Genomic DNA, 532,375 nt, shown 5'->3' with positions numbered 1-532,375 from the left:
CAACGTAACTAAGGTAGGCATGTTAGTGGACAGCTGGCTCTTGAGGGGGGCTACATGAAGAAGTGATGAGTTGAAGTGAAGAGGATCTTACCCATTGATACAGTCACCAAGAGAAGTGGATGCCCACGAGTCCGCCTCAGCATAAGGGTACAGGGCCTTGGGGTCAATGTCGATGGTCCATGACTCTCCAAGGAGATCTGACAGCTTCTTCTCCCACTCCTCCTTCTTGTTCTCCCAGCCATCCCGGACTAGAAGACTGTTAGCCTGGCACTTTATCAAAGTGAACTCAAGGGGACGTACTGTTCTTGCGGACAGCAAGAGGGAGCTTCTCTGCAGGGGGAAGACGAGCCATGTTGTAAGATATGTAGTTAAAGGTTTAGAGGAGATCTGGAGGAATGAGGTTGAAAGGATGATGGGATTCTGGAAAAGTCGGTGACAGCTGCGACATAGAGGCTTTTATGGACCAAACTGATAGCTTGATGAACCCCTGAGCTCGACGAGCTTCAACAGCTGCCCTAGGCAACATGCCAACATCTGCCTAGCCAAGGGACGGGTCGTTCGGCAACTTCTGACTCGGGTCTAGAATGAAAATTGTAAACGCCGGACAACGCCTCTGGCCCTCCTGCATTCGGTGTGACACCATCACCAACCTCCACGTGCGGGCAAACATTTGACTTTGGGCTGACAGCTAGCTGAGGTGCAATTTCCACGCCTGCCAAGCCCCAAGAGCCGCGTCTGGAGGCAGCTGCACCGAAGGGCAATGGTCAATCTGCCTTGTGCCTGTCCCAAGGACGCCACAACGCCCAGCTGAAAGTTAGCGCCGAATGGAGAAGGGCTGGCTTTGGAGCGGCGTGAAAGCCCACAACGCGGGGCAGCGCTATGGGCAGACTGGGGTGTTTTCAGGGGTCCAGGTAGATTAGGCGGCGTGATTGATAATGTCGCGTTGAAGTTGTTTTGTTGGGGGAGGGTCCTTGTTGTTCTCGACTATCAATGTTCAGAAGCTGAAGTGAATTGAACTATCTTTAAACATGTCTCTGTGAGTTGGCCTTCTCCTCACGTGTGTCCATCTACTGACCCATCTAGACCGTTGAAAGCCAAGGTCTCTGTCAGAGACAACTGGACAAACTCCGATAGCCCTGCGCAAAAGGCCATCAAGGCCCTTAAGGAAGTGCTCGGCCTCGAGGTTCACTGTGAGCCCGAATGGCCGATTCTCGTCTCCGAGCTGGACAATGTCTGGGAGGACAAGAACCAGCTCATCGCCTCGGTGGCATCTTTTCTGCAGACCTGGTTCCAGGTTCTGACCGAGTTGCTTGATGACGAGAGTCAAGAAGAGTGGGCGGATAAGCTGTTGACCAAGATCAATGAGCTTTGCTCTAGGTTGAACCTGATTGTCGAGGTAAGCACCATGAAAGTCTTGGAATAGATTTCAAACAAGGCGTGGTGGCTCTTGAGCTTCAATAGTAAAACGGCTAACATGTCAACATAGATTTCTGAGAGTGTGCATGCCTCTACACAATGGTCCGATGGACGCCTAGGCTTTGTGCTTTCTCTACCCAACACTCAGGTCTACCAGCCAGCACAATTTGCCGGCGTCTTCAAAGAGCAGCTCCTCGACTGCTTCGAAGCCAAGAAGCCCTCCAAGCCACTACCCATTCACTCCACTACCGGAGATGAGTGGGCTGACGTCGGCGTCGAGGAAGCCGTAGAGCAGCCTGCGAAGCAGCCACAGACAAAGAGCCAGCCATCGACTGTGGATTATCTGCCTGATCCCAACACCATGCCCAAGCCTGGCACTCTTCTTCAAAAGACTCCTTACCATCTCTTTGTCTATGCGGCTGGAAAGAACAAGATCGAGATTGAGTCTAGTCACAGCCAGACTCTCGAGGTTCTGTCCGAGTACCTCAAGAGATGGTGCAGAATCAACCCAAATCTGACGACCAAGGTAAGCAACTGTCCATTCCAGGGTGACGTGCTCTCTAACATGACCAAGCCCCCTGCGGTAGAGATCGAGCTGAACCATGGAACTTCTGGCTTCGGAGTGTCCTATGACAGACTCACTTTGTTTTGCGAGAATCGGTATGGAAGCGTCTTTACCATCTCGGCTACCATGATCTTGAATTTGGTCGAGGGCGTTTTTGGTTACCAGCAGGTTTATAGCGATGCATGCACTTGGCACTATCGCAGGGACACACCATTCAAGAAGGTGTAGGACATAACCTCTTGTGAATTTATTCGTACTGTAGTAGATGTGTAAATGACGGTTGTTTCTCTTTGATAATCAAAATACGTTCTTCGATACTGGGGCGGGAGGTGAAAGTAAGGTATCTTATCAAATGAGTATTTCAAACCTTGTCTCCTGGGTGTACTGGGGACCTGCAGACTCTTCGAGTCTGGACCATCATTCGTGATATTCTCGTCAGCTATTTAGTAAGCTTTGGACACTGACAACTAACTATGTGCGCATTCCCTTCTCCTTGACCTCGCCAAAGAACTTGAGCTCCTCCGCCATGGCGCGCGTGCCTTGATCCAGCGGGCCTACAGTTGGATACAACGCCTCGAGACCGATCTCGCGCACATTGACCGTCTGCTCCTCCTTTGTTCCGATCATCATGATCTCTACAATGTTTCCGTCTCCGTACTGGGGCTCCTGGAGAACACGCATAATCAACTCGGCACAGTCCTCTGGCTTCAAGGCAACGTCTCCCGGTCGAAGTCTGTCACGGCAGTATTCCTGCTCAAAGATGGGCGTCTGTCACCGTTAGCATCTGTAGCGGGGTAACGTGGCATGGAAGACGTACAAAGCATGGCCCTGGGCAGACAGCAGAGTTTCGAATGTTGAGGGCCCTCCTCAGACCGGACAGAGACTTGACCATGCTAACGAGAGCTGCCTTGCTCGCAAAGTAAAGGGGAGCCTGCATGGAATGCATATAGCCGCCCATGCTGGCAACCCAAAGGAGGTTTCCCTCTACCTCTGGGTTCTGTTGCCAATAGTCAATGGCGATCTGGGACAGCCTGATGGGGCCAATGGTGTTGATGGCGAAGCTCTTATACTGGCCCACCTTGGCATCTTCAGGGTCCTCGGAGAGGGGAGAGATGCCTGGGGGCTTCCAGAAGGAGCTTGAGGGGGGCTCATAGACTCCGGCGCTGTTGACGACAATATCAATTCGCCCAAACGTCTCGAGGGCTGTCTTCCACAGCGCAGTGATCTGGGTCCAGTCGGATATATCAGTCTCACAGAAGACGAGGGATGCCTTGCTGGGTTCTTTCGCAGGATGAGGGTACTCGGCGATCAAGGGTTCGGCCTCGGGCCGGAGGCGCAGGTCGGCGATTATGACGGAGCATCCAGCTGCGAGGAGCAATCGGACAGTGGCAAGGCCGATACCTGAGATGAGGATGAGTCTACACGAGCAAATATCACATGCAGAGACAACCAACCGGAGCCGCCTCCAGTGACTACGGCAAATCGATCCTTTACAGTGTAGGCGGACATGGTTGCTGGGGAGAGAAACGGGGGTTCACAGGGGGAAGCTGATCAAACAGAGAGGCTTCGACAGTGCGGATATCTTTCTCTTTATAAGGGATCATCGGGGTCATGGGCTTTGAAGCTGGCCGTTACAGGAACTCGGCCGCTCAGGGTCGTAGCGGTGAAGCCCCTGCATCTTGTTTCGACATGGGAGATGGCTCGCCTACGTTCCCCAAGGTAGCAGTGCAGTAGCTCTCGTCGCTTTGCCAATACGAATATTGGAAGCGTACGGGTAGCCCCGTCGTTGGCCCTTGCTAGCGGGGGGATCAACAAGGTTGTCGAACCATGCCAAGGAGACAGTTCTGGGGTTGCTGTGTCCCTGGGAAGGTTTTCTCGGACGAGCAGAGGAGAGGACTTGAAAGGTACGAAACGAAAGAGGTACAACTCACAGAGAAGGTGATCTTTTATCTGATTGATGATCAATTTCTGTCGTATGTAGGACAATTTCGAAGTAGCTAGCTGGTCATAAGTGGTCTGATTAACCTCCAAAGCCGATGCCACAGACGGGACGGAAACAATGCCTAGCATCCCCGCGCAATCTTGGCCCGAGGGATCATCCTGAGACGAGCCTAGCGTCCCATGCTCGACATGTAACGGCCAACAGCAAGTCACATCGCGGACAAGGTAGGAAACTCTGACCCTCGAGGAGGTACGAGGGTCCTGGTTGAAGAAAAAGCAAGGGGCCAAGATTCTTGCATGATTAAATTTGAGCCCAACAGCGAGGATTTGTGTTAATCTATCTCAGGGAACTGACGAGTATGAACTCCATTCTGGCAACTTTTGTTCAACACCGGCTGTCTGGTTTATCGACAGATATCTGCCATGGCTGAGGATACGGGCTGGGAACCCGTTGAGCCCGAGGGCCTGGCTCTCGGGACGTACGCCACGACGGTTATCCTCTCGGTTCTCTGCACGATTGTTGTGCTTATGCGGACCTTTGTCCGAGCGAGGAACCGGTGCCTCGGTACCGACGACCACCTGATGGTCGCGGGATGGGTAAGCAACGACCAACACTGATCCTTTTCTTGGCTGACTTCAAGTAGGCATCCTACATAGTACACAACGTCATCGTGATAGTCGGATGCCATCGTGGTATAGGTACGGTGCGGAGGAAGCTTACCGATGCTCAAGTTCGGGAGGGTATGAAGGTTCGTCGCGTCGATTGGGCCGAGATAGACACACCATCCTAACGAGATCCGACAACAACAGTATGTCTTCCTATGGCAGATCTTTTACGCCGCCACCCTCGTATGCGTTAAATCGAGCATCTGCGTCACGGTCCTACGAATAGCGACGGGAAAGGTGTACGTCTGGCTACTGCGAGGCCTCATTGGCCTGTCCATCCTGATGAGCTCGGTTGGATTCATCGTCATCATGGCCCAGTGCCAACCGGTCGAGGCGTTCTGGGATCCGTCCAGGGGGAAGTGCATGAACAAGATCCTTCCCATGATCCTGACATACGCGGCGTCGGCTGCCAATGTCATCACTGACTTTGCGGTCGCGACGATTCCGATGGTTCTTGTACGAAAGCTTCAGATGAGGTCCAAGTTGAAGTTGTACGCGCAGCTGATTATGGGTCTGGGAGTGTTGTGAGTTCAATCCCGAGTTCCTTTCTACTGTCCATGGCTGACGAGGCAAATACAGAGCGTCGATCGCGAGCATCATCCGAGTCCCATATTCGAACGCGTATCTTCAACCTGCCAACTTTGTGTGTACGTACTGTACCGACTCCCCCGAACTTCGCAGACAGCTAACTGGCATCGACCGACAGACTCGGTGGCGAACATTATTCTCTGGACTGTGGTAGAGTACGGAGTAGGCATCATCGCCGGCTCTCTCCCATCCCTAAGAGCATTCTTCAAGAGCCTCGCAAAGGACAAGAGCACCCAAGAGTACAGCGGATCACACCACACCGACCTCTTGACCATCGGACGTGTGCGAGACAGGCAAACGAGGTCATGCCGCTCCCATGGGATAGAGCTAGGGCCTGCTGCCACTGCCACTGTTGACTATGGCGATACCAACCAGGAGCGAGATGACGATAGTACTCGCCATATCATCAAGGCGACGAGGGAGTTTGGGATGGAGCGGAGTGGGAGTGACGAGGAGGAGCTGTACCAGGAAAGAGAGACAAGGGATCCAAGATTACAAAAGGGAATGATGGTGTAGAAAGGAATAGACTACCTATAGAGAATATGATAAATTGCTGGCTCCTGTTACCTAAATGCCTTATTGAAGTCTTGAAAAGATGAGATAAATATTGAATAGACATTGTCTTATTTTAGGATATATCTCTTTATTCTTGGATTACTGTTTTATCACAAGATGAAGAGATACTGATGAGGATTTGCCAAGGGTAGGAAGTCATCCTCGGTGGTGTGCTAGATATCCGCTTCCAAACGCAATCGAAGGGGGATCTGTCGCTTCCGCTCAGCTCTTGAAACTGCATACACACAGACATCTGATGAGTCCGGCTTATTCTTGGCCCGTCCCCCATTTCTTTTTCGTATATGTTCGATTACCTGGTGATGGTATGCTCCTTCGCATCGACATTCCACTCCTCATCCCTCCTTTGGCCATGGCCATAGTCCGCCCATAGGCATATCGTCGTAGATGAAGTTAGCGCTACGCTCTGGCTCATCCACGTCATAGCAGTACACGGCATGTTCTTCTTCATCCTCGACTCTGGCCAGACAAACCTTGTTTGCTGTGAGGTGGTGAAGTCGAAAGTTGGCGACGGGGCGGATGTCCCACGAGTAAACTTGGAGGTAGCCTGACCATCGCGAATCGACAATAGTGTAGCAACGAGTGTAGCTCCACCTTTTATCTTCGGGCCAGTAGACGTGCCTGGCGTGTCCCTCTTCTTCCTGGACATTGTCCTGTGTCAGGAAAAGGCCATCCCTCATGACACCGGCGATATCCCAGGTTTCCAGTTCCAGGTCTGCAGACCAGTCTAGCAGCGGGTGAAACGATCCTCTTTTCTTGAATTCCTGATGGTCTGACATAAACTCGAATCTTATTTGCCATATTTTTCTGGACGACTCAACATGGTCTTCATAGGGAGGAGGAGGGTCAGTTGTGTCCGGTCCTGGCGTCTCGTATGTTGTTGGATAAGGAGCCATTTCTTCTTCATTTGTGATAATGCCCAGACCCCGGCAGACCGAGTCGAGCAGCGAGGAGTCGAAGCGCCAGGATGCCATCGTGGTAGCTGAGAGTGGTCAATGATTTCAATGAGTGACGGGTTGTTGCTGTTGTTGTTGTTGGTGGTGTTACTGAGATGCTGCCAGATGGAAGGAGTTGGGTGCTTGAGGATATTTGTATAGAATGGCCGTGGTCAAGGTTTGACCACAAAGTTTCCAGTTACACCTGAAATTTGTTGGGCTTCTGAGCAATGCGTCACCTGAACAATGTTGATGCACGCGGGATGACTCCAACAAAGGTTGTTAAACGAGGCTAATCAATTGGTAACACTCACTTCAGTGACGTGCCGTGTTCGGGTCCAGGGAAACTTTATTGCGTGTTGTTCAACACTCTAGTCTTGCCCGAACCCGCCAGATTGCCATCATGATGATAATATTCAAAACATACCTGAGCCGCCCGTAGCTATTCGTACACTTCATGTGATATGTTTGCCTGGAAATTTTGGGGCATGATGGTAACGAAGTCGTACCTATAACTCATGAGCAATCGTTGCACCACGGAGGATCACGACATGACACAATCACCTAGGCATGGGGCCGCTACGAATGAAGATTGGATGTTGGTAGACATCTTGGAATATGGCTCTTTGAATAGAAACAGACGTTACTATGCTTGGCTTTCGTCACCAAGTAATGGAAATACCTGGTCAGCGCTAAGCCCTAATGTAGTCGCACGCCGCGATCCGTCCTTGAACGTTGTCCAACGACAGGATAAAAAGGCTGCATGCCAAGGAAGATGCCCTTCTTAGACAGGCAGAGTCCATTTATCCATATATACGCGCGTCCTTCGAGACCTGGCAGTTGGTGTTTCCAACTTTCTCACCAACACTACATCATCATCCAACATCATGACTTCTCCTGACTACATCATCGTTGGCGGCGGCACTTCCGGCCTTGTCGTTGCAAACCGCCTCTCTGAAGTTCCCAATGTTCAAGTCCTGGTCCTCGAAGCTGGTGATGACCTCACTGCTGACCCCCGCGTCAACATCCCCGCCTTCTGGACCGCCCTTCTTGGATCTGATGCAGACTGGCAGTACCATTCGACTCCCCAGCCAGGTCTGAAGAATCGCTCTGTCAAAATTCCCCTGGGAAAGGCCATCGGTGGTTCATCTTCTCTTAATGGCCAGGCTTTTATTGCTCCCGCTCAAGCCGATATTGACGCTTGGGAGAAGCTGGGCAATGCTGGTTGGGATTGGGCCAGCTTGGTGCCATACTATAAGAAGTCATATACCCTTCTGCCGCCCAAGGATCAGGCGACGCTTGATCAACTGGGAATCGACTGGATTAACGACGAGTATAAAGGCACTTCTGGCCCCGTCAAAGTGTCCTTTCCCGGTGTTCTTGAGAACCCTCTCTGCAAAGCGTGGATTGATGCATTCCGAGACTTGAATAAGATCACAACTGGCGGTATATAAACAGTCCATTCGTCTTCCGCTTGTTCTAACATACTTAGACCCATTCTCTGGAAACTCAATTGGAGGATATAGCCATGCAGGAACTATCGACCCAGAGACCAAGACTCGGAGCTACGCTGGCTCTGCTTACGCCTTGCCTGCCCTCGAGAGGCCCAATTTTAAGATTATCACGGGTGCCAAAGCCCACAAGATCCTGTTCCAAGAGAGCTCTGACGGCGTCGTGGCAACCGGAGTGCAAGCCGAAGTCAATGGCGAAACTAAGACGTTTAATGCTGCTAAGGAGATTATCGTCGCATCAGGCACTTTCAACACTCCCAAGCTGCTTGAGCTTTCGGGTATTGGAGGAAAGGAAGTACTTGAGAAGCATGGAATACCAGTCACTATCAATCTCCCTGCCGTAGGAGAGAACCTGCAGGACCATGTCATGACGGGAGTTAGCTACGAAGTGGTTGACGGCGTCATCACCGGAGATGCCCTCCTGCGTCAGGAACCAGAAGCTCTCGCCCTCGCCCAAGAGCTGTACGAGAAGCATCGAGCTGGTCCCTTTACCGTCGGTGGCACGCAGTCTCATGCCTTCATGCCCACTCCTGATTCTACTAAGGAGCTGCTCGATAAGTACCCGCCAACGCCCGAGAACCAAGATTACTACAACGCTGTCCGTTCGATTCTCGAGAAACCCGACGCAACCTCTGCTGCGTGCTTCCTGTTTCAAGTACAGGCAAACCTTCACGAGGGCGGAAAAAGCTTTGCCGGGTCGTCGCTAATGCCCGAGAACTTTGCCTCTCTCGGCTGCTTCCAATCTCATCCTCTTTCTCGTGGGGCAGCTCATATATCATCAGCTGACGTCAATGCTGTGCCTGACATCGACCCCCGTTACTTCTCTCACCCGGCTGATCTCGAGATTCTGGCTCGTCATGCCCAAGCCCTCCAGGATCTCCGCCAGACCAAAGCATTGGGGGCCTTCCTTAAGCCTGATGGGAAGCGTAACCACCCTGATTCATTCCACATTGGAACTCTGGAAGGGGCCAAGAAGTATGTTCTCGACACGGCTTCTACCGCGTTCCATGCGTGTGGTACGGCAGCCATGTTGCCCAAGGAGAAAGGGGGTGTCGTGGATACCAATCTGGTTGTCTACGGCACAAAGAATCTCCGTGTCGTTGATGCTAGCATCTTTCCGCTTATCCCTCGTGGAAACATCATGTCTTCAGTGTATGCCGTGGCTGAGAAGGCGGCAGATGTTATCAAGGGCGTTTGAAATGAAATATGCTCAAAGTAGAAAGCTTGTGCATCTCAAACAGCCAACTAGACGATTATATATTCAATAGAAACACGTCTTTAGAAAAGAATAAAGAGATGAATGCAAACCTTGATGAATTTTCGACTGGATATATCTCCTGTACCCAGATTCCAAAGACCGGAATCAGCAAACAAGTGGAATGAGTCTTCTTCAAGGGTGAAGCGAGCCGCATGGTGATTGCGTTGACGGAATGAGACCATTTCTTCCGCCAATGATCAAATAGTCTCTGTCAGCATGCGAGATGTTAGAGTTAGTCAATGCGAGAATGGAACCCGAGTGGAAAGAGGAAAAACTGGCCTTGTAATGTAAGTATTATGCAAGAGAAGAAAAAGAAGAGGAACCAAACCAACCGAACGTCCCCGTTTTGGTATCAACTACAGTAAATGGAGGTGGGGATAGCTTCAAAATGCTAAGCGAACCCTGCGAATACGAGTACGACGGAACCCGGGCCCGTATTCGGACTCCAGCTTGGTGAGACTGGATCTATCGTCTCTTACTGCACTTGACAAGCATAGGATCATTACCAGCACACCGACACTAGACGCTTACGCCGAGAGACACTCATTGGCCAATGCTTCGGTTATCCCGTAGAAAATGGAGTCTCAGAGGCGCTGAGGGATGCTTCAACACTGACCCGCGGTCGTCCTTGGCTTTAGAAGCAGGGGGCTGGTCAGAGTGTTGGAGGATGAAGGGGGAAACGAGAGAGAAAGAGGCACTTCTGGCTTTATCACAGCTTCTTTGTTGCTTTAAAAACCCTCCGTGTTCCTCGTCTCTAATGATTCTTTATCCTGCTAGCAACTTCTCTTCGAAGTCCCTTGTTTCTAGCCCAGATGCTTATTCTTGTCTCGTACCCAGTCTGGGCCATTGGAGCCTTTCTGGGAATCATTCTCCTCCATGCCTTGCGACAAAAACTCTTTCGAAAGGCGGGAGAGCCACCGCTCGTCTTCCACTGGCTTCCCTTTATCGGCAATGCTGTGTCGTATGGACTGGATCCGTGTAACTTCTTCATGAAGTGCCGGGAGAAGGTGGAGTATTAAGGCTGACCTGCTGGAAGCCTTCACTGACTGTTGTGTCTCTTCTCTAGCACGGCGATGTCTTCACCTTTGTCCTCTTTGGCCGCAAGATTGTCTGCTGCCTCGGAGTCGAAGGCAACGACTTTGTCCTCAACAGCCGACTCCAAGACGCCAACGCCGAAGAGATCTACGGTCCCCTTACAATTCCCGTCTTCGGTAGCGATGTCGTATACGATTGCCCCAACTCCAAGTTTATGGAGCAGAAAAAGTTTGTCAAGTTTGGCCTTACGCAAAAGGCCCTCGAGTCCCACGTCCAGCTTATCGAGCACGAGGTCCTCGACTACATACATGCTGTGCCGGCCTTCTCTGGGAGCTCGGGTACTGCCGACATCTCCAACGCCATGGCTGAGATTACAATCCTTACCGCTGCCCGATCGCTACAAGGAGAAGAAGTCAGGAGGAAGCTCACGGCAGAGTTTGCTGCCTTGTATCATGACCTTGATCTTGGCTTCAAGCCGGTCAACTTTCTCTTCCCCTGGGCTCCTCTACCTCACAACCGAAAACGAGACGCTGCTCATGCCAAGATGAGGGATATCTACATGGACATTATCAATAAGCGAAGAGCGGAAGGGGGTGATCTGGAAGAGTACTCTGACATGATTGCCAACCTGATGGGTTGCACCTACAAGAACGGACAACCGGTTCCTGACAAGGAAATTGCTCACATGATGATTACTCTCCTGATGGCAGGTCAACACTCTTCCTCTTCGGCTAGCTCCTGGATCATGTTCCATCTTGCCTCACGCCCTGATATTACCGAAGAGCTGTACCAAGAGCAACTCACCCACCTGAGTGTCGACGGCTATCTTCCACCTCTTCAACATTCAGACCTCGACAAGCTCTCCCTTCTCCAAAATGTAGTCAAAGAGACCCTTCGAGTTCACTCCTCTATCCATTCTATCCTCCGCAAGGTCAAGACTCCCATGCAGGCGCCTGGCACCCAGTACACCATCACCACAGACAAGGTCATCCTAGCTTCGCCTACCGTGACAGCTCTTAGTGAAGAGTACTTCCTTAACGCTAGAACATGGGACCCTCACCGATGGGATAACAAAGTCAAGGAGGAAGTTGCTGGAGATGATGTGGTGGATTATGGCTACGGAAAGGTATCCAAGGGAACAAAGAGCCCATATCTGCCCTTTGGAGCTGGCCGACATCGCTGTATTGGAGAAAAGTTTGCCTATGTCAATCTTGGAGTTATTGTTGCCACCATGGTGCGCAACTTTAAGTTGTCTACCATGGATGGCAAATCAAGAGTTCCGGCAACTGACTACAACTCTCTCTTCTCCAGGCCGGTACAGCCTGCCTATATCCGATGGGAGCGACGCAAGGTGTGAGGTGGGATAGTTGTTATTGATGTAGTGGCGACTTATCAGAGACGGAGAGCTAGGCAGGGAGCAGAGAATATTAGCAAATCTACTATTGGCATTCTAGATTTCATGGAAACTTTTATAGCGCTTAAACATCCATATGTGACACCCAAATTAGCACACCAAAGTCGAATCCCCCCTTTGACGCCACACGAGTTGCGCAGGCGTAACAGGGTCCTCCACCTCTTCTCACAACAGCATTCCTCCCTTTTTCTGCGCACCAAGCTCTTGCCATGATCTCGCCCCCGTTGCAAGCAGCGTTGATGACTATCAAGCGTCCATCCTTGTTGTTGCCATCAAAATCCTTCATCTGGTGGACGGGTATCACAACGGCCTGGTTCTTCTGGACTTCTCGGGCATGCACTTCGTGTCCACCGCTCTTCCCCCCGTGACAAGGTGGTAGGGATACAAAGATTGGGTTTGTGAAGAGGGTATACGTGACGACCTTGGTCAACGGCACTAGCTTTCTGATGACGAAGCTAAAGTCGATGCTGGCCCTGTATTCGACGTTTCTCTCGTTGGCAGGGAGGTGAGGGTGGATCTGTTTGAGTCTGATAGCCTTGACGGCAACTGGTCTCAAGTCTTGGATGCGAGGATGAGGTATTGTCACCCATTGCTTGTCGTTGGTCATGTCATCAGAATAGGTCCATAGATCCTCATCAGGGCTGGGTCGCCAGCGTGCCAAGTGGTAGTTAGGATCCCTTGAAGCGATGCCAGAAGATTCGAGGCGATCAACGGGCTTAGCATCAACCATCATACAGGCCGATGACTTCTTCTTTGACATGGGGTGATCCACGACAACAGGTGGACATGGTCCAACCCAGCCACAGAGAGATGCCACCCCTGACCAAGCCCCAAGCACTCGACCAAGCACACTCCTCGATCTCCAATAGGAACATTGAGGAAGAGACAACCCGTGCTGATAAGACTCTGTGAGGCGTATTTTTGAGATGGAGGGTGACATTTCGATAAGGCATGACATGAGTTTCAATGCCACCCACTTCCCAGGTAGTGTGAGGCCGAGCAACCAGTCCTGCATCAGACACGAGACTATAGCGCCGGTCGTCGTCTTTTTCCAGGCATCATTTGCGTTAGCACGCAGCTCGTCCAGATATGGCCACTTGATGTGTTGAGCAAAGCAAATCAAGCCCTCCACTTGCGCTTCATGACAGTGAGACTGAAGCCGAGTTGGATGAAGAAAGGTGTCCCACTGCTGATCGCCCAAAGCTTTGAGAGCCTTGTCCCTAGAGACCTGATCCTGTTCAGGCTGCGGGCTACTCAGCTCTTCAATTCTTGCTTTCGTCTCAGTAAGGTCCCGTTTCATCTGATCGGTGGCCTTGGAACCAACAAGTTTAACGGCATGTTCATAAGCTGCGAGTGCCCTCACGTCGTTTCCACCTTTCTTCCAGGCGGCGGCCAGCATATTCCACGCGTGAACATTTTTGGGATCCAGCTTCGCAGCAACAAGAGCGTCTTGGGCTGCATTTGCCCAGTTGCCAAGCTGCAGGTCCGCAACAGGTCGAGCAGCACGGTATGTGGCCGAACTCAAGTCCAGCTCGATGGCCTTTGTGTAGAACTCCTTGGCAATCTTCCATTGCTTCTCTTCAACCGCCCTGTCGCCTTGACTCTTGTGGTCCTCTGCCCGAGCCTTCACCTCCCCGGTGGCAGCTAGTTTCCTCAACCCTGAAAGGTTAAGAGGCATCTCTTCCATCACGACTTCAACGTTCTGGAGCCATTGATCTTGGATGATGAGAGCGGCAAGCACGGAAGGGGATAACTCAGAAGTTGGAAATTCAGGGGGGTTTTCCAGGTCGAGTGCGAGTTCTCTGGCAAGGATGATTTGCCATAGCAGATGCCATTTGCCATGGTCTGCGTTCTTGAGACTTGCCCACTCAGACGAAATAGAGGACTTGGTTGTAAAGTCGGTGAATATGTCGGTACGGTTGAGTAAGTTGCAAAGAGAACCTGGAGATGGGGTTGCTTCTTGATTCTCCTCAGGTTTTGATTTGCACCTGAATGGTCAGTGACCCCTCATAGAGTTTGAACAAAGACGGACTTACGCAGCAGCCGTAAACTCTTCCAAGTCTGTTTTTCTCTTCTCTTCGCTTCTTTCATGAAGCCGTGTCCCTCTCCTCATCTCGTCGATCCGTCTCAGGATCTTCTTCTCCTCGATGCATTTGAATTTTGTCTTGTCAGCTTTCCGAGGTTCCTCGATTTTCCTGTTGGAAAGATACTCGGCCTCCCAGCATTCGACTCCAAAGCCTTTGGCTGTCACTGTCCCCGGAATAGCGCCGGTATATCCTGGTTCTGATTCGGCATCAAGCAAGATGCCGTCTTGGCCAATGCCATTGCCGTATGTCTTGCGACGGTACAGACCTAGCTCTATTAGATTTGTAATACTCAACGTCCAAATAGGGGGTCGACAAACTGAGTGACTCGTGAGGAAGTCGGCGTGCCTCAGGTGTGGTATCATTGTCTTCTCCTTCCAAAAAGACATCTGCCTCCACCTTGGGTGATGAACCCGTACTTGCGGAAAAGTCAACACGTAGACTTCCCTTCGTTTTACCTTTGACAACTTTGGCAACCTCTTGAAGTCGATTCTTCAGACGGATAGCATCCTCTGAAGCTGTCTGTTGGTTTTTGCAGCTCGAATCAACAAGCTCTTCGTAGATGGCCCACAGTCGTTCAACCTGGGCCATTTTGAAAAGTTGAAAGCCCAGCAGGGGGTAGACGGTTTCGAAATGATGGAATGAATCATCTAGACGGGAATAGGAGGAGGAAAGAGCATCATCCACGAGGGGATATCGGGCTCTGGATGTAAGAACGTCGCCAAGTCTGCCAAGCTCAGCGTGATGCCGTTTTCCTGCTTCCTTGTTAACATAGCCACACTCAACCGAGATGTCGGTGCATGGACGAGAGGGTAGGCAAGACACGATCTAGCCAGTAAACAGCTGATGCCATCCCCGTTTTAAAGAGGAGAAGATTGTGGCAGTGTAAAAAACACATGCAACGCCATGTCTTGGCATTCGAAAGTGATGGCAGCGGTGCCTGATTTTGCTGGATGCAGTGATCACCAAGGTTTTCAAAGTCGGTGGATAATTATGACGTAAGTGGAATTGGTTGATAAGGTGTAGCAGATTCACCGGTTGAACAATCTCGTATAGGGTGATTTGCTTGACCATGGAGAGGAGAGAAATCCTAGACTTCAACCAACAAACAAAGAATTATAGTCTTGAGATAGGAATGCAACTGACTCAAGTCCTCAGCCAAGATCAGGTGAGCCCGTGTCATGCAAGATTACCTAATACACTCGGCCAACCTCCACGTCCGCCAAGGCTGCGATACAACCTCCCTACCCACCTCTGTAGCATCCATGGCATCTATGGCCTCTCCGTGACTATTCCCTATTCGAGCTTCTCTGTATCTATGCCCGAGACATGCCACGTCTGTATCACACCAAATCTAAAACAGGCTGCGCGAGATGCAGGTCACGGCGCGTCAAGGTGAGATCCATGTTGAGCTCCAGGCCGACAACCGAGTCACTAACACTATGCAGTGTGATGAAGCCAGGCCGGTTTGTGTAAGTGTCGCTACACAATCCCAAGGTATCTTGTGAATTGACGGTACTGTGCCACCCAGGGCGGCTGTCTTCGACACGGAGTCCACTGCCACTACGATCGTGCTCCCCAGCCAAAGACAGGGACACCCTCAACCGTCCCGGTAACTCCAGTAGACAATGCCAGTCCTGCTCCGCCAACTGAAACCCGCGAGCGCCGGTATCTCGAGCTTCGCCTCTTGCATACTTTTGTCGCTGACATCTGTCCACACACCGCGGGAACGCACCTCCCCGTGCTCCAAAACACATGGGTAAACGAGGTGCCACGAATGGCTCTGGAACATGAACCACTGCTCAACGCCATCATGTCGATATCTTGTCTTTACCTGCTCACCCAAGGCGGAGACACCGACCCGGAGCTGGAACTTCATCGAGCCAACTACCTCGAAGCGACGGTGCAGCAACATCGCGAGACTCTCGCAAACATGACGAAAGAAAATTCAGACGCAGCATGCTTTGTTTCAGTACTTCTCACCATGGATGCTTTTGCGAACTTGAGGTTCCGCCAGCTGGAACCATACGAACCCCCTCTTCACTGGCTTCAGATGTCTCGAGGCCTCGGCGGTGTATTCCAGCAGGCCATAGAGCTCCTCAAGGACGAGCCAGGTGCCAAAATGAGGTCTCTAGTAGACACTGCTGGATCTTATGTGAAAGCATACGTTGTGTTTTGCAAGTCTAACCGGGAAGGTCTTGAGCATCTCCTCGAGTTCCGGGAGGGTGAGATACACGACGAGAGCGATGTCACGGCGTACGAGAGCGTTGTCAGCTACATCGGCTCCGTCATGCGGGGGTTGAGATCTAGTGAAGATCCCAAGATGATCAGCAGGAGGTTGACGTCCTTTTCTGTATTGGTTTCTGCACGTTTCATCGAGCTGCTACGCTTCCAGAAACCGCGTGCTTTGGTTTTGCTAGCGCACTTTTTTGCTTTGGCTAGTTGTATTCGCTACACATGGTGGGTTGGTCCATCACCTGGAAGGGAAATCAGGGCTATACAAGCTCAACTTGGAGAAGAGTGGCAGGCTTTGATGTCCTGGCCGATAGAGCAACTAGAAAAAGAGCCATATGCTCCAGATGAGAAGGACAGAGCCCCTTGGCCAGAGGCAACAACGATGATACCAAGTGCTTGACAGTATGGGCTGGAGTTTGTTTTAAAGGTTTTAAAATATTCAACCATGGCTATGCAAACATTCTTTCACTATATACAAGAAACCGCTTCCCATATTCCCAATCTACTAATCACCAAAGCTCACATGTAGGCTTCTTCTGAGGACAATCAAACGCTTTGAGGAACCCAGCCGAGTTCTGCAGCGTCAACATGATCCTCGCGTCATTGGGACTGTGCACATCCTCAGACAACAACCTGACCTGGTCCTCTGCTGGGATATTCTTGCAAAACGTCTGTCCCCACTTGACAAAGAACAGCTGCGCGCCCGTAAAGTCATCCAGACCAGGAAGTCTCTTGGCAGGCCCCTTCTCCTTCTCCCACTTCTGCCACGCGAGGAAGCTTGACACGACACCGCCGGCATCAGCAATGTTCTCGCCTAGTGTCAGCTCGCCGTCGACGTGGAGCTGGGTGCCGTTGGGTGCAGTGATTGTGAACTTGTTGTACTGCTCGATAAAGCACTCGGTCTTGTTCTCAAACGCCGCGATCGACTCCTTGTCCCACCACGTCGTCATGTTACCCGTAGCATCAAAGAGACGACCCGTGTTGTCAAAGCCATGTGTGATCTCATGACCCACGACGCTGCCCATACCTCCATACAGGAGATACGAGGGAAAGTCGACATCGTACACGGGGAACTGCTGGAAACCAGCGAGGAGAACGATGGCGTTGAGTTGGAAGTCCTGGTAAGCGTTGGCAGCCAGCGTGCTCATCTCGAACTGGCCGCGGTCAAAGGGCTTCCCGAGGGATTCCCAGTTCTTGGCGATGTTGACTTTGGCAACGCTCAGAGCGTTTGCAACGTACGACGGCGTGACTTCAGCACCGTCGTAGTACTTGTTGATAGCAACGGGATCGACCGCATTCGGGTCTGTAGGCAAGCCAATCTTGTTCGTCATAGCGTGCAACTTCTCAGCAGAGGCCTTCTTGGTCTCGTCAGTAGGCCAGTCTCTCGTCTCGAGACGCTCTAGGAATGCCAACTCCAGAGAGTCGACGAGCTGAGAAGTCAGGTTGTGGGCCTCGGGGGGGTAGTACTTGTCGACGAAGAAGCGGGAGAGGATCCAGGTCAAGCCGGTAGGACCAACCAGACTCTCGGCCACCGGGTCGATGGTGATCCATTCAACACCCGAGTCGAGGAAGTCGATGCACCGTTGCCAGCGAGGTGCAGGGCTCTCAGGATCGTTTCCAAGCTGTTGCTGGAAGAAGGCGTTCCAGGCGTTTGTCAGCTCTGTCTCAACGTAAGGAGACAAAGCCGTGATGGCTTTCCAGACGAAGAAGGTTTGAATGACCTCGGCAGGGGTCTCAGAGATGACCTCTGATAGGGTTTTGTAATAGCCCTGAGTTGAAAAGGCCACCTTGTCCGCCCTGTAGCCCTTGGGTGCGAGCTCCTTAACCACGTACTCGTAGTTCAGCTGGGGAGCGAGCTTCTGGATGTCCTCGATGCGAAATAGCGGGCTCAACTCATCGGGGTTGTCATCCTCACTTGCACGAGAGAGCACCCTCAGCATCTTGATCTGTAACTTGACCACCGAACTCATGAGAGCATAAGCCTCTTTGACGGTAGGCTTGGCCGGATGCACAGCGGCAAGGAGGGTGGCAGCGAGGTCAAGATACTCGAGAATCCCCTCCTCTGTGTCGGGGATATCCACGGTGCTTGGAGGATTAATGACAAGGAGAACCTCGTCTGGGTCGATCTCATTTTGCTTGTGCACGAACCTCTGAGTCGTCTCGATACCAAGACTCTCAAACAAGGCAAAAGTCTCACCCAACTCCTTGGAGTAATCATGAGTCTCGTTCTTGCCAGATTCTTCAGCAGCAGGAAACACATCCACAACAGTCTCGACAAAGGCAGACAAGACGCTGAGGCCCTCCTCCTCGATGGCAGTGTAGTTCATGCAGACATTATAAGCGTCCTGGATCTTGGCAAAGTTCTCTTTGTCGGCCCGGGACTGCTCCTTGGTCAGGTTGACCGTGATCCAGCCGGCGTCTTTGCCCGTGGGGTATGGACTCTCGAGAATTCGTTTCACGGCGCTGAGGACAAAGTCGCGGGTGACAGAGATGCCATTTGTTCGTGTCTGGCCTGCAGGAATTTCATTTCGGGCGGCCCAGTTACCACAGACGTCTATATCGACCAGGTTAGAGTTGCAAGGTATAGGGAATCGATTGGAGGTAGCTTACACTGGTCGAAATCTGTGCAGGGATCAATTTCGGTGTAGTTGAGGGCGAGACTCCCTAGAATTTCTGATGCAATGTGAATACATGCTGGAGTTGTGCAAAGACTGCTCTCGCCGTAGCTGTCTGCCATGCTGATGTCTTGAGCGGCCACCAAACCGCGAAAACACAACGGGAGAAGGATACGAAAAGACCCAAGAAAGAGGGGAGCAGGATCAGCTTAAAACACCACTCAGAAAAAGCCAACTGAAAAATAAACATCAATTCATAGGCCATGGCATTCTCCGGGCTTTCAGCAGGCTTGGTCAATGTGCATAGCCGGGGGGTCATCGCTGGCAGTGCATCAGCACCAGCCCGCTGCCTGCTGTGCAACGAGACCGGTGTGGCCAGTCGTTGGTTACATGGGGGAGCCTAGGCGCCGCAGATCAGGCTGTGCAACATGTGTAGTCTTCCAGGCACGCCAGGCTAATTGGGTTATCCTTGGCGACAATCCCAAACTGGGCTGTGGACATCACGAGATGAACCATTTCAAGCCCTACCTGCTTCTGGGCATATGTCAGCGATTGGCGCTGGCTTCTTGGCTATGCCACAAGAGGCATCGTGACATCTCCGAGCTGAGATTCTAACCTCAGCCCCCGAACTCCGTCTGACGATGGAGGCCAAAGTCAATTGATAATAATAAAACGAGCTGCCTCTTAAAATAATCACATGTCATCCCAAGTCAGCAGTAAAGATGCGAGCTTGTCGCCACTTTTGCTCTAGAATGTGTTGTGATGACAGCTAGCCACAGATTTCAACGAGGCGTTTTATGTGTCAAAGATGGAGCTAGAACCAAAAGTCCAAATTCGATCCCGGAGTCTCTCTTCCGGGGGCATATATAACTCTAGTCTGCCTAACCATCTCGAAGGTCTCGGCTTTCTTTTGCTTCGGAGCCATCGCAGCTTTATACCGCTTTGAGACGGAGATGCTTGGAGTGGCTTAGAGACGAAGCCACGTCAGACGAAACAAGTCAGATGCCAAAAGATCTTGAATTTTGTTTCTCGTCCTAGAATCTCTTCAGCAAGCTCATCCAAATCCATTTTTGTCTGGAACCTCGGCCTTGATGCCAATTCAGGTCTCGATTTTGAGGTCAATATTCAACCTAACTCGTCACTCATAAGCGTCCTCACAAAATTATTACTTGGATGACTGATTAGCTGGGCAGAACTAATGATACTTGAAAAATCCAAATCTCTGATAGATCTATAACCAGGTATGTTGTATACGAAAAATAGAGCTCACAGAGACAGCTTGGTGATTGTAGTTGGAGTTAGGTTTGCAAGTTGCAACGGCCCGTTGGAAGTGAAATCTTGTTCCATGACACTAACAGGCAAGAAACCTTCAGCATTCCTCAAGATATTATATTCAACGGTTTACGCCAATCGAATCTTTGATCCGTATGTTTCGTGCCGTGCTCGGCCTGGCTTGTATGCATGAAAAAGGGTCAAGCAAATCCTTGTTTAAACATGGCATTCATAGCTCCTATAGTTTTATAAATCTTCAAAAGCCAGACTATACACTATTCACGTTGATTCGTAGGAGGAGGTGTTAACAGCGATGTATTATCGAAAGCAAGTATTGGTCTTGGCCAAGTCCAGTGTTAACATGCACGAGCCATTCTCATGTGTCTATGCATCAAGAACATTTTCGCAATTATACGTATTGGAATGGACCATCAATTATTACACTCGAAAACCTGAAAGAGCTGTCGTGCATGTTCCCTCTCTGAGAAGTCATGGCAGGGGGCAGCATCTGCACTCAAGATAATGCCTAAAAGGTCCAAGACGTTCATTGGAACTTTGGTGATAGGCTGCGCAGAAACCAATACCCGGCCACAAGCAAAATCTGCACAATAATCAACTCACCAACCGGGCAGCAGCCTTCTGACGTAGTAGGGGTCCAGTTGACGTCTGATCTGACCCCTGCATGAAACTCGGCCATGTCGATGCGGGCGGGGCTACCGGGGGTGATATGATCAGATCAGACTCGATGTTTCCATGAATAGATGAAACTAGTAGGGGGTGTGATCTGCTGCAGAGTCCATGTTCCCCAATGCGCAAATTTACGGGGGGCTACTGTCCATCGCACAGTAGTAGCTGTCACTCTTCGTCCGTTGACACTCTTAGTTGCTCTGTTATATTAATACTCTTCTACTATTGACAAATAGTCTGTCTCTGACAACTCCAGAGACAAAGCTTCTGCAGCGTTACGTCAGGAGCCCGCACAACAGGCTTCTGGCATGAGTAGTAGTGCTCCGGGCTCCCACCATGAACAGGATGATCGTTGGCTCTGTGAGTGGCTTCGAGGCTCTCCCAACCCCTTGCACTTGAGTCATAACTGTGTGAGTCTAATTACGTTCCTGCAGATTGTGAAAGGTCAATTCTGCTGGTTTAACCCAACCATAGACTACTATGCGCAGCCTGCTTGAACACTGCACAAATGTGAATGACAACGAAACCGCCAATCTGCAACTCGTTCTGGCCTCAATCGGTTGCTTATTTCAGTAGCCAATAGTTGACTGATTCCTTGCGCAGTGGCGTAGAATGGTGGCGGTTATCCTCCGTGGCTCGCATATACGTGCCCTCGGCGACCATCGAGTTGAACTGCTGCCACGCACCACTATCATACCGTCCAATCGCGTCCGCCCGCCTAGGAGAGCCTACAGCGAAGAGTGTGTTCTCGTGTATGCGGTCACGGCGCGCGAGTCTTTTGATGCTCTCATCAACGTTGGCGCCGAGTTTGTCAAGCTAGCCCTCCTACCTCGGGCAATGAGAAGCCTCCTAAAGGACTAATGGCAGTCTTGCAAACGCGACGCCAAAATACTGTGCTAGAGATGATTCGAAGAGTGCGTCAAGCATGGCATTTCTCAGAAATAGAGCGACGTCAAGCGGAAACGTGTAGCCAATCCCGGAAGCCTCCTGTGAGTCCTCTGCATAGGCCTGGGAGACCATCGCCTGAGTCAATCGACTCTTCCACTAGCCAACCTTCTCCGATGCAGAAGTAGGCATTACCCGATTCGATATTGGCCTATGTGCCTAAAGGAAGCGGCGATGAAACCACCTGGGAGATTTCGCGCAAAGAAGGCGAGGTTTAAGAATCTCTCCCACTTCGAGATCTTTAAAAACTCCAACGGTATCTGGAAGTGGGACACGGGAGAACACTCATGTCGCATCTTTCCCCATCAGGCACATGGGTCTTGGAAGGACTTTGGTCTTGTAAGCAGCACGTAAGTTGCAAATTGTCATAAAGATATACAATTGCCAGAGTTTTTGTCATTGAAGAGAGGGGCAAGACCATATATCACAACGCCCTCAGCCATAAAGAATGTTCGCTTCAACAGTCCCTGATTTGATACACACACGTATGATCGTTTGTTCGCTGATTATACCCTTTGTTCACCCAATCCAAGAAAACCCCATACATATACCATATACCCAGACCGTAAACCGCGTGCCAAAATACGCAGAACCATCAACCCCTAAGTAGTTATCCCAACAAGAACACCTTATCCCCATTCAGATCAAACGTGAATAGCCGCCATGGGTGACGGCATCATAAATGGTCCCAACGCCGAAGAAAGAATACTGGCAATGTTGCGAGCCATGTCCGACTTTTTGCCCAGGCACCACAGCGCCTTGGTGCAGTCTTCGCACCTCCTCACCAAGTTCATGAGCCCAGCAGCCTCGAGGGCTCCAGGGTCGTGTCTCACATTCTCTTCCACCTCGGTGAGAAGCAGAATAGCTGCCTTTGTAAATGCCCGTATGAGTATCATGGTCCAGGGCTCTGTCAGGATTGAACCCTCAACCACCGCAAAGTGAAGATCCGACACACCGGTACCAGGAACATCTCCAGCCCGGGGGCATGTCGAAACTCGGGCGAGATCCGACAGGATCGACGCGCTGTCTCTTCGCAGCGATGTCACAACATTGGTGGACTGACGAACCTGTGTCGAGTAGTCCAAGCCTAGCTTATTCTCGTCAACAAGCTCAATCAGGTCCGCCATCAACAGAGCGGCGCAGTGGAAGTGAGCAACCACACACACAAACCAGCTCTGGATGTGTGTCGGGACAGTGTCGTATTGTTCGACAAGGTCCCGGAAGAAGGCGCCGTACGTAACATTCCAATGCTTGTATACGGCCATAGCATTCGAGATGACCTTCTCAACCGGCTCACCACGATATCTGCTCCTAACAGTGTTCTGCAGATACGAGACATGGCGGAATAGTATCACCTTGATGGGGGCCGCCGTGACAACGCCCTTGGCCGCTGCATCATATGTGCAAGGCCAGCGAAGGACTCCCTCCTTGTTATCACGAACAAAAAGCTCCGCCCACCACCTGGCGTCCTGTGGTCGGTACTCGATATTGTAGGACTCATGCTCTGGGTGGTCCGGATAGGTCGGGTCATGGTGGCACTCCTCATCCGATACAACCACGGGCCGGCCGTTCATCGACGAAGAGACAGTGTCAAACATGACAGTCATCCAGTAGACCAGACCAATGGTGCCTCTGTCTTCCTCACTCAACGATTCAGCCGAGGTAGCCTTTTCCAGGCCAAGCGAGCTCTTGGACGCGTCAAGCACCCCCGTCTCCCGAGCCTCATACTGAAACTTGAGCGCATGCATCTTCCGGGCCGCTCGCTCCATGAATACTGGCGGACCTTCCTGAGCAATAATCTCGCTAAGTTGGGAAGCAATTGACCCTTCGCCCGAGGCAATAGGGCTTTCACCACCAAAGTTGCTCATGCTGTAAGACTTGTCGTTAAGATCCTCATCTTCCATTGGCTTCTGAGCCAGTCCCATTATCAAATCCGCACAAACCACGCGGAAACACTCCATATCAGAGCAGTCCTGAAGAGCGCGCTTGGCCTGTGCCCAGAAAGTGCGTTGGAGCGTCCGGTCGAAATCCTCGTTAATCTCATCAAACTCAGATCTCATACTGTCCAGCTGGCTCAGACTTTGTGGGAACCTGTCTCGCTCGCGCTGGCTGCCTTGAGCCCACTGTGTGGCGAACGCCATGATGGCTAAGTGCAGGGCCTTGGATGCTGCACGATCCTCAGATTTGGAGAGTCGAATCAGCTTCGTCGCTTGTGCTTGCTTGTCGAGTTGAATAACACGGCGGTAGATTCTGTTGTCTTGCTGCTTTGGTTGACCGACACTAAGACCCTCAAAGTGAGAGGCTAACCAGCTAACGCCATTACTCGACGGCCTTGCGATAGCATTAGGTTTGTAAGGGCAAGTCTCTTCAGATAGCCAGCAGGACAATGCATGCTCCAAAACGTCGTGGTATATCCGCATTAGATTGTCCGAGATCAGGTTGTTATTCGTCTTGGTCATCATGTTGTGGGTTACTGAGAAGGGCGAGATCGAAGTGCCGTAACTCCTTGCAATGCTTTCTGGGTAGTGGCGCACGCTGAGGGAGCGAGAGGAGACATCGCTTTCGTATGAGTTGGAAACCGACGGAGACGGCTGGAAAGGAACATCGCTGCCCACAGACTGAGTCTGGAACAGAGGCCACCCATTCTCGCCATTCTCCTCCTCGTTTGTACCACGTTGCCTGGCGTGAAGGGCTTGACTCGTAAGCTCGGTGGATGGCGTAAGGTCCATCGGAGGTGGGTGTGCCGGGGTCGAGTGAGTCTCGAGACTGTTAAGGACTGTGTTGTGTAGGCTCGCGTCGAAGGCAGTCGGGTCGAAGACGTTATTCACGGGCATAGTATCGAATGTGGTGTTGGGAAATGCTGGAAAGTTGGCAAAGTTGGGGTCCATAGGTCCCCAACATGTCAGATCGTGAGTCGTCGGCGGCGCCTGTAACATGTCTAGCAAGGCAGTGGCATTAACGTCGAGGCCCTGCGTAGGCAGAGGGGCCTGTGTAGGAGAAGGTCCCGTCTGCTGTTGCTGAGTGCGCGGCCGTTGACGCTTGGCCTTGGTGCGCGATTGATCGGGGACGCGACGGGCATTGGCTCCATTCTGGGCAGCGACATCGCCATTGGCGTTGGCAGGACCGGTCTGTAGTTGCGCGCGAACCCAGTGGAATGTGCATTGTTTTCGTGTGCGAAGGCAGTAAGAACATCGTAGGGCTCGTGAATCAATCTCATCTGCGAGGTTTTATGGACCCTCGGTTAGCGTCGTTGAGTCGGGAAAAGACGCGGAGAGGGAGAGGGGGAGGGATGCGAAGAAGAATGCGATGAAATGAAAACTCACCGAGATGCTCCTCGGCGAGAGAGACGCCGTTGGCACCGTCGGCGCCATTGCGAAGTCTCTCTGAATTTCGCTGGATATCCCAAAGCGAGGGCGCGTCGCATGCCCGCTTGGCCTTTCGGCACTGGTCACAGGAGCGGTTCTGGCGTCTCATTGTTGGGAGCGACGAGGGCGGGCGAGAGGCAAGTTCTGTATTTTCTGTATGGCAGCGCAGCGTCGCGTCGAGGGCTCAGCGACGGCGATATGCCCTGAAAGAGATCGAGGGCGTTCGAATCGGGCGGAGACGGCGGGTTATCAAGCGAAAGTGGGCGACGCAGGTTTGAAGGTGGATGGATGTTGGGAATCTGCGGGAGATGGATGGAGACTGGAGGAAGAGATGGACACCGGGAAGGGGAGATGAGATTTGCCGCGCACTGGACCTAGTAGCGCAGCCCCGCGAGGGTGAGTGCTGAGTGGGCAAGGACGCAGCGGCCAATTTTGGGTCTATAGTGGGCACAGCACATGGTCAGCACAGTCTGGAGCGCAGGGCTTTCCTCCGTGGGCGCGGGCGCCAGTTGCTGGGCTGGGTTCACTGGGGTTAAGATTCTCCGCTTTTCCGAAGGCGGTTTCACCTCCCCCGCACCCCGCTAATCTACTCGGGTACTAGACCTGCTGAGAGCGAGCGCCCGATCCAGGATCCCCTCGAATTGGAAAATGACACGGCACCTGATCACAAGAGGCGATCGGGCCTCTCAGAGACTCGAGGTCCAAGGTTTCCTGGGGAAAATCAGGTCAAGGATGGGTGGGAGAGGCACGCCATTTGCTGCCCGCCCCCAAGACACTGTTTGACTCGTTCAAGCTTGTCTCTGCGGAGGCCGTCTTTTTTTCCTTGGCCACCAAGGATTCTACTGTAATGCAGAGGGGCTGGCACACTGCTGCTAACCAACCTCGACTGCGCTGCACTGCGGTGGACAACGACCTACCGGTACGCCCGGGTGAGAATCCGTCCTCCGAACTCAACAGCCCCGAACTCGTTCAAGGCCCCCCCGATACAACCTGGAAGGTTCCGGCTGGAGGATCTTCGCGTCGATTTATGCCTCTTTGGGCTCTAGCAGCTGTTCCGCCTCCCAGTAGCCAAGCCTGTTTGGTGCTACTGGGTGCAACCGGAACAGATAGAACAAAAAAGGGGAGGGGGGCGAGACTCGAGACGGATTACGTATGACAAATGGGAAGACGTTCCAGTCCACAGGGAAATGAGGGCTTGGGGAATGAAGAAAAAAGGGCAGGCTTCGAGAAAAAAACGAGGCGAGGGGGAGGGTTGCACTGACGATGGGTGTCAGAACCCATTCTGACGGCACATCATGTCCAGTCACATCCAAGGTTGACAACCCATCGCAACGCTGAAAAGACAGAAAAAAAAAGAATGAAAAAAAGTTCCCAGGTTCCCTGGCATAAATCATCCGCCAGGGGACTCGCTCATAGGGGCCCATCCTGCAGTGCGTCGCGTGCGCGGGCCCCGGCCAATCGCATGTGCGCTTACCAACCCTTGGCCTGACCAAAACATTCGATGAGCCCCTCAACCAGACAGGGATTCCGTGTCATGCCAGCTCGATCCCAGCAACCCGGCCATTGTCACCTCGTCCTGTGTATTGCAGCACACAGCAGCAGCAGCAGCAGCATGCAGTCCAAATTGAATAGTCCAAGTCTAGTCCTGGGCCCCTGCATCTTGACACCAGAACTGCTTCATCAAAGAGGCTCCGTAGTCAGTCTAAAAGCACTCTGGCAGCGCAATATGACCCACAGGTTCGTCGAGATGCTGGGATACCGCCCTGTTCACGACAGCCCTACTCTTGCTCTGCCGTCGAGGGACACGGCGCAGAATCTCGCCTATCTTGAAGCTAGATACACTATAGATCTCGACCATACCAGAGTCAGATATTCGACCGAGAAAACACCATTGTTTCAACGCTATCTAATCCGTTGCTTTCCGTTGAGATTGGGACTTTGCTTTCATAATTAAGCGGGACTTTGTGCATAGATTGAGGTTGCAGCTCCACCACGATATTTCAGCTCCGATGCTGCCCCTCCATGATTAACTGATTGGCGATGTGGAACTCGAACAAGCTTATTCTCAAGCTCGGCCAGCAATTCGAATATTATGCGAAAAAGAATTGATGAAAAAAAGGTATCTCTTCTTTGTCTTTTCTTCCTTCCTACTTATCTCGTAAATGGGTTTAATAAAGTCAAGTAGGCTCGGTAGGTCTGAAAAGATGCGGATGAGCTTGGGGTTAGGTAGGTAGGTAGGTAGGTAGGTAAGCTGCGAGTGGAGGCCGAGGCATACGCCACAACTCGTTCCAGTTTCTACAAGATTCTGGTTTCGGGACCAGGCAGTTAAAGGATCAAGAAGATTTAAATATATTTTAGACTCATTCTAGATATTGGTTGTAGTCCGACTCGACAGGCTGCGAGCTGCAATAGACAGTTCTCAACTCTACACCTCTCGAACCGAGCTCAAGACACGATGGACCTAGACAGAAAGCTCACCAAGCTACAGGACCAGGGAGCATGTTGCCTCGGTTAGTGGATCTGCCGAGCCTGTTGAATGCCAGACTCGCTTCCATCACTGTCGCTTCAGCTCAAATGACCAGCGTGCCTTTCGCCACAATTTCATTGCTTCTTTCAACCTTGGCACTCTGACGCTGTACCCACCTGCAGCCAACTCTTATCACCGTGAACCTCAATCTCGATCACTCGGCACCAACCACAAAAAAACAACCCGAGATGAATGCATCGCGAGTCATACAAGCTTGCTTTTCCTGGGTGCTTTGACCTCCCCCGCAATTCGAGCAAGGACGCCAGGCCAGCAGGACACAAGCCCGGGCTGAAGCTCTACTCAGTGCACGCTGGGCTGGCCAGCGGCGGGATCCACTCCCCACACCGCAGATGCGGGGGAGAAAATCCGGGGTGCAGATGCTGTGTTCCTGAAATCCCAGGCACGTCTTTTTTTCGATCTGCGAAGCGATTATTGCCCTTGCCTGTCAGTGTCATGTGTCACGGGGCTTGACAAGTCTGCTTGCTTTTGTTCCATGGTTTGGTATGCATGAGGGTTATGCGAACGGGCGTTCTGGAGCTTTGTGCTGGCAGATGCACCGTCAGCCATCTACCGAACCCACCACTGACTGACCAACACAGCGTTGATCCTGTCCAAAAGGAACCGACATGGGATTCGGCATGTCTAGAAACTCGGACGATGATGACTTGACATTCGTAAGCCTTTTTCCCAAGTCTGAGCCTCAATGCAGACCACCACAATTCATTGTTGTTATCCAATCATCCTCGGTGAAGCTAGTAGCCCACCATCGGTAAGAAACAGCCAGGGTCTAGATTCGCGACCCTCACGATGGATGGAATTGAGGGGGAAAATACACTTCCCACATGCGTTCTAGAATGAGGCTCCCTCTTGTCTCTCCTGATCGTGACTATGACTCGCTTTCTTCTAGACTACCCGCCCTTTGCGATGAGAAGAGACCCAATCGCATCGACCTTGAATGAGGCCCTCCAGATCCATCGAAATCGGTCCTCATTACCCCGAGTCAGGGGACCTGCAAGTCGGTGAATACTGTACAGCTTTACTAGGCTGGACTTTGAGCTTATCGTGTACCGAAATGCAACCTCTGCAGCACGGCGGCAAAACACGGGATGGAGAAATGCATGGCAGCGCCTAGCTATTGGGTCAAGAGCGAAAGGTGCTTGTGAATTGCAACCCCAGATTGAGACTACCGTGCTCCATCGCCTATGTAGATCGTTGCTGTGATAGTGCTTGCGCAGTTCAGTCCTTGACCGCATTCATTCGCCAGCTACACGCAACCCCTCGAATCACGGTCAAGGCGTCCAAGTTCCAATTCCACCCCAACCTCGACACTCGGCAACTCGGACAGGATACGGCATCTCCTCCATCCGTTCGTGCCGTCTAGGCACATTGCCACGTAGAAGCAGCTGTCCTCCAAGGACCAGGCACTCGTCCTCGGCATGTTCGGCGCCATTCTTCCTACGTCCAACATACGAACTCCCAAGCCTTTCGTGTCTGCAAGGGGTCAAAGGCAGCCATTCCTTCACCTCGGGCTTCCGCGATATGCGACCCCGTCCCTCCATGAAACCTCGCTGCAGCCACAGCTGGGCCTTGAACACCTCCCATTGGGCGTCAGGGCCAACACACCTCACGGCGCGGGGAAGCCCTGGGCACAAGCCCACCCCCGCGAGAGCCAAGGAAAACTTATGATGGCCAAGGATTGTTGCATGACAATCTCACAACTGTTATCTCTTTCCTCTCGAGATGTCGATCCCGGGATGCCTGCGCTTTCTTATTCTCTATCGTGTTGTGAACCAAGAAGTAAAAAAAAATGTCTCACAGCGGCTCGGCCTGGACAGAAGAAAGCAAGCAACCCCGTGGGGGTGGGAAGGGCAACCGAGATCTCGAGCTCCCAACCCCCTACGTACCTTGTCTTGAATGAGACGACTTTTTGTGTAATTTGGGGGGAAGCTTACCATCCATTCATCGAGGAATGTGGCTGCTATAGCAGAGGTTTATGCTGTAACTGGCAAGCGACCTGGCGCTTGGCTGAGCGAGCGAGCGGCCGCGAAGTTGCGCACAACGGAGGATGAGCGCAGCTGTGAGCTGGAGATGCGTAAGCTAAACAGCCAGAACCCGACTTTGCGCGAGTTTCAACCATTTCGTTGCTTTTTGGCTCTTTCTTACCGCTTGTTCAGTGACATATTAATCCTGTGCTAATGCCGAGCCAGCCTCTTTGTCTCTGATTAGATCTTGATCTTGGAGAGTGAACACAGCGTGAATGCCATTCCTCCCCGCCAGGTGAGAACCGCCCATCAGCCGCAGAGTCCCTTTCCGTTGCCCAGCCTGGGGCATCATGTTCATTCATCTGCGGGCGCGGCTTTGATCCCCCGTCGTGGCTGTCGGGAAGGGCTGTCGCCGAGTGTCTGGGATGCTGCTACGAAAGCGGAATACCCAGACTAGGTAACCCTTCGTTAAGGGCTCCTAACCGAGGATATTGGTTACCTTGCTTGCTCCGTAGGCTAGGGTTACAACCTCTCCATCACTGCAATGGATTAATCATGCCATCATGGTCAGAATGTGCACCACATCAGTAGGTCACCGTAAGGCTCGGTACACTGAGACAACGCAGGTCATGACACCAGCAGGAGACGTCAAACTTCGAGTGTTACGAAAGCAAACTCACTGCGGGCGCTCTCAAGGCAAACGTGGGTTTATTCGTGCACGAGTATCTCTTGCGCGGAGATGCGAAGCTGTGGCCCGAGTCAAGTCTTTCGTTCTCCGCGTCCCCTAGCTATTGCGGCATGACGAACCTCGTACTCGCAAGTTGTCTTTCCGTGTCATGACAGGTGCCTCATTGGCCATCATATTTTGGCCAGGCGGCTTGGTATAATTTTCCCCTCCAGCAGACTGCAGTTCACATGTTGGTTCCACACGCCCGTAACTCGATACCCTATCCATCAACCAGCCAAGCTTTGGATTAATGACACGTTATCTCCCTTCAACAGAATCTGGCCTAGAGAATAAGTTAGCGAATATCATCCCTGTATCAAGTACTGATCGTACCCAGAGGTCTCCGGGTCTCCTTGTCGTTGGTCTTGGTGATCTGCTTAACCTCGACGGCGTCGTCGATAACCAGGTTCATGAACTCGTCAAAGCCCTAGATACACAGGGTTAGAAAGAGTTGCCATAGAGACGGTGCTGGTTACTAACCCGAATCTTGCCCTCGATGCGAATGGAGAGCTGCTCATAAAGCCAGACGCTGACGGTAGCATGCTGCAACCAGTTAGTACTACGTCGAATTCAGACTAAAGTTCCCAATGCGCAGCTGGGCTTCGAGGACACGACCAAGCTATCCCAAGCATAAGTGTAACGGGCCATATGTCACACCGCGTCCATCCCAAACATCCAACTCGGCTTAACAACCATTCCAGGAGAACGGTGTACCGCCCAACAGATGTATAGCATAGCGGTGAGAATAAACTCAACACATGTGACCATCGACTCAGGATACGCCGCCTGACCACAAGCCATAGCCCAGCTCTAGGCACCCGCATGTTCAAATATCGTCGGTGTGATCGTGCCTCTCGAAGCCAGCCGGCGGTCAAGCGCTCGGGGTAGCGCGAGCGCGCGCAATAGTGATTGGAGTAAAACTCACTGATTGAAGAAGCTTGAAGATGAAGTTACTGCAGCTTGTTAGCATACTGCCTTGCAGGCGACGAAGACGACCTTCGCGTCGCGATGTCGCATGTGGGAAGCTTGAGCCTTACATGGGCAAGAGGAGAACGCGGCGACCGCCGCCACCACCGCGACCAGTCATTGTGAATCGGGGAGCGCAAGAGTTCTTGAATACAGCAGGAGCGTCGCTCGGACCGTAGACTGGGATGAGAGGGCGAGATTTCAAGGTCGTTTTCGATCACCGCGAGTCTGGCGTCGCAAGATCAAAGCGGGAGCTTGAACGCCAGCCCAAAATCTGGGCGGGTCCGGAGAAACTTTCCGCCGACCAGGCTTCAACGGCCCAAAACTCCAGCAGCTTTCGTTACTTTCCATGTTCATTGAGAACTGATGTGAATTGTATTATCTCGCGCCGCAAACTGATTATGTAATTGAATCATTTCTGTCATTTGAGTGCGGAGTGCGGAGCGTGGTGCACTGGCTATTGAGCTCATTGACTTGAACTATCCGCCTCTTCCCAAACAGGATTACGTATAATACAGATCGCTTCAAAAACAGAAACGGTTATGCTACGATAGTACTGTATCAACTTAAAACACGTTCCATTTTGGCATGGAAGAGCCGTGTATTGGCCAGGTGCGACAGGTCAGGGCACATCCTCCAACCCTGCGTTGTCTCCTAGCACCCATCCATTGTTTCATACTTCAAAGAATGAATGTTAGAGAATAGGAGACGAGTGTCCCTCATCTGTTTTATGGACAGGATACTAAATACCTATTAAGGATGAGCGATAGCCATACATGTTTGATGATCCGATGCACACGCCCATCTGTCAAGTTGAAACACTCTCCGTTCTCACACAAACTTGCAGGATTATGTAGAACAAACACTCTCGATGCTTTCCACTACATATAATTATAAAATCCAGCACTATATTTAAAACTTTAAATGATACGTCAGTATGACAGGAGCTTGGGCAAACATTGACGTAGGGTAGGGATTATATCCCTAGTAGAAACGCTCTTTGTCTTGGGATAAAGACAGGTCAAATAATCTAGAACTAGGACTGCGAATAATAAAACATCTTTATCTATTATGAAACTTGGTTTTGACTTCTAGGTGATATGTCAATATGATATAACACTGATTAAACAAAGACATAAGGAACTGCTGAACGTTCAGTCACTAAACCTGTTCATAACAGCTCGCCTTGTAAGTATATAAACATTGGCCGTGACTACTTAAAGGCCTTTATTCTCCTGGCTCTGTGTTTTAATCATGCTCCGTCTTGCAGTATAATAAGCTACCGAAACCACTTATAACCATCTGTCATGGACTCTCTAGGATGCTTCGCTTCTTCTATCTAACCCCCAGAAATCCGCATCGAGATTATCAGAACATATATTGAACCATCTCCCGAGGAATTTCATATCGTCGAACCTGGCGAGTTGCTAGAAAACCACCAATTCCTGCCAAACTATAACAGTCGTAACATACTTGCTCTGTTGCTGACGTCCAGGCAGATGTCCCAGGAGGCAGAGCCTCTTGCTTCAAGCCATATCTTCTCTCGTGCAGATAATTACGGAGTTGGTCTGTTTGTACACGGAAACTTGCATTGGGATCGCCTTGAACACTTGACAGTAATGTCGTTTGAGGGTGACCTTCTAGACTCTGACACGCCATGCTCATGGAGCACGCGTGGCAACGAACAAGACAAGAAGAGATCAAATATGAAGGATCACGATATAAAATGCAACATAAGTCCCACTATAGAAGTTGGGCGCGAAGCATGGCACCCCTGGAAAGCCTGTATCACTTCTATATTAGAAGCACTGTCCGAGGGCTAAAACATCCGGACTATCAGGTTTAAAGGCTTGCGACCACACCAGTGGGCTGAATACCTCTGGTGCCTCTTTAAAGATCATTCATGGACTTATCCTGGAGCGTTCGGCAGACTACACAGGTGGCTGGAGCCCCCTTCTTCCCCTGAGCATCGCGAGCCAGATGCCGCCGATATTTCAGGGTTGTCGGCCGCATTTATCAAAGGCCGAGAAAGAAAATTTGGCTCTCAAGCAGTTTTTCGACATTGTTTTGTGGAATAATGCGGCGCAGGCGACGTAGTAGAAGAGTGTATCCAGGTATTGAAGCCGGAACTGAGCAGGAGAAGCGACATCTTTAGAGACACGTCATATAGGATTAGAACCTAAGTATCCGCAATGAATTTGAATGTACTCAGCCAAGTATAATGTTGCTAAGACCTATAATCAGTTACCGTTGCCATGAAAATGTGTAAAGAGCTGAACAGTTGACCAACCCGCTAATGATCACTGACTACCCTTTTTCTTCACTCCCTTTCCTAATCAGACAATCGTCTTTGTGCCCAATGAGCAGGATGTAAGTGTGACTGCGCCCAGTGTAGAATATTGTATTCAAGGCATCTGTCTCAAGGGCTAACACCCAGCCCCATACTCATAGGCAACCCAACCTAACCCCTGGACAGCAGTGGAGCGGGCATAAATGTGAATGAAGACAAATACTACTTAAGAAGCGAATCATTACTCGACATATCTCAGCATTTTGTCCTTAAACACATCGGTATCACTCCCACGACCGCAACACCTACGCAAACACTCGACACTATGCATCCCCAGACGGACTGCTGCTTCTTCTCCCTCCCCTCCGAGATACGCATCGTCATCCAACGCGAATATCTTAAGCAACACCCCAAAATCAAGGCCACTTATCAGGTCCTTCCGCCTGCTGAGAGGGGCGAGATCCAGTCGTACAGGGGCATTTCGATCGCACCCTCCCTGATGCTCACCTGCGTCAAAATGTACAAGGAGATGCGCCCTATGGCCTTTCAGGATATGATGATCCTATTCCAACCCTCCAAAAAACCGCAGCTCCCCCTCAAGGTGGTTTTACCGCCTCCTCGTCAGTACCTGCAGAGCCTGACGCTCATTGCGGAGGTCTCACAGCGAGAGATGATGGAGCATCAAGAACTCGCTCTTCATTTGCTGGGGAGCCCATCCATGCAGAAGTTCACGATAGAGGGACACAATGGCTTGCAATGGCTCAATGGTCACGACCAGTGCTTCCTCGCCGGACTCCGAAGGCCTCTTGAGCGGCATCTGGGCCAGAGAGTGGTTCGACTCCCTCATAGGGTACGCCCCATGAATCGAGCACGAGGCCCCCCTAGAACCAGCTTTACTTTCGAATGAGGGGACTTTTCGATGTGTATTTTACTCCTATTCTTCTTGATGGACTTGATTAAGTATCCCTTGGGGAGAAGGAGGTGGAGTTTAGGTGCACTTTGAGGCGAGTGAGCCTGGTCCTTTTTGAGCAATCAAGAAGAGCCTCGGTAAGATCTGGGATATTTGGGTACAGGAACCTTCACGTTGTATCAAGCTCTCACAGCGCCCGGAGACAGGCAGACAGAGGGAGAGATGAATCAGGAATCCTGCCAGGGCATGTGAGCTCAATACAAAGCACCTAGAGACCAGCAATGAGACCCAGAAGTGTATAGAGCATAATATCATGTATCCATAAGTATCGTCAATCTACTGAATATACAAAGAGACTGTAGTAGTATATGCCAACTCATGTCCCGCATGAGTCCCGACTTCCCACGCTTCCACATATGTCCAAACCGAGATACCCCCTCACACCCAAGCCACAAGATATCCAACAACGATTACCAAGGCCAATCCAACACCGGGCCTAGGTCTCACAGCACTATTTCCCTCCTGCTTATAAACCTGATCCGTAAACTGCCCGATGACATTCCCCCTCGGCCAGTATTCACAAACAAGATACCAACCCCTCTCACCACACAGCTTCCTCCCACAGCCAACGTCAGTCGTATCCCTCCAGACGAGCTGCGTAAAGTGACCCGTCTTCTTGCTAAACTCTCCCTTGTCAAAGTCGTAATCGTCACGCTCATCACCCCACGCCTCGACGCTCGCCGTCACGTTGAGGTACCCGATGGAGAGGTTCTCGCCGTAGGGACCATCCGAGTGCTCAAACTTGCAGTCGTCGTTGTCGTCGAGGTAGTCGGTCGCAAACTCCTCGAGTGTGCGGTTCCAGGTCAGTGAGCTGGCGTTATGCTGGCCCCTGTAGAAGTTCGTGCTGTTGAGAATGGCTGATGTGAAGGTCTTGTCTGTCTTCCACTCGGGCTCGTTGGAGGGGATGGCGGCCGGGGCAGTGATTGTAACGACCTCGTCTGCGGCGAGGGTGACGCCCAAGAGGGATACGAGGGGTAAGAGAAGTCTCATGATGGCCGGGTGATACAATTGAAGCCGTGCTGGTAGATCTACGACTGGCGATGGTACAACAGGCGTACAAGCAACAAAATCTCAATTCAATCTTCTCACGATTGTCTTTAGCGAAATGCCTTATGCAGGCCAAACAGAGCAGACAGCTCCAACAAGTACACTGCCTCTTTGTTCTGCAGCCTGGTTTTCTGCCATCTTGCCTTGGAATGGGCCAATGACGTATGCCCATCTCGCGCCAATGGGTGGCCTGCACATGGCCGTCCTCGTGAGCTCATGATGAGGGGCAAGGCTGGGCAGAGTCTTGTCTATCAATCTTGATCTCGTTACTGGAAGCTCAATTCAGTCCTCCAAGCAGCAGATACAGACTCGAGGTTGTGGGAGCAGAATATCGATGGACGGTTAATAATAGACGTCAGACAGAGCACAGTCGAACTGGCGGGGTGGTGGGCTTCCTCAATCCCCACCATAGCTCTGGACAGTAGCAGTAGCAGTAGCAATTGGCGCTTAATGCGAGGACTGAGCCGGCCATCGACAGACCAAGTCCATCTACCAATTGCCATTGTTAATCGGGACTTCAGAGACGGATGGTGAGAGTGCTCGCTCGGAGCTAAGGCGACGACCCCCACGAGAGTTGGCGCCCAAGGCCACCCCAACCGTTGTCGCATCTCCAGCCTCATGTGAGAAGACCCCATCGCATATCAGGTCCGATCATGGGTAAGAGGGTATGAGTCACCGGCTGAATTCTCCATTCTAGAAGCCCCGTTGACTTCCTGCTCCACCGGTGCGCGCAAAAACAACGCCTCACTAACGCAGTGCAGCGGATTCGGGTGGTCCTCTCATCACAGCCGAGTTCTAGATCTCGTCTGAATGGCCTTTGCCTGTCGGGTTTGAAACGCGGCAGCTCTGGTATCGGCATGTGTGTGGACGCCGTCATCGGGGACTGAGCGATTATTATCCATTCTCAAGGCAAGGCTCTTGACGCTCATTCAGCGACCGCCGCCCATGTGGATTGCAAATGTCGTGAACCAACTCATCTGGAGGGTCTGTTTCGTCCTGGGTCCAGTGTAAGCGTAAACACGAGGGCTCTGCATCCGCCCGTTTTCTTCGCGCAGCTGCGAATCCCAACAAAGACGCCTCTCGTACGTCAGTCGCATCGCAGATCTTGCCATTCGTCGCCGGTGAGATCAACAGAGACGCCAATTCAGCTCCAAACCTCAGCGGCACTTGTCGCGAGGCGTCGGCTTGCCGTACGATGATTCCCACCGCATTGCGTCTGTTGGTGAACTGTCATGCCACAGCGCCCCATCGTCGCCCCCAATGTTCGTTCGCCAGGAAAAAGAAACGCAACGCACCCACAGGAAGCCCACGCGCGTTGCTGATGATTTGCCGAAACTCGTCAGGACCCTGCTGATCACCTCAGCGTAGATCTCCTGGGCATGACGGCACAGTGTCGCATCTGCCAGTCCTCGCACACTGGACTTTGCCCGAGTCGGACTCTTGAAACCAGGTTTTCGAGGCCCTTTCGCGAGTGCCACTTTGCCACTAACACTCCCGACAATTCAAGAATGATGCTCGAGTTGAGGTTTTTCCAGTGGAGCCTTATCCGCTCAAGAGGAACGAAGGCCCGAAACTCCCTGGTCTAGCTGACTTGACATCCAATGCGCAGGCGCCTGTGAGAGTATGAGCGAATTGGCACTCAGATACACCGCCTCCGACGATTAACCGTTGAATTCACGACAGACAGTTCCATCTCGTGGGCGTTTTTCCCTCGCCACGGTTGGCACACCAAGAGAAGAGACTGCGACCGCCGATTCTACCCATTACGGAACCTTTTCCGCACCCCGGAACGCCTTCAGCTCGAGTTGGTTAGTTGCGCTCTCGTCGTCTTCATCTCACAAAGCCATCGACTTGGCTTGATTGTCGAGGCCTCGACACCCTCATCAACTGACACAATCGTCCTTGTGGCGCAAACGCGTCCGAGTGGTCAGTCTGTAAATAACTCACAGGGACCGTGGTCACAACAGACATTCCTGGTGCGGCTTAAACGGAGCGCCACAGGGCCCGCCGTTCATGGCCAAAGCCAAATGTGCGTGCGTGTGTGAGAGTGTGTGTGCTAGCCCCTGCAGCCTCCCAGACGCGTTGCTTGTCCAAGAAACATCGCATGTTCTCTCTCATGACTTGGTTGTTTCCCATGGCGCACCTGCTTTGAATCAGTCGATGCCCGGGCTCATGCAGGTCCAAGGAGTAGTTGCCTCTTGCGTCCTCGCTCTGGGGCAGCATCAAGCAAAAAGCAAACAACCATCTGTGAAAGGCGTTTAGCTTACCGATACCGCGGCACTCCACGTTAGGGCGCCTAGCGGACGCCCGTTCTAACCTTCCAAGGGTAATTCGAGACACACTCCGATATGATACGGGGAACGAGTCCTGGTGTGGCATTCTGGCCTCCGTTGCGCAGCCATTTATGCCAGTCAAAGGCCTGGGCACAGCGGCAGAGCCCTCGTCTATCCCAAGAGGAACGGCTCGCAGCATCTCGCATGAGATGCTCCAAACTGGCCAATGCTTCAAGGCCGCAACAACTTGCCGGCATTTCCAACCGGCCCTGATTTGAAGTTAGCCAGAAAGGGGGCATCCCAAAAGTGCGACTAACACTAGCTTGGTAGGATCATCACTTGATTACCCGGAGATGGGGGTTTTAGGAGCCTCATCCTCGGCAATAACTAGACTTGGGTAGAATTCTCTCCGTGAGGTCTGGCTGACGCTCCATCAAAAATTTCTTCGGCTGCTGCTGGCACACGCCCAGGCCCGTGATGGAACCGGGACGTCACCACCCCGAGACTCAGACGACGCCGCCAATGAGAAGTTTGCCTGGGCATGCAGCCTGAAGCTTACCATTCATGGCAGTCAAGTTTGTCCGGAATTTCAGGGACGTAAAGTCATCCTCTCGGGGCTCAAGAAGACCGCGGCATCCGAGAGGGCGTAGAGGTGAGCGCTGACCGAGGCGTCGCGCTGGAAGGAGTTAGCTAGTCCTGTGAGAGTCAGCTCCAAAGTCTCCTTGATTCAGAAAGATCAGCCACGGCGTGTCGAGGTCTCATCCCCAGTTCCTGTCAACGGGGCGCCGCAATCAGCAAAATCTGGGGAAGTCAGGGATGGTTGCTGAATGGTGTGTGCGCCGTCAACCCAAGGGCCAGGGGGCCTGCAAAACCAACGACCTTCCCCAGACCGGGGCGGGCCCCGGATTCTGTGCTTTGGTGGGCGAGCGAGTCTGGGGGATGGACTCAGGCCAGGCTCCGCTAGACGGATTTGGGGTAGCCAAAAAAGCACGGTGACTGGGGGGAGTGCGAGTGCCCTCAAGGCCGCCAACAGCAGGCAAGCTCGTACTGTGTGAAGTCGACAGCTGGATGCCAGACCAATGGGCGAGGTCGTGGCTTGTTCCATGGCCAAATGTCCCGACTGGAGTCAAGTCGACAACTGGTGGCGTGCAGGGGTTAGACCAAGCAAAGAGCGCAAGGGAGGGAGGAAAACGTGGAAGAGCAGCGTGCGCAGCCCATTCTGGCTTGTGGATTCACTGGCCAGCCCAGATGTTGGTCTCACACGCATACGCAGTAGGCGCGAGGTGTGGCAGACCCTTTTCGTCCCCAAGATTCGACGAATTCCTAGCATGAGTGCGCAATGCGAGATGGGTTCCGAACAAGAGACATGGCTCAACCGTTGCGACGCGCGGTTACCGACACAAAGCGTTGGAAGAAACCGTCTGTTATGTCAGCAATGCTTGGCTCTCTTGACGCTCGTCATGGTGATTCAATGCTGTTTAAGGACAACCGTGATAACCGAGCGACATCGCTCATTTGGCCTCCTTGGCCCCGAGCGAATGGCATATCCCCAAACCGACAAGCATACCCGACGTGGCTGCATGAGCTTCCAGCTGTGGGCCAAAGTTGCACCTGACCTCTTTTAATCCTAGACTCCCATGGAGATATGCCTCTTTCTGGAGCTGGGATTCTGGGGTTCCATGATTCCGCAGGCAACGGAGGCCTGTGCCTGTCTTCTCTTTCGTTTGAGCTACTGGGACCCAAGACGCGGCCAGCTTGATCTCCAACATGCAATTCGGGGTCAATGCTTGCCATACTAAGGCTGACGGCGAGGCCAATGTACGAACAAGGGAACTTCCGGTAGCAGCGGATTGGAGAACTTTTGGAGAAATTGCTCGGGGAGCTTAACCCCTAGTCCGATGCCGGGCATCCTTGAATCAGCCTCAGCAGGTCAGAAGAGAGCAAGGGCGGCATGCTGGTGTCGAGCTTCCTTTTCTCGAGCTCCGTCTCCCTGATCGTCCCCAGATGCACAGACGCACCGCTTCCCTGTCATGAATGCATGGGGGATTGCCTGCTCCCCGTTCGTCAGATATGGACTCTTGGCTCATCTGTAGGATGGTGGAGAATAACCCACTGGCAGCTACCTGATGTCGCCTCGAAGATGTTGCCCCGTATCCAGCGGGAGGCATCAAGTTGAGACTCCCTCGAAGAGAGGCATTGGCTCTGGAACGCCAGCCATGATTTGTCGCAGCGCATGTGGGACGGGAAACTCTGTGGTATCCACTGTGACGAGGGCATCGAAGCATCAGGCTGCATTCGTGCAGATTGGGGATCCAGGATCATGTCCCACCGGTGATGCTTGGCACATCTCGGGGGCTGTGCAGCGGATAGCCAGGGCCCAGGGGCAAGGATCACTCTGCTAGCCGTGATTACGAGGATGCGAGTTGGAGAAGCTAGGAGTATCGATAGCGTGGATGACGTCTAATTCTCTTATCATGAAGAGTTCGGGAAGCTCCCTTGAACGCGGCGACATCGTGCTCAAGTGCTTACGGCGCCGAGCCGCAGGTTGACAGGCCTGCTGCGTCTGATTCAGTATGCAAAGGTAGGCATAGGCAGGGCAGCAGTTTCAAGATGCCGCCTCCTTGTCCGGATATCAAAGTCTTGACACAAGGAAATTCGAGACTTTGTACGGCTCACTGCATATGTAGCTGTAGGTTCCAATGATAGCTGCTTATCTCGAACATGGGCGCGGACATACATGTCCCCGAAGCCGCATCTCGAGGCAGGACGCACGTCCAAGTTGGCCGTGTTCCTGGATCCTCGGTGAAGCAGCCGGTCAATTGGAGCAGAGCATCAAATGAGCGCCATGCAGGCGGGCATGCGATTCATCTAGCGCCTGGGGACGAGGTGCCATATCGTTGGACGCAGCGGCCGCACATTCCTTGTGGTCGGCGTGGCGAGGAGGTCCTGTGACTGCAGCAGCGACATGGCTCGTGGTGTGTTGGACAGGGATCAGGGCCTCTGCCGTTGAAACCCCATTCGTGCTCGCATGAAAGCCATGTTGGCCGAGCCGTCTCAGGGCACTTGACGGAGCGCCGGTGTCTCTCGGCCGCGGCGGGCTTCGGTGCTCATCATTTCGCCCATCTGCCAGCCAATCTAGCGGTGAGCGTCGCTTACAGACAATACTTGCGATAGTCTGAGACCGAGTCGAGCGTCCGTCGACGGCAAGCGGGTGGGCGATTGAAAGTGATCGCGGCGCTCGGAGCAGGCGCTAAGAAGTAAGATCGAATCAAGCGTGTAGCCTCATCCCCCAGGATGGTCGACGGTCGGTCGCAACGACGTGGGACCTAGAAGCGTCGACGCTTGAAGGTTGGTTGCCACCCTAGCAAGCAATCCCCCGGGCACAAGGCGTTGCGATTCGTCGCTGGCGTGTCGAGCCAAGACCTGGGTCCCTTTGGCTTGCGTGCAGGTGGATCGCGGCGGTTTACCCGTCGCAGCATCTGGTCTGGTCGGCGGTGCATTTCCTCGACATTCGATGGCGGGATGACATGGGATGGGATGGGATGGGATGGATGGTCCCCCGGCAGTTTTCAAGAGGAAACAAGTGTGCGTCGTAGCCTCGATTCGCTGCAGAGCCATGGCTGAGACCCGGCGGGACTCTGTGAGCCTGTGTGACACAACAACGTGCGGCCTCACGCTCGCCCGGGCTAACGAGACATCACGGAGACGGAGGACAGTGGGGACCCAAGGGCCGGCGCACGGTCCCTGTCTAAAATCCGACCATGGACCACTCCATTCATGGAGTCCGGTCACTAAATCTGGGGCCACTGACAAGTCTGGAACCGCGTGGCTCGTGGTATTATTAATACTTTAGAGTGTAGGGGACGTCAAGGGCGATCCTGCGACTTTGAGGCCTTTGAAACGCATCAGACGGTGGGTTTCGGGGGTTGGTGTTATGCAGCTGTACAGCGTCACTTTGCCCTCGCTGGTCAAGCTCCCATCACCTTGAAGCCAAGCTCAAGGCTGGGTGGCATATGTCATTTGACTGATGAGCCGGTTCAGCCTCAATTCTTGAGTCCATCCAGAACATTTGCCACCTCTTAGCGAATTTCTCAACAGGCTTCCATGGGTTCCATGGAAGATGGAAGGGAATAATTTTGGGCGTCTCACCCGGAGATAGGGCTTGCTAGCACGCGCGTACTGTGAACCCTCGCTCTGAGTCTGAGCTTACAGCAAACTATCGACGAGGGTATATTTCCCTCGCCCCAGAAAGAGCTCTTTCACGAGGCTGTTGGTTTGATCCATGTTTGCACGAGAATGCCTCGTCTAAGCCGACTAGAACCAACAATCTCGTCACAGACAATGGTCGTCGTCCTCGGCCGTGTTGGGTTGGCTGGGCCGTGAGCAATGATAGGCCTCGCACAGTGACAAGCCCAAGACGAGGACTCACGCTAACGTGAAGAGTAGGGGACCCGCTCAGTACGACGACAGTTTGGGCAATCAGCTGGCGGCCTACGAGCAGCCTCCCCTGCAAAGCATCAATCGGCCGCAACAAAGGCATTGATCGACTGATCGCGGCCAAATACCTGATGCTATTTTGTCGTAAATCAGTCCAGGGCATCGTTCGGGTGAGCAAGATCAAACAGGATCGGGTATCAAGTAGAAAAAGGCGCATGGTCATGGTCATGGGTTAAGCCGCCATAGTCTGGACTGACTGCCTTACTCGGGAAGCTCTAGGGTTCAAGCAGCCAAGAACCAAATGAGCAGAGCCTCTGACCATTCATTCCGTCGTCTCAGCATCGAGAAAACAGACTATTGCTCTGGCAAGCGTCACGAACTGGAGCCTCTCAAAGACGCCATGCCATCATCCTCAGACACACAAAAGTGCATGTGGAATAATTGCCGCAAAAAGCCCCAGACAGCCAGGGCAAGTCAGCCCAGGGCATCACTCGCTACAACTACGGGGTCGAATCCACGACCTGTCCTGTCCACTGTCTCAACAAACAAAACGGCGGGCGCTTGGGCATGGAGAAACAGGCAGCTGCACGTCATTCTGTCGCGTCTCGTCATTGAGTTACAGGAAATGAATAATAATAACACCAGCAAAGCTCCATATCTGAGGCTTGTTGCGTGTCCTTGACACAGGCTTGTGGGCACCGACGGGCATCTATGTCCTAGAAGCTGGCCATCCAGAGTTCCCAATCGGGAGCTCTGCAGGCCGACCAGCGACTAGCTGTCGGGCCAATCCTACGTTGGTGTTTCCAAGCCCAGTCCATCTTGTTCCAGCGAGATTAAGCGCCAGGATACGACAGCTGCGTGAGCCTGAGAGAAAAGAGCAAGAAAGCGTCCGGAAACGGTCTTGGAGTTGTTTCGCGGTATCGTATCTCTGGCATCTGGGCCGTGCCCGAACCAGGGCGTGACGAGTGAGCGTCCGCTAACAGCGACGGATCAAAGCCCGAGCTACCGGCGCTGAACCTCGGCCTCTCGTATCATTAACTTTAGATGAAGCTCAAGTTGTCGGGCACGAGGGGGGAGCCATTGTTAGCCTCTGCCAGAAACATTCAAAGTTGCATAGATGGCCTCTTATGCATCCGGCACTCTTCCATCGTCATTCATCATTCGAACATCTGTCGTCTTGAACGCCGAGTTTTGGGTTAATTTTTTTTCGGTGGCCGTCTGCGGCGTACAGTGCACATTCAAACAGTCCAGTCCGGCGCAGCCATCCCGAGCTCGACGGCCTACCTATTCTCGGTGCAGAGCGCCAAATGCCGTGGCAAAAGAGGTTGCGCGGCGAAGCAACGGCGGGTGTGAACATCCAATGGGCTTACAGACAAGATGCATACGACGCAAGCACAAGCAGAGCTTGAGTCTATGGAATAGTGACATTGTGTTACGGCACTTGGTTTTGCTTTCAACTCTGAATATGATCCGTGATAGCCTTTGAGAGGACCCTGCAATCTGACATCCAATTCATCCATGGCTAAACCCCCCTGTAAATCACCCAGCCGGGGTCAGTTGGACCATGGCCGTGCCTCGGGAAGTACCAGATGCGCGCCCGCCGCGCTAAGTACCCTGAGCGGACTTGTGCTGCCTGCCGTACCCTGTTCTTGCCCTGGCTGGCCCTGGAGGTACTTGAGATAGGACCTCCGAAACAAGTACCTGGGAAGGGCCGGATCAGAAGCAGGGCAGAACAGGCTCGCCACGGTTTAGAGAATGGATACTCGAAGATAGCTGATCACGATCACTCTCACGGCAAAATCATGCCAAGAAATGGAAAAGATGGGGAAAAGATAAAAAATCTATATGGTGAAAGACCATGTGTTTAATAAAGGTTTTCAAATATGATCAAGCGGTATATTGGGTCGCATTCGGAGCCAGAGGAAAATAGCGGCCGGCTGGGTGAATTCTTTCAGTCCATCCATGGCTTGCTAGTCCATCCCACCACCATGAAGCCTGACGCACGAAGGGTCAAGCAGCAAGTAACGTTGTACCTCTAGCCACTCAAAATCCGTACCTTCTCTGAGCCTCAATGAGCAAAAATGCCTGACAGGGTGCAAGCAAGCAAACCGATGACGACACTGAGAAGTGACAGAGTTGAGGACAACAACCGCAGCCTTCCTCATCGACGGCCTTGCAGCACCAACTAGCAACCCAATCCAGGGCCTGGGCTGCAAGTGCAAGCAAGCCCAAGCAAGAGCAGGGAACCTAACCTAGCCTACCTAGCCAGCCCGGGGGTAGATGGATGCTCTACGGGTGCTGCGCTGCTGGCGGGCGAGGGTACCAAACTCGGAGCGAACCACGGGAACTTGATGCGCCCCAGCCCAGGGAAAGGAAAGGAAACGGCAGCTGGGGCCACGCCCCCCAACGCTGGTTGGAAGTCCTCTGGTGCCCCACAGTGTCTCGCACAGTGCCCCTGCTTCCTTCCCTGGACCCTTTTCGGCGCCAACCTTCCCCTTCCCACTGCCACTGCCTCACTCTCGCTCACCCTCTCTCTCTTCTTTCCTCCTTCCCCAAGCAGCTCCTGCTTCGCTGGCGTGTTCTCGACGACGACTTGAATTGCTTCACTTCACTCTGCTACTTGTGTGTGCGCATACTGAAGAGCATGCTCTTGTCGGCCACAGAACACGCCTCTATCCCATTCATGTTTTGATTATCGACATCTTCCCTCTTATCTCTACCTCCCCCGCCAAAACAATCGACCCGCGCCCGCCGCCCGCCAGACCTCCCCGCCATCCTATCGCGCTCCTCGGTCGCTCAATCTCCCGCCCCACGACGAAACTGCCTGTCTGCCACCCAACAGCAGCACAGCAGAGCGCTTTTCAACCTCGACGCTTCGTCCTCGACCTTGAACTCGACGGCTTGCCATGGTAATCAACGATTCTGGCGTTAGAGTCTCGCGTCCTACCCTCACCATGTCCAATTCCGCCGCCCCGTCCGCCGCCGCCGCGGGCACTGCGCCCTCCACCACCGACGACTCTGGTGAGCAATCCCGCCTTTGCTGGCACTGCCCCTCATGTTCCTGAGCATCGACCCGCACGCACCGCCCGCCGATACTGCCCCGATTCTGCATGCTGACCCTGCCAGCGTCGACCATCACAGTCAACACAAAGGCGCCTGCCAATTTCCCTCCTCCAAAGACGGACAAGCCTCGTCCGCACGTCTGCGGAACCTGCCAGCGCTCGTTTGCCAGATTGGAACATCTGAAGCGACACGAGCGCTCCCACACAAAGGAGAAGCCCTTCGAGTGCCCCGAGTGCGCTCGATGCTTTGCCCGCCGTGACCTGCTGCTGCGTCACCAGCAGAAGCTGCACCAGACCTCGACCCCGTCCTCCCGTCCTCGCAATCGCCGCGAGTCCACCACCGGCGTCGCTCCTGGCCAGAGCCGCGCCCGCAAGAACAGCGTCGCAGGCCCCAATCCCACCGCCCCCAATGCCGCGGCCAACTCGATGCGGCCTCGTGCCAACACCATCAGCCATGTCGATGGAACTGCCATGCAGATGATGGCAGCCGCCAATGCCTCGGTCGCCCGCGGCGTTCCTCTCACCCACACGCACAGCAGACATCCCAGTCTCGCGGGCTTGCCAATTCACAACATGGACCACCTCTTTGGTGGCATGTCGGCAGCCATGGGCCAGCGCACCATGCAGCCGGGCATTCCCAAGCTTGAGACGGGAGCCCTCGGTAACCTCGATTTTGTTAACGGTCTCAGGACGGCGCCCCCGATGTCCGCCTACAGCGCCGAATTCGACTTTGACCGCCTGCTCTTTGGTGGCACGGGCACCACAATAAACCCGAACGCTCTGCACTACAGCGAGTCGCCGCAGTCGATGGTCTTGGAACAGGCCTCGCCTTTCGGGCAGCCCATGGGCGAGATGCCCACGAGTCAAACTCTGGACGATAATTTTGACTGGTTGACTGGTTTCGAACATCAGATGTCTTTTAACACAAACGAGAACGTGGTTGACGGATCTAGTCCGTCCGCGATCAGCACGACGAGTCAGAGCGGGATTAGCGATGTGATGTTGGATGGGTCGAATCACCCGGCGCCGGCTGGGACAAGTACCATGTGGCAACCCTCCGTGATGGGACCTCCACAGATGCCGAACCCTTTTGCGATGGATCTTAATGGGTCAGTCTTCCCGGATCTCCTGAATGGGGCCCCGTTATCACCTCAGCCAGCTACTCAAAAGATCAATGACCCTTACTTCTCTACGCCTCCACCCTCGCTGAGCTCGTTGAGCCCATCTGTCGTATCGGGGCTCAACACGCAGAACATTAACCAGACCTTTGGCTTCAACGCGGGCCCGGAGACGCCTTCATCTCTTCATGGTGGCAACAACGGTGCCTCGCCAGTGACCACCATCACAGATGCCACCCGGAATGCCATCGTGAACATCCTGTCCCAGTGCCTGCCCTTTGGTGGTCGTAAATATTCCTTTACTTCTCAGGGCTCACCTCAGTCGCCACTCTCCCAGTCTGCCGGTACTGCCGCCACCCCTCAAGCAGCCAGTTTGCCCAGTACCCAGGACCTCCAGCGATACGTTGGTGCTTATCTTGCCTATTTCCACCCCCATCTGCCTTTTCTGCACGTTCCAACCTTGTCCTTCGACATGCCCGTTTCCACAAATAGTCGCCCCGGTGTAGGTGGTAGTGGTTGTTTGATCCTGTCTATGGCGGCCATCGGTGCACTGTACGAGATGGAGCCTGCCCAGTCCAAAGACCTGTTTGAGATGGCCAAGAAGATGATCTTCTATTATCTGGAGGAGCGTCGAAAGGCCGACGTGCGAAAAGCAGATATCCGACGCAGCACGGCAGCTAACCAGGGCAACGACGGTGCAGTTCACACGCCGGTGTGGCTTGTTCAGGCGATGCTTCTGAACGTGGTCTATGGCCACAACTGCGGCGACAAGACTGCGAGCGACATCGCCTCGACACACTGTACGGCGCTTGTCAGTCTGGCTCAGGCCGCCAATCTCCTTCAGCCGGATCACGCGAGTGGCCCAGATAGTCAGGACGTGCAGATGGCTGAAGACGGAAGCTGGAACATGAAGGCCGAGTCGGACCAGGCCGAGTGGCTTCGTTGGAAGTCCGGCGAAGAGCGCAAGCGAACCCTGTATGCCGTGTTTATCCTCTCGAGCCTCTTGGTTTCCGCCTACAACCACACTCCGGCATTGACAAACTCGGAAATCTTCCTGGATCTCCCATGCGACGAAGAGTTCTTTGCAGCCGAGTCGAGCGCCGCGTTCATTGCCAGAGGTGGAGCAGAAGCAGCAAACCACAACCGCATGAGCTTCCACGAGGCCTTGGGTGAGCTCCTACGCACCAATGAGCGGCAGCAGGCGCAAATGCCTCTCAATGGACAGCAGCCATTTGAGTCTGCAATGGAGAGGAGAGAGCTCCCGGCGACAGATCTCAGGCCCAGCACGTTTGGCTGCCTGGTTCTCATCAACGCGCTTCACAACTACATCTGGGAAACAAGGCAGAGGCATCACAACAAGATTTGGACGAACGAAGAGACGGAAAAGATGCATCGCCACATTGAGCCCGCGCTCAAGGCATGGCAAGCAGCCTGGTCGAGCAACCCTCATAACAGTGTTGAGCGACCGAATCCATTTGGAATGGGACCGCTCTCGGCCGATGCCATTCCACTGCTTGACCTTGCCTACATTCGGCTGTTTGTCAATCTTTCACGATCAAAGGAAAAGTTTTGGCAGCGGGATTGGGACGGCATGGCTGAAGAGCTCTCTCGTGGTAATGAGATCATCCAACATGCTGAACACTCACCCATCTCAAACTCTGAATCCGCCAGCACCGAGCCGTCCGACAACTCAATGCAGGGCTCGGTATTCGCCGAAACTCCAGCGACCCGAACATCATCGATGGATCTTTCAAACAGCCAGTTTTCCTCTGTTCAGTCTGGCTCAGCTGGCATGACCAACCGTTCCACATCTCGACGTGAGAAGCACCTCCGCAAGGCAGCCTTTTATGCCGCAGATTCACTGGCCATGTCGGATAAGCTCGGTGTTACGTTCGCCGACTTTACGAGCCGTGAGCTCCCTCTCCAGTCGGCCCTGTGCGCGTTTGATTGTGCCCAGGTGCTTGCTGAATGGATTGCCACGTTGCAGGATCGTGTCGGCCGCTACCTCGGGATTCTTGGTCAGGATCAGGTGAACCTTGGGCAGGTTCCTGCAATCATGCTCCTGGAAGAGGAGGATGTCAAGCTCCTCGACAAGGTGCGAGAAGTCCTGGATTCGGCCGAGATGAAGATGCGCCTGGAGCTTGCCAACGGCGTCAATGGACAGGAAGCCAATCTGAACCTGGACGGACATAACGGGTACGCTGCCAAGCTCCTCCGCATCACTGCTCTGATGCTGGACAAGGCAGCAGTCTGGCCGGTGACACGGCTCAAGGCCCGATGCCTGGAAGCGCACGCGAACCACATGCGAGCTCGCGCCGAGAGGTCTGTGATGCCTCAGAATGAAGGGCGGGCCAACTAAAGGTGGATGTGCTGGGCGCATCACACTGTGGTTTGCTATGCGGACCTGATTTCAACGTTTGTTTCACGAAAGCCGGTTTGTCCAAGATTTATATGACATTCTTTGGTTGCGATATTACGACGTCGACACCGACTTGATGCGTTCCAAGCCGATTTGAGCGCTATATACAAAAGTCCGTGGTTCTTTGCGATTGTTTATATTCTGATGGATGTATAAGTTTGCACATTTGGCTTGTTTTTTGTGTGTTTGGCGCCGGGGTGTTGGAGGGTCAACATTTGTCGATATTATACGGTTCAAGCGCATGAAGCAGCTTGCTACTCGAAGGGTTACGTTACGTTTGAGCTATACTGTCTCACGATTTCAGGAATAAGCACCGGCGATGTGCTGTATCACTGGCAGACGTTATATGGGTTGATGCCATGGAACGACTCGGACTGCTCATGTCACCAACAGACGAAATCCTCAACTTGGATTCGATTTTCAAACAAATGAGGTGCCGTTCGAGCACGAGTCGAAGGAGCGCGGTATACGACATAAGAGTGGTTTCGAACTGGTTGTTTGAGAAAACGGGTTGGCCGTCACCACCGACTTGTTGATATTTGACATGCATGTCGGGAATGTACAAATATTCGGTCTTTCCCTTGTGTATGTATGTATGTATGTATTTAGTATCTGGCCTCGATTTGATGGCCTAGGATTTAGAACTGCAATGACTGGACGGTGTATGCGCGTTCATTACGAATCACCAACTGGTGCAAAGATTGTTGTCGTGATGGATGTTTCCTCCCTCCCATCTTCCAACGATGGCCAACATGATCAAATCACCGCTTCCCATGGTCCAACTGCCCTGAAAGTCGTCAATGCGTTTGCTTCAAATATTCCCACATGACTGGTTTCAACTTGTTTGTGTCAGTTTTGCTGCCTGGTAGGCAGAATATGAAACTGCCTTGCGTGATGGTTGGTCCATATTAGCGTGCCATCAGTCAACTACAAAATAACGCTCACTCTCACTCTGCTCTCTCACCTCAAAATCTCAACAGGCGTCACACACACAAACAATGACAGACCAAAGCCTATCAGAAAGAAGTCCTCCCGAGTTCAAATTCACCTTTGACGAGTCCGTCTCGGAGTGGAACATCAACCACCGCGAATGGCTCAAGATCAACGAAAAGACGTGGGACTCGCTCGCCACGGGCGCCCTCGTCTTTGACGCCCAGGACCGCATCCTCCTCCTCCAACGCGCCCCGAACGACAGCATGCCCAACAGGTGGGAGATCCCCGGCGGCGCCTGTGACGACGAAGACCCGACGGTGCTATACGGTTGCGCCCGGGAGCTCTGGGAAGAAGCGGGCCTCGAGCTCCGACACGTCAGCCGCGTTGTGCCCGACGGCTTCGGGGGCAAGCCCGGAGCCGTTTTCACGAACCGCACGGGCAGACGCTTCTTTTGCAAGTTTTCCTTCATTGTGGATGTTGCAGAGTACAGCGAGGTCAAGCTGGACCCGAATGAGCATCAGGATTTCGTGTGGGCGACGGAGGAGGAGGTGGAGAGGCAGGCTATTGGGGATAGGGAGATTCCTTTGACGAATTCTTTGATGACAAACTTGATATCCAAGGCATTTGACATGAGAAAGGCCGATAAGGAGGATGGTGAAAAGGCTTAGAGGGAGGTTCATTCAGGTATGGGGAACCCGGATCATCAAGAAGTGATGTGCTCATGTTTATCACTAGAGGCAATACTTTCATCATCATTAGAGGCCATTTCAGATCATTATCGATTTATTATTTCATGTTACCTACTCCATCAGATAGATTACATTGTCAGCAATTTCATGTTTCCTGTGTTTCCACCGCTATCGCCATCCGAAACGCATTATCCCTAGATAGAACCAAGACCAGGGCACCAAAGACTTTTCCTTTTTCCCAAGTTCCCCAAACAAAGTCATTCTTGTCGTCGATATTCATGGTATCCTCCGTAACTGAAACTTTTATAATCCCTGAAGAAAAAAAAAAGAAAAAAAAAAACGCCAACACGCATATTAAACATTAAAGCTTGGTTAGATCTTGGTCTTGGGCGACAGCCACTCCCCGATGAGGAGGGCTCGCGCGGCGAAATAGCAAGCTCCTCCGACGAAAACAATGGCCATAAGGAGACCTGCCAGGGCTTGGGCGCCCATGTTGTCGAGCATGCTACCGCTGGTAGGAAGGGCGATGAGGAGGGCGAAACTGATGACGCAGTTCATTGTGCCTGTTAGATGGTTAGTTGACATATATCACAAGAGGCGGCTCATACCGTAATATCTCCCATAATCTTTAGTCTCGCATGTCTTGCCCATGCAAACTACTTTCTGTTAGCTTATCCTATTTGCAAATCACCGCTGAAAACTCACCTGGAGTAATAGATAAAAAGGAGCCAGATCCAAACCCCCAAAGTGCACTAAATATATACAGCACAGGAGCCGAGGTGGTACCAAAGGGAACAAACATGACGCCCATGAACAGAATAGTAAAGGCCATCGAGATGAGTAGCACATTGAAATGCCCGATCCGGTCACCGATGAGTCCCGGGATGATACGACCAAACGTCGACGTGGAACCGATAATAGCCAAAAGAGTGTAACCATCCTCTGGTGTGAAGCCCGCCCGGGTAGAAATAGACGGCAGGAGACCAGCAATACTAAAAATGGCAAACTCGAGCATGAAGAGTCCAGCTGTTACGAAGGAAAAGGCGGGTGATTTGAAGGCTGCCAGGTTGAGGGCGGAGCTCTTGGGCCTCGGTTGACCATCGGAAGTAATCCCGTGTAGTCTGTTGAATGGGATAAAGCAGAGCATGGCGGGAATGAGAAGGCCAGCAGAGATGAAGGCCATGATACGCATCGACCACTTCCATCCGATGCCTGGGAACGTGTACCGGAAGATAATGGGGAAGATGACGGAGCCGACGGACGAGCCTGCGAGGGCAATGCCCATAGCCAGGCCTCGTCGACGGATGAATAGCTTTCCAACGATGGCTACAGCAACCACCATTGTCATGGCAGCACCAATGCTTCCAAACACACCGAGACACAGCATAAACTGCCAGTAGGTCTTGCACTCGGCCATGAAGATGAAGATGGCGACATATAGAAGCGCCCCGACTGGACCGATAATGTTTGGGCCGTGAACGTCGAATAGGGGGCCGACCTGCAGGTTGAAGACCAGGGATAGGAACAGAAACATGCCACTGATCCATCCTACTTCACCCTCGGAGTAGTCCTTGAGCTGGTTGAGACTGAGGTACGACTGAACGGTTCCAAGGGACTGCATGAAGCCTATAAAGCGTCAGTGACTGTTTCAACAGTCCGAGCATCGACACGAGGCATACCAAAAGTTGGAGTTAGACACAGGAACGATCCCAGAACACATACCCACGCACTCATCTTGGATTCAACATCCCCGCCGGACGACTGAGCCACCGATCTCGTCTCGGGATCACCATTCACGTTGGACATTGTAACGACGATGGGTTCAAGGCCGATGGCAAAGGCTCCGTCGGGGATATCCCGAGAGGGAGCCTCTTGGGCGGGATTCTCCTCATCTGGTGTTCGAACAGTCATATTGAAAAGCCTATGACGAGTCTTTACTACTCGAATTCGAAAACAGCCTCTTGACACTTTTTTGAAGACGAGCAAACAGAGTTGCGAGCCCCCTCCTCGGAGTATATAACCATCGGGAGTGGGGCCGGGGGTGGAGGCGATAAAGTCTTTTTTTTATTCAAGAATGACAAGAATCAGTAACTATTACCATTCAGGAAGGCTACATGAGAACGATATCCGGTCATGGGAGGCTCTAGCCCTTTTCTCTTCCCCGCGTGTGCACGCCCTACAGACGACATAGGGTGCGGACCGGTGTCGGGACCGGAGCCGGAGAGAGGGCTTGCATCCTTCTTTGCAACCAACTGACGTACGGTAAAGAACAACAAGGTGTGATGGACTAGAGCTGGCTGGTTAGCATAAGCGAAGGAGGGAGGGGCCCTACCGGCTCGGCACGCGCGATAGGGTCTCGGCCACCAGAAGTCAAAAGGCCGATCCAATGATTGTTGTCTGGAACTCTCGTGGCGTTGCGTGATCGGAATTTGAGTCATGGGGAGGAAAAACCTACCTTGTTGTTTATTGGCGGTCTGGGGATGGATATAGGGCTAACGACATGTCAACTGCTAGGATCGAGATCCATTGGAGGGGACCAGGGCAAGTGGTCCAAGAAAAAAATGGCATACTATAGGCAGGCAAGGAGAATTTTGCCGGGTTATAGGGACACAATTTAGAGTAAAATAAATAAATAAAAATATAAAATGAATAAATTATACTCTAAAGTCTATATATGATCTTATATTTATCATCATAAGCCTTTGATGCTATGGTTCTACGGATCAAAAAGGTAGAGTGCTTGCGAAGCGTACCTTTTTTTTCATGGACCAACCACTAGCCGGGTAAAATGATAGTGTCTCGGCTTTTGGTGAGACCGCTCAGATACGGCTTCGGCTTTGTCAAGTGACGGCACCCCCGCTGTCACACTTGACTGTTTGTGTCACGGAGGAGACATTGTACCGGTTTGGGAGGGCCGAACCTCTGAGCTGTCAAGCTTCATCTCACGTGGCATCACGACATACACTCAAGAGGTTGAAGCAGGCGTTTGTCTCATCTCGATGCCATCAAGGCAGATGATTAAGACTACCGATACCCATACAACTTTATATACACAGCTAATAAGAGTCTTGCAGAGCCAACCTTTCAGGTTCCCCCTAGTATCATGCCCTTCTACTTACCAACCCCTCCTTCATCCAGAAAACACCACTCACCACCATGACTCTACCAGTTGAACACCTCGTCCCTCGTTGCAAGCCGTGCTCTTTCCCAATCCCGCCCAAGGGTCCAACCTTGGTGCCAGTATCCAGTGAAATGGTGACACGATGGTGACACGATGAAATATTCTCCCTTGTTCGCCTTTCCCAGGTGAATGACAGCAAACTCAAGGCTCTGAATCCCATCCTCCAGGCTATGTTATATAAATTCCGATTTCCATGAGCAAACAAACACCAAAGAACATCGTAACAATGACAACTCACCAGCCCGACCACATCCACGTCCTCGTCTACAAGTGCTTTGCCGCCTTTGACAGACTCCTCGGCATGATGCGGCAGCAAGGCACCATCGAGAGGTTCCCCGAGGAGTCTCAGATCCGAGTCGAGCGGTACGAGTTTTGCAGGTGGTCCGAGAGGTTTGGCGCAAATCTCGTTTGCTCGTCGACGATATCGCTCGACTACAAGTTTCGCAACCACGACTATCCAAGAGAGACGATACTGTCGCAGCTGGGGCACTTGCTCTCAGATGTCGAAGGCCGTAAGCAGAGTTTCCTTGATACTGCAATTTCTTGAGTTGACGCGTTTAGTTGAAAAGATGTACAAGGAAAAGCATACACAGTCCGAGGCTAGACTATCCCTGGCCAGGATCGCGGGTATAATAGAGGAGCTCAACCGGTTTCTAAACACACTCCCCAAAGAAGAATGGCTTGAGTCGCCTGAAGACCCAGTCGTATGGATAGGATGATACTGATTGGGCAAAGTCGATTAACCACAAAAGTCGAATTATATGCGTAATTGAGGCAAAGGCCGGTTCCAGTCTCCAGAACCGCAAATGGGAAGATGTATAAATGTAGGAATTTGAGCCAGGGAGTCATACCACCAGTCGGCATGGCTCTGGGAACCATGATTAGTTATGTTAATTGTTAATACCTGAGGAGCTTGGGCGCTCGGACTGTGTCAAAGTGCTTGTCAAGCCATCAACAGATAAGAGTGAGTGCAACACCTGCCTGGAGCGATGAGTAGATCATTCTCTTGTCTAGGTGGAATAGACTCAGATTATAATCAAACCCCAAGTCAACACACTCCTAAGATCGGCCATGATACCTTGGTTCTCTAGAAGCTTAAGCATACCACATACTCGTCTCTTCGCGCTTCAAACGCTCGGAATGATGCGGCAGCCAGATGAAGCAGGTTTAAGTCCTCTCTAAGAACCCCTCTTTTGTTTGCTTTAGGCAGTGAATCATATTCCTTATTCTATGAAAAATCCTTGCAGTGAATAACCCGCTTCCATAGCGAGTAACCGTAACACGGTATCCCCCTTCCGCTCTCTATAAATTCCACTCACAACTCAACCTAAACATCTTCTCTCCTCCACAACCGCATCAGAGGTCGCCCTCTCCAACTCAACAACCATGGTCAGCGAACAGGTTGCAGGGCGAAAGAGCCTCGCCAGCACGGTCGAAGAAGTCACAATCACCTACAACATGATCGTCGCCCTGGCGCTCGATCGCGGCCACACAGATGGATGGCCCCGGATGTCGCAGCTGAGAGCCTACCGGCAAGAGTTCCTCGACTGGGTCGAAGCTTCGGGTGCTGCCCTGGAGTCCTCGCTCCCCGGTTCGCTGTCGTACCAGTATTACGATCGCCCGGATATATACAGCAAGTTCACGGAAGGTGCTACGGATCTATGCGAGATACTCAAGCGAAGTGAGTAGCTCTCTCGCAGACACCGTGTTTCTGGCTAACCTTTGCACCTCAAGTTGTAGAACTCTACAGAGCAGGCGTTGGGAACCCGGATAGACTCAAGGAAACGCTGGCCTTGATGGACCAGTGTTCCAAGACTGTGACGACTCTCCGCGAGCTGACGGAGCGCGGCAAATCACCACCTTGGGAGGCGTGAGAGAAGATGGGGACAATATCACTGGCTATAACCATGATCCAAAGGGGCTTTCCCAGAATCTCTTCACAAGAGCCTAGCAAGCAAGAGCCTAGCGGTGCTTGGAAGCGTTGGTGGATCGGAATTGCGAGGCAAGACAACGAAGCGCCTGCAGTATGATAAGGCCTGCTTCAAGTATAATATTCACCCTCGTTGTGCTCTCTTTTCGCTGTGACATGCTTTTAACCCTAAGCATCGTTTTTGCTGTTGGAGCTCAAGGTTAAAGGCCGCTCCAGACACTCGTCTGATCACAAAGTTGTAAGGAGACGCATCACCGCTCTTGGTCCGCTTCAAGACCTGCTCACGTTGCAACAAGATGCAAAACCCATCTACGGCATCAAACAATTGTTACGCGTCTCGTTCGCAAAGATTCAGGGCATGATAGCGATATCTCCAACGACAATTAATCCTCAAAGAGTTGTAGATATATAACCCCTACATTGTTCTGTTACCCTTCTTCCAATCTCCGTACTCCATCTACCAGCCAATTCAAGAGTCTTGATATTCTTCTACGACATTCCCGATCCCCTTGCCTAACTTACTCTACAGAAACATCCCACAGCTGCCCTCTTTAACACGACAGTCATGTCTACCCAGAACGCGGAACGCCTGGAAGGCATCCCTTTCGTCGTCAGTGAAATCAGAAAGTCATTCTCCAAGATGGTCCTCAAGACGGGTGGGATAGACTCAGAAGTCAAGAACTCGATCATCGACCAAGAATTGCGGTTCATCGCATGGATGGCCGCCAACGATGCCCACCGCGATGCTGACTCCTCCCCCAGGTCTCTGGAGCACTGGCGCAGATCCCCTCCCCAGTCGTACGGCGTGCTGTCCTATTCACTTCTGAACGTCAACAGACTTCTTGAGTGCAGTAAGTTCCAGCAACCAATGGCGATTCGTGACATTTCCTAGGCTAACCATTGTTCCTTAGTCGATCGACTTCTCGAAGAGCGTCTTGGCCCGGATCAGAAGGCTGTGTTGGATTTGTTTGCGAAACAGCTCAAGGACGCTTTGAAGACTCTCGAGGATGTTACTTCTGAACGCTGAAGGTTTCAGTTGTTTTGCATCAGAAGGTAAAAGCAGTTTGGGAATTGTCAAGGTTTGCTACATAGGTCAGAGGACGATGTAAGTAACGAACTTGAACGAACGCCATTTCATACTCCACTCCAAACTCTCTCGGCTGTGCCTTTCTCGTTTGTCCAAGGCTAAACTTCATGATCGCATCTGTAGTGATTGGTTTCGGCCACTTGTTCGGTACTCAGTGCGTATTATGCAGGAAGTTCAGCTGCTCCAAAAGAGCCATGAGGTTAATATAGACAATAACACTCGACGCAGCATTCGCCCATCACATACCGTAAGGTAGTGAGTTAATCACCGGCCAGTCGTTCGCTCGTGAGGCCTCATCACTCTCACATTCGAGCACCTAGTCATTGACCTTATCCCAAACTCCGTGAATGTCGACTCAACACAAACAGTAAATCACCAGTTTATTTACAATAGAAATGCCGTGAGAAGGAGACATGGAATGTATACATAAGGATAAGAAGTATCTACAGTACCCTCATCCATACAGCAGACATCAGACACAAGCTCTACAGCACAGCAAGCGTCACATACCAGTCTCTTCAAGACAGCAAACACCACACATCAGCCTACACAACACAACAAAGAATACACATCAGCCACAATGTCCGACATGTTCACCCCCGATTATGACACCTACAAGGGCAAGTCCATTGTCGAGATGATCGATGTCCTCAACACGGCCTTCGACACTCTCCAGCAGAACTTCCCTGAGCCCAGTGCGCACTCTCAGGTCTTGAGGAGCGACGTCGACAACCTCTGTAAGATGTTCCGCGAGTGGGCAGACGATCCGGAGCTTGTTGTCAAGGCCGGAGCTTCGAAGGACATTGCGAATCAGATGAGGAAGCTTCTGTACGCGATCGGTACCCTCCTCGACGCCGGTACGCCCTCCCACCCCCCCAGAGTAAGAAGCTTCGAGCGAGACTTGTGCTAACGAGTAGTCTTCAGTCGACAATATTCATACCCGTCGTTGTCTCGTTGACCTAAGTGTTGAGATGGCCGCAGACGGGTATCTGAATGAGGTCGATTCTCATCTGCGTAGCCTTCACGACAAGTCCGCGAATGCCCAGAAGGAGATCGAGAAGAAGAAGAAGAAGAAGGACGAGTCTAAGTGAGTCTTACTCATGCAACGGGCTCGGTTACCAAAGGTTGTACATTAGCTGCCAACGAGATCAGACAGTAATAGACGAAGCAAAGGAGCTTCCTTAAACCTAAATGCCCTAAACAATCTTGAAATGTCCAACTCTATTATTATTGTCCACAATGACGAGTTCAAAAGAGGCTATCAGCCCGACGGCGAGATACAGCTATCAGTACATGACGCCATATCGTAGAATAGCACAAGTCCACCTCTATGTATGTTTTGATCGGTCGGCATCCTTCCGGCGGATACCCCGGAAGACACGGGAGAGTGGACCGACAGGTCCGGATCCGCTGCCGATCGGCCCGGACGGTGTAGGGTAGTCAAGCACTCAACGAATTCAAGCATTGCGGCCGTAAAGAGATGATGTTGCATCGGCACTTGTGAAAGGCAGGCTAAAAAGTCTAGACCGGCAAGTGCCTGGCCGAACAGCCAGGGCCAAGAAACACGTCCGTGGGTAGACATTACGGCCTTACTCTGGTCATCGTTTAGCTAGACTGTGATCAGGCTGATATGACAGTGCTTTTGTGTTAGCTTTCCTTTGTTTTCGGTCCTTCTTGATTGGGATTATTAACGGGGAGCAAGCCACCGGTGAGAGGTGTCAATGGTGGTTTGTTAGCAGTTCAAGCGTCAAATGGTTGTCACTGAATGGGTCGAATTACCCCGAGCCGCGTCAGTCTGAACGATTCAATCTTGGGAACAGCGGTATCCAATTTGTAATCCCCTAGATTCTGTGATTGATTCAGCAACCTTGCCCTATTGGCGATTCCATCTCCGGCCTGACTATCAATGACATGCCACGAGCAAACCCCGGGCGGGAACTAGACACTGCCACACCGCTCATGAAGATCCGTTTGCCACCGACTCAGACTCTCCCCGTGGCTGCCCGTCAAGTGCTGTGCCATTGTCGTTTAAATCTCTCACGAGGGGTTACTCATCTTGGCACCTCCGAGGAGACGTCGGAGTAGCTCTTGGCATGCAACCAACGGACGCTGCGCGGGTTTAAAAGAGGAAGCTGTTGGTGATGGCCCATCTCCCCCGCAAAAAAAAAAGAGGCATTATGAAATGCGGGGGAGCTAACTTAGAGAGTGCATTGTCCTCGGTTATCAGAAAAGGGTCACGAGAAGCAGTCGCGCGGAGTCTCAACCCTTGACAAATACCGCAAGCTATACCTCTTCTTGCCCTTGGCTGAGCCCTTTTGGAATCTCGACGAGATTTCGGGTGCTACGTAGGTGATGCATCATGGGGTCGATGCTTGAATGAACCGGATGCCGGTCTAGTGGCCGACTAGGTTAGGTAAACAAGGGGCCTGTGATGGGGATGGTCAGGGTCTGCCGTCAGCTCCAAAGGGAACTCGTCCATCCAATAATGCGTAGAGGGTAGCGCTATCTCGTCAGCAGGGTCTACGAATCGCCTGATACTTACACCTTGTTGTTGATGTTGGTTCTGGGCTTGGTCAAGAGACGCCTCCAAAAGGTTCCTCCACATTGGGCGAGACTACCATTCTGGCATGCATAGATACGCACGCTTTGGGTCATTGGAGTAAACAAAGAAATGGAAATCAGCTGAGATGACTCCAACTGCGCCTGAAACACACTGAGAGACAGCAGGTCAAAGAGCCGGGGAGCTTGCATCGGCCCGTGACAGCCATTTGTGTTAGTCGCATCGAGTCTGGCATATGCAGCGGTGCAGTGCCGGTTGGGTTTGCCCAATCGCGGCGGTTCCGGGGGACGAAACTTTGAATCGGCCTCGAGCTACGGATACGCTGCTTATTAAAGACTGTGTGCAGCTTCATGAGAAGAGTACTGGCAGAGGTCAAGAATACGCACAGGTGCTCTCGAGATGACATCCTAGAATGATGCTCAATGCATTGGATGACCTGCGAATGAGTTGCCAAGGACGTAATTGAGATGCATTTCCCCGGATGTTTGATGATGCAATACGGGTTGATCGCGAGAAGCAACGGTTGCAAAGGGTCCGAGCGATTGTGTTGTTATTAAGCGCCGAATGGCTCACCATTTATGGATGCATCGAAAAGTAAAACAATAGAGGCTCGCAACAAAGCGCACAATTCATCTTGGGCTTGCACTACCGCGATCATGGCGTTTACACAAAAGCTTGAATACGCTTCACAGCGGTTAGCCAAGCATCCATTCGCAGAACCCACCTCACAGGGCTAAAGACAAACGTCAAACAAACCCCTCGATCGGGTCTGAGGGAAAGAGAGAAATGACCTCACAGGACGCTGATCCTTGACCTCACCCCTGTCCAGAGAACTACCGGGGTCCCCGGTCATGACGATCGAGGCGGCAGGCCCACGCTCAATCACGGTCATGACCGAAGGGAGAAGGGAGATTGAAACGCTCGAGATGAGGATGCTGGGAAAAGGGCGACACTAGAAGGACGGGCTGGCTTCTTCAGAGCTTCTATCGATGGACGGACGGGAAGCACTGACCTCTTTGACGATGGACTCTCTCCTCTCCCCAGCAACGTAACGCAATCAATTAACCGCCCTTCCTTTCTTTTTGTCGCCACCAGATCGATGGCTTACTGCAGGGGAGATACCTCGAGCCTCAAGCAAGATGACCGCAATCCGCTGCCTGGACGACGTAAGCCGCGCTGTTGATATTCATTACTTGTTTACTTTTTTGAGACCCTGAATGAGGCGGCGGAGAATCCATTGATGCCTTGGTCAAAAGAGACGAGGAATTAGAGTTGGAGACGGTCGACGACGATCAGCGCTGAGTTGGCAGCGCCAATCTCCCAGGGATAAGAAGAAGAAGTGGTTCACGGCGCAGATTCAAGCCTCTAGAAGGCATGCTGGCCAGACGATATGATGATCACTAAGGGATATTGGACCCAATCTCTATGGGTGATTCGAGCAGAAACCAAGTTCCTGACCTACACCAGTGCTTCACCATAGGGGGGCCCTTGGCTGCACGAGCCATGGTCCCATGGTGATATCCTTCCAACCGGGAAATTTGACACAAAACTGATGACGGCGCGCTGAAACAAGGGCGCCTGCCTGGGCTTCCCTGATCGAGGGAAGAGACTGCCGGGCCGTCGTCGTTTATTTTTCTGTCATCCTGGTTGCGGAGGGTTGGAGGCTCAGATCAGTGCTGGGTTCTGTTTCCGGCGACGTGGGATCTTCATCGGACGACTGCACCCCGAATTTGTGTGAGGTTGGGATATCCCATACTCAGACGAGCGCTGCAAGAGATGGGGAATGTAGCAGGTAGAGAGGCGAGTTCTTCAGTTGAACGGTCCTTGAAGCTCGGATCTGGCAATGAATTCATGCACCTCTAAGCTGGGAACGGCACCCAAGGTCCGCTTAGCCTTGAACGAGGCGAGCGAGACAAGATACACTCAACTCTTGATTGAGAATAGTGCACCATTTACGCCGTCGGGATTTATGGATGAAGCTCGGCATTCATTCATGAAGCCACAGAAAAAAAAAGACGCTCAGCCTCAGGACGAGACCCTTCTATGCATTATAATCGCCACTCCACTCAAAAGATGCACTTGACTGGAACCCGTGATGATCCCAGCCCTCTTCTTCACAAGATGGCCCATCCTTGTCTACAGCGGGAATCCCCCGAGAGGGAAAGGAAATTCTTCACGAGGCTCACATAACTGCACGACACACACCGCCGCATCAGAGCGAGGCGGGCGAGAGAAAAAAAAAAAAAAGCACAACGTGCAACGCTGTACCTGACGAGCATGGCCATTCCCGTCAGATGAGGCGTTCGGGAATAACCTTGGGGGGATTTTTGTATGATTCCACACACACACTTGAGTTATCGTATGCCGACTTTCCGTCATCCCCATCACCCTCCTTCGCCGTCCCCGGAGATGGATGGATCGGTCTGTTCCAGCTCATCCGGATCTTCCACATGGTCGGGGAGACTCTTTTGTACTGTATTCCTTTGTCGTCTCGGGACCGGCACGGCCGCCAACCGGAAGACCCCTTGGCAACTACTGTAAACGCTTCCCAAACCCTGTTTGAGAGCGCATCTCTTTGGTTGTCTAGTTGTCCCCCTTTGGTTGCGGCGGCAGATGGGGGATGGACCCAATTACGTAGCCCATCCCATTTTCCGGGTTTGGGGCTCCTCGTGGGGTCATTCGAGGCCCGACCCTTGTGCCGCGTCACCGAAAACGACAAGATACCTCTGCTGATGGCCGTTTTCTTTGTACAGTACAAACCACAGTCAAGAAGCTTTTTTTTTTTCTGGGGCTTGGTTGTGTTGGCTTCTGATCCCGAATGGAATTACCTCGCACGGCTTAGTCGGAATAAAGGGTAAGATATTATGCACACCAGACTGCAAGAACGTGGAATGAATATCTAGCTCGTCAATTGTCTCTCTCCTCTTCTGTTTCCTTTTTCTTCTTCTCCAAATCCATATCCAGTTTCTGGAACATTACTACATCATCGGCTTGTTTGTTTGAGCGCCGCAAAAATCCTGTCTGAGAACACTTCTCTAGCATCCCTCCCTCCCTGATAGGTCGACCACCAGATTCTTCCCTGATCACCCATCGTCTTACATTTGCGTCGTCTGCTCTCGTCTCGTATCCTTATTCTCCTTCTCCTCCCCCCTCGTCCCATGGTCTACCTCATCTAGACTTTTGCTCCGAGCTTTTTGAAGAGGATAAAAAAAAACCCAAGGTCTCACACCCCAGTCCGTCGCCGTCGCCGGTCTCAGACTTCAGCCCAGCAGCCTCAGCGAACCGTGCTTAATTGGACACGCGAATCGCTCACCTGAGCTCCTTGTCTCTCAAATCTCCTTCTGCTGTCTGGACCGTCCAGATTATATTGGATTTTTGCAACTTTCTTTTCCTGAATCCCCGCCGGCCAATCCTCCGCCTCTACCGCCGTCGTTACGCGCCCTGAAGACGTGGAGCTTGGGTACCATATCATCTAAGCTGAGCTGAGCTGAGTAGCATCAACCTCGAATAAATTCTCGAGGACGCGGGAGAGCCTCCAAATCGACCAGGATCATCACCGCCAGTCAGCGGCAGAGGCCAGAGCCCCACTAGCCTGTCCAACGAAGCCGTTTCGGATTTTCCACATTATAGTAGCGGTACGTATAGTTCATTGTTCGGCTTTCTTCCTTTCAACACCAGCCAGAGCAGGTTTGGAGTTGTTTAATGGCCATTCCTCTGTTTGGATGGTGTCTTTCTTGCATGTCACACGCCCCCCCGTTTCCTTGGTCATGCACTCCCACCGTTCAAGTGAATGAAAATGTTCATCAATCTCTTGCAAATCTCGCATACGGCACTGCACCTTGGCGATCTCTATGGCTTATGGCGGGAGAGACAAAAAAGCAAGCCAAACATGTCACGTCGTCTCAGAATCTCCCTTCCCGGCCTCATCATAACCGCCTCATGATGCAAAAGCTACTCTCCACCATCACCGCCACTCCCTCTTTCACTTTCACTCGCCCGTACAGACAAGCAACAAGCAAGCAGCATCACAACGTCTCCAACCCCTGTCCTCTTCCTAGTCCCATCCTCTGCCCTGTTCTCCACCCTTGTTTGCCCGCATCATCCCCACCCCGCCAACCGCCCGCCAACTCAAGGCGTGACCCCCCTGGCCCCCCGGCCTTGGTGTTGCTGCCCATCGCCTGGCTCTGCTTGGTGTTTGGCTTGTTCGGCGCCGGTTGTATGGATACCCTCACCTCTCAGCCCCAAGTTTGGCATGCCAGCGCATAAGAAAAGCACCGTTGCTGTCCTGTGCTTTGATGCCCACCGGCCCCATCCCATCACCGCTGCCACACTACATACACTCGCACAGCACTGACTTGCACGCACGCCGCACGCGCACACACCGTCCTCTTTTTTTTGTGTGCAGTACGTGCGTGCGTGCCTGGGCCCCTCCCCCATCCCCATCCCAGCCCTTCCCTTCCCTTGGTCTGGCTGGTCTCTATCATGGCGTCCTCCTGTTGCTATTAGACCGAGGTCCCGCTCACACATTCAACCGTCTTGACTCTTGTTGTTTGTTATAAGTCACGCCTTGCCCTCCCTCACGCGCGATATTCACACAGACGCCCCAATCTTTTACTCTCTGGCTAGAAGCCATATACATACAAGTGTTTACCCACCCGCCTGCTGCTTGCTCTAGCATCCCAGTAAACTCTGTCACTTTAGACATTCTTGCCCTGGCTCTCTCATCACTCAGCCTCTTCTTGCTTGCGTCACGTCCCAAGGCCTGCTCGCTGGCTGGGCACCATCATATCCTCTTGGCTTATTAGCCGTCGTCGTCACCCAAGCACAGCCATTGACAATGACAACAACAGCTCCCGAAACCCAGCGCCGCTCCAACTGGGTCACGTCCTACGATAACGTTTACTACCGCCCGCGCCTCAGCAAGAAACCTTCTTCGCTGTCGGTTGCACGCTTCCCGGCACCGTTGATCGGTCCCCGGCGGTCTCGTCCCCAGGCCATCCACATTATTAGCTATCCTTCGGGCTACGTGCCTCGAGAGTTGCGACCAGGGAACCGGCCTGACACTCCCCCGCCGCCTCCAACGCCTCGGCGTGCGCCATCACTACAGCCCACGCCCAGCAACTCTTTCAACGACGCCGCCCAGGTTTGTCCCAGCGGCAGCAGTATCAACACAAAAAGGAGGAGGAGCTTTAAGCCTCGTGCAGCGGTGCGTCGCAGGGATAAGCTTTTGAGTTCGCTGTCTCTAGCAGGCCCCTCCGAAGCGATTGACCCTGCTTGGTCAAATTCTTGTGCCACTTCGGGTCGTATAAGAGCCGAGCCAGCAGCATTTGCTGCTGATCGCACGACTCAGGAAAGCGCCGACGGGATCAGTGCTGTCACTGCCACTTCCACTGCCACTTCCACCGCAACTGCCAATACTGGACGCGCAATTGCCCAGTCTTGCCAGTCGGACCTGACTTACCAGTCTGCTATTGGAGCAGGTCCCGCTGGGGCAGGTGCGACCAGGGCCGCTTCCACCACACCCACAGAGTCCCCGCCAGCATATGACGACATCCGCCCCGGCTCCCCGGCACATGATTTCATCTCTACCTCCACAATCACTTCAACCCCCATCAACTCGACTGACTCAAATCCACACGGAACAATGGCTGCCGCCCGTGTCTCTAATCCGTCATTAACGGGTTCGCACAACATGAATATGAACATGGCCGTCTCTAACCCCAACCGAAGCAGCTTCATGTCTGCACGATCTTCAAAATCTGCCATCACCTCTTGCGTCGCCGAGGTCCCGAAACCCGTCGCTTCCGGCAGTGGCGTGTCATGCTCAATTCTCCTCGCCGAACAAAACATTTTCCTTTCGGGCTTCGACCATGATGGCCACGGCAATCGCGACTCCCAAGGCGGCACCGCTCTGCTTCGAGGCAGACTTCAATTGCGCGTTACGAAAAACGTCAAGATCAAGGCCGTTCAGCTTAAGCTTCTCGGTCGCGCCCGCACAGAATGGCCCGAGGGCATCCCGCCATTGAAGCAGGACGTCTATGAGGAGGAGAGTCTGCGCACTCAGGTCCTCACATTTTTCAATGCCATGAATGACGGCTGGGAATCCGACTATGGCAACCAATGCACCTACAAACTCAAGAACGCATCGCCCAACGGCAGCTCGACGAACTTGGCCCGACCCAGCCCTTCGAGCTCGCTTTCGCCGCATCGCAATAACCTGACAGCCAAGGAGATGAAGCGCCTGTCGCTGCAGAGCGTTCAATCGCGAAGCTTTAACAAGGGCGACAGCCCAATCGCATCGGCCACTCAGGTCAAGGGCTACAAGGTCTTTTACCCCGGTGTTTACGACTACTCATTTGAACTTCCCATCGATCATCACCAGTTGGAAACGACCAAGCTGCAGTATGGATCCGTCAAATGGGAACTTCAAGCCACAGTTGACCGAGCCGGCGCCTTTAAGCCTAACCTCCACGGCACCAAGGAGGTTTCGATTGTTCGAGTACCCGATCAACTCTCTCTCGAGATGTCAGAGCCCATCTCTATCAGCCGACAATGGGAAGATCAGCTTCATTACGATATTGTCATTTCAGGCAAGAGCTTTCCGATTGGAAGCAAAATCCCCATTGCCTTCAAGCTCACGCCTCTGGCCAAGGTCCAGGTGCACAAGCTCAAGGTGTATGTGACAGAGTCGATTGAGTACTGGACTAGTGATAAGCGCGTCACTCGAAAGGATCCGGGCCGCAAGATCCTTCTCCTGGAGAAGTCTGCTGGCAAGCCCCTCGAGTCGTCTTATGCTTCCTCTGAGGTCCGAACGCTTCGTGGCGGCGAGCTCTCTCCCGAGCAGAGACGACAGGCCCGCGAGGCTGCCGCCCGAAGACGAACACTGGATGCCGCTCGACGACAGACTACCGCTGCGCCACTCCCCGAACCCACGGCTAACCTCCTTGGTGATATCGATCTGGGGCTGGAGACTTTCTGGGGTTCAACTGAGATCGAGGCCAACGTCCAGATCCCGACTTGCGAGATGATGGCAAAGAACAAGGAACTGCGACTTCACCCTGACTGCAGCTGGAAGAATGTCAATGTCTTCCACTGGATCAAGGTAAGATTTATAACTGATTCTTTTCTGAAATATCTGCTGACTGTTGTAGGTTGTGATGCGCATCAGCCGCCTCGACCCTGAGGACCCTACGGGCACAAAGCGCCGGCACTTTGAGATCAGCATTGACTCGCCTTTTACGGTGCTCAACTGCCGAGCTACCCATGCCAACACGAACCTCCCAGCCTACTCAGGACCGAACTGCAATGGCGCGACGTATCAGTCCACTTGCGGGTGTCCCGACGCCTTCACCATGCCGACAGACGCTTCGCCTAACTCGTCTACAGGCACACTTCCTGGAGTCAACGCCAGCAGCGAAAACCTTCCTGCACCACCGCAAGCGGCTCATTTGGCCGGTGCGGTTGGTGGTCAGCAAGAACCTCGACCAATCCATCTCCTCCGAGTTCCAAGCTTCAACCCTCCCGCTTTCGAAGACGATGTTGCACCACCCCCCGCAGCCGAACTTGTCTCGGAGCACCCGGAACCGACCATGACGCCTCCCCCTCAGTATGATGTTGTGGTTGGAACCCCTAGCGTCGATGGTCTGGCCGATTACTTTGCCAGACTGGCTGATGCTGGTTATGACGGACCCGACGATGATTCTGAGTCGGACCCTGACGACTCGCCCCCACGGATCCTTGACCGCACCGGGCGCGTCAATGTGGCCAACCCCCGTACCCCCGGAGGTAGGAGGATGCCAAGCCGCAGCCTGGAGATTTCTAGGCCACCAATCAATCTCGATATGTCAGCTCTCCGCAACCGAGCTGGACGGGCAGTGTGAAGAGCGCTGGCCGCCTGCGTTTGGATATGATATGGAGAGCTGTGCGACGTGGCAAGAAGAGCACGCAGCCAGCCTGCGCGTGTGCCACAACTACCACGCCATAACATAGACTGACGTTTACGTTGTCTACGATATTTACGTCTCTAATTCCTTTTTTTTTTCTTTGTCAAGTATTGTGTCATCAAGCATATATGTTTGCTACATCAAGCATCGGTTGGGATGTGATGTATGGGTCAACTGGTTTGGCGGCGTTTACAAAAGACGGAAGGTTGGCAAGCAAGTCATTTACCAGAGATTCCACGGAGAGCATATACCTGAATGAATGATTGGAGGGGGAATGGAATGGAATGGAATGGAATGGGCAGGGTCATGATGCATTCAAGAGAGGCAACCCACGTATCGATACCACATCGTCTCCTATATTACACTATTATATACTGTTGTCCGATAAGGACTTTTCAATGAGTTTCCGAGCCGTTTCTGTGATACTCTGAATGTCTCGAGTAACGAGGTCTTGAGTCTAGGTCAGCGCGTTTCAACGCCAGGTGATGCATGAACGAGGCCCGGGCAGGGGCAGGCAGCGTAATACAGAATGTATTAATATCCAATCTGTTCACGGGTCATTTACGCGGTGGGACGGGACGTGTGGACCAGCAGAGGCCGTGTGGGATTGTGGGTAGCGGCAGGGATATATAGGGTCCAGGGGGATGCGGTGAGAACAAAACGGAAGATGGCCATGCTTTGGTGAGAAGAGGATTATTTTTGAGAGGTTTTAGACTTGGGTCTTTGTCTGATGTTGAGGCGAGCGAGTTGACTCGGACATTTCGATAACGAGTTATGAAGGGTTTCATAAATCTGCGGTTGCAGAGACGTAGGGCTGAGGTGGCATGGATAAATCATGTCACTGTAATTGGTCAAGAGGTCTTGGGGTATGGAGTTAGCGTCGGGGCAAAGAGCCTCATTCCATTCAACTTGACAACTTCAATTACTCTCTAACTATCGATGAGTTCTTGCTAATTCAAGCATCAACCCTGTCAAGTATATTCTAGTATCTTATCTAACCCATCAGCTCAACCTTGTTCAACATAAGCTATCACCGTCATTGAGTTGCCGAGGCATTGCCGAAAGTTCCGGAAAAGCATAAGCATCGATATCATGGCTGTAGCCGGCGAGGCGAACAAGAAGACGCCGCCGGTGAGACAGAGGAAGGCTCACCGCAAGTCTCGTCTAGGATGCAGCAACTGCAAGCTCCGTAGCGTCAAGGTATTGATCTCACTCTGACAAAACCCATGCACCGATTACTGAAAATCCTTCCAGTGCGACGAGTCAAAGCCTTCTTGCAAGCGCTGCGTATCCTCAGGCTTCATCTGCTCCTTCACACAGACCTCACCCTCAGCTAGTCTCCATCTAGCCCACTGCAGCGCCGGCCCTGTATTTTCAGTAGCTGCTGACCCGGCTGCGGATCGGATCCTCAAGGCTCCTTTGCCCCGGCTCAGGGTCCCGATTGCGCAGCCGACGAGAGGCGCTGTGGGCGAGATTGTCCTTGGAGAGGCTGAGATGGCGGCGTTGGAGAGGTTTAGGTTGAGGACTGTGTTTACGATTGGGACAGAGAAGACAAGGCATCTTTATTCTGAGAGGGCGGTTAAGCTGGCGTCCAAGGTAAGATTGGTCCATGTGAGAGAGTATCAGAGACTGACGCGAGCAGCACCCGTTCCTTATCCATGCCTTTATTGCTTTTGCCCTCCTTCATGATAGTCACATCACCCCCAAACAACCCCCTTCACACCGCACAGCCTTGGCCTTCCACTGGTACCAAGCCACGGTGCTCTTCCAACAGCGTCTCCTAGCAGCTCACTCAACCCCCGACCTCTCACTGCTACCCAGCTCAGAACGGGACGCAATATGGACGTCTTCCGTTCTTCTCGGCGCCTCAGCACTCGCTCTAGTCGATGTCCAGGATGTCGAGGGTGTCTGGCCCCTCAAAGTTCCCGACACCCTAGACCTCAACTGGTTAAAAATGAGCGAAGGTAAAAAGGTCGCTTGGGATGTTGCTGACCCGGCGAGGGCTGAGAGCATATTCCATGAACTCCTCCTTCACAAGAGCCAAATGCCCAACGGCTCAAAGCCAATTCCCCCTGACGCTCTCCCTCCCACATTCTTCACCACGTTTAACCTCTCCCCATCTTCCTCCCCGGTATCCAACCCATACCACGTCGCCGCTTCACTTCTCGCACAGCTCCTCCCACAAAAGATCAATGAAGACTCCGTGGTCCAATTCCTCGCCTTCCTAACCCAGCTAGACCCGCGGTACAAGCAGCTCCTGGAGGATAAGGACCCGAGGGCCATGGTGCTTCTTGCATGGTGGTACGCCAAGGCGGCGGTGCACAGCTCGTGGTACATGCAGAGGAGGTCGTTGGTTGAAGGGCAGGCGATTTGCATCTACCTGGAGCGGTACTGCATGGGTGTCCCGGGTATTTCGGAGCTCGTGCAGTTTCCCAAGAGAGTGTTTGGCTTCTTCTGCAAGAATGGAGGAATCATGAATTTAGGGGACGTAAGGACATTGAGAGAGGGTGGGCGGTCAAGTATGTGGATGAAGGCGTAATAGGAATTATCAAACATGTAACGAACTAATACAGTAAAGAGAGACAAGCCTTGCACCACTTCCATGGAATACAAATGCAAACCCGAGATAATAATCCTGAACCCAAAACGCCCCCTTATCCGTCTTTCATGTCATCGTCATGGCCGTGGCCCAACATCACTTCTTCCAAAATCTCCTACAGACAACCCATCATTAGGCGCCGACGCTGACTTCAGCATTGACTGGCTCACTCTTCTTCTCCTCATCGTTCTTATTCGACATCAACGGGTGCTCAGGGTCGTATCCGACCGACTTCACAATGCCCAAGCCCTTGGTACGGCCTTCACGGAACAAAAGTCTGTCGCCCGGTGCGAGGTACTCTGGACGTTGGACGAAGCGGAACGCGACGGTTGCGCGGTCACCAGTTCGGATGAGCTCGCGATCAATGTCAATGATAGCACACGTCTGGGAGACAGGGCCGACGTGAAGCATGGCCTGATACTTGGTCTTGATGGTTGTCGCGTGAGAGAGAATGAGCACTACCAACGTTAGAGGTTATAACACAGTGGAATAATTCAGATACTCACCCTCTGCAATGAATTCTCGGTGCACCTTGGGCGTAGGCTGACCCTCAATCTTGGGGAGCACAACCATTCCCTTCCTCACATCCTTGCGCTTGACCTTCTTAAGAGCGAAAGAGGCAGACTGACCTGCCGATGCAGCAGGGACTCGTATCCTCTTACGCTCAATAGAACGGATAGCAGTCGGCGTGAACTGACCCAACGAGTCGGGTCCAATGAGAACATTATCTCCCTCGTGAATCACCCCAGACTTTATAATACCCGACACCACTGTACCAGTGAAAGGCACTGAGAACGTGTCATTGACATGGAACTCAAACGGTGCCTCCGAGTTATATCGTCCGTGGTGAGGCAGGATGTTCAGGAAGGTCCTGACAAGGTCGAGATTCTCTCCCGTCACGTTGGACACGAGGAACACAGGGCATATCCGTTGGCTGACGAACTGAGTTGCCGTGTTTATGCACTCCTCGCGAGTCTTGATGAAGGTCGGGATCTTGCGCGCTCCAGGACTCTTCATGATCTTGGTGATCTGCGTTATTGTCTGCTCCAGAATGTTGGGCGGGCAAATGTCGATCTTGGTGACAACCACCATGACAGGGACATTAAGAGCCAGAGCAATTCCTAGATGCTCTTTGCTCATTCCGATGAGGCCATTATTGGCTGCAACCATAAGCAGACAATAATTAGGGCTGCTCGAAAGCAGTCCGAAAACCGTAGTTCGGAGATACCTCTCGTGGCCCGCCAAATCGGTGAAAGTGATAACTTTGGCGCTTCGCTTTCCGATCTCTTCCCACGAGAGTTTTCCTATAGATGATTGTCAGGAGACCTGCCATCGTAAATGCATCGACCATCCAACACTCACGTCCAGGGATGTCAGAGGTGACAACTTGTCCCACGGTATCGAAGCCCATGATTTCCATCCCCACTGAGCTGGTTCGACCTGTCTCAATCTCATGCTTGTGTCGGAACAGATTCACTCGAGCCTTTCCTCGACCGTCATCAAGGTCCCCCTTAACCAACACACCAAGCATAGAGCTCTTGCCCGCGTCGACTGCAATGTGTTAATACTGGTTGGTCCCTGGCAAGCCCCCCGAGTATCTTACCATTGCCCACCACTGCTATCCTCGTTTCAATTACGTCCTCTATTGTCGCCGGTACTTGTCGAACGAGAACCTTGCCGCTGCAGCTCTTGTCTTTTATGGGTTTGTCGCCGGTATTGGGGACCTCCTTTTCACCACCAACATTCTTGGTCAGGAGCAGGTCGCAGTCGGCACGGACGCGCTTCGCAGCTGCTTGGAGTGTCTCAAGCGCTTGATTCCATTCGTCGAGGGTCAGGTCCATCGAGTCGCCATTGTTCTCGTATCCAATTTCGAACACACACTCCCCGAAGCCCTCTTCTAACCGATCAGCGACTAGGTCTTCCAACTGTTTCAGAGACTCCTCGTTCGATCCAAGCAGGATATCCTTCAGGGGAACTCGAGGTGCAGAGTCGGCGAGGTCGAGATTATCAAACAGCTCGTCGAGCTCCTCGTGGTGCTCATTTCCGTCGGTGGCCCCGCCAGCTGGCCCAGTAGCGGTTCTAGCGGTCGGGTACCGGAGATTCTGCTGTTGCTCAACATACTCGGCAAAGTCGCTCAGCGCCTGATTAATCAATAAGCATGTGTCATTTCAAGCATGTAGAGGCCAGAGCGAACCGATTCGCCTTTGCGCTTCTCGTGCGCCAACGGTTTGGTTGACATGATAACGATGAGGTCATGCGATTCGTAACATCACAGGGCGAAAGGTATTCGGGTGATCATTGATTGAACTGGAACAAGGGACTTCTTGTGGTCCAGGCCGGACGGAGTATAAGTAGTCAGAAATATGGTTTGATAATGCTGCGCCTCTTCTCGCCGTCTGACTGATGAGATCCCGTGCTGGGAAGAGTCATAGATGAAGTTGAGTTGAAGTGTACGTGCGCGGGGAGTTACTCACAGAGCTAAGTAAGTTAAGTGGCCGGGGTCCCCACGCCTCCCGTGGTTGCCTTATCGATAAGGAGCAGGAGCTCTGCTCTGCTTAGCGCACAGACCCTCTGACGCAAGGTTGAGGTGGCTTTAGTGTCTCAAGCCTCATTCAAGTATCGGGGTCATTATGAGATGGGTAGGTGCATGCCTTGCAATATCCTCCCACGAAGGCTCCTGGAGAGGGAGGAAGTCAGGAGTTGGACGAGATGGACAGTAGTCACCATTCACAAGGGAATTTGTAGTCAAGGACATCAGTCATTGCTGTTCATGATTTCTTTTTGTACTCTCAAACTCACAACCCGACTGTCAAGTTGAACGGAATGAACTATCCAGAGACAATACTTCTGTGTCTGGCTCTCTCGCCTCCAGGCACAGATAGGAGCGCCGTCTGAAGGGGTTTCAGCATATTTTCTCCCCCCTGTGTCCTGATTTGAACAGCTTGCTCTCGGGCAGCCACGTTCCTGGCTCATGATTTTGGCCGTAGCATGGCGCAGCCTGGTGGCTGCAACACATCTTCAAGAGCTGTGTTTGCCTAATAAGAGGTCTGCGAGGCACAATTACATCTCTTTATGTCTCCGTCTAGAAAGGAACTCCTGGTGAAATGAGGACCACACTATCACCTAATCCACAGTCAGCATGCTACAGGCCATCGAGACCAAACTGCACTCACCTCTCACAAAGAGCATTTCAGATTTCCGGCTAATGGTCTGAATAATTCGTCAGTACCAGCCTGCGCTGTAACAGGTTTAAAATTGGGCATACCTTGACCTCGTCGTCCTCATCATCCTCGTCGACTGTGTAGATTGTCTCCTCAACCTCTCCCAGCACCAGGTTGCAGTGACTATCGTAAGCCTAGCTTACACATTAGAGCTTGTACTTTCAGTCAAGTGTCGTATGTACTCACATGCAGCTTTCCCTTGAGTTCTCGGTCTCCTCGAAGCTTCACAAAGACGACCTCGTTGAGCAGGAGCCTGACGAGGTCAAGGGGCTCCGACACATGGTGGGATTCTTCACCGACATCGGCCATGGTTGCTGTAGGATATTATCGTCTGAGTCTCGTTTGATGAGTTGATGTGGTTTCGGAGAGACAAAACGTCCAGGGTTGACAGTTGGAGAGGCGCTTGGTCGATAGACAGGGCTATGAACACCACCAAATCCAGCGGGAAAACACGACTGTGGAACTGGCTTGGTGGGAAAATCTTCGGGTCAACTGCCTGCATTATGTGCCAACCGGGGCGATGACCATGATGCATATATCCGCTGTCTCAGCATTTACTTATCCGTCACGGCACCGGTCTGAACCTTCTCAATTGGGTTACACGGCAGCCAAAACGAAACCACCCCCTCACGAGGAGATGGTAATGTCGCATCCGATCCCTTCCTGTCGAGTGCGCCTCTTTTTCTCTTCTTTCTCACACCAGTTTCCAACGCTCATGAAGCCAATTCGAGTGCCATGCTCTGGAGACATTCCCTCCGACGAGGGCCTCGTCTCGATCGCCTCTCACAAACTCCACTCACTACGCTACGGATTCATGACCCACCGGCAAGGTCCCTAGAGCCCGCACGACCCGCTGTAGTGGGCCGACGATGGCTAGCAACACATTCGACATCGACCTCGGCCTCGATGTTTACAGGGAAAGTGGGCAATTGGCTGTCTGACGAGACTGGTGTCGATAATCCGTCGTCTTTGGATCATCTCCTGAGGTCTATACAATGCTGCGATCATATTCGCATCCTCCCCAACTTTTACGAATGGGTCGACAGTCTGGTAGATGTCGATGCCAACGTTGCTACCGCTGCTCTTCAGGAGCTAGCTGAGCTTCCTGTCGCGACCTTTTCGGAGATTCTACGATGGATAGATCCTGTCGCAAACAATAGCAAGCACGATGTTGCCCATGGCCTCAATATCTCTCTCGGCCATACCCAATTCACCAATCTTGGCAAACTTGTCAACGACTTTGGCGTGCGAGACCATCATCGCGCCCTTCTCGATGCTGCGACGATCTTGTTCGATGCTTGTCAGGAAACAGGTCGCAATCTTCTCGTCACCGACTATGAAGTATTCATCCGCTGCGCCGGTGCTGCTGCGGATCCTGTAGCCGCAGCCGATTTCTTTGGTGCCATCGCAAAGAGCGGCTTGGAGAAGAAGCGCACCACGGCAACCTGGAACGAGTTTGTGAAAGCTCGGTTCATGATCGATCCCCTTTACTACCAATTCGATCGCTCAAGGGTTGCTGTTCTCGCCCGCCGCATGTTCAAAGAACGAAAAAGACGTTACCTTCCCCCAGGTAGTATGAAGAGGATGGAGAGGTTAAGGTACAGCTTGAACGCTCATCGTGCGCTACCTTTCAATCGCCTCCCGCGTCGAGTTTCCCAGGACACCCGAGCGTTGCATGGTAAAAAGCAGAGCTTCCATGGTTATCGAAGGCACTGGCTGCGCTCAAAGGAGTACGGCACCCTCGTCGACGAGGAACTCCTGTGCACAAGCATGATAGCGTTTGCAAGGGGCGGCAACCTTGCAAATCTCAGGGGAGTTGTCACTTTGAGAGGCTTCCGTCTCAAATTCACAGAGAATGAAGGCATCACGGTCGCAAGGGGAGGGAAGAATTTCCGCGAAGGCAACCCGCGAGAACCCACCGAGAGGATCCTCAGCGCCATTGTCGAGTCGTTCGGTTGCATGTCCCGCATCACCACGGCAAAGGAGCTTCTTATTCACTTCTCCAAGTGGCATAATATCAAGATTCCTCACGAAACGTGGTCCAGTCTGCTCAACTGGGCATATGTCTGCGCCTCGAAGCCGTTCCAACCTCAACGAAAACTGATGGGCGACTATGCGGCCAACGTCGTGAAACCCTTCGATATTCAGAGGATCTGGGAAACCATGACCTCTGCTCCATACAATGTCGAGCCAACCTTTGAAGATTACAGCGTCTACATCAAGACGCTCATCATTCAACGTAAATTCCGGCCTGCACTTGATCTTATGCGAGGTTACGCTATCCCTTACTACCGCCACCTCGAGCAGCAGCACGAAGACATTGTTTTCGATGAAGTCCTCCAGGAATTCTCACGGCCTAGTCACCGACGCATTCAGATAGAGACTCAGAAGGAGCACGTCTGGTACCACATTGCCACCTGGCTCAACAATCTCCTCAGCAGCGCCTCGGCGTGCAAGTGGCAGCGCAACGGGCACTTCATGCAGGTCGTCGTCCCAGAAATCGTCGAGGAATTCAGAGAATTCTTCCACGATCAGGTGCGCTACCGCACTGCGCAGGGCCACGTGTGTATCAAGCGAGACATGTCAGTCCCCCGGTTCACCTGGTCCCGCAAGGCACGAAAGTCGCTACCCCAAGATAGGGGTGGTCCGGAGGTGAAAGCCATGGCGAAACAGGGCAAGTTCAACCTAGACGATCCGAATTTCAAGTGGCCACGGGTCCCGACGATGAAAGTGGTTGAGTGGAAGCGCACGCCGGTAGCCAGAGTCCGGGCCATGGGACCGGCGCCTGAGTCAACCGATGTGAATGCCAGGGGGTGGTGGGATAAGCTAGAGAGGGAGCTTATGACGTAGATAACTAGAGGTTTGTCCTTGATACAGTATCTAGAGACAGTCGTCATTTGGTTACGCTTTGCATCACACAAGACTCGTTTATAGCTAGCCAGCGGTTCAAATTTGTGTAGATATTGATTCTTTACCAAATTCAGTACAAGACAATATTCATCAAGTTTAAACACACATGGCCAACTTCCAAATTCATCAGGCTCACAGCTGGTCCCCATCATATCAAACACAAATTCCAGCCTCCAGGTTCATCTCATCTCGGGTATCTATCTCTCGCCATGTTCATACTTCGTACACAGCCGCCAGCAATCTCGCCGGCTAGATCATCTCAGTCGTGATATACCGTACATGAAACAAATCCTATACAAACACGCATTAAAGACGAAAGGCCTTCCCAATTTTCCTTCCCTGTTCCGTGTTCTGTATTCCATATCCAGTTTCCCTTGGTACATTTTCCCACTGATGAAATACATGACACATTGATCCATAAAGAAGTCAAAACAAAAGAAAGAAAAGAGTCTACAAGCGATGGTTGTTTACAACGGAGCCAGTCCGTTATAGGGCAATCAAGATGCTGCTTCAGCGAGAACGCTCAACAGACTTACCGCCGCGCCGCCGATGCCCACGGCGCCTAGGGCTTCTCCCCACTTCTTCCTCCCCTGGGGTCGCTCATCTCTCCTTGAGCTCTTCCTGTCTCTCTCCCGGTGGTATCTCCTCCCGTTGCTGTCGTAGTAGTCGCCGTGCCTATCACTGCGGGAGTATCGATCCCCAGCATCGGAGTGTCTCCTCGAACGTCGTGATGATCGAGATGGGCTGTGACGTCGTCGCTCTCGGCGGTAGTCACGCTCGCGGTCTCGTTCGTCCCTGAGGGAACGCGGACTACGACCGTCTACCTCATGTGGCTCTGGGTCGAAGCGCACATGGTTTTCGTTCTTGTTCTTGAGGATTGGCTTGGGGAGGGTTGTGCTCGACGGAGACGTCTTGCTCCTGCTAGGAGGGTTCACGATGAAGGGGTAGCTCTTTGTACCCTTGTCAGACGCTCTATCTTCATCATCGTCCGAAATGTCGCTTTCGTCAAAGAGATCGCTGTCGCTATCGTCGTCTTCGCGGCTGCTCTTCGAGTCTCTGCGGTCCTGATGGTGGTCGTGCCTGTGACGCCGGGGATCGCGCATCGCACGGCTGGCGCGACATCGAGCACTCTCTCGGGCGAATTCAGCAATCTTTTCGCGAGGAAGGCGACCAAGGATAGCAACGTATTCAGGGCGAGCTTCATATCGCACACCTGCCCGTTCCAAGACTTCGGGGCTAACAAGGGTCCTCCTAATCTTGGTCCACTGGGCATCAGGGGGGATTTCGTTGCCCCAACGGTCAGGAGCCAGACGAGGAGCACTGCTCCTTGGGCTGCTACCATAGGTTGGGCCTCCGTTCATGTGAGGGGGCATAGGGGGCATAGATCGTGGAGATGCCCCAAAGTGGTATGAAGTTGGCGAGCTAGACAGCTCAGGAACATCTGGCAGAGAGCCAGCACTGTTGGATGGCAGATATCTCTGTCCCTGTCCAGGAGACAGGCTGTACTGCTGGCCAGACTTAACATTCAGACTGGCCATGCGAGAGTTGAGGCTATCCATGCTGATGATATCCTTAGTCGAGACGAGGGCGGTAGAAAAGTCGGATTCGTTATCAGAATCCCTGGGAGATGATGAGATATGATCTCTGGTAGTGTCGCTATTCGATCTACGCCGTCCACTAACAATAACAGGCGGATAGTCGACGTAGCTGTTGCCGTCCAGTTCCTTGGGAGAGCTCGGTTGATACTTGGCCTCTTGCTCTAGAAGACCTCTGACGGTGGGACAGTTACCGCCGTACTGGTTCTGGACAGACTCGAGCTCTCGGATGTAGGCTCGAAGGACGTCCTAGCGTGGCGTTAGTGGCCTACATTCAAGGTGACCCAGCAGACGGACACAAACCTTGTGTTTTCGGAGCACTTGAGGAGAGAACCCCTCCTTCTCGAGCTCTTCCTTGAACTCGCACCACAAATCGTCGTCGTCTTCGGTGAAGCTATTCTCACTGCGGTTCCGAAAAAGTTTGTTCGCAATCTCGTCAATCTTGTCCTTAATACCCTCGAAACCCTCCTGGCTTCCGTCAACAACCCTGGCCGGCCTATTCTCGGCATGTAGCTGCACAGCATCAAGGAACATCTCCACGCGTGTCTTGTCGCCGACGAGTTTTGACTTCATAATAGCAAGTCTATCGTCCCTCAGACGCTCCTCCTCGGGCATAGCAGCTCGTCCGTCGCCATACTTGTCGAGAAGGCTCTCGAGCTGAGCAAGGGTAAAGTCGCAGTCCTCTACAAGGGGTGAGAGCTGGCGCGCGTAGAGAGAAGACGATGACGCATGAGGGTTGTTGAGGAGGGAGTCCTGGTCACCAGCTTCGGTGCGCAGGTGCCGCAGGGCCAGGTGGAGGTTGCGAACAGCGTTAGCGACATCGCTGAAGGGCAGACCGGATTGCTTGGCGCGAAGGTAGAGGGAGCGGGCGATGGCATCGACAGTGTCGATGTGCTGGACGGTTGAGCCGCCGCTCATGGCTGGTGATTTGGGTGCGCAGATGCGCTCGATCGCTGAGAGCGGAGCTGTCTGGAAGTATATGAGAGGATGAAGCTATGTAGTCGAAGCAGTCAATATGGTATTGCCCAAGGTTGGTCGTCTATCCAAGCTTGGTGGAATCAGTGTGGTGTTTTAAGAGCGAGGTAGTCTTGGTGTAAGTAGCTGAAGAGCAGGTAGGTATTAGTGGTTGAATCCTGAAGGAGCGGATGTTTCTCTGGGGGGTTGGGATCTATGAACTGGGATGCCAAGGGGGTAGATATCCCAGGATGATAGCTGTCGAGTCGGGCAGTGAGGAATGGGGTTGGGCGGGAAGAAGGGTCAAGGATGGCACTCATCAAGCTCTTGAAGGGTGGTGGTGGTGGGGAGTCACAAAAGACGTAGGTAGGGGCGGTACGTACTTCACTGTAGGCACGAGGGAGAGGCGTAGGAGCAATAGGGATCTATCACTTGATTTGTGGGTGTGCAGGCGTGTCTCTGGTGGTTGGTGGGAGATGATTTGTCGCGGAGGTGGTGGTGGTGATGAGGGAGGGATCATGAAGGAGGGTGGGCGTGCCATGGATGATGAAAGGGATATCGGAATAACATCAAGTCAGTCCCGTCTCGTCCCGTCTCGTCGGTTTGTCGCTCGGCGCAGGTACTCGAGATGATCTCACTCAATGACTCGGTAATACCACGTCTCGACGGTGCAAAATCCAAGTGTCCATTCGTGTTGATCCAGTCCAAGACAAGACCCTGGTCAAGGTGCTAGGTATATCCGGGGGAAGGTACAGAGACAGTACCTACCGTCTTGGAGGGCCGGTGACGTAGGTAGCTGCCCCGTCTAATAAACAGCCTTACATCATGGCTTCAACAAGGCTGACCTCGTTCTGAAACCGAGGCAATTTAGCAAGAAAGCCACAGTAAACCCAGCCTCTACTAATCTTACAGCCATTTTGTCTCCTACATCGGCGTGATCTCTCTTTCCTCGTTTCCGCGGTCGGTTCTGTAGAAGGGAACCGTTTCTCTTTCTTCTCTCGTCTGTCCCTGTGGACGTGCTGCGCCACCCGCTCGGCAACGGGGCGCTGGCGTGGGGCATCTTAGCACGCTAAGCTAGCGGTCGTGCTAGGGGAGACCCAGGAGTTCTTGGTTGTCGGGACCAGGACCCAAGACCAAACAACAAGACAAGATGACGATCACTGGAAGCAAGACTCAGGATTTTCTGTCCTCTGGTCCAGGGCCATGGTCTCTCTCCCTGCTCGTCTGGCTTTTATCCGGACACAAGGGCCGAAAATAGAGCATACCTGAAGATGATCAACGGTTTCATCTCGCGCGGCTCCTGTCCATCATTTCATCACCAATTGCTGGCACCAACGTCACAGCCAGCCAGGGCAATGGCTGGATCAAAGGAACCAGGCTGTGTGTTCTCCTACTCTTGGCTTCATCGGTAGAGTCCGACTCCGACTGTCAGACACTAATTTGTCATCCACATCTTCTAGAAAACTGGTTCGCCATCTTCGGGCTCCCCATAAACTTTGCCTCTCTACTGTCCTCGTGAGTAACGTCCCCCCGGGATACCCACTCTTCTCCACCAACAAACAACCAAGGCCCGATCTGCCATATGCAGGGAATTTGGTGTTTGCTGGCTTCTGCATCCTGCAGTCTGACTCCCCCCATCCCTCCACTCGTCGTCAGCCATTCCTTGAAACACGTCCCCCGGCTTGCTGCAGACGCAGACTTCCCGAGCCTCTTGCTTCTTACGGGACGGGGAGCTCGGCTTCGCGTATTCGAATCTGTAGCTAGGGATTCCCGCAGATGGACATACCAGGCAGTGCTTGTTTAATGGGGGATAATACGGGGCTGAGGTGAGCAACATCACGTAGAATTTTTAGCAGGCAGCCATCTGAAAGTGACATCTTTTACTTTGTTTTGATGACCCTTGGCAGCTTGTGCCGCTTTCCGTGGCCATGCCTTTGCACTTTGATCGAGGCTCTGCTGCACTTGAAGCCATTGGGCTCCGATGGCAATGATAGTGACTCACCCAACTGCGGATGGATGCGAGATCCAGTACGTTACACATGCCATCCACTACAACCCAAACTCAATGACCAGACTAGCCCTGCAATGTTGCTGCACGTAAACCAGAGACACAGGGCTGACAGGTAGGCAGACGCCATCGTCATCCATCGTCCACACACGCAACGCTTCAGGGTAGCCCAACAGCTGCACAACATGTCCCGTCTCTTTTCGTGTTTCACCTCGCAACTCCCGAAAGGAGCAGTTATTAGTTCAATGCCTGAAATGTGCATTCTCTGCCTCATGCACGACTGAGCACTTTCGGTCACGGTGAGAACCAGTTTCGGTGAAATGGGTTGCACAGAGCCACTACCGTGTGACGTGAGAATCAAACATGCCGTGTCTTTTTTTTGATACGCCTCTTTCTCCCAAAATGCATCTACATGCCCCAACCTTTGAAATACTAGCTTCATCTTCAATCAACACAACACAACGCACAAAGAGAACAGCCATATTCCTGGTAGATAGCCCCAAGTCCCCTCGACATGTGATCCATTCGAATCTAGGTTCCAGTGTCAATTCCGCACCCCTCATCTGCCCTTCGCCGTGTGTAGCCGATCTCCTTTGTCTTGCCACGGCCCGCGTCCTCGCCTCCTTTTCACCACGGTCCCTGGGCGTAGTCTAGTCTCGCCTCTCCTCTTCCAATCCGCTCACCGAATGGTCTCTCCGGGATAAGCCAAGGCCGAGACTAGTCCCGTCGATGTCAAGGATGCCCGCTGCAGCTTTTCAGCCGCATGCCATGTGGCTTCCGTGGTGTCGCCGGCCGCTGTCGCTGCAACGTGCTCCCCATGGATCAAACGGTAGCCTCCGTAGTGCCATCTCCTTTGGTTGCCTTAAGAGTAAACCTTCGTTGCTCCGGGCCCAATCCCCCTTGACCACACGGCTTAGATCGTCAGCTTCTCTAGCGAGTATGCCTCCACCTTCTGGCTGATCAGGTGGCCCGTCTCTCGCATGCTGCGCTGCACCACCTCGCCGCCCGACACCACCTTGTCCTTGGTAGGGAGCTGCTTCGTCTTGAGACCCAACGGCAGCAGTCGAGACTCCCGGCCCTCCAGGTGCATCGGGATCGGCTTGTTTGCGTTCCACGTCTGTCGGGCTGCACCACTCTTCTGTGCCGCCAGCCCGAATCGGACTGCCTCGCCAACAACACCGTTCAGATACACTGCCTCCTCTAGACCCTCGAGCGCCGCAGTGACCTCAAGCTTCAGCGCCGTCAACAAGTCGCCGGTCTCGGACTTATCGGTTGAGATGGCGTCGTTCAGCAGCCATCCTCCGGCGCCGACGGCATCAAGGCATCGACCGAGGAGATCCGAGATCAATGTGATCACACCGTCCGGGGGCGGGTCGTTACCCTCGGAATCAAAGCTGGTTGGGTCGATATACAGCGATGTCCACGCCCCTCGGACAAGTTCCACCCTGAGTGTGTAGATGAGTGATAGGATCTCCTCCGTCTTGAACGTTGCCCGCAGAGCCTTCACAGTCGTGATTGCCGGGAGCCGCCAAAGCTTGGCAAAGGCTAATGTGAGTCCCCGTGAGCGACTGCTGCTGTCGTCTCCGAGGTAGTATTCCGTGATCGCAATATCCCGCTCAAGGTCGTCGAGGTCCATCTCGTAGTTCTCGGCACCATCATGTGCCTCATGCTTCAAGAGCTTAGCCCCGGCCGGCTTCTTAGGGTCGGAGATCAGATCCAGATTCAGCATGAGGGCTCGGATGGCTACGAGAAGCTCCAGCTCGCCAAGTTGTGTGGCCTGGAGATAGTTCAGGACGAGCGTCATTGACGGGTCGGCGTCGGCCAAGCTCGAAAGCACGTCATTAGCGAGGTTCTTGCTATCCAATGCCTCCGCGTCGAACTCGTCTCGGAATGCTGCCTTCAAGTTCGAGAGAGTCAGGTGTCCTGCAACGACTAGGTAGGACGTGACGTTGCTGTCAGGCAGGTTGAGGCGTAGCTTTGGCCGAGGTTCCTCGTCTGTAGTCATGGTGATAGAAAAGCATCGTCCAATCGCGTAGAGCACCCAACGACGGTCGACGGCGGCATATGACGACGGCCCTGAGAGCCATTCCCACTCGGGTACTTCCTGCGAGTCTTTGTCCTCCTGTCCGTTGACTGCCTTACCGTCGCCATTGGGAACAGATCGAACACCCATACGGAATTGTTTGCGCAATAGGGTTTCCCATCCACTAAGATCGTCCTTTGCGAGAAGTCCATCTGCTGTGTCAAGCTCAGCGTGCAGCTTGGCCAAATACTCCTCCGTCATCGTTCCAGGAACCTGCTTGGAGAACTCAAGAGCCAACTTCTCGGACTTTGCCCTCTTCGCGGTGATATCGACGGTAGTTCCTCGACCGATGGAGTCAATCAAGAGGCCCTGTTTCCGTCGCTTCCCGTGGCTCTTAGGCGGTTCGACTTGGATAGAGACAAGAACATTGTCTACCAGGGCGACAACAAGATCTTGGCTTCGTAGATAGCTGATCAACTGACATGTCTTGGGCTTTTGGCACTCAGCGGGGAGTTCGGAAAGATCAAGGGGCGCATTCGCATGAATCGAGCGGTATTGGTGGTTGTAGAGGCCAATGGATTCAAGTGAGCATGACAGAACGAAGGGCCGGGACAGGCGAGAAAAGGACACCGCGTTCTCCATGTGCACCGTAGACTTGAGCTTTGGGACGGGTGTGGCGAGGTCGTAGACTTTGAGAGAGCCTTGCTGCAATTGCAGCAGGAGGGCAGCTTGGATGTCAACTTGGTAGGTGGATGGTTCGGCACCCTGAGTCGTGGGAGCACCAATAGGGGCAATTTCAAGGGGCGCCAACTTCTGAATGTCAGATGAAGCGGAAGAAACTCCCGAAGCAGCAGCCAGGATAACCGAGTGTCGGCTCTCCTGACCTTGGCTGACAGACCTCGACACCAGCGCAATCAGCTCAGGCTCAGAGACAGGAGTTTTGGGCAGAGCACTGAAAATCTCTGGCTTGTCCTTGAAAACACCCTCACTGAACTCAGCGAGGGTTCCTGAGGTCACATGTTCCACTTCAAACCCCTCGATCTGTGTTGCGACAACGTCCTGAACAGCGGACTTGGACGAAGCTGTCCATTGAATCGCGAGAGTTTCCCCTGAAAGCGAAGCAAATTCTCCATTCTGGCAGACCGCGATAATATCCCCCACATTTGAAGTTTCTGACGCATTCGAGGAACAGGTTATGTATCGGATGGGTGAGACTTTGAGGATCTGAGAAGCGGTCGAGGTGGAGGTTGTTTTGCCGTCCTGGTGCACAACATCCTTGAAGAGAGAGATCTTCTGGCCTGTCGAATCGCGAGTAGAGATATAGGTATATCTAGAAACATCGCTGCTGCCAGCGCGCCGAATTCTAATCGAGTAAGGGGGGCAGGTGAAAGACTCTTGCGGCGGGATGGGATACGAGGTGATCAGCCTTGATGCAGGTACCTGTTTGCGATTAGGGCCATTTCTCAGTATATCTTGACCATGAGACTTACATCGTAGATGCTAGCAGTCTCTCCATCCACACCGACGACCAGTTCCGTCCTCTTCCTCTTCTTTTGGCCGTCGCGCAAGCCGTAGACCTCTCGCGCGACAATGCGGCCTTCAGTATGGTCAAGAGGCCGAGGCAGAGCCGCCAGCACATAAGGCTTGTGAATTCTGTACTCAGAAGCCATGGCGATTTCGGTACCGTGAGGAGCCAAAGATACCGCTGGCCTTGGGAATTGCAATTCTTGACAAAAGTCTGGTGCTGTCGCCTGCACTTTTCTTCGAACGGCCGACAGATGAAGCTCTCAAAAAAAAAAGTTGGGAGCGGGCCGACCCAAAGTCCGATTAGTGGGGCGCTTTCGGCCTGGGTGGTGGGGTCGTTGCAGAATCCCTGACGTAGTGGAGGTACGTACCGGGTCGTCCTCGCGGAGCGCGTCAAACTGACGCGTCGGTGCTCAACCACTTTAACGCGACCCTTGCCGTGCTCCGTTACCCAGGACACTTCCGTTTTCTTCCCCGTCTTCAACGAAACTACACCCACCTTCAAAAGACTGTGTCTCCTTCGAACGCCCTATTTGCTCCAATTTTCAAATCTTTCTTCACTATCGAATCTCACCTTCTAGTCCTCATTCGTGAAATGGTGGTTTAACGCTGACTGGGAGGTTCGTCATCTTCGGCTCTGACAGCCACTCGACATCTGCTGATGCTTCCTCGGAACAGCCTTTCACATATCAATGGGATCCGTTTTGGTCGAGGCGATGGGCCAGGAAGGCATGAGGGAACTTGGAGTCAAGAAGGTTCATCCTTTCTTCTCCAAAGAACCTGCCGTCGACCCTGCGCGCCACCCCGAACTCTCGGCCCAACCCCCTACAGCTCCGGACCACGATGATCAGCACGACAGCGCTCAATCGGGGTCAGACTCGCCGAACGACCGGCGAAAGCGTCGAAAGCCGGATAGCTCTGTTACACAAGATGCTCCTAGTTCCAAGAGACCACGCCGAAAACGCCAAGGGGAAGGGCGACAAACAACCCTCGTTCCCACGGAACAGGCTTTAGATATAACTCCCGAACCTACCACCACCGACATTCCGACTCCTCCACTAAGCGATGCGCCTATGACTTCCGTCGAAGCCCCTTCACAGTCCGCCCTCGAAGCACCACCGGTCTCTACCTCCAACCCACCCGATGCCGCAAATAAGAAGGTTCTCAAATGGAACCCGAAAACAGGGACACTCAGATCACCACCCAAATCCAAGTCGAAACCCCTTCCTTCCCACATAGTGTGCGTCAAGTACGGCCGAGATGAAGCGAGTCGGAAGGACATGGGTGATAGGATCACTCAAATCCTGGACGGCAAGACACTATTTCCTCCAACCTCGAAGAGCCGAGCCAAGAAGCCAAAAGAGAGTGTTGTTAAGAAAGGACCTGGTCTGACCAAAGCTACACATCCTTTCTTCACCGGAAAAGCGAAACAGACACCGCCCGCCACAAGCGAGAACCATAAAACAGCTGAGAACCGGCCCTCTCGACAGACAGTCTTTACGTCTACGCCATTGTCCCCGAAGAAGACACGAAACCCTTTCACCTCTGACCATCAGGTCCCGCGGTTTGGTATCAGAACTGGTACAACAAAGATTCCCGGGGCCGTATATCCCCTTTGGCCTGCAAAGGGAATGGCCCACGTTCGTGGACTTGAAGGTTCAGTCTGTTCTCAGGTTGCCTCTCAGGACAACGTCGCCAAGAAGTCAAAGGGTTATACAGTGACGGTTTCTTCAGATGAATCTGTTCTGGGGGGCTTTTGCACCAGCATGGATCTCACTGCTCTCCGCAACTCGCTTCCCACAAATGATGACAACTTCGAACCAGCACCAACTGAATTACGAATCCCGACGAGACATTTTGAAAGTGGCCGAAAGGCTCAGAAGCGCATCCGGTCAGAACTTCAAACATTGCGGCCCACCCCTACCGAGGACGACGACGACATAATAGGACATAGGGCCCCCAGTGCTCAGCCGAAAAGAACACACCCAGCCATTCTTAGATTATATGAAGAACTCGAAACGAACCTTTCCGCATATGACAAGTCTGCATGCGAAAGTCTGTCCTGGACACACAAGTACGCCCCAAGCACAGCAGCCGAGGTTCTCCAAGCTGGCAGGGAGGCTATTCTGCTCAAAGAATGGTTGCAAACACTCAAGGTTCAGTCTGTCGGTACTGGCAATGCTGACGCAGGAGGGGCCAAGGGAAAGGCTAAATCGGCTGCTGCTCCCAAGAAGAAGAGAAAGAAGGATAAGCTGGATGGCTTCATTATCGACAGCGAGGAGGAAGCGAATGAAATGGACGAGGTATCCGAGGATGACGATGACTGGGCGCCTGCTGGCTCAGGACTCACGAAAAAGACGGTTATCCGAAGCGGAGATGCAGCTGCTAAGGGAGGGAAAGATCAAGGACGTCTCACGAATGCGGTGGTGATTAGCGGACCCCATGGCAGCGGCAAAACAGCCGCCGTCTACGCTGTAGCCAAGGAGCTAGGTTTTGAGATTTTCGAGATCAACCCAGGGAGCAGACGAAGCGGCAAGGATATTCTGGAGAAAGTTGGAGATATGACGCGCAACCATCTCGTTCAACAGCACCGCGCTGATCCTACGACAGAGGCAGAAGAGGATGAAGTGAGCAGAGACTTGAAGTCAGGGAAACAGGGCATGATGACGGCATTTTTTCAGCCCAAAGCAGCGGCCGCCTCGAAGAAGCCAACCAAGAAGTCTACCGAAGCGAAGCCAAACGAAACAACCAAGGGAAGCCAGAGCCAGAAGCAGTCACTTATCCTTTTAGAGGAGGTGGATGTTCTATACGAAGAGGATAAGCAATTCTGGGCGGCTTTGATGGGCATGATGGTACAATCAAAACGGCCATTCATCATGACCTGCAATGACGAGAACATGGTGCCCCTGCAAACCCTCAACTTGCACGGCATCTTCCGATTCTCTCATCCACCAACCGACCTGGCTATCGATCATTGCCTACTTGTTGCAGCAAATGAGGGCCATCTACTAAAGCGCTCGGCCGTCGAGGCCCTGTACAAGTCTCGCAACAACGACTTGAGGGCTGTCCTGGTAGAACTCAATTACTGGTGTCAGATTAGCGTTGGAGATCGCAAAGGTGGTTTCGATTGGTTCTATCTCCGATGGCCCAAGGGCTCTGACCGAGATGAGAATGGGGATGTGGTTCGAGTCTTGAGCGAAGACACTTACCGCAAGGGTATGGGATGGATTGGGCGTGATCTCACTGCCACATGCCTAGACCCATTAGAGTCGGAGGAAGAGGTGATGAAGCAGTGCTGGAACTCATGGACACTTGACATGGGTGACTGGAACAACAGCTTGCATCTCCAATCCTGGGCCGACGATATAACCAGGAGCGCATCGGAGCCCAGCCAGAGGCTTGACGCTTTGACTGCATTCGATGAGTTTTGCACTTCAATGAGCGACGCGGATCTTATCTCAAGTGGCTCACTGGGAACTAGATTCCAGGAAGCGCTCGATCCAGAATTGCCAGAGATTCCGACCAAAACGAGAGATGATTTCATTGTGGGCCGTCGCCTCCTGGAGGCTGATCCCAAGTCAACACCATCTACGCCCAGCATTGGCCTCTCGATCTCTCTCAAATCCCTGACGAGACAGAGACTTTTCAAACTATCTCCGACAACCGACGTCACATCCCCATCCACCCCCCAGCCACTGACAGAGGATCGCGCAGTCTCTGTTCTGGACTACTCTTTCGAGCATTGCACGGCACCTATGACTCGGATGGATCTGGCGCTGGCGTTCGACCCGATTGCAGTCAATGAAAAGGCAGCGGCATCCAGCCATCTGGATCCATCAGTGTTTGACCGCACCATGAAGCTTATCGTGTTGGACATTGCTCCATGGGTGCGAGGCATCGTGGAGTTTGACAACAAGCTCATGCAGGAGAGACTCAAGCTGAGCAGCCTCCTGAGTGAGGGTGGAAAGAGAAAGAGAATGCGTACCACTCGCAGCGCATACTCAGCTCTGGAAGGAGGTGAGAGGAGGACAACTCGACGGGAAAGATACTTCGGCGATTGTCTCAACACAGCATTTGTGAGACGTACCGCTGGTGACACTTGGCAGGAGGCCGTGGAGGCGATGAGACCAAGGGAGAGTGTGGAGAGCGCTCCAAGCAGCCCATCGTCCCCTGGATCAAGCTTGGTTTAACGATGTTGAATGTGGAGAAGATGATGTATACTAAACGTGCGAGTTTCACTTTGAACTCTATGATTGAAACATATAGGAACGGTTTGGGGTCATGGCAAAGGCGTTGGTGGACAGAGCGCATGACATAGAGCTGATTGGTTTGAAGCAACACAATATGTATGTAAATGTGTATCTCTAAAGCAATAACGTTATAAAAAGAGTAAAATAACTGAAAGCGTGAAATCATTGTCTCGTATCGGATATCAAAATTGCCAAGTAACGAAAGGTGCCAGCCCATACAAACAATCTTGACCTCCCAATAACAAACTTGGTCCTGTAACGCAAAGAAACTCATTTCATTTCATTATCCCATCCAATGTAAAACGTATCAAGTTTAGAATGACGCTCGCTGAAGCCACTTTTGTTTATCAAGTCTCTCGCTCAGCGGGGAACAGCAACTGGTTGAGCTACAGAATGTCTCCTGCGCTCGGGTTCGTAGAAGCTCTCGCCGGGGTAGGGCTCATCGGGATAGGGCAGACGTCCCACACGGGGGTGCTCGTCCCGAGACATCCGGCGTATCCTCTCTTCTTCAGCGGGGGATAGTCTCTCGTAACTCTGAAGAGCCGCGGAGCGTCTCCGGCCGGGAAAGGGTCCGATCTCTTCGTAGTAGACGACATCGCCGCCGTGACGTCTGGCGCGGTCGATGGCACGTTCGGCATCCGAGGCACGGCGATGACGGTGGTGGTGCTCGTGACGGTCCGAGTGGCGGTGTTTCGGGTGAGGACGGGATTCCCACTCTTCAGTGTCGCCGTAGAGAACGCCCTTTGGCCAAACTTTGTGGGCGAGGACGGTGGCGAGGCCGATGCCGGCTATGAGACCGGCCGAAGTTTTGAAGAGGCCGTGGTGATGCTCCTGGCTGTGGGATGATTTATGAGACTGACCGTGGCTGCTCTTGTGCTGGCTGCCATGTTGACTGTCGTGTTGGCGATGGTGGCTGTGGCTGTGACGGCGAGTGGGAGAGTAAGAGGACGAGCGAGAGCTGGATTCTGACGATCTTCTCACCCCCGACCTTGAACGAGAAACACCACGGGTGCTAGGATGGAAGGACACAGGACGAGGGCGAGAAGTGGCTCTACCTCTAGTGGTAGGGGGAGATGGTGATCTTGGTTTGCGGTTGCCCGTGCTTGGCCGCGAGAATGAACGAGAGCGGTCCATAACCTCTGATGTCAAGTTTTCGAGACTCTGTTCTTTTGATGTTGTAAAAGGGGTGTTTTGTAGTTTCTGGTGATTCTGTTGGATGTTGTTTGTCTTGTTGTAGGCTTGTGGCTAAGGTGCTTTTGTAATCAAGACTCGACAACTCTGATGATGCTTATAAGCTTGTATTGCGTGCTGATGCTTCTTGTCTTTAATCGCTAATCTGGCTCCGGTGATTTTTAAGCTAAAAAGGCCGACTCAAAAGAAGTCGGCCGATCGGAGATGGACCGGCGGTGTTGGGGAAAAAAAAGAAGAGTCAGCGTCCACCAGACTTACAACCCGAGTCGGGATTCGGCGACGGCGAGCAAGCAGTGGAGGAGAAGACAGAGCAATCAATCACACGCGCCGTTGTAGGTCTGCTGCAAGAGAGGGTGCGTTCCAATCGCCGGGCTCGGTTTCGGTGTCTCGTGCTGGGGAACTTGCAGGGATGTCCTAGCTAAACGTCGATGATGACGTATAAGCAACGGAGAGGCCGCAAAAGGAATGGTCCTTACTTTGTGGTAAGTTAAAGAAGGAAGAAGAAACCAAACGAAAAGAGGGAGAAGAGGCCATGTTTATGTGTGAGCTAGGGACACTATTACGAGCCGGCGCCTAAAGCGACTCTTCTTACAACAAGATGGAGGGAAACCGTGTTCCAGGAAGCGAGTGTCGATCACTTTCTGGTAGATGGCGGGGAGGACAAGGGAAACAAATCAGGGCTCGCTAATCATCCTCATGCACAGCATGACTTGCAGGAAAACAGTCCAGCGCATTACACACCTCTATCAGAAGCTGGTGACCGCCGGATGGTCTCCCTCCTGCGGCTGAAGCGGAAGACAATCAAAAAGAATTTCTTGAGTAGTCATGACGATGATGATACTGCGCACATCCGCGGCCGTGGTCCTTGTCCCTTCTTACACATCCATGTCTTTGTCTGTCACTGCCCACTTTATCAACAAGTTCCCACATATTCCAGGCGATGCCGAACTCCGAGTAAACATGAAACGACCCTTCTCTGTTACAATCAGACCTTTTGTGATTTGTCCATCGGCAAAAGACAAGAGATGCCGCTTGCAGAGAGGCAGCCAAGACCTGGGGGGTAGTACAGTAACTGACAGGGCGTAGACCAAAGGGGGGATGATCATCATGCAGCTCAAGACTACCAATGAGCAGGATCTGCAACTCGTCATGAGTTATCATGACAGGTCGGGGTGCAGCTTCAGCTCCAATGCGTATGCAGATAGCTCCGTCTGGCCTCGGGCGACTGCGGTATCACTTTACCCACGAGCTGAGGAGGTGCTTTCTTTTGAGAGGGGAAATTCTATAGGCTTTCTTTCTTCTGGCCTATCATCTGAGTGACTTGAGTTGTCTCCATCCCGGCTATCAATATCCCGACCATGGCCAGGACTAGACTCATCAGTATTGGTTGGAAAGAGCCTTGTGATAACTTGCGTTTTGCAAGGTGGGTAAATTCTCCGATCTATGGGCTTATATCCAACATTTAGACTCATCTAGACCTTGCTTCTTGCACAAAAGAAAACAGTTTGCCTCATTGCCTTACCAATACCCAACCCCTCCCTTTCACTCCCGAAAGACTCCCTCTCCTGAACATTACCGCCGTTTCAAACATCATGACCTGTCTGATTCAACTGTCCCCTGCTCCAATAGCTTCGCCATAAACGGCTTGAGCTAAGACGCTCCGCCACCTCGTCTCCCACCCGCCTGCCTCTGCCCCCTCGGGCTCCCATACATCGAGGCCCTCGCCATGCCGGGCCTCCTATCATGGCCCATCTTCAGACTGTAAAACTCCACATCGTTGTTGGGCAGCATGCTTGGCATTGGTGTCCCGGGGTTCGAATAGGTCAGCAGGAGCATCTTGACCGTGGTAGTCACCTTTCGTTCAGTAAAGGTGTTCCAGAACTTTCTGATTGTCTCTCGAGTTTTGCGTTCATCTTGGTGAGAGTCAACGGCTGGAACAGCAACAAGAAGGGCTATCCAATCATCTTCCGCGATACGAGTTCAAGTTGGGTTCAGTCGGATTCTTGTATGAGGAACTGTCCGGCTCAAGAATCTACGAGACGAGAGAACGCCAGACATCTGGGATAGTAATGGGTCTCGCCAGTTGTGAGCCCACATACCAAGGGAAGGTAGGCCAGCAGCTTTCGCCAGCTCGACAATGACCAATGCGAAGTCCCGCGAAGCGTCTGCCACTACCAGATTCACTTGAACTTAAGAAAGTGCCGAACCTAGCTGAGATCCAACTTCGTAGCTTGGCCACCAGGCCGCCCATAACTTGGGGGACTGCAGAGCCTGGTGGAAAATTATCGTCAACTAAAGAATGGATCATGGTGTATTTTATAGGGATGTCAGATGCCCAGATCGCCATATCTTCTTCAGAGAAATCCTCGTTACTCCCCTCTCCTTCATAAGACTGCTCATCCCCCACGGCTTGTGTGCCCATTTCCTTTCAGGTTATTCATCCTCCTATATCGCTACATGACCTTGAGCTGAGACTTCTGCTTTTAGTTAATTTGACCGAACACATTAAAAAAAAAACATGTCTATCCTATTCTGAATGATCTTGCGAGATAGCCCTATCCATTGCTGAGCGGTCGTGGGCAGAGGACCTGTCCTCTTCTCTTGTAACACCCACAATACCGCGTTTGCCCCCTTCCCGGGATTATTCGCATCTCAGGAGACCAGTTTTGAAGATGGTTCAAAATTCTGAATTGCGGAAGATTTCTCGGGAGCCCAAGGTGAGAGAAAAATACAAATGTTCCCAAAAGGTCGACCAAGCACAGCCGCTCAACGTGGCAAGCACGTAGACGCTCAGGAGCGGGGTAAAAGCCTCATGATTGACAATTGGCAATGATATTGCAGACCTGGTCTCAGGCGCTGTTGCAATTGGACGGGCAGCAGCTGCATGGGGAGGGAGCCTCGTTGAGAGCCTGGCCGCAGACAGCCCAACCACCGAAGCTCCGCCATTTTCAGGCTGCGCCTTGTTCAATGTCCATGATTGCCGGGGTCTGTTCAAGAATAAAAGAGGGTGAAAAGGAGGTCAGACAATATCAAGTCACCTTTCTTGGTATACACGTTGCTTCGAGTTTCACATCGCCCACTTCTGCGGAAGCTCAAAATAGTGACAGGCGAGCAAGAGAAGCATCCATGGCGACGCCTAGGCCAGAGAATAGTTCATCTGGGTTGGCGGTCTGGTTCAAGTCAGAAATCCAGGAAGATGTGTATGACATGCCCCCAAAAGACTCACAGCCGTGCAGACAAACTGACTTTAATCAGAGGCGGCCCGGATAGGATTCTTAAAGAAGCATTCCAAAAGGCAGTGGAGTTCAGCTACGGTCAAGTAAGAAAGAATCGAAATCATGAACTTCCATCCTTGCAGTCGTCCACAATGGAGAGCTTGCTGGAGGAGGTACACAAGGCCCAGGAGCAACACAACACAACGAAGAGTTCAAGACACCCATTCACCAAAGAAGCGGCTCTTATGTGGACTAAAGCCGTTAACAAGATCAATACTTTCAGCAAAGTCATTGATGTTCTTGTATCGAGTCATCCAGAGTACTCAGCACTCGTCTGGGGATCCATCAAGTTCCTGTTCCTGGTGAGTTGAATTACCGAGCTTAGCATGAATGTCACTGAGACTCTCTCCACAGGTGACCTTGAGCCACCAAGAACTTGCGAGCAAGATTTCTGACGCTTTCTGTGCCATCAGTGAGGCCCTTCCAGAGGTAGATTTCCTGGCTATCGAGCTTTATCCTGTTCCACACATGCAGACCACCCTGGCGACCATCTACACTCACATCATCGACTTTTGCGCCCGAGCTCTAAAGTGGTACAGCAAGACAACAGGGAACTTCATTGGGAAAACATTGGCGGCGATAAAGGATCCATGGGCGCTGGAGTTTCATGATGTTGTGTGTCAAATACAACGGACAACGGCCAGGATACGAGAACAGGCGGCGGTTGCCCATCAAGCCGAGACGAGATATGTCAGCTCTGTCATTTCACAAGTACAGCAAGAGGTTGTTAAATTACAAAAAGAGAAGGAGTTGTCTGTTTCTCCTCATGGAGTCCTGCCTGGTAAGTTGCTGGGAAGAATTATATGGCACAGTGTGGTTCGCTGACCCAGAGTCCAGGTAGTGCGACAAGTCCACCTCCGAGCCAGCCTTCATTGCTCGGAACAGCCCCTCTTGTGATCAAGAAGATAGCCAAATACTTCTTGTCTGTGCGGCTAAACCCCGAGAATGCCCTCGTTCCAGGAACGACATGGAGGGGCCGTCGACGGAAACGAGGAAACCCCGTCCCAGATCAGCTTCTGGCATCGTCTGCGATTTTTCGCCTCCAGATCGAGAACGAAATGCTCAAGGAAGAACTCAAGGCTATTATGACAGCTCAACTCGCATCCCCGGAGCAGGCTATTTGTGAAGCATCTGAATCAGCTCAAGGTCCCAACCTCGCCAAGTTTGTGACGTTCCATCAGGTGTCTTGTCACGATAGCGGCACGCAGACAAGCTACTTGGATCCTCCTCGCCTTTTTAGAGGCGGCACAGAAAATGACCACTTCAGGGGAACCCACGAGGTCGGCCACAAGGAAACATACCTGGAAAGTCACCCAGAAGTTTTTTTCGCGGTTGTCAGACACTATGAATGCGATGGGCATTTAATTCGGTCGATACTGACTAAGGAAGGACAGCCCGGGCCCCGTGGTCGGGTTCTTGTTCAAGATCATTACCCCAAGGAGCCTGAAGCGAAGGAAATCATGATCGGTCCAGTTGCACAGGCTGGGCTAAAGGCAATCATAGAGGCGTTCCCCCACCGGTTTCCTGGTTTTGATAATTCTCCCGGATTTCTGAAGACAGAGACTCCCTTTATGGTAGATCTACGCTTCCGCCGGCTTCCAAAGCCATACCCCCTCTTTTACCTATATGGGAAAACACTGATCGAATCCCTCGGGGAGGTTGATCTAGATGACTTGACAAGAGAGTCGCTGTGGTTGTTGTGTCAGTGGATGGAGGACAACTTCAGGAAAGAATGGGATGAGGCCGACGCTTTGTTTGCACGAGGAAAAGTCAACAGGAAACACTTCATGACATTATTCCGGCCCGGCGAACTTCTGGTTCGTCAGGACCCTAATGAAGGCAGGCCGTTGAGCGGTGCCATTGTCCCTTGGTTCCCGTCCAACACAGATAGGGCCGGTGTTATCCAACTCCGCTGGGAATTCAATGGTATCCTAAGGCATACATCTTCAGTCCTCGGGTTACCACCGGGGTACGGCTCGTTGTATGACTCGGACGACAGGCTTCTGGATATCACTAGCCTTGAATGTTATCCGCTGAGATTTGCATCAGTGGATATCAAAGAAAAGCTCATTGCCCGAGGGCAACGATTCTGGGCATGCAGACGGCGGAAACTCGTCTGCTACGACGAGCATGGCGCAGACAGTGTCTTTCAAGTTTGTCCATCTTCTATTTATCGCAACATCTCACTAATCTCGAACAGGCCGAGGGGCGATTCATGATCGACTACGCAATGTTTAAACGCTTACACCCTACCAATAGTATTTTCGAAGGACATTCCGATTATACTTGGGCCAACGATCAATTTATGGGGATTGAGGAGCCTCCCGAGGATTTCCTATACTGTCTACCGCCGAAGATCCACGGATTTGATTTCACTACCAAGGCCTGGAGTTAGTATTTTCGGGGGGGTTAACGTGACGGCACTCGCTGACTAGACAACAGAGACCTTACAAGTGGACGACATCACTGATGTGACGTGGAACAAGAGGGCGTTCTCGCAGGTTGTTGTGCCCCCTGAGACCAAAGAGTTGATCCTAGCCGCGGTGTCGGCTCATGGGGAAAGGAAGAGCATGGATCTGGACATCGTCCAGCGCAAAGGTCAGGGGCTCCTGGTCTTGCTTCACGGCGGGCCTGGGACTGGAAAGACTCTGACAGCAGAGAGTATTGCTGAGGAACAGGAGATGCCTTTGTACCGGGTGACGTGCGGCAATATCGGGACTGAGCCTGCCGAGGTGGAACGGGTAATTGATCTGTCGCCCTCGCTCGCTCTGTTTGCTAATTAGAGACAGTATTTTGATGGTGTTCTCGAGATAGGGAGAGCCTGGGATTGCGGTAGGAGACCCTGCTATTCGCCAATTGGAGAGCTGTTGCTGATCCTCATCCAGTGGTCCTTCTTGATGAAGCAGACGTCTTTCTTGAAGAGAGGTCCTTTTCAGACCAGAAGCGAAATGCCATCATTTCAAGTAAGACTCCCCCGTCTCCTCTTGGCATACATACTTACAGTAAGCAGTCTTCCTCCGCATCCTGGAGTACTATGATGGAATCATCATCTTGACAACCAACCGCATTGGGAGTTTCGATGAAGCCTTCAAGTCACGCATCCAGCTTGCCTTGGGCTACCCGGCACTTGGCGAGGAGGACAGATTCAAGATCTGGAGTAACTTTATTCAGATGCTGCATCACACCAAGGTCCGCGTAGACATGGAGGACCTGCAGATGAACCTGCCCAAGCTGGCGCGAGTCGAGGTCAACGGGCGCGAGATCCGCAACATCATCACCGTGGCGCGGGACCTGGCCAAGTTCCGAAAAGAGACGCTCCAATATCAGCACATGCGGGACGCCCTAAGGTCATCGCAGAAGTTCAGCGAGTACCTGAACCAGGTCAAGGGCGTCTCGGACGATGACTGGGCGAGGGCGGACAAGCTCAGGTAGGTAGACAACAGTGGACAGGAGGGTAGAATGTGCTTGGGAACTCTAAGACATGAGATGCAGATGGAAGAAGTTGCGCCGAGCCCTGCTTTACGAGGGGGAGCGGCAAACTCGCCAATCACGGGTTGTTTCTGCCTCGACGAGTGTTGTAATAAACAAGGACATGGCTGCATTCAGTCACAACTCACAACCTGTAACCTTTGAAACCCACATTGCTCCTCTTCGCGCACACACGGCGCACGCTCATGTGAGCCAGTCAGTAGAGAGGCAACAAGAAAACAAATGTGAGACAAGCGAAAAAAGAGAGAGAAATGCACACAACCTCGACTCGGGTCGATCTGACGCATGCACGAGTGAGAGAAGATCGCTTCAACAAGGCGTTTCCCCTTTGCCCCCCCCTCCTCCCTCGGCAGAATGCTGACGCCGCCCCTCCCCACGAGACATCAGCAGCATTGTCATACGCCCATGATTCGCCTTGCTAGTTGATGCACAGAGTACAGTTTGAGCTCGGAAGGAAGACGGACGACCAAAAACCCGAGCGCTGAGACGGACGGGACCCAAAGTTCCCCCTCAAAAAAGAGGCCAGCCAGAGAGAGAGAAGGACCCGGATCCATGGCGTCAGTCTCCCTCCCCCTCGTCCAACGCGCCGACCGCGTAAAGTGCTTGCAGAAGGCCATTCTAGCTGGACCCAAACCTACACCCCCCCTTTTTTTGGTACTTTGTTTCCTACTTAGACCAGAACCAGCCACCACCCCCTTTACAACAACGAACGAAAAAGACAAACCAACCAAGCGTTGAAAATCTAGCAAATAACATAAACAAAAAAAAAAAACTCTCAACACAAACAACGCTCGAGACGACGGGCTGCAACTTTGCCATCTCCGGCCGTTGCCAGCCCAAGCCCAGTTTTTGAGGGGGTGAGCCTTTCCTTGATCGGTCCACCCGACATGGGGGTGTGTGGTTCAACCAACAAATATTCCAGGGCCCGGTAGGGGATACGGTTTAGTGCAAGGAGAACCGAAGGACGAAGCAAGAAAAGAAGAAAAAACCAGGGCAAACATGGATCGAAGAACGGGGCATGGCCGGGCAGGACATTATTGAGACGTTCTTTATGCGGGATTCGTCATAACTCGTGTTAACTATCGTCGCCTCTCTCCGTCCCGATTCTCGAATCCTTGGACCAGTTCACGGTGACGGAGCCTCGGACCCCAATCCTTTGACAAGTCATGAGCTGGGGGTCCGATCTCACTCACGCACCTATCAACCCCCGCCGGGGCGTTGTTGGCTCACTCCCCGTCGTGCAGTGGCGGTCGAACAGAAATCCAAGACTTTTCGACACGTTATTCTGCTCTGTCAGAAGCTGCTCGAGTCGCAGGTTAATGGCGGGGGCCGACATCTCCCTTCTGAGACCTCTCGTGTGCTAAGACTGGGCGGACTCGGGATGACAAGAATGGTTCCCTGTCACGCCACCACTGCCAGGTTGATGAGCCCCGTGCTACGGCGGCTTCAGAGTGCCCTAGTTATCCAAGTCCATGCACTGATCCTTCTTCATAGCGCCTAAACTGGATGGATGATATGCTCTGCGGCGAGCTTATTCTGTTCTCCTTGCCTGGAGCATCCTGGATGCTGGTTAGTTTATCGCCTCTCTGCTCTCATGGATAGAAGAGCCTCGCGATGAACAGACGGTGTGTGAATATTAACGACATCAATGACAAGCCATGGCTCACATTCAGGTGACAACTCAAGGCGGTCCTGCACGAGTCTATAGGACCGGGGGGTCTGGGTGCAGTCAACAACCAGCCTGACCACTATCCACCCATGGACAACCTACCCTATGCCAGGGCAACCATCTCCCCGGACTTACACCATGATGCAGCCTCATGGCTCTCAACGGGCCTCGAGCGAAGATGGTCAAATTGAATCACCGGACACCCCATGGGAACCCTTTCCGTTGATCTGCATCGGTCATGACCTCACTGGATAGCCTGCCGACAACCCGATATCAACAACAAAGCGATGAGCATTGACATTTGGAGATCCTGACGCATCAAAGGCTCTTGTCGCTCCCTGGCCGACGAGACATCGCCAAGGGCGGCTCAATATCTTGTCCGCCAACCATTTCCTGGGCCGACCTGGCTCCGCAGCAAAGAGTTGCTCAGACACGACTAAGCGGCAGGAGTGCTGCGAGTCAAGGTACAGAGAGTATCCATATCGAAATGAGGGATACGCATTTGTGTACATTCAACGGATATGGAGAACCACCAGCGGCTTTCCCTGTCGTGATATCACCCACTCGGAATCAACAGGCAGGTCAGGCTGGAGCGGCTCCCCGGCATTCTGATTGGAATAATTACCGACAGACACCTCAAGAATGAGATGCTGTGGCACGGCCTGGACTCATCAACCTGCCACGAGCCTGGAAAGGCGAGCAGCATCGAGCAAGGATAATGTGGGCTTTACTCGAGGCGAGACTGCGCAGCCACCAAAACAACGCGGGAGGCTTGTCGGAGTTGGCTGTGTAGTGCACTTCAAGCTCAACTTCTGCCAAGGGGGTTCTGGACGAAGAGATCTGCATAAGCCCACGAAGTGACCTCAGCGCCGCCAGGTCGAGATCGATAGTCTGGCGGGGGATGATCCGCCCTGGCAACCTCATCTCCTCGAGACCCTCACAGTCTCAAGATGGGTCATGCCCAGCACCAGCAGCCTTGGTGATGGGGGCCGCAAGCGTGGGATTTCCAAACCGGCCTGGGCATCCTTGCATCACAAATTCCTCGCCCATCCCGTCGATAAACATATTCGCGCATCTTACCTCGAGCCGAGGGGCTTGGGGCGGTCATTGATGAGACGAGAGCCCCAAGCCATGAGCGGTGGCTTGCTTAGAATGGCAAAACTTTAGTGGATCACACCTGTCTCTCTTTGCCTGGCAGCCGGCCATGGCATGCTGAACCCAAAACTCTTGTTGCTGTTGGCTTGCTTCTCGCCCGTCAAATCAGGAGCAACCGTGGCCACGGCCCTATCGCTGCAAATAGACGCCTCCCTGACTCGTGGACGGGGGTATCGTATCGTCTCTCGTTCCATCAACAAGCTGGATGGATACATGCTGCCTTCGGCAACCAGAAAGAATAATGGTGTTGCGGACCGAGAGTCCCGGTGTCACGGTCTTAGTCTAGGGCAAAGCTCCGGACCGGCACCGGGTGCTAGTTCTGGGCTCGTGCAGCCTATTAACTTGAAGGCGTCTTGTGCCCAAGACAATCGCTATCCGCATCGGGGTGGCTTCGACTTGCCAGTCGTCGCATGTAGCATAACACACGCAGGTCAAGCGATGCCAAGTGTCAGTATGTTTCGTCATTCCAGAGACGCGTCTGACCATCGCCGATGAAAGGAACAGTAGCTGAACCAAAGGCACATGTTCAGGCTTGAAAGAAGACGGCCGAACCACATCGCAAGTGTCTAATGATCCTCCTTGGAGACCCGCTGGCCTTGGTCATACAGGACAAGACCACGGCATGTTGGCCGTAGTGGCGGGCGAGAATAATAAGTACGACTGGGGGCTGCTGGAACCGTCAAAGTCAGGGAGGGGGAGGGCAGCCAATTGGAAGCGGCGCTGAGTTGGATCTCTAACATCAAATTGACCTGGTTGGATCCAGCATTGGGGTCCCTGTTTCGAGGTGCCTCATGCCGAAGCGACAACGAAAATCCAACAGACTCGGCAAAAGAAGTCTGAGCCTCCAAGTATGGCGCCCCTGAGCCATGAATCGATACGTATCGTGCGAGCTTGGTCAAACAAGCGTGGAGCAACACGAGGCGGTTGCGTATTGCGAATTGAAGGCATCTTGAATGGATGCTCGAGGCCACATCCGCCAGGGCTGGGGCATGAATTGGTGGGTCGCCAACTGATGGGGAAAAGAAGGGGCCTGTGTATGACCTGGAACAGCGATTATATTCGGGGGTGTTAACTAGGTTGGAGGCATGGCGAATCCACAGTTGTAATTCCTCGACGTCGTGTGGATGCATATCCGGGGCAAATTCCGTAGTCAGGACGGGTTCATGTGCTCCCCCAAGGATCATGACATGAGGGCATCTTTGGCTGCGGGATTCGAGAGGTCAGAGTGCCACACTGGTCATCGGTCCATTTCCATCTCGCAGGGATATGTACCAAACTTTGACGGTAGGCGCCAAGCTCGCACTTGGGACGGCAATGCCCAGCCGTGGAGCGTCAATATCTCGTGAGAGAGGAGGCGGTCTCTTTGACGGTGTTGAACCGCGAACATCGGCCGATAGGACGGCGTCTTAATCCGGTGTTTGATAGCGAGCAAGCGACCGTGCGAGTGTGAATGTGCGCCTAGCAAGTGATTCTTGAACGAGGTCCGGAAGCTAAAAGACGCAAATGTACTTTGGCCGCCAAGCAGAGCGAGTAGGCTGCCAGAGACTCGCAGAGTCCGTCAACGGTAACGGTCACCTGCCATTGGTCAGTAGCTGGCAGGTGCAAATTTTTGGCAATAGTCTTTGGTCTTTTATCCCAGCTGCTGGGGTCGGAGGTGAGGCAAGAAGTGGCATGCACTTTTCGCCCGCGCCACTAAGACAGAACCTTGTGCAACTCAACAGAGGGGACGCATGGATCCGGCTTGAGATCCGTGCAGTTTGCAAGGAGAGAATCAGGACTTTCCCCTGTACCGCTGATGTTAGTACGCAGGAGGCTTTGGCATGCGTGGATGTGCCTCAATCCACCGCTGTTGAGTTAAGACCGGGTTTCCCACAACCCCACCCCTCCAACACCAGAAAGGCATGTCATCGGGGGCCATGGTCAACGGTCATGATGGCGGATGTAGCGGAGAGGAGAGCGGACGAGCGGGCAGCGCAAACACTGGACGAGAAGCCCCAGCCCCAGCCAAGCCTGGCGTGCTGCGTACGTAGGCACAGTGAGCGCGCAGTCTCCAGGCGAAGCAATACAGCGCACCGCAACAAAGCAATGTTGAGAGTTGAAGTCAAGGCACCCGAGCACCCCACTGTAGATGCGATGGTGCGCGCGTGCATTTTTTGCCACGAGCCACGCAAGGTTGATAGAGCCATGCATGTGGTGCGAGACTGAACGAGAGAAGGGTTGATTATGGCTCTGAAGGGTCTTCCTGGTCTACCATGATTGGCTTCTTGTATGTCAAACATCTCTAAATTGCCTGTGTGTTTTCATCATGATCACCGATTGTGTGCGTGTGAGCGAGCCCAGTAGACGAGACTGATACCACAACGGACGTGAGCCGGCCGTGGCTGCAAAGATGTGACGGCGCCCGATCCCTTGTTCCCAGGGCATTTGTAATGCATCCCCGGTGGTGGGCATGCGATAGTCCTGGTGGGCCGTGTTGGGTAGTGTTGCTTGACGAGAAAGGGCGATGGATGAAGGCAGTGGTGGATGACAAGGCAGCCAGCCAGCGGGATGGGATACAGGACTTGCTGCTGCACAGTAGCTCGGGCAGGATGGATGGAATGGAGGTTCGGAGTGGAAAGACGGACGCCAGAACTGGGAAAGCGCCGGTGCCTTCCCGCTCCTTGATGTTTCCCCCTCCGCGCCTGGCAGGGTCAGCAATTGCTTCCTTCTGGGCCAATCATGATAGACACCAAGAGTGGATACAACGGGGACTTATTCTACTCCAGGGAAGGTAGAAACGGACTGGCACAACTTCTGCTTCCCTGAACAATTCCAAGCAATGGGAGCTTGCCAGGGTCCAACATGCCGTTGCCTTCAAGACCAGTAAGAACCCGAGCATCGAGCAAAGACAACTTTGAGCCTGCAGTTTTCACACGACTACGGAACCTACAACACATATCCCCCTCCCCCTTTAGACTGCTTCACTGTTTCCTTCAGCCTTTCCCGTCGCGGCAAGGGATCGACGGTAATTATCACCGCCCGGCTCCTTGCTCTGGGTTGGTCTGGGCTTGGCTGGACGGTGCCACCTCCCCTCGAAACTCATCACAACGGGGTAAAGTAGGTACGGATATGGATACGTTTGCTTCCGCCTGGACCAAGGATCCATGGATGGCACTTGTTCGGTACAGTTTTATCACTCGCGTTGCTTCTGACTTGGAAATCTGACATCCACTGTGCCGTCCCATGATCGATCCATTCGTTCACCCCTTCAAAGAAGCTCTGATCGAAGTCCATCATCCCTGCAGAACAGACCCTCCGCTCAAGATGAGGAAATGGCCTTTCCGCTCATCAGCTTCGGGAGCACAAGAGACACTTTCCTTGCCTAGGCTGCTTCTTGGCCCCAACTTGCCGTCAAGGGCAATCTCTAAGGCAAGGGTAATCTCCAAGGTTCCCTGTCGTTGGCGCCTTGATATGGTTGGCTGTCTGGCTGACAGTGCTCGGAAATCCAGTGCGCCGTTCTGCACTGATTCGCCCAGTTCAAAGATGATCAAAGAGTGGTCATCAATGCATCCACCTCGTCGCGTTGCATGTCGTCGAGCTTTGATCTCCATGCCTGCGCCAAACAATCCACATACGAGAAAAGCAGGCTGCGGCGGCATGGTTTACGAGGTGACCACCAGGCACGGGATGAGCGGGACAACCAACTTCTGTACGAAGCATGATGGGGCTCTTTGACGTATTCGATTTCGCCAACCGCTGGTGACCACGCGAGACGGAGCGTGCTAGCGACAGCGAGTGTCCATGCTATGCTCCCTAACTATGTACGGGTATGTGCCATGGCATTCCCGGCGCCCGAGATACGATCTGGAGTCGTCAAGAAAAAGACCCCAGGAAAAGAAAGCAAAACGAGACAAGTCATTTCCCAGCGGTGGACTGTAGCCTCGAGACATTGGCGGGGAGTGAGTGCATGGAAAGTTTCTGTTTCTTACTGCGAGTAAGTGGCCTGAACATACGCCTGCAAAACTCACCTTTGACCAGCCCAAGCCGGTGCCCCCATGTCCGAGGATACGCCTCCCTACCTGCGTCCTCCGTCCTGAATCCAACGCCGGCATGGCGTTGACGGGTGGGATTGCGTCTTTGACCCAGAGATGTGCTCCGTAATGCGGGCAAAAACACATCAAAAATCCCTTCGGCACAGGCGATACGTGCATGCCTGGGCGCTCGGGCAGAGTTTGGCAGGAGGACGGGCATCAGCAGCCAGTTGAGAAATCTCGAACAGAAACACAAAGAAACGCACACCCACGGAAACAGGATGCGGGCCCGAGCAAAGCTGGCTGGCTGACTGGCTGCGTGAAATGTCTTTCCTGAGTCCGCTGCACGAGATTGGAAACGCCGAATATTGCTCTTTCAAACCGCAGCCCAGCTGTCGTCCGTGTCTTGTTGGTGACAGTCTCGGTGCATCCATCATTCGCTTCGGCCAAGCAGGGTCACGGGCGACGGAATGCAGTGACGGGTACACTGGCCGTGTTCTAACGGGCAACAAGCCCTCTCTCGCGTCTGCTCCATCGAAGCGCCCGCCAGCCCTGGAAAGTTGCCTTGGTGGCTTTCACTGGCACAACACCCAGAGGTCTCGGCGAAACCAGGCGCGCACACCAGAACGACTGACACAGGCAGATAGACAGACATGCTTGCACGCAGGTGACAAGGGCTTGAAAGGGTGCTCTCCAAGACGACAAGGACCATGTGTCGATTCGCAAGTGTTACAAGTTGAGGCTTGACGACCTGGCGCGGATGGATTGTGCTGGCTGACACAGCTGGAGCTTTGCGAGACGCCGACCTGTCGCTTGCAACTGGCTGGGCCCGGGTTGCCCTGGCCGGTCTTCTGGATCATCGCCTCTCTAGCCTCTCTGTAGGAGGAGCGTGATGACGGCCTGGACTCTGAATATGGCGCTGTACGAGGGGAAGATGCAGCCGCAGGGATGCCCACGTCCAGCGCCAGGTTGTCGGATGGGGCCAGGCGGTGGCTTTGATTGAATGGACGATAAGGCGGGTTACCTTGGGGCACCCAGTCCCGCTGTGGGAGACTACTGAATCCAACACTGTGGGATGGACTTGACCCTTTGGCAGGGAATCAAGGAGAGGCGTCTATTTTGGCGACAAAACTTTTTTTCGTGACTCGGGCTCACTCAGCACCCCAGCTGCGGCCAAGACGTGGCCATTATCCGAAATCCTTTTCGTCTCAGTCTTCGGATCAGCCTTGAACCAAGGGGGATGATGAATGACGGGCAAGGTAAAAAAAAAAAAAAAAGTCCAAGACAGTGCACGTCCGTCTGTCTGGTGACGAAGAGGCCGAAATTGACTTGACCATTCTTGGGTCGAGGAGCGGCAGCCAGATTGATGTGCGCGTCTCCCAACGAATGGGTGTTCATCCCAGTTGGAGGGGAATGGATGGAGAATGGGCTTGTGGGGACACAGCCGTCTTCTCCATGACAGCATCTCGGAACCCTCACAAGTTGCCTCTTGGTCATGGCTCCTCTTGAGACGGTAACTAATCTTGTCTAGCCCCAGGCTGAGCTGGATGACTGTGGCCGCCGTAATCTATTAGCGACAGGGCCCAGGCCGCCCCAAGACAGCCAGACAAAGCCAAAGCAAATCAAAGCAAACTGAACCAAGCCCAGCATCAACGGGTCAGGGACGACGGCGACGGCGACCTACGGCAGCGGAACTGCGGGCCCTCCGCTTGGGTCTGGGTGCAGAGAGCCCGAGCCCGAGCCCGAGCCCTGAGCTGCCAGGTGGTGGTGATTTTCACGCGCGGCCGGCGCTCACGCATCCACGTTCCTGAAGAGGTCAAGCAAGGAATCAGAGTGGAGCAAGCGACGGCATGGCTCATGGCTCATGTTGATGGCTCATGAGAGCAACCAAGGTCGTACCGCTTGCGCGGGAATGCGTACAGTAAGCAGGCAGGTACGTATGTTGCAGGCCACCCTCCCCAGCACACCACTCATGGTCCCGTCGGTCAAGCAAGCGAGAATTGTCCAGAGAAAACGAGTTGAGTTCCTTGAGAGTTGAGCTTGTACGAGTAACGTCTAATAATGAAAGGGACAATCCGGCCGGTTTGAACGAGAAGCTTCGTGCCAACACGGAGCCATGTTTCCTGAGTGAAATCTTAATAATAGCAGTCCAATATGATCGATCCTCTTCTTACACTGTACCATTCTCCAAAGTCCAGGGGGTAGAGGTGAAGGTTTTGCTGCGTAGGGGGCCCCAGGGGCGCATTCATCCCCTTCCATCTCAGCCGCCATTCGCAAGCAGTCCGCCCTCCGCCTCCTCGCCTCTTTCCTCTCCTGGGAAAGAGCGTACCTATCCCTTGGACAAGGAGACTGGAAAGGCCCCCGCCAACTGTACAGTGTCTAAGCTGCACCGGCCCAGTCTTGCCTGCGTGCTCTCTTTCGGTACAGTACAGGGCAATTCCCAGGGGCGACTTGTGAGCGAATGCTCCATGGGCCGGGGGGGCTGAAAGTGCAGCGGATGAGTGGTAGGTTCCAGCACCCGAAAGACCCCCGCTGTTTAGCGGGCTTGGATGGAGATTGGGGAGGAGTGGAGGGGAGGAGAGGAGAGGGTGAGGGTTCAGCATGGAGCGGCGGGCGGGTGGGGGGGCGTGTGGTCCAGGTTCTTTGCAGGGCGTACAGGAAGGGAATGGAAGGCACCTCACCTCACCTCACCCAGCTAGCACGGGCGGGCAAAGCACGTAAACCAGGGTCGTCGCTGGGTGCGGTGTCAGCTGGAGGACGCCACGACGGCCCTGGTCTAGCACGTCTAAGCAGGTTGAGTAGACGCCCGCGACCTCGCAAAGCCCCCGTTGACCTGCTGGTGGTACCAGGTCTTTATATGGGACGGCCAGGCAAGCTGCAGGTATCGCGATACATGGCCGGGCGGTACCTGCCTAGAGTACCTACCTTACCTCTGGGCACACGGCGCAAACTGGCCCACGGCCGGGCGGGTGTGCGTGTGCGATGTCCGAGAGAGGAATCGACACTCGGCCAACGGAACGGCAGCCCATGGCTTCATGGAGCCAACCTACACACGGAGTCCAATCCAGGCCAGGGCTTCTCATCAGTCTCCAGAAGGACCATCGACAGGCGCTACCAGGTACATACACCTCTCATCCATGGATGGATGGATGGGTGGGTGGATGGGGCTACCGGTGGGACACCCCTACTGCTTGCTGCGTGTACGGTACGTCTGCGAGAAACTACGGACCTCCACTACCTACGTTTAGTACCTACAGAGAACGACGACACTACGAACTGAACTACACACGCAACCACCAGCCATGGACTGACTGAGCTCATTCTGTTGACTGCTTCTCTTTTCTACCTCCCCTTCCCTTTCCCTTTTCTTCTTTCCTTCCCGTTTAGTTTCCCTTCCCTAATTAACTCGTCTACCCATTCACAACCTCCGTCGTTGTCCAACATCTCCTCTTCCCTCCGAACAACACCAATTGATACTCTAGTCCCGGTCACCTCCTACATCCGACGACACTCCTCGAAATACCACGACTGCCGCTCTCTCGACCTTAAAGAACCGACCTCGCACCGACTTCCTTCGCCTTCAGCTGGTCTGCTAAGTGTTGGGCGGTTTTGTTTTGATCGATAATGGCCCTGGTTTCCTTGCAGGCCTATTAAGCAAACGCAGCATCTGGCTCTTGACAAACGCAACCACCACCTGTTCCCTTCGATTCGAGATACCGCCGCACGCACGTATTCAAGCTCAGCGGGGCCCATTCGATTGTCGCCTTGCACAATAGCTATTCTGCGCCGCAACGGTCACCTTTCTAGCTTTGCCCGCACTGGAATTGTGTAGCTGAGAGGGCAACTTTGAAGCTTCACTCCATCTCGCAGGCTAACGCTTGGCGATTGTGATCTTCTGCTTGTGCTGCACCTCCTCGCCGGGACATTCAATTCCCCATGTCGGTTGGCATCTCGATTAACTCGTCCAATTTTCCTCCCTCTCCCATCCACAGCTCCGTCGGTCGGAAAGCAGGCTTCCCTCCCACGAGCATCAAGCTGCCTCCTCTTACCAACGACGTCAAGCTGCTCGGGAGCGGATTGAGGACTCCCCCATCAGACGAGATGAGCACTGTTTTCCAACCTCAGCTGGCTTCTTATGATAGCCATGCTATGCACAACTATCCTGCTGCAGTACCTCAAGCTGCCCGGGTAACCGCCGCCATGAACGAGACGAGGGGCTCTCAATACTACCGCTATCCCTCCGCCCAACCTCAACAACCACAACAACAACCCCAGACCCATCATGGCCACTACTCCTATCAACAGCAGCAGGCAACTCATCCGCAGCACGAACTCCATCCCGTCCCTCACGCCTCTCAGTCCCGAAACGGTTCCGTCTCGTCCGCAACGCAGTCGATTTGCTCTTCTCGACAGACACTCCGACCTTTGTCACCATCTTCTACATCAACCATGACACGGAGCAAGGACGAATCTGAATCGCTGGTCTCTCACAGCCTGCAGATCCCCAAGTGCATCAGCCCCGCAGGCGGCAATCTCTCAGATTTCGCTGCTCAGGTTGGTTTGTTCCTGTCTTCGATTTACGTGCGTGGGCTAACCTGCGTTAGATGACATGTTTGTTCTGGTTCGAGTCGATTGAAGAGCTCAAGCAGGCCGAAACTGTTCGCGCGAGGGGTCCCAATGCCATCATCTCCCGGCTGCCTACTCTAGCCAAGCCCTACGATCAGTTTCGCAAATGGGTCTACAACGTTCTTTCAACGACCCAAGTGACGCAAAATGTCATCCTGCTAGCCCTGCTGTTTATTTACCGGCTCAAGATGTCGACGCCCCAGATCAAGGGGCGCGCAGGAAGCGAATACCGGTTGCTCACAGTTGCCCTCATGCTCGGGAACAAGTGTAAGTGCATTACGACTCTGGACGTGAATTTCGGAAACTGACCTGGTATAGTCTTGGACGATAACACATACACGAACAAGACCTGGGCTGAGGTGTCATGCTTCGCAGTGCAGGAAATCCATGTTATGGAGGTCGAGTTCCTGAGCAACATGCGATACAATTTGGTGGCAACCGAGGACCAGTGGAAGGAGTGGTTGGACAAGCTGGCGTGCTTCCACGAGTACTACGAGCGGGCTACGCGACTGCCAGCGTCACCAATTCTCATCCCTTCGCCAACCAACAAGGCCTATCACTCACCCATCCCCTCACCGACGGCGATGCAGCCCGCCGTCAACCTGCCTGTCACGCCGACTGTCACGACAAGCAACTTTTCACCCAGCTCGAGCCACTCGGCAAATTGGAACGCCTACCATTCGAATGCCGTCTCCCCGCTCGCTACGAAGCCTAACCTTCAGTTTCCCGTGTCACGAAAGCGCAGCCCCGAGGGCGAGGTTATGGACCACCCTGCGAAGCGAGCTGCTGCCCCTCAGCGAGTCCCGGCCCCTGTCATGGCTCCTGTCAACCCAAGATCCAACGGCATCATGGAGCCGTCCAGGCTGCCTGTTCCTCACCTCACTGTGATCACCGAGCAGCCCCAGCCTACGTCGGCACCCTTTACTGGTGGCAACGTCGGCGTCAATGGATATCCTCAGGCGGCACAGCAGGTCGCAGCCACTCCTTCGGTTCACGTCTCTCTCCCTCCACTGCAGACCGGTGTGCGCGCCATGTCGACAGTCTATCCGCCGGCACCCGCGGCTATGGTTCAGCAGCCCCCTCTGCCTACTACGACGGCTGTTACCTTGTCCCAAGGTGGCTTTCCTTCTCACGCTCCAGCCAACTTTGGCACTCCTGCGAGACACGCCAGCCCTGGACGCCTTGTCCCATTCACCTCTTCACCAGTGCCCGACCAGTACAGCCAGGCTTCGACTGTCCACACCCCAATCGCACATACACCTATCTCAAACTCGCCGAGTGTCTACCTGCAGCAGCGACCTAGTCCGTACAAGCCTGTTCGTCACGTAAACACACTCCTGTACCCGCCTCCCTCGGCCTCACTGGAGCAGTATCACCTCTCGGTGCCAGTTCCTCCGAACCAGATGCACTATCAACCTCTGGGACGGCGCAACGACCTTCGGACTGGTATCGTGCCTGAGTTCCTCGTCTACAACCGCGGCCAGCCCCAGCACCAGGCGCTTCCGCATCACGGCCTTCCTCAAGGGCACTACCCGTCTTAGGGATGACGGGATTACCCTTCGACTGGCTTTGAGTCAACTGGAGTTACTCGACTCCAAACTTCTTTCTAAGGATTTGACAGACTTTGATGTGCGGGGACGGGGTCTAATCAAATTCTCGCAATCCTTCTGTTTTGCTTTTCGTCACTAGACTTTTTTGCTGTATTTAACCGAAATTATGGATGCATGGCCCAGGCGTTTAGGAAGGAAAGGAATCAGGCCTGGCAAGGCTCAGCAGGCCACCGGAACAGGGACTTCATAGGGAAAGGATCGAGGCATTATGGATCACGGTTGCATTTTTCTTGGCGTTATGTGGCTTTTGGGTGATGGACCTGGTGAAAGCCACTCGAGGCTGAAATGAATGGCACTCGGGGAAGTGCATTTGCGATGCGTCTGGCTGTCTGGAGTAGCAGCTCTCAGATCACGCAAGATCTCCAACATGGTTGGATCTCCTCTTGTAACGCCAGCGGAGGCATGGCGTTTCAATAGACTCAATGGAATGGTCAGCAATGACGGGACTTAGAATAGATGAGACATGGAAAGTCAATTGATGACCCTGCCGAGAGCGGTTGATTACCCAAAGCTTTGGAGTTAAATCTTGCTTGTGATGCGACGTGTGCTGTACGTTAGTAATTTGTTGGGAAAATGTATAATGCCTTGCTTCATGTCATGATTGTTGTGTGTTCAAGTTTCAGCATCCGTATCCATGGGAGGGAAAGGCATAAGAATATAGAAGAGTCATACTGTTAACCGGAGGCATAACTATCCGAAATCATTGTTTTCTATATCGTTTACAAAATCAACAGGGGCAAAACAACGTAGCTCATTGTTGAACACCGCTCCAAGTACATTACACCAAAGAAGTGGTATAATCTGACATATGATTAATCGTGTAGTTATGACGCTGCTGAGCGTTCATAGGAAAATACATATACCCTTTACAGGAACCTAAAGTTGCATCAATGTTGCAGGCTTCAGATAACCAAAGTTTCGCCTCTTTTTCTTCATAGCCCAGTTTAATTTGATGATAGCCCATCTCATTTCATTCGCGAACAATCGCAGCTGGAGTGAACAATCCGTCAATGGGCAAACGCGGGTAAAGTGGGTCATGAATGGACGACTCGAACGTCGTATCCACTTTAGCGTCAATCACCACAAGGGTGGAAGAAGCTACGTACCTTCTGCGAACATGGCTCTTTCCGCTTTCCACGGCAACCACCGAAATCAAGGAAGCCAACCAATCACTAATCTCACCAGCCACGTCCCTGCGCCTTAGTTCCCCACCTGTGCCACTTTGACTTGCGCCTGCCCACAACGACGGCACAGCAACCAGAACCTGCCCGTCTCCTCAGTCTCTCCCGGCGCCTCGTCCATTCTCTTCCCCAGCCAAAGCCTGGCAGCGTCAGCAGAGGCACTCGACAGCTCTGCTACACATTCGCTCTTGACCATCTTCCCAGTATCGCTTCCGAATATTCTTCCGTTTTCCGACCATCTCTTGTTTAGACCCGGATCTCTCTCATTTTTAGCCTATCCGCTGTGGTGGAAAGAAAGGGGCGGCGCGAAGCCAAGGACGAGACATTTGGCCCTGGGACTACCAACCACCGACAGACCGATACCCTTCTGCGCCGTCAAGGGACGCGATTGCATTCCAATCCCGAACGAGGCCCCTTTTACTACTTCCCTTGATCTCGCCCTCGACGCCGTGACGATTGACGGCTGGTTTGGCGATTGGTTCTGCGGAGGATTTGGACGACTCGACGACAACCTCGACGACGACGGCCCCTTCGAGAGGGATACGAACGCCGACGATCTGTTGGGCCATACTCTCGTTACGTCGCTCGTTTTTGGACGGCATATGCCCCTCGATCCCCTCGTTATCCTTTAATAGGCGATACCCTACGATCCTCCCGACGACCGCCGGCCTGCGAGCCTGATCCGCCCATCATGTCCTCCTTCGGCGACTTTAGGTTCATCTGCGAGATTGCCCCTCTGCCACTATGCGCACAAGTCGGTCCTGTCATCGAGGCCTCTGGCCGCGTGGGCATTGAGCCCGAATGCTATGCCCGCAACATCGAGCTCGCCAACACCATCATCTTTGAAGGCGCCGCCTCCGTTATGCACATCGTCGCCCTCATCATGACCGTCATCATGATTCTTCACGTGCGAAGCAAGTTTACTGCTGTCGGACGCAAGGAGATTCTCAGCTTCTTCTACCTGTACATGCTTCTGACCGCTGTGTCCCTCATTGTCGACGCCGGTGTGGCCCCTCCTGGCAGCGACCCGTACCCGTACTTTGTTAGTGTACAGAACGGACTCAGCAGCGCTGTCATCACCTGTCTACTCATCAACGGATTTGTCGGTTTTCAGCTGTACGAAGACGGCACACCCCTGTCAGTGTGGATGTTGCGTGTCTGCTCCCTGGTTGCCTTTGCCATCAGTTTCCTCGTTTCGCTGGCAACGTTTAAGAGCTGGGCCGGACTCGGGCCCAACAAGACTATCGGCCTTTTTGTTGTTCTATACCTCCTCAACGCGATCCAGCTCTTCGTGTATGTGGCTATGCAGATTCTGCTGGTGACGAGGACGCTGCAGGATCGCTGGCCCCTTGGAGACATCGCCTTCGGTATCTTCTTCTTTGTTGCTGGACAGGTTCTCCTTTATGCATTCAGCGCCAAGATTTGTGTCGCTATTAGCCACTACATTGACGGTCTGTTCCTTGCAACTGTATGCAACTTGTTGGGCGTTATGATGGTTTACAAGGTATGTCTCGATCAAAAGGGAAGCTTTCACTATAGAACACTGCTAACATTGGATAGTACTGGGATTCCATTACCAAAGAGGATCTCGAATTCTCGGTGGGCACAAGGATGAACAACTGGGAGGTCAAGGAGCTGTTGCCCGAGGAGGAGCGCAGGGCAACTGTCTTCTCAGAGGACCCCTACGGCCACTCCAGCTCATATGATCTGCCCTATTCGCCAAGCGCAGCACGATACTCGGCCAAGTACTAAACGCTTCGACCTTGACGCGACCTTGATGCCAGTAACGAGACTTTTTTCACACAATATTTTTTTCGACGCCTGAAGCGCATCCATCTGACCCCGAAACCGCGGAGGAATGGGTTCTGGGCACAAACTGTTTTTTGGACTTCCTTTTTACATTGCGTGGCGTTTTCAATGGATCATACCTGAGGTACGGTGGTCGGACTTTGGCGGGCAACCGGCGGTAAACGAAAACTGGGGTGGATGAGATCAGCAAGCAGAAGGAGAAGGGATGAGGCAAGCGAGCAAGGCATGATAATACGTGGGCTGCATTAACAGCCGGGATGATGGGATGAGATGAGGGTCTTAGCGACAAGTAGTGATTAGTGACTCTTGCATACAGTATATACATATAGTTTATATAACCTATAACATAACGACCGTGTCAGTAATTACCAATGCTTCAGGTGGTTCTGGTGGCGGCTGGAATAAGGATCGTGTAAATGAGCCATGCCATCCCTGATGGGAATACGACGTTGATGGATCCATACTACTACAGTATAGTGATGAGTGGGACGGGCGACAGATAGATGGCCCTGACTCGAGTGCATATGATGTGCAGTAGAGGTCGTTTCGCAGCAAATAGAAACGAGACGGACTCGAGTAAGGTTCGTGTTTCCAAGCAAAGGTTCGCGAGTGAATAGCCACGAATAGCGAATAGCTTGGCAAAAGGTACGTCATCCGTTACCAATGATAGGCACCTCGAGTTGGGTTGGCTGGTATTTGTCACGGGTTGAGTACCCACTCGGCGGCGGTCTCCGACACATTTCAGCTAGGTAGGGGGGATACGAACGATAGTTGGTTGTCGTCGGCGATAAGAATGTGAAAGGACGGAATGCTAACCGCGGATTTGCGCAGCCAGTGAGCGTCAAGCAGACTTATTCCGCGTGGCGCACATGGGGATGCAGGACAGGAACCCGAGTAATATTGGCAGGATCTCTGCATGCATAGGCGTGAGGTGTACTTTGCTGTACCAGATCAATTCAATGAGCGAACCGAGGGCGTGACGAGACTATCGCGCCAGGCTGGGACGCCACAAAGACAGGGGAGGCGTGGGGATCCATCTGTTGGTACGGTGCTGTACTGTGCTGTACTGGGCTGGGCTAGGTTGGTTGGTGGTATAGCGGGAGAGGAGGAAAAAAAAAGGGTGGGAACATGGTCAGCTGGCATTGGATTGGATTGTTGGCTGCTTGTTTCCTCGGGGGCGGCTCTCTTTTGGATGTGGATGCGGATGAGATGGATGGATGGGATGGGGCCTCAGTTCAACTTTACGGTGAAATGGGTGACTGATTGGACCGTGAGTGTTTCCAAATACGACGCACTCACTCTGGAGCGAGCCTTTCTCCCCAGCTAGAGTTGAATCATATTGGGTGTCTCCATATATCCGGTTTCGCGTGTGTGTACACACGCTAGGTACGTTGTCTCCGCCCCGTATCAGCAATTTCTGGCTCATTTGTACATACCTAGGCTAAATAATTGATACTCTGTTCACATGAACGCAAATGCAAGTGCAGGGTCAAAGAGAGAAGCCGATCAGAGTGGACGTGACACTTGGACTCTCTCCCCCGTATCGTTGCATCTCCCTCAAATCTCGCGTCTATCCAGGGCGCCACAAAGGTGCTTTGCCCCAAATTGCCTCGCCTAGGTGAGAGGTACTCTCCTTCCTCCTTTGCGGCATCGGTTGCCTATAGTCTCCTCGCACGTGATGATACACTAGTTCCAAAGAGGACGGTGGTGACGAGCAAGGGGGGTGGCCTGTCGGCTTTTTACGTTTCGCTTGCTGCGTTGCTGGGCTCGGTACCCGTCCGCTGGTAAAGAGGTCGCCGGGTATCCATGGCTCGCAGCTGGGGGTACCTAATGCGTCGATATCTACACTGTACGGTTTGCCCGTTGAGGGAAGAAGCATGGAGCTGAGCGAGGGAGAGGGAGAGGCCGAGCCTGGGCAAAGATAAAAGAAACAAGATGAGGACCAGGGTGCATACTTTTGCACACATGGTTGATGCATGATTGGCGTGCTTAAAATCGATGGCGAAAGATGCCATGCGACAGCGTTTTGGCATTTTCTTCGAGGCCAAAAAGCCCGAGGCTCTCTCAATGGCCAGCTAAAACAAGGGTATGGGGGGGGCGTCTAGCCGTGAAAAACAACCGAGAGCGAGCGAGTAAGCAAAGGAAGGGAAGGAAAAAAAAAAGATACATTGCCCATCCCATAGGTATGTCGAGCCAAGCAAAAAGTACAGTGCCAACTAACCGCGATTGTATCAGTTACGTACCTTGCTTCCTGGCTTCCATACCTGGCCTTAGTAGCCTTTTTCTATTCCGCATTCACACGTAAATCCTCTCTTCTCATTTGACCCATGGTTTCGGTTGGCCGAGAAGTTTAGTACCTAGCAGCAGCAGCAGCTGGCACTGGCACTGGCACTGGCAGTCCAGTCCTTCCTGACTGACTGACGCCTTCCCTCCTAACCACAACCTTACTAAACTTATCTCTCTTTTTCCTTTTCGCCTTTTTTCTTTCCCTTTCTGCATCTCCTCTCCGACGGGATCTCTCCCACACACTTTTTCCTTTACTCTCTCTCAAGGTGCATCCGGCCAAGCTTATCCGCCTATAGGCTTTCTGTCTGAAGCCTATTTTTTTTTCTTCCTTCTTACTTTTTCCCTTAATTATCTCCCTCCCTCCTTCCGACTCCGACCCCGATTTTCTCGCCTTTTTTATTCCGTCATCTCACCCACCAAAAAGGCCTATCGCCGCGCCGCAATCCCTATCCAGCCCAGGCCTTTTTTTCTTGACTACCTATCACCAGGCAACAAATTGCGCGCCACGGTCGTGCAACGTTCCACGCAACGCGTCCGCGTTCTTCACAATCAATTTCCACCATCGCAGCGATCGGTCTCTCTATCGCGTCCTCGGTTTCACCACCTTCTTCTGGTTCGCTCGTACCCGCTTACCTCTTTTTTTTTTCCTGATCTCTTTTCCCTCCCCAGGCTCCCTTTGTTTCCGCGCCCCTCGAGCAAGTCAGGAAACAAGGTGCGCTCCAAACCAGGGGGTGTGGCCCACGGCGCAGAGTGTGGGCTCATTTGCGCGACCGGGGGTGGTGGAAGCGATTTCGAAAAAGGGTCTGACTGTTGGGTTGAGCCCGGTTTTTTCCAAGACACGCCATTGACGACGCAGGGAAGCAGTCAGGAAGAAGAAAAGAGAGAGAATCAGTCGTGACGACTATCGAGCTTTGCGTGACGATACTCGAGCCGCTTGCTTTCCTTTTTCTCTTGCAGAACTGCACTGCTCGTGGGAGGCGATTGTCATCTTGCGCAAACCTTGGCTACTATCGGCCAATCTGGGTCAATCGGATTGACTTGAGGATCGACACCCTTTTTCGTCCTACGCACCATCCTGCTCCTCATTTCCAATTCCCAGCCCATCGCCTCAGCTTGTCCTTTTTAGGCGGTTCGTCCAATTCCCGCCCGCTTTGAGCACGCGCCCCACGACTCTATTTTGGCCCTCGGACCATCGGACTGGAGCCACGTCGATCTTCCAATTCCTCCGACTCGATCTGGTCTCTCGAACTTTTTTTTTTTTCCTGGTCTAGGTAGGTAGTGGGACGCCTCGGCCACCTGTCGCTGGGTGGCTCCCTTTCATTTCATCCACACAAACTCGGTCACGTGCATCCCGAATCTGACCTCGACTCTTCACTTAGACAAACACCATCAATACTCAATTAGATGAACTATCGACAGTTCACTCGCGCAAAGTCTCGCTCTTGCTCACAAGACATTGAGGATAACTACTAATTCACACCGGCCCCATATGGCCTCAACAGAGGAAGCTGCCGCCATGGCTGCGCTCCCTCTTGAGGAGCACAAGTCTGTCTGGGACGAGACGGAGCGCAATTTCTGGGCTAAAATTCGTCGCCAACGAGAAGCAGAGAATAGCAAGGCAGAACAGGAGTATCAGCAATCGGTAACCGAAATGCGAATGAAGCTTAGTGAGCTTACGGGGCGGCGGACCGAGCTGACCGAGTCGCAAACCCGCCTGGCTCGAGAACTGGCAAAGGTCGAGGCCGAGCTGGCTCGTGTATCTGAAGAATGCGAGGAGAAGGCAGCTCGACTTGAGTGCATCGAGCAGGATCACCGAAAATCACGACAAGCGCAGGCTGAAAGGCAGCAGGAGATTTGGAGGACGATGCGTCGGTTTTTCAAAGAGAAGAGAGGCGAGGAGCTGGGTTCCGAGGATTCTGAGGACCCTGACGCGGAACAGTTTCTTCTTCCCGAGGATATGCCAGGCCTGTCCATGACGAATGGAGCCTCTACTCGACCAAACACCGCCGATGGTCTCACGGAGGCGACAAGCGTTCAGCCCACTGATGGAGAGAGCATGGAAGGCATTGAGCATCACGAGAACAACACCGCCCGCGACACGCCCACGCCCGATGCCATCGTGGATGTTGTCGATGCTGACGGCAATGTCATTGGACCAGTGCAACGGATTGAGCCCTGGAATCAGTGGGTCGAGGGAATCCAAGAACTTGAGATCCTACGACCCGTCAAGATTCGTCGAGGCCGCCGTTTCAACGACGCACATCTCGCTAGTATCTATGAGCGATCCGAGGCAAAGGGTGTCAAGTGGTTGGCTTGTATGATCCAAGCGACTGGAGAGATTCAAACCAAGCGATGCCATTCATGCGACAAGAATCAAGGGGCATTTGATGATTGCATTATCGTTGGAGGGGACCTGTTCCAGAAGTGCGGTAACTGCGAGTGGAATCGCCAGGGCTGCCATGATGCTTCTGGAGAAACGATTGACATACTGGCTTCCAGAGAGCGGGCGCGACAACAAAAGGAGTCCAAGGATGCACAGGCGAGAGTCTCACCCGAACCCGAGGCTCAGACACAGCGCGTTGAGGCTCAAGCAAGACCTGAACCTACGCCTCAACCTGAACCCCAGCCAGTTCACAGAGTCGAGGAACGAGCCAGACTTCCTTCACATCGGCCATCGCCTCAGCCTGTACCTCAACAGGCTCCTGAGCGAGTATCTCAACAACCTTACGAACGATCTCCCGAGCGACTACCTCACCGAGTTCCTGAACGAGCTCCTGAACAACTACCCGAACGAATTCCTGAGCGACTACCCGAGCGGCTCCCTGAACGACTATCCGAGCGACTGCCCGAGCGACTACCTGAACGACTGCCTGAGCGACTGCCTGAACGTCTTCCTGAACGCATACCTGAACGAATTCCTCCGCAGGGTCCCGAGCACCCTCGTGAACCAGCTCCTCAGCGAGTTATTGAAAGAATTGCAGGACCAGCCTCTGTACAAGTTCTGGAACGTGTTGTAGAGCCGGTTTACAGACCAGTCTACGAGCCTTCACCCGTGCCCTCCAGCCAGCCTACACCGGTGCCCAGACCTGATCTTGCCCCTGAGCGCATGATAGATCCTGTGGTAACGCCTCTACCGCCCATCCAACTCCAACCTAGATCAGAGGCTCCTCGTTCTGCTCTTCCTTCGCATCCCCCCCGCTCCGTTCGCCCCGACATTCTTCAGCCTACTACTGAGTTTGATACCCCCGTGAAGGATACCAGGGCCCACGACGGCTTCCAACCGGCACGCGAGCCAGAGCAGATGCCGACACCTCAAGAGTATCGAGTGACCCCTGGGTTCACCCCGGCCAACGTGAGAAGTCGACCTCCCTCGGCCGAAAAGGAACGACCAACACCAGCGTCCATGCCAATTGAGCCCTCACCTCAACCAACCGAGTCTCCTCCTTCCGAGGAAGCTTTGGAAGAGATTTCACGCGAAAATCTGGTTCTTAGACACAACGGAGAATATTACACATATCCCGAGTGTGTTGAAGGCGTGCCTCTGGCTAAGGTGGACGAAAATCATCCCTACTGGGAGTCTAACTGGCCTAACGTGAGAACACTGATCGAGCCTCAACTGGCTCGATGGCGCGAAAAGCACCAGGCTGCAATCGAGGCCGGCCCCAAGCAAGAGAAGGGTGGATCGTCAAAGTATCAGATTGGCAGACAGGTCAACCGTGGCATCAAGATCCTCGAGTTCCATGAGACAGGCCCCATCAGCCCATATCAGCTACTCAGCAAGAAGTACACTCAATCAGGAAAGGGCGGTATCACCTCCTACGACACACTGTTCCGTCTATCAGAAACAATGTCAGAACTGGAAAAGTTCAAACTTGACATCGAACCTGTTGAGTGGATGCGCCAGCGTCTCCATGAGTTGATCCTGGCCGAAGGACCCAGCTTTAACCTCCCCCGAACGGTTCATGACTTCTACCATGACCCGAAGCTGACTGCACTGCGATATAAGCATGGTTTCAAGAACATTGGAAGGCCTTCAGGGTTGAAAGCCCGTCAGAGCCAAGGTAGTCCCAGCAATACACCCAAGCCCCTGAAGAAGCGCAAGAGCATGCATTCTGTCGTCAGCACGCCACGCGAGGCTTCCTTTGTCGATCAGTCCCCTTTGGCTAGCCAGATTCCTATGGGCCCCGAAACCCCTTTCAGTACTCATCTGAACAAGAAGCCCAAATACTTGTCGCCTGTTGCGGGTCCGATTCATGACGAGTTTCACTCCGATGCCTGGTCTGACACAGATTCTTGCAGCGGTGGAGAAATCACCAGGGATGACTGGCGACTGTACCAAGTCAAGAACCGATTCTTCACGAGCTCGACTACAGTCACTCAGTACTGGACCTGGCTCCAGTCAGCAGGTTGCTTTCAGCATCAAGTCCTGAAGGACGTTAAGCCCGTTACTTGGGGGCTCTTCAAAGATCACATTGATTTCCACGTTAACCTCGACGAGATTGAGGAACTGGTCTGGAACATTGAGGCGCTCCGCATTCACATTGTCATGAAGAAGGTTAGCGCCAGTACGGATGGGGATAGAGGGCCTCGTGGAGACGTAATGGCGTCTTTCAAGCGGGATCGAACAATGAGACGGTTCCTGTTCTTTTGCCGGGAGAGGGGAGTCAAGATGCTGCGGCAGACAACGTGAGTGCACCCCTATTTCGTGTTGTGAGAAGTACAATGCTAACTGGGATGAAGCGAGGAAATTGACCGTCGATGGCAAATGATGAATTCAGAGCTGCTTCAGGATGCCCGCGGCGAGTCGAGCAAGGACTTGGTGGATTAGTTTTGACCCCTGCGAGAACTGCTTGAATCACCCTGATATGCCATTGTCCGTCGAGACATGGCACCAAGGTTGTTTACTTGGCCCGGTTATATGCTTGCTCTATGACGCAACACTTCTGCATAGGGTCAGGTTTGGATCAACAACCCAGGCCTTCGACTACGATCCTCTACGATACCGCTACTTCGTTTTTCTTACGACTCAACCACCATCTTCAGCCCTTTGCTTCTCTATGGCCTCTCCTAGGGGTGCTCCAGAGAAGATTTTGGCTTTTAACCCAGAGGGTTCAGCGTCGTCACTATCGGGCTGGGTCTTAGCACGCGATGGCGGTTCCCTCTTTCGTTCTCCCCTTTACACTGGCTCTTGCTAGTCTACTGATTGCTGTTAATTTTCTTGTTGCTTGTTTTCTTCTCTTCTCTTCACGTTATAGAGGGCACCATCCGGAAACCCATACCAACACTGGAACTTGGACGGATTAGGTGGAATTGACTTTGTCTCAAGGGACTCGGGAACGGGATATGACGGGCCAGACCGGTGGGAAAAAGCGTTTAGGCACTAGTCAAATGGGTCTTTGTGTATGATCTTAAAGTTTTTGTCTCTAATAGATTCTAGCGTCGCCTCCCGTCAGTCAGGGGGTGATGTTTTAAGTTACACTCAAGGGACCTTTGCTACTTGTGATATCTCAACAGTTTATGAGACTTGTGGATTATTCTTGACATTGTACGAGTTGTGTATATACGATTTCCAAGTTCCTTTGACCTATCGTTTTCTCAACGTCCGTCCCCCAACTACCCCAACGCTCTGAGTGGCCCTCGCTACTGGCTTGACATCGCCACTCTCCCCCATCATCCGACTTATCAGCGCAGCCCTACACTCCTCGGCCTTTTCATCGCGGTACTCGAGCTGTGTTGACGGCGGCTCAACCTCCTTGGGTTCTGCCGAGTTGAAGTCGTCGCCCATCATCTCAGCCGAGTCATGCGCAGATCGGGAGGCGACGCTGCTGGCGTTGGAGGCGTTACTGATAGCACGACCGAGGATCTGGCGCCTGCGAGGCCGCGGGGGAGGGTGCTCGGGGTCATCAGAGGTGTGGGAGAGGTTGGAGGTGAGGTTCGGGGTTGTGGTCTCGATGAGGGATGTTAGTTTCGTGGATAGGGCACGGCGCTCGGCGGCTTTAGCGCGGAGTCGAGCTTGTTCTGCGTCTTGCTGCTGTTCCTTCAGCTGCTGGAGACGCTCTCGGTGTGAGTTGTCGTGAGATTCTGTTGTGTCTTGGTGAGTTGTGGAGTCCTGGTGTGTGGTTGTGAAGGATTTGCTGGTGGGGTCAGAGCGGGTGCGCGGCATGGGTTCTTGTTTCTTTGTCGGGGATGGGGGCTTGTTAAGGTGTTCTGAGGGGACTTCAGCGAGAGGAGTGTCGAAATCATTGTCCTGAGGGAGGCTTGTGGGAGCGGCTTGGTGAGTGCGAGCTGTGGCAAAGTCGGCTGAGGTGGTGGAAGCTGCTTCAGGGGGTGGGTGGGTGATGCTCTTGCGGTGCGGCTTCTCGGGTGAATCATGGTCAAAGGCCGTAGTGTCTACTCCTGCGAATGCGGGAGCTTTGGGTATCGCGGGTTTGGCGTTGAAGGGTTCTGAATGTGTGCGTTGTATAGGTTTGCCTAGTGGTCTAGGTTGTGCCCCAGGGGCCTTCTTCTCCACAGACTCTGGCTTTGGCTTGAGGGTTTCTTCATATCGATTCTTGATCTCGGGGAAGATGAAGTCGTCAATGGGAACCTTGAAGCCGGTGGATATACATTCCCATAGCCAGTCGCCCGACACCACGGGGACGCCCCATCGAAGTGCCATGCGTAGCTTCTCCTTGCGCATAGCAGCGAGAGAACTGCACACCAAGACATCCGTAGTCTTGCGAAAGTCCCCATCAAACTTGGCTCCGAGCTGGACGACGGCACGGGCGACCTGGCTGAGTTCAATGCCAGTGAAGGCGGCACTACATATGACGAGGTTGCTGAAGGCGGGAATAGGAAAGAAAGGAAAAGGTCTGCCGAGGACGTGCTCTGTTGGATCAAAGTAGAGCTTGTTGTGAAGACATTTTTCAATGTAATATTCTGTCACAACATGTAGGTCGTCGTAGGATTCTTGAGGGTGGGTATCTGGTTGAGAGTTTTGAGGGACGATCAGGAAGCGGCCGAGGGGCGGTTGGGGGGTTTTGCCAAGGGCAGCTTCTTGTACTGAAGCACAAATAGAGCCTCCCAGCGTAACTATTGTCTGTTGGAGAACTGATGTCCGCTGTTCGGTGAAGCCGTGGATATAGAAGTAGCACTTGGCGAAAATGCCCTGATTTTCCGGGACAATAGGGGCAAGGGGTTGAACTTCGGCGGGTTGAGGTTGTTGTGGTTGATCCTGGGGCTTTTCTGCCTCTGAATTATTCTCGTGGGCAAACGAGTACTCTCTTGAGGTTGACCGTCCAAGGATATCACCCCAAAGATTGTTACGCTGTGAGCTGAGCTTCATGCTGGCCGTCTTCCTTAACTTCCTAGGTCCTTCATCGGCGGCGATCACGGCTGACCTGGAGCGCTTGCTTGCTGTCCTTTTGAGTTCTCTTGTGACCCAAGCTCCCTTTCCTTGCTGCTCGGGCGGTAGTATAGGATCGAATTTGGTCTCCTCCAAGATCATGCCTCGTGCAATGGACTGGTCCAGCCAGGCGAGGGTGACGGGGTGGATGCCCCATTGTCTGGCCGCCTCATACTTTCTGCCCTCGGGTTTGTTGACGATGAGGTGGCTGCACTTCTTCGTGAGGTCCCCGGTGTATTTGCCGCCGTTCGAGGTGACTTTGAGGGCAATCTCATCCCGCTGCTCGCCAAAGCCCGTGAGACAGATCATCAACGAGTCCCTTCCTGTCTCTCCTTCCTGCGGCTGGACCGAGGGGTCGACACCTCGCTTCTCCAATGGCTTCAGCTGATATTCGGCTTCAAGTTTTCGGTAATCGATCTCGTCATCGTTCTTCCATAGCTCGCTGAGGGCCTCGATCCAAGCAGCATCCATGGCCTTGATGTCGGGGCGTTCACGGGCAACATGTCGGTATTTGGGCGTGTCATAGTCGCCGACAATGAGGTGGGTAACGTCAGGAGTGAGATCGTACTTGTGGACACCACCTAGCTCGGAGACCTTGCCAGCGATGGTTGTCTAGGAGCGAAAGGATGTTAGGAAATGCGAGCACATGAGTCGGCACGAGGAGTCTTTGGTTTACTAACACGATGCTCAGCGGGGATGCTAGTACAGCAGACGATGATGCCCTTGAGAGGCTCTGCCGGGTCGATCTGCACATCTTCATCGTCAACAGCGTTGGACGAGGCCATGTTGATTCCTCTGCCGGGGGTGGTTGCTGTGGTGTTGCAACCTGGGGGTTGAAGGTTGTGATAATATTTTCCAGACGCGTTGATAACCGCACCGCGTCAAGTGGTCGCCTGCGCCGTGACCGGATGGACGTCATGACCTGGGGCGGGGGTATGTGTTTTTGGGCCTGTGAATCATTTCGCACTGTAAAGAGTATCACTAACTCCCACTGAAGCGGTAAAGTTGGCGTGTTGTAGGGTGAGATCTTACAGTGCGATTAGAGGTCATGATCTAAATATAGAGACAATATTGTTCAAGTTGGCAGATTCATCATGGATCCTGTATCAGAACTCATTGAATGAGGCCATCATGTGAAGACTAAGAGTACAATTGTACAGATAATATAGCACATAAAATAACCTCGAGTTGATCGTGAAGACAAGACAAGCAGAGTAGAACCAAATAGAGTCAGTGAAGCACGTGCGACATGGCCGCTTCCAGGGTCTCGGAATGGAGCTGTCTGCCTGGAGGCACCTGCCTTACACACAGCACCGAAAGACGGGCAGCGAGCACTCAGTGAGCCCCGCTCACTAGAAGAAACCCCACCATCAGCTAAGATCGCAGCCTCGTCGCGAAAGCTCAGAACCCCTCCATCCACTTGCATCTCATTCCCCTCTTCCACCGCCACTCGAGCGCAACGGCGCATCTCTGGGAAGACTCCGCCGTGCCTGACACCTTCCGCTATCGTTCGGTCCACTCGCAGACCCGACCTTGGGCACCTCGATCTCGTCCTAGCCATCGTTCAGTCCTAGCCTCAATCGACATCCCTCCGCCTCGCCGAGCATTGATACATACCTCCGGACCAGGGCGATCCTTGGTGCAACATCTCGACCGCATTAGCAAACGCCGGGTTACTTTGCCCTCAGTATCTCCGCATAGACGAGACAACTATATACAAAACCGGAACCACAGTCGGCTACCTTCAAGATGCCGCCGCCGTCTTCCGCCCAGCAGAAGGTGCTCATCGCCCAGTTTGTATCCTTGACTGGTGCCACAGAGCGTCAGGCTACTCGTGTACGTTTCTCTCCCAGCAACTTATGGACAGTCTATCTCAGGCAGCCTGGGCCTGTCTTGGCGTCAGCCAGCCCCACGATACGAAAGCTCTCCGCGATTTGACTAAATCGGTCCCGGCGCAGCAGTCGGGGGTTGCAGCGGTGACGCTGTTTAGCCTGGAGGTAGTCGAACGATGATCAAGCTTAGTTGGACTAACATAGGCCGTAACAGTTCCTCAAGAATGCAAGCTTCAAGATGAACGAAGCGGTCGATACGTGAGTCTTTATTTCTTTGGTTTGACTATTCTTATCTCGACTATTCGCGTTACATCACCCTTTTGTTTCCTGTCATGATGTTGTTGCGCCAGCCTGATGTGGTCAATTCACCCGGCCATGCATTGCATCTGGAACCGCCGGGTACGGTTTGCCCCTTGTGCCTCGTCATATCGACTAGGCCCACTGCTGCTCGGCTCATTTGTTGGATGCACAGCAGAGTATGACCGACAGTGACGCCGATGGCACTGAAACACTGCTTGCTCTAAAGGGGTAATCTGAACCCTTCGATTCTGTCCTGGGGCTTTGACTTGTCTTTCGAATGCCATTGTCTCTACGGATGATCGGTGGTTGGGTTATGGAAATCTTGTCCGCCTTTGGTGTTGTTGGATTCGACTTCGATTTGACACAACTCCTCCCCTGTCCCGGCTTTGAGACGGGTCTCAACTAGCTCGACACCACGTCTCACCAGAGTCACTCAAACATTCAACATCTTCGGGAGCCCGGGACAGTCCAAATATGAACTGGGAGGGTGTTAAGAGGCGTATCGCAACCCGCGTTATTCCCACCTTGTCCCTATCCAAAAAGTCCAGCAAAGTTGGTCTTGGGACGTCTTACAAGGGATCACCCGCAGAGACGTCCAACAAGTCGAAAGCGCGGTACATCACCTCAACCGAGTGCGCAGCAATCTTGTCATGGCCAAGTCGGCTGCATCCGAATCCTATGCCACCGCATTACACAATTCATTGCTAGTAATTTATTAAAGTATTTCTTGTCACTGACACAAACTGAATAGGTACTTCTCTTCGGACGGAAATGGCAAGGGACCATCACCAGTCGAGGCCAAGTTGGAATCCTTATTCGACCAACTGCAGGGTCAGTATCGTACGGACGCTTGCTCATGACTCTTTGGCTCATAACCTCGTTTAGATAGTAACGATGAGAAGGACAAGTTGGAGCTTGACTCCACTATGGCTTACCTCACTGAGAAGCTCAAGATTAACATCGAGAACGCAGAATTGCTTGTGGTCCTGGAACTTCTCCAGGCACCCTCAGTGGGAATGATTACCAGGAGGGGATATGTTGATGGATGGAAAAACACTGGGTTAGTAACTCATATATGACCGACAAATGGGTTGATACCCTTTCGAAGCTCAATACTGACTAGTCATCTAGAGTTGGAGCATCACACCAGGAGCATGCTGCCCATCTTCGACGACTGATTTCATCCCTCTCCTCCGACCCCGCCTTGTTCAAGAAGGTATATCGGTACGCTTTCGTTGCAGGACGAGAACCCGACCAGAAGGCCCTCGGCCTGGAGAACGCCCTCGTTTACTGGGACATCTTGTTTGCCTCTCCCGGAATGGAGTGGAAGACTGCGAATCACGACTGGCTGGACCTGTGGAAGTCCTTCCTCAATGCAAAGTGGACCCGGTCTGTCAACAAGGATATGTGGAATATGACGCTCGAGTTTGCCGTCAAGTCTCTGTCAGACGAGTCACTATCTTTCTGGAACGAGGACGGTGCGTGGCCAAGTGTCATTGATGACTTTGTCGAATGGTGCCGCGAGAAGGGTATCGGTAAGGCCGACGGCATGGATGTTGACGACAATTGAAGAGATCGTCAGACTCGTGACGACGACGGCGACACCAGGATGGAGTGGAGTACATAACGACGTGAACGAGGCATCGGCCTATTCACCACATAGCATTTTCACAGACAACATATCGTGTAAGGGCCAACCAGGAGCATGGGCAGCGGGCTGCGTTTCTAGACAGGGCGGCGTTAGCCAAGGGCACTCAGGCCACTGGTGTGGCTGCAATTGATGACTTTATGATAGATAGGTAGCGACACAAACAGATCGAGGTTATCGTTGTCTTAGTTGCGAACTGAGCCCGGTCATGGACGGCTCAGGAGCGTCAGCATGGCTAGGTTCGAGGGGGTCGGTAGTGAAATGCAATGCAGAGATTCTGGGCTCTATAGTAGTTCATACAACCGTGACTGCCATCCCCGAGGCAGCGTGTTTTTAAATGTACACGGCATCCTCATGCCTGGACTCTTGACTCTGGACATACCCAGGTCCTTGATCCTCATGCTCTTGAGTATCCTACAGCATAACCTTCCTCCTCCTCTTCGTCAGCCGCAAATTGGTCGTCGTAAGGTAATTATCGTTTCAATTCCCATCCGTCCGCTCTATGCCTCGCTGCCTGTCGTCTTCCACTTGGGCGGTCCGAATCTCGCCAGCGTCTCCAGCTTGCCGTCGCCGAGCTTGACGTGGGCGGCGCGGATCATACGGGGCTCGAGGCGGAGGGTGTTGCGGACGTCCTGGTGCACCTTGGAGGCGGCGTCGTATCGCATGACGAAGTAGTGGCCGTGGGTGTGCTTCATCTGATGCACCGAGATGGGCTTGGGGAGAGAGAAGACGCCCCAGTTGGCGAGGCCGCGCACGACGCCGCCATTCTTGAGGACGAGGGAGCCGACAGTCTGGGCGATTCTATGGGCGGAGATGTTAGTCAATGGACGAGGGCGATCGATGGTTCGAAGGGTTCGGTTGAGGCGTACTCTTTCACCTCGGAGAGGTTGCCCGGTCGGACCTATTTGGAGTCAGCTTGCGTAGTTTGCAGGAGATTGAGGTAGGGACGTACAATTGCAATGAGTTCGTAGAGCATCTTGGCGATGACATCTACGGGAAGAATGGGAATGTCACAGAGCAATTCGAGGTGATACTATCGCCGAGCTTGAATGGATTTCTGGGTCTCGAATTTTGATGCCGAGGATCAGCCGTGGTGAAGGGTGGGCTAGAACTCGGTGAAGCTTCATGACAAGTGGGGCAGACCCCTCCTCTGATGCTCACGATCAAGACATTGGATGAAAAGATCGCATATGTTCAATTACATTCAATTGACGTCTGTTCATGATCATATTGATACATCCTCATGTCTATAGTACAATAGTATGTTGGGTTACACTCGAGGCACGCCTCGAAATACACGGTTCCTCAGAACCTAGATCCGTTCCTTGGACAAGGCCTGCCATATGTTCCAAGGCAGCTTCCACCCCGCCGTCTTGACCGCAAACGGATCGAAATCAGCTTGTTCTAGCCTTTCCAGATACTGAGCTGCTGGTATAGCCTCCAGAAGCACGCCAAAGCCCTGGCGTATCTCCTTTATTGTGTCACTCTCCTCCTCGTAAAAGTGTTCACCCTCTCCGTGATGCTCAAACTCATGGCCTGGGTCCTCGCCAGCCTTTAACCTCTTGAGCATCTCGCGCGCTGTGATCAGATGATCATTGGCCCTCGTAGCAACCTGGAAGACTGCGTCTTGAAGGCCGGGCGCATTGGGACCTTGTCGAAAGACTTCCTCCTCCTTGACCCCCGCCTGAGCCATTGCATCCAGCGGAAGAAGTAGGGCCGGTTCGCGTGAGGGGGGAGCTTGTCCGGATGGTGTATTCACCGGAGGGGGTGGTGCTGCCAGGACGGGAATTCCACGCAGAACGGCCACGACGCCGCATGCCTTTCCAATATGGCTCGCAAGGTGGTCGACATTCATCGAGCGCAATGGAAGAGACGCTAATGTCGCATACATCAAGGTCGAGTATGTATTCTCGGCGTACTCCTCCAAGCTTGCCAAACTCCCAAACGGCCGATTGGACATGTGCTTCTCTCTCGTCCTCACCAGCCGCGATACCCAGAACTTGATGGACTTTTTGGTTGCGGTCCCGGCGCGCGCCTCCAAGTCTTGGAGACTCTTGTGCAGCAGGATGCAGATGGGTTCGCGGGGAGGATGGCCGGCGAAAGTGTTGTCGATGGACTCCTGCCAGAACTTCATGCGCAGGGTCCCGATCGTGGGGTTAGAGACGAGCTCGGGGAGGCGGACAAGCTCGAGGTTGAGGGTTCGGAGGGCGGCGTATGTGTCTTGGACGGGGGAGGGGACGAAGCGGCGGATGAGATGGGCGTCATAGTCGCTATTTCTAAAGAACGTTAGCTTCAATTGGGCATGGGGAAAAGGCTGGGCATACTGTAGCTGTGTATAGCAGTACCGTCTTGCGGATTCAACGTCGGCATCGGTAGTGTAGGTTCGGCGACTCGTCCGGGCATGGGCGAAGCCTCGAAGGCCCTGGCCCAGAAGCCGTGGACGATACATGCAGCCTAGCTTAACCCAAGGTTGCGCAGCACGAATTGATCTCCAGCAGCGAGTTTCACCTCGAAAGCGGCAGTGCTGGTCGTGATATGATGGACATGACGGTCTTGCGACTTAGACACGGCCACCCATGAACGTCGGATTTCCAATCCTCAGGAAATTTTTCATGACGTCGGAGTTACCAGCCACAGTTCTCAGCCACATCAATTAACGTTGGTCGCTCAGCAGTCGCGCGGTCATGTGACCTCTTGACACCAAGGCGCGCTTGCGATGGCTGATCGCGTCTCCATGCGCGACGTCGAGACGATCATCTGGGTTAAAGCTTGGGTTCGACATTTCGGTCAGACTTTGAATGGGATTTGTATATCCGCTCAATTTGGGTGAATTTCGGCAAATATGAGCTTCAACGATTCTCAAGAGCCTCCCGCAAAGAAGCGCAGATTCTTTGTGGACCCTTCAGAGGCGTCTTCTGATCCAGCATTACCAAGCAACCTCGACTCGTCCCCGCTACAGCCACGGAAACGCTTTTTCAAGGACGAAGATGATGATGTGAAGTTAGAACAAGATGATAGGAACGTCCTTGTCGAACGATCCGCAAATGGAACATCACAGCAATCACAACCTCCACCTCCATCCGACCTACAACAAGAGTCGTCCTCCGTCTCCTTCGATCAGGAGACCTTTGAGGCCTTCATTGGCGACAAAGTCAGCTCCGATGTTCTCTCCGCTATCAGGGACCATTGCGGAAACAACCTCGAACGAGCCGTCAACATGTACTTTGACGGGACGTACAAGAAGTTTACCAAGAAGCCAACATTGCCGACCCCGTCGAAACCTACCGCCACCAGCTCGAGTCGCTCCCCAAGCGCTATCACAGAACGCCCAAAAGCTACGATCTCACAAAAGCGAATGCCGAATTTTCGATACATAGGAGCGTTTGGCGCTGAAGGATGGGCCACTCGAAGCGGAACCAACCTCCTTAAGCACGGCGATATTGTCAAGATCGAGCGACACAAGCCCCTACCGCCACAGCCGGCAAAGGTCAAGGGGAAATTTGGTTCTGTTACACCCTCAAGAGCCAATAATTTTGCTTCACGGCGGGTTGATATTGTCGTGCGCTTCACGACCCAGAGCGGGACAGAAATTGGACGACTGTCAAAGGACACGGCCAAGTGGGTGTCGACATTGATCGATCAGAAGGTCTGCAAGTTTGAAGGAACCTGCGTCTACATCCCCGAGAGACTTCGGACTAGTGATACCGTGTTTCTGCAACTACGATGCTTCATACTCAAATCGGCCTTTTTTGATCGCTCCTTTCAGCTGGCTGACGACCGGTCGGCCGTTTTCTTTGAGCAGAACGAGACGACTGATGAGAAGAACCTTCGGCTACGGCAGTTTGCTCTGGTGAAACTATTCGAGGAGATCAATTTGCAGCCGACCGTGACGAATGCTGCTGCGAAGGACGGCCGTAAGGGGCTCCTTCATGCTGCTGAGCAAGACGAGGAGAAGCAGAAAGACCTCAAGAAGACAGCCACCAATGGAAAAGAAGTTCACTCATCAAATTCGTCAGACACAGAAGAAGGGGAGGAGCTAGAACAGGATCAACTCGATGCGCTTTACAAGAAGGCGCAATCTTTCGACTTTAGTACCCCTGAAGCGGAACCGGCAGACACTTTCGCTATGGATCTTCGGCCATACCAAAAGCAAGCGCTGCACTGGATGATGGCCAAGGAGAAGGATGAACAGAGCAACAGAGAGCTGTCGATGCATCCTCTCTGGGAGGAATACACTTGGCCTCTCAAGGATGTCGACGACAAGGACCTACCACCAGTCGAGGGACAGCCCAACTTTTATGTCAATCCGTACTCTGGTGATCTCTCCCTCGACTTCCCGGTTCAAGAGCAGCATTGCCTTGGTGGTATTCTCGCCGACGAGATGGGACTTGGAAAGACGATTCAGATGTTGAGCTTGGTTCATACACATCGATCAGAGGTTGCTCATCAGGCTCGCCAATCCGCTGGTGGCATCTCTAATGTGAATCAACTTACAAGACTGGGCATGAATTCCGAGTCTGTTCTTCCAGCGCCCTGCACAACGCTTGTCGTTGCGCCCATGTCACTGCTATCGCAGTGGCAGAGTGAGGCAGAGAAGGCCTCCAAGGAGGGGACGATGAAGATTGAACTATACTACGGCAACGAAAAAAGCAACAATCTTCAAGCACTCTGCTGTGCATCCAATGCAGCCAGTGCGCCAGACATAGTTATCACTAGTTACGGCGTGGTATTGTCTGAGTTTAGCAGCATCGCTGCAAAGAATGGCGACAAGTCATTCCACAACGGCCTTTTCTCACTCAAGTTTTTCCGAGTAATTCTTGACGAAGCTCATCACATCAAGAACAGATCATCCAAGACAGCCAAGGCCTGCTACGAGATCTCAGCTGACCACCGCTGGGCTTTGACTGGAACACCCATTGTCAACAAGTTGGAAGACTTGTTTAGCTTGGTCAGATTCCTAGGCGTTGAGCCTTGGAACAACTTCTCATTCTGGCGGACGTTTATCACAGTGCCCTTTGAAACTGGAGAGTTCGTTCGGGCTTTGGATGTGGTGCAAACAGTGTTGGAGCCTCTTGTGCTTCGGCGCACAAAAGACATGAAGACACCCGACGGCAAGCCTCTTGTGCTTCTACCACCCAAGCAGATTGAGATTGTCAACGTGGAACTGTCGGAGACGGAGCGAGGCGTTTATGACTACATCTTTAACAAGGCGAAGCGGACGTTCTCGCAAAACGTTGAGGCTGGCACCGTCATGAAGGCATTCACCACCATCTTTGCACAGATTCTGCGTCTTCGCCAATCCTGCTGCCATCCTATTCTTGTCCGCAACCGTGATATCGTGGCGGACGAGGTAGAAGCCGAGGCAGCTTCCGACGCAGTCTCTGGTCTTGCCGACGATATGGATCTCGAGTCACTCATCACCTCGTTCACGGCGGTGACGGATGAAGCGTCGAAAGATAACAACCAGGTCTTTGGCGCCCATGCGTTGGAGCAGATTCGCGACGAGGCGGAAAACGAGTGTCCGCTCTGCTTTGAAGAGCCGATGAATGACCAGACGGTCACTGGATGCTGGCACTCTGCTTGCAAGAAGTGTTTGCTAGACTACATCAAGCATGAAACTGACAGGGCAGTTATGCCTCGATGTTTCAACTGCCGGGAGCCCCTCAACCAGCGGGATCTGTTTGAGGTTGTCCGGCATGACGACGACCCTGACAAGGTCTCGAAGAAACCCAAGATCAGCCTACAGCGTGTGGGTGTCAACGCTTCGTCAGCAAAGGTTGTGGCGCTCATGTCAGAACTACGTGCGCTACGGAGAGAACATCCCAGGATGAAATCTGTGGTGTTTTCACAGTTCACTTCGTTTCTCAGCCTCATCGAGCCAGCCCTGACACGGGCAAATGTCAAATATCTACGACTTGACGGATCGATGGCCCAAAAGGCTCGAGCAGCAGTTCTCACCGAGTTTACTGAAAGGAAAGGCTTCACCGTTCTACTGCTCAGCTTGCGCGCGGGTGGCGTGGGACTCAACTTGACGAGTGCAGGGCGAGTCTTCATGATGGACCCCTGGTGGAGTTTTGCGGTCGAGGCTCAGGCCATCGATCGAGTGCACAGAATGGGACAAGAGTCGGAAGTACAAGTGAAGAGGTTTGTGGTCAAGGAGAGTGTCGAGGAGAGGATGCTCAAGGTTCAAGAGCGGAAGAAGTTCATGTGAGTTGACCAAGCTAGGCGTGACGAATCAACGCTAACATATGACAGTGCGACCTCGCTGGGTATGATGAACGACGAAGAAAAGAAGCTGCAACGCATTGAGGACATCAAGGAGTTGTTGAGTTAAAATCGATGCTTAACAGTTGGGCGGGTATTCCTTTGCATTCTATGGGCGTTGGTGAACTATACGACACACAACTACGGCATAGAGTAAATATAGACAGCGCACTACGAGAAAGCTCGCGCGCAGAAATGAATAATGATGATGGGTTTTCAGGTGAGGCTGCTTCTGCTGCCTACCGTGTTATGTGCTGGGTGAGACAAGTACCGACGTCTGATCAGCGAAGCCACACATGGAAACATCACGACTTTTTATTTATTTCCCAAAATTCCGAAACTCAATCAGGCTGTCTGGTCATTTCATTCATTCAGAGACCGAGGCGATCATTCAGCGAATATTTCTGGTCATGGCAATGTCTCACGGCGGTCATGTTCCTGCATTGCCGCGTCCAGTCGCCTCAGACAAGACATCGCGTGACCATGAGCCTCCATCATTCAGGACAACCCATCGCGAACCTGACGCGTCTCACCTGACCTGGGACTCTCATGGGTCTCAACTCACTGTTTGGGGGCGGCATATGCATGTTATTTAAAAGGGCGGGAACCCGCCTGGCGCCAGCCGTGGTGATGCTCTGCCTTTTGGAGAGTGTAACAAGGACAAAGTACACACACATTCATTGTAGTTGGGCGTCAGTCAGTCAATCAATCTGCCGGCCGCCGAGCTGCATTGCATATATGCAACACACCCTTTTCGCTTTCCTTTCAGGCTGCAACCTTTGTTGATTTCTTCTTCTACTTACCTTCTTTTGCGGGGTCTCTCTGCGTCAGCTTTGCGATCTGGAGTCTCTTCCGCTTGGAGACGCTGTCGAGAGACGGAGCGACGACGACGTTGCTGCTACTCACGACTCGGTGTCTCGGAAAGATCCAGAGATCAAGAAAGAGGTTGACGACGACAAGGTCGACCTCGGACAACAAGAGACTCGGGCTGAGGACAAGTGTCAGACCACTAGAGCGTCTGACGTCGAAGCAGAGGTTGGCTTTGAAGATAGGGTCGACTGTGATAACGAGCAGGATCTAGACGACGGGTACGACAGTGACGACGAGGGACACCTTTGCTCTCTGTTACTATACTTTATCTCAAAGACTGCTCTCCATCACCTGACAGAATCGTCCAAAGCAAACAACATGGACCGCTTCGCCGAGCAATTCTTTGGCCGCCCAGAGCGGGACGGCAACTCACGAGCTCGACCCCCCGAGAATACAAGCTTCATGGAGACATTTGCAAAGAACCTTGCAAAGTCGGCTGCCAGGTCAGCTGCCAAGCGTGCCATGGGCGAGTCCTCTGGTAATCGCACCCGCGACCGTACTCGTGGCGGTGTTGGTGCCGGCGGCGTTGGGGAGATCAACCTCGAGGACTTTCGGGGTCTGGGTAGCTTCGTGCTTGGGATGTTGAACGGAGGTAATGATGATGGGCGGAAGGGTGGGGAGAGGAAGAGGAACAAGAAGAGAAAGAGGGATAGAGACAGGGATAGGGATGGACATAGAAGCAGGGGTTTCGAGGATGAAGGAGACAGATACGCCTCCGACAAGGAGAGACGCAAGAAGAAGCGCCACCGAGTCACCTTTGCAGAGCCCTACTACGAGTTCCAAGGCGAAACATACCCCCCTCCCTACGAACCCGAGCCCCAATACGAGCCAGACCCTCGAGAGCATCGCCGCTCCTCGCACCGCCATCACCGACGCGACTCCCGCGAGCGAGAAGAACGCGAGGAGCGCAGACGTCGACGGCGCCAGCGTCGATACCGTCGTGAGCTAGACCTCAAGACGCTCAAGACGGAGCTCGAGGCCATGTCCAGCACCATCATCTCGCTGAATGCCCGGGGTGCCAAGCACCGCGACTGTGAGTTTTATGATCGCTTCGTTCGCAAGGGGGGTAGGCTTCAGGATGTCATTGGGAGCACTCTGGGACAGATCCGTGGGCTTGAGGAGGGAGGTGATGATGATAGGAAGAGGAGACACAGGGAGAGGTAGCGATAAAGGGGATAACTGTTTATTGTTTAGTTTGGCGAGGCTAGATTTCATGAGACGGCACAAGGGAGGATGATAGAACTGTTTCCATAGTTTGGTGTGTGTTTTTTCCTTCTTCTTTCCGTCACGCAACAGAACTCTTGATATCCAGAATGTTTTCCCTCCTTCTTAATGTTTTTCTTAAAAAATTGGAAGTTTCTTTGTCATGTTGCATTGGCACCGTCGTGCAAGTTGTTTGACCAAACAACTCGGAGCGCTCGCCACCAACCCCCAAACTATCTAAAGAATGAAAACTCGTTGAGTCTTTTTTTGTAAAAGAGCAACTTTCATTGTTTGTGGGTTGCAGAATAAAGGAATTGGAAGCTTTATGTGCACAACGGGACGGCTGCTAGCCGAAGACGAGCATCAAGGCTTTGTAGCGTCGGTGTCGAAACCCGTCTCTTTGTGCATAGAGATGATATATAGTAAACCATGGATTCTGTTTCCGATGTGATGAATCACTTATCAGTGACATGTCGAGATCCTCACTTTTGTGATGGCGCCCATCAGTCTTTGGTATGGCTATGGAGCAGACGACCAAGAGCATCGACACCCTGAAAGTCCCAGAGAACTCCCCAGCATGGCACCAGTCAAGAATTCACCCACTGGTTCGATCGCATTATTGAAGGGCACATCAAGGGCCCAGCCCATTGTCAAAAACAATGCCGTCTTCTCCAGTGCAACGTCCGCTCTGCACCGTCGAAACGCTAGCTCTGGGACTGTCGGAATAGCAGTTGGGCTGACGCTGCTGGCCATCATCATCATTAGTGGTCTATTCTATTGCGCTTGGGAGAACACCAAGGCGGAAAAGCGAAGGAAAATGAAGGAGAAGAAGAAGAGGAAACATGAACATGGTCATCATCGACATGAAACACACATTCGTGGGGGGCATCGTCGACACAGCAAGAAGCGTCACCATGTTCATAACCATGGCGAACATCACGACTATTTCGCCAACCTTTATATCCCAGAGCAACATCACGAGAAGCGCCACCACAAATACAAAGACCATCACCATCGACACAGGCATTATCGTCATAAACATGCGCACGACCGTCACGAACGAAAGCTATGGAAGAGGCATCATCGCTGTCGTCACAAACACAACGACCCTCCAAGTCCCATCATCATCGATGATTGGGCTCCTCAACGACCTGAACCAATGCTTCAGTCTCCGATCGCCTTTGTGCCAAAGTACGATGGTGTACTGATGAACGAGATGGATGCTCCTCAGATCGGTCGGGATTTTCAGGTGGGAGATTGCTTTCCTCAGTGTGGCAAGGGTGTAGATGGAATCGTCTGCCCCCGTCACGGCGTTGTTCGGGATGATAGGAAGTAACAGAAGGGATTGCAGCCGGGGCTTGGGAAAGAATAAACAGGCGCGCCAATGTACTATTAAAGGAGTATGATAAACTAGGGGAAATAGAAGTCACCAAGGAAGAACAAACTCGAGACCAACCATATCGAAATCAAGACCAAGCTCATGTCGCATGCAGCCAGCTTACAAGTTTACCGACAAGGAACCATATGCATCATAAATACAGTGGAAGAATCATACACAGAAGTGAAGGGTCTGAGAGCATGTCAGTCAACTATGCATCTAATGATGGGAGACAACTTGCCAATGTCGTCTCATCCTATTTATCTGCCGGCTTGTCTGCCGGAGGAGTCTCCTCGGTCGCAGACTTGGGTGAAGGTGGTGCGCTTCTGTCAGAACCCCTAGACCCTCTGCTACTGACGGATTTGTGTCTGTGATGGTGATGACGGTGCTTCTTCTTCTTGAAGGTGAAGCGGATAGAACCGCAATACATCCACAGGAAGACGATGACAACAGCGAGGAAGGCGGCGAGCACGAAGCCGACAATGAGGCCAATCTTGATATTGTTGTTCCGAGAGGGGTTACTAGAGAACTGCCTCTTGACAAGGGCATCTCGAGACTGGTCAATGCTGCGCAAACCCCTCTGGAATAGCCTCAGAGTCGGGTCGAGCAGGCCATGGCTCTGGGCATCAACGGGTGTCCCAGGGCGCTGGTGCACCGCAGAGACTTGCAGATGGCGCCGGATATACATCCAATCGCAGGCCAAAAGTGGCACGATGAGGATATTAAAAGGAAGAGACGGTTAAGACATGAAGGGGAGGGAGAGGGCGTGGGACGACCCCAGACGGTTGGGACATGACATGGTGAAGAAGTGGTCGGGTCGTCCACTTGGGCAAGGCCCGGACAAGAGTGCATATTTAAGCGGGCGACGGGATAATGTGTATGGCGTGCGTGGTTTTCAACGTGTGCCTCGAGAGAGTCGAGTGCATATGCCGCTGCAGAGAGGGCGCCTCTTGCCGTGGTATCGCATGCGGGCTGAGCGTATCAGACGCAGTAAGACGAGATGCCTAGTTCCAATCAGCCGAACTGAGGCGAATGGTGATGGTTACCTGCGGGGTGAAGTTGGTTGGCTGCCGTGGAATGGGGGGAGACAGGATGAGGAGACGAGAGAAGAGATGATAGATATCATGAGATGGGCATGAGAGGTGAAGTATTCAAGTTGGGTATGGATAGAGATGCAATTAATTATGCAGGCGTTAGACATAAAACATGCAAGCCAGAAGCAAGCTATTAAAAGATTCAGGCCCAAGTAAAACAATCCATGGATGCGCTGTTGGTCTTGTCTTGTCTGCGGGGGAGGAGGCAATAAACTGTCCATCCAGGTGGCTTGCTTGGACAACGCATCAAATGAAGCATCCATCAAGACACTGTTGGAGCCAGTCGTACGACACCACGATGCAGATGATATTCAGCTCAAGAGGCGACGGATTGAGAGAAAAGAGATGATGGGGCAGCCATGGATCCATAGAAATACACTGATTGATAACTAAACCCTTCAGCACGGTCACGGGTCTCGGGCCTCGAACCTGCATGGCAAGAGCCCTGGAACGGTCCTGGCGTCTTCCTTCCCTCCCCTTCACCTTGACCTTGATCTTTCCTTGCTTTTTTTTTTTCTTCCCGTGAGGCTCAACCAAACCCAACTTCAACTTCCCATCGCCACTCACTACCGACCCCTGCAGAATAGACGCCCTCTCCACCATCGAACCGCCTCACTTATAGGACCATGACTCGGCGAACCGGATCATCCTCAGCGCTTGACTAGCCGTCAATAACGCCCGGGGACACCTATCGGGTCATGCCCCGGACAGCTAAAGGAACAAGACCCCGGGCATCAGCACGACACGAACGGAACGGACCCGCTCCTAGCACACGCCGGGCGACCCGTGAGATGAGGCACGACTCGATTGAGCACCAGAGAGTGTAATGCCCGCCTGTTCGTGGTATGCAACTCGCAGCATGCCAACCAACGTCTGCAAACAAAACCCCAGCAACCACGAGTTTGACACGGCCACGACTGCTCAGAATCGTCAGACCAGAGAGTCATTCCCCCACCTGATCCCTTGGTAGCATCGGATTGGGGGGGCAGACGTGCGTCTCGTCTCGGATGATGGGCTCCCACGAGTCAAAGCGCAAATACTGAGATTGCCGAGAATTGACAGACCCCTTGGGAGACCAGCAAGGGGTCGTTAAATAGCCCTTAAAGATGCACAGTCTCCCCTTGTTCGTCCCGTCCGAGACCCTTTGACCTATCGACTACACGTACTTGCGCAATGAGCTACCACTAACCCCCACGTGTCACCCCCAGCCTCGAACCATCAGATCTAAGCCTGTGTCTTCTTATAGCTCCCACTTTCTGTCAGCAAGCAGCTCACTTCTCAGCTAAGCACACCAATTCAATGAATACCAACAGCAACGTCAAGCTGCTGGCCGTCCTGGCCGACCCCGATGATGCCGAGCAGAGCGAGTATCGCTTCCTCGTCGATGACGCCCACGTCCGATATGTGACGCTTGATGGGGGTCTCATATCTGGCGTGGATCGCACATATGCCCCCGTCCTCCTCTCGCAACTGCCACCTTTTCCGCCCGGCGATTGGAACGAGGGCCGCGTAGGAAAGGACGAGCGCACAGGGGAGCCGTGCTTCTGTGAGACGAGGCGGAGCAGCCTCCCTGGCATCGGCGACGTCTGGCACAAGACCATGATCGATCACCTGGAGCTCCACCAGCTTGACCGCGTGCGTCAGACCCTCTACCGCGTCACCCACCCATCATTTGATCGCCCGGTGTTGGCCAAGTTTGCCCAATTCCCCTGGGAGATCCCCTACTTTGCTGCCGAGACCACCTCATACGAGTGGATCCACGGCCGGGGCATCGGCCCCGCGTTTCTCGGACACATCCACGAGAACGGCCGAGTCATCGGCTTTTTGATTGAAGAGGTCCCGGACGCCCGGACCGCAGAACCCGACGACCTGGCTGCGTGCCAGCGCAGCCTACAAAAGCTGCACGATCTGGGTATACTCCACGGAGACATTAACAAGCACAACTTTCTGATCCGAGGCGGCGACGGCGAAGCCGTTCTGATCGATTTTGAGACAGCACACAAGTGTACGGACCAGGAACTACTAGACGCAGAGTACAAGCATCTGCAGGATAGCTTAGCGGACACGTCAGGGCGAGGAGGTGCGGGTATGGCGAGCGACTCAAGTTCAGACTGAACGAAGCAAAGAGAGGAGAGAGGATCACAGTACTTGGGTACAGCGCCAATTTGGCTTGAGCGTACCTATTGCTTTATGCATTGATTCTTTGCAAAGCATGATGGACGCACAAACATGAGTGATCCGTTGCCAAGCGGGTACACCTTGTCATTCATTACTAAGGGACAAGGAGTGATTGGCTCACTGCTTGCAGGACTCATGTAAGTTTCATCCATGATCAGGAAATATGTTTTTCAACAGCTAACCACATATCACAGTCATTGGACTTTTGATAACAGAATAGACGAGACTTTTCAGATTTTTTTAACCAGAATGCTACATTGTGCTCGCCAAGTCGAGGAATCTCCAAGACATCCATTGTTACCCATCCGCCTAACGCCGAAAGCGCCATGGAAAATGCTATCCGCACACAATTCTATCGCACTCAAATGATCTGCTGGACGTACTGGGGTCCGAAACCAGCCTCGCCAAACTTGGAGCCGGGAAGGGAAGCGATAGGCTTCTCCTGGAGCTTGCCGTTGTTGCCACGCTTGAGGGCAACAAGGCCGGAGGGACCGTCCTGGTTACCGGCAAAGACGTGCTGGGCGGTGGCACTGAAGCTGATCATGCGAGGCAGGAGGCCGCCCGTAGAGACACTGTCGGCAAATGTAAGGGTGCCGCACTTGGCGATGGTGAAGTGGGCGATGGAGTCGGTATCGTAGCCAGAGAGGCGGTTGGAGATGTAGAGGTCCTTGTTGTTGGGTGCCAGAATGACCTCGCCGACGGCAGCCTTCTTGGGGTCCTTGGGGGGCTCGTCCTTGCCGTAGGTGGAGATAGTCTGGCTCTCGGTGAAGGCGAGGGTGTTCTCCTCGTAGGTAACCTTGTAGACGATGGCAGTGTTGGACAGCTCACAACCAACGATGTAGTGAGTGGCCTTTTCAGCGCCGCGAGGGTAGAAGACGCCATGGCGGGGACCACAGCCAGCAGTGACCTTGTTGTTAGAGGCGACCTTCCAGGCGTCGTCCTTGGAGTCAATGATGACAACAGAGTCGGTGCCCAGGTCGTTGACAGCAAAGTAACGGCCAGAGGGGTCCAGGTTAGACTGATGTGGGTGGGAAGCAGCCTGTCGCTCCGTGTTGGGGCCAAGCTCTCCGGGAGACTTGATGGTCTTGACGAACTTGAGGCCGCCCTTTTCCGTGTTCCAGACGTCAATGGTACCGTTGCCGTAGGCGGCGCCAACAAGACGCGTCTTGGCCTTGTTGAACTCGAGGTGGACGACGCCGTTGCTACCCTCCTGGCTCTCAGTCTTCTTAGTGAGCTTGTTGCCCTTGAGGTCGACCTCAAAGAGGCGGAGGTTGTCCGAGTTCTCGTCGACGGCGTACAAGAGGTTGGGGGAGGAAAAGGCCATCCACGAGTTTCCGCCCTCAATCTCCTGCTCGAGGGTGAGCTCGAACTTGCCGGAGTTGGAGTAGAAGTCGGCGATGTAGATGTGGCCCGAGTTGCCAAGGAGGATGCGCGCCGAGAGCTTCTCGGCGGCGGCGTAGGCTCCGCGGGGGGTGTGGGGGAGGGCCGAGACGGAGGAGGTGAGAGCGGCCGTGAGGCCGAAGATGGAGAACTTCATGACGGAGGATGATTGGTGTCGATGTGGTGATGGTAGATTTTCAGTTGCAATTGATCAACCAGAAAGCAAAAAGAAAAGTCGCTGAATCGGGTATCAAAGCTAGAAATGCAGAGTCGAATGACAAGAAGGAGGATCCAGTCCTTCGGGTTCTTGTAGGATGCTGACGAGAGATTTTTTTTCTAAAAGTGGGAAATGAAAAGGGAAAGGCTGACGGATCTGTTTCTGTTTTTGTCAGAAGGCTGTGAAGGATGATGAGAAAAGAAAGGAGTAAGGGGGAGAAAAAGCTAAAACGGTGATGATCAACGAAGGGTGGTGGGAAATATATAAGCCTCAGCCCTTGGAAAAAGCTTAGACAGTGAGCAGCGCAGCCTGATCCATGCGGCGGGGAGTGAACATGCAGGGCTTGTAAGCCTTTGAATCACGGCAGGTGAACAATGAGTGACTATTGGATACGAAACACTGCGTCTCCTTGTCATGGGCGGCTGCTGCTCAAAGTCTCATTGACTGGGTATGTCTTGTTCACATATGAGGCGGAGGCGCAAGCAGGGGTGGTTGGGCTTAGGGGGGCACAGACAGGAACGGATGGATAGGAATAGATTCTTTCAGGGGCTGTGTAACTAGGCTGGGCGAATAGTGGCAGGCTATGTCTTGCACTTCTACAGCCTGCTCTCACGGATGAGAGGGAAATGGCCAGGTGATTAAATGCCAAGAATCTTCCGTGAGAATTGTGTAAGATGAGTGCATTTTGGTGACAGAGATCTGCAACATTGTGAAATGAAAGTCTCGTAAAGAAACAAAGTTTCTGATCCCCGATGAAACGAAACTCTCACCGAGTAAGTAAGCGGGGATGGCCCAAAGTCCAATCCAATCAATCCCGCTTGCCAAGCCTCAAACGGGTTGTAGCTCTAGTTTCATGGGGAAGCCTCACACCAAGAATAATTGGAGGGCGGCTAAACAAGCCACGAGAGAATTTGAGACGAGCGCCTAAGGACTGATGCAGGGGGTTTTGTGTGTCGCGTTTATAACAGCTGAGCCTTTTTTTTTTTTTTTTTTTTCTACTTGTTTAAGCTTGATTGTTGGGAGCCTGCTTTTTGGTAAGGCTCTTGATCGGATGCATTGGTGGTTCGTGGCATAGCTGAGTATCCTTGTCATTTCAAGGCTTGAAACACCAATCATTTGATGTAAGGGTGTTCATCTCAAACACTAAAAGGAACTACTCTTCCATTTATTGCAAACGAACGAAGGAACCATCTCATCCTCCTTTTTCATTGGCAATATACTTCCCTTTTCTAGTCTTGGCTTTCATCGTGGTTCTCTTCACGTGAGCTTGGTACGTACCACTCCTTGCAGCAACTACCCGAGAGCCCAAGCAACATCCGTCTACAGGGTAAAAAGAAAATAGCTTCACATGGCAAAAAACATACAACAGCGGGGATTCGCTGGTCGTCACCGACCCAACTACTAATCCGCCCCTCACTGGCTTATCTATGGGAGAGCGGACGGGATCCCGAGTTCTCCAGTGGGTATGGTCGTATGTGCTAGAATGTCTGCGAGATTGGACTTAAGTTGAGGGTGTGAGCGGGAATGAACAACCTTCAATGCCCCCTGAAGACTTGATACGCAGTGACCTTTGTCCAACCACGAGAAATGTCCTGTTCTCTTGTGTCAATGTTTAAACGTTGCTCCAATTGGTGTCTGTTGAGATGAGCCTCAAATGATATGCTGTTGGATCATTCTGGTATACCGAACCGCAGCCTAGGCTATGAACACTGCAATGCCACTTTTACCAAAGCCTTCTCAGACATCTGCAAGAGATGGTCTAGAGTCAAAATGCTTTCCGAATACATATTGCCATCTGTACTGTAATGCCATTTGGAGGGCCAAACGTTTACAAGCGTCATATCCCAAAATGGCAATACGAGTCTAGCACAAAAGGAGATGATATCACGATTTGACGAGAAGCAAACACATGCACTCGACATATACCTTCAGTCCTCAGAACAATTGTTCTCGATATTCATAGATCTCCCAAACGGATACAGACTCATAGTTTATAGACAACCCATTGTTGAATAGCTTCAACCAAGGAACACGAATAGAGATGAAAGTTGTATTGTGTTTCCCTCCTCATGACATCTCCATCTCCTTCATCTCGAGATACGACTTTCTCTCAAGTCTTGATGCCTCGTAGATTCTTCATCTCGGAATCCTCAAACCCTCTCGAGATACCCTCAAGATCTACTTCTCTAGACGTCAACAACACCAATAACCGTCATCATGAGTTATCAGGTCCCCTCTGTCGGTTTCCACCCCGCCAACCCAGCCGAGCACACCCACACCGTCATCTTCCTCCACGGCGAGGACGAGACGGCTCGCCTTTGTGCTCAGCGTTTCGGCAGACTCACCGGTTCGTGTGGTCAGACTTTGAGACAGGAGTTTCCCACCATTCGCTGGGTCTTTCCCACTGCCCCGAGCGCCAACGGGTGGTTCCCTGTCCGGTTTAGAGATGAACCTACTACCGACCAGCATCTTCAGGCCGAGGGCCTTGGAATTGCCGTTATACGTCTTCGATCCGTCATCCACAGAGAGGCCGAGATCCTGGGGCGTAGATACCATCGAATTGTCATCGCGGGCTTCAGCCAGGGTGCAAGCGTTGCAGTCCTAACCCTGCTCAACTTCAAGTTCCCCGAGGATCTCCAAGGCTTCCCTCGCCTCGGCGGTCTCTTTTGCGTTGCTGGACGTCTGCCCTTCGCCGGCCGTGATCTGGAGCAGATCCGAAACCTTCTCGACCTCCCCGGCAAGCCCACCAACAACTTGGTTGTCTCTCACACTCCCATCCTCGTCCAGCACAACCACGACGACCAAGACACCCCCGTCCGACACGGCTGCCAGATCTACGACGGGCTGGACTTTGTTGGCGCCAACCCCATCTGGCGCGAGTACCTCTGTGGTGGACACTGGTTCAACAGACCCGCCGGAGTTGATGACCTTGTCGCCTTCCTCGGAACGGCTCTCGGGATTGGACGCTGGGGACAGAACCGGGGCGACGTGATCTGGTCTGGTCGACTTCCGATGCCCTCGCAGGCCGAGGTTGCTGCCTACTTTGGCAAGACCATTGGTGAAGATGAATGGTGAGGTTGTCATGTGTCGAGGCTTCAGATGAACTGAGCCCGATGGAAAGGATGAAAACGTCGTCGGTTGAGTTGAGATGAAAAAGGCATGATACCCCGGCGGAGGTAATAGCAAAGACGACTTATGACGATGATGAAAATACAGCATAAATGCGATTAATTAATTGGTAAATGCCTAAACGTGACCGTCTATCGTCCAAACTAACACCTATAACACAAGACGCCCTTGTCTATTCATTTTCATAACCCATTTCCAAGAACAATCCCATAACCCGTCGTGCCTCATCCATATTCATCCGCCGATATGTCTTCTCATCACTCATCTACCATGTAATTCCAACCGCCTTGCCCTCATACTTTTCCGTCTCCCCAACAATCAAGTTCTCATACATCCACCGTCCCACATCCTCCCTCGAGATAGTATATCCAAACTCCTTAACCTCAACACCCTTGACGGGATCCTCAATGCCCACGCGGATCTTGCGGTCCGGCACGGCCCCGTCGACGAGAAGGCTCGGCCGCACGGCGACCCACCGCTCGGAGCCGGCCTGCAGTCGCTCCTCCATCACCCTCTTGTCCTCGTGCGGCACGTGCAGCGCCTTGTACAGAGGAAGAAAAGCGATGGGTACGTCGCGTTGGAACTTGGAGATTCCTGTCGTGCTGATCACGGCGAGGAGAGGTCTGCCGGTCTTGCCCTGCTGGCGGAGCGTGTCAAGAGCTTTGAAGAGAGCGTCCATGGCCTTTTCGCAAACATTCGGGTCGTCGGTAGTGAGCTTTGCAAAGCTGAATACACTGCCGATAGTCAAGCACACGATGTCGACCAGACGAGATGGATCAGCCGGGTTTATAAGGCAGGACGCCACGGCTTCTGCGTCGTGGGCGTTACCCTTGATGGCGACGAGATTGTCCGGCTTGGAAGGGAAGAGAGTCGAGAGCTTGTCTGGGTTGCGGCAGAGGGCGACGCAGCTGTTGTCGTTGGCTACGGCGAGCTTGAGGGCTGAGAGGCCGCAGCCGCCAGTGGCACCGAAGAAGGCGATGGTCTTGGACATGATTGATTGAGTAATTGGAGTGTGTGAGTGTAAGTGGTGATGATGTTTTGGTGTGTGGTGTGTGTATCTTGCGAATGTGTTGTTACTGAGATGAATTTGATGATGTTCTCTTCATTGGGATGGATTCACTCCTCTCTATATATCATATCCATCACAATCCTTCCATCTATAAAGTCGTCAATGCAACTCCCAAGACCAGAGTTCGCGCGAAGCTGCCTCCATAGGTCGGTACTGTAGCACTGCTAAGGATGTCACCATTTCGCACGGTAGTTTCTTGGCAGTACTAACAAATGATACGTACCGCGCCAAGATCTGCATGCTCGCGTTTCGCGCTCGTCTCTCGTCCTTCGCTTGAAGGATTTCGCTTCCCGGCAAGTGCCGCGCGAAGGAACGCATCTGTAACTGTCGAACAAGGGTTCCTCGGTATGATTTTTCGTATTTTCTTCTCTCCGCCTTGCATTCGTCATCTCCATTCGGTTTCAGCCGATGAATCCTTTGGTTCTGTACCGGCGCAATGGTTCATCCGCTCGTCAAGCCATCCAGTCCGACAGTAACTCTTTACGAGTGCATCAACATCTTCCAATACAACACGGCTATTACAACTCACAAATTGATCAATTTCACTTGTAGTGCTCCTTGCATCCATCAACACTTCCCTAGCATCCTCTCCAACTCCTTCTCCCCCTTCTGCCATTCCTCCTCAACCTTCTCCCTCCTCCCATCCCTAACTTCAAACTCCACCGTGACATTCTCCCTCGGCTTCATCATCAACCCATCGTCAAACCCTCCCTCAACACTCAGATCCGTCCCTTCAGGAACCTTCATGTCCATCGCCCAGACCATCTTGGCCATGATCGCCATCAACGCATGCATCGTGTATTGGTCTCCCACACATCGTCTCCGCCCGGCGCCAAAGATCCATGTGCTCTTGCTGTGCTCACCTGTTTGCTTTTCTGGATCTAGGTAGCGTGTCGGGTCAAACACTGTTGGATTGGGGTGCACGTCTGGGTTGTGGAGGATGGCAAAGGCGTTGACTATGATGTTCGTGCCACGTGGGATTAAGTATCCTTTGTATGTGTCGTCTGAGTCTGTGACGTGTGGGAGACCAAGAGGTGCTGAAGGACGCCATCGGAATGTCTGGTACATGGTTAACATGTCTGAATAGCTTCAAGGTCGAAGTACTCACCTCCATCAGGCAAGCCTTGAGGTAGGGCATCTTCCCTACATCCTCGCCCGTTGGCATTCTCCCTTCACAGACGGCTTCCACCTCTTCCCTAGCCTTCTTGAGAACATCCGCATGTCCTGCCAAAGCCACCACAAAATTGGTAACCGCCGCACTCGTCGCGTCAAACGCAGCATCAAGCAGTCCTCCCGCTAGCCACTTGACCTCCCTCTCCGGCATCCTCTCTCCCAGTAGTCTCGCCATCACAGGTTCATACTCGCCAACATTCTTATCTCCATCTTTCCGCCTCTGCCGGTTGCTCGCGGCTTCCGCCAGCATCTCCCCGTAAAAAGCATCCTGATGCTTGCGCACAAAATACGCATCCCTCTTCCATTTTGCAAGAAAGGTCGGGAGCCACCGTAACGGTGCAATGAAGTCGACGGGTGGTGTCTTTCCTGGCTCAAGCAGCCCCGTGACGAGCTGTTGTCGGTAAAAGTATGTCCGCAGCAGATCTTGGTTGATATGTGCCTGGCCGCTGAGAGCAATAAGTGGCGTACTCAGGGCCCAGACGCGCAGGTGCTCGAGGAATTGAGATGGACTGTCACATAGGGCCTTGATGCAGCGAGCACCCACGGCGTCGAGAATAGGCATAATGCCCTCAATTCCCTGCTGATTTAGGAACCACCTTGCTGGCCGTTTCCATCGCTTCAGTAGCCGGTCATTGCGCTGGAACAGGTAAATCTGGCCAATGTCTGGCTCAAAGACGTGGTTCAGCGCGATGTAGTTGTACGGTCTGCCCGCATATGTGCTACCCCTGCGGTCATAGAGCTCATGTATGTCGTCGGGGTCGTGAAGCACCAGCATATTCATGGGACCAGCTTTGATCCCCAGTATTGGACCATAGCTCTGTGCCCATTTGGCAAAGGTATCACAAGGCTTTGAGAGCGGTACGTCGAGGATGTTGCCAAGGAAAGGCGTTGTTGGAGGTCCTGGGGGAAAGTCCTTGGTACGACGGGTTGCCAAGTAAGCTTGAAGTAGCAAGGCTGATACCAGAACGAGGATAATGGCCAGCAGTACTGGTAAAGACAGAGGGTTGAATTGAGAAAGAGATTTCGCGTGAATAGGGGGGAACTTGTCTAAGAAGTCATGTGTAGTCATGGCGGCACCGTCGATGTCAGCCTTGCCATCAACAACGAACGTGAAGGTTCAAGGTTAATGGTGAGGGAGACTCAATATCTGGTCGTCTGATTCCTGAGTAAAGCAAGAATTGGTCAATAACTAAGTAGCATCACGGAACGAAGATCGCCACAACATCATCTATTCAATACTCCTCCAGCCCTTTCACTATCCACGTTCGGCTCCCGACACCTACGCCATCCACACATAGCCCACATTTCTGCTGCGATACGTTCGGCAGTTCTTCGAGATGCCGCCTCCAGGTGCTGACAGAGGCTGCTATATACGGATCATGGATTGAAAGGGCAGTTATGATACATGCATACTTGAGCGTCACGTCTTGTGTAACAGCCAAGCCCTGTCGATCCACTTTGAAAGAGATAATTCCAGTACTCTGGATAGGCAAGCATGCTCTTTAAACGTTCTCGTCAAAACCTCGTAGTGTCTCTCTGCATTTATACGCAACAGTAGTGAATTCAAACCGACATGTCCTGCTTATCCTGTCAAGTCGTCACCAAACATTGCCGCCAGCCTAACATAGACTCGAAGAAATACAGGTTTAAGATACAAGGTAGAGCGGCCAGCCAAAGCAAACGAGGCGCATCACGAGGCAGTAATCACCAAACAGGCCTCACCGCACTTCGGCGTGCGAACCCCAGAGTGTCATGCGGCCTCCGTACTGTCGAATACGAAGCCTCGCTGCTAGGAACCTTTGACTGAAGGCATTCTCCGGCCAATCCCCCGTGTGGAAGGGTTTCACTGGTGTTGTGTGTGGTGCATGATATAGGACGTCATAGAAGTTTGGGTAAGTTTCTCTCTCCCCTTGGTGTACATCTTCTACTCTCCTTCGCGTTTATAGGCTTCTCATTAGAAGGTTACTACTATTAGGCTGCTGTCTATCGTAAAAGTGTGAATGCCCTCATCACCGTCATGACTCTCATGTAGACTATTTTAAGCACACAACCTCACTGCCAAATGTAGAAATGTCTCGGCTCATCATTGGCCAGAAGCTCCTCAACACGAAACATCAGAAGCAAGTTCCTGCAGTGCACTTCTTCACAGCAAAACGACAAAATTTCAGTGCAGGGAGCGGACGGCCGTAGCCATTACCTCTACATTATCTTGATCTCTCTCTTTTCGCTCTCTACTCCGCGTGTTCGTCCTGGCCCCATCATGGGTCTTTACTGGTGTCCTCCCTCTCACCGTGAGCAAAATATAATCACAAGAAGAAAAGAGCCATTACATACAAGGCCCTAGGACGCGCCGGTCCGCAAAAGCCATTGTTTCATCAGAGCAGAAAAACAAATCAACACAAAGAGATGCTATATAACCAGAAAAAAGGGGACCGTCGGTGAGGAACAAGAGCAGGACGGACATGAAGAGACGAGACAACGGTCATAGCCAGTACAGAGCGCAGCCAGCAATGAGGATTGCGAAGGCGCTGGCACCGTTCCTCGAGCCAGCGTTGGAGCCCTTGCCCGAGTCGGAGCTTTCCGAGCTGGAGCTGGAGCTGGAGCTGGAGCTACCACACTCCTGGTTGAAGCTGCTCGTATCACAGTTGGTGGTGTCAGCAGGCGTGTCGCTGCTCGAGTCATCGCTCGAGTCGCTGCCAGAGCTGCTGCCAGAACCACCAGAGCTAGAGCCGGAGCCAGATCCAGATCCAGAGCTGGAACCAGAGTCCTTGGAGCTATCCTTATCCTCGCTGTGCTCGTTGGCAGGAGCTCCGCTGCCACCACCAGGAATAGTGGCGGGCTCGTCGTCGTCATCTTCGTCCTTGTCCTTGTCTTTATCCTTATCCTTGTCATCATCCTTGTCCTTATCCTTATCCTCATCTTTGTCCTTGTCCTCTTCCTTGGGCTTGGTCACCTTCTTCTTGCCCTTGTCCATGTCGGTACCGGTAGCCTGGAGAGAAGCAATGATGTGGTCCTTGTCACCATCGACAATGGTGTCGTTGGTGCCGCGAACATTGTTGTACCAGTAACTCTTGCCCTTGTTGGTGCCGGGCGCGGTGGGAGAGTTGAAGCACTCAATCTCGACATCGGAGAAGGTGGCATAGAAGTATCCGTTGTTCTGGATATCGGGAGCCTCCCAGTCAATGGTGCCGCCAGCCCAGGCCCTCGTACCCTCAGCATTCGTCTCCTTGCCGCCAGGCCAGAGGGAGAGCTGCACACGGGAGGGAGTCTGCGGGAACTCAAAGTTCTGCGAGGTCGCGTTCCAGGTCTCCTTCTTCTCCTTGGTGCGGCCGAGCTTGCCATCGATGTACCACTCAATCTTTTCAGGAGTCCAGCGGATCTCGTACTCATGGAAGTTCTCAAAGGTGTCAGAGAGGGTGATGTTCTCCGAGTTCGCGTCTATCACATGTATTGTCAGCATTGACCGGTGTGGCGGTTAGGGGTATCACGTGAACCCCGACGCCTGGTGACGTGAGGGCGCAACGCAGTGCGACGGTGGACGACTTACAGTTGGTAACGCCCTGGAAGTAATAGTTGGTCTGGGCAGTCTCGAGGTCGACACCGACAAATTCGTAGTCGATCTCATCCTTTACGTCAGAGAACAGGATAAAGGCAGTAACGACACCACGGCCACGGCTGGTCTTGAAGCGAGCCTTGACATTGCCGTACCACATGTAGACGGTGGAGGACAGGAGAGTGCCGACACTGTCCTTGGGCATGGTGAGGAGCACATTGTCCTTGAAGATGGCGGGCTCGCCCTGGGCAACCCAGTCGCTCTTGGAGGAGTCACCGAGGTACTTGCTGATGTCGGTGATGCGGTCAAGCGAGTTCATCTTCATCGTGCGGTCCTCGCAGACGGGGGCGGGAACGCAAGAGTCGAGGGAGAAGGACATGGTAGGGTCGCAACCACCGAGGCAGTATGCGCCAACACCGCATTCACCATAGGCTAGAGGATTGTCAGAAACGCGACTGATTAAATGGTAGAAAAAGGAGTCATACTGGAGCAGCAAGGAGATTCCTTGGGACACTTGCTGTTGGCGGTGCACTTAATGGTTTGAGCGCTGACCGAAGCGGCGCCCAAGAGGGCAGCCACAGCAAGAGATCGCAACATTATGAATATTGTCGAGTAAAACGGAGAGTAGCGATGCAGCCGAATATGCTGTTGCGAAAAAGCACCTCAAGTCGGTATCAAGCGACAAGAGGTTCGCAATCAAATATTAAGAGATATGGCAGGTCGAATGCGAGGTAACGACTGCCGCGAAAGAGAAAAATGAGGAGGAAATATCCAAGAAGAGCAAAAGCAAAAGTTAACAATCAAATCAACCCAGCAAAACGAAGGACTCTGGTTGTTGTTGATTAGGTGCAGTGGCCGTTATTAGGGGAGGAGCTTGGCTGTTGTGCTTGGCCGATATCAAGCGAGCAGAGGGGAAAAACAAGCGTTGGAATGCGGGCCGCGATACAGTTTGCGCGTCTCTTTCCAAAATGTCTTCTTTTCAACGCTCCCTAGGCTGTCTGTCGATCTCGTCGAACTTTCTTCCTAGCGAGAGTAAAACTGAAGATGTCGCGTCGTGGTGGTGGTGGTGCTGCTGCTGCTGCTGCGCTGCACTTTCGCTGTGCTTCGGATCGGGCGATCGGGGGTGTGCGTTGGTTTGCGGGATCGGTTTGTGTGACGGGGTGAGCGAATGGACGTTTGATAAGCGCCGCCGATATCTCCCTTCCGTTAAAGGAAACAGAGAATAAAGGAGGGCAAATAAGAACAACAAAAAACACCACAAAAAAACGAAGGATTAAGGAAACACCAAAAGTTGGTTCCCAGAAACGACTGTCGGGTGATGAAGGAATCAAGAAAGACGGACAGGTCCCAAGCCAGGGAAGGAGTTTAGTTCCAGACAAGAAATGGAAGCAAGCCCAAAAAGGCAGCCCCTCAAAACCTGCATCCATGACATTGGATGGCACGGACGGAGGGCGGGCCTCTTGTGCCGGGGATCCGCTCCCATGCTCGCTCGACTCCAGACGAAGCAAGACAATAACGCGCACACGAGATTCCCAGTCCAAGCTCCCCCCTCCAGCCAATCCAGTCAAGGGCTCGCCCATCATCACCAAGCCTCGGTACCCCGGCTGGCCCCTGATTTGGTGGGTGACAACCCTACCTGAGTGGGCGGCGGCCTCGTTTAAGGCGGAGCCAGGTCTTCAATGGTACTCTCCTGGCGCGCGAGATAATTAACCAACAGCCCGACCCACCTGTTTGCCTTGTCCGTTCCCTTTTGACGCCCAGTCTCGTGCCCAGTTTTTAGTCCGAGGATCATCAAACACAGGGAGGACTCTCGACAAGATCATCACCATGACTCGATCCAGGAGTTGACACACTGTCGGAGAAGGGGAAGAGGCCAGGCAGGCAAGGGGAGGCTTGGCCGTCGTGTGTTGGTGCGCATAGCCGAAATGGCACCAAGGCACACTCGACTCGACTCAGCGACAATGAATGATCTCCGATGGAGTCGATGCCAATCAATGCCAATGCAACGCCGAGACTGATACGGAGCAGACACATGACCACCTCTTGAATGCTTCCCCCCCATTCGCTCTCGTACGGGCCAGCAAAGATATCCACATGCAATTCACAGCACAGCTTGTTAGCCCTTATCTTTATGCAAAGAACCAAAAACACTTGCTCACGATAACCCATCTCTCCTGGGCTGTCCTGTCTGTCACCTGACGTGACGGCCTCTCTGCCCTGGTTAGCTCTGTTCCAGCTCTCGTCACAATGCCTTGCCTCAGCTTCAGGCTACCATAGATTCATCAATCCCTGCCCATAAGCTCCAATATCATACCACCCAATCCCATCCCAATAAGCGTGCACTCAAGGCACACAACCAGTAGCAAACAATGCCATGTCGTTGACGTCTGACAAGTTTCCATATGCCTTCGACGCCATCATGCATCGCCGTTGTCACCGCTACCCCCCAGAGCAGTCAATCACTCTTGTCGCACAAAGCATCACGCAAGCCTCGACGCCACAATGGCACACGACAGCCCAATGCCACTCTGAGGGAGACATCCTGGTCGAGGCGTTCTACAGTACTTCACCCACCAGAGGTACCAAGCCAGGCCAGAGTCGCAGTCGCCTATACCAAACTAGGCCAAGAAGCTCACCTTCAAGCTTCAGTCATGCTTCAGCCAACCGTGTAATTACATCCTCATGTCGCATTAGAAAACGACGCAGGGTTCCGGCGACTTCCCTTCCGTCAAACTTGACCGCCATCTCTCATTTGATCCATTCATTCCTGTCACCTAAAGTTACCCCGAAACCCAAACTGGGTGTCTCATTGTATGCACATCTCGCTCGGCGCATGCAACCAGGGTTGAGTGTGGCTGACGAGGAACACCATGGCCGAGTACCATTGTCTGTACCTAGCCATCCCTGGTCTACGTCCCCATCAAAGTCATTGTCCGACACTCGAGACTTGTCTCCAAAGTACCTCGGCCCCCAAGAGACACTTATAGCCGTCGACAGCCCTTCAATAATGTCGCAAACTCGTCACAGCCAAGGCCAATACAGGTGCTTCAGGTGCAAGGAAACAACTCCAGGCGTTGGGGTATAAGTATAACCAATCCTAAATCGAGCAATCTCGTCCTTCCTCCGCCTGAGAGTGAAGAAAGGGGAGAAAGAAGCGAAAAATGAGAAAGCCATCATAACGCTCCAGGTTCCGTCTTGCAACGGTTCATCCATCCCATCCCTCCGCGTCTTGCTGCTCCATTATCTCAACTCGAGGGTCCCGAGAAGCATCCGTCAAACCATACGGCCTCCAGAGGGACCGTCCCAACCCGATCCAGCAGCAATTTATTCCCCCAAGTGCCGTTCCATCTCCATATTCCCCGTCCAGATTCCAGCAGCCATCAAAAGCCGCCAGTACCAAGTGTTGCTACAACGAGTGTTCCATTTCCCATCCCCTCACGCCGTACAACAAATCCATCAAATCCTGCTCCCCTTCCGTGTCCGGTCCCAAAGGGTGTAGCAAGGCCAGTTGAAATCCGCCATATCTCGTCGTTAAACAATAAAGAAAAAAAGGTACGAGTAACCATTAAACAAGTTCAGTAAAATCTGCGAAGCGAACGCCGCCGCTGAAGCTTTCCGTATTTTTGTGCTTTTCATCTTTCCCCCTAATGCCATGAGTCTTAAATCAGAAGAGCCGAGCCTGGAGGGCATCTCCTGGCGGGTTGTGACAGATCACAGCCCGGCCGCGTTGGTACGAACGCTTCGTGAGGAGACCAGTCTACCAATTGCAGTGGTTGACTTATCCTATCTCCCCTTTGAATTGGCAAAGAGATCTGTCAGGGGGTTAGTCTGACTTGCTTGCGCAAATGGTCGCCCCTTAGCGGCCGAGCTTCGTGACCATACCCGGGAAATGCTCTTTGGCGTACTGCTCGCAGGCCTAAGTCGATGGTTAACATGGCGCATGTCCTTGTCAAGCTAACTTGTTATGGGGTTCGTACCTTGGCAGGTTTGCCGACCTTCTGACCAATCACCTTCCATTTATTATTTTCGTACTCTTTAATGGCGTTCAACAACGCTTGACTCTGATGAGGGGGAGGTCAGCTTGGTTGGTCAGTGTGCAGGGCGAACCGTGGTTACCTCGTCCTCAGCAAACTCGGCATAATGCATGTCCTAGACCCAGTTAGATATTTGAGCTCAGAGGATGCGATCCTGATCGGAAAACATACCTTGTACCAGTGCTTCTTCACAGAGCCTTCTGTTCTCGTAGGGAAAGTCTACCAATAACTTTAGCCTGCAATTCGTACCCTCGGTTCGCACAGTAAAGACCTACCTTCGCGATCTCTGCCCAACTGTTTCCCGCATCTCGCATCTGCTTAAGCCGCAACTCCTCTCCGGGTGTCCAGGGAGTGTTGGTTCTGCTCTTCTTAGCTGGCGGAGGCGCGACTGGAGCTGCATTCGCATCGTCTGTGGGGGCTTGGGGCTGGGGAGCCGCCTGAGGAGCCACCTGGGGAGCAGGAGGCGCGGGCGCGGGCGGTTGAACTTGCGAGGGGGTGACGGGCGCGGGCGGCGCATTCGTGACCGGAGGCGGGGCAGCCGTAGGCGCGGGTCGCTTTCGCTGGCGACCAGGCTGGGTAGGAGTCGGGGTAGGAGCCTGCTGAGGCGGCGGGGGACCGTTGGGCGGTTGTTGAGGAACGTTCATGGGAGGTTGAACGGGGGCAGGATGATGTTGCTGCGGCGGAGGCGCCATGTTTGGCTGAGGAGCGCCGTAGGCAAACTCCATGCGCTCGTTCCGGCGGGACATGTCCTGCTGGTACGACGGATGAGGATTACTATGAAGGCACGCTGGTCAGTGGTGTTGCTTCTCCTCGGAGGAAATCGCTGTGGTCATGATTGGCATGGCGATGGCCAACAAAAGAACAAGCATCCCGAGTCACTCCAGGAACGAGGACAAGTAGCCCAGTTAATGCGAGCACATCGATGGCCAGGGGGGTATAAACCAGAGAAGAGAGGCGGTGATACGCAGCTTGCAGACGTCCCCCCAGGGCGATGCCAACATGAGAATACCCCGTGGCATAGCCGAGACTGCGCCGTGTAGCAAAAGCCATGCCCGAGGTCATGCTCGGCGATGTACAGGAAACATGAGAACCAAGGGGTGCACTCACTGGATTTCATTGGGTTGATGAGTGTTGGAATTGGAGTAGACATAATCTGGCATAGGGCCAACCTGCCACTGCTGCATGTTCTAAATACGATGACGAGATCAGCATCAAGATCCACAAGAGTGTTCGATTGAAGGGGACGAAAGATGATGAACCAGGACCGGGCGACGAGAGACCGACACAACCGCAGGTACAGCTGTTGGAGTCAAGTCATGATGGTCACCAGGAGCCAGAATGACTGGTCAGTCATATGCAAGCGTGGGTCTGCAACACGCGCAGCCTGTGTGGTGACGCGACCAGGGTCTTGAGGCTTGAGCTGTGCTCTCAATCCCGCGATACAGCCATGGCCCGCAAGTCACTCGCAATGCGACGGGTCGTCATGAAAATGTTTCTTGCTCCTTCTGACATGAGAGGCGTTGGGCTCATCAGGAATCATGACGGGCCAGGTCTCTCTTTCACACATGACGCGACCGCGTCAAAACGCGAAAAGAAGCAATCAAGGAACGAACCAGACATCGCGTCATTGAAGAGGAGTGAAAACTGTACTTACGGGCAAATTTTTGAAATAGTCCGAGGGAAAATAAAGACAGGTGCCAAGGCGTGAACTGTTTGACAACAACCGGGGCAAGTAACGCACACCGGATTGCTAGGACAAGACAGATACACGAGTAGAGGGTGTTCGCGTGTTTGAGAAGTTCTTTGCCAGATGGGAACTAGTGATGTGTGGGCGAGGGCAGGGTCGAAATCTGGTTGGTAAGAGGGACGTGGTGTGGTGGAAAGCTGCCCGGGTTTTGTGTCCGCGCAAGTGTCAACAGCTTGTTACCGCGATGGTCTTGAAAAAAAGTGTGATTAATCTTCTGTGAAGGGTGCGCTTGTTTCGTTGGGGTTAGTACAGTTCAAAGATTGGTGAAAATTGAACCTTCCACAGGTTTCGGTACAATGCATGGCTGGGAAGAAAGTGTTTGCAACGGGCGCGGTCAGATGCCGTGCTGCTTCCACGCGCCGAGGTGAAATGGGGAACCAGACCGAAGCCCCGGTTCTTTCTGGTGGTTGGGATGAGCCTGGGCTGGGGCTGAGGTAATGGCCAAGTCAAGTTTGAAGCCGAAGCTCAAATGTACATTATGAAGGTGAAGCGCAGGTGTGTGAGGGTGTTGTGTGTACATCAAAGGCCGATGGAGTGCGGGTAAGAGTCGCGGGTGAAAGAGTAAAGGGCATATTCATGTGGTTGGGTGACCAGACTAAGCCCCGGTGAAGCTCACCCGGAGCTCAACTCGGCATCAACGGAAGACACGACGCGCAAAAAAAACGTGTGCAAATGAGAATGGGCATGGTTTGAAGACGCGGTAATAGCCAAGGGCGATGTTTACAATGACAAATGTAGAATAAAGGCTTACCTGGGACACAAAAGACCACAGGGGAATGCGACAAGCACGCCTGTTCTGGCGGCGATGGTGACGACAGAAGGTGTCGTGACCCAGAACTGGATGGAGTTTTGGTTGCAGAGGCAACAGGTGCAGCAACGAGCAGGGCAAGATGCAGTGGATCCGCCGAGCGAGGATGAAGCTTGAGGTTTCGGGCAACGTGTAAAGGGAAGTACAATCGATACCTCGCATCCGTCGGTGGGATCGAGGATGAAGGTGGACAGGCAAAAAGAGGCCTGGGAGAGCGACGATGGACGGTACCTCGAGGCAAAGTAACTCGGGCAGGACCTGGGAAGTCGCTGGGACCTGGGGGAGGGGAAGGTGGTCGATGTTTTGGACTGGCTCGCCCTTTTTTTTGGTGGAAAGGGGAGAAATGGGGGAATGGATTTTTGGGCACAGCGCGACTGAAGGCTACTGACCCTTGGGAAAAGTGGGGCAGCGGTGATTCGAGGCGGTGGGTCATACTGTCTGGTGATATATCGACACTGTGTTATCATGCAGTTTTTGTGTGTGAGGGACAGTGCTTGTATGACTCAGCGGGTCCCTCTCCTGCACGGGCCTTGATGCAATCCTGAGCCCTGGGAAACAACTTGGACCAAGAGAAAACAAGTACTGGCAGGTACGTGCCCTTCGTACCTGCTGTACCCCGTCACGTTCTCACCTCTGTTTGGTTTACGCGCGTCTACCCCCGCCTTGCAAATTCCCAAGCCACTATGGGGTCAAGTCAAGCCTCAAAAAGGTTGTTTGCTTGTTTCATGAGAGGGTGTTTGTTTGACTGATTATCCGAGTAGTAAAGTAATATAGCCAGCGTCGCTTCCAGTTTGTTTGTTTGTTTGTCGTGGAATATTCGCCGGGAGAGTTATGTGAGGCCTCTCAGTTTGATGAGCCCGGCTTCTGTTGAATCAGCGGCTTCCGCCACTTCCACCGGAGCGGATGCTCGGTTCACCATTCGCTGACTGGCTGACAGGTGCTACAAAATCATCATGATTCTCAGCAGATTGGCTGCCCGATCAGGCGAGATTTGCCAGTCAGAGAGCAGCGAATAGTTGATACTCGGGTCCAGTGTCTAGGGTACGTGCCGGGGTCCATGCGATTCCATGTTGAAGCAGCTCGTGACCCGTGATCTCTTCGGACTGCTCCTTACTACCGGCCAGCATCTCAATGAAGAGCCGCAAAACTTGGATGAAATTCTTCAGTGGTTTTATCTCTTATCTCATCAAGACACCTCTCGCGTCATCCATGGCGCGAACCGTCTTGCATCACCTGCTCCAGCAGTAGGCTGATAGCCTATCGCGAGTGGCTCACCCGAATTCGGTTGTCGACGAATGGCAGGTGATGATCCCCGCTCGGCTCTCGATGAGCCTCTGCGTTTTCCAGTCACGTACAATTGGCACATTTGGCCATCCAGACAGATGTCGTCCCTTTTAGCCTGTAGATGCCCGGTACGTGCCTCCAAGAGACGGACCAGGCTCAGAGCCGCATCTCGCAGGAGGATGGATCTGCCCGAATTCTCCACCCAGCGTCCCAGTCGGCGAGGGAGGAGGGTACAACGGGTACCCGGCAATCTGGACGCGTCTCGAGCTAAGATCGTGACATTCAACTCGTGTACCTCTCAAGTCTCTCCCTCCTCGGGACTGGGGCCGACACTCCCAACTTCCATGCGACGTCGATGGCATTCTGCATTGAATTCTGATACTTCTGAGCTTGTGTTCCTGTATTTGCGGCTCAATTCATTGAAAGTGGTCGATTACTCAGTCGTTTATTTCCCCAGGTGACCAGCCATCCCCGCACACGCCAGATCCTCCTTTTCTCTTCACTCACCCTTAAGCCATGTCTTGTTTGATCTTGCTACGCTTGCCAATTCAACCTCACCAACAATATTCGCAATAGGTTATTTTACTTTCGGCCATTATACCGTGAACACTTCCTCGCATAAACTATAACCAGTGTCATCTGACAGAAATGTTTGGAGAAAATATCTTTGCCTGCCATCGTCTAGCACGTGTCTAGGGTAACTTCAGCCTCCGAGTGTCCATTGTCAGAAATCACTTTCAAAAGCAAGGCAGCTGTCAACCCTAACTCAATATACTTTAGGACAAGGCCAACATGGCCGACTTTGACTGCTATGGCGATCCGGCATCCAGCTCCCTCGTCTCCTCCACCTTCTCTCACCGGCGTGCCGATCCCCGCTTCGAAACACGCTTGTCATCCACATGGTCTGATGTCCCACGTCGACATGCGCAGAAGCACAGGGCACTCTCCATCGAAACATAACAAACCCACATGCCTTAATATATCGGGGAAATAGATTCCGAACACCAGAGCATTAGGTTCACCTATACGAGGAGATTGTAAGCCCGATACGAAGACCTCGAGACCGAGACCGCTCTACGTCGGCCCTTATGCCAATTCCAACAAGCTGCAAGTTTCGAAACTCGTCGACCCCGTGAGTCGTGGGATGAAACCACCCTGGTCGCAGAACTGGCTGCCAATTGGGACGACTACAACCTCTTTGCTGCCATAGGGCCAAGCGATGCGACCCTGCCGGTAGTATAACGATGGGTACGGGGACTTAAGGCTGGGCTTGGAGAATCTCAAACAACTCAATGGTGTTTCATGCCATCACGGAAGCGGCTATCGCAGAGTATCCATTGGAACATCGGCCCTGCGCATTGTTGACTACGGTTTCCCGAGCGAGTGAAACACAGATTGACGAACCAGACCCGGGTAGACTCGATGCCGGAGCATGCAGTATGGATAGAGGGTTACAAGCCCTCGGCATGACAGTCACCACCACACAACGGCGAGGCCGAGGCTGTCAGTTGGCCAGCCACTCCGCAGTTGTCAACAAACAACTCCTTCACTAAGCCAACTTTTGAAAGCTGTCAGTTTCAACTGCAGGCCGTCGCGCCCAAGAGGCTCCTGAAACACCACGGGTTACTCTGAGGGGTAGATCACCAACTTTGCAAACACTCACGATGGCGTCTTATAGCCCTCCTTCTAAGTGTAGTTCATATGAACTACGACTTGAAGCTGGAAGCGAAGTTACAGAAACATCTACATTGAAACTGTGGTGCCTCCAAACATTTCCCCAGCCTCGGCATCTCATCTAGCAGTTTCAGATCTGTTCACGTTTGATCGCTGCTTCAGACCTCACACAGGAACTACAGCTATCCGGATTCACTTCGCCTCCTGTCAGGTTCGGCACAGCCGCATCCGAGTTTCGGAAATCCTGCCATCCGGAGGTCGACGGCGTGTTTCTCCCCAACGTCGCCTTGTAAGACCTCCGTGTCAGAAACTTGAGGGCATTCAGAGTTTTGCTTGGCGCCACAGCACAGCACTTCTGAGGGCGGCCGACCCAGGTGCAGCTAGTGCATCTTAACAGGAGCTATATGCATGGGTTGCAAGACGAAGATCTCTAGCAAGGGGAGATCAAGCTACATCAACACCTCGTTACATGGTCCCCTTCACCGCTGTACGGTCGCTGTCCATCCCTTGCCATCGTAGTGTTTTCGCCAGCCGGGGCTCTAAGAATAGATAGGACAGATGAGTGCCCGGGTTTACGAATCACGTCGCCATCAAATCAAGAACCGTCAGGTGCCGGACAGAAGACGTCTCGTCTCGCTTCGGCGCCAGCGTTTCCTGTTTCTCCGTCTCTCGCCTCTGGGGGGAATATGTTTCCATGGTCGATAGCACAAGCTCTTCCCCTGACCATGCACGGCACATCCTCCACTTCTCCTTGACCGTGCCGCGGACCAGCAACCCCAAAGGGGGTCGAGTCGAAGCTGAGAGTGGACATGTCGATGGAGCAAGACATCGTATCCCAAGGTTTGGCGAGAAGACGTCCCCAGAGCCAAGGCTGGCTGGACTGGCCTTTTGGCTAGAAGAGACGTTGGCACCCACCCAATCAGCACAAGGGCCCCACGGCCTGCAGAACGGTCTTGTCTTTGGACTGATCCCTGATACTGAGGTGAAATTACGCCAGTGCGTTAGTGGGTTTCAAGGGGGGATCCCTGACCCTGGAGGGGCACAGCGGAAGCTAAGGAAGCGGCGAAAGGTTAGTTAGCAGTTGGAGTGGGCCGGGTGTTGTATACGAAACAGACGGACAGTTGAGAGAGAGACGGGATGAAAAAGTTGAAGAGGTTGCCAATTAGAGGGTAATGAATGGCTTGACTGGCGAGGATGGGACAAGGAAAAGGGGTGATTGAGAGACGACAGAGGTAGAGAAAGCTGAGCCTCAACTCGTGACTCCCTCTCACGACATTAGAGATGATAGAGGCGCAAGCAAACCGTATTGAAATTAGACGGGCGCTTCTTGTCCCGCAGCAATTCTGAATGGAGGCATCTGGTATGTGCGCATCATCACAAGTGCGCGTGTCGTTTGGACGGCATATCTTGCGCCCACCTATCACGAAGAGCCCTGGACGACAAGGTTACCCGCCCAGCACCAACATACAAGACCCGTCTCAGCCGAGCCGAGGAAACAAGTCGACGAAGGAAGCACTGTTTCGATGGAACCACCTCAAACCAAACAGTTGGGTCCTGGTTCATAGAGGGGGGACCCTTTCATCCCTTGATGCTACTGTGCTGTGTGTGCTTTTCTCACATCAACTCGCAAGCGGCTGCGACGCTGAATTCCTGTTGCGATGGATGCTCCAGAGAAACTAGCGGCCTTTGGATCGCGTTTATCCCCAACGCCCAGACCCAGATAGGCTCATGAACTACTGTAGGTACGAGCCCGTCGGGGTGGCTTAGGGGAGTCACGGTCCTCAAGAGGATCCTTGAGGCGGCGCGATGGACGGGTGCCCCGTTTCTTGCTGATGTGCCTACTAAACCACGAGGTGCGAACCCAAAAGGCTATCCGATAGCGAGCACCCCTTGCCAGCCAAGAGACGCTCACTGGGTGCAAGTTGTTATTGTTGTTGTTGTGTTGTGCTTTGTTGTGCGTACATACAGCAACAGCAAGGCTAACATTATAGCACATATTACCGCGTGAGCGAGCGCGTACCTGAAGCTGAGGTGGGTGCAACACAACGACCCCCGCCCGTCAAAGAGGGCGGCTGTCAGGCACAGGAACAGGAACAGGAACAAGAACCGGGGGGTGTGAGAGTGAGGTAGAGTTCCTAATGCAGATGACGGAACGGAGAAGAGAGAACCCTGGAGAACTTCTGGCACGATGGTCCAACGGCTGACGGTGGCCCCCTCTCTTGTGAGATCGGATGCCAAGGAAAGGAGACAGAAAGAGCCTCGCACAGCACAGGCCTGTCTGTCGATTCGAGTTGATGGTTCAGTTCTGTCTCTGTCTGACTCTCTCCAGTTGTGTACTGTACTGTACGAGGTGGTAATGGGGGACAAGGGGTGGGACGAAACTTTGATTGAGGCGGGACGCTACGAGCGGTGGTGACCGTTTTGCCGGGCAAGGGTTGTCGAGGAACAAATCTGGGCCCTACTTTGAAAAAGAACGATGGCGTTGGAGGGGATGGACGGCGGGATGGAGCTCGCTTGGGGCGTGTTTGCGGTTGCGGTGGATGGTTCGCTTCAGATTCCTGTTTGGATAGATCTCACCGGGGGCGTGGGAAGCCATTGTCATCGGTGGCGTTTCTTGTGTGTGTGTGTGTGTGCCTCTCCAAGACACACCGTGGGTATTAGTTTTGTTTCTCAGCGTCTCTCCCAGCGTCTACTGTTACAGAAGAGTAGCGTCTTCTGGCAATGCCGTGTTTCGACAAAAGAATAGCTCCTTGGCTAGCAGATGCCCCGGTGGTTTTGGAACCCAGACGGGAAGCGTTAGATGGGCGAAATCTGTCACAAGTTTCCCATGACGGGCCATGTTTTGCTTTCTTGCAGCACAATGCAATGGGATGCCCTCGAGCCTGACCACCCCCTGTCCCTCCTCTCACAAGATGTGACGGGGGAGGGTACCCCTGGCCCTGGTCCGAACCATCACCACCGTCGTGGCCGTTGCAATCTGCCCCCCCGGGCCCCGAGAGACCACTTTTATTGCTGCTTTACCGTCGGGCAGTTAGTAAGACGCGTGTAGGTAGCGTAGCTGCAGGTGAAAGTAGGTACCTGGCTAGGCTAGGTTCTGTAGTTGATTGATTGAGGTGCAAGGGCATACAGACAGGTACTGTATCTGGAGTGCGTCTGGTCTGTGAGGTGTGGGCTGCTGGAGGGAAGCGATTATTATTACACCACTTGCCCCTCTCATCTATTTACTTCTTCCTTCTCTTCTTCCTTCTTCACCTGGGTTGTCATCCTCTATCCATCAACGTTTTTTCTTTCTTCTCTTCTTGTTCTCTTTTACGAGAAACGCTGTTGCGTCTCTTCTCTTCTCCGAACTTGCTCTTTTGGCAGCTAGTCCCATCACGCTCATTATCACCAAATATCGGACCAACTGGTTTGGCTGCTGACACTCCTTTGACAACGGTATAACACCAACGAACAAGACCGACACTTCGGTTTTTCTACTTCACCACTTTTTACCAACAACCATATACCCCGACCTGTTCCTTGACTGAACAGTTTCGATTCTTGGATTCTTCCGGTGTCTGTATTCATTTTTCGAGTGGAATAATCTCGCGGGTTTTACACAGCACATCCGGCATACCTTCCTTCCAGTATCTCGTCGAACGATTTGCGATCGCTTCGAGTATCTATCTCTCCCTCTGCGTGGTCGAACCATACAACACGGCTGGCCTTCTATATCAAGATTCATTTCAGCAACGCCTTCGATTCTTGAAGAACCAAGCGACGACTTTTTTCATCCACTTCTATTTTTAACGATACCCCATTTGCGGATTCTTGAGGAACAACCACTCATTCAGCAACGGAACCTTTCGAGCTCAGGCATGCCTTCTCAGCAGATAGCTCAGGCCGCTGCGCCTTACATCCCCTCGCGGGATTCCATGGACCGCCACGACTACGGCGTCACAAAGAGCCGTAAGGCTTCGTCGACTGGCGGTGGACGTGCTTGGAGTGACGAGGAGGTGAGATGAAAGCCAACTGTAGTTGACTTGTATCGGCTGCTAACACAAGATTCAGGAGGCATATCTTATCCAGACCCGTCTTCAGAAGATGCCCTACAAGTACATTGCTGCCCACCTCAAAAAGACTGAGCTGGCGTGCCGGCTTCACTATCACCAGCTCTCTCATGGCAGCAACCGACGCAACAAGCGTGCCGCCTCCGTCTCATCATCCGGAGCCTCCATCGACCACTCACCCGCAGTGCAAGTGAGCACCGCGAGCCCAGCCCGGGAGAGCATCTCCCGCTCAGCTTCTCCCCCCGGTAGCTCTCGCAGCTACAGCCCTCCTTGCAACATCAGCGGTGCCCCCCACAGCAACCACATTCAACTCCCCAGCATTGTCGGCCCTGGCGAGGTACCAAGGCTGCCCTCCATCCTGCCAAAGCCCACGGGCATGCCTCTCCCACCTCCCGTTTCGACATATGCTTCCCCGGCCACCGAAGCCCCTGTGCCGATGCCTGCCCCCTTCCACCGCGCAGCCTCGCAGCACCGAACAACACCACCCCTCCGCCTCGACTGCACCGGCATCCCCCCGGCGCCTGCTCACACAGCTGCCCACGTCGACCTCTCCCGCCTTCACGCCATCTACTCTGCTCACCGCGCGTCGTTCTGGACAACAATCGCCAGCGAGTACGGCCCCAACGTCTCCCCAACTGTGCTGGAGCAGGCTTGGAAGACGGGCACCTGCTGTAGCCCCTCGTCCATAACACCAATCACTCCCATCTCCAGCCCAGGCAACGCTGAGAAGGAGGCGCAGAACCAGACCCAGTCCAAGGGTCAGGACAAGACACGCATCTCGTCGATCCTCGGCATCGACGCCGACCCCAGAACCGCCCGGGATCGGGATATGGTTAGGCGGCTGGAAGAAGAGCGATTTGGCATGATGCAAATAGCTCATTAAGCGCTACGATCAATGATGTCTGCATGATCCTCATCTCGGGGCAGGTAATAAGAATGAGGAGGGGGTCAAGACACGTACCGCTGTCTTGTCCCCTGTGTATTATATACGCCTCTTGTTTTTCTTCGCATTTCGTTTCTCACTCATGGCATGGTTGCTCTCTCATACTCTGAGAGCCATACTCAAACGACACGGCACATCTGCCATTTATTCTACGGTCTACTCGACGCGTGGAGCATGGGCGTTCTACTTTGGCCCGCACTCATTTCACAAAACTCCAAACACTTCCCTTCATTTTTATGCTCTGCCTTTCTCTCTTATCACTTTTCTCTCTTATGAACCAAGTACTTATTGTCTAGTGGGTGGGATTCCAATCTCATGAGGTGGGATACAAAAAAGGAGGTTTGACACACGGCATCTGCTACACGACATGAAGAGCAGATGTCGCGGATGGGGGAGGAGAAAGCCTTCTTTTTACAGCCCTTTTCTTCCGTCCTTTGCTTGAAGTACAGAACCAGATCCCTGCGGTGGAGGAGAGGGTTCTAGGATCACCTTTGTTTTACATTGTGTTGTCACTGCGCGTTTTTTTTACCACCCGTTTTCTGGCCTTGTTTCTCAGCAATCTTCTCCTTACATGTACAGTCCGATCTTTGTTTGTTAAGGACTCATGAAATTACGGTGATGAAAAAAAGCCAATGCTCTAGCGCTCGGCCTCGCTATTATTCTTTGCCGGGCGGAGGGAGGGGGTTTGTGGGGGGAGCGAGATGGATGGATTTACCCTGCTCAGTGGTGAAAGCTGGGCATGATAATTTTACTGATCTTGTTCTCCATTTGAGTTGTTCATATCTGCTATGTGATGTCTGTATGTGATGTGATGTGAGATGATGTGATGTAGAGCCAAGGTGAAACTGGATCGGCGTACATAAGAACCAGTGGGAGGGGATTGTTTGAGGTTGCTCGAGATGGTGATAGGTCCCGGCAGGCAGCTGTGTGATGTACAGCAAGTTATGGTTTGCCCACATCAAGAGCATGGATTTGTAGTGGAAGAGGATGATCATCTATGCCTTACTGGCGATGAGTTGTACATACGGGGGCCGGCCCAATATGCAGAGAGCAGGATGAGGCTGCATGAATGGAACCAGATGGCACATGTCTATCTGACGTGACGGACCACTCTGATGGCGGAGACTAGAGTGCTAGCGGATGCATCTCTGCTATCTGGAAGAGGTCCATGATTTGATTTGATTGCTGCATTAATTGACAGCTCTCCTCCACTGTAATCTCCTTTTACCGGCGTCCATGCACGCAACACGGATAGATGCGTCGTTTCCATTTCATATACATGAGACAGCCGATCATTTACAAAACGAAACAAGAGAAAAACGTCAGCATAATAAATCTCGGGTCGGGATTCCCGTGTTTGGGAGGGAGTGGCCGTTTGGGGGGGGGATGGATTCCGACGTTCGGGGCACGGGTCCGGGGCCGGGACATTCGGAAGAGGAGGAGGCTCCGCTGACCGGCCGGGAGACATGGGGTTTGCCGAACAAGGTAATGGTGACTTATCTGGGACACGTGCATATTTCGCTGGCGACATTTTGAGGCCGGCCATGGGAAGGAGAAGGATTTCCGTTCTGGACTTGTTTAACTAACTGCTGCCGAGAGGAGAACAAGGACCCCTCTTTTTCCCCCCCTCATTCCCTCGCGTGTGCATTATCCCTGTCCTTTAAAGAGGGGAGAAAGCTTCAAGATGGAGAGAAAGAGGAGACAATGAACTTTAGCAAGGTCCCCAGTTCTTTACTGCAAGCTTGTGACCTTGCCTTTGCGGTCAGGGTAATTGCTAAGCCGACGGCTGGTATTCGATGAGGACTGGTGGCGGGTGGGGATTTTGGGATCGTGAAGACTTGGGGGAATGGTTAGGTACATGATGAATCGATTGGTCTTTTTTTGCCTCTATCTTTTATTGTTCCACAAGATTTGATATCTTTTGATTTACCTTGATGAACCGCCTCTACCCTATCTGGTGCTCCCCCAAAATTTGAGAAAAAAGACATACGATTCTCAAGAACAAAAAAGGCTTCTTGTTCTCCACAGGGGTGATATCAGCCCCAAGCCCAAGCCTCCCCAAAAACCTGGGAAACCTGCACCGAGCTTAGCCACTTGGTAAGTAAGTTTTTTTTTTGTTAGCCACTTGGATTGGCAGCTAAAAAGTTCGGAAATGCACACGCCCGCCTTTTGAACGTCGTTGTTCGTTGTGCCGTTCTTGAACCTCCGCTTGCCGGCAGAGAGAGGCACGCTCTAACGACGCACGTCAGTCGCACACTCGCACCACATTTTTTCAAAATTCCTCCTTCTTCTCCTCCCTTTCGTCATTTTGTCTAGACTCTTGTCACCTTGTTGTCCGTGGCTGACGGAATCTTTACTTGCAACGTTGTGTCACCCATCACACCCTCCGACATCGCAAAAAGAAAACTTGCATTATTAGTACCTTACATATCTAACCTCCGACACTTCAGCCGCACACTCCGTAAAAATACTTGAACTCTTTTTTTTTATTCTACTTAAGTTTGTTTGTTTGACAGTGTGAAACATCTTCAACAATGGCGGACAAGCAAGCTACTACCGACGTCAGCCCCGTCCCCACCCACGATCCCAAACAGTCCAGCGACTACATCCCCTTCCCGTGCTTGCCTCCTGGAGGACCTCTCAACCGCTGGTCCACAAAGGTCACTCGCGAGCATGACTATCCCGGAGCTCAGGTATAGCCTCCAATTGAGTTTCCCCTCATGTGGTGTCAGGTCTGAAGACCGTCTAGGCCATGCTCTACGGAGCCGGCGTCCCCAACAAGGACATGATGAAGAACGCGCCCCAGGTCGGCATTGCGACCGTCTGGTGGCAGGGCAACCCTTGCAAGTGAGTCTTTGATACTCCAAGAGTAAAATATCTAGCCATTGGCGTTTACCGGTCGTGTTAACATTGGTTTCTCGCAGTACTCATCGTGAGTGAGATGACAAAAAAACCAACACTCTCAAAACTTCACCTCGGCAAGGTGCACTTACACGAAAACCTAGTTCTTGACCTCGGTCAGATCGTCAAGACGGCTGTGGAGAGGGAGGGCATGCTCGGATGGCAATTCAATACCATCGGCGTGTCAGACGCCATCACCATGGGCGGTGAAGGTGAGTTTTTGTTGAGCCTTGACAGCGAACTAGCGGGCTTAGATGCTATTAGGCATGCGCTTCTCCCTCCAGACGCGCGAGATCATCGCCGACTCGATCGAGTCCGTCACCTGCGCTCAGCACCACGATGCCAACATCTCCATTCCCGGCTGTGACAAGAACATGCCCGGAACCGTCATGGCCGCCGCCCGCCACAACCGGCCCTTCATCATGATCTACGGCGGCACCATCCGCAAGGGTCACTCTAACCTTCTCGAGAAGCCCATCAACATCAGCACCTGTTACGAGGCCCAGGGCGCCTTTACATATGGCCGCCTCCATGCAAAGACGGATCCCGGAGCTCCCGGCCGTAACAGCTCTGATGTTATGGATGATATTGAGAAGCATGCTTGTCCTGGAGCTGGTGCCTGTGGTGGTATGTACACGGCAAACACCATGGCTACCGCTATCGAGGCCATGGGTCTCACGCTTCCTGGATCATCTTCGTATCCCGCAGAGTCTCCTGAGAAGCGACGTGAGTGTGAGCGTGCTGCCCAGGTTATCCGAACTGCCATGGAGAAGGATCTCCGTCCCCGCGACATCATGACTCGAGCGTCGTTTGAAAACGCCCTCGTGCTGACCATGATCCTCGGCGGTTCTACTAATGGTGTGCTTCACTTCCTCGCCATGGCCAATACTGCCGGCGTGCCCCTGACCCTCGACGACGTCCAGCGCGCCAGTGACCGCACCCCTTTCCTCGCAGACCTCGCCCCCAGTGGCAAGTACTACATGGAGGACCTCTACAACGTGGGTGGTACACCCTCCGTCATCAAGATGCTCGTAGCCCGCGGCGTCCTCGATGGCAGCATCATGACTATCACTGGCAAGACCCTCGCCGAGAACGTCGCCGACTGGCCCAGCCTGGACCCGGGCCAAGATATCATCCGTCCCCTCGAGGACCCCATCAAGGCCACCGGCCACATCCGCATCCTCCGCGGTAACTTTGCCCCCGGCGGTGCAGTCGCCAAGATCACGGGCAAGGAAGGCCTCTCCTTCACCGGCAAGGCGCGCGTCTTTGATAGCGAAAAGGAGCTCTCTGCCGCGCTGGCAAACAGCGAGATCAAGCGTGATGACGGAAACCTGGTAGTCATTGTGCGGTACGAGGGACCCAAGGGTGGTCCTGGTATGCCTGAGCAGCTCAAGGCTTCTGCAGCCATCATGGGCGCCGGCCTATCCAACCTTGCTCTCGTGACGGACGGACGATACAGCGGAGCTTCCCACGGTTTCATCGTGGGTCACGTCGTGCCCGAGGCCATGGTCGGAGGTCCTATCGCTCTCGTCAAGAACGGCGACGTCATCACCATTGATGCGGTGCGGAACCGTATCGACGTCGACATTACCGACGCCGAGATGGAGAAGCGGAGGAGCGAGTGGAAGGCTCCCGAGCCGAGAGTCAGAAGAGGAGTCTTGGCCAAGTATGCCAAGCTGGTTGGAGACGCCAGTCACGGTGCTGTTACGGATCAGTGGTAAAGAGCTGATACACACGATGAGAATGAAATGTTGATGTCTATATATGTAGTTACGTACTTTGGGTTATGGATTGGGTAGGATATCTGGAAAACAAAAAGGCTGAATGAGAAAATGAACATTACTCTGGCTAAACGTGTTTCCCCCTGAGTCAAGAACCCCAGCATGCAACTATGAATGACTGCTTGGTAATGAATATATACAATGACAGACAGACCTCGACTCTATTATTGAAAAAAAGACAAACTCATGCAAGACTATTTCAAAACCCCCCAGCAAAACGAACGAAGGGTATCGCGCAGACAGACATCAACACACTTCTCCTTCTCTCGTCTCTCCCATGACAAATGCATCTCCACCCAGGCTGCTTCGTGTGCAAAACGTCCTGAAATCATATACGCAACTCTGACCATCATCTCCACCCGACAGGTGCACCCATTACCATGCTATCTCTCTCCAATGCGATTCTGCATCTCGACCTCTAACATCCCCAAATATCTGTGAGGCCCGATGGCTCTCTGGCGGGCTCTAGTCACCCAGCGGCATGCCCTCGAGCTCATCCAGTAACCTCCGCCAGTTGTCGGCGAGCATCTCGGCATACTTAACTCGCTCGCCCGCCCAGTCCTGGTTCCATCGGCTGACGTGGTACTGCGTTGACTGGAACGTAAGGAGCTCGTCGCGAAGGCACTCCTTGACAAAGATGGACCGGTTATGTTGTTGAACAATAGACTCCTTGTCCTATAAGTCGTGTTAGTGGTAGTGGCAGAGGGACAACCATTATACTTGCCTTGATAATGCTCTCTGCTATCCGGTCAATTTCACCCGCCTTGACCGTACCCTCAGGCTTCGACCTCAAGTTGGTGAGTTTGGCTTCGTTGGTCTGAATTCTCCTCTCCAGGTAGGGAATGTTGTCTTTGTCCAGTCGTTCCCGGCGGTCAAACAACTCACGCACGCTCACAAGGGCATCTCTCTGGCGCTTCAGGTCCTCCAGCACACCCTCGTCCCAGCCTCGGCTTTCGTCCTCCATCAGTGCCTGGCACGTCCGTAGATGCTTGCTCATGGCGACCAGCCCATCATTGAGGAGAGGTACTTCATTGGTATCGGTTGCGTACGTATCCCCTGATACCTCAGTTAGAGATGCCAGGGACAAGGCGATTCGGGCGTGGTCAGCAGCCACGCCTTCAGTTCTCTTAACGAGGCGATCCATAATGTTGCACACATTGATGTAAAGCTCCGCCGACCTCTTGACGCCAGCCCGAGTTCGCACAAACAACTCCTCTAGCGTGGGCGGCAATGAATCCTCCAAACCCGGAGGCAGGGTGCGGTCGGTAAACTCGTCCTGAACGGAGATGGTAGCTTGCTTTCGCCAAACAGACAACTCCTGATCCTTATATTAGCTTCAGCAGAAAGCTAAACACGTCAAGGCTTCGTTAACTTACTGTAGGGACCGTCAAGAACATGACGACGAGTTGCTCCTGGCTCAAGATGGGATGTCTGACAAGAGCATTCAAGAATCTCGCCAGACCCCTTCTTCGCTTCTCAATAAAGGCACCGTCATTTGAGAGATGACTTCCGTTTACACCCACCCGCTTGGGTGGTAGAAGAGGCAATACCCGGAAAGGGTACCTCTTGTGTAGACAATCCAGTAGCCAGACAAAATCACTGTATCGACGAATGACCTTGCTGCCGCGTCGCAGACTAGAGACTTCATAGTTGTGGTGTTGGAACATGAACATGCCCTCCTTCTCTGGCATGAGAACAACAACGACATTCTCCTCCAAGCTGTGACCGGTCCTGCCACTGCTCGTATGATGCGGAAGACCTGGAGGACCCTGCGTACTGGGCGTGGGATCGGGCGCGGTGCCAAAAGGATTTTGGACAGGTCCAGCTGGAGATTCACCGAAGCCGCCTACACCAGTGTTATGACCATCGAAATATCCCCAGCCGCTAGGCGTCGTCACCGAGTTGCTGCTATTTTGCCTTCCGCCATTTGGAGGCGCGGCAGGGGGCGAAGCGACATGCGCAATAGCCGGAGCAGCGATTTCCGCTGTCGGAGGTGTCTCGCCAAAGCCTGTATGGCCGTTTGTGTTGTGGTTCTGGGCGCCGTTGGACCTGGGAGGTCCGTGATGATGGGCCTTGTGCATGTCCGGGCTGCCCCACGGGTCGTCTTCGGGGTCGTCCATGGCTGGTCGGAACTGCTTGGGTTGTTGCTGTACCTGCACAGGCGGCGTAGGCGGCGTAGGCGTATGCTGAATCGGCGTATCTTTCGGAGGCGTCTGGGGAGGCTTCGCAGAAAGTTCAGTAACTGGAGACAGGACGGGCTCTGCAGTAAGGCCGGCAAGCTTGGGTTGTGGGAGGTCTGTGATGAAATGAGTTATTAGCTGTACAGGTAGTGTCTCCACCAACCGGGGGACATGCAAGCACTGATGTGATATGACATGGCCCCGACGATAAGACAGCGAATCGCCAAAGGCTCGGCGAGTTGTTTGTGCCTGAAAATAACATTGTGCTGCCGGAAGACAAGCGTAGACATGTATAGAAGAAGTACTCACGTCGTCGTCGTTCATCAACACCATCAAGGCTGATGACCTCGCCCTCCTGTGCCAAGCCCACCAGCGCCAACAACACATTAAACTCGTTTCGATCCAGCGTCACATCCCCCCCACCGGGAGCCACGAGGGACATGATGCGAGCTTGGGCATCAGCGCCGAGTCTCGCTGTGGCGAAGAGCTTTGCGATGCCTCCAGCTGTGACCCGGCCGTTGGTACCATCTTCGCGCACTACCGTGTCGAAGGTCTCGATATAGGTGTCAGGCACATCGCTTGCGGGGAGGAGGTTGCGAATCAGGTCGGCGCGGCTCTGCGGCTTGCGCGGCGAGGGCATACCCCAAGGCGAACCATGAGGGCCATCATCGTCGGCAAAGAGGCTGTTGGAGGATGGCCTCGATGGGACATCGTCATCGAAGAGACCGGCGCTGCCGCCACGAGTCGGGCCACTGGACGAGCCCAATCCAGGGTTGTCGTCAGTCGGCGATGTTCCAAACAGGGACATCGTGGCTTTGGATGATGTCGCCTGTGTCAGTCTTTCGTCTTTGTTCCGCGACGCGTATCAGGCTCGTCGATGTCGATCCGTACTGTAGCGATACTCGTAGAGCGTTGTAGATCCCGTCGTTCGGAAGCGAGGCGTAATCGAAGCCGCGGGTGAATGCTACAACACGACCACAGCTCTATTCGGAGAGAATCGGCCGCAAAACAGATAAAAAGCAACTGCAGGTGATGTGGAACAACCAGTAGACCATACAGCGGCTAAAATGACAAGGCGGACGCGAATTGAGAGGCAACCGGGGAGGTTGGTGAAGTCATTCCAGAGTGGAGAAGACTTGGATGCTGCGACATCAACTTGAGGCAGAGCTCCTGTGGAGCATCACGGGTACGTACATGCGCAGGGCATCTGGAACCTGAACCCGCCGAAACAGGCAGGCACCCAACGCCACACCTGTCAAACCTGTGGCTGATATCACTCATTACTACAACAGAGATGAATTGAAAAGGTTCAATTGATTGTACATTGCTTGTTATCACATCCAAGTCATCATCATGCTTGGGTCGGTATAATACACTTCTCCGACATGCTTGTCCCCCGCCCTTAGAACAGCGTCTCCTCGGTGACCTTGTTCTCCTTCTTGACCTCGCTCTTGATCTTGTGCACTCCCGGCACCCTAAAGTACAAACTGGGCGACTCGCCTGGCGCTAGCTGGTGGCTCAGGTATCCTCGGTGTGCGGGATCACGGTAGTACTCGATGTCCTCACGGCTGGTAGGGTCAGGTAACCGGTATCGGAAGGGGGATTCGCGGGCTGCGGCCACCACAGACTCAACGTGCTCCTTGCCCTGGGGCAGAGGCTTGTCTGTGTTGACCGACTCGCCCGTTAGAAGTCGCCTCATGGCGAGCTTGGTGTAGTAACGGGTCAGGATCTTGCCGCCGGCGCCCTCAATCGCGGCAATGGCACCAGCCGAGGCGCGGGAGACCATTACATCAATGGGCTGCTTGAGGCTATCTCCGCCACGGGACAGCACCTTGATTCCATCCTTGATGGTGCCGACAATTCCACACTCGATCAATTCCTTGGGGGTGATCTGCTTCGTGGGGTCGAGTCGTCCCTGGTCAATCCAAGCCTGGATCTGGTCGAGGTTCACTTCAGACATCTGAGGGGCTCGGCTGCCGGTGTGTTAGCCAATTGATCTTATTTCTTCCGGTTTCTTGCATCTCTCGATTGTAGAGAGCGAGGGCATCCTCACAAGTTGCTGAAGCCCTTTCGGCCGTGCTTGACGATCAGAGGTGTCTGACCACCTTGGAACCAAGGCTTGACCTTTCCATGCTGCTTCTGACCCTTGTGACCACGACCAGCCGTCTTTCCGTGTCCGGACGAGGGACCGCGACCGACTCTCTTCTTGTTGTGAATGGCGCCGGGGTTGTTGGCGAGGCTGCTGAGGATGGAAGCGTTGCGGGTCTGGAGGGAGAGGCCGGCGAGGTACGCGGTCAGCGACGACACGGGAGCATTGGCGGTTGCCCTGCAGCACAGGGATGTGCTGAGGGGAGAAATTCGAGGAGGCATCGTCGGGAGGGAAGGGCGCCGTGGCCGTAGCTTTCGAGGGTGATGCTGGCGCTCTCAAGACCGTCGGCATCCAATTTTTTGGAGAGCGTTAGCGGGACATCAGTCTGGGTTTGTAGGTGCCTCAGGCCACAACGGCTCTTCATGCATATTACAACGGGCGAACCTCACAGACGATAGGTAGTTGATGCGTTTGGGATGAAAATATGAATTCGTATTTTTTTTTAGAACATAGTAAATGAGAACGATATTAAATTATGTTGCCTTTCGCAGTGTTGCGCGTCTCTTGCTGTTGATGGTATGCCGACAGTTCTCGTCTCGACCTTTTGGGGATAAAACTAAACATATACAGGTTGATTGATGGCAGAGCAGCCCGTCTTATGTGCAATTGCGAGGAGAATTGAAGCTTTTGGATAGAATTTTTGTGTCATAGTAAAAATTTTGCCTTGAGGAGATGCTGCCTCGCACAACGCCAGTTCACTCATTGGTAGCCACTGGTATAAGGCATTACCTCTCTAACTGGATGAGAGGATATAGAATCATCCCGAGCCTTGGAGGGTAAAGAAGAAGAGAATTAAATGATCGATATTAAGGAGGCTATACGATAAAATACAACACAACCGCTGCCCAAATGTTATTTCCAACGAAGCTCCAAACTCCAGGGACAAAGTCAACCGATTCGTTTCTACATCACAATTCCACAACCCTCCCATCATCAAATCCTCTAGTGTCCTCTAGTGTCGGGCCCTTGTAGCCCAAAACATACCCCCTCTGGTTCGCAACTACTTTGATACCTCCCCTCTGAAACTCGGTTGTAAAGTGTGTGTGTCCAAACATCCACATCGCCACCCCACGCATAAACTCCCTAGCCTGAAGCACGTCTGTCGAGAAGGCTGTTTTATATGGAACTTTGACGTGTTCCGGCCGTGACGCACCTCGTACACAGGGTGCGTGATGCGTCACTACGAGGACGTTGCGCTGGGACTCTGGAGGGAGCTCGTTGAGTTCGGCGACGGTGGTTGTGAGGTACTCGAGGTCCTTGGCGTGGCACTCGTTGTGCTTGGCGACTGACCAGCCAGAGATGAGCTTGTAGTCTGAAACGCGGAGTGTGATGATTTCCGCTGCTGAAGGATGGATATTTGACCAAAGCGTTGCGCCGACAATGGTCAGCTTCGAATCAGGGTCGTCCCATCGCTTCCTATCCAAGATCACAAGCTTGCCCTCAAGAACCTCCTCCTTCTCCAACTCCTTTGCCTTTTCCACACCATCCTCATAACTCATCTCATAAAACTCGTGGTTCCCGAGTACAAGAAAGACCTTTTCAAAGCGTGCGGTTTGGCGTGCGAGAAAAGGGAGAAACATGTCGTAGTCGACCAGACGGCCAATGTCACCACCAAGGACGAGCAGGGGTGCCTTGACAGGAAAGTCAAATGTCGAGTATTGCCGGTTTAGCTCGAGATGTAGATCTGACATGATCTGCACTGTTCGGCCACATGGTTCCCGGGTTGGGATTGAAGGGCCGAAGAGATACTCGGAAACGCGACTCAGAGTCTCCATTGTGAGTGAAAGGGACAATAGATTGTAGTGTAAGATGCAAGTCTTGACGTTCAAAGAAACGGCTGGATGATCTAAACAAGTTCCATAGAGGTGTCAGCAACTAGGACTCTTATATAGGACTCGACTTGTTAGACAACCCTCCCTCCTTGTGTGGGTCAGACCTCATCGCCATTGTTGAGAGGCGGTGCTTGTTAGCTTGAGGGCCTCCAACGCCACCATCAGCCCTGGCAAATCTGCCTACACCAACGCCAATGACGAGGCTTCCTTTGTCTTCTGATCTCAGCCGCAGGGACGGTACCGTAGTTTCGGTTCGGTAGTTCCCATGAGGCTTGAGGCTTGCAGGCATTATCATCGGGAATGGTCCATGCATGCGATCCCATGTTCACTAAGGTCGCGATCCATAAAATGAGGTAGCGTGTAGTGGTGGAACAAGAGCCATTAACACAAGTATTAAATAAAGCACTGCTTCCAAGCGGCCGTTATTTGCAGGAATGAGTGATTGCTCAGTCCCATGTATCATTAATACCCAATGCAGTGTACTCTTTCACCTCGCTTCCGAGTACCAAAATGCAGCCCGAAATCTATCAGATCAATAACGGCACCCAACCCTTATCTGCAACAAGATTCCCACAATCCGTGTGCCGTATCCTGTAGTGCAAATTCGACCAGTATCCTGAACGAGGCCTGTGGTCGAAAAGACGAACAAAGGTCTAGGCTACCGCCGTAAAACAAAACGCCACTCCTCTTTTTATCCTGGCCCTGACCGTGCGCAATTATCGTCTTGATTATGCCCAACAAACTCGCTCATGCTCTTCGGAGCGTTGATGTCCGTTGGTATCCGATTCCTCCACATTAGTTGAGGAGGTTCTGGTGGAAGGGTCTCGGCTCGCTGCTGGCATTGAACGAGTCTCATCGGTTGGTTACTCAATATGGATGAGCCCAACCTCCCGCAACGTCGACCCATTCAGCAAGGCAAGATCCTTCCTTGCCCTCCACGTCGACAACGTCTGTGTCGCACCTGCACCGGCAGCCAATACCACCTTCTTGTACGTCATCCCAGTGTTCCCAGTAGTCGTCCTCCTCGATTCGTTTTCGCTCGGGGAACGTCGTCTTCTCCAGGTAAGGTTCTCGCGCGAGCTGCTTGCCCGGTGCATTCGCAGGACAGTGCTGGATGGTTGTATGTCGGTATCCAAAGTCTCGGAAGTAGTGGATATCTTGAGGACCCAGCAACGCGCCAGCGGCAAGGGAATGGATAGGAGCATCGCCCCACTGTAAGTTATTAGCATTGGATCTCGAAAGAGAGACAACAAGACGTACTCGTTCCATCCAGAAACCGCCACTCCGGTCCATCATTTCGAAGAAATCTTGATACTCCTTGCTGCGGAACCAGCTGAGCTTGGCAATCTCAAAATTGGACCAGAAGTGGCACATGTTGTATTTCTCCCCCTCCATAGACTCGGGATCCACGAAAGGCTCCTTCTTCTTGGTGAAGGACTCCCACAAACTCTTGTCCGCCACTGGAGTATCGCTGTCCTGAGGAGCGTCCTCATCCTCCTCCGGTGGCTCAACAAACATTTCCCATAGACCCTTGGAAGTAAGATTGTTCAATCGCTTGTAGGCTGAGGCATATCGGAAGATGTTGGGGACGGTCTCGCGGAGTTCCTTGACGGCAATGGTGAAGCCGTAGGTCTTGTTGTGTTCGATCATCTTGAGGAAAGGATCGCTATTCCAAGTTAGTAATTGAAAAGTAGTAAACCGGGAGGAAGGCGACGAACTATGTAATGTCGCAAAAGTAACTAATCTCTGGCTCAACACGCCAATACCACTCATACTTGAGCAACAGAGGATGGTTAAAGAAGAAGCTATACCCGTGTTAGTGGAACCCTGTGAGCATTCCATTCTTGACATACCCAGAGTAGAATCTGCACATCTTGTGGTAGCTCTCAAGACCTCCGTACATGACGGCTGCGTCGCCTTGCTTGGCAATGCCTTCTGTAGCAACCTTGGGGTCGAGCCAGTCAGGAAATCCCCACATGTCTGGCCCGACCTTGCCGAACTCGACCTCCCCTGAAGTATAATTTCGAACAGCCTCCTTGAAATTATCGTCGAAGTCGCCATCGTTGAGGAAAACGTATGGATAGTGATACCATCTGTTGAAGTGCCTCTCGACCGACTTGATGGATTGTACAACGCCGTCGATCTCCTTGTTTCGAGCGAGGATCACAAAGGCAGCGTTCGCTCGGGGCTGGCTGGTGTCGGGCTTGGCGCAGCCCTCGACAAACACCTTGTCGTACTTTTCGCTGATTTTGCTGTCGTGACGACACGTCAGTTGTGGATGATTTAGAGTTTTGGGGATCAGACAAACATACCGCATGGCTGGGGCAGCGCCCCCTGGTATCAGGAATCTCCCGGGAGAGCTGGGATGGCTGACGAAGAGAATAAAGATGAGGATTAAAACAAGCATAGGAAAGAAAATTACAACGCCTAGAGGCACAGAAATGGTAGAATTTCCCCTTAACCGCAGCGGCCGGCGGAAAAAGGCCAGGCGGGAGTCGAGGGTCTTGTGTTTAGAGCCCCTCTTCTCGTCGAGGGGAAGCTGTAGAGGAGGTTTGCTGGGAGCCACCTTTGTGGCCCTTCGAATCAGGTCCATGGCGAGAAGGGGCCTACCGCGGCGGCAGGTTCTGAGATTGAAAGCAGTTGAGGTCGGGAGGACATGAATTGCGCCGTGTCGTGGCGCCTGCGACAGCCGGCGAAGGAGCAGGGAGACAGGAAAGGTCGGAGGTGTCCAAGGGGGAGATTATAGAAGCTCGAAGTTGTAGATATCGCAAAGGGGGAAGTAAATCGTTCGTCGTCGTCGGTCGTAGCTCGTCGTCGAAATGCGCAACAAGAAAAAAAAATTGATTGAGACACGCGGGTTCGTGGGGACCTCGTACAGGCAACGGAACGGAACCTCAACAGATGTATGTGTGATGCTGGCCGGTGATGGATGGAATGAATAAGTAACGAGCGACAGGGACCACGTTCCCTGAACCAAGATTTCCACTCCTCGACCTAAGTAAGTCACTGACTGACGCGGCGGTGGGGCGACCCTTGGCGACTCAAGCACAGGAGAATCGGCGATGGATGGATGTGAGGACGGGACGGTCGACGACTCCGGCGGACGGAGCTAAGGGGGTGATGGTCTTGGTCTTGGCCTACGGGAGGCAATGCGGGAGAGTCAAACGGAAGGGTGGGAAACAAGAAAAGGGAGGGAGAAAAGAGTGTGGGAAGTGGGAGGAGGCTCGGGAAAGGACCCGCGATGCGCCAAGGCAATGAATGCTTGATGCTTGCTGAAGGTGGTGGTGGTAGTGGTGGTGATATGATGTGTGCAGAGGCCACAGCGGCAACATGATGCTAACTTTGCCATCCACTGCCAGACCCAACCTAAGGAAACCTGGAAGCCACATTTCTGAGATCCCTGGAACCTGCAGGGGGGAATGGGGAGTCCGTGGGCCAATAGACCGCCTGCAGCAGAGAGGCCCGTGTCCAATCAGGGGCCGCAGGTTTACCTAAAAAGGCGGAATATTGGTATCTCCCGGTCCGGGACTCCCCTGCGCGACCCCGGCATAGCTGGAATTGCGCTGGTCTCTGTCCCTTGCAAGGAGAAGGAAGTTGTGATTAGGTTCTCACAGCAGGAGAATCGAATCTCCCTTTTTCCTTCCTCGCCAGCCAGACGAGAAGCCTCCTTGCCTACCTGTGGCTAGCGCTGCCCCACGTGTCTCATGCAAGCCCATCGCTGATAACAGTCTAGGGCGGAATTGGACGGGCATCCAAGTTTTTTTCCTGACCAGCGACTGACTTGCTTAGACGGAGCGGAGCGGATAGAAGCCGTCACATGCACGCGCGGTCGTGGATCTTCGAAGCGTGGAGCGCGCCGAGAGCGGCTGCGGCTATAATCAGATCTTGGTATCACAGGAGCTGACAAAGAGCCGCCTTGCTGACAGCTGACGTCGCTCGCATCCTGTCCAACCAGCACCACAGCTTGCATCAGAAACCAAAAATCTGGGGAAATCTTACCTTGCCTGGCTAAGGCGCTTCTGGACTTCTCTTGTGTCAGCCTCTGATTTGGTCTGACCTGACAACAAAAATGCCTCCCAAAGTAACATCCAAGAACCTCTCTTACGACAACTCGGCACCGCCATTTCTCGCTGCCCTCCGTGCTCAAGCTGCGGGTGCGACTGGTCCTGATCCTCTCCTCGCTGCGCAACGAAGGTCAGCCAAGAAGCGGTCAAGTAGTGAAGAGGCTGAAGATGTACCTCTTGTTGTGGATGAGGATGGGAACGTGGTGAACTTGGAGGTCGACAAGGACGGGATAGTCAAGGAGCCGGCAAATCATTCGCTGGATCCTTCAGCAGAAAAGGAATCGACAAAGGAACCAGAGAGCAAGGCAGCCATTGGAGGCAGAAAGCGCAAAGTCGGAAAGGTCATCGGTGAAGCTGCTGAAGAGCCAGCTGACAAGGAGGCCGACGGCAAAAAGGACAAGAATTTGGACGCTGACAAGGAGGCTGCCAAGAACCGGAAACCCAAGAAGAAGGCCAAAAAGATCAAGCTGAGCTTTGATGAGGACGAGGGATGAGGATGTCGGACGTGGAACCAATGCGACTTTTCAACACGGAGGCGCAGCCAAGGATGAACCCCAGCCGACGTTTTTTGACCCATTCGCGGCCGCCAGGGAGGCTATGCCATCACACCACCATGATCTCGAGGAAACCGACGATGAAGGGTCAACATGCCGACCAATGTTCTGGATACGATACGTCTATGGAACCAATCTTCTCCTGAAGACTGCTATCATCTTGACTGAGCTCACATTGAAATCTGAAAAGAGCAAGACGAGTGAGCCAGGGTCAGTTGAGGCAGCGTTCGAATGAATTGACGTGGTAGGGCTGGCATTGACTTCACCTCGGGTAGGGTCCTAGTCGGCTCTTGGAAACATGTCATGTCGTGTTGGATGACATCACCTACCCTCTTTAAGATACGCGTTTAGAACCTCAAGCATTGCTTCATGAAGCCATGGCTAAAACCTCACAATATACGCAGTCCAATTACTGTCAACATCAACTTCTGGAAGCTAGTAAATTGACACAGGGAATAAGCACCCTAATCTACACAAAACAACACCTCTCCCCAGGGCACTATCCACATCCGTCTAGTTTTCACTGATACTACAGCCCCGTCCCTTCAATGGCCCTCGGCGCAATGCATTTATCGGTATCGGTACTCGGGCTTGATGTAATCGGCAAAGGTCTTGGGCTCCTCGAACTCGGGAGGGTGGTGGTGGTGGTGGTCATCCTCGGGGCCGACGTAGTCCATCTTGTAGACGCTGCCGCACTCGGGGCATCGCTCAATGGGGCGCTCGCGGGTGAGCTTCAGAGTTATAATGTCAGCAATTCACTTCCATCCGTCCGGGATCGCAGGATCAAGACTTACGCCGAGCCAGTGAACGTTGTGAGAGTCGGCGGGGAAACCGGTGCAGCCAGCGAACTGCTCCTCACCGGCGGATCGGACGATGATGGGCTCGGCCATCGTGCCAAGGCGGCTGGCGTCGAGAGGGCGCATATCGAAGATATCGACACCCTCCATCTTACCGAGAATCTCCAGACGCTCCAGACCGGTGGCTTGCTCGAGATCGGTAGGGACGGTACCGGGCTGGGCACCAGGACCGAAGAGGTCGTCCTCAGTGCGGACCTCTGTGGAAGGATTCTTGTCAGCGGGCGTTCCGTCAGGATGGGGGGTCGACCGAGGTTATGTATGACGCGGGTTGAGGCTGTCGATGGCGGAATTGTCGAGACGTACCCTTCAGAGTCTTGTAGGCGCCGACCTTCTTGTCGGCAGAGCCGGCGAGGGCAGCAGCCTGCTCGTTGGGGGTGGCAGGCTTGGAAGCCTCACCTGTTGGAAAACGAGAGTCAGCCATCATACGACGATCGCCATTGGCTGGACAGGGCAAGCAAATTGCGTACGGCGAACAAACGAGGTGGTGAAGGTGCGAGCGACGACGGGAGAGACGGCGGCGCGGCGGGCCGCGGCGATGGCGGAGCGTTGCAGGAACATTGTGATGGTGAGAATTCGCCGGCGGATGGGGTCGAAGCTTTGGGGATGATTCGGGATGGGCTGGGAAGAGGTGTTGTCGAGGGATTTGTGAGGATGGGCTGATTTGGTCGAAGTTGGAGGACGGATCCATCCGGGCAAGCGAATTGGCCAATCAGATGAGCTGCGATTTAGGCCACGTGACTTTACACGAACCACCGGGTCAGCTCCGACTCTTCACGTTCAAGCGATTGCTAAGGCGACCATCGGAAGCTCCAAGAGCTCTAGAAGCTCACACTCTACTAGTATTGAGCTAGAAAGAGACATGTATGATGCTTGGGGAGTATCCAACTCAATTGACTTGAAAAGTAGTCTTATCAGATCCATTTGCCAATTTTTCCGCCTTCCATCTCTCGTCGCACTCAAGGCTTAGTCAGACCTTTGATCCGGTTTGTTCCTCAATCTCAGCCCACCAAGGCTCAACTCAACCTCGTCCTAGCTTTCATACCTAAGTAGCTAACCTACCTACCTCTCTCAGCGCGAACATATTTATGGCATCCATTCATGATAGAACTTCAAACAAACCTGCTATCATTCAATCCAGCTGCTGGATACACGTATTTTGTTTTTCTCATTCTTTTTTTTTCCACCTCACACCTGCAGCGTTCGTAATCCGCAACTCAGTAAGTTAGTGTGCTACACTAGCTCTCTTGCCCCTACAGGCGTTTGATAGGCGCATGTCCTCACCTCAAGTTTGTAAAAATTCTACCTACCCTTGGACTCGACTGGACTTTTATTGTAATGCAAATAGAAGTGCATTTAAGCTGATGTAACTAGGTGTGCATCTTTCGAGAACTCGCCTTGTTATAACCATCAAAAAGTGTTGGCTCGAGAGGGTGGAACAATAACTTAAAGACTCTGGTTCACAGAGGTAGGTAGTTAAGCGTACAAGTCGAGATTCAAGCTACAGGGGCTACTAAGAGCGAATATAATTACACCTTGATTGCAGCCCGACGCCCACCCCTTATCCGGGCTCCTTATCCCCTGATTCATCCACTGCAATGCCTGCTTTTCGCTTGAAGTGTGCAAGCCAGTAAGGATTATCCGCCACTGTCTGATTGAGAGGATCGCCGCTACAGAGTGTTAGCTAGAAGCCACCGATATCAGAACCCTGACTCACTCATTGTAAGCTATCCACCGAGCATAATGTTGAATCTCTTCATCTGTCGGAACATGCTGAGCTGGATTGTGAGGGGACATGGTGGCAATCGCCCAACGGTGAAGCTCCTCAGCAATCCACCGATAAAAGTTTGGGCCACCTAAGAAGAAGCCGTTTGTTTTCATCATAATGGAGCGGGCATCAAGGAGGGACTGTTGATCACTGCTCCTTTGCATCACTTCACTGTTGTTCACGCCACTTGCCTTGCCATCCGAAGCCGTAGGGTTAGGGAGTATTGCTGCGGTTGTTTGTACCGGGGCGTGTTTCGTGGGTTCTGGAAAGGAGTGGAAGGCAGATAACCAGAAGTCGGCTTCGGTTTGTGAGCGCGCCTCGCAAGGCATTCCGAGAGTGGGAGGAGATAGACTTCCCATCTCCATGTCTAGATCCGGACTGCTCCTGGTCTGGGTGTCCCTTGTCAAGTCGAGCTGAGCATAGTCGTGGAATGCACTAGAGAGTTTCGTATCGACTCCACTGATTTGGGGAATATTCATCCGTTGACGGAAATGGGATAACCAATCAGTAGAGGAGTGTATGAGCCGAGCCAGCCAGGTTGCGATGAAATCAGAGGGCGTGAGCGATATCCTTTCTATGTTCACGACAACGCGACATGCCTCCTGTTGAAGTTCGTGATTGGTGATTGGAGTTTCGGAGGTTCGAGCACGCACGAAATCCTGGAGCTGGGACTCAAAAGCACATCCCTCAAACATGTCTTTCTTCCCGTTGATTTTCATGGAAGACAGCCTGCTCTCTCTAGAGGACCGGATCGAACCTAGACGTGCCTTCTGGAGAAGATCTTGATTTGACAAGATGAGATCCTCCAGCCATGATGCCTGACTTTTTTCTTCCCGTTCTGTGCCAGTCTTTGAAGCTAGAATGATGCGGCAAGCTTCAAGTTGCATAGTCTCAATTGTTGGCATGTTTCCGTTATTTTCAAAGTACTTTTGCATGAAATAGGCGAGTTCAAGCTTGATAAGCTCGTATGCACTTCTTGGTGTTTCAACGGGTGCTCTGCTTCCTTGAAACGGAAACGGGGTATGGCGCTCGGTTTCGATGATGTCTTGCTGTAGAGTTAGTAGAGCCCAGCAATGTTGAAGCGTTGATGTTCTTACATGGAGGGATAGCATTCTCGATAATCTGAAGAATAGGAAGATCGAAGCCCCAGTCTCCATCCCAATCAGCCATTGTCTTGCCCAGTTTGAAATGGTTCGCCAGGTGATCTGCCCGTTCTTCCCAAGTGGTCATCGTCCGATGACAGAAACCACACCGCGAGCGGATATCTGGTGTTGGAACTCTCCATTGTTCCATGGACCATTCTAAATAGCTGACATTATGAAATAACCGTAGGTGCTGTCTGAGATGATCCTTTCGGTTAAAAGTCCTCTCTTCGGGGGCTCGATTCTGGCACTCGGAGTAGTGGTGACTATTGATGTGTTTATCGCTTGGGTCGACCAGTCCACAAAATACACAGCTTTCTAAGTTGTCATTGGCTGGGTTCGGACAACGAGGGCCAGCAGGGGCACAAATCCATCTTTCCAGAGGTAGATGCAACGAGTTTTCATGCCGCTGCCAGTCATATTTCCTCCCGAAAGTTTCTGTGCAGAACGTGCACTGAAAGGTCTTACCAGCTGCGCTCAAGGGAGTTCTGGGCCCGCTGCGTTTGAAGGCTCGCTTTCTGCGGCGCGAGCGAGCGTGCCGAAACGGTTCAAAAGTGTTGAGTGACGACTGGCTACCGTATGAATTGGCAGAGGAGAAAGATCCGCCACTGGACCTTGAGGTGTCGACACTTCCGGCCGAAGGAGTTCTGCGAGGGTAACTCGATGGGTCGAAGCTGGGTGAACCAGCCGAATCTATTCAAGTCAGAATAGTCCAATAAGGCATAGATGAACCAATGACTTACTTTTGGCTAATGGGGAATTGGAAGCAACAGCCCTGGCAATATCAAAAGCTGAAGCTGGTTCATGTTCTGGTGGAGACTCGACCCATCGCTCGAGGGGATTCAGTGAGGAACCATCTCGGAAAGCTGGGGTGGGCGGTCGAGGGATGGAGATAGGCCTCGGCTGCTCGAATTGTTGAGAAGAAGCAGTTCGCAAACCTAAGCTCTTGTTACGACGGCGGGCGTTGGCCAGCCAGTTCATGAGCTGTGTCCTGTTGAGCCCAGTCCTCTCTTGAAGCCGCCTCTTCTGAGCTTCATCGGGATAAGGTGAGTCCTTGTGGGCCGCGAGCCAGCTTTTAAGTATGCGGATAGACTCTCTGGTGAATCTGGTGCCGATCTTGGAAGGGATAGCCGCATCGTCCACATCTGGGCTGGTCGTGGAGGGAGTGGTCTGGCATGCCTCTGACGAAGCCAAGACAGGATTCTGCTCAAGCTGATGAGGGTGGGCAAACGATGATGAAGATGGTGATGTATCGTTTGTTAAGGCTAAAAGGGATGTGAAATCGTTTAGATGCTGCCCGTTTTCGCCAAGAATAACTGGTTCTTGGAAGCCGATATCCAACTCAGCTGGAAGAGGGGTCCACCACGCATCCTCGCTAACGTCTGCTGGGGATGCCTGTAATGGGTCAAGGCTGGCATTATCGGCTGCATTATGTCTTGTAGGTAAGGCAAATTCATCGTTGAGGAGATCAAAGGGCCAAAGGCCCTGGTCTAGATCATGGTTTGATGTCTCGTGGGAAGCCATAAAGAAGTGGTCAGGGTTCTAAGCAAGCATATGCATGTAGTCAACGACGCCACACTGTGTCTGCTGTAGGTAGGCCCAAACTTGACCTATGACTTTTGCTGGTTTTCATGGACTCGTCGCCCCAAAGAAGAAGGTTCATCAGGAGAACAAGCATGCTTCTTTGCAAGACCGCTAGAATGGCTACGGATGACAGAGAGCCCAGGCCGAAGCTAGGAGGGTAGACGCCAACGCTGATTGGCTCATCAACGCCCCGCTCCGGATGAACATGTCGTTGCGCCCTGTTGACGGGGCGAATGGTGAATTGTCAGCGTCCGCACTCGGACTTAAGGTAGTTAAAGGAGTTTGGCAATTTTAACATGGTGGCTTATCTTGGGTAGGTTGTTTGCTAAAACGAGTTAAATGATGGTAGTGAGCTGTGATAGGGGTTCTGCTGAAAGAACTTGACTTCTCAGGAATCCTGGCGGCCTGGAAACCGACTGAGATGGACGTCCCATTATTGCACTTTGGACCATTTACCATTGTTTCCGTTAGTGTTTTCTGTTGAGTTTCTCTGACGCTCCCACCCCCTGGCTTTATGCAGTCTTTTTGACTATGTCTGTTGGTCTGCCGAGGCGGCGGGACGCTCCCGTTGACAGGGCGCTGATAGCATAACCACTTAATGCCACACTTCAGGCTAGTCACTGAATATTATGGGCATTTTTTAAGGATAATATGATGGCCTAAGCCATACACTTTGTGTCTTTATTTCTCTTCTTGTCTTTGTTTTCTCTATGACTGTTTGCTATCATCGACCCAGCATAGGCCCACACCATGACCAAAACCACATCAAAGAAGGATGTCCTTCTTGTATTCATACCAATTGATCCAGATCTGCAATGGATAGACCGAATACACAGAACGTTGCCGCATATCGAGGTGCGTTGGGTGAAGGCTTTGTCAGACGGCCGCCTTCTTACACCAACTGACATCTCTCCCAATGAATGGGATGGCGTCACAATGGTCTGCACTTATTTCCCACCGCCGCCTTCACTCGCATCTCGACTGCGCTTTGTACAAGTATCATCGGCAGGATTTGACCTTTGGGTCGACCATTCTTCCTTCCAGGATCCGGAAGTTGTCTTTTGCTCTGCAAACGGCGCCCACCCGTGAGTGACCCTACAACGCTTGAAGCTCAAGAAAGTGCATCAAGCTGCAGAATCTAAATGAATTCTACCACTAGGCCACAGATTGCCGAGTGGGTCATCGGCACCTGGATTATGAACCAGAGACAATTCCTTGAACACGCCCGCAACATGGAAGCCCAGCAGTGGAAAGCTTGCTACGAACACAAAGCCACAGACTCAGCTGGCTCACGAATGTAAGTTATTGCAGGGCTCTAAGTGCCATGAATTGACTTATACATGTATAGGGGAATCCTAGGTTATGGCTGCATCGGCCGCCAGTGTGCACGGGTTGCCAGCGCCATGGGCATGGAGGTTTACGCATTCACGCGGACAGAACGCCTTACACCAGAGTCTCGCAAGGATTCAAGCTATTGTGTGCCTGGAACCGGAGACCCTGATGGCTTGATCCCCGCCAAGTGGTTTCATGGCTCGAGTAGGGCAGATATTGATGACTTCTTGGATCAGAAACTCGACATTCTGGTTGTTTGCCTGCCACTGACTCAAGAAACGAGCGGCATCATTTCTTACTCTCAGTTCAAGATCCTGAGCAAGAACAGGACCTTTCTGTCTAACGTTGGACGTGGGAAGCATGTCGATACTGAAGCTCTGATAGAGGCTTTGCAGAATGGTCAGATTCGAGGGGCAGCACTTGATGTTACTGATCCCGAGCCATTGCCTTCGGATCATCCGCTGTGGAAGGCACCGAACGTGTTTATAACACCTCACAACAGTTGGCACTCTACTATGTACTGGCCAAGGGTTTTGGAAATACTCGGAACAAATCTTGAGCGTTTAGACACGGGGAGATCATTAGTCAATGCTGTGAAGAAATCCAGTCACTCGGGATAATTTTCAGTCCTAAATAAAAAGTCAAAGTCACCTAGGGTTTGAAATTGTCAGACCCTTGGCTTAAAGATTTCTTGTTAATCAGGTTCTAGACTCTTGGTTCATAGACTGGAATGTGTCCTTTCTGCCATCTATCTTCCAGAGTATAGGCTCTATTTCAAGTCTTTGGGCGTTTGGAAGGTGTTTCATATCACGCCCTAGCATTTGTGGCGGTTCTGATGGACTCTTCTGGACTGAGTGGAAAGCTTTTCTTGTTTTCCAATGACGCCCCCGTCGGGCACACCATAAAAGAACGCACCGATAAACACATGACAGCATCAAACCCCAACTGTAAAGCACCGTAACTGAGATGCCATTAAGCTTCTACAGCCATAGAAACTCAATAGTGGAAAGGTGAGTCTCGCAGTGTAAGATGCCACCTTTACTGCACTCCATCTTGTCTCTTAATTTCTATAGCGAGTGTTGATGGCCTACTTGGCTGGCATTCAGGGGTGCCACAGAATACCCTGATTGGACCTCATCCGGGAATGGCTTTCCATCACTGAAGACTAAGATTGGTCTTTGAAAAGAGTTTTATTGAATGGATGAAGTAGAGAAGAAGAAGAAAGGATCGACAGAAGGGATGAGATACCCCAAGGAAGGACATGTCTAATCTAGAAAACCCCAGATGGTTACCAAAAAACCTTGCTTATTAAAAGAGCCCTCGAACCATCGCCAGCAATAGCCCTCAAAGACTTTGACTACATAACTCTTCCTGCATCGCAGGATTCTTATTGAGCCTCTGCCAGTCCACTATTCACTATCGTCATAAGAGGGGTCAAAATCTTCGCAGCAGTCGCCAGCAGCCTTCCGGAGCGTGTTGGTGTACATGTCATCAGCGTCCCAGAACTTGGGGGCAGCCGTGGCATCATTGGGCCATTTGCCATAAACCAAGTCCCTGTAGGCACGACCGTTGTCAGTAGTAGGCCACCAACCCCAGCCGACGAGAGGAGAGGTGACCCAGTCCTCAGTGTAATTCTCGACATCGTCGTCGCCCTCGTTGGCCATGCGCATGCAATGAGTGCTACCTCCATCCTTGTGGTATACAACCTTGGGATGGGTGTCACCTCCCAGACGAGGAGAGTCGGTAGAACCGCCGTATCCTCCGTGGCAGGACGGGGCGACCTTCTTGACCTCGTCTCCCTTGGCAAAGACGATGACGTTTTCCCAGTCGTGAGTGTGGCCGCCCGCAAGAGAGCCCCAGACAACTTGGTCTTTCTCAAAGTAGTACTCGTACCTAAGAGTTTGTCAGCGCTGCTAGTGGAGACACAGATCTAAAGGACTTGCATGACGGCGCACCACCCGTGGTTGCATCGAGATCGGCTGTAGACGTTGGCGTTCTTCAGGCGGCTGCTCTCACGGCAGTCATCCTCGGGATTCTTGAAGACGGGGTGGTCGAGGCCCGGGTTGGTGTCTCCATCAGGGTCGATGGCAGCCGTGTTGTAGCAGCTATCGGTATCAAAGTCCATCCAGGGCTGGAACTTGAGATCGATCTCGTGAGCGCCCCCAGGCAGAGCCACGAGGACATCACGTCGGGTGTTCTTGGATACGGGGCTTGCACCGACGCCGCTGAGAGCGCTGGCGAGGAAGGTTGCGGTAGCTAAGGCGTGCATGGTGAGCTGGCAGAGTTGTTTGAAGAGAAGGGACGAGTAGAAATGAAAACTGGTGGTGGTGATGGTGGTGGTGATGGTGATGGTGATGGTGATGGTGTGGTAGAAGGACTACTGGAGGAACGAAGCTGACCTTTATATAGCGTTAACCTACTGTGTCTTCATGGACACTTCGCAAAGGATTCTAAAATCATATGCCAAGTGTTCATACTCGAACCATGTCTTTGCTACTCTCCTTACTCCGTGTCGCCGACAAGGACGATCATGACAGCCACGAAACAACACTTTGATTAACCAGGATACCCACAGCGTCCCCAGACCTTGATCTAACATCATGGAGAAGTCTCGGTCTGGGTAGGATATTCGTATTTCGTAAGGGGAGTAAGCAAGCGTGGCGGAGTTGAAACAAGGCCGTGGGCGCCTTGAATCCAGTGGAATAAACACCAGGCACCAAGAACTGTGACAGGATTTGATGATCCCCTTATGCTTACGAGTTCCATGAGATTGCGTCAAAATTAACGATTGGCCGTTTGCATGAGTCAAACTATCAATGTGTAACCTGTTTGTTAGACAGAAATACACTCAGAGCTTACGGACATTCCCAACGGTCCATCAAGCTCATGTTGGTGTATTTCAAGCTTGTAGATGTCGGGTAACGAGCTGTGGCTTGCCTTTACGTCGATTTAGAAGTGCGGCGGAATGGATTCTAGTCCCTGCCTCATGATCGGCCAGTCTATGCATGTAGGATTGCCGAGTGTGGAGATGGCGGAAGGATTTCCGCAGAGCCATCCCTATAAGGCAACCTGAGCGCGTGGTCCATCTTTAATTTTTGGATTCTTACGTGCATTATGGTTGTTTTCAGTCTTGTCAGTCTAAATCTCTCATACACTAGTGGCGTTTGATCAGCTACCCTGTGAATTCAAGCTGTTCTCACATCATATACTCAACCCCGTGAGAGCCAGGTTAGTCAAAGACAACGTTGGGCAGGCTTGAAGTATATGATGCTAAGCGAAAGAAGAATGAGTTGAGAAGATTCTTTTGAAAATCGTCCTAGGCAAGCTGGTTATTAGCATGCAAAACCCTACCCCTCGACAGCATCAGCGTCGATTGGATGCACTCAGGTCCCTTTGTAGATTATGCAGCCCTTGGAATTCCTCTGCGACAACTGAGGCAGCATTCTTACAATGATCTCATCGTAATGTGGCAGCCAATGAGGCCCTGTTTGGACAATTCACGCGGACAAGGATGCAAATCCCCTAGGGAGTCCAAGCTTGGGCTGAATACGAGTTACGACAGATTCCCACATAACTTGGAGACGAAACTCAAGCACAAAAAAGTCAATTTCTATTTACGGAGCCGAGTTATTGCCTTTAGGCTGAGCTGCTGCTGAGCGAGGACTGAGGTTGCTAGAGCTTGAGTCGAGGCGAGCTGAACCAACCAATACATCCAAGACATGGAGCGTTCTAGCCAGACACGTCTTCATGCATGTATTAACCTCACCAGGCTCATCGACAAGGAACAGAAAACTATTGACCATGTGGCTGGCTGGAACTGAACTCTTTTTCAGCTGGGCTGTTCTGGATCGGTCTTCCCCGGTGGCCGACGCTTAGCATTGCGTGCTGGAATGCCCCAAGGCAGGTATAAAAAAGCTCGTCCTTTTGTCTTCTGTATTCAGTATCTATCAGCACATCTCCTCCACAACACGTCGTCAAGCTCGTGATCGTATATGCATACTCTATTTCTTATATTACAAAGATGGCAAACCGGTGTTACTTTATAGTCACTCCTGACCCTAACTGGTCGCATGGTATTTCTAGGGTATGTTCTATGATCCGTGTGACTCAATTCGTTACTTGTTGTTCTTACAATGAGTTCTTTTTTGTGGATTAGGCTAACTGGGGGTGGTGAGGATGATGAGCATGGCAACCCTGAGCTCTATTTCCATATCAAGTTCGGCGACGGCGAGTCTTCATACACAACGCATAACCCAAATTTTATGTACAAAATTCCCGCTTAGCCTCCATAGACGATCTCAAACCTCTTGGTCGTCAATTACTAACGAATCCTCTCTAGGAAGGCTGAGAACGTGCTCTCCCCGAACCCGACTCGCACCCTGCAGATTCCTGGCACCAACGGGTGGTACAACGTGACGCGCAAGGTTGGCAAGAGTCTCGAGTTGGACTATCTGACCAAACTCACGCCGCAGACTGGTCAGTCCTCCAACTATTCCATCATGTTCCCCCTTCCTCTTTAGCTTTCGAAGGCTGACCACGCCCTCGTTCTCGCGAGTAGATGTTACCGAGTGGCGGAGAGTAACACTCAAAGCCGGGGCGAACTTTGCCGCTCTTAGACAGGTTCTAATCGACATGCTCACCAGGTTTCCGAACTATGACTGGCAAGCTGGGGCAGGCTCAACAAGAATCGCATTTGAACAGAATTGCACGAGTTGGCTGGCTGCTAACTGCAATATCGAGTAGACCGCCAACAAGTACTGTAAATGCAAGACTTGCCAAGGTCTCGCTGACGTGGCGTGGTGAATTTTGAACATTTTGGAGTTGATCCTGTTCCGTGCAAGGGACCGTCTTCAACAAGAAATGTACAGTTTTCAACGCCAGAGTAACACACTAAATTGCCTTTGTATTTTGGGATTATTTCTGCATAATTGTTTGGTTTCCCACCGGCAGTCAATGCTGCGCCAAGTATCCCATACCCCCTAAATGACGGAACTCCAAGGGCTAATACCCAACCCGATGCACCGTACCCGAACACTCATAATCATGAACCCACTTGTTCGTCTCCCGTACCATGTTTAAACGAACGTATCAGGTCGCAACTCCGTTTTCACCTGTGTGGACAAAGAAACCCCCTATTTGTGGTCCCTCCAAGACATGACCTTCCAAATCGCAGGGAGCGTCTCAGTCGTCCTGTTGCAGCTTGTGCCAAAGCATCCGGTGCAGCAATTATTCTCCATCTGCCTTGCCTTCTCAATCCCCCCGGTGAGCTGTCTCCAGAACTTGGAATTCATCATCTTTTCCTCGATGTCGTCCCAGCTGAGCGCGTAGTACTCCCTCGTCCCATACCAGAAGCTATCCGGTGCTTCAGACACGAGGCTTTCAGCCCCCGCACGCTTTTTAAAAGGTGTCTCCAGGGCCTTACGCCTGTCCTTGACCGTTTTCAGTGCTGGATCCGCGGCCACAAACGTGTTGTCGTCGTTGTCAAACTCATCTGGGTTGATGAGGATGTACAGCACCCCTGCGCGGAGGCGTAAAATCGCACCCACCACCGACAGCTGGTTGTCGATGGACTCGCGGGCGGTGTAGGGAAGTGCGAGGTATGGAACTCGCGGGACAGGCAGTTGCCATTCCGGCTTGGTTGAAAAGAAGGATTTCTGATACTGTTGCCCGACACTAATCCACTCCGGTCCCAAGATGACGAGGTCCCGAGAGTTATCCACCTTGCGAGATGGAAGATCAAAGAGTCGTGGGGGCATGTACTTTATTTGAAAGCATTTGTCGGAAAAGGCAGGGATTGGGACTCTGGAATCTCTTGCCATATCCCAGGTGTCTCCACGGCTCTCATCACGAGGGTCGTAGAGCTGAAGCGTGCCCTCAGGGCCCCACGACTTTCGATGCCGGATAGCGATACGGCGTGATTGCTGGCACGTTCGAAGCAGGACGTCCACCTGCGTCTCACGGACAGGACACATCTCTGCGAGCTCGCGAGGCGGGTCAGACCACACAAGCTCCTCAATCATGGTCAGGGTCCAAAAGGACCCGAAGTCGCCGTTTGGCGGTCGGCTTTTGAGTTTATGAGTTCCGAGCTGGGCAAAGTGAGCAGCCGGGTGGCGGTCCTTGAGAGACCATTCCCAGACAAGGTCTTGGAGCTCATTGGCCAGGTGAGGGAATTTGGGGAACGAGACTGGTTTGGATAGGGACATGATTGATGTGTTTGTGGGTTGAGGGGAGACAAGTGAGGAGTTGATCAGAGATGGGGATGTAATGAAGGAGTTATTTGTATGAAGGTTGCTGGCCTGACTGGGTTGACAGTCCGGGTGAAGAGAACTGAGAAATAAGAGAAAAGAGAAAAGAGGGAAGAAGAAAAACCCCCAACCCTACATGTAAGCAAAAATATTGATTGGGATGATTGGTCTAACTAATGCAATGCACGTTGGTGAACCTCGTCACCGTCGTACAAGGCTCTGTCGAGATGTCATCACCCTCTCTACAGTGGGAAGAGAAGCAAACAAGGCGAGCAAACAACGCTTTGTCTTGGGTGAAAATTCTTCACTGTTTGATTCTAGCCAACGCAGCCCTTGATAAACACTGTATACAGCCGAGTTGCAATCTACAAGTTTCATGCATGCATAAACCCCATCTTTTTGTTACCGCCCTGTCGTACAGATACCTTCACACAGCTCCCTCTGCAACCCTTCTCACAATATCTCTAGTCTCACACTGTATCCGCTGAACGAGAACTCCAGCGTCTTCAACCTCATGCACGAGACCGACCGCGGCGCCTGCATAAGTCGCCAACCTCCCGTCGGGGCCCCAACCCTTCTCGCCGGCCTTGGCAGCCTCGTCGTGGCGGAGTTTCAGCTCGTCAAAGGCAACGCCCGCCTGCTGGTCGTGCCAACTCTGGTTGACGATCCCGCGGGGGCTGTACTGCTCCGGCCAGCCCATGGTGCCGCGGAGGTGGTTGTACAGCATCGTCCGGGTGGTGCACTGTGCTCCGTCGGAAGCCCGCACGATTTCCCGTTGGTAGCCCTTGTTGATATGGGCTTCGGTGGCTGCAAGGAAGCGTGTCCCCATTGCTGCGCCCGCTGCTCCTAGAGCGAGGGCTGCTGCGACTCCCCGACCGTCGGCGATGCCTCCAGCCGCGATCAGCGTGATGCCTGAGTCCTTGACGTTGTCTGCAATCTCGGGAAATAGCGCCATGATTCCTAAGCCGTCTGTTGCTCTGCCGTGGCCACCCGCCTCTGCCCCTTGGATTACCAGAACATCCGGGCGATTGTCACTGTTGGCGGCTTCAATGCTCTCCTTGACAGTGCCAATCTGAGTCCAGATCTGAATCCCGGGAGAAGCCTCGCGCAAACGAGTCGCCCACTCATCCAACTCCTCCTGGCCCCGGCGAGGAGCAAACAGCCAAGCCACACAGGGCCGATGCTGCTGAACAGCCTGAACCGCAGAATCAAGGTCGCCATTCCAAAGCTGGAACCCGACACCAACAGGAAGGACATCTTGAGGTGGAAACGACTGTGGCAATGTGTTGGGAGGCGCATTCTTCAGCAGCTCCTTGACTGCGATTAGATCTTTGGCCGTATCTTCAGGCTTCGCGCCGGGTCCGATGAATCCCAGCCCTCCAGCTTTGGAGATGGCGAGGGCCAGATCTGGACCTGACATGACACGCATGGGCGCGCCGACGATGAAGGGCGACGTGATCCATGGGAATAGATGAGTCAGTCGGGCTCGACTTGTTGTTAAGGCTGCTCGCGTTACACTCATGATGAACTGTTATTTGTTAGACGTAGTTGATAGGCTGTTCACACACAAATACCTTAATTTATTGTAGGGCTTCAGATCGTCTTGCCGACTTTGTGGATGATCGACTGGGGATGTTGCTTCAAGCGCAGAGGTCTCTTCCATAATCCTATGGCCCCCTCTTATATCCTTTGATCCTTCTCTTGCTTAGAAACACGATGTGAAAGTTACAGCCATCTGACGGTCTCGGGGAAAGCCCGAGACCTTTCATGACGTGTGGCTCCTCTCTTGATCCCGCAATACCCGATATAGCCGTTGCAGCCGATTAACGGTATAGATAGTCACATCTACCACAAAGGTGTCACATATGGTCAAATATGGCAGGCCAACAAGTTATTAACTGCTAACCTATTAGAAAAACAACCTCCGCTGCCACTCTTCCACCAAACCGGTCGCCCCTTTTAGTTGTGATGGGCTATGAAAGCCGCTATCTGATGCAGGGATATCTTAGATCGTCTGCCATGTTGTCATCCCATACTACCCCTCCACCACGCCACCACCTCCCCAAGTCCCAAATCATTCTTGGCGAGCCCGCTTGGAGCTCTCGCCCTGGCTCTCAGTGACGAGAGACCGGGGACGCTTGCTGGGCTTTGGGCGAATGATAGGCTGATTAGCCATAGGCGTTTATCTGACGGGCTCATTGTCCTCAGTGTCGGAATCGTCATCGCGCTTCGACTGAAAGTCGTGGCCGAAGAGGTCACGGATCACAGCCCAGGAAAAGCGGTTGAACTCCTGATGAAGAAACGTCTTCATCGTCTCAAAGATGAGGATCTCGCGGAGTTCATCTTCTACCCAGGAGGGGAGGTTGACCTCTGCGGATATCTGAGGGGACCACTTGGTAATCCCCATGCGCTCCATGTTGTCGTGGTATGAATCAGCGCACTTGAGCAAATACCAGATGACGCGCTCTCTCTGGCCGATGCGGACAAGTCTGCCCTGCTCATCTGTGAATGGGAATGGCGTGTCGGCACTATCCAGGACCAGGTCCAGCATGTTCTTGAGCGTATGGAAGACGGCGCTGATGTGGTTAATGTATGCCGAGGGTGTACCACTGCGTTTGATTATAGATATCGTGCCATACTCTAGATACTCAGTAGTGACTATTGTACATCTTGCCGCCCTCTTTGAGCCCTAATCAAAACGCAAGCTCAAAGTCCCAGACCTGCAGCTTCCTGTCGGGAAAACCACCACCCTGGCGCACAAACACGCTCAAGATGCCCTTGTCACGGAGGCGAGTGCTATCAAACAAGGGCTCGGTGGAGGTGTTGGGGATATCGGCCAGAAACTTCCAGTCCTTGAACCCTCCCGCTGCCGTGGATGCGTAGATTCCCGTCTTCAATGCCTTTGCATCAGGGAGGAGTGCGATGAGGTGCTCGCCAGACTTGTCTCCTGCGAACTTTCCACGGGGGTCGAAGAGATCGGGACCGTTGATGCCACTCACCTTGATGGCATTCTTTGTCCACTTGCCTACAGTGCGTGTCAGTTGTGCAGTCACACGAACGGTTTTGCACTTTTCTTACCGTTTGTATCCCTGAGATAGTGCTGATAGAGGTGTTCTCCGCTAAGGTTGTCCCGCATGAGAATATGAACCCTGCCCTTGGCATCCACAAACTGGCCCTCTTGATTCACCATGCGGCTGTTCTGAGGAATCTCCCAGATCATTGTGCTATCCAGGGACGTTGAAATGGGCTTTGGAAGCTTGGTGCCGTTGGTGTTGAACCAGGTTCGTCCATCATCATCCGAGTAGGCAAAGAACACGTCGTGATTGGTGTTTGCATCCGGTGTTTCACGGACGGTCCAGGAGGTGTACAGCTTTCCGTTGACGGAGTTGAGACCATTGATGTAGGCGTTGTTATCGTCTCCCTCAATGTATTTTCCATAAGCCTGCCACTTTCCAGTCGAAGAGCTGTATCGGTGAATGTAGCTATCACCGGCACCAGATCTTTTGAAAATTAGCAGGGCATCCCACACAGTAAGTGTGTTACTCACTGTCCGATACGGAATTCCATCAGCATATCACCGTTACTCAGTGACTCAAACCTGGGATAAGTCAAGGGTGTATAAGGTCCCGTAGATCCCGCAAGCTCGTGAACAACAGGCCCAAACAGGTCTTCGCTCCACTTTGAAGGGACATCCTTTGCAATAGACGTCTTGGACACGCGGTAGTTCAAGGGCACATCCTACAAACGGTCAGTGAATCATCCCCACCCTTTTAGCTTGTGCACTAACATGGTGATCAAAGCTGAGATGAATTTTACCGTCGCCAGAGATGCCCATGGAAATCATATTATGCCCGTCCATGGTTTTTTGGACGTAATCGGTAAGAGTCAGGTATTCCCAGTCGCCAACCGACGGGCTGACACGACGACGGCCAACCTTGACATAGTGATTGTTATACCCAGCCGGGGTCGTCTCGTAAAAGGTGACATATTGATGGTCGCCAAAGGTGATCAGCGCATCTTCCTGGTAGCTCACTCCGTTGAGTCGCTCGGGACCTTGGAGATCGGTGCCGATTGTCCAGGACTTTGTTGATTTTATCGTCAGTGCTGATGCACCAACGAGCATGCAGCAAAGCGCCGTGATACCGGTCCTGAGATACATTGTTTCTGGTTGCAGATGAGTGTTTGCAAAGACCAAGTCACTCTATTTATGTTGCTGGTCTTGAACTAGTTGCTGCGGCGGACTATCCTTGTCCCAATATGACAGGTGGTTAAGCTTAACCCCGGCCTCTGCCCTTTACAGAAGGTTGCCTTGAAGATCGTTGTAGTTAACCTATGAACCACACCATCATGGTCCTATACCCACAAATAAGCTTCCGTGATCTGCTCCCCGGACTTTGGGGGTTCGTAGGATTCTCCTCTTCCCCGCCCCCAAGTCGAGCGGTGCCTGCATCGGCTTGACTCTCAACGATATATAAGCCGATGCATCTCGTCCCTTTTTAACTCGAGCACGGATCAGGATCAACACTCTATTCAACTTGTCCAAGTTCTAAAGCACCCCTAATCGAGTAAAGACTCCGCGCCAAGGGGTCGCATAGCAAATGTCAATGCAACGACCACCGAATGTAACTATAAACGGCAAAGACCCCGTCGTTTTTTGCTCAGCCGAAACTAGGTATAGTGTGGATCTTTATTAACCGGCCCATTCATAGCAAAGCTGGGCGGGCAGTCCGGGTCATTCAGTCGACACAAAGGGGGACGAAGAACATGGTGTCTTCGGTGTATTCCTCTCCCGAAGCTATGGGTTGCTGCACGAATAGTAGTCACGCGCCTATACGTAGTCTCATATGGCTAGCTGTATCGACTTGACAGCTGACCCATCTACAGTCTATCCAGCTATCTATGCGAGACGGATACAGTGAGGCGCTTTGTTGGCTGCTGGTAATTTCGCCTCTCACGGATAAAGAATTAGAAGATGGCAATGTACATGGCAGCCAAGCAAAATGTTTATGTCATGGTTCTGTAGCTTTCATAACACAAAATGTACTGCGCTTTTCTTTATCTGGATCTTAATCAAGCTGCATCTGGTGCTACTCTCCTCGTTGTTTGATGCCTGTTTGAACTCGGGTCCAAACAAAATCAGGAAGTTTAATCATGTACAGGACCAGCCCACAGTAGTTTTTCTTGGTAGGAGTCAAAATGGTGCATTTCCTTGTGATGGCTTCTAAAAACATGCACTGGCCTCAGGCTTGAACCACTGTGATCAGATAAGATGCAGCAGAAACATCTCTTGATGATAGGCCAGTAATATAATCTCTTTATCATGAATCATAAAATATGCTAAATGCATCCCAGACTCCAAATTTACATGTAACGATGCACCATCCTCGGCATGGCCGGTGCTTCTCCCATAGCGACAGGCGGGGTGTTGTTCGCATCAAAAGGACTATTCTTCTGAAGCCGGTTTCCGACTCTTCTCCTCCTCTTCCGCACGCACGAGGCAATAAAGCAGCCTAGAATGAGCGCGACTATGACTCCTCCGACAGAGGCAGCGACGGCAATCACCACGGTTCTGTTCTCGTCGAACCAGCTTCTTCCGCTTCCTCCTCCGCTACCGCCGCCGCGACCTCCAGAACCGCCTCCTCCGTTGTCGTCGCCGCAAGAGTCATCTCGCTCGTCTTCGGGACATCGGCTCGACTCTCCATCGCACGTCTCCTCAGGGTCGCAAGAACCTGTACTCTCTCGGCAGACCTGACCACTGGACGCGATCTGGCATTGGTCGGTACAACAGGCATCTGTCGCTGGATCGCACGCAGCGCCGCTCTGAAGCTGGCATGTTGAGGGATTACAGCATGAGTTTTCTGGGCATCCCTCCTCACCACCGCAGTCACACGCCTCTCCTGGCTCGACGATGCCGTTTCCACACTGACTCTCGTTGATGTCAGGAGCATCATCTTCGTCCACCAAACAGCTCGTGTCGATCAAGTCATCTCCAATCGCCGTGCAGATGGTTCCAATAGTACAAGGTGAGAACTCACGCAGCTCTCGTCCACTCCGCGGGTTCATGATGTACTGACCACTAGCATCACAGGTAGATCTGCTAAGGGGACAGCAGCCCTCAACAGGAGAATCGCCACTACAAGTCTCGGACGTGCAGTCGTGAGAAGCTCCAAAGTTGTGCGCCAACTCGTGGGCAAAGACCTGCCACTCGGCTGCCGTACGAATGACGACGTTGGCAGATGCCACAGAGCTTCCGCCTCGCCAGGATCTCCCTCCACGACTGCAGATGTTGCCGATCCAGGCCATGCCTACTGTCGAGCCGCTCTCGCAGGCACTCATCAGGGACCATGCGGCGTTCTCATCACTGAATTGGCTTCTCCATTCTGAAAACAGGCTGAGTCGCCTAGAGATGTCGGCATTTGACGAACAGGGGAGGTTCCAGGCTGTTGTGGTGGAACCTGTCGATGGACAGGATGAGTCGCTGATGGTCAGGTTCCGGATGGCCAGGGAGATGTTGAAGGCGTCTTCGTACACTTGCGAGGCGATGTTGATTTGTGAGATGATGTTCTCCCGAGCATCTTCAAGCGAGTCAAACTCGGCCGTGTATGAGCAATCCGTAGCGACTCCTATCATGGCTACTCGTCTGGTCGACGGGCACCCGCTCGTCTGTCCAATAACGTCCACCGGGTCGATCTGGCCAATTCCATTTTGTCGACGCACACGTTCGACGAATCCATAACGTGGCGTGTCTCGTTTTTGGTCTCGGTCATCCAGATCCAGCGAAAACGAACGGCGGTCCAAACTCTGAGTGCCACATATCGATGCGTTGGACAACGATCGCTGAAAGATACCTCCATCATGCTCGACATTGTCCGACTCTTTCCAGACCACCATGTACGGAGCGTCCGTCGCAGGGAGTTTGCCATCCAGTTTGAACTGCTTATTGCGGAGGTTCGAGCTGGGCGAGATGTGGTGGTAATCGCCGTCAAGGTTAAAGACGCCTTCAAGCAGATATCGGCCGTTCCGAGAACGAACCATAATCCGGGCCCAGCCTACTTTCCTCCATGTCTGCTTCTCAACATCGGAAATAAAGGCGTCTCCCTTGTACAGGAGCGGCGAGCCTCGTCCTATGAGCGTGTTTGCCAAGCCGCTGGCCCCGTCGGGTCCAACATGTCGAACGTCTGTGAGACGCGAGATGACGTTGCGGCTTGGCTGCAGGTTTAGTTGGATCCTCTGTTGTTCTTTTGATATAGTGAATTCGACTTGGAAATTTGAAGAGGCGTCAAGGCTTTTGGGACTTTGAGAGAAGTGTAGGTCCTGGATGAGGGAGGCGTGACGGATTGGGCTTCTGGCTATTGACAAGGCTGAAGAAGGATCATGTTAGTTACACATGATCGACAGGTGCATCATGTAACCTTTTTGTGGCGGGACTTACCATGCACATGCAGCAGGGAGACAGAAATCGAAAGCAAGTATAACAAGAGACCTGAGAAATTCATCGTGTGTGTATGAGGGGCTGCTGCAGTGTAAATGCCCTCGCCGTGATACTGATTCCCACGGCCAACTTGGGGTCCCGAATGTCTTAAATCTCCCAGAGATGCTTCATATCAAAGAGAAAAAAAAGGGTCCAGCCGTCTATCTCACCGGACGCACAAAGTATAAGTGCTTGGGCCAACCATCATCACCAAGTCTTGGCATCCGAGAAAGAGACTTATACCAAGCATGCTAAGCCACCCTGGCCTCGTCATGGAGAACGGGACCCGGCCGGCCGGCTTTGACGGGGCGAGTCCATCTATGGAGCATCCATCTCCGACGATTCGGTAGACTCCTTGATACGTGAGTGTAACTTGTTTCGTGTAAGATGTGACTCTGGATGAATGCATGGACGCTTTGCACGGGCTTTGTCTGAGAACAGCACTCAGTCATCTTCACATTGATCAATTTCCATCAGATAAACGCCCAGATCTGTACAAAAAATGGCAGACCCTCACACGACCATTCTTTCAAACCCTCCCCAGACATGATTGGCAGCCGGCAGATCGTCGAAAAAAGTGGTCACCCGCCAGAAAGGCAAAAAAATTGCCAGACAGGGGGGGTAAAAGAAAATCCCACCGTTGGCGGAGGCGGGATGGGATGATCTGTAAGCATCTCGTTAAATCCGAGTGGGCTAAACCCGACCTCCCCTCGAAGCTGACGTACGCTCTTCTCTTGGCATCCCGAGTGTCGGCGTCACTCGATGGCGGCTTTGACCGTGGCACTTGTTCTCCTGTCAGTCTGGGCTCATTCTTGGCTTAGGAATGGATGACTGATACCAGCGGAAGCACGGGTACAATGTACTTTAATTGATAAGCTTAAATAAGCGCTTGCTTGCGTATTCCATACAGGGCTCTTTAAAGCATGACGAGGCTCAAGACTGACCGAAACCAATGTGCATTCCTTGGCTGATGCTTTCAGACCCCAACCAAGACTTGCCAGGGTTTGATGATGCTTGTTCGGAATTACAGAATATCTCAACCCTAGCTCCGATTCTCATATTGGTGAGTGTACGTCACCATCGCTGAGCCTCTATCAAGGTGCCTCTATTTGAAATAATGGCGATCTTTTCTCTTGGAAAACAGTCAGAGTAGATTTTATATGCTAACTTCTTGTTTGCTATAACGATTCGGCCTTTGTTCTGTCTCAAGCAGCTCTGCCTCTCCTACCTGCTTTGCTTTCCTCCGTGACAGACTTCACACTCCTCATAACCATTCCGTGTATCTCGCCCCCAATGCAATCCCTAAATAAGACTACACGCCGCTAAAGGGGTTGTATCTAGAATTTTAAGGGTCAGAGCCGTCAACGAGCAAATTATTCTCACTGTTGGTTATTCACACAAATTCTCTAGGGTGGAGGCCTCCCATGTCGACAGACAAGGTATGCCAAAGGCAAGTAACACGCAAACCAAGTCCTCAACTACCTAGGTACACACAAAAAAGAAGAAGAAGAAAGGCATAAGCCTTTATTCTATATATCTAGTCTCTCGCTCAGGAGAAACTTCCCAGCCTCCTTCACTATGGGTTGAGAATTCACAAAATATATTCCTAGTGATTCCGTAGAACGTCATGCCGCAAGCACAGTAGGAAACATGATAGAAGAGTAAAATATATGGCCATGAAACAACGTAAAAACTATGTAGAATTATGGAATCTATCGGCGCTCTGGTTGGTGGCCGGATGTCTCGGGTACATTCCAACAACCCTGAATTGCCTGATAACAAACGCAGTCAATCATTCGTTGTTCTCTTCTAGCCGGTGCCTGGCAATCAGCTAACCTACACGTGGATTTACTTCACAAGGGCAAGAGGGAACAAACGAGCCACGCTTATTACAAGTTCACATTAATTCACACATGCTGTCATTCGGTAAAGTTTTGAAGTGATAGTCCTAATATCCAAATCTATTACCCATCATTCATTATTCCAAACTCGTTAGAGATACATCAGTTCTTCTCAACTCGGACTCCATTCTCCTTCTTCTCTCCATTAGTCTCTCCGTTGGCCTTAGGAGAGGCAACAATCTCCCGAGCCTGAGCCAGTTCCTGGCCCATGGCCATCAGGTGCATCACATCAGCAGACATGATGATCATGCTCATCCTCTCGGCGGCCTTCTTCAGAGCCTCCGGGGACCCAAATGGAGGGGCGCCAAAGGCAAAGCCGGAGTAGGGCTTGTCGTGCTTGTCCAAGACGGAGAAGAACTTCTCGCGGGCGTCCAACCACTCTTGCTCGTCGCCGCCCATGCCCATGTTTCCGGGGAGGTTCATGCTCAGACGGCAGTCGAGGGAGCCAAGCCACACAACGTCGATGTCAGGGACCTCGGTGAGAATAGCGTCAAGGTTGTTGATACCTAAGATGGATGTTAGAGTCTGGTCTTGTTCTATATGATAGTTGCCAACTTACCCTCAAGAGTTTCGATCTGAATCATGATGGCGGCCTGGTCGTTGAGACACTTGTGGAGGTCACGTGTTGAGTCGTAAGGAGTATCAGTGATATAGGGGAGCAGTCTGAACGGGGGAGCTGATCGGGTGCCGTTCTGCTTGGTACCGTACTTGGCAGATGAGACAACATGCTTTGCTTGTTCCACAGTCTCAACCTTTACAAAAGGTTAGCCCTGTACCTAATTGCTTTCATCTCAAACAACTTACCTGAGGGATGACGATGCTCGCACCGGCGTCCAGGGCGTATCCAATGGCTGCGTGGTCGTGGCCAGGAACTCTAACCCAAGGAATAGTGCGGCCCTGGCTCATAAAGATGGCCTCGTGGACCATGGTCGTCATTGTCTCCACATTACAAGATGTGTGCTCCCAGTCGATCCAGACACAGTCAAAGTTCATGGGGGCCAGGAGTCGGGTCAGGGGAACGGCACTAAGGCCGGCGTAGTAGCCCAGCAGAGGAGGAATCTTCTTCTTGTGAGCATCTCTAATAGCGTCACGGGCTCTGTGAGGCTGGAAGAGAGAAGGGGCGGCGTAGGCTGCCATGCCTAGGGGAGCGTTTGAGGCCATTGCGAGGTGGTTGTGAGACTGTTGGATGTGGGACTGGGCTGAGACAAAGAACGAACTCGGGCGAGCTCTGTTATATAGTTGCCAAGTCACCTACACGCGTCTCCCTTTTCCGTATCAACATCCATAACGGACTTAACCAACAGTCGCCATCTTAGGTCCGATTGACTTGCATCCCGCTGACTGTAACTCTGGCCAAGCCGCCACAAAGGAACCCCGGTTATAGCGGAAGGGGATGGTCAGACTCTCTAACGTTAGAAGTTCTAGTTCAGTCAGCAAGTAGGAAGCTTGGTTGGCACCTTCTCTGACCAGCCCTAGGAGAAAAACAAATGGACCCGGATCTAAGGCTGAGCTCGTGGAGGTAATCTCTGCGAATCGACAGGGGCGGCCAGTCGAGATCGGCAAGGCGGGACCCATCATCAGCAAGTTCTGCCGGAGTTCACTGCGCTGGGTTTCACCTATACGATCCTAGCCGCATTGATTTTATCTCTATAATGTTCCATTGCATCAACATGCCTTGTTTGAGGAGCTCCAACAGTTGCGAAGCCAACAAATCGAGCTTACGCGATCCTTGCCACGTTGGTCCCCGAGTGACGTTGAACAGTGTGAGACTCCTTCTTCTAAGCAAAAGGGCCTCGCCGCAAGCGAGAGCCATCCTCAGGAGGGATGAGTAAACGAAACTAGCCTCAGCCACTGCGCTGTCAATTCATAAAGGTTGCTGTCTAGTCGTCTGCGTCATGACTAAGAGGCAAAGGCGCAAAACAACTCAAATCCTGACTTGGCTCTCACGTCAGCGAATGCCTTGTGGAGTTTTATCAGTCAAGCAAAATCGAAATTTGGAATACATTCAAGGGTTATCAGCGAATTGACCCTTGCTCCGGGGAGGGACTACGGATTACGGAGGTGGATTGCTCCGTCCGGATCCGTTAATCCCGTGGTGTTCGCGCTTGGCGACGCCGAGTTCCGGGGCCAGACCTCTTCACCGCCGAGAATATGGGGTCTCTCCATGCTGCATGGTAGAAATGTCGGGGAACATGAACAACAGGCTATGCCGCTTCTAGAATTAAGCTATAACCTGGTCTCTCTACCTGGTTTCGCTGTCATCGGCAGCACAATCCCATCTTGGTAACCCGTTGCAACATGGTTCCCTTCTGGACTCCACAGGCGACTCTCCATTGCGCCTCTTCCTGCGCTGAAGCGTGACCACGAGGCCTCTTGAATCCACCAACCATCACCTTCCATGACTGCTTCCTCAGCATTGACGTGTACATAGAATGAATAGCTCAAACTCGCCGCTATGCCCAAGTCGTGGCCGTAGCCTAAGTGGTTGCCGAGCATGAAGAGGCTGTTTCGGTCTGCTTCGAATGCATGGGTTACGACATGCGCATTAACATCCTCCTTGGGGATGGGCTTGAGTAATCGGTAGTAGATAAGCTCCCTCCGGTCAGGTATGGGCTTGTCGGCGTTAAAGGCTGTCATGTCGACCTTGTACATGTCGAGGATTGGAAACGCCCCATGGCCGGCGTTTGGGAACTTGGCCTTTAGCCCATCAAGGTCAGCTTGTGGGCAAGGGTCCCATTCGTCTGGCTTTCTTGACGACAGAATTTGTCTGTATCGTTCTTGAGGCGGAGTGTCCTGGACATCATCGGGGCTGGGAAAAGGTCGCTTGAAGGTGACGAGGCATGTCAAGCAGGTGTTGTCAAGTGGTGCTTCAGCATCGGATACAGGGAAAGGTCCTGCAGGATTCCTCGAGGGCTGAGTTGGTTGACGCGCGTTGACTAGACGAGTTGAGAATGATCGACTTGAATGAACTTCAGACACGTCAAGAATGAAGGGACGATCAGAGCGTCCTGGGTTGGTGAAGACTGCGTGGATGGACTGGACTTGGTGAGTGAGGTACGCGACCGTGAAATGAATCGACTCACATGAATCCCGCGTTTATTCCCACTCACACCATTTCCTTCTTCTTGATCTTCCTGCTCAACAACACGCGCTGCCGCCAGAGATGATTGCGCGTAGACGACAGCACCGTAAGCTCCTCTCGTAATCTTGGGAGGAGCGAGTCCCAGCGAGTCCCAAGGGAGCTCCTTGCCCGGCTCCCAAGCTGGCTGACGGCTCATGAATCTCCTGACGCATTTTTGTGCCTCCGAAGATTCGTCTGGAAGCTTGACCAACTCCAGGGCTTCCTGGAAGGACAATCGCGTCCATTCTCTGGATGCCGCCATCGGGCTGAGATGCCGATTGAGGGGTGCCGAGGCCAAGACTTGAGGGGGTCGCAACGAGAACAGCGACCTATAGGCTTCTACAAAGCTTCAGAAAGTGAATCTTTGAAGTGGTTTGCCTAGTGCCTACTCCTATTGAGACGAAATAGCCCGGCCAACTCGCAATCAAGCACGGGAGCACGGGATGTTATTGTTCAAGGCCGGTTTGTCGCCGATTAGCGTTACCGAGGTCCTTTCCATTTTGGGAAGATAAGTGACACAAGACATCGTGTTCAAAAATTACCGGTCAATGAATGAGATATCGTCGGTGAAAAGACAAACGGCTTCTCAAGCATGAAGTTGTTTAAGAGAAAAGAAAATGTCGCTTTTCTTTAGGGTTGGTGCAAATAGCCGTGAGCTTGGCCGAGCATGCAGACTCGTAAAGCCACTGCACCTTAAATGGACCTTTATAGCGGCAACATTCGGTCCAAGTTGAGCCTCGGAATAGGCGTGAGAGGCACCTAATTACGTCTTTTGTTTTATGGGAGGGACGGAGGGTAAATCAACCCAAAAATCAGGCCAGGAGTATCACATTGCTACCCTGAATCACAGGCATTGTGATGCATTTGGTGGCTGGGATTGGCGACACAGAAGCAGATAACAAAGATAAGAGATGAGTGAATGGCCAATCCGACGAATGTTGACCTGGTTCTAGGCATTCTTTATAAAGAAGCCACAATCTCCCCTTGATTTATGCGTGCTGCCGTTGGAAAGACTGAGCTTGGAGCATGATTTCAGCTTCCAGCGATGATGCCATTCTCGAGTCTCATTGCATTCACATGCGATATGTTCATTCCTCATCAACCAAGCCCACGCATCATCACAAAATACCAAAGAATCATCATGATCACGACATGAAAAAGTCAATCAATTACCCAATCGGCTGGCATCAAATTACCTTTCGATGCGACGGACGTGGTTGTGCTGTGCTGCTAAATAGCCCGTACAGGTACATTACCTGCTTCCAGGCACAAATCAGGACCAGAAGCTCCGGCCGAGTCATGACGTCGTCACTTTTACCTTCCCTTTGGCGCCTCTCACAGGCCAGACGGACGATAAGAATGAACCTCACCCTCGTCAACAAACACGTTTCAAATAATCACCAAAATCAATTGCTTCTGAGCAATCAGAGACTCAAGCCGTCAAGATGTTGTCCTGTTTTGGCTGTGGTAGCGATAGCGAGGAGGCCGAGCGTGAGCCTCTGCTGCCGCGTTACAATGACGACACAGCACTGCAGACGCGTCTGCACGAGAAGCTCCATACATACCAGATGCTACGAGCCATTTCCAAAGGATATATGCCCAGCAATCAACAAGTCATCATCCACTTGCGAACACTTCTATCGGCCCAGATCCTCAACCCAGAAAGACAAGACCTGAGTCCATCCGGGCGAGCACTGGTCAGGACAATCAAGCTGTGGATCACCCAATTCATCGAAGTCTTGCAGCACAAAAACGCCAGCAATCAAATACAGGACTTTATCTGGTATCTCACCAAAGCGCGTCTTGATGTGGATGTTGCGCATATCGAGCAAAGGGCCGCCAGGGCCAAGGCCCGAGCCGATGCCGTTGCTGCGTACAAGAGTCTGCAGACCGTTGGATCCTTGTTACTAACCAACTCTGACTTTCGCATCTTCCTATCTGATCTGGGCACCGTTGGAAGAGAGGTCCTTCGAGACACCGCTTTTACTTTGTCTGACGTTTCCAAGCAGGCTGGTGAGGCCATCAAGCCAACAAAGGAGGATGAGGATGCCTTGAAGCAGGCAAACGGAAATGGCAAATCACGCGCCACCCCGTCGAATCAGGACTTGAAGGAAGAGGTTGCCGACATCTCCGAGACGGTCAAGGACAGCGCCATTGTAGTGGCCGATGAGGCAGGCCAGAGCATCAAGGAACACGCCAAGGGCGACGAGGGTGATGCCCTCGTTCACCGACTCAAGCAGACCGTCCTCAACCTCCGGAAGCGCACAGACTACAAGGAATCTGTCTCGACTCTGTCACTTCTCATCAGGCGTTACCTACTTGCTTATTCGCACGCCGCCGCGGAGACGGTCCAGGCATTGGAGGAGGACACCCAGCCCAACCCCGAGGCCGACAGGGCGGTGCACAACTTTTGGCTGCTCATCACCTCGCTTGGTGACCACGAGCGTTGGGAAGATGTCGAGCGGTCATTCGAAGCCGTCGTGGAGGATGGCCGTACGGACCCCAACTTTGACGAGCTCGTGCGACAGATTGGAAACCTGGTGCAGGACATGCTGAGCGATCCCGACTTCTTCGACAATGCCGAGGAACGGTTCAAACGATTGCGGAAGCAGTCCAACGAATTGACAGCCAAGTCATCCATCAGGGATGATCTGGACAACCTCCTGGCAAATCTGCATGCTGCTTTCCAGTCAGTCTTGGATGATACAGACATCAAGAAGCTCATCCACACAACTGAGAGGCTCGCCCAGCTGCTCTCCCCTGCAGGCCAGTACGCTAACAGCGATTTGGTCACCGACTCGGTCAACATCTTTGTACCTCTGCTCATCCAAGCCATCCAGTACATTCCGATTCCACGCGTCGAAGTGGCTGCGCCCGCCATTGACCTCCTGCTTGAGAATCTCATCCTGGAGCCGGGGCGCACCGTCAATGCGAGCTCATTCTTGCCCTTTAAGCTCAACGTCTCCACCTACAATGACTTTGAAGTGCGGAAGGCCCGGCATGGAACTGCATCCACCATGACCTCGATGATGAAGGTGACAGTGTCTGGTCTATCTATCGCGGCGGATGATTTGGGCTACTGGTTCCATCTACACTCTGGCCTCTTCCGGATGGTAGATGAAGGTATTGCAGGGTTCCATCTCGACAAGCGCGGTGTGGATATCACTCTGGATATCGAGATTGGCAAGGACCGTCTGGAACAGATCGTGACGTTGCGCAACGTGGACGTCAAAATCCATCACCTCAACTACACACTCAGCAAGTCCAAGTTTGCGTGCCTTGCCTGGATCCTGAAGCCAATCATCCGGCCCATCGTGCGCAAGGCTCTCGAGGTCAAGATCGCGGCTGGCATCGCCGAGGGGCTTCACTTCCTCAACCGCGAGATGCTCTACGCGCGGGAGCGGTTGAGGGCGACACGGATAGCAGATCCCAAAGATTTGTTAACCTTCATTCGGGCCGTCGCGGCACGCCTCGTCCCTGCCCCCGATCCCGACATTGAGGCCCGTGTCGGGGTCAAGCCTGGGCAGGGCGTATTCCGGGGGCGCTATGCACCGGGGAGCTTGGTCCGGCTGTGGGAGATGGAAGGCAGGGAAGCGGAACAGAGACTGTTTGAGTACGAGCAAGGAGGATGGAAGAATGAGATTTTTGACGTCAGGACGAGGCGAGCGTGAGCATTCGATGAGGGGGACGCACGCACGTCCCATGGCTTTGCTTTGCTTTGCTGTATAATGCAGACACGCTCTATGGCTGGAGGCGGCAGGGGTGGGCGGAGTCGTTGGAGTTTTGTCTTGGTAATAGGACGACGGACAAAGGGCGGTCGGTGGTTCTGTTGGGATGGAATTCCGGTACGGCACTGCGCATTGTCAGTCAACAACACGAGAGAGTCGATCATGACAACCTGGAGCTGGTGTGACTGTGACAAGTGTTTGTCTGGGACATGAGAGAGGGAGCCAAGAAGCGGGCTGAAAACCATTGGGCCCCAGTCCAGCCGCGTGCCAGGCCAGGCCGCCCGGTGAAGTGGGTTTTCCACGATGGGTATCTCCAAGCGCCCAACACCTGGAGTCGTGATGACCAACGGCAGCATTCTCTATCGTCAACGGCCCAGGTCTCGTCTCCGGGAGGATTGAAAAAGTAATCTGCGTCATAAAACGCGAGTTGGGGGGTCTCAGTGGAGAACCGGGGAAAGCAGAAATAGGAGGGCCAAGACATGGCATCCATATGTTTCGTCTGTGCCCTCAGCTGGACCGCTCAATTGAACGTAGGTAGCATGGATCGATCTCGACCTGGGAGGCTTTTTGAAAGCGGTAATCGAGTACGTGGACAGATGCCACATGCAGACAGACATGAATAGTACGTATTATGGATACACAAGCCCTTGACGATGACAACGACAACACAGACAAGGATCACACATCTCCTGTTTCTCTGGCCCGGGTCCCCTCCCCCTGGAGGCGTTGCCAAGATTATTGCCGATGCCGTCCCCAGAGTCGTCGTGGTCGTCGGCGGCCGGGCCCCCTCCCCGCCCACCACGCAAAAGCCCGCTAAGCCCAACGCCGACGAGGCGGAAAAAGCAATTCGCTGTCGTACCATGGGGGTAGTGGTTTCCACTAAATCAATTGCCTGCTCTGCTGTGCAGTCCAAGTGCAGCGTAAGCTAATGCTACTGCGAGCCATCCCACGGCGATCCGGACGGTGGCTGGCGAAGAAGGGGGCAGAAAGAGGGTCCTCTCGGTACCCATCCGCAAGGGGACTGCTGTGGTGGTGGTCACGAGATTGGGTGAGAGGGAGAAATCTGCATGGCTAGTAATAACTAGTTAGTATACAAGAGGTAGGTAATATGTAGTCGGTGCGTAGTTGAGCTGGGTTCTGAACCCTGTACAGAAGGTAAATACCTGCGTCTATGATCTGAGCGGCCCGCACTGCGCTTCAACTGCTACATGGCCCCCTTTCATGACCTGGGCTGGGGGGCTTTTTGTTCTCGTTACGGTCCTCGGATTACCCCCCTTGGATCCCTTGTCCTAAGTCCTCCCCCCCTTTCAGCCCGACCATCCGCGCCGCCGGCCAACAAGAGCAGGGCATTGCTCATGGACATCCCTGCATCCCTGAACGCTTGATTCAACCGCCTGACCAGCGACCGACCTATGAGATGCTGTCTGATCACTGCTCGTCTTTTTCAGTGCCCCCCCCCGGAATGGCTTACCCCGGACGTGATGCCTGCAGGACCACCGCAGCAAGCAGAGACCACGGTCCCCATTCCTTGGTTGTGTTTTTTTCCCCTTCGTCTCTTCTGGTTGGCTTCCTATCAGGAGTTGCTGATTCTACCCCATTTGTCTGAATCCTCGTTCGCTTTCCCTCGGAGGGCGTGGTCTAGTGTGTCTTGTGTCCTTGGATCATGGACAAGTGGCTTACCCATCCCTACAAGCATCCCATCCCATTCCCCCCTTCTCCCCGCGCCGTCCGTCGATGATCGCCTTGAGACAGGCAGGCAATCGCCTACACGTCGTTCCTACAGGTCCGGAACGTCGCGATCCCCTCCTCTCACACACCACCCCCTTGTCTCTCTCTGCAGCGCAGGTCTCTCTCATGGAAAAGCCAGAGCACCTCAATGCCGCCACCCCAGACCTGCCTCTTCCTGAAAAAGCAATCCGACCCCATCTCTACGGTACACGGCCCATGGTCCACCTCGTGCCGGCCCCGGATTTCCCGTCGAATTGGTTCGGCGTGATCCTTGGGCCACACACCATTTGATCTCGGGGTCGTCGCTCGACTTTGGACCTCCCCCCCCCTCTTCAATCTTCAATTTCCCCGTCCTTGCTGCCGTATTTGTCCCATATCTTTCTCCTTGTGTCAAAAAGGGTTCGATATCCATCCTATCTATTCGCCTCCTATAGGACACGACGCTTACCCAGGACCAAAAAAAGACTCAATCTTCTCCTCACTCATCACCAGAGCCTAGGCGGACCTTTCTGGCCCCACTTCCAACCTTTCCAAGAATCACGCCAGTTGCTGCAACGTCAAATCTGTTCTGTCGTCCTCTCTCTCCCCCGAGGAGCCGTTGGTTTGCTGCTGCTGCTGCTGGGAGCGGGATTGGGGAAACCACGTTGCGAGATTTCAGTGCTGGATCTTGGCTGCGAGGTCTGGGGCAGCGGAAAGTGGTTGCATTTCCAGCCTGCCGAAAGGTCGACGATTCACGAGCCCGGAGTTTGTAATCATCGCCAGATCGCCTGACAAGCGATCCCCCCAGGTCGACAGTCCGAGCCCAACGCGACCTCATTGGACCTGGATGGGGTAGTCTTTTACTCTTGCTGGATCAACCCTTACAGTCGCCGTGGATCTGAACCTCTGTTCTGGTGAAGCGGATGGCTTGGACGAGGAGGCACCTCTGACACCGCGCGCGGAGCCCCTCCATCCCATCAAGCGAAGCGAAAGCTGTCGTGATGGAGGTAGAGGCAAATGGACAGAGTTCTCTCAACCTGCTCGAGACGTGGCGCCACCACTCGACGGGCGGCTGCCATGATGACCTCGCCGTCTCTCCGCTCGACTTGGCCTCCAACGACATAGCCCAGGTGCCCCGGTGTCCGGATCCCGATCCTCTGTTCGAGGTCCTGCTTGGAGACGGGCCGTACTCTGCGGCGAGGCAGGGAGCTAGTCTGAGAGGTCCTCACCTCAAGGCGACGATATCACAGGCATGGACACCACGGTCACGAATCAATGTTCCTTCGACATTCTCCTTCACAGTTCTCGATGCGAGGACAAAATCCAAACCCCTTGACATACGGCTTCAACCGAAACCCATGGCCCGGCGCGGCACCAAGCGGCGCCGGGTCATGTCTGATGTCGACGGCTTTAACACTGCCGGCTTGAGCGTCAAGAAGCGTCGGCTCCGTGCCGAGCTCATTACCAGCCGGCTCTCACAACCATACTCACAGCCCGCGACACATATTCTCAACCGCGAAGGTCAGGACTCGGGCGACAAGCGGTTCCTAAAGATGGCGACGACATTAGACATGGCCAGAAGAGTTGCCCACCTTCATGCGACGTCCTTCCTACGCTTCTCAACCATGAACCGGTTACGGAGGAGGTTAAGCCTGGGGCAACCGACAACAAACGCGCGGAGGTACGAGCAAGAGATTGCGGCTATTGCTTCCAAGGCCTCCGGCAAAGGGGCATGGCGACCTCAAAGCCTGCTAGACTCGTCAGCGGGCAAGTCCATAAGGGTCTACCCAGGAGGCAACGGAGTCGTAGCACCTCCAGGCGCAGTGTTACCGACGAGACCCCAAGGTGCCTTCATGGTACCCAAGCCTGCCCTCCCACACGCCAAGCCCGTCCCCTGCCGGTTGTCCAAGCTGGCTGGCCGCCCTCTCTCACCTGCGGAGGTCGCCGCCACCAAGAAGCGCACATCGCCGAGGATCCACCCCCTTCGGTCCCCGGAACTGAGACCGACGGGTCCTATGCCTCCGCTTGACGACCTGGAAGAAGATAGCTTCGCATACATGCATCCGGCAGACGACGACTGGGACGACGCGGGCGATGACCAAGAGAGCGTGTACTCTGACTTTAGCGTCTTGTTTGGGCAGAGCGGTGACGGCGTCACAGACGGGGAGGATGACCGGTCATATGAAGAATATCTAGATGAGCTGGACGGCATCTGTTGGATGTCGAGGTAGCATGCAGGCTGCAAAGCGGCGTCTCGGGGGGCATTTTCGTGGGAGTCAAACAAGCGGGATCCATGGATTGTGTTCTTTTGCATGTAAAAAGTTTTGCGTCTGGCATTTGGGCGGCAGGTTGTGTGCTCTTTTTTTTTTTTTTTTTTTTTTTTTTTTTGCAAACGGGATTTTATAGGCATCAGGGAGCATCATCCAGCTTTAAACGATCGAATGGGCTGGGAACTCAACTATTCTTCGGGCTTTTGGCGAGAGGCTTTCTGTTCTTTTTTTTCCGACGAGCAACAAAAAACTGTTTCTTTTTTGACAACAAAGGTTTTTAGATATATGAGCTCAGAGCCGTTGGCGCAGCACACGAGGCAAGATGGTTCTCGGCAGCTTCTTTTTGGTTGGGGGTTTCACTGTTTTACGCCAAGTTTGGATGCTCTGTCCTTGGCGATGTCGCACATGGCCTGTACGTATATGATTAGCAACTCGACATTGAAATGTCCTTCTGTCAGGTGTTTCGTACCTGTAACGCGGCGTCAACTTCCTTGGCAAAGTCCCCTCTGGTAATCCTGGTACGCATGTCCTCCATGATCTCAGGCCTCCCTCGACCATTCACAAAGACGACATACCGCAGACCAGGGAACTTTTCTTCGTACTCCTTGTTGAGCTTTGCTAATTCCTCGCCTTCGCCCTGAAGATTGGCTTGCTCTGCCGCTGATTGTGCTGAGTCCACCTTCTTAGCCCCTAGCCGTGGATGTGATCCTAGGATAGATAGGAGGGCGGGATCAGGGTTGCTTGATGAGCTGGATGTGGCGAGTGAGAAGAGCTTGGATTTGCAGGCGTCGATGAGTTCTGAGTAAGATGTATACTGGGCATTCTTCAAAATAGGGATGAGATTCGAGTGAATGGCCGGGCTCGGTTCGAACAGGAGGTCCAGGATCTTGACTTGTTCCGTCTCGTCTGCTTCACGTACGTCTTGGGGCCGCGGGAGGGACATGTTGCATAGACTAAAGATCGAATTATATGGTTGATAGACTGAAGATTCCAGATTTAACCCCAGAACAGGGCGATAGGAGTAATTTATATGCACATCAAGGGCGATCCAACAAGGTAGTCCAAACCCGGAGATATGCGAGACTCCTTGAAGCGGTGACGGCCGTAGAGATAAGCCCCGATAAGACGGGGCCGATGAGGTCAGGCCGCTCTTATCGCATCACGTGATCTCAAAGCTTCCGCCTTTGATGGTCAGTGCATCGGCAAAATCTCGACTAGGTGACCGTCCGTCGCAACCAGAGCTTGGAGTCGACGAGTTGCGCTTTACCCGACGACAAGCAATTGAAGGCTCAACGAGCTTAAAGTAGCAGTCGCCATGCTTTGTGGAAGTAAGCTTGGTCTTTTTTTCTGCGTCTTGAGAGCGGTGTGCTGACATGGACAACAGTTTCAGGAGAAGCTCCTCAGGAGCCTGTCGTGTCCAAGAAATCCGGTGCGTACATCAACAACATCAAAGTTCGCGAGCGCCTCACGCAGGACCGCCGCTGACCTGTTGCAGGTGTTGTTTACGAGAAGCGTCTTATCGAGCAGTACATCAACGAGCACGGCACCGAGCCCGACTCTGGCGAAGCGCTCACCGCGGAAGATCTCCTCCCCATCCACTCGTCGCGTATCGTCCGACCGCGTCCTCCCACCCTCACCTCCATCCCCGCCCTCCTCGCAACCTTCCAGAACGAATGGGACGCGCTCGCGCTAGAGACATATAACCTCAAGGAGCAGCTGGCACGCACCCGGGAGGAGCTTGCCACAGCTCTGTACCAGCACGATGCCGCTGTCCGAGTTATTGCTCGACTGTCGAGGGAGCGAGACGAGGCTAGGGATGCGCTTAGCAAGGTGACCGTGACAGGCGCCGCTGCCGATGGTGATCAGATGATGGTGGACAGCGTGGAGAAGCTGCCAGAAGAGCTTGTTGCCAAGGTGGATGAGACTCATCAGACGTATGTGGTTGCCTGGGTGCATGCGAAGTATTGGAGCTAACATGACGTGCAGACTATCCAAGGGTCGCAAGAAGCGCCCTGTCCCCGAGGGCTGGGCTACCGCAGACGATATCTCCGCCTTTGAAAACGCGACCACACATTCTCTTCCAGTTCCCGAGGCCACTGCGCTGAGTGTTGGAGGTGCTAGCGCCGCTATTGGAGGTCTGAAGGGCCAGGCCGTCGTCTACGCCACCAACGAGGACAAGGTCGAGGTTTCAATTGCTGTAGAGGAGCCCGTGACGGATGCAGTATGGGCCGAGGACAAGATTGCCTTTGCTACCGGTCAGGGAAGCGTCAAGGTGTTCCAGGAGGGTAACCAGGTGGCGTCGCTGAGCGAGCATGCTGGTGCTGCGACAGCACTGAGCCTGCATCCCAGTGGTACCATCTTGGCGTCAGTCGGCACGGACAAGAGCATCGTGTTTTATGATTTGACTTCGCAGAAGCGTGTCAGCCGCGCTTACACGGATGCTGGTAAGTTTCTACACTCGTCCTTTTACCTGACATGTTCTAACCGACTCTCAGCTCTTACTTCGTGCGCATTCCATCCCGATGGCCACCTGTTTGCCGCTGGCACAACTTCTGGCGACATCAAGCTCTTCATGACCAACACTCTGGAGCAAGCCGCAGTCTTCAGCCTAGGTGCCCCCATCCAGGCCCTCGCTTTCTCCGAGAACGGTTACTGGTTCGCGGCCACAGCCAAGGGCCAGACCATGGTGACCATCTTCGATCTGCGAAAGGAGGGAGACGCCGCGGTGGCCAAGGTCCTCGAGACTGGCGGGCCAGTCCAGTCCCTGGCCTGGGACTACAGCGGCCAGTTCCTCGCCACGGGTGGTTCTTCTGGAGTGACTGTTCATCAATACACCAAGTCCAGCAAGAAGTGGAGCGAGCCCCTGAGGAATTCCACCGCTGCTGTTGCTATCCGATGGGGAGAATCCGCGAAGCAGCTGGTGACAGTCAATGGTGAGGGTGTGGTCAGCATACTTGGAGCGAAGGAATAGAGGGAGCTTTCAGGAGGTTACATGACATAAAGATGTGGACTAAGAGGCGGCTGCGTGATTCCCTGGTAATTACTGTACAATAGGCCTCCAACAATGGGTCAAGAAGACAGAGGATGGTGTTTGAAAATTGACAATTCAAGGGTTTGGTTTGGTTTGCTTCTGAACAATATTCTGCAGCTGTCAATACTGCATCTCGAGCTTCAAACGCCATCCGTTGACGCCCGGCCATCATGGATCAAATCCGACGCCAAGGTGGGCTTCCACATGGGCTTAGGTACCTATGTAGGCGCCCACCCCCTGTGACGCAGCCCTAGAGGGTCGGCCTGTTTGCCGCCTAACCGCCCCTGGCATCCTGTTTTTAGTGGCCCATGTAGCGGGGTAGAGGCTTCCAACAGGGTCCGTGGCACTTGTCGTCACGGGCATGGATGGATGGGCAGCAGCCTTGGCCTTGGGTCAAACGAATCGAGGCCATCGGATTTAAGCGTCGTTTACTTTTGAACCTTTCAACATCCAACTTGATATCTCTCCGCACCTTTAATTAACATCCAGCCTCGCTCCCACGGCTAATACCTCTTCTCCTCTCTCTCGAGATATCTACGCCATTACCATCGTTCGATCCGAATCCGCCGACTCCGTATCCCTAATCCGCTAGAGCCCGTCGCCTCGATAACCTCATTTCGAGCGTATCGCCACGCAACTCCTCTGCCTCGCCAGGCACGGCTCATTCACGCTGCAAGCCTGCTACGCGCATCTGATCTGCCTGGCTTGCTTCTGCTTTGGTGAATACGTCACGCTGACTCTTCGCCATTGACAAACGCCGCCCGAATTGTCCTCGAATACAACCACCCTCTGCCGTCTGCCCAGCATGGCTGCACACAGGGACAGCATCCTCGAACTCTTCGGTGAAGATGACCTTATCGAGGTCCATGTCAACTCGAGCCGAAATCCTGCCTCGTTTGCCAATCTCTTCCTCCCAAACCCGAGAAGCACCTCATCGTCGGCTCAACCTCGTCCTGTACACCACCATCAATCGCGCCGAAGCGAACGACGCCCGCAACCGCAAGGACAGCAGCCACAGCAGCCTGCACCAGTCATCGACCTCACCGCAGAGCCTGACTCACCCGTCCAAACAAGAGGATCGTTGCCCCAGAACCGGAGCGGGAGGAACCCCAGGAGGACAAACTCGCAGCGGATATCACCTCCACAACTTTCGAGGAGCGACGGGACTTTTTTCGGGCGCACTGCGAGCATTATTGATCTCACCGTGGATTCTCCCGAGGACGAGCGACCTTCAAACCTCCCCGGCGGGCGAAATATGCGACCGCGCCCACGACCCGACGAGCTAATCGAGTTGGAGTTGATAAGTTCTATGCCGCGAGAGCAATCGGGAAGACGCCCGCCCGCCAGTTTCGCCATCGGCTTGACTAGGACGATCGCCGGACTTTTAAGCCGTGATATTATGTTCCCCCCGCCCCAGCTCGACGTCTCGCGAAACGCCTTTGCCCCACGAGAACCCAGCCCGAAGCCGGCCATGGAGCCCATCCCCCCCGCGCGAGAGGGTTTCACCCGCGACACCTGCACCGATCCTGAGAAAGAGTCTGAGAGCGTCGTCATCTGCCCGGCCTGCAGTGAAGAGCTGGCTTATGACCCGACTGGCACCATGACCCAGAGTTCTGTTGGGGGCAACAAGGGCAAGCGGAAAAGAGCACCGGGAGAGCACCATTTCTGGGCCTTGAAGAAGTGTGGACATGTATGCAAGGCATTTACTCTCTCTTACGAGATCAAACTGACATCTCTAGGTTTACTGCGCCGACTGCTTCGAGAATCGCAAGCCCACAAAGTCGAACCGTGACGGCGTTGGGTTCCGTGCTCCTGAAGGAAAGCACCCATACACTGCCGCAAACGACCTGAGATGCGCCGTGGAAGGCTGCGAGACCAAAGTGTCTTCAAAGACCGAGTGGGTGGGGATCTTTTTGTAACGAACACCAAAAGACTGCACAAGCGCGGCGCCAGCGCATGGAGTTGGGGGCTTTTGGTAATGAAGTCACGAGTGACGACGGGTATATGGGAAGGGCATGGATCGGCGTTCAGGACTGTCAAATCGTAGATATCGGAGATAATTTTGTCTCAATCAAGGTCAGCAGCTACTGACCAATTGTTGAGATATTTCTAAATGGCCCTGGTGAAGATCTCCAGGCTTTTGACGACCTGGGCGGGCAGGAGGATCTCCTGGCAAAAAACAAAGGATACTGGAGTACAGGTAAACAGAGTAATATTGTAATACAAACAAACGCCGTCGCTATGTAAAGAATCTACAATCAGGTGCTGCCGCCCATGGCCCACGTCGAGTGGGATATGCCAATGACTCTAATCAATGCTTCCTGGATGTATGCCGTCCATGTTGATCCCCGAACTCCTAATCTCTCCAATGCCATCTTACAGCATATCATGCCACAATTGTTCCTCTCGTCTCTCATCAGGTGGGCAAAAAAAGACCCGTCTCGTCATCATATCATAAGTTCGAGTGCAATCTCGTCCACCCAGTCCCCGCCGTACGACTCCTGCGAAGCACTTGGTCCAAAACTAGGCTGGGGTGGTGGTTTCTGGTTCTCTTTGTTGTTTTTTGGTGTGGGTGAATTTGTTGGCTCAGCGCGTTGCACTTCTTTAGGGGTTTGGCCAAAACGTCTGGTCGTCATGGGCGCATTGTGTTTCTCGTTTGTTGTGTAATGCGGAGGATTCTTCTTCTCCTGCAATGGAGGAGGTGCTTGGATCTGGGGCGGCCTCGGCTTGTAGCCTCCAGCATTCTTCTCAAACGTCTTTTGTGGCTTTGGCACAGTCTTTGCTGGCTGAGGTGGTCTGGTGGTCTTAGAGCTTTCGGCTTCAGCACGTGCTACCATGCCAGCCTGAACGCGTGCCCGTTCGCGCTGCTGGATCTTCTCCAATGCTGCTGTACGTCGGCTACGATGCAAGGCCAACGACATTTGCTCGTGTGATCCAGAAGAGGTAAAGAATCGTCTTGGGGGAGGAGAGGGAGAGTCTGAGAGCGGTCCAAGAGATGGCAAGGGGTCAGGATCTGCGGGCTTATCAGACTCCTCGTCGAGAACCTCTTCTTCCTCTTCTTCCACAATGGCCGGAAGAGGGGCCGGTGCCGAGGGAATAATGTCATCATCTTCCTCGAGTTCCCGTGCTTGTTGAGAGGATGATGGAAAGAAATCATCAAAGTTAAAGAGAATCGCTTGCGTACTCATAGGGGGTGCTTGTCGAGGAGGCGATGGAGAGGGTAATGCCGGTGGCTGTTCTGGTCGATTGGGGAGGGCTGGCTTAATAAAGTTGACTGAAGGGGGTTTGGGTCGGTGGAGGCCAAGGTCTTGTTCATAGCGATCCGCAGGTGGTCCAACACCAGCAAGTTGGTTCGAGGTTCCAACTTTCGTCCCTATCATTGACTCGGGTGCTGATTCGTCTTTGCTCGGAGAGTTTCGATCGCATCTCTTGCTAGCCGCGGCTTCGAGATCTTGGAGTAACTCCAAGGCCAGCTCTTCCTCAAAATCTGCGTCCAGTTCATCATCCATATCCAAAATGTTCTCTTCTATTGTTGGCTTTTCCAAAAGACGCTGTGAATTGTTGGCGACCAATCCTCCTCCTCTATGTTCCATCAATTCCTCCTCAACTTCTTGCATGTCTTCACACCTTTGGCTTGGGGAAGGTCGTCGTGTTTCGTCGTCGGTCGTAGCTCCAGCTCCAGCATCAGGGGCATCTTGTTCTTCATCCTCTTGTATGTTCTCCAATGTCCGCACTTTCTTCGCGGCTTGCTGTGCTTCCTCGTCGATGGTGTCTTCGGCCGTCGTCTCTGCAGGGCCCGTCTCCTCCTCAATCGTATCGGCTCTCTCCACGTCTTTCCCCTTGGCGTCCCTTTTCTTCGAGCCTCCATTTCCTCTAACAAACCAAGAGATCGTCTCCTGGCTCGGCCGCACATTTACAAGCGGCAACCCCTTCTTGCGCTTCTCGGCCTTCTCTGCTAACTCTTTTTCTCTCTTCTTTTCACGGGCGATCTTCGCCTTTGCTGCCGCTTTTTCCCGCTCAAACTCCTTCCGTATACGCTCTTGCTCCGCCTTCTCCTGCTTCCAGATCTCGGCTCGGGTAAGTTTTGGTCCTTTGTTTGCAGATTTGTATGCCTTCTGAACCTGCTTTGAGGTCATAGGTCGGAGAGGGGGCGTGTCTGGGGATTCTGCCCGACCCGGAAACTTGGGTATAAGGGTAAAGGTTCGTTGACCCATATTTTGCGTTTGAACGACATCTGATCTAGGGATTCAGCGGGCAATGGCGGAACATGAAGGGTGGTGGGCTTGAAGTGGTAGGAAGCGCGATGGTGGGGGATGAGATGGTGGTGTTGACGCGAAGTGGAAACGTGGTCACGTGGCTCCATCAACAAAGACAACAAATGCACGGGCTTCCCTTTTGGCGATTGCTATCCCGGTATGAAAAGGGAGAAGAAGGACAAGATGTTGCATTTCATCAACTAGGTGTTCAAATGTAATTAATCTTTCCAATCTCTTAACAATGGCATTTGAACACTCCTACTTGTCCAGAGTCTCAACAGTGGGATCCCAAGCACAAGGACTGTAATCAGTCGTTGCAACATCCTCCACTTCCTCCGCCGTCAGCTCGAAGTCATACAGCTGAGTGTTCTCCAAGATCCTGGAGGGCGTAACACTCTTCACCAGAGGAACGAGGCCCCTCTGTAGACTCCAGCGGAGCAGGATCTGCGCCTCCGTCTTGCCATACTTCTCTGCGAGGGCCTTGATCTTGGGCTCGCCGAAGCGTTCACCTCGCACGATGGGGCAGTACGCCTCAACGACAATGTTACGGTCTTGGCACCACTTGACGATGTCGGGCCTCGTGAGCCAGGGATGAACTTCCCATTGACCCACTGAGATGACGCCTCCCTTGCCCTCTCCCCGCTCCGCTTCCAGCTCCTTGATGTATGCCTCGAGCTCGTCTAGATGATGGACACCATAGTTGGAGATGCCCAGGGAGCGCACCTTTCCAGCCTCGACACACTCGACGAGGGCCTTCCACGCACCCTTGCGAGCGTCAGGTCCTCCGTAGGGTGCATGGATGAGGACAAGGTCAAGGTAGTCCAGCTTGGTCTCCCCGAGCGCAATGTCCACCAGCTTATGAGCGTTTTCGTAGCCCAGAGGGAACTTGCGCACGGGTATCTTTGTAGTGAAAAAGACCTCCGAGCGAGGGATACCAGAGGCAGAGATGGACGCTGCACTCTCGCCTTGATTGTGATACCCAGAGGCGGAATCGATCTTGAAGACTTAGCTACCTATATAGTTTATCCCTCAGGGGATACTTACATGACGGTAGCCTATTTCCAGAGCCTTTTTGCAGACATCGGTGGCTTGCTCGAGAGGACTAGACAAGTTAGAAATCATGGTTAATGTCCCTCAAGAAGACTCACGTTTGATAGACCTAGACATCAGAGTTAGCATGTGGCCGAAGGATGAGAATGATGCAACATACTCCGAATCCAAGAAGCGGGATCTCATAGCCCGAGTTGAGCTTTCGAGTGGAGTTGAGGGCGAGCTTCGATGCCATCTTGCGGCTCATGAGGGGTTCCTAGCTATCCTCAGTATTTGCCGCTGGAATGAGGGGTTGGGATGGTGAGGTCATACACTTTGTAGGTAAGGGGTTTCCACAGACTAGGTAATCCACGACTTGGATTACCATGAGCTTCAATGCTAGACTCTGGGCAGTTGCACTCTTTAAATACCGTTTTGGGTGACGAGTTGACGTTGTTAAGACGGAGTTAACGTGAGTGAGGTGGAGATAATTACGCGGGGACATGCATGAGATCACCAATGAGTGCCCAAATAAAAGTTCCTAAAAGTTCCAACAACAGATACGAGTATTCAACATCATGAAGCTACCAATTAATACTATAGTTCTTCATTCAAGGTCCAGGAGATAAGCTTAACACCGAATGATGATTAATCTGTAACAGCACTGATATAGGCTGGCACTGGAGGACACACGTAACATCATTAGTTGAATACTAAACTATATAACACTATCTACCATCTCTTGCTTAGTATCCTTGTCGTGTTCATCGTCGTCATGTTCATCAGCGTCGTCGTCGTCAAGATCAAGCATTGGATAGTTCAGAATAGCGGCGATATCACCCAGCATGGTCAAGCGTTGTCCGCTCTCATGGTCACTGCTCAGGATTCTTGCCTCGCCGCCGTCACTCCGGACTTTCTCAACCATAGCAACATACTTCTTGCGAGTGGCGAGGTCCTCGCTGCGGAACAGCGAGTTGTTGACCAGCAGGACACCACCGCCTGGCCCAATTGCGCCATCGTTGACGGCTTTCTCGACTGCCGAGGTGCCGTACCAGGCGCGGCCGTCATCCAGCTTGAGCATATCAAAGAATTGGTCCACGTACTGGGTTTCACGAGCAAATTTCATGTCTTTCATCTTGGCAAGGACCTCGGGGCTTTTGAGCACCTCATTGAGACTGTGGACATGGCCCGAGTTGGCGTGAACCACAGTAGCCTGCTTGGCCACGGCGGTGAGGACCTTGTCGGCCTTGTCTCGTCCCTGGTTGGCGATGTACTGCTTAAAGTCACCAGCCACAAAGCCTGGACTAGCCAGCAGCAGAGGTCGAGACTGCGTAAAGTCCATGGTCCGTAGGAGGGTGGACAGCGTCTTCTCATAGAAGCGACGCATACCTGCATCCTGATCCGACGCCAAATCACGCTTCTTGGGGATCACGCTCTCAACACGGACCTTGAGGACGGTCCGGAACTGGGTGATGAGGCAGATGTTGGCAAGTCCTTCCTGCATGACGACGGCTGCTACGGCGCCGTCCTTGTCATCCGACAGGGTCTCCTGGAGGGTGGCTTTGGCGATCGAGTCCCAGCCATCTGGCTTGATGATGGTGAAGGGGCGGTTGACCTCAAGGTCAAGCGTGTGATGGGAGCCCAGAGTGACGTGGGGGTTCTCGGCGGTGACAGTGCCAGAGACGCGGAGCGATGAGATGACGGGATCAAAGAACGTGGACTTGACTTTGATGGCCAACTCGGTGTGGACGCGCTCAGACGCCGTGCTTCCCGTGTTGGAAGTGGTGACGACCTTGCGAATGGCGTGAGCGTGGATGATATCTCCAGGAAGGATGAGGTTGTATGCATGCCACTGATAACGGTGTTAGTAGTGTCTTGTCTAGGTGGAATGAGGCGCCGGAACGGCCCCGGGACGGGAGCGGGAGCGGTCAGTGTTTGAAGGGGAAGTGGCTTGAAACCAGAGGCATGTGGTAGGGAGAATACAGGGCAGGAATCAGGTTCATAGCGGGCATAAACTAGCATCATGAGTTGATGCCAATGTGAGGGTGTGATGGTGGAAGAGGGGGAGGGGTAACGGTAGAGAGATACAACAAGGGTCGTCAACGATCGGTAGACGGGAAACGGGAAACGGGAGATGGGAAAGCAGGGGGTGATAGGACAGGGCTTGCATATTGAAAGGGACACGAGGGATGCTGATGGGGGGAGACAAGGGGATAGACTTTGAGGAATGGGGCGGCTGACCATATCTTCGGGATCCTCGGGGAGGAGAGACACGGTCTCCTCCTCGAGATTCTTGGGGACCTTGCGCGAGACTAGCTTCATCTTGATGGTATGGTATGGATGCTATTCTTGTGGCTGTTTTGGAATCCGCTGACTGGGTCCCAGGCCTCGGACCTCGGTGGGCTTGTGAGAGCGAGAAGGCAGATAGGAACAGGAGTTGGCCCGTGTCTGGACAGAGCCGCACACGCAGGTGGTCTTTGTGTTTTTTGCCCACCTCTGAAAGCCGTGGATCTCTCAATAGGGATCTGACAACGGCGTGGGGTGTACCCGTTGAGCTGCGTGGCCAAGACGAGGCTGGCTGGCTGAAGAGGCACAGCAACAGCTGGATGCGGTTTGAAGCTGGGTACGGTATGCGTTAGTATGGCCAGCTGCTTTCCGTATGGCGTTCAACCAGGCACGCACGACACGGCAGGCAGGGTTGACGAGGGTCGATTTGGGTTCCGAGATGTGACACCTGGGGGCTAGGACCAGGGTGGAATCGGTATCGGTAGTTGACAATGGCCGATCGGACGGACTTTGCTGAAGCCCGCGGGGTTTAACGACGTCCCTTTTAACAAGAGCCGTGGCGGGACTGAGTTTTGACTGGACGAGTAAACAAAGACCCTCAGCCCATCTCCGCTGTAGAACGGTTGAGAATAGGATGCACGTTCAAGATTTGTGGGCATGCCGAGTCTAACTTTCTCTCAGGTGGAGCTGGTCGGCCAGCTGTCTCTGTTCGGTGGTCCGCGGGTGTGGAGGAGGGCAAGATGGTCTGCAGCTTAGCTTACCCGCTCCGTAGCTGTAGTTAGCGGGATTTTCTTCTTCTTTTTTCTGCTCTGCAAGTCGGCTTTGCTTTGTAACGTGCATCGTCTTGAATGACTCTGCTCATGGACCCATTCTCCGCATAGGCGTTCCCCGGCGGCGGCGGAGTTTTGTCATCCATGGAAGCCTTCTTGAAGCCCGACGGACACTTTTCACGTGGCCGGGAACCCGCTTACCTAACTCTAGCGGCCAATAGGCGAGCCATTTTGAGTTCGCCTCGGCATTTTGATTATTCCATGAGGTTTTCGGCCCTTAGAATCAACTTTTTTCAACACAGTGAGCCAAGACATCGATCCATGCAAGACCGGCATCTCAGCGCCGACGGGATTTGCCTTGTGCATGTTTTCGCATTCGTTCTCTTGTTCATCTCCGTGTGCCGTGCAGCCTTATCATCTGATGTTCTTCTCGAGGTCGAGGCGGTCACGTCATCATGCCATCTCAAGCCGCCTGCGACGCTGTTATTTGTCACCTGGGGCCCTGGTCGCCGTGTTAGTGCCAGGAGGAGGCTGACGTCGGCTTGATGCGATGCGATGCGATGCGGTCTTGCTTGTTGGTGATCCTGAGGCCCAGACCCCTTGCTTTCTCCATTGCCTACGGACGATGCAACGGAGGATCGGTGCAGTGTTGCCGTGATTCTACGGAGCACATACGTCCGCGCCGACGAAAGTCCTGACGTAGTCCATCTTGATAGCGCAAGGCACCGGCGATGGTTTTTCCCAGAAGGGAAGCGGGAGGATACGGATCCTGGTCCGTTTTCGAATCGAATACGCAAGCCAAGCTAGTGAGTCTGTGTCGCCGTTAGTGATGCCCTCTGTCGCGCATCTGTCTCACACAGAGTGGTCCAAGGATGGCTGGAATATCCCCTCAGCATTCCTTCGTCTTCCCCTCATTCATTGACACAGAATGGCAGCCTATGTCTTGGACTGGTTGTGCGGGCTAGACCGACATGTGTCCCCACCAAGAGAATTTCGGACTCAATACGCGGATGGACACGCGCATTGCCATCGGTGCCATCCCGGCCTCGTATGCATCCCCAAGAATTCGGTAACCCTTCCATTGACGGGCTTCCAGTGGAGAGGGTACCTGAACCTGGTGCCGCTTTTACTACTGGCAGGCTGGGGATCTTGAGGAGTGCTGTCAGTGTCTCAATCCATCCACATCAACAGACTTTGAGGTTGTACGACTTTGGTTTTGTTCCTGATGCTGTTGAATTGTTGACTTGGACAACCGAGACACTTTATCAATGTCTCAAAGGGTTACTAGGATGTCTTGAAGAGACAGCATTCACCGTTTACAATCCTCCAATTGCAATTGCGCTGGCACTTGCGGTCTAGATGTCATCGCCTTATTTCCCACATGAACCTTGACGCACCAGAGCGGCGTTCACGCCAAGCCTTATTTGTCGGGCCATGGACCAGAGTGCGGTGAGCCACGGAAACGAACGGTTCGCATTGGACGTGGCTGGCCGACTGGGCAACGTTGACTTTTTTTTTGATAGATGACAGCCGTGCTGTGTCGTCGATCTTTCAGCTTGCCTCCAGCACTGGGAGTTGTCGACGCCAATTTCTGAGCACAGCGCAAACACAGCCTGAGACTAGACAGCACAGCCAGCACAAAGCTTCCAATAGCCTTGCACAACGTGCAATAGCTCGGTCAGAACTCAAAGAGCTACGCCATATGGACGCCCGGTGTCTAGCTCAAGCCCTACATGTCGAATCTGCCCTACGGGCTGCTACCGGTTCCGTACCTTGAAATAGCGGGTATGTCATTCTCCTTTGCCGGATCTTCACTCTGGTGTGGTCTCGTCTTACCTCATTCGGCATCCATCACGCTCTGGTTGCCCAGCTTTTCCCCTTCTCTGATCCCCAAAACCCCGCCGACTTCCGGGAAGGTGTGGTGAATCCTACCCTCCATCCTCACGGTCTCCAGTCAAGAGTCTCTAGCACATGGCAAGGCATTGAGCCTCGCTGCGACTCTAGTACCTGTACTCTCGCATGCCCGCGTATCGAGTTGCTGACGGCATCAGATCAGCTGCGCCCACCATTGTGCTCATCGTCCACTCATAGCAGCCCTCTTTTGGCCATTCTCCATCATCTTCATCATCCTCGTGCCCGACGCCTCAGTCTGCTGGTGCTCACTGGCTCCCTCACAACACCCCCTCTTCATCTCTTCTCTGACAACACATCGCATCACGGTATCTGTCTCCTTTTTCTCTCCCCTTTTTCCTCAAGTCGACCCTTTTCGCGCGCGCGCGCCAAAAAAAGAAAGACGCCAGCATCTTCTACGCAGCGCTCCGTCCACTAGACTCTATTACGGTTCCATCCCTCGCCCAGGCCCACCCACCGCCACTCATCTCAGCAGGCAGTTTTCAGCGCAAACAGGAACCCACCGGTCGCCAGGGCCACCACGCTGCAGCGCTGTGAAGTGAGGTGCAGCGAGAGCGCATGGTTGTTGACCCGAGCTGGTTCCGTCGTCTTCGCTCGCTCGCTCGCCAACTCGCTCTCGTTTACTTCAACAAGACCTAAACGGCGAATGCGAGTCGCATTGGCTAGCCGTCCTTTTTAACAAAAGCTCCAAGACTCGTTGCTTCAGCCGCACTCCTCCTGTAAGCCGTCCATCGTTTCTTCTGTCGCTAGCTCGTCGACTCCCTCGTCAAATCCACCCGTCTGACACGCCGCCCAGAAACAAAGCTCTGGAACCCCCGGACCAACTAACACCCTTTGCACTTTGGTCCTAGGCCTACGGACCTAGGCACAGTGGACAGACATCCACTGAGGGACTCACAGCAACGCCCACAAGGTGACGCCCACACCGTCTTACCTGGTTCCCAGCCCACCAACTGGCTGCCGGCCTGGTCTAGCCCGCAGGTACCTTGATCCAGCAAGCTGCCCGTCCAGCCTCATCTCGCTCTTTACTCTCGGACCCTTCGGATTGAATCCACAGAACTCGCTACCCCCGGTCCCCGCCACGCCCACCTTCCTCCATCTCACGCCCCCCCACGAGTCCGCGAGTCCGCCAGCCAAGTCCACCATCTCTCGCTTCGTTCGGGTCTGGGGACTTCCACAAGTTGCGCGAGGCCGACCGCCCGCGCACCCCGATGCATCTCGTTCAGACAGATTCTTTAGGACCTGACTGCCCACACAGCATGGGAGATGGCTACCTCAAAGTCTTCCCCTGCTGTGAGGGGTGATGGCGAATTGACCTCCAGGCGCAACTCGCATGCCGTATCCAATACATCTGAATCCGCACCTCCGACTCGTCGTCAGAGCCTTGCCGCCCTTTCTGACTCCCAAGGTATGTAACCACCCCGACACCTCTCCGTCCCTCTCTATATGCGTCGTTGGAATTCCTCTCTGCCCCGCTGCTGGGTTGTGCCTGTAATGTCTTGCTATTCGTCCATCTGGACCCGGGAGCTGGGTCATGACAGGCCTTGGGCGCCTCAAATCTCATTGCACGCGATCTAGTCTACTAGACCTCTGTGTTGTCATGTAAGCTGACAGCCCGACCTTAGGTGCCGTTGTCACGCCCCAAGAAACCCGCTCGAGCAGGATCTCGACAACACAATCATCTCTATCTAGCTCCCTTCAGAATGCAAAAGGAACCAAGGACGCCAAAGCATCGGTCAAGTCGGCTACTCCGAATCCCACATCCAACGCTGGCCTTGATCCTTTGAGCAAGGTTGGTAGCCTCGGTTTTGTCACGGTTGGGCTAGAGAGAGCTCACGGCTAATACACTTATACAGCAAATCTACGAGAGAACTAACAGCACCCCCGCCGAACCTTCGATTGCACAACGACTTCGAAACCCAGGCCGGTCTGATAATACTTCAGCGGACAATATCCAAAGACAAGACTCCGAACTTGGTCAGTCGCAGGGCAACCTTCAGGATTCTAGCAGAGATCGACGGTGCGCATATACTCACAGGGTGAATGTCGTGTGTCAAGCTCATGGTTTATTAGGAAAGGGCCCTCTTTCCTTAGCCGACTAGGAATGCGCGGAAGCTGGAGGAAGGACGACGGCCTACAGGACTCCGATTCGGACGTGGGTGAACTGCGAACCGATGGCACATACGCCCGAGCCCTCACATCTGTCATCGGCGCTGGTGGAGGATATATCCCCCTCTACAAGGAACCCCCTCGTTACATCCGCGTCAAAGCGCACAACAAAAAGGACAAGGAATTCAACCATCTGTTCCTTGCCCAAGAGCTTAGCGCCACGAGTCGCAAACCCGGAGAGCCGCATGGCCGTATAACGACAGCAGTTGGAAGCAAGATTCTCAAAGGGGGCGATGCTATCTGGGCTGCCGAGTTTAGCTTGGACGGACGATACCTGGCCGTCGCAGGAAAGGACCAAATCGTTCGTGTCTTTGCAGTCATTTCTACTCCAGAGGAGCGGAAGGCTCACGAGGAAGAGGAGGCACTCGATGGCACCGCTGGCGAGAAACTGAGCGCTCCCGTCTTCCGGACAAAGCCTATCCGGGAGTTCCGTGGGCATAAGGGGGAGGTTCTTGCCCTGAGCTGGAGCAAGAACAACTTTTTGCTTTCATCGTCCATGGACAAGGTGGTGAAGCTGTGGCATATGAGCAGAAGTGACTGTCTGTGCACATTCGTTCACAAGGATGTTGTCACATCGATAGCCTTTCACCCCACAGACGACCGCTTTTTCCTGGCTGGATCCATGGACGCGCAGCTGCGGCTCTGGAGTATCCCTGATAGGAACGTTGCGTTTCAGGCTGCGGCTGGGGAGTTCATTACAGCGGTTGCGTTTACTCCAGACGGCAAGACTGCCATATGTGGTGTCCTGAGCGGCTTGTGCACTTTCTATGCCACCGAAGGCCTCAAGCTTCAGAACCAGATCCATGTGCGATCGTCGCGCGGCAGGAATGCTAAGGGTAGCAAGATCACGGGCATCCGGACGATAACCATACCAGATGGCCCTGAGGCTGGAAGAGTCAAGGTCCTCATTACATCCAACGATTCGCGGATCCGAGTCTACCACCTCAACGACAAGGTCATACAGGTTAAGTACAAGGGCCTTGAGTGTCAGTCAAGCCAGATTCACGCACGGTTCAGCGACGATGCCCAGTATGTCATCTGCGGCAGTGAGGATCGCAGGGCGTACATCTGGAAGCTCTCTCAAGACGGCGAAATCAGGGATAAGCAGCCCTATGAGTCTTTCGACGCTCATCCAGAGGTTGTCACTGTCGCTTTGATAGCCCCGATGAAGAGCCGACAACTCCTGAGCGCCTCAGGAGACCCTGTTTACGATCTGTGCAACCCGCCTCCGGTGACTCTGCGAAGCCTCGAAGAGAGCACTCACAGCCAGTCCGGCTTGTCCGAGGAAGACCAAGGTGACTCGCTATCCAGTACCAAGCGGCCCGAGGAGAGCCCCGCGTACATTGAGCGTTCGAGACACCTTGATGGGAATATCATCGTCACCACTGATAGGACGGGGAAGATCAAGGTGTTTCGGCAGGACTGCGCCTACCACAAGCGGCAGCAAGGACTATGGGAGACGGGCTCCAAGCTCTCCAACCGTCTGTCAGGTGTTGGTAGGAGCAGTAGTATCATGTCGAGAACGACTGCCAGCAGTCGTGTTCACTCAAGGCGCGGTTCACTCAACCTTGCTGGACCCAACCCAGCCCAACTCCAGCACGCTACTGATATGATCAACAACTGGCGGCAGGATGTTGACGGAGGCAGGAATAATTGGAATGCCACACCGACGCGAAGCGAGCGATCGATGTCACCCAACAAGCCAAGCAGATCACCGGTCAACACTTCAGCAGCCAATCTTGCATCAGAAGCGAGGAGGCAGCCTTATATATCGAGTCCAGCCGCCCGCAGCCAGAACCCATCAAGCCCAATAGCCCGCAGCCAGATTCCCACAAGCCCGGTCAGTCGAAACCAGAACCCCGCGAGCCCGACAGGTAGTACTGCGTCGAACCGCACCACCATCAGAGCCTCAAGGGACCGGGATCGAGATCGGAATAGGAACACAATCACGAGTCCGCCAACACCCAGTTTCAGCTTGATTCCCGCATCTGAATCGGAGAACAAGGATGACAAGGGCGACGGTGGCTTTTGGAACCGATGGAGAGGAGGTCGCGGAGGACTACGATATTCAACAGGGTTCAGCTCGCCATCGAGTCCTAACGGTACGCAGACTCAAGGCCATACTCGCTCAGGAAGCGAGTTTTTGAGTGTCAGGGGGGATAGGTCAACTCCCCGAATGAGTCTGGGCATCAGCGATTTCCGACAACTTCGAGCCGAGAGCGTGGCTAACCGGCGCAAGTCGGCTGGACCCATGTTGACATCGAGGCTCTCATCAAACGGCGACTTCAAGAGAGGGCTTGACGACCGAGTGGAATCTCGAGACTATCTGACACCGAGTAAGAAACGGGTGGACTCGGGGGTCGGCCGTATTAGTGACGAGTCCGCAGATTCCGTGGCCAAGCCGTCATACTGAAGTGAGGACGCCAACAAATGACGAACACGTGGACCTTGATATAGACGGCCGAGCAGCGAGTGATTCAGCACGGCATACAGGAGTCATTCCTTTTCAGCAGCATATTGGAGGAGTTAGCGTTGATTTCCTTGTTTCTTTTATTCGCTTCTTTTCTTACCCTCCTGTCTTGCGACCCAGGACAAGATACCATTTGGGATAGGCGTCCGATGGGACATTGGCGATGGTGGACCCATGTACGAGTAGCAGACTAGGTCTTGGTGTCTAGGGAGGGTATTGCACAGGTGGGATTGGGAGCAGTTCAAAAAAGGGGTACCAGAAAGGGGGTTTATAGAAGAGGGGTTGAGGATGAGATTTGGAGGAGGAGGAACACAGCACAACGGGACACGGCACCATTCTTGGATTATACGGTTTACAAGTAGCCACAAGCGAATCTTTTCTTGATTTATTGAATGAATATTGATGACCACAATGCTGTCTCGTTTGGTGGAAGTGTTGACTACCACATACTCGTTCTCTTTTGCTGTGCGAAGAGAGGTGCTCTCATCAACAACCACAGCAGTGGAATGTCTATAATGTGGAGTCTATGTGTGGCATGGTGTTTCACAGTTGTGAAAGGTAAGGTTTGTTTGAACCTGAAATTGTTTTACTTCTGTATACGCTCTTCCTTGGGTTGAACTGGCCAACATTCTATCGAGTCCAGTCATGTTCCTTCAGCACTCGGCTCCAATAATGGCCGAATTGCTCCTGATTATCTATTCTGCCCGTGACGTGCAGGCGGGTATCCTTACGACGTCGCCTCGACGCCTTTTGCTACTCCGACACCAAGTCCATCGATGGATGCTAGACAGCACTTAGAAGTTCTCGTCGGTCTTGAGGGCGTTCTCCTCCTTCTTCTCTTCGGCGGGCTTCTCCTCGCCGGCCTCGCCCTTGGCCTCAGCAGCGTAGCCCTCGACGAGGGCCTTCAGCTTGGGGGGGATAGGGCCGATCAGGCTCTCGTCCTTGTCACCGTTCTTGAAGAAGTAGAAGGCGGGGATGGAGCGGACGCCGAGCTCGAAGGCAAGGTCGGGAACGTCGTCGGTGTCGAACTTGGCGAAGACGTACTTGTCGGGGATGGCGAGGGCGTCGGCGTGCTTGGTGTAGAAGGGAGAGATGGCCTTGCAAGGGCCGCACCAGGTGGCGTGGGCCTGGATGGCAACGTAAGGGGTCTTGTTAATGAGTTCGTTGAACTCGGCCTTGCTCTTGAGCTCGATGACAGACATGATGGGCGATTGGTTGTGTTTGTTGTTGTGGTTGTAGGTGTGTGGTTTGTTGGTGAGGGGTTTTGGTGGGGGAGAGTTTGTAGTTTGGAGGGGCAGAGATGGAGTTGAGCTTTTTTGATGCGATAGAAGTAGAGTGGATCACTTGGTATTCCGAAGAGGGTTCCCTTATATATATCCCAAAGACAATGGGCAACAATAGATTGATTGATTAGTAGTCTCTAGTGGGCTCCTCGGGAGTCGGGGGCTGATGAATAAGTCAGGCAAAATGACACAATCGCAATGGAATCCAATCCCAGGCCCTGGCGTGGACGAGTCTCGGAATCTTCTCGTGCATGACCACGCGGGGGTCTCCGTCATCGCTCCGAGTGCCGTTTGGGTCTAATGCTGACAAAACATTTCTACACAGCCAGCCAAGGCACGGCGATGCTCCGGAGCTCCGCCTCGGATTGGAGGGGGGCGCTGCAAGGGATATGCAAACTTTTTGGAATGATTTGGAATTATGGAGCTTTTCGTTTAATGCAAGGCAAAACCGTGAATTGAGCTGAACCTAGGTGGTCTACCTAGGTACTGTACAATACGCGAGCGAATACGATGAGTGTCGGGGACCAGCTTGGACTTGAATTTATCAGCAACCTAGGGTAAGTCAAGGATGTATTGCAAATTGTATTGTTTGATGGAATGTTTGGAAGAGATGACGTATTGAGCTAGTTCAATTAACATTGCAAACATATCGTTTTGGTGACAGAGTAAGGTGATGGATGTATCGTTTATCGCAGCTTCATACTTGACTTCGACACGCATCCCCAACTTCCTCAACGCGTCTTTCGCTGCACCTTCCTTCAATGGCCGAGTTCTGCACGGAAAATCTCCGGAATCAATGCCCCGCGTCATGGCGGGGTTGGTCAGTCCCCGAATTTTTTTTTTCTTTGGGTTGATGGAGGGGCACCAAAGCACGGCGTCAAAAATTCAACTTTTTTTTTATCTTGGCGCGTGGATCTGAGCTTCAACCACGATAAGGAAGCAATTCATCGACCTCCTTCCAGATCCTAATACACGAGTATACCATGTCGAAGCGAACCGCCGACGCCGACCTTGGCGATGCGCCCCTCAAGGGCGGCGACCGTCCCGAGAAGATGGACGTCGACGACAACACCAAGGATATGGGCGAGTTTGAGGACGAGTTTGAGGATGAGTTTGAGAGCGAGGACGAGATTCTTGAGGCTGGTGTTGATGGAAGACCCGATGCTGAGCGCGAGGCTGAAGAGAAGGGTAAGTGTGGGCATGATATGATACTGGAGCTACTATGAGGAACACCGTCACTAACAACTTCACCATAGACGCAATGGACGTCGACCAAGACCAAGGAACCTTTATCGTCGGCCGAAGCAAACTCGAGCCCGGCCAGACCCTTGCTCCCGATCTGACCACCTACGAGATGCTGCACAACCTCAGCACCCCATGGCCCTGCCTCTCCTTCGATATTGTGCGAGACGGCCTCGGCGACAATCGCAAGGCCTACCCTGCCACCATGTACACCGTCGCTGGTACTCAGGCCGAGAGCGCCAAGGCATCCGACAACCAGATCATGGTGATGAAGTTCAGTGGATTGAGCAAGATGGATCGTGGCGATGAGGGCTCCGATTCGGAGGACGATGATGATGAGGACTCTGACCCTATCCTTGAGAGCAAGTCAATTCCTCTCAACTCGACCACCAACCGTATCCGCGCCCATCAGATCCCCAGCCAAGAAGCTGGACGACCTGGAACTACGCTTACGGCGACCATGACCGAGTCGACCAACGTCTTCATCCACGACATCACCCCTCACCTCGCCTCGTTCGACAACCCCGGAACCACCATCACCCCCCAGCAGAACAAGCCAATCTCTACCGTCCGCGCGCACAAGAGCGAGGGTTACGCCCTCGACTGGTCCCCCATGATCCCCAGCGGCAAGCTGCTGACCGGTGACAACGACGGCCTCATCTACGTGACGACTCGCACCGACGGAGGCGGCTGGGTCACGGACAACCGGGCCTTCCAGGGCCACCTGAGCAGCGTCGAGGAACTACAATGGTCGCCTTCTGAGCAATCTGTGTTTGCTTCCGCCTCGAGCGACGGCACTATCCGCGTGTGGGACGTCCGATCCAAGTCGCGCAAGCCCGCCATCACGATGCAGGTGTCCAACGTCGACGTCAACGTCATGTCGTGGTCCCGTCAGACGTCGCACCTGCTCGCCTCGGGCGCCGACGACGGCGTCTGGGCCGTGTGGGACCTCCGACAGTGGAAGGCCAGCTCCGACAAGCCGCAGCCCATCGCCAGCTTCAACTTCCACAAGGAGCAGATCACCAGCGTCGAGTGGCATCCGACCGACGACTCTATCGTTGCCGTGGCCGCCGGCGACAACACGGTTACGCTGTGGGATCTGGCTGTTGAGTTGGATGACGAGGAGAGCAAGGATACGGCCGGTGTCAAGGACGTGCCACCTCAGCTGCTGTTTGTGCACTACCTCAAGGACGCCAAGGAGGTTCACTGGCACCCTCAGATCACGGGCAGCTTGGTGGCTACTGGAGAGGAGTTTAGCGTGTTCAGGACCATCAGCGTCTGATTTCTCTGTCTGGGTAAAGAGAGATTGGTGTCTTCATTATGGAGTGAAGTCATGGGATGTGCGGCAAACGATGGAAGGATAAAAAGTAGACGGCAGGTTCAAGGGTGACCTGTTATTGATTGAACGGCATGGCACGGCGCATAATGAGATCTGATACAACAAGATGGATTTGATAGAGGCAATTGCAATTGTTTGGTTTAGTTCCCGAAGTCACGCCCGACGACGTTGTGATGTCTGTTTCATCACACTACCACTTGCCATCTCAGAACTGCCAGACGGCTTGGAAGCGTTTACTTGAAGCCTTGGCTTTCACGTGGCGGTTCTCATGCAAGTCACGACCGTCGCGAACACACATCGACTCATGTAGATGAGCCAGGAGGGGGGTGTATCAAGGCTTGGTTGGATGGCAGAAGCAACACGAGCCAACACGAGCAAGGCCATTGAGTCGAATTGAACACGACCATTGAAATGCAACACCCCGTATAAACGCCTCGTATAGAACTATGGGTTCCCTCATGGGGAATACAGAGCGAGCCGAGTACAGTAGCGAGCATGCGGGCTGAAAAAAGTTCTAGACTATCACATCATGGAACTCAGCCGAGGCATAACACAACAAACCAACTGCTGCTTTTCTCGTACAGTAACGTCCATAGCACATGCGCCACAGTTCGAAGCGACGTCCGTAAAAAAAAAAAAGGGGGGGGAGTCGCAGCGCCTCTTTTTTTATTTTTTCTCTGATGAGACGCCCAGTCATGACAGCTGAGTGACAGACAACTCCCCCTTATGCCTCAAACGGGGCCAAGAAATGAATGAGACGCCAGAAGCTCAGAGTTTAGGCTTGACTGAACTCGAAGACCTCTCTACTTGCGATGATAATTATAAAATTTTTAAAACAATAAAGATATTCTAATAAGAAGAATCACCCTCTCTTTTAATTATTATCATATCACTTTTACACTATCTTAAGAGTTACCCTCAAGAGGATGATTGTTGCAGCGTCCCATTTTCTCTTAACCCGCTCGAGGAGATATTTTTCGGGTCCGGGGGGCTGTAAGCTTATGAGATGGCGTTCTTTTTCGCTAGTCTCAGCCTTAGCGGAAGCCAGGCCTCCCGGGGGCGATGCAGGAAATAGGGGGTGTGATATTGCGGAAGAGGTTCAAGGTGGATCGTTTCATGCATGGTTTGTGTTGGAGATAGATTGTAATAGAGAGTACGAGTCTTTGCTTACTGGGACTGCATCAGAGTCGGATCAATGTCAGATGTGCTGACGGACGCCATCTTGTGCAACTTCGGAGTGAGAAGCCGGTTCACTAGGCCCTGTCGGATGTCAGAGCCTCCTCCTCCTAGTTTCAAGTCCGTTCGTTTCTTCTTCTAGAATCGACGTCATATAACTTGAGGCTCGAGTGTCGTGGCATCTGTCATGACGATCGATGGACAAGCAAGGGTCCTGTCAGAGGTGCACGAGACTTGGATGAAGCAGAAGGAACCAAGACATTCATTGAAACAAGACTTCTATACAATTCATATCTATAGACGCTTTAAAATGATTACTGCCCCTTCCCCCTCTTTCAAAGATTGCAAGCTATGATTCTATGACATTGTTACAAAATTGTCTACATTATCGTTCGTGCACCTCGCCGGGTGCACCATTCGTCGTTTGAGAGTCTAAAAGGCGAAAGACTCGAATTGAATGCCCCGAGCAGGGTTGTGCTCATCTAATTGGTGTTTGAGGCGAGTAGTTGTCATGAAATGTCAAATTTTACTTTGACGAGTCCCGGTTCTCAGAGGTTGGGAGAGTGTTCTTCTTGGCCTCAGACTCCTTGACCTTGGACCAAGTGTAGACGAGACCGCTGACGAAGCCAAGGAAGATGGCAGACACGCTGCCGACGGTGACGGGGGCTGCGAAGAAGATGAGGCCGCTGATGGCAATGGGCAGCTTGTTCAGAGCGCCAACCATGGAGTAGGTGGTGGACGAGGTGACACGGATACACCAGGCAGTGCAGTACGAGATGAAGATGGCGGCCACGCCAGAGTAGATGATGCCGATCGTGATGCGGTTGCGATACTCCTCGGGGAAGTTCTTGGCAAAGTTGGCGCTGGACCAATCCTCGGTGAGGAGCGAGCAGATAACGAGGACGGGGATGGTGAGGAGGTTGTTATAGTACATGGCTGTAGTAATAGTTAGCAACGGTTCGACCTTGTGCGCCGACAGGGTTAAGGGGGATGAACATACAGTCCCAGTCCTTGAAGTTCATCTTCTTGATAACCTTGCGCATGCCCAGGACATACGAAGCAGAGCAAAAGACGTTCATGGCCATCCAGAAGTAACCAGCGTTAAGGGTCGCGAGGGCATCCTTGTCACCGGTGGTCGCGCTGTAGTCGCCCGACATGGCGCTCTTGATATCGGCCCAGGCGGCGACGATGGAGCTCAGGACCATCAGACCAAAGGCGGAGAGGGCGGTGGGGGTGACAGCACCACCGAACCAAAGGACCTCTCCATAGGCGATGGCGATGATGGTCAGGTTCTTGAAGATAGTGTACACGGGCACCGAGAGGTACTGCAGGGCCCTGGTGCTAGTGTAGATCATACCAACGAGGACGAGCGAAATGGGGTACCCTATGCATGACGCACGTTAGCAAGCCACATCTTTGTGCATCTCGAGGCGAAGGCGACGTACATTTCTTGACCCGTTCAGGGTCAAGGGGAGCGAGAGACTTGATAAGACCGAAGTACTTGCATGCTGTGATGGTGATGATGCAGACAATGGACTAGACAGAAGAGTTAGAATCGCGCGCGATGCAATGGATAGAGATGGACGCACCTGGATGGCGAGGTAGAAGAAGGTGAGATTCCACGAAGTACCCGATACGACATACTTGTTCACCACGGTCATGCTGATGGATGAAACACAGTAGGCCATGATGGAGAATGGCCCGCTGTTCTCGATCTTGGCCAAGAAGCCCGTGGGAGGCGGCGGGATGGCATCGGTACCGGCGCCGCGACCGACGAGAGAATCATTCTCCTTGTCACCATCACCGATGCCGTTATCTGGCATATTGGCGACGAAGTCGTCGTTCTTCTTGTTGTCAGCCATGATGGATTGGCAGGCCGGGGGGGTTCGGCAGGGCGGCGAATCGGCAGAAACGAGCGGACGAACAACGGTCAGTCGTTCAACGGGAGCAAGGACGGGAACGAGATGGTGAACCAGATGATGGTCTCCAGACAAGAAGGAAAAAAAGATGGCTTCCAAGGCCAAAAGCGCGTGCGTGGGATGGAGGCCAAAGTGGAGGACGGACGAGGGAGGGATAGTAGAAATTCGGATATAGAAAAGGGGAGCCGCGCTTGGCAGTGACAGAGCCTGGTCTATCCCAGTTTGCACCAAAGCCGCAGAAGGAAGTGACCTGTGGCCTCTTTGCATGCCGCGTAAGTTGGCGCTAAGTGCATCTTGAGTGATGCGCATACCGGGGCATGAATGGCTGCAACTCCACCGGGGTGTGTGTATACCGGTCGAAAAGGGGGCTACAACGATCCCTGCCAAGAACAGGAAATCCGTCATGGACCATGGGCCAAGGGCTTGGAGGGGATGGCACATCCACATCCATACTAGAGCCAGGGGTCCATTCATGGATCCGTGGGTGTGTGGGCTGGGCGCGCGTGGCGCTCTTGGTTAGAATCGACCAGACGGCACATTCTTTTATCTGGCCCGGGTGCTCTCGCTGGTCCCTCCTTCTGATCGAGAGTGAAAAAGAGGGAATGCTCTCTCCGTCAGTGCTACGACCCTTTCTCTTGATTCCGTGACGTTTTCCGGGTGTTCACTCTCTTTTTTCATCATGTTGCCCGTAATGAATCGGTTCGGACGCATCGCGCTAGCCGTGGTTGCAGTCCTGTTTGTCTTCGTCCTGCTGCTGTCTTACCAGGCGCCCGACAGCTTCAGGGCCAGTCTACCGAGCACAGATTCGCTATGGTCGAAAGGAGGGAGCACCACCGAGGCCTCGGCGACACCAACGCCTACACCCATTGAGGAGGAGGAAGAGGAGGAGGTCGACCCTAACAGGGACATTTCGTACGACTTGACCCGGCCGCCAACCGCCGGCTGTGAGGACCTTGTCAACGACCTTCAGCAGCGAATCATCCAGACCTACCAGAAGCGATTCAAGGGTATTCGTTATGCCAACATCTGGGGATACCTCGAGACCGAGAACAAGGGAGATGCCGCCATCTGGTCCGCCCAACAGATCCTGCTCAGCATTCTCGGCATTGAGACCATGGAAGCTTGCCGGTAAGACCCCGTGCTGTTCTGCCATCGATACACGGAGGAGGGGAGATACTGACAATTGGTGCTACAGCTTCATGCACCAGGGATGTGACATGGAGAAGTTCCGCAAGGGACTCGAGGAGCACCGCCCGCACTCGGCCATCATCATGGCTGGCGGCGGCAACTTTAACGATTACTACTGGGAGGACCAACCGTCGCGCATGAAGATGATCTCGACCTTTACCAACGTCTCCATCCGCGCCTTTCCCCAGAGCATCTTCATGAACAACCCCGAACGGATCAACCTTACCCACATCGCCTTCAAGAAGCACCACGACCTTCAGCTTGCGGCCCGTGACAAGCCCAGCTACGATTGGCTCCTCGACAACTTTGGCCAGACCGATGGCATCGACAACGATCTCATTCCGGATATCGCCTTTATGTGGGGGAACCGATCAGACTTCCGAGTCAACACGCCCAAGACGTGAGTTCCTTGCAGATCCCCGTGGTGGTGTCTTTTCTGCTGCAGCCGCTAACTCTGTTTCCCAGCCACGACATCCTCATTCTTGCACGAAAGGACGCCGAGATCTCTGCGGGCGACTCAGCCATGATCCCCTTTGGTGAAGGCCGCATCGACCTAGGCGGCGCCGTGGGCAACGTGACATACCGCAAGGTGGACTGGAAGTTCACCGAGACACCCGACATTGACAACAAGGACAACCGAGAGCGCGGCAAGAACCAGCGAGCGTGGGCCAAGTCGATGGCCGGCTTCGACCTTCTCGGATCGGCTCGCTTCGTCATCACGGACCGTCTACACGGCCACATCCTATCAACCGTCATCGGCGTGCCTCATGTGCTGATGGATAGCAAGCTGGGCAAGAACCTCAACTTCCACAACACGTGGACGCGCGACTGCAAATGCACGCGCATCACCAAGAGCATCCACTCGGCGTTTGACGTGGCGCGCATGTTTTTCGAGCAAGAGCTGAACCAACCAAGTTCATGATTTGACCTGAGAAGCTTGGTTCCATGTACCACCTTGTAATCTGGCAAGCTGGTTCATCGGTTGTGTATAAAAAAAAGAATTGCATGTTGGTCCCGAGCTGGCTGGGGTCATTTCTTGTTACAACTACAACCACCACATTTTCTGGATTGGGGGGGCATTCCAGCGGTCTTGGCAATGGGGAAATGGGTATCAAACCAAACGGAGTCAACTCATTGTTTTAATCGTTTACAGCCTCTAGATTTTCTCTCTTTTTTTTTTTTTTTTTTTTTTTTTTTTTTTTTTTACACTCCTTTTATTTTCTTTGTTCTTTCACGGTCAGGTAGAGACGAGCAGAAAGCATCGCCATAGACCAACGTTGAGCTGTACAACAGAGACAGACAGACAGATAATGATAAAGACGTTATTATCAATCCATTGTTTATCGACACCTTGTTACTTCCCACCTGATGGTGTCCTAACACACAATGGGCAGGCGATAAAGAAATCCATCACCTCATTGTCTCTCGACATGGAAACAGAGACATGTGACGTCGAGACTCCAACAGTTGCGGATTGACCGCCTCCCCCCCGGTCCGGTTTCACTTTTGGCAAGATATGCGGGAACATCACCATCTCCTTTTCCGGACACGTTGTTGATCTTGGCTCCATCTCTAAACTCACCGAGCCCTGCCCCCGTTGGTTTGCGACAGAAGTGATCGTCGGCCGCTGCCACTACCGCCCCGGCGACCCCCTGGCTGAAACAATGTCTCCATGCGCCCGCGACCAATGCCAAGGTCATGTCACGTGGAGAAAGGTGGTTAAAGGAGGTGGCTGCAAGGGCTTTTCCTTGGCTGAGAGATTGGAGGTGGAGGACTATTAATCCACTCTCGCCCGGCTGGACTGCAGCGCAACGATGCCTCTCTCCCATTCAATCGCGTCAAGTACATAGGCTTAAATATTGGCTTATTTCCAAATGTTTGATCTTTAGTTCCTAGCTCAGGGGGGGCGTGTCTAACGAATTGAATTGGCAGGCCGGAGATAGATTGACGCCGCTAGACTTTCGTCAGCGATAGCTCATCAAGAGTGAGAAAAAAAAACTATCGCCGTCGCCCCCAGTATTGCATATGCCGGGGAAATCCGTGGCGAAGCAAGAATTCTGGGAGGAAGGTGGTTGCCTGCGCCACGCTGCTCGCTCGCTCGCTGAAGAGAGTAAAAAAATGGACTCGCAGGCTGTTGCTTCGGATCCCCTCCTATCAGAGGCGGGCACTGCCAGAGTCTGACAGTATGTAGTTAAGCGCTGACACCGCCCCCTATCGGAGGTTTGGGTGGCACTCACTTTAACCCCTTTCCCCTCTGGCACTGTCTCAAGAAATTCCGCCAAAAACTTGGGTCTCTCGCCAAACTTACGCTGTCGAGGTCGTGATGCTCGACTGTTTTCTACATCATCGTCCACTCTTTTGAAACCATCACTTTCCATTACAGCAGCAAAAATGTCTGCCGTCGCTCTTCCTCGGCGGTTTTACTCGCTACTATGGCTTGCGATTCTGCTCGCCGTTGTCATCTTCTTCGTCAGCTTCAGAGATGATGCCTGGTCATCCATTCCTAGCCCGCCCAAGAGCTGGCGCATCCCCTTCACCACCGACGATGGTGTCCTCTCGTCGTGGAAGGGATCCGGCGATAAGAGCAGCGACAAGGGCAGCAGCAAGAGCACCTACAAGGGCCGAAAGCCCGATGAGCCGCTGCGCATCGCCCTCGTCGAGTCCTCGGGTACTCACGACGAGGTGGCCGCCGCCATGCTCCACGCGTTTGGTAACTACGAGAACTCGCAGCTCGACGCCTACTTTGCCAACCAGCGCTTCAACATGCGCGAGATCATGGACAATTTTACCCTCGCTGCCAATGTCACCATTAACAAGTTCGACAAGTTTGCGGGCGCCATGACCTCCGATCCCCGACCTCATATCCTCGTCTCGACGACGTGCGAGTTTGACCTGGACCGTGGCACCGACCCCGTCGTCGATCTGCTCAACCACGGCGAGACATTCCTCTTCTGCACCATCCACCATGCCGACCGTTGGGCCCAGGGCAAGTATGTCTCGACCGTCCGCGGCTGGGCCGAGCGTGGCCTGGTTGACTTTGTCGGCCTGAGCCAGCACACCCTCAACTTCCTCGTCAAGGAGACTGTCCCCAAGTGGCACTCGGTTGCCAACCTCACCACCCGAGTCATTCCCCCCGTGTACCCGGTCGAAGTCCCCGAGGCCAACCCCAACGATCCCATCTCTCTCGCCATGCAGGGTGACTACTCTTCTGGTCGTCGCGACTACAACGGCATCTTCAACCATCTGGGCTCCGTCATCCGCAAGGCCAACGAGACTACCGAGGAACACGAGCCTGAGGAGGTGGTGCTCCACGTGATAGGACACGGCACTCAACCTGAGGTTCCCGAGCATGTTAAGAACAACATCTTCTTCGACTCTGGCCTGTCTTACCCCGACTTTTACGCTCTCCTTTCGCGCTCCTTCTCCATCATTCCTGGCTTCGCCTCCGAGACCTACTACGACCGCAAGGCGTCGTCCACCATCCCCGCTTCCTTGATCGCCGGAGCGCCCATTGTCGCGAACGAGGAGCTCCTCAACGCCTACACTTATCTCCCCAAGGAGGTTACATGGGTCGCCCGACCCGGCGAGGGAGAGATGGACACGATCGAGCGTGTCATTTCTGACAAGGACGGCTTCATCAAGCGAAGACAAAAGGTCCGGGACCTGAACAAGAAGCTGATTGCGGACAACCAGAAGAACTGCAACGAGTGGATGGAGCTGGGCGAGGCAAAGGTCAAGGCGTACGCCGAGGCCCAAAAGCAGGACAAGTGATATCTATTATCTACGAACCGACATTTAGCTATGAAGAGACCTATGAAGGGATTTCGTTTTGTACAATTATTACTGACTGGGCATTGTCAATCAATGATGCATGGGGTGTCTGGATGAGCGGATTATGTTTTGATCACATTTATTCTATCGCACGTACGACCAGGAGCTTAATACACTTTTTACTGTTGATATTTTTGGTGTCGTATCGTGTGCAACGCATCCTCCAATTATAGCGCTGATATCTTGGGCGTGCGTGTGAGTGTGTGTCGGACTGACACAATGTCTCTCGGGCGACGGAGGAGGCGTCGAATGTCCCGCATTCCATTGCGAGGCTGTTATCTTTGACTCTGGACTGTGCGGGGTGCGATGGTGCAATTGCTGGACGAGAGGCGGTGGAGACGAGGGGCTGGTGGGTGGAGTGAAGTGCCCAAGCGCCCATTCCAAGGTCTTGTCTTGGCGATCGATAAGAGAGGTAAACAAGGGCATTCATTGTATCATCATTGGCATGTTGTGTTGATTTGCGATCAAAACAAAGGGAGACATGTCTGAAGGTATCGAACAAAGACGCTCAATTGTATGGTGAGATATCTACGTCTATAGTATAAGGAAATGTAAGCCGTGTCTTGTCATCCAAAACACCTGTCTCATGAAACCGCCCTACCGAACCAAACAAGAAATGAAAATGACATGTCGAAAATTCTTTGGTATCTTTAGTTTAGCTTTAGTTTTTGATTTCTTTGGCTTCCTTGCTGTCCATCCCTGTCTGCGCCTCCTCGTTGGGGAGAAGCTGGTAGCTCCCGGCCGCCGGCTTCTTGGACTGCTGGTATCGGTCGCGGGCCCATCCGTAGAGGGCGCTGCCGCTCAGGATGAGGGCCATGCTGCCGGCGCGGTCGGCGGTCAGGAGCTCGCCGAGGAGCATCACGGCGAGTGAGCTCTGAGCAACACCTCGGGCGGCGGTGACAATCATGTGAGTCGTCGGGCTGGTGACCTCGATCTGCATAAAGGTCGCGATGGTGAGGAGGAAGGCGGAGACACCGGTCAGGCAGGCTGAACCGAGGAACTGGCGGCCAATGTCGGAGGTCTCGGCGGAGAAGAGGGAGCTCATGGTGGAGAGTTCACCAGAGAGAGGTAGCAGAGGGATATAGAAGAGGACGGCCATGCAGTTGGACATCCAGACCATCTGCCACATACCCTCCTGGCTCTTGCCGAGGAATCGCTTGACGACGACGGATTCGACGGCGGTGGTGAAGCTGGAACCGACTCCGAGGAGGACACCCTTGCCCGAGGTGAGCATCTGGCTGTAGTCGGCCATCATACCGGTGCCGAAGCCGGCCATGACCATGGCGCAGCCGACCAGCGACAGCGGCGGGTAGTAGGGGCGGGGCCGGAGGACCAGGAGCGAGAGGAAGAGCGTGAACGGGAGGAGAAGACCACGGGCGATCTGGTAGACGGAGGCGTTGACCGAGGCGAGGCAGTAGGTCTTTGCGAGGATTCCAACGAGACGAGCGACCGTGAGGGGGAGGAGAGCCACCCAGGCCTATGGATGATGAGCAAGATGCGATTTATAATGGGAATGATTCATTTCATACCGAAGTAGGGCGATACAGCTTAACCCATCCTGTAAAGCCTCCAATAACTGTGAGGAGCAGGACCTGGATGGTGGTCTGAAGAGCGAGCAGGGTGACGGGGGCCTCAACGCCGTTGAGGGCCGACTTGGAGAGGATGGTGCTCCAGATGGCGCACGACGAGTGGAAAAGGACCACCAGGGCGACCTTTAGTCTAGACGGCGGACGAGACTCTACCTGAGGCTTCTGTTCAACGGCCATTATGTACTGGATTGGGAGGGGTGAATTGAGGTTATAGCGAATGAACCGGAGATTTTAGAGAGCGAGTGTGGCGGGTGATATTATGTCGCACAAGAATGAACGAGAGTTGCACCTGTCAGTTGGAGGGGGGTGGATAGTAGTATGAAAAGGAAGAAAACGAAACAAAACTCGGAATAGAAAGAGTAAAGAGTGGATGGTGAAGCGTTGAACAAGCTTTCCAGAAGTGTTGTGTTTTGCGTTGCGCGGCTGACTGCAATGCAAGCAAGAGAAAGAAACAGAGTTTTGGGCCCTGGCGGTAGTCTAATCGGCAGCCGCGTAGTTTTGTTCAGACGTCACCCAACACTGGAGGGGACTCGGCTTGGCTTCGGGGGGGCGGGAAAAAGGGGGCGATGGGATGGGATGGGATACTACTCTAGGGAAAACCGCGTTATCACATCCAGCATTAGACACAAGGAGCCTGGCGCCACTACATACACACTCAGCTCAGGGAGAGGGCCTTGCAACTTGCAACTAAACGGGGGATGGCGGGATGGGAAATAGTGCTATATCAACGCCCCCCTGTTGTGGTTGAAATTCATCTGCAGGTGCGGCAGAAAAAAGATGGACAACCGAAAAAAAAGGAGGGTCTTTGGATTGGATGTGACCCAGCCAGCTTTGCTCTATGCACAAATAAGCAGTAAAATACCGACAGCGGCTGACGAACTAATTGTGGATAAGTTAGACCCAAGTGTCGGTTGGTTAAGATTGCGATCCGCCGGGCTTCGCGTGCGACTGCCAATCATGAGAGGGGCTCGAGGTGTGTGGTGTGAGGGCCAGGGCGGTTCGCTCTAAAATAATAGGGGATGATGATGTGGAGAGGGGGATGGGTCGTGGGGGATGGGATGGGTTTGTGCCAAGAGTCAGAGCGAAAAGGCTTGTTTGAAGGTCATGACGACGATTTCTCGAACATCAGACTGTCCTGTTTCATTCATTTGTCTCTGCCTCTCCCGCTCTTTTTTCTTCTTCTGCCACGCGGAATACCCGAGCTTTTGGGTATTCATATGACTCTCTAAGCCCCCCCCCCACATGGCCGAACACAGGGTGGAAGCCAACCGTGTTGATGGCCCGAATGTCTAAGACCACGGTGGACATGGTGGATTAGAGGGAGACTTGCTATAAAAGGGCTATTGAAGACGAGACAATTCCAGGCTTTACGCCGTATGGGTTTTCATCAGAACGTAAACGACTTTTACAGCGAAAAAGGAGAAGAAAAATCACGTATAAAAATGTCGGCGTTCGATAGTCCCGGTCCCGAGCGAGTCCAGCTGGGTCAATAGTGTAAGCCACAGTCATGAGACTACTGTACGTTCGAGATCCAAATGGGAAATGCAGCTGAAAAGTGAACCTGGGTGAAAAATGTAACCAACCCCTCTCTCCGTTGATCCTCGGCTTTGTTTCGATGCTGTGATTCCCCCGTCTCGAGACGGTGGTTAATTAATTGGTGGGGTTTTGAATTGGAGTACAGTATCATGATTTTCAAGAGTAGCAGCTATAACCACGAGATGGATCCTTTCCTTGTCGATCGCCTGCTTCAACGTCTCAGACAATCTCCAAAGCCTGACGACGGCGCCGACATTCGATTCCCCAGGTTAAGTCCGGCATCTTGAAACCAGTGACCCCTTGTCTCATGTCGGCGCCTGGGAGCAAGAGCGAAGTGGATCACAGCTCGGTTAAGTGAATATCCGATAAAGTAGGTGAACCCTTGACTTGTGTTGATCCATCAACTCCCTCCGGTAAAACCTCCGATAAAGAGAACAAGGTCAGGGCGCTGTACGCGCTTAGTTAAACTGGAGCACCGCCGAGTCTTTCCAAGGAGCTTTCCTGTGGGAATGGAACCCCACTGCCTTGATTTCGACATCTTGGCTGTTGCTTGGCTGGGCAGATCTATCCCGTGTTGGTTCTTCTCTGTAAGCATTCTATAAATGTCAGGGTCACGTCACCCTGCGTCCCTGCCGGTCGTGGTCACGGCATTTGTACGCGCGTTAATGTTTGATACGAAGTCTTGGGAGGTCACAATCGGAACCAACAAGCATAAAGGTGGGTTGAATGTGTTGCATGGCTGTCTGGGCCTAAACTCCGTAAGCTTCTCACAAAGGAATCATGATCCTGCATCGAGTCATGATTGCGAACCGTTGAATGGATTCGATCCCATCACGGGCGATCCATGTTCCAAAACCGCCGAAGCTGTCGGGATTCACACCCTTGTACCCTGGCCGCCTGCTACAAAACTCCATACAATCATGAACTAATAATCACCAACCACGATATATATCTCGAGCCACCGTCAGCGGCCGAGCTCGGCAGTCGCCTCACCTGAGCTCCCCTTCCTCGCTATGCCTGCCACTGCTCCTCACACCAGTCCCACAACTTGCTACAATATCCCAGCCCGCCGTCCTCCTCGGTCAACATGGCGTGAACAATGTCTCTGCGTGGGCACTCGGCGTCCGGCCGGATCCGCCCCCACGGGATGATGTAGGCTCCGTTGTCGCCGGGAGTGATGTCGGGGGACAGCCCGGCGTAGAGCTCCGTGTACGCCCCGAACTTGGAAGGGTGGAGCAGGAACCGGTTGAGGAGGAACATGGTCGCGGCCGGGGTGCCCTCGTACGAACCGCCCTTGACGTTGCCTGGGTTCTGGGCGACGCTGATGATGCCCTCGCTGCCGTGTCTACGGGCCAGCTCACGGCTGAGCATCCAGCTGCCGACTTTGGAGACGGCGTAGTTCAGCACACGGTCTGGTGTGCCTGTTGAAAGGGTATCAAAGTTGATACCATTGGGTGGTGATCCTTGATCCGCAACGATACTAGACGTCCAAACAACCCTCGCAGCCCCAGACGCCGCGGCACGGAGTTGCGGTAAAAGGAGTGTGGTGAAGAGCAGCGTGGCCACGCAATGCATGCCCACCATGGCCTCAAGACCTTGGGCCGTCTTGGCTCCTGGCGAGACACGGTATCCGCCCGTTCCGGCGTTGTTCCAGAGGACGTTGAGCTTGGCCTCTTGGCTAGCAAACTTGGCTGCCGAGACCCGGACGGAGTGGAGGTCGTTGAGATCCAGGTGAAGGAAATTGAGCACTCCGGGGTTGGCAGGGGCTGGTTCGCTACTTGTAATTTGCTTGATAGCATTCATTGCGCGTTCCTATAGGACGTGTGAGCTTAAGCGTGATAAGGCTGTATATAAAGCTCACCTCCGATCGGGAGGTCATGTAGATCGTTGCACCTGTGGTGTAGAGGATCTTGCACAACTCGAAACCAACACCCGAGTTTCCACCCGTCACAATAAACACCTTTCCGCGTTGCGAGGGAACATTGTCTTCGGTGAGCGGCGGTGTTGGGGGGAAGAGTTGTGTGTACAATGCGCGGAATGTCATTATCGCCTGGACACCGGTGTATAAGAGGTTACCACAAGAGTCGATTGGCAAACTGGTGTATCGGTTATTATTGACTGAATAGTTGAAGTGACTACCGGTCCTCGATTAAATGGATTGTTTCGGCTTTTATAGATAGCTAAGTAATGTAAATGCCCTGCGTCGTGTTTGAGGCCAAAGCTGACGACTGGGCGGAACTCCGCCAGGCTATGTGAAGATATTTCCGCCTAGATTCCTGCAGCCTTGTAAGAAGCGCAATAAATGTGTACTACATTCATACCTAGCACAGCCCAAGTCGGGATAATAGTGTTTGAGTCGGCGAGTTGTTTGTCCATGGCGGATGGGGATCTACCCGAGACCGACTCAGAAAAGATCCCATGCCGCCCACGATCCATCCATATCTGCTAAAGCTTCCCAATCCATCAGAGAGGTATCGTCGAGTATAGAAATATCTCCAGGAGGTTGAACTTGTCCAAAGTCTGTCATGTCTCCTGCGGGAGTCCAGAGTGGAGGGTTGTCGGATGTTCCATGTAACCCAATACCGTGTTGATGCATCAACGGATTGCCAGGGTCTGGGGGAGATATATGCAATGAAGATTGAAAAGTCGATGCGCTGACTGTGATAGGATCATGTGAATGAATAATCGCAGCTGCCTCGGCATTAAAGCTCGTGGGATCACCGGCCCGGTTGCCTGGCTGTGCCTCAGCCTCTTGACGCCCCAATTCCCTTTCTCGGTGTGCTTGTGCCCCTGCAGATAAGCTCATCAGCGACTGCCACATTGGTCCTGATTTCGTGCTCTCCGGGGTGGAAGAGATAAGTTCTTGAGTGGCTTGCCAGGTTTCTTCTAAAGGAGGTGTCCATGGTTGGCGGCACGCCTGACGAAGAAATACTCCCATTGCATGCCATGGAACCTGACCCTGGAGCTGCCAGCGCCACTTCGCCCAGGAAGGGTTTGACTTGAGGGCGTGAATTGATTTGACGGTGTTCATGGCTGACTCAAGGGACGTATCGATTAAGTGCTGTGAGTTGGGTTGTCGACAGACGAGGAGCTCGACTTTGGAGAAGAAGAGTGTTGTCATGGTCTTGATGAAACTGTCCCAAGGCCTGTCCAGATGGAGGTGGCGGAGATATTTGATCTCAATCTTTGTTTTTGTTAGATTGAGAAGTTCAAGATGTGATTCTGAGCTCTTGGATGTGTCATCGCGTAAAGACTGTGTTAGTCGCCACAGCTCGCAGCGGATGAGACAAAGTGTTGTAGCTGTTGGCTTCTCATGGGATACTGGCAAGTGAGATGGCGCCCCGTTAAGCAGGTCGATATCGTCCAAGTTCGAGGGTATACTCGCGTCAAAGGACGACGACGTGATGGACAGCTCAGGAGCCTCAGCCCTCCGACTCTGGGAATCCACGAAACAGATCTGCCACCACAGGCGCCGTCTGGTTTCCATTTCCAGTTGACTCCTTGTATGACTAGTATCGTCGAGGTGAAGTCCAGCCGACTTTGCAAGCCTTAGAACTAGGCCCATCATTGGCCATACCTTTTCCTTGGATCCTAGATGAGGAAGCAGGGAGAGGTAAATGACGAGTGCTTGGAGGGCGATGATGTCTTTCGTGACGAGAAAATCTGCACGTGCGAGTGCCTGCTCAGTTCCAAATTGATACCGCTGTATGAGCTGAGATTTTGGTGTGTTGAAATTGAACGACACTGCTTCTTCGTCCATGGATGTAATTGCCGCGAGTGAGATTGCGAATAGCAACGCCTCCATGTTGGCGCCATAGGAACTGAAGTTGCCTCTTAATTCACGGACGACCTTTTCGACGGTTGGAACATGAAGGACCTTGATGAAGGGGTCTACGTTCTCAACGTATGCCTGCCAGATGAACAACATCTGAGAAGGCATGGGGTTGAGGCCATCAAGAGCCTTGGCGAAGTCGGCGTTGCCAAAGACGAAGCCCAGATGGCTGAAAGGAGATGGACCACTTTCAAGACCAGGCTCTGGCATAATTGAGTCGCTAGATGACCCAGAGTACTCGGCAACATCATGGACTGCTTGTAGGATGTTGTCCACCTTAGATACGTTAGTTGGTGCTTGCGTTCTTTGAGAGAATGGCCTACCTCGCCGCAAAAGACGGACCAGAAGCGATTTCCGACGTGGAGGCCGCCGTCTTTGTCGACGACTAGACGACCAAACTCTTCATCATATTCACTGCCAGCTTGTTGGCCAGTGGAGGAGGCCGTCAATGAGGACTCGGTCACAGAAGGATCCTCAGACCCCGCCGGTGTTGGACCTGTCTCTGAGCTTGAGATGCTGACTGCCCCAGAAGGTCCTGGAGCTATCGCAGCCCTGGGATCCTGAGAACCATCTTCAACCTGTGCTGCAAGCTCCGTCACGACAGATTCGAGGCGCCTAAGACGACTGAGAAGCTCCGATTGCTTCTGTGCCGGAGACTTGTAGGCACCTGGATTCTGGTTCCGTCGAGGGATGCGACCGGTCACTGGGAAGTGACACTCAATGTTGTTCTTGACGCAATTTGAGCATGGATCTCGTCTATCGCAGCGGACTTTGCGACGACGACATATGACGCAGCTCCATATCTTGAGGCCTGCGTCTGAGGCCGAAGGTTGTTTGTCTGAAGATGACATTTATCGGTCATCGGCGCTTACAAGCTCCGACTGGGTTCTGAAGCGAGAACAGAGGTTCTGGGATAAACAGAGCGGAAATGGGATTGAAGGGGTAAGGCTGCCCGGAACTGAAAGCCGTGATTATGAAGCACTTTCTTGTGAGTAGAGAGAATGGAATGTGGCATCAAGGAAGAGGAGAGAGCCATCGGTCGTCGCTCTCGGACACGGCGTTCGGTCTTGATCCCTGCGACCGGTGGTGTCGCCTGCACTAACAGGAGCTACTTGGCTTACGATGAATCTTGCAGGGATTAGGGGCCATTTCTTGTATAGTGTGATAACCATCACCGAACCTCTTGTCCGATGGTGAGTCTGGTATAAATGCTTCATCTCGACCACTGGCCACACGCAATTGGTGATTGTATGCTTATTCTATCTCTTATCCGATAATCATCACATCTCAGCCAACTCGAAGCAACCAAATATGGCCAAGACGGTCGTCATTCTCGGAGCTGGCTGGGCTGGTCTCCCCTTGGCTCACAAGCTCCTCAAGTACACGGTTCCCAAAGTCTCCGGCCTCAAGGTGATACTCGTATCTCCAAACAGTCACTTTTTCTGGAACGTTGCGGCTACACGTGGGATCATCCCAGATGCCATCCCGGACGACCAGCTTTTCCTACCCATCAAGCCTGCTTTTGACCAGTACCCTTCAGAGAGCTTCGAGTTTGTTCTCGGCAAAGCAGACAAGATCAACCCTGCGGCGAATTCTGTTCAAATTTCTTCGGAAGAAGGCATTCGACGCGATATTGTCTATGATCAACTGGTCATTGCAACTGGGTCTCGATTAGCCAGCAACTTGCCACTGAAGCCCATCGGAAGCCACAAAGATACCCTCTCGGCATGGAGAGACCTGAAGAAGAGAGTTGGCGAGTCCATCTCGATTGTCATTGCAGGTGCTGGAGCTACCGGTATCGAGGTTGCAGGAGAGCTGGCAGAGAGATACGGACAGTCCAAGAATATCACTCTCGTGATAAGTGGTGAACAACCGTTGGAAGGAGCCATTTCTTCTGTTCGAGCATCAGTGGACAAGGACCTCAAGAGTCTTGGCGTGAAGCTCATCTACAGAACCCGTGTGACCGAGACAAACGACGGCCAAAATCGTAAACAAACGGATCTCAAGCTGTCAAATGGAAGCACCCTTACGGCGGACTTGTATCTCCCCCTTTATGGCATCAAGCTCAACACTGGATTTCTGCCTCATGAGTTCTTGGACTTGGACGGGAACGTGAAGCTGGATAACAAGATGCGAGTCACTGGCACGAAAAACATCTGGGGTATTGGGGATATTGGCAACATCGATCCGAAGCAACTGACGATTACCGACAACCAAATCATTCACATGGCGGCAGCACTGGACGCGACTTTGACCGAACAAGGCTCCGTGAAGTCTTATGAGCCGGCGAATAAGGCCATGATCTTTATCTCTCTCGGCAAGAAACACGCCACGGGCCAGATCGGGAACTGGAAGCTTTTCTCATTCATGGTGTCGTTTGTCAAAGGGAGGAAGCTTTTTGTTGATACAGCCGAGGGATACGTTGGAGGAAAGCACTTGAGGCATGCTTCGATGTAAACTAATCTTTCATTTCTTTGTGACTTACAGCACATTCTCTTTGTAGTCGATTTTGGATTAATACTTGGTGGAATAATTGAGATGAATGGCTTTGTAATGTACTTCACTAATTACAGACGTGATCTTGCTCCAACATCTGACGCTTCCCCATGCCCGTTTCTCGCTGCCTCATTCAGCCTCTTCCACATATTCTTTCTCAACTCGTGTCCTTCCAAAAAAGCACGGAACCACTCCCTCTTGAACTTGGGCAGCTTCCTCCCAACACCTTCGGCTCCTTCACCCGCCAATTCCCTGATCTTTTCGAAATAGTCCTCAAAATCGGGGAAGATGAGGGCAAACTTGGCACCGTCCCCTCGTTGCTTGATCCTCTCTTCTTCCCACCGCTGTCTCTCCTCGGCGTCCGGAAGAGTGCCGCGGCCTGCTAGTAACCTAGCGGCGTAGACAGCTTGCCATTCAAATACTTTGAATGTCAATCCTGCTTGCACTGCTCCGACGAAGAGCAATGTTGGATCATCATGCCACACGATGTGCTGATATAAGCCTGGGACTCGGTTGTTTCGAACTGGTACGGCCGGCAGGAAAGGGAGAGTCCAGCTGTAGCCAGTTCCAAAGATAATGTGATCAACGTCTTGGATCGAGCTTCCGTCTGCCAAGTGGACAACACGGCCCTGGACGTGCGTGATTGAGGGATGGCTTTTGATGTGAGGATGGTTGAAGGCCTCGCCTCCAAAATAGCCATTGAATGTATGCCCGATCGTGATGGCATGAACAGGTTGTTGAGCCACGTCGGCCAAGTCGAAGGCAATATCAGCAGCAGATACTGACGCTCCCACAACAACCACTCGCTTTGATGGGTTAGTTGAAAGATCTGGCACTGTTTGAAGGGGACACTTACCTTGCCCTTGTATAGGTCTCTACCACGGAAGTGTTTGCTGTGAATCACGCTTCCCGGGCGTGACTTCTCGAGCTCATCGAGGCCATCGATGGCTGGGATGTATGGGACGGAGTAGTGTCCACTGGCAACGACGACGGCATCAAACCACTCAACCCACCAATAGTCACGCTCGTTGCCCTCTCTACGCAGCGTCACCTTCCACTCAGACCCAATCTTTTCTACACGCTCTACAGTCGTGTTGTATGAAACAAGGTCTTCATATCCCCTCCGTTCAACCAGACCTTTGATGTAACGTCTCACAACATCCCAGTGGCGGAACGGCGTCTCAGGACCGTATATCCCGACGGAGCGCTCGCTGGTTTCAGCTGGGATGGGTTCTTGACTGAATTGCATGGGCAGGTGGTCAATATTGGTTTCTAGGTAGGGGTAGACTGAAGACTCTGTGAAACGAGGCTGGCTTGACTTGGGAGTATAGCTTGGTAGATGCTCTGGGACTTGCAGAGGAGTATCAGCCGTCCTGTCAGCCAGGCTTTTGAAGTCTGAGACTGTTGAAGGGCGACCAGAGTCTCCAATCCTGGATATCGTGTGAGTATCATTGGAAAGAGAATGGAGGAGGGTTTACTCACCAGCATCCCCCTGGGCCTTCACGTCTCTCAAAGACTCGAATGAGATCAAACGTCTTTTCTTGTGCCAATGCATCTATCGTTATGGCACCAGCAGGACCAGCCCCGATAACTGCCACGCGTTTCACAGCCATTGTGACGTGATGCAAATTCGATGATGAACGAATCTGAATACAGAATGAAGACCGCAGTGTATGGCTACTTAAATGCCATTGGCAGTTTAAGAAGCACACCGACGCACACCCGAAGGACCGACGAACTCACCCCGGCCCAAGACTCCGGATACGCTAATGTGTGGGCGTGGTTCGAGTCGTTTCACGTCAAGCGTCGTGAATGGGTTATCTGCAAGCACGTCATTGTTAGCGCCTTAGGTCTTTGGAATCAATCGCAGCGTGGTCCACACCCTATTACTCGTTTTGGAAGCCTGTTATCCGCTTCCCAGGCTCCATGATCTGAGCAGCCAGGACCGAGGTCTTGGAGAGTGCCCGGGCAAGATTCAAATCAGCTTTCTGGTCCTTTCATGTCCCCGACGATCTCGGGATTGGCCAATGGGCGGGTTTGAGGAGTACAAGGGGGATTCGGACATTGCAACCCTCCCCAGTTCTAAACGGGTTGATGGCATCTCAAGTGCAGATTGTGTGATTCTTGGCGTGGTGGAGCTAGAAATGTCCCGACATGGTGGTATTAGAGACGACCTCCGAGACTCAAAATCGACGACACGTCTATCTCTGAATCTTGATATTTTCTTTTTTAATATGATACATCTGGTTGTGGGTTGATATCATATCACAAAGAACCGACAAGATGACGGCCTCTGTCCTTACCCCTTCGGCCGCGAATCACCCCGACATCGACGAGACGAGACATGAAAAGACATTTCAAGATGGAACAGGTGATGAATCAACAATTGATCCATCTCGCTCAGTCTCGCAGTCCGAGATAGAATGGGACCCCGTTGTGGAGGCCAAGGCGAGGAGAAAGTGAGTATTTCCCAGTAGATAAATCGAGAAATACTAACTTGGGTATAGAGTGGACTCTTCGGTTCTACTCCTTCTAGTTCTAGGTCTGCTCGTCTTTCAACTGGATCGAATGAACCTCGCCAGTGCCCTCACCGGAGGCTTTGCTGCGGATATCAAGGTTAAACAAGATACCATCAACCTAGGAAATCAACTCATGTTTATGGGAATCGTCATCTTGGAAATCCCTTGCAATATGGCACTTCAGCGGGTAAGAACCCACCATGGCTACCTCGTAAGCACCCTATTCTGACATCAACTTGAAAAGCTTGGTCCTCGCAAGTGGATTTCAGCCCAGGTCTTCATCTTTGGTCTGGTCGCTACCATGCAGGTCTTTGTTAAGAACAGGGCTGGATTCTTGGCTGCGCGTCTGATGCTAGGTCTGGCCGAGGCTGGGTACATTCCCGGCGCTGTTTATACCTTGTCGACGTGGTATACCAAGCGTGAGCTTGCCAAGAGAGTATCAGTGCTCTTCTTTGGAATGTTTGGTGGCAACGCCATTAGTCCGATCTTGGCTTCTGGTATTCTGAAACTGGATAATGCCCGTGGCATTCGGGGGTGGCAGTGGCTCTTCTTACGTGTGTTGCCTCTCTTCTTCCTCTATACTGGCTATACTAACTGCATAACAGTCGAAGGTCTCTTCACAGTGGTTGTCGCTTTCATCTTGCTCGGCTTCCTACCTGGTAGCCCCGATGTCCCTCGACCATTGGTTGGACCTGGTCTCGTGCGGTTCTCTCAAGCGGAACAAGAGACACTTCAGCGGAGACTCGAGAGAGATGACAAGATAGGAAAACGTCCGGGGGTTCAGGGGCTGGCTATCGACTGGAAGCTGGTCTGGAAGACGGTGACGCATTATCGTCGTTGGCCGCACTATGTGTCGACCTTCGCCGTCTTCTCAACCTGGTCGCCCTTGACCACTTACACACCCTCCATCATCATGTAAGTGCTTCACTTTAACAACTTTTACACCTCCTTATGATAGATATTGCGAGTTGAATGCCAGCTAACAAGTCATCAGGGCCCTTGGGTTCGACCGCATCGCCGCGAATGCCCTCGCTGCCGTCGGCGCCTCACTAGCCCTCCCAGTTGTCTTTGGCTTTGCCTACCTAAGCGATCGAACAAACCGCCGCGGCGGAGCCGTCGTCGGAGCTCACATCTGCTACCTCATTACGCTGATCGTGGCCCGACAGGCTCATCCTCATGTCGGCAAGTGGTCCAGATGGGGGTTATGGACGGCTGTCAACAGCTTTGCCGTTGGATACCACCCTGTGCACAACTCTTGGGTTCAACTGAACTGTCGTGAGGCCGGCGAGAGAAGTATTGCTATTGCGTAGGTGTCCCTGGTTGCCGGACAAACACGGAGTTGAAAGCTGATGAGATGTCCAGGATGTGGGTAATGTCAGCAATTAGCGGGCTGATGGTTGGCACCCAGTATTTCCAGGCGAGCGACACTCCATTGTAAGGACACCTTCTCTCTTGTAGGGGTAAGCTGACAAGAAGCTTTAGTTACCAAACCGGCCTTCGCACCATGATAATTATGGTGTCTCTGGGTATAGTGTTTGCGACGATCCAGATAGTGGTGTATGTGGTTCATAACAAGCGGGTTGCACAGGGAAAGCATCAGGGGGGTAAAGAGCCACCGATGATATATACGCCTTGATCTGACGGAAATGGACAAGTGGAGGGTCTCTTGACATGACAATGACAACCAATCGGGTCTGTAGGGATAGATATACGAGGTAGTTAGAAGCAAAGCGGTTGGCTGAGAATAATACAAGAGGTTAAACGTGACCTGTCAAACGGGAGAATTCCTGGTTAAACAAGCCGCGTGGCTTGCGCCTCTTTTGTCACGGAGCAATTCTACCCCCGATATTTCTGGGGCTCAAGTGGAGGCCATTCCCAAGGTTGTCTAGGCGTTGCGGGTAGAACCGGATGCCAATGCTCAGGTGAGCCATGACATCTCAAAGGATCCTCATTCAATGAGTCAAAGGGTTCCAAATAAATAGATAAATCTCTTGTTTCCTGTCTTGTAGTTGTAAATATCACATTCTGTTCAACTTTTAACCTCAACATGGCACTGCGAACGGTTTCGGGAAAGATACTGGCGACGTCCTTGGTTGCTGCGGTGACGGTGGGTGGAACATACGGCTTCATGGTGCAAAGACGAGTAAGATTAGTCGATCGAGGGCAAATCACGCGTTTCGAGACGATACCCGAGTCCTTTGAGAAGTCGAGGTCGGTTAGCGAGATTGTTAATGCTGGAAACCATGCGCGTGTGTCCGACTCGCGTTTCATCGCCCTTGACATACCCTCTCAGCATCATGACGTTTCTGACGAGGCTTTGCTGGCAAAGTTTGTCAAGGGATACTTTGGAGGAGCCGTTATAGGGCCTGAGAGGAGGACGCTTCAGACCCTCGGTCGTAACCTCGTCTATTTCACAAGTGAGTGTTATTCCTTGGCAAGTTGACCAGAGCTGACTCTTACTAGAAGCTGCACCTGTGGCGAGAACCGACATTTGGTCATTAAAGGACCTCTCTGATACGAAACTTCCCTCACTCAACACTGTTTTATTCGGCGTATTTCAGACTCTAGACTCGCATCTGGCCACGCAACAACTCAGGGATGGAGCGGACCGAACTGAAAGCTATGTTGACTTTGGCTTTGGCAGCGACAAGTTTTGGTTCGGTGGCGTGCATAGGTTCGCAGTCGTGAGATCAAGGGATGAGGAGGGGAAGGAAGCGGTGCAGGTTCACTGTCATTCCATGTCCTGCAATCCGTCTGTGAATAAACCCCTGAGGCCGTGGTGGATGTTTGAGTTTCACAAGGCGTATGCGGATTTGCTGTTCAGGGATGGCGTTTCCGAGATTAAAAGATGGATGGGATCAGCGTGATTGCTGCTGTGTATAAAAGGAGGACTCTTGTCGGGGTGTAAGATTAAGTGTAAAATAACTCATGAGCAAGCAAAGCCAAAGCCAGAGTTTGGCCGAAAGAACAACTGACCATATCTCACAAACTTCCAGTCCCAACAAAGCTTGGTTTTTTTTTTCAGGAATAAATACAGCGGCTTTACCCTCTATGGCTTGTGCAACCGCCCATCTCTATCCCTTCCTTTCCTCTCCTACCCTTTGCCCTATGGACACGGGGAGAGACATCAGAAATTATGCCGAGCTTACCTGATCTACTGCGCCTCTGGGGGTTTAACGCAAGGTCCCCAGAGAACGCAGCACATGCGCCGACAACTGAACGTCAAAACCTTGCAAGCTAGCTGAGATCTGAAGGAGACCTCCACTTTGTCCATGAAGAAGAAAAGAAGAGAAGAGAGAAGAAGACGAATTGGGCTCCTAGATGAGAGCCCCTCTACGGAAATCTGGCCGAGCACCAGGCCCCTGACTCCCAGACATGCGCACGAGACTTGCATTCAGAACAAAGGAAGAATGAGGGCGATAATACCTCCCGAGAAGGTAAACAACTCCTTTGCGAGGCAAAGCTCATGCATCAACCTCCTAGATCTCTGACAATCTGCAGGAGACTGCAGCTTCGCGAGAGGAGCCCTTCCGGGTCTTTTGGTCCGGACACGGATAAGAGGCAGGCACAGAACTTGAGCCGAGAACGAAGATGTCATTACAATCGAGGCGGGAGGATTTGAAGAAGACGCAGCGAAGGGGATTCCGTCTGAGGCTTGAATCGAGGATTGGTGGACGTAACATCGCATCACGATGCTAAAGGATCAGATCCGAAGCGAGACCAGAGACGGTACAAGGTTGGACGGGCATGACTGGACGGAGAGGAGAGTTTAGATGATGCCGTGACGGTGGGAGAGCAATTGGACATCTTGGCCTCCTGAAACAATTGCCCTGTAAACTTTGCGGCGAGTTCTGGCATGGTCTCAGTCGAGTCAGAAGCTGGTTATCATGGTGAATCCTATTTCCATGGATAGAACTATGCCAAAGCCCAGTCTATCTAAATCTATTTGAATGATAGTTCAAGTTGTCCAAGGACTCCGACAGTAAATAACAGTGCTCGGCCTGTCCCCACAAGGGTGCATTGGGAATCAATAAATTGACAACTGCCTGAACTCAACATATTTAAGAATTGGAGAAACATGTCAAGTTTTAACGGAACGACTGAATTGGTTGGTATATAAAGTATCTGCCGAAGTCAAAATCGCAACATGAACCCTGACATCACAAAACGAAGCTACATGACTCGCTTTCACGCAGCAGCCGAGACTGGCGCTGGTCCTTGAGGAAGCTGACTTCCTGCAATGTTACATTGCCGGAACAGACGAACCTCGTCCTCTGCAAACGCTCCGACCACCGAGTGGATCAATCCTCGGTTGTGGAAGAGCACAAAGTCTCCCTGCTCCCAGTCGTGAGGATACACCAGCTTGGGAGCGATGCCCGGTCGCTGAAGCTGGTGCACGCGCTCACGAACCTCGCTGAGGTTATCGATGACTGTGCCGTCGGCGAGGTGAAGCTTGCGGACGGCTGAGGGGTGGATCTGAAGTGCAAGCTGCCCTGTCACGGGGTTACGCCAGCACATGGGGAGGATCTGGATCTTTTCCTCTTCAACAGGTGGCAGATCCTCGACAGGGACTTCCTTTCCTTCCGAGACCAAGCCCAGACCGTCGGAGCGAGACTTGGCGCTGCTCATCCAGACGTATGGATGGGGAGCGTACTCGACCTTGGTGGTGCGGACAAACTCTTGATCTTCGGGCGAGAGTCTGTCGTACATGGCGTAACCCGACACAAAGGCCGTGGTACCGAGGGGAACAGTCAGCTCCTCGTCGGAGCCGTCATCGTACACCAGAGTCTGCTTACGCCCGCCAGGAACACGGACAGCCAGGAGAGACGTCACTACAGGAGGGGCGAGTCCATACAAGGCGGCGTCAATGTGCCACCTGTAGAAGCGGGTAAAGTCAAGGTCCTTCTCTGGCGGGATGACAGTCGCGTGAAAGGTCTTGTGATGGGGATGTCGCAGCTGGATGTTCTTCAGACCCTCGTAGTTCTCGACGAAGCCATTGCCAATGACCTGGACCTGGGGCTGATGCGGGACCGTCTTGAGGTCTGGGTGAAGGATGGATCGCTTGGCGTCCAACGTCTTGCCGTGACCATAAGAGCCCGTAGCTTTGGGGTCGAATCTCTGGGTGATCTCATATTGCGCCTTGGGAGAGAGGTGGCTCTGGTTCTTGAAGACAAGGACCTGATGGGTGAACAGGGCCTCACGGATGACGTCAAAGTCGGCATCTGCAACATGTTAGTGCTTGTTCTGTCGTTCTGAGAGTTGATACCTTACCATAGGAGGTTACCGATTTCACGGGTATTCTCCCACTAATTTTGTGGTTTCAATCGATGACGAAGTTGGAGTCTTTTTCATGTCTTACCAGTGATGTCCTCAATGTCAACATTTGAGACAGTGGCACCAAAGTCAATAGCTGACCCGGTGGGAGCTGCGATAGGGGTGACGACAACTTGTGAAGCCATTGCGAGAGTGTTAATTGAGAGGTCTTTGAAGTAATTTGCAGGTTTGAGTGCTGTTCTTGGGGTAGAGTTGAGATTGTTGGGGGACGTCAGCGCTTTTTATGTTAGAGGCGGAGTCATCAGCCACACGGAGCTGATCCCGTTATCTCAGATTATCTTGAGCGGGCCGCGGCGATCGCCTATCTCGGCCCATCTCAGCCAATGACGCTCTTGAGTTTGTGCGCGGGCGGCAGCTGAGGAATGTGAAGAGTATCAATGTTCCACGGGCGATTCCTTTGCCGGCGTGCGCCGTTATTGAATGGAGCTCCGATGTCGTATAGGCTTGACTTGGATGTGCAGATACGTCATCTGACGGGCAACGTTGGACTTCATGTTTCTTTTGACCTCTGGAACTCTGCTTAGGAAGGACATGTGGTAAAAAGCATGAAATATTCGTCATTTTTGTTCATTTGTGCTACTATTTAACTACCTGACATTGCTACTCCATCCAGCCTTGATCTCTTCACCCCCCTAGCAGGTCTTAGGCAGAGCCTTCTCAGTCGTCGCCTTCTTGGCCAGAGCAACCTCTGCCTTGCGACGACGAACAAGGCCGTTCAGCTTCTTGCCTCCTGCATAAACCCACTTTGGAAGCTCTTGAGAAATCACCGTGTTGGGAGCCTCGCCCTTGTTGAGGCGCTTGATGAGGGTGGACGTCTGAGCGGCACCACATCCGTTGTTGAAGGACCAGCTGACCAGGGCGCCGTACTGGTTCTTGTTGAGCTTGACGTTGCTCTTGACCATGGCTGTGATGCACTTTTCGAATTTCTGGATGGATGCCTTGGTTAGTGTCTTTCTTGACTGTGTGTAATGTAGGATGTGACTTACCGCCATGTCATCCGCAAGGAGCTTCTTGCCGTTGGCCTGAGAGAGGGGAATGGAATACTTGACATCGGTGCACCTTGAGTTTGAGCAGAGGTGACCGTAGCCCACGGTAGGGTAGCCAGCTGCATCCTTGTCTATTGCTTGTCAGCATGGCTCAAGTGGTAAGTTAGGCATCACATACAGATGTTGGCTCGGAAACCTTCAAAGCTAGCAATCAAGTTCACAGTGGCTTGATTAGACTTGGGTGCGCCACAGCTGCCACCACTGCCGGGACACTTCTTTGTGACAAAGCCGCTGGAGCCAGTCTTGACATAGTAGTCCGAGACATAGCATCCTTCGGAAACCTTGTCCCAGATGTTGTTACCCTTGACGTTTGTTCCCGTTGTCTGGCACGTGATCTTGACATTGGTGCCCTTCTTGAACGTCTTTTTGATGGCGTAGCTGGTTCCAGGGCCGCTGCGGCATCTGACGTCGTCTCCGGTGATGGGGAAGGCGCTCACAAGAGACGCAGCGAGGGCAGAGATGGTAAAAAGAGACAGCTTCATTGTGAATGATGTGAATAGATGAGGTAAAGTTGATGCTGGTGTATATCTTGCTGAATATCCTGCTAGATATCTCACTCGATTGACAGCAAGGACCGGCCATTTTATATTCCAGCAACTCGACTCCAGAGCAGGGTTGATTCAGACGCTCAAACAAAATCCTCCAATCTACTCCTCGCATTAATCACTCTGTAGCCGCCCTGCTTCACCGATCCGAAAAAAATGCCTCTTTTTTCGAATTAGAGTAACGCGAGAGTGACACAGCTAAGGCCCTCCTTCTCATTTACAATAAGACGGGATAACCCTTGCGCCGATCCATAAAGTGAAAGCCGGGAGTTGATCCTGGGGAAGTCGAGGCCTTTGTTTCAAGGAGGAAGGTTGCGTTGAACCAAGCGTCGGAGATGTGCCTCGATTCTGACAGCTGAAATGCAAGGCTCCTTTGTTTGAAACAAATATAGCGGCCCCGGGCGGCGTGGTCGAATCAGACAACGGCCTAGACCGTTCCATAGACATTAAGACTAGATGATTCGACAAGGATCTGGCATCTTATTATTCGTTCAAAGTTTCAAATATCGGGCTTGACAAGTTGTCGGCGAATGGGAGGAAGATGACTTGTCCGTTTGTGAGTAGCTCGGAGGAAAGCAATGCGGGAAAATTGCCTAAAGTTGCTGTGTACTTTAAGTAAGATGAAATTTAGGCATGGACTTATTACCCCGAGTGACCATCGGTCAAGAAGGTTGAGTTCCATTGAGGTGGTTATCTGGGTCCACCCACTGTCCCCTCTGAGCTGTCATGATCCTACCTCGAAGCTACGATTCTTTGGCCTTGTACGAGATAGATTTTGGTAATTTTGTGAGGATCCATTGCTGTTGGCTTGATTCACGCCTAGCTTAGCCAGAACGCATGCGAAAGCATTTTTCTAGAAAAATTATGCCCTCCTTGTTATGTGCCTACCGGCCTTCGAGAGTTACATGCGACTCTCCAACCAGTCAAACAAGAGCTTGATAATATCTTCGGGCCTCTCTTCGTTCAGAAGTTCGTGATATCCCCCTTCCACAGGGTGAAAGGTCTTGTCCGTCGATGCGATATCCCGTACTAGGCGTTCACTTAGCCTAAATTGGGCGTGCGAATCGCTGGTGCCGTGGATGACGAGCGTTGGCTGAGTCCATTGGTCACTCCTTGCCCATAGTCTCCTTGCCACTCGCAGAGCGCTGGATGCGACCAGGAACGAAATTTGGCCTTTGTACTTGGATTCATCTTCGGCAGCTAGACGTGCTTGTTCGGGGTCACTGCACAAGTCGTCTGCAGAAGCCTTGGGCGTGGGGATTTGTGTAGTGGGCATAAAGTAAACCAGAAGATGAACCAGATACTCTACAGGCAACGGCAGACCCTCCGTTAGAGCCGGACTTGAGAGAATAACTCCGTTTGTGTGGTATGGAGAATGTTCTGCCACACTCGCGGCGGTAATGAGCCCCCCAAGAGAGTGTCCAAAGAGAAAAACAGGCAATCCTCGCTCATCGGCCCGGCTTCGCATCTCGAGGTGATCCTTTACCGCCATTTCCACGTCGACGGTGCTGTGATCCCCTGGAGATGTTCCATGGCCCCAGAGATCGAGTGCCTAGACCTCAAATCTCGCTGTGTTCAGTTTCGGTATGAGCTGGGAATGGGAGACGATGTAGCGCTCAGCATATTCTCCAAATCCGTGTTGTAGGATCAATATCGCCCGAGGGGAGCCACACTGCCATCTGTGCGCCGAGGCTCCCGAAGATAGGACAAACTGGCGATGGCTCTGAGCCGGTAATGATTCGGATGCTTCGGGATCCATTTGTGCTAATGCTGGTAGACAAGAGTTGGGTTCTGATCAAGTTCGATGTGCAAGATGTTGAAGGGTACTTGGTGGGCCCATCATTTGTCTCTCATGACGAGGGGTCTGTTGTCAGGAGGAACGACTAACAGGGATGGGCCATCTTGAGATCCTCCAAGTAGTAAGAAATGAGAAACAGCCTTAGACGAAATTCAAACGACTATCGACTTGCACCGTGGGCGGCTAAGTCTTGGCACATACACACCGGCCATTCCAGGCCACCCGTTGGGGGCGGGTGGCTTAGTTTCAAGTGCAACCAGGATCTCCAGGTAGCGCAAATCAGGGTGAGCGATGAAGCTATTTGAGTGGTTGAAATCAACCAAGTAGAACATTGGGGAGACCAAGTCGAAGCCCACTCGGCGGCAACAATATTCCTACAACAGAATGATTGGCTATAGAAGAGGCGACTCTTGGCAACTTCGTGGATGCGGTTGTCTGCAGATCCTACCTTGCTCAGCCAGAGTTTCGGGGGCTGAGTAGGACTGCAGTGCAACCTTTTGGTTCTAAGAAAAGAATATAGGATGCGGCGCATTTTCACAGCCTGATTTTATGCTCAGCCATAAGACTAGATCATCTCGACCTAAAGCTCACGCTTCCTCCTTGTCTTGAGGTCTTATCTCCTGGAATAACTACATTCACAAAAGCTGTCTACATGTCGCGGCCACACCCACCCCGATATCTGCAACACAATCAACGCAATGGAGTCCCATCTGCAGATTCCGCAATCGACCTTAACCCTTCTACCATCAGCCTAGTCTCGCGGCCATCAACCGCCAGCAGCGAACACTTTCCTCTGCGACCAGTGTCTCGTGCAAGCACCGTACGCTCCTGTGTCGACAATACGTCGGGAATCTCACAAGATGCACCATCTTCCGAGTATCACCCCTTGGAACCACCGACCGAGCAAGAGGGCCAGGTCATCAAGGCGTTTGACTGGTGGTGGTGGTGGGATATTGGAGCCGCTGCCGTTAGCGTTATTTGTCTCGGCCTCATCGTGGGGGTTCTGGTCGAGGCAAATGGTAAACCGCGAGACAGTTGGCCCCTAGCCATCCAACCCAACTCTATCATCGCCGTGCTCACGACCGTGGGTAAATCAGCCTTGCTGGTGCCAATCGCAAGCTGTCTGAGCCAGCTGAAATGGAGACTCATCTATACACGAGCCCGTCCGCTATCCTATCTGCAGACGTTTGACGATGCGAGCCGAGGACCTTGGGGCTCCTTTATTATGTTCTGGACGCTTCCACTGCAGTCAAAGCTAGGCTGTGCTCTTGCGCTCATCACTATCCTATCACTGGGGATAGACCCAAGTGCGCAACAGATTCTAGACTTTCCCATCAAGGAGAGAAGGTTGGAAAATGTGACAGCAGAGATGGGCGTAGCCCAAAATTACTCTTCAAAGAGCTTCCTACAGCGAGAGGGCGCGAGCTGTAAGTATATTCCCCTTGGACTTGACAAGATGCCATGCTGACGACGACACAAACACAGCGCAGATTTGGAACCTCAACGGAGACCTTCCAGCAATACAGATATCAATACTCACAGCCCTTGCCGGGGAGCCTTTTCAGCCAAACTTTAAATGTCCATCGCCAGCAACTAGTTGCGAGTGGCCCGAGTTCTCAACTCTCGGGGTTTGCAGTACCCTCCACAACGTCACCGATAAAACCACGCGAGAATGTGAAGGATCGGAAAGCAACCCTTACTTCCAGCAGTGCAATTACACTATTCCCCTGCTTAAGCAGAGTGAACTCGAAAAGGAAAAAGACAAGAAACCATCGCTACGATACCTTAACAACGCCGCGTACAAGAACCATGAAGACACCCAGATTTTGCACACCGAATTCAAATCTATGTCGATGGATGGTTGGCTCGGCCAGCTACTCGTCATACGGCACGAGAATGGGTTATGGGTTAGTGCCGGGAAGGGACGGTCGAGGCCACCAGACGCAGAAGTCTTTGTTGCAGATTTCAAATGGTGCAAGCGAGTTTTCAAGGGTGTCAAGTCATCAAGCGAAGCCATCGATTCCAAGTCTGAGAAATCAACCGACACGATGCTCAAGTACATCGATCAACCCAGACTATCCGAAGACATTCGCATCAACTATGTCGTCCTAGGAACACCAGATGGCGATGAGACCTTCTGGGTTGCTTCTACCCTTGAGGGAAGACTTCCGTACTATTTGGAGCACCTACTAAGTGTCACCATGACGGAGCAAGCGAATGGAAGTCCTCGATCCCAGGTCGATCTCACAACTCCGCTGAATGCAAGGTTTATCATTAAACTGGCTGACATGGAGAAATTGACTAGTGACATCGCGACAACACTCACAAATCAGCTCCGGAGTAGCAACCCGGGAGACAACAAGGACGCCGAGATGGTCAAAGGAACTGCATACATTAGGGAGCCTGTCATAGTGGTGCGTTGGGAGTGGCTGATCCTTCCAGCGGCAGCTACATTTCTGATGGTTGTTTTGTTAGTTTGGAACATCTTGCTCGTGAAAGGGGTGCCGCTGCTAAAGGCGTCTGTCTTGCCGTATTTGTTCTATCCTCTGCGGGGATGGAAAGAGGAGGAGCTCAGAATTGCTGGGGTTCAGACTGTCGAGAAGCTCGACGTGCTTGCGGCCAGAATGCAGGGGAAGATGGAGGCAAATGAGGGAGGCTATGGGATATACAAGATGAAATAGCCATGTGATGCCTATAAACGGTAGGATTGAAGAGGAGAGATAGACTGTCACCGAAAGAATACACCTGAATGATGAAACAGTGCATGATTGGTATCAATATAGGGGAATCGCCGAGGCTAGCCATACTCATAAATTCGGCTCTAGCATTGTGTTGGTCTCACTCCATGATGTCAATGACATCCTTGACAGCCGACCAACAACATGGAGATCCTTTCAGCTGGCGTGAGGAATCAAGTTTTGCACTCCAGTGACGTGTGGCGATGCAAGCCGTAGCCAATAAACAGCCCAGTCATTTGCTTCCTTCGTCGATCCTACCAGCAAAGATCTTGTGGAGGTGCCTGCTGAGTGGCCAGACAATCCAATGCCATTGGATGGTAGCATGCTTCAGATATATTATTTTGAACAGTATGAAGCCATTGCGAGGGAGATGTTGTCCACCTACGGTAATGCGCGTGGAGCCGAGAATGCAGAGCTCGTATAACATGACGCCACTCTATGTAGGCATATATAGTTGACATGTTCTACTGTAGCTCCCTCATTTCCCTAGTCCTACTAATTGAACAACCAAGGATTAAACCCTACACAATGAAGTCAATCGTCGGAATTGCTCTGCTCTCTCTTTTTCCTACCCGGGCCTTGTGCCTCTCCAAACGCTCCTGCACGTCCTTCGAACCCCAAGGCAAATACGGGAACAAAGGGTATACCGTGCCCTCACTGAAGACATTCCGTACATCGGAATACATCAACTGCACCACTGAGCTGGCTCGCAAAAAGGGAGCAGATGACATCTGTGAGGTTGACAGATACAACATGGGCCTCACACTCAACTCGACCGTCAACGTCTCCGTCTCGGACATCCAACCGGTTCTAGACGCCGTCAAGGAGGCCGCTTCGTCAGATAGGAGAGCCAAGATCGACCTGAACGAGACCGTCTTGGCGCCATTCAGGGTCACAAAACCAGGCATCCCGGCAGGCGAGGCAGGATACTTGGCCTTTACGCCCATCATGCGGTGCTGGGAGGGCTTGCTAGGGGACTGCTCCGGCGATGACGAGAAGCTGGGCAGGACTGTGGTCGAGGCGTGCGGATATGAATATTACGATCATCGTGCAGTCGCCGGTGAGCAGATGGTTGTTGGTAAAGAGGATGTTGTTCAAAGTGACTCGAAGGAGTTGAAGGGAAAGCCTCAGCCCACATGGGAGGAAGCCCAGGAAAAGGCCAAGAAAGAAAAAGATTCCGACTCTGAAGAGAAAGATAAGGACAACGATAGCGGTAACTCGGCTTCTACTCTGACGGGAAATGTCCTGGGGTCTGGAACCTGGGGCTTTGTTGTCTGGACTGTGATGGGAACTTTGTGGGGGCTCATGTGAGGTTAGTGGCAGGAAACATATCCTTTCCCGGCCTCATGCACATATTTATGGACCCGTAGCTATTTCACGGGCAAAGCCTCGTGTGTTTGTATTGATCCCTGACGTCTATGATGCTGCATGTATCTGAATATCGGCATACAGCTCTGGGAACTGTTCAAAGAAACCCTGCCCAACCGTCCAGGAGCCAAGATCGCTCATACACTGCTTGAAATGCGGGGATAGATGGAACTCGCCAGTTTCGGAGTTCTGCATGTAGGTGTCGCGAAAGTCAAAAGGCCAGAGAATTTTAAAGTTGGATAGGAACAGGTACCAGAAGAGATTCGCGCAGTACTGATGTTGGAAGAAGACGAATCGTTCCCGTAGTCCCGGCCTAGATCACACGTGAGTATGGGAGGGTTAGGTTATCTTGGAAGGCTAATCTTACCAGGCGAAGAAGTCGATGGCACGTGAATGTGGCAGGGTTTGGGATGGCCTTGAAGTAGGATTAGCTGGCCGTTTTTGGCTGTTTCTCTCGGGGGGGGGGTTGCACGACCTACCTTGCCCGTAACCATTTTGGCAAGGAAGCTTGCCTCTTTGGACTGGGGCCTCCTGGGTGCTCGATCAACCAAGAAATCAGGGTCAGGATTGCCAGCCTTTCTGTTGGTTGGCATTTATGCCAGAACATGTCATCGAGCTTTCGGAGCCTGTACCAAGAGTCCATCATGCTACCTCTACTCTCAACGCTCTCCCATCCTTCTGTTATGGCGCGGATGACTACATCCTCGCAGTTTGCATCTTCCATCATTGGTTCCTGTCGAGTATCCCAACATGACCGTGTCAAAGCTTCATTGGCCGCTCGCCAAAGGTTGGTGTCCTCGGAACTGGCGCAGGAACATTCGGGAGTGGACGGTGGGACAATTACATCCTCTCGAGGCGGCATGTCCCAAGGAAGGGTACCAAGCAGTCTCGGCGCGATTCCCATCTCTTGGGAGGAATGCGGATCGCCCAAAAGGTCGTCAGAGAAGTCACCATTACCAAGTCCCGTTCCAGAAGCAGGCAAACCAAGTTCCTTGTCCAACCATAGCTGCGGATCGAGCAAGTCCATAAAAGTATCGGTGGATAGGATCGACGGTGCATGAGTATCTGGGAATGATGCTGCAGAAACAGCATCATGGCTCTGGGCTGGCAACACTGGAATGTTCTCGACCGCTGAGGCGGAAACGCGTCGGTCCGTCCCTCCCGTAGCATCTTGAATGTGGCCCCGTATGACGAAAGATAGAGACTCCATAGCGCTCAAAAGCTTGTCCCTCTCGTTCGTCACGCGTGACAGATGGTCCATCAGCGACAAGATACGAGAGTCCGTGTCGCCCTGCTTCAGGTGTGCCACAACGGCCTCGAGATGCGTGATTCGATTCTTGGTTCGTTCGCGGGCCATGCGCTGCGCCTTGCGATCGAGTTCTCGCTTCTTGAGACGGCGGTCCTTGATGGCGTCTTGAGACATGTCGCCTGTAGAAGCCTTGCCTTTCTTGGCTGATCCCATCCTTGCGACTACGGTCTTTGACTTTACGGGGTTGAGTGAAGAGGAGAACTTGGCGCGAGTGACCAAGGCAGTAGTATCCAGGAAATATATGCAGGTGGTAGATCCGGGAAGACGGGGATTTACGATGCCGAAACGCGGGGAAGCCGACGATCCGGTCCGCATCCCCGGGTTTGTCTTTACCCTTCCGGGTCTAACCTTCCTCCTCATCTAGATCGACGAGGAGCGAGAGAAAAGTGCCTCGGCATTAGGGAGCGGGGTTGTTATCGACACTCTACTGATTTAGAAGACATGGATGGTTATTTGGATCATTGGTCGCTTTCTCAAGAGACGATATGTTGTAGTTAGACTAGTAGTTTGACTCGAGTAGACATCTTGTATAAAAAGCCTGATACATGACAAAAGACGTTAACAATGATCAAGTATTCGATTCTAACCAAGACTCAGCTAGTCTCTATAAGCAATATTGCATCTTGCTGCCCATTCTTCCATGATCATCCGCCCATCCAGAGTGGAGAACGAGAGCATGAGCCTTCTATGAGATATCCTCCGAGAAGCTATTCGTAAAATCGAGGATCAAGAGCATCTTCATTGATGTAGGGTGAACGATCTGCGTCAGGATCGGTGCTTAAATCGACGGCTGAGTAGCCGTATCCGAAGCATTGGAATCGGTTCTAGCCAGCACATGTTAGCTAACCCCCCAAAGTAAGATGGTATGTACGTACTGGACCATGATATTTGATCTCCATGTCTTCCCAGCGGGGCTGCTCCATAGCGACCCGGTAATGGAGGGCGCTTCCAGGCCAGATGGCATCGACGCGTCCAGTCTTTCTGTTCTTGTCTGTCGCTGGTCAGCCGTACTGTATGTGACGGCTCCTGCTTTGATACTTACACCAGGCATTGCAGTCCTCCTCCCAGACAGTGCCTTTGAACCAGCTCTGGGTATGTTCGTTGAACTCATCGGTGACATCTTGCTTGGGAACAAAATATCTGATGTTATCAATCTGCATCTTGGTGATGACCTTGAGGGTGTAGGACACGAGGGCTTCAAGTTCACCCGTGATGCTTCCACTTTCAACTGGAGAGTTTGGACCAAGGTACACTGTTTCTCATGATCAGCGAGATGATATTTAGTTGACCCAGAACAGTCCACCTACTCAAGTAATTCGGAATGCCTGGTGCCATTACCTGGACAGCGGGTTCTTGATTAGCAAACTTCTATCAATTGGTAGACAGACTTACGCCAAGGTAGCTTGCAGGAATCTCTTCCCACTCCTTGCGTAGATCAATGCCACCGAGTCCGAGGAGCGGAAACGGGGGCCGGTATGACACGTCTATACCGTCAAGATTAGCAAATCAAAGCTGTACAGATGAGGTGCAACCCCTTACCAAACCCAGTTGCGCAGACAATAGTGTCGCAAACAGTCTTGACACCGTCATCGCTAATGACTCCATCCTCGACGACCTTTGCTACACCGCAAAAGTGCATGTCCACATTGGGCTTCTGAATACTGGATCGGCTACGTCAGCGACTAGAAGAGTTTGGTTAGGGTGACCTTTACTCACGCCAGCATGTAGGGATCTCCCGGGGCAATTCGACGACATCCAACACTGAAGGTGGGAATGATGTTTTCAAAAATGGCATCGTCCTTGATCCACTCCCGCGTTCGCTTTGTCATTTGCTAAAAATTCTTGTCAGAAGTGCTCATAAATGGATGGGTCCTGGACTTTCACTTACCTCTCGAGCTCGGTGGTGGAGTGGATTGTGCTTCACCATGAGATGATGCAGCTAATTGTGTCAGCTCAATTTTTTTCCCGGGAAAGACAATCATATTTCCATACCATCATCAATGTGTTCTCATTAGCCTTGGAATGCTTCACCATCGCCTTGTGATCCTTCCGGAAGACCTCTCTCTCCGCCTCGGTGTCTTGTCAGAGAGTCAGTAGCTGTCACGAAGTAACAAGGTCGAGACACTCACACTTGTAACCCTGAGGCCTAGCCTCACCCCTGGTTTCTTCGGGATGGGCGAAGAACCACGGAGGAGTGCGGACAAAGACGTCCAGTTTCTTGGCATAGGGCTGCATTCCGGGAACGGCTTGGATGCTGCTGGCCCCGGAACCGATGACTAGGATATTCTCCTTTGCCCACTTGTCCTTGGTGTAGTCCTCCCACCTAGTATTTATTTAGTTCAGGTTCTTCTTTCAAGCTTTAAGCAGGGGGCGAATCCTACTGGGCTCTGTCGGCTGAGTGAATAACTCGGCCCTTGAAGGTATCCAAGCCAGGGATCTTGGGTAGCTCCCATCGATCGAGAATGCCAACGGCACCAAGAAGCAGATCACAATCATCATGTATGATCTTCTTGGTGCCATCGACTCGCGTCTGTTCAATCTTCAGCTGCCATGTACCGCTCTCTTCGTCGAAGCGAGCCTCGATGACCCTTGAATTGAAGGTGATGTATTTTCTCAGATCAAGCTTGTCGACGACATTGTTTATGTATCGTCGCAGGTACTCAGAGGAGGAGTAAAAGTCTTCCCAGTCTGAATGTGCAGTGTCAGCATCGTTTTGCAGGTCGCTTGAGTTATTGGACGTCGCATCACTCACCAGGGGAGATGGCAAAATTGAACTGATATGTGCATGTTGGGGAGTCACAGCCAGCCATCGGGTATCGATTCTGATACTACACACAAGACATGAGTCAGTAATATACTCTTTATCCACATCAAAGACGTGAGATCCTCACCCATGTTCCTCCAACCTCCGGGTTCTTCTCATAAATGACATGCTCCACGTTGGGGGTAAACTTCTCGATGTTGTAGGCCAGCATGATGCCGCATATACCAGCACCGACGGTCACGACCTTAAGTCGCCTATTCTGAGGCTCCCCGATGGGTACGAAGGGAATGTGGTAACCAGACTTGGGGTCGTTGTGGAAGTCTGCATGCAGCTTCTCCGTGTACAAGTTTCCCGGACGAGTCGCGGCCTTTGGGTCTGAGAAGAACTTCAGACCTGGAATGAGATATGGCGACGCATTGCCATCTGATCCGTTGAGAGTAGCCATGTTGTTCTGGTAGTACTTGTAAGTTATGTGTTGAGCAGAGGATGTTTGCGTGGTTGCAAAGACCTATGCACCCTGAGAGACCTCGATGCCGCGCAGGATTTATTATCTAAAAGCAAATGCCAGCAAGTGTTAAAGCCAAGATACCATTCTTTCCGTTCGGTCCGCGTTTATTTGAGGCGTTTGCGCCTTGGCCCCGGATCAGCGAAGCCATCTGCAAGCTGACGCATGAATTTCTGACTCGAACCTGTCCGAACAACCACCCTCGGCCAGAACCTGACTCAGATAAAACGATGTTGATGCTGAACGTGACCGCGCACAGGTTGAATCTTCTGTTACCTTTTTCTTCGGAAGCGGACCGAGTGAGTCGTGGCGTTAATCGTATCTTTCTCTTCTCGCGGGGACCGGGTCCTTCTATAAGTAGTCACACACCGGAAAGCCAAGTGATAGCACCGCCATTCACACACGGTCATCGAGAAAGAATTCAGATAAAGTGCCTAAAATGTCTTCTTCCATCCGTAAACCAGGCCTCGCCGAAATCAGCCCGGAATGGACCGAGGTTTGTGTTGCGCCCGTCAACTTCACCCGTGCTTGAATGAAGGCTTATCGAACGCTCCAGTTCGCAAAACATGTTCAAATACCTCCACTGCTAGGTGATCCAGTCGAGCTTCGTCAGATGAAGTTTCCGCAAGATGACAGCCCTCCCGTCGGATTCTCCATCAAACAGATCCCCGTGCCAGGCTATCAGGGATGGACGAACCAGGCTCGAATTTACACACCAAACGTTCAACACAAGGCCCGAGCTATCGTTATCTAGTAAGACATCAACACGCCCCTTGCATGAATTGTGCTTTGCTGAAAGCTGTCGCGTAGTGTACATGGCGGGGGTTGGACTGTTGGCGATCTAGATACTGAAGACGCTGTTTGTCGTACCATGTGCAAGTCCAGTGGAGTAGTCGTTGTGAGTTTGGATTACCGAAAGTAGGCAAATCGAGTCTCTCTTCTTCCATTGACAGAGAGATCTTCTGCGACGCTCTTTTGCTAACTTCTTAGGGCACCTGAGAATCCCTTTCCGGTCGGTCTCGAAGACGTTTGGGCTGGAGTGCTTTGGGTGAGTTTCTTGCTACCACAGACCGGTTAAAGATGAAACCAAGTACTAAGAGGCAAGGTCTTTGAAAACATTGAATCCTTGGGAGGTGATCCGGCCAAGATTATTCTCGGCGGCTTAAGTGCTGGAGGGAACATCGTAAGCTTCCCATTGTACACCTCTACTGGAAATGTGTGCTAAGAGTCTTCCAGACAGCTGTCCTCGCTCAGCGTGCCAGACACACGAAACAAGTCTCATTTTGCGGCCAGATCTTGAGGATCCCTTTGGTAGTGCATCCTAAAGCACAGCCTGCAGAGCTCGACTTCTCCAGCTATGAAGAAAATGCGGACGCCCCAATTCTTCCATCTGCATCGGTCACGCAATTTCTCGGGTACTACAACGCACCACCCGAGGACACCCGAGTCTCTCCTCTTCTGGAAACAGATCTGTCTGGGCTGCCTCGCACGTACATACAGATCGCCGGAGCTGACCCCCTGCGGGATGATGGATTTGCCTACGCCGAGAAATTGCAGCAAGCTGGGTGCGCAAAACTCTCAACATTTCTCCTTTCCGGTAGTTTTGCTAACTCATTTTTATAGGGTTCCGGTTAAAGTAAATGTGTATCCTGGCTTGCCACATGGTTTCATGATGTTGCCCCTGGCTACTTCACACAGAAGTGATGAGGACCTGATGAAGGCTATTGAATGGATGGTTGGGGAGCGACTGGTTGAATGATTTTAAATAGGGCCTCCCAGATATTTGAATGTTAGAACCTAACAAGAAGGACTCTACACATTGATGTTCATTTCCTGAGCAGCATAAATGACCAAATTGCTTCGGTACCTGCTGGAAGGTATCTTCTACCTTTGCCATTGGCATCGTGATTTATTGTGTTCCACATCCTTCAACTGTCGACAATGAAGTCACCACAAGGTCTATATCTGCAAGAATAAGAATCAGTGAGGAGGCTAAATTGTACAAGAGCAAACTACCAACTCTCTTACTACAGTTATTCCACCACTTTGCTTGGATCTGCCCAGCATCTTCCCTTGACTCCTCCTTTAGCCAAAGCGTCGATGCTGGCGGGTATTTCAGAGAACGGCACCTCCACCAACATTGGATCTATCAATCCCTCTTTCAGGAGCTTCAATACTTGAGCCAGATCGTCAACACTCGCTCCCAGGGAGCCGACAAGTGTCACCGTACGCAAGACCATCAGCTCGGTTGATACCACTGCCGTCTTGGCAGCTAATCCAACCAGAACTACTTTTCCCCCTTCCTTGACCGTTCTCAGGGCACTCTGAGTCGTGTGTCCAGTCCCGGCAAAGTCAACAATGGCATCAAGAACCACGTCGCTGGCCAGATCCAAGCTCTCGAAGCATCCACTGGCACCAAGACGTGTCGCCTCCTCAAATTTGTCTTTATCAATGTCGAAGCCATACATCACGGCTCCTTGAAGAGCTCCGAATGCAAGGCCCGACATACCTAAGCCGCCGAGGCCGACCACGCCGATAGTCATGCCAGGCTTTGCTCCAGCCTCTGCTACCACAGCGTGATACGAAGTGGCCAGCGCGTCAGTAGCCACAGCGGCCTGGGCGAAAGTAACGCCTTCTGGAATGTGAATGAGGCGCCGTGCGGGTGCCACAGCATACTGAGCATAGCCGCCGTCGAAGCCTAGTCCAATGCCTAGCGACCAGTCGCGCTCTTCGACCGGGTGGCACACCTGGGACACTGCAACTCTGTCTCCCAGGCTGAAGCCAGCAACTCCGGGTCCGATCTCGGTGATGATGCCGGCAACTTCATGACCGAGAGTGATTGGCTTCTTGGTGAGCCAGGCGTCGCTCGAACCGGATACAATGTGGCAGTCGGAGTGGCACATGCCTGCGGCCTTGACTTGGAGCTGGACCTGCCCGTTTCCAGCTTCAGGTTTGGGGATGTCTCGAAGTTCCAGGCCCTCTTGGGAGTTCTCATATTGAAATGCCTTCATCTTCTCTGTCCGGTTGAGGCAAATGGATTGGAAATTGAAGGGAGGGGGTAGGAATGATGAGTATGGAATCAAGGTGATACGCGGCAGAGGCGAACACAACAACCTTGCCTTAAATTATTTATACTCTTCAAAATACCCAGGCAGCTTCGGGATCAACGAAAAGTGGTCCATTAAGTTTTCTTCAACCAGTGTTTCCAGATGGTCAAGTGCTTTGCCTGACTCAGGATATTCTGACACGCATCGCAACGAGTGTGCACGACTACGCTTTAGGCGACGGTTAGCTTAGTCGGTCTCGCCAATTGACAACAATATGTCCCATGTATTATAGAGGTCACAAATTAATTAGCGATAGATTGTTTTATATCATTGGCCTATCCATTGGCCTGGGTCAGGAACGGTTCTAGTGGTCGTCTAGTAGTCATCTTTGGAGTCGTTATTGAGGGGCGGGGGTTTTACATAAAACCCCCGAGATTCGGTCCCAAGAGTGCGGCACCGACTATCATAGGCTAAATTGACTATAGTGGACTTGTATAAAGTCAATTGACACTACCAAGACTTGTGCCGAGTGCCCAGAGGCGATCTCGACCCAAATTACAGGGTAACATGGCCGTAGCCGAGGTCGCAACCCTCATCCAAGACTCACGGCCCGGCGGTCTCGAAACACTTCTCGGCAGCCTCCAGTATGCAAATGACGCCATGATGAGCAGATTCCACACGGAGCAAGCCCTTCAGAGCTTATCAATCAGCTGCGAGAGTCGACTGCGGCGCATGAGGGCACCAGGAACGCGCAATTGGCGCCGTTATGCTCCGGTTGTCAGATTGCCTAATGTGCTTGTCGCGGATAACGTCATGGCGAATTGGCTCGTTTCATTGGTCGCGGGGGTTGTGAGTGGTGGTGGTTGAGTGCCACTCCGTGATATCGACCGCCGAGCACGCAATCCGTAGATCGACCAACCTCTCACCCCGGCGAAGGCGTAATACTTGGGGTGCGGGGCCGACAACGGATGCCGACCTGGAGGTATAAAGGGATCTTGCAGGTGCAACTGCCGGAAACTCAATTGACTGCAGATAACTCTTGTACTCTTCATCTACATCATATTGTCTCAGTTGCAATGGCTCCCGGTGCTCTTATCGACGACGCCTCCCAGGCTCCCCTCCCCCAAGTCAAGAATGCCGATGCTCCGCGGTCAATCTTTCCCGATGGCATCCGGACTTCGGGCCAGCATCCTCCTCTTTACGATATCCTGAAGCCCTACTCAGAGTTCCCCAAGGAGGTCTCTGGCCCCACGCTCTGGAAGAAGGAGGACTATGAGAACCATCCCGAGCGATGGACGCACCCCTTCACCGACGAGGAGATCCAGGAGCTCAGCGACACTGCCGATAGGTTCATTGCCAGCGGCACTCCTCTCACCGGTATCTCCAAGGTATGACAACTCTGCTGTTGTGTTCTCTTTGAAAGCCACTAACATCATCAGTCCAACTTTCCCCTCCCCAAGCTTGGCAAGGTTCTCGAGACCCTGCGGGAAGACCTCCTCAACGGAAAGGGTTTCATTCTCTTCAAGCGTTTCCCCGCTGCTGTATGGGGACCTCACAAGAACGCCGTCGCCTACATGGGTCTTGGAACCTACATCGGCTACTTTGTCTCCCAGAACGGCTTGGGCCATGTGCTCGGCCACGTCAAGGACGTCGGCGATGATGCTAGCCAGATCGACAAGGTGCGCATTTACCGCACTGCGGCTCGTCAATTCTTCCACGCAGACGACTCTGATATTGTTGGTCTTCTCTGCGTGCACCGTGCCCAGGAGGGCGGCGAGAGCGACATTGTCAGCATCCACAACGTGTGGAACACTCTTCAGCGGGAGCACCCTGACGTAGCTGAGCTTCTCACCAAGCCTGTGTGGTACTTTGACCGCAAGGGTGAGACTTCTGAGGGTCAGGAGGAGTGGCTGCGTCAGCCCATCTTCTACATCGAGAATGGTGGAAAGGGCCGTGTGTACTGCAAGTGGGATCCTTACTTTGTGCGATCTCTCTCGCGCTTCTCTGATAAGGGTCTTATCCCTGCTCTGAGCGAGGAGCAGAAGCGTGCCATCACAATCCTAGAGGAGACTTGCCAGAAGCTAGCTCTTCACATGGTTCTCGAGGTCGGCGACATTCAGTTCGTGAGCAACACTCACCTTCTACACGCCCGAACCGCATACAGGGGTAAGTTGACCACCCACAAGTTTTTATGATCAGATTCTAACACGTCATAGACTTTGCTCCTCCCGCTCCCCGAAGACATCTCCTCCGTCTCTGGCTATCGACGCCCGAGACCGAAGGTGGCTGGTCTCTGCCGTTCCACGACAGCAAGGAGAAGAAGCGAGGAGGCATCCAGGTGAACAACAACGCCCCCAGGTGCCCCCTGGATGCTGAGTAAAAACATTTGTCCATTTTTAGCGGTTATGACTTGATATAATGAACTACCAAGGTAGAATAAAAGAATACCATTAAACTCGGAGAAGAAACCCGAGCGTACTAAGATCTATTTCTATTTCAGGAGCCGAGATCCCGCTGCTGTGAATTGAGCTGCCATTCCATGGAGCCCCTACTTTCCACCCCAAGCCATAGTCAAGAGTTCCTCAGCTGTCATCGGGCGTAACCCATGAAATTTTTCATTAATGCAGTTCTCGTCCAGCAGGCGGAAACTCCTTGAAATTGTCATTTTGCCAAACAAGGATACCATATGTTTCGCCTCGTCTTCAGAAGCGTCACCACCACCTCCGTACACAGCCTGCAGAAGGGTCGCTTTGTTCTTCTCAAGAGCGTCTAGGTTATTGTATTTGACATCAGACTTACAACCTGCAGCATTTCGCCTGTCAGTATATTAAGTCTTGGACCGGACGGTGTAGTACCTCGGATCCTCTCGGCAATAGCTCGGAGCTGGTTGAAAGTTATGTCTGACCCGGAGAGATCTTGGGCCATTTGTTTGATGACTCCAGCGTTCGCACAACAAATTTGGCGACGTCTACAGTGTATGTCAGGCTCAGTTCATCATCTCCCGTTCCGGGAATAGCAGCCCGCCTGTTGGCAGTGCCTATGGCCTAAGAATCGCAGAAATGTTTAGAAGACAGAAAGGAATAATCCTCTCTAGTTTCTCGTACGGAGGTTAGAGCAGTTAAATACCCTTTGAGGGGTAGAATAACCTTTTAGGATGCAACAAGATATAAGTCTTCTACTATAGGCAGCAGAAAGACTAAAAAAGGCTACTATGTTAGCATGGGGGTATGATGCTATCATGTGTTAATAATATGTTCTTTGTTATCGTTGAAGCCCGGCTGTCGATGAGATAACTAAGCCAGAAGACCAATGCCCAGCGAGGTAGTCAAGGCTGCGTTTGAAAACCAGGCTACACTCGGGGAGGAGAGAAGCATTCCCCAAGGAGCCGCCGCGTTTACGTATGCAGCTACCACGAGGGAGCTCGGGGGCAGAGGCGGCTTGTATCTTGAAAATTTAGCTCTCTCTGAGCCTGCCAGGCCTGGTCCTGTCGCCAGGCTACGCTCCATAGGCTTTAGACGAGGAAAATGAAAAGCAGCTATGGGATCTGTCCTTGCGACTGGTTGGCCTAGCCTAATTAGATGCATATAGGGGCTGGAAGTGTCAAGGCTGACGAGCCTTGCCATTGTCATTATGGGTTTTTGAAACAACACCTACGTTCATTTCAAGGCCTAGTCAGGTCGGGTCGTTAAGAGCAAGCAGGTTGTCGAGCAACGCCTCTATTGCTTCAATACTTCAATTTCGCTCGCTGACTACCCATCTAACCGTCTAGGAGTACACCTTTTGGCCAACAGTGAACTGCAGCCTCCCCCGTGTTGATTCTAATCATCTATTGACGTGTCTAGATCTAGTAGCTCAAAAGATCAAGCATACCTACCTCTGGAGAAAAACTTATAGTACGCAAAATTGCAACAACTGGGCACGATTCCCCCAAGCGCAGCTCAAATACAAACCTCCCACGACCGGCCTCCTCACTTTTCCCCTCCTTGAACGATCATGGTCACGTATGCAGAAACCAAGCCAAGAATAGCCAGCACGAATATCATGAACCGACTCCAGTCAAAGTCCTCAAACCAAGTCTCGGCGGTAGGAGGAATTAAGCTGAGAGGGAACGAAGGAGGGAACGCCTCCCGTCGTCTCTGGATCCTCGCCAGTCTATGCCTGAGCGGGTTCTCAATTTCCACAACGACGGCGTGTTGCTGGTCCTCGCCGCTGTGCGATGGGTGACGCACATAGAGAGTCTGACGCTCACGGTCCAATGTCCATTCAGCGTTGGTGGCGTGGATGCGTAGCTCGTGCGTGGCGTAGTGATACCTCGGGATAAAGATTTCCGTGAGACGAGACTTTTCGCCCAGAGACTGCTTCTCGTTGCCTTTGCTTGTCCATCTGTATTCGAACCGCAGGGAGTGGTGGTCCCAATCGGAAGACACTGGTGTTCCTGCAGTCTTTACTGCGTAAGGTCGGATGATGACATCGAGGACTCGACCTCCAGCAAAGAGTTCGTCGTCCTCGTGGAGATAGTTGCGGTAGTCGGAACGGATGGGACCTCCCTCGACAATGTCATCGCTGTTCATAACAGAGAAATCCTCCTTGTTCCATCCATCTCCGTACTCGACACGGTTGTGGGGGTTGTAGTTCCATAGTGTATATCCAATGCCATTATCCTCCATGGCAGAGATGAGACCGTTCATTAGGTCTCGCTGCTTATCGTAGCACCCGGTTCGGAATGCCTCTCCCCCGTTGATGTCATAGGAAATACCAATCTCACCGATCAGCATTGGCACCTTGCCAAGTGAGTCGCGGCCATACTTGATGACATTGCCAATCTGCTTCCTGTAGTTCTTGCGCAGGCCCTTGGGGCCAAAATACATAGCCTTGAGGACAAACATGCCCCTTGAGAGGCCCTGGACGTTGACGCTCATCCACGAGTGGTACTTGTTGAACAGGACGTTGAGATCGTAAAAGTGAGGTGCATATACGAAGTTGGTCGGGCGCGGTGTCGTTAGGACAGTGTCCTCGGCGTACTTTTGCTGGCGCCAATTGGGCGCGATCTCTTGCGTAGGCCATGGAGGCATAAACTCGTTGGGGATTGGCTCGACGAAGCTGAACTGTCCGAGATTCTTGCGCGACATTCGCTTGGAGAACTTCTCGAGGAAGGGCGCATAGCAGTCGCGATACCACTCAATCGGAGTGCCCTCGCGACCAGGACGATGGTCAACTTCAAAGTAATCGTCGTCGAGCACCTTGGCCGTCTTCTTTTTCTCGTCCCATTCCCATACGCCATGTGCGCGCCATACGCACTGCCCCAATCCACGTCCATGACCGACAGGCTCTCCATTGTCGAGAGTGAGCCACGCTGAGCGACCCTTGGGATCGACGAGAGATTTGTGGGAGACACGGGTCGGCCAAGGCCAGGATTTGACGTAGTAATCGACCTTTTGCGCATACCCGCTTCCGAGAGCGAGCGATTGGGCAAGCGACGGGCAGTGTCCAATGTGCAAGTCGGTATCGTAGTTCCAGAAGTGAAAGTGGTGCAGGTTAATGAGGCCGCGGTGAGGCTCGTTCATAGGCTCAAAGCCAATGCAAGCCTCCAAGTCGCCCACCTCGTCTGCGAGTCGTCCAAAGGCCTCGATGAATGCATCCTGCAGGAAGGTCTGGACCGGGACCTGGTTGCTTAGGTCGTCCCCTCCAGCGACGGTGCGTCGGCACTTGAGGTTCGGCGCCAGCGCATCGCCCGCCCAGAAGAGGGTGGCCATGGTGGAGGCAGCGAGCTTCTGGTAACCCGACGGCCATAAGAAAGGACCGCCTGGCTCTTTGGGGTTGGGGGGTTCGCTGGCCCTCTTCTTTTCGTCCTGGCCATGGACGTAGGCAATGCCCGTGTCAGTGAAAGCTTCAATGTCGAGGCCGACAGTCTCAAAGGTCCAGCCTGGCGCGCCGCTGCCTCCGCTGAATCGGCTCCAAACATCCTGGTGGGCGCAAACGAAACACTTGATGCCATACTGTGGCATCAACTCGATAAGCTGTCGCAAATAACCAATGTACTCGAGGTCAAGGTCAATCTCTGGATCTGGTCCGGCGTGTCCGAGCGACTCCCAGGTGACGAGCAGTCGCACAAGCGGACACCCCCATTCGCGCAGGCGGCGAAAGTGCAGCGGGGCCTCCTCCAGGGGAAACGGCCTGCCGACAAAGGTGACGGTGCGATGCTCGTAGAAGCGCTCGGTGAGGTGAGACAGGCCATTGGGCTCGGTGGGCAACTTGCTGGCTCCAGACACGTTGAGGCCGCGCAGCGAGAGGATGCGGCCGTGGGCGTCGACAAAGTGGGAGCCCTCGATGCGAATTGGGCCGCCCAACGCAGCCTCCGAGAGGTCGGCCGCTGCGTGTAGCTCGACCATTGTCGCCTTTTCTTGTTTTTCAGGTGATACAAGTTTGCGAAGCGGTCGCGGATTGCTCGAGGTCGCTTCGGCGGTGACAATTGAAGCCACGCAAGCATTGGAAGCAGCAGGCAGGCAGCTCTCGGGGAACCTTAGTCAACTCAAGGCCTGTAGCTCCACCTGGCAGCTTGGCGATAACCCGCTATCTGGCTTGCACGCAATAGATGTCCCCTTCAACAAACCTTGATGATAAACGGTTTCCCCCTCAACAGGAACAAGACTGATGATTAATGGAATGTGAAGTATGCAATCGTGTCTTCATTGATTAGATTAGATAATGCACGCACGCTATGCGGCCGAATAAATCTCCTCATCTCTACCATCATTTACAGCGAGGCGCCATGCTTCAAACGGAGGCTAATGCATTCAAGATCCTTCTCGATCCCTCCTATTCAACATGGCATAGCTCACCCTCCGAGCTGCCCTATCTCCCCAGTCCCTGACTGATATTGCCGGCGACCGCGATGTTGACCTCGCCGTCTTCTCCTGGCTCACATCTCCTTCCACTCCAAAGGAATACGCCCTCTCTCCAGTTTCACCCGATACAAGGCCAAACCCAATCTTGCTGTTCTTTATCTCTGCGCCCTTTTCCCATCGTAGCTTGTCGAGACTGCTTCCTCTGGTCGCAGCGAGGATGGCCGAAAAGCTTAGACTGCGCATCAACGAGTCCTCCTCCATCGCCGCCACCCCCGACGCAACGGCAACGACAGTGATGCCCATAGATATCGCGTAAACGGCCCAGAGCTGTGCATAATTGTAGAAATAGCAGTTTCTGAGCTGGAATCGCACGCAGTCATAGTCGGTTTTGTTACCGCCCTCGGCCGATCCTGACCATTTCGAAGGATCGCTTGCCCACGACACGACGATAAACTGCGGATCCGAAAAGAAGGACATGAGAATCTCCTCGTAAAAGTCCTGCAGCTCGTCTTGGAAGTTCGCGATGGGTAGATAATTGAGTCTGTCGATCAGCCGCGTCTCGATCGCCATGGTCTCTACGATGTAGAACGGCATCGTGATGGTCCCGTTGACGAGCTCGCGCAACAGGCTGCCTACTGCGTGGTATGCCATCTTTTGTCGATATATGCTGACGTTTTGTGGCATGATGTAGTTTTCCTCGGGAACAGCCACAATCCGATCCTTCAGCCTCCTGTCCGGGTCCTTCTTGTCGGGCACGTAAGTTGTATCGACCACCTTTCGGAGAAACTCGCGCTTCTTGACCTTGTGCGTTTGGGTGCCGCCGGTATGGTTGACCTGCACAGTGTACTTGGTCTCGTAGTGCTCGCATCCGAAAATGGTGGGTGTGTATGCAGAATTCCAACCCTTGACGGTCCTGTTCGCGGGCTGCACCTTGGATCTATCTTGGACATCGGCGAAGCCAAACCACAGGATGGGTTCCGTCCGGAGAGCACCCAGGTTCTTGGGGTATGGACGCTTCATGCTCGCTTTGGGTCTTCCCCCAGGCCCTCCGTCGATTTGTGGGTTCCCGTAGTCCCCCTCGTAGGTGTTGGCAATGTAAGAAAAGTTTCCTCGTGGTAAAAGATCATCCGTGTCAAAAGGGCATTCCGCATCCCCCAGCTTCTTGACCGTGTCGCCCACCCCGGAGGCCAGCGACTGGCATCTGTATCCAGGGGCCTCAAACTCGATGACATAGCTGCAATTCCATCCTCGACCGCAAATCTGTATAGGCGCATCCTTCCGCATGACCGCTTGCTGAGTATATGCAGTCTTGAGAGCGATTGACCTGAACTGCTGGCTGGCCTTTGTCCAATAGTCATACCCGTTAGGGTCCAACTCGATGTTTTGTCCTGGAGTGGTCGTGTTCCACAAAGAAACAGACAACTCGATCAGCCCTTTTTCTCGGATCGGACTCCACCAGTTGGGGACCTGTTCGTGCGAAAAGTTGAGTGTCCGGATCTCGGGGCACTTTGTTGTCTCCTGCACCCTCTGGGGCATAACCGTCAGCGTGTACGACGCCAGGATGACGATAAGTGGCGACATCCAGATGAAGATTGTCAAACCCATGGCAAACTTGGCATTCACCCAAGCCTCCCAGTTGAGCAGGGCCGTCAGGTCCTCGGAAGCCGCAAAAAGTGAGTCGAGTGTCGCAAGGGAAAGCATTTTGCGACGAATCATCATTAGGACGCGCTGTCGAAATGCGAGCACCACTGCATTCAGAAAGCACGCTTTGGAGAGAAAGGCGAGGAGGGCTCCATAACGAAACATTCCTTGCTGATCTTTTGCGACTTTTCCGTGGAGGCCCTTGTAGAAAAAGTGGTGTCCCATGGCAAAGGCGATGCCAGAGAAGACGAGAAAATACATGCTCCATGATGGCTTCCATTCCATCAACCACCAATTGAAGCATCTCCTGCCTCGCGACTGGCGCGGGGGACCTGGAGTATCGGGCGGGCTTTGCCTTGGGATACCCTCAAAATGGTAAGGGCTAAGAAGAGATGCTTCGCTGTCGTATCGGTAATTCTGTGGCCTCATCTGTGGTGGTTGTTGTTGTTGCTGTGGTTGTTGGCCAGGTCCAACTTGGGGCGCTGGCTGGGTGGGCTCCCAGATGCCCAACGGCGTGGGCGAGCCATAGTAAGCTGTATCGACATTCGGGTCAATCTGACGAGGAAAATAAGGGCCCTGGGCGACGCGGTTCGAAAAGGATTGAGAGGCATAATCTGGAGATCCCAAGGGCGGCGTCTCCCTCATTGCGCCTACCGGTTTCCTGGCGATGGAGGGACTGCTGGGCTGCCAGTCTGTGGGTGGAGATTGCGCCGCGCTGTACTCGTAACGGCGGCCATCGTATTCCCTCAATTCCATGACGAAGCGAAGACGAGACGAGACGGAACGGGATGAAGGCCCGGGCAGCCGATTGGGTCCCCGCAGCGGATGGACGGCAGCCAGCGGCGGCAAGAAGCAGGAAGCGACAGGCTGGAACTGATGTGTGTGGAGTGAAGACCGAATGGAAGGGATGGAACGTGGGAGAGAAGAATTGCTTGGGTTTAAAGGTCCATGGCCAATCTCAGCCTCGTTGAATTCGCGTCTTTGCACTATGCCGTTTGCACATATGACCCCCGAGAAGCCACCCTACACCGGCGGCGACAGAGGGTGCCGGGTTGCATTTGACGCTGTAGGGCTGGGCGTAGCCCGTGACTGATTGGCCTCGGGGTACGGTTCTGACCCAGGGAGCTGAGCGATATGCAAAAGCCACGACCCAATGGCCCGACGCCAGCGCGGTCTGGACTGTCAAGGGGGGCAGATGAGAGTGGTGGAGGACAAACCCCAACAAGGGGGTCAGAGGCCCCAGCCACCGAGAGCTGCGTCCTGGGCGACACCGGCAGAGCGGCAATTGGACTCTGGGGCCAAGACTTTTTGAAAAATATGCTTAATAGGGCTGCTCCGCCCCGGCCCTACGCGTGTCCTAATCCTACAGCAGCCATGGCCGATGCTGAAGAGTGGGCAACGGACCTGGCGATCCCTACAATCCCGCTTACCTACAGCTGCCTCGCCGAGGAAAGTGACCCAAGAATGAGACCACAAGGCGTCCACCAGAGGCACGGTGCTAGACGAACGAAAGCGTGACGTCACGGGACCAAAATTGCTACCCGAGACTTAGCCGCACACCACGGAATGCCTGCTGGACGGATATCTCAAGTTTCGGCTAAACTTCTCGCTTGGCGCGGGGAACTCGTTCCGAAAAGTGACAGAACGAGGAACGAGTATCCACATGATTGTCCTCGTGTAAAGGTTCAAAAGGAGAGTTCGTCTCTCTTCTTGAGAGACTGACAATGCTTCTCTGTCATCTGCCGTCCTAGATCGACGGATCCCTTGTCTTCTGTCAGACGCATCTTCTTTTCAGCCGCTTCAGCTCCACAATGACGGCCGCCAGCGCTTCCACTGCCGTGATTGGCTCTGTTGAGCTGACCTCTGTCAGCCCATTCCCTGCGACCGTGGCTAAGTCGTCGTCCAGTGGCTTCTTCGATACACAACCACGACGTCTTGGATCTAATCAGAATGACGGCGCCAATACTGGTTCTGACGACAATGGACTTGAGAGCATCGCCACTCATACGGCTCCTGTCGAAGTGGTGGAGAGCTGGAGGTATCCGCGCTCGAATGTGTTCAAGACGGGTGCCACATTCTGGAGCATGCTGACTTCTGGAGCCAATGATGCTGCCTATGGTGTAAGACGCGGTAACCTTCGTCGATTATCCATCCACTAACACGTTTCATAGGCCCTTATTCCATACGTACGGCACCCTTTCCTATCTTCTGACTTTGACTAATCGTTGCAGTTGGAAAAATACTATGATCTCAGCTACATTGTCGTCTCCCTTATTTTCCTCTCCCCGTTTGTCGGGTATATCCTTGCAGCCGCCATAAACAACATGCTGCATAGAAAGATCGGCCAGCGGGGCATAGGTGTTACTTGTGGAATATGCCACATCATTGCCTACATCATCATTTCTCTCCACCCTCCTTACCCTGTGCTGGTCTTGGCCTATGCGGTCGCTGGCTTTGGTAACGGTATTAGTGATGCTGCTTGGAATGCTTGGATTGGCAACTTGGACAGGGCAAACGAGACCCTGGGTTTTCTCCACGCGTTCTATGGCATTGGTGGCACCATCAGCCCTCTAATTGCTACCAGCTTGATTACGAAGGCCAACCTGCCGTGGTATAACTTTTACTATGTCATGGTAAGCGTCTTCTGTCATGATTCGAACTTATGAAGGAGATTGCTAAATAATCCTGTAGATCGGTCTCGCCGTCGTTGAACTCACTACGTGCACATGGGCTTTCTGGTCCAACGGCGGTGAAGTTTACCGCAGGACCATGGAGGCAAGCAACGAAAACCACGAAGGCATGAAGCAAGCACTCTTCCAGATGCCTTACGCTCGCGTCACCTGGCTCTGCGCCGCCTTTCTGCTTGCCTATGTTGGAGTTGAGGTGTCCCTTGGCGGCTGGGTTGTCCAGTTCATGATCCGCGTTCGTAACGCTGATGCGTTCCCGGCTGGAATGACATCTGTGGGCTTTTGGCTGGGACTTACTCTCGGCCGTGCCATCCTGGGATTCGTTACTCCATTGCTTGGTGTAAAGGTTGCTGTGGCTCTTTACCTACCAGCCACTATGGCCCTGGAGCTCGTCTTCTGGCTGGTACCGCAGTTTTATGTCTCTGCCGTTGCTGTTGCCTTCCAGGGCTTCTTTATTGGACCTCTGTTCCCTGCCGTCGTCATTGCCACCACCAAGATGTTGCCTAAGCATCTGCATGTCAGCACCATAGGGTTTGCCGCAGCTTTTGGTGGTAGTGGAGCGGCTGTGCTGCCGTTTGCGGTCGGTGCCATCGCTCAGGCAAAGGGTGTCCAGGTTCTCCAACCAATTATTCTTGCGCTCTTGGCGACGCTCCTGGCTTTGTGGCTCTGCTTGCCTAGGATTGGAAAGAAGAGGGATTAGGCGAACAAGCCAATGCCTGCAAAACTATGTGGCATGTACAGCACTTGAAATGATGGTAGAACCGGGTTCTTACCTATGGGAACTACAAGTGCCTGTTCATTCTAGCAAGTTATCATCAGAGGAGAGGTTCAGGAGGAAAGGAGATCTTGCACATCGTAGGTCAAAGACCAAGAAGAGTACATAAAAATAATGCCTATTACGATAGACGTAGTTGGTCAAAGAGTTGTAAGAATAGCACAAGTTAACGAATACCAATCGTGGCCTAGACATCATGTCATTCTTGTACTCTCTAAATTCCTGTAAAATGCCATACGATTATGGTTTGCCAAGATACTGTAAGTAGGCAGCGTAACGCGACGGCCCGGCCCATAAGGCAGCATTGGTCGGAGACTATGACATTCTCTTGCGGCTTGGCACAATCACTAGTCGAGGTAGCTTCCAATGGATTTCCTAGTTACGTGTTCAAATGTTGTCCTTGTGGCTGACCTTTTCACCATCACTCCACCCTACAGCACTATGAGCTGTCTAGATTGACAAGTGACAGACGGTCCTCAGCATCAAGCCTGCTGGGCGTCTTTGCACTTTTCAGCTCTTTACCCCGCACCTTTCATCATAATGTGACAACAGAGTCAACCAATAGGTGGTGTCGTCGCCTCAAGACAATAGTGAGGATGTGGTGAGCCATGTCTTACTATCGCAATTCGAGGCCTCCCGAGGACAAGCATGTGATGGTCAACAAACTTGGCTTTATTTTACATAAGATAAAGGCGGCAATAGCGGCAACTAGAGCCACGGAGCTGACAAGCCGCTATTGAAGTGACTGGCCGACAGCGCGTTGTGATGCAGATTCACATACCTAGGCCATTACCTCGTACCCAACGGCATTGTGGCATTGTCAAACTTTCTAAATTCTCACCACCTCGTAACAGTCAGCTCCCGAAACAGAAGGGCTTGGACGAAGGTGGGCATTTTGTGGCTGGCTGACGCTGGGCGGTGCAGGGCCTAGACCACCTGCGAGTCGGCCGATGGTCTCGATCTAGTTTGGGCGCATACCTGCTTATCGATCGATAAAAGCAATCGCAACGGGTTGGTGGGTGAATGAAACATGATTGTAGTATATAAAGTCATTGAGATAGAATAGGGGAATGGGTTGGAAGACTCTTCAAGCTATCTCGTTCACTACAGAGCGAGAGAACTTTGAAACCTTGAAAGCCCACCTAAACCTCCACCACTGCCCGCAACCGGCGCATTTTCGTCTTCTCGTATTGTTTAGTAGCTGTACTATATCCCACAGCCCATCATGTCAGCACCTGTGGAGGCACCAGAGCCCATTCCAACCCTGCAGAATTCTATCAAGCAGCTCGGTCAACTCGTCAAGGACCCCGAGAGCGAGCTGGATGAGAAGGAGCTGCCTGGACTCGACAAGCTCATTGGGGACTGGTATGACGATGATACTGAAGTGACCAAGGAGGCCTTTGCCCGCCGGATCCTTCAGGTCTTTCGAGATTCCACGCACAACGAAGTCTACGACGATGTCAAGTCTAAGCTCCCGGGACAGAGGGGAACAGTTCTTGACAAGTTTGTTGATGGAGAAATCACGGCCAAAGATGCCGGTGCTCTCCTTGCGGAATTGGAGGGCACACCCGCAGGAGCGCCCCCTGTGTCGGGTCTTCACGTCCAAAACTTGTTCCTGAGCTCTGCAAAGAAGGATGCGGTGCCTGACAGAAAGTTTATCAAGGTGAGAGACCACTTTTAAAGCTCTAAAGTCCAAAAGTCTGACGAAAATAGGGTGAAGTTGAAAACCAGGTGTTTGAAAACTGGGGTCGGACGGTGAAGAACACTCCCGCAGTCACCTACTACCCTGAGAACACTGCCGAGATTCAAACCATTGTTCGCGATGCGGTCAAGAATGGCAGCGGTGTTCGGGTATCGGGTTTCCGTAAGCTGTCACAAACCCTGAACCGTTTCCTCCACTAACGTCTTACAGGTCATTCTTGGGCCCCTGTTTTTGGGCGGAACGGAAAAGTCGGACAGAAGAACAATGGAGATGTTCTCATCTCGACACTGACAGAGCACAACGCTGGTGTGCTGCCAAACTTTACTTCACTACCATCGAGCCTTTTCCAGCCTAAGGAAACTGAGCTCAACCACATCAAGGTTGTAGATGCGGCTTATGTAAGTGGCCAAGCTCTCAGTGGTGGCAAGAAGTATGTTCGTGTCGGTACATCTACCACGAATGAGCAGTTCCGACGTTGGTGTATCAACGAAGGGAATGTCACTCTGCCCATGAACATTATCGAGGTGGAGATTACCTTTGGTGGCAGTAATGCCACCATTTGGTAAGTAATGCCCTCCTAGGCTCAAGCTAGTTACTGACTTGTCTAGCCACGGCGCTGGTATCAAGCACCCCACGCTGAGTGATCTTGTGCGATGCATCGAATACGTCGATGTTCATGGGGAGGTGCGAACCGTGAACATGGCTGATGCCAAGTTACTCAAGGCGGCCAGTGGTTGCTTCGGTCTCCTCGGTGTCGTCACTCACATCACATTCGAGTGCGATCCCATGTCGACAGCGGTCATGGTTCCAGTGAAGCTTGATGCCATCGAAGCTATCCCACCTCCGCCTGAGATGAAGGACTCAGACATCCCCGAGCCCCTTCGCCGACCTCGCACTGAGCAGGAAAAGCAGTCGGACGTGCAAAACTTTGAGCGTCGTGCGAACGAGGACTTTTACGCTGAATGGTTCTGGTTCCCCTACTCAAGCCAGGTGTGGGTGAATACTTGGAAGACCGATAACAACACCAAGGATGTTGTCAACTATCCCAGTACTGCAAAGACTTTCATTCAAGTTCTTGGAACCGCCATCATGAACATGGGGCAGAACGTCTTGCAAAAGATCGATGCGTTGCAGGCCAGGCCACATATGCAAACTACCTTTTTGTGTAAGATGATTTACCTCTCTTCCTATGCTGCGGCTAACAAAAGTAGCATGGCTGGCGATGAAGAACCTTGATGAACGCAAGGAGGGCGAGAAACCAATCAGGACTCTTCTGCCTAACGCCCTTCACTTCCAACGAGGCGTGCAGAACATTCGAGTGCGTGATCTCGAAGTAGAGATTCCCGTAAGTTAGATGCATAGTTCGGATATCAGTCTTGTACTAATAGGAATAGCTCCACGCAAAGAAGGGCACGACTGATCAACGCGATTATACCAATGTCCGACGTGCATGGTGGGATGCTATCAAAACCTGCTACGCCAACGTCGACACCTGTCCCATGAGAATGCCTCTCGAGATGCGCATCATGGGTTCAAGCGAAGTCACCATGGCACCACAGAGAGGCCATAAGCTCGGAACTTGCGCAATCGAGATCCTTACGCTCAGAGCCGTTGCTGATATCTGGGAGCCCTATGCCCAGCAGGTCCTGGACAAGTGGGCAACCTACAAGGACAACGATGGCAAGCAAATTGTTGTCAGGCCGCACTGGGCAAAGGAGTGGTACCAATACAAGGTCAATGGTAAATCTTGGGTCGAGAAACTGCGCAACGAGGTCTACCAGAGCGAGATTACAGAGTTCAAGGGACTGATGGCAGAGATTGGAAAGAAGCATGGGTGGACGCTTTCAGACCTCAAGAAGACGTTCTCTAATGAGGTGCTGGACTATCTGTACCTAGATGATGTTGCGGCTTCCCAAACAAAGAAGCAGCCGCAGGTTCAAGTGCAGGAAGTGCCAGTGGCAGCGGCAACAAAGGCGTAGCTGAGACATCACAAGAGCTTGAACTAGATTAGCATATCAGAAATTATCTCTTCCATTGCCAAAGCACCATAAATACATTCTCCTATAGGAGAATAGAAATGTTGCATTAAATACGCTTATCATAGCTAGCTCCCCATCTTAACATCTAAGAATTACCACATTCCTCCTCAAAAGTCAAACGAGTCAATATCTACAGTCTTGTTGTCCTCGAGAGCTTCCTTGATAGCCTGACAGACAACAAGCGCGGCGAGTCCAGCCTCTGGGGTGCAACTCGGCGTCTCTTGACCACGAATGACCTTGACAAAGTGATCCAGCTGCAGCTCAAAGGGGATTCCTTCGGGTACTGGGATTTTCTGTTGAACCATCTCCTGATTCCATGACTTCTGAGTTCCCGCGTAGGACCACGTCGTCATGTCTGGCACGCTAAGTGCCGCATCGGTTCCGAAAACACGGTAGAAATCCTGACCGGATTTGGGTATCAGAGGGTTCTCTCCGGTGCCGGACTCGAAGTTGTAGGGCGATGGGAGATTGTCAGAAACGAGAAAGCTGCCCACGGCACCAGACTTGAAGCGGAGTGTGAGAACGGCGCCTTCTTCTGCTTCGAACCCTCGTTGAGAAATTGTCTTTTCGGCGTGAACGCGGGTGATTGGGCCGAATAGATAATGAAGCAGATCTACCTCGTGAATGAGATTGATCAGAACCACACCTCCGGTTTTTTGTCTCCGCCAATCTGCTGGTGGGTCAAAGTAGTCCAGGGGCTTGTATGTTGCCCAGATGCCGTTGATGGCGATGATTCTTCCCAGAGATCCAGAGGAGACTGCTTGTTTAGCAGTCACCATGTAAGGGTTGAATCGTCGATGGTGTCCAACAATAGCTTTGACACTAGATTGCTTCAAATGCTGCAACAATTCCTTGCCACTGGGTATATCGGTGCAGAAGGGCTTTTCGATCAAGATGTGAACACCCCCAGAGGAAAGTTCCCTGGACAACGGGACATGAGTGTGATTGGGCGTGCAAATGATGGCTGCTTCTGGCTTATTGGGGGATTGCAGCATCTCGGCCACGGACTTGAAGTAGGCAACGCCCAGTTCTTGGGCTAGCGTCTGTCCAGCAGGCATCAGGTCAACAATAGCAACCAGCTCTGCTTCCTTGCTCTCAACGACGGTCTTGGCATGTCGAGGTCCAATCAATCCAACGCCAATGACGGCAAACTTGATGCGTGGTTGAGAAGACATGATGGCGATTGAGTCAGATATTCCAGTTGCTTGAATTACTAGGCGAATCCTTGCAATCCAGTCTCAAAGGGGCCAGACGATTTATACTATGTCGTTACCCCAACCCGTCGGGGTTGAAGCTGAATCTTTCTGCCAAAACGTTTACCCCAGCCAACGAGGATCCCAAACGTGGGGATGAATACGCTAAGCCGATGCTATCATGATCCACCATTCGGTTAACTGGTAAACCTTCTCCCGAATGGGCAACTTGTGATGAGTTTATAACTTGGTAAGACCAAAGACTCTCCAACAAGTCATCCGAAACCGTGGGAGTTTTCCCCCTGTGCGCACTTTGCTTTCGGCTGTAGTCTCTTGGCTCATCTGCATAAAGAAAATAGGAGGGTTCGGCCTTTTGAGAGCTGCACTTAGTGGTCTGACTCCTATATTTTTCATGGTTACGGCAGTGCCAACACCGGGCGACTTCGATTTGCCACTGCTAGGGCTCACGAGTTGCGAGACATGATGAGTGGATGTTCAATGGCCCGAACGTCTTCTAGGGAGTTCCCGTCTTGCTGCCCGTTTTCCTCCGGACGTTTCGGTTGAAGAATGATGCAGACATGATCTGTTGTTGAAGAATGAGATTCAGCTCGGTTGCGTGTCGCTGAGCTGAGGCTTGTGGGGCTTTCACATCAGCTCATGTGCTCCGTACCTACCCGAGAGTTTCTCCTAATGCCTCAGGCAGCAAGCGACTTCGGCAATCAAAACTCAATCTTTTCTTTGGTGGGGCCGGGCGAGAGGGTTCACAAGCTCGTTCAAAAACATCGCAACATTGTCCATTCGTGACATCACCACCGAGTAACAACATGTCCGAGGATCACCAGAAGCAGATCGAGGAGCTGCAGCAGCAGCTCCAGAAGCTCCAGGCTCAGAACAACCCCCAGTACGATGGCTACCAGACCTCTCTGACCACCCGCTACTGCAGCGCTGCCATGTCGAACCTCTTCAGCCAGCGTTCCAGACATTCGACCTGGCGCAAGCTTTGGCTGGGTCTTGCTGAGAGCGAGAAGGAGCTCGGAATTGACACCATCTCCGCCGAGGCCCTTGAAGAGATGAGGGCTCATCTCACCGTCACTGACTCGGATTTCGAGGTCGCCCGTGTTGAGGAGAAGATTCGTAGACATGTACGTCCAGCCCAATTGATGAATATCTATCACTTATTTGGTGCTGACCAGTGCTCGTGTAGGATGTTATGGCTGTAAGCTTTGTGCCGTGTCAGGGTCTATCAAAGCCCGACTAATGCTGGAATAGCACGTCCATGCGTTCGGAGCCGTGGCCCCATCCGCTGCAGGGATCATTCACTATGGCGCAACCAGCTGCTTCGTCACTGACAACGCCGAGCTGATTCTTATGCGAGAGGCCATGGACCTTCTTCTCAAGAAGCTGGCCAAGGTCATTTCGAACTTGTCTGCCTTTGCTCTGAAGTGGAAGGGTAACGATCCTGCAGACGAGTGCCCAATAGTTGCCCCCTGCTGACATCCCTGTAGGGGAACCTACCCTTGCCTACACCCATCTTCAGGCTGCTCAGCTGATCACCGTCGGAAAGCGAGGTGAGTTGAAAGTGACGGGTTATCCAGATCCATGACTAACGTTATGGTAGCCGCTCAATGGGTCCAGGACCTCATGGTATGTCAAAGATGATTACTTTCCACCGGACAGAGCTCTAAAGTTTCCTAGTTCGACCTTGAGAGCATTGAGCAAGTTCGAAAGGACCTCAAGTTCCGAGGTGCTCAAGGTAGGTTCTCCAGTCTTCGTTTCAAGATTCGGTAATTAACAGCTGAGCAGGAACCACTGGAACACAGGCCTCGTTCCTGGAGATGTAAGTTGACACCACTTTGAAACTCTTTACGCCAACCGGTCTATCAAGATGTTTGTGCTCTGGGATGCTGACCCTTCGACTTGCAGCTTCCAGGGTGATTCTGCCAAGTGCGACAAGCTCAACGACCTCCTGTGCGAGAAGTTCGGATTCCCTGCTTGCTATGTAAGTTGGCATCTATCAGATATCTGGCAGAGCAACATGTGCTAACCTTGAGTAGGACGTGTCCACCCAGACCTAGTAAGCTGATTTCTTTCTATCGCTAACATAGGAATCCGCTGACCTAAAGTTAAAGTACTCGCAAGGTCGACCTGGTTGTTGCCAACGCCGTTGCTGGCCTTGGTGCCACTGCACAGAAGATCTGTGGAGACATCAGGCACTTGGCTCACTGGAAGGAGATTGAGGAGCCCTTCGAGAAGTCTCAGATCGGATCTTCGGCTATGGTTAGTATACTATGACTATGATGCACTCTTTGCTAACTAGCAATTCTGTATAGGCCTACAAGAGAAACCCCGTAGGAACACCTTTATCTCCATGTCTGCTTCAATGCTAATCTCGTGTAGATGCGCTCTGAGCGAGTGTACAGTCTGGCTCGTGAGCTGATGTCCAAGCCCACCAACTTTGCCAACACCCTTTCCGACCAGTGGGCGGAGCGTACACTCGACGACTCTGCTATTCGCCGTAAGTAGCTCTTCTCCCTGACCACTCCCCTTTCACCACTCAACCGGGAGTGGCTATGAGCCCCAAAACGCATTATTACAAGTGCTTGGTTATCACTTTAAGCAACACCCTCGAGTCATCATTGCTGACATGCAAAGGTATCGACATCCCTGAGATGTTCCTCCTCGCCGAGGCCATCCTCATCGGCCTCGACAACATCTCGGATGGCCTGGTGGTCTACCCCAAGCGAATTAACGCACGTGTCCAAGAGGAGCTTCCTTTCATGATCACCGAGACTGTGAGTTACTTCCTATGCGTTGGACCAATACCATGGCATTTCCCGTCATCAGAAGCCATTGAAGTCCCCATAAAGCTACCGGCGTTGAAAAAGCAGAGCTAACCTTTGAGCGTAGATCATCATGAGACTGGTCGCCCAGGGAGCTTCGAGACAGGAGTATGTAATGAGTGTTTAGCTGTTAAACACAACTAACGAGTCTCATAGGGCCCATGAGGAGATTCGTGTCCTTTCCCACGAGGCCGGCTATGAGGTCAAGAATGAGGTAAGGCGGACTAATGGTATTTCTTAATGGTCGTGACTAATAACAATGTTTCACTGCAGGGCAAGCCCAACGACCTGGTCGCTCGCATGAAGAGCAAGGACTTCTTCAAGCCCATCTGGGGTGAACTAGACAACATGCTCAAGGCCGAGCTGTAAGTGCTCCCTTTGCTGACTTGACCCCAACTGAAACTAATTCATCAACTCTAGTTACACTGGTCGCAGCGCAGAAATTGTTGACAAATACTGCGGTCCTGGAGGCCCGGTGGAGAAGAGGCTGGCTCCCTACCAGAAGCACATCCAAGAATCTGCTACTGCGCAGCTGAATGTCTAACTGTGTGGCTTGGAGAATCAAGTCTATGCTATGCCTTGGTGTAGGTTGTACCGGAATCTAGCATAGGGCATGACATCAAGAGCACGTATGTGTCTTGGATGAAAATAGAAAAAAAAAAAAAAACAGACTACAGAAGCATGTATACTCGAGAACCAAGAGCGGTGACCCAAGTCGATATCCGACAACTGGCCCAAACCGAGATGATGTTGGTTCATACTTGAGGCCTTTGAGAGAATTGAAACATGTGTAAAAACTGCGTACCCGATACTACGTACAATCACTATGGTCGATTGTTGCGGGCTCTCAGAGCCTCGCCGATGGACCGTAGCAACCCTTGTGGAGCCGTGTGCGATGATGATGGAGGATGCGAGCCAAGAATTGGCAGATGAACTCATGATACTCACGTCCGAGCGCCTGGTTAAGCTTGATCATCGAGCTGCGTAAGCTCCATCTAGCACAGCATTCGGGACGTCTCATGACACACACTACACGGCCAAGGTGGTGTGCGGGCAACGGGGAGTTGATCAAGAGGGCGCAAGCCAAAAAGGGCCTGGACCCATGCCCACTCCAAGATCCCAAGGGTCCCAAGGGACCACATGACATAGAATTGGGAGGATTAGAAGAGCCAAATGATGATTGACAGGCTGGAGAGGACGGTTTGTCTTTAAGCTCTTCCCCGCGTCCGCGTCGTGGAGTGGTCAGGCCACCCGTTGAACCGCGCGAGGCGACAACAAGGGCTTGGCAACGTCAGCTAGGACGAGGGTGGCTTTGACCAGTCTGTGTCCTGTTTGCAGGCGCGTAAAACGGGTGCTCCCCCAAAAAGCTAGTTAGGCACTCCGCAGAGTACCCCGAATAACCGGCTCGATTAGAATACGAGACATTGTCGCTTGCGGCCGCTGTCAACCAGATCGACAGGGGAGGCCATCCAACCCCAACCCCACCCCCTTCGCGACGTAGCCCTCGTTTCGTCTGGCAAACCCTGGATACGGCCGGGGCCTGGTCGGTAAAGGAAGAGGACTGATGTACCACGCGCGGATCTCATGTGGACAGCCACAACATGCTGGATGCCATCAGCCAAGCTATCGATCAAGGTGAATGAATGGGGGGAGGAAATGTGCAGACCGCGATTTCCCAGCTCTTCAAGGACGCCCCAGATAAGCTTGGTTCAGCCGAAAACGCCATCGCCCAAGACAAAGCCGGCTGCAACCTTGTCTCTTCTCTCCACTTGGGAACCCTTGGGCACTTGTTGTCTCAGTCGTCTCCCTCTCTCACATGCGCAAGACAGGGATTGGCTGGAGGGGGTTTTTAAAGCTGGCCCATCTCCCCGCAATTGGGATATCAGACTCGGCCCTCTTCAACAGCTCGTAAGGCTCATTTGTTCGAGTTGCGAGTAACGAGCCTCCCATCATGTCGGCCACGACGACCACCGCGGCCGCGGCCACAACTACGGCCTCTCACAGAGCCCCGAAGCAGGGTGGCATCTTTGAGGGTCTGAACCCGACCGTCTTCAATCCCGCCGACCCTATTATACTCTTCATCATCCAGGCCACCATTGTCATTGCTCTAACGAGGCTGCTCTACTGGCCTCTGAGTAAGATCAAGGAGCCGAGAGTCATTGCAGAAGTCATTACTGTGAGTTGAGCACCCGCCGTGTCCTAGCACAGCTAACGGTCGAAGGGTATCCTACTTGGTCCGTCTGTCTTCGGTCGCGTCCCTGGCTTCACTGATGCCATCTTCCCCAAGGAGGGCATGGCGCCCTTCCGACTCGCCGCCAACATTGGTCTCATCCTGTACCTCTTCCTCGTCGGCATGGAGATCAACCTCACGTACCTCTTGCGCAATTGGCGCACTGCGGTCGGCGTCGCAACCCTCGACATGGCCATCCCCTTTGGCTGCGGTGTCGCCCTGGCTTACGGCTTGTATCACGAATTCGGCGACGATCCCGAGCTTGCGCCCATCAGCTTTGGAGTCTTTGCGCTTTTCATTGGTGTGGCTATTGCTATTACTGCTTTCCCTGTTCTTTGTCGCATCTTGACAGCTCTGAAGCTTCTCAACACCAACGTAGGCGTCATCGTCCTCACCTCTGGCATCATCAACGACGTTGTCGGCTGGGTCCTTCTCGCCCTCTGCGTTACCCTCGTCAATTCCGGCGCTGGAGTGACTGCGGTCTACATCCTCCTCGTCACCGTCGGCTACTCACTCTTCCTTGCCTACGCCGTTCGCCCATGCTTCATGTGGGTGCTTCGCAAGACGCACAGCTTGGAGAATGGCCCTACTGAGGCTGTCGTCGCGCTGACCATCCTCATGGTCTTTGCTTCTGCCTTCTTCACCAGCGTCATTGGTGTTCACTCCATTTTTGGGGCCTTCATGGTCGGGCTCATGTGTCCCCACGAGGGAGGTTTTGCCATTAAGCTCACTGAGAAGATTGAGGATCTCATCTCGACCCTCTTTGTTCCCCTCTTCTTTGCGCTTTCGGGCATCAACACCAACCTCTCGCTTCTTGACAGCGGCATTACATGGGGTTATGTCGTCGCCGTCACGGTGACTGCCTTCTTCACCAAGCTCTTTGGCGGTACGATGGGCGCTCGATTGAACGGTCTGGTCTGGCGCGAATCCGTCACTATCGGAACGCTCATGTCTTGCAAGGGTCTCGTCGAGCTCATCGTCCTCAACATTGGACTGCAGGCAAAGATTCTGAGCACCCGAACATTCACCATCTTTGTGGTCATGGCCCTTGTCACCACCTTCCTCACGACCCCCCTCGTTAGCTGGCTCTATCCTCCGTCGTACCAGCGCAAGCTGGAGCTGTGGAGGCAGGGCAAGATTGATTGGGATGGGAACCCTCTCAGCTCACCCGACACTGATGAAGCCGACGAGGGCGATAAGGATATTGCCAATCGGGTTCTCGTCTATCTCCGAACTGATGGATTGTCCAGTCTACTCTCTACCGTGTCTCTGTTTACCGCAGGCCATGCCAAGCGCCCGTCAATTGAAGGAGGCTCGCCGGCCCACGGCGAAAAGAGTGCTGTATCTGAAGGTGTCATGTCTAACCCTGACACGGATGCTCCCAAGCCTCTTCTCCGTATTCATGGATGCCGTCTTGTTGGGCTGACCGAGCGCAACTCTTCAGTCATGAAGGTTTCTGAGATTGAGGAATTTGCCAGCCACGACCCCATCATCAAGGCTTTCGGCACATCCGCCAACAACACGACCCGGGACGTTGTCGTATCTGGTCAGATCTCGGTTGTCCCCGAGAACACATTCGCCGACACGCTTGCGACCGAGGCCACCAAGCTCAAGAGCGATCTCATCCTGGTTCCGTGGAGTGAGACCGGCACCATTTCCGAGCTTCCTTCTTTCTACAGTGCCTCGCGGGGAGATCCTCTTGCCAATGGAGATTTTACTCAGCTCATGGCCAACATCTTTGACCACGCAAAGCCCATAGCTGCTGTCGGTCTCTTTATTGACAGCACCCTTCTTGATCCCACCGACAGCGACGTGCGACCGACCCGAGCCTTGTCCAGACAGATTTCCGGCATCAGCAAGTCCGATGTGCAAGATCCGACCGCCATTCGATTCCATTCTGCCGAGAGCCGTCGCAAGAAGTGCATTCGCGTTCTGTACACTGGTAGCCAAGATGATGTCTACGCTTTCCGACTTGCGCTGCAATTTGCCCAGAACGAGAACATTGACGTTGAGATTATTTCCCTGCCTGACAAGGACGCTTCCGAGGACCTGCATTTTAACCAGATCAAATCCACCATCCCTGACTCCATTGTCGATCGCATCAATTTCACCGAGCTGTCGTCCGAGAGGACCGCTACCATCGCTTCGAGTCTCCTGAGCTCTCAACCAGAGGACAAGCAATCCACCATCTTTATCCTCGGCCGCTCTGTCACCGCACTGGGTGGTGATTCATCTGGTTCCGGGTCCAGCAGCATTCGTGGCACTCTTGGCTCTGTTCCCGCCAGCCTTGCCAATGAGATCAAGCGAACGGCCACTCCCAACGTGAGTCTGCTCATCGTGCAAGCCAAGCACATCGCCGGGGAGAGGACAGGCCTTGAGAAGAAGCCCAGCGTGACCTCCCACCCTGCACACGCCACAAATTGAGGTTGGATAGGATGTGTTTATGAGTTATGACTTGTGACGCTTTCACAGAAGTTTCTGTCTTTGCGAGTATTGGATATCTATAAATTTTTGCCTAAGCAGTCATTCTGCCTGTAGCTTTTATCAATCTAAAGCTCAATTACAATGCTTTCACACTTCAACTAGGCCATCGATGACATTATAGCTGCCATTATTGAGACCATGAGACCCTTAAGTATGATGGGCGTGCCAAGCGAAATAGAAGACTCGAGCTAACCTAGTAGGAAATACAATGCTATTCCATCTAAAGGATTGATTGAAATCCATTTTTGTGCACTTGATAGCATCCTTGGTTTGTCCATAGGGTGAGTGGAAGGGGTGATTGTTAAATATTAGTCAAATTCTTCGCGAGGGAACCTCGACAGCTGAATTAGCCGAAGGAGGTGTTACCATTCTATAGATATCCTGATTAAGCCTGCTCCATTTCTTACTGCCTGAATAAAAGGACCGCGATGCGAGTTTTTATTGATTATTGTTTCTCATGACGAGACTGTCAACCACAATAGCAAGACACAGTTATCAATACATGACGGCATTAAAACCCAATCCCATGAAACACCGCAGAGTTTTTCTTGATAAACAATATTAGCCAGAAACATTGTTGTCAGATATTCCATTGTTGCATGCCAAGTCACTCCGCCCTTGACCCAGTGTTGGCAGAGCAGAAGTGACGACAGCCATTATTAAAACATCATCTAACAAATGTTCATGGGGCATTCGGACTTTTTGTCATGGTTTCGATAGCCACCGCATAGTCATGTCTTGCTGCGGTCGTTCATCGTGACTGAAGTAATCTAAACAGTATGTATTACATATGCTGTATATATGTACAATAACGTATTAATATTCTAGTATGCTGTGCATTCATGGCTCCGGAAACTCCTCTGGAACCTCTCTGTGAAATTCGCCTGTGCGCCTTGTGCTGCAATGAAAGATCCTCCTAGGCTTTGCCACAAAGCCAAACTCGTCTCGGCCCGACAGTCTCCTCTGGCTGTCGGTAGTCGATCTCTGATCGATGGACTCGAGGTGATACTGGCCGTCGCTAATGGTGCTGGAAAATGTGCCTTCTGATATGACACCGCAGTGTTTGTCTCGGGCGATCTTTCCGATGAGGTCGGCCATGGACATTTCGATGTTTAGTTTAACGGTGTATGCTAGTGGGTGGAACTGCATGTATCTAAGAGAGTTTAGCAACAAGCGGTCAGAGGCGAGGCCAGTGGCAATGACGTACACAAATGTGTTTTTCAGACTCATCATGGTGATGATGAGGATGTCCATGCTGAGGGAGAATCCAATGATGAACATGTTGAAGTGCGTCAACCTCTTGTACTTTGTGAGGCCATGGACGATGAGGTTGACGCGGACGACGTGGATAAAGTAGAGGTTGAGTGAAGCGTCGACGAGGAGGTAGATGACTTTTTCGCAGCGATCCCACCACTCGTTGATCCAGATGTATCGCTCGGATATCTGCAGTCGGGCAGGGATCCAGATGTTGTACACTGAGATGTTGACTGCCGTGATGAGGATGGCGACGCCTACCTTGAGGCGGTATGCTTTACTTTTATCTGTGAGGAGGATGGAGCATCGGTTGACGATAATCTGCAAGAGGAACTGGACTTGCAGGGCCCATGTCGTAACTGAAGGGGAGGTTAGGAAGGATAGTAATGACAGGGAGACGACAAACTTACGAATTGTGAAATAAAAAGCAAAGCTGCAGGGATGACGGTCAGTGAGTGTAGGAGTAAAAGAGCAAGACTTCTCACCTCGGGGGTATATAGCCAAGTAAATGCAAGAAGCAGATGACAGCAAAGATGAGGCACACCAGGAGCTCCAGCCATATCATCCAGACGTAGGCATTCTTCAAGACGCGCCTCCCATAGCGGCGGTAGATCTGCGTGGTCTGCTTGACGGCGGTCCAGGTCGTCAGCCAGCCGAACCCGATGGTGAAGCCCCAAGCGAGCGAAGCGATGACGAGGTCGGTCTCGGTTACTTCCTGGGCTTTATAGTGGGGGGAAAGGAGAGTGATCATTGCATCTCGAGTGAAGAAGAGATGGGATCATATCATGCGGGTTGCAGGTGTCCGGAACTTGTTTTCCATAATAATGGTCTCGATCGAGGGAGGGAGGGAATGGGATGGGGAAAGGTAAGGGTTTGATGCAGATTTGTTTGGCGTCCCCCCGGGGAAGCAGGGAGGGAGATGGGCCAAAGAAAAGCAAGCAAATGGCGAAATCGGCGTCAGAGCAAGCCTCCTCCAGGGCTCACGCGGATCAATCCCCAAGGCAAGGTGTAGCGCTAGAGGCGCGTGGAGAGGGGGGAGGGGGCTTGATGAGGAGAGGGAGGTCCAGCCTCATTATGCATGTCGCAGCACGGCAATTTCAGCGTTGCGCGGTACGGCACTCATGTCGTCCCGAGGGGATTGGACGCCAGGAGGACAGCAGCGTCCAACGGGCGGAACCCTATTCGGGGTGACGCCTCGAACTACTATTCTAGTCTAGCCCGTTGGCTCTCTCCGCGATGGAGATGCCCACCGGCTCCCGGCAGTGATGGATGGGGCTGGATCTCGATTGGGCCGACGGCGAGGGATGACCGTTTCGACCGAAAGCCATTGGGAGCATTGGGAGGCTTCAGCCCAGGACTGCATTTCGCGGCCAGCAGTCCCAGTGGCTGACCCTCTGAAGAGCTGGTCTGGCAACCCCCCGGTCTGGAACAGGGTAACAACCGCACGCTACCGACTCGCGGATCGCCACGACCCCAGACGCCTCATCAGAGAGTTTGCCGGGATGAGGGGGTCTTTTCCGGTGTCTTGAGGAGAGAAGACCCATTTCACATGGGATCTGCGCGGACCAAGGCAAGGCTAGGGGAAGCTCACAAGTTGGCCGATCGAGAAAGCACCAATGACGCCGACATTTGCATGTACGATGGAGTCTCTTTTGCGACAAGCGGCGAACTATTCAGCGATCGATTTCAACCAGCGGTCACTGGTCTTTTTTTTTTGCTTCTGAGGGGAATCTCGGCCAGGGAAGGGATACGATACGACGCATTCGACGCCAAAAAAGAAATTACAGCAGATGATCGACGCGCGCCGTGTCTTGGAACGCCTGCAAAGCTTGTCTCCTCCCTTCTTCTGAGGCGCTGCTGCTGCGACGAGGCTTTTCTAGGTGAGCGAGTCAAGCAAAACAATTGAGGAGAGAAACCATGGCTTGCCACAGATAGATGCTCTGGATGATTGCATCTGCCGTATCCAAGGCGTCAAGCCCACCATCATCTCCCTCTTGATCTGTTTGATTCGACAGGCACCAAACTTTGAGAGGTCAAGGCCACGCGGTCGGACTCTTCCAGAAGGGATAACTTTTCGCTCGACGACATTCCGCCACTTGATTACAGGAAGAGAGTCAGCGACGGAACCACCCGAAATGTGCGTCAAGTTGCGCCCTCGACCGCCATCAATCACATTCTCGAGCCGATTGAAGTTATTCAGATCAAAGCAAGAAAGACATAGACATTATTAACTCGGCTCGGTTCGCCGACCGACGCTAAAGACGCACCTCGGATCGTCGGGTCCTCGGGCCCTTGTGCAACTCGTCGATATCCTTCTTACTAGTCCCAGCAGCGGACCGAGAGCGCCTACTGCAGACAAATCGCGGATCACCCAGAGCCTTGTTTTAAAGTATCTCCAGCTTCGGAGGGCGTTTGGTGCAATCTGCTGACTTTGGAATGTAAACCGGGGGGGAGGGAACGGTGAAACGCCAGCCTTTTTCCCTTGGTGATACCGGGAGCTTGGGGTCGTGGGCCCCGACCTTGGTGAGACCAGGGGTCAAAGGCGGGGTAGGGTCTGGGCCTTGACTGGCAAAAGCTATCAATATCGACTGTTGATTCTGCTGGAGCTGTCCGTGGAGGGAATGCATGTTGAGTGCATGCTATTCTTTAGATGATGTCTTTGAAGAGGCTCTTGACGTCTCACGACATGATGCCTCTGTAACATGATGCCTGTATAACATGATGCCCTGTATAACTGGAGCCGCTGCCCGAGTTCAATTGGCTGTCAGCTTCGGCAGATGTCGACATGTCGCTGCCTAATAGCGCAGTACCCGATATCAAGACCGAGAATGAACTCGGTAGTCGTGATGATCACCATCTCATTCCTTTATCGTCAAAAACCTTATCACCACCAACACCACACTATGGGCTCCCTGCTACCTCCCCTTGTCGTGCCAGCTTCAGCCACACACACCCACACCATCGTTTTTCTCCACGGCCGCGGCGACTCGGCACCCAAGTTTAGCAGCTCCCTCAAATATTCGACCGACTCGAGCAGCCGCACTCTAGACCAGATCTTTCCGTCGTTCCGATGGGTGTTTCCCCACGCTCCAATGACCTCCAACGAGGCATTCCCCCTCAACAGAGTCAACCAGTGGTTTGACGTCTGGAACGTACAAAACTTTGCCGAACGAGAAGAACTTCAGGCCGTTGGTCTCAGGGAGAGCGTCCAGCGCATTCGTGACATCCTGGCCGACGAGGCTGCCCTCTTGGAAGGTCACTGGGACCGCATCGTGCTGGCCGGCATCAGTCAGGGTGCCGCAACAAACGTCCATACCCTGCTAAATCTGGACATTCTCAGGCCGATCAATGGCGAGGCCCAAAAGCGACGACTCGGTGCCTTTTTAGGCTTCTCGTGCAGGATGCCTTTCCCAGGTCGTTCTCTGGCCGCCACCAGAAAGGTCCTCGACCTGGAGGGGACGCCTAGTGATGCTAGCATACTCGAGAACACACCCGTGCTGCTGGAGCACTGCGTGAATGATCACGTCGTCTTGGTTGAGAATGGGAGGGCTTTGAGAGAGACCCTGCGAGGATTTGGGGCTCAAGTGACGTGGAAAGAGTATCCAGATGGTGAGCACTGGTTCAATTCCCCATCTGGGATAGACGATGCTGTCGAGTTCCTGAAACACGTTCTTGAGCTGCCTGATGTTGCCTAGTCAGGGACCCCATAAGATATGCGAGATGCGTGCCGCTGCGGAAGGCGAGTGGCGAGAGTGCGATAAGGATGGACCAAAATAGATTTCACAAGCCGACACGAGCTTGGAGCGAAGGCAAGACGTAAAGTACAGTAACTGATCTGGCCAATACAGAGGAGACCGTGATATTTCCCGTTCTTCAATATGTGAGATTTTGACTACTCTTCGTCTGTGCGAAGTCATAATGTATGTACATCAAGTAATACGCCCTGCCGAGTGATTCCCGCGCTCGATGATGCTATTTCTCCAATTCCGCAGCCTGCTGCCAGCTTTGCTACCGGAGCCCAAGCCTTCTTACCCCTTAGGCTCTTAGACGCAGTTGGTTCCACCGTGGATAAAGGTGCCGTCCGAGTTTTCGCATCCGCAGGTACCGTCATTGGGGTCCTTGATGCAGGTGGTTCCAACACCAGAGGACTCGCCGCTACCACTGTGCACTGTCAGCTTAGCCCCCAATCCCCTCACAAGTTGTACCTACGTCCAGAAAAAGGTCCAGTAGTCATCGTCGGCGGTCATCTGATCGCTGGTGGGCGAGGTGCACTGATACGCCTCGCAAGTTCCGTACGGGGCACCGTTGTTGTTATCGTACTGGTGATCGACACGGAAGATGGCAAACGTCTGCTGGCCCGAAACACGGGTGTTGTACGCGCACTCAGCCGCCTGGATGGCGTTGGAGACCTTGGAGGCTATTTGACAGATCACATTGCGTTAGTGTGCATGCGGGTGGGCTAGGGCGACGGATCTCGGAGCGGAAGCAAGCACGTACGGGAGCAGCCCGGGTTTCGAGGGTACGCGCCCTTGGTATTGCTAGTAGCCGGGTCCAGCGTCGCGCTAGCTGCGCCGGCGATGGCGAGGAGGGAGGTGATCTTGGCGAGGGTGAACATTTTGGGCAAGTTTATCGCAACGGCGCTTATCTATCCGGTAGACGTGTTTTTGGAGTGTAGTTGTTTAGTGTTGGTGATGTCGATGCGATAGATCAAAGGCGGTCTTCAAGTTTTATAGTTGCACCGCACTGTTGACACTTTCCATCCCTTTGTTTCAAGCAGATTAAACCAGTCTTTTCGAAACCCGTTCTAGTGGGTATTTCTTCAATACTGTATTCAATGCTTCTGTGGAGATGGCGCCCCTTGGCCAATTCCGTCTATAAATGGTAATCTTCCCGTGAAGAAACAGGGATGAATAGATTGTTTAAGTGGGCCAACGTCGACAACAGATGAAGTAGACGAACACATTCCTTCGTATATACAGGGCCCGGGCATGCACGGATCCTCCCGAGGTACGTAAGCAGCTATGAAACACCAAGCATCGACAAGTTGCGACTGGTGGATTTATTGAGAGCCTGCCGACGGCCCGTGGAAACATGTCATGGCGAGTCCGGAGGCAGTTTCATATTCTGTCGTTGTTTCTATTGAAGACTGCCAAGCCGGGTTGACTTATAGCAATACATAGTATTCATGAAAGTCCAATCTCTCTGACGCGGCGTATAGTATTCTCCAAGATTTGTTTAACACTTAGATTGACAAGTATCATCAGGATAGTAAATGACTTGTCCTCAGTATAAGTAACCTAAGGCTCCAGAAACAGTGCCTCAGCACCCGAAACATCCAAAGGCTGGCTACTTATCGACAAAGTTGACCTGTGTTTATTCTTGATACTCCAAAGGCCTTTCATTGTGCCATTGGAGCAGAGCTGCCGAATCTCAGCTGAAGTTGAGCTCCTGTCGTGACCGCGTTATCATCGATTGACTCGACCCAACCCATCTTCTGGCGCGGGCCAAAAGTCTCGATGCCAGCAGAAATGTTCTCAAGCTCCATCTCGCAAACACGCTTGGGCGGCTCCGAATTCAGTGCTAGTGCCACCAGTCCTGGTATACTCTGCTGATTGATGTCCCGTGGATAGAAAGGATCTAAGGGTTCTCCAGACCTGACAAGCTCCTGTTGGGATCCCGCTGTGATGACTCGCACGTCCAGATGTTTTCATTAACAGCAGGCTGGCGCTTAAGCCCTGGACTGACCCTCATCAATAACCGAGGAAGCGCGCTGCAGAATCTCCCCCACTCCGTAATGTCCCTGTAACGGCTGTTGGTACACAAGAGGGCAGTGGCTGCTGTCTAATCATCGGAATTCGTGCCACGTTGGAATCCATGGCAAATGACCAAGATCGTGGTATCTTTGGGGCCTCAGTTGAGCCGTGATTGGGTTGATGTGAATGCTCAAGGAGCCAGCAGCAGAGCAGTCGGGGTGATCCCACTAGGCCGAGACGAGAAGAACCCAAAAGCAGTACAGAACAAGTAAACACATTTTCGTTCCTTGGTTGCTTGGTGGCCAAGTCACTAGGTGAGTTGGATGTTGTTGGCCCCAGAGGACATCGCCAAGCACCCAGATGCTGCGCCTTGGGCTGGACTACGGCCTCCCTGGTCTGAGCCTAGCTCCAGCTTAGCTTAGAGCGACAAGAGCTTAGCTGTGTAAATGGAAATTCGACTATGGTATGCCTGAGTTTTGTCCCCGAGTTGAGAAGTAATTAGTATTGATTATATTAAGACCGAGGATGTCGAAGCCCGAAACTCGCGCAATAACGAGTAACGATAACAAGATCACAGAACCCCCCAGCTAACGGCTCATCAATCTAATTATCCTCGTGGGTATTCCCAAGGCCATTAGAGCTAATAAAAGCACCCACGTCCGTCACGATAAAAGCTCGTCCAAGCGGGTCAATTGTGAAGCCTGCACGGATGCTCGTCGGCGCAAAGCAAACACAGCTGAAGTGATCGTGGCCCATCCAGAGGCCGTCGAGCATCCGCCGGACTTGATTCATGTGCCTGGAGTGATCCTCTCGAGTTGCCGAAAAGACGAAAATGGTGCTGTCGAGGAACAAGCAGAAAGAGTGGTCTACCCACGGTGTGGCTTCGATTGCCTCTCCGATCTCCTGGGCCGAGTGCCACGTATTGAACCGCCCGAAAAAGTTGGCATTTTCGAAATTTTCAAAAACGGCTGCCGTATCTGGCGTCCAGATTCCCATATAGGGCAGCAAATCGCACCAAAAGATTTCAGAATGGGCTACTTCGAAATCTTCCATCGTCGAAGTCATGATAAAGGGATAACTATCCTCGGATTAGCGAGTGAAATGGGGTCAAGCGGATGCTAGTACATGCTCAAATGCTGGATAAAGCTTGGCTGATCGATATGATTGTCCGACGCAGGGAGAGCTGTTGGAGCTGATGAAGGAAAGGAGTAAAGGCTTGATGGGTTTCTCGATATCAATACAATGGCTCTCTGTCTCTCTCTCTGTCTCTCTATGTGTGTGAATATTGTGCTCGAATTTGGACATATATTAGTAGGTATTCTTGACACTTAAGGCTTTTGGATCAGGCGTGTCCTGTTACGAAAACCTTGATCATCATCCTCCCCCTTCCCCAGAGGCTATTGTGATGGAGACCGCGTCGGAGCGTTCAAGCAATGAATCCCCCGCGGTCCTTAAGAACATTTAAAACTGGTCAGGAGGCTCATGTGGACATACATAGGTTGAGGGAGAACGGCATCTTGCAGATTGAGACGAACAGTGATGATGCATCGTGGTAGATTCATAGGTGGCATGTTGATCTCCGACTCTTCTCTAGATGGCCCATACTTCAGATCCGAGGATGTTATCCCAGTTTCAAAATGAAGTGTCGGCAGGAAGAACTTCACGAGTGAGGATAGGGTTAGAATTTAGGCCCCAGGGTGTGAAACCTGGTCACGACGCATCAAAGTATTTTTCTTCAGTCCCCGCCAGGCGAGACTCTCGCCAAACCTTGGGGTCGGTACGTGTGAAAAGTTTAGGTCGTCCATGAGCTCAGTAGATAGCAATGGAGAAATATGGAGTAAATTTCATGTTCCTTTAGGCGCGTTTCTCAATCTCAGCCATCAACTTCTTTTCCCTTTCCTTGACATCTTCAGATACGGTATCCCCAAAGTCCTCCATCTCAGCAATTCGCCTCACCACAACCTCTCCCTCCTTGAACGGAATCTTCTTGGCCCAACCCAAAGCTTCCTTCACGTCCTTGGTCTTTAAGATCCACCATCCGCACACGTGGGCCTCCTTTTCAACGTCAAAAGGCCCCTTGGTGGCTTTTGCAGGGCCATCCGCAGAGTAGGTGACACGATAGCTGTCAACGTCGGTTGGGCGGAGGCCATCGCCGCTGAGGAGGACACCAGCAGCGTGGAGTTGCTCGTTGAAGGTGGTCATTTCTTCGAAAATCTCGGGGGTGGTTGCATCTGGGTTTTCAGCCTCGGGTGAGGCTTTGATGAGGAGCATGTAGCGAGGCATGATGGTGGCTGGTGGGATTAAGTTGATGACTTTGGTGGACTGGTAGACAACAAGCTTGTGTTGGGTAGGTAGTGGAGAGATGATGCCGATTGTTATAGGACAATTCTGTCCTTTTTATCTTGCAAAATCATCTACTCTTGTGAATAGAAGCCAAGCTTTGAGGCGCTTTCGTATTGATCGGATTCGTAGTTCAAGGCAGCTCAAGCAAACGGCGATCAGTGGCGCTAGCAGAACCAATAGCCGAAACACAATGACCACTGCTGCCTATCGCCAAGTCTCATAAGCACATTAATTTCATCAGAACCGGTGTATTGATTACCCGGGACGTGAGAGCCGCGTCCCGGAAACCTTATATCTGCACGATGCAACAAGTTTCAAGGGCGCTTCTTGGTGGTCATGAATGTCAAAGGGTTGCTAGAGAAGTATTCATCGATAGATAAGTACCGGTACGGCTTCCAGGCAACCACGGCAATTGGCCAACCAAGTTCAATCATCAGAACTTGGCAGAGGACGACGGGAGCAAAAAGTAACTAATGCTTTGGGCAGCAAAAGGAAAGATTCATCTCCCCACCCAGAATCGAACTAGGGACCTTTCGGTGGCAATTTTCCAGTTACAGCCGAACGTGATAAACCAACTACACCATGCGGAGAAGATATTTGATTGGAAGATAGCCATCAGCATGGCAATTATGAAGGAGACCTCAACACTTGGGCCATGAATTAACAACTTGAAAAGCTCTGTGGTAGTTCAAGGTGGGTTACTTGAAGGTATCCCAGTTCATTGTGATTCATGACTTAACCGAAGCCTCGGAACTTCCGGGGTTGTAATTGCTACTCAATGCCCATAAAGGGCAACACGCGATTTGTTCGTTCGATGATATTCAGCAAGGATAACATGCCCTCCACCCAAAGACAAGGTCTCGAATATACGAGATGCTCGACTCTAATTCGGACCTGCCCCATTAGGAAAATCACGACTTGAAGACGGCACAATTTGCCATTGTTTCACAGCATCAAAAGTGGTCCTATCACTCTCTTAACCTCGGGCAACTGAGCTTTTTGCTGCGTATAACCCTGGGTCATCGTTCGCATCATTCGGTCCCCGATGACGTGCTTGGGTTGCAGAGCTGACTCTGCCGCTTTGTGGCCCGACCTTTGCTCTCGTGTGGGTTTGTCTATCCCGGCTTAGGAAACTGAAACGAGCATCCTTTGATTGCAACTCCACGTTGCGTGAAAAGTGTTCGCATCAGAGATTGTTGGATGATTGTTACCTGGTGTTGGCTCTGCAGAGATATAAATATGGGGGCTCATCCTGGCTGTGTTTTCAACAGCAGTCTGCAGAGCCGCATTTCATTCACATCCAGCCATGGCTGATACATCGGAGAAAAGCGATATCGAGTCGCCTTCGAAAGGAGCAGAAAAGTCTCCTTCTATCGTCAATTCTATCAAGAGCCAGCCTGTTGAGCCCCCTGTCCCTTCAAAAACCGAACATGTGCACAGGACCGGAGCAGATGCAGCCCTCGACCTGCTGAACGAGACGGGTGGTATCAGCGAGCCATTCGATGCTCAGAAAAACAAACGACTTCAACGTCGCATCGACACCCATATCATGCCATTGATTTGCATCGTCTACTTCCTGCAATACATCGACAAGACAGCCATCTCGTATGCCAGTGTCACAGGCATCATACAATCGACTGGACTGGTTGGCAATGAGTTCAACTGGGTTGCCTCCATCTTCTTCTTTGGTCAACTTGCCTTTGAATTCCCGACCATCCGACTCTTGCAGTTGTTCCCGCTTGCCAAATACGTCTCTGTCAACGTCACTCTATGGGGCGCTACGCTTGCATGCATGGCCGCTTGTACCAACTACTCGGGTCTCTTGGCATGCCGCTTCTTTCTTGGCGTCTTGGAGGCTGCCATCGTCCCGGCGTGGGTCCTCTTCACCTCTCAATGGTACAACAAGGATGAGCAAGCGTTTCGTGTCGGTATTTGGTTCTCGGTTTGCGGCATGGCCCAGATGTTTGGTGGCTACTTTGCATATGGTGTGGCTACCCATGTTGGCAAAGATCCCGATGCTGCCCTCAAGGGCTGGCAGGTCATTTTCCTGTTCCTTGGTCTTCTCACTGCCCTCGTGGGAATGTCGTTCTGGTTCATCATGCCAGACTCTCCGGCCGTCGCAGGGTTCTTGTCGAAGGAGGAAAAGGCTCTGCACCTGCAGAGAATCCGTGGGAATGAGCAGGGAATCGGATCTCAGACGTTCAAGTGGAGTCATGTTCGCGAAGCCTTGACGGACTCTATGACCTGGCTCTACGCTTTCTGGGTATTTGCCGCCAACATCCCCAACTCTATCGCGACAAGTTTTGGAAACATTCTGGTCAAGGGCATGGGGTACACGAGCGAGGAGTCTCTTTTGCTGGTCACGCCTCTTGGCGCTTGGGAGATTGTCTTTTTGATCGGCTTGACCTACGCGGCCATGAAGACGAGGCAGCGCCTGTACTTTTGTATCCTTGGTCATATTCCTGCAATTATCGGCGCCATCCTCATGGCAACTACGGAGAAGGTTCCCGCCCTCATCGGATACTACACGAGTGGAGGAATTCCCATCGGCTGGACAACAATTCTCGGACTTCAGAGTTCCAATGTTGCTGGCTCTACAAAGAAGATCACCGTGTCTTGCATCGGAACCATTGCCTATACGGTTGGCAACATCATCTCGCCACATACTTTCCAGGCTCGAGATGGCCCGAGATATCTTCCGGCAAAGATTTCCATCTGCATCATCTACTTCCTATGCACTGTTGATCTGTTTGTCATGCGGTGGGTCTTCCAGAGGAGGAATAGGCTGAGGGATGAGGCCAAGGCAGCCCAGGGATCTGAGTACCAGGTCGAGGATAATCACGAGTTCCTTGACTTGACGGATCTGGAGAATAAAGAATTCCGCTACGAGCTATAGTGGGAGATAGCGGAGGACAAAATCATCACCTTGGAACAGGAGGGTACGAACAAGTCAGTGAATATGAATTGATAATCCCCTAATAAATAAGATATTCTCGATCAATTGCCATCATAAATCGCCTTATCAAACTCTGAATCGACGCTGGATTGTGGCTGCGTTTGCCTGCATCGATCCACCTGGTCGTCTCAGTCATGCACGTGGGTTTGAGCTACAGAACAGAAGCCTTTTCATCCGGAGTTGTTTGATATTGATTCATGTCTCTTCAAACTTCTACCCTGAATATAGTAGATATGTGCTAACCGCTTCTCAGACTCTGGTTTCCCTCTGCTGCGCGGTCGCGACCTCTGTACACAAGAGCAATAACAACATGGACTTGAGCGCGACTCGTCGATCGCAATCTTGCATTGAGGTTTATTGACGTCAGTGGCGTATGATACCGGGAATATCAAAGCTTATCAATCACCTTACCTCCTCTTCTCATTAACGTCTGCATTGCGTATCCACAGGAGACAACTCCTTGCCCTGAAAACAACGCAAACAGATCTAAGCCAGTCTTCCTACAATTGATGATCAAACACAATACCAAAATGGACTCCACGACCCGTGTCACTCAGGCCATCGGGCTTACCTCGTCCATCTTCCTGGCTGGCGTAAACATCGGTGCTTCTCATCTCACAGTGCCGCTTCTCTATCAGCAGCCCATCTCTATCAACACAGCCTTCTTCAAGGATTTCTATACGCGAGGCGCTGTCACCTTGGTTCCACTCTCTATCATATCGGCTTCATCTTCAGCATTTGCCGCTTATCTCGTCCCTTCTCAACGCGCAATTTGGGCTGCTGCCGCTGCCGCTACCATATCCCAGATACCCTGGACTGGGCTCGTGATGATGGCAACCAACAACCGATTGAATGCTATTTCGGCTAGCAAGGATGAAATAGAGAAGGCAAGCAAAGAGAAGGTAGTGGAGCTGCTGAAGCGTTGGCGATGGATGAATATTGTGCGAGGGTCTTTGGCTCTTGTGGGAGGACCGACGGCTGTCTGGGCTGTGATGAGTGAATAATCAGTTGCCGTCAGGATAGGCTGCTCGTCGAGTGGAATTTTCGTGCTATCGATGTGTGAGCTATGGTTTCTCTGGTTAATGTCACAGGCGATATGGATTGTAGCCAAGAATGAGATAAAGACGTTGTTCATAATGTGTCCTTTATTGTAGTTGAAGCCTGGCCCCTGATGGGTTAACTGAGCCAGAAGATCAAGATAAAGACGTATTCCTCCCAATGATTCAACTTCAAGTTTGGCAATATGTGGAATGAACTCTACTATCTTTGCTTCATCATTTCCTTTCATAGCTTGAATCAATCAGCAAGGGCGGAGGTCATGACTCTTGTGACACAACAAGAATGGTTGTTTGAAACTATCTAATAAGAAGGTATATCTTGAAAAATTGAGAATTTTTTTTTTTCGGATAATAGTTAGCCTATTCCGTCAACTCCATGCTTTTCAATCCGTGCCAGTGTCCAGAGCAAGCCACCCTGGATATCCTATAGCTGTGCTTGCTACCAAGAACGACGACTTATGGTGCTTCATGAAGGCCACCAGGACCCCGAGCATACTCAGTTTGGCCTGGGTTCCAAGACTGGCCAGACAGTTCCGTCGGAGCCTGCGGGGGTTTGTAATAGTCTGTAGCGCCTGCTTGCGGTTGTTGAGGCTGCGTCTGGGCTTTCTCTTGTTCTACAGCAGCGGCAGCAGTTGAAGGACCCTTGCGGAAACGTCTCCATAGGAGAAAGCCCAAACCTCCCAAGGCTAAGATACCTCCGATGGTGGCTCCAACAGCAATTCCCGCGACCGCGCCGGTAGATAAGCTCGAGCTGTCATTAGTAGAAGTTTCAGTCGGTTCGGAAGTAGGTTCGTCGGTAGATGAGGTGGTGGTACTGGTAGGACTTGCCCCGCTAGTATGTGTCTGTGTTCCGGTCGTCGTCGATGGCTCATCATTGGGCACGGTAACGTTGAAGGCTTGCGAGTTGGCGACGGCGTCGGTGGTTCCACCGGCAGCATAGAGTGTCCAGTGGAAGACAGCATCCTCTCCCTTCTTCACATCGGTAGAGAAGCCGTCGAATCCGGCCTTCCAGATGTAGCTGGTTGACGTGGTGTTTTCTGTTGTGATTCAGTCAGTATAGAGATAAGCTAGAGGCTGCATCATCACTCACCTCTGTATTGGAAGAAAAATTGTGTGCCGCCACCGGCAGGAGGGTAATCCTGCCATAGCAGAAGATTCGTCTCGTCGAGGTCTGTCTCCCATTCCACGTTCATGCTCTCTCCCACATCGAAGGTTGGATTGTTTCGCCAGCTGTCTGATCCGGCTGATCCGGGCGTGACAAACTGTGTGTCGCCGAGGACCTTGGCAGCAAAGCTGCTCAAGAGAACTGTGAATGGCAAAATAGAATGCATTGTGTCGAGTTGACGTGCCACACAGGCGTTGAGGACCGGTCCCTGTTAGGCCTGTGATGATGACTGAGGGCCGTCAAAGAAACCTCAAAGTCATCATAGGTAGCTTGATTCGGACATAAGAAAGGAGAGAAAATACAGGCAACAGGAAGTAGAAATGAAGATCGAAACATGGCTGTCACGCTTCCTCGGCACCGCTGTTCCATGTAGATACCATGCTAGCTCAGCCCCCGGTAAGGCGCAGAGCCGGCTGTTAGTGTGGGATGTGAGATTTTGGCGGCCCAGCATGAAAAAGAAGTCCAGTGAGAGCGTCGAGATTCCTTACAAGGGCCCGCTTCCATGAATCAGGATTCACCTGGCGAGACGTTGCTTCTGGAAATGTGAGGTGGGTGGCGCCTTGTAGGGACGATCATGCAACCAGCCGCGACAAGAAAAGAAGCAAAAGTGGGCTGGGGGCCTGCTAGTTTGGCAGGGGACTAATCGCTGATTTGTAAGGTCAGGGCTGAAGATGAGGCACTTGACACAGGGTTCTGGCCTCAGAGCTGTTGGGTTGTTAGACATTTGAGACTCGGGATGATAAGTAGATGAGCGTGTTGACCTTTGACTTTTGCTCATATAACCAAGTAGTGAATCCTCTGAAGAAGTCGGGCTCATGCAGATCTCGGTGATTTGACCGACCGCTCTGTTGTTCTTCGGCATATTGGTCTTTAGTTCGGCGAAGCTAGTGAGAGATTGGATGGATGATCGACACTCACGCGAGCAAGAACGTTGAATGAGGTCCCTGCGCAGCCACATCGATGCTTCGCTTTCTTGGCCAGCGGGTAAGGCGCCGAAGTGATCCACCCGTATTCAAGCTGATGCAGTTCGATGCCAGGGGGGCTGGGATGTGTTTCCACCTGCGAGACTGAAGTTGGGCTGATGTTTAACAATTTGACTGCGACAAGCATCCAGTGAACTATCAGTCGCATTGGAAGTGGGAAAGAGAAGGTCCTTGTCTGAAAATTGGCAATACAACGGTGGCTGTGGAAGAATGAAGCTGCTGGTCTGGCCGGCTTTTACGATGGAGTCACATTAACTCCATCCATGCACAGCCCCCAAGAGAATTGAAGGGTGAGCGCTAATTCCTTTCGTATACATGAACCAATGAAATCGCAAACTGAAACTACTTGTGATATGAAAACTGATCCTCCCGCGCGAAATTGTCATCAAAGCTGAAGCAATGCTATACCACCCAAAGTTTGACATGTCCAAAACTCTTACAGGCGTGAGTTGAACTTGCTGCTTCCTGTTGCGCCAGATGATGCTTCATCACCCAAGAGTTCGCGAGCAATGGCTCTTCCAGCTGCACGGCCTGAGAAGATGCATCCACCAACAAATGTTCCCTCGAGAGAACTGTATCCATGAACACCGCCACCGCCGAACCCTGCAACCTCCCCAGCAGCATACAGACCCGGGAAAGGGCTTCCATCTTCCCTCATGACATTGCTGTCAAGATTCGTCTCAATACCACCGAGTGTCTTGCGGGTGAGAAGGTTCATCTGAACAGCGATCAAGGGACCGTGAGCCTTGTCGAGGAGACGATGCGGAGGGGCGACTCGGCTTCGTTTATCTGGCCAGTAAGTCCTCGCGTTGTGGACGAGCATTGCTTGCCCGTCCTTGGTGTAAGGGTTGTTAAACTGGTCATCTCGGGCTTGAACCACCTCCTTGACATCGTCATAGTTGAGCAACGGGCCGTTACGCGCCTTTGCTAGCTCGTTCATGCCGGCGACAAGATCCTCGAGGTTTTCACGGACGACAAAGTCTGCGCCATGTTTCTGAAAGTTCTGAACAGGAACGGTGCCCTTCTTTCCAAAGACTCGTGTGAGAAGCAGCCAGAGACTCTTCCCCGTGATGTCGGGGTTCTGCTCTGAACCGGAAAGGGCGAATTCCCGCGCAATGATGCTTTGATCGAGGATGAACCATGTATAATCGTACCCAGTGCTGCAGATGTACTTGAGAGTCGCCAGAGTATCCGAGCCGGGGTAGAGAAACGGCGGCAACCGTTTGCCCGTTGCGTCGAGCCAGAGAGAAGACGGCGCAGGGAGGACTCGAATACCATGATTCGGCCAGATGGGATTCCAATTCTGAAGTCCTTCTGTGTAATGCCACATCCGATCGCGGTTGATGACATGGGCACCAGCTTCCTCTGCAATGCCAATCATGCGTCCATCGACATGCGCGGGAACGCCGACGACAAAGTTCTCTGGGACTTTGGGGCCGAGTCTGTCGACAGGCCAAGCTGCCTTGACGGCTTCGACGTTTCCTCCAATGCCGCCTGAGGAAACGATGACGGCTGAACCACGAATTTCAAACTTGTCCTTTTCAACTCGAGAGGACTTGATGCCGCGAGGAGAGTCGTCATCCTCCAGGATTCGGCCTCTGACTCCGACGGCTCGTCCAGATTCGTCAACGATCAGCTCATCAACGGCGTGTCTGAACTTGAAGCTGACAATGCCCTTCTCTGCCGCCTTCTTGACTGGCTCCGCAAAGACTCTCACAACCTCTGGGCCTGTTCCCCATGTGATGTGGAATCTGGGAACTGAATTTCCATGTCCGTTTGCTGTTCCATCACCTCGCTCAGCCCAACCAACGTTGACCAAAAAGCCGAGTCCTCGATCCTTGACGTAATTCTCCATCTCGTCGGTCGCAAAGTCGACAAACGCCTTGGCCCACTGCCGCGGCCAGTGATCGTCCTTTTCCCTATCGAAGCGAGCAGATCCCATCCAGTCACGCATCGCCAATTCCCTCGAGTCCTTGATTCCCATCCTGCGCTGCTCGGTCGAATCAACCACAAAGATGCCGCCGAGGGACCAGAATGCCTGTCCGCCAAGGTTGTGCTCATTTTCCTGGTCGATGAGAAGGACGGGGACTTTGCGCTCCGACAGCTCAAAGGCCGCGACGAGACCGGCGAGACCAGCGCCGACAATGATGACGGGTTGCTTTTCATCAGCTGAAGCCATTGTGAATGCGAATTGTGTGTAGAAGGCAAGAGTTTGGCTGGGATGAAACTCATCCGAGAACGCGGGGTCTTGAAACCCAGATGCCGAGGCTCCCGTCAGTTGCAAGGGCGCCGTCATCAAGGATATTGCATATGCGCCAAGCCGCTATTGGTGGAATTGGATCCGAGTCGTCAGCGGCAACGAGCATCATGATCAAAACATCACCAGAAACTGTCATCAATTGCTTGTGGTTTACGTCTTTAAACAGGTTCAACGCCGTTATTACCAACTACCTAGGTATCAAGATTCATTACCAAAACATGCATTCACTCTACTATTCACCACCCTTCTTTGCCTCGTCTAACTTTGTCTTCTTTTCTTCCTCGGTCAACTTGTTGTACTCGGCTACGTTCTCGTCCCAGAGACGCACGCACTCGGCGTTCCAGTTGCAGTCCTCGACCTGTCCATACACTGGATGGCTATATCGAGGATGCTTGCTGGGCCAGTTGGATGCATGGTAGTGATGCTTGACCAGGGCCCCACGCGAATCATGGTTGCCCGAATCTGAGTGTCCCTGTCCGGCGCAGAATGCCTCCACGTCGAGCACCAGCACGCGGCCAACGATCTTGGACTCGTCCATGTTGTGGAACATGTCCCAGGTAACCTTTGGTCCACCCGACCTCCTCTGGTTCATCTGCTCAAGCAGGGCCTTTGTGAAAGCTGAGGGCCCTGTACCGCTGATGACCTGGTCAAAGTCGAGCTGGACTTCTCCAAGCGGAACCTTTTGCTCCTTGGCGACATTCTTGAGCCACACCATGATGTTCTCAATCAACTTGAGCATCACGGGCTGATGAGGCTTCGAAATGATGGTCCACTGACAGAAGGATTTTGACTTCTTGCCAAGGATGGGATGATCGCTGAAGTCAGGCTGGTCAATCTCAACACCGACAATCATGTCGATGTCCTTCTCGTCGTATCGCTCGGGGATGAAGCGATGCACAGGCCGTAGAGCCTCGACGTCAATGTCTGCGTACACTCCACCCTGAGCATACATGATCATGTACCGCAGGAGATCAGCCTTGATGATTTGAAGGTTGATGCTGCGGTAAAACTTGACAATGTCTGGTCGGTTGAGGCCATTGGGCCCAAAGTGTTCCTCCACGAATGCCATCTCGTTGGCGTCTGTCAAAACTTCGTATCGCATGTTGGGGTTCTTGGCTACCCACGTCCGTGAAGTGACGAGATCGCGGTCTTCAAAGTTGAGAGGATCTAGCTTCCATGTCTGCCAGATCTTTTGCGGGAATGAGCTACCACGGCTGGGCCGTATGGGATGATCTTCCTCTCTCCAGATGAGATCGAGGGGACTCGGGATGGCGTAAAAGACGTCGAAATTGAGGATAATGAGGAGAAGGCAGACGCATCCTATGTATAAAGGCAGACATCTCTGCATCTGCGCGGGCACCTTGTTCCTGAACTTTGCCGTCGAGGCCGCCAGGGTTGGCGAGCCAAGAGGGGAGCCCATCTTTTCGATCTCGTGGGTGTTGTTGCTGTCGTACTTTTTGGTCACGGTCCACTCGGCGGTAGAGGGGGGAATGCGAAGACTGGTTGGGAGGTTCCGTCGAGGGCCACTCGCCATGACCAATCGTTGGGCTTGTCCAGAAGAGACGAAGAGAAGACAATGCGAGTTTACACTTGGCTCGTTCTTGGTAGACTTGGAAGTCGACTGGGAGCTTAATTGATGGGCAGAGGAACTAAATGAGTACCAAGGGAAGCCGACCCATTTCCCCACGAGCTGCCTTATCAATAACTACCGGAGCACGGGCTGGACTCGAACTGAAATCGGCATCGCCACGGGCCCCCATCACATCACAGCGGAGAAATGGGGCAAGGACAAAGACCCATGTGATGGTAACGTTCCTGGGGCAGGGGTATTATTAGCTCAACCAAGGACAACTTCCGAGAAGGGAATCTGCTCCGTGCCTGGCGGATCGTGGAGGTGGGCGAGCGGCGACCTGATCTTTCCGAGCTGATGCTGCATGGCAGGGGGGTCGTTGGCCAACGGGGGGCCGGGATGACGAATCTCGTAATGTGGGAGGAGATTTGATCTTGAGAGATTTGATCACGGTCGTTGAGGTCAAGGCATGGGTAGAGGTTACTGTATAGCTTAATGACTATGGAAATAACTGGCATGGAGTTGTCAATGCAAGCCACTTGAGCTCCATTCTAGCTTTGCCTCTAGAATCTCAGCTTTAGCAACAATAGCGCACCCAAACCGCACAAGAAAAAGACACCAATGCAGCAAACCCAACCCACGAGAAGCAAGTGTCGGTCACAGAAAGGTTCTCATTCGGCTTGTGACACGGGGAATGAGCCTCGGATATAACCCCTGTCAAACCTGGGGGAAATTCCCCCGCACCGATCTATGCCCTTATCAAACAAGCTTTCTGGGGTGAAGTGAGGTGAGCTCAGGACCAGCCAGGGGTGTTTAGTTCCTGAGCTCGGGGCTTCTCCGACTTTGAGGGTGTGGAGGATGCTTGCTGCCGTTTGACCCGTCATTCACATGGGGTGAGGAGGAGGTTGGTCAATGAGCTCTTTTGGGAGGATTCAGATGTGATTTTTTTTTCCCTTGCAGAGACGTCATGAAATTGGTCAATCGGTGCGGAGAGGTAATTTCGCCCCCGCAGTTTCTCGGGGCACGTCTTGTCAGCTCCATGGCACCATGATCAGCACCCTCAAAAGTCCCTCGCGGCATTCATCTCAGCTTAGGTAGCTTCTTGTCCCACATTGATTAACTGATCAACTCGTTATCTCCTCTTCCCCGTTTCTCTGTGGGACGTCGTCATCTTCTCACATGATTTCTGAGCGCCTCTCCCTCGGCTAATATTCCTGATTCTGACACTCACATCTGGCACGTTGATTGTTCAGCTCAGCGCCCAAGAGATCAAAGACGGAGCGTCGACAAAAGGATTGAGTTGAACTTGTTGTCGACATCTCAATTGACTTTGTTGAATCACTGTCTTTCTTCTCTTCACTCTATTCCTCGTCCCCATACATCATGTCGCCCCCAAGCAGCGGTCTCCTCGACAGCGTCGAAGACTGGGACGAGATCAAGGCTGACCTCAACCCCGACTGGGCCCTCAACAAAGAATGGAAGTCATACTGGAAACCAGCGCCAGCAGGCGGAAAACTGCAGCAAGCCATTAAAAGGGTCAGATCTTTTATTCGAGCAAGATCATTACCCTCGCCTGAGAAGCTGCGCCCAACTGCCTATTTGGACGGGCTCCGGGGCTTTGCAGCCCTGCTCGTCTACTTTCACCACCATGAGCTCTGGGCGCACGAGATCAGTAAACAGACTCCCATCTTTGAGAATGGCTTTGGGTATGAGGGAAACTATTACTTTGTTTCCCTGCCTGGCATTAGACACTTCTTCTCTGGAGGCCATTACGCCGTGTCGACCTTCTTCGTCATCTCGGGCTACGTCTTGTCGCTGAAGCCCCTCACCTTGATCCAAGCCGGTGAACACCTTCAGCTTGGCGACAACCTCGCCTCTGCACTCTTCAGACGCTGGCTCCGCCTCTTTCTCCCACTCATCATGGCATTGCTCATCTACATCACGACATGGCACCTATTCGGCATCTGGGTTCGCGACATTGACCAGCAAAAGACGTGGTTCGCTGAAGTTCGAGAGTTCTACAAGGAGTTCAAGAACTTCAGCTTCATCTATAAAGTCGGCGGCGCACCGTGGCTCAGCCACGATAGACACCTGTGGTCTATACCCGTCGAGTTTAGAGGATCCATCGCCATCTACACGGCCATGCAGGCCTTTTCACGCTGTACGCGAAATGGTCGGCTATGGTGCGAGGTCGGTCTTATCGTGTACTTTATGTACATCACTGATGGCTCGCACTACGCCATGTTTACTGCTGGCATGCTGCTCTGCGACTTGGACCTGTTGGCGAAGAAGGGAGAGCTGCCACGCTTCCTGGCACGTCTTGACTCAGTGAAGGAGTTCATCTATTACCACCTCCTCGTCTTCAGTCTGTTCCTTGGCGGAGTCCCCTCCGAGAACCGCGAGATTGACCAGCTTGCAAAGAACCGTGGCTGGTACTATCTATCAGCTCTCAACCCTCAAGCCGTCTACGACTACAAGTGGTTCTACCTCTTCTGGGCCGCCGTGTTCCTGGTGGCTTCCATCCCTCGAATCCTGTGGCTCAAGGGCTTCTTCGAGACAAGATTTTGCCAATATCTTGGCCGCATCGCTTTTGCCCTGTACCTGGTCCACGGGCCAGTGCTCTGGACCCTTGGCGACAGGCTATACCTGGCCACGGGTTGGCAGAATGGGGACCTGATGAAGGGCATCCCCAACTGGGCAGATAAGCTACTACTGCCGAGAACAGGGCCATTGGGCCTGGAGATTTCATTCCTAATGCCGCATCTCATCCTTATGCCGTTGACTTTCGGCTTGGCTGAGCTGACGTACAGGTTTATCGACACACCCAGTGTCAAATTTGCATCATGGCTCTACAAGAAGGCCGTGGGGGAGTCACCCGGCAAGCAAGCACGATCTTAGTAATTATGTAGCATGTATCAAGATCTGAGAATCTGTAATTAGAGAATAAGAATTCAAGCATAAATTCCTGGGGCTATGACATGCCACTATTGAGCGCCACGTTCTGTGACTTGGTGTGTTGTTCTGCCTGCGCAGCGTCCTTCATCTGCCAGAAACCTTCACGCTGCGGTTCAACGGGCAGGTCCTCCGCCGTCAATGGCAGTTCTTGGCTTGTGATCCTCGGCATATTGAACCTCATCGGAACAACCGGCATCAAAGCGTACCTAATGCGCCGCACTCTAGCAAGCTACCCCTGCTCGCTATCCTTGAAAGAGCAACTCGCTTGAGGACTATCCTTGACTTGGATAGTTCCCGAGAGGAGCACACCCCAGAACTTGGGATCGCTCGATGCCCCTGTTCTGGTGCTTGTTCCGTTATTAGCGCCCTGCAGATCGCCACACCCACAAAAGCTTCAACCCACCTCCTCATTGCGGAGGCGGGGACCCCGCAAAAGGCCCGTGTGAGAACGACAAGCCTCGGCATGCATATGAAGATGATTGTTTTTGGTGTGCCCAGCCATGAAAAGACTCACGAGAGTGTGTGTGTACCCCTGCTTCTCATCCAACCCTGTAATCTTGACTGCACATCTTACACGAGGATCCGTTGGTGACATGCGGGATTTGAGTGTTGTGACATCCTGCTGTGCCGTTATTGCTCAGCCTTTGCATTACCGACGTACCTTCTCCTCTCTTTTCAGCTCCCTGGACGCATGTGCATCACATGAGGTTGCAACAATCGTCCGAGTCGTTGGGTAAGATAAGGCGATCCCATGTCGTCATGAGAGCCAAGCTGTGATTAACTCGTGGGCTGTGTTCAGATGAGGAATAGACAAAATACGCCGCATGCTAATGCCCACCCAATTCACTCATACAGGCTGAATCGAGCGGTTCCAAGACTTTCAAGAAAGCTTGACACTGCCAGCCCCCCTCATCCAGGTCTTGGACCCATTGCCAGTTTTCCAGTCCCTCATCCTGTCTCTCGAGCATCGGACAGACTTTCAAGATGCTCGTCAAGGACACCAAGCGACTGGTGCTCTTTGTCATCCCAACTCTGCTTCTTTTTGGTACTGCAGTAAGGTTATACTGCAACCCTGAGGGCTTTCGGAAACACGGCACAGAATGGCCCCCTTCGCAGTTTGCCAAGGATGCTGGAGATGACCAAGATTTTCTCTTCTCCAGTGAGGTGATACCAAATGACCCCCAAACAACACCACCAGAAACACCCCAAGAAATACCTCAAGAGGCACCACAAGAAGCACCACAAGAAGCATCACAAGAGACACTACCAGAGACTCTCCCGGAAACACCACCGGATCCCGCAGCCACACCTGAGCATCATGAAGACACACAATCCGGAATCTTGCCCCTCCCTGAAGACTTGGGTGCTACGCATCAAGAAGTCTTCTCGGCATCAACACTGGACAAAAAGTTCTTCGTGATCGACTTTGGCAGTGGGTTCCCAGCCATGAACCCCAACATTATTCCTCATCCCACACTCGACAACACCTGGATCATTGTAGCACAGTGGCGCTTGGAAAACAAAGAGTCTCAATGGTTCGCCGAGCTTGTCTGCGATGCCACGTTCCAGGACAATGTCCTTCGGTGTCTGCATCCGCCAACGACTTTGACGGTCGCTGCTACTACTGGGGGCGGCCGTTGCGAGGGGGACTTGGCCTTTTTCAACACCAACATTGGCCCGCATGATGCCCGAGTCTTTTACGGTCCCGAGAAGCCTTACACAATCTTTGGCTCCAATTCGGCCCATACTTGCTTCGGCCAGTTTGCCCAAGACTTGCGTATGGTGGTCGACTGGAAAGGCGACAGGGAAAACCTCAACGAGTTCCGTCTAGGTACAGAGTTGCAAAGACCACTGCCTTGGAATCCAGTCGAGAAGAACTGGTTCCTTTTCTGGGACTCGAATGGGCAGATGTATGCCCACTACGATGTGACGCCGAAGCGGTCATTTGCTCTCATCAATGCGGATGGCTCAGTCGGACCAGATCTGGCTCCTCAGTCACAAGAGTCTGATGAGCGTTGCATGGCAAAATACTTTCCAAAGTTGGGTCCAGAGCTTGAGTCTATTCATCAAGCTACCAACTCTCTTCAAATCACAACGTGCAATCGGAATGATCCCATGTGCGTTCCTGATGACAGCAACACGTTCATCTTTACGATAATCCAGCACAAGACCTACTTCAGTTATCACAGCGTTTATGAACCTTATGTTATGGTTTTCAAGCAACAAGCACCTTTCGAAATCCACGCCATATCACGCCAGCCGATCTGGATCCATGGCAGGGAGAAGTATCCAGACAAGTCGACATCCGACATGTTCTACGTCACATCAATGAGTTGGAAGCAGAGAGGGCAGAAATATCACGGTTTCCTTGATGATGAAATCTTCCTTGCGTTTGGCATTGAGGATGAGAAGGCGGCGGGTATTAATGTGCTGGCTGGTGATTTGTTCAAGAATTTGGGGGCATGTTTTGAGGAATAGCCGAGTCACGTTTTCATGATTGTTTTTGCAGAATATACATCACACTTAATTGCACACCCGGCTTCACATTGATCTTTTGTGATCGTTAACTCGCCTTTGGACATAATCCTGTTAACTGACGGTTACTGGTGTTTCAGACTACTCATGATCAAGCTTCTAGGGCAATATTGCCTTTCCCTCATTCACTCCCCTTCAAGTCAAACGTGGATAGGCTGCCAGGGCTGCTTGGCCGCCAGTATGACAGAACAGGACATTTTTATCCTTGAAAGCGCCGGTCCTAGCAGTGTGCAACAACCCAGTCAATGCCTTTCCAGTATAGACCGGATCAGTGAGAATGCCTTCCAGCCTTGCCAACTCCTTGATCCCATCAGAGGTGCGCTCATCGAGGTTCCCATATGCTCCTCCAAGGTACGAAGCGTCAATCTCGAAATCGTCCTTAGTGATGTCGTCTGGCAAGAGACCGATCTTGGAAGCTGCGGTTTTGGCAATGGTCAAGACCAGGTCGGCTACTTCCTGCTCCGACGGATTCAGAATTGAGAATCCAAGTAGTCTCTTTTTCGAATTTGGATATCCCAGCTTTTGGGCAAGTTTGAAACCGGCAGCCATGCCACCAAGTGTCGAGCAAGATCCAGTTGCCGAAATGATGACATCAAAAGTCACGCCCAGCTTCGTCTCCTGCTCGAGTAACTCGAATGCCCAACGAGCGAACCCAAGACCGCCAAGTGGATGAGTACTTGCTCCCGTTGGGATGGAATAAGGACTTCTTCCTCGCTCTTTAAGAATCTTGATCACGGTTTCTTCCTTGGTGCCAATAGGAAAGGTTTCGGCTCCAAAGATGCCATTAGCTTGCACGTTTCCAGCATATTTGTACTCCGCATCGTTGGAGGCCACGGAATCCTTTGGGTATAGAGCAACCTACGGAGTCAATACCACTGTTCTCTGATAAGATGGGCTTACTCTTACCTGCAGACCAAGTCGAGCAGCAGCAGCCGAAGTCTGGCACATGTGGTTGGACTGGATTCCTCCCGTAGTGACGAGAGTATCCGCGCCTTGAACAAGAGCATCTGCTAGCACGTATTCAAGCTTTCGAACTTTATTGCCGCCGAAAGCAAGCCCAGAGTTGCGGTCTTCGCGTAGGATCCAGACACGTGCCCCGCAATCCAGTGATTCCGTTAGCCGTGATAATGGCTCAATGTCGACGGGACGGTCAAACATGAGCTTGACTCGGGGAATGTCGCTAAAGGGAGATGGAAGGTTGACCATGATTGATAATTACAAGTTTGAAGAACCTGATATGGAGAGAGGTTGCAGGATGAGGATTGCACCCCAGCCTATAAGCGGGGTGAAGTACATTACGGAAGCATGGCCGAAAACCGGATTCTAACCACAGGCGTATTTATAATCGTAAGCAATCGAATGGAGGACTTGGCGTCAGTTCTCGCTATCAATAGTCTTTTCTTTTAAATTTCTTTTAAGCTAACCATTTTCCATCTATGAGACCAACGAGTCAAAACCTCAATGTCCATTTCACCACCAAGCAGGGTCCATCACGTAATATCTCCGTCTCAGCACGACTTTGCTAAGAAATGTTGGTCTTTCGATGAGTCTTCTTTCTACGTAGATTCCCTACAGGCAAAGACAGTGGAAAATCTACCGCTTCCAGCAGGGTCGAGAATAGAATCCAGCAGCTGCACGCGGACGCGACAATAAAGCAGACTCCAGCCTCCTACCATCCAGATGTCAGCATCCTTCTCGGCACAAGTTTCCACCCTTATTGACACCTACCAAGAGCATCTTCTTGCCAACTTCCGATTTCCCAGCAGTATGGCCACCATATAGCCAGTATGCACCTGTAGCTAGGACGATACCGAGGTCGAGGGAGAAGATCGTCAAGACGAGAACGACGTTTGTTCGGAAGGAGGATACGAGGTATACGAGGAGGATCATTCCCAAGATGAGAGCCGACGCTTCTGCGATGTGTTAAGCAAGGTCTTGTTCGGAACTCTGGTCAAGAAACCTACCAAATCGAGTGCTGATCTCCATGGTCAGAGGAACCGCACCGTCGGTCACCATGCCTTGTGTGCCAGTCGAGAGGGCCGGCAACAGAGTCTTGTTGAAGGGGAAGCAGAAGAGGCCCAAGGCAACCAAGGCCATCGCCGGGATATAATGGCCGAGGCAGAGCTCGAGTGCACCCCCCAAAGTAATCATAAACCCTCCAAAGAAGAGGTGAGCCGGCCTATGCTACGTATCAGTGTTTTGAAGACGCACCAAGTGCAATGGAACGTACACGGCTGCTGAATCAATGCTGATGGTATCCCGTGCGAAGAGAAGCTGGCAAGCCAGAGTTCCAAAGGCTACGAAGAGCCCGCAAGTGGCACTATCATGAAGGTCAGATATATAGACATATGTGCGTTATAGTATGAAGCTGACATCGGAGTCGGGTTGCCAGACTCTTGCATCGTGTATGCCGCCTTTCTCGGGTCGGTTCGCAGGGGGATCTTGTCGACTTTGGTTGTGTTCTGTGACGGCTCGTTTACTCTTTGTAGATATTCCATTTCGAAAGAGAGTCGAAACTATAGCAATTACTTTGTAAATTCGTATAATGCGCTCTCTTAATCAAGCAAAAGCGAGATAGAAAATCTGCCTTACCCATTACACCTCGCTCCTAGCCCATTTTAAGCCTCGTTCTCCCTTCTCTCGCCCGTTTGTCCGAGCATCTCGTCCGAGAAATGCGACAAGTTCCTGACTGTTGGTGACTCTTGGCAATTGTTGGTCACCATCTTGTCCCCCCTGCCTCCAATTCTTGGCCTCTTCTTGGCGGCGGGTAGATAACCTTAAGGGTAGTGGCCACGCTACAACAGATCGTTGGCAGTCTTGCCCGAATAGGAAGCCAAGGAACCATCGACCACAAACTCCCCACACTACTGCGGGCCACCGATCTCAGGGTTGCAGTAGCTGCTCAGTTTAACTGCTGTCTTTGGCCTTACCGACGATGGAGTCCGTGGATCTCTGTCACTCGGATTCTTGGGTTAGACTAAGCACGTGCGAGCAGGCATCTCGAGGCTCTGCTTGCATCCAATCGTGTCTCCTATGACTCTTCTCGTTCCGCCCCTGCGGTAGTTTGAGGTCATATCGGAATCGTATAACCCATGCAATCCTTCTCGGCATTTGAAGGATAGTCACATCTCACCTTCTACTGGCTGTTTAATCTCCCCGTACGTCGGGAACGCAACCCGAGGAACCCGCTCCCAGCTTTTCTTTCGGCTTGTAGTTCCCATCGCGTAACTGGCACGTCACGGCGATGTGTCATTGCCTATCCAAAACGGTTCCCAGGCAAAAATTGCCTTTTATCGACTAGCCGAGAGGCGTATAGTCTCTTGGCTTCCACGTTTGGGTATAATCGAAGCAATCCTGAGAATATTCCGGAAGCATTTCATTGTCCGGCTACTAGTATTTATAAGCTTCAAAAAGGTCTCGACAATGCCTCAAAGTCAAGCCTAGATCGCACTACCAGGTCTGATTGATACTCTGTCTACTTCCTTGTCTATTCTAGTTGGCGGAAAGCCCGTTCAGCAACTGACCTCCTCGATCGCCGACCATGTCGCCCCCGACTCCCCCGGACATGGAAAGCCACGTCTCTGGTCAATCCAACAAGCCTCTTTCACGCCCGGCGCACGCTTTGCCAGCCGCTGGGGTCGTTGAGGAGCTCAAATCGAACCCAGAGGTCGGTCTAACCACTGCTGAGGCGGCTCAGAGACTCTCGGAATATGGTCCCAACGACTTGGGCGAGGAAGAGGGTGTGAAGCCCATCAAGATCTTCATCGCCCAGGTTTGCAACTGCATGACTCTTGTGAGCTTATTCCGTTCACTTTCTGTACCCAGTTAAGCTAATTTCTGCCCGCGTGGTAGGTCTTAATCCTCGCTCTGGCTGCCAGTCTCGGTATAAAGGCCTGGATCGAGGGTGGCGCCCTCGCAGCCATCATCCTCCTCAACATCATCATCGGCTTCTTCCAAGACCTACAAGCCGCCAGAACCGTCCACTCGTTAAAGTCCCTCAGTCAGCCGACCGCCAGTGTGTTCCGAGACGGCAAGACCATTGTGGTCCAGACCAGCGACATTGTCCCCGGCGACATCATCGACCTCAAGATGGGCGACTCGGTGCCAGCAGATATCCGAATCTTGGATGCTGTTAACTACGAGACGAACGAAGCCTTGCTAACTGGAGAGTCGCTACCAGTGCGCAAGAACCCGACGATGCAATTCGACGATGATACCGGCCCTGGAGACCGACTCAATGTCTGCTATAGCTCTACCATTGTGACCAAGGGCCGCAGCAAGGGAGTCGTGTTTGCCACCGGAGCCTACACCGAGATTGGAGCGATCGCAGCCGCCCTCAATGATACGGGACGAAAGAAGAGGGAAGTCAAGCGAGACGAGAACGGCAAGGCAACCTTGGGCGCTCACCTGGCCAAGTGGCTGCTGACCATCGGCGATACAATCGGCGAGTTTCTGGGAGTCAATGTCGGAACACCTCTCCAGCGAAAGCTATCGCAGCTATTTCTCTACGTCTTTGGTTTTGCAGTTGTTTGTGCCATCATTGTGCTCGCCGCCAACAAGTTTGATCCTCGCAAGGACGTCATCATCTATGCCGTCGCCACAGCTGTCGGCACTCTGCCGGTCTCGTTGATCTTGGTTCTCACTATCACGATGGCAGCTGGTACAAAGCAGATGGTTAGCCGCAAGGTGGTAGTCAGGAACATGCAGAGCTTGGAGGCTCTTGGAGGCGTTACAAGTAAGAGATTCCCATCATCGTTGATGAACACAACATAGCTGACCAATTATGCAGATATCTGCTCCGACAAAACTGGTACCCTCACTCAAGGAAAGATGGTTGTCAAGATGGCCTGGCTTCCAGGATTCGGCACCTACTCCGTTCCGTCGACCAACGAGCCCTATAACCCTGAGGTCGGCGACATCGAGTTCACGCCATTCCCCCCAACGGAACTGCCTTCAAACACCGACGAGCCCAAATGGAACACGATCGATCGCAACACGGAGCCCAGCACCAACCAGGCGCTGCAGCACTACTTGAACATTGCCTCTCTTGCAAACTTGGCCACTGTAGGCCTTGAAAGCGAGGACGGCGGTCCCCAAGAGTGGCGTGTTCAAGGTGATCCTACCGAGATCGCCATCCAGGTCTTTGTCACTCGCTTCAACTGGAATCGCATGACTCTCTCTACCGGATCAAACCCCAAGTGGACCCAGCTCGCCGAGTTTCCTTTCGACTCCGAAGTTAAGAAGATGTCGGTCGTTTTTCAGGATAACATTGCTGGCGAGAGGCATCTCTTCACCAAGGGTGCTGTTGAGCGTCTTCTTAGCAGTTGTGTCTCGATGGAAGTTGGTGGTGATGTCAAGCCTATAGACGACGCCGCAAAGGACACCATCTTGGAGAACATGGAAGCTTTCGCCCGTCTTGGCCTTCGAGTCCTTGCTCTTGCCAGCAAGTCTCCCGTTCGTGGCCTCCCTGAAGATCTGTCTGTGGCCATGGATCGATCTGACTTTGAGAAAGACTTGACCTTCCACGGCCTCATCGGTATCTATGATCCTCCCCGACCTGAAACTCGTGGTAGCGTACAGATGTGCCAAAAGGCTGGCATCAGCGTGCACATGCTTACTGGAGACCATCCAGAAACTGCCCGAGCCATCGCTGCCGATGTTGCCATCATTCCATCTGCTGACAGAATGAGGCTCATCCGCGGTGACGTTGCCAAGAACATGGTGATGGCCGCGCATGATTTCGATCACTTGTCCGATGCTGAACTAGACGCCATGCCTGAGCTGCCCCTTGTCGTCGCTCGATGCTCCCCCACAACGAAAGTTCGCATGATTGAAGCTCTTCACCGCCGCGGCCGCTACGTGGCCATGACAGGCGATGGCGTTAATGATAGCCCTAGCTTGAAGCATGCCGACGTTGGCATTGCCATGGGTCTCAACGGCTCAGATGTTGCCAAGGAGTCTTCCGATATTATCCTAACCGACGACAACTTTGCATCTATTCTCAACGCCATCGAAGAAGGTCGCCGCATTTTTGACAACATTCAGAAGTTCATCTTGCACGTTCTCGCTGCTAATGTCGCATTTGTTATTTGCCTCCTCGTTGGACTAGCGTTCAAGGATGACAGTGGCGTTTCCATCTTTGTCATGACTCCTGTGGAAATCATTTGGATGCTTCTGGTTGCTGGTGCCTTTACTGAGACTGGTCTCGGTTTCGAGCAGGCTTCTCCCGACATTCTGCGTCGACCGCCTCAAAGTGTAAGTAACATTAGGAGAAACTACTCCTCTCATTGACCCTTTGTGTTATGGATGCTAACGCTCGGGTAACAGCTCAAGTATGGCGTGTTTACTCCAGAGTTCCTCGTCGATCTTGGAGTCTATGGGATCCTGATGCTCATCTCCATCCTTGGGTCCTCTGTTGTCGTCCTGTATGGCTTCAACAACCAAGGCCTCGGACACGACTGCAACACCAAGTACTCGGAATCCTGTGAGACGGTCTTTTCCGCTCGATCTACCGCATTCACCACCATGACCTGGGACTTTCTCCTCTTCGCTTGGCAGCTAGTCGACTCTCGCCGATCCTTCTTTGCAGAAATCTTTGAGCAAGGCGGCAGCTTCAAGGCTTGGACTATGCGCTTGTGGAAGAACCCCTTCCTGTTCTGGTCCGTCACCATTAGCACTATCCTACTACCGCCGACTCTTTACATCCCCGTCATCAACCGCACCGTCTTTATGCACAGCCCTATCGACTGGGAGTGGGGAGTCATCTTCATCGCCGTGGGTGTCTTCTTTGCCGGTGCAGAAGGATATAAGTGGTTCAAGCGTGTGTACTTCCGCCGAACCGTGGCAAAGGAGTTTAGGGGCGAGGTAACTGACGTTGAACTCTACGTCTTTGGTCGACACATTGACTCTGACATGGGGAGCGACTCCAACTACGACATGGGCCGAAAGTCATGATTATCAACAAGATGAGTTGTATGTAGAATTAAATAGAGAATATTCAAGCAAGGCGATGGAAGAAAGATTTCTCTCGATTGTGAAGCCTGTTTTTCGTCCACAAATGGCCTCGATATGCATCCATTGGCCGGGGCCTTGTGTGCACTCGTATTCCACAAAGCTTCACCTGAACATGGAGGGATTTGTAAGAACATGGATAAGGATCCGGTCGCGGCTCGGTGGCTTATAACATCTGGCATTCCTAGCCCAGCCGATGACAGGGTTTGGCTAGGCAATTTACAAGGCGATGGATGCAGGTCCCATTTCACAGGATATCCCAAAGTGGCCAGGAGAAGTCTGATCACTCAGCTTTACGACGGGCGAAGGAAGTTAAATGCCAGATAAACGAGTGCCGGGAGACAAAGAATGCGATTAACGCTACCGACACCCAAAAGCTACAGACCAGATGTTCCATCCTCCAATTCCATATCTCGAACCCGTCGCGCCTCGGCCTCCAACTGCTCCCTCTCTTCGACAGTGAGGTCGCTCTTGGCAGACCCAATCTTGACAAATACATACAAGACCAAGGCGCAGCCTGTCAGCCCAACTCCCAGCCAGAAGGCAGCTTGGTAGCTTTTCCGCAGACCAAGGTGTCCGGTTTCTCCAACTACGATGTCTGCAATTCCCAGGAAGAAGCTGATACCCAAGAAAAGCAAGCTGTTGATCAAGGCTCCAGCGAGGCCCTGACGGTATCCGGGAAGGTTGTTTGTAATGAAGATGTTGCTGACCGTGTACGTGATGTCGATCCCGACTGTTGCGCAGATCATTGCGGGGAAGATGAAGGCCCAGTAATTGGGATCCTCTGGCATGAGCGCGAAGAACAAGACACAAGCCAGAAACGACGCGCCCGAGATCACTAACAATACCCGGCCAGGGAGGTGGTGCAAAGTGAAGCCGCCGACCGTCCCGATAATGAGTCCGCCAACGATCATGGGGATATACCAGACAGCTGTGAGTAATGGTGACACATGCAGAACCAACTCAATGTAAAAGCTTGAGTAGAAGAGGAAAATCCCAAAAGTTCCATAGGAGAGAAAGAGAGCCGCCACTAGCCTCTTCATGTACTTCGGAGCAAACAGGTCGCTCGGAAGCAACGGATTGGTGGCGACGCGTCCCTCGACAAAGTAGGCTGCGACAAGTAGCGCGACGCCTAGCACCAGGGTGACGATGATCTGAGGGCTCGCCCACCCCTGAGGAGCGTGGGAGCTGTCGGTGATGGCGTAAATGACCAAGAGCAAGCCTGGCACGATCGTCCCAACGCCCCACCAATCCATACGTATATCTCCTGGTCGCTTGTCGTGGAGATCAAAGGGGACTGTCAAGCATGAGACGGCAAGGATGATGGTGAGAAAGATGGTGCCGAACCAAAAGTACCAGCTCCACGTAAGGAACTGGGCAGCTATGCCACCCATAAGGATCCCAATGAAAAGTCCGAGGGGGGCGAAGGCGCCGTAAAGGGCGAACACGAGGTTCTTGCGAGGCCCGGGCCGGTAAATCTTTCCGAGGATCATGATTCCACCGGGGAGAAATGCTGCTGATCCGAACCCTTGGAGGGCACGACAGAATATGAGCATCATGTAGTTTCGGCTAAAGCCTGCGATGAGCGACCAGACGGCAACCCACGCCAGACCAATGTTGAACACAAGATAACCCCCGTACATATCTCCGAGCCGACCGAAAGGAAGGAGGAAAGCGCCGGTGATGAGAGAAAATACGCTGGACGGCCAAGTCTGGGAGGTTCGTGGGATATCGAGTTCGTCGACCAGAGGAGGAAGCACGATGTGGAAGCCGCTCACAAAGAATTCCTGTCGTCAATCTGTTAGATTCGGGTCATGCCAGTCCAGGGAGTAAGGGGAATCTCACAGCCATCAAGATGGACCCGAGCAGTGCAAAGCAGAATCCGAGTTCAGACCACAGTGAAGGAAAAGCAGGCGGCCTTTGTCGGCCAAGGATCTCGACATCGATATCCACGTCTCGGTTAGAGACATCGGGGGATTGTTGATTGCGGTGGCCCATTTCGATGTCTCGTGCTTGTCGGGTAGTTTTGGGGGTTTCTTGTTGTCGATGCAGGTGAGCAAGTTTCCAAGGTAAAGTAGAGTGTGCAATAGTTCCCTGTCATGTCCCTATGTGAAAGGCTGTTTAAACTCGTATTTATAGAAGACAATCCATCAAGATCTCATCAGCAGCCAGGGAGAGCCACATTTCCAATATTGGAATATTCATCCTATTTGCACGCATACAGGGTATGTTCGATCTCAGGCCTCAAGGCCTAGAAGCAGTTACGCAGCCCGCGTCTTGGCTTCCTACAATAGCGCAAGCCCTGTTCTTAGTGCGGTATCTCAAGCAAGCGCAGAGACGGCCTAGATGTTTTGAGCAAGGCTGTGTGCTTGGATGGTAGAACGAGACAACTCGCACAAGGGCCTATGTGGGATAGCTTAGATATGAGTCAACCTGTTGAAAGGGTCTTGGCTGCCTATTTCGGATCATGTTATTGTCTCTCACTAGGGTGCCCAGGATGAGTGATATCGAGACCCGTTGGGTAGTGGGGATCAAATGTTTGTTCTCACGAGCTTCTGATCGGGATCCGCTTCCGATAGAAAGCTTTATTTTGGGAAGGCAGGTATGCAAGATGAGATCGAGGCGATAACCTGGGTCTTGCTCAGCCTATAGGGTGGACTAAGGGAGAAAACAAGGTGTCTCACAGATTACGAACAGCATATAGAATAGTATGACTCAAATTTCATCATTGAATCAAGTTGTTAGCGTTCAGGGTATTTTTCCAAATGAAGAAACCATAGCCTAAAATTCCGTTGTTGGTTCTGTCGCTGTCAGCATTTATTCGAGAAGCTTCTTGAACACCGGAGACAGCCCGGATCATGAACGAGTGCATTTGAGATCTCGGATAGGTCGGCCCAACGTTGACAGCTGGCTAATCCATCTTGGCTTCCTGATAAACTCTAACCCCGGTTGAGGCATTTGTGGGTGGGAATGATGTAAAGGGCGGTGGTAATTCCGAGCTGGGTTTCCGCCAACGATGGAGTGGCTCAGAGCTGTTGGCTTGGACACGCAAACGCACCCCTAACTGGTTGAGGCATAACCCCTGGTCCGAATGTGTCTTGGCTGGCCTTTCCGGGCTAGCTCGAGCCTCACCTTCATGAGTCAACACCTTGTCATTCAGGCATCAACTAGCCCTTGTCATCCCGCTTCGTCGCTCCCGGGTGAAAATCAACCAAACATCCCCCAGACCAAGAACCAAGCATTCAATACCCATCGGCTGACGAATGATAGGCCACCTGGCGACGCCTAGACCTCGTTCATCTCTTGCTACTGCTCTTATCCCTTTTCTCTCCCTAGATATCACCAAGAGGCTACCCCCCCCCCGTCGGCACATCCGCCATTTTTTGCTCCCCTCCACTCCTTAATAAGCAGCCTTGACCGCAAACTGCTGCTGGTCGGCCACCGCGCCATGTCCCAGTCTCCCCCCATCATCAGCGAGCGTGTCAGTCCGCGAACCCATCAAATAGCCAAGAAAGCCTGTCACAGTTGCCGCCGTGCCCGTCTACGCTGTGACCGATCATACCCGGAGTGTACCAAGTGCACCTCGAGAGGCGTTGAGTGTCTTGGCTATGGTCGACTCTTCCTATGGACTGGCGCCGTCGCCACACGAGGGAAGCTTGCTGGGCAGAGCTCGAGTGCTTCGGTGTGTCGTCTTCCTAAACAGGAGGATTTGACCTCTTTCGATGCAAAGGGCGTCGGGCCTGAGGGCTGGGGCCTGATAAGATCTCATGATAATCAAGTCTTCTATCCCACCTCTCAGGCCCCATGGCACACCACATCGCCATGGCCCCTCGTTGACCCTCTGTTCCAAGATATGTCTCATTCTAAGAGGTGGTATCTGAACTATTGTACGGACTGATCCCCTGCACAGGTTTAAGGGCCAATGGTTTCTCTAACATGGCGTCTAGTTTCGTCTCGTGTCTGTTTGGATCTCGTTGCCCATGACAGACCTGACAACAACCCATTTCGCAGCCTTCTCTTATTGACCAACGCACACCCGTTCTTACAAGAAGTCATCGTTGCCGTATCTGCTGCCCACATGTGCAACCTAGCAAGGCCATGGCTGAGCCCAGACTCTTTTGATAGAAAAGAGCCTCCAAGACAGCTGTTGATGGATGCACTCAAGGCCAAGCAACAGGCGCTACAGCTGATGCCCTCGGCACTAGGGAATATCGATTCCATCGGAGCCGATGTTATTCTCGCTGCCATCTTGTTCTTTGTCAATGCTGAACTGGTCGAATCAGGCTGGCAGAGCTGGCGACCTCACCTTGAGGGTGCCAAGAAGCTCCTGAACATGATGCAGCCCTATGCAAGCTTTAGCGAAACTCTAAGGGACTATGTCGTCTCAGATTTTTATGTGTTAGTAGATGCGTGACGGCATGTTGACGAGTCCCAGGCTAATCATGTCGCAGATATTGCACTCTCAGCTTGTCCTTTAACCCCACGATGCCGGGTGTACAGACTGCATTCTTTGCGCCCACGCAGGTTAATTCGACACTGTCGAGAGCCACCAACCACTTTTTCTGTTGCCCTGCAGAGGTTCTTGATATCCTCCGCGAGGCCGCGCAGCTTTTGAACACGGAAGGCGATAAACAGGTTGCGGATCATGTGATGGTGTCTTCATTCGCCGCCTTGTTGAAGCGCGCACAGAACGTGGATGTCTTGACATGGGCACGCGAGGGCGTCTCGCCGTATGACGAGACAGAGATCCAAAGTCGGTTCCTCACTGGCTCTGCACATCGACTTGCGACGTGCTTGTACATCATCCAGTCGACTCCGTCGTTGACAGAGAGGGTGCCGGACAAGGTGTGCGAGACGCTCATTCGAGATATTTACGATACTCTTTCGCCGATGCCCGACGATGATCCAAACTTCAAGGCAACGGGATGGCCCACCTTTATTTATGGAACGACGGCAACTACTCCAGAGCTCCGCGCGTGGGTTATGGACCGACTCAAGAGGCTCGTGGCGGTTTGCCCATGGGGCTTCCTCTACTCAGCCATTGACACTCTGCAGATTCTCTGGGGACTCGACGCAGAGGGCAAGAGAACGACTAACTGGATACAGCAGCTCAAAGATTTGAATGTCGATTTTCTAATGGTGTAGCGAGGGACAAGAGGAAAAAAAAATAGATGACGAGGCACGCATCATGCGAGGATGGAACACGGGACATTTCTGATACCACGACTTGTTAATAATGAAAGCGATTCGATTTTTTCTTTCAACTCCACAAAAGTTTAGTCAAGGGTTACTCTCAGGATTTCTGATTCTAATCATTAGACAACAGTATCCTGTTGGACCAGGGCATGCCCTGGTCGTTGGCCTGGCTGTGCACGTCTCTTCTGCTTGGGCCACATGCGTCTTTTTGCGACGTTGACCCTGCAGACGCACCAAGTCGCCTCATGCGAACCAGCATCAGTGTGTAGTATTTGCTGCAGGCCTGCTGTCTGTTGATTGGACGTTCCTTATCTGGTAGGTAGTGACGATCCCGGGCGCATGGTGTTGAGATGCATTATCTAGGCCAATCTGATCGACCAATGGCAGACTCGCAAGATAGACACCGGCAACTCTGATCCGCGTCCATCAACCCCTCTTACTTTCTTGGTCTCGTCTCCAAAACGCGTCGCGGAGAAGCCGTCAGCTGGAGACTGGGGTCGACCCCTGCGCACGCGAGCATTCGCCAGACTAGACATTCCACCATGACATCAACCGGTTCCCCGTTGCTGGATCCGACCCGTTCGTTCGGCAAACGTGCCACAAGTAGTAACATGGCCTGCCCTATGGGGTATCGATCCGGTCTGCCCATTGCGGCCCGACTGGGGACCTTGTGGGGGGCTCTTCTGTGTGGCCTGTCATGGGCTGTTTGGCGAGACGGTATAAGAGAAAAACTTTTCCCGTCGTCGACGACGGCTCTGTTTCTGGTTCTGTAACGAAATCGGAAAATGTTTTGCTGACTATCGATTGCGATCTTTCACACCCATACCTATCCTCCATAACCCCGAGTGAATGCGGCTCCAAGGAGCCGTTTGCCATACGTCGATTATAACAAAGACCCCCCAAGTCAACCTCTCGGATGGACGACCAGCCCCGCCGCGACACCATCGATGAAGTGCTCCCGGGCACGAGAAGGCTCTTTACCGACGAATGGGCGAGCGTGTCGGGTGACAGCGGACTCGAGAAGCATGGCGACATCATCCTCGTCCCACCCCCGACAAAGTCGCCCAACGACCCTCTGAACTGGAGTCTCGCGCGCAAGATATGGCACTCGTTCCTCGTCTGCTACATCGTCGCCCTGACCGCTGCAACCTCCAACACGGCCGGCGCGGCGGGCGTGGGTGTCAACGAGGAGTATGGCATTAGCTACGACGTCTTCAATACGGGCGCCGGCGTCCTGTTTGTCGCCATCGGATACTGGACGCTGCTGAGCTCGCCCGCGACCCATCTCTACGGGCGTCGCATCCTCTACCTGGTTGGAACGGTATGGGGTCTTATCGGAAACATCTGGTTTGGCCACCTCAAGAACAAAAACGACACCATCTGGTCTCAGCTCTTTGTCGGCGCCTCCGAGTCGGTCGCCGAGGCCGTCGTGCAGCTCTCTCTGCTCGACATTTGGTTCGAGCACCAGAACGGTACTTCGCTGGGTCTGTACACACTGGCCACCACGGTCGGCACCTACGTCGGCCCTCTGATCGGAGGCCACCTCGCCGAGAACATTGGCTGGCGCTGGATCGGCCACGTCGGCGCCATCGCCTCGGGGTTTACCTTGCTTCTCTTCTTCTTTGGCCTTGAAGAGACTGCGTTTGAGAGGAACCGCTACCTTGATCTGCAGCAGAATGACGAGCGCGACGCAGAGACCAACTCGGCCAAGGCCGACGGCATTCCCGTGCCACCCCCGGCTCACCAGGGTGGCGATCTCGTCACCAAGACGAGCAGGGAAAAGTCGGAGGAGCCTGCTGACGTCGAGGCTGGTGTGGTGGACGTGACCGAGTCTTCTCGCCGCTCGCAGACTGAGCGCAATCGGCTGTCGGTGTCGTACTCGCAGCGCAAGACTTACTGGCAGCGTATCGCCCTCATCACGCCAGCCTCCAATCTTCAGGGCTTGGGCTTCCGTCAGTATGTGTCTCGCCTGTGGCACACGATGCGCATCTTCACATTTCCTGCTGTGTGGTTTGCTGGCTTGCAGTGGGGATTGCAGAACATTGCGCTGTCCTTCTACCTCACTGTCGAGGAGGATTACTGGATTGGCCCTCCGTGGAACTACAGCGATGCCGCCGTCGGCAACATGAACATCCCGTGCCTGATTGGCAGCATCATCGGCTGTTTCTACGGTGGTTACTGCAGTGACAAGTTCATCCTCTGGATGGCCAAGCGCAACAAGGGCATCATGGAGGCCGAGTTCCGTCTGTACCTCATGGTGCTCTGCGTCGTCATCTTCCCGCTGGGCATGTGGCTCTTTGGCATCGGCTCCGCGAAGGGCTGGGCCTGGCCGGTTCCCTACGTGGCTCTGGGCTTCATCGGCTTCGGCTACGGATGCGCGGGCGACCTGAGCATCACGTACCTGGCCGACAGCTACCCGGACATGGTGCTGGAGGGCATGGTGGGTGTGGCCGTCATCAACAACAGCATCGCCACCATCTTTACTTTCGTGTGCAGCTACTGGATCGATACTGGCCTTCAGGACTGCTTCATTGAGCTTGGCGTCCTGAGCTTCGTCATCCTCATGCTGTCGCTGCCCATGGCTGTCTGGGGCAAACAGTCGCGTCGCTGGACCCTGGGAAGATACATCACTTTCCTCCGGATCCGTGACGGCATGGACGGCTGACTCGGGAGGGACACAGCACTTTCAAATGACCAGATCGAGTGGTCTGATGGGGATAGGTATGGTGATGACTCTGGGTGGGAAATAGATTGTGCCGAACCATCGGCTTCCAGACTGCAGAGTCACATTCGGATGCTTCGCACGTGCGAAACATCGCTTCTCTCTTTCAACTCCGTAATTATCTATTTGCACGTACATACATTGAGATCCTTGGGGTCTGCCGTTCATTCACACACTGCACCGAGGCCGATGTATGTGAGATAGTGCTAACGTAAAACGGCCTCCTGCTTGGACGCAGCCCAGATCTCTGGACCGTAACCAACATCGATCTTGCAGCTCCTTAACCCCTGTGCATCTGACAAGTAACCACTCAAAACTTCCAACAGACCCATGCCCCTGGCATGAGGCGTTGTGCGGTCAGACAAGTCGGAGCATTCTCTCAACTGACCCCTGAAGATGGCTGGACCCTCTTGCCCATTGCAGCGCCATCCCTTTCCCTTTCAACGTCTTTGTTCCCGTTAGTTTCTCTACTAAGCTTGTTCAGTCCTTATCCGTAAAACGTGGATGAAAGCTTCCAATAGTCCCCCCTCTTTCGGTGCAGTCTACGCCAAAACCGTTATGGACCCAGGAGATTCCACGGCTAAAGGCTGAACCCCTCAAATGTCCACAGTTCTTTGTGAGTCTTGGCGTAGTCTAGAATGGGTTCAGCTCGTGACGGTTGAGTTGTGGCGTTTTACATGTCGCTAAACCGTTCCCAACATGGCGGCTACCACGCGCCAAGACGGGACCTGGTGGTAAAAACTGGTGGAAAAGTGGCGATAGCCTCGCGATACTATGGCCCTGTTGAGGATTCTATCGGTGTGTTCAACGATGTCTAGACAATGGCTTAGGTCATGTTGGGTCCCCAGAGCGGATTCGGACTTGAGCTGAAAGAGACCTAGGAAGTGAGAAATCAACTATAAAGAGAGCATCAAGTCTCCCTTCAACTGCTTCAGATCATCAGCATCAACATCTCAACAATCAAACACACATTCAAACATCTTCACCACTCCAACTCTTCCATCCTTCACCATGAAGTTCACTCTCATCGCCGCTCTCCTCGCCCCCGTCGTGGCCGCCATCCCCAAGGAGCTCCAGGAGCGCACTGGATGTGGCGACAACTGTGCCCGAGCCGTTGTCCCCGGCTTCCGCGGCCCTGCAGTCGTGGCCTCGTACCAGGCCGACTGCAACGCCTATCTTGAGGTCACCACGACCCCTCCCGCCAAGTGAGTCTTGTCCGTTGTCATTCACGCTTTGAGCAGTCTAATACGAGTTGCAGGACTGTCTATGTGACCAAGTCTGTTCCCACCTACGCCAGCGCCTGTTCCGGAGAGGCTCGCTACCTCACCGCGTGCTCTTGCGCCAGCGCTTCTCCCGTCACCATCGAGGCGCCCACCCCTACCGTTACCAAGGTTGTGTTTGTTTAGGCTTGGGATCATGAATCTGAATGGGAAATGACATGGAATTTGGCTGATGGTATCTGGAAGGTTTCGTAAGGCTATGGTGATAGAGTTGTGTTGGTTACAACGAGTTGAAGACCTTGGAGATAGACAACTAGCTGAGCTCTGTTTCTCGTGGAAATTGAAAGGACTTCTAAGAAATATGTTCGCAACTTGGGCAAAACGAATCATTAAAGTACATAGCTGTGGAAATGCGAGAGACTAATTGCCTTTCTCGAAGATGTGTCGCACAAAGGACTTATTATCTTGGATGCGAGACAACGCGATACAGATAGCTACGGGAGATGACTTTGAGATCACGAGATGATTCAGTAACACATGGCCCTGTTGAGAACTATAGATGCTCCTAGGGGTGTGTAGTAAAAAGCAACGAGGCCATGTACCACTGAATTCTCATTCCTCAAGGCATGCCAGAGTTTCCTGAGGACTTCAGGGATTGTAGCAAACTCTAACTAACTGCCTGTCTCTGAGCATACGGGAGAGGCTTGCATTAGCTAAGGCTAGAGAGAGATTTAAATAAAGATTATAATAGTAATAAGTTTATTTATAAAAGGAACTAAGAGCTAAGCTGCCTCTGTCACACAATAGAGCAATGTATAAATAAGTAGTATCCCATGGCTAAGTATGTACCTTGATACCCTAGGTATTAATCTTTTTGCCGTTTTTTGCGTATATATATCTAAAAAGTTTGGGTGAGTGTCAACAGTGTGGCACAGCCAATCCACTGCATCACTCGTGGTAGACGAGAAAATGGTCCTATAGTCTAGTGGTCAGGACGTTGGATTTTGATTTCTGCCTTCCAAAGTCGCCAGTTCGAACCTGGCTAGGACCTCTTTTTTGCCGTTGCTTGGTTTTCCCTACCACTTTCTTTTTGTAGTTTACTTGTCTTGGAATTGTTTCGATTCGACAGGAGGGCAAATGGGGGAAATGATTGAGTGTGTAAAGTCGCATCATTGTTGAGCTTCACACTCGCTGATTTCACGATCGACCATGATTCAACAGCTCGGGCCAGCATGATAGTGGGTGGGAATCATGTCTCGGGTATTGGGATCTCACTCTTTGTCAACTCGCTCATACTGGACTCAGGATCAACCCCCTGAGTGATTCGGCGTTTACTGAACTGGGCTTGGTTTGGAAGGATGCCTAGCAGCCCTTGCACCGACACCACGTCATCACGTGATAGCGCTGCAGCTCCTGAATCCTGTCCAGGCTTCCTTCGCGTCTTCGCGTGTCGCTGTTAGCTTATTTTAACATCGACTTCTTCCCATGTACCCCCTTTCCCTTCAATTCCTGTCAAACCAACGACCGGCTGCAGTTGAACACAATGACTCTTAGGAGAAGCGCCAGAATTCGAAACCAGGATGCTCAGGGACCACCTGAGCCCCAACAATCACAGCCTGTCCCACTCAAACGCAAAGCCCCGCCAGCCAAAACACAAGGGATCGCGAAGCGCAAGAAGAGCGCAACAGAGCCGGCAAAGCCCAAGGCTAAGCCCAGACAACCAAAAGTCCAGACTCAAATCGTCTCAAACGATGATGCACTGTCGTCCCTGCCGCCAGAGATTCTTAACATGATTCTGCAGAGTGTGAGAAACCAGAGCATTTCTTTCATTGTGCCAATGCTAACATTATATGCCCCAGATCGATCATCGACCGACTCTGGGCAAACTGGGCCGCACATGCAAGAAATACTATTCGATTGCAATGCCCTATCTCTACAAGCACATTGCCGTGGCTGCCATGTTTCACGCCCACATTCCAAAGCTCATCCGTGGCCTTGAGCCGGTTCTCACGATAGCGCAGAAAAAGCAGCTGAAGAAGGAAGGCAAATACAAAGGCCAGCAGGAAAGATTTTCATCACGTCTTGATGAGAACGCCAAGCCACTCTGTGCAGACTATGTCCGCAGCATCGTCGTCGGTGTGTGTGATCCGGGGCGAAAGCACCAGTACATCACCAACAGATACCTGGAAGAGGCCTTTCAGAACTTGAACAATCTGGAGATTCTCGAGACCTGTGTTCTTACAACGTAACTCGGCATTCAATCCGTCTCCAATACATGGCCCATAACGTGCTAACGTGTCCACAGGCCTATGGCGGAAAGCCTTGCATCAATGAAATCCCTGAAAGCTTTGTCTGTGAGCACAGACAAATTTGAAAAAGGTGCTATGCGACCACTTGCAAAAGTCAAGAACCTGCAGCATCTAAGTGTTGAGGATTACAGCTGGGGCAGTGGCATAGGCAAGGATAACGTGGTTCGGTCGATACTACTAAACTCTAGGTCGACACTTCGCAGCCTATCTATGCAAACAAGCTCATACGCCACCTGCTTTCTGGAAGACTGGGAGAAGATGGTTTCTGCATCCAAATCGAGCCAGGCACATGATCTCATTGCCCTCAAGTCATTAACTCTTTCTGGCGTCAGATTTGATGAAGGCAACTTCTTAAAGTCGATGCAGAGGGCCATTGACTTTGCTGGTCTGCGAGAGCTCAGACTTGGGCGTCTGTCTGAAGGCAGACACCGCCTTTTCCAGTATCTCGCAAGTGTGGCCGGCTCAGCCCAGGACAAGCGCATAGACTTGCGAATCCTGAGTGTGAACATGTCACACAATCAACATATGGAGACGCCCGAGCAGAAGCAGATGGATTTTGACGCCAAATGCGCCTTCATCTCATCGTTCAATACCCTCTCGACTCTGGAACTTGTGGATTATAACCAATATCCCCAGGAACACGTGGTCAATCCTGGATTGTCGGATACACTGCTGCAAGCCATCCTCAAGCATGAGAACCTGAAGGTTTTAAGGATATCTTATACGGGAATCATCTCTGGCTGCAAGATTCCATATCTGTCAGCTGAAACTGTGGCTACCATCGTCAACAACCTACCCCATCTGGAGGAATTCACGTTTGCGCCGGAAGAGGATGAAATAGTAAGGCCTTTCGATTGCATTACCTCTACTCAGCATGCTCACAGGTGTCGATAGGACAAAATTGGCGAAGCACTTGCTGCCAGCCCCAATCTCACCAGCGTTACTTGCTGGCCGCATGCCCGCTGGGGGCACCTGGGTCAAGAGCGAGAAGAAATACCTGGCTTCAACATTTTAAGAGGCGTTCTCCAAGGGTTCATGTCCCGTGCCAGCAACAGCGACGACAACAAGTTTGTCTGGGAAGAGCACTACAAGCTCAAGCGAGTCTCTGTGAACTACCGAGCATGGATCGTTGCGTCCAAGTTTGGGAAGCTTAAGAAGGGCATGAAAAAGGAGGAAAAGATGAAGAGTAGCGGTGATGGGAAGCGGGAGGTTCTGTACCGTGATATCTCGGGGACTTTTCTCCGGTATATACATGTCGGCTACGATCCTGGCTTTGAGTGGGTGGAGAAGGTATCAAAGGATATGGATTAAGCGATGGATTGATGTTCTCTTTGTACTATAATGGGTTGAATAGTTATAACTGAGCACTGTTTGCGATATTAATCTATGGCTGTGGGGAATCAAGGAAGGACCTTGACGTAAGGACCAAGGAGGGACATTAAGAGGCAATAGGAAGAAGCTTAGTTAGAAGTATCAGGAGAGCTTGAATTGGAGGCGCTTGGGGTGGAAAAGACAAGGATCTAGGTTGCCTCATTAAACAGCCCACTATGCCTCAACGGATTGTAGGTGCTCCTCATCAATCTCCATCCCATCTTTGGCAGTCTTTGGTCCCTTTGGATCATCCAAGGCTAGAAGGTATTTACCCTCGGAGGAGACCGAGGCTACTATAAACGGGCCTTCAGAGCGGGAGTTATTGGCCTGCCGGTACCAAACTTTGTCTCCCGTACTGAACTTGGGAGGCTATTGTCTGATATTAGCCCGCAATCATTGACGCAATCTACACGCCTAAGAACTCACTTTCTGGTACTCCTGAATATATGGTCTCGATTCATCATAGTCGATGGTGAAATCTGGGCTGTCGCTCCTGCTACTGGCTCTATGCCTCACTTATTAGCATGAGCTACCACGGGGTAGATGGCTTCAACACCGACATACCCGTTCTGGCCAGACGCCATATTTAATTGTCGGTGATAAACGAGGAGCTGGGTGCCAGATCCTTTAATTCCCAGGATAGGGATGGACTGAGATATAGCGACTGGTTGGAGGATTGATATCTTGAGCGCCTTGTACGACAGTTTAGATTTATCGTTGAGTGTGCGGAAAAGGCAGGACCAGAGTTATTGTCGGCCAGCCTGGTCTTGGTGCCCAACGTGCACATTGTAGGCTGCCCGAAATTTCCACCCGGCCCGGCAGCCGGCAGCCTAATCCTGCTGATTACTTTCCACTCCGCGGCCTATAGAGTGGCGTAGATATCAAGCCCCGCGTCCTTGGCCTCTTGATACGGCAGTAGGTTATCTTGGATCTTGGCGTGGGTATACAAGTTTAAGAAGTGAATAAATCAGACTTGGCTCCTCTTATCACTGGCCATGATGACAAATATAACAGTCAGCGAAAAAAACCATATGACAGGAAAAGAAGAATGAAGATTGAAGAGTTCACTGAGGCACACCCGAAATGAAAAAAAGACGCAGTCTAAGTAGGGATTGTTTGATTATCCCTACAGCGAGAGCTAGTTAAAAAAAAAAAGACTAGAGAAACAATATGGAGAATAATCCTCTGAATGTCAAGAGATTTAAGGCGAGATAGACATTCTAATTTGCGTAGGTCAGCCACGGTGCCACTGAAGACCAAGGACGAAGCTAGATGCCGGTCTCAGCACAAGAATCACTTACGTAGTCAAAGAGAGAGTGCCTGATTTAGTTCCGTATGAATGTGGAACGTCCACGCTGTCCAAGAGTCTCGTAACCTGTCTCTGACTTCGGCCGGCGACCCTCGTAGTAGAGGTCTAACCGCGGATAGGTGCGCAAATGGTGCAGGCTGAGTGGTGACGAACACCTTGAAAATATCATCACAGCTGTGAGCTCCACGGAGGATATTTTGTTCTGGGATCGTCATCCTCACGACCAACTCGATCTGCCTTTCAGCGAGATCTCGCTCGCCCGTGATGGTGCTGTCAGAGAAGAGTCGCGTATTCTCGTTTGCCAGGAGGTTTTCAATCTCCCAGTCTCCTGAAAGATAAAGAATGTGCACAAACACCGGATCCTCGCCATTGTTGACAATAGACAGACAAATTTGTTCGTCGTTTTTCACGTTAATTTCTCTGGTGTCTGGAAACGGAGCCCCCGACTCGTCGCATATCTTGACGTCGACGTCGGCTCGAAGTGTCTCATTCTCTGTAGAAGGCTTCATATTGATAATCTCGTGGTATCTTGTAAGGTATGCCAGAACACGAAGGATCTGAGGGCGGGTGGTTGGGGAATGAGCCGGTAGTAGCGAGAGTCCATCAAAGTCCACTCGTTGCCCCTGACTATCTTGTATGTCAAATCCGCCCTGGTCGTTGATTTTGGCTTTAAAAAGTGCCGTGGCTTCTGTGAAGTTGGGTAGGAACACTGAATTCTCTTGCAAGTATCTCCCCTGACTCGATCGGTTTGCTGCCCCATCTGTCGTAGTCGAAACCTGCTGGCACAGTTTGAGCGGTCTGGCTACCCACCCAGCATCGATCTTTGAGCGAGGGCTGATGGGTTTGACATTGGCTGTCACTCCGCCCACATCTTGGACAGTTGCAAGCACATCTGTGCTGTCCCAAGCTTCATCGGTGAAGGTACTCAGCGGAGTCAAAACTAGCTTGTCGTTCTCATGAACTCCCATGATCTCCCCTGCCTGGACCATAATCTTTCCGCTTTTGAAGACGACCAAGGGGAAGAAGGCATCGTCCGACCCTTGCAAATGTCCAAAAAATGAAAAGTCGCCACTCCCCTTTAGTTGAGGGGTCTGGTCAGACTTCATAGCTTTGAATCTGGCGCAGATGAACTGGAAGATGGCCATATGACTCATATTCAGCGACCCCAGTCTGTGAAGCGATTTGAAGAGAGTGTAAGTAAGGGCGCCATGGAGTTCCCCCCCGCCGAAGTTGAGGGCGTGCGTCTTTTGCGTTGGTCCGCACGCCGTAATGATTGTGTAGCCCTTGGGATCCATAAGCCAGTTTTCACGCGCCGACACGCCTCGGACAGTTGCATCACTATATGTGGCACCCAGAGGAGCACGTTCTGGCGGCCTTTCGACACTCTCAGCATCAGAAAAGCTGATAAAAGGAATGTATCGCTCTGGATCTGGCAGGCTTCGACGGGATATCTTGCCCGAGAAGCAACAATCAAGGGCTAGGAGGACTTTGACACCCTTATTGACCATATTGCTAAGAGAATTTGCTAATTCGTCACCAGTGAGGTAGTCCCGCAGTCGTCCATTATGGTCTTCGCATCCGAAAAGAACAAGCGCCAGTGCACCCTGGGGCAAGACTGTGCCATGCCCAGAGAAGTGAACGAAGACATAATCATCTTCGGTAGATTCTGATGTGATGCGGGCAAGATGATTTCTAACGTTCTGTAGGGTCGGTAGAGATTCATCACCCTCCAGTGGTTTGTGTGGGTTGGGCCCCTGATGTGTCGGGTTGCTCGCCGTTAGTCTGGTAATCTCCAAGATGTCGAGCCTCTTATCCCGCTGAAGAGTTTTCAGGTATGTCTCCAGTAAATCGACATCTCGAACACAGCTGTTCAGGGGCTTCTTGATGTAAAAATCCACGCCGATCAGGAGGGCAAAATGACTAGGATTGGACATGTTGCCGTTATCTGGGCTGGCCTGCACGTGGGTATTATGGATGATGTGATAAATAAAGGTCTGCTGAGAATTAGATGTAAAGAATGAGGGGTATTACACGTGATTTGGGCATCCATGGAACTTGTCGTGCATGTCCGGTTGGGTTCTCAGCCTGATTTCGCCCAGCACTCAAGATCTAGACAGTATCACCCACCAAGTCCACCAAATCACCCCTCAGTGAGACAATCCAGCGCGATTCATGACGGATATCTCTCTTATGGGTGACGAGGAGTTTGCCGTCCGGTTGGAGGCGTACATTGGAGCGCTGGGCCCTGTGCCGTCCGATGCCTCGACCTCGTCTCCAGACGCTGCCAGAGCTCTTCGTCTCCATCACCTCGCCAACCATACAGCAAAAAGAAGACTCAGGCGGAACGATGAACTCGGCAACAAGATTAATGATCTCGAGGTTGATCTAAGACTTCACGCAGTGCATGCATCGCCGCTGCAGGACCCGGAACTGACATGTAGGCGGTTGTTGGCAGTGGATACTCTCCTAGAACGCTACCAGACGCGCAGTCAAGACATGCTAGATCTGGAACTGTCAATTTCTCATCTGGAGCGTGCTAGCTTACTTATAGAGGAGGGGAATGGGCTTTTCCCGGATTACCTCGTGCTGTACGGACGCGCTCGTCGCTGTCACTTCGAGGTGACTCAAGACCCTCTCGAGCTTGGAAGGATCATCCAGACCCTTGCCTCATTCCCGCAAGTGGTTGATGAGAACCCAATGTTGCTCCAGCTTTATTCAAATCTCATGTTGGAGCGGTTCAAGATTTCAGCAACGCACCAGGACCTGCAGGAGGCCATTGAGCGGGCTGAGGCTGTTCGAAACCTTGCCGATGCTGGGGTTGATACTCAGATATACGCCCTTTCAAACCTTGCAGAGTGTCTTTCAGACCTGTCTGACCTTCAGATTGGCGACGGGGAGACGCATCTGGATCGTGCGGTGTCGAGGGGATTAGAGGCGAGGGAATTGGCTCAGCAGCCAAACTGCCCCATTGCAGATGTCGCCTTTGTATACGGAAGTCTCTCTTACGCGCACTATCGTCGTTATCTGCATTCGCTAAGGCCTGCAGATATACTACAGGCGCTTGAAAACGGAAGGAGAGCGGTAGTACTCTGTGGAGACGGCCATCCTGACAAGGCCAGGTGGACAAATCAACTTGGACTGGCCTACATTGCCCTCTTCCACCACCTGGCCGATAGATCTAGCCTGGAGAAGGCCACTGGCCTATTTCAGCATGCCATTGAGCTCTCCTCGGATCATGGACAAATCCGTGGGCTAGCACTCAGCAACCTAGCAGATGCGTTGGCGTCCAGGTTCGATTTGACTGGGGAGACCGAAGCCCTGGACATTGCGGTCTCCAAGTACCGGGCCGCAGCCAACCAACTCAACCCGCACATCGTGAAGTCGGCTGATAACCTACTAAACCTTGGAAGTATATTGATCAGTGCGTACAACCGCCACTTGGATGACGAGTATTTAGATGAAGCTGTGGACGTCCTCAACCGAGCCCTGTTGAGATACCCCGACGGCCATGTGGACATTGGATTCACTCACTCTTTACTCTGCGAGGCACTGGTAAAGAAACACAAACACGTGGACTCTAGCCAACAAGAAAATATTCAGAGTGCCATCAACCATGGAACGAAGTCGATACTACTGGCTGGGCAAAATGATCCACGCATGCACCGTCTTCTACAAACCCTTTCTATGGCCTACCAAGCCAAGTGGGAAGAAGGAAACCGTGGACAAAAGGCGGATTTGGAGAAAGCGATCGAGATGTCAAGGAAATGCCTTGATGCGACACCGCAGGATTCTTCGGATAGAGCAAGACTCCTCGGCTGGCTCGGCGACCTGCTTGTGGCACAGCTATTTGACAACGATCCAGACGCCGATACTTCTACCTTCACTGAACCCCTCATTCTCTTCAGAGAAGCGGTAAATTCACCAAATGGCTCGCCTCTGATGCGAATAAAAGCTGCTCAAAAGGCAGTCAGAATCCTCACAAACCAGCACAAGTGGGAAGAGGCAAAACCGATCAGCTTGGCCGCCATGCAGCTGCTACCCCAGGTCTGTGGTAGATACCAGTCTCTGCAAGACCAGCAACAGGTTGTTTCGCAAACCTCAGGCCTGGCATCCGAAGTTTGCTCCTTGTTGCTACAGCTGGGGGAACCCGATGAAGCCCTTGCACAGCTCGAAGCAGGCAGAGCCATGATATTAGGATTTGCCATGGACAACAATGATGAAGTATCTGAGCTACAAGAAACCGACAAAGGCCTTGCGAAGGAGTTTTTGGACATCAAGGCGAAGTTGCACATCCCATCCGACCTTCAAAGCTCCCGTCTTGGAGAGGTCAGACTACAAGAAAGAAGGGCCGCTGAAGCAGACCTTGTCAACTGCCTCGAAAAGATTAGAAATCTTGACGGCCACCATGACTTCCTTCGTGAGCCTCCTGTTGATCGATTGAAATCATGCACTAAGGAGGGCATCGTCGTCTTGGTGAACATCAGCTACTTGAGAAGTGATGCCATCATTCTCGTCGACTCCCGCACGCTGGTTGTGCCGCTTTCAAGGCTCGAGCCGCAGAAGATAGTGGAATTCGGCGTGCAGCTAATTTCAGGATTTTCCATTGCGGATTTTCCCGTGAAGCGAGCCATCCAGATCGTCTCGAAGAAGGTTCCCAAACAGGCGAGACAGCCCTCGCCAGGCTTTGCAGGCTGGCTGTGGGACAATTGTGTACAACCCGTCTTTGACGAGTTGAGGCACTCCGGCGCCATGCCCAGCAATGGCAAACCGCCTCGGATTTGGTGGATAGGATCCGGTGGCGCCGCAGGATTCCCTTTCCACGCGGCTACATCGGAGACTCACCCTGACCAGGACGCGTTATCTCTGTCAGTCTCATCGTACACGCCATCAATCAAGGCCCTATTACATGCCAGGCGACGTTCTGATCGGTCTCGGGCGCTGAGGAGGAAGACAGATCAGGGGAAACTGGACTTGACCATCATCACAATGGAAACAACGCCCGGAAATCACGCTCCCCTGCCAGCAGTGCGGAAGGAGAAGGAAGTCATTGAAAATCTCTCCACTGGGACGTGGAAATGCAAGCATCTACCACAACCAACAGCGAGTCTTGCTTTACAGGCCGTCGCCACGAGTGACATTATTCACTTTGCTTGCCATGGCGTGGTAGATAGGGGCGACCCGTCACAGAGCCATCTTATCCTCGAGAAGTCCAGCAAAGATGGCAGAACCAAGGAGATTGATAAACTCACCGTTCCCCAGTTTCTTGCTCTAAACAATCTCCGAAAGCCCTGGATAGCGTTCCTCTCTGCCTGTACTACGGCTTCTATGGGGACCTTTCGCCTTGGAGATGAAGGCTTACATATGTCTGGGGCCTTGCAGATTGCTGGATTCTCCCATGTCATTGGATCCTTATGGCCGGTGGAAGACGAGGTCGGCGTCGAAATTGCTCGTGCCTTTTACGAGAATCTCATTGGCGTTACACCTGACTGTGTTGACGATGAAATGGTGGCTTCGGCCCTGAGGGAGGCAGTGATCAAGGTCCGACAACATTATCCCTCTTCTTGGACTAAATGGGCCGCTTATATTCACTCAGGAGCTTGAGTGTAAATGGCCCAACTCCTTTCCTTCTTCGTTCCAATTTGTCATGAGTACAGGGTGGAGGGATTTCTTTATTTATAACGCCATCATTGAAACCATGGGAGATTGTAAATTATATGGCACATATCGAGTTTAATATACAGTGTTTCATCAAACAAATTTCGTGGCTGGAGTCGCCTGTTGACATTGTGTGCGGGGGGCAATGGAAGGAATACCATGGTACACCTCCTCCGATTGCCGCCTTATAATACCTGCTGCGTTAGAGTGGCTATGCCGGCTCCACGGGTCACAGCAAGATTCCGCAGGGAGCCCTGTTTCCTTATTCTACGGAGATTTCCATCATTTGTTCGTATACACCCAAGTTTAATTGGCCCGTGATACGAGGCCCTTGTTCGCTTAGGAGGTTTAGCGGCTTAGCGTAACCAGGGACGACATGGTTTGTTGCTGGGATGAAGCATGATCGGCATTTGGACAGGTTCCTTGGTACTGTATCTGGATGCCTATGGCCATACTTTAACATGTCACGATTGGCCAAACCGTCGGAAGAGAAGCTACGTAGAAGTTCCTCGGAGCAATACAACAAGAGATGAGTAAATTAAGGAACGGACATCGGGACATGTCAACTGCCCGAGGGGTACGGTGAGCCCAACATATATAGACTCAGGCCCTCGGCAAAGAAAGCATTTTCATAGAGCTTATTCTGCAATCATCGGTCTTAACCTGCCCTCAACCCAGATTGCGAAATGGCTCCCCTCCTCAAGAGCGTGTTGCTGCTCTCAGTTTTGAGTGCAGCCACGGTAGGTGGCTTCCGTTAGCTTGCAGTCACAGCTATCCTAAACTCTCAGCAGGCAGAAAAGATCAAGTCTAGCCAACCACTCCAAGGCGAATCTTACGTCGGCCGCCCCGCTGTGCGACATGCCATGAGGCAAAAGACACGATACGAACCAAGTTCCCAAAGCATTCACCGAGACTCTGGAAACACACGCTCCGAAGACTACGAAGGCCCTCTAGGAGTCAATCCCAAGGTCGAAGGGATTAAAATGGCACCTCCTTTCAACATATTCTGGGACGAGGAGGACCGAGTCTTGGCCACCAACCAGTGCCGAGAAAACACCACCTGTATCGTCTCTCTTAACCCCAATACGTTTGATGTCGAAGCAACCTATCCAGAGCCCAATCAGCCTTCGGTCTTTTCTCAGCCCTTGATGGTGTATATGCAACTGCTTGAAGGCCACATCACCGCCTCGACTACTGATCGCCACATTCTTGAGCTGGAAATTGCAGGTACGGGAACCAAGACGACAATCGTCCCCAAGCGTGATATTGATTTATCCAACGTGACATCGACAAACGAACTCATTCTCAGCACCTCTTATGACTCAGCTGGGAACTTGTGGTTCACTACCGGGGGTTTTGCCGGTGCAGGCTTCCGTGCTGGCGATACGGCAACCCTTGGATATGTGGAACCAGGTGGCAGAGTTCACACCTTAAAGCTGCCCGACAGGATGATAGAGAACTCATTTGGCATAAGTGGGACCGACGTTTATCTGGTTACGGGGCCAGCTGGGTCCGCTGACCATGCCGATGCATCTGGATCCTTTTTCTACCTGCAGCCGAGCCCTGATGGAGTCAAACTCATCGCAGGGCTGTCTTACAAGGCTGGAGATGGTATTAAGAAGGGCGGTATATCTCGCGGCTCTGGCTCAACACCTTCACTCCTTGGACATAAATATGTGGCCTTCACCGACAACGCGAATGACCAAGTCAACGTGCTTGTCTATCCCCAAGGCTCAGCTCTCAACAACGACACCAAGCCACTCTGCACCGTCCCCCTCTTTGAAAAGGGCTTCAGCAGCAATGAGAATGTGGCGGTCAACCACTGGGACGGCAAGTCGACCTACAGCATGGTCTTTGCCAACTTCTACAATGGTCCTCCTATCGCGCAGCTACAGGATCCTCCGTTTGGTGATGGAACGGACTCGGACCCTAACATCCTCAATGGGCCCTTTAATAATCTCAGCATCATGAGTCCTGGGCTTACTCGGATTGATTTCGATGAAAGGACGGAAAAATGCACTATCCGCTGGTATAACAAGAGCATTCGAACTACCGTCACCCCCATCTTGTCTACCAAGACCGGTCTGCTCTACATGCCTACCCAGGACAACAAACTGGCGCAGCAAGGGAGCTATATATACTATATGAGCGCCATTGATTTTGAGACAGGAAAGGAGGTGTGGAAAGTCCGAACTGGCGCTGGCGGCGTTTTTAGCAATAACTTTCTTCCACCTGTGCTCACAAAGGATGGAGGTGTCGGCCACTATGTTATTGGCGGCTTTGTCAAGGTCAAGGATGGCAGAGAAACCTAAGCTATTGGTTGTTAGGGAGGGTAGTCGAAGATAATTCTGTTCAACGCAACGATCTTCAGAAAACAAGATGCCCCATGTTGGGTGGCTGTATTTATTGTCCTGCTCGTCTTGATACCGTTTCATTAGGGGGAATAAGGACACGGTCAATGTAGGTAACATAAAAAATGTGAAGGATATGGTATTGCCTATGGGAAGATCACAATATCCTTAGAAATCTCGGAGGGTTTTGTGGCCCGAGGTCTAGAGTTACATCTCTTGTGTAACGTTATGTGGGAACTTTTGCCCGGAGACACGAACTCCGGTCTCAGTGGGCATTGGACCGGCAGTCGGCATCGGAGTTCAAATGCCCGTGGTCCACATTAGATTCCTGAAACAACATGGAGCATATGTAGGTCTCAGTAACCCTGCCATCTATCAAGTGCCGTGACTCGTAAATCGCCGAAATGTCAAGCAAGGTGCAGATCACCTCTAATTATGGCCTGAAAATCGGCCTCCCGGGCTCAAAGAGACCGAATAGTCCGCGGACTACAGTAACCTCCATGGACAATTGTATGAAGGGCTTCTTTTGAGAGATATTTGGAGAAGGATCTGCAAGTGCCGATTAGATATAAGTAGGGAACATAATTGCCCTTCATTACTTCTTCATCTGCATCATTACTCGGACTTTGAAAGCTCGTTGCAATGGCCGTTCTGTCGGTGTTTTCTTCACAGCTGGCCAGTTTTACAGCCGTTGCTGTGACCCTGTCACTCACTGTAAGGACGTCTTCCGAATCATGAATATTCATGCTGACAGCAATCCCATTAGTTTGCGTTTTATTTGTTCCTACGCGGCGCCTACTATGCATTCTTCCACCCCCTTGCTAAGGTCCCAGGCCCAAAACTCTACGCTGCTTCTTCCTTGCCCTACTATCTCCATCTACTTCGTGGCGACTGGCATCAGAGTCTGAAAGAGATGCATGACCGCTATGGCCCCGCCGTTAGATTTGCACCCACAGACGTCTCCTTCATCACTGCCAGCACCCTGAAGCAGATTTATGGGCACAAGTCTAGCTTGGACGCGACCTTTGTCAAGGACCCCCCTTTCTATCAAAGAGGTCTCAAGGATCCCACCATCATAAACGCCAATCATGAGGACCACAAGCGTTTCCGACGACTTTTATCACACGCTTTTTCAGAAAAGGCACTTCGCAGCCAGGAGGACATTTTAAAACTATACATCGACAAATTCATCAACCGAATCGCCCAGCAAGCGCATGATGGAGTGGCCGTCGACCTTGTTTCCTGGTACAACTTTGCGACCTTTGATTTGATTGGGGATCTCTCCTTTGGTGAACCCTTTGGCTGTCTTGATAGCGGTGGCTATCACCCTTGGGTCCGTCTCGTCTTCCAACACGTCAAAGCGATTCCCTACAGACAAATTGCCCAATACCTCAACATGGGGTCCCTCGTTCCTTACCTCACACCAAAACGCTTGATCAAGGCTTCCAAGCAACACCTTCAGCTGAGCCGTGAAACGGCCATGAAAAGGGTCGCAAGCACCACAGACAGGGCAGACTTCATCTCGTACATACTCCGCCACAACGACGAGAAGGGAATGTCGGATGGTGAGATCGCTGCTAATTCGCACATCCTCATTCTTGCCGGAAGCGAAACAACGGCGACCCTACTCAGCGGCGTCACATTCCAGCTTCTCACGAACAAGTCGAAGCTTGACAAACTGGTCTCCGAGATCCGGTCCAGTTTTGGTGCCGAAGATGATATTGCACTGGAGCGTGTCAATCAACTTAGCTACCTGCTGGCCGTTCTCAACGAAGGACTTCGCATCTGTGAGGCACCTGGCCTGATAAGTGTGATTGTTCCTAACTCTTCTCAGATCCCCCCGTGCCAACTGGTCTACCAAGGCTCGTTCCTTCAGGAGGTGAGATTATGGAGCGATTTTGGATACCCGAAAAGGCAAGTCTCTGCAAACGATATCCCCATCCCTTTGCTAATTCTCAAGCCTCAGACACGGGTATCGGTGCCTCACTGGGCAGCATTCCACAGCGAGTCCAACTTTCGTGACGCCGACAACTTTGTTCCGGAGCGGTGGCTTGGTGACGTTTGCTATAGCAATGACTCCAAGGATGTACTTCAGCCATTCTCTACAGGCCCCAGGAACTGTATCGGAAAGAAGTGAGTTGACCCGATCGTCACGACAATGGACTCTGGATGCTGAACTGAATAACCACCAGCCTTGCGTACGCTGAAATGCGTCTTATTCTTGCTCGACTGCTTTGGAGGTTTGATCTCGAGATACTTGAAGATAGCAAGGATTGGGATAGCCAGAAATCCTTCTTGCTCTGGGAGAAGGGTGCCCTGCTTGTTCGATTGACCGAGATCATCCGCGATTGAAGACGGGCGGTGCGTATTCCAGTCGTAATAAGCCCACCAGGCCAGTACCCATGACATTAGGATACGGAGGGTTTATTATCTGTATGCTCTAGTTGTGAAGGCAATGCGATTGGTGTTGGCTGTGCTAGTCTCGTAGTGGCTATTGAGTTCCAAGCTCTATGAGGCTTCAATACTCCTCGCCTTCTGAGATCATCAGATTATGCAATTTTATGTCACAACTAGGTGACTTATCCATACTCTTACCTCAAACTTGATGTGGGCAATATTCTTCAAATGAGTCCCAGTCCCTGTCCCTCACAGTCGCACCGCTTGATGGGTCTTGGGTGAGAATTGGGAGGTTCAGAACAGCTCTGAGCCTTGAATTTTATAACGACACGTCAAGGGCTGGAACTGGATCGGACACAGTTCCATTAATCTAACCAGACATCTATCAGTGAGCGACAAGCAGCTGACCCTTGGGCTAAAGGGTGAGCTAGCGGTCCGAATACAATGGGATTGATCCCTCTCTGTTTATCTTTGATAACACATGAAGCCTCTAAAACAACATCTTGAAAGAAAGAGAACCCTACAGGGCATCTTGAAAGAATGAAAAGGAATAAACACATACTCTCCTCTCTCACTCAAGTATGCTCTCACCGATTCCTCAAATCAATAACCCTCATAGATAAAAGGGTTCTGAAGCCCTTCCGCGCCCACTAGATACCCTTGCGTGCACATGGAAAAGCTAACAGAGTTCTCCTTGGCAGAGCGCATGTAGAAATCGTCGTACTTCCCCTGCAAGGCATCTTCGAGTGTGTTTACATCACCCTTGGGATGCAAAACATTCCATGGCTTGATGCAAGTCTCGCCGCGGCAGCTCTTCATAACCATCATGAGCGCGTCGAGGCGGCTGACAACTCCGAGAAGGGAGTGACCGTCGATCCTGGCCTTTGACTTGGCATAGTCAACAATAGGCATTCCAGTGGCATTTGCGCCGGAAGGCAAGAGGTTGTTGATCTGGTAAGGGTCGACCTGTCGCGTGTCAGGAGAGTTTGTAAACTGATCTAAAAGAGTTATAGGTCCTTACTGTCATGTCATACAACTCATGTTCATTCGTGCACTGGACCGAGTAGTAAAGGTTGAAATTTTCGCTGTGTAGGCGAATTCCCTTGTAAGTGTTGTTAATAGTTATCATCGTACCTGGAGTTGTCTAGGTCAGCATATCCCTATATGTCAAAGGGGTTAATTCACTCACCATTCAGGCCCTCATCCATCGCAAGCCCCCAAAACTCAATTCCCATATGCTCAGGTCGACTGGGCTTTCCTCTTGTCATTTCCTCTCTGGTGAGAGGTACAGAGATGCCATCAAAGTCAGATCGTGGGGCGATGCCAGCCATTCGGAAGATGGACGGGGCGAGATCAGTGTGGCTTGTCATGACATCGCTGATCATACCCCTGGGCACGTTTGGTCCTCTAATGAGAAGGGGAACGTTGATATCTGTTTCGAAGCCGCACTCTTTGCCCGGCGGAAGACGGTGTTGCCCAATATGATACCCGTTATCGCTCGTGTAGATGATATAAGTGTTGTCCAAGATATCAAGAATCTCGAGCTCTTTCACAATTCTTTCGACCATCTCATCGACGGCCTGAAGTGATTGCAGACGGAGCCTAAAAAACTCGTCGTTGTAGTCGATCTCGGCCTGGTTCAGGCGGGGAAGCTTGGCCACCCAATGGACGCCACTAGGCTAGAACCTTGATGTTAGTGCTGGCTCTACATTCTACTTGCCACAACTCACCTTTTCCGGGTTAAAGTCAGGTGTCCTTGGGACTTTCAGGTTGGCAAACATGTTGGCATGACGAGGAGCAGGCCTAGGCGGTGTTACCTCAGGCTGGAAGGCAGGGTCATCGGGTGAAACATTGCCGGCATACGTGCCTGGTTTTGGGATGACTTCGGTGTGAGGCGCAATAGGGGCACTTCCTATGAAGAAGGGCCTCCCAGCAGAATGCGCCTGTCGAATGTAGTTGATGGTACTGGCCGCAAGGTCGTCGGTGTTGTAGGATCCCTCGCGGCTGACGGGCGGTTTCTTGTCCTCTTGCCATGTGGCGTTCCAATAGCTGTAGGTGAATGGGTCGAGCAAGAAGTTGGAAGAAGTCCATCCAGCAGCATGAGGCTTGTCATAGTTGTCGGTGGTGTGGGCATTAAAGAGCTTGCCAGCGTAGTACGTGGAGTAACCGGCATCCTGAAGCCAAACCGGCAGATAGTTGTCATTGAGGCCTTGGCTAATGAACTTGGGATATCCACCTGGGATATGTCAACACTGAAGAAGGTCTTGGGGAGTGTGAATCTAGATACTCACCATACGGAGCGACAATATCCGTGACATTCGTGTTGTGTGACATCTTGCCAGTGAGGATACTGACCCGAGCGGGACAGCAGATGGCAGTGGTGCTATTTTTACTCACTTAACCTTAAAAGCGATAGACTTCGAACCAGAGACATACCAGTAGTGACTTTGGTATAGAGTCCCTTCGTCTGCCATATGCTGCTTAAGCAATGGCATGTGCTTCAGCGACTCCATCTGCACATCTTGATCGTCTACCAAGATGAGGATGATGTTGGGTTTCGCCTTTGTCGCAGCAGCCAGTGGCGCAAGTAGCGCGCATAGGCCAAAGGTGGTAAAAATCATGTCGAGCAGGAGCCGCGATTCCAGGTGATGAAAAAGAACTGAGTGAGAAGATTAGTGAGTGATCGAGTAAAGGGGACGGCGTCAGCGTCTCTTCTTATACGCAAAGTCATTGTGTGGAGGGCGTATAAATAACTTGAAAACATGACAGTTTCGGATCTTCCGGAGACTGATCGACTGTATCTTCTCAGTAATAACTATGCAATCTCGAGTCCCATTTCCTGGGCGAGGAACAAGTGCTCGCCTTGGATGATGATCATCGTCGACGTCGGAACATTCTAACCAATCAAATCGGAGTAAATACGACGGGTTCTTGAACGCCTCCACATTAATACGAATCGCATGGGTACTTGACTAACGTTAGTTCTTTTGTGGTAATCAAGGACTAGGTGTGGCGTAGCCACATAAGCAGCCTCTGGAGGCGAGCTTACTTTGGATGATGGGTCTCAAATGAAGGGCCGGAGAACCAGGAGGGAGGACGACCCGCTGCCCGGCATTGGCATATTTTACGAAGGCGTTCAATTACATGGTGTGGAACACAATAACCACTATGCCATACGGCAAAAGTAGAAGATACCTTCTAACAGGTACCGTGGCAATTAGGTCATTTATGCTGCTCAACACATGGTCATCTCTTTATCATTGTGGCTGATGGGACACGCGTATCTGACTTCATGTGCAACATACATTGGCAAAAGAAACCGTTGACCAAGTACGTGTGGATAAAGAGTTGTTTTTGCGTTACCACGTCACCAGCAGCGGCCTATCCATTTCCATCCACAGTTCCTAAGCTTCAGGCTTCCTCCCGTAAATTACACGGCTATTCGATCATTAGCATATTCAGACAAAAGGAAGGGGTGGGAAAGAATACATAGACCAGTAGGCGTGGATTTTTGGATTGTTCAAATCCTTCCTGGCCTCGACGAGGAAAACGCTGACCTCCTCAGGAGTCCAGCCAAGGCATCTTGTAAACAAGGCCATGGAAAGACCCTCAAGAAGATCGTCTGTGTTGAACTTGCTCCACTCTCCAAGTTCCTTGAACCTCTTCTCCTTAGGCCAGCGATTAATCGGCCATTTGAATGGCACCTCCTTGATGTCAACGAACCCAACTTCAGTCATGAGTTGCCTGAGCCGATCCATCTCTATGAAGGGAGTTCCGTGCTCTTTAGCAGCTTTGTCCAGAAGAACATTCCATTTACGAAGAGCATGGTCTTCAGTCAGAGTGTTGTCGTCTGACTTCATGAATGCATCGACGTCTTGGAGCTCAGCGTAGCCACCCGGCGCAAGATTTCTAGGTATTTAAATCAGGTGTTGCCAATTTTCCCACCAGTCCATGAAACAACTCACTCATAAATCTTGCGTAAGTACTCCGGCCAGTTCTTGACAGAGACGTTCATCATTCGGCTGTGGATGTAGTCAAAAGGCTGATTATAAGTCCACTCTTCGTCGATGTCGTCAATCTCAAATTTGACATTCGGGGGCACACTGCTTCAGTTTAAGTTTTGATCCTTATTTAATGGGAGAACTCATCTCGTACAATTCCGGTTGGGTAGGGGACAAATCGACGCCTATCACCTGCGCAGAATATTAGCCTTGGTCGCTATCTAAGATAGTCGCTCTCGCCTCGGTCTCGGGATGTTCGTCAGCATAGTCAATCGCCCAGATGCCCGTGCCAGTACCCAGGTCGAGAACCCGGCCTGTCTTGAATTCGGGGAGGTTCGGCGGGGAGAGACCAAGCTTGTTGTCAAAGGTCAGGAGGAACAGATTGTGCTGCAAGTCTGAGAACATAAATGTGAGGATTCTGGATATTAGAGTGAAGTCCCGTGTTACCTAGTCTGTTGTTTTCTGTTTCATCATTGGGCATATAGTATTCTAGAGCATGTGAGAAAGGCTCCGAGTTTGAGTGTAAATACGTGCAACCTACTTCCGTCCTTGTATGCGTGGTACGTTCTCCCGTTCTCACATCGATAATTCAGAATAGAGCTGCTCACGCTAGCAGTTGATGATGAAACATCCTATGCCGTAGTCTGCATCAGCGATTGTCCTCCTTCACAAAACGCCAGAGTAGGCAAGTTGCAATCCACACATACATCACCAACTGACGAGTCTCGATCATCGTCAACCTCAATTGAGGGTTAGTTCATGATCGTATCATATTAGAGGAGTGGTTCTACATCAACAAGAATAACAGGGCCTGCAGCGGAGGTGGCCATGTTGCCAGGCATAGAACGGTCTCAGATGCGCACTGAGCTCCTCGGTCGCTAAGTGTGTCGAAGTTTGGGGATTATGCCTCGAAGATGGAGCAGCGGTCAATTTTATCATTTAATACCGCGGACCCCCCTTGTCTGTCACTTCAAGCAGGAGCCAATGATGCTTCATTTAGGTGTGGTGTTGTTTTCTCTCCTCTCATCGGCAGCATGTGCTCCACCAACAACCAACAGCAACTTCTTGACTCTCTGGGATCAATCAGGTGTTTGGAGAGTGGCTGCGGCTTCTTATTGGTGGAGGATGCAGTTGAATAACGAACGACAAGCATAACAGCGGAAAACTCGCCTGCTTCCGGGGTATCCGTCCGTATATGTATGTACTCGCGTCAGACACGTCACATCTTGGGGGAAATGTTGCAGGCATGCAGCGGAGCCGGGACCTACTTCCGGACAGTGGACCGACTTTATTTGGAGCATTTATTAATGCCGACCGCCATGATATAACTTTAAAGACTTCATAGCAAAATGGTTTTGATGCGGTAAAGGTATTTCATTCTCATCCCTCTGCTAAGCAACTCGCCCCATGATTCAGTTATTTAAGCCACCCACCCAATGCTCGAACCTCGTGCCGAGTAGAAATGCGAGACCAGCTGCCAGCAGCTTTTCAAATCATGGATCGTCTTTCCACCAACTTCCAATACCTGGGGGCCAGTGCTGTGCGGATTCTCTTGCCCCAGATAATCATCGGGACAAAGAGGAGCCCAATTGCAAAGGCAACGCAGCCACTGAGGATATACATATTGGTCAAGCCCATGGTTTTCATCCACGGAACTAGGGCGAACGGTACTGCAACCGAGACGGCATTTCGGAGAAAGGCCACACCGATGAACGCTTCTGCCGTGAGCTGCATGATTTTGTCCGTGAGCCATGTTCTCGTCCCATGGATAAAAGAGAGCTTACCTCGCGGTATGTGTCGACGATCAAAGTAAAAGTAATGTCCCCGTTTGCCCCAAGTCCAAAAGCAAAGAAGGCGCCTCCAATAGATGGGTATATCCAATGCATGCCCTAAGTAGATGTCAGCATACTTGGTTTCTTGATTTTCTTAGCAAATTGACTCGCCCTGTCAGCAGTGACACCAAACATGATGATTCCACCAGCCATGGCGATAGTTGGGACAACAAGAGGGTAGAGTCTCATCTCGGGCTCAAAGACGCCACCATTTCGACGCGCCAGTCGCACAATGACCCAATCAGACAAAGGTCCCCCGTAGATACTGCCAAAGATGTTACCGACGAATGGGCCCAGTGTCATGCATCCAATGCCAAATGTTGTAAAGTTGTATGGCGGCTGCGCAAAGACGATGGAGACGACAGACATGTAGAGAACGAGCCAGCAGACTCCGGATGCGAACTGCAAGGCTGTAAAGAAAACATGAGGAAGAGTGATGACATGAAGCGGAATTACGAAGAGGTGAGGAAGAGACTCTGGAGTAGGTGTGGTAAAACGAAGGCGCTGTCGCCATGTGTTGATTGGGATCGTAGAGTCGGTACGCGTCATAGTTGTAGTAGTAGTATATCCGTCTACTTTGAGCTCCTCTTTGTCATGTTCGTGTGATTGATTCGAAGATGTGACGGCCAAAGATGTAGAATTATCAGTTTGACCAACCGAGACGGGAACAAACTTGGTTTCCTCAAATAGTAGGAGAAATGTCACAAAGAGGGTTGTCATGGCAATAGAGAGTGCGTAATAAGACCAACGCCAGCCTTGCTCCGCCGCCTGAGAGCCAGCGGCGAGAGGCGTGAGAAAGGAGCCCACCATGACAGCGGTAAAGTAGATGGCGTTGGCTGTGCCACGCTGGTGGACAAAGAATAGATCGGCAATCTAGTCAAGACTTAGGGCAGGACTTGAGGGGCCAAGGAGTGAAACATACGGTCATTTGAACGGAGGTCTCGTTGATGGCTCCAGCCAAGCCGGTGATTATAGAAGTCAGGATCAGCTCGGTGTAAGAAGATATAGAGGATGTCCACCACGATACAGCGGCCAGGGCTGCCGTTGAGACGATATAGGTCGATCGGCGGCCATATTTGATCGTAAGCGGGATGAAAAAGATGCAGCCCATGGCCAGACCAGCCAGTTGGGCTGACTGAGCGTGGGTGAGCTGGGTGATGGTGACTCCCAGGTCAACGGTCATCTGCTGCCAAAAGACAGTCTGGATAGAGAGATTGGTAAAGGCGGCGACGGTCACGGCGATTGTGAGGCCATAGTTGAAGCACTTTCTCCAAGTGCTCCAGTTCTGGATAAAGTCAATGAGCATGAACGGTTGATGTTCACAGTCTATCAGTAGAGGCTCACAAGTGGTTCATTTGGGTCGGATGATGGAGTTGGAGAGAGCATAAAGGTTGAGACACCGGTAGACTCTTCCGGCTCTGGATAATGAACTCAGCATAGGAAAGCAGAGGCGGGAGCATGGGACCCTTACGCAGCACCAACCGCACTGTGCCGGGAGGAGCAGTAGCAGCTCCGGTTGCCATGATAAGAGAGAGCTAGTGGAACTCCCAAGAAAAGACGGGACTGTTGATGTTTTTCGTGTAGCTTGATCCAGGCCAAGAGGTTGGGTGTTGCCCTGTTTATAGATCGATATCTGAGACCAAAAGCAAGGCCTTTAAGTATGTGCACACATGCTTTTTAATCTGTATGCAAGGAGGGGTCTCAACTAATGCCGTTTTGCAGACCCGAGGTCTCGGACGCGTGAAGATAAGCTGGTCAACAATAGAGGTTGTCCCGACCCCCGGTCGCAAACTCAGGGGTTGACGCAGCCACGTTGATACTGCAGCTGCACGTCGACAACGATGCCGATTCTGGGGTAGAAGCAAAGTATCACCACCTATACACGATTAGCTCGACTCCATTTCCTCTTAACCCCTGCCTCACCTGTGCTGGTCCTTTCTCTTCTAGGGGATCTTCTTCAAGGTTCCAGATTCTCCCCACAGGAGTTGATAACCAAGCCACCCTGTCAGGTGGTGATAAGCCCCATGGCACCAGACCTAAAGCAGAAGCTGGATGCGCCCCCGGCTCCATCTTCCTCTTTCGTCTATAAACTCCACGGATCTCCGGGAACGACGCGTCGTTGGCGGCTCCATCCTCTCGATCCAAACATTCCCCTCCCCCCACCCCCCAGACCAAGGCGACGGAATCTCGCCTACCTTGCCCCCCCCTTCCCCAGAGCAAATGATGGCCCGTTCCCGCGGGGGATGTCTCAACTGTAAACGGCGCAAACGAAAATGCGACGAGACGCGCCCAGGCTGCCAGGCTTGCGAGAAGCGGGGGATCCTCTGCGAGGGCTATGCCACGCCCTTGCGTTGGGCGAATGGCATCGCCTCGAGGGGCCGGTTCGCAGGCGCGTCGGCCCCGGAACCTCTCGGAGGAGGAGCTAGCAAGGCTCCGGCAGATGATGGAGACAGTGCCGGGCAGTCCTCCCCAAACTCAACCTCTACCCCTGGCCACGCCGGCTCCGTCGCCGCTCGCTCTGACCTATCACCGACCTCGACCGTGTCCGATACGCAGGAGCAGGTATTCAAGAAGTGTTGGACCTCCTCTCTACCCCCGAGGTAAATGCTTGCTAAGGTTTGGCTAGTTCTCTATTCTGGACTGCATCGGTTGTACACCACGGAGCAGCACTGCTGGATCCAGCCCTTCTTTGAAGAGATGGGTAGGCAGAGCCCTGCTCTGGTCGTCATCTCGGTTGCCATCCAGGGCTACCTTGATGACCGCGCCCGGGGCCTGTCGGTGGCATCCATGGAACGAGTCGACCTTGCCCTGCAAACCTTCCGACAAGAACTATATGACCGTCATGAGAAGATGCATACTGCCACTGTCTGTGCTGGTCTGTTGGTCTGTACCATTTGTGTATGTCCCCAGTGTTTGCCCATACTCCCTTGCTCTCCCTGCCTATGCCCCGTCCTATAATTCGCATCTTAACTAATGGTGGCACCTATGCAGCTTTTCCAAGCCCAACCGTGGACCATGTACATCGATTTAATGGTGAACGTCTACGACCTACGACATAAGCTGACCGTCCCCGGCCTAATACCGATAGAAGACTTGGGCACACGTCATGTCTTGGAGGTGATGGGTGTCATGGATCTCCCGTCGATGACCATTGGTCGGACGGGCCAAACAGTGGGAGTATGGAAGCTCCTCCGCAAGCTCCAAGACACCCGAAAGGAAGGAAGAGTCGATGAGATCGAGGTCGCGTCAGGCATGCCCATGTCTCTGCTGGATATATTCGCAAGCATCCTCGACAATGACGTCGAATATACCGAGAACAGGTTGTGGACCTGGGCAGGGCAGCTTGGCGAGTATCTACAGTGTCATCTGTGGGACTGTTGGAGGTTTTCGGCTATCCTCGAAGTCCGGCGTCGATACAGGCTAGAACGGAAGCAGAAGGGAGTCGAGGTCAATAACGACCAGGGCTCTGCTGTGGTTCCCAACACAGAGCTGATCCTCTGCCGACTCATGTCATCAATGGACGCCCTACATCGAGCATTCGAGTTGCCGCAGAACCAACATCTCCTGGTTCACAACGGACTCATGTACCCTCTTGTCACCGTCAGCCTCGAGGTACCCCTTCTGCAGGACCATCCGGACTGGAAGCACACTCTCGACAGTGTGCGAGCCACTTTTCAAGAGAGGGATACTTTTAACCTGATCAACGTGATATTCGACCTTCTAGACGAAGCGTGGCAGACTGGCACCTCGACTTTTGACATTGAAGAGGCGGCACGTCAGCGGGGAGTTGAGATTGCTCTTTTCTAAGGGATTTGGGACCAAGATATTTTACAGGGGCGTTTTGAAGGGAAATTGCACGGACTTTGGGATACCATATATGCCTTGGGACTCGTTCGTTTATCTAGGACTGTTGGCGTACTCTTGATGAATTGAAACTCTTCGAATCATTTTATCTCGTTTGCCTGTCACGATTAGCATTTCCCTGAGTCCCTGAACTAGATAGAGGGAGATTAGGGAGATGACAGCATGATTGAGACGTAAGGTGATGGGTCTACGGTTCATGTTGAGATCGGGCTTGGATTTGAAATTGCATCAAGGAGGGATCTATAATAGTGGTGCAGGGACCAGGGGGGATCGAATAGGAGTTCGCTAATGTTGGTTTATTTGATTCTTTACAGTTAGCTTTGTTATTTGCGTATCTAGCTTGCTAAGGGATCTGATGGTCCTTGGCAGGGACTCCTGCTGCCCACTGGTACTTGGAAGCTGCGTGCTCTGGCAGAGGATGCTTCTGGCCCTTCAAGCCATAGAAGTTCTCGCGGTAGGAACCTCCTGGAACCGCATAGTCGTCCCAAAATAGCCCTCTTGCCCGAAGCTCTGGAAGCAGCAGGTCGATAATGTCCTTGAAAGATTGAGGGAACAGAACATAGGCCTAGAAGAAAGGTTAGTCGTGTTTGGGTGCAGAGTCCGGTTTGCTTACAAAGTTGAAGCCATCAACGTCAGCCTCGTCGATCCATTCCTGGAGACCGTCAGCCACCTGCGAGGGTGTGCCGACCAGAAGAGGACCGTTTCCTCCGAGGCTGATGTGCTCAGCCACAGTGTGCTTGGTCCACTTAGAGTTGGGAGGGGAGAACTTAGCATATCCTTCAACAGTTGATCTATACGAGTTTCAAGGTTAGCTGAAGAAACCAAATGAGTTTTGCCTGAAAATACTCACCGGACAGCGTTGCTATCAACTTGTCGAAGTTCCTCATCATCCCCATACTGGTTCAAGTCGATGCCAGTCCAACCACCAAACAAGGACAATGCACCCTCGTGAGAAGCATACTTCTTGTACTCGTTATACTTGGCCAAAGCCTCCTCCTCAGTCTTGCCAATAATTGGAGTCACCAAGGCTAGAACCTTGATCTTGCTGGGATCTCTGCCAAACTGGTCCCGAGCTAGCTGTCGAATCTCGGCAATGTTCTTCTTGCACACCGAGGGGGCATGAGCGGATGTGAAGATGGCCTCTGCGTGCTGAGCCGCAAAGGCTTTTCCGGCTTTAGATGCTCCGGCTTGGAGGAGAAGAGGCGTTCTTTGAGGGCTAGGGTCTACGAGATGAGGTCCTGGAACGTTGAAGTACTTTCCTTGGTGGTTGATTTGGCGGACAAGTTCTGGGTCAGTGTAGATACCCTTCTCTCGGTCGAGCTTGACGGCGTCGTCTCGCCAGGATGACTGAAAGAGCTTGTACATGACTTCCATGTATTCTTCGGCTTGGGCATATCGTTCATCGTGCTAATAGGTCAGCAATAAGTCAATATCGAGGCAGTAATGTCTTACATCCAGTTGTTCGGTTCTACCCAGGTTCCTAGCGGCTGAGTCTAGGTAACTTGTGACAATCTGCAACAAGGTCAGCTAAGAACACCGGCTCGTATCTGGCTTCCTACATTCCATCCCAGTCTATGTATATGTTAGCATAAGCCTACTTAAACCCGATGGGCTACTCGCCTCCCCTTGGTCAGATGATCGACAGTCGACAGGCGTCTAGCAAGATGGAAAGGTTGCTCATAGGTTGTAGAAACCGTCACACCGAATCCAATGTTCTTTGTCGCTGCAGCCATAGCAGGTACGGTAACCAGGGGCTCGGTCAGGGGCCATTGGGCTCCAGAGATGATGGCAGGGTCCAAAGACTTCTTGTAGACATCATAGCCTCCTACAAGATCGTGAGTTTCTGGCCCCAAGCCTGGAATTTTCAGCTCATACCTAGGACATCTGCAATAAAGATGCCGTGGAACTTGGCTTCTTCGAGAAGCTTGGCCAGCTCGACCCAGTGCTCAGTGTCCTTAAACTTCCACGACTCATCATCGGGATGTCTCCATAGTCCTGGCGACTGGTGACCACTGCCTATGATTCCAAACGACAGATCAGCGTCACGTCAGCTCTGCAGGACCGGGGAACCAACACATCATCACAAACGCATTGACAATGAGGCTCTTCTTGCCCTTTGGGCTCTCATCATGGGACGCCATTCTTTCTGTTGCCGAGGTAATATCGAAATCCGATTGGACTGTGCTCAGTTCATGGGTGTTTTCCTTGAGACACTGTCAAACTGCCGGTCTTTTATGATATCCCGGTCACCGACGACGCGGGCTCCGATGTAGGTAGATATTGCGTGATTCTCGTCATCATGGTAAATCCTGCAAGTTTCTCGCCGTAATGCAAGACCAGCAGGGTTCTCCTCTGGCATATCTCGGCACTTGACGGGTCGGTTAATCGACGAGTGTTTCCTCAGGCGGGGACCACGAGGCGATGGCGCAATTATCAGCGCTTCTTGCTCATGCTGATCAACCCCGCGCAATCATCTAGAACTTGTCGGAGAGCTTCCAGAGACGGTTTAGTGTTTCCGTGTCCGCTATCTCGGGATTTTCACGTCACTTGTCCGACTGTTAGGCTTTTTTTGGTGGCTGCCTGACAGGCGCCGGACTCGCTCCGTTGAAGATGTGGTGAGATCTTGACAGCTGCTTGGCGTTCTCGGGGATTTTCCGAAAAGAGATAAGATTGGAATCATTTCAGGCTATCATGACTGTGCGTCTTAGTTTATCAATAGCTGGTCTTGGCTTGGCAGCAGTTGGGAAAAGATGCTCCGGGCCATGAGATGACAGAGACACGAAGGACTCCTTTGAATTTCATCGTCTTGGAGGTTTGCTTGCCGATCAATTTTTCTAATCAATTGCTTAATTTCTTTTTTTCAGTTGGATATATCTTGTAGTACCATCTTGATTTATAGAGTCTATCGTTCTACATCACATTCTATAGATTCTATATGATAGTAACCCCCCAACTCAACCACCCCAAACCAGTTTTACCATGTCTAATCTATTCCTTCTTGACCTGCTCAGTCTCCTCACCAGAGCCCGAATAATCGTTCTGGCTCTCAACAACTTGGGGAATGGGAGCTTCCTCTGACGAGCGGGCAGATGAGCCAAAGTGCTTCAGCACCAACCACGCAGGGAACAGCGAAAGACCCCAGAGCAGAAAGTTGAAATAGATACCTCCAACCTCGGCAAACACCGGGATGGAAGTGATGCCGTAGCTGACTGCCTGCCAAGCCGACTCGGTACCTCGGAGAAGGGCAGAGTAACGGATGATTTCGTCCTGGGTGTCGGCCAAGTTGTGGATGATAAAGTACCTAGGATGCGAGCATTAGATAATGAACTTTTACGTGAAATCCTTCGAGTGTCCTTACATGAAGAGGTAGTTCAGCTGGAAGCCCAATGTCAGGAAGACAAAGACAGCAAACGCCGCGCCGAATCCATCGCTACTCCAGTCATAGGTAGGCCTCGTATGGCGGAACCTAGTCGCGAGGATCGTGGCCCAGATCCACCAGCCTCCCTGCAGAGTGGCGATGACAGCCAAGGATGAACGAGTTCTAGTCTTCAATGAAACCGTAACTCGATCAAGCCAAGTCTGAAATCCGTTGTTAGACCGGTATTTGTATCAGTTTGCATGGGAGACTTACTCCAAGAAAGTTGCCAGCAATGACGGCAATCAGACCACCAAGGAAGGATCCAAGAGCTCGAGCTCGCACAGAGAACCACACTAAAACTGTCAGCATCTGTCATAGCTTTGAAAATTAACTCATCCTTACATGAGAGGTAGGTGAAAAAGACGGCCTCGGCAAACACAGCCTGGCCAATGAAGAGAACAATCAGGAGGAACTTCTTAGTAAAGAAGAGTCTTCCAGTCTCCTTGAGCTCAAACACGGGGCTCTCCTCAATAGACAAGTCCACCTTCTTGCCATCGGTCCGCTCCACCTGGTGAGGCTTGTTCAGAAGGAAAGCAACGAAAGGACCAGCGGCTTGAATGGCGATGAAGATGAGGAACACAGTGTACGAGACCTTGCCAGCCTCGTTACGGTCAGCGTTGAGGCCGAGGTTGATGGCACCGCCCAGGATCTGGCCTGAGAGACGGTAGGTGAGCCAGTAGCCGAGAGCCTTTCCTCGGTTCCAGGGCTCGGGGTATGCGATGGCAATGGCAGCTTCGGCCATCCAAAAGACTCCAGCAGAGATACCGCAGAGGGCAGCACCGAGTAGGGTCAGCCACTCGGTTCCGAACCTGTTGTTGGTGTACAAACCTGCTGCATAAGGGGCATATCCAACTCTGTAATGTCGTCAGCGGCGAAACCTGTAACACATCTCTAAAACATACGTTCCGAAGATCAAGGCTCCCTTGATACCGATGTACCGAACCAGCGTACTCGAAAAGTAGCACGACAGAACCATGAGACAAAAAGTCAAGGCGTTGGCAGCGTTGACCAGCTTAGGCGAGGCCGCACCACCAGCGCCCAGCGAGTTCATGGCCGTCCAGATACCGGGAGCTGCAAAGTTGCAGAGACCCAGGATGGTGATGTTGAAGAATGTGGAGCGGTACCACCTCACTTGTTTCCCCGTGTCAGCAGTAGATCGTGCATGATGGAAGGATCTCCATTGCAGAGACTCACCAGGGTGGAGTTGATCCTTGGGAGGAGCAACCTCGCTTTCTTCGTGACGAGACTTGGAAGCCATTCTGTCTGTCTCACTCTTGCAGTAGTAGGTAACAACAAGAAGATCCTGAGAAAAGAAAAGATGAGACCGACTGGAATATCTAGTGAGACACAGAGCCCTGGTAAGAAAAAAAAGGGTGTCAAAGATCATCATTTATATTTCCCTTCCCAACCTAGGAGCCGTTTCTCCTTCGATAACGCAGCACGCAATACCATCCCTGGGGCCCTACATGGACAGGCTCGACTGCCGAACCCTGAGGCGTGGCCCCCCATCTAGCGCGAACGCGTGCCGGCTGCGGGATTGCGTATTTTACCGCCTGGACCAGATTCTCGGATGCCCTATCCTCTCAGGGATGCCCTCCTCTGCACATGCCGACCCAAGCTATCCTATCTCTGATCTCGTTCCATTGGGCCTGGAGGTTTCTCACTTGGCAAAAGTCGGCTCCGGGTGTTAGTCTCTTTACATCCCTGCTCCACGTGGAGTCGCGGCCGACTTCGTGGCTTACGCGAGCCCAAGGGCATATGGCGTGCAAAGAACCATGCTATTGACAATTCGAACACGCATTCTATTCTATGCAAGCTCTTTCTTTACTCAGTTTATCAAGCTAAGGAATGCTCCACCAGCTCTCATGCACGTCGCGCAAGTCTATCTCGTCTGGACGTTTCAGATACGGTGTCAAATCCGCCTCTGGATCCGTCTCTTTTCTCGTCCACCCATTGCCAAGATACCAGGCGAACCGGTTCTTCGAGTCGCCAAGATACTTGTACTCCCAGTCTTCCCACCTCGGCTCCCTCCGAATCGCCGTGATGTGCCCAGCGCTCCCCGGCCAGAGACCGTGGATCCTCGCCCCCGGTCTTCCGCCATTGTACCAAGAGCTGCACTTGTCTGTAAGCACAGTCTTGGCGAAGAAGGCGTCCGAGAACTCGGTAAAGTCATCGGCAGCCTTTGAAGACGGTGTAATTGACTTGATGCCCTCCCGCGACGCCTTTCGGAGCAGCTTGGCAAAGTAGGTCAATTGCGTCTCGACGCTGTGCGGCACCGTCCCAGACGGCCCTGTCGCCTGAGGGCCATGGACGAAGAGAAGGTTTGGGAACCCGGGCGTTGCTAGTCCAAAGTAGGTATAAGGGAAGCCATATACACCATCAGCCTTCCACAGATCGCTGAGCTTCTGCCCGTGAGCCTTGATGGGAAATGGAGGGACCATGTCGACGTTTGCGCCCGTAGCGCAGATGACGGCGTCGACATCCCGCTGCACGCCATCCTCCGTCTCGATACCGGTCTCTGTGAAGCGCTTGATGCGCGTCTGGATGTATTCCACATTGTCTTCTGTGATGGCCTCCAGATATCCCGGCCCGGGAGTAAGACGTCGGCAGTTGGGAGAGAAGTCGGGCACAATGTGCTCGAGTAGCTCGGGCTTCTTGACGAGGCGCTTCTTCATGATGTTGATGAACTGTTCTCGCAGCTCATTGTTCAGCTCGCTGTTCCGGAAAAACGTCCCGAACCGTCGCCAGTATATCCCCTCAAGATCCTTTCTGAAGGCCAAATACGCATCAGGGTCCTCTGCCCACTTCTTCTTCTCCTCCTCGGTGTACGGCTGGGGCTCAAGCTTGCGCTCCTCTCCAGCCCAAGACGCAGCGATCCACGTCTTATTCCGGGCGTAGTGGTCCAATTGGCTCACAAGAGGCTGCAAGTTCGCCACGACCTGGATGCCACTGGCTCCGTTGCCAATGACCGCCACCTTCTTGCCCTTCGGGTCGAACTCGGCGTTCCAGTTTGATGCATGTCGAAGATGTCCTTTGTAGTCGGAAATTCCGGGATAGTCGGGCAATTTCCAGGCGTTGAATCGACCAACGGAAGTCAAGATGAAGTCGTTCTTCTCAACCGTCACCTCGTTCGTCTGCACATTTCGCACCGTCGTGATCCAGACGCCCTCGGCATCATCCCACGAAATGTCCTCAACCTTGCGGTTGAGCTTGACGTACTTGTAGACGTCGTATTTCCGCGCGACAGACTGCCAATAATCTCTGATCTCATGTCCCGGGGCGTACTTGTCCGACCAGTCTGTCTTTGGTGTAAATGTCGACTGATAGACGTGAGAGGCAATGTCACACCTCACGCCAGGATACACATTCTCAAACCACGTTCCTCCCTAGTGTCTTGTTAGTAAATTGTCGCGGTTGACTGATTGCTGACACATACCACATCGGCATTCTTCTCATAAATGGTGAGCTGAATCCCTGGCACCTTCTTGGGCAGCAGGACCCCTGCCGAGATGCCAGCCAAACCGCCGCCGATAACACCAACCCTCAAGGGACGAGGCTCATCGACAAATCTGTCGATCAGGGTAAGGCTAGGATTGTGGTAGGGAGAAGTGGCATCGACGTTTGGGCCATCCAGCACGGGAGCGGCTCCGTTGGCCGGGGCTGGCTTCTCAATGGGCAAGCTCCCCGGTGCGTCGTGCGATAAACCGGGCTTCTCGGCAGTCAGGGGATTGGCCGAGCCATTGATGACAGCTGCTGTCGCCATATTCGCGGGGTAAAAAGAAGGGCAGGCTACTTGTTCTTCAAGACAAGAGGTATGACCTTCTCATCGGGTTGTTTGGGGTTCAACTACGGTCCCTATAAGAAGTCGAAACGACGGTTACTGCGACTTTCTTTTTCCCTTATCGTGACTTGCACTGAGCACGTTAACCCGTTGGTCCGTGACATCATTCCCCTCCAAATACTCGCCTCGCAGGGCCATTCGCTGATGCAATTCTCGTCCTTCTGTCACCATGTCAACACCCCCTCAATCACGCACCCGCCCCACGGTCTTTCACCATCACGGCCCCACCACCGCCGACAACTCCTTGGCATGGACATGGGCTCTGGCAGCCAGTAAGGAGTCTTTGTGGATTTTTATCCCCTGTTTAGATGCAGATCGCTCTTCTCGGGCATATCTAGCATCAGCAAAAGGCGTCAAGGTGACCACGAGCCGAGCGGGTGGTACGCCGCAATCGGCAAACCGAAATGGGCATATCGGGCTACCACCGACCCTTTGAAATGATTCTTATAACCAATGGCCTATCTAGCAATGGAGTGTTTACGTACAAATCCCGAGGGAATGACTGGGTAGTTTGGAGGTGTTGCTCATTCGTCAGGTTGGTCAGCACAAACCATTGAGCTCACATTTATGGATGAAGCGGCCAAGTTTTCTACAATTTCTTTGTTCTTTTTCCAACTTCCGCCTATTGCGTCTTCCATAATCAACTTGACCATCGATAAAATCATCTCAGTTGGGGACAAGCTATCACCCCCGACTAATCAGTTCACAGTTCTGTGCCGTTATTAACATCTATTCCTACCACAGACCCCTAACATCACTCGCAAATAAATATTCACCATTCATACGTGCTAATATCTCAGAATTTGGTTTTATCCCCCGACTAGCCGCTTCGCTCGACTTGCTCGTTTCGTGTCAACCTCTGAATCAAGATGAACCTACATATACACTGAAGCGATTCACAACTTTGCTTCATCGCGCACCATACACATAACATATACAGACACAAGTCTTGAGCGCTCTATTTTTAAGTTTCCCCTGCCCTCTAAATAAGCTTGAGGTATTATACATGTGAAATTAAGCTTCCGGAGAACCTTAATTCGCGAGAGCACTATCGATGCTTGCCAGCCGCTCCCTCGAAGTACTCTCCTATACATTTCTGTTAGGATCGAGTGACGATGGCATAGTTCCATGCCTCGTAACCTTCTGCACCTCCGTACTTCAATAAATGTATTTTCCTAAGTATTGTTCCTAGTTGTCTTCTTCAACACCCATCGACCCATCTATCGGCCCACTCACAGTGCGTGTTGTATCTGGCAATAGGTTGTCACAGATGCAGTATTGTTGCGTTTGGTACCGTCGTTGGTATCACTAACACCTCCAGAAGGAGACACCGGGTGCAATATCAAAGAACACAATGAACAGATCCAGTATAGGAACAGATTCTTTGGGCTTTGTGTTCTCATCTCCCAAATTTATTCGTCACTCACTTATTCGGATAAGGCGGACTTTCCCGTGGCTCTTGGTTTCGTCCCCGAAGCGTCTCTTCTTTGATTTTGGGGAAGAGTGAGGCAAGCCTCCATAACGAGCTAAGGCTTCTCTTTAGCATCGGGCTCCGGCGTCCTTCCGGTGATATCTTGAGATTCATGAAACGGTGCTAATCAAGAACTTCAAGGGATTTGTGAGCCCTAGGTTGTCACGGACGACGAGGCGGAAGGCTGAAATGCTGAATTCGCCTTGATCTTCCTAGGATTGGAGGGTGTGCTCTTTGTTAAGATCGAGGTCTTCATGGCCTCGGTCGACCCAAATGATAAAGTGAATGATATCCCATGTCAATGAGATTAGCTGGTGGCTTCGGAGAGTAAGGTTAACAATAATCGAGTGCAGGGCCGAGACAGATAAAGCCGTAGCCCATGGCCTGAGGTCGGTCTCGCATATAAAAAAGAAAGCAAGATCGGCTGGCCCGGATGTCTCGTCTTTTAAGACAATTTGGCCTTGTTACAAAAGGACCCTGTCGGCCACGCAAGCGCAACGTCACCTCTGTCCGAAAAATCATGACACCCTGTATGCAACAAGTTAAGCTTCTGGGGCAAGGCCATCTTTAACTCGCTTGCATAGGGCTCTGTCAGCACTGCCGGGGATCCGGGGCTGTGACAGCTCGGTCTCGGTCTCGGTCTCGCGGGCCGCTCCGAATCGACCTATGGCGTGTCTCAGTTCGCAACCGCATGAATTTTAGCTCAGAAGGTTAAGTTGATGTAGGCGAATATTTCCCCTGTTTGTCTTATTTCTACCCATGTCAACTGTTGCCGTTGTTCCGATGACATGTTGAAACGGCCGCACCGGTGCTTCCATCAAGCAAGGAAAGCCTCTTTGACGCGTAAAGCAACGACGTCTTGGTGTTTTATGTCGTTTGAGCCTCGTCAGCTATCCCAGATAGATTGCCCTATTTGATCGATTTGGGAATAGCTTCCTTCCAAGACCTGCCAAAACTTGGGAGACCATGTTGTTCCAGGCCCACAAGGCTGATTCGAAGTGCGCGGCCATCAAGATACTATTCTCGATATCTAATAGCACCAAAGCTTCATCGTTGCATCGGCACTTTCCCTGACGATCTTCATGCCTTGCCAAGAGTCATATATAATTGCCGTGGGAGTTCCCTTCTGTTCCAACCTCACTCTCATCGCCCTCGACAAATCCTGATCAAGCACTCCACAGTCCTCATCTTCATCATTCCCTTGTGTCAATAACCTATTCTTTGGTTTCAAACTCAGCCATGGCCACTACAAACAACCTCCCGTCAACCAATAGCCTAAATCTCGCCTATGCAGCTTTGGGCATTTTCGGTGTCCTCCTTCTCCCTAGCGTATACATCACCTACAAGCATGGGAAACCTGGTATTATCTGCTGGCCCATATTCGTGTCCTACTTTGGCCTTCGCTTTGCGTCGGACGCGTATCTCATCATCCGTAAAAACGACCCCGAAGAGCCAACCACCATCACCATGATGACCAATGCTGGAGGCATTGTATGCTTGTCGCTGACTCTAATCGGCATGATCTACGAAGCGTAAGGAGTATTCATCAAGTATCCCAGTCGCAGCGTACTAACATTCAACAATAGTATCAACATTATCCCGTCTCACTCCAAACGCTGGGGCCGAAAGATAATGCTCGGTGTCACCCATCTCGGCAACACGGTCGGCATTGGCATGGCAGCATACGCAGGAAAGCCAGACGATGATGCTCCCGGCGGCGTGAAGAACGAGAACCTTAACAAGATTGGCAACATGCTCATGTTTTTGGTCATGGTTGTGGTTTTGTTCTGGTTGTGGCCCGCGACGAAGCGAGTTCTCTCTGCCCGACAAGAGGTCAACTACAAGGCCTCCAAGGCACTCGTGATGGCTGCTGGGCCTGGGATCGTTCTTCAGCTGATCCGCCTGAGCTACAGTATCACGTATGCCTTCAACCGCATCCCAAGCTTGGATCCAGTCACCGGAAGCTTCGCCACAAGGCTGGTGCTGATGTTTGGAACACAACTGTGCATTGTTTTGGTCATTATCGCTGGAGGATGGTTTAGCAAGGATGCGCTGCCGCTGTCACAGATCAAAGTTGGAGGTGCAGACGTTGAGATGAACAGGGCTTCAGAGAGATTGGTCAGACAACAAGAGGCAGGCGTTGTTTGATCGGCACTTATGGTGACTGCCGAACATCCTAGAACAAGTTCATGCAGGATATCTCTTGGGTAGTTGACAGGGATTGAAAGCAGGGGGAAGAGGGCATGCGAGTGGGTGCTGGACTGCTGGTAACACTCCCGACTGGTGTTACAGTGACTGTTATTTTGCGGATCAAAGCCGAAAACAACCAGATGGAGGGTGGTAGGGGGAATGCGAAGGCTAGATTAATTACTTCTATATTGCCTGTTAACTAATATATATTCTTTCGTTTGTACAGTCACTTTCCTCTCTCCAAACCGAGTGCCAGCTCAAACGGTAAAACAGGGTTTGCATCTGCGGCTTTTGACACAATATTAGGATCAAACACCATCATACACCATCTCCCAATTCTTTCTCTGCTTCTTCTTTCAAATCCCTGTTTCCATGCCTGCACTTTCACTTTCTTTTGCCTCTTCTACGCCACTTAGTTGTCAATGTGCGCCTCGGCGCGTGATGACGTCACGAGAGGAGTATAGGTTAAGTCGAGACCTGGCGACTTCGATGGGATGGACATCCAGAAAGCCACGCGAAAAGACAAGTGGAACGTTAAAACACAAAATACAAACCGAAAATTAAATTACATATCGACGTTTGCAACCCAGAGCGAGACTGTTTCGTCACCTGAAACCCTGTATGACGGTTGTGACTCAGATCATGGAGAACAAAAGTCAGCCACAACGACACCAGCGCAGCGGGGAAATGGAGGTCATGACAGGAGTCGTACGAGTCATGCCACCCAAGGCATGATCCTGGAATAGGCAAGTGGTAATTGCTGTCAGACAACCACAACCTCCACCAAGTGAGGAGTGCCTGTGCTCATGCTGGTGTGGGCGCGCGGGGAAAGGAAGAAGGGACGCCAGCAGAGATCGATTGTTGGCTAGACCTCCACTTAGGATATGGATAGCAATGAGGATTGAATCAAATCAGATAAGACGGAATATAGAGATATAAATGTGTATTTATAAAGATACCTTGGCATTATTTTGTAATTGTTGTGCAAGTTGTTATAATACAAAAGAATGGCCTTCGAGACAAGTTAGATGGCTTTGCTGTCTCGTGTCTCATTATTTCTTCACCAAGCGTGCCTTGTGCGGCCTCGGCCCCTTGACGCGTGTGGCAAACACAGGTCAATTCCGCCCGCGGTACGCGGTTATCTCCTTCAGTGGAGCCCATTATCAATAAATACCTGTATCGATGCTTGAGCGTCCGGGGAACGCTTATCAGGTGGACCTCGTAATCTCGTAAAGGGACATGATCTGTCCAGGTTGTGGCTGCCAAGTGCCAAGGAGGATATTCGAGAAGGAAAAGAAGGTAGCGCTTCCAGGGACTCTATGTGTTGGCCAAGACAGCGCGGTCTTGGTCGTCGGCGGACCGCGCGGAGTCATAGCCGCGATGCTTCAGCAGACACATGCGAACCCCAAAGGCCAAGCCTCCTGTTGTGTACCCCGGACCTTCTAGCCTGATCAGGCACGAGATAAATCGTGGAGGAGCGGAGCATGGGAGCCCCTCCTCCACACCCACACCAGCCCGTGAACCTTGCCGACTGGGCCTCAGCTCAGCGACGGGCCGTTCGTGTCGTGTCGAGGCCCAGGCCTGCCTTGATTTCGCTTCTTTCTCCTTGACATAACTTAAACCTCCTTTCCCATCTTCTGTTTCTTGTTTGTGATACCCCGCGACCTTCCTTGTCGTTTCTCAACTGCAATCACACTCTCTCCCTGTCAGGGCCAGCGTGCCATCTACAGATTCTTACCATCACGTGACAGCAAAATCCCGTCGCGTCGCCGCCAATGGAGCACGGCACGAGCAACGACGCCGACCAGGCGCTCGCCCGCCTGGGCTATAAGGCCGAGCTGCCGCGGAACCTGAGCATGCTCAGCGTCCTGGGCCTCTCGTTCGCCATCATGGCCGTGCCGTTCGGTCTCTCAACGACAATGTACATCACCCTGACCAACGGCCAGGCCGTCACCGTCATCTGGGGCTGGGTCCTCGTGTCGCTCATCTCGCTATGCATCGCCGCCTCACTCGCCGAGATCTGCGCCGTCTTCCCCACATCCGGAGGCGTGTATTATTGGAGTGCTATGCTCAGTACGGAACGTTATGCGCCCATGGTCAGCTTCGTCGATGGTTGGCTTACTCTCGTCGGCAACTGGACCGTCACATTGTCCATCAACTTCTCGGGAGCGCAACTCATCCTTAGCGCCATCACCATCTTTAACGAGGATTTTGTGGCCAATGAATGGCAGACGGTGTTGTGCTTTTGGGCTGTTATGCTCGTATGTGCGTTGGTGAACGCCTTTGGCTCTCGATACCTGGATCTTATCAACAAGGTCTGCATTTACTGGACCGGCGCGAGTGTCATTATCATCATCGTCACCTTGTTGACCATGGCTGATACTCGCCGGTCTGGTGAGTTTGTCTTTAGCCATTATGATGCTTCGGCGAGTGGTTGGCCCTCGGGATGGTCGTTCTTTGTTGGTCTGTTGCAAGGTAAAAATATCAATACCCATATTCACTTCCAGCACTAACGTGGATAGGTGCCTATGTCCTTACTGGCTACGGCATGGTCGCTGCCATGTGTGAGGAGGTTCAGAACCCCGAGCGCGAAGTCCCCAAGGCCATCGTCCTCTCCGTTGCCGCCGCCGGCGTCACTGGCGTCATCTACCTGGTGCCCATCCTCTTTGTCCTCCCCGACGTCCAGATGCTTCTTGCTGTGGCCAACTCGCAGCCCATTGGCACCTTGTTCAAGGTCGTGACAGGTTCTGCCGCTGGCGGCTTCGGTCTTCTCTTCCTCATCCTCGGAATCCTCATGTTCGCCGGTATCGGTGCTCTCACTGCCGCTTCCCGCTGCACCTACGCCTTTGCTCGTGATGGTGCTATCCCAGGATACAAGCTGTGGTCTCGTGTCAACCACAAACTTGACATGCCTGTCTGGGCGCTCGTCTTGTCCACTGTCATCGATTGCATTCTCGGCTGCATCTACTTTGGATCTTCGGCTGCCTTCAACTCCTTCACTGGTGTTGCCACCATTTGCTTGTCCACCTCGTACGGTGTTCCCGTCCTGGTCAACCTCATCCGCCGACGCAAGATCGTCCAGCACTCGCCCTACCCTCTTGGAAAGTTTGGCCCAATCATCAACGGAATCTGCGTTGTCTGGATCATCTTCTCTGTCGTCATCTTCTGCATGCCCGTGTCGCTTCCCGTCGATGCAGGCACCATGAACTATGCTTCCGTCGTCTGGGCCGGGTTTGCCGCCATCGCCTTTATCTGGTACTTTGCCTATGCTCGAAAGCATTTCAAGGGACCCCCCATCAACAGAAGTGAGTCCTTTGAGCCTGGAGTCAAGGTTCTGAGCGGCGAGGGAGGCAGGGCTGCTGATGATACGACGGGCGAGATGCAAGAGAAGGCCTCTAGTTAGAGGGTGTGGATGTCAAGGTCAGGTGTGCAATTACTGAATCACTATAGCGTATTGTTCGAGAGATACCATTATTGAAAGAGATAAATATGTTGCTGATTGTCCTACATGCCATGTTTCTACAAACAACCTGTTACAGATACAAGCTGGTGCATCATGCGTAGATCAAAGGTAGCTCTACCCCATCGATGAATGGCCCCAATCACGGGGCTCCATGGAATGTTTTCAACGCACTTAAAACTGTTCTCATTGCTCCCGTGCCTGGCACTCCCTGGTGATGTGAAAGAAGTGTCACCATGGATCACTAAGTCACCAACAAGCTAATGTTCATTGCAATGTCTATTGGTTACTTGGTGGCAGTTTTTCAGTATACATATCTACATGATTCATCTCCAACAGCTTTTCATCACTTCTTTGAGTGCAATTGAGAGTTATCCAAAGCCAGCTCTCATCTGTTACCAACTGCCACAGCAACTTCCTTCTTCCTTAATAGGCGCTACTTCCCTCTCCTCTCCCACTCAACGTTCCCCTCAACTTCTCGATGATCTCTTATATATCTTTTGGAAAGAACCATCAGTTCTGGAACGAACGCCAAGCCAGGTAGCGGTCATGAAACCCAACCTGCCTCCCGCCGAAACTCGCAGCTCGTTCATCCCCGTACCACCATCATGGCCTCCAACAAAAATCCAATAACAATGAATCGAGATACTTTTCATACATTTTTCAACCTCCCCGACGATATAAGAGACGAGGTTTACCTTCTTGCGACACCTCCACGTATCGTCAGAGTCGAGGAGAGCCCTCAGGTCTCTTCCCCTGATGTGCTCGCATTTCTATACCAGCTCCAATTCACGGGCAAACGACCTTTTATACATCCTTCTCTGGCATACTTTGCTCCTTACTGGCGCCCTTACGTCTTGGGGCTACCAGGATGGAATCCGCAGATCCTGGAACCCCATGAGCCAATCAGCCAGTCGCCTGCTCAGCCTGATCCATGGAAGCCATCCCAAAGTTGCCCCCGCCTCGATCCCGTCTGGCTTGCTCATCGACCTGAGCTTGCATGGAATCTATGTCGAAGCTCGAGCCTCTACTCCAAAGCTCCAATACCGCCTCTGCTGCACACGTGCCGCGACTCTCGAAACCGCTTGAGACGACTCGGGTACGAACTCGCTTTCCCAACTCGCACCTCAGAAGCCCGGACTTGGTTTAACTTTCGACGCGATACGCTTTTTCTCAGAGATCCCGATATAATTCAATTCCAGAGGTATAAAATTGACGCCCAAGGCCGCTACTTCGACGATATGCTGTTAGCCCTCCCATACAACCTGACCCAGTTTATGCCTTTGGATCTACTCAGCGTCCGACGACTTGTCCTTCCTTTCGACCGAGTACTCGATATGGTGGACCCTTCTTCCCCCGACCTGTTGATAAAAATAATGGGGACTCTGCGTGTCATGCCTCACCTTGAACAACTGTTCATAGCCAATGGCATCTTTGGTCCTGTTGCCGGAACACAACCCTTGGAATGGATCGACTGCGACGCTGCGGATTGCCACCTTGAAGAAGTCCGGAAAATCTCTACATTTAGAGATCTCAGCAAGTTCGTTGTCGGATCAAGTCTGGTTGAACACTATGCAGCCGCCTGGGCAGGCTTTTCGACATGGGTGGGCGACGAGTTTGAGGAGCGCCTTCAGGAAGGCCGAGACGAAGACTTGCGCCAGTCAGTCCGAAAATGGGGTGTTCCAAACGTCAAAGTAGGGTACCTTGGCGCACCGAGGGAGTTGAGGCGCCTTTCTCACATGCGACAGGGGTACTGGCAGGAGCTCGAGAGCACAGACGTCGCTGATAAAAGGTCTAGGGAAAGGGAACAGTCAATGTCTACCACCTACTCTGAGTCCGAGGAGCCGGTAACGGGCTCTTCGGGCAGTGATGCCTGGTCTGATGAGTGGCCAGCGTACTGATGAAGCATCGATTGGCTGGGCATGTCACGAGAAGAGAGCATATGCACATAATAAGCGGCCAAGGACTTAACAGCGTGTTTGTAGAACTACTGTGGTAGAAATTGAATACAAACTGCCATTGTTTCCATTTCACCAAGTTGCAAACTGGTGCTCAATTATCAATTCAAGCGCAGGTATCCCGACAAAGACAAAAACTTCTGTGTTAACTGTGTCCTTGATGTCATCCCAATAGTCTCTATATGAAAGCTTAGGTGAAACAATTCACAAAGCTGCTCTCTGATGCTGGAGCCGGTGACATGGATAGCAATCATAGTCTGGAGCCTTCAATATTAACTAAGCTTCTGCTCTTCTTTGACCGTATTATCCCGTGCCATTGCTCAATTGCATGTCTTTCCAAGAACAAGAGATGTCAGTGTGTTTGCCTACAATGGCGTGCTTGTGTTTATATCTTTACGCATCTGCGTAATCTATCAATGTCTACCCAGATCTAGCCAATCTTTAGCATCAACGGGACACCTCCTCATGGTGATCTCATCTCATGTCGCTTCGCTTAACGTAGTGTCACTTAAGCACTTTCTCCCAAGCTTACTGGTCCTCGGCAATTTCGACGAGAATCCTACAAGTCTCAGGAGACTTGCCCAGGAACGGGCTATGGCCAGCCGCTATCCGCCTCTCTTTCATGCCGGGGGTCAACTTGACCAGCTGCTCCTGAAGAGCCAGGGGGAAGATGAGGTCGTTCTCGCAGATTAGATAAGTCTTTGGGATGGTAATGTCGGTCGCGATAAAGTCGATGCCTGTCTCGAAGGCGTCTTGGGAGTGCGGCAGCAAGTTTGCGTAGACCTTTCTTGCTTCTTCCTCTGTGGTGTCGTTGTAGAGCATCTGAAAGCCCTTCTCATTGACGGTAGACTGCTTGTTCTGTGGCAATCATGTTAGAGTAACAGCTGAAAACATGTTTGTAAATGCTTGCCTTTGTGTAAGCCTCTTGGGTGTTTTGCCAGTCAGGCCAAGCTCCACCAAAGGTCGTCAACAAATCCCAACCCTTGACGGGAACCGCGAAAGCCGCAAGAAAGACGATGGAGCGGAATCCACCCTTCAGCCCTCGCTCAGCTCGCTCGTGGGCCCCCTGTCCCTCTGTGGCGACCGTGGCAGGGATGCCTCCGTACGAGTGGCCGACGAGGACCACCTCTCTGCCTTCATCAAAGTAAGGGCCAGCCGTCTCCAAAACCTTTGCCTTGTCGGCCTCCCAGGTCACTCCGTGTGTTCCGTGGCCCATCGAGGGCATATGGGGGATTGCGCATTCGTAGCCAAGGCGGTTGAGCTCGTTCTTGAGGGAGTCGTAGCAGACGGGTGGATGCCATGCCCCGGTGACGACAAGGAAAACAGGTTTATCATTAACCGAGCCCATCTTTGTTTATGATCTGCGAGATGTAACCGAGGGGGGAAGAAAAGTAGCTGTGAACCCAAGTGGACAGTGGCGGCGCAGTGCGGGTAGTTATATCCGGCAATCCGGGCAGCTTGAGCCTCAAAAAAACGCCGAAACAGTTCCGATTCAGGATCAGGCATTGACTTTTCGTGCTGCAGGTTCCACATGGGGGCGGGTATAGCCTTAAGTATAGGGCATCATACGACGACGAATCCTTCCGTGTCTTACCCACGAGCTCGTCAGGAGACGCCGCTCACCACGTTTCTAGTAAAACCTTCCGCTATGACGAGCCCTTGTCTATGCAAGAGGTGGGACCTTTGGAATGGGTGCCAAAGATTCGGTTCCTGCAGATTCTTGTTGGTTCTGCCAAGCGTTGTTAGTTCTGCGATATGCAAGGTCCAGTTACAGCTGAACTCAAATCCCCCTTGCACTCGACCCATAATGGTTCCTCCCTCGGTTAAGGGGTGCCTTGAGATGGTTTCCCATTTATTAGGCACAGACTCAATCTTGGACGTGGGATGGCGCACCCGAGCCCGTGGTAACGAAACCAGGCGTTCGGCTCTTCCAATGTCTGGGTCGACGTGTTTCTGGGAGCTTTCTTTCCATCGTCACACATTCTTTCTACAACTATCATGACGAGCCCTTCCAATTTCCCGCCCGAGTTCTTTGCGTACGATGAAGAAGCGAAGGTGGTGGGTGTTTGCGCCGCCATGATCCCGGTCGCAACGGTCATTGTTGCTGTTCGGTTCTGGTCGAGATGGAGGAAACGGATACACATTGGGATCGATGACTGGCTGATATTGATATCTCTCGTACGCCTAGCAGTGTGTTTGCCCTTTCCATTGTAACAGTTGAATTCAGGCATGTTGGTGTTTTTGAGCAAGTTGTTGTTTAGAGACGAAAACAAAGAGGAGGGAGGTGGTAACAATTAGACTGGCAGCTGGTGGTCACTGGTCGGCTCGAGTTGCACCGGATTATCCACTTAAGGGGGGGCACAACTTGGCCATCCTACTGCATTAACTGAATAATACAGCTTGGGAAAGTTGAATTACAATGCTATAGTTTAAGAGGGGCTTGGTTGGCATCGTTATGTTTGCTCTGTAACTTGAGTGTTTGCATGTCTTTGTGTTATGCAATTATCGCGGTATGCATCTTTAGGGGTCTATGTTCAAAATGATGCTCAACAATGAGGTTCAGAATCAAAGTGCGTCGCTGCGTGTCCGTTCTTTTATCGTGAAGGCACCCGCTCTATCCTCCCTCCCGTGCCTTGTTTTTCTTCATCATCATATGCGCTAGGCGAATCGGGCTCTAAAGGCTCATCTTAGCTTTGCATTTTGGCTCGTTTCCTCAGGCGGTCAAGACGGTCTTTCTGGCCATGGCGCCCCAGACAGAGTTCTCCGACGAGCTCATTACAAAGCTCACTTCCATCCCCGAGTTGGACTTGGGTGGGATGATTCGAGATCTCTCTCAGCCAAAACCTTCAACCATATCTCGAGCCTCGAATAGCTCATCACTCGGCCGACTGGATCTCCTACCACCAGAGCTTCTGCTTGAAGTGCTCAACCTTCTCGACTTCCAGTCTCTCTCCCGAGTACCACGGGTCTCCCTTAGAGGATAGAGAACGATAGAAACATTGTCATCGTATCGTGATGTAATGACGCACTGCCCAAAAATCCTAGCCGCGCTGGGGAAAACACAACTACTCCGATTCCACTCAGCTGCGTTGCTTCGACAAGTACTTTTGGAAGAGCAATGTGTCTCTTGCTTCGAGTTTGTTGCTTTTCTATTCTTACCAACGTGCGGGAGGGTCTGTTTCGAATGCCTTCTCCAAAACTACGCATTCTGGTTGACCACGGTGACCTTTGCGAAGCGATGGTACGCCCTTACGGACAACCAGTTACAGAGAATACCCATCATGCGGAGCATTCCTGGGTCTTACTGTGTGAGGTACAGGGTTAAATACCATCAGTCGTTCCGCCTCGTCAGCATCAAACAACTCTTGCAGTTAGTAATCGACGTACATGGCTCTGCTGAAAACGTTGCCAAGCTCAAGCCAGAGCCGAGATATGGAATAAGCCCCAAAGACGTCTACACACTCAGGCAATTTCATGAGGCCCCCTTGCAACCACCAGGGTGCGGCCTGTCCAAACTCCCGTCCATGCCCAACCGCGTGAACGATAAATAACCCCGGATGGCGTCCATTCGAATGCCTACTCTGACTAGTTCAGGACTTGACTATGGAAGGCTATGTCGAGGTTGCCGTTATATATATGACCAGCACTCTGTCGGATCGTTACCGGCTTCTGTGCTGCAGGAGCTGGTACCGCGAGGGACTGGCCCAACTCGCCCACTTCTTGCCATACTAACTCGGCTTCGTTCTCGGAGAGGGTTCATAGACCATATCAGCCAGTGTTATGGTGCGAGTCGTCTGCTCCAAAACTGGGAGGAAGAACAATGAGGATGTGCTCCTCCAAACGCCGCCCGACCTACAAGCTAGAAGCTACGGGTACATGAGAAGTGGACCCCGGAGCGGAAGAGATAACCATGACATGAGAGAGGACATACATGACAATATGGATGGCTATCTAGTTTCCAACGGATAACCTTTTAGTCCATTGCCCACGGGTAAGGAACAGGAGTCACATCAATCACGCTCACGCCTTTTACTATTGTCGTGGCTGTTCCTCTTCCCGTCGTCTCAGACGGCTCTGCCCTCAATTGTTCCAGTTCCAGTTGCGCCTTCTCCTCATCATATGGCTCAGCATGTTCAAAGTCAATAATCCTCGCTTGGCCTGTCGAGCGATCCACCACAAAGTTGAAGCGCTTCACGTCTCCATGAACCAGACCCATGGTGTGCAGCCTCCGCAACGTGGTCTCACAAGCAGGCAGATCATCCAGGGAAGCATAGTCTCCAACAACCTGCTCCATGAGAAAGCCAATGACCCGGCCATTTTCGTTGAGATGGCCAAGGAATTCGGGTGCAATTCGGTGCTCGTCTTGACCCTGATGTTTGGTCGTCTCATGTTCGACTTGGGGAATCCACCACTCGAAAATTGCCACTTGGGATATGGTGATACGTTCTTCTCTCCAATTGAACATCTACTGGAGACTTGATTGACCCCTGCCAAATGGGACGACGGGGCAAAAGAAAAGCCTAAGGGCAAAAAGAGTGGTTCCGCCCGGGATCGAACCGGGGACCTTCTCGGTGTTAACGAGATGCCATAACCAACTAGACCACGGAACCGTGGTGATTGGATACTTGGGTCATCGGTAGCATGGTTCATAGTTGCTAGCGCGGGCGGGTCACGAATCCAAACATGCGCTCCATGACTACCCTAGATGAGAACAGGCAAAGCTCCCTTTTGCAAACCCAAAAGTCGAGATTGACCTTCTTTTGCAATTGAGCATTCTTTAAAACTGCGCAGTGTCTTTGTGAAGGTTCTTCGGGTTATGAGACATTATCTACTGGGCACAACTTGGATCCCGGATGTTTCGACAATTGATCAAACCCGTACAAATTCATGATTACCGATACATACAAATCCCGCTATGGAAACCTCTTTCAACCTCGCTCGCCTGGCAACAAAACCCTGAAGCATACACATGATCCCAAACAAGTCCTCACAGTCCATTATTTCGCTCTCTGTCCATAATCTCCTGCACCTGGTGGTTCTGCTGCTGCTGACCGTTGCTCTTTGAAGCGAGCAGCGAGTCAAGCAGGGAACCAATCTCGGGGTATATCCGCTCGATAGCCGCCAGGCCCTCTGGTCCCAGCTGGACCACGACGCCAAACATGTTGGCCAGTCTTGCTGCCTCGGTGCCGCGTGTAACGGCCGCCTGGAGATCCTGGATGTCTGTCTCGAGGCCCGTGGAGTTCTTCTCTGCTGCATCCAGATCTTCCGCCGCCCGTTTTAGCTCTGCCTGTTGTGCACCTATTGTCGCCTCTTGCTTCTTGACCTCCTCGTTCTTAGCTGCCCTCCGTGAGTCATAGCTCTGTATCGCCTGTGCAATCTCGGGTGGCAGAGACATGTTGTTCTCCTGGAGGGCATGGAGTTGGGGCGCAATCGCGTCTTGCTGAGCAGTTTCCTCGAGAAGTCTGCGCAGCTTCTCTTGCGAGTCTGCTATGTCGTTCTGTATATCCTGCACCCGATCCTGAGCTGCGCGAAGCTTGCTCATGGCCTCCTGGTGTGTGGTTCGATGTGGAAATATCTCCTTTTGGGCAATAACGAGGTTAGCGCGTATTGACCGGACGTAGCCATCGATGGCCGCGGTGTAGACATTTGTCGCGGACTGGAGGGGCTCGTAGAGATTGCTGGCATCGAGGGACCGAGTCGCATTAGACTGTTTGTGTCAGTGACCTGGATTATCGCGAATGGCAATTTATAGTAGGAACTTACTGTAGCGTTCGGGCCAAAAGATGTAGCCATTTGGTAAGTAGCCATCGGTGAACTGAACATCATCAAACTCTGCGCAGCAGACAAGCGCGAGCCTTCTGGCGAGCTGTGGCGGATGCGCTTCTCTATCGGACTGGGTATCGTGGTAGCGGGTCGCTTGAGCGTTCTGACACTGCGAGGAAGAGGAGGAGATGGAGGAAACTCGGAGGCAACAGTAATGGATGAAGCCATGTGCTCCTCGCTTTCCTCTGAGGAAGTATGGCGACGCGATCGAGAAGGATCGGTGGGCGAGTCTGGGGCGCTGTAGTTTGTCGTTCTTCGTCGCCGTCCTGATCGTCGCTCGACGGTGCCGCTGTCATCGCCAGTCCCATCATCTTGGAGATCTCGAGTTGGCGATTGTGGGATTGTTCGCACGAAACGCTTCTTTGCTGCATGGACATCCTGTGCCATCAATTTACCAGCATAGGAAGGTTTCCGGTCGCGCGCTAGGGACTTTCGCAGCTCCCCCTGGAGATCCTCCAAGGTGTCTCCGGGATTCCTCGCGACATGATCCGCGACCAGCGCCAGGTCCTCGAGCAGGTTGATGGCCCACATCTTTGGGGGCGCCTCGGGGACTATATCCCAGGGCCAGACACCCATGGCCTTGTATATGCGACGAGCAGCTCTTGCGCCACGGGTCTGGAGATATGCCCCATGGGGCTCTGGGATGCGGATCGTGTCGATGTTATCGTGGGGACCATCAGCCTCGGAGGTCGGCGCGTTGGGTTTGGTGGTCGGCATGGCGCGAGATGGTCGCGGGAGGAGGTCTATGGCATTCAATTGGACCTCTCGGGCGTATGATATCGCAGATGGCAGAGCAGCGTGTACGGAGATCCCAACCGCGGGCAAAAGCCGGCCTGGCGGGTGGTGGTGAACAAGTTGTTGACTTGATTCCCCAGCCACGCATCATCATGGGGCGTGTGACTGGGCTCGCGAGAACATCATCTCATGCAAGATCACGTGACTTGGACAGCTCTCCCCGCAGTCATGAACTCATGATAGTGTTTGACGGCAATGGGCGGCCTGTATTGGGGTTGTAGACGTGTCTGAAACCATGGAGAGCTTATGCGATGCCTCATTGACCTTTTTACTAGACTTTTCAACTTTGTTCTGCTGTTTTGTGGTGAATTGTAGATAAACAGCCTGCTTGTTTGCTACGCGAGAAGTAGCACCGTGCGTAAAAAGCAAACATTCCTCTATTCGCCTGCTTGGGGTTGGTTGGGGTTGTGGAGAGGACCTCGACATTGAGCCTCGAGGAGAATGGGAAGAGGAGACTAGACGAGAAATTTAGCCTTAATCTGCCTGTAACCTGGCAAGGAATGAAGCTCATGAATCTCAAACAGTCATACAAACAGCGCTGTCGTGAACTGAGGGTACAGTGTGCTACGCCCCTGCACTATGCACTTTTGAGACCTTAGCGAGGTGGCGTCCAGCGACGCGTGATGGCTGCCGCGTTGGACAGCAGGAGGAGATTTCTTTGTTATTGTCACATTCACGAGTCTCTCGGTGGCTTTTATTCTCAAGGGCTGAGATACGAGTTCTTGGTTCGAATCCTAGAAACACCACGTTGGGTTCGTTTTCCGCTTGCAACTTGGATCTCATAGATCTCAGCCTTAGTATTCAGGCGCAAGCCGTTTCGGTACCCTTACTTCAATGATGATAAGAATCTCTACAGTCAATACTGGAGGAAAGACCTTGGATGAAGGGAGTGAGTGGGTAGTTGGTTACTATGGCTGCGTCTTATCTCTTGTCACGCAAGCTACAAACATGAAACCGTCGAGCAGTCAAAATGACCAGACTTCTCCTCACCGAGGTAGACCTGGGTGAATAATTGAACAGGTCTTGGTCTTCCCAATTGGTAATTGAACAATAAGGCAGATTCGGTGTGAATAGATTTTCATTTTCGTTTACACGTATCTCTTGTCTCATGCGGAGTAAACACACAACATGATCCAAAATCATAACGGAAAGTATGATGACGTGGACTCAAAAAGGCTCTTTATCCAATTGGCAGTTATATGGCTAGAACTGCCAGCTTCGGTAGTCATCAGAGGTCTTTCTTTCATTACGACCCCATATCTACTCCTGCTGAGCCTGGCACTCAAGCCTTGTTGACCCTGTTGTAAAAAGTCTGGATCGCATCCGTGATGAGCGCCTTGACCTTGGTCGAGTCCAGCTTCTCCTCACGGTTGAAGGTGTATAGACCGTTAACCTCTTGCTCGATATCGGCACTTTAGACGGTTAGTAAATCTAAAGATGATCCAGGATTCGATGTACTCACAGCTGTGTGTAGACAAAGGTGCAGCAGTATCCTCCCTCAATCGTACCCCTGACGAGTCTATTGATCCTCTTGACCAGGTCATCAGGGTTAGTCGCCGTCGTGTATCCCCAGTCGCGGTTCTCCTCTCCGTCTTCCTTCTTGGCCGGGGCAATGTTGACTCCGCCAAACTCGGTGTTCATGACGGGTGCGCCGGGCTTGTGCTTTGCACCCTCCTCAACGCCGGGGATAGCAGGCACAAACATGTCTCGGCCGGCCTTTTGGCCCGTGATGAGGTCGAGGCTGGCGCATGTCTTTTCGAGCTCTGGGCCATCGCTGTAGTCGTGGAAGGTTGTGAGGTCAGTGATGACGTGCTCCCAGCCGCAGTTGTCGTTGATGCTTCGAGTGTTGTCAAGACTCCTGTTTATGTGTGAGTAAAATTCTTAAGATAATCGTGGCTTCTTACTTGGTCAGGTAGTAAAGTTGTCGGATGTGGTTGCGCTGATCGACATTGTCCTTGAGAGAGCCGTAGCCCCAGCTCTCGTTGACAGGAGTCCACGTCACGACAGACGGGTGGTTGATAACAAGCTTGACAGCCTCAGTCCACTCAGCGTTGAAGCGCTCCACGTACTCCTGGCTGAACTGGTAGGCGTTGGCCATCTCCCCCCAGACGAGATAGCCAAGCTTGTCGGCCCAGTAGTAAAAGAGGGGATCCTCAACCTTCTGGTGCTTTCTGCAACCGTTGAGACCCATCTTCTTTGCAAGCTCAATGTCAGTCTTGAGACTCTCTGGGGTTGGGGGCGTCATGAATGTGTCGGGCCAGTAGCCCTGGTCCAAGCATAGAGCTTGGAAGTAAGGCTTGTCATTGAGTCTCCAGAGACCATCGCCCTTGGTCCAATCGATAGACCTCATACCAGTGGTGGTCTTGACTTCGTCAATGACCTTGTCAGAGCCGTCGTAGAGCCGAATGACGAGGTCGTAGAGCTGAGGGTGTTCAGGAGACCAGAGAGCAACACCATCCCGCCAGCAGGAATTATTATCGAGAGGTGCATCTTGGAGAACGGACTGAGGCAACTTGGACCTCTGCTCTTCAGATAGACGCACGCTCAAATCAACAGCAACAGTGTCGGTCTCCCGGGGAAGAGCCTTCTTCTCTGACTTGGCCACCGGAACACCAGCAAAGCTAGCCTCGAGCTCAACGCTGTAGCCCTTGCCAACTCGCCTGCCCTTGGTAACAATGGTACTGCGGAGCTGCCCTCCGTGGATGTCGTTGGACTTGATGACAGTGCCGGATGAACTATCGGCGATGCGAGCTGAGGGAACAACCTCCAGCCAGACTGACTGCCAGATACCACCCGAGGGCGTGTAGAAGATACTCTCGGGCTTGGCACCCCAGTATTGCTTGCCTCGCGGCTGTGTCAAGTCATAGGCCGAGTCGTAGACGCGGATGGTCAGACGGTGAACGGACGACTGTCCAGCAGCGTTCACAGCGTCAGTGGCGTCAATCTCGAAGGGAACATGTCCACCTCGATGACCACCAATGTACTCTCCATTTAGCCAGACAGTGGCCTCATAGTCGACAGCACCAAACCTCAAGACAAGGCGATGTCCCTGCTCCTTCTCCTGCGCACTCCGCAGGTCAGAAATGGCACGCTCGTACCACAGCACCTCATGAACACCTCGCTCATTAATGCCCGAGGCGGGAGACTGGAACACAAAAGGGACCTTGATCTTGGTCTTGGAGTTTGTCGTCTGAGACGAGGCGGAAAAGACATTGTTCTGGATCAGGGCCTGGGTGTCGCCAACGATCTTCTGGACGACGCTGTCGCTCTCTGCTGAGGCGCCCTCGCGCGTGTTGGAGGTGGTGACGCTGACCTTTTCAGGAAGGCCGGTGCGCTGCCAGTTCTCTGCAAGGCCAGTGTCGGCGTCGTCAAAGAGAAAGTCCCATTGTCCGTTGAGGGTCTCCCAGCGAAGGGGGTTGCGCTCAAAGTCTGGGCGAGGATACGACGTCATCTTGGAGGGGTAAAAGGCACAAGAAGAGGTCAATTCAGGGAAGAGAAGTCACAGGAAACTGTTCAAGATCTAACGAACGTGTCGAGAAAGGACAGCTTTTTGTGTCGAGAAATTCACCGACCGTTTCGCCGCGCGTCGATCGGTTAAGTTTGTTTGATGGCTGATGAGGGGGTTACACGCAGCAAGGGAACCACCTCTCGTAATCACGCTGTGGGGCTGCATCTTCCTGTAAGATGCTCGAGACGGTGGTGGTGAGCTCCATGATTGAGCGGTAGCAGTTGGGGATCTTCAGGCCATTCTCCACAAGGGTGTCTTAGCCTGGTGGACTTTAAGTGGTTCAGCGGTTCTCTGACATTCTTTTTCGTTGAGCAGGAAGAGACAGGATTGTGATAAGGAGTGTGATAAATGAATCGGGAGAGAGAAGACTCTTCTTGTCTTGCTCGTATGGTTCCCCAAATTACGAAATTAACACTATGAGATGCAGTACGCTTCCTGCCCACGTCTAACTAGGTATAGGTAATGACTTTCTTGCTTGACTTGACTTTGGTATCACTTGGTAAAACTTCAAAACAAAACGCTTTGCTTTCACTCCTTGAGGATGCTCGCCCCCTCCTTGGTTGTCGACCCGCCCGACGAGTCGCTCACCCGTCGGATCGTCTTCCACGCATCGGACAGACCACCCGTGGACTCGATGAGCGAGTTGCGCCCAAAGTTGAGCGTGCCCAGGCTGGGAGACGGGCTCGGGTTGTTGGCCTCGATCTTGGTGTGCACACCCAGCTGCTGTCCATCAAAGGGGTTTGTGCGTGTCGCGCTGCTGGAGCTGCTGCCGAGGCGTGGTTGCTCTTCGGATGTTCGTCGTCGGCGCCAGAGGAAGAAGGCTACGGCGAGAGCGAGAAGGACTCCTAGTACGACGCCGACTGCGATACCAGCCTTTGCGCCCGTGGAGAGGCCGCCATTGCTGCCGGAGCTTCCTTCGCTGCTGTCGGATCCCTCCTTGCCCGAGCTCTTGTCGCTTCCGCTTCCGCTTCCACTGCTGCTTCCGTCGCTGTCGTCCTCATTGTCCTCGCTGTTGATATAATCCTCCGGGTTTCCCTCAGTGTCCTCAATGCCTCCGGTACTAGACTTCCTCTCCTTCTTCTCGTGGTCTCCAACGCAAGAGTATTTTCCCTCAACAATCTTCTTGATGTTCGCATCAAACCAGCTGCAGTCCATGGACTTGTCGCCGGAAATCTTGAAGTCACCCTCAACCTTTTCCAGGTTGAAGAACTCGACGTTGGTGAAGGGGCCCTTGATCGAGATGGTGCCGGCAGACTTGAGAGCGTTGGCCGTGATATTGGTGAGCTCATCGTTGCCGCTAATGTCCATCTCCTGCACATAAGTCACTCTGGGAAGAGCAAAGGTCGTCAGAGAGGGGTTATCCTCGACGGTGATGGTGCCTTCGAGGTTCTTGATGAGGGGAATCGTGAGGTCCTCGAGCGCGGTGGACTGGAAGGTGAGAGAACCCTTGACCTTGCTCAACGACGCAAACCCAATCTTGCTCACATCCTCAAACGTCGAAGTCGCCGTGGTGTTGCCGTTTCCGAGAGTTGTAAGCCTAGGGAACATGACAACGGGCTTGTCTCCGTTGGCGGTGACCGAAATGGTTCCCGCAAACTCGAGCGCTGAGAGTCCAATCTTGGTGAACGCGCTGTTTTTGTAGATGGTAATGTCTCCCTTGACCGTCTTGAGCTTGGGGAAAGAAATCTTCTCCAGAGCAGAGTTTTCCGAAATGGCAAAGCCCTTGTTTGCTGTTGTGAGAGCACCAGCCACAAGCTCCTTCATATCACCGTTCGCATCGATGGAAAAGTCGCCATCCACGGTATGAATCCCATTCAACTCCAGCTCCTCCACTTGAGTGTCAGTGACTCTCATCATGGAGCCCACCGTCACGTCCTTGTCGTGCTCAATCGAGAGCTTGGCGAACCCTCCAGTAATGACATAGTTCTTGCCCACTTCTTCCAGCGCTTTAAAAGACAGGTCGAACTCGTCGATTGTGCTGCCTGAACCCGTGTTCCATATCGAGAACTCGCCATCAACAGTCTTGAGGTCGGATGCCGTGACCGCCGTCTTCTTGGAATGCTTGTGAGGGTAAATGACCAGGTCGCCAGTGAGGGAACTGATGTCGCCGAGGTCGACTGAAGCCTTGTCGGATGGCCATGCAGATGGGTCGCTATCGAAAAGGAGAGACAATGAGCCGTCGATGTCGGTACAAGAGGAAACTCCTTTGGTATCGTCGGGTGAATCGATAATAGTATAGTTGCCAGAAATGTCGCAGTCTAGACGCGTCGATATCGTGTCAGCCGAGACAATACTGACAGAGCTTGTTAGTCAAACTCACCAGCTGCTGCGAAACGTCCTGAAAGGAGGAATGACATCGCCACGAGGGCGATGCGACTTGTCGGAGCCATGATAGACCCTTTGCCCTCCGATGTAACTCCCTGGAAGCCTGCAATGAAGTTATCCAGAGACTCGGCCAGTTGACAAGAGACCTGACCACCGGGAGGGGAGGAGCTTCTTTTATTCATCTCGCCTAAAAGCTACCCCCTGGTCCTTGGCCATCCCCTCGGCACGGCCTTTGTGCCAGCAGGGTAAATTAGCTCACGCCACGATGCGACGCTAAAAAGGGGTCCTTTCCGGTGAGAGCGACCAAGACGACGCCAAGGGGAAACCGGACTGATTCAGATTAGGAGCAATGCCCGAACGTTCAGACCATGCGCTCTTGACGAGAGAGGCGAGACAGGTCTAACGAACGGGGTGGCTGGCAATGGTGTTGATTCTGGGCGCATCATCTCGGCATCTGCGGTGTTTGGCAGCTGAAGGAAGAAGGTCGATTGTTGAAACATTGCTTCTAGCTGCCGCTAGCGGCCTTCTTGGCTGATGCAGTGGAAATGAGCAGTGTGACGGCATTGAGCGAGATATTGGTCATTCGTCACGTTTATGCGACAGCCCCAAGCTTTGACGGGGGATTATGCACGCTTATTTTTAGACATTCTGAAACTGTCACACTGACGGAGAATGTGAATGGCTCTCCCTGTGTGAAGACGGTTTCCAGTAGGGTGAGCAAACGACTGGTGGTAGGCCTGCAGGCTGTGGATGAGAGTCGCGCACACCTCGGGTCAAGACTTCATTCACCAACTCGCAGCCTTACGTCGGCACTTGATATGAAATGGTGGATACGTACTGTCGATCTGGCTGACAAGTCTGCGATGGATCGTTTCAACAATCTCATTGCCGTTTGTCGCTGATCAGCATCTCGGCTGAATTCCCAGCGGCCCAACGGATCTAACCTCTCCAGCCGACGAGCTGCTTTAATGAGCGTTTCTCGGCTGTGGAGACACCTTGCAAGGCTGTCGAAACGGGAGGAAACACCTTTGAGGAGTATTAATAGGCCATTTCCATTCGACTACTGTCTATTAACCACTTTAGAATATAAGAAACGTTTTGGCCTTTGTTTGTCAAGCTCTCACAACTTTGTTGGGCCGGAAGTCATTGTAATCCTCAGCACTTCGCCTGGCTGTCAAGCTATGAGTACCTGGTCCCCGTACATGCGCCACCATAGATACCTGTCCCCCCGGAGGTCTTTGTGGAAGCGATCCGTTTGACTGCGATGAAAGGTCAGCACGAGTTTCCACAATGCACTTGGAATACAAACATTGTTCCCACGTCAGAGGCTCACGGAGGTCTTTGACAGCATCCCTCCACACGCGAGCGCACCAACAAGCGACAAGCAAATCAAACAACTTCTCCTCAACCGTAGCCTTGATCGAAAGTCGAGGCGGCTCCTCAATCTTACCCTCTTTGTCGCGTTGTGGGCGTGTTTCCGCAGCAATGACCTTGCCTTGAGCATCCTTCCAAATTATCGTGTTTGCTCGCCCTGGACTAAGTCGTCCTCGTAGATCAGTGTCTGCCTTTAAAAGTCCTTCGACTTTGAAAGAACTTGTAGACAAGCCCTGCGACATTGTAACTTTGGGAAATGTCCGCTTCTGGCTGGTCTGCCCCGTGAGAACGACATTCTTTCCGTTCGTGCCCCCAAATTCGCCTTTGCTCACAAATTCGGCTTTAAAGTCGTATATGTGGTCGAGACGAGACTGGAGACTTGGTTCCGAGTCTGAGTTGGCGACGCGATATCGCATCTTTTCGATGCCATAGACATCGGTGGTGTTGTAGGCTGGGGGACTGTTGAGCTCATATAGAGTGCGAGAGGGCGCATATGCAGAGTAGATGCGGCAGTCGTCGAGGACGAGAATGGGTAGGTCTTCGGGTGCAGATGGTTCTTGTTGATGAGTGGCATCATAGGATGGAGGTTGCTCAACTAGTTGCTGCTCGACCTCTGCAGACTCCCCAGCCCTCTTGAGGTTTTCTTTTTCCATGGTTGCTTTCTGGCCAGTAAATGCGCGTAGTGATGTGTGAATTTTAGATATAGACCGAAATCATGAAGTTGAATGTAGTGCAAGTAAGCTCAATACAACATTTTACGGGAAAGCGCTGACGTATATATACACTGGTAGTGGAAATACAGCCTGAAATCCATATGGGCCTGAATCAGCGCAAGGTCATGAGATTGTCCGAGTTTGGTAAATCCGAGCGCTCTGTGGTCGCATTTAAAGGACCTTCCAGTCATGGCGTCTTGGCAGGCGTGTAAAAGCCTCAACTGTTTGTGCTACGGACCAATTTAGTTGACGCCCGGGTAAGCTGTATGGCTCTGCGCAAGCGAGCTCAAAATCCATGTCTTGGCATACTGCCTTTTGACATATCACCTTGTTCGGTTGTGCCTAAAGTATTCCTTTGACCTCGGGGATGGTTGACTCAAGGTTTACATTTCATGTAATAAAATGGGAGCCAATATGATAGATACATATGATTGCGAGGTATGAAGATGCTTGTGGAGGAGGAATTGTCTAGAAATGTTAGCATCTCTTCTCAATAATCCTTGGCATGGCAAGCGTACAGCCAGCCTGGTTTAAACGGCTCACTTTTGGAGTAATACCCTCTGTATGTTATTCCATTCCGCAGTTCCTAAAGTAAGTTTGTTCATGTCCTAGCGATCAACCTTGTATGGGACTTAGCCCGTTGCTTTTCATTGTTGATCGGTCATTGGGGACAAGCAACATATGATTTCCTATCTATGTCAAGACCCGGGATACCTTTGCCATCTACCATAGAATCCATATCCTCTGGGCCAAAAGTCATACTTGAAGGGCTCACTGGAGGGCTTATGTCCCGTCGTTCCCTAACCATTGCTTGGTCTACTTGCTGGGAAACGGTTCAGCTCAAGATAGGCCTTAACTAGTAAAGTAAGATAGCTTCTCCCTATGCTTGCAGTTAGCAAATGATGTGCTTAAGGCTTGTTCTGAGGTTTTCTATTCTTTTTACCTCTCTGCGACTGTTTTAGCCACCGATGCCGGCCCGATGAATTCGGCCGCCACAGACCTCAACCGACCGGCCGGCCCGACTGATGTAACCCCGGCCCGACGAATTGATAGAAAGACCACTTAACTTGCAGACGAAGCTCAAGCACACTAAAGCTCACTTCTATTTTTTGAGTTAAGTTCTTGCAGCTATAAGCTGAGCTTGCGCTGAGCTCGGGCTAGAGAGGCCTAAATTGAGGCTGGAGTAGGTCTAAATGTGAGATATACGAGAGACTACAAAGGCGGCACGTCAGTCAGATTCACATCGTTGCAGCCCTTTTTTTTTTCTTCGTCTGCGGATAGTTCTAGTTTCAGATCTGGCAGAAGCAAGGCTCGTTTCTCTCTTTGGTCTTAAGTAGGATGGAATAATGCAATCAAATTCAACTATCCGACCAAAGTACCTCAGCCGCACATCTTGCGGTGGGGTCATCATGCCTCTCAGATCACCATACTCTCCCGATAAAGCTTCGCCATGACCCGTTGGCACTCAACATCTTGCCAATCCCCCATCGTCTAGGTCGGTGAGGATTGCGTCCCCAGATGCAAAGCCTGCGGTGCTTCCGCTCACGAGCAGCTCCAGCAGCTGAGGGAGCATCCTTCCAACCCGGTTTCTCCGTTGCCGCCGGATGAAAAGGCAGGGCAGTTAAATCTCCACACACGAGAGAAGACTGCCGCATTGGCAGAAGAGATTCACGACTGTCTTCAAATCTCTGACCTGCCTTCAAGGACGCAAAAGTCTCTCATCCCTGGTCGCACTCTGGAAACAGACAAGTTTCGGCTTATATGCCTCACGGCTGAAGAGAAGGATTTGCCAGCAGACGTGGTTCACTTGTCATTGGAGACGTACAGCGATGGCAATTTCCCCGACTATGAGGCTGTCTCTTATACCTGGGGAGGTGAAGATGGAGACGACACCTTGTGAGTGTGAAACTAAAACACCTCATAGCCTGTATATCTCAAACCTACTCTAGGCGTCACCTAATCTACATCGGCGAGCACTGGGATATTCTCCTCTAGACCTGTAACTGCTGCGCAATGCTCCGCTACCTCCGTCCTTCGAGAGGCCTACGGATGGTCTGGGTCGACGCCATATGCATCAACCAAGAAGACATGCAGGAGAGAGGTAACCACATCGCCAAGATGGGCCAGCTCTTCACGGGATGCTTTCAGGTCTTTCTCTGGCTCGGTGATGACATAGCATTCAAGAAGCCAGGTGTTCATCCTCCACGGCTCCCTCTCCACGAGCTCGAAAACCTGGAGGAGCTGCAACTTCCGAGCAAGACAGAGCCAGTCAACATCCGAAGCCTTTTCGAGAGACGGTATTTCAGCAGGGTGTGGATCATTCAAGAACTCATCCTCCCGCCACGCATCGCCATACCCATCGGGGATAAGATCTTCTGGGCTGACCCTTCCACGCCGACGCACTTTGAGCGTCTGTCGAGCCGCGACTGGCTATGGGAGCAGACCAGAGCACCGTGGTTCCAGCATGCAACCCGAGGCTCGGTAATGCAGGAGAATCTCTCCGAGTTCATGACGCTCACCTGGAAGAGTCAGTCGTCCGACATCCGGGACAAGGTCTATGGAGTAATGGGCCTCTCCTCTATGAAGGAGGGTACCCAAATCCGGCCTGACTATGGAATATCTCTCCAACATCTCATAATAGGCTTCTTCGCCCACGGCATCATCAGCGGAGGCGCACCCCAGCTGCTCCTCAAGGCAGCGGGTAGATCAGCTGAAACCGGCATACCCTCTTGGATGCCTCACTGGAGAGGAGATGCCTGGGAAGAGCTGTTTAGGAGCAATGACAAAGATAATCCAGCCTGGGAAGACGTGGAGACTTTCCTTGTCGAGGTGAATAGCCGCCGGAAGAGCAAATGGACTGCAGCGGCCTGTCCGGAACACAAACAATTCCGTCTGGTCCGGTTCCTTCCCGGGTCCTTCTTCGAGGTAGAAAGTAAATTGCGCAAGACTGTCTTTGATAGGAGGCCTTGGCACCAGAATGCGACAGTGGACGCCGATACTGGGGCCATGTCTCTCAACCTGACGAGGCTGGTGTCGATCAAGAATCGTCCAGCCAAAGTTCGTGTTTTCGGCGGGGAAAGATGGTATAGGATCAACCACACCAGGGAGTTTCCTTGTGAGGACGTCATCTTCGCCATGAGTCGAAGCAAGCTGGACGAGGTAGTCGAAGCTGGGGATGAAATCTTTCTCCTCGACACCAATGTTAGGGCGCCCATCTATATGATCCTGCGCAAGACGGGCAATCCTAGAGAGTTCCATCTGATAGCTGCCTGCCCTCATCTGGCCTGCTTGCTCGTGACAAGATCCGCCAAGTCCGTCAATCCCGTCAAGCCCGTCAGTTCTGAACCACTCCCTCTAGGCGATCTCCAGGACAGCCTGCACAAAGACCTCACGATTCTGCGCATTTTCTACGACCACGAAGTATCTGGCAGTGTGGATAATGAATACCAGGGCATCCGAAAGCGGCTTCTCTTCCCAGGGAGGCGCGGACCGGTCACGTTCAAAGAAGTGCTGCCTCTCCTGTTGGGAATTGTAAGAGACGAGCGCAAGCAAAAGTTCAAGTCGTGGAGGGGTTTCCAGGAGTTATATTTGGAATCGATCGACCCCAAGTTCCAGCCGCGCGTATCCAACGGCTTTTGTGAACTGTCCCCCGACGCAGAGGACAAGGAGGAGATTGTTAACCTCCTAGACTGCCACGCGTATGGGGTCAAGATGAAAGGCTGGTCCAAGGGGACAGACAAGGAGGGCACTGGCAGAGTTGTGATCCGGTGTTGAGGAGGCTTGGGCTTGATGGGAGTACCTTTGGAGTGCGTATGGTATAAGGCTATTGGTATATTGGGTCTTTTCCAATAACCCTTGCCTTAAGAGGAGCCCTACGTAGAGACGACAATCAGGAACCCCTGTTCCTTAATTCAACTCCCAAATTGCCGTCTAACGCTCGTGTTTCGTTTAATAGTACCACTTAACTCAGAGACGAAACTTAAGCACAAAAATTCATTTCTTTCCAGAGCTGAGCTCATGCCTTAAGCCTTGCTCTTAGGTGTTTGTTAATAGGTGCGAAACGTAGTCAGGGCCGCCTCAAGGGAGGATTGAGATTATAGGCTCTTATTATGCCCTGACGTAATAGTATCCCCAGGGGTAGCTTATTAAGGTATAGAGTGTTTTAATAGAATTTTAATAACTCAAAAATTAAACTTATTGAAGCGAACAGTTTCGTCGTACAAGCTGAGCTACTCCGATGAACAGTTAGATGGGACACACTACTGGTGAACAAACTTCTACTACGGACTCCTCTCGGCGCGGGCTGCTGATTAACCAGCAGGCAGATTTTTGCTTGAACAATACCGCACGGGCTTGCCATTGCCAAATTAGGCTGCCTGCTTGGTGATACCTGGCATCCAAGACATCTAACTGGCCCTGAGTCCGTATAGCTGTGAAGGGTTGCTGCCACGTAACAGTGCATGATTTTGAGGCCTGCGATATGAAGTCCAAAAGCTTACCCCGAGGCCAATCATAGGAGTATAAGTAAGCCAGAGTGTATTCTTTTAGACAAGGTTTATTTCCCTCCTAACGAATCTACCAACGACCAGAAAATCATCGTAACACACCATGGCGGCAACGTTGCGACCGCAGCTGGAATTGCGGGCCAGCGCCCAAGACAGATTTAAAAGCAGATGAACATCATTTTGTCCCCTATAACCTAGACATGACTCAGTCTATAATAATTGTACAAAATGATTGCTAATGTTCCTGAACCACCTTTCGAAGACCACGGCTTTGAGTTCGCTGGCCCGTCAGTGCTCAAGTTCCGCAGTGAGAAAGGCAGGGAGGCCAATGCTAACTATATCCTAGCCTCGGCGCCTTCGGTATCTCGTTTTGTCTGCCGATTCTTGTATACATGTTTGCCTTCGCCTGTAATGACATCTCAGACTACCCTGTACACTCTCTTCTAAGTCCCAAGCTCTTTCCTTGGACCGTCTCAAACGCGAGGTTGGCTGGCCACAGACCGGAGTGATCGGATTGTTCAGTTGGAAAGCCCTTGCTGTCTCGATGGGCTATGTGTTGGTCAATGCCATCCTCTACCGTGTACTACCGGCTGCAGAAGTTGAGGGAACTGTCCTGAGGTTTGGTAAGGGGCTCAAGTACAGATTGAACAGTATGTGCCGAGCCCCCAGAAAGACGATGAGGTGTTAATGCCTTCTAGCCTTCTACTGCCCCACGGTTATTCTGGCTGTCTTAGCCGCCGATACGGTCGTTTCGGGCCCAGAATTCCCCGTGTGGGTCTTCATCAGTAACAACTATATTCAGCTCATCACCGCCAACATCCTCATTTCGTATGTTGTGGCCACATTTGTCTACGTCCGAAGCTTCAAGCCAAGCAAAGATGGAGACCGCGAGCTTGCGATAGAAGGCCAGTCCGGCAACTTGCTATATGATTGGTTTATTGGCCGGGAGCTAAATGCCCGAGTCACTCTGCCTTTTATTGGCGAAATCGATCTCAAGCAATGGCTGGAGCTATGTCCTGGCATGCTTAGCTGGCTTGTTATGAATTGTACCTGGTGCGCTCAGCAATATCGCAATTTTGAATACATCACGGACAGTATCATATTCATCACCACTATTCAGGGTCTATACATCTTGGACCTGTGGTGGCACCAGCCAGCCATACTCACGACTATCGATATCACGACTGATGTATTTGGTATGATGCTGTCCTTTGCCGACTTTGTTTGGGAACCCTTTGTCTTTTCCTTGCAGACCCGTTACTTGGCTACCCACCCTCTCCGTCTTGGACCTCTTCACCTATCGCTCATGCTTGCTATTCTCGGCGTCGGATTCTACATCTTTAGGTCAGCCAACAACGAAAAGAATCGCTTTCGCACCGACGAGAATCATCCCAAAGTTAGACACCTGCAGTTTATAAAGACTGAAACTGGCAGCAAGCTCCTCGTCTCAGGGTGGTGGGGTATTGCCCGCCATATTAACTATCTCGGCGATTGGTTGCAGTCTTGGCCTTATTGCCTACCTACAGGCATGGCAGGCTATCAGATTCTATCTGCAGGGACAAATACCCCAAGAACAGGTGTCCCTGGATCTTATGTCATGGTTGATGGCCGCCAGGTCATACAAGGCGAGGCAAGGGGATACGCTATCCCCATCCATACTTTTGCATCATCTACTTTGCGATTCTACTTATTCATCGAGATGGTCGAGATGATGCCAAGTGCCGTCGCAAATATGGGAAGGACTGGGATACATATAGGAAGATTGTCCGCTATAAAATTGTCCCCGGTATTTACTAAGATCCGATACAGTCAAGCAGCAAGGACTAGGGTAACAATGTGCCCAGTTTTTCCACTCTTCTATAGCTCGAAAATATTCGCCTTGGCGCATTTATCTTGCCGTAGATCGGCTCTATGCCCCTGCGCTACCTCAGCATCCTTAGAAAAACGGTTAGCCTTAGAAATCAAGCATTCTACATTTCCCGTCAACTGTCCAGTGTTGATGCTGGAACAACCCTGGTTGGCATCACGCGGCCACGGATTCCACGTTCGAATAGCCTCGTCTCAATGATAAACATAAATTCGTAGGTATCAATGGGGTTTGAAAATGCATTTCTTCTAATTGATTGACATTAGCTCTAAAAAAGCTGCCTCAGTTATAGTTCATCTGGATCTCTTCTCAACAATATACATAGAAGAAGCAACTACGCGGGGACACTTTGCCAGTAGTTCCTCTATCCCTTCAAGTCCAACTTCATTCATCGTGCTGAGTAGTCTCGCCTGCTTCAGCGTCGTTTGAAGAAGCTCGCCTCGGGCTTCCTCGTCTCGAACTTCTCCCCTGAGTCCAGTCAATTTTGCCTCTGCTTCAGTCTTTCTGCGAATCCACTCATCCATGATGCTTTGTGCTATGTTGAAGGCTCCCAAGGCATTGGCCTGGCTGAGTTTGGCCTTGGCCAGGCGGCTTCGTATGTCTGCAAGCCTTTTTGGAGATCCGCCCGGAAAATTGGCGTTGGCTTCTGCCAGTTCTTTGCGAATCTCCTCAATGCTAGCCCTGGCATCTTTGCACGCCGAATTCGATTTGGCGTGCAATAAAGCAGCTTGGTTCATATTGTTCTTGATCCCCTGTAGCTTGTTTTCGGCCTGCTTAATCTCCTTTCTCTTCTTAGGCAGGCCTCCCTGCCATTCTGACAAGGCGGTCGTCGCACTTTCAAGCTGTTGGGTGATAGCATCGGCAGCCGTTCGTACTTCATTCTGCAAATCCATCCGGATGCGATCAATGTCATGATTTGTACCCTATTCTAATTAGCAGTTGTACAATGCGGGAGTGATGGTCACTAACAGTGTTGGTAGTCCCCAACGAAGTGCTACCTGATGTGGTGTCAGACCGTGGCGAGCAAACTCGAATTTCCTCGCAGGCAGAGCTCTCTTCAGTATCAGACGAGGGACAGGCTGCGGCGACAGTTGCTCTGTGAGCGGAACGGGGTAACTCAGGATCGGCTGGCGTGTCGTTCTCAAGCCTTGTTCTCCTCCGCGTGGTCGAGCGAGTAGACATCCTAGAGACCTCAGAGATAGGGCGTCTCCTGTTGGGTCCAGTTGGTGTTGATATTCTTCGTTGTCTGACCCTTGTCCGGACATTGGGGACGGCCTCGAGAAAACCCTCTGTGCTTCCTAACTCATCTGATGCTGCAACCGCTCTTCTGCCAAAGAATCGCCTTTTGGTTTGGCCAATGTCCTGATACACCATTCCAGGCCCGTATGTGTCCTTCATGTATGAACATAGCGTCTCCAGTGAAACCCTTCTTGGCTCTTGTTGTCGCTCCCATTCATTTACCAGCGCACGAAAAGTCGCAAGAGAGTTGATGTTGCAGATATATCTGCAGGTAGGTAGCCATTCCCAGGGGTAACGGCCAGTCTTGTTTTTGACCGTTGTGGCAGGTCGCTGTGCCCTTCGGACATGCAAACTGTTGAATATGGCTGTGGAAATTTCTGTGGTAAATGTAGGGTTGAATTCAGAGTCGGTGGTCCCATCTGGCGAATCTGCCCTGACTATGTTGCTTGCCTTGTGCAAATTTGTAGCTCTGCCCATGGCTGCTTGACGGACTGTGGCGCAAGGCAAGCAGCCTATCCACTGCTTCGGGCTAGATAGGTAAAAGGGGAACGGTTAATGACAAACCACCGAGAAGATGATAGTGCGTTGGTTGCATACATAACCGATTGCGCGCTGGGGTTTTCGGTACAGCAGGCTCGGGACGTAACACTTTGAGTAACGGACTTTGCGACTTCGAAGCCACAAGATTGCTTAGAGATGCAACAGTTCTGGTTCGGCTTGGCTTCTGTGATCGATTTGTAGTTCCCGTGTCGAAGGATAAGTATGGAGAAGAAACGAAAATTTGCAGTGGCCGGGATTCAATGTTAGGTTATAAGGGACAGCGAAGGGAGAGAGAGAGAAACGGCCCCCAAGTGTTGACCAGGGTCTGAACGCCTCAATCCCCAGCCTCGTCTGTTACTTGTTGATACATCACCTTGGTTTTGCTCAGGGAATCCCCGCCTATTGGCCGAGCGCTTCAGGGCATCCAAAGGAGGCTTCCACTGCTGTGACTGACCAAGTGTCGCTGTAATTGGCTAGTATTTAGCATTATCGAATCGGGGTGAGTATTTATTGTATCTGTGGAGCGCTTATTGCTTCTTCCCTACCAAGGACTGTCCAACCCCCGTGTCCGTCGCAACAGGATAAGACATGCGGAAAGAGACAACTTGGAGGTGCAATTTCAGGAGCAGGGTTGATTAAAGCTGAGAGTTAAAGTTTGAGTTTTTAAATTAACCTCCGTTTTGCCCCTTTGATCGGTCTGGAATACATGATGCAGAACTAGGACGTAGGTATTATTCTTACAAAAAGTCTCTGTCCGTTTGCTTCCTCCTGACTGAGACGAAGACTACAATGTTTGACTGCAAGACAACTTAATTACATGTCGAATCGAGAACTCTGCGGGGCTCGGTCAGTGAAACATTCCGAGTCTGTGCCATGGATACCGTCACAGATGTACGGATAGCCAGCCGTACCACGCAGCCACCTATTGCCAAGACCAGGCTGGGAAAACACCAGTCGCGTAGGCCAGGGCGAAAGGTAACTCTCATACGAGGCAAAAAAATAGATCCGAGTAAGAAATACCCCTCTAATCGAAGTGCTTACATAAAACAGGCAAAATTATTATTCTTGGGGAGAATATGGACCCGTCATAACTTAATCTTGTAGATGCCAACCCAGGAGGTCCTTCGCCAAGATCTTACCCTCTGCTCGATAATGAAGTGGTAGATACCCTTGTGTCAGGGCAAACCGCAGGCTCCACTACGGGAGTGCTACTAAAGGCAGACGCCACTAAGCCCTCCTCCAGCTCGGTCTCGTCCTCGCCGCCCTCCTGCATGGAACAGCAGCGCAGTATGTGCCTCGCACGGGCTCAGCGAACATACGCGAGTTTTGCAGACATTACCCCAAGGAAACCACCAGGTGGACCAATCTCACAGGAAGATATCTGCTGGGATGGGCCCCAAAAGTTCCGCCATTGGGTCACGGGTCAAACCGAGCCAGCCTGCCACCTCGTCGTCCATGCGAGTGCTGGTACCTGGCGCTGCGACCGATTATTGCGTCCAGCCTGCAATACGTGCTGCACCGAGATTGAGAAGCTAGATTGCCTTGGTTCCGACACGCTCGGATTCAACTGTTGACCGACGGTCGATTGTTGGGTCGAGGTGCATCAAGTGACATTACTTGTCTCGGCTGTGCCTGCTGGGGCTGGCCCATTTTTTCTCGGGTGCCAACTCCAGCTCATGGCAGATCGAAGCCTCGACCCGCCGTGATCGCGGCCTCTGCAAGCTAGATGTGAACCTCAGGCATTGAAATTGGCTTTACTGGCTTTTGACAATGGGCTGCCGTTGGCAACTTCCCTAGTATACTATTTTATTTACTTTTACTACCACTTAAACTAAAACTCCTCTGCAGTCAATCCAACATTTCGCTCCTTGGCGAGCCGCAGAAGCTCTTGGCCGATAGCCAAATCCATAACGCCCGTTCCCACACTCTTGTAGATGACGAAGCCAGTCTCGAGCCACTTTGTCAGATCGGCTGGCTTCTCAGTGTTCTTTGTCTGAAGGAGCTGGCCAATCTCGAGCATCTTCTCTGTCGGAATCTCAGCCTTGACCAACTCTCCAGCTTCCTGCAAGCATCCGTCACGGCTGTCGACAGAAACAGCACCTCCTTGGTAACCGGAAGACGCGAAAACGCCGGAGGGATCCACCACTTGCTTCAAAAGTTCTGGGTCGATTTCTTGCATGTCCAGTCGGTAAGAGCCGATGGCCGCAAAGAATCGTGTCTTGCTTAGGGCCTTCTCAGAAGTGAGGTACTTGGCGGGGAACAGGGGCTGTGTGCTGGGTGTTGTAAAGAAGAGGACATCGGCATCGACCACCAATGACTCCAAGGCTGCGTCACGGTCTCCCTGGGGATCAAAGGCCTTGAGGTCGATGTGAGAAGGCCATGGGGAGTTCTGGTTAGACTTGAGCGACTCAATCAGCTCTTGTGTTCTCTGGGCTGAACGGTTGACAATGGTGACGCTCTTGATGTCCTTTTCCTTGAGAAGGAGGGCCAATCGGATATGCCAGAGGGCCTGCTTTCCTGCACCAAAGACCACAATGTTCTCGGTGTTTTTACGGAATCGATAAGGCAGCATGGAGCCCAGAGCCGTGCGGAAAGCAGTGAGAGCGGCAGCGTTCAAGGTGCCGATAGCCTGACCTCTAGCATCGCACAGCGTAAGAACACTCTTCAGGCCGGGTTCTGAAGGCTTGAGTTTCTCGGTTGGGGTGATGCCGACAATCTTGACACCCAGAAGCTGGTCGGTGGTTCCAGGCATGAACAGGCTGACCTGATCATCTCGGCTGACGACGGCGCGATGGGGCTGATACTGCTGCTCATTGTTGCAGGAGTACTGAATGAGAGCCCGTTCGAGTGCATTGGCAAGGTCAACGACATCCGAAGACGACAAGTTGTCGAGGATGTGGTTGACGTTGTTGTCTGAGAGAACAGTAAAAGCCATGATGTCTTGCTGTGTTATTGCTGAGATGGATGGTTAGAAAGTTGGCCCAGTACCAGAACTATATGGACCGAAAGACGTCCAATGAAACCGAGGCCTTTATCGATGGGGAAAGACATTCCGGCATCGGACTCGGGCTGCGTCGGCTTTGCCGATAAGCGTCATGTCAGAATCCATGTTTGGGCGGGGAAATGCCATGGAATGTCGGGACATTGGACCGACTTTTTAAATCGACTGAGATTGGAGAGAAGCTTCCATCAACACTGCCAAATATCATGTCAGTTGAATAACGATCGGTTGGATATATAAATTTAGATAGAAATGTTGCCATGGCCGTGGAAATGAGCTCTCTGCACCTCGCGCGGAGACATGCCTGGACTGCCATGCTGACTATCACGTCCCATTCTCGGAATTGATTACCTGTTTCATAAACTCCAAGATAACCACCTGCTTCTCTACATTTGTAAGCTATTGCTACATGTTCTATCTTTTCGGATGCTCCCTCCGCGATTGCTTACAGGTCCCGAATAAAAGGTCTTTGAGTCGGTCCGGGCAAGTACATTCGATCGTTTTATTTGCCTATTGGACCATGATTCGGCTATATGATGCAGTCTGTAACTTTCATTTGCGATAGGCCCAATATGTTGTTTGAGAGTAATTGATTTAGAGGGGTACTCGTGAGTATGCATCACCTATCTTGACTTCCAACATGTTACAAAGTATAAACCAAAACCAATTGCTTTGCGCTCGAGACTCCCTGTTCTGAGTACGACACTATCGATAGATATGGAAAGAAGGAAAAAACAAGTTCGACCCTAGTAGATGCTCGATGTTGATAACAATCTTCCTGCCTGTCTACTCTCGCTGACTCGGCATCTCGTAGCCCTGCTCAGTAGGAAAGGTGGTGTCCAGCTTGTGAATCTCCCGCTTCAACGACCTGGTTTTAATACCAACGACAAGCAGGATCAGAATGACCAGCATCTCCGGCACAACATTGAGACACACCTCGATCGCTGTGGAGGTAAGGAAGCCTGATGTTGGGTCTGAGATCTTGAGCTGGAGAAACGCAATGGCGTAGGCAAGTCGGAGGCCAGTGAGCGGCATTGTCAACAAGGTACCGTTCAGGAGCTAAAGGTGATGTCAGGTTAGCATTCACGCATCCCAAAAAATATGATCGGATAGCCTTACCAGTCTACCTCCTGACATCGAAGGTACAGGTCCAGCTATCGACGTGGATCGAGACTTTCCGAGAGACCACAAAGCCCAAAGCACCAGGAGCACCCAGGACAAGGCGACCAGAGCAGATGCGACCTTGAGAAGTATCTTCATAGTCGACACAGATTCCCCTTTCTGCAAGTTGATAACGGAAATAATGATCAGGACCATGGCGATTCCAACAAGGGTATGGTATTGGATCTCGAGTAGCACGTCTAGCTTTCTGTTGAGTCGAGGGTTCGTTGCTCGTCGCCTGGCATGGAAAGTTAGACATAGCTCTTGACTCGGAATAGGAATACTCACGCTTCATGCAAAACGCCTGATGCTGCAAGAAGCAAAGGAGACAGGCCAATGCTGCTGAGAATAATCGACCCGGTCGAGGTGTTGGAGCCATGAAGGCCGATGCCTCCAGTGACGATTCTAAGGACGCAGAAAGTCTGGACGTAGAACCAGCCCAGGAAGCCAACTTTGCCATGCTTGAACAAGCAGTACAAGGCAGGCTGGGCAAAGACGATGTAAATGGCGAGCTTGGCCGCTGAGATGGAGTCCGTCATGTTGTAGATGGATGATTGGATGCGTAAAGTGATGTCGAGAGGGAAGTCGAAGCCAAGAATGTCTTGCAGAGGATATTTTCTATAAACATTCCGCATGTACAGCACTCATATATAGTTAATCTCTTGGCTCCCTCTTCCTTGCATTCTCACTTACTGTGGTCGCTAACTTGGGCGTGTTTCTGATGATCTGCAGGCGTAGGGCTGCGCCACGTAACCGATGCACACCCAAATAGTTAAACGATAGCGAGAATGGCAGGACCCTTAGCGTGGTGGGCTGTTCATTTAATTCAGACCTCTTAAACGAGAGAATCGGTAGGGCTGTTCCATGGGCTGCGTAATCTCGTCGTTTATTCAGTCGTCATCAGTGAATACTACTTGCTCTTCCAACACTTGCTTCGGCCAGCGGAGTAATCCTTGCCATTCCTCCGGCACCACCTCGATGATTGCCTGCAGCTCACGGGGCCCAGAATCCCCAATCCACCAGAAGCTGCGTAACATGGCCATCAGAGCAAAATAGTTGGCCAGAATAACAAGTGCCCGGGGGCGTTGCTCCTCGACCAGGTCTACAAAGCGCTTATGGATCATCATGGGGAAGACAACAACCCTTCTTCCCACGGTCGCTGCAGGTTCGCGCTGGTTCATGGATTTCCAAATGCCCCCGATGAAACTGACTGCTCCCCCATACGCTGCTTCTATCTCAGCGTCCCAACTCTCCTCCAGCTCATGGGGCTCCTCGCGACTCATCAGGTGCATCAAGTCTCGCCGTAGTTCCTCATTCTTGTTATCGTCAAGATAATCCGACACGGCGTCAATCATTTTGTATGCCACAGAATCGGGCTTGTTTTTGATGAGATCCCAGGCTTTCCGAAACACAGCCGTACTGCTCCCACTGATGCGTAGCCAGTTGATAGGCGGGACGTATGGATCTAGAACTCGTTGCTGGATTTTGACGAAGCCGTAAAGACGCAGCATACTTGATACCAAGCAGATGGAATCTACGTTTTCGAGACTCATATTCTCAATGTCTTTGTGATGCTCGCGGAGAGCCATGTTAAGATATGTGCGGCAAGTCTCGGCAGCCTCCTCGTCGGTGTATTTGCTGCGATGTTCATTGTGAAGACAAACCACCATGAACATGGCGTAGAGAATGGAGTCCGAAGTCAATGCCCTCTTGCAAAGGCTGGTTACCCAAAATTCGTAGGCGATGTCGTCCATGGCAGTGGACGGGCCAGTGTCAGTCATGTATTGGTAGAACAGTCGCTGTTCGAGCTTTCTCCGCGCCTCAGACTCGGGAGGATCCACGATCCTCTCATCTGCAAGAAATGGTCGCGTAGATCCACCAGAGGCTTGAGAACTGGGGGACTTGGCACGATCGTAGACGCAATCTAACTCTAATCGAGTGCAATTGGAACATATTGGCTTGGCTTCATCACACTGATGATTGTTAGTGGACATGCCAACCACTATAGTTTGGCGCACTTGCCTTTACGCGGCGGGCTCTGCACCGCTGACAGCCTGTCCGTGACTTCTTATGAAACAGCTTCGCAGGGCGTTTCTTCATCGGTGGCTTCGACTGCCGAATGCTGAGATTGGCTGAATCGCTTGGATCCATAGTGACAGACGCATGCAATCCCAAGGATGGCCACGCAAGCAAGCCAAACTGAGGATAGAAAGAATGGGAGTTTAAACGATAACGATCGTTCAAGAGGCATCCAGAAAAGTTGAACGAGAACGAGCGATCGTCGTCAGCGACGTGCCGATTTCCGAGCGGGAATAGTGCTGACTGAGCTTCGATTCTGTAATCTGATTCGCTGATGGGACCATGAACGGCTTCACGGCAATTAGTGTCCTCGCGTGGTTATCGGTGACGAGGGTGCTTGTTTCGCTCGTTATCGTTCATGCAGGGATTGGGTGGCTATGTTGCAACGTTAAACGGAAACCTCCTTTGTTTGGATATATACGAAGAGAATGAGTATATAGCTGGCAGTTTCAACATGTTCAACTCATCCAATCCAGAATCATTCTCCTCATTCCTATTTAATCTCCAAATCCTTCTATACTACCTATTCCATTCCGACACTTCTTCGCGTTATTTTCGCTGCAAAACATCATGTCAGGAGAAGGTCTTGATCCTCTCAAGCGATACATTGTCAAGGGCATAGCCAGTGGCATTGGCTTGGCATCCGAGGGCATAACCTCTTACAAAGAACGTCGCAAGGCCTCATCATCACCACCAACCTCTGAAAACGATGCAACCTCAACTCGATCCTTTCCAACTTCAACAAACGCCACAGCTGCTGGCGTCCATGAACTCTCCGGTGATGCGAAGTCCCGGCCAGAAGAGGATGCTCAGTGGGAACTTGATGAGGCACAGGATGAACTGCTGCCACAATACGAGCCTCCACAAGAGACGAGCACTACCCCCGATCTCGGCCAAGATCTCTTCAGCAGATATCCTGCGCCTGCATATACGGAAACCATGAGCAAATTGTCCCAGCCAGTCATCCTTCCCCAGCGCAGACCAAAGACACGCAAACGAGGCTTCATCAGAGCATACGCCCCAGCCTTGAACGACACTGGTATAACCCAGGACATGTTTCTTGATTTTCTCGAGACATTCCACAAATCTACACAAGCATCGCCATGGATCGATGCCATCAACCTTGCCGCCATGCCTCTTTCACTGATCCCTCACTTCCCAATGGTTGTCGGACTGGCTATTCAGGCCACACTCATGGTAGCAAAGGACATCCAAAACAGGACGAGGACGAATGCATTCTTGGACAAGGCAAACAACGAATTCTTTGGACCTCGTGGGCTGTACTGTCTCATCATGACTTATAGCCCTGAGACCGACAAGCCCCATGAAGCTGCCAACGTCTCTTCTACAATTGCTACCTCCCAGAACCCCTCCACAAGTCAGAAGATGTTTGGCAAGCTCAAGGAGTCGAAGGGCAAGACGTATGGAGAAGTCGAGCTGCCAGAAGCGGCACCCCTCGTGTTTCCAGTTCTGGAAGACCCTGCCGCAGAAGGCGATGCAAAAAAGTCGACCAAGGAGAAGTTGGAAGGCACTCAGAACTACGTGAGAGAATACTTTGACAAGAGGGCACAAGCCAAGTTCGCTGCCAAGAACGATGGGAGCTCTCTGGTTCAGGGTCCAACCCCCAAGTTCACCTCTCGATACGCTGATCCCACCCATCCCGCAAGCAGCGGCTCTTTCCGATCGCTGATCACGGGAGGTCATATAAACCCGCCCCCCATGACTCGACAAGAGCGTATGGCAGGTGCTATGGGTAACTGGTGTTCGAGTTATGATGCCAGACAGCCGGGGGCCAACTACACTCTCAAGGATCATGTGTTGCGGACAAGAGGCATGATGTCACTGGGATCACCGAGGGCTGAGCATGCTCCCTATGGCGGACAGCCAGCTGAGCCAGCCACAAGTATGAGGCCGGGTCTTGGATCTCGCATGAGTGGAGACCGAGACAACATGCAAGTAGGACCGCTTTCAGTTCCATCGCCAAGAGGGATGATCAAGAAGGTAGTGAAGAAGGTTAGTCAAGTCACTTGATGTCAGCAGGGCGATAAGCTAACACTGAATTAGAACATCCTCTACTTGATGGTAGTCAACTTGCCAACGGACGAGGAGCTGGCTCAAGCTACGGAAGAACTTGAGAGAAGGAGGAAGGAGGGCGCCAAGATGTCTAACATTATTAAGAGGTTTGCAGATTATTAATCCCCTGTATTTTGTATATAGAAGTGGTCAGTTAGGAGTTGGCTAGAGGCAACTGTGTGTTATTGAACACCCCTAAGAGACTTGTTTTTGGAACACGTTTCAACATTAGAAGTGAATGTCACACTCAGTGACAGCTATCTATAGCATGACAGCGCGTGTTCTATCCACCTCATGAGCTGAGACCGTCTCTCTCGGTTTCCTTAGCACTCGCGCTCTTGAGATCGGGGCTGACAGCCGCTTCTTCGACAGCAACCTGAGCAGCCGGATCCACGGTTTGAGGACTGGATGAAGTTAGCATATGTGTGCTGCAAGATGATTATCATGACTTACTCTCGTCTCTTGAGATATTGGTTCAGCAGATGCGTCGCAATTACCAGGGCAACAGAGCATCCAAGCGAGAAGGAAAAGCCCTTAATGAAATGAGGAGCTTCGACCGTCTTGTAGACCAGCAAGGGCGTCCATGCTGTGGATGACTGGGCAATGGCGGTGATGAGAACAAGAGCAAAGGACCTCTCCGCTGGCGATGTTCTCAGCTGCGTGTTGACCCAGCCGTGAAGTGCTGGTGCCATGGCGTTGGCAGAGTAGATGGTTGAGAAGGCAAACCATTTCGCAGCTTCGGGGACACTCCAGACGATGAGGATAATGAGGCCAATGATATTCCAGGTATAGGCAGCCGTAATAGCCCAAGCAGGTCCAAGGTATAGATCAGAGGCAAAAGACACGAGGAGAACGTAGAAGATACCCAGCGCCGGGGCAATCGTGCCAAGTTCGTTAATGCGGGCCTTAGTATAGCGCTCAAGAGACTTGATCCAGAGCAGGAAACTTCCAGAGCTGGTATGCAGCTGAGAGTTCCAGAAAAGGACGTCGAGAAGGATGATGGTCCAGAACTGCGGCTTCATGGCGATCCGCTTGAGGGTGTTCAAGCCAAGCTTTCCATGGGACTGATGGCCAGCACGAGACAGTCGCTCAGTGCTGAGGTCGATGTCTTCCTGGGACAGGCACACTCTGTTAGGCTGTTCGGGGGTACCTGGGATGACGAAGTATCCGAGAATGCCGATCGGGATGGTGATGATGGCGCAGATGATGTACATCCAGCGCCAGCCGGCGAGGCCGTGGACATCGTCCAACTGGGCCGAGGCGCCGGCCTGGATGAGACCGGCAGTGAGGGTTCCTAGGTATAGGCCGATGTAAAAGATACCTCCACGTCTGGCCAGTTCGTCACCACGGTACCAAGCTCCTATGTGACATGAGCATGAGACAATCGAGCCTAGTGTGGGGTAACCTACCAAGAAGATAATTCACAGCGGGAAAGAAAGCAGCCTGTCGCGGCATTAGTTTGGATCGAAAGCAAGAGAAGCCAACGACGAACCTCGAACCATCCAACAAGAAATCGGTAGGCAGCGAGCTCAGCAAACCCAGTTACTCAATATTGCAGCAGCGTAAAGACACCCCAAAGAATGTCGAGAGCGGGGATCAACCAATGCATGGGAATATAAGTGAGCAGGAACATCAAAGGAATCTGTCCAGTGACGGCGCCGACGACGTAAAAGGTTTGCAGCTTGACCAGCTCATTGCCCTCAAACTTGAGGTCCTCTTTCATCCCTGAGACGTAGGCATTGTCTATGCAAGCGTTAGTCAGGTTCAAGAAGGCGGCGATAATTACTTACTCAAGTTGGATTGATCCATGTACTTGACCCAGTATGCCAAGACAGCGTAGGGAACAATGAGAAGATCAAGTTTGGTGATCAGCTTCCGCTCCCGCGGGCTATCGCCATCAGCGAACCATTTGAACCAGCTGCCTCGAGATTTGTTGGCCATGTTGAAGAGCAATTAGTAGAGGCGAACACGAAAACTGGACTGAATACTGCAGGTATAAACTCGGGATCGAAGCATTTAAGTATCTTCTGCCAGATTTTACTTCGCCTTCAATCGACTCCCATACCCATGGCCCTGGGACAGCTCTTCATGTTCTAGATCGGACCAGAAGCGTTCTATAGATTATCCAGACATTCGATCTATCCTAATCTTGCTAAAGATCGATTGCATCATCGCAAGGTTATCTGATGCAAGTTAATCTAAAGAGCCTATATCGACCAAGCTTCTTGTCACATGTACGGAGAATACCCAAAGGTAACCTATGACTGACCAGAACTGTGAGTACGCGCCGCAGTGGGCTGCTCAGCTATCAGTTCCGGATAGCGTGCGGCTCCGCGGCCGCGACAAATTTGTGCGGCTCCGACTTCATCTACCCGTACCCAGTTCGCAGTGGGCCCTGTTGAACAAGCTCCATCGGAAAGAGTCCGGCTGCGTTAGTGAGGTCTGAAGAGGGAGATCCTGTCCTCTTGAATGGAAAGAATATTGCGTGCTTGCTGGCTAGAAGCTGGCCGGAAGCTTGACGGTTGAACTGGGCTGAGAACTAATGAACTACACCACAACTAACGACAACGCCGGTACCGAAAAAAGCTCGTATTTGAATCACTGTCTTGATCAGAAATTGACTGCGGATGGGAGCTGGTACTGGCCCACGTCTTGGACCAGTCGTATAGCATGTCACTTCTAGACCGGCATCGATCCCGGTCCAACCCTGATGAACCCGTACGTGGTCAGATAATTATTGACATGGCGTGAAGCCCAGAATAAGCTAATAGAAAAGCTTGAAACTTTATTTTGCCATTAGCAAGGGGCCATGTCCTCGGGACCAAGGTCATGGCCACCACAGAGTGGATATTCAGGGTATCCGCAAGACAGACGAGGAGCCAGAATGGTCTCCTATATTGCCCAAAAGGAGTAACCCGAGAACTGAAGAGCTTGGCAGTGAGTCATCAAGGACTGAGTAAATACCGCGCGTCCTGCCTGGCAAGGACACGGCAAAACTCTTTCAACCATACCCCGTGCTCTTTGTAATCCTCTGGGAGGCTGTCTACCACGTCCTCGGTCCAGGAGATTACCATGTTTTTGCGGCCTGGACACTTTGGCTCCTCTGAAAGGGCGAGAACAGACCTTCCGATGATGTAGTCCAGCAGAAACGTGTGAATGATGAGAAGCTGGCCAACGTGGTTGCTTGGGTCGACAAATGACTGGAAGGTTTCGGTGCTTAAGTAGCTGGGTATCATAAAGAGGGTGACGAATTCCTTCCAAGCTGATATGTTTGGTCAGTGGTGATAACGGTCAGGCCCACTACTCTACTTACCCTCAAGTGAAGAGGTCGGGAGCCAGGATATGGCCTTGAGCATGGATTCACAGTATATCTTTTCACATTCTGTCCGACAGCGGGGCTCAAGAGCCAAAGCAGAGGCTTTGAATCCCTCTATAATCTTCATATCCTTGGGTTGATCCGTGATGATATCCCGGATATCGTCGATATGTGCGTCAGGAGTCCAGCTTCTAAACACAGACCGATGATATTCAGGCATCATGGAAGTCGAGACAAGCGTAGCTCCTCTCGACATGACCAGATACTCGGTCATTCCGTGTGGCATGAGACAAGATTGTGCAGCGATGCACACGAGGGCCGCAAACAGAGCATCTCTATCGGCAATGCTTTTGTGTGAAGTGTCGGCGATCTGCTGATTTATGAGATTGATGGCCGTGACTCTGTGCTGGAGCGCTTGAGCATTGTAATTGACATTGCCATTTTGCGATAGATGAGAAGCGCCAAGGCCCAGGGCAGCATGCGCCAGGTAGTTGTACTGAAGTCGTGTTAGTTATCTGCACAGTAAAAAAAGCCCGTTGAAGCTCTCACGTCGTGGGTCATGGCCGCACACTGCGACCAGATATGATCCCCCCTTAGCGGCAAACTCGGATATGCCACAGTCAAGAACTGATAGTGGAATCTCAGATCATCCAGGGCCAAGCTCGTCAGCGGAGCTCTTGGTGTTTCGGGCAGGGCTTGGCATGCTAACGGTGGGTATTGACACCTCAATCCTAGCCGTGCACATCGTGCGCATCCTGGTTGACGTTCATCGCATTTGACTCTTCTCCGCTTGCAGTTGAAGCACCCGAGTCGGGATTTGGAATGGCCTCTTCGGGATGGTTGTTGTCGTGCGAGAATGACCTGGTTGGGTGTGTCGGAGCTTGATGACACGGAACGCGACTCGACGGGTTCTTTATCATGCATGATGTGGCCTCAAATTAGGACTGCTCTTCTGTGTGATGGCATGCTGTGTTTGATCGAGGGGAGACTGTCGATCGTGTTGGAGATGCTGGTGGAGTGCAAGACACGGCACTCGCGTCGTGGGTTGCAGGGGTAACGGCAATTCTGCCTTGGCGTCAAGATGACTTGTTTCATGCCTCGCAGGCTTCATCACGTGCAATGGATGCCTGGCAAGACGCGCTGGCGTTGGTGACATGTCTCTGAACTCTGAGTGGCACTAGCGCTAGTGGTCAAAAGCAAACCGTGCTGGTGAGAGGCATGGATCGGCCAACCCTAGAGTTGCACGACTGTCGCTTGGCCGCCATACAGCAGCGATGTTCTGGGTGTGTGATATGTCAAGAATCAGTTAATAAAGGCCGAAACTTCCATAATTTGGGTCTCCCTCATTCCAGCATTTTCACTCAGTCTTCCCGCTTGACACAATTTCCTGGTTTTCTGTGAGGACTTTCTTTTGCCGAACGTTGGGGTTCTAATAGAGACCAAATTGTGGTATTTCAGCAACTCCAGGAGGTTTAGACATAAACTAAGTGAATCCCCCAGTCAGTTCTATGTAAAGACTACTACATATAGCCTGCGTATATCTAGACATCTGATCGACTACACCACAGAGATCGGCTAACAAAGCATCCATGGAATAACTGAACCCCATAACCACAATAGCTGTTCCAAAACCACCCTGAAAGCCACAGCTCTTCTTGTTTATCATCATTGCCTATCCTTGAAACTGTTATCACCACAGTCCGACCTTTGGTGGACCGAGGCCTTGCCGCCTGCTAGGCTTGTCGCAAAAAGGCGCAGCTTACTAACGCCGGGCCGATCCGAATAGTGACTCATGTTGGACAAAGTCAACAACCGACAGCTTCTACTTTACAAAGAACTCAGTCATACCTCCACAAAATCATCTCAAGCGGCAGCATCATGAGCGAACAACCTGTTGGTCCCCTTACTCCGGAGGGCAAGGCATTGCCGCCCTCACGTGTGTCCCTCGACGGGAAGTACACCTCTTTGGTCCCTCTGGATGTATCCCACGCCGATGCGCTTTTCAAACACCTTGGTGGCGAGAAAAACGCCCATCTTTGGACTTATATGTTTGGAGGCCCATACCTCGACCAGGATGAGTGGAGGGACACGCAGAAGGTCTGGAGCAAGAGAGAAGACACAATCTTCTTCACCGTCCTCTCCGGTCCCCGAGAAGACCCTGATTCTGAGCCCGTGGGACAAATGTCCTATCTCAACATTGTACCAGACCAACGCCGAATCGAGATTGGTAGCGTCATTCTTGGCGGGAAGCTGAAGCAGACTCGGGCGGCGACTGAGGCATTTTACCTCCTCATCAAGCACGCCTTCGAAGAGCTCGGATATCTGAGAGTTGAGTGGAAGGCAAACCACCTCAACAAGCCCAGCTTGTCAGCGGCGGAGCGACTTGGCTTTGTCTACGAGGGAATCTTCAGGTAATTCCTCGCCATGTAACCCCTCTTGTGCAGATGTTGACAGTTACCAGGAAGCACATGATCCTTAAGGGTAGACGTCGAGATACGGCTTGGTTCAGCATTACAGACGATGAGTGGCCCATCGTCAAGAAGGCTTTTGAGGCGTGGTTGAGTGAAGACAACTTTGATGAGAATGGCAAACAAATCAAGGCACTCAAGAGCATCAGACAAGCTCTGCAGGAAGAACAGAACTGATAGACAGAAAACATACATCATGTTGATAGAAGTTAGAGATCGATAGAAAAGGAACTACTAAGGAACGTTCAACACCCTGGTGCTCTTCAATTGGTAATTGCGTTTGTGTTGAATGCCCAGACCCAACTTGTGTGCCATGAGTACCACTGCGGACCCGCCCGATGTTATTTTGTATTTGAGCCAGGTATTTCGATGATATGAAATCAGGACAGTGAATGACCCAACTATTTATGTTCCCGTCATCAAAGCCAATCCTCTCGACCTTGTAGCAGAGCAATCCGGCCCTGTCTTGCAGTTTTCATCGTAAAATGCACTAGGGCGATGCTTTTTTGACTATAGTTTTATTCGAGATAAATTAAATAAATTATTGTCTTAGTTCGCTATAGCAAGCTCTTCACTGTCTCTCTTTTTAGACTTTATCCCCTGAGTCACCAGGGATCTACGTTGTGCTAACGACAGTCTAGAACACAACGGAGATGACAAGAAAAAAGGCCCCGTTTTTCCGGTTGAAGAGTAAGGACCCTAACTCACAGGGCCTCCCGGCTCTGGGTTCATTCACGGAGAGCCGCCGGCTCGGTAGCTTGGAAACTCCCTCGTTCGGAGGTCCAAAAGCATTGTGGACGAACTTGGAGAAATAGCCCTATATAGTAACATCCAGCAGTTGGAAACCTGGCTCATGAGCCTTGTTCATCTCCAGTGCTTCTGTACCAGTCCTGACAAACACCATCGGAGCCAGCATTCCTCACTTCATGCTGCGTGCTGACGAAGGCGCAGCTAGGAAAGTCCCAGCCGCGGCAACCACGGCGTGTCCGAGACATTTGGCTCTGCCGGGCGAGAGTAGTGACGCCACAGGCTTGGGACGAGTCATGGGGCTATCAGTTTAAGACAAATACGGACCAAAGGCTCACTGAGGCGTCAACCGTGGCGTCCCAATCGAGGCAATCAACGATCTCCCCGGACAAGCTAAACAATAATGATTTCTAATCTAGAGAAAAGGGGCACCACCCTAAAACCGTTCACATCCCCGAGGCTAAAAAAGCTTGACTCCGGCTGGCCCCCGGATTTCCCATATCGAGGTTAGGCTACGTCACTGAGACAGAAGCTCATCAAGTGATGCAGGGAGGAGGTGAGGATCGGCAATGTGGCTGGCTGGCTGAACAGAAGCATCCACATCCCCATGGGATCTAGGACGTAATTAGAATGGCGGCCGCAGAGACATTTGCTCAAAGGCCATCGACGGGTAGGTCTGATCGTTAGAACGGCGCCATAGGCTATGGGACGAGCAGTTCTGGAATGTGTGTTGAAGAGAGCAAGAACGGACAGACATGTGAACCTCCAAGATCACCAATCCGAGGATATCCTCCCTACACTGTCTTTCAGAACACCATCGAACATATCTCTTCTCTCACACATGAACAGGGGTTGGCATCCCGTGGCGTTGGCTACGGGTGACGGCCCGGTTAGTTTCCGAGTGGGGGATGTTTCACTTTACATTCAAGGACGTCCAATCAATCGAAGCTAATGACAATAGATCTCGCTGCAATGTCGATCGCGGCCCCGTTGCGGACAACAGTTCACCGCCGTAAGACAGCTGAGGTCAAACACGGGCGATCCCTCTTTATTTTGGGCATGGTTTGTAGGGTCGTGATGAGACACATTTGACTTCTGCAAGATGAGATCGGTTCAGAGGAGTGGTTTAGATAGTGGTATTAAAGAGTATGATGCAGCAGACTCAGACAGCCAAGCGTGTCAGTTCCCTGTGCCCGCCCTTCTCTTGCTTCCTGCACGTCTCACTGTCACCAAGATGCCTACCCAGAGATCGGTTGTGGATTTTCTGCGAAAAGTGATCTCTGTATACGACCGGGAGGAGCAGGGTTATCCTCCTCCAGTTCCCAACCCTGGCAATGTCGCACCTGAAAGTCCACGCATTAACAGATCCTTCTCTGTCGCCACTACCGACGTTGCAGCTCTTGTCCCCTCTGGCGATAAGCTTCTCCTCTTCCGATCTCTCACCGGTATCGATACGGTCCCGGCATTGCGGGCCAACGGCCACTCGGTCCGTTCCGCGCCGAATATTGGCATCTACACTCGTGTTGTTCGCAACGAACAGAAAGCCTCCTTTCGACACAAGGGCTTCAGGATCCTTATTAGCACCTGTCTTGCGGCTCAAATCATAGTCGCCGCCACGCTTACTGCTCTCGGAGCTGCCAATGGCTCCCACAAGGCAGTCACAGCATTCGGGGCAATCAACACCATCATCGCAGGTCTCCTGACATACCTCAAAGGGTCTGGGCTACCCACAAAGCTCAAGACCAGGAAGGATGAATGGAAAAAAGTCCGAGAGTACATCGAGCAGCGCGAGCGAGAGTTCTGTCTGGCGGACTGTCCCCTCAATATCCAGGAAGAAATCCAGATTGTCGAAAACATGTACCAGCGCGTCAGCACCTGGCTAGAGACGGGTAATAACCCCGAAATGCCGCAGTACCCTCCCCCAGAGATTGAGAGGCCGAGAAGTATCTTATCCATGTCGCCTTCTAACAGGCGGTACTCGTTGCGCCCGGATATGACGACACCTGCGCCGATTGCGGAGGAGAAGAGAGAGAGAGACCAGGATGATTAAAAGATGTACTTTAATGTTCTTTGATGTTCTTTTATGACTCATATTTTGTTTTGAACTTGATGATAAGATATGTTGACTTGTCTCCGTTCAGCCTGGCTGTGCCTCACAAGACCGCTACCTCATGTACCCTACTTTTTCTAAAATTGGTTCAATATTGGAGGAAACACAAAGGAATCAACACGGAAGTGACTCTAAAACGATATCTGCACCTGAAACTCAAACTTGATCACGTGTGAAGACGTAAAATCCTCCCCTCGCCCTCGCTGGCTGACTGCACTTGGTCTCATAGAAAGCCCTGGCGTGTTATGACTATGCCCACTGGCTCGGTGCACTCGCAAAACCGATGAACAAAGCCAAAGGGAAACTATATTGAGGCTGCTCTACCTGAAACGTTGGCTTGCCAGTTTCCCTCTTCCCTCCTTGGTCTCTGGTCTCCCATATGACATGTCACTTTGTTACCCCCCAGGAATCGCCATGTAGCGGTACTTCATCCAGAACCCTGCAGAAGTCTTTGGTCAGGCCCTGAGTCTTAGTTTGTTCAATATCAGTGCCAAGTTACCAAGTGTAATGGACGCTGGCAATGCTGGTTCTGTTCTTTCCTCCTTTCACATTACCCTGGATCCTCTCACTCAGCACGAGTTAATGCGATAATGTTCTTTTTTGTTTTCCATTTATACAGTGCCAAGAAGAGATGATTTCAGTGAGTTTATGGTATTGCATGGGAATCTTGAGTGTTCTCGCCCTCCTTTTCATCGAAACTGCATACAAAGGGGTTAGAACGACATCTCAGCATTTGTTAATCCTCAAAACAGCTCTCAACTTCAATAGAACGTCAAGATGAACTTTGGTTTAAGCCGGGAAGAATATCTTAGTCAACAAGGTTCTCTTTGATCCTGAGTCCCAGGATTTCCTTACAATGGCCCCCCCTCCCCTTTAGGCTCCCTCTCGGTTCTTCACTCTTCACACACACACTCTTTCTCTGGACTTTGCATACCATCAACTCTAGAGTTGCCCTTTTCGAACCTCCTATTCTCTGCTATTCTATAGCATTGCTTAACCTTTCTACTCAAAGAACTGCTCGCCTTGCTCTTCATAGTATCGCCCATACTTCGGCTCTGCAGCATCGATCACGCTTACTCTTGACGAAACTGCTCGTCTTGCTCACCTCGACTTGCTACTATTAGCTCTTCTATGGCATTGATTAGCCTCTCTCTTAACGGAACTACTCACCTTGCCCTTCTTAGTATCGTTCATACTTCGGCTCCCGAGCATCACTCACACCTCCTTTTAATAGAACTGCCTGCCCTGTTCTTCTTGATATCACTCATACCTCGGCCCTGAAGCATCAATCACGCTTATCTTACGCGGAATTGCTCGTCTTCATTCACTTCAAGACTGATAAGACCATTCCTCTATCACGACTCTCACGATAAAACATTGTCTACCCTTCGGCCTCCTCTTCGGCATTGCTCTTCGTCATTCACCGCAGCTATTCTTCTCCACTTCTTCTTCTCCCCCTCCTCCTCCTTCTTCTACTTCTTCTTCTTCTTCTTCTTCTTCTTCCTCCTACATCAACGACGATTCCTTCATCGCTTCCAGAGTCCTCCTTGCTGACCTTCATCAGCTTCGGGTTAGCGGCAGCACCTTCATTCACTGCGGCTATCCTTCTCTACTTATTCCTCCGTGGCCTTCTTGCGACACTTCTCTTCCTTCCTACATCTTCACACGATTCTCGCATCGCTTTTGGAGCCCAATCTACGGCCTTCATCAACGGTACTCATCAGCGGCATCTCCAGAGGCCTTCATCAAGGTTGGTTATCAGCTATCTCTTCAGAGACTCAACCTCACGCTTCATTCAGCAGCACAGTGGCCCTGAACAAAGCGCCGATTCCTCGCCTTTGAAGGGCGCTTTTCCCACACGACTTCCGACCACCCCGCACTCCCCAGCATTGCTTGCCCAGATAGTTATGGACTTTTCGTGTATAGCATTGCGTAGACTCTTCCCTGAAGAATATCGACGATACCGCTTTCCGACTTCACTATTTCGTAATTGTCCTGAGATCACTTGGATATTTTTGAAGCTGTTAGATGAGCTCTAGCTCACTGCGACTCGACAACGATTAGCTGCTTCTTCTGACAGTACTCACGTATTATTGTCTCGATTACGAGACCCTGGCTATTGCTCATGTCACTCTCCACTGACAGGATGAACGCATCCGAATCGGATAGCACACACACGACAGAGCCAATGTCTCTCTCATCACTCCCCGGTCTGCGTTGCCCAGACTACGAGGGGAACGGATTTAACGACTGTGCGTCGTATTACTCCCTCACAGAGCTCGAAGAGACCAACCCCGTCCGGCGTGTATCAGCTGTGGAGGTGCGCCGACAAGCCCTTGCAGCTCCTGCCCAGCCCAAGTATGGTTGTAAATATCCAGAACTATTTCAGAACCACGAGGGGATCCCGCTTCGAGTCCCTGGGCCATGGATTGAATATCCGTTGGTGGCCACTAGCCGATACATTTCCGGCGAACCTGGTCCAGCTCGGGTGATCATCAGTGTGGATGGTTGTGGAGGATGTGATGTCATATATCACTTGAGAAAAGACCGTCGGGACTTTGTCCAGGCCAAATACCGTCCTAAGGGATACCAGAATGCGCTTTCGAATGATTTTATGAGCAAGTATGGAGACCCAATGTATCCGTCGATGGCAACCAATGGGTATCCCACGCCCTGCCAGTTCGATTACGCCGCTCACCAAGGCCTTGAGTGGCAGTGTCAGGGGTTTGACCAAGTCCCGTGGCTGATGCCTGAAAGTATGTTAGCACAGCCTTGCTACGGCATTCAGATCCAATCCCAGTCCGACCCGTACACGGGCCAACCAATGCCGTACTCCTTCTACCAGTATCCCTTGGTGAACTTGTCTGAGTTCGAGAGTCGATTTGATGAAAGATGACTACTAGTTAGAGTCTTGTTGGCAGGGGGTGGTTTGTCAGGAGGGGGCGTTTTGGGAGGAGGTGGTTTGGGTGGTCATTTGGCAGGAGGGGACTTGACAGGATGGGGGTGACTTGACAAGGAGGGTGGTTTGGCAGCAGTTGGTTTTGTAAAAATAAAAGTCTTGTTTGGTTGGGATGAATGCACTTCTTTACTGTGTGAGATCCCTGAAGTGAATTACTACTGTCTAGATCGAGTGCCTGCCCCTCTGCTTTCCTTACCCACTTTTCATATTGTTCTATAGCTGAGATGAGATGCTGAGGGGTAATTAGCCTCAACTCCAACAAGATAACCTTTTTGAACCCTTCAGCTCCCGATCCCTGCAAGGCACATCCCTTTTGACAACGCTCGTGCATGATTAGAGTTGCCATCGTCTCAACATCCATATGAGACACATATTGCCCATTCAGGTCAAGCCCTGTTTCAGCCAAGCTCTGATTGTTCTCGACCGACCTGGGCGGGCACCGGATCGGAACTAGGACCCGACGGGCGCGTCAAAGTTTTTCCTGAACCCCCCATCCTTGACCCCTCGCGTCGCTCCCTGTCGTTCTCCACACATCAACTCCACCACAACATGGAGGAGAACAGCACGCACACTGGTCAGTATCGCTCTGCCTGCGCTGAATGCCATCGCAGGAAGCAGAAGGTATGTCGCATGCCCTGTCTCTGCGCGTTGCGGGAAGCTGCGCTGCCCCTGACTGCTCCATCAGGCTCTGGAGACAGTTGCTTACTCCCCGCAGTGCAATCGCGAATGGCCCTGCAACCACTGCCAGAAGCGCAAAGTCGCCGACAAATGCCGCTTCGTCCAACCCAACTCGGCCAGCTCGCCTTCAGACAGCTTAACTTCGGGCAGCGACAAGAAGCGCTCTCGTAGCCGTGACGATGACGGCGAGCCTGAGCCTGATGAGCCTGCCGGGGGCGACGACGACGACCTCGGACTCGAGGCCATGGGCTACGCCGCTGGGCCCCTGTTTGAGTCACTCACCATCGCCTCCAAGGCAAGTTTTTAACCCTCGTCGAGGAATAGAGAACTGATGCTTTCTCCAAGAAGAAACCAATGGGCGAATTGACCTGGGTTCACCCCGACACTTGCCCTCAGCTGAAGCATGCTCTTGATGTTCTCCCCTCTCGTCCCCAGATGGGTGAGTCGCTACTGATCCTCCATGGATGACGCGGCGCTTGCAAACTAACATGTCACACAGATGCCCTTGTTCAGAGCTTCTTTAACAATGTCAACTACCATTACTACATCATCTATCCGCCCATCTTTCTGCAGGAGTATCAGAAGTGGTGGGAACGGAGAAACAGCAACCAAACTGTCTCACTGCAATGGACCATCCTCTTGGTCATGGTCTGCGCTTGCGCCACGCAGCATCTGGACGTCGAGATGAAACCCATCGTCGAGGTTGAGCTGGCCGAGGCTGCCGACACACTAACCAAGGAGTATCACAAAGCCGGCACAGATCTCGGTAGAGTGGTTCCCGTTGGCCACTGTCATCTGCTCAACGTTCAGTGGATGCTTCACTCGATCTACTGGTACAAGAGCGAAGCGAGATTCGTCGAAGCCTGGCACGTCATTGGTGCAGCTGTTCGGGAGGCGCACGAGCTAGGTAAGCTGACCTACCCCTGCTGTGACAAGTCACATTGATTAACATGACATGTCAAGGCCTTCATCGAGTTGCTATTGCTGAGGGTTTGTCCGAGTTTGAACGCGAGATGCGCCGTAGAGTGTGGTGTGTTCTAGATTGTTGGGACTGGTATGTTGAAATGCTCTCGGCCGCCATCTTGGAGGATGCTGACGAAACGACAGGCAATTTGCTTCTGGCCTGGGTCGACCGACAATTATTGATCATACAGACATCGACGTTGAACCGCCAAGTCTCACCCTAGAAAACTTGTCACCATCGCCACTGCTTCACATGAAGTTGCAATCAGAGTTGGTCACCCAGCTCGCGCAGCGATGGACTGCACCCAAAAACATCAACACGACAAGCGAGGTTCAAGAGTACAAGCGAATGCTCGAGGATTGGATTCGTGCTTTCCCTGCAGTGTACGATGTCGACCACCCAGACACATCCAAGGATTACAAGCACACCTGGATCACCTTTCACCGGTTCTACATCCATACCATGGCATACCTCATGATCCTCAACCCCATGCGGTCCTTCATGGCACAAACGTACACCAAGTCGACCTCGAAGGATCTCCTGGAGGTTCGAGCGGATGCGGTTCACTACTCTCTCAAAAACCTTGACACGACTACCAGATGGGTTGATCATGTCTCACACCGAGACGGCAGATTTCACTTCATCATCTTTTCCCTCTTTGACACGGCAGCCGTTCTTTCTACCGCTATTATCAAGGACCAGGACCATACTATCCCAAGAAGGGACGAGATCATCGATGCTGTGGACAACTCAGTGAGACTCCTTAAACGCATCAAGGCGATATCAAGCACGGCAAAGACATCCCATGACATCCTTGTCAAGATGGTGCAAAGAATGCCACGACGGTCCGCGCCTGTGCGTGACAACTACCGGAAGAAGCAGCGGGTAGCCCCCGTGGCTGAACCATCACCTCCTAGCCTCATGGGCAACGAGGGTGTGAACCATCCGTCACCCGGCAGCCACTCGCACTCTCAGGGCTTCGAGTCACAGCACAGCTCGCCAAGCAACTGGGCAAGCCCGGAAAGCGTGGGAGCTGGTTCAACTCCCCAAAGCAGCTACTCGTACTATGACCACAGCGACCAGCCCGGACTTGTTCAAACAGCCGGCCCCGCACCAACTGAAGTCTATATGAGACCACCTCTTGTATACGATGGCAGCGTACTGCCGAATCAAATACCCTCTCCGAGCGCTGGTATCGATGCCGTTATTGAGGGAGGCGGTATCCATGGAATGCCACAGGCAGACCCTAATATGGCTGGCATGCTGCCTCCGACATCCGGCGGCATGGTACCCCAAGCGTCTTTTGCCGAATTCCATCCACCAATGCTGGAAATGAACTACGGACTCGAGAACATCACAGATGCCGAACTTGGAGACTTTTCTCAATTATGGGATTGGCGAAGCTTAAACCTGGATTTCATTGAAAGCTCACAATAGTCATTCGCTTGGTGTACTCTTCTCCTCCTCTTTTCTTCCCCCTTCCCTTCTTTTTGTCTTCTTTTTGTTGCACTTGGGTCTGGCTTGCATGGGTATAGACATGATGCACGCTTGCAATGATTTCCGGCTTTTCCTCTAGTATTGGGTGTGGTCTTTTGATACTGGAATGACTTGATACCCGCCATTTTGGGCGTTGGCATTGGAAATACGGTGTTTTTTTTTTGAATTTGTACTTAACTGAAGCCAGTTGGAGAACCATCCTTCTCGGACGACGGCTTGAATAGGTGGGCGGAAACAGTGGCAGTTAAAAATCTATGGGATTCATGACTTGGGGTATGTGTTGGTCTAGTTTTTGAATACGATGAATACGTGAAACATGATGCTGATCAGTCAAGTGGCTGAGCATGATTTTCCTATGAGCTCCCAAAGCTTTGCTCGTTCTGAAGCCATAATACGGCTCAACGTTTCGCCACCAGCATGGACACCAGCATCCTCTTCCGTTTCAAGGGCTCCAGATAGATGAGGAACACGTAAGTTGCGCGAGGCTCAACATATTTACAGGGCTCGCCAACTATGCGCCAAATCCTTTGACGGCTGTCATCACGGAAGAATAGACGCCCGTTGATTATTACCTTTGTCCCATACTTCCTGGAAGAATGTCTGAGACAATTCCAAGCCTGACATCATAATCGCCTTGCGATCGACGAGTTTCAATCGGCTATGAGTGGATCTACTGTTTGATCCAGGGATAAAACTGTCCAGGGTTGAACCTTGCAAAGATGCAATCAAATTCTGCAGAGGCAAAACGTGCAATTCTGCCTCGCCAACTATGCGTTCTTTTTTTCGGTAGAGTTTTAAAGGTGATGATCTACTTGATCTTCAACCATCAGCTCATGTCTCGTTCTTGACCTTCCAAAGGTGGCCAATGAGAAACACACGTGTGGTCCAGGTCAGGGATCCTATCAGCTCGTTTCATCTGCAGCGTCAAGTAAAATGCGCATCGGGCCAGATTTGTCAAGTCGTCTATCGGAATACTGGATTCTCCCCCTGACGGGAAGGAAGGGATCGACGGGTGTTTGGACGGGGTTCCACTTGTCGATCAGCAGGGGTTGAGCATTCTTGAGATTCAGCTGTGATCCTGTAATAGGCATTTCTGCAGGACATCGCCGAGGGTGTCTTACCTTGAGAAAATGAATCTGACGTAGTGTCTGGGGAAGAGGGTCAGGAGTCGTGTCAAGATCCAACTATAAGAACTAGGGGGCCACTCCTGTTGTTTAGCTCAATTGCCCCAGGCTTCACGCATCTCACCATCATCATAGACACTCTTCTTTAACTCTCCCATTCACTGCCGCCATCATGGTTCAAATTCCCTCTTCCTTTGCTGTCTTGTACTCCCTCAGCGCCCTGGCCGGCGTTCGAGCCGCCTGCATTGGCCCACCTGTGAACCAAGCCACCCTGAGCCTCGTCGAGGAATTTGAGGGCTTCCGAGCAGATATTTGTATGCTTCACTATCATTTCTTGTAGCTCAAGAGCTGCTCTAACTATGCACTCAGATATCGATGCCACCGGAAACCCTACTGTAGGCTATGGACATCTCTGCAAGCAGTCGGGCTGCTCCGAGATTCCCTATCCCATCCCCCTGTCTGAAGCCGATGGACAGAAGCTCCTCCAGGACGACATCAAGGTGGGTCGTGCCCTACCGAACCAATTGCCCTCAACAGACACTGACTTTCTTTTCAGGTCGCTCAGCAGTGCATCACCCTTGACACCACCTCCGCGGTCGTCCTCAACGCGAACCAGTACGGAGCCCTGGTCAGCTGGGCCTTCAATGTCGGCTGCGGTGCCTCTGGAGATTCTACTCTCATCCGCCGCCTCAACGACGGAGAAGATGCCAACACCGTCGCCAGCGAGGAGTTGCCTAAGTGGAACAAGGGCAATGGCCAGCCTATTGCAGGTCTTACCCGACGCCGAGCTGCTGAAGTTGACCTCTTCAAGACGCCTACCGATGTCGGTGCTCTACCTGTTGGATGCTAAACTTTGAAGAAAAGAAGCAAGACAATATGAGTCAAAATGTGTAAATAAATTCAAGAGCTACTCAAAACTATCAACGAATAACCTTGAGGCATGAGTTAGCCATCTTTGAGGCCTTCAAATTGGAATAGAGCGTAACTCATTCACACAGCTTCCAAGCTTGAAGGAACACAAGCTTTCAGCACTCGCGGGAAACCCCCAATGCGTTCTCTTTGAACAATTGTCCTCAAAGATCACATACAAGCCGATCTCGAATAAGCTTCCGGGCTTCCAGTGGCAACCTCCGTATTTTGAAAGTTTTAGACATCCGCCTTTTTCTTCAGCGAGACTTCAAGGCTATTCCAGTTCACAGGGAAAGTGACTGCAAACTTAGGGCGTGTTTCGAACGTGCAGAAATGAAGATCAAATTTGGACACCTGGTTCCAGTTCGATGCCTTTATTCAAAAGAGTATATACAGAGGACATGGTCGAGTACTTCGTTTCTTCGTGTGGCCAGCGCCGAGCCATTCCCAAAGCCCCTTTGAGCCTTTTCAAGATGTGTAGAGGTGCATTAGTGAGCGAGTCCAGAGGACACTGCCCAGGTCCTCTGCTAGATACATGCTTGAATATTTGAAAAGATTTATTAAATGGTGTGTTGAAGCCAGCAACCCCTTGCCCGTCCTCCAGATGCAAGTAGACAAGAAGCGAATGCCGCTGCCGCCTTTTAAGCGACGTTTCCGCGGACCTGCTTGATGTTGGTGACCTTGATATCTCTCCAAGCAAAAACGCAGAACCATCCGAGGGCCAAGATGCACACACTAGTGATAAGCATGTACTTTTGGGTGTCACCATATGCAAGGCCAATACCATAGCGGATAGGAGTGCCCCATTTGTAAGCCAACTGGCTGTAGATGCTGCCGTAAATGTTCTCAACATCAGCACCCTCGGGAAGGCGAGCATACAGGCGATCCTTGAAGGTTCCGGTCCAGATGGCGGCGGAGACAGTAGACCCGACAGCGGTACCGACGCTGCCGAACAGATCCAGAATAGCGATCATGACGGCAACATGCTGATGGTCGGAGGGGGCCATCATGGCCATTTCGCCAGCAACCACGATGGGTCCACCAGCGAAGGCAACGAAGATCTGGGTCATGATAACGTAACCAATATCTTGATCGGGCTGACGGAAGTGGATCATGAGGCCGACACCGAGGAGCATAAGCGGGAGAGAGTAGTAGAGGTTAACCCACTTGAAGCGGCCAGTGACACGCATGAAGTAAGCCAGGATGATGGCGGTGAAGCAAGAGCCGACTCGGTAGATGTTGCTGATGTAGGTAGCCTTGGTGACACCGGTGTTCCAGGTGATCATCAGCATAGAGGTGAAGTAGCTGCCCCAGATAGCCGAGTTCCAGAAGACGAAAGTGAACATAAGACCGGCGAAGAAAACGGTTCGATCCGAGAGGAGCTTGTACGGGATAAAGGTGACTGGAGCAAAGAACCTCTCCCAGATGACAAAGGCGATGAGAAGAAGGCCACCGAAGATGATCATGCAAATAATCATGGGCGACCTCCAACCATCAGCCTGGCGGGAGTAAATAGACATGGGCAGGAGGAACAGAGCCATGCCACCGATAAGCATGATGATGCCGACCAAATCAACATCCCTGCACCAACTGTAGATGCCCTTGATGGAGACATCGACCTGGTGAGGATGGTACAGTCCCATCTTCTTGGCCTTGTTCTGGTTGTAGAGGAAGATGATGGAAAGCGGGCTGACGACGATAGGAATGACGATGGCCCAGAGCCCAAGACCCCATCTCCACCCGATGCCGCTGATAATCGAGTCGGCCATAGGGCCACCAATCCAAGTAGTGACAATGTACGGGGAGGTGGCGAATGTAAGCATCAGGGGACGGTTAAGGAGAGACGATGTATCAGAAATGAAGACGGTGATACAGTAGCTCACGCCCTGGGCGCTGTAGATGGTTGTCAGTTACTGGAAGCGTCATGGGGAGATTAGTTGCATACCCAGTGAGGTAAAAGACCTGAGCGGCGGCATATGTTTCGACATTCTTGCAGGCGGCCATCATGATGAAGCCAACAGTCCAGAGAAGCATAGTGATGAGAAGAGTCTGGGGGCGTCCCCAGGTATCCATCAACTTGGCAAAGACAATCTTGGCCAGACCGGAAAACAAGCTGGAAATAATACCAACAACAGCAGTGAGTGAATGTGCTGCAAAGTCACTGACGACGAAGGGGTTAAGACTTCGGACGACAACCTCCTGGATAGACAGGATGAAGTAGATGAACCAGATACTAGGCGACTTGTCAGTTGCTGTGTTCAGGACGGAGCATTCCCACCACTGTTGCAGATGCCCCAGATGTTGATACTCACTTGCCATAGGCCAAGCACATATCCTTCTTGGTCCATACCGTGGTCATGGCCTCAATGTTTCGCACACCAGCTTGGTAGGTGCTGGTAACCTCGGGAAGCTCATGGTCGTCATCGTGAACCTTGCCCTCGACGCCCATCTCCTTGTTGTTGCTGTCGACGGCGGGTTGGGGCGCCGGAGTCGGTCCCTCGGCGGCATCCTCGTCCGGCTTGCTCTTCTTAAAGGGATTGATACCCATGGTTGCTGGGACCCCGCGGCGGTCGACCTTGGCGGCTTTCTCGGGTGTTCTTGTCGATTGCTGAGTAGCAGTTTTTGTGACTTGACGGGCTGGTCGCGTTTGCACAACAGAGCGAACGGGTGTTGTGTGCGATCCAGATGAGACTTGTCGAGAGTAAAGACCAAGAAAGAACCGGGAGAGCGATAATCAGATGGCACGGCCGTGAGTCTCTTAATATAGGTAGTCAAGAAGAAAAGCAGGGTTGACTGCAGGGAGTGGGAGTGGCACTACTCTTTAGCAGACGGTAAGGCGAGCCAGGGTTGAGAAGAAGGTGGGTTAGCCAAGGGAAGGTACGAGAGAATGAGAATTAGCGTGCCTGCCCTTCTCCCATCTCAGCTGCTTGGAAGCGGAAATCGCACCTGCCTGCAAGGTTTAAGGTGTGGCATGGATCAGATGGATGGCAGGTCCGTCCGGTAAACCCACGCGCTGGGCTTGCCGTGGGCTTGGGCGTGGATCTCCATGTCATCCCACGCGGCTGAACGTCTCTGCAGCTGCGAATCCTGGTTCATGAACCGGCCATGAACGAACATGGAGCTTTTTTCGGAGCTTATCAGGCTATCGACGAAAAGTACTCAAGTCCAGTTGGGCGCACAGGTGTGTCGAGCTTGTACCAGAACGGACAGCCAAGATAATACCAAGCAACACCTGCTCCGTCCCTCACCGAGCCGAGGTACCCGGTACAGCACCTCGTCTACGCACTCTGGGCCTCTCAAAGGTCCCAAGACATTTGAATCCGTTTTGACTCGGTCCAAAAATCTGCACATGGGGGCAGCCGATCTGGCCGGCCTCGGGTGACATGGGGGACACAGAGACAGCTCGAGTCGGGGTACTTTCCCAAAATGACCCCGCTGCGGTGGGTGCGCCTGGGCTCTCATGGGCAGGTGCTGAGGCAAACCATCAGCAGGCGACTCGACGGACGGAAAAGTCGCGACCAGGGCCTCAACACCCCAGCCGAACCTGCAGGGGCCCTGGATGGACTCAAGACCGAATAGGTGTGGTCGTGTGCGGTTAGGCTCAGCGGACACAGCAAATGCTTCGGACTTGGCAAACCAATGGCGCATCTTATCTGATGATCAGATAATTTTTTTTATCTGATCATGACTCCACCTCGCCCAATCATTATGACGGCTGCTCCTGGCATCGCCTAACCTTTTTATTCTGTCCCAAGATTTGGTTTTCTAGTTCGGTCGTAGCCTGTCTTGTCTTCCATCGAGAAACCGTCCTTAGCCCGGACTCTCGGTTTGATCCTGGGGCCGTTATGCGTAAGATCTAATCAGGAAGCCAATTCATCTCAAGGTGAGCGATTTCGGCGCAGAGCCGGCTGTCATGCCACGTCCAGGACACCCTGGCTAGTGGCGTTGCTCCCCAGAAAAAAAGGTCCCCTCAAGGCCGTACCTTATTTAGTTGACATGGTTGTACTGTGCTGTTGGTTCTGCCATTCTAGATGAGTGAATACGGCCTGCCCAAAACTGACCCTCGAGACACTCGCTTCTCCTGCCTAGGATACGCCGCTCCCGATCGAGCCAGGGCTGGTCAAAGCAACCCTACCTGTCTTCTTTCCATACGCCCCATCCATGTTCCAGCTGAAATGCCCATGAGCGGACTCCATTTTTTGCTTGAATGCACCTCCACGCTCTTTAGTCGCGATGCTCCGATGCCTGGTCAAAAGCCACAAATGGCACACCAGGTTTCCGAGCCGGCAATCGCAAACCAACGCACGATCTCATTCTTCCATCCCACTCTCTGACGTGGGTTTGTCAGGTTTACCATGTACATCGCCGGCTCTTTTCGCTCCCGTGGCTGAAGGTCCAGGGACTTGCGAGGAGCAACCATGTCACTGCGGCATGCGTCCAGGGATATATCGACCCTTTTCACTCGGTTTTACTCGGATCTAAGTCAATACTGCCCATCTAAACGCTATGCCACGAAACTGATCGTCGATTTCCCCACTAATACAAAACGTCGTCTCAATGATCGACGCTACACGAAGAAATCCAGCCCAATATGCCTGTCGCCGCAGTGCAACAGGAACAGGCCGATTCCAGAATCGATGATTCGATAAATCGTGTACTCGCACAAATTTGGTTCATCGTGAAGGTTTTGACGAAGCCTGGACTGTTTCTGGTTGCCGATATTCCGAAAAGCGTGGGGAGAGCTGCTGCTCGCAACATTCTGGTTAACTCGTTAAGTTGCGATGTCGCCTTCAGCCGGCACTGGCATTACAAAGACCCATAGACATCGGAATCATCGGATCATGATCGCGCCAAAGGCGCCCTTACCGCTAGCACCATCGTCGGCTTTAGCAAACGGGAACTTGTGTGTGTGTTTGGTTTGACATGGGCTCGAGAACCCCTGCAGGCTAGGACTGTTCAAGTTCACCCTTTCCCTTTCCAAAAGCTAAGCCTCTTAGAATCAGGTGTTTTGTTGGTATTTTACGGTCAACGTTCAACCTGAGAAGCACTTGCCTTTGGCCTACTAGAATCAAGCATCGGCAACAGGATGAATCCAAAGAGAGGGAAGAGTTGTGCGGAACATGTTTGAAATTCTCAATTCCAGCAAAACGCAACTGACATAGCTGCCCATGACCCGAGATTCCTCCTTTCCTGCGAGAGGCCTCAGGAGTTGGCTAGACAATAATGAACTCGAGCCAAGCATACCAAGCACGACAACAACCCCACGATCCGAGCCCAGGCTGAGCTAACTCCGAGATCAATTACGGGCCGTCTAATCGGATCATCGGATTAGTTAAACGCCAGTGCCTGTCACTAACCCTTGACTCTTGGATTGCCTAGTAGGGACGATCAGTTCTTCTAGGTTCCGGTGACTCCTTGACACAGCCGCACATGTGAATGAACGTGACTTGTTGCCAATACCGCTTGGCTGGGACTTTGATGTGCCAAGATCTTGTTCAGACTTAGTCAGTTCCAGATAACTTGCGGTGTTCATGAATACGTGGTGCGCTGAGAAAAACAGATATCTGAGGGAAGCGTCTTGGGCTGTAAGCTCCGTTCACGATCCATTGCTTCATTTACCTTGCCTACTGTAGAACACGTGGAAAAGTTCTTAGATCTCACCCTGTGGACCCCCTGTCACTACAAGTTAACCTGAGTGATCAGGGATATCAACATGGTCGTCCAGTGACATCCACCGGCGAAATCGCAACTTGGCCCCCATATTCGGCCGGTGTGGCAATAAGCTTTCCGCACTTTAGCACTCGTTAGCCAGGGGTGCACCGGACCCTTGGCTCCTGGGGATTAGCCCGATGCTCCGCTCCGGCTCCGTCCCTTGACAGAAAACCGCGCCATTAACCGGGGGGGCTCGTTCAGCGGTAGCGGGAAAAGAAAATTGAGTGTGTTGGTTCACCCCCTGCAGGATAGATCAATCAGATAAGATAAGTTCCATCGTGGTTCTTCCTCGTGACGGGCTGCCAAGTCAGTAGACTCGTATGCCGAGATGGGGGAGGGATCTGGAGTGCTCTCGGGGGCCGGGCTGTCCGCTCTGTGCGGTTGCGGGATGGATATTGGGCATGGGGGCTCCACCTCGTTTGGAGAGTGATGGATGTGATGATCTTGGAGAGATGCCGAATGACCGAGTTGTTAAAAAAGATGAAGCTTGAAAGGGCAAGCCGTTTGACTACGAGATACTTGATACCCAGATTTGCAGTGTCTTATTGTTGGCGGCGCGATCCTGAGGCGCGGTCTTGAGGCGCAATCGACTGAGATGGACATGAGAAATTGGGAATGTATCTGGCAGAAACACCAAAGACCATCTTGCAAAGTATTCAAGTTTACCGACGTCGGCGAACTCAAGGCCCCATAATCAATCATATACGGCAGCTCGGCTAGATGAAGACCCAGGAGTGCCTGGATCCATCTCAGAGATCCGTCTACCTGTTGGCATCCATTCCAGCATTGACGGGATCCATCGGCGAGAAGATTTACCGAGTCTTGGCTATTGGAGGGTAATTCTGAGTAAACGCTCATCCGACCAAAACTCGTCTCTTTCAAACCGCGACTCATTTGCTGTGGTCATGTCCGTCCTGCTCGGCGACAGCCAAAGACTGCTGTTGTCAATGGGTTCACCGACACCACGCCATGAAGCACTGTGAGCCAAGAGGTTTGCTGCTCGAGTGCCGAAACCCTTTGAACAAAGACGACTTGGCATTGCTGACACAGTCAAGACGAAACATGGCCAAAAACGAGGCGAAAAAACGAGGCGAGAGAGGAGCGGCAGCGGCGGTTATGCGACTGCTGCGAGCAAAGTCCACCGCAGACTGACTGGTCAAAGACGCCTGGGCCTGTGGTTTGCAGTCGGGCCGCCCGTTCAAAAAGCTTCTTTCTCCAAGTGCGTGCATCTCGTTTCGTCATTGATGAGATGAAAAGATGGAGTCCTCGGCGACAAGAACGAGTGCAACTGCAACTGCAAAAGTACCGCAATGCAATCGGTGAGGTCTGCAGGTGGCATCATCCCTGCACCGCGTGTGGTGTTTTGGCGTGTCTGGCGTCAAGATTGCAGCACCACGTGGAGATTGGCCCAGGAGTTAATAAAGCTCCCTCAAGCTCCAGAAGCTCTAGATCCTCGTCCATGGTCCTGGATCAACTCTAAAAGGGCATATAATGCATCGAATGCATCCTCGAATTTCTGCATCGAGAAAGGGAAAAAAAAGACAGCCTTACAGAGGCGATGCCCCAGCGACAATGTTGGTTCCTTCACGGTCCCCATCAAATTCCCCTTCAATTCCACGCACCGCCGATTTCAACGGCTGCGATTGGACTCTGGTGGGTGCACGTGACGCAAAATGAAATTCCCGGCAGCCCAGGTGACCTCTTTTTTGGTCTCCACTCACCGCCCGGCCGAGTCCCGACTGGGCGATTGGATCCAGGGAAATCCCATTGCCAAGTGCCAGTGAGAGCGACAGACTCCAGAGAAGCATTCGCTTCGGCTTCAGCCTCGTTCCTGTCACGGGGACATATCTCGTCATCCATTGTTTTTTGTGGCTTGGTTTTTTGTTCCCTCTCTGCCGAAAGTCTCCCAAGACGACTCGACTAGGTCGCCCTTGATACGACGCCTCCTTCGCTCCAATCGCTCCTCCCATGTCCGAAGACGACGGCGATGTTGTGCTCGGCCCCGACGGCCAAGCACCTACCCGAGTTGACCGAGATCGAAGAGCTCCGCGCTTCAGCTGGACTCCTGCCTACGAAGCTACCTTCTTCCGAAGCCTCTGCGAGAGCGTCCAGCTAGGCCTTCGCGAGAACTCTTCCTTCAAAGCTGAAGCTTGGGAGCGTGCCGCCCAGGCCCTGCAGGAGAGTCACGGTGCCTATCCAACAAAGAGCCACCTGATCAACAAGAGCGACAATGCTAGGAAGCGTTTTCGATTATGGAGAGGCCTTCGCGAGGATGCCGAGTTCTTGTATAACCCAGTGACGAGAACAGTCACTGCCACCGAAGAGGCGTGGACCGCACACATCGAGGTAAACATTCCTTTGACGATATCGGACGAGGCTGCGATCACGCAAGTGCCGAGGCTTCACCGCTACGGTCAACCACACGAGCAGCGATCCCAGGTGTAGGCGCGAGACCCCAGACAGCATTGCTAATTCGCACCAGAGGGAACCTCTGTCCAGGGCGCTCCGCGGCCGACCCTTCGATCACGAAGACTACATGGAGATCCTGTACCCCGACGTAATCGGCTCGGGGGGTGCTCCTAAGCGTATCATGAAGCCTCGACGACGAACCGACGGTCCTATCGCTGAAGATCCCGAGATGCCTGGCACAGGGATTTTGAATCTCCAGAGCGAGCCCCCTCCCCGGCCTCCCGGCTTAGAGAGCCCCAATTCTCGGCCTGTTTTGACCCAGACCCCGACCACCTCCTCGACGGGCTCGACCCAGCAACGGCCAACGTCTACTACAATCCCTCCTCGCGGCGCACCGACCGTTAATGCCAGCGCGCTGACCCCGCCGGACGAGACCATCACCCAGAGCCGCAAGCGCCAGCTTCCCACGACGAGCACCCCCGCTACCTTCGAGTCGCCCCCAGCTTCGAACATGCCTCTGGGCCAGGCTCCCGAGTCTCCTGGGAAGCGGCGCCGGACTTCCTCCAACGATGGCTCCCGCGCGCTGACCTCTACTATGCTTAACTCGTCCATGCTACCTCTCGCGGTTCGGGATGGCCCCAGTGTCGCATCTCCTTCGCAGACCGATAGCCAGCTCCTGTCGCATGCACCTGTCATCGAGGAGCTCGTCGAAGCAGTGCGCTCGCGAAGCAGTCTGCGCTGGCAGGAGGAAGCTCTCGACGTCTTCTTCCGCGACTTTGCGGATGAAGACCTCGATTTACAGGTCAAGATTTCCGAGAGTGTGCTCATCAACGAGTGCAAGGCCATGGTCTTTTGCAAGATGCCGGGCCGTGTGCGTCAGCACTGGGTGAGGAGGTTTAAGGAGTCTCTTTACAGACAGTGACTGTCGGCGGTGACCAGACGCATGCAAAGAGGAGGATGAAGTGATTGATATGGCCATGACGATTTCAGCAACAACGATAAAAAATCTCTCCTAACAAATCTAGCAAAACTAACAAAACGAAGGCGATGTTCGAAGATCTGAACTGAGCGCGGGGATCCAAAGAGGTATTGGTTTGGCGCGTTTTTGGTCGTGTTGAAGATACCAAGGGTTATGGACATTGAAGCGGCATGGCGTTTGGCAGAAAAATTTTCCCGACACTTTTGACATTTATACCGCATTTATTTGCTTGTTTACTTGCGTTTTATTTTATTTTTTTGCATTTAGCGATAGCGAGGATTCAACGGGCCGCTGGGAACTGGATAAGGGGGGTTCAAGGAATGGGTGTTGTGTTGGGATATGTGGATTGGATGGAGCGTCGAGAGGAGTGATGTGCGTGCGTGATGCATGGAGGCTTGGCCTGATACCTAATACATTTAATTCTCATCTCTGGCTTGAACAATAACTGCCCATGCCTGCATTATCGCTTTGTATAGGTACTTGATGTTTCTTGGTCTCTTGACAATAGGTAGGTGTTGATGGGCAGCCTAGGGTAACAGCAACAATCTTCAACCTGGTTCGTGCTGGCCTAAACCAACAACAACATGTAGCTTTCAGAGTCATGAAAAACTCAGGGTTAAAGTTCTTGAGGGTATCTCTCAATTTATAGGATAATAAGGTGCATACTGTCACCCTACTGTCACCTTCGCGCGTGGTCGCCTCCCTATTTCTAACCACACAATCGATCTGACCGTCTCCACTTTGCATGGAATGCGCAGGACTCATGCAACAATTTCCTAGTCGTTGTCAATGTTCAGGTTTAATAAAGATATCTAAATCCCCTCTTTTCGTAGTCGGTCAAGTCTCCAAATTGTTCGTCCGCTCCTACAGAGACGTTGGTCCCCTCCTTTCGATCTCTCTGCTTGTTCTCCATGAAACAACCCACTGTATACGCCGTGATGCAGCAGATGGCCGCAACCTCGAGCCCCAGCAAGGTATTGTACCCTGTTGGATAGTTGGGTGCTTCGTGGATGAAAAGACTTGGGTGCCTATCATATTTGCGGCGCAGTATGCAACGAAAATGCTGGCGTTGACCGTTAGCTTTTTGGTGTGCCCGGATACGTTGTCCATAGGGAGGGAGATGGCTGTGAAGAAGGTCAGCTTGGGAGCGATCATGGTCGCAATGGACAAACCTGTCGCGTATGGGCCCCAGAAGAAGTAGAAGAAGTAGTACGCCAGCAGTCGGCCGACCTTGTTCTCGCGAGGCAGATCTAGAAGTAGTAAGTACTCGAAACAACCATCGTTCAAGCCCTGCACACTCACGTTGTAGCAAGGAACAGCAAAAGACAGGGACTATGCAGCAAAGCCCCATTGCCAGGCATCTCTTGTTCTTGAACCACAGCTGGGGAACTGCCACCATGAAACTCGACAAGGTCAGCGTCGCGCCTGTTGATATGCTGAGGAGCATGGTCTCGAGCGTGCTGAAGCCAAGACCAGACACGATCTGTGCCCCGAAGGCGACGACGCCGCCCGTTGGTACGTGGATACTGAGGACAAAGAGGACGAGCAGGTAGGTCTTGTAATCGGTAAAGGCTTCGCGGACTTGACACCACTTTAGTTCCTAGGAATAACGGCGGCTAGTTGAGGCGCGAGGTGCTTTTGGGCACGTAGTCACCTTGTTTTCTATTCCAATCATGTTTTCTCAGACTCTGTCGAGAGAAATGTACCTCCCCTTTCCAGTTAGGAAATTGTCCTTCAGTGGAGAATCTGGTAGCCAGATGTAGAGCACTAAGAGAAGCTGGAATGCTCCCATAACCAAGAATGGGAGCTTCCAAGAGGCGATAGCTGTATGCAAGTTTCCAATTCCGTACGAAACATCACCCGCAATCAACTAGCTCTCGTTAGGGATGGCCTAGCATAGAGAAGAGAGGGAGCATTACACTCGCGAAGCCCGTAAGTGCTAAGGTCATTCGAAGAGGTTGCTCAGCCTTCTTGTACCACATGCTATTGATGATGGTGAAGGCCGGGTAAGAAGGAGCCTCCAAGACTCCCAGGAGAAATCTGAGCACAAGGAGTCCGGCCGCGTCCTGAGCTGCCCCGAGACACATTACGGCAGCCCAATCCTATTGGTACCAATACACGACGAGGTTCAGCAGCTATCGGTGTATGAAAGAGCACCGCATTAACGCATTGCAGCAAAGCAAACTTGAAAAGAATCACACCTTGTAGTGTATAATAGGGAAAGAGTGTACGAAATCATGCATTTGCCTCGTCATGATGAGGATCAAAGGGGCCACGAGTGATCGACGCAGGATCGATGAGATATAGCTAAACTGCCGATATAGACATGGATGCTGATCAAGACGACAGCCCCTCCACGATCGACAAATGCAAGATTGGCTTTACAGATTGCTTCCTAGTGGCGGATCTACCCGGTTCCCACCCGCCCTTTGCGCAGGGGTCCAAGGGGGGAAGAGATATGGGCTGCAGGTATGTCTCTGCACTTTCAGAATGGGCTTTTGTTGCGGCAGTGGGGAAACGACTTGGGCTTTGGCAGGTTTCATCTTCGTTTGACGGGATAGCCTTGATATGGCTTTGCGCTTTGTTTCAAGGGAAGATGTCTTGTTGCGATCCCCCTTAAACATCTCTGATGTTGAAGCCGACGACGGAACACTCCCCGCATTAAGGCGTAAGTAAAGCATATGTGGCTTGGTGTATTGTCGACAAGGTCCCATCCTTGAGTTCTATTTTATCAATTCTAGTAGACACCTGCCCGGCCTGAGTCGACAATTGTTCCTGCTATTGCAGAAATGTGAAGGCCGAGGTGCGCTAGTTCCAAATCTCGGGCTCGGGCTCCAGAGTTGGAGGCCGACGGGGTTTGAGAAAGGGCAACTAGGTCATTTCAGCATCACTCCAGCTATGGAGGATGCGATAACAGGCAATGGACCAATTATGAGTAATAGCGCGTCGATCTACAATTGGAATCGGGGCTATTGTTTGTCTAACCCCGCGCCTGTAGTCGGGTATAAGTCCCCTCGCAAGCCGAGTTCATTTTCGTTTTCATCCAGTTCTGGGACGACCATTTCTGTAAATCAAAAACGACGACGATGCTGCAAGTTAATTGCTCTGGTACGCCCTATGAGGTAAGTATCCAGGAAAGAGCCTCAACATAGCCCGGACGGTAACCGGGGACTTGTAGATCGGCCATCAACATGGCACCGCCGCAAACGATAAAGTAGCGGGATCTCTGGACTTTTACAAGTGGCTTTTCCAAACCACCTGTGATATGGACTGGCCTGCTGTTCGAATCGAGGCACAAAAGTACGTCGAGCCACTACAGAAACTATGCCCCCGCTATGTCGAAGAAATACGCGGCGTCGCCGATGGCGCAGGAGTCGAGTTTATCGATATAGTCGCTCTCAATGTCCGAACTGAAATCACCTTTGGTCTATTCACAGACAGCCCAAGTATCCCTGTTCAGACCGACGGCTGCACTAGCTTGGCATGCCGCCAGAAGAATGGCAACATGCTCTTGGCGCAGAATTGGGACTGGAGGGTCCAACAAACGCCCAATCTTTTCATCTGTCATATCACTCAGCCAGGCACAGATCTACCAGATATATCTTTTGTCACGGAAGGGGGTGTTATAGGCAAGATCGGATTCAACACATTTGGCGTTGGAGTCTCCCTCAACGCTATCCGGGCTCGGGGCCTCGACACCACGAAGCTACCAATCCACCTTTCACTGAGAGCGGCCCTGGAGTCAAACTCTGCTCGTGACGCGGCGCATAAACTGCAAGCAACTGGGACGGCTGGAAGTGGCCATATCTTGGTGTCGGATCCAAAGGAAGCGATAGGACTTGAATGTACTAGTGTGGGGATCGAGGAGATCGAGCTGGACCAGGATGGGACTATCATTCATGCGAACCATCTCATGCTCGACCACCCAGGGGTAGACGAGCGTCCGCCATACTTGGATTCGTTTGCCCGTGTAAAGCGTCTTTCTCAACTCGTCACAGAAAAGACAGCGTCGGAGACGATCACATCTTCTTCATTGTTCGAACTGTTTAAAGACGAGCAAGGATTTCCGGGCTCCATCAATCGCTGTCAGGTTGGAGATTCAGAGTCACAGACCTTGTTCAACATTGTCATGGATCTGGCAGGACGGAAGGCTACGGTATACTTTGGAAGACCAACAAGTTGGACAGAGCGAATTGAGATGTCTAAATAGTTACAATCACCAGAATCACTGTCGACGGGAGCAGTTAATAAAACCTGGTTCCATAGACAATCTAACCTGACACCAGGAGATCTCGGGCAAACCCATCTCACTCCCTCGATTGGTAACCTCTTCCGATATTCGAGCTCCGCGATGATTTGGCAATTGGCACTTTTAATATATATATGATGATAGTCAATTCTCTTGCGCCATGAAACTACCTTGATGGCCGAAGGAGTCTCCCTCCTGGCCCATTACGCTGTCAAAGACGGCTCGGAAAGTTTTCGGCGTGAATTGATCTGGGTCCAATCCTTCCGGCGACATTTCAACCATCCCAGACATTTATAAGCCCCTTCATCCGCAAGTATAAAGATGATCACCCCAACAAATAAGTAACTTCAATTTGAGTCAAGCTCTTAAAGGAAAACCAAGTTTCAGCATCATGTCGTCCATTACCGCTGACTCTAATCTCACCCTCTTCCTATGGCTAGAGGGGTTCTTCCCTAAGCAGATTGTCTACTTTCTCCTCCTGAAAGGCCTTGCCAACTCTCCTTCTCAACTATACGAGGGTAAAACCAACGACCCCAGGCTCAGCATTAAGGTTCTTCGTTTCAATGGTTCTGCCGTTGTCGATGTCGATCCAAGCGACCCGAAGCCTGCTAGCAAGAGCAGCCCTTGCTTGAGGATCACCGATCCTACTGGAAAGGATGAACCACGCTGGATTCACGAGAGTTCCTCTATTCGTCTGCTCTTGGAGGAACTCTACCCTGAGAAAACCCCCATGATCAGCCCCACGCCCCTCGAGAGAGCTCTCATGAACGACATCCACTCCACCATTCTGCAGTCGATCACAGACTCCAACTACTACATCAAGAACGCAGCAGCCGTTACGACTAGCTGGTCTGGTATCCGGGATGAAGACCGAAGCCTTGCATTGGCCCGTCATGCAAAGGAGAACTGTGTCCGGGCTCTTCTCAAGGCTCAAGAATGGGCAGCCGAGAGCTTGGAAAAGGGCGGATGGCTGACGCCTGGACTTGATCACCCTGGGTTGGTGGATGCTGCACTTGCAGGTGGTGCGAGATACATGGAACTGAGTTATTCCCTTGATGTGTTTGAGGATGAGCGCTTGGGGTTGTTGAAGGAGTGGTATGCTAGATTTAAGCAGGTGTCCTGGTGGCCCGAGCTGGAGGAGAGTGGCCGTCACCCTAAGGAGCTGTCATACCCAAGCAGTTGCCGAGATGTCTAAAGGGAGGCTGTCAGACACTTCAAGAATACGTAGTTATGCATGCTAGGAACTTTCGGACTTCTACTTGAACTTTAATTCAACATTCTCTAATCTTGTCTGGCCCTTACCATCAAAGTGTTCTCTCATGGTCCCCGAGTCTCCTTCGGGGGCAACAATATCTCTCTTACGAAGCTCAGGCAGCAATAGCTCTAGCACATGCTTTCCTCCCATATACCTTCAGTAGTGATATGAATGAATTTTCAGCAATTAATATCGGCCAACTGACCTTGAATTGTGTGTTTATGAGGAAAATCCGTTCGTTCAGTGGCATATTCACACAAGCACTCAATCCGCATCCCATCCGTCCCAGACTTGCTCGTCGAGATCCGCCTGATTTTCCGTCCACATAATAACACACTCAGTATGGCTCCACTCCAATCCGCCCAAAAGCTCGAGTACCTGCCTTGTCTCTATTTTCATACAACCCCAGTACCTCGGCTGACCGAAGAACTCGTCACCTTCCTCTGGAGGAATATCCTCTCTCGGCTCTTCCTCTGCGTCGACTGCCTTAAGATTGAAGGTGCCCTGGCTGACCTGATTGAGAATCTCTTCATCGGTATAGAGAAAAACGCGGGGTCCGCGTGTAGGCATAGGCGGTCCGCCTACACCATTATTGTACATTTGGATGAGTCCACGCCGATCCACGCCACTCAATAAGGATGCGTCGGAGCGGGCATCGAGGCGGAAAAGGGGCTTGAGCTTCTCTCCGGACTCGTCGTCACTCCACTTCATGGCCTCTTCCATTGCTTCCCTCTTGGCAGTCGTGAGCAACTTGTCCCAGTTCTCGTCGTTGGAAGGGCCATAGTAAGTGCGGTAAACTGTGAAGCCCCAGTTCTTGGTATCGTTCAGATCGCCAGGCAGGGCTGAGAGTTTAGGAATTCCATCGAGCACACTAGAGAGTTTCGGCATTGCGCATTGCCGGCCTTTATGTTGATATGGTGGAGGGGTTTCTGCGAGCTGTGCTGAAGTTGAAAGATGAAGAGCAGATAAGAAGCGAGTATTTGTCTTGTCGAACTACGCATATGCATCTATAGCTTCATGTTTAATATTACTTAGGACAATATTATGTAATTTTCCTACGAGGAAAAAGTATCCAGGCCTGATATTGGGACCCTGGAAGCTCGCTAAGGTGGTTGAAGAGCCAACAGACTCAATGGCATGTTAGTTGTGTTCCATATTGGGATACTCCCCGGGTTGAGCCAATAAGGTAGCTGGTTTCGATGCGTACTACTGGTATTGGAACCTCGGATCATAACATGCTGGCCATTTGACCTAAACCGGAGGCAGCGGTGTGGGCGATTGCTGTGTCTTCAACGGTTGTGAGAGTCGTTGCCATTCCCTATAACCCAGAGAGTATCGGGTACGGGAGCAGATGGTGTACATAGAAGTCGAATCTTCGTTTACTATCAGCTACAGTGTGTAGGTATGCTCAATACAGAAGCCAAAGTGTGGTAGGGGTATCAGGGGAATCCATGTCGCTCAAAGTCTATACAACCAGTCTCCCTTCAATCATTCCTTTCGGCATAAGCCATGAGATCGTCATCAAATCCCCACTCACCCCCTTCCGGCTTGGTGCCGTTTTTCAAGAAGCAGTTTGCGCCCAGTCTGCCTACCATCTCAGCCATCCGTCTATCGAAGACGACACTCTTGCACTTGACTCCCGTCCCCCTATTTTCATCCCTATCAATCATGGCGGCACAAGCATTTAGACAGTCTTCGAGAGTGTAGGCGATTATAGGTGCTACATCTCCCATAACGCCGCCTCCCTTGGCAGGGTCACCTGCAGGTACGTTCACGCCACAGTACCAAGAGAACTCATAGCCCTTGTTAGACTTAAAGACTGTTCTTTGTCGAAAGTCTGTGGGGCAGTTGAGTTCCAGTCTCTCCACGGCCGATGCTCGTCTCGGGACGTAGGGGTCTGTAGTATTCTCCGAAGACGTGCTGTTGGGCTCGATGGAGGGACATGAAATGGTCTCGACTGGGGCAGCTTCGGAACACTCGGTGCATTCTGTATTATTGCTTGGAGGACTCATCAATGCGAATTCATTGGAACGTGCTGGGCAACGCGAGCTTACCTAGAGCAATTTCCCAGCGCAGCAGCACATCCTCCACCAACTCCAGCGCCAACAACGACAGCAGCCAAGACACCGATGAGGAGGCCGAAGGTCCAGATGCCAAGGCCAAACGGAACATGAATCTGGTTCTGCTCTGGACTTGATTCTGGCTCTGGCTGCTGGTACTCCGGCGGATTGTAGTACAGCTTGTGCTGACCGTAGAGGTGTGCTACCTCAGGGGCATTGGACATGTCGACCTGAAGGCCTTCGCTGTCAGAGTGCGACGGCATCTTGTCTTTGGGGGCAAAGTAAGAGATGGGGATGACGTCCGAGTCACCGTCGTCAGGCTTCTGTGCATGAAGGGCCATGTGAATTATGTTGCTGGGAATATCAGACGAAGTAAAGGCGAGTGCGTTGCCAATGTGCTTTATTCTTAAATCCTGCCGACTCTGACAACCCTATCTGGTTCCTGTAGTGGCTCATAACCAATCATGGTGTGGGAGAGGCACACTTATGTCCTCTTGTTGCCTCGTGTGGTGATATAAGCGCCCAGGTTCTCGGGACCGAAGGCTCGGGACCGAATTGGTGTGACCAATGGTGGGTTGTCGCATGGTTGGAAGAGGTCAACCCCTGCATAGCCTGAAGCGCGATGGATGTTTCTTTATAGGTTGAGGAAGTGATAATCGCCCTGCCAAGTTTATTTCTCGCGTCTATTGTAACACTAGGTTACTTCAGCCCTGGCGGGTGTTTTAAAGGTGCGGGTGCTCCCGCCATTCTGGTCCACTCCTTGACATCAATAAGAGATTCTTGAGCTATTTAAACTGTTTACCTTTGATGCATATTTTAGCTTAGAGAGGTGATTATATCCCTCTGTCATTTATTCAAGGAAAAACTTGAAGAACAGACAACTTTGCTGGAATGCTGATCTTCGCAAGGATGGATGAACCAGTGGGGGCCAAACATCCATGTGAAACCCGATGCTACGGATACTACAACGGCCCTGAAAACGGTCGCCCGCATGCAGCTCGGATCAAGCATATCCGATGCACTGGGTCTTGGCCGGAAGCTGGCCCTGACCATCAGTATTTGTAGATGCGAGTCGAAGGGTTTCACCACACGTTTCCGGTGCCCGTCGCCCCTTGTCCGGCAGTATCAGCCAGAGACAGCATGTCTCCAGCTTGGCCGTGTTAAGTAGCCATGGCCGGCCAAGCGTCAAAGCGTTAGTTTCATGAAACTCTCAAGGCTTTCGTCTGGTTTTCATCCAAGTCAAAGAATTTCTTTGCCGAGGGAGGCGCCATGACGGAAACTCAAGAAACCGGTATTCCATGGTCAGGTGAGAGCGTCACGTAATCCTTGACGCGGAACTCGCCTCTATGGTGATGCTGAGTCACGTTGCCCTGGATTGCATGATGATCAGACACATCCTTCACCAGAGGTGAATGCCTTGTCAGACTTAATCATGTTGCTGTGGATGTGTAGATTCATAAATTGCGGATAATCATGCACAAAACATGATTCAGGTGGCTGAGCCTTCATGCCTCAGGCATCAACATCCCAAATCATCCATGTCGAGTTCGACTCATCCAAGATCATGATTTCGATTGCCTCTTTAGGAAATACCCCACCCGCCTTTGACTCAGTCATTCTTCAGCTGGAATGATGAGCGCATGATAGTCCATCGATAAATAGCCTTCTATTTTCCCCTTGAATAGACTTGTTTTGTATCAATTACTCAGCAGTTCACTCATCTACTACCTACTTCGAAACAATGCCATTAACAACTACATCAACATTATCGTGCTCGACCTGCCAGGTCTCGTTCGAGACTGTGCAAGAGCAACGACAACATGCCAAGAGCGAGTCGCAGTTAGTATACTTGTATCGCATTGGAAGCGCCAATTCTAACAAGCGGATTAGTATCGAGAACTTGAGGCGAAAGGTGGCCGATCTGGGCATCAACACTCTCCCTTCATCAGACACCTATCAACCCTCGAGCTCAAATCACCGCTCACAATCACCCAACGACAAGTCTTCTGAAAGCGACTCTGGGAGCGACCGTGAAGTCAACCAAGACGACATGCCCGAGTTTGAGCCCGAAAACTGCATCTTTTGCTCTCACCGAGCCTCGGACATCGACGACAATCTCGCCCACATGAAGACCACACACAGCCTCACAATCCCTTTCCAGGACAACCTCATCGTGGAGCCCGCCACATTGATATGGTATCTCCACTTTGTCATCTTTGGATACCACGAATGCATTCTCTGCGGGACGAGACGACGCACTGTTGAGGGTGTGCAGCAGCACATGCTCGACAAGGGACATTGTCGGTTTGAAATGTCGGATGAGATGATGGAATTTTACGACGTCGAAGGTCTCAACAGCCACAGCACCCAAGATCTTGTCCGACCAGACGAGGATAGTATTCGATTACCCTCTGGCAAGATTCTCTCCCATCGATCCCAAACCGCTTCATCAAGCAGACCACGGATTACAAACCAGTCAACATCCATCGAACAAGAACCAGCTGCTATCCCCGGCGCACCCCCTACAGACGCCCTCACAAATCGAGGACGCAAGGAAACAGCCATGGCAGCGCAGCTATCACGTCTAAGCGTCAAGGATCAGCAGAGCTTAATGCACCTCTCAGCTCCTCAGCAACGCAGTTTACTTGCACAGAGGAAAAAGGAACTCGAGACTGCACGACGGTCAGAACGTAGGATGCGGATTCGGATGGACAGACACAGCAACAAGGCTACTGTCGAGCATGGCCGTCCATGGCAATCGTACCTCTCTATTTGAATGAATGATTTTTATTTTGTAGCTTGGTCGGCGTGCCTTTGGAAAAGCAGTTTGATTTGTGATCGTTAACTTTTATAGATTAATAGGTTAATGCTATTTTTCTTGAAAGTTGAAATGAAAGATGCGCCGAGGCAAACCGAGTCTTATTGCTGCACGACACTTTACTACTATCATGTCAATCTTGAATCTCAGAGATAACAGCGATAAGCCCGTCGTATTGTCTTAGTTGGTTGCAAGAACTATTGTAATACTACAGAGATTGGCTTCACAAGGCTGAGGCGCCCGTCCCCGGGCTTCTGTTTGTGCTAGATCTTAATCACGACCTTCCCTATGTGTGATCCTGAGTAAAGATAGTCGAACGCTGCAGCGGAATCCTCGAAAGCGAATGTTTTATCGACTATCGAGTCAAGCCGGACCTTCTTCTCGTCCAGAAACCTGTTCAATTCCTCAAACTCCTTCTTCGACCCGACTTGGATACCCCTAAGAAGCGCAGCATGAGTAAAAATCCAATCCCATTTCAACAAGGAACGAGCGTGCAGTGTGATAACTTACTGAATCTTAGCGGCCCTCGATAGAAGAGTAAGAAGCACACTGGGATTCCAGTCGGCCTCGAAGCCTTCTAGAAATCCTACCAACGAAATGGTCCCGTGCTTCTTACGCAAGGCCTGCAAATCTGAGGGAATGGAAGCTGGCCCAGTGTTATTAACAACGTAGTCTACCCCTTTGCCGCCGGTGATCCGCAGTGCTTCCGCTGTAACGTCTGGGTGCTTCTTATAATTGATTCCTTGGACATCACGACCAAGCTGTTTCACCCTTTCAAGCTTGGCATCCGAAGACGAAGTGATGATTGGCTTGATACCGGCCGCAAGACATATCAGCAGCGCAAACATGCTGACGCCGCCAGTGCCTTTCCGAGGTCAGCTAAAGAATCAGCAGAATGCAACAATGTCCTGTCTCACCTTGTAACAGTACGGCAGTGTCCTCGTTGGAGCCTTTGAGCGAATCGAGCGACGTCCAAGCTGTCAGTCCCGCACACGCGAGCGTTGATGCCTGTCCAGATCAACAACTCACTCGACATAACCGCCCGAACAACCCTCAGGGCTCGACTTACCTCTTCCCAAGACAAATGCTGCGGCAGCTTCACGAGGAACTTGTCTTCGAATACCGCGAATTCCCTGAGCACTCCAGGGCCGTTGCCACCAAGGGCCACGGCATCACTATCCCTTTCCGTGCCGTCTAGATCGGTCATGTTGAAGACTGGGGCCACATGATCCCCAATCTTGAATTGGTTCACCTCATGCCCCACAGCCACGACCTCCGCCGCGCAGTCTGACGCAGATATGCCTCGGGGCTCGGCCGGCGCGGGGTAGCGGCCTTCGTGCAGCATGGCTACATCACGGAAGTTGAGCGATACCGCATGGATGCGGATGACGACGTCGCAAGGGCCGAGTGTCTCTGGGAGTGTTTCGGTGGACGGTACAACAGCAAGAGGGTAGGGGGGTTCGGTACGACGGAACGAGCGACAGGTGCGTGGGTAGGCCATGTTGTCTGTAAGATGTTATTTTTGCTAACAAGTGGTAGAGGAATCGTGTCAGTTTTTCTTCAAGGTGGATCAAGGAGCGTTCCCTTCTTCTTCTTATAGGGTGCGGCGATGCTGTGCAATTGAGACCGGTAACAGTAACGTTATCCCCAGCTGTATTCATGGTTGGTTGAGGATAGCGGAGGTCCGGTCGAACTGTGTGGGGATATACCTCCGTTTGTCATTGTGAAAGTCCCGATGGAGCATAAACATCGGGGATGTACTAACGTTAGACTGTATTATTAAAGCTTGGGTATAAGCTTTAGTTGTGTTATGTCTGTATTATTTCTGTTGAGTTGCTCCGAGGCCCCCGCCCCCTGGCCTTGTGCAGCCTTTTGACTAAGTACTCACGTTAGGGTATTACAAATCGAGGTGTCTGGAATGTCTTAACGTTGACGCTTGGTCAAGGGCTCAAAGAAACGGTGGAGAGTGGGCTTCTGAGCGACCCAACGGAAGTAACACAACCGTAACGTACTAACATTAAAGCATTACAAATCAAGGTGTCAACTATCGGGTTTAAGGTAATTTCGTAAAATAAGCAGCATAGCAAGGGCGCTCGCAAGAAAGATAGTAACGCAACATACCCTAGAGCAAGTAGTACTCCTGAACGCCCCTTTTCTCGACACGCCATTGCTCCTAAGAGCTAACGAGCGAGAGTATATAATCTCAAAAATTCTGCCTATTGTCTTTGAACCAGTAATCAACAAGAGTCAAGTATGAAACCTCAATTTGGACTCGGAATCTCCGTCGTTGTCTAATTAACCTACATCGCTGCTGCGAGACTGAGCCGTAGTGGAGTTGCTACAACCGAGCCTTCAGGGGTCCCGAAAACAGCATCATTTTGCGCACCGATCCACAAGCCTTACAAAAGGGCGGGAAACACCCTTAAGCAATGCCAAGAAGTGTGTAGCCTGATTGGGTAGACAATTCAAAAAGTCTGGCGTATCCTGGCGTATTCAGGCGTATTCAACCCCAGGCGTGTTCCAGGCAACCTTTAAAAACAAACCTCGGTACCCCCCTTTCGCCTCATTGTTTCGTTTATTACGCGCCACAAATGATGCTCGCTTAGGCTTCCAGTATTTGCCATAAGCGCGAGCTCGAATTTCTGATATGCCAAGAATATCGCCGCCCAGATCCCAAGGCATCCATTCTTGAACCTCAGCACGGTAACATGATACAGGCCTTTTTTGGCTGCCTACTCGTCTTGTGGATCACAAACGCGTAAATCGTAACCACGCAACCCATTTCTAATCTTAAACATTGGCAGGCCATCACCAGCCTCCCGCCATGAGGTATGTGATAAAAGAGAGGTTCTTCGGATCGTAGGAAAGATGCGAGTCCATAGGGTTGACAAAATCAATCACTTCTTTTTAAACTCGACATCATCCGATCGACCCCTGAGGAGAGAGCCCATATCATCATGAGCCGCAGCAGCCAGCGAGAACTGATGTCTTCTGGAAGTCAAAACATTCATCAAGAGCCCGATATGCCTCAAGATGTGCCCGAGGCTCAACCTCCTCCTGCCGAAAAGCCCAAGACCGGTCGTGGCTGGCGTTTCTGGGCTGTCTTTATTTCGCTCTCCATTTCGGCCTTCTTGAGCGCTCTCGAGGGTGCCGTTGTCTCGACGGCTTTGCCTTCCATCTCCCGTGCTGTGAATGCAGGGGAAGATTACATCTGGATGGTGAATGTCTTTTTTCTCACCAGGTAAGAATTCTTGTCTTGAAAGAACGGGGTGCTCCCCTAAACCCAAGCTCACACCAATTAGTGCGGCTGTGCAGCCCCTTTACAGCCAATTGGCCGATATCTGGGGCCGACGATGGCCCATGATCACAGCCTTGGGAATCTTCGCCTTGGGCAGTGGTATCTGCGGAGGAGCAACCTCAGCAAGTATGCTAATCGGCGGCCGAACTATCCAGGGGCTCGGGGCAGCAGGAATCAACGTCCTTGTTGAGATCATCATCTGCGACCTCCTCCCGCTCCGAGAGCGTGGACAGTTCATGGGGCTGATGTTCTTCTTCATCGTCCTGGGATCCGTGGCCGGTCCTTTCCTAGGTGGCATCTTGGTTGATCGAGCATCGTGGAGATGGGTCTTTTACATTAATCTCCCATTCTGCGGGCTCTGTTTGGTGCTGTTGTTCCTGTTCCTCAACGTGCAACGACCACAAAATGGCGCGTCTACCAAGGAGAGTCTCAAGAAGATTGATTTTATCGGACTCTTCATTCTCTGCGGGTCAATCTCCTCGTTACTCTACGCCTTGACGTATGGAGGAACGCGGTACGAGTGGTCAGCTCCCGCCATCATAGTCAGCTTCATCATCGGGATAGTCGGCGTGGTCGCCTTCTTCTTATACCAGGTCTCACCTCTTTGCAAGCATCCCGCCATGCCCAAAGCCCTTTTCGGAAACAGAACCTCGGTCGCAGCCTTCCTAGCAACTTTTATGCAGCTCATGCTCTCGTACGCACCTCTGTACTTCCTCCCCGTCTACTTTCAAGCGGTGAAGCGTTCAACCCCTTCCCGCTCTGGAGTACAGATCATCCCGTTCTCGGTCACCTTTTGCGTTAGCGGCTTGGTCGGCGGAATCGTGGTCAGCAAGCTCGGCCGCTTCAAGGCCATTCATATCGCCAGCTTTTCCCTCCAGATAATCTCCGTCGGAACATTCACCCTCCTCGATCGCAACTCAAGCATGGCTGTTTGGGTCATTCTTCAGCTCATCTTCGGATGGTCAATCGGCATGCCAAACCCTTCCCTCTTGACAGCCATCCAGGCCGACATTCCCGACAGCCTCAACGCGGCGAGCACAGGTGCCTTTGCCTTTGTGAGAAGTGTCGCCACCATCTTTGCCGTGAGCGTGCCCGCTGCTGTCTTTGGAAACCGCTTCGATCAGCTCCTCGCAACCACGGAGGCGGTGAACGACCCTGAGCTACAGGCAGGACTGGAGCGAGGTCAAGCATACGAGAAGGCATCACGAGCCTTTATCAATTCTTTCCCAGAGGAGATTCAAGATGCCATTATTACTCTATACGAGGAAAGCTTGAAGAGGGTCTGGTACGTCTCATTGGCCTTTGCTGGTGCTGGCTTTCTATTCGTTCTGCTGGAGAAGAACTTGGTCACGCGAGAGGATAAGGATACCTCCGAGTTCGAACTGCTTGATAACCCAACTACTGCTGACGGAAACGGAGCCAAGGACGCGCGCACCGAGACCGTTTAAAGTTGAAGAAACAAAAAGCAGATTCGGTCGCTCAGAGATTTGACAAACCAAAAAGAAAACCTTGGGCAAGAGCACAAGGCAAAGAAACCCTTTCATTCGCCTTCGGGAAAAAAGAAACAATTGCCAGCTGGTTCTGGTGTACAATGCATCATGTCATTTTATTACCATTCTGTTACCATTCCTACACCTCAAGCATAGCCTTCCTGCTATTGTAATTCTAGTCATAGACGGTCGCAGGTAGACCTTGGAAAAACTTCGATTCTCAGTCCAATTAGGCTTCGTCATGTTATAATAGTGAATAATTTGGTTCGGATCCTGTCATTCAGGATTTTAGGAGAGAATCCCAAAGCCCGCGTTCATCAGAACTCGTGCCTTCATAGACACAGGTTGGCGTCACCGGAGAGTCTCATGTATATTTCTAATATCATTATGGGTCAAAGTCCTTTTCAAAGTAGTCAAGCCGGTTTTCGACGTACTGCAACGTTGCTGAGATATATGAGATTACAGAACCCAAGGAATGAACCGTGCCGTTCTCTGATGCCACCGTTCCCATTCCTGGCCAAACGTGGCCTGCAGCATCCGTTCTTCCTCCTTAACCCGTGTCCATATGCCAAACATAATCACTGATAGTCCAGCAGGGACCAACCCCCACATCAAGCGACTCGCAACACCATGCCATGACCATGGGATCCAGCAACTGAGAACTCCATCTGTCCTTCCCAGCAACAGTACGTTGCACACAGCGAGAATTGCGAGTCCCGTGTAGCTCGGGTGCTGCAGGTAACGGTAGATTCCAGTTGTCTTTAGTTGATCCGGCTCAGTCAGGGCAAACGTGAAATTGCGGCCCAGTGAAATATAAGATGCTAAGCGTAGAGGGACTCCGGCACAGAGGATGAGAGCCAGCGGTATCGAGGTTGCTTTTGACCATGTTATGAGATCCGTATCAAGTCCGTTCAAAATGTACGGGAGGATCATTTCTGGTCGGGACTTGTCATATAGCAATACCAAGCTCGAGGTATGCAGCCCTAGCAGACCTAATGGGGCCAGGATGACCTTGGTGCTGTGTTTTTCTGTGAGGCGCAGCCATCGCATCGAGTCGCCGGTTGAAGGGGCCGACTTCGTGACGAGTTTGGCCTGCTGGGAAGGAGAGAGGGCTACATAGGTTCCTGATAGAGAGAGGCACATAGTTGACGCCAGGGCGAGCTGGGGTAGTGCAATTGGGAACGGCATATTCCCAAGTGTATTGTTATCGCCTCTTGCAGTTGGTTCTTGTTCACAAAAGTTGCATCGGGGAAGAGGAGGAGTTGGACTGTGGGTAGAGTTTAATTAGTGTCTCGGTGCTTCACGTGACGTTGCAATGTCCAGGGTTATCCCTCAATGTCTTGCATTCAGCTTGGCAAAGAAAGGCTCAGAAAACGGCAATAAAAGTTCAGTTGGCACCTTGGTTTTAAAAGGTTGCATCTCAAACGTGGAGGCATAGTCAAAGTCTTGGCAAGTTCGTAAGATAGACAAGGTCAGCCGCAACCATTGGGCAAGCCCCTGTGATAGGTGTCAATTCCACGGGTAAATTAGTGCGTTACAAAGAGCCTGGGATGTCACTAAGGCTGGAGGTCATGAGGTAATGGCCGTTGTGGCAACTTTCTTAAACAGTTGCGTGGACGGGGAGATCCAGGCTCCAACCCGACGGGAACAAGGAAAGAATCGAATGAGTCATGGTATGCAGGGAACCTTTCAGATACACGTGTGCACTTTTTAGTGCCATTGGACGGCAACTTAAAGTTGTTGCTAGTTGTCACTGATAACCAAGCGATATTAGAATGGGCCATTGTGTCTCACATCTAACCGAGAGAGCTGGCCTCGAATAATGGCATATGTCAAATAACTTGACCTGATTTACCAGCAATGGCCGTGCTGTTAAAAGCCACCAGATCGGTCATGCAAGACTTTAATGCAAGCCCAGTCCCATCACATGCAATGGTTGTTCCCGTCCAACTCGCCTCCACAAGCCAAGCCTTTATCCACAACCTCGAAAACTCCCGAACCCGACGGGGTGGACCGAACGTCGATTCCCTTTTCCCGCCGCGTCCCTGGCGATCAGAAAGCCGTTTCTCGCCAATGACACACAGAGGTACCACCATGTACCAAAGCGAAACAGCAATTGCCCGCATCGTGCGTGAAAAATACGCCATGCTGACGGGGGGACCTGGGCAACCCGCAAGGGTCTCGGCTAAAGGTGGCGACTGTTGCAGAATCGCCCGGTCTAGACCACTCGCGTCTCCAAAGCAAAAGCAATCCCAGGGATTTCTCTTTTTTTCGTTGGGAGGGAGAGGGGGGCAAAATTGGAAATCCGATGCTGCATATCGTATGCTATTCTTGAGGGACCGAGAGCTTCTTTGTCCTGCTTCGAGGACTGCTGTCGTTGCTGTCATCTCTACCTTGCCCTCCACCCATGTCACTTACAGCTCTACGATACGAGGGTCTGAGTTGACACGATGGCTGTGATCGAGGGAGCAGGGGTCCCTAAGAGGACGCCCGTCTGCGAGGCCACTCGAGAAAGGGAGACGTTTAGGTGACACGGCCTCCCCATTCACTTTCCTACCTGCATGGCTAACCAAGCTGCCAGATACGACGACACCCTATTCTCCAACGTCAAATTCAACGACTCTGGAGCTCCCATCCCGAACTCTGAGCTCGTTACCTGCGCTGATGCTATCTTGACTGCTCTGGCTCGACTCGCCGCCAGCCAGACTGGCACGGCGCGGTCGCTTATCTCCCTGTTTGACCAATCCTACCAGTATATCGTTGCAGAAGCCACTCCAACCATCTCTCTAATCCCCAGCTTATCCGAGAGTGCCCGCAATTATGAATCTCTCTGGTTATGCGGCACTGCAATCCCCCGTGTCCATGGTGTCTGCGAGCATACCCTCTGTGGCGACGAGTTCGGCTACTTTGTCGAGGGCAACACTGACGATGAGTTGCCCGTCCTCGTCGTAGAGGACCTCGTCTCCGATCCACGCTTCGCCTCCAAGCCCTACTGTCAACCTGGCAGCCAAGCTAGGTTCTACGCCGCCGTACCTATCCGCACAGATAGGGGTGTCAACATCGGTGTCCTCTGTGTCATCGACACGAGCCCTGGAGCTGCATGGAACGACCAACACTCACGGCTTCTTCAAGAGCTGTCCAGGGCAGTCATGGGACACCTTGAGGCTACGAGTCTACGAAAGCCCCAGAGGCGTACGGAACGTATGAGCAGGGGCTTGCGAGATTTTGTTGAGAACAATTCGGCCTTTTCCGGGGAGCAGCCTGCAAGTACTCCGGATACGATCAAGTCCCCTGGTCCCTTGGAGGAGCAACGGCCTATGGACCTAGGAGGCGCCGTAGAGGCGATAACTCTGCAGGATGCGGCTTCATCGAGTACTGAATTGTCCACAACTGTGACGAGTTCACAACAAACCACTAACCAGGCCGGTTCGGGGACATCGCCAGTGAAGCAAGAGACAGCACAGGACTCGAAACGTCATCTAAACACCACAAATGATGTCTTTTCCAAGGCTGCAGACATTGTTCAGAATGCCCTTGAAGCCGACGGATGCCTCTTCTTGAACGCCGATATACTCGAGTTTTCGACCTCTCCTTCAGACCTAGCAGACGAGGATCTAGCAACTCGTCGGCCTTCAGCCTTTAGCTACAGTGGAAGCGAGAGCGCCCACACTGTCGTATCTTCCGAAGAACGCCCAATGTCGCCATGTCAAATCCTCGGCACGTCGGACGTCAACACTCCAACCCCAGACGACGCTGTTGAGGTCACACATGCACCGCTCCCCCAAACCCTTCTCGCGCGCATGATTCGACGATACCCAAAGGGCCAGGTCTTCAACTTTGGGGCCAGTGGAGAGCTCCAGCCGGATGACCTACCCGAAGACCCCAAAGCGGACTCTCCCCTTTCTCCCTACATCGGCCACGAGTCCGAGGCACCCGGGATGCCCAAGTGGCAGCCTTTTGCAGCAAGACAAGGCGAGAAACCACGATTACAACCGAAGGAAGCAAGTATTCTTCTGGAAACATTCCCAAACGCTCGCAGCGTCGCTTTTGTGCCTATCTGGGACCCGCGAAAGGAGCGCTGGTCCGCCGGCGGCTTCGTTTACACGCTTGCACCGAACCGTACCTTTACTCTCGACCTCGACCTTACTTATCTTCGCGCCCTTGGAGTTCTAGCCGCATCTGAGGCCTTTAGGATTGAAACCATGGCGTCGGACAAGGCCAAGTCTGATGCCCTTGGCTCGCTCTCCCACGAGCTGCGATCGCCTCTCCACGGCGCCGTCCTGAGCGTCGAGCTGTTGAACGACACTTGTCTTAGCGTTCCGCAGCAGAACATAGTACACACCATTGAGACTTGCTGCCGGACACTCTCCGACACCATCGACCACCTCCTCGAATACTCCAAAGTCAACAGCCTCGCCTCTCAGGAAGCCCCGCAGGACGCCAAAGCAGAGGGGCAAGGCCTTAACAGGGCTTCCTCATTCATGACCGCCATGAAACCGTTCTGCAAGACAGTCCACCTGGATATCCTCGTCGAAGAGGTCATGGAGAGTGTATATGCGGGCTTCAACTTCCAGCACCTCTCCATCGCACAGCTATCGCGACAGTCGACCAAGCGAGCTGGCCCCCACGACATCACTTCAATCCGCCGGCTCGATTCCATGCAGGCCATGGAAGAACTCGGTCCTTCGGCAACAACAGGCAATTCTCAGACGAGCTTTGGAGACGTCGCCGTGTTTCTAGCTGTCGATCCATCCTGCTCCTGGGCGTTCGACACGCATCCTGGCCCAATGCGTCGCATCGTCATGAATCTGTTTGGCAACTCGCTCAAGTATACCCACCGAGGTCTTATCAAAGTCTCCCTCCAGCAAACAAGCATCCTGTGTCCCTCCAGCAAAGAGCGCTGGGTCACTCTTACAGTTGCAGACACGGGAGTGGGCATCGGGCAGGACTTTCTCCAGAACAGCATCTTCAAGCCGTTTGCGCAGGAGAACTACCTCTCGTCGGGCACGGGCGTCGGGTTGAGCTTTGTCAAGCAGATGACGACGCAGCTTGGCGGTCACATTTCGGTGAGCAGCCGGATTGGGGTTGGAACTACAGTGACCGTCTCGCTGCCCATGTCGCTAGAGGACTCTCGCCCTGGACCTGCCACTCCATCAGCAGAGAGCGAGGAGGAATTCGAGAGTCAACTTCGCAAACTTCGTGGCCTGCGCGTCAGAATGCTCGACTTTAGCAAGCACCAAGTCCCTGGGGGAGTCCCCCCTTCGACTACCATGGAGACTCCAGATGTGCTGGTGCAAAACATCTGTCGTGACTGGATGCACATGGAGGTAAACTCTGAGCTAGAGTCGAAGCAGCTGGTGCCAGATCTTATCATCTGGTCCGAGGATAGGCTTGAGCAACCAGTCTCTGCACAAGAGCCGTTGACCGATGTCCCTGGTGTTGTTCTCTGCGCCAACGCTCAGACTGCGTATCAGTACGCAACAGGTACCAAAGCCACTCCTCGACCGGGGATATTTGAGTTTATCTCTCAACCGTAAGTTTTTTGCAATTGATCAACCTCCAAAGCGTTCGCTGACCTCGTACAGCCTTGGTCCTCGCAAGCTTGCAAGAGCCTTTTCTCTCGCCCTCCATCGATGGACAGACGCTCAGACAAGCGCCATGCCACCTACTACTACTACAGCACAAACCACGACAGAACCCGAAAGGAACAGGGAAGACAGCGTTCCTCCCCCTATTGTCAGCCCTGGGACACCGTTCCCTCTTAGTTCCGAAGAGACACCAAGTCCGTCCAAGGATTACTTTACCGCGCCGGAATTCCTCCTCGTAGACGACAACTTTATCAACCTCAAAATTCTAACATCCTACATGAAGAAACTCAAGCAACCCTACCAGACTGCGACAAACGGTCAAGAAGCTCTCTCGGCCTACGAAATGGATTCCGGACGGTACGTCTGCATCCTAATGGACATTTCAATGCCCATCATGGACGGCTTTGAAGCCACGCGGAGGATCAGAGCTTTCGAACAACGGCACGGTCTGAGACCTGCCCTTATACTGGCCCTAACCGGGCTAGCTTCTGAAGAAGCACAACGGGAGGCGGTGGTGAGCGGCGTTGATCTGTTCCTGACGAAGCCAGTGAGGCTCAAGGAACTGGGTCCGATATTGAGATCGAGAGGTGTGATACCAGAAGAAAAATGAGCCCAATCCACCGTGATCTTTCTTTACTTTGGCGTTTTGAATCATGGACGCCTCGACTATAATGATATACGACGGAACGAGACTCATGGATAGTGTCTAATAAACAAATCATATTCAACAAGTGATGGAGCAAGACTCCTCAGGCTGTCTCAATCTCGAAGAAATTTGTTCCAAAAAAAAAAAAGTGAAGCAAACTGTCTCCTTCCAGCGATTCAAACATCACACCTAAAATATTAGTTAAAGAAACTTTATGCAGGCTCTTAAGTACCTATGTAGATATCATCTTTAAAAACTCCACAACTCCATCATCACGATCCTTGAAGCTGTTCAGCATTCAGCCGCGAACCATGTTCACACTCACTTTTCCTCATTAATCATCCTTCAGTTCATATTCACAAAAGCCCCAGAGAGGTCAAGAGTTTCAGCTTTTCATAAAACAACTCAATTGACTGAACCTGGTAAAAACACCTCAAACAGCGGCCCCATCGTTATCGAGCGTGTTTCCCGCGGCGAATCAAACACTTTACCGCGGTCAGTTAGTAATCGGCCCTACATCTAGACACCGCCAGCGCAACTACTTGACCCATGAACTCCTCACTCTGAGGAACGCGACAATTCACGCATTCAGTTATCCTTCTCCTTTATTTGTAGAACGTCAAGATCCGAGAGCGGTGGGCTTTCATTTAAGCTGCGGCATATAGAGCGTCGACTCCCCCTCCTCAACCCCACGTCCAAGTCAACCATCATCCTCATCCAACATACACAAAGCTCATTCAAGACTTCAATCATGGATCACTCACTTGAAAACTACAAATCCTACATCGGAAAGCCCATTTCCGAGCTCCCCACGCCATCCCTCGTCATCAATCTCCCCGTCCTCAAGCAAAATGTCGATACCCTACACCGCGACGTCGAGAAGCTCGGCATCGGGTTCAGACCTCATGTAAAAACGCTCAAGGTATGTCTTACAAGCAATTGACCACTCCAGAAAGCTTACCGGTTCCGTAGTCCCTCGAGGTGACGAGGATGATGCTCGCGGGCGGCAAATACAGGGGTATCGTCGCCTCCACCATTCCCGAGATCCAGGGTGCCCTACCCCTGGTGAAAGAAGGCATCCTAGACGAGGTAAGGATTCCCCGCAAAGTAGCAAGATTGAGGAGAAACTGAGTGAGAGCGCAGTGTCTGTACGGTCTTCCCGTCTACCCCAGTGTTCTGCCAAGACTGGTTGAGCTCCGAAAATCACTACGCATCCTCCTCATGGTGGACAATGAGCAGCAAATAGCGCTCCTCGAGCAGTCAGACTCGAGCAAGCAGCCCTGGGACATCTTTGTCAAGCTAGACGTCGGCTCGCACCGAGCGGGGGTGGAGACCAACAGCCAAGCGCTCCATAGCCTGGTAGAGCGCGCCGAAAAGTCATCGGCAGTTAGCATCTACGGGTTTTACTGTCACGCCGGACACTCGTACGCGGGCAGGTCGCGAAACGAAGCTGAGGAAACCCTCAACGTTGAAGTGTCGAGCGTGCTCTCGGCGGCCAAGCTCCTCCCCTCAGATCGCAACATCGTTATCTCGGTGGGCAGCACACCAACAGCACACGTAGTGGAGAGCCTCAAGGCTTCAATGCCGGCCAACATCAAGCTCGAACTCCACGCAGGCAATTTCCCCAGCAACGACCTTCAGCAAGTATCCACGGGGCTGGTGACCGAAGCCCAGCAAGCCGTCTCGGTGGCGGCCGAGGTGTGCAGCGTGTACCCGGAGAGGAACGAGGCGCTCGTCAACGCAGGCGTGATTGCGCTGTCGCGCGAGGCGAGCGCCTTCACCGGATTCGGCCGCGTGGTGGGCAAGCAGGCGTGGGGCGTCGTGCGACTCTCGCAGGAACACGGCATCTTGGGCACCAGCGAGGAGGGACGAAGGGTCGAAGACGACTTCAAGGTTGGGCAGCGGGTTGAATTGTGGTGCAATCACGCATGCATCACTGCGGCGGCGTTTTACGTGTATTATGTCGCTGACGGAGAAGGGATCGTGAGAGAGGCATGGATTCCTTGGAAGGGATGGTAGAGGTAGAGACACGATCAATATGAGTCAGCACTCAATTGCTCAAAACCCGAGGTTAACAAACGCAGAATTGGATCAAACCTCATCATGACCATGGATTATCCAATTGCGCCTTTTAATTCGTCCCTTTTTCCTGTTCCTGGACTCCAATCGCGACTAAAAATCCTGCTTTGTCCATCTCTTTTCCTCTCCATCCCGACCAGAGTGGGTCTCGAGCCGCATACGTCATCGCCTGCCGCGGTAGCTTCAAAAGTGCGGGCGGTTCGTGATCAGCGTCACATGCGGCGCCATCTTCTGCTCTCCTCCATCCATCCATCTTTCTCCTCTCACCACTTCTCGGCTTCTCTTCTGTCGGTCAAACAACTTCATTTCATAGTCTTGCGAGACAATACCACTCTCAGTAATCACCCTCAACACCTCTCCTCACATCACACAAGTCATCAGTAAGTTTCGACGTCATAGTTACATCCTCTCAGCCGAGAACAGTCACTAACTCCCCTCCAGTGTCTTACGCCGACGTTGCTGCCAGCGGACCCAAGCAGTCCCCCCAGGACGTGAGTTTTACTGCAAAACCCTCACAGTCATGATCTCCAGCTAACCCCTCCAAGGCCGCTGCTCCTCAGCCTCCTGAGATCATCTCCACTGAGTCCGCCTCCACCGCTTCCCTCATCGACGTTGACCTGCCGTCCGTGCACACCGTCAACTCCGAGTTCCTCGACCAGCCCGTCAAGACCGAGACCCAAGCGGCTCGCATCGAGAGAGAAGAGGAGGCTCGTGAGGAGAAGCGAAAGCGTGACGCCGCTGCCGCCAAGGCCCGCCAAACCGACAACTGGCTGATCCGGCAATTTTCTCGTCTTTCCGACGGCAGCGCTACTGGTCTTGTTATTGCCAACTTTGCTACCGTTGTCGGTCTGAGTGCGTACCTGGGCTACAAGGGCTGGGGCCTGTACGAGAAGGGCAAGCTCGACTGGAAGGCCGTTGGCATCGGTGCCGGTATCCTCGCCAGCGTGAGCGCGGCAGAGGGTGTTCTTGGACGGTATCTGTACAAGGGCAAGAAGGGTGGTTCCTAGAGGGGCCCCAATGAAGACGACATAATGAAGCGAAGTGAGGATTTTATGAACCTCCTAGGTAGCCAAGGGACAAGGCTACTGTGCCTGGTGGCGCGCATCTATCTCCCTGCTAAGAGCTGGTGCGAGGATGCGTGACATGTCCCAGTTTCTTGTTGCATTGTTTGGCACTGTTTGATAGTCTCTTGATACCGGCTTATTACCCATCTCAATCAATACACGCACAGGCACAATAATTGTAACACAGCTACCACACCAAAGTGAAAATGAACCAGGATGAAGCCGTACCTATGACGAAATATTGTCACTTCGCCAATAGAGAATGTGAGATGTGATCACGTCTATTACATATTCATGGCGTTTCTGTTCCGTCCTCTTCATGATACAGCGTTGGTACAGAGATGGGCGTCTATCCGCCCATGCCAAGATCCCAGATATCTTACAAAACGTACATCGCCAACACATCGCTCCATAGTCTTTTTTACACCCTTTTTTTTACTTCTTCAGCTCGATCTTCTTTTGTGCAGCCTCCTGTTCAAGAATCTTAATCTCTGCATTCGCAGCAGTTGCGTCGTGGGATTGCAGAGGCTCTGAATCTAAGGTCTTCCTGGGTACTTCAACCTTGGGCTCTTCTTGCTTCTTCTCCACCTCAGGCTTCTTTTCTACGGGGGCAGCCTCGGACTGGGCCTTTGGTGACTCCTTCTGAGCCTCCTGGGGTGGAGGGGTTTGTGTGGATTGGGCGATGGGCTCGGCGGAAGTCTTTTGGGCATCGGGGGCGGGCTGCTCGTCGCCAAAGTCGGGGGTAGGGGCACCGTCCTCGTCGTCGGCTAGCTCAGCGCCGTAAATCTCGGGGTACTTCTTGAAGCACTCTTGCATGCCCCTAGCAAACCATTAGCATATCTCCACACATATCCCATCAGCACTTGACATACTGGAACTTGTCGATGCAGTCCATTCCCTTGGGCTCCTCAGTAGAGAACACGAAGCAGCTAAATGCAGTCTTGAACTCCTCGCCGCAAGGTCCGTGAGCCATGCCACCCAGGCAAGGGCAGTCCCAGTTGATCTCTCCAGTCTCAGGGTTAAAGGCGCCCTGCTGGCCGGCCTCCTCCTCCAATGCAGCGGGTGATCCATCGGCGGCTACTGTGCTCTGGGCACCAGTCTCGGGCTCGGGCGATTCGGCGGGCTTCTTTTCGGGGCTCTGCTTCTTGATCTGTTTCCGCTTCTCCTCGAGAACGGAGTCGACTGTGGGAAGATCATCGTCGGAAAAGGCAGCGGGTGCGGCAATCTTTTGTGCTGGCGCAAGGTCAGTCGCATGCCCTTGTACCAGACCATTGATACTCACAAGCAGCCTCCTCAGCAAAGACCGGGCTGGTGTTGTAGTAATACACAGCCGCAGCAGCCAGACCCAATCGCGCGACGGAGCTCTTCCATGTCCGGGACTTGTCGGCAGGAGCAGCAGTCGAAGCGAATCGTCTCGGAGCGGCGCGGAGGGTGCTGGAGCGCAGACTAGCAATTACAGGCCTCGAGGCCGATCGCAAGGTTGTACGATACATGGCGATAATATGTCTACAGGATGTGAAGAAGAAACGAAAAGGAAAGGCGCAAGCTCGAAATCAAGACACGGAGGAGGAATTGGTCAGCAAAACCCGGAGCCCGGTGGAGCAATTCGAATTGATGGATGATGCTTGGAAATGTTCGCCGAGATTCCGGCTGAGGGAAAAAAAAATGTTGCCGTGATTTAGCCGCCGAGATTCTCCGATAAGATGTGATAACGGCTGCTGAAGGTGATCATGAGGTTGCTTGTTGGATGAATTGCACCATATTTTAGAAATATATATCTGCTAAATACTTTCTATATGATAATAATCACTTCTTAAAAGCTCTGTTACTTTTCAGCACCAACAATTACACCATCTCTCCTCGCTTCGCCCTAGCTCTGCCTTTCACCCGTCTGGATCTTATCAGCTATCAATACTCCCTCCCCCACATCTAAGCTTGGATGGTGTCCACTCATTTTTGATCATTGCCTCATTCAACGCCTCAAGGCAAAATAAAGGGAGCTTTTGGGGTAGCCCGTGGCTTGATTTTTCTGGCTGGAACCGGGTCGTTGTGCCATCAAAGCTTAATTAGCACAAAGTCAGTCAGCTGCTCTCTGCCCGTTGAGAACCCAAAGAGAGCTTGTCGCACAGGAAACGAGGGGAAGGGCCTTTGTCTCGCATTCATCCATTCTCCCTCTCTCTCTCCCTCATCACATTCACCGGCAGAGACCAAAAAGCAAATACAGTCACGTTTTATTGCCGACGAGTCGCTCATCAAGGGGTATCATCAGACCGCCTCGCCCTCCACCTCTCACATCACATCTCACACCATGGCATCTCAGACGTTCGAATGGCGGCCCGCGAAACTGCTGCAGGAATACGACAGTCCTCAAGACTTCGCTCTACTCATCTTGAACCAGCCTTTGAAGAATGGAGTTAACCTGCGCAAGCTCTGGAAGAACTGTACGTAGCTTTATTGATCGCTCATGTTGCGCTACATGGCTCCCATGTGCAGTGCTAAGTGAATACAGCTTCCGTGAGAGTGGCAGCCGATGGCGGAGCCAACCGACTCCACAAGCTCTCATCCTTCCACGGCAAATACGTACGTATATCATGAGATGGATGGCCCTTGGGGCCCGAGTATGGTATTAACTCCTCCTAGTCCAACCTCCAGCTCATCATCGGCGACCTCGACTCTCTCACCCCAGCAGTTCGCGAATTCTACTCTTCCCAACCGTCGCCTGCAACCGTCATCCATGACGCCGACCAAGAGTCAACCGACTTTGGCAAGGCCATCAACTGGATTCGAAAAGAGTATCCCAGAGGAATCGATATCGTCGCTCTCGGGGGCATCGGCGGTCGCGTTGACCAAGGCCTCTCGCAGCTTCACCACCTCTACCTCTTCCAGACAGACCCCAACTACGCCTCTGGAAGAATTTACCTCCTCTCGGGCTTCAGCCTCACCTTCCTGCTCAAGCCCGGCACGCACAACATCCAGGTCCGCGAGGACGGCGAGGAGGACTCCTTTGGCAAGCACGTTGGCATCATCCCCCTCAAGGAGCCCGCCAACATCACGACGCATGGCTTAGAGTGGGACGTGACCGACTGGCACACCGAGATTGGCGGACACCTCAGCACGAGCAACCACATCCTGCCCGATGTGCAGTTCGTGCAGGTCACGACGGACAGGGACGTACTCTTCACGGTGGCGCTCAAACAGGGCGAGGGTGAAGACCACGACTAGTAATGAATGCAATGCATAAACTGAAAGCTCAAATATTCTTGGCCTGGACTCAGTACTTGATACGCTTCGAGGTGTGGTATGACATGACCAAAACAAACTCGCCCAAAAAAGAAGTCAACTCCTGAGCGCCAACGCTGATGCCTTGATGCTGTACAATGCCAGTAGACATATACTCTCTCAACCCATCCCAGCACCGCCTTCCATCATCATCGCAAGAAATGGAGTACCAGCCAGCAGAACAGGAAGAAGATGACCACTCCGGCAAAGAAGATCCATTTATCCTCGCGCGCGCGCCGCTCGACCATGCGGATGGTGTCTCCACTAACACCCAGAGTGTTGGCCACATTGTAAAGTCGCTTCTGTGTGTTCTTCATCATCTCGCGTTGCTGGCCAAGGTCGCCAAGAACTGCCTGCCCACGGGCTATGTAGTCATCCAGCGCCTGATTCGTGTTTGCAAAGAAGTTTTGCTCTCGGAACGCATGCGCCTCACGCATCTCGTCGGGGGAGCCAGTCGTCAAGGGGCCGCTAGGATGGGACGAGTGTCGAGGTTGGAAAGTAGATTGCGTTGTCGTAGTAGCATTCGCATAAGGATTTTCGGGTGTCGCATTGTACGGTCTTCGCCCAAGTAGTTCTGTGCGATTGGCCTGATGCTGTGCGTCTTCGCGGACCTTCTTTAGCGAATCGACCTGCGATCGAAAGTCGGACAGGTCCTCGCGGAACCTCTTTACTCGCTCGAATGCCTCATCCTGCTTTTTGGGTACGATCTCCTGGCGCGCGAGGCTCTGGTACTCGTCAAGGGTCTTGGTGAAGGAGGCGATTGAGGCAGACACGTTGCCGATCTCAGCTGGAGATGCTTGGGGTTTGGTGTTGAGGTTGGAGAGCTCCGCGCGGAGAGACTTGCTCTGCCGTAAGGCAGAATTATACGAGATATTCTAGAAGCGCATGTTAGCAAGGCGATATCCTCAAGAGAACCGAGCGCTCTTTTTCTTACCATGATGAAATTTGTGTGGACATGAACAGCTTGCAAGTACACGATAGCTGACGGCAGGGGCCTTCATCATGATTTCCACGTCTTCACATGATAAGGCCAGATCTCGCGGAAGCGGAACAACGCACTTTCCGCCTGAGCTGCCAACTCGCTTACCCTACACACTTGGACTTTTCATGATCGAGACCATTTTTGCGGCATTTCTCTTGCTGCTACTTTGCTCTTTAATAAATTGCAATCTCTCATCTTGGTACTATTTTGAGAAGGCTCAGTCGAGGGAGTGAATTAAGTTTCAGCAGGCACAATGGTGGATGGGCTGGAATCCTGTCCCGAGCCATCTTCCAACAATCCACCTAAATCCACCCCCATGAAAGTGGCTCAAAGAGCAATGCCTGTGTTCAGAATGGTTATTATCTTTGTGAAAATGGGAGCTTTCCTGAATTGAGGATCAACTGCTCCGATGCTTCCAACCTTGGCAGACAGTTTGCTCAAAGCCCAACGTGTTTAATACTCTTGACTTTGTCGCAGCTCCATCAATTGCACCATATGAAGCGCAGACTTGATGCTTGGACAGTCTTCGCTCCATGGTTCTAGAAGCTTCATCGTCCGATGCCAGAGGTTGTAAATATCACTACCGATGAACTCGAATAGTACGTCTGAGCGTGCCGCAATAGAGAGTGTGAGAATGTTTGTCAGGCAACTGTATTCTCAAATCAATAACCTGCATATAAAACTACACCAAGTAGCTTTGATTTCGAGGAACTTACCACTGAGCCACACTGTAGGTGTACGGTGTTCGATGGGAGAGTATATACTCTGCAGTCATGATGAAAAGGCGGCTGGCATTCAAGCAAACCCGGCACATCTCTAGCACTGAAGGGGGGATCTGGTCAACAACCTCGTCATCAATCGATGTGACGTGGATCACAAATGCTCGAAAGATGACTTGTTTAGCAGACCAGTAACGCAGCCTCAAAAGAGATGCAAGTTTGTCACCGCTTGGAGAGCCCTCAAGGTTCGGCTTGATGATCTCGGGGAGTGAATTGTACCAGGTTTCAAGTTGGTGGTCAAGTTCACTGCAGACTCTAACCAGTGATGCATCTGGGTGTAGTATGGATGATTGGTCCTGACCTGAGGCACTCAGGTTGCCTCCCGTGTAAATGGTCAGATTATCCGTGAAAAAGAGACTGTGGTGAATGCGGTTCAGCAATAGTCTGGCTGAAATTTCGGCGAGGACATAGAGATGACTGGGGCAGGCAGGGCCTCCGTAATTCGGGAACGGCAGTTTGTCGACAAGAAGTTCGATTCCGCTTTTTGGTTGATTAAACTCGGCCAGGATATCACTAGATAGGAACATTAGCATCGCTGTCTCATGACATCTCAGGCCTTGTCCTGCATACCTCTCTAAAATGAAGCATACCCAACTCAGTCGTGTGAGGGTTTGGACCTGTGTATCTTTGGACGAGAAGTCTTGACATCTAGAATCCAAAGTTAGTAAAAAGCCCTTGAGTGAATTCGACGGTGGCCTAACTGATTCAAAACTTGCTGGATACTCGTTGAAGCCATGTGAACGAGTCGCCAAGCCATCAGGGGGTCAACCGTATAGGTGAAATAAAGGGCACACAGGAGCAATGCCTGGGACATGACGACGTCTCCACCGAACGATACCATCCAAGAGGCAAACAATATGCGCAATGCTCTTTGCATGAGGGTGTTGCCAATGGTACTGTCTGGGTTGCTGGATCCCGGGGAGATTGATCTACTAACGTCCATTGGGGAGCTATCGCCTTGCCGAGGTGGCGTCCCGACTGGAGCTGAAACTGTCGAGCCCAGAGCCAATACAGCCATGACAAGAGCAGATCTAGAGTCAGGGCCGAAGCCCTGGCTCCTTACCTCTTTGCACTGCGCTCTAAGTTCGTGATCGTTGAGGAAAGGGTGAAATGGTTGAACTATGTCAAAAAAGACGTTGACATAAGAATCCCAAGAAGACTTGTCGATATTGGGATGATCATTCAAGGAGTTTGTGGATCCTTCCAGCAGAAAATGTGCACGTGGGCGAGCATTTTCAAGCCCGAAAAAGTAGTCTTCTGGGTACTCACCAGTCAAACGTGCTATCTGGGGCAAGAGAAGAAGGTGGCTTGCACTCGTCCGATGCTTTGGCGGTATTGTGATTGGGGGGAGGTTTTCATCTTGGTTGTTTAGAAACCTCGTCTCTGATGTCTTGCCTGCCAAGAAAGGGGCAATGTGAGATATGGCATCGCCGCAGGTAAGAGGAGACTCATTGTTCGACGTTGTGCTTGCTGGCTCCGTTCTGGGCAATGAAGCCGAGGCAGGTGATGTTTCAGATCTCCTTTCCAAAGCGGATATCGATGCCGAGTGTTGGTTGAGAAGAGCTTCGATGGCACCGAGACGCTGTAAGAGAGCCGACTGGGCCACAGGACCTTCTTCACTGTCAAAGCTCAGTCATTTGATGTTCAAAGAAGCGGTGCTAAACTGGCATCCCTACTCTTGTGGCTCGGTCTCGGTATAAACACATTGTAGCCCCTTTTCACGGCACGTCTTGCATTGTGGTTGCCGACCGTCACATCGCCTCTTTCTTTGATACAAACACAAACGTATGTTAGATATTGCCTCGGGAAAAACCACCATTCCTGAACTCACCGTTGACGACAAAATGTGCATGCTATTGCAGTCCGCCTCGATGAAGGGGCCATCATCAAAGGGCTGCACGCTATCGCATCCAAGTGGGTGTGGCCAGTTGCGGCAGCACAGTTATGATGCGGTTTGATCTTGTCACAGGCACATACGACCACAGCCTTTAGAGAACTCGGGATCCCGTCCGCTCTCCCATAGATAACCTGAAGAGCGCCCGAGTAGTAGTCAGGTCGGTGACGACTGGCGAATGCCGGGTGTTGTATGTTTCTTTTTGTCTCTTTTTTAGCCTCAGTGCGGTCAAGCCCCCTCAAGTGGGCATTGCTCATTACTCAGCAGCTAAGTTCGCCATTTGCTGGTGGTTGTTCCTCAGCTGATTTCAGGTTACTACCACTTTCAGATTTGAAAACCAACCCTATGCTAAGCAGTACTATTTGAACTCAGATAGTAAAGAAAGCCAATTTTAACTAAAGAAAAAATACAACCGTCTCGCTAATTCATAGCACCTTCTAAGATTATCCCTTAAGATCATATACGACTTTGTATCCAGAGATTTTACCATCCCTGTAAGCCTGAAAGCCCTCTGTGACCCCATCGAGCCCATTGATAACCCATGGAGTATTCGGTCTGATTTTTTTCTCAGAAAGCAAGCGAGGGAGCTGTTCATAGAATTCAGAGGCCAGCCGGTGATCCTCCTCAGACGCCTAAGCCAGAGTATTAGAGCAAGGTCCCTAAATCATTCGAGAAAAACCTACTGGGAAAAGGCCTGCGCCCAATTGGTGGTTCTTAAGGAACGCGGTAAATACGAGAACCGAAGTTACCTTGGTCCGTGATGTGACCCTTTCAGTGAACTCCTTGCCCGGACGGACGGTGCATAAAACACCCCCTGAATCACTCATGGCTCGAGATGCCCTTGCGGACGAGCTTTCAGTCCCGATGGTGTCAAAGACGTACTTGATGCCAGGGAGGGCCTTTTGGATCTTCTGAATAACGTCAGGATCTTTGTAGTCGAAGATGTACTTGGCTCCGCGAGAGTGAAGAAGCGGGAAATGTCGTGGACTGCACACTGTCGCAACTTGAAAACCGAATAGGGCCGCAATCTGAACAGCGTAGAGCCCAACACTAGCTGATACCTGAATGTCAACGTAATTCTGTAAATCGTGGAAAGTTACGTACTGCTTCCCGCCCATATGAGCAATTGCACATCGGACCCTGCAGTTCGATCAATGGCAAGGCTCTGGGACCGAAATAAGGCCAGCCATGCTGTCGTGGCGGCCAACGGCACAGTGACTGCCTGCTCGAGAGGGATCTTGTCGGGGACTTTGAAACAGATCTTCTCGTCGGCGAGCGTGTATTCACTGTAGGCTCCTTGGCCCTCGATCTCGCCTAACGATGTCAGTTAAGCAGCAACTTTATCAAATAGTCAATACGTACCTCCCCAGATAAGGCCGGCGATGGTGTCTCCAAGCTGCAAGCGCGTGACATTACTTCCAAGGACTTCCACCGTTCCGGTAAAATCACAGCCCAAAACGGCTCCGTTGCCGAAGATCATGTTGTCGAAACATAGCACATCAGTTGGATTTTGTGCTGCAGTAGAGACCTTGACCAGTGCTTGGTTTGGACCTGGTCGAGGCATAGGCAACTGCTCCTGAACTAGAGAGAGCTTCTCAGCATGCTCTCTGACTACCAAGGCTTTGCGGGTCTGTGTGGACATGCTAAAGAAGCGAAGAGCTCGGGTTGGTCTCATAGTTGAGAGAAAAGGAGTTGTGTGAGCTGAAGGTCAACTCATGGGCCATAGCTGCAGTTAAATAAACACGAAGGAGGTCTCATGATTTGTAATGTTGGTAGAGATTTGAGAGCCAGGAGTGCTTGAGAAGAGAAGAGTAGTGGGGTTTCAACTGGGTTGATGCCATCGTGGATAACCTCATGCAGGAGCTCGGCGGGCGGGCGGGCGGGCCGCCCGCCTCGTTCCACCTTGACGATCCACTTCGTATGCGATGAGTTCGAATAGGAAATTTGACGCTACTATTCTCCGGGCCGTCTAATTGGTACGGACTCGTTAGTTACTAGTCATAATGGTGTGTGGATTATGACCTAGGTACTGTCCCTCTGTTATGACCACTCTGCTGGGCGAGCAGTTTCATGACCAGTTGCTAAACTTAGCCTAAGCTCCTAGGGGTGCGCATGTCTCTGTTTTCTAAAGTCTTCCAAACGTAACATTACCGATCCGAGTCAGAGGGTCTATTCAGGTTTTGGTCCCAGTTATTAGTCCGTCAACACGTTCCCAAAACCACTTTCAATGATCATTCAGGTCCATCCTTCAGCCTCAACTCTGGCCCCTCGTCCGCTTCCTCTAGTTGAATTATCTTACCCTCGACATTCTGACCAGCTTTACGGGAAACCCTCAAGTGGTCCCTCGAATTGGCATCAAACCCGTAAGGAAGCATCTCGAGGGGCTCAGACTTGAACGTCTTGTTCCTCAACCGAGTATGGACGCGCTCGGGGCGATAATGAAGTCTCGCTCGAACTACTTCCCAGAGTTTATAAAGCGAGTACATCAGACCCATTAAGAAATGTCGTGGAAAGGTCGTGGTCATCGTCAGTTATAGGTGAAACTGGTCGAGCCATTAGACTATCAGCGCTGGCTGATTCGGGCATGGTGGGCAGCTTGGGTTGGTAGAATGTATCAACAATGGTAAGAGAGTAGTCGTGGTATTTATAAGCGGCCTTCTTAACTCATTGTTTCCCACTAGTACGAATGTGACGGTACACAAAACGCTCCACCTTGTCTCGGTGCATCGATTTGTTGAGGCTGAGGTGAGTGGCTCGGGTGCAAACGTATTGAGTATCACGTTACACCAGTCTAGATATGAGCTCGGCACGGCGGCTGTATCTCGGTAGATTTACTAGGCTTGGAAGCGGATCCAAGTCGAGATCGAGCTACAATGGGAGGGTTTCACTCAGATCGTGTGAGATAGGAGTCAGCCTCATGTGTACAGGCAAACAGACCGTTGGTATTCTCAACTCTACAATATCATTTGGTGGGCGATGTCTTGATTGTTTTAAATCCCTTCATTAAACATTTCAATTCCTTCAAACGTCCGCCTGCAGGTAAATATACTCGAAATCAACCTTGATCCGGGTAGACCTTGGCTGAGCCTTGGCCCTTGGGCCTTGAAAGGGGATCTGGAACGGGCGCAGTAAAGCATCTTCAACCCATGGATAAAGAAGGCCATTGCCAAGCGAAATGAACAAGGTAAGTTCTCAAGATGGATTTTGATCTCGTGCCCTGTGCTTTTACCATCTGCTTTCCTACCACACCGACAAGGGGATGTATCAAAGGTCTGAGACGACGAGAGAATGCGCGTCATACGAGACGAGCGACAGCCCGATCAACGCATCAATCACCATTCAGTTATATTAGTCTCGGAAATATCACATCTATCTCCATTGCCTACAGCCAATCCCACACCATTTAATGCTGCAAGTCGATCAGGAGCGTGTGTTGATTTGTCCATGACTCCCCATTTTGCCGACGTCGGTGCCGATGGGGTGTGAATTAACCCACTTATGACCCCCATGAGGACGGACTTTCATCTTTTTCCTGAACACCGCCTTATTATTTATATGACTTGGTCTCTTCTCTTTTTCTTGAAAACACTGGATGGGATGGTATGAATTGATCATCTTGACTCTATCTTTTCATTCATCAGACCATGAGTGCTTCTTCGACATGTACCGATCGCCACCCTGGCGAAGACGAGGAGCAACCTCCCCCTATGACCCAAGATCTGGAGAAACAACCTGAATCATCAACTGAAGATGCACCTCCTGCCTATTCAATCTTTACGACATGGCAAAAACGCTTCATCGTGTTGGCAGCAGCCTCTACCGCCCTGTTCTCCCCCATGACGGCCCAGATCTACTTCCCAGCATTGCCCGCCATCGCCAAAGACCTAGACGTGACCATCTCGCAGGTCAACCTCAGCGTCACGACTTACATGATCTTTCAGGGCGTTACACCCATGTTTATTGGATCTCTGGCTGACAGTGGAGGGAGAAGACCTGCATATGTTGTTTGCTTCACCCTCTACATCGCCGCCAACATTGGACTGGCGCTTACACCCAGCTACGGCGCCCTCTTGGGTCTGCGATGTCTTCAATCTGCTGGCTCTGCAAGCACAGTTACTCTCTGCTACGCTGTCGTCGCAGATGTCATCACCTCTGCAGAAAGAGGCCAGTACATAGGCCTGACTGCTGTACCTGTCGTCCTCGGTCCTGCTCTAGGCCCTGTCATCGGCGGCCTTCTCGCCCAGTATCTTGGCTGGAGATCCATCTTCTGGTTCCTCACAATATTTGCCGGAGTAGCCATTGTTCTCGTCGTCATATTCTACCCAGAAACATGCCGTCGCATCGTGGGCGACGGCTCAATTCCTCCACCCCCTGCGTATCGGTCTTTGTGGCAGATACTAAAATCCCGACGGACTCGGATGTCAGCAGCCAAGTCCGACCTCAGCCGCCAAGCTTCTCACGGCTCAAAAAAAGAAAAGACCTTCAAGTTCAAGGCACCGAATGTACTCGAGTCAGTCTTGATGCTGTTTGAGAAAGAGACGGGTCTGTTGCTCGGCTTTAGCAGTTTGTGCTTTGCTGGCTTTTACTGCATTGCCACAGCCATGCCCACTCTATTCTCGAGAATCTACGGCTTTAATGAGATCCAAAACGGTCTTATGTTCCTTCCAATTGCAGCTGGCTCTGTCATCGCATCATTCATCGTTGGTGCCTTCACCAATCGCAATTTCGAGCGCCACTGCATCAAGTTGGGCATCCCCTACGAGAAGAGCCGTCAGCCAGACCTTTCAGGCTTTCCAATTGAGCGCGCTCGACTCGAAATCGGTTTCCCACTCATGCTCATGTCAATCGTCATGCTCATCGGCTGGGGTTGGGCAGTTGACGCCAAGACGCACGTCGCCGTGCCCTGCGTGCTGAGCGGACTGATGGGAGTTGGCATCGTGGGCTTCAACAACACAACTAGCTCGCTACTAATTGACATTCACCCGGGAAAGCCAGGAACCGCCAGCGCTGCCAATAACCTGACCCGATGTCTGGTTGGGGCTGGAGCTAGTGCTGCGATTGTTCCCATGGTTGATGCTTTGGGTGCGGGTTGGGCGTTTACTCTGGTGGCAGGGATACTCTTACTTGGGTGCCCAGCCATGATCCTCCTGATGGCTCGGGGGATTAAATGGCGAGAGGAGCTGAGGATCAAAAAAGAGAAGAAGAGGAAAGCGAAGGAAGGACAGGAGTGAACTGAGTTGACCTGTAGACGAAAGTTGGTTAATGGTGACATGTATAGAGAAAGGATGCATCGGTTATAAGTTGAGCGCCTTGTAGGCAGGATCTGATGGTTACTTGGGCAATCTGCTGGTAAACGATGGCCCATGTCAATTAATTGGCAATAAAAGTTAGGCTCGATACTATTTAATACTTCAAATTTAGTCATAAATACAGTTTCTCATTACAATCGTTCCCCTTGTGTAAAACTGGCAGTGTTCTGATGGTGGTGGCTTATCCATCTGGTGAATGTGGGGTCTGAGCTCAACTTTTTCGCACAGAATTTCCCTTGGTCAACAAACATCACGGTCTTAAACACGAGCTCGCCGTGATGCTTTGCTCGCTAATATCATGGCTTTCTCACTTTTCTTCGCCTGGATGACGCTTCTATGCAGTCTCATAGCCCAGGTACTCCTCAAGATCGTGTTCACCCTCGTTGTGCTACTGGCTTCAATCGCCGTCCACCGATTGACATTTCACCCACTTGCACGTATCCCTGGACCCAGGCTGGCTGCTATATCCAGCTTCTGGCACGCATACCATGCGAGAAATGGCCGTATGGCCCATTTAGGAAAGACGTTGCATTCGCGATACGGGCCTGTTGTGAGAGTAGGACCAGATGAAGTGTGGTTCGACACCAAGGAGGCTTTTCAGGCCATCTACAGTATGTCGCACCCAAGTTCATGAGAGCCTCAACTTACACTTCAGTAGGCAGTGGTAGCGGATATGAAAAGTCGGACTTTTACTGTTTGTTCCAAATCATCTTCGTCATCGATCATGACTGACTTTCGCAGTGGCCACCAGCCTAAGCAAACCTCGCATCGACTGGCATCTCAACCCTCATTTTCCCGACACACTCGACCTTCTCTCGGAACGGGATGTGAGGCGGTACCGAATCCAGCGCCGCATGATTGGCCCTGTTTATCAGACGTCCAATCTCATTCAATACGAGGCTGCCATTGACGATGTCATTAACCGTGCCATCGCCAAGCTGAAGAGCTTCAAGGGCGCTCCAGTCGAGCTGAATGAGTGGATGCACATCATCGCCGTGGAATGTCTTGGGTCCGTTGTCCTCTCATGGTCGCCCGGAATGCTCAAGAGCGGCACTGATTGGGGATCGGGCTCGCATGCCTATCACGGCTGGAGACGGAAGAGTGTCTTTGGCCTCTTCCCTACAATTGTCAAGCTCGAGTTTCTGTCCAAAACGGTCGGTCGGCTCTTCAGCTCGGCTTGGGGCGTCAATTTCAAGACACCAAAGAACTTCAAGCCATTCTTTGTCGTGAGTTCATCGCTTTTGACCTTTGGACTCAGACCTGATGACTGGACAGGATGTTGGCAAGCGAGTCTCTCGACGTGTCAACGCAGCCAGAAGACCAAACCCGCCCAAGGACAGCCGCCAGGATCTCCTTACAGATCTCATTCGGCTTCACAAGGTCAGACCCGACTTTACTGACAATTACCTGCGTAAAATGGCCGTGACAAACTTTGGTGCTGGGCATGAGACCATGGCGTCCACTCTGACCTCCATCATGGCTGTGCTAGGTTCTCTTCAAGATGTCCAGGCTCAAGTTTCCCAAGAAGTGCTCGCCACGGCAGACTCAAGCCAATATTCTACCGCTACCCGTCTCCCGATAATGCAGGCTCTCATCAAGGAGGTCAAACGGCTATACCCAGTTATCAGCATGTCCCTCCCACGCAAGGTTCCCAACGGCGGCCTTCACCTTCACGGCTTCTATTTCCCGCCCGATACAACTGTAGGCTGCAACCCACTAGCCTTGCACCGAAACAAAGACGTCTTCGGTCCCGACTCTCATCTCTTCAACATCGCTCGGTGGCTTAACGCAGACCCCGACACGGCTCGTAACATGGAACGAGTCAGCCTTAGCTGGGGCGGCGGCTCAAGGTCATGTCCTGGGCGTCACTTGGCTGAGCTTGTGGTCTTTAAACTTGTCCCAGCGCTAGTGAAGGAGTTTAAGATTGAAGCTGTTTTGCTGCCCGAAGACGAAGGTCGCTCATATTTCTTGTCCATGTTGACGGGAGTCAAGACACGGTTCATTGAGCGACAAACAGCAGACTCAGCGACAGAGACCCAAAAGCCAGTTCCTTGATCGAAATCAAGGACTGTGGGGCTCTTTTGACTACCCATGGCGCTCCTCTGCGCCAAGGAGGATGGCAGTTGCGTCTTCGAGTGCGCCCTTCACACGACACCACATCAATTATTAATCCGCTACTATAGATTCAGCCGCTCGCTCTGCTCCAAAACATCAGACAAGCAATATCCCAAAGCATTCAATCATGGTTCAGCCTATCGTCACAGAAAACGCCCTCATCAGAGGTAGCCGTATCGCCTATGGCGTCTACGGCACCGGCACTCCAGTCGTCCTCCTTCACGGAACTCCCTCTTCATCTCTCATCTGGCGCAACATCGTCCCCAGGCTCGTCGAGGAAGGCTTCAAGGTGCACGTCTTCGATCTCCTTGGCTTTGGCCTTTCTGAGCGCCCTTGGGACTCTGCCGTCGACACGTCCATGACAGGCCAGGTACCAATCCTGGAAGGACTTCTGTCGTTGTGGGGCTTGGACAAGACTCATATCATCGCCCATGACATTGGAGGCGGTATTGCTCAGCGGTTCGCCATCTTCTCACCAGAGAGGGTGCTGTCGCTGACGCTCATCGACGTGGTATGCTTCGACAGCTACCCCTCGAAGCGGACCAAGCAGCAGATGCAGAAGGGCCTCGAGTCTCTCATCAAAGTGAGCGACAACGATCATCGCGCCCATTTTAGAGAGTGGCTGCTTCACGCTGTCAAGAACCCTGCCAAGTTCGAACAATCGAGTTTGGACTCCTACTTGGAATACATCTCCGGCCCCATCGGCCAACCGAGCTTGTTTGAGCATCAGGTTCGGCATTATGATCCTAAGCACACGATGGAAGTGGCCCCTCGCCTTGGTGAGCTGGAGAAGATACCTGTGCAGTTGATTTGGGGCGCGGATGATGCCTGGCAGGTTGTTGACTGGGCTCATAAACTTCATGAAGCTATTCCGGGGTCCGAGCTCAACATTGTGGAGGATGCAGGGCACTTTTCGCTTGAAGACCAACCCGAAAAGATTTCTGAGCTTCTTGTATCGTTTCTTAACAAGCACTGATTCTCACGTTTCATGTGAGAGTCTGCTAGACAAACTCAGACTGAATACACACACGGCGATACATATTACTATCTTACGTTGGCTATCAATTAAAACTCCTTCATGGCATCTACTCTAGCCTCCGTTGCTCTCACGTGCCACTTTGTCCCAGCTCCAAGAAACTCAAACACATGTGGCACTCCGGGCCAGACGTGAAACTCGACCTCGACGTCATCCGCGAGCAGCCTCCTGACAAACTCCAGGTTCTCCTCCCGAAACACATCCAGCGTTCCGACGTCTACATATGTGGATGGTAGGCCCTTGTACGTCGTAGCTCTCGCTGGGGCAGCATACGGAGAGACATCCGCCTCGGGCTTCCCGGCCTTGTCCTCGCCGACGTAGGCCGCCCATGCCAGTTCGTTGTGCTTGGGGGTCCATGTGACAAATTTGAGAAACTCAGTGTCCTTGTCATGCCGTGTCCGATCATCGAGCTCGGGATATGTAAGAAGCAGCTTCGCGATCGGAGGCTGAAGCTCCCTGTCCCTAGCCAAGAGGGCCAGCCCGGCAGCAATGCCGCCACCAGCACTCTCTCCCTGAACGGCAACACGCTTGGGATCAATGTTGAGCTCCACAGCGTGATCAAGGAGGTACTTGAGAGCAGCGTAACTGTCCTCAACGGGGGCCGGGTGAGGATGCTCGGGTGCAAGACGGTAGTCAACAGCAAAGATGGGACGATCGGCCGCAAGAACCTTGCTGGCGACCAGTCCAGCACAAGCATCTACACTTCCCGAGACGAAGCCACCGCCATGAATGGAAAGAATCGTAGGCAGAGGCTCCTTGGCCGAGAGGTGCTCAGGATTGGCAAAACGACGGAGCAAGATCTTTGCACCATCATAACTCTGGATGGTGTAATCGGTCTGTTGGATGATTTCGGCCGAGGGCGCCTTGGGGAACATGTTTTCAAAGAGAGAGTCATTGTTCCGACGGATTTCCAAGGCAGTTTGAGGAGGGCCTGAGGGACGCTTGGATCTGAGAGATTCCAATGCCTTGGCGAATTCGGGGTCGTACCTCAGAGTGGCCATTGTGTGGGATGTGAGTAGGTGATAAAAGCAAGCGATGGAAGTGAAGTTGAGATGAATTGTTGAGCTGGTATCTGAGATGAACAGGATCACCTTGGGGCCATTATATAGACAACCAAGCCGGATTGATAGATGCGCATCAACTAATAGCTAAACTAGTTGACGAATCAATCGCGAATCGTCCTGGCTCATACCGATCTCAATTCCCACAATTGCAGGGGCCTCTATTGGCGGGTTCGTTTGGGCATTGAATAGCTGACAGGGGTCGACCCTCAAGACCGTGAACTCTAACGTTGTTAAGCTGCTTCTCAACTCACGCGGTGGCTCAGGGGCGTTGAAATCACAGCGAGTTTGCTGGTGGCGTCTCTGAAGGATTGATAATGCAACAGTACTAAAAGATTATTCAGTGGAAACTCGTTACGCTCAGTAATCAAGTTCAAGTCTTGCGAAGCGAAGCCATTAACGTTCTCGCTTCGGGCATTGGCGAGATATCGCGAGGTGTTGTGTAAGCGGAGGCCACTCCGTGATTCCGCCCCGCTCCGCCATCCATGTTGGACACGATTCCGGGATTCCGGTGGCGGAATGCTCAAGGACCAAAGTCTCCTTAGCTCGGCGAATTCAAACACGCGCTAGAGAATGACATTATAAACCTCTCCTGAGAAGTCAGGTTGTGGTGTCGTGTCTTTAGAAGACCATGGACACGTTTGGAAATGGCGTGCGGCGTAGGAACAGATCAGATGGTGGACGGTGACATTTAAATCACGTGATGACATCGGTGCATGGCAAGCCCCGAGAGGCCGGACCGTCCGTCTCCGCCATGAGAACGCATCGGCCAAAAAGTACAGATCGCGACTTGTGGCTTGGACTTGCCCTCGACACGACAAATTGGCAGAGGCGGGCATCTTCCACCAACTCGCGGCGCGCCTCATTCGACTCGGCCATTCTTGGCTTCATCTAATCTATTGTCTTTTCTCACTTGATTGTTGTCCATTTAATACATCCCAGCAGAGAGAGACCTAACCGTCTCGTCCACTCCGCCCACGATGGCGCCCCTCGTCGACAACCCCCAGATAAAGCAGGCCGAGCTGTTGCGCCCGCTGCCCTTTCAGTTCCACGCCTACGTCTGGCCTTTCGCCATCATCTGGCCCATTTTCCTGGCATTCTACTTGACACCCGACCTCTACGAGAAGCACATTGGCGCAGAGGAATGGACCGTCTTCTGGTGCGGCACCATCATCACCCTCCAGACCCTGACATGGCTCAGCACCCACTGGAGCGTCGGCCTTGAGGCCAGCTTCAAGGCCTCCAAGGCCAAGGACGTTGAGGATGCGCAGTTGATCAAAGTCATTCCCATCGCCAACGCCGGGTCTGCCGAGATTTGCAAGCTGGTTCGCGACAAGGTGGGGAGAGTCTTCTGACCTCAATTTCCAAACTGTAACTAACATAGTCGACCCAGGCTGGCGGCAAGCTCAACACCTCGTTCCTCTTCCAGAAGCGCCGTTTCCTCTACGACCCCGAGGCAAAGTCGTTTGGTACGCTCAAGTTCGACATCGACGCCGAGCCCAAGGCCACCATCGGCCACTTCCAGACCGCCAAGGGTATCCAGACCCAAGTCGAGTTGTCGCGCATCGAGCAGCACTATGGCCTCAACACTTTTGATATTCCCGTCCCTACCTTCACCGAGCTGTTCAAGGAGCACGCCGTTGCGCCCTTCTTTGTTTTCCAGATCTTCTGTGTTGGTCTTTGGATGCTCGATGAATACTGGTACTACTCGCTCTTCACTCTCTTCATGCTCGTCGCCTTCGAGAGCACTGTTGTCTGGCAGCGCCAGCGTACCCTTAACGAATTCCGCGGCATGAGCATCAAGCCCTACGATATGTGGGTGTTCCGACTTGGCAAGTGGACTGAGATCCAGAGTGACCATCTTCTTCCCGGCGATCTTGTTTCTGTTGGCCGAACCAAGGAGGACAGCGGTGTCGCCTGCGACATGCTTCTGGTTGAGGGAACCGCCATTGTCAACGAGGCTATGCTCTCTGGTGAGAGTACTCCTCTCCTCAAGGACTCGATCCAGCTTCGCCCATCTGATGTCTCCCTGGACACCGAGGGTCTCGACAAGAACGCTTTCCTCTGGGGAGGCACCAAGGTCCTCCAGGTTACTCACGGAAACCCCGATCAGGAGAAGCCCAAGCTCTCTTCCGGTGTTCCCCCTCCTCCTGACAACGGCGCCATGGCTATTGTGATGAAGACCGGTTTTGAGACTTCCCAGGGTAACCTGGTGCGAACCATGATCTACTCCACCGAGCGAGTCTCTGCCAACAACGCCGAGGCTCTCTTCTTCATTCTGTTCCTCCTCATCTTCGCCATTGCCGCCGCCTGGTATGTCTGGGATGAGGGTGTCCGCAAGGATCGCAAGCGCTCCAAGCTCATGCTGGACTGCGTCTTGATTGTCACCAGTGTCGTTCCTCCTGAGCTTCCCATGGAGCTTAGTCTTGCCGTCAACACCAGTTTGGCCGCTCTCGCCAAGCTTGCCATCTTCTGTACTGAGCCTTTCCGTATTCCCTTTGCTGGCCGCGTCGACGTGGCCTGCTTCGACAAGACTGGTACTCTGACTGGTGAGGACCTCGTTGTTGAGGGTATTGCCGGTCTTGCTCTTGGGCACGATGAGATCAAGGACACCAAGGAGGCTGATGGCGCCCACTCCACCATGACTGCTGTCACCGAGGCCAGCCTGGAGACCAAGCTCGTTCTTGCCACTGCCCACGCCCTGGTTAAGCTTGACGAGGGAGAAATTGTTGGTGACCCCATGGAGAAGGCTACCCTTACTTCTCTCGGCTGGACTCTTGGCCGAAATGACACCCTCATGAGCACAAACAAAGCTGGCACGACCCACGGTACCGTTCAGATCAAACGTCGATTCCAGTTCTCTTCGGCCCTCAAGCGTCAGAGTTCGGTCGCCATGGTTCACGGCAACGATATCAAGAATGGTCACAAGATTAGGGGCACCTTCGCCGGTGTCAAGGGTGCGCCTGAGACTATCCAAAAGATGCTTACCACTGTTCCCCACGACTACGAGGAGACCTACAAGTACTTTACTCGCAAGGGCTCCCGTGTTCTGGCCCTCGCCTACAAGCAGCTTACCTATGACTCCGAACTGGGCTCTGCTAGGATCAATGAACTGAAGCGAGAGAAGGTTGAGTGTGACTTGACTTTTGCCGGCTTCCTCGTGCTCCACTGCCCCCTCAAGGATGATGCCAAGGAAGCTGTTCAGATGTTGAACGAGAGCAGCCACCGTGTGGTCATGATTACCGGAGACAACCCTCTTACCGCTGTTCACGTCGCTCGAGAGGTCGAGATCGTTGACCGTGAGGTTCTCATCCTTGATGCCCCCGAGGACAACGCTGGCGGCGAGAAGCTTGTGTGGAAGAGCGTCGATGACAAGGTCAGCATCAAGGTTGATCCCTCCAAGCCCCTTGACCCCGAGATTCTCCGCACCAAGGATATCTGTGTTACTGGTTACGCCCTCGCCAAGTTCAAGGACCAGGCTGCCTGGAACTCTCTCCTCCGACACACCTGGGTCTACGCTCGTGTTTCCCCCAAGCAGAAGGAGGACATTCTTCTCGGTCTCAAGGATATGGGTTACTACACTCTGATGGCTGGTGACGGCACCAACGACGTCGGTGCCTTGAAGCAGGCTCACATTGGTATTGCCCTCTTGAACGGAACCCCCGAGGATCTTACCCGCATTGCCGAGCACGCTCGCAACAGCAAGATGAAGGAGATGTACCAAAAGCAGATCGAGCTGATGGCCCGCTTCAACCAGCCCCCTCCCCCTGTTCCCGCCCTGATTGCCCACCTGTACCCTCCTGGTCCCACCAACCCTCAGTTCCAGAAGGCCATCGAACGCGAGGCCAAGAAGAAGAACGTGACTCCCGAGGAGTACGCCAAGTCCCAGGGCCATGCTCTCGAGACCATCACCTCTCCCGGTGCCCAGCAGCTCATCAACTCGGACCCTCGTGCCGCTCGTCAAGCCGAGATCAACAACAAGGCCGCTGGATTCGCCGACAAGCTTGCGTCTGGTATGATGGAGGCTGACCTTGGAGATGATGAGCCACCTACTCTAAAGCTCGGTGACGCCTCTGTTGCTGCCCCTTTCACCTCGAAGCTGCGAAACGTCATTGCCGTGCCCAACATTATCCGACAGGGTCGTTGCACTCTCGTTGCCACCATTCAGATGTACAAGATTCTCGCCCTCAACTGTCTTATCACCGCCTACTCCCTGTCCGTCCTGTACCTCGAGGGTATCAAGTTTGGCGACACTCAGTACACCATCAGTGGTATGCTCATGTCTGTCTGCTTCCTAAGCATCTCTCGCGCCCGTGTTGTTGAGGGTCTGAGCAAGGAACGTCCTCAACCCAACATCTTCAACGTTTACATCATCGGCTCCATCTTGGGACAGTTTGCCGTCCACATTGTCACCCTCATCTACATTGCACGTCTGTGCGATAGACTTGACCCGTAAGTTGCCAACGTTCATCTATTTTGGCTTCTCAAGCTAACATTTAATAGTCGCTCTGATGACATCGACCTCGAGGCCGAGTTCTCTCCTTCTCTCCTCAACTCAGCTGTCTATCTTCTCCAGCTTATCCAGCAGATCTCGACATTTGCCATCAACTACCAGGGCCGTCCCTTCCGTGAGTCCCTCTCGGAGAACAAGGGCATGTTCTACGGTATCGTCGGTGTCTCTGGCCTGGCCTTTGCCTGCGCTCTCGAGCTCTTCCCCGACATCAACTCGGGCATGAAGCTTGTTCCCTTCTCGGAAGAGTTCAAGACCAACATGACGGCCGTCATGGTCATCGACTATGCGGCTTGCTGGATCATTGAGGTCGGCCTGAAGAAGTTCTTCAGCGACTACCGACCCAGAGATATTGCTGAGCGAAGACCCGACCAGCTCGCCCGAGAGGCGGTTCGACGGGCTGCCGCTCAGAAGAAGAAGGAGGAGGAAGAGGAGAAGAAGAGGATGGAGAAGGTGGCCGAGTTTGAGAGGAAGGTTGAGGAGCGGAGGAGAAAGATTGAGGAGTGGAGAGCGGCCAGGGCTTAAGTGGACGCCGTGTTACATAGTAATGGGTATTCCATGGTATGATGAGGGTTTGATGGTTTAGATTTGTGAGGGTTTAGACATGAGTCGACATACACTAACTAGACGGAGGACGATGAGAGGTGCAGATGGAGGATGGGTGGTGGGGGTGTGTTGTATAATATTGATGGAGTTGTGATAGACTTGATCATGAAACATAGCCAATCTTTTTTTTTTTTTATAACTACCTGTTCCAATCGCCTGCTCAAGCATTCCCAATATTTAGCTAATTCTTCGCAGCTACCTGATAGGCTGAGGGCAACACTCATGATTCCGTCAACGTAGGTGTCATGATCCATGTTTAGTGGAAGCAACGCCAAGGTGACCCGTCAGGACTTGACAGCAGAAAAATCATCACCGGCACTCAGATATTGGGTATTTTTTCATTCATTGCTATGGTACAGACAGAGACCAGATCTCCAAGTCTATGGCAGTGGTAGAACAGCGGGAAGAAAAAGATGATGGGTATATCAATCGCTCATACACCCCCGTTTTCCTTTTTTCCCAATCCTTACACGAACGGCATCCGTACACACAGTGACAGACAAATTGCCCTCGTCCTTAATTTTTTCCCATTTTCACCACGTATCCCAATGTCTTACGCCAGGTCATTCTCCGTCAACTAGAAAGTTGGGAGCGAATTTAGTTGCCGGGGTTGGAGGCAACGAAGGCAACACCCTTCTCAATGTTCTTCTTGAGGTCACCCAGGCAGGCCTCGACGAGCTTCTCCTCGTTGGCATCGACCTTGCCGATGGGGTGGATCTTCTCGACACCCTCGGGGCCGAGCTCGACGCGGGAGCTGAAGAACTCAATACCCTGGTCCTTGTAGAGAGGAGACTCGACAAAGGCGGGCTCAATGACACCCTTCTCGCCCTGAACGGCGCGGAGGACGGAGTCAGCCATGCGGGCACCAGCATAAGCCATGGAGAGAGTGGCAGAGCCAGCACCGTCCTTAGCCTTGACGACCTCGTCACCACCGAACTGGACACGCTTGACGAGCTCAGCGTTGGAGCTCAGGTCGGGGTGGTTGCTCTGGGAGAAGAGAGGGACGATGGTGACACCGGAGTGGCCACCGACAACGGTGATGTTCTCGTCCTTGGGGTCAGTGCCCTTGATCTCGGAGACGAAGCGCGAGGCACGGACAACGTCGAGGGTGGTGACACCGAAGAGGGTCTTGGGGTTGTAGACGCCCTTGGACTTGAAGACCTCGGCGCAGATGGGGACGGTGGAGTTGACGGGGTTGGAGATGATGAGGAGCTTGGCCTTGGGGGCGGACTCGGCGGCGGCCTTGGCGAGGTCACGGACGATGGAGGCGTTGGTGTTGAAGAGATCGTCACGGGTCATGCCGGGCTTGCGGGGGACACCAGCGGGGATCAGGACGACCTCGGCGCCCTTGAGGGCATCAGCGAGGCCAGCGGGGCTGGGCTCATAGCCCTTGACGGTGGACTTGGTGTTGACGTGGGAGATGTCAGCGGCGACACCTGCGGGGAACAAGGCTGTTAGCTGAGGTTGATCTAGATCGGGATGAGGTGGCATGATGGGTCGTCTGGGGCCTCGGATGAGCGAGGTGCGAGATGGCCAGTGCGTGCGGGCGTCGCTCAGCCGAAGCATGATGATTGCAATTGCTGCGGGCAGCAATCGGAAGATTGTGCAATGAGGGTGTCGTTACGTACCGGGTCCGCCACGGATGTCGTAGAGAGCGAGCTCAGTGACACGGGGGTTGAGCTTGAGGAGGAGGGAGAGAGGCTGGCCGATACCGCCGGCAGCACCGAGGACGGTGACCTTGGAGAGCTAGAAGAGGGTCAGCACGAGAAGGTTTTGTGAGTGAAGAGATTGCCTGGTCTTTGGCCATTGCGAAGCTCATGAGGTCGTAAGAAGACCTCATGAGGCTCCGGTGACGACCGGGCCGGTCTCGCTCGGTGAAGAGGAAAAAACGGCGAGCGACAGAAACAAGTCGCAAGGTCAACGGGAGGAGGACATCTACTTACGTCTCGCGCAGTGGCGGAGAAAGCACGTCGCTGGATACGAGAGGCGGCGAACATTTTGGCGATTTACTCTTGAGAGTTCTAAAGAGTCAATTGGGAGAAAGAAAAGGACGAGGGATGGAGGGGGGGAAGAAGAAGAGGATGGTTGAGGCTTTGGTGATGAGCAGTTTAAATACGGGGAGGAACAAGCGGAAGATGGGGGGTGTGGGAGCTCCAGCAGCGCTTCGAGGGGCCCAGATTATGCCTCTTGGGGTTTAGCCTGGTGGAGGGGCATGGAGCTGAGTGGCCGGGCGAGGTTCGGAATTTCGAGAAAGACACGGAGCAACGGACGCGGCAATCGATGCTGCATTGGTCAAGATCCAGTTGATCAAGCGGCATGAATTCGGCTTCTGTTTGATCTGAATTGTTGTCGTCACAGGTTTTGTTTAACCTACATCAATTGCTCCGGTATTCCCGGTTGCAGCTCTTCATCAGGGCTTGCCACTCCTCCGGAGCACCCTCATGGTCACTTACAACGAGACCGACAGAATGGCCAGAATTGCTTCTTTCAACAAAACTGCCAGCAATTGGCGCGGTAACCAGGCACAGGGCAGTCCTCACCGCAACCTACCGACGAAGAATGGTTTCATCCTGGCCACCATTCAATAGCGAGAAAAAAACCTGGGGGAGGGGTACAGTACAACGGTAGAGAGACGGATCGACAATGAATGGGCCGGGCAACGGTGGACGGAGAGAACGGCTGGTTGGCCCCGTCCAGTCTTGATCCTCCATCCCTTCATCCGTGGATTCTGCTAACATGGACCGGATACATTTTATGGATACCATCTCTCGACTAAACCAAGCACTCACCTACCGCTCACCTGCCACTCACCTCCTGCATGAATGGTCATGCGTGGGGGCTCTAGTCTCCTATGAAAGCGCTCATGCTTCAACACACGCAGCATGCAGGTGCGCGCTTCAGCGGAGAGAATCCGAACATCCACCATCAACAAGAATCTTGCATCCAACCTGACATAAAAATCTCGCACACTTCTCGGGAACTGTTCCCGTCGGGAATATCTGAGGTCCCCGGCCACGTGGTTCACCTATAATGCAATGCTCGGCCTCCTCGGCGAGTGACTCAGCGAAGATGCGAAATTCTCTAGGGTAGCCAACTTTTGGAGGGGCCGGAGATGGTGGGGGAGCTCCAAGCTCTCTTTGATGCACGACGTCAATCAAGACCTTGATCAAACAACTACACACGACTAGAAAATTGTACCCCGACTCCCGAATAGACACAGAAAGACTCAAAATACCGTCCATTCGTTAATACCTGCCCGCCATGTCCCTCTCGCAGCTCTCACAGCTGCTACCTCTCCCCAACGAGGAACTTCAGCAAGTTCTCGATTACGCCTCGACCCTCTCTAAGCCTGAAGCTGCAGAGCATCTTGGAAACCTCCTCGGCGACTCTCCCCAAGCTGTCGAGTTTATCTCCTCGTTCAATGCCCGACGACAGGCTGCAGCAACAGCAGGACCATCGTACTCCAGCGCCGCAGCACCCCCCGAACCAGAGCCAGAAACCATAGCGCCTGTACCGAAAGCGAAACGACAACAAAAGAAGAAGAAGGCAAACATCCACACACCCCAGGCTAGGAAGATTGGAGAATATGCGGCCCCTTCAGGCACTTCATACAGCAAGAAGGACCAGGATCTAGACTACATCCCTCAAAGACCCAGCGCCCCTAGCAGCAACAATGCGTCGAGATCCAACACACCGAAACCCGAACCCAAACCAGTTGCGAAGCCTCCACCGAAGCAGCATGTTTCAGCAGGCTATCTCATTGGAGATGGACCTTCGAAACCCAAGCCAAAGTCGAACCCCGTCTCACGAACCTCGACGCCAAAGCCTTCTGCGAGTAGCACCAAGGTGTCCATTTCTGGGGGAATGCCCATGGCTGGTGCTTCAACCGCCATCTCAGACTTGGATGCTGCCATTAGAGCACTTGAGATTTCGACGAATCCCTCTCTTGATAATGTCAAGTCTAGAAAGTGCAACTGTGTTGCCACAAGACATCCTCTTCAGGGGGCAGCACCGAACTGTCTCTCTTGCGGCAAGGTAATTTGCATGAAGGAGGGTCTGGGGCCTTGCACGTTCTGCGGCGCTCCGCTCCTAAGCTCAGAAGACGTACAAGCCATGGTTCGAGAACTTAAGGATGAGCGAGGACGTGAGCGAATGGCGGCCAACCGTGAGGCCAACCGTCGACCAGACGTTGCCAAGACACCCGCCCCATTCACTCAACCGCGCGGCAATGACGGACCCTCATTGAGTGACGCCGAAGCCAAGGCCCGCGCTCATCGCGACAAGCTGCTCAACTTTCAAGCACAAAATGCCCAGCGAACTACGGTGCGCGATGAGGCAGCCGACTTTGATGTCGGTGGTGCGCTTACGGGAATGGGCAGCATGTGGGCGACTCCTGAAGAGCGGGCTCGTGAGTTGAAGCGCCAGCAGAAGATCCTCCGAGAGATGGAGTGGAGCGCACGCCCAGACTATGAGAAGCGGAAGCAAGTTGTGAGCATTGACGTGGTGGGCGGCAAGGTTATCCGCAAAATGGCAGCTATCGAGCGACCTGCTACACCCGAGTCTGAGGAGGAAGATATCTACGGCGCGGAGGATGGTGTGCTTGGGGAGACAACTGGGAACAAGAACGGTGGAAGAAGCGGTGGAGCGTTCAGCGGCAACCCGTTGCTGGGCTCACTGATTAAGCCCGTATTCGATGCCAAGGGGAAGGGGGCCGAGGTGGAGGGAAGGGAGTCAAGAAAGAAGAAGGGATGGCAGCGTGTCCAGCATGATCTGGATAACAACGAGGGGATCATCCTGGATGGAGGAGTTTATGGACACGCTGGGGATGAGCCAGAATGTGGTTGAGCATCTCTGGAGGAGTGCTGCTATTTGGGAACAAGATAGTGATACCCGCCAGTTGGTGATACCCACTGTTTGAGTGTTTGCATTAGCCGTAGCGAAGAATGGCGGCTGCTCTAGAGATTCGTTGTTTAAGCGGATACCCAAACTAGGGTTAAAGGGAATAAGCGACGTGGAGAAGGGGGTCATGAAGGACACAAGTGTCTAGAACATATTGAAGGCATGATAAGAGTCATTGTCATTCCCTGATATCAGATAAATCCTAGAAACATTTGGTCTCTTTAATATTGCCGATATCTCAACTTTTGCTCAAGTCTCATACACGTGCAGCCTTTGTTGACATCTCATGATGGTGTCGCGGGGCACACGTGACTTCGTGTCATGAACGTTTATTATGGCCCAAGCGTCATGTTTAACCGGATACGGGACGTGGAGGGGCACGCGAAGAAGGGTGGGAGGAACAAGGATTGTCGGTGAGGTCATTTGACTGACGGGAAGCTGGATCTTGGATTGGATCAATTTCTTTATTCTTCTGCCTGTACGGAGTAATTTAGGAACTGTGTATATGTGTCTATAAATTGGGTAATCTGTCATAGGCAGCAGGCGAAAGATCGGTGCCTGTCGTGTCTGAACAGTAAAAGCCTCGAACAAAAACCTTGCAGCGCCACGCGGCCTCTGGTTTTTCAAGGTGCGCAAGTCGGGATGAACAGGGGATATTTCCATCCCGTCTATGTCGAAACGAACAGTCCCTTGTTGCCAATAATTCTCGGCTGTTTAAACAAAATCTCTCTCCTCGGTGACGAATTCAAAATGCCATTGTGACTGGAGCACGCGACCCTTGTGTCCTTGTGCTACGGTGATCCCTGATGCTCTCCCGATGGGCAGAGTGTTCTAGCGGAGGAACGCGCTGCAGCCACCCAGCGAACCACCCGTAGGACCGCTAGAGTTTAGCGCTTCTTCAGCGGGTTGTTTCCTGCTGGCAGGGGATTGGGGGTAGGGTTCCATCCAGGTTTTTGGCTTTGGTCCGAGTCGAGTCAAGTCGCGTCCACACCAGACCGCGTAAACCAAACCACCAACAGCAAGGCAGCATCTTATCCCTCTTGAGCGGTTTCGCCTGGGGATTTCATCTTGGTTTTTAGACTGACGTCTTTCTATCTTGCTGTCTATTCTTCTTGATAATTATTCTTTTGTTATACAAGTGCCTGCTGTCGTCTGCCCGACACTTTTCAACATCAACAAGAAAACAATCAACATCGTCACTTCTCCCGCCCTGGCCAAACCCAATTGTTTTGCCCTTGTCTCTGGCCTAGCTCCCTCGGCAGCCCGGATTTCCCGCCGCGCGGTCTCTGTCTAGGCCCTAGACCCCGTCACCCTTGGGGGGTCCATCCACCCTCCACTTCAGTTCTACAGTACAGTACAGCACAGGACACGGGAGACTAACAAGGTCTTGGGGGGAATACCTACACTCTTTTTTTAAACCCTCGCCACGAAAACCTCATCGCGGCGTCGGTGCCATCGACATGACTCCGGACCGGCCTCTCGGCGAGATCGCGCTCAATCCCAACCGTGTCACGCTCCCGCCGCCGTTCAAGACGGCCGATGCTCGACCCGACGCTACCACTGAGACAGCGACTGGAGCGCGACGAGGTGGGGATCTCGCGGCGCTGGGCCCGGCCGACGCGCTCTCGCGAGTCTCGCACCAGATTGCGTCGACAAGACCTACAGCCCCTACTACTGCTGCTGCCGCTGCTTCAATAGCGAAACCACCACCTGTCAAGGCCGTCGCTGCTGTCGCCGCCGCTACCATGCAGCGCAATCCCTCCCTCGACCGTGACGATGGCTCAACCCAGAGCCATCCCCTTTCAACCGCCGGCTCCCAGGACACCAACATGACCGCCTCGACCGATCCCGCATTCACGCCTCCTGCCAGCGACGCCGGCACCTGCGCGCCGGGCCCCTCGAGCCAGGACAGCCAGTTGCTGCAGCTCTCCGAGATTGCGGCCGCGCAGGACAGGATGGACACGGAGGCTTGGAGTTCACGGAAACGCATGGCCGACGGCGAGGTTAAGAGCCGAAGAGACAGCCAGAGCCCCGTGAAGGGTCATTCTAGGAATCCGAGTGCTGTGAGCAGGACGTCGGCGACGGGAGGATATATTGGAGAGGTATGTTGCTGCTCTAGACGCGGTATACTTGGACCCGCGTCGGGATGCAGGTATCCCGCTTTGGACTACCTCGCGACTAACACGCAGCCTGCAGTTGTCCGCCGAATTGAAGACGCGTCTCTCTTATGCCATGATCAAGGTTAACCATGGCTGGCAATCTAATTCTTTGGAAGAGGTCGAAACCCTTGCTTCTCACGCCGCATCACCGACATCTAGCACCTCTACCGTCCACCGCCGGCAGGGTTCCTCAGCAAGTCCTCGAATACGCCTCAACGCCGCGCCCTCCTCCTCGGCTCCTCTCCCGTACGATTCTGCTCGCCAGCGTCGAAAATCCAATTCACCTCCAAGATCCTCATTACCTAAACCAACCCTTGCTCCTCCTGCTGCAATTCAACCCTCACTCAACACGAATGTCCCTCGCTCGAACCCGCGCCGCAACTCCAATCCTCACCGTACTCCAACACTACTATCACATTCTCACACTGCTTCTCCTCATACGCCTGCTCAGCTGCCCACGTTACAGACTGGATCAAGATCTCGCACCGCGGGTGACCCCATGCTCTTTTCACCGCATCAAAATGTTAGGGAACAAGATGCCATTGAGTCTCTACTCTTCATGAGTAGTCCGGGGAACTCGGCCAACCTGAAGCACGCCTTCTCACCAACGGGTTCCCCAGGACCAAACTTTGGTGCAGCCAGGCCATTGGTTCGGCATGCTTTGCCTTCGGGCCCTAGGAAACCGTTGCCGTCATCACAACGGCATGCACAGCCAAACAAGAGGCCTGGCTTTGACAAGTCCCCTATGCCTCCACCTCCAGGTTCTCCAATGGACCTGGACTCACCACAGCAATCTTATGGTACACCGGGCAGGGGGACGCCGAGGAGGCGTATGAATGGTGGTAGCAGCCATCTAAGGGGTGCACTGTCATTGCCTAGTGGCCTAGGTGGAGGAAACGGGACGGCAAGGAAAATGTTGCGAGACGAAGATATTGAGAGGATGCTCGACCAGGCCGCTGCAGAAGCGGCAGATAGCTCTGACGACGAGGAGATTCAGATTCCTCCACCGAGGCGAGGTGTGGCAGGAGTCATGCAGGCATAAGTTGACTCGTTTCAACTGAATGAAAGGATCACGTCTTGGCTACAGCTTTGGGATTCGACACGGGGGTGGGGGGTGAAACGAAGGTCATCTATTCGACATTGCTTGAAACCGGCAGATGTGGGCTTGTTGGAATTATCATACGGCTTGCTTGAGCCATGTCTGGCATCCCGTGTCTCTTGGTTCGGATGGGGTGAGACCCATGTTTCCCTCCAATAATGATGACGACTGAGGATTTGTCAAGCTGGGTTATAGGCGGATTTGTCGGGGGCATGTTTGCTGCGTTTGGGTTGGGCTGGGTTGAGGCTTTGGTATTAGTTAACTGGGAGCATCTTAATGGGGTTTCTGTCTTGAAATTTTGGGAGCGCACTGGAGGGCAGGCAAATTTGCTGTTGCGTTTGCATGGAGACACGAGACAAAGAAGGGACTTGCATGTTTGTCTCCCGCGAATCTTGGGGAATCGCGTTGGGAAAGTCGGCGTTTTTTTGGGTCTTGTGGGTTTACTCTATAGGATCGTGGGCAATGGCACGCTTCTATAGCGTCTCACATGGGGTCTCACAACTGTTTGCTACGTGAAGATTTTTTATCTCCTGTCTGGTAGGTTGTTGATGATACTGACTGAAGTTGAAGAAGGTTGCTACACAAAAGAAAGAAGGCATTGTCTTGGTGCTAAACTGAGCCACTTTGGTCTCTATCCCAACAAGATATGTTTAATCCCAGATCAAATTCATCTCTTGATATCATACAAACGCCCAAGTTCCCAGTCATGTGTCTTATTCTCGCCTATGATCCTTGTTGTCATGGCATCGCGTCTTTTAATGATGTCGTCTTTATGTCTCGGTAGAGCTCTTCAGCCACTTCTCATGAAAAGGTCCTTACCAAGCTCTCCCAATCTGTGAGGGCCTGATATACTCCACAATACTGATTGCGATAGAACTGACTGGCCGTGAAGGCCCAGACACACTCCCGTGCACACCCAGATAGGCACTCTGCCCTCGACTTTGCCTGCTGATGAGCGGATCGGCCCCGCTCGTCCTATGACTGATGTGTGTCGTCCTGTGTTCCAGCTCAGCCCACGCAGCTGCTGACCTTCGTGCCCTGGTTTCCTGATCGGCTGCTGCTTGCGCCAAGAAGACTGTGTAGTCATTGTTTCCGTCACGATCGCCGTCACTGCTGGCTGCGATGCTGCGCGAACGGGCTGTCAGTGCGGCGAGGGCTTGCTGGCGATGGTGTGAAGCCCCCTCTTCAGACTGCTCATCATCCTCGACAGCCGTGATCCGATTCCCGCTGGGAGAGCAGTTGAATGAACAGAGCGTCGTCTCGTCGGCTTCCACCATTACAGTTAATCTGTTGGAGGCTGTCTTGGAAAAGTCTGCCGCCGCATGACGCGGTACATAGGCCGCACCCTCGTATCCTGGTGGAGAGGAGGCCTGAGCTGGAGTGTTGTCTTCAAAGTAGTTGGCTGAGGAGGCGGACCAGAAGCGTGAGGCTCGACGGGAGATACGGGAGGCTGTACTTGGAGATTCAGGCTGTGTGAACGTGTTAGTCATGCCTTTATGACTTGTGGTATAGGGGATTACCTCTTGTGAAGATGCTTGTGGTTGTTCCTGAATCACTCGATCTTCGTCGTCAGATAGTCGCTGCGAACTGGGACGACGAATAGCACTGAGAGAGAATCGACGACTGATGCTTGTGAGAAACGACTTTTTAGGACCCTGGTCCGTCGGGACCGACTTGGAACGAATAGAACGACGAGCCTTCATATCTTGAATGTTCAAGTTAAACGCTTTCAACAAAAAGTAAATAAGACAAGAAGAGAATGAATGACTAGAAACAGAGAGTGAGGCATTCTCTGGAAAACCCACCCCGTTTATATCCCCTCTCTCTCGAAACCTATGTCCGTTGAAGGATATAAGCTTTGGGCCCGGTCGATCCCGCTCGGTTGACCCTGCGTCTGTGACACGCCCTCAAACACTCCTTGAGTACGCCACTTCCCCCTTTGCTTTGCATGGTGGCTGATCGGTTCAAGGTCGATACTTGGATTGGACGCTATGGGACATGTCTATCACTCTGGGGCGGTGTGATTGCGTTGTGCAGATGAGGGCGCGTGTGCGCGCAAATCCGGTATCCGGTATTATTGAGTCGGCCCCTAAGAAGTTCCTATGATTTGAGGGAAAAGATCAGCACAGCAAGCATTCTACACATGAGACATCGCCACATGGCTTCCCGTAAAGACGCCATCCAGCCCGAACATCTGGGCCAAAGACCCGGGTCCATCCTCCCACTCTGGTCGCATCATGACTTCATCCCAAGCTCCAGACTCTTCAAAACGGTCCTCGTGAAGCCTCTAGCCTGGCGCCTCGCTAACTTTCACATCTGAGGGGTAAAAGAAGGAGTAAAGCTCTTTCTGCTCCGTGGAAAAAGGTGTCTCTGACCTGAGGGTAAAAAAGGTTGGCGCCGCGTGGTTTGAATACGGAAAGTGGGCTGAGGCGGGAGGCGCAAAGTGGAAATGATGGAGTCCGGGGAGGGGTTTGGGAAGGGGATAGGTATGTGAATTGTAAGTATGGAAATATTGGGGAGTAGTTTGCGTGGCGATGAGGGTATTGATACGAGTCTGTCGTGGTCGCTGATGTGGGAGTCTCCCCAGATCCGTTCTCATAACAGCCGACCTTGATCATCACGCCTGCAAGTATCTGTATGACTTTAAGGCGATGATAATACTCTCTCTCTCTTGACTCCCGGAATTTTGCATATTGCTCCTCGAAGTCCTCTCCATATCCCTCACAAGCAGACAGCATCATCGACAGTCTCGACTTAGGCGAACATGTCCGCTACAGTCGTCGAAAAAGCCAGGAAGTACTCTACGTCAAAGCCCCGTGGCTCATTCAGGACATTCCGTGCTTACTCAAATCAGGCTCACTGCCCGCTATCAAGCCTAGTCATCAGATCCTGGGGAGACTTTACCTATCACCAAGATCAACAATGTTTCATTCCTCGCTTAGACCGTCTAAGCAAATCAAAACGTAGTGTTTGTAGCCGAGTCCAGACCCACGCCACCAAGTTTCCGTTTCGAGGGGAGTTCCGAGATGCTGGTGATGAGTCCATCACCGGATTCATCCAAGGCTCTATCTACCCCGACAGATGAATCACTTCTATCTTTACAACTGCCAATATGATTAATTAATGATGGCCAACAGTCAAGATCTTGAGGTAAACCACTGGATGACATTGCCAAGTCTTCAGAGTTGTAAGACACGCGTTGTGTTGATGCTGTCCTTGGAATGCGGGCGGAGCCACCCGAGTTTGCCCGCCAACACAAAGAGTTGTGATCGACGGTTATGGAATGGGCTTTGTCTTGTAGCCTGCTATGCCAATTTGAGGACTTGGCCGGCACTTGTGGCCGACAAGCCGTTATTGGCATTCGACTGACGACAGCCCTTTGCTCTTGGCGAGTCGGCATTTACAAAGTCCACATAGTATCCGTATTCTCGGCCGTCATTGCCTGCCCCATAAACCATTCCTCCCTCACAAGGCTGACACCAACCTCTCCCAACGACGTCTAGCATGAAGCCTGAAGCCACCTTCGGGGTCATGTCTCCTTGAAGCGTAGAACACATGGACCGCCAGCCACATCAAAGATTGCCACGCGTGACCTCAACGAGCAGAAACAGTCATGATGGATGCACTACTTTGTTCTAGAAGAAATTAGCCCTCGTGCCTGATTCTGATCTAGACCTCGATACTACAGAGGTGGTGTCTGAGCTCGCCCCGGCTATGCCATGCCTATACACCTCGCAACGGAGAAGCCGTAGGCAGGACCATGTCTAAACGCTCAACCCAAGGTTATTTGAAATGAATTGAGGCTTTGGATAGGGGATAGTGGGAGACGAGAGGGCGAACCATTGATACGCTTCTCTAGTAATAACTTGAGATTCTGAGAGCTGGGATAACTTAACATATGACTACGATCATCATAATAATAAATAAGAATTAGACCAGGCATCTCATTGTATTACCTAAATACTTGCATCAACGCTTGGCATTAGGTATGCCCTATCTTCTCACGCCGGCACCATTCCACCACCACAGCCGGCACCTCCCTCCCCGGGGTCCTTCTCGGCGGCGGCTGCTCTTCTTGACCCCAGCCTGGGGTCTGGCCGGGGGAGCCTGTTGTCTCATCCTAGGCAAGACAGCCTAATTGGAGAAATTAGCATTGGGACGCCAGAATAAAGAAGATAACTTACCGCAAGGTCAGCAGCAGTGGCGCCAGGGCCAAAGGGTATGTGTTGGTGATATTGACACCCGCCATGGAAACTGAAATATTATATTAGCTCATAACTCAAACAAATCGCACACAGGCTGGGCATGTAACTACGTACTGTTCTGAGGTGCCGAGCGGCACTCCTCTAGGCGATGCGTACCCATTTTGTGACAATGGGGGCACCGATGGCGCCCCCCGGCGGCGTTGGCAGCGGAAGCAGGAGCGGCGGCAGCGGTCGAGGGGGGGAGGGGACAGCGGCCACGGGACCAGACTGAGCAGGGGCCCAGTTGTTGCTTGTCTTCCACTAAATTGTACCTATACAAGCTCATTGCTTTGCGGTCGAAGTTGGAGCGGATAAGAACTCACAGGTTCCATGTTGATGAGTTGCTGGAAAGCAATAACATGTCAGTAAGTAAATCCAGTTCATCACCAAGAAGTACTTACAGAAAAGGGTGGGAGAGCGAGGAGAAGAGTTGAAAAATTACCCTCTAATTCCAAGTTAGTACTCTCAGAATGCGGAGTTACATGAGTTGACAGATGAAAGGGGGTATATATCAAGTTAAGCGAAAATGCGCGTGAGGGCGGCGGGCGCAAAACAACAAAACTGAACTCAGGGCGGGATACCACGCAGAAGAGAGAGAGAAAAACAAGCGAGAAAAGAGATAAACGGAAGCAAGCACGAAATAACCGGCGAGCATGTATTCACATAGACGGGGGAAGGAGAAGAAACCTGGAACTTACAGAACGGGGTTGGAGATGATGAGAGAAGAGGAAAGAAGGAAAGAAGGAGAGAAGGGGGCCAGGAGTTTATTCGCATGAGACTCATCACATCCTCCTACTGGTCAAATCACATGTTGCGTGCGGTGCCAGTGTTTCTTCCATTTCTTTACCAGAACATCATCATAAGGATCATCGGGCAGGCCAGAGCGGGGTGGGAGAGAGGCGGCACCTAGACTCCCTATCAGACAGAGAGGAGCTGGTGACGAAACCATGAATTCGGATTGAAACGTGAAGTAAAAAGATATCGAATGGAGCTGTGGGCTGACATCTTCAATTCTAATGTTCAAACTTCGTTTAGTTGGTCGTTGAGCCAAAGTTCTTCATGCCAATTATTCATTATTTGCGACTTCAAATGGCTGGGCCAGTTCCAGAACCAAATGGTGGCCACCCAGTGGTCGCAACACGTCGCAGAAGAGCTTCGTCCGGTCTTCGCCATATCTCCATCCCGTAAACCAAGTCCTTTCGAAGTTGCAGTTTCGGGGAGAAGCCGCGGTTCTCTTTGTCCATAACGCTGACAACGCGCCTACGGCCCCGTCTGTCTTGGACCTTGTTCAACAAAGAGAATGTCTTTAAAGTGTGAATGAGCGTGGGCGAATGCAGTCTTGTATAGTGCGCGCATTGCCTGAAGGTGTGGTGATATTGCTAGGTATAGGATAGCTCTAGTCGTAGGAAGGCAGGACAAAGAGGGCGCTATTTCAGAGATTTGTAGCTCGCAACCGGTACCTTGGTTAGATGTGTTGAGCATTTGGGCTATAGTGCGATCGGAAATGCGTTCGTCGAGTCATCGGAAAGAAATAGCAAGTGGAGGGGAGCAACGAGGCATCACATCACCTCATTCTACGTTCACTGGTTGCATATCTAGGGGCGATATCTTATGCTTGGTAACCACACCATTTGTGATTCGAGGTGAAATGGCAACAGCCCAACCTCAGGGGACTTGCCAGGCTCCATAACGGGGCTCCAATTTGAGTAGAGAGCAAGAAACTGGTTGTTCTGGTCGTCAAGGGGCCCATGCTGCTGAGACTCACCAGCTGAAGTTGCGTCGATCGCTTTCATCAAATCACCAGGACAACGTGGCCGAGTGGTTAAGGCGATGCCCTGCTATCCTGCATATCTAGGCATTGTGTTCGCACGCGTAGGTTCGAATCCTGCCGTTGTCGATTTGTTTTTTGTCTTTTTGAACAATCTTTTTGCAATTATCTTGTGTTGTTGTGTCTTGGTGTTGTGCGCTCATTGACTCTTGCCGCATTGCGATGGCTTGCCAGTTTGGTGGTTGTATGGCAAATCCTTACCTCCACCTCATCATAAACCTCCTCATAAAATGTCTAATATTGGAGTAAAAGTGGGTCTAAGGCAAAGTGGCCCGTCTCTTCTGGTTCTGTTGACCTCTCGTCTAGATGAATAGGAAATCCACGAATGTGCGTCAAGCAATTCGTCAACCATTCATTCGCATTTTGTTTGTTGTCGTCTTCTCTGCAAACGAAGCCGGCTCGACGTGTGTGGGCCTTGACCTGGGCCTCGGTTCTTCAACCGAGTCGAGGTCAGCTGACCGTGCACGGGACTTCATTGGAGGTGGGGCCAACTCCCCGAAAATTGCCTCTGTGGCAGGATGGCTTTTGGCCAAGAGTTGTACTCCCCGAAGAGCCCCTCAATGTCGTCTTGTGTATGAACTTCATCCAAGACACGTATGTTTGCATCTCTTCTCGACTTGTCGACTCTGTTGGGAAACACCCTCAAGACTTCTCCAGAAAAAAATCTTCCAGCCTGGCTCGGGCTTACGGCCTCTCGCACCACAAACTCCGCGCCATGGAACTCCCACTTTCGGTCGGCCACTTAACATGGGCCACTAAGACACCGGACGCACTATTACGGATCAACTACCGCCTCCATCCTTACTCCCATGCCGGCTGCATAGTTTGACCTCAGCCTTTTTACCTCAAGAGACTTTGTCAGGTTTCCCAGGGCGTCCCGTCACGACCCCCGCTCTCGACGCCTCGTCGAACCAAACAGGCTTGGCCCTCCACCGCCGGGTCCAGCTGAAGGCATTACGAGGCCGTGATTTGTCCCCCGTGGATCGATGCCCGTTCATTGCCTGCAGTCCACGACTCTAGGTCACCCCTCGAGCATCCACTCAGGCTCGTTTGTGCACCGCCAAACCGCCGACAGTCTCCACCCCTGACAAGTTCTCGACTCCACCACCGATGGTCCGAAGGACGCGACGACGACCCGAAGCCGCGCTAACTCGTCGTTTTGCGAATCCTCCCCCACGACATTGGTCGGCCAAGGTCGATGATCCCGGTTGCCCTGCCTCTCCGGCTCGTCCGCGGATACCTCCGCTGGGGTTTCGAATGCATCATGCTGCTCCTTTTCTGCTTCTAGAGCGCTGGCTATGGGGGTCTGTCAGGTCTCACATGCGGCTTGCGTGGTTTCTTACCCTGTCTATGCCTTCAAACCAATGGGTGATTTCCCCGTCCCACGATGTGCTTCAGTCACCCCCAAGTTACTAGGGGAACCCGGAACGTTACTTTGACCCATCATGACTTGGCTGTTCCGCCACTGACCAGGAAGAGCGTGGTTGCAAAGCCTGGCGGGGGAGCTCGACGGATGCAGTTTTCATTGCTCAAAGCTTTAAGAATCTGTTTCATCCTCGTCCTCTTCGTCGTCTTTTTCTTGTCTTCTCCCTCATCATCCTCTCAGTGTCTGCCCTACGCCTGAGATCCTTCCTCTGCTCCAAGTACCCTCTTGTTCCATTTACTCAAGATACCCTCTGCTTTACATCTTCATTGACCCTCTAAGGGTAGCACGTAGTTCTCAACATGACTGGCTCTGAGCATCTCAACGTCTTTAAGGGACCCAACTCAGTCCGTGACTATTTCGACCCCGAGCTCTCACCTCCTCTTCCTCTCGTCGAGATCCCTGACTGTCTCAACCCCTACCGTGACGATGGCGTGCGCATCTATGCCAAGATGATGTCTATGCATCCGGCCACCAACGTCAAGGTGATGCCAGGTTGGTGCCATGATCAAGTTCCAGTGATCAAAGCTGACCTTTGTCCGTCACAGCTATGAACTTGCTCGAGAAAGGTGTCGAGCCCGGCAAGACAAAGACCATCGTGGAGAGTAGCTCAGGCTCAACCGTCATCTCCATGGCCATGGTTGCCCGAGCCTTCCACGGCATCAACGATGTCCATGCCTACCTCAGCAACAAGACAAGTGAGACGAAGCTGCGTATGATGCAGTTCTTTGGTCTCAATGTGTAGGTCGTCATTCTTTGTTGCGTGTGGAATGCCTCGCTAATGGCCCAAGCACCCTCTTTGGCGGTCCTGCTCAGCCAACTCCCATCGATGAGCGAGGTGGTATCCGGGCTGCTGCTCGTAAGGATGCCGAGTCAGAGTCAGTCTGCAGCCCAAACCAATATGTCAATGACGACGTAAGTAACCTCTTTTTTGGCCATGGGGATGATACTAATGTGGTTGGCCTTTTAGAACTGGAAGGCCCATGTGCGATGGACTGGCCCGCAGATCCACCGTCAGCTTCCAGAGATCAACGTGATTGTGGCATCCATGGGAACTGCTGGTGAGTCCCCCAACTTGCCCAAGTTGGTTTAGTAACTCATTCCGTGCATAGGAACCATGACTGGCCTTGGCACCTATTTCAAGCAGGCGAAACCTTCCGTGTACAGAATTGCGTACGTTTACTGCCCTGTTTATGTCGGGTGACCACTAACACCAACAGTGTCTGCACGAATGCTGGAGAGCGAGTGCCTGGCCCCAGAGAGTACTCCCTGATGGGTGAGGTCGAGTTCCCGTACCTTGCTGCCCATGATGCGCTTGAGGAAGTTGGCGCCACAGACTCCTACTCCTTGTCCCTGGATCTCACCCGGCAAGGAATTGTTTGTGGTCCATCATCAGGCTTCACCTTGAAGGGCCTGTTTCAGAGGATCGAGAAGTTCAAGCAGGAAGGAAGGTTGTCGCAGCTGGCGGGCCCAGACGGAGAAATCCACTGCGTCTTCATGTGCTCTGACCTTCCTTTCCAGTACTTGAGCGAGTACTTTGAGAAGCTTGGTCCTGAGAAGTTCAGCCCCATCCGCAACCAGGTAGGCCGCCTCCTAAACTCTTGTTGAGTCATTGCTGACTGGGATAAGCGCCTGAGAAATATTGACCTCTACCGATACGACGATGCCTGGGAGCTCAACGCTCTGGCTGCCTTGTCCAGCTACTTCACTATTCACCCTCTGGGTACTCACGACACCGTCCTCTCGTTGGCTGCCCAGATCGACAAGGCTCTCACCCCTTCGGCCAACACACAAATTCTCGACTTTCGACGCTCTTCCGACTATGATGCCTTCCACTTGCCCAACTCTGTCAACATTCCTCTCGAGACATTGCGAGATGGTGCTTCTCGCGGCAGCCCATTCGCGAATCCTGCAGACGACTGCGCCATGCTCGAGGAGTTGTGGCTTGAGCTTGAGGCTCTATTCACCGTCAAGGATAAGAATGGCAGCCGCAACGCCAGCGCCGAGGCTCTGATGGCCATCCTCCGTGGCAAAAAGGTGCTGACTCTGTGCTACGATGGTGACAGTGCCAGAGTCGCCAACAGCGTCCTTCGGGCCAAGGGTGTTGAGGCAGAGAGTATCCGCGGCGGATACAGTGCCCTTGCTGAGCTGCATATGCCCTGCAATGACACATGCAAGGTCGCTCCTCTGCCGATGTCGGTCGAGGTTTAAACCATACTTCTTTCACGTGTTACAAAAAGCTGCCATGAGCAGTAGAATATTGGCTTTTGCTTGATTTTGATTCCAGAGAGCAGTGGGCTTCTGGATTTCTTTGCATGATATCGGTGTTCACCCCCAGCCAGGACGTGCAGTGGGCGTCTGTGGTTGGAGACATGAGGAGCTCGTATTTGGGATACGCAGGATTGTTTTGGTACTTTATTCATGACTTACGATCGATCAAGGAGCATGGGTCTGGAAGTGCAGTGGGCTTCTGAGATGACGGGGCTTCAACAAGTCTCAACCGTGCAGGGGAGGACTCGAGTCCAGAAGTGCAGTGGGTTTCTGGGATTCGACCAAACGATTTCAACCATCGAAAACTTCAATTCAATAAGATTGGGTATTCTGGTAATCCCTGGCCTTTGAGGCCTCTTGCAATTGTACTTGTGATGCTCAAGTGACCACCCAACGCTGCCTTATGCTTTTTATAAGATGACGCCTGAACATGTATCTATACCTAACGATATATAAACTTGTCATAATTTCAAGCCAAATTTATCCTAAAAGTAGACAATCTTAGCATAGTTCTAAGCCCTTATGACGAGGTGAATCACTTACCATTGCTTCTCTTTTCTGTGATGATAGAAAATCAGCCTCTAGGTGTGCCCCACGTAGGTGACCGAGATGGACACGCGACAACACTAGAGAACGGCGTCATGCAATCGTCCGAAGTGATAAGGACCGTCTTGTCCACAAGGAGGGCTTTCTAAGAACTGTTCCGAAAAAGTACGTAATCGCAGTTCACTTGAAGCTGGGTAGTTCCCTCCTCTCACGATATGGTACGGGCTGATCTGGCGCATGGCATACTTACTGGCCAAGGTCAGGCATTGACCTTGCCTTGCGATGCGCCATTGACCAATGACTGGATGGTAAATACCCGACGAAGCGTGCTCATCTATGTCGTGTTTGACAGCTGGGATTTCGCCAAGTCACGTAGAGCGACTGGTGGGAGGTGATGGGGCATTCAAGTCATTCTTCTCATCCTCTCCCCCTTGTCGTTCCACTGCACGGCTTGCTCCCCCAAGGTGCGAAATGCGTTGTACAATAAACGAAAAAATGGAAGGAAGGACCACCGGGTATGGCGCCTTCCCAGAAGGACAGGGCTCGGGAGCATCCGTTCCTTGCCTAACCCTCATCCTAAAGTCTGGGGGAAATTGTTCCAGCACGTGTTTCTCAGCATCCAGCAATAACAACACCAAAATCTCGACCATCGCCATCACGACAATGACAACAGAAAAAAATAAGGAGGAATTGACGTAAAAATTCAAAAAAATATATCGACAACGGCAGGATTCGAACCTACGCGGCCGAAGCCACTGCATTTCTTGGATCCCGAGATGGGACAGTTCGAGTGCAGCTCCATAACCACTCGGACACGTTGCCTAGCTTGTTTGATACGAATACGGCTTGAGATTGTACTTCATAAGGGCATTGCCCACAATCACACTGAGGCAATGCAACTTGATGAGCGCGTGTCTCAACACTGCTTGCAGTGATAGATGACAGGGCTTCGTCTTAATCATTTGGTTCCATGGTCTTGGTGTTTTGATGGGAGGAAGATAAAAATTTCCCTCATCAGCCTCTGATTGTACGAACGGCAATGAGAGAGTCCATATAGACCTCCGGAACCCCAACAGTCAAAGTTCACGAGTCCAACACCCTCCATCTAAGATGAGGTTGGCTGATGGGCGCAGACTTCAAGTACAACGGCGTGTCGAGACGACAATGTTGGTTGTTATTTATGGCTCTATAGACCGTTAAATCCTTGGGTATTTAAGCATAAAAGCCCATCACATGCAGAAATGGCAGGGCAGCTCGTAGTCGCAGCTACCATCTGGTCTCTTTACTTTGAGCTCTAAAGTATTATCTTTATCTTTAAATATTTTATATAAATTTTATTATTATGCTTGAGAACCCTCTTCAACGTTCTGGTGTCTCATTTATTTCTCGACCCGTCCCAGAGGACGAACAAAGGGCATTTCTCCTCCCAGTTCCTCAATGTCGGGAACGCGACTATCCGCGTTGGTGACATCGTACCTCCGTCACTCCTCCCTAGCCTTGACAAACAATAACCATGTTCAATGTCTGAATTACAATGCCGAACAATCCCATGTCTGAGAGCTATTATTAGGCCGTGCAAGTGCTGCTTACAACCATGCGATTCTACCAACACCGATATTAACTTTGACGGCGTTTCCCCCAATCGCTGTTGACCCATCCGGATCCGAAACAACAAAGGCCCACGAATGATGCAAGCAACCCACTGAATGCGAGACGGTTCTAATAAAAAAAAAGCGAGAAAGTCTATCACACGTGTCATAGGTCCTTTTGTCATGTCGCCACCGGGGCTTTTGTGTCCCTCTCCAAAGATGCGCTGGCATATGGAGATTGCGATGTGCGAGGGAACCACAGAAAACGCTGCCCTCGTAACCCAGAGAAATGAAGTTTCACATTTTGACAGCCGGGACCCCGTTTCTAGATGCCCCTGGTGATCCATGACGGCATGAAAGACGATCCCCCCTTTGGCCTGTGGAACTAAAAAAAGAGGCCTTTTTAGCATAAAACATTTCCCGTTGGGTTGCCCAGCTTTTCTTGAGCCGATGTTGTTCTGGTTCAAGTCGCCAAGAGGTAGAAACGCCGAGCGGGTAGGAATGTAAACTCAATTGAGTCAACATACTACCGATTCCGATATAGTCTCATCCGAATCTTTTCAACTCCTAGAAGCGGCTGGGTCCGAGTTTTGAGTCCTCTTGGGATATTTCTCTCCCTACACAAGTGCTGTTTGGCTGTCAAATACGGCCTCTTCGCCTTCTTCCTTCTGCCACCAGTTACCCATAGCAGGAAACATGAAAGCGATATCACTTGTTACAGCCCTGGCTCTGGCAGGCTTCAGTGCCGCCAAGTCTATTGTCGTTGAAGACACTCCTATCCTCCCAGATGGATGGAAGCAAGTTGACAAGACGGTCGATCCGGACCATGCGCTGAAGCTGTCCATCGCCATGCGACAGCCCGATATCGACAACCTCAAGGCAAGACTTCGAAGACGAGATACCTCCGGAAAATTCACACAGAATCACCTTACTCAGAAGGAAGCCCTCGCACTCCGAGACCCCGACCAAGCAGACATCGACGAGGTCCTCACATGGCTGAGGAGAAGAGGCATGGCTGCAAAGGCCACACCTGACAAGGACTGGATTCACGTCAAGACCACCATTGAGGCAGCTGAGGATCTTCTCGAGATGAAGATTGGCTTTTACCAATTCGAGAACCAGGATCCCGTCCTCCGAACCAGAGAGTACTCAGTGCCCGAGTCTGTCGCCGACGCAATCAGCTTCATCTACCCCATCGCCAACTTTATGCGGCCCAAGAAGGAGCTCACTACCCTCGATGAAAAGTTCAATCCGAGCATGCTCATGAGCTTGAACCTTGAGAAGCGCGATGTGGCATGCAGTCCTGTCGTGGTTCCCGAGTGTCTGCACAAGCTTTACAACATCAACTATCCCGCTCACAACGGATCCTCCTCCATTCGCCTGGGTATCGCTGGCTTCCTTGAAGAGTACGCCAACTACCAGGACAGCGACGAGTTCCTCAAGACCTTTGCCAAGCCTCTCTACAACGCCCACTACAACTATTCAGTTGAGCTGATCAACGGCGGCGAGAACTCGCAAGTCCTCTCTGAGTCTGGAAACGAGGCCGCGCTGGATGTCCAGTATGCAATGGCCCTCGGTTATCCTACCAACATCATCTACTACCTGGCGGGCGGACGGGGACCCAAGCTGGATGACAAGGGCGATCAACTTCCGGAAGAGTACAATAACAATGAACCCTACCTGGAGTTTCTCGACTACCTTCTCGATCTTTCAGACGATGAGATCCCCCATGTTCTCTCAATCTCATATGCCGACAACGAAGTTTCAGTCCCGCGAAAGTACGCCGAGCGTGTGTGCTCTTTGTTCGGTCTCCTGACAGCCCGCGGCACATCGGTCCTCGCAGCGTCAGGCGATGGAGGCGCAAAGGGTTCCAGCAACTCGAGTTGCCACACCAATGACGGCACCAACCAAGACGTCGCCATGTCTGTCTTTCCTGCGACGTGCCCTTGGGTGACGAGCATCGGCGGCGTCACCGATGCCAAGGATCCTCCGGTCGGCGCCGAATTTAGCGGAGGCGGCTTTTCGCAGTACTTTTTGCGCGAGAAGTGGCAGGATGCCGACATTGAGAGCTATGTGAAGGCATTGGACGGTCACCTGCACGGCTTCTACAATGCCAGCTATAGAGCAGTTCCGGATATTTCGGCTGTGTCGACCAACTTCATCACCAAAGTTGCTGGCTCAACGCAAGCTGTTCGAGGAACAAGCGCGAGTACACCTGTGGTCGCGGCCATGATTGCTCTCATCAACGACGCTCGCGTACGCAAGGGCAAGGATGTTTTGGGTTGGCTGAACGAGGTGCTGTACTCAGACGAGGTTCGAGCGGTTCTCCAAGACATCACAGGCGGACAGAGTCTTTCGTGCAGTTTCAAGCATGGTGGCGGAACTCCTGGAGGATGGCCTGCGGCAAAGGGCTATGATGCCATCACAGGCCTGGGAGTGCCATATGACTTTGAGAAGCTGTTCAACGTGCTGGTAGATATCTGAGAAAGTATAGAGTAAACACTGCAGACTGTGCAATAGAACACTTACCCATATACATAGACCACCTGTTCAACTCAACTGTGCCATTGTGGTCAAGGTGATGTGATGGTTGGTGATAGGTGGAGCTTCGATTGGATCTGAGACCCGGCAAGGCCAAACACGCCACCCGCTAAAACGCTCAAGAGATCCATGAGAACAGGGCCCTTGATGGTGCGATAATCGCTGAGGGTAGGCCCCAGCCTCCGGCGATTTAGCGGTCTGCCGCCCCTCCCACACCTGGACGGCCCGGGGCCTCAGTCCGGGCAATGAGTTCCTTATCGATAGCGGATCTGCCCAGCCTCTACCTCCAGCTAAAGAAGCGCGTCACTGGACCCGACATCAACAAGCGCGGGCGGGCACTTGGACCTTGGACTGCCGTGGGCCTAGACCATTATCCTATCGCGTTTTTGGACCTGCTCTGCTCATCTTTTCCTCACCCACGGCTGCAGAACGAAGAAGAGACCATTCGGACCTGCTTGGACTTCATCTCTTTGAATTATCCCTACTTCTTCGTTCCGGGCGATCACTCATCTCAAATCCCCTGCCGGCGCGGTCTTCTCCGCTTCGCGACCCCAGCTCCGGGCCGCATCTCCAACTTCAAACGCCTCCATCTTTAACCTGGAATCTCACTCCACCACCACTACACACCCACACGAAGCACCTCACTCTTCGCCGACGCCTCTGCTTCCGGATCGCCAAGTTATCGCGAAAACACAATGACGACGAGGCATCTACTTGACCTTTCATAAGATCGTGGACTCGGCTGTCGATTTCTCGCGACCGCGGACGAGGCCCGGCCCGCTTTCTCCATATCGCGACGCGGTGGGCTCTTTGTGCAAGAGCTTCGCCTTCCGCCCACGATACCATGCCCACCACTCACGTTGGGCCCGAGTCCCAAGAAGCTTTGCAGGATATCGCCAATGGCCTGCTCAAAGCCCGCAAGGTTGTCGTCGTCACCGGCGCTGGAATCAGCACCAACTCGGGTATTCCTGTGAGCTTCTTCCGCAAACGCCCCCGCTCTTCGCACTTCGAGATCGGGGCTCTCGCCTCCATTGCTGGACCGGACGACACGATTGCTGACTCCTCTAGGATTTCCGCTCCGAGAATGGCCTTTACTCTTTGATTCAGGCCCAGTTCGACGCGGCCGCACAGCAGGCGCGTCAAGCCGGAGTGCAGAGCGATAACGAATCCAGCGACGTCGACAATGGCAGAGCGAGTAAGCGAAGGAAGCTATCTGTGGACGACGCGCCTAGTACAGAGGAAGAAACCAGCATCATTAAGGACGAAATCGAAGTGCAGGGCGAAGAGTCAGACCCCGACAGCGAAGTCATCGCAGATACGATTCAAGTTGAAGGCGACCCCGACGATCAAGAGGAGGCGAATGGCGGTCGGCTCCCGCTGGTCAATGCCAGGACAACTCGCTCAACGATCGTGGCTCAGCCCATGACTTCTCCTCTCTCCTCGCCTCCCCCAGAGGACCTCAATATCCCGCTCTCAGCTTTCCGAAGATCGCGTCACGACCACTTGGCCGATGTTGGCGTTCCTCCCAGCTCGTCACCACTCTCGTCACCACCTCCCATTCTCTTCGACCCTTTCTCCTCCAACATGCCGTCGGAAGGCAGCCCGAGCCGGCGGTGTAGCACATCGCCCTCCGAGGTCGACGATACACCCCCTTCAAATCCAATCAGCTCATCACAACCCAGCCTTGGCCCCAGTAGGAATACATTACCGAACATGAAGGGCAAGGACTTGTTTGACGCGTCGATCTGGGCGGATCCTATTCGAACATCTGTGTTCTATACTTTTGCGACCACCCTGCGACAAAAAGTCAAGGATGTTGAGCCTACTAGCTCACATCGCTTCATCAGTCATCTGAGGAATCGGGGGAAGCTTGTCCGCTGCTATACGCAGAACATTGATCAGATTGAGGAAAAGGTTGGCCTGTCGACCTGTCTCAGTGATGGGCCTGGTAGCCGTGGACGGTTCTCACGAAAGTCGACAGCCAACTTGAATCAGCTGAACAAGATGGTTGACGAAGTGGCTGGAAGTGCAGAATCCAGCTCTTCAGAAAAGCCTCAACATTCTTCAGATACCGAGGCCACCAGGTCTCAAAAGAGCCAGTCGCAATCAGATGGCACCACGACACCACCACAGGGTGAACCTGATCAATCTCAATCTCAACCAGAGGCTTCCAAAGCTCCGGCCAAGAACGCTCGTCGGGAACTACCCAAGTCAGGTGTGGAGTGTGTCTTCCTCCACGGCTCTTTAGAGCTTCTGCGCTGCTTTCTCTGTGGACGCGTCTGCTCGTGGGATGATCAAGACCGTGAACTTGAAACCATGTCCGGACAACAACCCGAGTGCCCTCACTGTGTGGGTGCCACCACCGCTCGAGAGGAGAGAGGCAAGCGAGCCCTGGGTGTCGGCAAACTCAGACCTGACATTGTGCTCTATGGCGAGGAGCATCCCAACGCTCACTTGATTAGTCCGATTGTGACGCACGATCTTGCTCTTTGCCCGGACCTGTTGCTCATCCTCGGAACCAGCTTGCGAGTCCACGGTCTCAAAGTCATGGTCAGAGAGTTTGCAAAGGCGGTTCACGCCAAGGGAGGAAAGGTTGTGTTTGTAAACTTCACAAAGCCTCCCGAGAGCTCATGGGGCGACATCATTGACTATTGGATCGAGTGGGACTGTGATGCGTGGGTGGCAGATCTGCATGACAAGGTACCCAAGCTGTGGCAGGCACCCGAGCCTCCCAAGCCCAAGAAGAAGCGCGAGTCGAGCGGTCTCACGGAAGACGGGGAAAAGACCGAGACGAAACGGCCACCTGCAGCGTATCCTGTGGCTCTCCGGGATACGAAGGCCACAGGGGCGTACTGTACGCTCAAGATATTAAAGGAGCTCCACAGAATATCTGGGCACCAGCCCCCAGCACGCAGGGCATCGATGTCTGCAGCCGTGGTTGAGACGACAACCGTGGCCACGACAGCCGCAACGGCTGAGAACAAGACAGAGAAGACGGCAGAGAAGACGGCAGACACTCCAGTATCTGCATCTTTTGAGACTCCCTCGTCGAGCTCTCCGAGCAAACCCAACAAGCCTAGGACTAGGGCGAGACGACCTCGCAAGTCTGCTCCTGCAAATCTGGGACGATCTAAAGCAACTCCGTCGACTCTGAACCCAAATCACGGGAGAACTCGACGTAACGCCGAGCCAGTTGAACCTCCCCAGCCAGCAGCGCCAGCGCCAGTGCCAGTACCCTTTGAGCTCACAAACCCCATCATCACACCTGAGCGACTCTCTCTTGTCAAGAGCTCGATTCTTGAGTCGGTCAAATCAAAGCCGCGGGTTCGCAAGCGCAAGAAGATTGACGGAGAGGAGGTGGTAATGCCTACGGTTGGCAAGCGTCGAACGACCCAGAAGAGTCCTGAGGTGGTAGAGGCTGAACTGGGTCCTATCCAGCTTCCACCATTGAAGCCTCAACCGCCAAGTCCGATCTCTTCACCTTTTGGCAGGCCAGTGCCTATGGAGCCCTCGCTGTTCGCCCAGGGCTACAACACACAGAACAAGTGCTCAGAGACGGGCCAGTTGCAGTCAATTTCGCCGGTGTCGACTCAAAAGGAACCATTGACATCGGTGTCGATTAACATGCGAAGACCGATGCCTTTTACAAGGAGTCAGGCATTTGCCATGGGGAACTCTTCAGCTCACCAGAACCCGTCAACCCCTCCCCAGGTGGAAAAGCCAAGGGATCTGTGGTTTGCGACGCCAGAAGACGTGAGCATTGTGGTGAAGCGTGATAGCACGTTGGAGGAACGAGAGGCCATCCTGGCGCTTACGAGGCTAAGCCAGGGTCACCCACGAGAACCTCCAGCGGCGAGTGTGGTGGTCCCAGAGACCAGAGGTGTTCAGACGCGATCATCGGCACGATTGATGGAGCTTTGCTCTGCTGCGGGAAACGCTGAAGGGGAGTTACGATCCTGGGGTGGGAGATGGAACACCAATAGATAGGTAGAGGAGGGAGGTGTTTTGCTTATGATGGACGACAGGTCACACCGTCTTACTTGGCTTTTATACCAGCGATCAGAGATATACACATACTCGGGACAGGGAGTCCTCGAGAGCGAGCATTGATGATGAGGCGTTTAGGGGAGGCAAGATGTCAGAGCTTTTTCTTCTTCTTTTTTTTTTGACAGGGAATGGATGCTAGGATTCATCTGCAGAGGCACGATGACAGGACAGGTCCATCAACTAGACAAACAAATAACGGGATAACGGGTATTCGATCAGATGACTCGTTCCAACCTGAAATGCTCCATTATTAATATCCAGTAGTGAGTGACTCTTTATCTACCTTGGGTACGCTCTGAAGCGGGTACCGACGGCCCGCAGCGAATAGAGTCGAGTATCACAAGGGCGTCGTTGACGCTCAAGAGGTGGGGTTGTGGCTTTGGGGTTAGCAATTGACTCACTCACTCGAACCAGCTGAGGGTATAAGAAGAGCTCGAGGGTCTACGACTTGTATCATCTCTTCAGACATTGCGACATTCTTTAAGCAAGACGAAAATAAAACATAATGGGTTCAGTTACACAGGAACTCCCCTTGAGGGGAAAGCCTAGCGCTTCAGTCTTTGGCGCTGCCATGAAGGACGAGTTCCTCTTTGACCCGGGGTGGAGGAACCTCAACCATGGTACGATACATTGAATCATCTATGATATCTTTAAACTCACCTCAGATGCAGGATCTTTTGGTACCTATCCCAAGGTCATCAAGGCCAAGTTCCGCGAGTACCAAGACGCGAGGTGAGTTATACCCTCATCTCACAACACCCCTCACTAATAACAAACAGCGAGGCCCGTCCCGACGTCTTTATCCGATACGAATACCCAAAACTCCTTGACGAGTCCCGCGCCGCCGTGGCAAAGATCCTCAATGCCCCCGAGGACGGTGTCGTCTTTGTGTCCAACGCTACCGTTGGTGTCAACACCGTCTTCCGCAACATGGCATGGAACAAGGACGGCAAGGACGTCATCATCAGCTTCTCCACCATTTATGAAGCTTGTGGAAAGGTGGCCGATTATCTCGCTGACTACTACGATGGCAACGTGACGCATCGCGAGATTGAGATTACGTATCCTATTGATGACGATGAGATTCTCAAGAGGTTTGAGGATACTGTCAAGAAGATTGAAGAGGAGGGAAAGCGTGCTCGCATCTGCACCTTTGATGTTGTCTCTTCTCGTCCTGGTGTTGTGTTTCCCTGGGAAGAGATGATCAAGACCTGCCGTCGTCTCAACGTGCTCAGCATGGTGGACGGCGCTCAGGGCGTTGGAATGGTCAAGCTGGACCTCTCAGCCGCGGACCCCGACTTTTTCGTGTCCAACTGTCACAAGTGGCTTCACGTCCCTCGAGGATGCGCCGTCTTCTACGTCCCCCAGCGCAACCAGGCTCTTCTGCCCACGACACTGGCAACCAGTCATGGCTACGTGCCCAAGCTGATCAAGAGGACGACCCCACTGCCTCCAAGCTCCAAGTCTCCCTATGTCACCAACTTTGAGTTTGTGGGCACTCTTGATAACTCGCCTTATCTCTGTGTCAAGGACGCCATCAAGTGGCGCCAGGACGTGTTTGGTGGTGAAGACGCAGTCCTCGACTACCTCTGGGACCTAAACAAAAAGGGCACCGACCTCGTAGCCAAAGCCCTCAACACGAGCGTCATGGAGAACAGCACAGGGACCCTTCGCAACTGCGCCATGGGTAACGTCGCCCTGCCCCTCTGGGCCGGAGAAGGAGAAGGTACGGTGGTTCCAGCCGAGGAGACGCAAAAGGCGTTCCAGTGGATGCTCACAACGCTCATCGACGACTACAAGACTTTCATGAGCCTGTTTATCCATGGCGGACGGTTCTGGGCTCGTATTAGTGCGCAGGTGTATCTTGGGATTAAGGACTATGAGTGGGCTGGTAAGGTGCTCAAGGAGCTTTGTGAGCGGGTTGCCAAGAAGGAGTATCTTTAGAGGGTTCTGTAGATGTCGGCGTGGTTAGGGTAGAGTACTTGGGATATAAAGAATTACATGGTTTGGTTGCGTGGATGGGGTACCCTATGTTTATAGTTGTGAGCGTCTAAATAAGGACCTTGAGAGGCAGAACAAGTTACCAACCCAACATGTAAGCCACTGTTTAATCTGTCACTCCCATCACGGGCATATCTCAGTTATACCCTCAATCCACGACTCTACAACGCACGCATCGTGTGCATCCAACACGCTCAACTCCAAACCGTCTCTCCTTACAAATATCATGACCTTGTCTGCCTCGCCATGCTAGTGGCCGAGGTTGGTCCGCACCTAACGCATGCCTCCCACACGCACTCGCATGATGCTCGTGTTTCGATTGGGTTTGGCGGAATCCCTCCGTCGTAGGGAGCCCCATGGGGAAATACCGCGTGCTCTTGTTGGCTGCGGGGACCGGCACAGCCCCTTCAGCTGCTGGTGGCTTTGTTGCCCGACTTTGCAGTGCGTGCCCTGTGATTCCATGGGCTGATCGGTTGTAACGGCATCCAGTGGAAGCGTTCTAGAAAAGGGTGTTAGTTGTGTGTGTATATATATTGTATCAGCTGGTCCCATACCAAGAGGTAATACTGTCTTCTCACCACTTACATCACTCTTCTCATCGCCTCACAAAACAACACCTTCAATCATCACCACACCCATCTCAACATGGGAAACCAATCCTCCACTCCCTCGGACGAAACACCAAAAGATGCACCAGCAGCAGACCAACCCCAAAAGAAATCCCTCTACCAGCGCTACCAAGATCAGAAGCGCGGCCCGGGCCTGAGCGACGAGGACATCAAGAAGTACACGGGCATGAGCCGTGGCGAGCTCAACACCTGGGCCGAGACGCAGCCCGGCGTAGGCAAGAACCAGCTTGCTGGGCGTGCGGCCGCTCCCACATCGGGGCTGGGCGGCGTGGCAGCTGCCGACGGACTCGGGGGATGGGGCCCGAGTACGGAGCCGAATGATGGGAAGCGGGGGATGAAGTTTCCGCCAGAGAAGCCAAAGACAAAGGAGCTTGACGAGGATGAGTCTGACTAAGGGGATGGTTATCTTGGTGGTCATTCATTATACGTCACAAGCTGAGCGAGGGAGAGAAAGTGTGTGAGAGCAAGCTAGCATTGTATTCAAGCTATCCAGTTTCATTCTGCTCTGGAAGGGTCTCTGCCCTTTGTCTTGCTTTGACTAAAAATGAGCGACAAGGATCCATTGCCTCGAAAGAGAGACGAGGTCCTGGCTCCTGAATCATCAAGTTTCCTGAATCATCGTGTGTTTTCCCTGTCCCATGGCTTCTTCTGGCACGTTCACATCGCTTAGAAGGCGTTCTGCTTCTTGCGGACGTCAAAGATCTTGAGGGCCTCCTCGGCAGCCTTGAGACCGCTCAGAGCCATGGCACCGAAAGTAGGGCCTGGTCCAGTTAGTAACTGATTATTGACACTCAAGAATAAAGACTCACCCATTCGGTTGGCACCGTCAACCTCGGAAAGCTCCATTCCACCGACAATCAGTCCAGGGACGATCTCACGAGTGCCCTTGACAATGGCATCCTCAGCCACGTTCATGTCAAGACCACGCATGCCACCAAGCTTCTCAATGCGCTGCATGCTGACGAGACGCTTAACAGAGAAGGCACCCATAGGGCCATCGTGACCAGTGGTAGAGATGACGAGGGGCGCGTTGATGGTGTTGGGGTCCATGCAAGACTGGTCGTCGTGGTGCATCGACACAAGAGTCCAGTTGGTGACGACACCAGAGATGCGGACTCCCTCCTCAGAAGGTCGGGTGATGAGGTCCTCAACGCAGGTAGCGTTGAACAGCTTGATGTTGGGAAGCTGAAGAACCTTGGACATGATGGTAGAGGTGAAGAGGGCAGCGTGCTTGACAACGACGTAGTTACCCTCGTCCTCGTAGGGCACACCGACCTCACGGAGGAAGGCATCGGCAGGCTTTCGCATGACCATGGCCGAGAAGAGCTGGCCACCGAGCCAAGCACCACCACCAGGAGACACGGAAGCCTCGATGATGGCGATTCTCAGGTCAGGTCGCTTTTTGCCGAGGATGTAGGCAGCACTAAGACCGCACGAACCGGCGCCGATAATGACAATGTCAGACTCGGCGTAGTTGTCGAGGTCCTGGAAGTAGCGGCGGGTCATGGCCCGAGAGACCTGACTCTCGCGGATGGGAGCGAACTTGAAGTCATCCCACTTGCCCTCCATCTCCTCGATGGTGGCAGTAGTGGTGTTCTTGCTCAGGCCGACGGGAAGCTTGACGGCAGGGGCGGCGAGCTCAGCAGAGCGGGTAGGGGGAGAGACGGCAGCGGGGGGAGACATGTTGGGCCTGAGTATGTTAGGGGCTGGAGGTCAATGGGGGAGGACAGCATGATCCTTTCGCTGGTATTATCCAGATCAAGTTTGGCCGTATAATCTCAGCCACGCTCTCCTTTTCATTTGATCATTGTCCATAATAACAGACAACGATCAAAAGAAAAAGTGAGCGGGCACCGGCTCATGCATGATACGTTACCTGATATGGCTCCTCGCTCAGGTTTGGACACTACCGCTGAAAGGCTCCATGGCTGCAGATTCCTCGACGGACTGCCGTACCAGATGGATGATATCTAGCATGTCACAAGTGTCAGACCAGCTCCTGATCTCTCGCCTCGAGAACAAACCTTGGATCTTGATAAAAGCTGTGATTCAAGTAGTTTGATGGGACAATGGGTTGATGATGAAGAGTAAAGAAGAGGGGGAGCAGTTCGGGAGATGATGGCTCGCTTTTATACCGCAGATGAGGGGTAAAGAAAGATAATGGATGGCTGATATCATCATGGAGTAATCCGCGGTATCGGCCAACGAAATGTATTTCCGAGTCCTTGGATGCGTCAACAGAGAAGAGTGTGGGGGTCTTGTAACATGCCAGACGAGGTGGGAAGTCAACAAGGTTTGGGCGAATCTGTAGGATATCATATCATGGTACACATTAACCGGTCGTAGACGAGCCAATTGACACTACAGATGCTCGTACATGATGGACCCAAGGAATACGGATAAGAATAAGGAGCCCCAAGATAGCTAGATGTATACAGCCCTTGAACGATGGTGCGACGGTCGGATTCATCGGTGGGGATGTAGTTCCACTCGATGCGGCTTTTAAACGGCTTGTGATGCATCTGTTGCAGAACCGGATTTGCAATGCCGGCCAGAAGAGTGGTTTCCCTTCGTCAGCCAATGATGAAATGCCTGATTGTCGGACTTCTTGCTCCAGGTGTGTAAGGAAGCATGGGCGGCAAAATGGACAGGCAGTGACATCTCATTCTATTACTCTTCTACATTGACGATCTTGAGCTCCCAAGGTCTCATTCATCATGGCATCACAGTTAGACAAGCACACCAAGTTCGACTCTTCTAACACACATCAGCAACCGGTCTCAGATCATCATAACATCATCATATATTTAGTCCATTGTACCCATGAACAGAGCCCTCAGTCCTCCTAGATTTATAGTACTTCCGTAATAACCTAGCAATAACAAGTCCAACTCTCATCCTGATCATCCTTTTTCGAGCAGCTCCCGGATCTTGACCATGCTATTTCGGGCATGCAAAAGCACAAACGAAGCCAATTCCTTGTAATACTTTGGCCTGAGTGCCTCTGGCACGTCCTCCATATCCTCCTGGTTTCCCTCGGCAAAGCTCGCATTGCTTGCAATCCGCAAGTATTCCTGTCGACCATCGTCCTGTTCTCCAATGCAGACGATAGTACCGCCATATCTGAGGAGAATTGCATTCAGAATGAGACGACATGTTCGGCCATTTCCGTCAAGGAAGGGATGGATGTTGACAAAGATGTGGCAGTACTTGGCTGCTAGAGCCACCGGGTCGATTTCTCCAGTGTTAATTGCAGCCTTGACGTCGTCCTTGATGGAGCTAATCATCTTCTTCATCGCCGTGGGGACCATGCTGTGAGCCATGTATTGATGGAAGCCGGTACATACAGGCCACTTTCGATAGACACCAGCGTATTCGTTCCAGGGTATCTCATCGGCATTAATCTTGTAAGTCAAGAGACGGTGCGTTTCCAGGATGATGGCCTCAGACAGTTCTTTCCCTTCAAGGCACACCTCTTTGGTGATATAGTAGGCTGCCTCGGCATGCTGTGTTATCTCCCAGTAGGCCTGGATGACATCTTCTTCTGCATGCGGTAGGCCCTTACGACGGAGGTGGTCTTCCAAGACTTCGTAGTCAGCATGGCGGTCTTCCTCGGGGACATGCTGACCTCGAAAGATGGCTCCGCAAAGCTTGAGGGTAATTTCTAACCCCCCTCCGGCATCCTCAATCATGTTGGACCCGAAGACCATGCGGGGAGAGCAGATCGACCAAGTGTTCATCGAGGATATCATGTTTCGACGTTGTCCAAGTCATCGCATCATGCAGACGTTCCCGAAAATCTGAATGGAGGTCGCCAGGGTCCATTTCTCCAAGGGAATTGCAATCATAGGCTTCATCTTGAACAATAGTCAGTCGCGAAGGCCAGACGTCCGCGGCTTTGCTGGCGAGAGGGGTGAATCTCATCATCCGTCGGAGGGACTGGCCGAGGTGGCCCTCTCGCTGTAGCGCCATCTTTAATTTTTTTTGTGGAAGAAAAGAAGATACAAAGCTTGGAATACACACACATATATATACAGATATTAATGGTGCTGTGATTCACCGCCAAGCTTTTCATCCCAGGTTTACAGTAAGGCCATCCTCCATGAACTTAACCTTAACACTCGCCTGTCATTATCTGACTCGCGACCGGTGTGATGAGACTCTTCTAACGCTTTATTTAAATTATCAGGCAATCTTCATACATTCCAAGGTTCTTTAACTACCATTTGAAGATACAGATACATCAGGATTACGGTGTGGCATCCCTGTTGGGAGAGTATACAGTCGTTGAGTAACCATCGAGCGCTGTGTGGGCTGCCGTTTGACTAGAACTCGGTGCTGAAATATCTGTAAAGTTTAAGTACTGATGGTAAACTTTACACGTGGTTCTAATTTACGGCAGCCGTCGCCATCAAGCCTCTCTCTGTATGGAGAGTGTATAATAGGTTCGGATGAAAAAGGCCTGGGCAATCACCGGAGCCTCTAAGGTCAGTTTGATCTTTAAACTAAACCTCTCTGCTTCATTGCAGCTCTTAGAACTATTTCTTCAGTGTGTTATTTTGAGAAATCTCCTGTGGCTGGACGGTTACTAGTTTAGTAGATTAACTTCCATCTTCCCAGATCCTCTCTCATACATCAACTCAGCGTCTTTCTCGCTTGATTCCAGGCAATGTACGATGAAACTCGCACTTATTTCTCACTTGACCTTTATGGCTGCACTTCCAGGTGTTACGGTTGGAGAGGCTATTCCCATCGAGCCATCTGACTGTTTGCTTTAGCACTCGAACTTTGACCCTTTTTCGGAGTCATGCACAAATCCAGCTAACCCAGAGCATACTAGGCTAGTTTAACCTGGCATGCTCTCTTTTGCCGACTTTCATTTGTTCGGGCGCATGTATTCTCCCGTTCCTCCTATCTACAACCGGGCAACCCCTTTCTATATCCCTGCCCAACATAACCAACGGCACCAGGACTAGCCTCCATACACTAACTATAAAGCAGGTGAATGATTTCACTATATGCCCAAAACAGCATGCAAAACTAGGGCCGGTTTATCCAGCTCAGTCCAAGTCTCAACGCTATTAAAGTTACTCAGCACAGGACTCACCTACACCAAAGCCATCCAGCATATTCAACTCCCTTGCCTTTCGTGATTTTATAGCCTGCTCCTGTGAATTCTAGGAAATATGAAATAAGAGGAAGCACTCCATTGTTCTTCAAGCGTAGCTTTGATAGATGCCTGGGTTTGAGCCCGACGATGATACAAAGATGTGCGCTGTCCATCTACGACTCCATCAGGATGCGGGCTTGGTAACATTAAAGTACTCTATGTCGTAGCTCAAGGTTTCAATCGAATGTTCCTGGTAGTGATGATGCTTAAAACTTTGCCAAGTTCCCTCCTTGTCCCGTTTTGGGTTCAATCGTCCCAATCTCTCTGCCCTATGTCGTCTAGTCAACCATTTCGAAGTCTCCTCTTGTGAGTGTCAATTTGATTGCTTAGATAGTTTTTGATACAAAAGTAGCATGTCTAGATGAACCACCAGGCTTAATACCATGTCATTTTGGGCTGTCACTTCCACAGAAATGGTGTCGATCAAATCCTCCATCCTACCCGGAACCCATATATCCCACAGAGAGACCAGGAGATACACTTCAAACCTACAATTAATCTCGCCTTTCATTCCTTGTATAGGACGAATAGGAAGATTTCCACGTGCGAACGAACCCTGTGCTCTGGTGTGACAGGTCTTAATGCTACAATTCGATATCCATGCACAGCCTGCCAAACACCATCCCGATCGTGCCAATACATGCACCCAATCTGATACGTGCCCAGCCCTATCTCACCAGCCCTATATCAGGGTTTGATATTGCATACAACTCCCACAAAACTCCTGGGCGGCATTGGAGCACCCAGGGTTCCCTAGGCAGGCATGCCCAAACCCAGATCCTACCAATCACTCGATTGCTTCAACTCAATTCCCTCATATCATGTCTCCTCAGTAGAACATCAGCGTTCCCGCATATCTGTTACAAGACCACACGCGGGGTGAGTGTCTAGAATTTGTGCCCAGCCGTTGACCGCAACTTCGTGAGGCTCTGGTCGCCCTCAACACAACTCGGTAGGGTATCATCCAACCCATCATCATCGTGTCTTTTGATGCCACCATGTAAGCAAGATGCCCTCCTCTATGTTGTTGAGAGAGCGGTGAACGGTGCAAAAGGCTCGATATCGCAATTCCAATCGCACAGTTGTTGGTGATTGAGCGCGCCATGTCTCACAGTGTGGCCAGATCATGTAAAGTTGAGGTCATCGCGCAGATCCAACAGCCTAGACAAGCAGCTGAAACATTTTTCGCATTCAGAGACTCGACGAGTGGTTCGAAGCCATCTCCAGAGCCAGAGCTTCTGAGGACCGGGTTGATGGGCTATTGGGTTGAGGCCCATGTTTCGAGGTGTGTCAAATGGGGATGAAACTGCTCAGCTTGGGGCCATGACGCATCGAGGCCAGACATTGTCCGGACAGATTCGGCAGATGAGGAGGGGTCATGCAACGTCCAAGGCTAAAGGCGTCGATCAAGGAGGGTTGAGGCCAGTCGAGGGCCGACTCTCCAGACACGGGTTCAGCGGGAGACTTGGCCGTTCAACCGAACGGGACGGTCCTTCAACGGCGCTTCTGACAATTGCCGTCCTGGGCGAATTCCAAATAATGGCATCCTATTCGGGCCTTGAGGGAGTTGTCTTTGCCAAACAAGTTCATGTGGCTGACCGGCCAAGAGCCAGCCACGCTCGCTGGCCTCCCCCGATCTGGCACCCCGGTTGACACTCCCGTGTCTCACCAGCTCCGGCTGCCGCAGCGGTGCCGCTCATAAGGCAAGACACGACTGGGCAAGGTCCGGGTCCAGGTCCGGGTCAAGGACCAGGCCACAGGCATACATACGTACATGGCTGTGGGCTTGACCAGGTCCGTCCAAGGCCCACGACCCATGCCATGCAAACGCCCTCAAAGGGGAATCCAGAGATGCCGCGACGCGCCCGGACGGGGGAACCTTTTCCAGGAGCCCATCCCCGCCGGGCCACATGGCCTCCCCCATTCGGGCGCCTCACCTGAGCCCAGCCTTCTCGCTTCAAGGCATCGACGACCAGTAGCGTCCGGTGGGAGTTCCTTGATCCACCGTCCAGCATGGCTGTGGCCGTTCAGGGCAACTCCTAATGTCCTCGTCGGCGTTAAAAACTGACTGGGGCTGCACATTTGACAGCTCGACAAGGGTTAGGAGAAGCCGTCTTGAGAGATCAGCGCGTCATGCGAAATTACCAGGGTCCCCACAGAGGATCGACCGTGGTCCTTGACTGGGCTGTCTGGTCTGCCAGGGTGCCTATCATAGGACAGCTGTGTAGGGCCAATATGCAGGCCATGGACGGGGATGGTCCTTTTGCAGCGACTTGCTTTTGTTGCAACCAAGGAGCCTTGTTCTAGCCCAAAGACCAGATTGCTTTTTATGCAGCTGCCGATGGGTACAGGACCGGACAAGACTGTGCTGTGCTGTAACTGTGAGAGCGCTCAGACCGCTCGATCATTTACGACCATGGGTGCAGTCAGCTCTTGTCGTGCCCAGGCCTTGAGTCCATCAAACGAGGTTGTTGACTCGTGTTCAATCCAACCAACACAGTCGATTTGAAGAGCTTCTTTTCTTTGTCCCCTTAGCAGACGATTCACGTCACCCACTCTTCTAAAGACCTTGCCACGGAGGCGCGCACTGCCTCACTTAGATGCCTCATCCGCTTTTGAGCGACCGTAAGATGGCGTGAGCAGCTCAGCTTGGCTGTGCATGCTCGTATTTTCCTAGACTGCTGAATTCCCCTGTTGAATTATCAGTTGGGCATGCTTCTTCTCTGCCATGTACCCGTCAAGCCCCGTATCAATCAGTTCTGCCATGTTGGTAGCTTCAGAGAACAGCGACCGGCACAATGCATGCTGCCCGTACGTCTAGGTAGGCAGGCAACGCGCCACGATTATTGCACATGCCATTACATGGAATATAGGTTCTCGTGTGTACTCGAATATGTAGTGGTGGCTCGGAAGTACGATGACATTATGTCCAGCATCCCACTGGGAATGCCCTTGTTGGCAACTGGGAACACCTCGTCAGCTTCTGTATCCCCTTTTGTCCACTTGCTCAGGAAGATCAACTCCTGGAGCCTCCATGTATATTATTTCGAGTCCCGGTTCTCGAAGATATGGCAACGATGAGGTCTAAGTTTCAATATCTGATCTGGCTCAAGAATACCGCAAACCAGAACTGACAGGTCTCGATTGATTTGAAAATGGCGTCATGAAATTGCCGGAGATGATGACTGAGTTTCAAGCGTGGCGAACCTCACTCTCCTGCTGAAAGAACTAATTAGGTCACTTGTGTGCCCGTTGTCCGGAAGTCTCCTCGTAGATATCTTGCCTTCGGGTGAGTGGAGCAATCGTCCAGCCAGGTTGAACTGCTATTCAGGCACTTGGGCCTATAAGTTATCCCGAGCGGGATTTTTCAACGTCCCTAGCCAAGCCATTCTAACTGTTTGCCGGTTGACTCTTAGAGGCACGGCATAGCAGCTCTTGTCGTGCCCCCGAGTTGATCCCGAGATGCTGCAGGCAAGGCAGAGGGCCTGAAAATGGGCCCTTGCATGCCGACTGGTAGAGCTCCTGTCCATGAAAGCCGGAGACGTCATATCTCGGAACGCATGTTCTTGTGACCCTCCAGATTACCGAGGAACGAAATGTAAGTAGATGGGGTCTTGTTGTTAGTGGTATTCAGTGGCTAGGGACGCAGTTCGAGCCAGATCGTGTCAAGGCCGACGAAGATCTGAGATGCGTACGTCATGCTCCGAAGGTGCCCCTGCTCGTTGCGGAGACAATGCACGACACTTTGAAATGCATTTGCTTTTTCTTCAGTCTGGCAACCAACTGCGAAGTTGCTTCTCGTTGCAGCAAAGCCACAAGTAGAAGGCCACCGTTGCTTTCTGCCGCAATTTCAACCGGGTTTGCCTTGCTCAGGGACAGAGCAGACCTGATGTCGCCGAGTTGCATCAACAGAGGGTGCCGGGCTTATCAAAATGACAAGTCGCATAAGCTTCGCCAGTCATTTTCTGAGTTCTGAATCTTGCCAGCGAGACGGAACAGCCCATGGCCAGCGGCAGCGGATCATCAGACGTTTTGCTGATGGCGCATTGGACGTTGACCGTCCCAAGCCCAGTGGCTTCAGAGACTATTGGATCGTCCACGGCGGTTCACTGGACGATGCAAATTACCGAGTGGGCTTGGAGCTGGGGACCCCACTGGGTCAACAGGGGCCCTCGGGCTCACCATGCCCTGCCCTGCCCTGTCCTCCAGGAGATCGAAAATAGCACGACTCAGGGAAGCATTTCCCGTCCGCCTCCGCAGTAGTCCCGCGCCTGGGGCCGTCCTGGGGCAGTGAGCGATTCGGACCACTGATATTCGACCCTCCTCGCCAACGAGATGCATTCGAGCCTCACTGAGCACATTCTCGTGCCTGTTTTAACCCTGGGAGCGGGAGGCTGCATATCCGACGAACCGGGGTTATCGCCTCGCGACTATAGTTGTTCCCAAGTCTGTGGTTGCGCAAGCTTGTTCCTTGCCGTAATCTGCAAGGAGGAATCGCGCCGCAACTTACTAGTATTCGGAGAGTTGGGCTCACCCAAATTGGCCGCGACTCGGGCGATTTGCAAGCTGCAGGTGATGTGCGTACATAGTGGCCAGAGACTGCACTCCGGCCCTGAGATGAATGCTGTTCTTACCTATGCTGGTGATGCCGGGGCAAGCTACAGACGGCAAGGGAGAAACGCACCGCCCTGGCGGTTAGGGCTTGACGATAGAAACACCGTTCAACGCCGAACTGGAACCACTCCCCTTAGATATGCTGCGTACACAGTAGTATGCATATCTGAATTCCATCGTTTTGCCGAAGGCTCGTCGTGACACCCAGCACAACATGATCTGCTCGCTCAGAGTCTGAACGGCCACGACTCGGCAGAGAGGGGCGTGAGGCTGCGACAAAAAGGGCGTGTTTCTAGACCCGTCTCATGACGCCAATGCGGGCGGCGGGTAGAGCTAGGATCTCGCGGATCTAAACACCATCGCCATCGCCCCTCCGCGGGATGTGACATGTGCAACCAATAAGGCCGCTTCGGAATGGCCGACAACTGCAAGGTCTACAGTAGCTTGGTGACCGGAGCTCAGTTGACGGCGCGGTTCCTGTGCCTTTCACCGAGAATGTGACTTTTCTTTTTCTTTCGCCGGTTTGGGGCCTGGGCCTGGGAGTACGGAGTAAGTAAGTGCCGGTTCCAACGCGTGGTCCACGAGGATGCTCACGGTAGGTTCCCTCAGAAGGTAGAACGAACCTGACAGGGGTCCATGGTGCCCTTGCGGCATTGCTCTGCCTTGTTTTGGGGGACTTGCATGGTTTGTGGCATCTTGCGCATTCGGCTAACGCCATCCAAGCCCGGCCCAATGCTCAGTGTCGGCCCAAGCTGAATGTGCCGTACTGCGTATGTCGTGTGAATGGTTTCACCGCCTTTGTTCTCTTCCCCTCTGCTGCTTGATCGAGGTCAAGTTTTGGGGGCAAGATGAAGAAAAATGCACGACGGGCGCTCGCAGGAAGTTGTCATCCAGTAGGCCTGTGCAACGAGCTCGAGGGAGCGCTCTGTGGGTGGAAATATGCATCCTGAAGCATCGCGTAGGTTTGGGCCTCTGCAGTTCAGGGTAGCAAACACCGTTTATTGGTAGTATTCATGCTGGAGGCGTTTGACGGATGAGGCGGTGAGGATCTTCATAAACTCAATGATACGGTTAGGTTGGGCGCTTGGGCCCTAGCTAAAGTCAACGTGGGAAGCCATGAAGGTCCTTTGGGGTTGATGGATGGGTGTTGTGATGCAATCGAGAAAGCATTCTCCCGCCAACAGATATAACGAACGTGGGTAAGTCGGTGGTTGCACCCAAATACCGGCTGGGCTTCGCCAACAGTCTGTGTACCTGCTTCCTGTGCCGAGGCCTACGTAGCAGAGAAGCTCATGATAGAAGCAGATGAGAGTCCCGAGCAATAGTTGGAGCTGGATGAAACCGGTGTTCTGCATGTGAAGGCTGTCGAGCCGGAGAACGAACCATGTGAGCAAGCTCTTTCCGTTGGGCGCACGGACATGGAAACGTCTTCATCATGCTGCTTGTTCCAAATGCTCGCCTCAGACATGAGCTCATCAAAATCCAGGTACAGGATTGGGCGTTAGGTGAATGCAATGCTTGAAGTTGGAGAGAACATGGATGAATTGGATATCACGATTGCGAGAAAGACACACCAGCGGCTGCCGTTTTCGGTGTTGGGTGCATCAACGTTAACGGCAGCTGGCAGCGCTAACTCGAGCTCTAGAGTGCAGTATGCGGAAGGTGGGGAACACCCTCGATCCATCGTGCCTTCCTTCCACTGGAGGACAACTCAATCAACAAACGCATCCGTCTCCAAACGTAAACCTTGTAGCCAACGGCGACGATTCTTCTTCCCCTGGCATCCATTCCATCGTGGATTCATGCATTCATCCGTACTTTGCCTGTCCTGCTGAAATGCACGCCAGCACATGGAATCACTCGGACTCGATTGATGCCTCAATCACTTGGCGGCCTCTTCAAGACTTCATCGTGATGGTTGCGCACGCGCGCTCGCTGAAGGGGCTCTCAGCGAGCTTCCATTACCTAGGTACTGCTCTGCAAAAACCCAAGGTTCCTCTTCGTCATCCGTGGCCGTGACTTCGACGCCGTCCCTTTTCAAACGTGTTCCTGGCTCCTTGACAAGGGCACCATGACCTTCCGAATCGGCATCAACCCGCGACGCTTGTGCTACGCAAAACACTCCATCCCATTGGAAACCTGACCGACACACAAGCACTTACCTCGTTGGGGATACAAGTCGGTGCCACCACACAAAGCATGCCCAGAACGAGGGATGCGCCGCGATAGGACAAGTCGACGTTAGGGAAAGTGCCAGATCTGCGAGGCGCAATGTGTGTGCGACCCGGCGTGCATGATCTCGAAAGAGCCAACAACCTCATCGGCGCCAGTCCTCGCTCGCTTGTTCCACCTCTGCAATGCATACGGCCTGCTCCAATCGCGACTCAATCCTTGCGATGCTGGGTAAGGCTCGTGTACCCTCAACAGAACGTGGCGGTTGGAGATGATGCCCGTTTAGTGCCCGCTCGAACCCTAGGAGGCGCTTCATAGCCTCCAACTCCAAGTGAGAATATCCCTATAGAGCCAGTTCGCACTGCAACAATACTAACAGAAATAAGGACACACGAGTCTGCGACAAAGAGCAGTAATTTGTGGCGAAAGCCTTGGACAGGTCGTTGTCCTGGGCACCTTGTACCAGTCCTGGCTGTTTGTCAAGCCTCTGTGCGGGGGTTATCGAGATTCCCCTCGGCTTGAACCGAAGCGCTGCGACAAGTGGCTGCAGAACTGGGTATAACCATCGTGGTGCAATACCGTCCTCGTGGGCTTGGTGACTAGCCTGGGCACTCTTGGAGGATGCAAGATCTCAGCAGCCTCAGTCAAACGGGTGACAAGACACCTGCTGTTTCTCAAAGGACACGATCTTGGGCCCTGCAATTTACCTGAGGTGCCATTGTCCAACCACTGGGCCCCAACTCCCAACGCCGACTTTACCATATCTACCTGCCTGTCAACACCATCGACCTGGAACGCTGGAGGGAAAAAAAAAGGATGAGGCACGCCATTGACGAATCTTGCGAACCCACGAGGCCAGTCTTGTTTCCGCACCAGTGATCCCACCACCTGCAGGCAGGCTAATAGCACACCGTTCTCGCGGCTCTATACCGACATCTAATGAAAGAAAGGCGGCCCGAAACAAGACACCTTTCTGACGGGTGATTCTAAAATTGACATTCAACGCTCACAGTTACAGTTGGGTCGTCCAGCCACCACCTGTCGGTTCATAGAGCACCGAGACATGCACGTGTTGGCCATCTGAAACAGAGCTGTCTGACCCTGATCGTTGGAAGGGTCTCAGCACATACAGCACGGCATCCCCAGTCTCAACACATCTTGCTGGGGTTCGACAGCATAGCAGACAGAAATCTCGGACCCTTGGGACTGGGTTCAGCGTGTCGTGTGCTTGGGATCAGAAGAGCGTACGACACGAAGCACGAGCATGGCTCGGCAAGTCTGTACGACCTCGCTGAAGATGTCTGATAGACTCGTACGACGTCTCAAGCGAAATTGTTGGCGAAGAGTCGCATCGTCTTGTGAACTCGCCCCTCAGCTATCTTGGCATGAAGAAGGCAAAATGACAGCAGATAACTGTCTAGCAGAGCGGACATCCGAGTTACAATGGCGGGGTGATGGGCTGAGATCTTGTCCCGCCTTCACAAGTTCTTGGTTTAACAAGTCGCTTCGCTGGGTTTGCCTCGGGTAACCGCTTCATCTGATCAGAACCCAGAACAGATGCTTGGAGATCAGGCGTTCTCAGCTCGTCATCATCGTCCTTCCCATTCTGCTGTGGCCAACTGGAGTCTCCGTGCAAGGGGCGGTTGGCAATGGTGATAGAAAAACATGCCCTTGGCAACTGTCGCCTCACCCCCGAGCATCATGGTCGCGAAAAGCCGTGGATGGATTGACGGCCGAAGAGATTCGGTCTCCAAGTGTGGAGACTTCACAGGGGCGCCGGACACTAATCAACTCCTACCTAGTAAAGGATTGTGACGACACTCGAACCGCGTTGTTGTTCTCGCCGAGCGAGCATCTAGTTCGTGTTCACCAAACTTTATGCTGTAGGGCGGCTCCCTTGCGAGCGGCCCGCGCGCCATGGCCCTCACTAGCATCCCAATGGCCATACCGCAGGACCTGACAGCCCCGTCTCCAAGTAAGCTGGTGGCGGCCTCTGAGCAAGCTCGGCCAAGCTAGGCGCTGCAGGCATTGGCGATCACTCTAGCTGCTGTTGCACCCCTGGTCAGAGATTAACCCTGGTCCCCTGCGCAGATCGCACACCCGCCCCTCACCCTGGAAGTCCAAATTGAGCTCTGCTCAGCGCTCTCTCTGGCCTGAGGATACTTGATATCTGATCGCGCCAGGAGGGATGGGACTGAGATGCAGTACAATGTCCTCCTCATCTCCATGCCACCCGTTTGGGAGCCCCTCAAGAGCCGAGGTGGCGTGCTCTCAGAGGCCTTGTTGAACTGAATCCTGGAGTTGTCATCCCACGCCACCCCCCGGCCATGGACGCACCATGTAATTTGAGTAGTAAACTGGACACTCCACACATTCAGATCGAGCCGCGTCGCTTGCTCAATTGGGCGACATGAGTGACGGCCGAGGGCTCGCAAGTCACCCCGAGTTCCCGACGTGCTGATGACTGGCCTGTGGAATACCTGGTCTGTACGAGATGCCCGTGGCCAGGCCTCATGGCACACCAGGACGACAAGCACAACCAATGACGCTGCGGATGCTAGAGATGGGAAAGATTGCGTTTGATGGAGCCACAAGCTCATCTCTTTCTGGCAATTGGAAGGCCAGGCTGTATAAGAGCAACCGGCATTCCCCACGTCGAGATGCCGCTCTGCCTACTTCTCGATTGCCTTGAATCAACTTGGTCGACAACTGAAGACACACGATATTAAGGCTCGTATCGAGGAACAGGTACAGGACGACCAGCTGAGTGAGGCCACACTTGGAGCTCGCTTCCAACGACTCGACGTTTCTTTTGCGGGTGTCAAAGCGGCAAAAGGTGCCAAGCTACGGATAGAGGGAGGTTTAAATGCAAGAAGGATCTGAGTTGGGACGAGTGAGACACACACGATGGCTCGCGTGAGTCGGGTCCATTACTGACAGGTTTGTCTAGGGAATCGGCGCTACGACTATCGCTATCTCGAAACAAACGCTGGGCTTCAACGGGCAAGGTACGAACGGCTCCTTCAATCAAAACGCTCTCTTGGTCAGATTCTTGATGTCCTTGGAATTCTCGTCCCCCCATGACCCACCCTGTCATTGTTGTTGTTGTTTTGTTTCCTCGTTTCTTTTCCCCGCTCTTCAGCTCAGCTTCACGGCCTCTCATCATTTCCCGGCCCCCTTTATTATTATCATCCCAAGCTCGCCTGAGAGCCAAGACGACCATCTTGGAAGGCTCCGGGCAAATCCGCGGTAATGGCGTCCCACCCTTGTCGGCCAGTCTATTGAGTGCGAGGAGCCAATCTGGGACTTTTTGGTCGACTAGTCGAGCAGTCCACCTGCGACGCTGGTATCCAATCCCAAGCCCAATGGGGCCACCCGACCAGTGGTGACGCCAATGTTAAACCGCTTTCTACATACGACGTCCCTCTGCGAGCTAGCTGTCTCCTATTTTATTGCTTTCTTTTTCTTCTCGACTTTTCTTGTCCCTTTCCCCGTTTGCCGGATGCTGGCTGGGGGCGCCGTCTTGCTTCTGCTCCCGCTCGAGCTGCAGACGGGACAGAGGGGATTGCGTCTGTTGGCTGCTGCTAGAGGCGTATGGGGACACGGGAGGATGTGGATTGAGCGCAAGCGCGGGAGGGAGGGCTTCAAACAAGGGAGGGATGGTTGACCGAGAGGTTACTTGCAGGTGCCCCAAAAGCAATGGGAGGCTGATCGGAATGGAGTTGACAGATTTGACTCAGAAGAGTGCCGGCAAAACGATCATCGATCACCCTGCCCGTAACCACTGGCCGACAACAGACGGGCAAGCTTGATCCTTGCTAAGCACCACGGAACCCCAGTCCTCCGAGCAGGCAAGCACCAGGCTGTCCCAGCGGTGCTGACGATAGCCCGCCTCCTTTCTGGCTGGTGCTGCATCATCATTTCGGCGCAGCGACTGAGGTGGTGGTGGACAAAGTTGGACCCTTGACGCGAACACGGTTTGCCAGTCACCCAGTGGGTGTGGTGGTCTTTTTGATCTGTTCCCCCCAACGACTGATCGACAGACAGTAGCACCCGAAGCTAGATTTGACGGGCCACCTGCGAACTCGACCGCAAGCCCTCACCCGACGTTGTTTTCGAAACCCGAAGCATCCAGTGCTTTTAGAGAACCCTGGCAGGCTTGACTGAAGAGAAAGGTGAGTTGGCTTCTGTTTGGGTGCTGTCCTCCATAATCAACCTCAAGCCCATCCATCAACCGGCGTCACGATCCCAGCAAGCTTAGTGAGCTTCAGGGATACGTACCGTCAATCAAGACGCTCGGGAGTTCATAAAGGGAAAACAAAATGGAGACGGGAAGGCGGAAGACGGGAACGGGTCCAGTACGGTTAGGACCGCGCCCTCTCCGGGGTCTTCGCAACCCTTCAACCCTCCCTCAAAGCATCGGGTCCCACCGCTCTGCTCTACTGAACTTGGGCCTGCATAGCGCTCTTCAGCGCCCAAGGACGCTCTGGGCTCGCCCTTGACATCCAGCTGATGCCGCCCGCGCCGTGCGCCATGCCCACTACCGACACCCCTGCACACCACTATCGATCCCCGGCTTACCATCCTACCAATCATGGCTGACCAGCTATAGCCACACCCCTAGGCCGTCCGATCGACTACCTACATGCACATTACGCACACATTCGCATCGTTCAGGCACGTTCACAAACCGTTCCTTTTTGTTTTGGCTCTCAAGTCCATCTCGTTTCTTTTTTAGTTGCGCTCGAGTTGAGCCGGCCCTTGTCTGTCAAGAGAGGAAACCCGTTTCGAGCCTAGTCGGCCTCTTCTCCCTGCTTCCATGGCCTGTCCTGTCGTCTGCTTGTTCCCGATCATCGTTCTCCATTAGTGATCACGCATGGTCCACAGCATTTAGAAAGGGGTGTGCGCGTGTGTGTGCTCGCGCACGCGCTTCTATGGGCTTGCGCTGCTGCGTCCTGGTTGCCGGCTGCTCCATCATGGCGTGCCATGACCACCGAGATCCTTGGAGACCTCGGGACGGCTTGTGGGCTGTGAAGCAGCAGGATCTCGCTGGGGTAACACATGATGATGCCCTTGGCAGAGCCAGTCGTCTCTTGAGCAGGGTCACGCTTCGTGAGGCACTTCCCTCTCTCGACTGCCCAGAAGCCGCTCAGCTCCATCTTCTCCACCATTTCCCGGGCTCATGATGTCTCCCTCTCCCCACCCTTGATTGAGTCTGCCATCACCCTTGCATCCAGCTCTGAGACACTTGGGGATCTGGCATTCAACGGCCAAGGTGGTCGACCTAGTCCCGCCCAGATGTCATAACACTGACCCTGACCATGGCCTGGCCCGTCTGTTAAGCCCGATGCCATGACTGCCGTGGATGGGTCCTGTATGTAACGTACTGTACAGTGCTGCCCTCGTCGGCTCCGGTCTACTTTTGAGATAGACGAGTGGGGGTGGGCTCAGAGGGCAAGGGTCCCGGCAACTCGACATTGTCAAAGACCAAAAGCAACCAGACGGCCCTCCCTCTCCCTCTCGTTGCTTCCCCGTCCCTTTCCCACCTGCCATACACCACACTTCATCTTCATTGGCTTCCTCCAAGGGAGGGATGGATTAGATAGATCGGGTCCACAAGTCCCGTCTACCTACTGGTCTGGTTTGGCTTCTCTTGTCCTTGCCTCCCCGCCCTTCGTTCGGTTGGGAGCAAATCTGAATCACCATCTCCTCTTTGACGCAGGGCAGAATATCTTGCATACGCCGTCCCAACCTCAAAAAGAAATGCTCCCTCATGTTTCTCATTCCTCATCTGCCTTCGACACCCCCAGAAATCCTCCCGTGCGAGACTCTGACTTTCCTAAATCTTGCCAGTCTGGATCACTTCGATTACCCGCACTGAATCATCTACCCGCTACTGTTTGTCTTCCCACGCCCCAGTCTGCAATTCGAGTCAAGTTCCATCTGCGGCTTGACACGAACTTCTCTAGACCCGGCGTCTTTGTAGCGCATGTCGACGAATTCGAGCTGACGGTGAATAGGTCCGTGGGCCCTTGCAGTTGAACAGCAGCTTTGACTACTTTGGCGGCATCCGCTCGCTCGACCCTTGGTCTCAGCTTGCACCCGCGGATCGCATATTGGAGTCTAATCCTGCAAGGTACAGGAGTACCTACCGGCGATATCGAGCATCTGTTGCCTTGAAGGTAAGGAATCTGATGTGGCGAATCATGGTGGCCATCCTGGCCTCTTGGACCGCAGGCGAGGGTGATAATCTGACAGATTCTCCCTAGGCTTTCGTTCCCTTCGTATCATCACACGGCTATCTTGAACAAGCAATCCTGCCCGCCACCATCCGGATTCCTTTCTGTTTATTATTTCTCGTCGACGTGTTCTAGCCAATGGGGCCGCGCATGCCTGAGCACTATTGAGCCGAACTCGCCGCGTCAAGGAGTCCACTTCCCCAGCTCGAACATCAATCTTGGGTCGGCGAAACGCAACTCCTTCTCCAAAGGGCAACCGACCTCTCCCTTATTGGAATGCCAGTGTCTCTGCTCTGGATCGGAACTACGAATTGC

At 52.3% G+C, this 532,375-nt stretch overlaps 182 protein-coding genes and 6 pseudogenes across 188 annotated transcripts in view, besides 6 other annotated features; 91 read left to right on the top strand and 97 right to left on the bottom strand.

The window, feature by feature from the left end:
* Positions 1-352, bottom strand: part of NCS54_00829100 (Hypothetical protein) — a gene marked incomplete at both ends in the record, with an annotated part of 1,141 nt that extends 789 nt beyond the window's left edge. Inside the window, 3 exons of the mRNA XM_053153683.1 lie at positions 1-8; positions 92-248; positions 301-352. The exon at positions 1-8 is cut by the window's left edge and continues 638 nt beyond it. Coding sequence (XP_053009658.1) covers positions 1-8; positions 92-248; positions 301-352 — 217 coding nt within the window. The remainder of the gene's footprint in view (positions 9-91; positions 249-300) is intronic.
* Positions 353-1,028: 676 nt separating this feature from the next.
* NCS54_00829000 (Hypothetical protein) lies at positions 1,029-2,209 on the top strand (the record flags this gene model as incomplete). Its single annotated transcript, XM_053153682.1, has 4 exons — positions 1,029-1,036; positions 1,084-1,396; positions 1,487-1,942; positions 1,991-2,209. The coding sequence occupies 4 exons, from the start codon at positions 1,029-1,031 to the stop codon at positions 2,207-2,209; spliced, it is 996 nt and encodes a 331-aa protein (XP_053009657.1).
* Positions 2,210-2,452: 243 nt separating this feature from the next.
* Positions 2,453-3,490, bottom strand: NCS54_00828900 (Hypothetical protein; the record flags this gene model as incomplete). Its single annotated transcript, XM_053153681.1, has 3 exons — positions 2,453-2,749; positions 2,799-3,382; positions 3,436-3,490. 3 exons carry the CDS (start codon positions 3,488-3,490, stop codon positions 2,453-2,455), a joined length of 936 nt encoding a protein of 311 aa, XP_053009656.1.
* An 855-nt stretch (positions 3,491-4,345) lies between these two features.
* Positions 4,346-5,692, top strand: NCS54_00828800 (Hypothetical protein; the record flags this gene model as incomplete). Its single annotated transcript, XM_053153680.1, has 5 exons — positions 4,346-4,519; positions 4,567-4,671; positions 4,733-5,112; positions 5,168-5,235; positions 5,295-5,692. 5 exons carry the CDS (start codon positions 4,346-4,348, stop codon positions 5,690-5,692), a joined length of 1,125 nt encoding a protein of 374 aa, XP_053009655.1.
* Positions 5,693-6,084: 392 nt separating this feature from the next.
* NCS54_00828700 (Hypothetical protein) lies at positions 6,085-6,723 on the bottom strand (the record flags this gene model as incomplete). Its single annotated transcript, XM_053153679.1, has 1 exon — positions 6,085-6,723. One exon carries the CDS (start codon positions 6,721-6,723, stop codon positions 6,085-6,087), a length of 639 nt encoding a protein of 212 aa, XP_053009654.1.
* An 803-nt stretch (positions 6,724-7,526) lies between these two features.
* NCS54_00828600 lies at positions 7,527-9,393 on the top strand (annotated as a pseudogene). The gene is made up of 2 exons: positions 7,527-8,130; positions 8,177-9,393.
* Positions 7,527-9,393: a sequence feature.
* An 839-nt stretch (positions 9,394-10,232) lies between these two features.
* On the top strand, positions 10,233-11,845 carry NCS54_00828500 (annotated as a pseudogene). The gene is made up of 2 exons: positions 10,233-10,460; positions 10,520-11,845.
* Positions 10,233-11,845: a sequence feature.
* A 121-nt stretch (positions 11,846-11,966) lies between these two features.
* On the bottom strand, positions 11,967-14,577 carry NCS54_00828400 (Hypothetical protein; the record flags this gene model as incomplete). The annotated part of the gene is made up of 3 exons (XM_053153678.1): positions 11,967-13,890; positions 13,939-14,254; positions 14,307-14,577. The coding sequence occupies 3 exons, from the start codon at positions 14,575-14,577 to the stop codon at positions 11,967-11,969; spliced, it is 2,511 nt and encodes an 836-aa protein (XP_053009653.1).
* Positions 14,578-15,359: 782 nt separating this feature from the next.
* Positions 15,360-16,621, top strand: NCS54_00828300 (Hypothetical protein; the record flags this gene model as incomplete). The annotated part of the gene is made up of 2 exons (XM_053153677.1): positions 15,360-15,458; positions 15,518-16,621. The coding sequence occupies 2 exons, from the start codon at positions 15,360-15,362 to the stop codon at positions 16,619-16,621; spliced, it is 1,203 nt and encodes a 400-aa protein (XP_053009652.1).
* A 109-nt stretch (positions 16,622-16,730) lies between these two features.
* NCS54_00828200 (Hypothetical protein) lies at positions 16,731-18,958 on the bottom strand (the record flags this gene model as incomplete). Its single annotated transcript, XM_053153676.1, has 2 exons — positions 16,731-18,775; positions 18,832-18,958. The coding sequence occupies 2 exons, from the start codon at positions 18,956-18,958 to the stop codon at positions 16,731-16,733; spliced, it is 2,172 nt and encodes a 723-aa protein (XP_053009651.1).
* A 3,426-nt stretch (positions 18,959-22,384) lies between these two features.
* On the bottom strand, positions 22,385-25,214 carry NCS54_00828100 (Hypothetical protein; the record flags this gene model as incomplete). Its single annotated transcript, XM_053153675.1, has 2 exons — positions 22,385-24,957; positions 25,064-25,214. 2 exons carry the CDS (start codon positions 25,212-25,214, stop codon positions 22,385-22,387), a joined length of 2,724 nt encoding a protein of 907 aa, XP_053009650.1.
* A 5,354-nt stretch (positions 25,215-30,568) lies between these two features.
* On the bottom strand, positions 30,569-31,428 carry NCS54_00828000 (Small nuclear ribonucleoprotein E; the record flags this gene model as incomplete). The annotated part of the gene is made up of 4 exons (XM_053153674.1): positions 30,569-30,624; positions 30,675-30,768; positions 30,822-30,900; positions 31,379-31,428. 4 exons carry the CDS (start codon positions 31,426-31,428, stop codon positions 30,569-30,571), a joined length of 279 nt encoding a protein of 92 aa, XP_053009649.1.
* Positions 31,429-33,922: 2,494 nt separating this feature from the next.
* NCS54_00827900 (Hypothetical protein) lies at positions 33,923-34,504 on the top strand (the record flags this gene model as incomplete). The annotated part of the gene is made up of 1 exon (XM_053153673.1): positions 33,923-34,504. One exon carries the CDS (start codon positions 33,923-33,925, stop codon positions 34,502-34,504), a length of 582 nt encoding a protein of 193 aa, XP_053009648.1.
* Positions 34,505-34,945: 441 nt separating this feature from the next.
* NCS54_00827800 (SCP domain-containing protein) lies at positions 34,946-35,557 on the bottom strand (the record flags this gene model as incomplete). Its single annotated transcript, XM_053153672.1, has 1 exon — positions 34,946-35,557. The coding sequence occupies one exon, from the start codon at positions 35,555-35,557 to the stop codon at positions 34,946-34,948; it is 612 nt and encodes a 203-aa protein (XP_053009647.1).
* Positions 35,558-45,230: 9,673 nt separating this feature from the next.
* Positions 45,231-48,863, top strand: NCS54_00827700 (Hypothetical protein; the record flags this gene model as incomplete). The annotated part of the gene is made up of 2 exons (XM_053153671.1): positions 45,231-45,345; positions 45,451-48,863. The coding sequence occupies 2 exons, from the start codon at positions 45,231-45,233 to the stop codon at positions 48,861-48,863; spliced, it is 3,528 nt and encodes a 1,175-aa protein (XP_053009646.1).
* Positions 48,864-49,921: 1,058 nt separating this feature from the next.
* Positions 49,922-50,524, top strand: NCS54_00827600 (Nudix hydrolase domain-containing protein; the record flags this gene model as incomplete). The annotated part of the gene is made up of 1 exon (XM_053153670.1): positions 49,922-50,524. One exon carries the CDS (start codon positions 49,922-49,924, stop codon positions 50,522-50,524), a length of 603 nt encoding a protein of 200 aa, XP_053009645.1.
* Positions 50,525-50,917: 393 nt separating this feature from the next.
* Positions 50,918-52,456, bottom strand: NCS54_00827500 (MFS domain-containing protein; the record flags this gene model as incomplete). The annotated part of the gene is made up of 4 exons (XM_053153669.1): positions 50,918-51,108; positions 51,154-51,201; positions 51,251-52,171; positions 52,225-52,456. 4 exons carry the CDS (start codon positions 52,454-52,456, stop codon positions 50,918-50,920), a joined length of 1,392 nt encoding a protein of 463 aa, XP_053009644.1.
* Positions 52,457-53,952: 1,496 nt separating this feature from the next.
* NCS54_00827400 (Hypothetical protein) lies at positions 53,953-54,445 on the top strand (the record flags this gene model as incomplete). The annotated part of the gene is made up of 2 exons (XM_053153668.1): positions 53,953-54,238; positions 54,288-54,445. The coding sequence occupies 2 exons, from the start codon at positions 53,953-53,955 to the stop codon at positions 54,443-54,445; spliced, it is 444 nt and encodes a 147-aa protein (XP_053009643.1).
* A 667-nt stretch (positions 54,446-55,112) lies between these two features.
* NCS54_00827300 (Hypothetical protein) lies at positions 55,113-56,683 on the top strand (the record flags this gene model as incomplete). The annotated part of the gene is made up of 5 exons (XM_053153667.1): positions 55,113-55,407; positions 55,461-55,596; positions 55,645-55,750; positions 56,186-56,507; positions 56,568-56,683. 5 exons carry the CDS (start codon positions 55,113-55,115, stop codon positions 56,681-56,683), a joined length of 975 nt encoding a protein of 324 aa, XP_053009642.1.
* A 640-nt stretch (positions 56,684-57,323) lies between these two features.
* On the top strand, positions 57,324-57,834 carry NCS54_00827200 (Hypothetical protein; the record flags this gene model as incomplete). Its single annotated transcript, XM_053153666.1, has 2 exons — positions 57,324-57,600; positions 57,668-57,834. 2 exons carry the CDS (start codon positions 57,324-57,326, stop codon positions 57,832-57,834), a joined length of 444 nt encoding a protein of 147 aa, XP_053009641.1.
* Positions 57,835-64,110: 6,276 nt separating this feature from the next.
* Positions 64,111-67,183, top strand: NCS54_00827100 (annotated as a pseudogene). Its single transcript has 2 exons — positions 64,111-66,405; positions 66,455-67,183.
* Positions 64,111-67,183: a sequence feature.
* Positions 67,184-68,338: 1,155 nt separating this feature from the next.
* NCS54_00827000 (Zn(2)-C6 fungal-type domain-containing protein) lies at positions 68,339-69,785 on the top strand (the record flags this gene model as incomplete). The annotated part of the gene is made up of 3 exons (XM_053153665.1): positions 68,339-68,446; positions 68,501-68,842; positions 68,889-69,785. 3 exons carry the CDS (start codon positions 68,339-68,341, stop codon positions 69,783-69,785), a joined length of 1,347 nt encoding a protein of 448 aa, XP_053009640.1.
* Positions 69,786-69,977: 192 nt separating this feature from the next.
* Positions 69,978-72,084, bottom strand: NCS54_00826900 (Tr-type G domain-containing protein; the record flags this gene model as incomplete). The annotated part of the gene is made up of 5 exons (XM_053153664.1): positions 69,978-70,303; positions 70,352-71,149; positions 71,208-71,396; positions 71,449-71,986; positions 72,040-72,084. 5 exons carry the CDS (start codon positions 72,082-72,084, stop codon positions 69,978-69,980), a joined length of 1,896 nt encoding a protein of 631 aa, XP_053009639.1.
* Positions 72,085-72,927: 843 nt separating this feature from the next.
* Positions 72,928-73,375, bottom strand: NCS54_00826800 (U6 snRNA-associated Sm-like protein LSm3; the record flags this gene model as incomplete). Its single annotated transcript, XM_053153663.1, has 4 exons — positions 72,928-72,968; positions 73,019-73,055; positions 73,111-73,200; positions 73,253-73,375. The coding sequence occupies 4 exons, from the start codon at positions 73,373-73,375 to the stop codon at positions 72,928-72,930; spliced, it is 291 nt and encodes a 96-aa protein (XP_053009638.1).
* A 387-nt stretch (positions 73,376-73,762) lies between these two features.
* Positions 73,763-75,916, top strand: NCS54_00826700 (Hypothetical protein; the record flags this gene model as incomplete). Its single annotated transcript, XM_053153662.1, has 1 exon — positions 73,763-75,916. The coding sequence occupies exon 1, from the start codon at positions 73,802-73,804 to the stop codon at positions 75,914-75,916; it is 2,115 nt and encodes a 704-aa protein (XP_053009637.1). The 5' UTR covers positions 73,763-73,801.
* A 557-nt stretch (positions 75,917-76,473) lies between these two features.
* On the bottom strand, positions 76,474-78,489 carry NCS54_00826600 (Hypothetical protein; the record flags this gene model as incomplete). The annotated part of the gene is made up of 2 exons (XM_053153661.1): positions 76,474-77,820; positions 77,875-78,489. 2 exons carry the CDS (start codon positions 78,487-78,489, stop codon positions 76,474-76,476), a joined length of 1,962 nt encoding a protein of 653 aa, XP_053009636.1.
* A 2,957-nt stretch (positions 78,490-81,446) lies between these two features.
* Positions 81,447-84,226, bottom strand: NCS54_00826500 (Hypothetical protein; the record flags this gene model as incomplete). Its single annotated transcript, XM_053153660.1, has 2 exons — positions 81,447-83,996; positions 84,047-84,226. The coding sequence occupies 2 exons, from the start codon at positions 84,224-84,226 to the stop codon at positions 81,447-81,449; spliced, it is 2,730 nt and encodes a 909-aa protein (XP_053009635.1).
* A 570-nt stretch (positions 84,227-84,796) lies between these two features.
* NCS54_00826400 (ATPase-AAA-core domain-containing protein) lies at positions 84,797-88,270 on the top strand (the record flags this gene model as incomplete). The annotated part of the gene is made up of 1 exon (XM_053153659.1): positions 84,797-88,270. The coding sequence occupies one exon, from the start codon at positions 84,797-84,799 to the stop codon at positions 88,268-88,270; it is 3,474 nt and encodes a 1,157-aa protein (XP_053009634.1).
* Positions 88,271-88,690: 420 nt separating this feature from the next.
* Positions 88,691-89,217, bottom strand: NCS54_00826300 (Hypothetical protein; the record flags this gene model as incomplete). Its single annotated transcript, XM_053153658.1, has 2 exons — positions 88,691-89,161; positions 89,191-89,217. The coding sequence occupies 2 exons, from the start codon at positions 89,215-89,217 to the stop codon at positions 88,691-88,693; spliced, it is 498 nt and encodes a 165-aa protein (XP_053009633.1).
* Positions 89,218-92,888: 3,671 nt separating this feature from the next.
* NCS54_00826200 (AAA domain-containing protein) lies at positions 92,889-96,228 on the top strand (the record flags this gene model as incomplete). The annotated part of the gene is made up of 8 exons (XM_053153657.1): positions 92,889-93,098; positions 93,151-93,577; positions 93,634-94,949; positions 94,997-95,186; positions 95,239-95,537; positions 95,586-95,628; positions 95,682-95,759; positions 95,807-96,228. 8 exons carry the CDS (start codon positions 92,889-92,891, stop codon positions 96,226-96,228), a joined length of 2,985 nt encoding a protein of 994 aa, XP_053009632.1.
* Positions 96,229-107,055: 10,827 nt separating this feature from the next.
* On the top strand, positions 107,056-109,286 carry NCS54_00826100 (Hypothetical protein; the record flags this gene model as incomplete). The annotated part of the gene is made up of 3 exons (XM_053153656.1): positions 107,056-107,673; positions 107,724-108,012; positions 108,064-109,286. 3 exons carry the CDS (start codon positions 107,056-107,058, stop codon positions 109,284-109,286), a joined length of 2,130 nt encoding a protein of 709 aa, XP_053009631.1.
* A 1,941-nt stretch (positions 109,287-111,227) lies between these two features.
* NCS54_00826000 (Chitin synthase export chaperone) lies at positions 111,228-112,288 on the top strand (the record flags this gene model as incomplete). The annotated part of the gene is made up of 2 exons (XM_053153655.1): positions 111,228-112,040; positions 112,097-112,288. 2 exons carry the CDS (start codon positions 111,228-111,230, stop codon positions 112,286-112,288), a joined length of 1,005 nt encoding a protein of 334 aa, XP_053009630.1.
* Positions 112,289-116,120: 3,832 nt separating this feature from the next.
* NCS54_00825900 (Hypothetical protein) lies at positions 116,121-119,459 on the top strand (the record flags this gene model as incomplete). Its single annotated transcript, XM_053153654.1, has 2 exons — positions 116,121-119,317; positions 119,372-119,459. 2 exons carry the CDS (start codon positions 116,121-116,123, stop codon positions 119,457-119,459), a joined length of 3,285 nt encoding a protein of 1,094 aa, XP_053009629.1.
* Positions 119,460-120,215: 756 nt separating this feature from the next.
* On the bottom strand, positions 120,216-122,800 carry NCS54_00825800 (Hypothetical protein; the record flags this gene model as incomplete). The annotated part of the gene is made up of 2 exons (XM_053153653.1): positions 120,216-122,627; positions 122,696-122,800. The coding sequence occupies 2 exons, from the start codon at positions 122,798-122,800 to the stop codon at positions 120,216-120,218; spliced, it is 2,517 nt and encodes an 838-aa protein (XP_053009628.1).
* A 964-nt stretch (positions 122,801-123,764) lies between these two features.
* Positions 123,765-125,717, top strand: NCS54_00825700 (Defective in cullin neddylation protein; the record flags this gene model as incomplete). Its single annotated transcript, XM_053153652.1, has 5 exons — positions 123,765-123,851; positions 124,062-124,105; positions 124,899-124,978; positions 125,033-125,207; positions 125,279-125,717. 5 exons carry the CDS (start codon positions 123,765-123,767, stop codon positions 125,715-125,717), a joined length of 825 nt encoding a protein of 274 aa, XP_053009627.1.
* Positions 125,718-126,295: 578 nt separating this feature from the next.
* Positions 126,296-126,828, bottom strand: NCS54_00825600 (30s ribosomal protein s6; the record flags this gene model as incomplete). Its single annotated transcript, XM_053153651.1, has 3 exons — positions 126,748-126,828; positions 126,665-126,696; positions 126,296-126,596 (listed from the first exon to the last, which is right to left on the bottom strand). The coding sequence occupies exons 1-3, from the start codon at positions 126,769-126,771 to the stop codon at positions 126,296-126,298; spliced, it is 357 nt and encodes a 118-aa protein (XP_053009626.1). The 5' UTR covers positions 126,772-126,828.
* Positions 126,829-127,107: 279 nt separating this feature from the next.
* NCS54_00825500 (Hypothetical protein) lies at positions 127,108-128,244 on the bottom strand (the record flags this gene model as incomplete). The annotated part of the gene is made up of 2 exons (XM_053153650.1): positions 127,108-128,071; positions 128,120-128,244. 2 exons carry the CDS (start codon positions 128,242-128,244, stop codon positions 127,108-127,110), a joined length of 1,089 nt encoding a protein of 362 aa, XP_053009625.1.
* Positions 128,245-128,637: 393 nt separating this feature from the next.
* NCS54_00825400 (SNF2 superfamily RAD5 protein) lies at positions 128,638-132,129 on the top strand (the record flags this gene model as incomplete). The annotated part of the gene is made up of 2 exons (XM_053153649.1): positions 128,638-132,002; positions 132,051-132,129. 2 exons carry the CDS (start codon positions 128,638-128,640, stop codon positions 132,127-132,129), a joined length of 3,444 nt encoding a protein of 1,147 aa, XP_053009624.1.
* A 125-nt stretch (positions 132,130-132,254) lies between these two features.
* NCS54_00825300 (Hypothetical protein) lies at positions 132,255-134,093 on the top strand (the record flags this gene model as incomplete). The annotated part of the gene is made up of 2 exons (XM_053153648.1): positions 132,255-132,317; positions 132,891-134,093. The coding sequence occupies 2 exons, from the start codon at positions 132,255-132,257 to the stop codon at positions 134,091-134,093; spliced, it is 1,266 nt and encodes a 421-aa protein (XP_053009623.1).
* An 881-nt stretch (positions 134,094-134,974) lies between these two features.
* Positions 134,975-135,340, top strand: NCS54_00825200 (Hypothetical protein; the record flags this gene model as incomplete). The annotated part of the gene is made up of 1 exon (XM_053153647.1): positions 134,975-135,340. The coding sequence occupies one exon, from the start codon at positions 134,975-134,977 to the stop codon at positions 135,338-135,340; it is 366 nt and encodes a 121-aa protein (XP_053009622.1).
* Positions 135,341-135,766: 426 nt separating this feature from the next.
* Positions 135,767-136,198, bottom strand: NCS54_00825100 (Hypothetical protein; the record flags this gene model as incomplete). The annotated part of the gene is made up of 1 exon (XM_053153646.1): positions 135,767-136,198. One exon carries the CDS (start codon positions 136,196-136,198, stop codon positions 135,767-135,769), a length of 432 nt encoding a protein of 143 aa, XP_053009621.1.
* A 1,705-nt stretch (positions 136,199-137,903) lies between these two features.
* NCS54_00825000 (Hypothetical protein) lies at positions 137,904-138,719 on the top strand (the record flags this gene model as incomplete). Its single annotated transcript, XM_053153645.1, has 1 exon — positions 137,904-138,719. One exon carries the CDS (start codon positions 137,904-137,906, stop codon positions 138,717-138,719), a length of 816 nt encoding a protein of 271 aa, XP_053009620.1.
* A 424-nt stretch (positions 138,720-139,143) lies between these two features.
* On the bottom strand, positions 139,144-140,319 carry NCS54_00824900 (Hypothetical protein; the record flags this gene model as incomplete). Its single annotated transcript, XM_053153644.1, has 1 exon — positions 139,144-140,319. One exon carries the CDS (start codon positions 140,317-140,319, stop codon positions 139,144-139,146), a length of 1,176 nt encoding a protein of 391 aa, XP_053009619.1.
* A 2,277-nt stretch (positions 140,320-142,596) lies between these two features.
* On the top strand, positions 142,597-143,454 carry NCS54_00824800 (Abhydrolase-2 domain-containing protein; the record flags this gene model as incomplete). Its single annotated transcript, XM_053153643.1, has 1 exon — positions 142,597-143,454. One exon carries the CDS (start codon positions 142,597-142,599, stop codon positions 143,452-143,454), a length of 858 nt encoding a protein of 285 aa, XP_053009618.1.
* A 319-nt stretch (positions 143,455-143,773) lies between these two features.
* Positions 143,774-144,499, bottom strand: NCS54_00824700 (NAD(P)-bd-dom domain-containing protein; the record flags this gene model as incomplete). The annotated part of the gene is made up of 1 exon (XM_053153642.1): positions 143,774-144,499. The coding sequence occupies one exon, from the start codon at positions 144,497-144,499 to the stop codon at positions 143,774-143,776; it is 726 nt and encodes a 241-aa protein (XP_053009617.1).
* Positions 144,500-145,144: 645 nt separating this feature from the next.
* On the bottom strand, positions 145,145-146,819 carry NCS54_00824600 (Hypothetical protein; the record flags this gene model as incomplete). The annotated part of the gene is made up of 2 exons (XM_053153641.1): positions 145,145-145,636; positions 145,686-146,819. 2 exons carry the CDS (start codon positions 146,817-146,819, stop codon positions 145,145-145,147), a joined length of 1,626 nt encoding a protein of 541 aa, XP_053009616.1.
* A 1,413-nt stretch (positions 146,820-148,232) lies between these two features.
* NCS54_00824500 (Glycosidase) lies at positions 148,233-149,900 on the bottom strand (the record flags this gene model as incomplete). Its single annotated transcript, XM_053153640.1, has 3 exons — positions 148,233-149,188; positions 149,298-149,735; positions 149,789-149,900. 3 exons carry the CDS (start codon positions 149,898-149,900, stop codon positions 148,233-148,235), a joined length of 1,506 nt encoding a protein of 501 aa, XP_053009615.1.
* A 3,186-nt stretch (positions 149,901-153,086) lies between these two features.
* NCS54_00824400 (Hypothetical protein) lies at positions 153,087-154,521 on the bottom strand (the record flags this gene model as incomplete). Its single annotated transcript, XM_053153639.1, has 7 exons — positions 153,087-153,115; positions 153,186-153,219; positions 153,281-153,364; positions 153,420-153,452; positions 153,509-153,556; positions 153,613-154,111; positions 154,445-154,521. 7 exons carry the CDS (start codon positions 154,519-154,521, stop codon positions 153,087-153,089), a joined length of 804 nt encoding a protein of 267 aa, XP_053009614.1.
* An 8,162-nt stretch (positions 154,522-162,683) lies between these two features.
* On the top strand, positions 162,684-163,782 carry NCS54_00824300 (annotated as a pseudogene). Its single transcript has 2 exons — positions 162,684-162,845; positions 162,901-163,782.
* Positions 162,684-163,782: a sequence feature.
* A 2,594-nt stretch (positions 163,783-166,376) lies between these two features.
* On the top strand, positions 166,377-168,464 carry NCS54_00824200 (Dihydroxy-acid dehydratase; the record flags this gene model as incomplete). Its single annotated transcript, XM_053153638.1, has 5 exons — positions 166,377-166,535; positions 166,592-166,689; positions 166,767-166,774; positions 166,848-166,955; positions 167,008-168,464. 5 exons carry the CDS (start codon positions 166,377-166,379, stop codon positions 168,462-168,464), a joined length of 1,830 nt encoding a protein of 609 aa, XP_053009613.1.
* A 525-nt stretch (positions 168,465-168,989) lies between these two features.
* NCS54_00824100 (Sorting nexin MVP1) lies at positions 168,990-171,512 on the bottom strand (the record flags this gene model as incomplete). Its single annotated transcript, XM_053153637.1, has 4 exons — positions 168,990-169,199; positions 169,237-169,842; positions 169,901-170,820; positions 171,014-171,512. 4 exons carry the CDS (start codon positions 171,510-171,512, stop codon positions 168,990-168,992), a joined length of 2,235 nt encoding a protein of 744 aa, XP_053009612.1.
* Positions 171,513-172,106: 594 nt separating this feature from the next.
* On the bottom strand, positions 172,107-173,074 carry NCS54_00824000 (Ribosomal-L18e/L15P domain-containing protein; the record flags this gene model as incomplete). The annotated part of the gene is made up of 2 exons (XM_053153636.1): positions 172,107-172,677; positions 172,758-173,074. 2 exons carry the CDS (start codon positions 173,072-173,074, stop codon positions 172,107-172,109), a joined length of 888 nt encoding a protein of 295 aa, XP_053009611.1.
* A 687-nt stretch (positions 173,075-173,761) lies between these two features.
* NCS54_00823900 (Metallophos domain-containing protein) lies at positions 173,762-174,628 on the bottom strand (the record flags this gene model as incomplete). Its single annotated transcript, XM_053153635.1, has 1 exon — positions 173,762-174,628. The coding sequence occupies one exon, from the start codon at positions 174,626-174,628 to the stop codon at positions 173,762-173,764; it is 867 nt and encodes a 288-aa protein (XP_053009610.1).
* Positions 174,629-175,552: 924 nt separating this feature from the next.
* Positions 175,553-177,278, bottom strand: NCS54_00823800 (Hypothetical protein; the record flags this gene model as incomplete). The annotated part of the gene is made up of 5 exons (XM_053153634.1): positions 175,553-175,897; positions 175,946-176,351; positions 176,404-176,490; positions 176,539-176,937; positions 176,998-177,278. The coding sequence occupies 5 exons, from the start codon at positions 177,276-177,278 to the stop codon at positions 175,553-175,555; spliced, it is 1,518 nt and encodes a 505-aa protein (XP_053009609.1).
* Positions 177,279-178,754: 1,476 nt separating this feature from the next.
* NCS54_00823700 (DUF4604 domain-containing protein) lies at positions 178,755-179,243 on the top strand (the record flags this gene model as incomplete). The annotated part of the gene is made up of 1 exon (XM_053153633.1): positions 178,755-179,243. The coding sequence occupies one exon, from the start codon at positions 178,755-178,757 to the stop codon at positions 179,241-179,243; it is 489 nt and encodes a 162-aa protein (XP_053009608.1).
* A 629-nt stretch (positions 179,244-179,872) lies between these two features.
* On the bottom strand, positions 179,873-180,718 carry NCS54_00823600 (Hypothetical protein; the record flags this gene model as incomplete). Its single annotated transcript, XM_053153632.1, has 4 exons — positions 179,873-180,034; positions 180,098-180,357; positions 180,464-180,556; positions 180,628-180,718. The coding sequence occupies 4 exons, from the start codon at positions 180,716-180,718 to the stop codon at positions 179,873-179,875; spliced, it is 606 nt and encodes a 201-aa protein (XP_053009607.1).
* Positions 180,719-181,718: 1,000 nt separating this feature from the next.
* Positions 181,719-184,591, bottom strand: NCS54_00823500 (Hypothetical protein; the record flags this gene model as incomplete). The annotated part of the gene is made up of 4 exons (XM_053153631.1): positions 181,719-181,827; positions 181,875-182,970; positions 183,023-183,760; positions 183,811-184,591. 4 exons carry the CDS (start codon positions 184,589-184,591, stop codon positions 181,719-181,721), a joined length of 2,724 nt encoding a protein of 907 aa, XP_053009606.1.
* A 996-nt stretch (positions 184,592-185,587) lies between these two features.
* NCS54_00823400 (Hypothetical protein) lies at positions 185,588-186,603 on the top strand (the record flags this gene model as incomplete). The annotated part of the gene is made up of 3 exons (XM_053153630.1): positions 185,588-185,736; positions 185,811-185,948; positions 186,000-186,603. The coding sequence occupies 3 exons, from the start codon at positions 185,588-185,590 to the stop codon at positions 186,601-186,603; spliced, it is 891 nt and encodes a 296-aa protein (XP_053009605.1).
* Positions 186,604-187,392: 789 nt separating this feature from the next.
* Positions 187,393-188,252, bottom strand: NCS54_00823300 (Hypothetical protein; the record flags this gene model as incomplete). Its single annotated transcript, XM_053153629.1, has 2 exons — positions 187,393-187,876; positions 187,939-188,252. 2 exons carry the CDS (start codon positions 188,250-188,252, stop codon positions 187,393-187,395), a joined length of 798 nt encoding a protein of 265 aa, XP_053009604.1.
* A 1,686-nt stretch (positions 188,253-189,938) lies between these two features.
* Positions 189,939-190,503, top strand: NCS54_00823200 (Hypothetical protein; the record flags this gene model as incomplete). The annotated part of the gene is made up of 3 exons (XM_053153628.1): positions 189,939-190,067; positions 190,140-190,247; positions 190,323-190,503. The coding sequence occupies exons 1-3, from the start codon at positions 190,054-190,056 to the stop codon at positions 190,501-190,503; spliced, it is 303 nt and encodes a 100-aa protein (XP_053009603.1). The 5' UTR covers positions 189,939-190,053.
* A 612-nt stretch (positions 190,504-191,115) lies between these two features.
* On the bottom strand, positions 191,116-192,186 carry NCS54_00823100 (2EXR domain-containing protein; the record flags this gene model as incomplete). The annotated part of the gene is made up of 1 exon (XM_053153627.1): positions 191,116-192,186. One exon carries the CDS (start codon positions 192,184-192,186, stop codon positions 191,116-191,118), a length of 1,071 nt encoding a protein of 356 aa, XP_053009602.1.
* A 469-nt stretch (positions 192,187-192,655) lies between these two features.
* NCS54_00823000 (NMO domain-containing protein) lies at positions 192,656-193,750 on the bottom strand (the record flags this gene model as incomplete). The annotated part of the gene is made up of 1 exon (XM_053153626.1): positions 192,656-193,750. The coding sequence occupies one exon, from the start codon at positions 193,748-193,750 to the stop codon at positions 192,656-192,658; it is 1,095 nt and encodes a 364-aa protein (XP_053009601.1).
* Positions 193,751-194,410: 660 nt separating this feature from the next.
* NCS54_00822900 (Hypothetical protein) lies at positions 194,411-196,387 on the bottom strand (the record flags this gene model as incomplete). Its single annotated transcript, XM_053153625.1, has 5 exons — positions 194,411-194,837; positions 194,929-195,253; positions 195,307-195,728; positions 195,776-195,966; positions 196,016-196,387. 5 exons carry the CDS (start codon positions 196,385-196,387, stop codon positions 194,411-194,413), a joined length of 1,737 nt encoding a protein of 578 aa, XP_053009600.1.
* A 1,202-nt stretch (positions 196,388-197,589) lies between these two features.
* NCS54_00822800 (Hypothetical protein) lies at positions 197,590-199,724 on the bottom strand (the record flags this gene model as incomplete). The annotated part of the gene is made up of 2 exons (XM_053153624.1): positions 197,590-199,589; positions 199,661-199,724. 2 exons carry the CDS (start codon positions 199,722-199,724, stop codon positions 197,590-197,592), a joined length of 2,064 nt encoding a protein of 687 aa, XP_053009599.1.
* Positions 199,725-201,702: 1,978 nt separating this feature from the next.
* NCS54_00822700 (HpcH-HpaI domain-containing protein) lies at positions 201,703-202,761 on the bottom strand (the record flags this gene model as incomplete). The annotated part of the gene is made up of 3 exons (XM_053153623.1): positions 201,703-202,106; positions 202,160-202,352; positions 202,405-202,761. 3 exons carry the CDS (start codon positions 202,759-202,761, stop codon positions 201,703-201,705), a joined length of 954 nt encoding a protein of 317 aa, XP_053009598.1.
* A 1,065-nt stretch (positions 202,762-203,826) lies between these two features.
* On the bottom strand, positions 203,827-204,983 carry NCS54_00822600 (Hypothetical protein; the record flags this gene model as incomplete). The annotated part of the gene is made up of 2 exons (XM_053153622.1): positions 203,827-204,636; positions 204,684-204,983. The coding sequence occupies 2 exons, from the start codon at positions 204,981-204,983 to the stop codon at positions 203,827-203,829; spliced, it is 1,110 nt and encodes a 369-aa protein (XP_053009597.1).
* Positions 204,984-206,166: 1,183 nt separating this feature from the next.
* On the top strand, positions 206,167-208,392 carry NCS54_00822500 (Hypothetical protein; the record flags this gene model as incomplete). Its single annotated transcript, XM_053153621.1, has 1 exon — positions 206,167-208,392. One exon carries the CDS (start codon positions 206,167-206,169, stop codon positions 208,390-208,392), a length of 2,226 nt encoding a protein of 741 aa, XP_053009596.1.
* A 2,765-nt stretch (positions 208,393-211,157) lies between these two features.
* NCS54_00822400 (Hypothetical protein) lies at positions 211,158-212,387 on the top strand (the record flags this gene model as incomplete). The annotated part of the gene is made up of 1 exon (XM_053153620.1): positions 211,158-212,387. One exon carries the CDS (start codon positions 211,158-211,160, stop codon positions 212,385-212,387), a length of 1,230 nt encoding a protein of 409 aa, XP_053009595.1.
* A 395-nt stretch (positions 212,388-212,782) lies between these two features.
* Positions 212,783-213,411, bottom strand: NCS54_00822300 (OHCU-decarbox domain-containing protein; the record flags this gene model as incomplete). Its single annotated transcript, XM_053153619.1, has 2 exons — positions 212,896-213,411; positions 212,783-212,836 (listed from the first exon to the last, which is right to left on the bottom strand). The coding sequence occupies exons 1-2, from the start codon at positions 213,367-213,369 to the stop codon at positions 212,783-212,785; spliced, it is 528 nt and encodes a 175-aa protein (XP_053009594.1). The 5' UTR covers positions 213,370-213,411.
* A 330-nt stretch (positions 213,412-213,741) lies between these two features.
* NCS54_00822200 (Pre-mRNA-processing factor 19) lies at positions 213,742-215,397 on the top strand (the record flags this gene model as incomplete). The annotated part of the gene is made up of 5 exons (XM_053153618.1): positions 213,742-213,754; positions 213,811-213,855; positions 213,922-214,360; positions 214,413-214,870; positions 214,922-215,397. The coding sequence occupies 5 exons, from the start codon at positions 213,742-213,744 to the stop codon at positions 215,395-215,397; spliced, it is 1,431 nt and encodes a 476-aa protein (XP_053009593.1).
* An 865-nt stretch (positions 215,398-216,262) lies between these two features.
* On the top strand, positions 216,263-217,376 carry NCS54_00822100 (Hypothetical protein; the record flags this gene model as incomplete). The annotated part of the gene is made up of 2 exons (XM_053153617.1): positions 216,263-217,147; positions 217,197-217,376. 2 exons carry the CDS (start codon positions 216,263-216,265, stop codon positions 217,374-217,376), a joined length of 1,065 nt encoding a protein of 354 aa, XP_053009592.1.
* Positions 217,377-217,904: 528 nt separating this feature from the next.
* NCS54_00822000 (Hypothetical protein) lies at positions 217,905-219,671 on the bottom strand (the record flags this gene model as incomplete). The annotated part of the gene is made up of 1 exon (XM_053153616.1): positions 217,905-219,671. One exon carries the CDS (start codon positions 219,669-219,671, stop codon positions 217,905-217,907), a length of 1,767 nt encoding a protein of 588 aa, XP_053009591.1.
* Positions 219,672-219,971: 300 nt separating this feature from the next.
* NCS54_00821900 (Aldo-ket-red domain-containing protein) lies at positions 219,972-221,010 on the bottom strand (the record flags this gene model as incomplete). Its single annotated transcript, XM_053153615.1, has 4 exons — positions 219,972-220,709; positions 220,758-220,815; positions 220,862-220,872; positions 220,924-221,010. 4 exons carry the CDS (start codon positions 221,008-221,010, stop codon positions 219,972-219,974), a joined length of 894 nt encoding a protein of 297 aa, XP_053009590.1.
* A 450-nt stretch (positions 221,011-221,460) lies between these two features.
* NCS54_00821800 (Protein DOM34-like protein) lies at positions 221,461-223,064 on the bottom strand (the record flags this gene model as incomplete). The annotated part of the gene is made up of 2 exons (XM_053153614.1): positions 221,461-222,594; positions 222,984-223,064. The coding sequence occupies 2 exons, from the start codon at positions 223,062-223,064 to the stop codon at positions 221,461-221,463; spliced, it is 1,215 nt and encodes a 404-aa protein (XP_053009589.1).
* Positions 223,065-226,975: 3,911 nt separating this feature from the next.
* Positions 226,976-230,291, top strand: NCS54_00821700 (Hypothetical protein; the record flags this gene model as incomplete). Its single annotated transcript, XM_053153613.1, has 4 exons — positions 226,976-227,117; positions 227,335-227,501; positions 227,566-227,729; positions 227,783-230,291. The coding sequence occupies 4 exons, from the start codon at positions 226,976-226,978 to the stop codon at positions 230,289-230,291; spliced, it is 2,982 nt and encodes a 993-aa protein (XP_053009588.1).
* An 851-nt stretch (positions 230,292-231,142) lies between these two features.
* On the bottom strand, positions 231,143-231,550 carry NCS54_00821600 (Thioredoxin domain-containing protein; the record flags this gene model as incomplete). The annotated part of the gene is made up of 1 exon (XM_053153612.1): positions 231,143-231,550. The coding sequence occupies one exon, from the start codon at positions 231,548-231,550 to the stop codon at positions 231,143-231,145; it is 408 nt and encodes a 135-aa protein (XP_053009587.1).
* Positions 231,551-232,614: 1,064 nt separating this feature from the next.
* On the top strand, positions 232,615-234,155 carry NCS54_00821500 (CAF1C-H4-bd domain-containing protein; the record flags this gene model as incomplete). The annotated part of the gene is made up of 2 exons (XM_053153611.1): positions 232,615-232,819; positions 232,888-234,155. 2 exons carry the CDS (start codon positions 232,615-232,617, stop codon positions 234,153-234,155), a joined length of 1,473 nt encoding a protein of 490 aa, XP_053009586.1.
* Positions 234,156-235,914: 1,759 nt separating this feature from the next.
* NCS54_00821400 (GDP-mannose transporter) lies at positions 235,915-237,519 on the bottom strand (the record flags this gene model as incomplete). The annotated part of the gene is made up of 4 exons (XM_053153610.1): positions 236,978-237,519; positions 236,834-236,924; positions 236,389-236,772; positions 235,915-236,324 (listed from the first exon to the last, which is right to left on the bottom strand). The coding sequence occupies exons 1-4, from the start codon at positions 237,248-237,250 to the stop codon at positions 235,915-235,917; spliced, it is 1,158 nt and encodes a 385-aa protein (XP_053009585.1). The 5' UTR covers positions 237,251-237,519.
* A 467-nt stretch (positions 237,520-237,986) lies between these two features.
* Positions 237,987-239,417, top strand: NCS54_00821300 (PS-pyruv-trans domain-containing protein; the record flags this gene model as incomplete). Its single annotated transcript, XM_053153609.1, has 3 exons — positions 237,987-238,435; positions 238,503-238,895; positions 238,961-239,417. The coding sequence occupies 3 exons, from the start codon at positions 237,987-237,989 to the stop codon at positions 239,415-239,417; spliced, it is 1,299 nt and encodes a 432-aa protein (XP_053009584.1).
* A 1,469-nt stretch (positions 239,418-240,886) lies between these two features.
* On the top strand, positions 240,887-242,266 carry NCS54_00821200 (Hypothetical protein; the record flags this gene model as incomplete). The annotated part of the gene is made up of 1 exon (XM_053153608.1): positions 240,887-242,266. One exon carries the CDS (start codon positions 240,887-240,889, stop codon positions 242,264-242,266), a length of 1,380 nt encoding a protein of 459 aa, XP_053009583.1.
* Positions 242,267-242,987: 721 nt separating this feature from the next.
* Positions 242,988-244,092, bottom strand: NCS54_00821100 (Hypothetical protein; the record flags this gene model as incomplete). The annotated part of the gene is made up of 2 exons (XM_053153607.1): positions 242,988-243,803; positions 243,856-244,092. The coding sequence occupies 2 exons, from the start codon at positions 244,090-244,092 to the stop codon at positions 242,988-242,990; spliced, it is 1,053 nt and encodes a 350-aa protein (XP_053009582.1).
* A 2,370-nt stretch (positions 244,093-246,462) lies between these two features.
* On the bottom strand, positions 246,463-250,134 carry NCS54_00821000 (Fungal-trans domain-containing protein; the record flags this gene model as incomplete). The annotated part of the gene is made up of 4 exons (XM_053153606.1): positions 246,463-247,263; positions 247,313-247,547; positions 248,490-249,559; positions 249,607-250,134. 4 exons carry the CDS (start codon positions 250,132-250,134, stop codon positions 246,463-246,465), a joined length of 2,634 nt encoding a protein of 877 aa, XP_053009581.1.
* A 460-nt stretch (positions 250,135-250,594) lies between these two features.
* Positions 250,595-251,740, top strand: NCS54_00820900 (Pyr-redox-2 domain-containing protein; the record flags this gene model as incomplete). Its single annotated transcript, XM_053153605.1, has 1 exon — positions 250,595-251,740. The coding sequence occupies one exon, from the start codon at positions 250,595-250,597 to the stop codon at positions 251,738-251,740; it is 1,146 nt and encodes a 381-aa protein (XP_053009580.1).
* A 110-nt stretch (positions 251,741-251,850) lies between these two features.
* On the bottom strand, positions 251,851-253,425 carry NCS54_00820800 (annotated as a pseudogene). The gene is made up of 3 exons: positions 253,262-253,425; positions 252,636-253,209; positions 251,851-252,585 (listed from the first exon to the last, which is right to left on the bottom strand).
* Positions 251,851-253,425: a sequence feature.
* Positions 253,426-254,062: 637 nt separating this feature from the next.
* On the top strand, positions 254,063-255,736 carry NCS54_00820700 (MFS domain-containing protein; the record flags this gene model as incomplete). The annotated part of the gene is made up of 6 exons (XM_053153604.1): positions 254,063-254,238; positions 254,287-254,485; positions 254,543-254,852; positions 254,904-255,213; positions 255,293-255,604; positions 255,661-255,736. The coding sequence occupies 6 exons, from the start codon at positions 254,063-254,065 to the stop codon at positions 255,734-255,736; spliced, it is 1,383 nt and encodes a 460-aa protein (XP_053009579.1).
* Positions 255,737-256,345: 609 nt separating this feature from the next.
* Positions 256,346-257,165, top strand: NCS54_00820600 (Hypothetical protein; the record flags this gene model as incomplete). The annotated part of the gene is made up of 2 exons (XM_053153603.1): positions 256,346-256,715; positions 256,762-257,165. The coding sequence occupies 2 exons, from the start codon at positions 256,346-256,348 to the stop codon at positions 257,163-257,165; spliced, it is 774 nt and encodes a 257-aa protein (XP_053009578.1).
* Positions 257,166-258,486: 1,321 nt separating this feature from the next.
* NCS54_00820500 (TauD domain-containing protein) lies at positions 258,487-259,757 on the bottom strand (the record flags this gene model as incomplete). Its single annotated transcript, XM_053153602.1, has 2 exons — positions 258,487-259,520; positions 259,658-259,757. 2 exons carry the CDS (start codon positions 259,755-259,757, stop codon positions 258,487-258,489), a joined length of 1,134 nt encoding a protein of 377 aa, XP_053009577.1.
* A 507-nt stretch (positions 259,758-260,264) lies between these two features.
* Positions 260,265-261,160, bottom strand: NCS54_00820400 (Lysozyme; the record flags this gene model as incomplete). The annotated part of the gene is made up of 3 exons (XM_053153601.1): positions 260,265-260,570; positions 260,619-260,749; positions 260,797-261,160. The coding sequence occupies 3 exons, from the start codon at positions 261,158-261,160 to the stop codon at positions 260,265-260,267; spliced, it is 801 nt and encodes a 266-aa protein (XP_053009576.1).
* A 964-nt stretch (positions 261,161-262,124) lies between these two features.
* On the bottom strand, positions 262,125-262,715 carry NCS54_00820300 (Hydrolase-4 domain-containing protein; the record flags this gene model as incomplete). Its single annotated transcript, XM_053153600.1, has 1 exon — positions 262,125-262,715. One exon carries the CDS (start codon positions 262,713-262,715, stop codon positions 262,125-262,127), a length of 591 nt encoding a protein of 196 aa, XP_053009575.1.
* A 958-nt stretch (positions 262,716-263,673) lies between these two features.
* Positions 263,674-265,702, top strand: NCS54_00820200 (Hypothetical protein; the record flags this gene model as incomplete). Its single annotated transcript, XM_053153599.1, has 2 exons — positions 263,674-264,448; positions 264,507-265,702. 2 exons carry the CDS (start codon positions 263,674-263,676, stop codon positions 265,700-265,702), a joined length of 1,971 nt encoding a protein of 656 aa, XP_053009574.1.
* A 585-nt stretch (positions 265,703-266,287) lies between these two features.
* On the top strand, positions 266,288-267,070 carry NCS54_00820100 (Hypothetical protein; the record flags this gene model as incomplete). The annotated part of the gene is made up of 1 exon (XM_053153598.1): positions 266,288-267,070. The coding sequence occupies one exon, from the start codon at positions 266,288-266,290 to the stop codon at positions 267,068-267,070; it is 783 nt and encodes a 260-aa protein (XP_053009573.1).
* A 105-nt stretch (positions 267,071-267,175) lies between these two features.
* Positions 267,176-268,589, bottom strand: NCS54_00820000 (Hypothetical protein; the record flags this gene model as incomplete). Its single annotated transcript, XM_053153597.1, has 3 exons — positions 267,176-267,440; positions 267,495-267,542; positions 267,607-268,589. The coding sequence occupies 3 exons, from the start codon at positions 268,587-268,589 to the stop codon at positions 267,176-267,178; spliced, it is 1,296 nt and encodes a 431-aa protein (XP_053009572.1).
* A 554-nt stretch (positions 268,590-269,143) lies between these two features.
* On the bottom strand, positions 269,144-271,645 carry NCS54_00819900 (Hypothetical protein; the record flags this gene model as incomplete). Its single annotated transcript, XM_053153596.1, has 13 exons — positions 269,144-269,260; positions 269,312-269,427; positions 269,479-269,688; positions 269,744-269,774; positions 269,829-269,920; positions 269,976-270,097; positions 270,153-270,268; positions 270,325-270,375; positions 270,429-270,514; positions 270,566-270,759; positions 270,818-271,124; positions 271,189-271,264; positions 271,328-271,645. 13 exons carry the CDS (start codon positions 271,643-271,645, stop codon positions 269,144-269,146), a joined length of 1,836 nt encoding a protein of 611 aa, XP_053009571.1.
* Positions 271,646-272,576: 931 nt separating this feature from the next.
* On the top strand, positions 272,577-273,464 carry NCS54_00819800 (Abhydrolase-3 domain-containing protein; the record flags this gene model as incomplete). Its single annotated transcript, XM_053153595.1, has 5 exons — positions 272,577-272,623; positions 272,696-272,753; positions 272,811-272,888; positions 272,942-273,270; positions 273,329-273,464. 5 exons carry the CDS (start codon positions 272,577-272,579, stop codon positions 273,462-273,464), a joined length of 648 nt encoding a protein of 215 aa, XP_053009570.1.
* Positions 273,465-273,738: 274 nt separating this feature from the next.
* NCS54_00819700 (PKS-ER domain-containing protein) lies at positions 273,739-274,716 on the bottom strand (the record flags this gene model as incomplete). The annotated part of the gene is made up of 1 exon (XM_053153594.1): positions 273,739-274,716. The coding sequence occupies one exon, from the start codon at positions 274,714-274,716 to the stop codon at positions 273,739-273,741; it is 978 nt and encodes a 325-aa protein (XP_053009569.1).
* Positions 274,717-275,774: 1,058 nt separating this feature from the next.
* On the top strand, positions 275,775-277,132 carry NCS54_00819600 (TauD domain-containing protein; the record flags this gene model as incomplete). Its single annotated transcript, XM_053153593.1, has 3 exons — positions 275,775-276,140; positions 276,192-276,918; positions 276,969-277,132. The coding sequence occupies exons 1-3, from the start codon at positions 275,829-275,831 to the stop codon at positions 277,130-277,132; spliced, it is 1,203 nt and encodes a 400-aa protein (XP_053009568.1). The 5' UTR covers positions 275,775-275,828.
* A 1,588-nt stretch (positions 277,133-278,720) lies between these two features.
* Positions 278,721-281,141, bottom strand: NCS54_00819500 (Hypothetical protein; the record flags this gene model as incomplete). The annotated part of the gene is made up of 1 exon (XM_053153592.1): positions 278,721-281,141. The coding sequence occupies one exon, from the start codon at positions 281,139-281,141 to the stop codon at positions 278,721-278,723; it is 2,421 nt and encodes an 806-aa protein (XP_053009567.1).
* Positions 281,142-281,546: 405 nt separating this feature from the next.
* Positions 281,547-283,994, bottom strand: NCS54_00819400 (Hypothetical protein; the record flags this gene model as incomplete). The annotated part of the gene is made up of 1 exon (XM_053153591.1): positions 281,547-283,994. One exon carries the CDS (start codon positions 283,992-283,994, stop codon positions 281,547-281,549), a length of 2,448 nt encoding a protein of 815 aa, XP_053009566.1.
* A 1,055-nt stretch (positions 283,995-285,049) lies between these two features.
* Positions 285,050-286,625, top strand: NCS54_00819300 (MFS domain-containing protein; the record flags this gene model as incomplete). Its single annotated transcript, XM_053153590.1, has 4 exons — positions 285,050-285,358; positions 285,410-285,424; positions 285,470-285,871; positions 285,930-286,625. 4 exons carry the CDS (start codon positions 285,050-285,052, stop codon positions 286,623-286,625), a joined length of 1,422 nt encoding a protein of 473 aa, XP_053009565.1.
* Positions 286,626-287,925: 1,300 nt separating this feature from the next.
* NCS54_00819200 (FAD-binding PCMH-type domain-containing protein) lies at positions 287,926-290,381 on the top strand (the record flags this gene model as incomplete). The annotated part of the gene is made up of 6 exons (XM_053153589.1): positions 287,926-288,363; positions 288,414-288,564; positions 288,613-288,964; positions 289,011-289,567; positions 289,614-289,747; positions 289,797-290,381. The coding sequence occupies 6 exons, from the start codon at positions 287,926-287,928 to the stop codon at positions 290,379-290,381; spliced, it is 2,217 nt and encodes a 738-aa protein (XP_053009564.1).
* Positions 290,382-290,548: 167 nt separating this feature from the next.
* NCS54_00819100 (Hypothetical protein) lies at positions 290,549-291,616 on the bottom strand (the record flags this gene model as incomplete). The annotated part of the gene is made up of 1 exon (XM_053153588.1): positions 290,549-291,616. One exon carries the CDS (start codon positions 291,614-291,616, stop codon positions 290,549-290,551), a length of 1,068 nt encoding a protein of 355 aa, XP_053009563.1.
* Positions 291,617-292,458: 842 nt separating this feature from the next.
* On the top strand, positions 292,459-295,018 carry NCS54_00819000 (Adenylosuccinate lyase; the record flags this gene model as incomplete). Its single annotated transcript, XM_053153587.1, has 17 exons — positions 292,459-292,776; positions 292,839-292,850; positions 292,904-293,084; positions 293,140-293,202; positions 293,253-293,278; positions 293,330-293,387; positions 293,438-293,471; positions 293,558-293,633; positions 293,689-293,708; positions 293,764-293,911; positions 293,965-293,982; positions 294,032-294,149; positions 294,287-294,426; positions 294,542-294,582; positions 294,631-294,688; positions 294,748-294,839; positions 294,895-295,018. 17 exons carry the CDS (start codon positions 292,459-292,461, stop codon positions 295,016-295,018), a joined length of 1,527 nt encoding a protein of 508 aa, XP_053009562.1.
* Positions 295,019-296,425: 1,407 nt separating this feature from the next.
* NCS54_00818900 (Na-H-Exchanger domain-containing protein) lies at positions 296,426-299,128 on the top strand (the record flags this gene model as incomplete). The annotated part of the gene is made up of 2 exons (XM_053153586.1): positions 296,426-296,650; positions 296,696-299,128. The coding sequence occupies 2 exons, from the start codon at positions 296,426-296,428 to the stop codon at positions 299,126-299,128; spliced, it is 2,658 nt and encodes an 885-aa protein (XP_053009561.1).
* Positions 299,129-300,028: 900 nt separating this feature from the next.
* Positions 300,029-301,193, bottom strand: NCS54_00818800 (Hypothetical protein; the record flags this gene model as incomplete). The annotated part of the gene is made up of 4 exons (XM_053153585.1): positions 300,029-300,341; positions 300,396-300,801; positions 300,853-300,875; positions 300,928-301,193. 4 exons carry the CDS (start codon positions 301,191-301,193, stop codon positions 300,029-300,031), a joined length of 1,008 nt encoding a protein of 335 aa, XP_053009560.1.
* Positions 301,194-303,345: 2,152 nt separating this feature from the next.
* On the top strand, positions 303,346-304,137 carry NCS54_00818700 (Abhydrolase-2 domain-containing protein; the record flags this gene model as incomplete). Its single annotated transcript, XM_053153584.1, has 1 exon — positions 303,346-304,137. The coding sequence occupies one exon, from the start codon at positions 303,346-303,348 to the stop codon at positions 304,135-304,137; it is 792 nt and encodes a 263-aa protein (XP_053009559.1).
* A 348-nt stretch (positions 304,138-304,485) lies between these two features.
* On the bottom strand, positions 304,486-305,057 carry NCS54_00818600 (Hypothetical protein; the record flags this gene model as incomplete). Its single annotated transcript, XM_053153583.1, has 3 exons — positions 304,486-304,603; positions 304,652-304,859; positions 304,940-305,057. 3 exons carry the CDS (start codon positions 305,055-305,057, stop codon positions 304,486-304,488), a joined length of 444 nt encoding a protein of 147 aa, XP_053009558.1.
* Positions 305,058-306,798: 1,741 nt separating this feature from the next.
* Positions 306,799-307,260, bottom strand: NCS54_00818500 (Hypothetical protein; the record flags this gene model as incomplete). Its single annotated transcript, XM_053153582.1, has 1 exon — positions 306,799-307,260. The coding sequence occupies one exon, from the start codon at positions 307,258-307,260 to the stop codon at positions 306,799-306,801; it is 462 nt and encodes a 153-aa protein (XP_053009557.1).
* Positions 307,261-308,049: 789 nt separating this feature from the next.
* NCS54_00818400 (YCII domain-containing protein) lies at positions 308,050-308,478 on the bottom strand (the record flags this gene model as incomplete). The annotated part of the gene is made up of 1 exon (XM_053153581.1): positions 308,050-308,478. One exon carries the CDS (start codon positions 308,476-308,478, stop codon positions 308,050-308,052), a length of 429 nt encoding a protein of 142 aa, XP_053009556.1.
* Positions 308,479-309,844: 1,366 nt separating this feature from the next.
* On the top strand, positions 309,845-311,434 carry NCS54_00818300 (Hypothetical protein; the record flags this gene model as incomplete). The annotated part of the gene is made up of 1 exon (XM_053153580.1): positions 309,845-311,434. The coding sequence occupies one exon, from the start codon at positions 309,845-309,847 to the stop codon at positions 311,432-311,434; it is 1,590 nt and encodes a 529-aa protein (XP_053009555.1).
* A 590-nt stretch (positions 311,435-312,024) lies between these two features.
* Positions 312,025-312,498, top strand: NCS54_00818200 (Hypothetical protein; the record flags this gene model as incomplete). Its single annotated transcript, XM_053153579.1, has 1 exon — positions 312,025-312,498. One exon carries the CDS (start codon positions 312,025-312,027, stop codon positions 312,496-312,498), a length of 474 nt encoding a protein of 157 aa, XP_053009554.1.
* A 510-nt stretch (positions 312,499-313,008) lies between these two features.
* NCS54_00818100 (Hypothetical protein) lies at positions 313,009-313,883 on the bottom strand (the record flags this gene model as incomplete). The annotated part of the gene is made up of 2 exons (XM_053153578.1): positions 313,009-313,589; positions 313,643-313,883. 2 exons carry the CDS (start codon positions 313,881-313,883, stop codon positions 313,009-313,011), a joined length of 822 nt encoding a protein of 273 aa, XP_053009553.1.
* Positions 313,884-315,136: 1,253 nt separating this feature from the next.
* On the bottom strand, positions 315,137-316,894 carry NCS54_00818000 (Hypothetical protein; the record flags this gene model as incomplete). Its single annotated transcript, XM_053153577.1, has 1 exon — positions 315,137-316,894. The coding sequence occupies exon 1, from the start codon at positions 316,877-316,879 to the stop codon at positions 315,137-315,139; it is 1,743 nt and encodes a 580-aa protein (XP_053009552.1). The 5' UTR covers positions 316,880-316,894.
* Positions 316,895-317,192: 298 nt separating this feature from the next.
* Positions 317,193-318,494, bottom strand: NCS54_00817900 (Hypothetical protein; the record flags this gene model as incomplete). Its single annotated transcript, XM_053153576.1, has 1 exon — positions 317,193-318,494. One exon carries the CDS (start codon positions 318,492-318,494, stop codon positions 317,193-317,195), a length of 1,302 nt encoding a protein of 433 aa, XP_053009551.1.
* A 1,419-nt stretch (positions 318,495-319,913) lies between these two features.
* NCS54_00817800 (Acyl-transf-3 domain-containing protein) lies at positions 319,914-321,428 on the top strand (the record flags this gene model as incomplete). The annotated part of the gene is made up of 1 exon (XM_053153575.1): positions 319,914-321,428. One exon carries the CDS (start codon positions 319,914-319,916, stop codon positions 321,426-321,428), a length of 1,515 nt encoding a protein of 504 aa, XP_053009550.1.
* A 1,041-nt stretch (positions 321,429-322,469) lies between these two features.
* On the top strand, positions 322,470-323,963 carry NCS54_00817700 (Hypothetical protein; the record flags this gene model as incomplete). Its single annotated transcript, XM_053153574.1, has 1 exon — positions 322,470-323,963. The coding sequence occupies one exon, from the start codon at positions 322,470-322,472 to the stop codon at positions 323,961-323,963; it is 1,494 nt and encodes a 497-aa protein (XP_053009549.1).
* A 192-nt stretch (positions 323,964-324,155) lies between these two features.
* Positions 324,156-325,226, bottom strand: NCS54_00817600 (PALP domain-containing protein; the record flags this gene model as incomplete). Its single annotated transcript, XM_053153573.1, has 2 exons — positions 324,156-324,878; positions 324,927-325,226. The coding sequence occupies 2 exons, from the start codon at positions 325,224-325,226 to the stop codon at positions 324,156-324,158; spliced, it is 1,023 nt and encodes a 340-aa protein (XP_053009548.1).
* A 316-nt stretch (positions 325,227-325,542) lies between these two features.
* On the bottom strand, positions 325,543-326,518 carry NCS54_00817500 (Hypothetical protein; the record flags this gene model as incomplete). Its single annotated transcript, XM_053153572.1, has 5 exons — positions 325,543-325,689; positions 325,749-325,933; positions 325,985-326,199; positions 326,251-326,340; positions 326,394-326,518. 5 exons carry the CDS (start codon positions 326,516-326,518, stop codon positions 325,543-325,545), a joined length of 762 nt encoding a protein of 253 aa, XP_053009547.1.
* Positions 326,519-327,561: 1,043 nt separating this feature from the next.
* Positions 327,562-330,974, top strand: NCS54_00817400 (Cation-ATPase-N domain-containing protein; the record flags this gene model as incomplete). Its single annotated transcript, XM_053153571.1, has 4 exons — positions 327,562-327,813; positions 327,873-328,755; positions 328,810-330,275; positions 330,348-330,974. The coding sequence occupies 4 exons, from the start codon at positions 327,562-327,564 to the stop codon at positions 330,972-330,974; spliced, it is 3,228 nt and encodes a 1,075-aa protein (XP_053009546.1).
* A 434-nt stretch (positions 330,975-331,408) lies between these two features.
* Positions 331,409-333,029, bottom strand: NCS54_00817300 (MFS domain-containing protein; the record flags this gene model as incomplete). Its single annotated transcript, XM_053153570.1, has 2 exons — positions 331,409-332,818; positions 332,877-333,029. 2 exons carry the CDS (start codon positions 333,027-333,029, stop codon positions 331,409-331,411), a joined length of 1,563 nt encoding a protein of 520 aa, XP_053009545.1.
* Positions 333,030-334,479: 1,450 nt separating this feature from the next.
* On the top strand, positions 334,480-336,176 carry NCS54_00817200 (Hypothetical protein; the record flags this gene model as incomplete). Its single annotated transcript, XM_053153569.1, has 3 exons — positions 334,480-334,918; positions 334,979-335,429; positions 335,483-336,176. 3 exons carry the CDS (start codon positions 334,480-334,482, stop codon positions 336,174-336,176), a joined length of 1,584 nt encoding a protein of 527 aa, XP_053009544.1.
* Positions 336,177-337,143: 967 nt separating this feature from the next.
* Positions 337,144-338,892, top strand: NCS54_00817100 (Hypothetical protein; the record flags this gene model as incomplete). Its single annotated transcript, XM_053153568.1, has 1 exon — positions 337,144-338,892. One exon carries the CDS (start codon positions 337,144-337,146, stop codon positions 338,890-338,892), a length of 1,749 nt encoding a protein of 582 aa, XP_053009543.1.
* Positions 338,893-339,960: 1,068 nt separating this feature from the next.
* On the top strand, positions 339,961-340,355 carry NCS54_00817000 (Small secreted protein; the record flags this gene model as incomplete). The annotated part of the gene is made up of 2 exons (XM_053153567.1): positions 339,961-340,154; positions 340,208-340,355. 2 exons carry the CDS (start codon positions 339,961-339,963, stop codon positions 340,353-340,355), a joined length of 342 nt encoding a protein of 113 aa, XP_053009542.1.
* A 1,357-nt stretch (positions 340,356-341,712) lies between these two features.
* On the top strand, positions 341,713-343,789 carry NCS54_00816900 (F-box domain-containing protein; the record flags this gene model as incomplete). The annotated part of the gene is made up of 4 exons (XM_053153566.1): positions 341,713-341,973; positions 342,029-342,414; positions 342,475-343,318; positions 343,373-343,789. 4 exons carry the CDS (start codon positions 341,713-341,715, stop codon positions 343,787-343,789), a joined length of 1,908 nt encoding a protein of 635 aa, XP_053009541.1.
* A 234-nt stretch (positions 343,790-344,023) lies between these two features.
* NCS54_00816800 (Hypothetical protein) lies at positions 344,024-344,583 on the bottom strand (the record flags this gene model as incomplete). Its single annotated transcript, XM_053153565.1, has 3 exons — positions 344,414-344,583; positions 344,276-344,354; positions 344,024-344,218 (listed from the first exon to the last, which is right to left on the bottom strand). The coding sequence occupies exons 1-3, from the start codon at positions 344,431-344,433 to the stop codon at positions 344,024-344,026; spliced, it is 294 nt and encodes a 97-aa protein (XP_053009540.1). The 5' UTR covers positions 344,434-344,583.
* Positions 344,584-345,154: 571 nt separating this feature from the next.
* Positions 345,155-347,092, bottom strand: NCS54_00816700 (Hypothetical protein; the record flags this gene model as incomplete). The annotated part of the gene is made up of 1 exon (XM_053153564.1): positions 345,155-347,092. The coding sequence occupies one exon, from the start codon at positions 347,090-347,092 to the stop codon at positions 345,155-345,157; it is 1,938 nt and encodes a 645-aa protein (XP_053009539.1).
* A 238-nt stretch (positions 347,093-347,330) lies between these two features.
* NCS54_00816600 (CHAT domain-containing protein) lies at positions 347,331-350,759 on the top strand (the record flags this gene model as incomplete). Its single annotated transcript, XM_053153563.1, has 1 exon — positions 347,331-350,759. One exon carries the CDS (start codon positions 347,331-347,333, stop codon positions 350,757-350,759), a length of 3,429 nt encoding a protein of 1,142 aa, XP_053009538.1.
* Positions 350,760-351,499: 740 nt separating this feature from the next.
* Positions 351,500-353,125, top strand: NCS54_00816500 (Hypothetical protein; the record flags this gene model as incomplete). The annotated part of the gene is made up of 2 exons (XM_053153562.1): positions 351,500-351,553; positions 351,605-353,125. 2 exons carry the CDS (start codon positions 351,500-351,502, stop codon positions 353,123-353,125), a joined length of 1,575 nt encoding a protein of 524 aa, XP_053009537.1.
* A 681-nt stretch (positions 353,126-353,806) lies between these two features.
* On the top strand, positions 353,807-355,516 carry NCS54_00816400 (Hypothetical protein; the record flags this gene model as incomplete). The annotated part of the gene is made up of 3 exons (XM_053153561.1): positions 353,807-353,878; positions 353,931-355,297; positions 355,357-355,516. 3 exons carry the CDS (start codon positions 353,807-353,809, stop codon positions 355,514-355,516), a joined length of 1,599 nt encoding a protein of 532 aa, XP_053009536.1.
* Positions 355,517-356,164: 648 nt separating this feature from the next.
* On the bottom strand, positions 356,165-358,182 carry NCS54_00816300 (Arylsulfatase; the record flags this gene model as incomplete). Its single annotated transcript, XM_053153560.1, has 6 exons — positions 356,165-356,527; positions 356,583-356,695; positions 356,751-357,240; positions 357,292-357,797; positions 357,853-357,911; positions 357,959-358,182. 6 exons carry the CDS (start codon positions 358,180-358,182, stop codon positions 356,165-356,167), a joined length of 1,755 nt encoding a protein of 584 aa, XP_053009535.1.
* A 783-nt stretch (positions 358,183-358,965) lies between these two features.
* On the bottom strand, positions 358,966-360,404 carry NCS54_00816200 (Hypothetical protein; the record flags this gene model as incomplete). The annotated part of the gene is made up of 9 exons (XM_053153559.1): positions 358,966-358,999; positions 359,051-359,470; positions 359,527-359,664; positions 359,717-359,754; positions 359,803-359,957; positions 360,010-360,051; positions 360,104-360,194; positions 360,270-360,302; positions 360,354-360,404. 9 exons carry the CDS (start codon positions 360,402-360,404, stop codon positions 358,966-358,968), a joined length of 1,002 nt encoding a protein of 333 aa, XP_053009534.1.
* Positions 360,405-361,050: 646 nt separating this feature from the next.
* On the bottom strand, positions 361,051-362,917 carry NCS54_00816100 (MFS domain-containing protein; the record flags this gene model as incomplete). The annotated part of the gene is made up of 5 exons (XM_053153558.1): positions 361,051-361,451; positions 361,502-362,267; positions 362,317-362,679; positions 362,739-362,812; positions 362,866-362,917. The coding sequence occupies 5 exons, from the start codon at positions 362,915-362,917 to the stop codon at positions 361,051-361,053; spliced, it is 1,656 nt and encodes a 551-aa protein (XP_053009533.1).
* A 655-nt stretch (positions 362,918-363,572) lies between these two features.
* Positions 363,573-365,201, top strand: NCS54_00816000 (Zn(2)-C6 fungal-type domain-containing protein; the record flags this gene model as incomplete). Its single annotated transcript, XM_053153557.1, has 3 exons — positions 363,573-363,969; positions 364,021-364,292; positions 364,386-365,201. Exons 1-3 carry the CDS (start codon positions 363,615-363,617, stop codon positions 365,199-365,201), a joined length of 1,443 nt encoding a protein of 480 aa, XP_053009532.1. The 5' UTR covers positions 363,573-363,614.
* A 400-nt stretch (positions 365,202-365,601) lies between these two features.
* NCS54_00815900 (Bac-luciferase domain-containing protein) lies at positions 365,602-367,399 on the bottom strand (the record flags this gene model as incomplete). Its single annotated transcript, XM_053153556.1, has 8 exons — positions 365,602-365,823; positions 365,872-366,049; positions 366,109-366,665; positions 366,711-366,770; positions 366,818-366,830; positions 366,879-367,083; positions 367,134-367,270; positions 367,347-367,399. 8 exons carry the CDS (start codon positions 367,397-367,399, stop codon positions 365,602-365,604), a joined length of 1,425 nt encoding a protein of 474 aa, XP_053009531.1.
* Positions 367,400-368,246: 847 nt separating this feature from the next.
* NCS54_00815800 (Hypothetical protein) lies at positions 368,247-369,934 on the bottom strand (the record flags this gene model as incomplete). Its single annotated transcript, XM_053153555.1, has 6 exons — positions 368,247-368,559; positions 368,617-368,837; positions 368,890-368,969; positions 369,019-369,530; positions 369,579-369,807; positions 369,871-369,934. The coding sequence occupies 6 exons, from the start codon at positions 369,932-369,934 to the stop codon at positions 368,247-368,249; spliced, it is 1,419 nt and encodes a 472-aa protein (XP_053009530.1).
* A 583-nt stretch (positions 369,935-370,517) lies between these two features.
* On the bottom strand, positions 370,518-372,439 carry NCS54_00815700 (Hypothetical protein; the record flags this gene model as incomplete). The annotated part of the gene is made up of 2 exons (XM_053153554.1): positions 370,518-372,062; positions 372,113-372,439. 2 exons carry the CDS (start codon positions 372,437-372,439, stop codon positions 370,518-370,520), a joined length of 1,872 nt encoding a protein of 623 aa, XP_053009529.1.
* A 2,788-nt stretch (positions 372,440-375,227) lies between these two features.
* On the top strand, positions 375,228-376,136 carry NCS54_00815600 (Hypothetical protein; the record flags this gene model as incomplete). Its single annotated transcript, XM_053153553.1, has 2 exons — positions 375,228-375,520; positions 375,575-376,136. 2 exons carry the CDS (start codon positions 375,228-375,230, stop codon positions 376,134-376,136), a joined length of 855 nt encoding a protein of 284 aa, XP_053009528.1.
* Positions 376,137-377,953: 1,817 nt separating this feature from the next.
* On the top strand, positions 377,954-379,581 carry NCS54_00815500 (Hypothetical protein; the record flags this gene model as incomplete). Its single annotated transcript, XM_053153552.1, has 2 exons — positions 377,954-378,653; positions 378,701-379,581. The coding sequence occupies 2 exons, from the start codon at positions 377,954-377,956 to the stop codon at positions 379,579-379,581; spliced, it is 1,581 nt and encodes a 526-aa protein (XP_053009527.1).
* Positions 379,582-380,273: 692 nt separating this feature from the next.
* On the top strand, positions 380,274-381,539 carry NCS54_00815400 (2EXR domain-containing protein; the record flags this gene model as incomplete). The annotated part of the gene is made up of 1 exon (XM_053153551.1): positions 380,274-381,539. One exon carries the CDS (start codon positions 380,274-380,276, stop codon positions 381,537-381,539), a length of 1,266 nt encoding a protein of 421 aa, XP_053009526.1.
* Positions 381,540-382,124: 585 nt separating this feature from the next.
* Positions 382,125-382,944, bottom strand: NCS54_00815300 (AB hydrolase-1 domain-containing protein; the record flags this gene model as incomplete). Its single annotated transcript, XM_053153550.1, has 2 exons — positions 382,125-382,445; positions 382,489-382,944. The coding sequence occupies 2 exons, from the start codon at positions 382,942-382,944 to the stop codon at positions 382,125-382,127; spliced, it is 777 nt and encodes a 258-aa protein (XP_053009525.1).
* Positions 382,945-385,569: 2,625 nt separating this feature from the next.
* NCS54_00815200 (Protein kinase domain-containing protein) lies at positions 385,570-386,061 on the bottom strand (the record flags this gene model as incomplete). Its single annotated transcript, XM_053153549.1, has 1 exon — positions 385,570-386,061. The coding sequence occupies one exon, from the start codon at positions 386,059-386,061 to the stop codon at positions 385,570-385,572; it is 492 nt and encodes a 163-aa protein (XP_053009524.1).
* A 522-nt stretch (positions 386,062-386,583) lies between these two features.
* Positions 386,584-388,271, bottom strand: NCS54_00815100 (Hypothetical protein; the record flags this gene model as incomplete). Its single annotated transcript, XM_053153548.1, has 2 exons — positions 387,360-388,271; positions 386,584-387,303 (listed from the first exon to the last, which is right to left on the bottom strand). The coding sequence occupies exons 1-2, from the start codon at positions 388,134-388,136 to the stop codon at positions 386,584-386,586; spliced, it is 1,497 nt and encodes a 498-aa protein (XP_053009523.1). The 5' UTR covers positions 388,137-388,271.
* Positions 388,272-389,496: 1,225 nt separating this feature from the next.
* NCS54_00815000 (Hypothetical protein) lies at positions 389,497-391,665 on the bottom strand (the record flags this gene model as incomplete). The annotated part of the gene is made up of 3 exons (XM_053153547.1): positions 389,497-389,626; positions 389,677-390,072; positions 390,119-391,665. The coding sequence occupies 3 exons, from the start codon at positions 391,663-391,665 to the stop codon at positions 389,497-389,499; spliced, it is 2,073 nt and encodes a 690-aa protein (XP_053009522.1).
* A 585-nt stretch (positions 391,666-392,250) lies between these two features.
* On the bottom strand, positions 392,251-394,148 carry NCS54_00814900 (annotated as a pseudogene). Its single transcript has 2 exons — positions 394,043-394,148; positions 392,251-393,980 (listed from the first exon to the last, which is right to left on the bottom strand).
* Positions 392,251-394,148: a sequence feature.
* Positions 394,149-395,159: 1,011 nt separating this feature from the next.
* Positions 395,160-396,074, bottom strand: NCS54_00814800 (Hypothetical protein; the record flags this gene model as incomplete). The annotated part of the gene is made up of 3 exons (XM_053153546.1): positions 395,160-395,218; positions 395,268-395,306; positions 395,357-396,074. The coding sequence occupies 3 exons, from the start codon at positions 396,072-396,074 to the stop codon at positions 395,160-395,162; spliced, it is 816 nt and encodes a 271-aa protein (XP_053009521.1).
* Positions 396,075-398,147: 2,073 nt separating this feature from the next.
* On the top strand, positions 398,148-399,908 carry NCS54_00814700 (HET domain-containing protein; the record flags this gene model as incomplete). Its single annotated transcript, XM_053153545.1, has 1 exon — positions 398,148-399,908. One exon carries the CDS (start codon positions 398,148-398,150, stop codon positions 399,906-399,908), a length of 1,761 nt encoding a protein of 586 aa, XP_053009520.1.
* Positions 399,909-400,867: 959 nt separating this feature from the next.
* NCS54_00814600 (Delta(14)-sterol reductase-like protein) lies at positions 400,868-402,466 on the top strand (the record flags this gene model as incomplete). The annotated part of the gene is made up of 5 exons (XM_053153544.1): positions 400,868-400,926; positions 400,986-401,047; positions 401,095-401,289; positions 401,338-402,035; positions 402,449-402,466. The coding sequence occupies 5 exons, from the start codon at positions 400,868-400,870 to the stop codon at positions 402,464-402,466; spliced, it is 1,032 nt and encodes a 343-aa protein (XP_053009519.1).
* Positions 402,467-402,799: 333 nt separating this feature from the next.
* Positions 402,800-404,222, bottom strand: NCS54_00814500 (Hypothetical protein; the record flags this gene model as incomplete). The annotated part of the gene is made up of 2 exons (XM_053153543.1): positions 402,800-403,429; positions 403,476-404,222. 2 exons carry the CDS (start codon positions 404,220-404,222, stop codon positions 402,800-402,802), a joined length of 1,377 nt encoding a protein of 458 aa, XP_053009518.1.
* Positions 404,223-406,116: 1,894 nt separating this feature from the next.
* NCS54_00814400 (Hypothetical protein) lies at positions 406,117-407,232 on the bottom strand (the record flags this gene model as incomplete). Its single annotated transcript, XM_053153542.1, has 1 exon — positions 406,117-407,232. The coding sequence occupies exon 1, from the start codon at positions 407,218-407,220 to the stop codon at positions 406,117-406,119; it is 1,104 nt and encodes a 367-aa protein (XP_053009517.1). The 5' UTR covers positions 407,221-407,232.
* Positions 407,233-408,072: 840 nt separating this feature from the next.
* On the bottom strand, positions 408,073-408,986 carry NCS54_00814300 (Hypothetical protein; the record flags this gene model as incomplete). The annotated part of the gene is made up of 3 exons (XM_053153541.1): positions 408,073-408,345; positions 408,406-408,685; positions 408,736-408,986. The coding sequence occupies 3 exons, from the start codon at positions 408,984-408,986 to the stop codon at positions 408,073-408,075; spliced, it is 804 nt and encodes a 267-aa protein (XP_053009516.1).
* A 351-nt stretch (positions 408,987-409,337) lies between these two features.
* NCS54_00814200 (Zn(2)-C6 fungal-type domain-containing protein) lies at positions 409,338-410,598 on the bottom strand (the record flags this gene model as incomplete). The annotated part of the gene is made up of 2 exons (XM_053153540.1): positions 409,338-410,420; positions 410,470-410,598. The coding sequence occupies 2 exons, from the start codon at positions 410,596-410,598 to the stop codon at positions 409,338-409,340; spliced, it is 1,212 nt and encodes a 403-aa protein (XP_053009515.1).
* Positions 410,599-411,096: 498 nt separating this feature from the next.
* On the top strand, positions 411,097-412,722 carry NCS54_00814100 (Hypothetical protein; the record flags this gene model as incomplete). The annotated part of the gene is made up of 2 exons (XM_053153539.1): positions 411,097-412,539; positions 412,591-412,722. The coding sequence occupies 2 exons, from the start codon at positions 411,097-411,099 to the stop codon at positions 412,720-412,722; spliced, it is 1,575 nt and encodes a 524-aa protein (XP_053009514.1).
* A 169-nt stretch (positions 412,723-412,891) lies between these two features.
* NCS54_00814000 (Hypothetical protein) lies at positions 412,892-414,540 on the bottom strand (the record flags this gene model as incomplete). Its single annotated transcript, XM_053153538.1, has 5 exons — positions 412,892-413,003; positions 413,053-413,959; positions 414,009-414,042; positions 414,170-414,342; positions 414,390-414,540. The coding sequence occupies 5 exons, from the start codon at positions 414,538-414,540 to the stop codon at positions 412,892-412,894; spliced, it is 1,377 nt and encodes a 458-aa protein (XP_053009513.1).
* A 1,004-nt stretch (positions 414,541-415,544) lies between these two features.
* On the bottom strand, positions 415,545-416,839 carry NCS54_00813900 (Zn(2)-C6 fungal-type domain-containing protein; the record flags this gene model as incomplete). The annotated part of the gene is made up of 3 exons (XM_053153537.1): positions 415,545-415,861; positions 415,913-416,411; positions 416,465-416,839. The coding sequence occupies 3 exons, from the start codon at positions 416,837-416,839 to the stop codon at positions 415,545-415,547; spliced, it is 1,191 nt and encodes a 396-aa protein (XP_053009512.1).
* Positions 416,840-417,748: 909 nt separating this feature from the next.
* NCS54_00813800 (N-acetyltransferase domain-containing protein) lies at positions 417,749-418,560 on the top strand (the record flags this gene model as incomplete). Its single annotated transcript, XM_053153536.1, has 2 exons — positions 417,749-418,326; positions 418,377-418,560. Exons 1-2 carry the CDS (start codon positions 417,794-417,796, stop codon positions 418,558-418,560), a joined length of 717 nt encoding a protein of 238 aa, XP_053009511.1. The 5' UTR covers positions 417,749-417,793.
* Positions 418,561-420,364: 1,804 nt separating this feature from the next.
* NCS54_00813700 (SLATT-fungal domain-containing protein) lies at positions 420,365-421,180 on the top strand (the record flags this gene model as incomplete). Its single annotated transcript, XM_053153535.1, has 1 exon — positions 420,365-421,180. The coding sequence occupies one exon, from the start codon at positions 420,365-420,367 to the stop codon at positions 421,178-421,180; it is 816 nt and encodes a 271-aa protein (XP_053009510.1).
* A 3,568-nt stretch (positions 421,181-424,748) lies between these two features.
* NCS54_00813600 (Zn(2)-C6 fungal-type domain-containing protein) lies at positions 424,749-427,278 on the top strand (the record flags this gene model as incomplete). The annotated part of the gene is made up of 6 exons (XM_053153534.1): positions 424,749-424,820; positions 424,885-425,172; positions 425,223-425,316; positions 425,377-425,784; positions 425,841-425,931; positions 425,985-427,278. The coding sequence occupies 6 exons, from the start codon at positions 424,749-424,751 to the stop codon at positions 427,276-427,278; spliced, it is 2,247 nt and encodes a 748-aa protein (XP_053009509.1).
* Positions 427,279-428,634: 1,356 nt separating this feature from the next.
* On the top strand, positions 428,635-429,312 carry NCS54_00813500 (Lysozyme; the record flags this gene model as incomplete). The annotated part of the gene is made up of 3 exons (XM_053153533.1): positions 428,635-428,776; positions 428,832-428,962; positions 429,019-429,312. 3 exons carry the CDS (start codon positions 428,635-428,637, stop codon positions 429,310-429,312), a joined length of 567 nt encoding a protein of 188 aa, XP_053009508.1.
* A 700-nt stretch (positions 429,313-430,012) lies between these two features.
* NCS54_00813400 (MFS domain-containing protein) lies at positions 430,013-431,919 on the bottom strand (the record flags this gene model as incomplete). The annotated part of the gene is made up of 3 exons (XM_053153532.1): positions 430,013-431,264; positions 431,317-431,604; positions 431,684-431,919. The coding sequence occupies 3 exons, from the start codon at positions 431,917-431,919 to the stop codon at positions 430,013-430,015; spliced, it is 1,776 nt and encodes a 591-aa protein (XP_053009507.1).
* A 5,132-nt stretch (positions 431,920-437,051) lies between these two features.
* On the top strand, positions 437,052-438,414 carry NCS54_00813300 (Myb-DNA-bind-3 domain-containing protein; the record flags this gene model as incomplete). The annotated part of the gene is made up of 2 exons (XM_053153531.1): positions 437,052-437,429; positions 437,566-438,414. 2 exons carry the CDS (start codon positions 437,052-437,054, stop codon positions 438,412-438,414), a joined length of 1,227 nt encoding a protein of 408 aa, XP_053009506.1.
* Positions 438,415-439,270: 856 nt separating this feature from the next.
* Positions 439,271-440,558, bottom strand: NCS54_00813200 (Hypothetical protein; the record flags this gene model as incomplete). The annotated part of the gene is made up of 5 exons (XM_053153530.1): positions 439,271-439,534; positions 439,573-439,721; positions 439,774-440,071; positions 440,159-440,341; positions 440,391-440,558. The coding sequence occupies 5 exons, from the start codon at positions 440,556-440,558 to the stop codon at positions 439,271-439,273; spliced, it is 1,062 nt and encodes a 353-aa protein (XP_053009505.1).
* A 999-nt stretch (positions 440,559-441,557) lies between these two features.
* NCS54_00813100 (Hypothetical protein) lies at positions 441,558-442,681 on the top strand (the record flags this gene model as incomplete). The annotated part of the gene is made up of 2 exons (XM_053153529.1): positions 441,558-441,593; positions 441,650-442,681. The coding sequence occupies 2 exons, from the start codon at positions 441,558-441,560 to the stop codon at positions 442,679-442,681; spliced, it is 1,068 nt and encodes a 355-aa protein (XP_053009504.1).
* Positions 442,682-443,111: 430 nt separating this feature from the next.
* On the top strand, positions 443,112-443,915 carry NCS54_00813000 (Hypothetical protein; the record flags this gene model as incomplete). Its single annotated transcript, XM_053153528.1, has 1 exon — positions 443,112-443,915. The coding sequence occupies one exon, from the start codon at positions 443,112-443,114 to the stop codon at positions 443,913-443,915; it is 804 nt and encodes a 267-aa protein (XP_053009503.1).
* A 324-nt stretch (positions 443,916-444,239) lies between these two features.
* NCS54_00812900 (Hypothetical protein) lies at positions 444,240-444,863 on the bottom strand (the record flags this gene model as incomplete). Its single annotated transcript, XM_053153527.1, has 1 exon — positions 444,240-444,863. The coding sequence occupies one exon, from the start codon at positions 444,861-444,863 to the stop codon at positions 444,240-444,242; it is 624 nt and encodes a 207-aa protein (XP_053009502.1).
* Positions 444,864-445,459: 596 nt separating this feature from the next.
* On the bottom strand, positions 445,460-446,376 carry NCS54_00812800 (Hypothetical protein; the record flags this gene model as incomplete). The annotated part of the gene is made up of 2 exons (XM_053153526.1): positions 445,460-445,973; positions 446,030-446,376. The coding sequence occupies 2 exons, from the start codon at positions 446,374-446,376 to the stop codon at positions 445,460-445,462; spliced, it is 861 nt and encodes a 286-aa protein (XP_053009501.1).
* A 1,400-nt stretch (positions 446,377-447,776) lies between these two features.
* NCS54_00812700 (C2H2-type domain-containing protein) lies at positions 447,777-448,811 on the top strand (the record flags this gene model as incomplete). Its single annotated transcript, XM_053153525.1, has 2 exons — positions 447,777-447,874; positions 447,926-448,811. The coding sequence occupies 2 exons, from the start codon at positions 447,777-447,779 to the stop codon at positions 448,809-448,811; spliced, it is 984 nt and encodes a 327-aa protein (XP_053009500.1).
* Positions 448,812-449,116: 305 nt separating this feature from the next.
* On the bottom strand, positions 449,117-450,354 carry NCS54_00812600 (PKS-ER domain-containing protein; the record flags this gene model as incomplete). Its single annotated transcript, XM_053153524.1, has 4 exons — positions 449,117-449,291; positions 449,364-449,718; positions 449,771-449,861; positions 449,923-450,354. The coding sequence occupies 4 exons, from the start codon at positions 450,352-450,354 to the stop codon at positions 449,117-449,119; spliced, it is 1,053 nt and encodes a 350-aa protein (XP_053009499.1).
* Positions 450,355-451,810: 1,456 nt separating this feature from the next.
* NCS54_00812500 (MFS domain-containing protein) lies at positions 451,811-453,599 on the top strand (the record flags this gene model as incomplete). Its single annotated transcript, XM_053153523.1, has 2 exons — positions 451,811-452,094; positions 452,156-453,599. 2 exons carry the CDS (start codon positions 451,811-451,813, stop codon positions 453,597-453,599), a joined length of 1,728 nt encoding a protein of 575 aa, XP_053009498.1.
* A 2,492-nt stretch (positions 453,600-456,091) lies between these two features.
* On the top strand, positions 456,092-459,839 carry NCS54_00812400 (Hypothetical protein; the record flags this gene model as incomplete). The annotated part of the gene is made up of 3 exons (XM_053153522.1): positions 456,092-456,168; positions 456,223-459,174; positions 459,227-459,839. 3 exons carry the CDS (start codon positions 456,092-456,094, stop codon positions 459,837-459,839), a joined length of 3,642 nt encoding a protein of 1,213 aa, XP_053009497.1.
* Positions 459,840-460,626: 787 nt separating this feature from the next.
* Positions 460,627-462,961, top strand: NCS54_00812300 (D-ser-dehydrat domain-containing protein; the record flags this gene model as incomplete). Its single annotated transcript, XM_053153521.1, has 6 exons — positions 460,627-460,797; positions 460,848-460,964; positions 461,019-461,780; positions 462,268-462,334; positions 462,396-462,445; positions 462,500-462,961. The coding sequence occupies 6 exons, from the start codon at positions 460,627-460,629 to the stop codon at positions 462,959-462,961; spliced, it is 1,629 nt and encodes a 542-aa protein (XP_053009496.1).
* Positions 462,962-463,453: 492 nt separating this feature from the next.
* NCS54_00812200 (Mitochondrial intermembrane space import and assembly protein 40) lies at positions 463,454-464,511 on the bottom strand (the record flags this gene model as incomplete). The annotated part of the gene is made up of 3 exons (XM_053153520.1): positions 463,454-463,838; positions 463,891-464,251; positions 464,301-464,511. 3 exons carry the CDS (start codon positions 464,509-464,511, stop codon positions 463,454-463,456), a joined length of 957 nt encoding a protein of 318 aa, XP_053009495.1.
* An 815-nt stretch (positions 464,512-465,326) lies between these two features.
* NCS54_00812100 (Thiamine pyrophosphokinase) lies at positions 465,327-466,240 on the top strand (the record flags this gene model as incomplete). The annotated part of the gene is made up of 3 exons (XM_053153519.1): positions 465,327-465,459; positions 465,528-465,598; positions 465,659-466,240. 3 exons carry the CDS (start codon positions 465,327-465,329, stop codon positions 466,238-466,240), a joined length of 786 nt encoding a protein of 261 aa, XP_053009494.1.
* A 206-nt stretch (positions 466,241-466,446) lies between these two features.
* On the bottom strand, positions 466,447-467,234 carry NCS54_00812000 (Protein transport protein BOS1; the record flags this gene model as incomplete). The annotated part of the gene is made up of 2 exons (XM_053153518.1): positions 466,447-467,172; positions 467,232-467,234. 2 exons carry the CDS (start codon positions 467,232-467,234, stop codon positions 466,447-466,449), a joined length of 729 nt encoding a protein of 242 aa, XP_053009493.1.
* Positions 467,235-470,395: 3,161 nt separating this feature from the next.
* Positions 470,396-471,594, bottom strand: NCS54_00811900 (PKS-ER domain-containing protein; the record flags this gene model as incomplete). Its single annotated transcript, XM_053153517.1, has 4 exons — positions 470,396-470,584; positions 470,636-471,006; positions 471,057-471,266; positions 471,315-471,594. The coding sequence occupies 4 exons, from the start codon at positions 471,592-471,594 to the stop codon at positions 470,396-470,398; spliced, it is 1,050 nt and encodes a 349-aa protein (XP_053009492.1).
* Positions 471,595-473,596: 2,002 nt separating this feature from the next.
* On the top strand, positions 473,597-477,316 carry NCS54_00811800 (Hypothetical protein; the record flags this gene model as incomplete). The annotated part of the gene is made up of 5 exons (XM_053153516.1): positions 473,597-475,034; positions 475,612-475,872; positions 475,920-475,955; positions 476,003-476,487; positions 476,537-477,316. 5 exons carry the CDS (start codon positions 473,597-473,599, stop codon positions 477,314-477,316), a joined length of 3,000 nt encoding a protein of 999 aa, XP_053009491.1.
* A 187-nt stretch (positions 477,317-477,503) lies between these two features.
* Positions 477,504-478,352, top strand: NCS54_00811700 (AB hydrolase-1 domain-containing protein; the record flags this gene model as incomplete). The annotated part of the gene is made up of 1 exon (XM_053153515.1): positions 477,504-478,352. One exon carries the CDS (start codon positions 477,504-477,506, stop codon positions 478,350-478,352), a length of 849 nt encoding a protein of 282 aa, XP_053009490.1.
* An 89-nt stretch (positions 478,353-478,441) lies between these two features.
* Positions 478,442-479,413, bottom strand: NCS54_00811600 (Abhydrolase-3 domain-containing protein; the record flags this gene model as incomplete). Its single annotated transcript, XM_053153514.1, has 1 exon — positions 478,442-479,413. The coding sequence occupies one exon, from the start codon at positions 479,411-479,413 to the stop codon at positions 478,442-478,444; it is 972 nt and encodes a 323-aa protein (XP_053009489.1).
* A 1,040-nt stretch (positions 479,414-480,453) lies between these two features.
* NCS54_00811500 (Hypothetical protein) lies at positions 480,454-484,508 on the top strand (the record flags this gene model as incomplete). The annotated part of the gene is made up of 3 exons (XM_053153513.1): positions 480,454-480,810; positions 480,858-483,925; positions 483,977-484,508. The coding sequence occupies 3 exons, from the start codon at positions 480,454-480,456 to the stop codon at positions 484,506-484,508; spliced, it is 3,957 nt and encodes a 1,318-aa protein (XP_053009488.1).
* A 678-nt stretch (positions 484,509-485,186) lies between these two features.
* On the bottom strand, positions 485,187-486,586 carry NCS54_00811400 (Malate dehydrogenase; the record flags this gene model as incomplete). Its single annotated transcript, XM_053153512.1, has 3 exons — positions 485,187-486,169; positions 486,218-486,335; positions 486,533-486,586. The coding sequence occupies 3 exons, from the start codon at positions 486,584-486,586 to the stop codon at positions 485,187-485,189; spliced, it is 1,155 nt and encodes a 384-aa protein (XP_053009487.1).
* A 1,264-nt stretch (positions 486,587-487,850) lies between these two features.
* Positions 487,851-489,434, top strand: NCS54_00811300 (Zf-C2HC5 domain-containing protein; the record flags this gene model as incomplete). Its single annotated transcript, XM_053153511.1, has 1 exon — positions 487,851-489,434. One exon carries the CDS (start codon positions 487,851-487,853, stop codon positions 489,432-489,434), a length of 1,584 nt encoding a protein of 527 aa, XP_053009486.1.
* A 1,514-nt stretch (positions 489,435-490,948) lies between these two features.
* On the top strand, positions 490,949-492,689 carry NCS54_00811200 (Hypothetical protein; the record flags this gene model as incomplete). The annotated part of the gene is made up of 2 exons (XM_053153510.1): positions 490,949-491,590; positions 491,685-492,689. The coding sequence occupies 2 exons, from the start codon at positions 490,949-490,951 to the stop codon at positions 492,687-492,689; spliced, it is 1,647 nt and encodes a 548-aa protein (XP_053009485.1).
* An 872-nt stretch (positions 492,690-493,561) lies between these two features.
* On the bottom strand, positions 493,562-494,509 carry NCS54_00811100 (Hypothetical protein; the record flags this gene model as incomplete). Its single annotated transcript, XM_053153509.1, has 2 exons — positions 494,267-494,509; positions 493,562-494,215 (listed from the first exon to the last, which is right to left on the bottom strand). The coding sequence occupies exons 1-2, from the start codon at positions 494,447-494,449 to the stop codon at positions 493,562-493,564; spliced, it is 837 nt and encodes a 278-aa protein (XP_053009484.1). The 5' UTR covers positions 494,450-494,509.
* Positions 494,510-500,543: 6,034 nt separating this feature from the next.
* Positions 500,544-502,452, top strand: NCS54_00811000 (Rhodanese domain-containing protein; the record flags this gene model as incomplete). Its single annotated transcript, XM_053153508.1, has 7 exons — positions 500,544-500,736; positions 500,790-500,982; positions 501,033-501,156; positions 501,212-501,302; positions 501,354-501,414; positions 501,462-501,822; positions 501,871-502,452. 7 exons carry the CDS (start codon positions 500,544-500,546, stop codon positions 502,450-502,452), a joined length of 1,605 nt encoding a protein of 534 aa, XP_053009483.1.
* A 2,891-nt stretch (positions 502,453-505,343) lies between these two features.
* NCS54_00810900 (Peptidase S53 domain-containing protein) lies at positions 505,344-507,131 on the top strand (the record flags this gene model as incomplete). Its single annotated transcript, XM_053153507.1, has 1 exon — positions 505,344-507,131. One exon carries the CDS (start codon positions 505,344-505,346, stop codon positions 507,129-507,131), a length of 1,788 nt encoding a protein of 595 aa, XP_053009482.1.
* A 901-nt stretch (positions 507,132-508,032) lies between these two features.
* On the top strand, positions 508,033-511,175 carry NCS54_00810800 (Hypothetical protein; the record flags this gene model as incomplete). The annotated part of the gene is made up of 2 exons (XM_053153506.1): positions 508,033-508,158; positions 508,257-511,175. The coding sequence occupies 2 exons, from the start codon at positions 508,033-508,035 to the stop codon at positions 511,173-511,175; spliced, it is 3,045 nt and encodes a 1,014-aa protein (XP_053009481.1).
* A 565-nt stretch (positions 511,176-511,740) lies between these two features.
* On the top strand, positions 511,741-513,179 carry NCS54_00810700 (Aminotran-5 domain-containing protein; the record flags this gene model as incomplete). Its single annotated transcript, XM_053153505.1, has 3 exons — positions 511,741-511,855; positions 511,907-511,967; positions 512,015-513,179. The coding sequence occupies 3 exons, from the start codon at positions 511,741-511,743 to the stop codon at positions 513,177-513,179; spliced, it is 1,341 nt and encodes a 446-aa protein (XP_053009480.1).
* Positions 513,180-513,881: 702 nt separating this feature from the next.
* Positions 513,882-514,259, top strand: NCS54_00810600 (Hypothetical protein; the record flags this gene model as incomplete). Its single annotated transcript, XM_053153504.1, has 1 exon — positions 513,882-514,259. The coding sequence occupies one exon, from the start codon at positions 513,882-513,884 to the stop codon at positions 514,257-514,259; it is 378 nt and encodes a 125-aa protein (XP_053009479.1).
* A 272-nt stretch (positions 514,260-514,531) lies between these two features.
* On the bottom strand, positions 514,532-515,548 carry NCS54_00810500 (Thiamine thiazole synthase; the record flags this gene model as incomplete). Its single annotated transcript, XM_053153503.1, has 2 exons — positions 514,532-514,626; positions 514,675-515,548. The coding sequence occupies 2 exons, from the start codon at positions 515,546-515,548 to the stop codon at positions 514,532-514,534; spliced, it is 969 nt and encodes a 322-aa protein (XP_053009478.1).
* Positions 515,549-516,768: 1,220 nt separating this feature from the next.
* Positions 516,769-517,575, bottom strand: NCS54_00810400 (Fido domain-containing protein; the record flags this gene model as incomplete). Its single annotated transcript, XM_053153502.1, has 1 exon — positions 516,769-517,575. The coding sequence occupies one exon, from the start codon at positions 517,573-517,575 to the stop codon at positions 516,769-516,771; it is 807 nt and encodes a 268-aa protein (XP_053009477.1).
* Between the last annotated feature and the right edge of the window lie 14,800 nt (positions 517,576-532,375).

This window comes from Fusarium falciforme, chromosome 6, assembly GCF_026873545.1.
Source record: "Fusarium falciforme chromosome 6, complete sequence".
Taxonomy (NCBI): domain Eukaryota; kingdom Fungi; phylum Ascomycota; class Sordariomycetes; order Hypocreales; family Nectriaceae; genus Fusarium; species Fusarium falciforme.
The sequence above is the reverse complement of the archived record's forward strand: the minus strand, read 5'-3'. Positions and strand labels throughout refer to the sequence as shown.